Source organism: Monodelphis domestica, chromosome 4, assembly GCF_027887165.1.
Source record: "Monodelphis domestica isolate mMonDom1 chromosome 4, mMonDom1.pri, whole genome shotgun sequence".
Classification (NCBI taxonomy): Eukaryota; Metazoa; Chordata; class Mammalia; order Didelphimorphia; family Didelphidae; genus Monodelphis; species Monodelphis domestica.
In genome coordinates this window covers 5,132,762-5,575,519 of record NC_077230.1, presented here as the reverse complement: position 1 = coordinate 5,575,519, position 442,758 = coordinate 5,132,762, and the positions used below count along the sequence as shown (strand labels likewise).

The window sequence follows — 442,758 nt, the reverse complement described above, 5'->3', positions numbered from 1 at the left end:
TTACCTTTTTTAAACAGAAAATAGACATATCACTGTTGATCTAAATTTTAAAAAAGAAATTAAACAATCATTTGTAATTTTTACTTTCTAATGAACCTAGATACAACATATCTACTGTTCCTCAGTTATTTTAGCTAATTATTTAAGAAAGTAATTAAAATCTATTTTTAAATTGTCCAAAGAAGGAAAATACACTGCATCATAAGTGAATTCATTAATATTACAGCATATGCTTTTTAAATATTGTTGAAATGTGTAGACTTCAGACATATCAAAATACGCAGTAGAAAGAGGAATGGGGGAAGCAAGAGGATGAGAATTCAGTTTCAAGTCCAGAAACTTAAAATATATACTCTCCATATATAACATATATATATGTATATATATATATATATATATATATATATATATATAATCACTGACAACATAAATGAGTGCTGCAAAAAAATTATCTTGAGTACTAAAGGAAAAAATTAGGGAAAATGAGAGTTATAGAAGAAAGAATTTGAAAAGAATTGGTACAAAAACTTTACTCAAACAAAAGATTCTTCGAAAATTAGAATAGGGGAATAGCTGGGTGGCTCAGTGGATTGAGAGTCAGGCCCAGAGATGGGAGGTCCTGGGTTCAAATCTGGCCTCAGACACTTCCTAGCTGGGTGACCCTGGGCAAGTCACTTGACCCCCATTGCCTAGCTCTGACCACTCTTAGTGGTCTTAGAATCAATACCCAGTTTTGTTTCTAAGACAGAAGGTAAGGGTTTAAAAAAAATTAGAATAAACCAAATAAAAGTTAAAAACCCCATGAGAAAAGAAAACTAAAAAACAAAGACAAAAGATTCCGGAAAAATGAGGAAGATATCAAAAACAAATGACCTGAGAGAGAGAGATGATCTAGGCGAGAGAAGTTAAGAATCACTAGACCACACAAAAGCATCAAAAACTGATTAAATCTCTTAGAAATGGGACAAAGTGGAAAGAGAAACCTGAAAGAAATAAAAGTGAAAACTCCCAGGAACTTTATAGTCTGCAGGACAAAGAAAAAAACACCTACAGCTAGGAAGAAAGAATTCAAGATTCAAGGAGATATAGGAAAAATAACACAAAATTAAAGAGCCACCACTAGAGAGAGAGCTTAAACTTTGCTATTCCAGAAGGCAAATGATATAGACTAATAACCAAGAGTAAACTTAGCTAATAAAACTGAGTACAATCTTAGAGGGAGAAAAAACAGATCTTTAATGAACTTGGGAATTTCTGAACTTTCCTAATAAAACCAGAATTTTTGAAATACAAGTCTAAGAATTAGGATAAAACAATAATAAAGGATTAAATATGGATGAACATTTTACATCCTGAAATGATACATGTATCCCATTAAATCGCTAATATAATTAGAGTTTATGATGGAGTATAATATAGTGGGAGCAGTTTTGCAATATAAAAAGAAAAAATGAAAGGAATATACTGGGGGAGGGAGGGGAAGAAGGGAAAAGAAAGATGAGGAAAATTATCTCATAATTTGGGTAGAATACAAACAAAGTCAAAGGGTGGATGACACTTAGGCTTTACTTTCATTTGAACTGGCCAAGAAAGGGAAGAATATAGGATTAGGTTCATAAATGCATCCCAATGAACTTTCAGGTCAATACTATGAAGACTGGATTTAGCTCTCCCCTGATTGTAACAATGAAGATACTTAGCTCTTCCTTTATTGGGAAGATGGAATTGTAATCCACAATCTATTTTTAGATTTTAATCCACAAAAAGGTGATAACTCAGTATTTGAAGTACATCTAACCATTTTAACTACAAAAAGGTGTAAAGTAACTACAAAAGGTAAACTAACCAAAAAGTGTTAAGTAACTACATGAGTAACCTAACCAAAGAAGGTGTGAACTAAAGAGTGGGCAGTCCTGGAGAAAAGCATCTGCTGTGATTGGTAGACATGAAATCTAGGGGAGATGACAAAAGAGAAAAAGATTCTTTAAAAAGAGGACAAAAGGCCAGAAGATATATTGTATTTGATTTTCGATTTTCGAGTTGGAGGTGCTGACAGACCCTTGAGGAGGGACCAAAAGACAGACACCCAGACTTCTTTTTAGACTGTCACCATTGGTGAGTGAAAGGCTGACTTCATGACCCTGCTTTTTTCTTCCCCTGTCTGGGGCTTAGAAATTCTAACTGATATAAGAAGAAGCCAGAGTTTTCTATCTCTCATTACTTAATATCTTCCTTCTATTGCAAATATTGTAAATAAACTTCCATAAATTCCATTTACCTTAGGAATTCATTTTGGGATTTTAGAAATGAAATCCCTGGTGACCACCTAATATTATATTTCAGTCTCAACCACAATTAAAATTTAAATAATATGTATGACTAGACATTTTTTCTTCTTACATAACTTTTCAAAACTATTAAAATGCAAATTATGGGCCAAAAAAATGTAACTTCAATTGTTTCTATGATGGGTACGATGTACTGGGACTGGTACTATAAGAGATTCAAGACTTGAAAAAAATATTTTTTTCCTACCTTAGGAGGAAGTAAGTTGGAACTCCTAGGGACAAATGGCATCTAGGGGAGTAGGAAGCCATGAACTCAGAGAGGAAAGTATAACTGCAAATGGGAAAAGAAGGTAACCAGGTGAGAGAGCATTAATAATGATGGGCTACATAATCATGAATGTGATGAGAAGGAGGGGAGGCAGGACAAATGGGCAGTGTTCTATCTGTCACCTGTAGGAATTGGCATTCTTCCAGGAGTGAGGATCAATGAAAAAGGTGAATCCACAGGGCAGACTCATCAAGCAGTGTTAGAAACTGTTTAGAGGGAAGAGACCAGAATAGGCCTAGGAAGATTTTATTGAATGAGGAATACAAAGAGTAGAGAGTGATGAGATGATTATAGGAGTCATAAATCAGACAATGGCAGTCTACGGAAAACAGGAGGATAACAAAGGGCAACATTTTTTATAAAGGGGAATAAAAATTAATTAAAAAACTAATGAACAGAATTAATTAAGGGACAGAGGGATAAAAGGAATCTATTTGATTAATTGGAAAATGAAGGATGAATTGTTAACCAGATTTTTAAAAGGAGGAAAAGGTAATAATAAGTAAACCTCAAAGGAAGACCTAGCATATAGGAGGGGAGATCAAGAGTATTGAGGAAAAAGACAATGGGAATAGTCAATTAAGAAAATATTAAAGTAACTAAAGGAAAATGGCATTGTGTTTATAGTAGAAAAGAAGAAAAAAACATAATTTGAAAAACTAAATATTAGAAACAAATGGTGAAAATATAAACCTAACTCATAACTTTAAATGTTAATGGATTAAACAAGTGCTCACCTACAAAGTATAGATGTAGAGGGACCTTTTTTAATATGATGAAAAGCATCTCTCTAAAACCCACAGTTAGAATCATCTACAATGGGGATATACTAGAACGTTTTCCAAAAAATATAGGAGTAAAGCAAGGATGTGTACTTTCCCTACTATTATTTGATATATTTCTGGAGATCCTAGCAACAGCAATAAGAAAAGAGAAAGAAACTAGCAACATAAAGATCAGTAAAGAAAAGATTAAATATCCCCTTTTTCTGATAATACAGTGGTATACTTAGAGATTCCTAGGGAAACAGTAAGGATCCTAACTAGGACAATTGATACTTTCAACAAAGTTGCAGCTATAAAATAATCACTCTAAAATCAATAGCATTGGGGGGCAGCTAGGTGACTCAGTGGACTGGGAGTCAGGCCCAGAGATGGGAGTTCCTGGGTTCAAATATGACCTCCTGGTTCAAATAAGACACTTCCTAGTTGTGTGACCCTGGGCAAGTCACTTAACCCCCATTGCCTAGCCCTTACCACTCTTCTGCCTTGGAACCAATACATAGTATTGATTCCAAGATGGAAGGTAAGGGTTTTTTTTTAAATCAATAGCATTTCTATGCAATAGTAACAAAACCCAGAAACAATAATACAAAAGGAAATTCTAAATAACTATATTCTAAATAACTAACATTCTAAATAAATATAAGGTACCTAAACTATCTGGGAATCAGCTCAGCAGAGCACAGTAAAGGCTTCAACTGATTCAGTATCAAAGTAATCCTTAAAGAAATGAAGAAAAACTTAAATAGATGGAAAAGTATTTAGAGCTTTCAGCTAATTCATGTCAATATAATGAAAATGGCAATACTACAAACTGAATTTGCACTTTTAATACCATTCAAATCCAATTACCAAGGGACGACTTCATAGAAGTTGATGAAGCCATCATAAAGTTCATTTGGAAAAGGGAAAGATCAAGGGAAATGATGACAAGCAATAGGGATGGAAGGGGAATCGCGTTTCCAGATTTCAAACTATATTGTAGAGCAGAGGCAAAGATGGAAGAGTAAAAATTGGGATCACATAAAGGAATTCTGAAGTTCATGGAAGTGGAATACATGTATGTGATTGCAAGCTCACGTATATTACTCTGTGTGTAGCTATTAAGACGTGTCAATATGTATGATCACGTTTCCTAGTAAGAGGGCAGGAGATGGGGAAGAAAGGAAAGTTGAACCAGGCACTGGATTCAACGAGGAAAGAAGAGAGTGTCCTGGCAGTCTAAGATAACAGCTACCAGACTATAAATGTGCTGATAACTATGTAGCCAGAATGGGCCCCACAGAAGGAAAAAGAATGGGTGTTACATAAGTAGCTACATAGGCTCTCTATTTTGAGTCTTGTTATCCTTTTGTGTGGCTGCAAGGGAGAGAGAATGGACATTTCTAATCTCTTCTCCCTCCATCCTTCTTCAAGGGAGACTTTCATTAATGCCAGGAGGAGAAACGACACCAAGTCCGCCACTCTCTTGTCCTCAGAAAGAGGAGGGATCAGACATGCAGCATCTCTTTCTACTCCATTAAATATGATTCACCAGGGCTCTATGGCCAAGGCTTGATTCCTTTCCCAACCAAGATTAGTTCCCCAATGAACAAACCTAGAGAATAGCAGAGAAACCCATTAACTACATTCCAGCAAAATGGGAAGACATTTACCAGACAACACAGAATGGAGGAAGTTTCCCATGTGGCATGAGGTAACTCAGCTCAGCCAAAAGAGAGAGTCCTAGATCTCCCCCAAGGGGAAATTCCCGGAGGTCTAGTGTGTAAAAAGCTGGGAATAGGGACATGATGAAGACCGCCCATTCGTCTCATGTCTTCCCAGTCTTCTTCTTCAGCAACATGAAGTGAGGTTGGCCTTTTCCACCTTTTTCTTTCAAAACTGGAAACCAGAAGTGCCTGAAGAGGCTCGTCTCTCAAAGAAGACTTGAAGCTTGACAAGTTCTCAAAGAAGAGACTCGTGCTTGAAAACTCCCCAAAGTTGAGCTGGCTACAAACTGAAGCTCTCTCAACTCTCACCAGCTCTACTCTGCCCTCATGCAAATCAGAGCCTTCATCTCCACCAGGAAGGAAAGAAGCCCACACCAATGGGCTTTGGGGCAGGAGTTACAAATATCAATTGAATGAACTTCAGAGGAATGGTGATAGAAACAGCCTGGAAATGGCCATGAGGACCAGAGGACCAGAGCTCAACAACCATGGCCAGTGTGTGGGATTAGAGGAGAAAGGATTAGGGGAGAAACACGAGTAAACGTGTAGCTGATACAAGAAAGAGTGCCCAGGGAGCTATGCCATGAGATCAGACTTAGGGAGGTAGAAAAGAACTTCCTTGCTATAGTTTGAGATTGTATAACACGGATTTATGGCAGTACTCCATTTTCCATCAGCCACTCTGCTTGGCAACTCCATGGAGCAACATAGTCAAATTGATCCCCTTGTTTAGTTTTTTAAATCTTTTTACAGCCTTTCCTTGGCCTATTCTCTCTTACATTTAGCCAAACTTGTTTTTCTGCTATTCTTCACACGTGGAAAAAAATCCATTTTGATGAAGCTATTAATTGGCTCAATTAGTTTGCTAATTTCCTATAATGTTTAAGTATTTCATCATGTCATCAGTAAATAGGAATAACTTTATCTCATCTTTGCTTATCTATGTGGTTTTAATTTATTTTCTTCTCATTAGCACTTCAAATAACAGCAAGGAAAGAAGGCTTCATGATTTAAACCAGTATTTTTAGAGTTTTTACTACTGTACATAATGCTTGAATTTTTATTTTAGATACATTCTTTTTATCATTAAATTTTTTTTCTTTGCCTATACCATGTAGGAATTTTTATTTTTTGCTTTGTTTTTAATTAAACTTTATTTTATTAATTAATAAGCATTTATTTCCTCTACTATCAATGGTCCCTTAATGGAAGAAGTCAAATGGGAGGTCTTGAGTTCAAACCTAGCCTCTGGACCCTGAGCAAGTCACTTAACTCCAATGACCTATTCCTAACCACTCTTCTAAGATAGAAGGCAAGGATTTAAAAAAACAAAACAAAACCTAAATGCAGATGTTTACATTTTATCCTATAGGGAACCACTAAAGTTTCTAGAATAAAAAGACTGTCAGTTGTATAATTAGTCGATCTTTGGTAGCACTGGAGAGGATGGACCTGAGTAAGGAAGAGTCTTGAATTAGAGATCACTTAGGAGGCTGTTTCAGAATCTCAGTGAAAGGTGATTAGGGCCTGAACAGAGGTTGTGCTTGTTTGAATAGAGAGACGTCAAATGGAAGAGGTGGAGTACTAACAAATGGCAATATTTGACCATTGGTTAGCCAATGTGAAGATGTGAAGAAATTGGACAATGCTAAGATTATAACCCAGGAAGACTATAAAAATGGTGGTGCCTTCTACAGGAAAAAGGGAAATTTGAAAGAAGAGTGGACGGGGGGGGGGGGGGGATATTGAGTTCTTTGGGGGACATGTTGATTCTGATATGTCTTTGCGATATCCAGTTTGAAAGGCTTAATAGGCAGGAGATATGCTACAAGAATGGAGCTCTCTCTATACATCTACTATCTATATCTATGTATAGACATGAATCTAGATGTCCGTAACTCGGTTTCATAGAAATGATAATGAAATCATAGTAAATGAGACTGAGTCCTGGGAGAGAAAAAAAAGATTTCCCAGGACAGAACAACAAAAGCTAAGGGATAGAATATGAATGGTGAGTCATCAAAGAAAAGGAAGATGATTCCAAATGATAGGAGGCAGCGTAGTATCCTAACAACCTGGAGGGAAGAGAATATCCAGGAGGACGGAGTGATTAGTAGCATCAAATGCAGCAGACAGGCTGATGTGGATGAGAAAACTGCAAAGAAAATCAGAATTGACCATGAGATCATTGTTGACTTTGGAGAGAGATGTGTAAGTCGCATTATGACCCTGGAGACATATAAAGGATTAATGAATGAGCAATAGTCATAAACACTTTTTCTGTTTCTTCTATGTGCTGGGCATTGTGCTAAGCTCTGGGGATCAAAGGAAAAATAAAGACTATCTACTCACAATCTGACAAGAAGAGGAAAAATAAGAGAGAAAGTGGAGGCAACAACCAGTTTTTATATAAAACTTGACTGATAATGGAAGATCGCTTCAGGGAATAGTGAAGTACATTTGGTTTAAGAGTGGGAAAGAAATGAACATTATGTGATATGAGGGGAAATGGAGGGAGAGGAGATCCAGGGCACACGTAGAGGAATGAATGCCCTTGGGAAGGAGAGGGGCCACCTCACTGTCAGAAAAGGAAGAGAGTAAAAGACAATATGGAGGCATTTCTAGATGAGGAGAGGGGCAGAAAGGGAACTCACAGCAAATGGCTATCATTTTCTTGCTGAAGTAAGATGTGAGCTCATTAGCTAAGAGAAGTGGTGGTGGGATATATGACAATTAAGAAGAAAAGATAATCGAGTCAGGAATAACTTCTGTGGAGAGTGAAATGAGTAAGGCTTTCCGGAGGATAAAAAAATGAACTTGTCGTGAAAGCACAGTTGAAGTCGTATAACATGAATTTTTAATGTGACCATTGAGCAAGGTTATATGACTTCTTCCAACTCCAATCAGCAATACATGAGTAGGAGAATTGGAAGCAGATGGTGGAAATAATCCAGGGCTGGGACGACAAGGGAGGATAGAACTAGAGTGTAAGAGATTTAAGAGTCGAGAACTATGTAAATTGAATTGGCTAACTATAGGCTCAACATTGGAAAGGGAAGAAAGATCATTGACTGACAAAGGGAAGGAGGAATTGGAGGAATCAGTGAGGGTAAAGCATCAGTTTAGGAGGTGGGAGGCATAAGGAGAGGAGGAAAGAGAAGACATTATGGACAGAGAGAAGTACTGGACTACATGTGCTTAATGCTCATATTCTAGGTGTGAATATCCCTATCTGAGGCCAAAGTTGAATGAAGGAGTAATTTGTGGGATTTCAGGAGACCAAGAAGTTGGGATTAGAGGGCTAGTGGAGCGCTAACCCATTACCCAAAACCTCCTTCATAGAGGGCTCACAACCTTCCTGGTAACTCCATTTTCCACCAGCTTCTCTGCTTAGCTTCAATGCCAGGGAACAACCTGCTCCCTAACACACTGTTCCCCTCTCCTATCACTCATCCCTGCTTTTCAGCTTCATTTTGTATCTTGTCTCCCCCCATTACATTGTAAGCTCCTTGAGGACTGTCTCTGTTTTTTGGATCCTCCAGTGCTTTGTACAATATGTGGCACATAGTAGGCACTTAATAAATGTTTGTTGAATAGAATTAAACAGTTCGAAATCTCTAACATATCTGATGGACAGTAGAGGTAGTCTCCTTTTCTAAGGCAACCATTTTGAATCAAGGAGCCCCTTCTTCTTTAAAGTCAGAAATCCATCTAGTCACACTGAAGTGCAGAGACTGGCCTTTCCTGAGATTTATTATTGATGCTGAAGTAGTCTGGAAGGGTGAAATAATTATCATCTCCCACTCTCAATCCTCCCCTTTTCTAACTCTAGTCATCCCGAATAGCCAAAAGGTAATAAATGATCAGTTAATAACTTTTGCTGTTATCTAGCATGGTAGAACAGAGTGGGTCATAATAACTTCAGCATCCCTGTGTCTGCCCTTCAGGATCTGGCATTAAGCACAGTCTGATGATCACCATGTGTAGCCCCCAGGAGTAAGAGTAGGCCCCAGGAAAATCACAGCCCTAACTTAGATAAAGCCAAACACATCACATGAGGCCCCAGAACCCCTCTTTTCCACCCCTTCCCACAGAAACTTAATGTTCTTCCAAGAAATTACTGATGCAGGAATTCTGTGAGAAGCTTAGTTGGTTGGTTTCATATTTACCTGAGATTTATTATCCTATAGAAAACTCTGTCTATGTTGCAGTGAGGTAAACTAAGTCATCGCACTAAGATTGTAAATCATTACTAACCATTTTCCCTGCAAAAGGCTTACCTAATCCCTTAGCCTACATCACTTTCTCTATAAAATACTACTTGAAATCATTAAACTTTGTCACTGATCAGCAAGAGACCTTCAGTCTGCTGTGACCCTCCTCATCTCAATCACATTTCTCTCATTCTGTTCCATGATCCACAAAAAACTTGACAACCATGGACAGTCAGAATTCACATCCTGTGATCCTGAACAACCCGGAGGGATCTACGAGAAAGAACACCGTCCACATTCAGAGGAAGAACTGTGGGAGCAGAAACACAGAAGAAAAACAACTGCTTGATCACATGGCTCGATGGGGAGAATGAACATCCTAGTGCAAACAACAACGTGGAAATAGGTTCTGATCAAGGACACAAGTAAAACCCAATGAAATTGTGCATCAGCTATGGGAAGGGTGGGGGGAGGGGAGGTAGGGAAATAATGTGATTATTGTAACCAAGGAATAATGTTCTAAATTGACTCAACAAATAAAAATTAAAAAAAAAAACTCATATCCTGTGTCTCTTCTGGACACCGTCTAGAGAAAAAAGAGAAGCCAGAATTGTCTTTTTATATTTCCTAAAGGAATATGAAAGACATATCAGAGGGAGGGAAATCAGAGCAACATCCTGGTATTTTTAGTGAATTGTACCTACTATGCTACCAGTGACTGAAGAGGAGAAGAAAAAGGGTGAAATGCTCTGTCAGTAATCACAACCAGAAATGAGGGAAGACAGGAGGACTTTGGACCACAAGATGATTGGGGGAGGAGTGGTAGGGGGCAACTAGGTGTAATAACACTATTTGTTGCTATCTCTTAACTAGGGAAATCGATATATACTATGGATACTATCTGAATAACAATGTTTACAATAATAATATGATAATAACACAATATTCATACTGCCTGAACCTGTGACCTCTCCCTAATATGTTTTCCCCTGTGCACTCTTAGTCAACAAGACAGAGAGTGATGCTTGAATTGGGGAATGGCTTTAACTCATCTTTTCAAGGAAGAATGATTCCTGGAATACAACCGATAAAATTACTTTGTAGCACCTCTTTGATAGCATATTTTATGGTTCTTTGTTTTGGTTTTCGGGAGTTATTATGTGAGAATGATATTGTGTTTCTTACTAGGGACATGGAATTTGTGCCCCAAATGATTAGTGATTGCATTTATTTATGTATGTCATTAATGAAGAAACAAAGAAGTAGTCTAGTACTTCTGGGGCAAGGGGAGGGAGAAATGATGGGACACAAACAATTTGGAAAACCCAATTGATTAACAAAACCATCAATTACGCCTTCTGAGTGCCAAGGAAACTGCTTGCACAGATGTTCACTTTTATCTATCTTCTTTCCAATTGACATGTTCATAAGATTTTCTTACCTCATATTTTCTTGTTCAGTCATTCAATCATATCCAACTTATATTGTTATAGTGCAGGTATGAGGGAATAAGGGGCAGGGACAGAAGGCAGAACAGGGTCAATATGAGAAACGTTTCAAAGGGGGATAAAAGAGAGAGAAGAGTTAATAACGATAATTACGTTGTGAGCTTGAGTGACCCTGAAGATGGTGGTGCTTTCAGCTGTAAAAGGATAATTAGAATGAAAGAAGGATTTGAAGGGAAAGTTGAGTTGATGAGTTCACTTCAGATGCCTAAAGGACGTTCAGTTCAAGGTGTCCAATAAAGACTGGAAATGGAAAATGACAAGAGAAGAGAAAGGTTAAAATTGAACAGGTGGTAGTGATCAGCATAACAATTATCATTGAACCCATGAAAGCTCATGAGATCACCAAATGATATCGTTTAGAAGGAGAAGAGAAGAGAGCCCAGGACAGAGCCTTGGGGGAACGTCCCTCACCAAAGTTCCAGCAAAGGAGAGACTAAGGTGTGGTCACACGGTAAGAGGAGAAACCAAAGAGAAGAGTGTCAGAAAAACTGAGACAGAAAAGAATATAAAGAGAAGAGTGACTGACAGTGGCAAGAGAGGTCAAGAAGTACGAAGACTGAGAAAAAGTCATTAGATTTGATACGTAAGAGTCATTGGCAACTTTGGGAGCAGCAATTCCAGTTGAAAAGTTTAGAAGAGAGGCTGCAGAGTTAAGAAGAACATAAAAAGGAAGGAGACAAAACTCTCAAGAATAGATGGCTTTCTCTACTTTAGTCATAACAAGGAGGATAATAGCTACTAAGATTAGATGGACCAAGTCCATTTTTTGAGGACTGAGGAGACATGAGGATATGTGTAGGTAGTTGGGAAAGAGCCAGTAGAGAGGGAGCATCTGAAGATTAGTGAAAGAGGAGGGAGGACAGTGGGGCCAATTTTCTGGAATACACAATGGAATGGCATCTCCTCTTTATGGAGAGGAGTTTACTTTGGAAAAAAGGACGACCTTTTCATGTGAGATAAGGGTGAGGGAGAAGATAATGCAGGAAAGCATCTGAGTAAGGTGAAGTAAGAAAGTTGATTAGAGGGAGCTCTGAGCAAATGGATTTAGTTTTTTGAGTAATATATGAGGCAAAGTTCTCATGAGGGAGAGGAGGGAGTAGAGAAACCATGGCAGTTTTGAAGAAGAAGGAAAGGTTTTAGAAAAAGTCACTCTGGCGGGTAGAATAGTAAATGGATTAGGTAGGTCTAAAGGGGCTATCTTGGCCTAGTGAGGGCCCAATTGAGTTTATGTAACCCAGATTTGTTGTAGACCCATTCAAGGACTGGGTTTCATAATTTTCTCCAGCTTCATTAAGTATTGTGTGAATAGGTGCAAAGGTGGAAGATGCTGGTGGTAATCTAAGGCTGAAGCTTATCAATAGCCTATAGAATTGGATGAGTTCACCAAAGGGTCATATTGGATAAGAAAACAAAACCTCACCAACTGTTGCATACAAAAAATACTTTTTAAAAATGAATACATAAAAAGATAAAAAATTAGGAGGTATAAAAAATTTACTCTGCAAGTAAATTAAAAAATACAAATTGTAATCATGTTATCAAACAATGAAAACAAGTACTTACTATAAAAATATATATACAAGGAAACTACCTTATCCTGAAAGGAACTACAGACAATAAACAATATCAGTATCAAACTTCTTTGATCCAAATGCCTTAACATCTAAATTCTTTTTTTTTAAGCCTTCCCCTTCCGTCTTGGAATCAATACTGTGTATTGGCTCCAAGGCAGAAGAGAGGTAAGGGCTAGGCAATGGGGATCAAGTGACTTGCCCAGGGTCACCCAGCTGGGAAGTGTCTGAGGCCAGATTTGAACCTAGGATCTCCCATCTCTAGGGCTGGCTCTCAATCCACTGAGTCACCCTGCTGCCCCCAACATCTAAATTCTTAGAGGAAACATTAACTACAAGGATGCATAGACAAAAGGAGATTTCAATGTCATTCCAGTTGAGGATAAGTCTAAGTGAAAGATAAAGAGGAAAATATAAAAGTGAACAAATGGCTGTCGAAACTAGAGCCAAATATTTATGACATCTTCTAATGGAACTAAAAGAATATATGTGTTTTTCAGCACTGCATGGAAAGTTTGCCAAAACTGACTGTATTAGGGCATAAAAATAATAGAACGTGTAAAAGAATGGAAATAGTGAACAGTTTAACATCATCTCTCAGTGACCTGGAGGTCAAAGACCTCCAGTAGATTCAGATATAGATAAGCCCTCAGAGAAAGGAAGTTGGAGAACCAAAACACCAATAAGACAGGAAAGCTGGTTCCCCAGGCACTGCCCCCTGGGTGGCCCAGGCAAATTGAGACACTATGGTTGGCTCCTGAGATGTGACATGGGAGAGCTAGTGGGTGGAGAAAACAGCTTATAAGTGGACACCAGGAGGTCTTTGGGGGCTTCTTGCTGGAGCATGGAGGTTGGAAGAACTATGTAGAAATTAGTCACAGGTCCATCATGGTGGCCAATAGAGTAGAAAGCTAAGTAACTCTTTACCTCTCTTCTGTAAGGGGTTTATTATAGAAAAAGTTTGGACTGAATTATATTTAAAATAGGGTCACCAGGAAAAAGAGATTTCTTTACAATTTCTTTACAAAATATAGAAATAATGAAGAAAATAAGAGAGAGAATAGGGTAAGATATCTTGCCTAAGTACCAAGTAATTTACTCCCAGCCCCTGGCTCAACCCAGGCAAAGAGAGTTAGTCCTTAGGCCTCAGCAAAGCCGAGATCCTGGGGAAGTCTCTCCTGAGGCTAGTCTCGTCAGAAAATCCAATATGAAAGGAGTCAGCCTTTCACTCACCATGTCTCAAGTCCAGGCAGCAGATTCTCCACCAGCCTCCACTCCAAAGAAAGAAAGAACTGTCTCAGGAAGTTGTCACTCCCTTTTAAAGACACTTTCTTTTGTGTCACTTCCTGTGCCTTCCCCTAATTTTACATCTACCAATCATAGTTGAAGCTTTGATTTAAGACTGCCCAGGGGCAGTTAGTGTAATTCTGATTTGTCACCCCACTGTTGCACATGGGGGTCACAGACCTCCCACACACAAGTGTGAATGGGGTATTTACACCTTTGGTGATTAAATCTAAAATGGGCAGATCTCCCCACTCAACTTTAGGTAGGGTGTTTACACTTTTGTTAATTAAATCTAAAAATAGGTAGAGGTTACAATTTAATCTTCACAATCAGGGGAGAGTTAAATTTAATCTTCATACTCCTATCTTTCCCTCTCTTTACTACTCCTATTACTTTGATTTAATAAAGTTATAAAGCTAATAACAGCCTCATGATTTTAATTATTACACTTTATAGATCATAATACCATAAACAATAGTCTTTGGTTCAGGGACCACAGGATCCAAATAGAAACAACAATGAACTCTTAAATAATGAATGCATCAAAGAACAAATCACAGAAACAATTAATAATTATGTGAAATAAAGCGATAATGATTGAGCCATCGAGGAAGTACATTGGATAGAGTGCCAGATCTGAAGTGGGAAGATAAAGGTTCAAATCTGGCTTCAGATCCTTCCTAGCTATGTGACCCTTCTCAAGTCACTTAACCCTGATTACCTAGTCCTTGCCTCTCTTCTGTCTTAGAATTGATACTAAGGAATAACATGAGTTTAATATATGGGATGTAGCCAAGTATGCTCCAAGTCTAAGAATAATAAGAGAAATTCAAGTCAAAATGGCCCTCGAGTTTCTTATCATGACTTACATTGTAAACATGACAGAAGTTATCAATAGCCAATGTTGAAGAGATTGTGGGTAGATACACTGATACATTGTAGGTAGAGCTGTGAGTTAGTATAAGGATTTTTAAAAGCAATTCATATTATGCAAGTAAAGTGTCTAAAATGGTCCAGAGATTCCTCTCAAGGAAGTTATTGATAGAAGGAAGTCCATGTATTCACCAAAATGTTTATAGCAGCACTTTTTTTGATAGCAAAGAATTAGAAATAAAGTTTACATCCACCAATTGAAAAAGATAAATAAATTATGCTACATGAATATAAAGAAAATTACAATACACATTGATGAATGTTACGAATACAGAGACACATGGAAAGTTCTACATGAATTGATACAAAATGAAGTAAATATGGGAATGGTTAAATAAAATATCAAAATAATAAAATATTATTACTCCTTAAAATGATAAAAAGGGACAGATTTAGAAATATCTGGAAAGAGCATAATCATGAGAACAATTTATAAAATAAAATAATATTCCAAATGATATGATACTTTAAAAAAGGAAAGCAAAAAAAGTATTCAGGATGCAGAAGGTAACAAAAGGGATTTCAGAAGACATAGATGAGCCATGCTAAATTTATACTATTTCTTTAAAAAGCAAACTATACATTGTAGAGATTCACAATTTCATATACACTCCTCTTTTCCTATTTTTATTTATCTAGAGAAATGCTAATTTTTAAATGATTGTCAGAAGTCAAGATTAATGGAGGAGGTGAAGAGCATATAGATACTAGACCCCACCTATAAACTTTCTTGTCTGGACCACCATTAGATGCCTAATTTCCATTTTTTACCTCTATACTGTAATACATTATTATCAATGAAACGTAAATGTGCTGAAAATTCTTTTGAATTCAAGCACCAAATCAATAATGATTTTAAAAATGGAAACTTTTTAAAAGATACATATAAGTAATGAAAACAAAGACAGGTAACAAAAGCTCAATATAAAAGAATGGTACCATAAAAATAGTGTTTCCATTCCATATGAGAATAGTTTGAAATAACTGGGGAGGTTTATCCTAGAGAAAAGACAACTCAAAATAATAAGATAGCTCTTCTCCTTTCCTGTGGTATTCTAATTGTTCTTGAATCACACTCATTTTTTTTTAATCCTAATGTCATACTATGGGCAGCTAGATGGTGCAGTGGAGAGAGTGCCAGGACCTAGAGTTAGAAAGACCCAAGTTTAAATCTGACCTCTGACACTTAAAAGCTCTGCGACCCAAGGCAAGTCATTTAAACCTGGTGGCCTCAGTTTCCTCATCTGCAAAATGAACTGGAGAAGGAAATGGAAAACCACTCTAATATCTCTGCCAAAAAAATCCCAGATGGGGTCATGGAGAGTCTGACACAACTAATGGACCAAATAACAAAATCAAACAACAGTTCTTATTTCAGTTCTGTTTTCTCACATCTTTTCATCCTTGTTCTAAGTCTACGTTGGCTACCCAATGTTGATAAGTAGTCTTCACAACAATCTCTATCGTAATATCCAGTGGAAATATTTGACCCCATGAAGTATTCTTTGCTTCAGAAATGTGATGAGATAGATAACTGTAGTAAAGAGCACAGGAATTTCTGACCCACCACAGGACCTCCACCCAAAAGCTAATGAGCATTTTGGACCGCTATTCAATGCCTCATTCCTCTTTGATACTTCTACATTTGAAAACATTACCATGAATAAAATGTATTCAATCTCTGTGAAAATTCTTGTTTTCAAGCTCCAAACAAATTTGAAGGCTTAGCTAGACCTTACACATCAGATAACAGAGATCATTATTTATTTGAAAGGCAAGTATTTGATTTGCTAAGTTTGCGTGGCAGCTTCTGAAATTGTTCCTCATTACATTACTTGGCATTATTGCCATGTGCGATTGCCAAGATACTGAACAGATGACCAAACGATCTTGTTCTCTCTTAAACGACTTTCAAGAATACCAGACTTGAATTCAAGTGCTTCCTTTAAGTGTTTCAGCAATGAAAAGCAACTCTACAATGGGCTGGCATTGGGACGATTGCTTGATTGAACAAAGGAACAGTCCAAAGAATACATAGCAAAGCCATCTATTTTATCAAATAGCTAAGCAAAGATAAAATAATTTATTCAGTGCAAATTTCAGTATGTTATAGTATTTCAACTTCACTACAACATGTGCAAGGTAAAAGAAAAATAGCTGTGTATTACCATTCAAACACACACTGCTGACACGTTCACATGTCATTCTGAACTTTACTGCCCACGTTATTGTTCACATGAAGCTCAGGGGCTCCCTTTGGCAAAGTAAGCAGGCTTCACGTCTTTATTTAGCATGGCATATTTTGTTAAAGAAATACTAAACATAGAAAATGATCCTAATATTTGTCTCAAGGTGGAGCATACAGTTCCTCTTGCTGATGGAGATTTCAAAGCCATTCCGAGCTAATGTTCTGATGTCATCGGTTATACACATCCAGAAAGTTAAAGCGTGACTTCTTCCTTGGAAGCCAAATCATTCAGCTATTATATCTCCATGCCGCTCTCCTTCTTGGTGCTCTTTGAAATCCAGAGTGTGGATTGGTTGGGATTCGTTTTTGTTCTTCCTTTGCTGAAAAAAAAAAAGAAGAAGAAATATTCTTTTTAGTGTACTACTTCTTAGCTAATCAGATATGAGCTGGCTTGAATGTCGTCCCCTCAGACTGTCACAGTCTTTTGGTCATTATTTTTATAAAATCATTTCCTTTTCCATTTATAAATATAACACAAAATCTAACTTAAAAATATTTTTAATATTTTGATAGATCAAAATGATTAATAGAAAATTTGGATAACAGAAAAGAGAATAACATATTTCTCAGTTATTATATTATAGGAAGCATCCTGAAGTCATGCTAAATATTTTAGGTTGTTATTACTTTTTGCATTTTTCTTTTCCTTGGATTTTTAGCCTCTTGTTTTCCCAGTACTTGGCTAACAATATAGGTAGAGAAAGAAAACTAGAACTAATGTCAATCCAGAACATTTTAATAATGTTATCCTCCAGAGCAGAAAAGAATTCAGAGCAGTCATTTTCTCTCTACGTGCTATTTTACTTATTCTGAGTTTCATCTCCCTATTGACTGTTTTTGCCTTGTCCTTTTGAGTCCAAAGATCATTCTCCATTCTAAAGAAAGCAAACAAAAATAAGAATTTGGGATTCCTTTTTTTCTCCCTTAACAAATCTAACTTTAGTTTTAACTCCTTTCAAAAACTCACCTGAAAATTTTAATTTCATTAGAATTTGGCCAGAAGGGCATGTTGTTTATATACAGGAAAAGCAAATGTGGGATATACTTTTTGTTTGCTTGTTTTGATAATTTATTTTATTTTATTTATTTTTAAAGTATTTTTTTCACAGTTACATGATTCAGATTCTCTCCTCTCCCCTCCCCACTCCCAGAGTTGACAAGCAATTCCACACGGTTATGTATGTGTTATCACTCAATACCCATTTCCATATTCATTTTTGTAAGAGAATAATCTTTTAAAACCAAGACCCCAAATAAACAAGTGATAAATGATGTTTTTCTTCTGGGTTTCTTCCTCTGGATGTGGATCGTGTTCTTTCTCATAAGTCCCTCAGAATTGCCCTGGATCATTGCATTGCTGCTAGTAGAGAAGTCAGTTACATTTGATCATCCCATAATGTTTCAGTTACTGTGTACACTGCTCTCCTGGTTCTGCTCATTTCACTCCACATCAGTTCATGGAGGTCTTGTGGGATACACTTTTGAAAAAAGTAAGAATAATTTTCCTATTGAAGACATTAATTTCTATGAGTATTTTTTCTTTCATAACATTTCTTTTTAAACTGTAATTATAATTTTGTTAAAATACAGAAATTTCTTCAACTTCTTGCCAATGTGTATTAGCAACTATTCTACAATTTAGAATCTTAGACAGTTGCCTAAGGGACAGTGAGAGGATAAATCACCTACTAGATCAGATACTACTAGATAAATCAGAGATGCTACTTGAACTCGGGTTTTCTGACTAGAATGCCCATTCTGTGTACATTACACCATACGGTTTCCCTTTTCTAACATATTTTCTTCTTTCCTTTAATATTTTTCTTTTGTATATTTCAGGAAGGCAGGAGTGAAATATTGGGAAGCAGGTTTGAATTTCATGTCTGCCATTAATCAGGTGATCTGTGCAAAGCACTTAACATTCAGCTTCAGCTACCCTGTAAAATGGGTATAATGTATAATAACTATAATGTAATATAATCAATATTACTACCTATTGTGAGGATCAAATATGTGGTGTTTCATAAGCCTTTAATCACTATATAATAATCTATTATTTTTAAAAGAAAGGAACCTACATCTTTGAGATCTAATTATTTCTTATTAGATAGTTAATATTTTAAAAATTCTATTTCCATATTAATAAAATCAAGTAACTTACTTAGTATGAATGAAAATTTCCAATTATGTTCCCATATAGCTAACCTAATTCTTCTTTAATTTTATTTTTCTCCTCTACTCTTAGTGTGCCTTTTTAAAAAGCAACAGGGGTTCCTATTTTGAGAACATATTAGAAAGAAAGTTGTTCATTTCTTGGTCAAAAAAATCAAAATTATGATATCCTTCTTAAAAAATAAAGAAGACATTTATCAACTTTTATTTATATTCGTTCTGAGTACTTTCTTTACCATGAACAGATAGCGGTGATGTGTTCAATGTGTATATTTGTGTTCCACCTTATTGCATCGTGCACCATTCGTTTTCTCATGACATCGTCATAACTGTGGATGATTTTTAGTTTAGATAACAGTCATTGTCTGGGTTCAATCCCTCAGAGCTCCCATAATCATTGCATTACTATATAATTTCTGGCCTTCCAGGACAAGATGTTGACATATTATTTGGCATTTTAAAATTTTACCAGCTTTTACTAATTCAACTTCAGTTGAATTAAGTAAAAAGACAACAAAAAGATAAAATGTAAGTATGAAGTTGGCCAACATATAGTTAATGTACCATATAGTTAAGAAGATAAATTCATTTTCTACTAAAAACCTGATAAATACATTTATGAAAATGTAATTGCAAAACTCCAAGGATGGTACCTTATTTCCTTCATATTTACCTTTTATGTAGCATCTGAAAACAGCAGGTCCCAAAAGCTACCAGTATCAACAAGAGCAGAGGTATTGTTGGTATTACAACATAAATCAGGTTGGGGATTATACCTATAAAAGAAGTTACAGTATGGTTTCATATATGCATCTTAAAACTTCCCGTGCATTTGATATGACAGAATAGAACCCTCACTCTAATTAGAAGTACGCGGATAATTAGAGATTATCTACATACATCTATACACATATAATATGCAAATGAGCAGATATGAGTCAAACAAAAGATTGGAACTAAAGCATCCATTCATATTCATCTCCTTCAATGTTTGTATGATACTCAGAATGCACCTAGTTTTTATAGCATATTAGCATTTCCTTCCCTTTTCACTTCCATTAATTAATGAGGAAAAACTCATTATTTTTATGTTGTGATAGAAATAGAAACGAAAGAGTGTCTATAAAGCAAAAAATCAATCACAATTACATTCTAAGATTTAATTCTGTCCCATAGCTCATGGAGAGTCAGTACAATCATTTCACTTCTATGGTGCCTATAATTGTACCGTAACTCTTCTTCTCTGCCATCAGAACAAAAAATGTCATCTCAAGTCTGGATTTCGGATCACAGTGGCCTGGAAAAGAAGTCTTGGGTAAAAACCAGTGTGGATTTCAATGGCTGTCTCTATAAAGAGTCGCTACCGTTGAGCTGCTTCATTTACGACCAATTTGGGATTTTCCTGGCAAAGATACTAAAGTGGTTCTCTATTTCCTTCTCTGGTTCATTTACAAATGAGGAAACTGAAGCAAACAAGAGGAACTGACCTGCCCAGAGTCTCAGGATTACAAAGATGGAGCGGTTGGTTAGTTTCCTTTATTGCTCTCCATGATATAGAAATGTCCATGATTCTCTAACTACAGAGACTATAACTACTCTCTAACTACTATATTCTGTTCTATACATACTCTAACTAATTCTCTAACTGCTATAACTCTGGCTACAGAGGCTGCCACTGTTGTGGTTAATGAATGAAGAGGGCTTCCCTTTTATTCTTCTCCTCGATCCAGGGGAAAACAAGAGTTCTCCCTACTTCTTAAGCACCACTTAGATGATTTGTTTTCCACTCAAGGTAAGTCTAACAAGAAGTTCTTTGTCTAACTGGTCAAACTGAATCACTCGTCTGGGGTTACACTGTATAAGCAGCGTCCCATACAACGGAATGTCTTAGATAGTTTTCGTTGGGAGCCCCTATCGGTGTTCGCAGGCCATCAAAAACTCTAATGCGCCCCATTAGACAAGGGAGCCCCATAGCAGCCCAGCTTTTCCCTTAGCTTGATGAAGAAGTGGGCATAGATGTGCATGTAGATGTGCGCATGTACAAATATACAGACAAACTCAGTATGAGAGATGCCTGCATTCATTCGCGGCGCACTTTCAATCCGTTCCTCTGCCCAGAAAATTGTGGAGCTTCTTCATTCTGACCAAGTCAAATGTCACAAAGCTGGTGCTTAATGAACTGGTCAGAAGGTTTACGGCCGTTACATTTTGGAGCAAAATGCCCTAGAAAGAACTAGAGTTTCTGTTCCTGTTACAACGATTAAATCCATGCTGAATTAATCACCTGCTTCCTTTACCACTATGTGATAGGGATCTTCTGGTTTACTTGCATCCAAGGGTTTGCCTGCTGTGACGACGGTTGGCTCACTCTCTGCAAATGAGCAGAAATCTGTTATACACATGCATACGTATGTCCAAAGCGAAATAGAAGCGTTAGAAAGTTAGATGATGCAAAGATCTATTTTTAGAAATATCCATTTTCTCTATAAGCAAATTCAGTTTAGGTATATTTCCACTGCAATTTTCATTAAAAATGTTAACGAAATAATAACTTTTTACCATCTACTTATGAATCATCTGTTTTGTGCCAGAGCCACATCCTGCTTCCCGATAATTAATGATAATTATCCAGCTTGCTGGAAATATGCTAGCAGCCCCTGGTCAGAGCCAAGGAAGCAGAGGTGCGAGTGTCACAAGTGGCTCTCAAAATCATTTGGTTCTAGTCTTATTCTAGAAAGCAAGATACTCAGTGATCTGTTTTATTTTTATTGCAGCAGGAATTGGTATTTCAAACAACAGTGGTCTGGAGCACATTTCGGCATTACAGCCTTGACACAGATTCTTCTGGTGATTCCTGGATGTCTTTTAATCGTTTTAAAAAGCTTTTGTAACTTTTCTCGCTCTTTACAATTACTCGATGTTTTCTCAGTACCCCATATTTGTATTTATTTATTTAAAAATTTTAACTTTTAAATTTTATTTATTTTTATTTAAAATATTTTTTATATTTTTATTTAATTAATATTTAAAAATCTTTAACTCTCTTAAAATCTTGCGCTGCTCTGTATCCTGATTATTTTTCTAAGGTACTCTCTGTTAAATAGTCCAGTGAGAGAATAAATGAGATCAAGAAAACAATATTTCTGTGCATTCTTTCTTTTTCCTTACCTTCTGTTGGCAAGAGCTAGGCAACTGGGGTTAAGTGACTTGCCTAGGATCACCTAGCTAGGAAGTCTGAGGTCAAATTTGAACCCAGGACTTCTCATCTCCAGACCTGGCTCTCTTTCCATTAAGTTACCTAACTGGCCCTGAATTCCTTCTTAATTATACCATTTAATTTGCTCATTATAAGCTTCTCAACGTGATGTTAGAAACACTGTATTTGTACATTCTTTCCTGTATTTACCTCAAAGCATTTAAAAATGAATTTATAATTAGATAAATCATCATTCTTATTCACAGTAATCAGTCCTTCCTTTGGGGTATTTAGTTAATACTACTTTTGTGCCATTTAATCATCTTTTGCCTTTTATTGGCTTTTACATTTTTTACATGAAAATGTCTTATTTCTCCAATTAAATTATGAATACCAGCATGGAAGAATCAAAGCAAAAATGTGTTCATGCTTATCATGTTCATAATAGTAAAAGAAAGAATTTCCCCTCAAATAAGGAGTACATGCTTTTCTTGGGCTTACTACACACCTAGAATAAATGCTGGGTTGCTTCTGGATCTTGTCCCCTTGTTTGATCCACTATTCCATATTTTAATCAAAATTAGAAAATCATGACTGGGGCAGCTTGGTGACTCCGTGAATAGAGACCCAGGCCTGGAGTCAAGAGGTCCTGGGTTCAAATCTAGCCTCAGACACTTCCTAGCTGTGTGACAGCTATTTCCCCACATTTCTATTCAGTCAGTATTTTTATTATTTCTACAGCAGCATTTCTAGCAGCAGAGCAAAGAAGAGCAGTAAAATGGCCATCCTAACATTACTGCAAAGGTTTCTAGTGGTTCTCTATTACAAATAATATTAACTCACTCTCCTCCCAGTCTTATTCCTAATTTCTTCTGCACTTCAAAACCATTCCTCCTGCTGCCTCACTTTAGAACTTTCATCGGTGCCTGGGGTCTCCCCTTCCCATCCCTGGAACAGCTTCCTATCCCGGTGGCCCAGCCCACTGCCCATGCAAAATCCCTCAGCTGGGCCTACCCTCTTTTTGTCTTTGATGACTTCTTTTGGGGGTCTCCATTTTGTGGAGTGGCCACGGTTGACCTCTACCTCATCCCATCCTTTTTGCTTGCCATCCTTTTGCTCTGCTGCCCTCCCCTGTTTGAATGTAAGCTTCTTGAGGGCAGGAACAGGCATCATTTTTGCTTATATTTGTATCCCCAACCTTTAGAACAACTTTTTATTAATGCTTATTTCCTTTCTTCAGTCCTCTTAGTTTAGAGACTGCTTGTATGGAGGAAAATCCATTTATTCCCATGGTTTGCGGTGTTTTTGACATGAAGCAGAGTGGTGTTGTGTAAGAATTTGGAGGATTCCTGATATTGAACAAATATCACATGCTTAGACTTAGAAAGCCAAGTGAATATTCTGCACAACCCTCGCCACCCCAGTCTTCATCGGTGGTGGAAGGACCGTCTTGGAACTGTTTCTCGATTGGCCATTTAAGTTTAATATAATATATTTTATATGTATTTATATATATTTATATTATAGTTATAATTATATATATAACATATATAATAATAATAACTGGTTAGTGATTGCAAGGCATTGTAAAAGCTTCCGGAAGAAAGGAATGTTTTGTGGACAATTTGTTTCATGGAAATTTTAAGTTATTAGTTTTTATTTATATTTTTTAAACCCTCACCTTCCGTCTTGGAGTCAATACTGTGTATTGGTTCCAAGGCAGAAGAGTGGTAAGGGCTAGGCAATGGGGGTCAAGTGACTTGCCCAGGGTCATCTGGGAAGTGTCTGAGGCCAGATTTGAACGTGGGACCTCCCGTCTCTAGGCCTGGCTCTCCATCCACTGAGCCACCCAGCTGCCCCCTAGATATTAGTTTTTAAATGGAAACAACTTGACCAAAAACCTGTCACAGGATTTTGAGACCATTCAAAGTGTAACGTTCATAAATGAACATTTACAGTAATTACTTAATAAATAAATGTTCATAAAAACCCAACATGTAATAGAGTAACTCATTCATTGGGACGTGGACACAGTTGCCTTCAGCATTCCAAGTGTGCCCTGAGAAGTTGTAAAGAATTACAAAGTTTGTCCAGAGACTGTGGGGGTGAAGAAGAGCATGATAGAATGTTGCCCACCTGGTTCATACTTGCAGATGAAGTTGTGCTTCATGTTGCATCTGTCGTCATTCCACTGGTAAAGGTAGGGACCCCCAAGCCCAGGATTGGCCGTTGGTTGATGATACATCACGACACAGGCTTCGCTTCCACAGGAAGGTTCATCCGTGTACCAGTTTCTAAAAGAGGGCACCAAAACAAGTCCTGTCAATCAATGTCACCCTCCAAATCATACCGATCTCTTTGAGCTGTACAGCTAATCTAGTTTCTCCTTCACGTCTAAGCACTAAGGTGGTAAGCCATGCATGCCTTCAGCCTCCATCCTCACCGATACTGGGAGCTGCTTCCATCAGACCACCTGTAGAGGTTCGGACAAGCACCCGACGTCTGTCCCTCTCCGCTCCTCCAAAGTCCAATCCAGAAGTCGCCATCAGAAATGCCTGTGTCTGGCTTGGTGAGGTTCTGAAGCATGCTCTCTATTAACTTCTGCTCGGTTCCACTCTCGAGGCTGAGAAGAGCCCCACCATCACTTGCACAAGCCTGGCGAGCCTCCTGAAATCCCACCCGGCTGGACAAGTCCTGAAAATAGGCTATTTTGTAACAGAGATGTTTGAAGTCTGCGAAGCACACCTTCTGACCTGAAAGACACGTTTGATCGATGATGCACAAATGGCCCCGAGAAGGCAGATTAAGAACGACAAAAAGCCATGGAAGCAAAGCTTAACCCTCTCCAAAGTCAAATCATTTCCTAATGCTAATTCATTGCTTTTCCGCCAACGAGATCAGCTGGACTACTCAGGGCAGCGGAACCCGACATGTAAATCTGAAAACTGCATCCTTTTTACTGATGTCCTATAAATAAATAGGTGAGCGCGTATGTGGATTGGGGCTCTTTGCACATTGTTGTTTGCATGTTATTGCCCCCTACTGGATTACAAATTCCTTGAGAGCAGAAACTCTACTTTCTATCCCCTCCACTTATCAAGGAAGGGGCCTGAAGAGTGTTGATCCTTTAGGCGAGAAGATCCCAAGAGAGATCAGTGTAATAGAAGCCAAAGAAGTGGCAAAGAGCCAGAAAGAAGCAGTTGCCAGTGTTTATAACTGGAGAACATTCTAGTAAAATTAAGACTGGAAAAGAGTTTGGTCAGTTTTCTGATTACTTTCTATAATACAAACAAAGAAACAAAGAACTCGTGGGGAAAGAGGTTGGAAGGATAGAGGGAGACAGCAAGTAGCCTAGAACAGGTTGGATAGCTATTCTAAGCAACCTTTGGTTTAAAAAAAAAGGCAAGGGGAAAGTGTGTGATTCAGCCATTTTTGACTGAACCCAAGAGGAAGCTGCCTGGCCCCAGGAAGTTCAGAACCCAGTGGCTAGCTCCTCCTAGCCATGGGGATGCATGCCTTATTTTACAAATGAGACAACTGAGGCCTGAAGGAAATAAGTCACTAAACTAAGGGGTAGAACTGAGATTAGCACTCGTGTCTCCTCACTATCAGTCCAATGTGTTCCTCAGTATCCTACTGACTCTTAAGTGGCACGATTTAAAATCCGTGATTGATGCTATGCAAACCGAGTTGTAAAACACAAATGAAGGACGCATCTCCATCAGTTTTTCTCTAAGAACATATTTTACTTTGAATTTGGATAGACTTTACAATTCTAGAAAATGTGTACTTTGAGAAAGTCTTTAACAATTTATGTAAAAATGACTTAAAGAATTTGAAAATTTGAGACTTTAGAAATAACCAAGTAACCTGAGTTGTTCTACTTATACAAAATTACATATAGATGAGAGAACTAAAACTAGCTTTAAAAGCAAACCCTGCCACGGCAAAGGAAAGGTGTTTAAGCAATCGTGGCTCTGATGAATGTGTAGTCGGCTAACCGGCTAGAAGTCATTAATAAAATTGGGCCTTTCTTGCCAGGGACATACTTAAAGAAATTGCATCTCTCAAAAGTGCACTGTCATCACTTTGGGTCTTGATGATGTCATGGAATAACATTCTAGAGGAACCCAGTCAGCGCTCCTGCTTTTCAAGCTACTGCCTTGGGGTTACATAACATGGTTTTGTAAGCATCGAGCCTATCCTCAGTTACTCTTTGGCTCGTCCTCAATCCTTAATGCCAAAATCAGCTCCACTGTTTGATTATACATAATAAAGTGGGTTTTTTGGTTTTTTTGCAGAATGAAGGTTTTTCACCTAACAGAGCACTTCAGTTCTTTAAAGATTAGGAATCTCAGCTACGGCCGTACTTAAAATGTAAAACTCGAATTTTGATTCTCTTGGAATTCCTATTTTTGTGTGATATAATAAAGACCCTGCAGTCCATTTACCTAATGACTCCAATGGATTCATGGTGCTGCCTATGGGACCAATGCATGTGTCTATGCCACTGTGTAGTGGATGAGGAAGTCTGGCAAGAAATACAAAATCTAGGCAAATATAGCCAAATAGTCTCGAGCTCAGCAACACAGGTAATGAAATACTTTGGGGCAATAACATGTATCGACCTTTTCTTTGCGATTCACACATCAAAATCAACTCTGACTGATCTTTAGGTTACCTAAATCTGTAACTTCACTGATGTGACGAGGACTCAGTGGGAAAACCCTTCCACCATCCATCATTTTTCATCTTTGAGGGTTTAAAGATTTACTGGAACACTAAGATATTAAATGGCTTGTTTGTGGTCTCATAGTGATGTATAAATGGAGATTTCGAGCCTTTGGACTTCATCCCCAGAAGTCCCTTAGAATTTCCCAAAATTCCCTTTTCCTGTGTCCCCACCTTTTGTGATTGTATTTAAGTGGCTGCAACTCCTCCCTCGTGCTCTTTTGAACCTGCCACCCAGCTGAAGTCAGGCAGTTCTTTTGCTTTAGTTATTAGTAGTAATAGTAATTATTATAAATAATAATATTTACTTGTTGATTATTAATTTGAAAACCCACAGTTACTATAAATCACAGGCAAAACTTGAACCCAAGACTTCATGACTCCAGGGCCAAATTCTTATGCAGTGTGCCAGATGGCCTGAGTATACCCAATCCCATCTGAACTATTAAATATTTAAATGTTACTATTGCTATGTTAACAAATATCAAATTCTGTTAGCTTTTAAAATACAAATGCCAAATTATTAAATCAAGTAGAGGGGGATATAATGGTTATTTTCAATTAAAATGATAATAATTATTAGAAAATTAATTTTCTAATGAAAAATTTAATAGTGCTTTTAAGTTCATGAAAATAAGGTAGTATATGAATGAAACCTACTGCAGTCACTTCCAATTGTTGTGTGGTTCCTTTTAGTTTATGAAATAAAAGTATCTCAAAACATTTCATTTTTGTTAGTGCCTTAATTTTGTAAATAAATAGATTTCTTTTCTGTTAGTAATCACTGGTTGGTTCTTTGTTGAAATATGGCCATTCCAACCCTAAATTGTGTTTCATATTTGCCCCCAAATTGACCACAAGTAAAAAGGAACAAATCTTCGCAAAACCTGTTTTAAAGATCTAAAATGGGAATCAATAAATTAATAAGTGCTGCCCTTGTGACATGAAAAAGGCTGCTGACTCCTCAGAGCCACAGGGACTACCTTATTCGCATAGTCAGTGAACCTCCTTACTCTGCCAAATCATGTCATCAGAGGACTGCTTGAATTCATGAGCACTATTCTGGCAAAAGATGCTGTTTCTATTTTGACAAAACAGAAGATCCTAAAATGAACATAACAGATACGTGGTTTCCATCACAAACTGTTAAGCTACAACTTGAATATTTTATAGCCAAAGGCCATTAAACTGGATCTGCGAAATGCATTACTTAATAATTGTTTTAACATTGAGTAAACATCATCATTTATGCTAAATCAAATATCTCAGGCTCAATTAATTAGATTTCCAGATGTCATCCACAAGATGCTTATGAATATTTCACAAGGGATCTTTGGTAATCATTTTTAATGCAGCATTCTTAAAGTAAAAATTTTCTCAGCATTGCTTTATGATCTTTTGTTTTTATTTTAACCATTTTTCCTCCGGAAATTCTAAAGCACACACAAAAGCTGCTGAAAAGGATAGTATGAAAATCAAATAAGCATTTCTAGCTTACCAAAAAAAAAAAAAGGTCTCTTAAACATTTGGGTTTGTTTGTTTGTTTTTTAACCAGGTCTGTGAATTCATCAATATGAGGACCAACTAGTAAATTATTTCCTTCAGCAATTTCAGGTCTTTTGAGTTTCCTTGAAGACTGAGAAGTCAAATGATTTGCCCAGCCAGTGGGGGTGTGAGGCTAGACTTGAACACAGATCTTTGACTCTGAAGTCACTTTACCAAGCAGCCAAATGTTTAAATCCCCCTATACTCTGGAAGGACTCTTAATTTCCACTGTTCTCACTTAGTTAAAAAAGAATATCTAAGATGCTTCCTGAATCACAATTACATTACCCTCATTTCATAAAAAGCATCATAAAATTTCTTCTCAAAAAATTTAGGTGAGAGGAACTAGATTAACTTAATTCTCTTGCAAAGTGTATTTCACCCTAATATTCCAAAAGACTAAAAAGCTGCAAGAAGCTGGTTACTAACAATGTGTTTAAGAAATGTGCTTGGAAGAGTCAGCAAAATTTTATTACGAATATTAGTAGCAATGAAATTAACATCCTATTTGTCCTTTGGAAGGGCCTAACTTGAGAAGCTATTAAACCAGTCATTTCTGGTGGCATTTTCTATGCCTCTAAACTTATAACTGGGATCATAATGATACTAGAGTACTGCCCCATGTGGGAACGTATGGGCCCTACCTGGAAATGTCCCATATCTAAATGCATGCATTTTACATGCCTCCTACATAGAAGAATAAATGATCTTCATAAATATTCGTTAAACTGGCCTGAATCGTGTGCATCATAACTATTCTATATATAATATTCACACATGGTGATAGGAATCACATATCATAAATCACATCAGATAATAACCATCACCTACTAAGGAGATTTCTTGCTAAGATTCATTCTGGGGGAAAACATACTTACTGGATCCCAAGTCTTCCCAGGCAAAAGAACACATTTTCACCATTAAAACTGGCACAGTGTCTTAAATAGCAAATTAAGGACTTCATTCCTTGACTGTGAATATAATCTATACAGATAGAACAGAATTTATTCAGGTTCTAAAGGCCTTGCTGCAGATTTCCTATTGTCCATCAGTCTCCCTGTTAAGCAATTCTCCCTCTCCGGAGGTTTATTTCTTACAGAAAAAGGGGAGCGGGAACAGACCAGGGGAAAGGGAGAGGAAAATGAGTCATACACAAAACTTTGTCTCAATCAACAATGACTCTTTTCCAAAGAAAGTTTGAAGACGTGAGTGTTTGAGCAAATAGGTCTGCACTGCTTCAAGAAGCATCAATTTTCCAATGTGATTGCCCCAGCCCCTGCTGAAAATGCAGAGTTTTTGTGCACCAGTTAATGGCATAGAGGAATCTCGGAAACTTAGCAGAATGCCAAAAGGAGCATCAAATATCTTGACTTCAGACACACGAATTTGTACTCACTGACAATATTCCCAAACTCTCATATTGGATTATAGGTTGTGTGGTTTGTTTTCCTTTTAAAAAGGAGCATCTTATCTGCAAAGGCCCAGAATCCCAGCGACATTATTACTGTGGCCTGGATTCCAATCTTCTAGGTCCTGACAGCAGCTCATGGGGGTGGGAGAGGTAGGGAAAGAGAAGGTGGACGTCCCAGAATAACCCAAGATTTACATTGGCAAGAGATGGAAAAGCAGAGGGGGGAGGGGGAGGGGGGACAAAGGGGAAACTGATGACTGAGCACTGAAGAGTTTGGTTGATTTTCACGTGCATGCCTGGGCACACCTTGAGAAGTCCGAATAGCTTGGAAATTCATGTGTGAAAAGATGATCTTCACTGTCTGCTTTTCACAAATGAAATCCTGCTTTGGGACCAGAGAGACAACCCAAGGGAAAGCCTCCTCCGTCTTGTTCGTGTCTAGGAGGAAGAATCGGAGGCCACCAGGCAGCATTCCTTACAGTGGCACTCCCATTCTTTCCGTTGCTTCCTCCTTCTTCCCCTTAAAAGCCCCGGGAGTGAACTGCATAACGTGCCCATCTTTCCGATCTTCCCACTTTCCCCAAGCCAGCCTGCCAAAATGGGATGATGCAGACAGAAGCCCCAGCTCGTGAAGCAGCGCTGCCACTTGGGATGTTTGCGACTTACACGACTTACACTTCGCTTCCCCAGACTCGTTTTCTCCTAAGGAAGTCAATGAAGTGACTCTATAGGCATTGGACGTGCCTTGGAGAAGAGAAAAGGGGCCAGACAGGATACTGAGGCCCCAAACCCTCTGAGACCCAGCCGCAGTTCTACAGGTTAATCTCCCGGCGGTACCCCAAAAAGCTACGGGAAGGGGGGGGGGCGGGACAAGTTCCCAGCTCTGCTCCCAAGAGCAACTTCGCTCTCGCCCAATCTCCCCGAAATAGAGCAGGTGTTCAACAAGTTTCAACTCCCGGGACTTCCCCTTGGCTTTTCCTTACTCACCGCTGACGACCCTCCGGGAGAAGCCTCCCTGGCTCCAGAGCAGCATTGCCCCCAGCAGGATGCTTATCAGCCCGTTCATCGCGTCTGGAGAAGCTGGCGGGTGCAGGGCGAATGCGAGAGACACACCCACAGGCGCTGCGCACCCTCAAGAGTGCGCGGAGCCAGGTGCAGCCGACCGCAGACGGCTGCCTTGGGAGCAAGAGGTGCCCCAGCCCCAGCTCCGGCCCTTCTCCGCGGCGGTCTGAGCTGCGAGCCTTCTTTCTGCCTCTCGTTCCCTTGCAGTTTTCTGCCTTTGCTCCAGTCGCGGTGCCTTCGCAAACCCTGCCAGGGTCTCCCTGCAGCCTTTCTTTCACATTTCTCGTGAGACAAAGAACTGTTAACCGCCGCCCCCCCCCTTCAGTTCCTCCGCTGCCCACCTTTCCTCTGCCAAGGGAAGACCGTGGAGGGCGGCGGGTGCGGGAGTGGGGATGGGCTCGTGGACCAGACGAGTTCGAGGCTCTCGCGTCTGCTCCTAACTTTAGCTAGGATGAAGCCAGGGCGTCAGCTAGGGTCTCTTTGTCTCCCGCCCCAAGCCCAAGCCCCGTCTTTGTACGCTCGAGGGAGAGGGTGGGCTAGCGGTTCTGTCTAGGTCAGCTGTTGCTTCTGCTCGCTGGATGGGGCTCCTTTTACAGCCATCCCTCGCGCTATTGATTTTTTTTTTTTTGCCACTCCTCTAACCGGGAAACCTCTTCCAAAACTGCACAGTCAGCAGCCCCAGCGTGCTCCCCCCGCTAAGGGGCCTTCTGAATTTATACGGGACAGCTTGGCTGCAGGCAGGATCGTGACAAAAGGCTGGCTCCGCTTACATTTTCCCGAGATGAATGTTCCCCGATGTTCAGTCGGGGGCAGTTCTGGGCCCAGATCACGTGTGCCATTCCACTCCCTTATCCTGGGTTCTGGGGAAGGAGGGCAAGGGGACACGGACTGGATCAAACACTCGCTGTCGGGGTTTGCTGGTTTTAATGTCCCCCCCCCCCCCTTTCTTTTCAAGCCATTTGTCTCGCATTGCTACAGAAGCGGGTTTCCAGGAATATTTCGATTCTGGATCTTCTTCCCTGGGTGATTTCGGCCTCTCCATTTGTAGCACTTCTCCGTGGGTTGAACTATTCTAGAAGGGGGGCAGCCGGGGAGTGGATTGAGAGCCAGATCCCGAGACAGGAGATCCTGGGGTCAAACCTGACCTCAGACACGTCCCAGCTGTGTGACCCTGGGCGAGTCACTTAATCCCCATTGCCCAGGCCTTGAGACAGAAGATAAGGGGTTAAAAAAAGAAAAAGTAAAAGTAAGAATATTATATCAGCCTCTTCAAAAGAAGACTCCAGGCCTTGGCACAACACGATGCCCGTTTTACTTCCACACACTTATCAGTTTGTGAACTTCAATTTAAATGACAAGTAAAATGCGATCGAACCACAGTGTAGCTTTGCAGTCACCCTTTTCCAGACTCAGCGACCTGAAGTACCAGAAGGAGCTCGTTATACAGAGCTGGTGGACTTTAAAGCACACCGAAATGTCTATTTATCCAAGAGACAACAGGAAACTGGTCAGGGTTAGGGAGTGCCCAGGGAGTGCGATGGCCCAAGCCCTACTTTAGGAAAAATCACCTTGGGCAGTCAGGGCGGTAATATAATGAAATGAGTAAGGAATAAGGCAGGGGAGCAATTAAAGAGCCATTGCAAGAGTCCAGGTGAGAGGTGAGGAGGAGGACCTCCCCCAGAGGTGTTGTATGGGTGACAAGGGGACACATGGAAGCCATGCGATGAAGGTAGAAAGCAATAATACCTAGAAACCTGGAGATTTGGAAAGCGACTTATGTCTTTACCAGAATGTAAACAATGAAAACTGAAATAAGGATCCTATATAGAAATAGGAAAGTTTGGTAGAGAAGGTTTGAAGGTTTGAAAGGAAACACAGAGTTCTGTCTTTACAAATTGAAGGGCCAAGAAGGAAATCATTATTTCTATAGCACCTACTATGTGCCAGGCACTGGGCTAAGCAATTTTTACAAATATTATTCATTTGATCTTCACTATAACCCTACAATGTAGATGCTGTTATTATCCCCATTTTACATTTGAGGAGACTGGAGCAATAACTGTCTGAGGTTAGATTTGAACTCATACCTTCTTGACTGATAGCCCAATGAGCTCACTGTTACCATCTAACTGCCTATTGAGTTAAGATGTTTATATGATATGTTTGATATGTCTAGTAAGTAGGTGATGATGAATGATTATACCTCAGGAGAGGAAATGAGATTGAATATATAGATCTGAGGGGCATCTGCAGAGAGATGGTAATTGAACCCATTCAAGTTGATGAGATTACAAAAGAAAGAGTATAGAGAGGCAAAAAGGAAAAGTTAGAGAAAGGGAGGAGAAAGACTGGGGAGACGCAGGAGAGGACCTGAACAATTTTCTTTCAAAAACTTTTTTAGATAATATCTGTGATATCTTGGTATGTTTTCCAAGTCAACTGCTTTTTGTAAAAGGTACCTTCTAATTTTCTCCTTCTTTTGACTACTTTCAGAATTCTTATCCTTTCCTGGAGTCATTCATTTTCATTGGTCTATTCTCATTTTGGGAAGTTTGTTTCTAGTGTAACCTGATGTAAGTCTTCCTGTTAAACAGTTGATCATTTTTCCATTTCTTGGTTCAATCAGACTAATTTCTTTTATATCTTTTAAAAATTATTGAATCATTCTTTGAAAAAGTCTAAGTGCTTTTGTGTAGCAATGGGTTCAAATCAAGAAAACATCTAATGCCCAGTGGATTTTACGCGCCAGCTTGGATTTACGCGCCAGCTATGGGGGGTGGGGGGGAGGAAAAGAAAATGATCTATGTCTTTAACAAATAATGCTTGGAAATGATCAAATAAAATATATTAATAAAAAAAAAGAAAAGAAAAAGTCTAAGTGCTTTTGTGGACAAACTGTTTTGTTTTTGTTCTTTTCTGTGAGCTTCTGACTATAGCTTTTTGAAATTGTTGTCCTTTTCTGGGTTTGTGTCTTGGTCATCCCTGGTATCATACAAGGCCTTTTTCTTTGTTGATTCTGCTTTATTACTCAGGCCTCAGGAGTAGAATTTGTGACTCTAAGGATCAAATCAGGTTGCTGTCCTTTCCTTTACCTTGGTGGTCTTTAGGCCTTTTACTTCACCACAGACACCAGAGTCCTCTTCTCCTGTGATCAGCCTTTATTGAGGTCCTTTCCTTTGGAGAAGAGGAGAGGAGAGACCCTTTCTGTAATCCTCAGGTACATTTGAGGATGTTCTTTCATATTAGATCTAATTTAGACTTTTCCTTGAGGGAAAAGGGATCAAGGTCCTTTTCTTCCACAACCTTTTTTTTAAAAATCAACTGTCAGCTTGAGTGAAAGTTTAGGCTTTTTTATCCTCAAGTGGAGGCATTTTGCTTTTTTAGTACATTTTTTAGGTTTTAGTGACAATCTATCAGTTTCACTTTAGTGCCTCAGAGGATTTTTTCTTGCTAAGGCAATTGAGGGATTCTTTTTAAAAATCAATTATCCATCTGAGTTATGGCTTCCTTTTACTCATGGTAAGGTTTTTCCTTTTTCCTTAGCATGTAGGATTTTCCCCCCTAACTTAAGTAAGAGAGTCTGTCACTCTCTTGGCTCTCCTTCCTCCACTCCCTCAACTAAAAACTTTGACACAGCTTACTGGGGGACAAATGAGACCATTCACTGAGAGCTCTCTCTTCTTTCCTCCTTTGTCTCCCATCACCCAGATGCCTTCTGCCATTATTTTCTTTATCCTTATCTCACATAATGAGGTACTCCTCTTTGCCAAGGGAAACCTCTCCATACACACAACTGCTCCCATTCTATCCCATTTACTCTAGCAAATATGCTCTTTCATTTACCTTGGATCTCTCTCTCTCTCTCTCTCTCTCTCTCTCTCTCTCTCTCTCTCTCTCTCTCTCTGTCTACAGGCTGCTCTTATACTGCCTATAAACATGCCTAGTTCTCCCCTATCCTCACAAAATCTTCACTTGATGCATGCATCCTCATTAGCCACCATCCAATATCTCTTCTACTTTGGGGAGCTAAACTCCTTGAGAAGGCCATCTACAATGGTACGTCCATTTCCTTTGCTTTCATTGTCTTAGTTCTCTGGCTTTCAACTTGTGATTCAACTGAAGCTGCTTCTCCAAAGTTGCTAAAGATCTTTTAGTTGCCATCGCTTATGGACTTTTATTCATTCTCATCATTCTCAATCTTTCTATAGCTTTTGGCATTATCAATCACCCTCTTCTTGATACTTTCTTATCTCTGGATTTTGGTGACACTACTTCTCCCTTGTTTTCCTTCCAACTCATTTGACTGCTTCTTCTCAGCCTTTTTTGTTGAAACTTCAAACAGATCATCCCTGATAATACTGAATATCTCCCAGTTCCCTCCCTTTGGCCCTCTTCTCTTTTCCTTTTATTTAATTTCACTTGGGATCTCATCGGCTTCCATGGATTCAATTCTTATCTCTACATTGATGATTTTCAAGTCTACTTATCGAGCCTTCACCTTTCTGCTGACCATAAGTATTTCTCTTCCAACTGTCTGTTGGGCATCTCAATTGGATGTCCAAAATTAAACTCAACATATCTAAAACTGAATTCATTACATTTTGTCACAAACCCCACCTTTCCTCCAAACTTCTCTCCCATCACCATCTTCCTAGTTACACAGGCTAGGAATCATCCTTTACTCCCCACTCTCTCATACTCTTTAGAACCAACTCAGACTGGTCTCTTTCAGTTCTCCCAAAGTGATCTGATCCCTGGTAGATAACTGTTATCTTCCTGAGCTAGGATTTGGTCTGAGCATCAGAATTCTGGTGAACTCAATCAATGCCAGATAGCTAAGAAGTTTTACTGTTTCAAACTGAAAGAACTACAGATTCCTCTTTGTACTGGAATTTATGCCTTCTGTCCTGGTTATTCCTCTGCAGACTGTGAAGTAATAGAATGACAGACAACTAGAAGTTTGAACTTGAGACTCTGCTCTGCTCCTGGGATTTGAGCTACACTACTTTGGCTTGTTTCTGAACTAGGTCTTCTCTGTTTATACATTCTGGGGCTGTCCACTGCTCCCTACCTGGGAATGCCATCCTCTGGCACAGGTCCACTATGAATATGTGACCTGTAACTTGAAAGTAAGTAACAAAGATGCCATGTGGAACCTGAGCCCATCAATGTGCTCTAGTGTGAGTCTTAGGCCTTCTCTTGTCCTGGAACACAGCCTCTTCCTGTATGCTAGAGTACTCTTTGTGTTGTGTTCCTGTCCATCCCCCAATCTCCAGTGTCACTAGCCCTTTCTGTCCATCTCCCTATGCCAACTTGGGTTGGGAAAATGATTTACTTACTTTTCCTTTAATTTCTCCAACAAGATTTGGAATGGTACATTTTCTAGATATGTTCTTTTGGGGGGGAAGGATTTACTGAATTGCTACTCTGCCTTATTGGCTTTATCTCCTCACTTTATCTTTTCCTTTCTCTTTCCTTTCTGCAGAGAATTTCTTACCACTAAGATCTATGTTGTAAGGAATTATAACAGGAACAGGAAATCCTTCAAACCAGGAAGTCATACAAGGCAAACCAGGAAGTCCTGGAGAAAAAAAAAAAAAAGGGATTCCAGAACATTGGGGAAGAGAGACTGTTGCTTTTCTCTAACAGTCAGAAGAGAGCCCAGAGGGTTTTCAGTCTGGTTATTCTAGGGTGGACCCAGAGAACCAATGATTTCCTCTCCTTGAGATTCTGCCTATTTCTGCTGCTGCTGCTGCTGCTTCTGCTGCTGCTGGGGAGTGGGTGTTCAAAGAGCTGCTGATGACTTCCTACTGAGACTTTTGCTTGACTCAAAGGACTCCAGTTGTGTGAGATGTACTTTGGCCTTGTTCTTGCTCCTACCAAACCCTACCTAATCTTAATTAATAATTTAAAGAGTTAGTTTAGAATAGTTATAGGACGTTATAAGGATTTTAATCTCTGGGGGTAAAAGTTAGTTATTCCCTGATTCCCTTTATCTTCTCCCTTTAGTTTAATAAACCTGTTATTTTATTATATATTTTTAGTTTTGAACCCTTATTCTACCCACCTATTTCAGTTGGTGAGTCAATAGGGCAAATACACAGGAATTGGCCTAGGCCAGAGCAGATTGGAGGTAGTTTATAGCAGCTTACAGTTAGGGCACCTTGTAACATTCTATTGTCCTTCCCAGCACCTGGTTGCTCTCCAAAGTCCTGGTACACAGAACTCTGACTCTTGATGGACACAGAGGGAGGTTTAAATTTTAAATAGACTAAAGGCCAAAAGCACATGTGTTAGGAGGACTTTTTGTTGTTGTTTTCTGGTTCTGTTATTTGGTGATTGTAATTGTTAATCAAGGTGGATACTAATTACACATATTCTGTGCTTTATAACAACTTCCTGTATTCTTTGAGCATCATGTCAGGAGATATGGCAAATGCTATTTTGTATTTTTTCTGGGATTGTTTCTTGCATATCCCTTATGGGATTTTCACCTTGTTCCCTCATTGTTGTTACATTATCTTGAATTATGAATGGATGGAACCAGTAATGTCATTGACTGTAAGATCTGTTTTGGTTTATGTATCATTGATATGCTTATATTTAATTGTGTTGTATAAATGAAGATTCTTGTCTTTGGCGTTGGTTATAAATTAAGGGCAATTGTTCAATGGATAACAAAAGATTCAGAAATGAAGCAAATGATAATGATAATGAAAGATAAAATAGAAGCAATGGAACTATGTATGAAGTAGAGAATGATTTTAAATAATGGTATTTTGAATGACTTAAAGTATAATGCTATTAATAAGGAATTTAATGAAGGAAATATTAAGAAAATGTCCAGATTGGAAAGGGAGAATGCTGAATGTAATAAGAATCAGGTTTCTTTGTTCCCTCTAAGAGATATACGGGTAGTTATACAGGATAAGATATATAAAGTTAAAACAGGTTCCAAGGAACCTAATAAAATAGTAAAAGAATTTTAGAGGGTGATAGAGATCTTTGACCCTAACTACACTGATTTTTTCTTGCTGATGAAGGAATTACTTACCAAGAGAGAGAGAGGAACCAATTCTTAGAGGAGACCAGAAATGATCCATCTTTAACCCCATGGTCACAGGATTTTGAAGGAACATATATGAATTCATCCCTTGATTATAGAAATATGAAACAGGCTAGGAGGTCAATCATTGATGTAATGAAAAGGTATTCCAAACGCCCAAATGCTTGGTCCAAATTTGAAAGCATAAAGCAGAATCAGAATGAATCACCAACCAATTTTCTAGAAAGAACAACAGATGCTGCTGAATTAATACTAGGACTTGATGTGTTAGTGGATGACACAATTGCCCACATCAAGAGACTATTTGTTAAAAATGCCTGTCCTAAGATAAAGTTATTTTTTAAGAATAATTGCCCAGATTGGGAAGAATTAAAGAGAAAAGCAACTTATTTATGTATAGATAATGAGGATAGATATGAAGACAGGGATAAAGTAATTGAGGATTTGAAAAAGAAATTAAGAGATGCTGAGAGTAAAGCAAGGGATAGTGAAATAAAGGAAATAAAAGCAATAGCAGCACTTAGATCTATGCAACCAAAAAACCAGTACAGGCCAAGAGAAAGAAGATCTGGACCTCCAAGATGTTTCTTATGTAATTGAGTAGGACATTTTGTAAAGGAATATAGATTCAGAGGGCAATTTTCTAGGCAATTTAATCAGAATAACCAATATAATAGACAGTATAATAATGGATGGAATAACAATAATTATCAGATTAGAAATAGTAATAATTGTCAAAATGCTTGTTGTCAGGGAGCTCAAGCACCTGATTTGAATACAATGCAAGAATGGGTAAAATCAGGAGCAAGATCCAAGTACAGCCAAGTAGTTAGTGGACATAAGGGTGATCAGAACAAAGGGTCATATTCATTATGATGGTGTACCTGGCATTCTAACACAACAGTAACACTGACATAAAACTAGCAAAACAACAAAACATAGCATGAATAACAACATAATAAAAACATATACACAATAACATAAACATGGTTAGGTTACATTGATTCACCAGTTGAATGAATGAAACAATATAGCTAGATACTAACAATGTTATAATTAGTTATAAAGTAGTTAGTTACTAGCAAAAATAGTTAGCTACTTAGTTTAGAATGGTAATAGTATAGGTAGATAAGATTAGTTTTAGGAGATTTTATTAAGATAGGGCTGTAGTTAATAAATAGATTAGAGTTTAAGGTTGATAAGATAAAGTAAAATACTGAACTATACTGCAAAATACATTGCAACATACATAACATACATTATATAGTACATGTGACATATAACATCACATATCACAAAAATGTAAATACATATATAAATATATGTAAATAGTGTATATTATAGTTAGGATTGTAACATTAATTGTATTATAGTGTATATGTATGTATATATATGACCTATGTGTAAATATGAAGTGTATATTTGTGTATATATATAGCATGCATAAATATATTGTATGTATATATTATATGTTGTTGTAAGGTTTAGCTTTTAGCAAAAGCAAGAAGCAAGAGATCCTGCAAACCAATATTACACACAGAACTCTCAGAAGCTGGGAACTGAAACTCAGAGGCAGTCACTGGACAAAGTTGGTGGACTTCTCTGGAAGAGAGGCTGCTTTTCTCTAGCAGTCAGGAAAACCCAGAGGATTTCTGTAAGGTATCTCTGGGGTGGACCCCAAGAGCCAGTGGCTCCCTCTTCTTTGGCTTTCTTGTTATTCTGCCTGTCCTTGCTACTGCTACTGCTACAGAGAAGTGGATTTCAACAGTGCTGGTGACTTACTACTGGGATTACTGCTTGAATCAAAGAGGACTCCTGTATTGAGAGATTCTTTGGCCCTAAAACCCCCTAAGCTTAATTACTAATTTAAGAATTTAATTTAGAATAATTATAGAAGGTATAGAGGTTTTGATCTGTTTGGGTTAAGAATTATTCCCTAATTAACTTTTTCCCTTTCTCCTTTAGCTAAATAAGCCTGTTATTTTATATATGTAATTAGTTGTAAACCCATCTTCTAATCCACCTATTATAATATATATATATCTATGTAAAACTTATGTAAGTAGATCATATTTGCTAAGTTCTTAACATAGAATACAATGGTTTATGCAACGTTGGGTTTATTGTATTTTTCACATTTTTGTCTAAGTTAATTGTTTATGAATTGTAATAGTAGTAGAATTTTCTGTATTAGTTGATAAGAGTAGTATTTTATGATTTTTACTGTTTTGCATGAATTTGTGTTTATCTTTTGATTTTGTTGTTATTTGCTTGCTTTGCTTTTGCATATGTTTGATCTGTATTTTGAACTTTGTACTTGTTCATTGTATACTTCCCCTTTTTTCCTTTCCTTGATTAAATTCTTAGAATAGCATAATATTAGATAGGATAAGATAGATGAGTGTAGGTTGTTTATTATTTTGGGTAAAATTTTTAGTTAAAAGAAAATATGTTTGTTAGTGCACAAATGGCAAAATAGTGTTTTCAACACAATTTCAGCTTTGTGCAAAGAGGGAACTGTTGTAAGGGATTTTACCAGGAATGGGAAATCCTGCAAACCAGGATGTCATATAAGGAAACCAGGAAGTCCTGGAGAGAAATAAGGATTTCAGAACATTGGAGAAGAGAGACTGTTGCTTTTCTCTAACAGTCAGAAGGGAACCCAGAGGGTTTTCAGTCTGGTTATTCTAGGGTGGACCCAGAGAGCCAGTGATTTCCTCTCCTTGAGATTCTGCCTATCTCTGCTGCTGCTGAGGAGTGGGTGTTCAACAGAGCTGCTGATGACTTCCTACTGAGACTTTTGCTTGACTCAAAGAAGGACTCCAGCTGTATGAGATCTTCTTTGGCCTTGTTCTTGCTCCTACCAAACCCTACCTAATCTTAATTAATAATTTAAGGAGTTAATTTAGAATAATTATAGGAAATTATAAGGGTTTTAATCTCTGTTTTGGGGTAAAAGTTTGTTATTCCCTGATTCCCTTTCCCTTCTCCCTTTAGTTTAATAAATCTGTTATTTTGTTACATATTTATAGTTTTGAACCCTTATTCTACCCACCTATTTCATCTATGTGGAAAGGAAAACTAAAACAAGTTATTGACTTTCTGCCACTGAGTTGGAACAAATAACAGTGGGAATATTAGAGAGAGAGAAGATATTGACAGGACTGACAGTTGGTGGGGGAAGAGGCAACTGGGAGTGGCAGTTGGTATTGTGGCGAGACTTCCTTCCTGGCCCTGGAATTGGTAGGAGTTGCTCTCTCTCCCAGTCTCTGGATAGAAGTGCCTCTATTTTCCTGAATTTCCCAACTGTGTGCTCTCCCTGGATTCCTGTGATCATGTCATCAACAAAAGGACTTAAGGGGAGTAGTTTGAACTAGAAGGCCAGCCTTTAGGGGCATCAGCCCGAAGAGACAGGCCCAACCAGCTGTGAAAGTTAGAACCTTTTCTTCCTTTTGCTGTCTACTGCTAAGACTGAAATTAAGAAAGCTAGGACAGATATAGCATAGATAGGAATAAGAGAAACCCTCCACCAGCCTGTGAGGCCTGGCCTCAGATCCAATGCTGAGAAAGACTCAAAAAACCTCATCTAGGGAAATCCCTCTTCCCTCTTCCCTGATGCCTCTCCAATCCAAACTTGTTATTAAAATTTGTCTTTATTTGAATATCTCAGTCAGATAAGAGGACTATCATTTCAGGGGACATAGAGGGAGCTGAACCTCAGACCCCTGCTAGGTGACCAAGTCTGGGGGGAGGCTTGTCCCTCAGGAGGGTCTGTGCTTACCTGCTCTGGGGTATCTTCCACATCAATCCAATAGAGAAGACATCCCCGCAGACTATCATAAGTGGCCCATTTCTCGAGAATCCCATTTTTCAAAAATAGCCTCTCGGCAGGGGGCATCTCTCCTTTTACCTTACCAGCAGCCATAATCTATCTCTCCCTTCAACTCCTCCATTCCCTGTTATAAAACCTTCCACATCCCCTGTTTTTCAATCCCACCCATTTTCTCAATAAATATTACATCTGTAATTCTTTGACTTCATCCCTAAAGGAATTTGAATTATATTTAGGACTTGCCTAATGGCTGAGATTTTTAGTAATAAGTTTATTTAGTGGTGGTATAAAGCTGAACTAATTCATTCTCCTTCACCATTTTAGTCTCCTTTCCCTTCTTCTCTCCTGTTTCATACTAGTTCCAGGATCCTTTCTTGATCCATATATCCAAAGACATGAACGAGAACTTCTACTATCATGTTATTATGGCATCTACTACTGCTTCCTGCTGTCATTCATAGGATTATGTATAGTTTGGAACAACATGTCATTGAATAACTCAAATGTTTACCACTTTTTCAATGTTTCTGCCTTTGTTTCATTCTCATGATGACTTCTAGAGACTAACATTTTAATTCTTTCAAGGCATTTCTTTTCTTCTTGCTTTGTGTCCTTCCAGTCATCCACAGACAAGAGAGGCAAGTAATATTGGATGGGTGAAACAGCTTCACTGTGACACGGCCTTCAGAATGGGGCATTTGTAAACATATTCGTTGTCCCAGGCCTGCTTTGGATGCTGAAGTCATCGATGACTAATAATTCTGCCCATATCTGGCATTCAAAGTATAAGTAAATGAATGGGTTGTCAACGCATACTTGAAATCTGGTTTCATATAGAGGCTGAGCTTTTTAGTGACAATCTTGAATGCCTAGCACGCCAGATTGTGAAGGGGGGGAATGAGCTTTACTGCTAATCAAATATCGATGATAAAATATAGTTGGTTTCTGGAACCTATCATTTTTAGACAGTAAAGCCCCCAAATCTTCCAGTCTAGTATCTGCGCCTAAGACAAAAGCCTTGCTTAGATTCCCGTGTATCAACACGGCATGTGTAAGGCAGGTGACTAAGATTTTAAATATTTGTTCACAATTGCCAATCAATATCCAAATAGTTTTGCAAGTTTCAAAACTTGATCCTTTTTAATGGAAAAAAAAAAGCATACATCCAAGGGTTTAGCAATAGTACCATCGTTCTTATCAAATTTGTGAGAATAACTGTCAAATCAATTTATCAAGTGGTTATTTAGTGCCAACTGTATGATAGGCGTGGTGCCGATTTCTGGGGACACAAATACAATAAATTTTTTGCCCCTACTTACAAGGAACTTACATTCTAACTGGGAAGACAAGGAATTAAATAAGTATACATAAGACAAATATTTTCAAATAGGTAAATATAAGGTAGTTTGGGAAGGAGAGTACCGGCATTTGGGAGCTTCATGTAGAAGATAAAGTTTGAGCTACATCTGAAAAGAACAGAAGAATTCTATGAGGGTCAGGTGAGCAAGGAATTGCATTCCAGGATTAGATTGCAATGGGGAGAGCAATAGCCAATGAGGCTGGAAAGATTAGTTGCAGCAAAGTTATGAAGGGCTTGTTTGTATTTTGTCGCCCTGATTAGAATGTGAGATCCTTGAGGGCAAAGGCTTTATTTTTGCCTTTCTTTTTATCCTGAAATTTTAGCAGAGCACATCACAGAGAGTGCTTGAAATTCTGGTGTTGTTTTTATAGTTTTTGTTGCTGCTAGTGCTGTTGTTGTGACTGGGTATGAAGTTGATATATTTTCAAGTAACATGAGTCAGTAAACATTCTAAACTTTACAGTAAAAAGTCTAAAGAATCAATCAAAAAACCTTTGTTAGGTGCCTCCTATATTATATGCCAATTAAGTACTAAGTACTGGAGATACAAAGCCAAAATCAAAACAGTTTCTGGTCCTCAAATGGCTTGAATTTAAACAAGCCACTTTAAAGAAAGATTAATATAAAGTAACTGAAAGGACAAGTATATTTTTTACAGCAGAAGTGGTAGGGGCATACGTTGAAAAAAGATATCAGAGACAAGTGGAGAAAAATAAAAACCTAACTCTCATAATTTTAAATATTAATGAATTAAACAATCCAATAAAATAGAAAATAGATCAGATAAAACTGATTACATAAGAAAACAAAACAGTACAATCTTTTGCTTGCAATAAACAAGCATACAAAATAAAATCAAAGGCATGAAGACTACTATGCATCAAGTGTATATAAAATCTGAAAAAGCAAGAATTACAATCATGCTATCTGACAAAACAAAAATAATTTTTAAAGGATGAACAAGTTAACAAAATAATAAACAAATGCTCCAGATGCCTTAATATCCAAATTCTTAAAGAAAATATTAAGTGACACAAGAAGACATAGACAGTAGCATAATAGTGGAAGACTTCAAAATCATCACATGATTCTCCATTTTTTATAAATCTAACAGAAAAATAAAAGGAAAAATACGAAACTGAACAAATTGCTGGAGAAACTAGGATTAAAGGACTTAAGGCATCTTCTATATGACACAACTAAAGAATATGCCTATTTCTTGGCACTGCATGGAACTTTTACAAAAACTATTCATGTACAAGGGCAAAGATATAGTATAAAAATTTTTTACGATAGAAATCCTTTACAATCCATAATGCAATAAAAACCGAAATTGATTCAGAGGCCACAAACAAAAAATACAGACCCAAATAGAGACTTAACAATGGAATCTTAAATAATAAGTCAAAACTTGAATTTTAATGGAGGCAATTTTACAAAATACAAAATACATACCTTTGTGGAATAAAGACTATTTTCTAGTTTATGACTTTTATGGTAGGAACAATATTAAAGCCCTACTTCATGCTGGGTTAATTTTTCCTTAAGAGATTTTGAAAAAAAAAAAAGTTTTAAAACCATCCTTAAGACTTTCAGAAGACTAAGTTCAAGACATCAGTAAAACTAAGAGAACAGTTATATCAATATTGTTTTTAAAAAATGTTTTTGAAAGACTTAAGAGAATGCAGTTTTCAGTCATAATTTCAGAAGACCAGAAGTGAAGAATGCTGTCCACTTCAGGACTTAATGATGGAATAATATGCAGGAAAAGGACCTATTTTTTGGATGTAGACAATGTAGAAAATGTGTTTACCTCACCTACACTTATTTGTTATAATGGTTTTGTATCTTGGGGGGATGTGGGACTGAAAGAAAAAGAAAAAATGTTTGATAATTTAAAAAAATTAAAGAGCTTCTAAGAGAAAAAGGTTGGCCTCAGATTCCAACTACCTATTTCTTCTAGGAGTCAAAATATATTTATTTAAACATTCCATAATCATGTCTTGCAGAGGTTATAATAGTGGTCAATATGACTGACTTAGGACCGGTTTGAAGTGCTGTGAAGAACATCATTCAGCTTTTGAAAACAATTCAAAAGACCCCAATTGACAAATTGTCAAAGGCAATTCTCAGATGAAGAAATTAAAATGATCTTTAGTCATCTAAAAAATGCTCTAAATCTCTATTAGACAGATGCAAATTAAAACAACTCTGAGGTACCACCTCATACCCACCAGACTGGATAATATGACAAAATAGGAAAATGATAAATGTTGGGTGAGGGGGTCATAGAAAAATTAGGGCAAAAAATTAGAAAAGTAACACACTATTGGTAGATACAACCATTTGGGGAACAATCTGGAGCCACGTCCAAAGGACTATAACATTATATGTACCTAGTGACCCAGCAATACCATTACTAGGTCTCTATCCCAGAGATCAATGATAGGGGGAAAGGGTATAATTGTACTATATATATATATATATATATATATATATATATATATAATCTTTTTTTGTGGTGGGAAAGTACTGAAAACTAAAGGAATGTCCATCAATTGGGGAATGAATGGACTCGTTGTGGAATAGGATTGTGTCATAAGAAATGACAAACAAGAAGATCACAACAAAAACTGGAAAGATTTCTATGAAGTGATGCGAAATGAAGTGAAGAGACCCAGGAGAACTTTGTACACAGTAGCAATAACAACGAATGATCATCAGCTTCGAATGACTTCAGTGTCATCCACAAGGCAAGGATCCAGGACAACTCCAAAGGCTTCATGACAAAAAAGGATCTCTACCACAGTAGAAGGAACAGACGGAGTCTATGCACATTGAAACAGACTAGTCTTCATTTTATTTCCTTCATTAATTGTTAAGCAACAGGTCTTGTTTCACAACATAATAAACATGGAAATAGGATCATATATCTACAATTTATAGCATATTGGCTCCTTTCTTGAGGAGGAACGAGGAGTGGAAGGAAGGGACAGAAAATGGACTGCACAATGTCAGAAAATGAATATTTAAAATTGTATCAACATGTGATCTGGAAAAATATAAATTCTAATTAAAAAAAAAAACCTCAAAAGAAATAGATCCTAAATGTTGTTTGTACCATATTCGCCTCAGAACCAGTTCTTCAGACATCTGGTTACATAGACAAATTTGCTGACTTTATTGAAAAAATGTGAAGAGGAAACAATGTTGTCTCTTGAAAGCTCACTTGTAGAAAGTAATATATGATTAAAAAAATATTCATCTCAAGGGAAAAAAAAATCAGACATTATCAAGACAAGAGATCTCTTCCTCCCTCTCTTGTCTCCATGACTGCATTGGACACAGCCATGCTTGGGATGCATTCTTATCTTACCTCTGCCAATATAAATCCATTTCTTTCCTAAGAAAACTTGGAGGGGCAGTTGGGTAGCTCAGTAGATTGAGAGCCATGCCTAGAGACAGGAGGTCCTAGGTTCAAATCTGGCCTCAGACACGTCCTAGCTGTGTGACCCTGGGCAAGTCACTTAACTCCCATTGCCTAGCCCTTATCGCTCTTCTGCCTTGGAACTGATACACAATATTGATTCCAAGATGAAAGGTAAGGGTTTAAAAAAGAAAACGTGTGGAAATTTATTATTACATGTAATTGGTAAAATTAAATAAATATCTTTTTAAAAATCAATCTTTTAGGGGCAGCTAGGTAGCTCAGTGGATAGAGATGGGAGGTCCTGGGTTCAAATCTAGCCTCAGACACTTAGCTGTAACAGTATACACAGTATTGACTCCAAGACGGAAGGTAAGGGGTTAAAAAAATATCAATCTTTTGCTTCAAGCACTGCCGTCTATACGCTCGTATTCCTCTCAATCCCGACTTCCCTCATTTCCTAATTCCCTTGTATTTCTTTTTACTTGTTTTCCTTATGTTTCTTCTTCTTTATACATACAAATGGGCCTGCCTTCCCTGACAGAATGTAAGCTCCTTGAGATGAGAGATTCTTGAATTCGTTGCATGTTTTTATCCCTGGCACCTAGCAACGTGCCTCCCATGAAGCGCCTATTTAATAAGTGGTTTCTGATTGATTTGTTGTTTGATTGCCTTGTTTTTTCCACAGGTAATGGCAGTATTGATTTGCTTCTAGTTCTGGAGCTAGAAGGCTAAAGGGGTGGAGGGTGGAGGGAGGACGGGGTTGACATGCATGTCGCAGCACAAAGAAGAATGAAAGGTAGAATGTGAAGCATGGCTGGGCTTGGTTACCCGTATTGTGCTGTCGGACACACCAGTCAGGATAGTGTAAGCCCAGGGCAGAGGTTCCAGGGCTAAAAGATTGAAGACAGTCCTTTAGAACATGTTCTCTGGAGGCCCTTCGGTCTGGAAAGTGCAATCGGGGCATTGAATCATATTCTTGCAGAGGAAAAGATGTGAGAAAAGCATTCCATTTGCAAGCAATCTAAACAAAAATCAGGAAAGTGTTCAAAGGGAAAAGCAAAGGGGAATCATCAAAGAATGTAAGAGGCTAAGTATTTAAGGCAAATTTAAAGGATCAAGAGAGAAGGAAGGAAGGCAGAACGCAATGAATACTCTGCGGACTGAAATCGCCAATTCCTGGTGGTGGAGGGTGATAAAAGAGAAAAGAGAGCCGGAGAAGTACTCTCCTTGACCTGGGTTTGAAGAAATAACCATCTCTTCGGTTTCTTGACAATGATGCAGGGAAGTCAAAAGAAAGCAGAGCTGGGGAAGGGATAGATGCTGAGTAGCTAGTTTCACCGCCCAAAGAGGAAACCAAAAGGTGCCACTAAAGATATATCCCAGCATGGCGCTGAAGGGGCCAGGAGGGAATTAAGAGTCCTAAAAACACATTTCACTTGGAGAAAAAGGACATCATTGGAAAGTGCCTTCTCTGAGCAAGGGTCATGCTCTCCAGGGCTACATTTCACCTTAGCAAGGATAAGATATGCCCAGTGTCGGGGTAGAAAAGAGAACACATTTTCAGAGATAAAAATCGACTCACTTTAATGTAAAGACAAATGGTGGTGATTGATGCCAGCGCAAAGTAAGACCTGGGCTCATGCCTCAAAATGAGTGTGATTCCTAGAATAGGATAATGCCTTTTTCATTGGCTGATGTTTCTAGGACTAAGAAACAGCAGGACTCCTTGCTTTCCCATCCCCAAAATAACAAAGTAAATAATAAGAGAAAAATCAGAGAAGGGGAGGATCTATAAAAGCACTAATGGAGAAATTGGCTAGAGGAAGGCACTCTTCTTTTGTCCTCCACATGCCCTATTTTTCATAGAGTGGGAAGAGGAAAGGAGAGAGAGTAGAATAGAAACAATTTTTTAATGTAAACATTTATCCCATGAATAGGAGATTAGGATTCAGAAGAGCCTGGATGGGGATCAAAGTAAGGAGCAGGGCAAAATAAATGAATACTTCTTGGAAAAGGGCACCACAAATGGCTCCTTGTATGGGGGGTTTGACACAGCCTTGGGGATGACATTAAACACCGTAAAAGTTGCTTATTAGATGGGACTGCTTGGCTATTTTCCTTGTTTGGGAGGCTGTCAGATGCCTTAGAGGGAGAATAAGACCTTGGACTCTGAAGTCGCAAAGACTGGTTTGCTCCATCGAGAATGTTTTCTCTGTAGGTAATCTCATCAGAATAATCTGCCTGAAACAGAAAGCAGTAAGGTGCATCCCGCCCTTGCCAGCCCGAGTATCTCTGTCCAATCCTAGAGCTCTGTTGCTTTGATTTCTAAGGTTACTTTTTCTAGGAAAAAGATATTTCCCCAAACTCCTAGTCCACCTCCTCCAGACTTCCCTTGTTCCTTGCTGATGGGGGGGGGGGGGGGGGAGGAGAGAAATGCTAATTGGATTAATCTTATGGGCCATATTTGTCCACTCAGAGCATTTAGCACACATATAATGACTAGCAGCCATTTCTGCCAAATAGGCTAGAAAGTGAATGCTGCTCCTACATATACTGGGACTTTTTTAGAACGTTCATTTCATAACACTTCAAGGTGGACCCCAGAGTGAGTTTCAAGAAAAGAGACTGACCTACTTTGTCAAACCTTGACAAGAGCTAGTGCTGTGGAGGCAGCTGGTTGGCTCAGGGGATGGAGAGCCAGGCGCAGAAAAGGGAGGTCCGCCACTGAAGACACGGCGGTCATCCACTGCATCCTGGACCATCAGCAGGCCTCCTGACTCATCTGGCCCCTGGACTTCTATGACTAGAAGAGAGATGGAGACTCTGTGTGCAAGTCTTCCTCACTTAAACCCAAATTAGACGGCAGACAGGACATCACGAGGGATGCCATTTTGGCTTTATTCTAGTATGAAGAGCAACAATTAACCAAAATTCAATTTATTCATCCTTCTTTACCACACAGTAACATTCCATGACTTTCATGGAACACATTTTGCTTATCTATTCCCCAGTCAATAAGTGTCAGCTGTGCTTCTACATCGTCGCTATCACAAAATATACTGCTTATATACAGGGACTTCTTTTCATTGATAACCTCCTTGGAGTACAGTCTTCGAAGCCCATAAACACACACAAACTGCTGTTACAAGGGAATCACTTTAAAAGACTGATATATATTAATTTAAGGTCGCCAAGGAATTCAGCTATGTAATTCCTAAATGAAAACTCAAGTTTGCAGTCAATCTTTTATGGAGTTTAATTACAATAGGAGGAAGAAAGGAATTAGAGATAGAGAGAGAGAAAAAGGGAGAGAAAGGAATAGGGCTTAAATACCCCTTCTGTTTAGGCTGGGCCAAAAGGCCCAAGCCCTTAGATAGCTGGGGCAAAGAAAGGAGATCAGTCCCTATTACTCACGTGACCAAAATGGAGAAACAGTCTCAGAGGCCCCCACCTTCAGCTTCCTTCAGAGCAAGCTTCTCAGAGTACCCTGCCACCACTCCGATCAACTCCTCAACCCCCCCGAGTCTCCAGACCCCCCTGATCTTTAAGGAAACCATCCAAGTTGCCTCCCCTCAGTTCTCACATCTACCAATCACTGTCCATCAATTTCCCTGTGCCAATGGAGGCTCTAGCTTAACCCAGGACCGCCCAGAGGCTTTGCACATGTCTGTTGAAGGTCATATTTTCAAATGATTAAATCTTTGCTCCTTTGCTACAGCCCTTTCTAAATCCTGTTAACCTGAGTAGGGTAGAGATTGGAATAATTAAATTTTGATCTAGGCTGCAGCCCTTACTCAATCCTGTTAGGACTGAATAGGGTGGAGATTGATTCCAAGTATCTCCATTGTATCAATTCTAAAATCAATCATGACTCAAAGAAATTCCTGTTCTATGCTTAAGCATAGGTCAAAGTCCTTTCCATTGTTCAGCAAAAGGTTTCTGTCCTAAAGTAATCTTAAGAAGGGAAGAGGAGGAACCTCCCATGCCAATGGGGTTCCCATTCCAATAGACTATCAGTAAGAAATTTTCCAAGTATGAAATATCCCAATGATGAAATTTCCAACATTTATAAGTCTAAGGAATTTTGAGGTTTACACTGCAAAGGGGTTAAATTGGTAAATAAATACTGTGAGTGTAAAAAAAAAGGGGGGGGGAGTCCTAGATTCAAATCTGACCTCAGACACTGCCTAGCTGAGTGACCCTGGTCTAGTCATTTAATGTCCATTGCCTAGCCCTTATCACTCTTCTGCCTTGGAACCAATACACAGAATTGATTCTAAGGAGGAAGGTAAAGATTCAAAAAAAAAGTAGCACTATGTTTTTTTTTTTTTCCCACTCCATGTGAATGAGCTTTTAAAACTTAAAAGATAAATCCATTGGAATTATTTCTTCAAATACAAGCTATGAATGAACTATTCACCTTCAATAAAGAATGAAACACCTGTATGGCATTGAAGGGAATCTAAAAAAGAATAAATCAAAAAGCATTCAATCTGAAAGCAGCTTCCATGTTTCCAGAGTATTACTTACATGCATTCTTTTTCATAGTAACCTTTTGAGAGAGTCATTAGCATAAAAAAGGATCTTGGTCAGTAATTATATAAATTGTATCAAAATTAGAACACTTTTGAGGTTTTAGTCACTTAAAGTCACACTTTGGCATTCAGTCTTTGCATTTCAATGCATAATAGAGTTTCTAAGTTTTAGACAATCTCTTTAATCAAGTTTTTTCCTTCATATGTAACTAGTCATAACACATTTTCTGTCATGTTGATTTTTAGTCATTTCTAAATCTTTTCTTTGCCTTTATTTCTCTTTTAAGCTATTATAACATACAATAACGCCTTATTGTAGCATCTAAGGGAATTATATGTAATGGAACAGAAGTCAACTATAGGCTAAACAGACTTTAAATGCTATTTAATCTTCCCTTCTCCATTTACCTCTTCAGCTCTCTCAAAAAAAAAAAAATAAAGCATTCTAAATGAAAAGCAACAAATTCACCACAAAAAACCTATTGATGCTTATTCTGCAATTCTAAAATCCATGATTGATAATTGAATGAAGTATCTTTTGACAAAGAGCATATTCATTATTTGGCAGCTGCAACCTGATCATTTGCCAGGTGAGAATGGAAATTGGGGCAGTCGTTCTGGAGGGCAAGAAGGCACAGACATGAGGTTATCCCACTTGTCACAAAGTAAGTACAGGGAGATCTATAGATACGCACTGGCTCAGTATTGGTAGAGATTTGCCAGATTCCTCTTGGCTCTTATTACCAATGTTTGGGAAGGCTTGTTTGGCCAGATTTTGCCCTTAGACTGCAGATTAGAATGTGGAAAGCATACCTCAAAGCTGTGCTTTAACATCTCTTGGCATTCTGTTAGTAATAAATACGTATTTAATGATGACACTGATACGAAATCCTTCTTATTCTCTGATTATTTCATTGTATTATCTTAGCCTTAGTTGAAGTGGCTTTTCTTGTACTATTATTTCCATATCGTGGTTGGTTAATTAAAACTAAAAATATGTATTCTTGAGCCTCAAAGACTAGATACTATCAGTGGAGAAAAGTTTTGCCTTATACAGCTGAATGGTTTGAGTTCAAGGATGTTTTAGATTATCCTTCTGTGTAGACTCAATGTTTAAACACACGGACAACGAATAGTTAAAATAGTTACCTCCTGCACCCCACTGCCCGGTAGTTAAAATAAAGCATGTATCTGCTTATTACAAACTCTAGACATGCACTACTGTAGCAGCACCTCTGGGTTCACCATTAGATTAAGTTCCCGAAGAGAAATGTCGGTTTCCTCTCTTGGAGTTGTTGAGGAATAACTCTTAGGGCTGGAGTTTCTAGTACGTCATTCATGAGTTCATATGCTGCCCAATGATGATCAAGCAGTGGACATCAATCAGTTTCAACTATCGAATAGGGATATTTTCTGAACATGCAAATCAAGGACAGGAGTTACAAAAGATTCCTCAAAGATCACACGTTCTATGAGCCTTGGAGAGGTTGGACTCAGACTTAAGACAGCTAACATACTCATGCATGGAAAATGATTTCAGGTTTTTTCTTTAAATGATCTCATTTCAGTTCTAGTTTATTCTTTCAAAATCTCTTCATTTCTTTTAGCTACTCTTGGAGATTTCGTGGACAAACTTCTCTTTTCTAAGTCTCTACTTGTGGAGTTACCCTCTTTTTCTGGATTTTCTCTTGAAATAATCCTAATCCTTACTATTTCTTCATTATATTAACTTTCTTTTCTTTGCTCAATATCTTCACCATCACTTTCTATAAATGGGACTTTGTTCCAAGGTCAGAATCTGCCTGCCTCCTACTCTACTAGATAGAATGGATAGAATATGCTCAGTTCTGTTCATGTGCATCTCTGTGCAGAAATTTAATTCTGAACCAAAGGAAAATGGAAAAGGTTTGCACAAAAGATACTGGAACCTCCACTCTTAGACCCTAATATCACAGTCCCTAAATTGTTTATAGAGGAAGTATATATGAGGTGTGTGGGAGGTTGTAAAGAGAATATAAAGGGAAAAGATTAGACCCTTTCTATCTGGAGGAGATGCTATGTACATGCTTCTTTTCTTCCCTTCCTCCCTTTCCCCAGCAAACCCTGGAACCCTTTCATTGGCCCAGTGAGCTCCCATCTATAAAGACCTGGTTCCAGAGATGCACCATTTTGTCTACTTAACTGATGGTTTCAAGAAAGGCCAGTACAATTAGATTGATCTGGTGATGGGAGATACCGTAGTGGTACTGGGAATATGGTTATTGACAAGTCTTTCTAATTGGTGGAGTTCCAGGCTGCATGACTGCCATGTGAGAGAGCCTTGAGGGGTGGAGCACAGATTAGCTTCATATACACTAGATCCTGGGCAATGGCCAAGGATATGGCCAAGTGGAGAACATGGGATGGAATGATCAAAGGCTCTCTCCTTTGGGCTCAGGCCTTTGGAGGAATTTTGCTGGTGTTTCTCACTGTATTCAGTTGTTTGGGGGGCATCTTAGCATCTTTCAGAGAAACTTAACAGCCAGATTGGAATAGCCAACAGGGAGAGCCTTGATATCACTTAGAGCCAGGTACTCTGCTGAGAGCTTTACAGATAACATATTCTTTGAGTTTCACAGCAACCCTGTGATATGGGTGCCATTGTTGTCCTCACTTTCTAGCTGAAGAAGCTCAGATGAACAGAAGTTGAGTAACTCGCTCAGTCATACAGCTAGTAAGTGTCTACAGTCAGATTTGAACTTGGGAGTTCCAGACTCCAGGCACAGTACTCTGTTCAATATGGCACCTAGTTACCCCCATCTCTAGCCTATTTACTACCTTCCCCAATTCTTCAAAAACTATCCCCTTCATCATTTCTTATAGCACAATAGTATTCCATCACATTCATATGCCAAAAAAAGTCATTTCCCAATTGAGAAACATCCCTTCAGTTTCTAATTCTTTTCCATTAACACACAGACACACACAAAAGGGCTGTTACAAATAGTTTTCTACAAAAGGACCCTTTCCCTCTTTCTTTTATCTCTTTAGGGTATAGACCTGGCAGCAGTGTTTCTAGGTCAAAGGCTATGCATAGTTTAATGGCTTTTTGGGCATAATCCCAAATTGCTTTCCAGAAAGGTTGAAGGAGTTCACAGTTCCATCAATAGTGCATTAGTGTCCCTATTTTGCCACATACCCTCCAGAATGTCATTTTCCTTCTCTGTCTCATTGTCTCATCTTAGCCAATCTAATGAATGTGGGGTGATGCCTCAAAGTTGTTTTAATGGGCATTTCTTTAATTATTAGGGATTTAGAGCTTTTATATGAGATAGCTTTGAATTCTTCCTCTAAAAAATGGCCTTTTTATGTCCTTTGACCATTTATCAGTTGGGGAATGGTTCTTATTCTTATAAAGTTGATTCAATTCCCTAAACATTTAAGAAATGAGACTTTTATCTGAGAAACTTGCTACAAAGATCCCCACCCCCACCCCACCAACTTCCTACTTTTCTCCTAATTTTAGGCATATTAGCTTTTTTTTGATAAAAACTTTCGTTTCATGTAATCAAAATTGCACATTTTACCTCCTATGAGCCTCCCTATCTCTTCTTTGGTCATCAACTCTTACTTGTCCATGGATCTGACAAGTCATTTCTTCTCTGATCCAATTTGCTCCTGACAGCACTCTTTGCATCTAAATCACTTATCCGTTTTGAGCTTATCTTCGGTTTCAGTGTGAGATGTTGGTCGACACCTAATTTCTGCCAGACTATTTTGGAATTTTCCCAACAGTTTTTGTTGAAGTGAGTGTCTGTCTTAATAGTTGGGATATTTGAATTGACTAAACACTAGATGACTTTGCTTGTTTGCTCTTGTAGCTAATGTTTCCCTGATCAGTCTTTCTGTTTCTGACTCAAAGCCAAATTGTTTTGATAATTACACCTTTGTAGTGTAGTTTAAAAGGTGGCCCAGTTAAGAGAGTAGAAGTCTTCTGAGTTAAAATCTGGCCTCACACACTTACTAGCTAGGTGATCCTGGGCAAGTCATTTAACCCTGTTTGCCTCAGTTCCTCATCTGTAAAATGAGTTGAAGAAGAAAATGGTCAATTGCTCTAATATCTTTACCAAAAAAAAAAAAATCAAATGGGGTCATGAAGAATTAGATATGACTGAACAAAAATAACAAAATATAATTTAAGATCATGTACTGGTAGGTCTTCTTTTCCATTTTTTAAATTTATTCCTTTGATAAAGGGCGCTAAAAGACTGTCTGCCCTTTGATCCAGCCATAGCACTGCTGGGTCTGTACCACAAAGAGATAATGGACAAAAAGACTTGTACAAGAATATTCATAGCTGCGCTCTTTGTTGTGGCCAAAAACTGGAAAACGAGGGGATGCCCATCAATTGGGGAATGGCTGAACAAAGTGTGGTATCTGTTGGTGATGGAATACTATTGTGCTAAAAGGAATAATAAAGTGGAGGAGTTCCATGGGGACTGGAACGACCTCCAGGAAGTGATGCAGAGCGAGAGGAGCAGAACCAGGAAAACATTGTACACAGAGACTGATACGCTGTGGTACAATCGAACGTAATGGACTTCTCCATTAGTGGCGGTGTAATGTCCCTGAACAATCTGCAGGGATCCAGGAGAAAAAAACACCATTCATAAGCAGAGGACAAACTGAGGGAGTAGAAACACTGAGGAAAAACAACTGCCCAACTACAGTGGTTGAGGGGACATGACAGAGGAGAGACTCTAAACGAACACTCTAATGCAAATATTAACAACATGGCAATGGGTTCGAATCAAGAACACATGTGATACCCAGTGGAATCACGTGTTGGCTATGGGGGGTGGGGGGGAGGAAAAGAAAATGATCTTTGTCTTTAATGAATAATGCTTGGAAATGATCAAATAAAATACTATAAAATTAAAAAAAAAATTTATTCCTTTGATAAACTGGACTTTTTATTCCTCCAGAGGAGTTTTGTTACTTTTTCTTCTAGCTATATAAAGTCATCCTTGGGTAATTTGATTTATAATGCACAGGAAAAATTAATTTAGTTAGTATTGTGATTTTTATTATATTGACTGCCAATGAGCAATTCATATTTCTCTAATTATTAAATCTGCCTTCATTCATGTAGTATTTTGTCATTGTGTTGATAAAGTTCCAGTGTGTCATAGCAGGTGTTTTGTTCTGTCTGTAGTTATTGAAAATGGATTTTTTACTAGTTGTTACTATACAGAAATGCTGATGATTTGAGTGGTTTTATTTTCTATCCTGTAATTTTTTGAAGTTATAAATGGTTTCAATTCATTTTTAGGCAACTCTAGAAATTTCCTAAAAAATTGTAATATCATCTGCAAACAAATATGTACATATAAGATACTGGGATTCACTGTGACTATGGGGGTCGTGTCATCAGACCTCTAATGTTAGGAAGACTGATTTGACAGCTGAGTAGAGGATGGATTGCAACAGGGAGAAACCGAAGGCAAAGAGCCCAACAAAAGAGAGAGACAGAGAGACAGAGAGAGAGACAGACAGAGAGAGAGAGACAGAGAGAGAGACAGAGACAGAGAGAGAGAGACAGACAGACAGAGAAAGACAGAGAGAGTGTTAGGGTCCAGTGTGTCGCCCACCACCAAGGAAAAACCCATAGACAATGCAATCAAGCAGGAGGGTCCTTTATTCTGGTCCGCGCCAGGGGAAGCTCAGCACTCCGCCTGCAGTTGTGAATGCAGAGTCTTTTATACCCGAGCCTCTCAGCATATCACTAACCACCATACGTGGCCCACAAGTTCTCCTGGAATCTATGTTTTGGGCGTCGGTACTAGTTTCTCCTGGAATCTACATGTTGGGTGTTGACATGTTCATGCTCCCTGACAGGAGCCAGATGTTCCACAGTGATACGTGTTGTACTGAGTAGCTCCCTCAAGAGAGACAGAGAGAGGGAGAGAGAGAGACAGAGAGAGAGAGAGAGGGAGAGACAGAGAGGGAGAGAGAGAGAGAGACAGAGACAGAGACAGAGAGAGACAGAGAGACAGAGAGACAGAGAGAGAGAGACAGAGAGAGAGACAGAGACTGTTTATTCCCCTCTGAAGCCTGAACTAGCCTGACAAGGCCCAGGAAGTCCTGGGAGTGGGAGGCGTGATCTGAAGAAATGCAAGGAGGCAGTGCAGTTAAAAAGTAGATACGGGTGATATTTAGCAAAGACCCCGAGAATTGTTAGTTTAAGAAGAATAAGGAGCAGATTTGTGAGAGTCAGGCGGGAGCAGCAAAGCGTCTCCCCTGCCAGGTTCCGGGCTCCTCGGCTCAGCTGTTCTCACCTATCCACGCCTTTCCTTAATCCTATTAATAGAGATGAACCTGCCTGTTGCTCACAAATTCTTACCAAGCCAAAGCTGGGGCCTTGCTCGGCCGCCATTACAGCACTAACCAGCTGGTTGGGGCGTGTCCCGTTTTAAGCCTAACCCAAACCGAGGCTGAACACACAAAGAGCACCAGGACAGGGACAAGGGAAAGCAGCTACACGGCACAAGGGGACGAAGTGTCACTCAGAAACACGGATCCTTATGGCCTCTCCTCTGGCCCCTCCTCTGGCCTCTCCTCTGGCCCCTCCTCTGGCCTCTCCTCTGGCCCCTCCTCTGGCCCCTCCTCTGGCCTCTCCTCTGGCCCCTCCTCTGGCCCCTCCTCTGGCCCCTCCTCTGGCCTCTCCTCTGGCCCCTCCTCTGGCCCCTCCTCTGGCCTCTCCTCGGGCCTCTCCTCGGGCCCCTCCTCGGGCCCCTCCTCTGGCCCCTCCTCGGGCCTCTCCTCTGGCCCCTCCTCGGGCCTCTCCTCTGGCCCCTCCTCTGGCCCCTCCTCTGGCCTCTCCTCTGGCCCTCCTCTGGCCTCTCCTCGGGCCCCTCCTCTGGCCTCTCCTCGGGCCCCTCCTCTGGCCTCTCCTCGGGCCTCTCCTCTGGCCTCTCCTCTGGCCTCTCCTCTGGCCTCTCCTCTGGTCTCTCCTCTGGCCTCGCCTGACTCTGGGCACGTCAGTTTTCCCCGCTGGCCTCAGTTCTTCATCTGTAAAATGAGCTGGAAGAGAACACGATCAAGAACTCCAGGGTCTTTGCCAAGAAAACCCCAAATGAGATCAGGAAGAGGCCTACAAGGTGGAAGCACAATAACACCACCAGAGAAAATGGCGGCTAGAGCTGGGTAGCTCAGTGAATAGAAGGCTGGGCCTGGAGTCAGAAAGATCTGAATTCAAATGTTTCCTCTGATTCTAGTTGTATGTATGACCTGGGCAAGTCACTTAACCTGTTGTTTGCCTTAATCCACTGCAGAAGGAAACGGCAAACCATTATAGTACCTTTGCTAAGAAAATCCCCCACAACTACAAAACACTTTCCACACAATTAAAACTAAATCTAAACAATTAGAAAAACACCGATGGCTCATGGGTAGGACAAACTAACGTAATAACAATGACCACCTACCCAAATTAATATACTTATTCAGGGCCAAACCCTGAAACTTTCTTACTGAATTAGAAAAAATTATAACAAAGTTTGTTTGGAAGAACAAAGATCAAAAACATCAAGGGAAATAATGAAAAAAAATGTGAAGGATGGAGGCCTGGCAGTACCAGATCTTAAACTGTGGTCATCAAAACACTATGGTACTGACTAAGAGACAGAAGGGAGGGTCAGTGGAATAGACTTGGGGTAAGTAACCTCAGCAAGACAGCCTATGATAAACCCAAAGATCCCAGCTTTTGGGACCAAAATCCACTATTTGATAAAAACTGCTGGGAAAATTGGAAAATAGTTTGGGAGAGATATATAAAGAAGGAAACTATAAGTAAATTAGGCAAACATAGAATAGTTTACTTGTCAGATCTATAGGAAAGGAAAGATTATAAGAACAAGCAAAAGATAAAGATGACAAAATATAAAATAAATAATTTTGATTACATCAAGTTAAAAAGGTTTTGTACAAACAAAATCAATACAAGCAAAATTAGAAGGGAAGCAACAAATTGTGAAAAAATCTTGAAAACAAAAACTCTGACAAAGGTCTAATTACTCAAATTTATAAAGAGCTAAATCAATTGTACAAAAAATCAAGCCATCCTCCAATTGATAAATGGGCAAGGACTTGAACAGGCACTTTTCAGATAAAAAAATCAAAACTATCAATTAGCACATGAAAAAGTGTTCTAAATCTCTGATAATCAGAGAAATGCAAATCAAAACAAAACAACTCTGAGGTATCACCTCACACCCAGCAGATTAGCTAACATGACAGTAAAGGAAAGTAATGAATGTTGGAGGGGATGTGGCAAAGTTGGACATTAATACATTGCTGGTGGAGTGGTGAATGGATCCAACCATTCTGGAGGGCAATTTGGAACTATGCCCAAAGGGCGCTAAAAGACTGCCTTCCCCGGGAGCAGCTGCGTGGCTCAGTGGATTGAGAGTCAGGCCTAGAGACGGGAGGTCCTGGGTTCAAATCTGGCCTCAGACACTTCCCAGCTGTGTGACACTGGGCAAGTCACTTGGCCCCCATTGCCTAGCCCTTACCAATACACAGTATTGACTCCAAGACGGAAGGTAAGGGTTTAAAAAAAAAAAAGACTGCCTGCCCTTTGATCCAGCCATAGCACTGCTGGGTTTGTACCCCAAAGAGAGAATAAGGAAAAAGACTTTTACAAGAATATTCATAGCTGCGCTCTTTGTGGTGGCCAAAAATTGGAAAATGAGGGGATGCCCTTCAATTGGGGAATGGCTGAACACATTGTGGTATATGTTGGTGATGGAATACTATTGTGCTCAAAGGAATAATAAAGTGGAGGAATTCCACGGAGACTGGAACAACCTCCAGGAACTGATGCAGAGCGAGAGGAGCAGAACCAGGAGAACATTGTACACAGAGACTGATACATTGTAGCACAATCAAATGTAATGGACTTCTCTAGTAGTAGCAATGCAATGATCCAGGACAATCCTGAGGGACTTAGGAGAAAGAACACTATCCACATCCAGAGAAAGAACTGTGGGAGTAGAAACACAGAAGAAAAATATATGATTGATCACATGATTCAATGGTAATATGACTGGGGATTTTGACTTTAAATGATCACCCTAATGCAAATATTAATAATATGGAAATAGATCTGGATCAATGACACATTTAGAACCCAGTGGAATTGCTCATTGGCTGTGGGAGGGGGATGGTAAAAGGAGAGGGGAAAAAACATGAATCATGTAACCATGGAAAAATATTTTAAATTAATTTAAAAAATAAATAAACTTAAAAAAAGAAAGAAAATCCCATACAAGGTCATGAAGAGTCAGACATAACTCACCACCAACAACCACAACCAGAGAAAATTAATTAATACCAGTATTAAATATAAATGCACTAATAGTATAACATCTAAATTATTAAGGGAAAAGTTAAATAAGTGACAGGTAGAAATAGTAATACTTAATAATGAGTGACTTCAATTCATCCCTCTAGACCTAGATCAAGCTAACCAATGAAAAAGCAAATGCATCCTTTCCTGACTATGATACAATAAAAATTATATTCAATAAAGGATCTTTGAAGCAAGGATTCAAAATTATTGGAAACTATTTAACATTATTGTAAAGGATGGATTTGTCAATGAACAAGAAACAATTTCAAATCAAATATAGAAACAATAATTTCATTAAAGATAATGACAAGAATGAGACAACATATCAAAATTTTGGGGATGCAAACAAAATAGTACCTAGGGGAAAATTTATGTCTCTAAATATTTTTATCAACAAAAGAGAAAAAGAGCAGACCAATAAATGCAGCATGCAATGAGGCAGCTAGAAGTATAGTAGATAGAATTCTGGAACTGCAATCAGGAAATCCCGAGTTGAAATCTAACCTCATACACTTAATAGCTGTGTGATCCTAGGCAAATCACTTAACTTGTTTGCCTCCGTTTTCTTCACTGGAAAATGGAACTAATAATTGCACTTACCACACAGTGGTGATCAAAGGAAATAGTGTTTATTTTTAAAATGTGTTTAGCACAGTGCTTGGCAGATAGTAGATGCTATATAAATTCTACATATACCTTTTACTCCCAACTAAAAAGACTAGGAAAAAACCAACAAATTAAAGCTCTCCAATTAAACACCAAAATTGAAATTCTGAAAATCAAAAGAGAGATTTTAATATTTTATTTTTAAAAAGCAACGACAATGAGCTAATAAAACAAAAGTGACTAGAATCTGTGATCTAGGTGACTTGTTAAGTCTCTTCCAGCTCTGAATCTATAATATATAATTAGGTTCTTTCAAATTATTATTATATAGTCTCCAGTTACTTTGCAATCCTGATTATACTTCTCTGTCTATTCATGTTAATACCTTCAATTTAATTCAACATCTGAAATGTGATACTCATTAGTAATGTCAATTTGAAATGAACCTATATTGAGACTAACCTCGAAATAGTAGTCTTTTGGAAAGAGAAAAATAGAAGCATCTGGATTACATGTGTACGTTTGACCTGTGAAGGACTATGAGAGAAATTCATGCAGCACTTTTTTTTTTTAATACGAGGAACAAAGTAGTGACTTTGATAAGAATCTAAAAATGGAAGTTTTATAGGTATCTAACAAGGTTCCTCTGATCATATGCCTATGCCTTTCAATTGCAGCTTAAGGGCATGTACATGTTTGATTTCCATCTCTAGCTGTGCCCTTTTCTTGCTAATCTTCCCCTATGGAGGGAAGAAGATTAGTGAAGCAGCAGTGAACCCTCCCATCTAATTCTCTGACCGTGTGCTTCCCATTTCATACTGCACTTGCCTCCATCTCCATCTCCAGCTTGCTTTAGGAAGATGAATGGTCCCCAGTCTTTTTGTCTTCCCCAGCTCCTGCTCTAATATTCCTTCTCCATCAAGCACCCCAACTCTTCAATCCCTCAAACTATTTGTTTCCTTTGAGCTTCCACCTTAGACACATTTTTTAAAAAATGATCATAACTTTCATCTTTCCGTCACCTACTTCCATCTTCAAGAATTCTGAAATGCCCTTATCTGGCCTTCTTTCTAGAATTTCCCTTTCCTTACCACAATATAGGAGTGTTATATGGAGACTGACCCTTTTTGGTAACTCCTTGCCTCCCGAAATCTTATATTAGTGTCTGTATTCCTTCAACTTGAACTTTAGACAAGCTATCTTACTCAATACACAGCCATGCCTTACTCTTATAATAACTAATCATAAGTGGTTGAATTCCTTTTATCAAACCGATATCATTACTAGATCGGCCACATAATATAGAATCCATTTCTATCACCTCGGGGTGATTTTCCAGCATGAGGCAAAATAATCATTTTCTCTCATCCTCCTTCCTGAAACTGAAGGCACGTAGCAACCAAATCAGGTGACTTCAGAATTTCAAAAACACCCTCTCTGGGGTACAGAATATGGTAACCTGTAATGTATATAAGCAGATCTCTTACCAACAGGCTAAGAGGTGAATGAGGTGGGGAAAACATCTCTTTCAATTAGAGATCCTATTTGAATGAGCCTGGGAGAAATTGTAATTATTTTACTTCTTCCATTTTTTACATTTCAGACTATCCAAATAGTTTGTTGGAAGCATAATATACCCATCCTCAAGATATTAATCCATTTCCTTTTGAAGCAACATTTCTAAAAATCTCCTTAGGTAAATCAACTTACCTTCTTCAAATGAACCCTCATCCAGCCTCAAAAATCTTGTTTTTCATAATTATCATTATTCTAGGCATGACAGAAAAACTCCCTCTTGAAGGAGTGTCCTGCCAACAATATAGGAAGCTTCCTATATTTCCCCACCATTTTAGCCAGTGGAGTCCCACGAAAGAGTTCTTTAAATCCCACATTGCCCATCTTCCAAACGACAATGCTTAGCATACAAAATCTTCACAAGGCTTAAATTTCCAAGGCACCAATCAGTGGGTAGAATCCTGGCAGAGAGACTTTTGAAACAGTGTCTCTCGCCCCTAGAAAATGGCCATGAATACCCAGAGAATCCTGCCAACTGGGCTAAACTGGTAGGTTGAAATAAACCTATGTAGAGACAATCCTTGAAATAATCGGAAGTTTATTGGAGAGAGGAAAATGGGAGCATCTGGTATATACATATATGGGCATATATACACATATACAGATGGGTAGCCTGCAAAAGACTATGAGAAAAATCCACAAGGGCTCTCTTTTTATTCTTTGGTACGTATCTATAAAAAATCATACGAAACACAACTATTTCTCAGAACTCACTTTTCCGAGCCACGATCTCATCCTTGGTAAGGATCAGAACGTAGGTGCTTCAACTTGCTACAACATCGGCATAACACTGGCAGAACCATCTGTCTAGTTTTGCTTCAAGTATAGGCACCTGTTTTGGGCAGGAGGGAAAAAATGGTAAAGCACTATGCCCTAAGACCATGCTGTATTCCAATTTAACACATATACTAATCACAACATTTCAGAAGAGGGAAGAGCATTATGAACTCCTAAGTCAGCTTAAAATTACATAATATTGGGCTTGTAGTCCCCTCCAAAAAACCCTAGCGCACACACACACACACACACACACACACACACACACACACACCCCTAAATCTTTCATTGAACCAGAGCTTCCTTTTCCTGTTCTTGTAAGGATAACTTTCAAAACTTAAGTATTGAATTTTTATATTTTTATTAAATCTAGTCTTATTCATTTCATCCCATTTTTCTAGCCTGTCAATAATAAAAATATTCAAAAGAAGCCTAAATCTGTCCTCCCAATTTGTTAGCTATTTCTTCCAGTTGTGTCTCATTTGAAGATCTGGTAACGATCTCATTTCTGCCTTCATCCGATGTTCTCATTGGATAATGTCTACTTTCATGACACATGACATGAACATTCATTAGAGATTCTCATTCTCATCATTCTCTACACCAATGCAGATCTCAGGTCCTCTGAGGTCTTCTGATCCTACGCAATTCTTATTGTGCTTTCCATGTTTATTAATAGTGTATCCAATGTCCTGGAGCCTTCTCAGAACATTCTATGGGTGCCTGTGTAGAGCTCCATTGTCTTTCCTTTTCACTTTTTGACCAGACCACCTACTTTTCCAAATCCTATATCCCCTGGATGGTCTTTTTATTCTACTTCTTGAATGAAAATAAATATCAGTAATATGTATTTATTTCTATTACTCTATGGGTCATTCTTCAAAGATTTGTTGCTTAATGATGCCAGTATCATTAGAAGAATATTGATGTTGCAAGAATTTTTTTCAGGACACTGCTGGGCATTGGCAAAAATTGTTCTCTTCCAGTTGTTCAGTTTTATGCCTAGTTTATTATCCATCAACAGTATCTGTCCCAGATATATAGGCTTAGGGATTACCTCAATGATTTTTTTATTCAGTGTATTGCCACATCCAATGGATCTGCATATCATGTGTCTAAAAAATGGCATCCTTTTCCAGCCATAACACTGCTGGGTCTGTACCCCAAAGAGATAATGGACAAAAAGACTTGTACAAAAATATTCATAGCTGCGCTCTTTGTGGTAGCCAAAAACTAGAAAACGAGGGGATGCCCATCAATTGGGGAATGGATGAGCAAATTGTGGTATATGTTGGTGATGGAATACTATTGTGCTAAAAGGAATAATAAAGTGGAGGAGTTCCATGGAGACTGGAACAACCTCCAGGAAGTGATGCAGAGCGAGAGGAGCAGAACCAGGAGAACATTGTACACAGAGACTAATACACTGTGGTATAATCAAACGTAATGGACTTCTCCATTAATGGCGGTGTAATGTCCCTGAACAATTTGCAGGGATCTAGGAGAAAAAAACACTATTCATAAGCAGAGGGCAAACGGTGGGAGTAGAAACACTGAGGAAAAGCAACTGCCTGAATACAGAGGTTGAGGGGACATGACAGAGGAGAGACTCTAAATGAACACTCTAATGCAAATATTATCAACAAAGCAATGGGTTCAAATCAAGAAAACATGTAATGCCCAGTGGACTTACGCGTCGGCTATGGGGGGTGGGGGAGAGGAAAAGAAAATGATCTATGTCTTTAATGAATAATGCTTGGAAATGATCAAATAAAATATTTTTTAAAATGGCATCCTTTGTGTGATTTTTCTGGTGTGAATAATTAGACTGAATTTCTTTGGAATAACTATATAAGGTTTGTAGTATTCTGGGCTTAATACAATTTCGTGCATAATACAATGCCATATGCAAATAAGTGCATCTCATGGATCTCTTTCTAGTGAATGCCTCTTACATTTTGACTCTGCTTGGGTATCTTTTATGATAATGACAAACACTTCTGGAAAGCACATGTTGAGCTTGATATTTATGATAGGATTCACTGCTCCATATCTATTCTGTCTTACTTTCACAACCCAGATCCATTCATTCTTAAGCACAGTAGTGTTTCATGTAGATTATTTCAGGTCATAATCAAAGGTATCCATACAGCAACAACCATGGTGTTCTCATGCCTCATTAAGAGAATTAAGTGGTGGAGAAAAATCTTTAGATAGTAATTGCAGTTGAGATTGAATAGATAGAAAAGAGTCATATTATGGAGGGCCTTGGAAACTGCTAAGAGTTTTGTCTATAGGTAATGGAAGTCAGAAAAGAGTTTATCAGGGACTGATATCTTAAAACATTGTTTTTGAAATGTTAACATGGGATTCGTTTGCTGGATGATGGAGAGGCTAAAGCCTGGAAAATAAGATATTGTAATAATTCTTTGTGAGTAATTAAGACAGAATAGTTAGGGCAGTAGGAATGAAGAAGACTGTATATGAGAGTCAAGAAAGAAATTGTAGGGCTTCATCATTATTGGGACTAGAAGAATAAATGAGAGATAAGAGCAAATAGTCTAGGAGATTTGAAACCGACAAGACTGAGGGATTAGAGAAGGAAGGCACTGAAGGAAATAATAAAGTTACGAAGAACTAATATAGGGAGAGCCAGGCAAAAGAATAATTAGTTTGATTTGTGATATGATGTCTCTGAAGGGGTGGAAAGAAAAAGGGGAAAAAATACTTAGTAGACAGATGAAAATATGAACCTGTAACTCAGGTGAAAGGTTAATACCAAAGATAAACATATTAGTAATTTACATAGATATACTGGTGGAAGCCAAGGAAGAAAATCAGGGTAAAAGTGACAGTAACCCTTAGTTCTACATAAGGCAAATGTTTCCTATTGTAATTGAGTTGATTTTCTTTCCTTGAATAGAAATGAGGCTTTATTTTTCTGTTTAAATTCATAGCATATTCTACAACATGAGATTAAAGTGCTTAATGCTACTTTAAACACTTTCATTGAGTCACAGAAAATGTGTGGGAACTATCACTAAAAAAATGGCTAATTGGGGGGCAGCTGGGTAGCTCAATGGATTGAGAGCCAGGCCTAGAGACGGGAGGTCCTAGGTTCAAATCTGGCCTCATACACTTCCCAGCTGTGTGACCCTGGGCAAGTCACTTGACCCCCATTGCCTAGCCCTTACCACTCTTCTGCCTTGGAGTCAATACACAGTATTGATTCCAAGATGGAAGGTAAGGGTTTAAAAAAAAATCCCTAATTAATGATAGCTTGCAGTGCATGTTTAAAGATTAAATGAAAAAACTCACTACAGCTCTTTGAGATCATCTAGATATTTCTGTTCAAACTAAAGTTAGTCACACAAAGAAAGACATTTTTGAAACTGGGTAAACATTTCTTTCATGTGTTTTTGTCTGATGCTATTAAATGGCAGGTATTCAGAAGAGCATTGCTTTTTCAATTTTGGTTTCACATTGTGTTTTCAATAAATGGACAAAACAGTTATGACTATGCTGCATATTTTTCTAAATTACTCCACTTTCCCAAATGGATTCATATTGATTTTGTGAATGTGTCTCTCAAACAAATAAAGTTTTTGTCAATTAGACCTGCCAATCATCAGTTATGGTGAATTTCAGCATAGTGTTGCAGAAAATTGAAATAAACTTTTCTAGCTGAGATTAGAAATGTAAAATGAGAAATTCTCAGTATGAATTTTGTAAGGAGAGATCCTTAATTTATCGTTGTACATGATTGCTTGCTATCTCAGGAAGACAGTATACTGTGTGGGGCTGAGAGAGTATTAGGCTAAATTTAATATTAGCCTTCTTGCTTCCACAGTTCTTGGATCTGGGTCTGTGAAGGGATGAAAATAAAAATAAAAACAAACTACTCTTCTGAATACTAATTCATGAGCTCTCCATCGAGAGAATCTTTCACCATTTTCTTCTGGAATCATGGATGGTCATTGAACTGATCATAGGTCTTACAGCTTTCAGAGTTGTTTGTCTTTACATTGTTGCTATATAAATTCTTCTCTTGGTTCTGAACATTTCGCTTGTCATCAATTGATAGAAGTATTCCAAATTACTCATGTTTTACATATAGATGTTATGGCATAAATTATGATGATGATTCTGCATACTCTGCATCACCTTATGTGTCTCCATGCCTTTTCAAAAATCATCTACTTTGTTCCTTAAATTATAATAGAAATAATAATGATAATAACTAATATTTATATATGCTTACTATGTGCCAAGTACTATGTTTAGCACTTCATAGTTATTATCTCATTTGATCCTTACAACAATGTTGTGAATTAGGTACTATTGTTATCTTCATTTTATAGATGAGGAAACTGAGGCATACAGAGGTCAGATGACTTTCTCAGGGTCACACAGCGAGTGAGAATCCAAGATCAGATTTCAATTCAGGTCTTCCTAACTTCAGGTCCAGCTCTCTAGCCACTGGAGTATTTAGCTCTCTCTATCTGTCACATTAATAGACCAAAATTTATTCAGCCATTTCTCAGTTAATGAGCATACCTCTAGCTTCTGGAGTCATTTTTCCCCACCCTAAAAAAGAATGATTATGAGTATTTTTGGTACATTTAGATACATGCTTCTTTAATCTCTTTTTTAATAGGACTAGTAATGATATATTAGAATTAAAGGGTCAGGTTACTTTTTAGAAACTTTTTGCATATAATTCTAATTTCTCCACAGAACGGTTTAGATCCATTCATGGGTCCACCAACAGTAGCACCTCTTTGTGTCCAATTTTCCGCAGTTCCTCCAAAATTGATCATTTTTCTTTTTTATTGTCTTTGACACTCTTATAGAATCTCAAAATTGCTTTAATTATCATTTTTCTAATTAGTAATGATTTGGAGCATTATTCACATGGTAATAAATAGACTGAATTTCAGCTAATAAATGGTGAAAGGAGATAAACAAGCAATTTTTCAGATTAAAAAAAATCAAAGCTATCAATAATCACATGAAAAAATTCTCTACATCACTCTTGATTAAAGAAATGCAAATAAAAACAATCTGAGGTACCACCTCAGATTGGTCAATATGACAATAAAGGGAAGTAATAAATATTGGAAGGAAAGTGGCAAAATTAATGCATTGTTGGTAGAGTTGTGAATTGATCCAACCAATCTGGAGGGCTTTGGTGTTTGTGCTGCTGAAGCAAGTGCTGGAAGGCAATTTGGAACCATGCCCAAAGGGCTATAAAACTGTGCATACTCCCATTAATGGGTCTATATACCAAAGAGATCATAAAAAGGGGGAAGGACCTATTAGTACAAATATATATATATATATACATATATATATATATGGCAGCTTTTGTGGTGGCCAAAAATTGGAAAACGAGGGGATGCCCTTCAATTGGGGAATGGCTGAACCAATTGTGGTATATGTTGGTGATGGAATACTACTGTGTTATAGGAAATGATAAGCAGGATGATTTCAGAAAAACCTGCATGAAAAAATTTACATGAACTGATGCAGAGTGAAATCAGCAGAATTCAGAGAACACTGTGCACAGTAACAGCAATATTGTGGAATGATCAACTGTGAAAGACTTAGCTGCTCTCAGCTATACAGTGATCTGGACAATTCGGAAAGACTTATGACAAAGAAAGCTCTCCACCTCCAGAGAAAGAACTGTTGGAGTCAGATGCAGATCAGAGCATACTACCTTCCACACTAATTTATTTGCAATTTTATTTGGGGGTTTTGGTTTTATATGAGTATTCTCTTACAACAATGACCAATATGGAAGTCGGTTTTGCATAATAAGACATGTATAATCCAGATCTAATTGCTTACCATCTCTGAGAGGAGGAAGGGAAGAAAAGGGAGGGAGGGAGATGATTAAGATCTGGAAAGTATAAGTTGAAAATTGTGTCTTTGAATATAAATAAAATAAATAGCTTGTGTTTCTTCTCTTGAGAACTACCTGTTCATATCCTTAAGCCATTTATCAATTGAGGAATGCCTTATACTAGTGCATTTGAATCAGTTCCTCATGTATCTTGAAAATGAGACCTTTATCAGAGAAACCTTCTGCAATGACTTTTTCCCCCAGTTGTCTTCCTTTTAATCTGAGCTTTGCTGGGTTTGTTTGTACAAAACCTTTGTAACTTTACGTAATTAATGTTATCATTTTTATCTTCTATTCTTTTCACCTTTTGCTCAGTCACAAATTTTTCTTCTAGCATAGATCTGATGCTTTCCTACTTTTTTAATGACTTAATAAAACATCTCTAATGTTTCCTTTTATTTATTTATACTTGTTTAACATAATGTAAAGATTTCTTTAACAAGAGAAATCAAGCAAGCACAGAACTAATAGATTTTGTTTCTAGAAATGAGGCAATGTTCTTGCTTTGTTGCACAAAAGAAAAAGGGAAAGTTGAAGTAGCAGCATGGGACAATGGAAAATGTGCTGGATTTGGCTCTGCTATTTGCTAGCTGTGTGACTTTGGAGAAGTCATTTAACCTCTGGGTTTCAGTTCCCTTCCTACAAAATGAGGGAGGAGGGTTAGATAACCTAAAGAAAATAACAGCTTTAAATCTATGACATTAAGATCCTATGATGGATAAAATTATTCACATATATGAACATGCATATATCCCATACATGTATATAAGCAGGACCATTAACATGTTATAGAAGTTAATACTAAAAATACCTATTAAATTAATGTCTCTGGTTGAGTTCTAAATTCATCTTCAAAGTGAAGAACATCTGCCCTCTTAATCTTTATTTTCAAAAGGGGAGAGAAGCCATCGATACCCATTTTCTGAATTGAGAAGGCTATTGACCATTGACTCTTACCTTAAGGTGATTATGTCAAACGAGTGAATAGTGGGTGCTTAATAAGTGTGTATTGATTGACCGAGTAGAGGAAGTTTCTCTAGAAACATTGCTGTAACTGAGAAGAGGAGCACAGGCTAATAGCTTGAGGGCCTGATCACACTCATATTTAATTCTCAATATCTTCATCTCATCCCAAGATAATGAGGGCAGGGATCAGTACAGGTAGAAGAACTTGGCCTCAAGAGTTCAACTCAAGTTCCTTCTGGATGCATTGCTCCTTTTCCTTTCTAGTCCACTGTGTTTCCTTTGCTTGGTCAATCCATTGCTGGGCTACATGAAAGATTGTTCCTCAAGGCTGGGTCCTCATCAAACTCAGATGCTGCAACCAGAAAAGTCTCCAATTGCTTCTCCATCCCTTTGACTCACGTGCTCCACTCCATCTTTGATCTTCATTCTTCATTTACCTAAATTTAGGAAAGAATGGATGTAATTGGGCAAAGCAAAAGGACATAATGTGTCCATAGGCAGGAGAACTTCACTACTCAGGAAGTGGCCAGGCTTGTAAAGGCTTGTAAAAGGCCATCTCCATCCTACACTTCCAGAAACAAAGTCACCAAATCTCCACATAAATATTGCAAAGGAGAGAACAAATCGCAAATGACCTGAGAACAAGGCTTTCTCTGTCTAGACCTGCCTCCCCAGCACCCATTATACAAAGAAAACAAATGCCTGTTACTCCTTATTTACAGTCTAAATGGACAAATATTGGAATGAATCTTTTTTGTTTGACATGTCAATATAGAATCTGAGAATAGGAAATTAAAATGTCTGTTGGAAATTTTAAATTGAAAAATGCTGCCAAACCCTATTTGCTTTAAAGCTCATGTCTAAGGAGATTTCCTTAGTATCATATTTTATTCTATTTAATACCCTTTAAATAAGATTGTGTATTTTCCCATCTTCCTTCCTGCTTCAAATTATTAGAAACATTGACCTTTAAAAGCCAATGTTGAGGGTAGCATCCGCTGAAAACTTGGTGAATAGAAATCCAATAAAAGGAAGATATGGTCTCTTTTTTCCCATTCCCAATTCTCTAGCGAGTTAGCATTTCAAAACAAAGAACCCAAAACCACCTGGATCCCTTCCTATGGAATCCCCACTCAATAAACTTGTATTCCTAACCCTTTGGGGCATTTTTCTTATAAAAATTTGCTCAGTATAAGGCTTATAAGAAAAGCCTACACAATTAAAGCCAAAAGCGAAAGGCTTAACTGTATCTCACTATCCTACTGGATGAGTGTTGTGCTTTCTTCTGTGACCATCTGGATTCCAGACCCTGTCTAATCACATTTCTTGTCACAAATCCCTTCCCCTGAGGGTCTTATTTTGTGACTAATTAATTTGATCAAAGTAATCAATCATGGATTCATTTCAAGCTCACATCAAAAAGATCTCCAAAGACTTAACCTTCCATGAGTGACTGATGTAGGAATTTCAGATAATCTATCACACTGCTGGGGACAAGAATTTGAAGGAGAAAATCCCTTTTGTTCCACTCAAATCGATCAAGGAGTTCATTGGAGTGAAGCCATGTCTGAATTGTTTTCACTTGTCAGAGATCCTATAGAAGGTTTCTGTTTGGATGTAGGTAAGATTTGAAGATGGACTCTTTCCTATTCAGAACTGCTACACACCTCTGATATCGTGTACAAAGGTGCCTATTCTACCTAACTCATAAGCCAGTGGATTGCCCTAAATAACGGGGCCACCAGAGTTCCACAGTCTGAGGGAAGACTTTTCCAAAATTCAATCACTGGGTTTGGGGCCAGCCAATATGTATGAATTAAATCAAGTCTGATACTAAATGTCCAAATTCACTCAAGGGGGGCAGGGGGGAAAGACCTCCCTATCACAATGGAATCCATTCCAAATTAACGTACCCATTCCATAAAAAACCAAAGTTTAGTGGTTCCCCATTCTACACTGAATCAAATACAAATGTCTTATTCTAGACTTCTAAGCTTCTCACAACATAGGTAAAATGACTTGTAGTCTAGTTGTCAAGCCTAGCACATTTTGCATAATACCATTTCTCATTGGTAGAGACAATCATCATTTAACCCTTTGTACCTGTAAGGGAATGGACACAAAAACTTTAGAAAGGGGACTAATTCTTAATTCCTCCTCAGAGAGAGACATGCATTTCCATATGTTCTTCAGAAACAACTCCAAAGAGTTGTTATTAAATTAATTAAATTAATCACTAGTTGATTTAATATTATCTTGAAGACGTATCGAGGATCTAGCATCCCTAATTTCCAGCTTGCCTCCAAAGACTTGGGGAGATTTCCTCTGGGATGAGATCAGGCTCTCTCTTGGTTGAGTTGAAATAACTCACTCCATTGGGAGAGCTCATTTATTCTGTGTGTGTGTGTGTGTTTAATTACATTCTAATCCACATAACATCCAATTTCTGATTTTTGCTTTCTTGGATACACGATTTGTGTTGGTCTTTTGTGTAATGACACTTGATGGGAAGGAGTAAAGTCTGCAGATATGTAAATGCCCTTACCTCTTTCTTCGAAGGAATAGTGACTAGGAAGGTGTCTTGAAATGTTAAAAAATAAAAATAAAAAGCCTTGCCCCAGGCCAACAATGTGAATGGGGATAGATTAAGACAATTCAAATCTAATATCCCTCCCTTTCAGAGGAGAACACAGAGCAGCCAGTCTCCTGTCCCTCTTCCAAAGACTTCAGTCATTCACCTCTCTCCCACCTTCCTTCTGGGATCACCTTCCATTTATACTGTATATATCTTGTCTGTAAATAAGCATTTACAAGTTTTCTTTCTCCCTAGAATATGAGCTTCTTGAGAACACAGGTGTGTCTTTATATGCCTGCATCCCAGCACAGTAGCTACAAGAAGTGCTTAATAATTAAATGTTTGTAGATTGACTTTAAAAAAACCCACATGAACATATATGTAACCTTATATGGGCAGCATATATATCTGGCATACTTTTTCAACTTTGTTTCATAATACGTTGTTGTTGGTTTTTTTGCATATTCTATGACCAGACAAACTGAACTACTAGCTATTTTCCAATTTTATCCCATTATGTATTCTCCTTATCCCTGGAATTATGTTCTCTCTAAAATCTCTGCCTATTGAATTCCTTCTATGTCAAAAGCCAAGTGGGATACCCCCTCCTTCATGATGCCTCCCATTATCTATTTTCCACCACACTAGGAAATAATCTCCCCCTCCTTGGAAACTTTCCACTACTTTTTGTTCATCTTTCCTATTTTAACTTTTCCTGATTTAATAATAAATCATTCAAAGTGCAAGAGTTTATTTTGTCACATACTATGTTCAAATAACTATGTTTAGGGATTATAATATAGTTATTCTCTTTCATCCCTTCTAGAAGAGTTTAAGCACTTCCAAGACAAGAACCTTGTTGCTTTTCATCTTTCTATCCACCATGTTGTTTTTCAGTCATGTCTAACTCTTCATGACCCCAGTTAGGATTTTCTTAGCAAAGATACTAGAGTAATTTACCATTTCCTTCTCCAGCTCACTTTACAGATGAGAAACTGAGGCAAATAGGAATAAGTGGTTTGCCAAGGGTCACCATCTATAGTGTCTAAGGTCAGATTTGAACTGAGGAAATTGAGTCCTCAGGCCTGGCACTCTATGCACTGCATCATCTAGCTACCATATGTAATATAGTGGACTATATAGAAAATGCAACGAATACTTTTTTGTTCCTCTTTATTTTGGTTTGGTTTTTACTTTATCTGGAACATGGGAAGGCGTAAGAACATTTACATTTCTCAGAATTTTAACCAACTTAGATTTTAACCATTCATCTGGGGGTCCATTCCTTCCTTTCCCAAAATTGGCCACTAAATGGACCAGAACTTCCCAAGAATCCCCATGATAAATGATCTGGCATGACTTCCTACAGTCTACTTAAGCAGAATTAGTCAAGGCTAATTAGACACTCTAATTGAATGACTTGAACTTTTTGGAGGCGTCTGCGTGTACCTGATCTAGCCCTATCCTTGAGGACGATGAAAAGTCCTATTGCCATCTGTTTGGGGAATAAGTCCCCCTCAGGAGCTATTTCACTAACACTACTATTCAAGGGGAATTTGCTCTTCACAAACTATAATTTATGCCTGGCTTTAACTAATAGCCCTCTGGAGCTGATGGCAACTTCAAATGTCCCCAGCTTCATCAAATGATAACACAGGACAAGAAAATATGCCCAACAAACAGCAGTTGTCAATAGCTACCAAAAAGAGTAACTGACTGAATCCTCTAAATATGTTTTACTCCAATCATCTTGACGTGATGATCCTGAGACTCCACAGATCAGGTGAACGTTCAGACATTTTATCAAGTTGAAAGTTTTCAAGTCATTGACCAATGGCAGATTGGATGCCTGTTCCCTAAGGGCCAATCTAGCAAATGTGAAAATTCATTAACAGAAACTGTCTAGAGGGGGAAATGTTTTGGCTACAGTTCATGAAGATAGAAAGACTAGAACCTGCATCAGTGGAAGGAGAACCCATATTAGTTTTATCAAAATTTCTTTAAGTCTTGAGCTTTTGAAGTATTGTTATATGTGCATCGTTCCCACATAATTCATTATGATCAAAACAAGGTACATCTGACTTTCCAAGTAATGACATGCAAAGAAAGGAGTATTTGAACAAACAAACTACACCCAATTGGTATCTCGGACATTCATGTCTAAGGAAAGGGCCATTGGTTAGGGAATATTCTTAAGTACTAATGAGCTTAAATATCTAGATGTTATATTCCATTGTTTCGTGCCTTTTCGCTCTGCCCAGCAGAAGCCTCCGTTCAGGAGAGGAGGATGGGATTTCTTCTTGTGGATTTTTCTTCTTTCTCCATCTCTGTCCACTTGTTGGAGGTTGAGAGGGATAGGTACCAGGAGTCAGGGAAAAGAGGCTTCTTGGGATCAGGACCCAGTCAAAGACTGCATCTTCTCCCTGGCTGTCTCAAAGCCAAAGACACAGGCTCCAGCTGCCTCCCTCTGAATTCCTTTCTCACAGAATTCCAAGATGACTTAGCTCAACCCCCACTGCTGCAGCTGGGATCCTTGCAGCCATTCCAGGTTCTTTACATGTCCAAAAAGTCTCTGGATTTCCTCCTCTCACACACTTTCACTCTCTGGGTTGGTTTTATCTGAAAAATTAGGAGTTTGGACTCTGAACTCTCTAAATAATGCTCTTTGGGGAATGACGTAGGCTTAGATTTAATTATTTTAAATTTGTTCATCTCATTCTATTGGGAAATTTTTATACTGATGTTTGGCCTACAGTTCTATAGTTGCTTGATGTAGAGATTCTCAAAGTGACCTTTTATTCCAGAACAATTTTTAGAGCAATAAAGCACTGTCACGTTGAAGGCCCTTATGTTTCCCAGCTATCTTACGGACATAAACACAAGAAATTCCACTTTGTTAGTCCATTATGTAATGGACCGGGTGAAATTTAACAGAACATTGTAATATTGGACATTATCCAAACTCAACAATTTTTGTTATTTTTAATTAGTATGTTCTATTTCCTGGATGGATTCATTATGAATCAATAAGCATTTAATAAGGGCTTCATATGTGCCACGTACTGTGCTAGACACTAAGGATACAAACACAAAGAATGAAAGAATCCCTGCTTAGAAGACATTTACATTTACACAGAAGAGACAAAGCATAGAAATATAAGGAAAATATATGTGTGTGACAGGAACTAGCAAATGAACAAAGCCACTCTGATGGCCCCTCTCCATGGAGAAAGGCTGCTGATGGGAGAACTGGGATGCCACACATTGGAAGAGCCTTGGAGAGACATTGGAGCATGGGTAGATATTTTATAATTTGTTCTAATTATCTAATTATCTAAAAATAAATCTGGAATCCTGAGAGGCTGATGGAGTCGCCTGGCCCTATGAGAGTGAACCAGAGGACGCTAACCACCTGAGGAAATACCTCTTCTCTGTTATCATCAGTTCAAGGCCCCATTAGTTATTACTTCTCCATCTCCACTGCTAGGTGCCAGTAACAGCCTCCTCAGTGCCATTTAACCACTTAACATGAATTACCCTTTACAAAGGGATATTTACTTTAAAGACATAACAAAAACAAATACATTTCTCTTCCATATTTCAGGAGTACAATCTTCCCAATCTTGTCTCGATTTCTGGGGAGAGTGGACCCAAACTGAGCTCATTTCCTACATGGCATGGGTCCTAAGAAGTTCGAGTCCAGTTACAGCAGAGCTGCCAGAGAAATCTTCGTCTCAGTTCTCACTAGGATGGGTCTCTAAGGTCTCTCCTTGGTCCTCCAGACACTGATGTTGAGTTGGTTGCAAAGTCTGAAACCTAAGAATGCCAGAGCACGACTTTTGAAACAATGAGGTCAGAGGCTCCAAATATCCCCCCTGAAATGGGGGGGGGGGAATACGTGGGTCCAGAATGGAGGTCTTTTTCATAGAGTTATATGTTTGCCCCGTTGGAGAAGCCGAGGGCTCTCCTTTTAAAGCATTGTCTCTCCTCAAACAACATCAGCAAGCAAATGGGGAATATGGTTTTAGATATCTGCTACCCAATGTGGCATTTAAGCTTGTGGCAGATTTATAGCCTTACCAATAGGGACTCCACTGACGACTCAAGATTTATATCAATATAAAACTGGGAGACAAAGACTGCCCAATAATTTAGACAGGGAGGGTAGCCAAGACAGTATGGTAATTACAAATAACAGACAATCAGACAAATTTTTCCAGACAGGGCTGTAACTTTACCAGTCAGCTGATTTTTCCTGCCCATAAATTTCTCTGTACAAAATCTGTGTGCTGGCTCGCTAATGGGCTGGAAAACGCAATCTTGATCCTACCTTATCTCTCTCATGTGGACTCATCAATAATTGAGATTAGAAATATCCAAGAGAGATCCAAGAATGGCAGTGTAGAAAGAGCATGACAACTGAGCTCTCCCAACTTCAGTCCCCTTGAAACAATTTTAAAATAATGCCTCAAATCAAAATATGGCGCAGCAAAGACAATAGAGGTCAAAATGAGACGTTTTTCTAGTCCAAGACAACTCAGGAGATCAAAAGGAAAGGACTGTGACAGTGATGTGGGAGCTGCTAGGGAGCCTCCACAAAGAGAGCTGCTTTAAATATTTTTGTATATGTAGGTCCTTCCTCTTTTTTCTTTTTATTCTTTATGATAAAAATCTAGTAACGGTATTGCTGGATCAAAGGGTAGGTGCTGTTCTACAGCTTTTTGAATATAGGTCCAATTTGCTCTCCAGAATCTTGAATCAGTTTACAACTCCCCCAACAGTGTGGGGTTTTCCTTAATGGACTTCCCTGACCAGCAGGGTCCCACAAGGGAAAGGGGCTCACCTTTGTGATGGGACCCGAGGAGAGGTAGGAACCGAGAACCAGGGTGGAGAATGAAAGACACGGACAAATCAGTGATTGGATAGGGCAGGCAACCCCTATGATTTTCCTTAAGGCGGAAAATGAGGATAATGGAATACAAGGTGGTTGAGGAGATTAAGATAGAGAATGCAGGCCGAGATGGTTCCAGCCTCGGGGAAGGAGAAGGTCAAGAAGAGAGAGACATAGTCATTGAGGAGCCCAGTGGAGCTCCATGGAAGGGAGAAAGGCCAAGAGGAAGTTCATGGGATTGCCTCTGAATTTATTCATGTCCTGCTTGGGCGGTACTCCCAAGGACGTAGTAACCACATCACAAAGTATAGACAATTAAGATTGGGTGGCAAGGTAGAGGGAACACCTTTTGGGCGTGTAGGACATAACCACGCTTTCCCGGGCAAGTCTCCGAACATGTTAATGGACTTGTGTTGGGCAATAGGTCTCGTGATCAGGTCAAGGTTACCTTCACAAAGCTTATCGGTAAAGCCTCATGCTTGGAGACACAGTAATAATACAGTCATCTATATTTCATAGATGTGAATATGCTTGGGATGCTACACAACAGTGCATTAAGAGTCTCAGTTTTCTCAGATACCCTCCACATTTTATCATTTTCCTTTTCTGTCATAATAACCAAACTGGCATGTATGGGGTGGCATCTCAGAACTAATTTAATTTGCAGTTTTCTAATTAATGGTGATCTAGAGAATTTTTCCCATGACTATAGTTATTATTTTGTCTGTGAACTGTCTGTTCATATCCTTTGACCACTTATCAATTGGAGAAAAACATAGTCTTGTTACTTTGGACTCCTTTCTCTATATGTTTGAGAAACAAAACCTTTATTAGAGAAACTTGCAAAAAAAAAAATTGCACCATTATGATTACTGGGTATTACTCTCCATCCTATTTCCTCCTGTTTAGTGTTCGACTACCATCTCCTCCAATTTTCTCCCTATTCTATCAGCCCCACCCCCCTTCTCTTATCCCTGTCGCATCCTACTTTCCTGTACAGTAAGATTTCTGTACCCAATTGATTGTAGATGTTCTTCCCTCATTGAACCAATTCTGAGGAAAGTAGGGTTCATGTGCTCCCCTCCTCACCTCTTTCATCTTCCCTTCCAATGTAAAAGCTCTTTCATGTCTCCTTTTTGTGGATAATTTACCCCATTCTACTTTTCCCTTCCCCCTTCTCCCAATGTATTCTTCTTTCTCATGCCTTAATTTATTTTTTTTAGATATCATCCTATTCTATTCAGCTCACACCCTTGCCCTCTGTCTATGTATACTCCTTCTAACTGCCCTAATAATGATAAAATTCTTTAGGAGTTATAAGAATTTTCTTCCATGTAGGCATATAAAAAGCTTAATTTTATTGAATGTCTTTTGATTTCTCTTTTCAGTTTCTCATTTTATGCTTCTCTTGAGTCTTGTATTTGAGAGTCAAATTTTCCATTCAGATCTGGCCTTTTCATCAGGAATGCTTGAAAGTTCACTATTTCACTGAATGCCTAGTTCCCCCTCCAGGATTAAGCTCAGTTTTGCTGGGTGACTCTTGACTGAAGTCCTTGTTTCTTTGCCCTCTAGAATATCATATATCAGGTCTTTGATTCTTTAATGTATAAATTGCAAAATCTTATTTTATCCTGACTGTGGCTCCATGACATTTAAATGGTTTCTTTTTAACTATTTTTAATATTTTCTCCTTGATTTGCAAGTTCTGGAATATGATTATAATATTCCTGGGAGTCATCCTTTTCATATCTCTTTCAGAGGCTGATCAGTGGATTCTTTCAATTTCTATTGTGCTCTCTGGCTCTAGAATATCAGAGCAGCAATTTTCTTTGATAATTTCTCTTTTTTTTTTAAACTCTTACCTTCCGTCTTGGAGTCAATACTGTGTATTGGCTCTAAGGCAGAAGAGAGGTAAGGGCTGGGCAATGGGGGTTAAATGATTTCCCCAGGGTCACACAGCTGGGAAGTGTCTGAGGTCAGATTTAAACCTAGGACCTCCCGTCTCCAGGCCTGGCTCTCCATCCACTCAGCCACCCATCTACTTCTGATAATTTCTGGAAAGATGATGTCTAAGTTCTTTTATTTTAAATCATGGCTTTCAAGTAGTTCAGTAATTTTTAGATTATCTCTCCAGTATTTGTTTTCCAGGCCAGTTCTTTTTCCAGTGAAATAGTTTACATTTTCTTCTATTTTTTTATTATTTTGACTTTTTTATTGTCTCTTGATTTCTCATTAGCTTTCATTCACCCAATTCTAATTTTTAAGGCATGATTTCTTGAGTGAGATTTTTTACCTCCTTTTCCATTTGGATACTTTTAAAAGAGCTCCTCAGTGGATTTTTATGCCTCTTTTTCCATTTGGTCAATTTTCCTTTTTAAGAAATTCTTCTCTTCAGTGGATTTTGTGCCTCTTTTATCAATTACCCTATTGTTTCTTAAGATATTATTTTCCTCAATATTTTTGTGCCTCCTTTACCAAGCTGTTAACTCTTTTTTCATGATTTTACTGTATCATTCTTATTTCTTTTCCCAATTTTTCTTCTATCTCTCTTATTTGATTTTTTAAATCTTTCTGAAGCTTCTCCATTAATTCTTTTTGGACTTGAAAGAAATGCCTGTTTTTCTTGGAGGCTTTGGATTCAGTAGTATTGACTTTGTTGTCTTCTTCTGAGTTTGTGTTTTGATCTTTCCTATTACCAAAATAACTTTCTAGGTTGAATTTTTTGGGTGCTATTTGCTCATTTGCCAGTCTTATTCTTTTCCTTTCATTTAAGAAACTGTTAAAGTTGGGCTCTGTAATTATGTTGAAGGGAGCACTGTTCCAAACTTCAGGTTCTTTGTGCAGCTCCCTTTATCAATCCCAATACTATATAAACTTTTTGAAAAAAAATAGGCTATAGAAGAGTTCTTCCAAATTCCTTTTATGAAGGAAATATATGTTTTTATATCTAAACCAGAGAGAACAAAAACCAGGAAAGAAAACTATAGATCTATTGCCCTAATGAATATAGATACCAAAAAATTAAAAGAAATATTATTGGAGATTATAATAGCATATGACAAAGATCATATACTATGACCAGTGGTAATTTATACCAGAAATTAAAATCTGGTTTGATATTAGGAAAATTATAATCATAACTAATATCAATAGCAAAAAATAATAAATGTTAAATAATTATTTCTCTAGACAGAAAAAGCTTTTGACAAAATAAAATTCTCATTCCAATTAAAAACACTAAAAAGCATAGGATTAAATGGAGCTTTTCTTAAAATGATAAGTAGTATTTATCTAAAACAGAAAGTAATTATTATCTGTAATTAGGATAAGCTAGTAGCTTTCCCAATAAGATTAGGGGTGAAGTAAGGATGCCCATTATCATCACTACTATCGAATATTTGTTTTGTGGTATAAATATTTATAAAATTCAGAAGTCTTGTTGATTCTTAAGTGGAATGCTCTTATAATTTTGGTACATGGACTAAAAAAACACCAAGAAGAATACACACATATACATACATTTATATAGCTCTAGGGAGCTAGGATTGGTGATATCTCTGCTTTATTATAAACTTTTTTCTATTGCTCTGGATTGGCATAGTTTTGCAGTCCATGGGAGGAATGGAATTGGAAATGGCAATAGCAATCAATGGTCACTTACTACTGAAGACTTGTGCATCACATGGCAATGGGTGAGACACTAGTGGTTGAAGGGGATTAGGCAGAGATCAGTAGAAGAGCAGAAGAAAGGAGCAGACAGTAGAAATAGCCACAAGAGTTGATTTGAAACAGAAAACAGCAGAAAGATTCCTCGCAGCACTAACAAGCACTGGTATGTGCAATGGTAAAAGGCAGGACCACCATAGGTCATTGCTTACAACAATTTAAAACTGACTGGACATTCCACATGGCTGCTGATACAACACGGAATAGTCATTGTGGCAACTCAATTGTTGGGAGATGGTTTGTTTTCTGGCAACAAGGGGGAAATGTAAGTATCCATCTTTCCAGCAAGGAAGGGAACAACTCCTCAGAGGCTTCTCATGGGGCAAAGATTTGGTATTCTACCCTCCTCTGACCCTCACGCAGGAGTCTGGGGTGGTCATTGAAGACAGTTGTCCTTGTCCCTTGTGAACTAGATGTCCTGCAAGTTTCCTTCTATCTATGATCTTGTGAACTTCATAGCACAGTTTGGATAATCTTCATTCTTTATATTATTGGCTTTTCAGTGTATATAGTTATGCAAAAGAGTAGAGAAGTGAATGAGAAAAGGACCTGGGAAAGCTCTGGGAGATTCCACCTTTATCAGATGTAACTTGGTTTTGTACAAAAATGTTTTAATTTAATGTAATCAAATTATTCGTTATAGAATAATATGGAAATAGGTACCAAGTGACAACATTTGTACAACCCAATGGAATTGCTTGTTAGCTCTGGGAGGGGGGAGGGAAGAGGGCAGGAAAAGAAAACGAATCATGTAAACATGGAAAAATAACTTAAAATCAAAAAATAAAAATAAATTATTCATTATACATCTTGTAATGTTCTCTATCTCTTTCTTGGTCTTAAATTCTTTCCTTCCCCATAAATCTGACAGGTATATGATTCCTTATTCACCTAATTTACTTATAATATCACTCTTTATGTTTTAATCATATACTCATTTTGAAGTTCTCTTGATATAGAGTTTGTGATATTGATCCAAACCTAATTTTCCCATCCTGTTTTCCAATTTTCCCAGCAGTTTTTGTCAAATAATGGGTTCTTAACTCAAAAGTTGGGATCTTTTGGATTATCAAACACAAGATTGCTGAGGTTATTTTCCCCTAATCTAGTCCATTGATCCACCCTTCTATCTCTTAGCCGGTACCATATTGTTTTGATGATCACTGCTTTATAGTACAGTTTAAGATTTGGTACTGCCAGGCCACCATATCAGATGTAACTTGGACGAAGACACAGCAAAGAAAATTGAGGAGGAATATAGGTAAGAGGAGTTGCAGGAGACAGAAGTGTAAGGGAAAACTAGAGAGAAGAGGGGATTAAGAAGAGGATGATTAGCAGTGTCAATGGATGCTAAGAGGACAAAAAAAAAGATGAAGAAAAGGCCATGGGATTTGGCAACTGATTAGCAAATGACTGAGAAATCACGGGTAACTAGAGAGAGTAGCTTTGGTTGAAGAATGACATTGGAAGTCCAACTACAGAATTAAAAAGAGAATGAGGAAAAAGTGGAGAAGCATCTATTGTAGTTAACCTTCCCAAGGAGTATAACCATAAAAGGCAGAAGAGATATGGTGAGTGGGGATAGCTGAATCTGCTGAGGTGTTTTTGAAGCTAGGGAGACACGAGCCCGTTTGTAGGCAACAGACAAGATAAATGAAAGGATGGGGATAATAGACAGGGTGAATATGCTGGAAAAGGATGGGATAGAATGGAATCACATAGACAGCAGTGAGAGAACACTAGAGGAATGACAGAATCTCACTGTTACAAGGAAAGGATCTCTGAGAGGACCCAAGTTCAAATCCCTCCTCTGGCATTGAGGAAATTAAAAGCATGCTGCATCATTTAATAGTTGATTCTATTTTGTAATCAACCCTATTCCCTATTTCATCAAAGCCCCATTTCTCAGTTAAGGGAAAAATGAAGTTTCTCCCAGTCCAAATTGGCTAAAAAGAGTGATTGAGAGGGAATGATGTCATCACCCCAGCCAGTACCACACCCAACCCCTCCAAATTTGCTTGTCAATCAGTTTAACCTGGGATATCTTTTCTTGCCTGTGAACAAAAATGTCCCTCCCAGAAAGAGAATTCTTCTTCCCTAGTCTGTGGTGGTTTGGTCCTCCCTAAGGCAACGACTAGCCTGAGTGGTCCTGATTGGAATAGTTGATTTTCTAGGCAAGATTACTTGAGGTCCATAAAGTAATGAATAATTGTTCATTATCAGAGGGCCATAATCATCTGCACCTGGAAGCCAACTCCAATTGTGCCATTCCCCAACCACCCAGAACATCTTTCTTTTAAAGAGGTTATTTAACTGAGGAGATCCACCTGACCTACTTTATCAACAGCTCTACCTGTCACTGTAATGTGCCTCAATTTCCCTATTATTTTCATTTTACGTGCCGTAACACTTACTCCTTCTGTGACCTTAGGGAAGAAGTCACCCATCTTCCCTCTCTCTCCGTGTCCTCATCAGGGAGTCAAGGAGTGTCAGAGGTAACTTTCAGGTTTCCATCTATGATGCTATGACTTCAAAGAGCTAACCAAGTCCCATCAGAAGAAGAATGGCCTCTGAAACAGTGCTGGAAGTCATCCAGGCTAGAGGAATTTAGTGAGAGAAATGTGCATTACCAGCCTGAGCTGTTCATCCCATTTTGGGGCACGTCTAATACTTGGGAAGCATTTCCCTACTGTTAATGAGTGAGTGCCACTGGATGGTAACGCCTCAAATTCTAACCCTTGTGGAGTCAGCTGTCTGCCTAAATCTACTGATGGGCAAAGACTCCTGTGACCTATTGGTCTTGGACTGAGCATGCCACCAAGCTGAGCCTCCAAAACGACTAGTATTTAATGAGGACTCTCAGGACAGACTTCCTGAGCTCAGGAATGTACAAAACCAGGTGGTGGGCCATATCTGACCTTCAGGACATATGCCAACCTCTGCCCTAGACTCTAAGGGAAATCTAGTAGAATTGGAAAGGCCAAGCTCATAGATGGTCAGGAAGGGACCTTCACCTCAACATCCAAATTTGATCACTAATGACTTCTACAATAACAATTGAATCCTTAACAATCCTAGAAATGTATACAAATTATGCCTACAAAGAGCATGGCGCCATGTTGATTCTCCTAGGTCCAGCTAAGATCTGCCGGAGGCATAGAGAAGTGAAATAGTTTGTTCAGGGTCACTTAGCTGATGTATGTCAAAGGTAGGATTTGAATCCAGTTTCCCTGGCTTTTAGCTCAACCCTCTCTGGACTACGTAGCATGCTTTTCCTCTTTAATGTGAAGAGGGGTCTCTGGATGCCCTCAAGAATCAGGTCTCCCGTGGAATAGATTTGATCCTAAAAGGCTGAGCCAGGGCTTACTGGGCAAGTCCCTATCTGTGGTTATTCAGAAAATGATGATAACTAAGGTGCAGCTCATGTCTGTGTTTACCCAAAGAAAAGAACATCTCCAGTTCTCTACAGGCACTTAATGTAGCGCATGCAAAATGGGAATGGCAGCCTTTTATTTCATTTCACAGGAAAAGAACAAAGGAGCACCAAGGGAGATACAGAAACCATTCCAATAGATCATCAGCTCCCCCTTGTCAGAGAGCTGAACCTGAGCTTGCTATGGCATTCTGGGAAGTTCCTTCTAAGAGTCCTTCACAGGCCATTTAGAGTAACAATTTGCAATTAGAGTTTCCCAGAAAAGTCAACATAATTTGGAGAATGCTGAACAAAAGAAATCCCCTTTCCATCAGACCGATTATTCATATTAATAATAGGACAAATAGTTCTCATTTCTCCATTCCCTACTGCACTCCCAACTATAATACTGTTTGCAGATTTACTCTTCTGTGGACTTACTCCTTCGGTTGCCATTGACAATATTCTTACTTTTCCAAGAAGGATACTTTTGTGGATATATTCCCCTGAAAAGTCAGTGCGCAGGGGGCAGCTAGGTAGTACAGTGGATGGAGTGTCAGGCCTAGAGTCTGGAGGTCCTGGGTTCAAATGTGGCCTCAGACATTTCCCAGCTGTGTGATCCTGGGCAAGTCACTTAACCCCAATTGCCTAACCCTGACTACTATTCTGTCTTGGAATCAATACTGAGGATGTTTTTCAAGTCAAGGCATAAATTCTTAAACTTGAGGTGACTCTAACACAGAGAATAACCCAAGGGACAACCCCCAACGCTGGTGCTATCTAGTAAACCTTTCTCCAATTAGAAGTTTAGATTTGGGGATTCCGAGGTCTAGAAAATTCCAAATATCCTTCGCCACACAGAAGCTGGAGATCCGGAATATTGTTTATGAGCTACCCTCTGGGGCTGAGTGAGCACACACATATTTGCATCACTTTGGGGATTCTTCTTCCGAGTGGAAAAAATTTACTCTCAGAACTTTTTTCTGCCCTGAAGCTTGGGTGAACTTGGGTAACGCCAGATGCTTCTGCTCCAAGATAGTCATTCAATTTCCTTGAAGAACAAGACTATGCCTGGCAAAATCTCTTTCCCGAGGGGAAAAAAATCCATTTGGCTGTGCTTTGGTTTCTCTTTTCAAAGCCCTAAAGAGTGTGTGTGACTCTGATGCAAATACTAACAACATGGCAATGGGTTTGAGTCAAGAACACATATGATACCAGTGGAATCACGCGTCGGCCACGGGGGGGGGGGGGGGGGGAGGGTGGGAGGGAGGAAAAGAAAATGATCTTTGTCTTTAATGAAAAATGCATGGAAATGATCAAATAAAATACTATAAAATTTAAAAAAAAAAAAGTGTGTGTGAAACCGATCTGGTTGCTTTCATAACAGAACGAACAGAACCAATTTTTACCTGGTGTGGTCCAGCTCCACCAACCTCAGACAGCTCTGGAGTCCAGGCTAGGTCAGTTCACAGCTAAATCCATTCAACATGGCTGAATGTTTCCCTTCAAGCAGCCTCTGACAACTTGTCTTCTGGAACCCCCAGATGGAACAATATACCCCCAAGTCCCTTTCAATCAGTCACTCAAGCCAGAACTCCACTAAAGAGAATCAACACCTTCATTACTTGTCTGGATGACCCTAGCCTGTGGCTATTCTAGCTAGGCCTTTCCCAGGAGCTAATGCTTAGTTCCCAAGCAAGTGGCAGAGCTCATGCCCTTCTCCCTCTCCAAAAATCGATATCAGCCCCTTTTCAGTGGAAATTCCCAGTAATGGCATCTTTCCCAAGACTGTGCTCATCCCAGAAGAGTTGGCTCTGTGTGGCGTCTGTGACAAGTTTCCCTTGTCTTGCTATGTTAGATATTGCTGTATTAGAAATATTAGCTATGCTCCTAATATCAATTCTAAGACAGAAGGTCTTTTAAAAATAAATTCTTGGGAATTAATCGATACGTGCCTTTTAAAAATCCAAGTTGGTTTGGGGGCTCTCCATAAATCAGCATCAATTTCCTGAGACAAGTCCCCTCTCCTCATTGGCTTAGTCTATATTTTCATCTTTATCATTTCATTCCTAAGAATTTCCTATACCATTTAGACGAACTTCCGGAAGAACTTTTAGTCCTTGAAACCCTGCCTAGCCATGTTCTGAACCTTTAAAAATGGACTTTTCCTAAAAGTAGGGTCCATCTCTGACAGTCCACGCCGGGCTTGTAACGTAAGTTGTGTTCCTCTACATACGTTGGTAAATAACATTTTATGTTACGTTACATATGCACCTTTGACAAAAACCAATGACAAGAAGTCTTCGTTGACTAGGTAGTAATATAAAAGAATATCAGAGAGGATGCTGAAATCGCAGATCCCGTCCTTCTGATGACGGCCTCGGTATTTATTGAATTTCATTTTTTCTTCGTCTCAATAGTAGATACGCTTCCTTGAGATTGAATTCTTGGCATCATTCAGAGATGGTATCAAAGTGCTTTAATTAAAACCCTCCTACAGATACAGATTTTCTTGCCATCTGGAGGGCAAAATCAGCTCTGAGTCTTTTAGCTTAATTGTTGGGAGAGGAGGATTGGCCTCAGTGCAGTTTTGGCAACCCTAATTCTTGCTTTATCTGGACCTGCTCCTCTTAAGGATTGCAAGTCAGTAAAAAGAGCTACAAGGAAAAGTGCTGATTCCCAAGTAGCTGAAACTAGCAACCACTTAATTAATACACGGGTCTAATGTATTTGGTAATTAAAATTTTATGCCTTTAGTATTGCATTGAAGACGCACATGGCCAATGTCTGCAAACACTTAATCTACTCAGAACTGGACTGAAAAGAGCATTGAAAAGGTTTTCCTCCTTTCTTCCTAAACATTCATCAAAACTAAAGCCAGTGAACATGATGAGGTAGAGGATAATTAACTGCTGATCTCGAAGTTTGTATTGCCTTAAAAGACAACGCTTGCAACACACACACAAAATGCGTGCAGTATCTAGTCTAGCAGCAGGATTTTTGAAACTCAATAATAAAGCATTCCTAATATAATCGATGTTGACAAAAATATGCACAGAACAATGTTTTCATCAACCATCTTTGATATCTGAAGGTCTGGCTTCTAAACTATGTAGGGAACCAACACACATCTGTAGAGGAAGACCCACTGTCCATTAGATAGGCAGTCAAAGAATACTGTTAAAAGGGAAATTCTTTGTTCAGACTTCCACTCCGACTAAGGAGGAAAAACTCAGGAGGAAGAGAATTCTATTAAACACACCACGATATTTGGGGTTGGGGTTGTAAAAGAGGGCTCTGTTATAAAAATGAATAATATGGAAATGGGTGTCAGGTGATACCACACGTATAACCCAGTGCAATGGCTTGTCAGCTCTGAGGTGGGGAGGAAAGAGGAAAGGGAGAGAAAATGAACCGGGGGACCGTGGAGAAACAGTTTAAAATAAAGTACCAGCTCCCTGCAGGGGTGGGAGGTATTCAAGATGGAGTCGGCTCCATTGACAACTTTCATGACGTGGGCAAGACAATGTGGATAAGTCCGTCCCAGTAGGAGGATGGGACCTCGCCTCTCAACACCACAACGGTTCGTACATGGGAACGACGTTGTTGCCGATGCTAAATGTCGGTCCATCGTTTGGAAAAGGGCCAGTGACATCCCAGGCTTAGATCTGCTGCGTGGGTGAACTGAAGGGAGGCTCACATTCACCAGCGTAAAAATCAGAAGTCAGGACCGCTGGCGATGGCCTGGGGTGCCGTAGATGACTGCGGCCTCTTCCACGTGTGGCCAAGCTCCACGTCCTGCTTCAGGCGCCCTCCTTCCCGAGACCTCCCCCGAACTCTCCAACATGGCGGAGGCCACAGCGCCCGCCACAACTTCTTGGAGCCAAGGTAAGAAGGGGCAGAAAGGCGGAGGCCAAAGGTGAGCGAGCGGCGCCCTAGCAAGGGCTCAGGAAGCCCAAACCTCAGATGGGCAAGTCCTCCTGGAATCCCCCTAAACCCCACATGAGGAAACGTTGGTAATACAAAAATGGCAGACGGTGTGACACTCCCTGCAATGGAAGCTCCCCAACACTGATTGATTAGCAGGCCTGAGAACAATGGGTCAGCGGAACCTTCAATAATATAAATGGGCAGCTTTTAAATGAGAAAACACAAGCTACTAAAAACTATAAGAGGGGCATCTAGGTGGTTCAGTAGATTGAGAGCCAGACCGGAAGACCGGAAGACCTGGGTTCAAAATTTGACCTCGGACACTTCCTAGCCAGGGGAGCCTGTCCTCTTCACTCTCTTGCCTTGGAATCAATATACATTATTAATTCTAAGATGGAAGATAAGGGGTTTAGAGGGGAAATGAGAGGCAGGATTACATATATGCAGGAAGCTAGGTCGTGCAGGGGACAGAGAACCAGGCCTGGAGATGGGAGGTCCTGGATTCAAATCTGACCTCAGACATTTCTTAGCTGTACTTAATATCAATTCTGAGACAGAAGGTAGGGGTTTAAAAAAATGATATGAAAGAATGCTCCGAATCATTAGTGCTAAGGAAAATGCAATTTAAACAGTTCCACATCTGATATTTATCCCTCTAGTCTTCAGTTGCTTCATCTGTAAAAGATGAAGAGGTTATTTACTAAAGGGACTCTGAGGACATTTCCATCTCTAACTTGCAACACTGACTTTATTTTCTTTGGGCATAGAGGCAGTTATGTAGTTTATTAAGTTCAAGTGGGCATCAGGATGACCTGAGGAGGAATCCTCCCTTGCATACTGACTAGTAGGGTGGCCTTGGGCAATTCATTTAACCTCTATCAGCCTTAGTTTATTCAACTGTAAAATGGGGATAACACGAGCATCTAGTACACAGAGTTGTAAGGATTGAATAAGAGAACATTTGTTAAGCACTTTGCAAACCTTAAAGTGCTCACAAATGTTAGTTACTATTAGGGCAGTGTGTAGGGGTAGAAGGTGAAAAGGCTAGTGGGCAGGAGAGCTGTTCCCTCCTCGGAGGTGGTTTGCCCTCACTGTTCCCAGCCTGAATTCACTTTAGTTTAAGCATTCAGTTTCCCCCTCGGGGAGACTTTTTTTGTTCTTTACTTTGGGGGTTGGCTTGGGAAGAAAAGGGAAGCCAAATCCCCTCCAGACAATCAAAGGGAAATCAGAAGCAGTCAAGGCAGCCGCCTTGGAGGGTGCCTCGCCTTCCCCCAATTAGGATGGCTAGTGGCTCTATCCTGCCCAGAAGATCATCACAATGTTGCCAAGAAGCCCCTCCCTGCTCTAACAAACCATCTCCCTCTCCCTGAGTATCTTACACCCATTGGCAGCACTCACACTCACACTCACACTCACACACACACACTCACACTCACACATATTCACTCACACTCACACACACTCACACACATATACACACACTCACACACACTCACACATACACACACTCACACATACACTCACACATACTCACTCACACTCACACACTCACACACTCACACATACTCACACACACTCACACACTCACATACACACACATACTCACACACTCACACATACACACACTCACACATACACACACACTCACACACTCACACATACACACACTCACACATACTCACTCACACTCACACACACTCACACACTCACATACTCACACTCACACACACTCACACACTCACACACTCACACACATACTCACACACTCACACATACACACACACTCACACACTCACACTCACACACACTCACACATACACACACACACACACACACACACACACACACACACCTTTTCATGGCATTTTCCACAAGGAAGACTGAACAAGTCATTCAATAAAAAATGACATTGTCTTAGAGAAATGAGTTTCTTTCAAAACAAAGGCAAAAGAGAAAGCCTTTTCGCTTTCCCTTCTCTTTCCCTTCCCTCCAAGCTACAAGAGCAGTAAGGACTAAGCAATGGGGTTAAGTGACTTGCCCAGAGTCACACAGCTAAGAAGCTTCTGAGGCCAAATTTGAACCCAGAACCTCCTGCCTCCAAGCCTGGCTTTCAATACAGTGAGCCACTTACCTGCCCAAATAATAAACTCTTAAAGAACAAAGATTGATAAAGCAGAAATCTCTCTGTCGTGAAAACGAGAACATAAACAAGGCAGAGGATGGAAAAATATCAATTCGCCCGGTTCCGTCTCGCAGCAGTTCTGTTAGGGTTACCCTTAGCCCAAACCTAGTCTTGCAGTTGTGGCCACAGAGTACGTCCTAGCCTAGTAAAACTAGACTGTTTGGTCCAAGTGGCTGCCTTAGAGAGCAGCCACTCTGTACCTAATTGGGACAAGCCGGAGCCGGCCACTGCACACAGCAAAATCCTATTTTCCGCCTGAACATTGACTCTAGGCCAAACCTGTTCCTATTTGGTTACATGACTTGGAGCAAAGTCATTTGTTCCTCTCATTAATGCTTTCAATTTCTAACACGCAGATACTGGATGATCATCAGCGCTTCACATTGGCTTCAACTGAGCAGGAAACGCAGAAAGAAAAGGGAGCTGAGAATATTTTCTATCTCTTAAGCTGGGAGCAACCTTTCAGGTGAGTATTAGAAACAAGCTTTAGGAAAGTTTTGTTTTCCCATCTACGTAAGGAATAATTGTAGCTAAGCAAGATGTATGCTTTAATCCAAGTAGAAAAAGAACATAAAATCACTGTCTTTAAAAATGATTTTTAAAAATAATGGCATGCATAAACCAGAAAGAGCCAGAACAGAGAAAGACAATTATGGACCAATCTCACGAATGAAGAGGGATGCAAAAATCCTAAACAAAACACTAGCTGGGCAATGACGACAACAGTATGTTCCCAAAAGAGAATATATATCGGGGCCGAAAAGGATTTATACCAAGAATGTGTAATATAAGGAAGACGATCAACATAAAGGATAATGTCAATGACAAAAGTAATAAAAACCACATGATTATATCCATAGATGTAGAAAAGGCCTTTGACAAAATACAGCATTCGTTCCTATTAAAATCACTAAAAAGCATAGGTATAAACGGATTTTTCTTCAAATGATATGAAGCATCTACCTAAAACCATCAGCAAGCATTATCTTTAACACAAAGAAGATCAGGAGTGAAACAAGGATGCCCATTATCACCAATATTATTTAACATAGAATTAGAAATGTTAGCAATAGCAATAAGAGAAGAAAAAGAAATTGAAAAATCAGAATGAGCAAAGAGGTAATCAAACCATCTCTGCTTATGACACGGTGGCATTTGTGGAAAATCCTAGAGATTCAACTAAAAAGTTAGTTGAAACTATCAATAATTTTAGCAAAGTAGCAGGATATAAAATAAACCCACAAAAATCATTAGCATGTTTATGTATTACTGACAAAGTCCTGCAAGAAATAGAAAGAGATACATCATTTAAACTAACCACAGATAAAATAAAATACCCGAGTGTACCTGCCAAAACAAACCCAGGAACTATACAAACATAATTATAAAACACTTTTTACACAAATAAAGTCAGATCTAAATAATTAGAAAAATATTAATTGTTCATGGATGGGGCAGAGCCAATATAACTTCAATTCAAATTCTACCTAAACTAATCTACCTATTAAATGCCATCCCAATTAAATTACCAAAAAAAATTTTGCATGAAAAAATAACGAAATTCATTTGAAGGGAGAAAAGATCAAGAGTATCAAAGGAATTAAAGAGAAAAATATAAAGGAAGGTGATCTAGCAACACCAGGTTTTAAATTTATTTTAAAGTAGTAATTATCCAAACTATCTGGTACTGGCTAAGAAATAGAGAGAAACAGATCAGTGGATCAGAACAGACATACAACAAACAGCAGTAAAAGATTATAATAATCTTGTATGACAAAATCATAGACCTAGATTTGGGGGGTAAGAAATCAGTATTTGGTAAAAATTGCTGGGTAACTGGAAACTAGTTTGGCAGAAAGTAGGAATAGACCAATATTTTACACCATACACTAAGATAAAATCAAAATGGATACATGATCTAAACATAAAGATATCATAAGTAAATTAGAAAAACAAGGAGCATACTACCTATCCGATTTATGGATAGGAAAGGAATTTGTGAGTCAACAGGAGATGGAGAGAATTGTGAAATATAAAATGGATGATTTTGAGTATATTAAATTGAAATGTTTTGTACAAATAAAATAAATGCTGCCAAGATTAGAATAAAGGCAGAAAATGGGGGTGGGAGTGGGAAACCTGTCAGATAAAGGTCTCATATCTAAAATATAGAGAGAACTTTGTCCAACTTATAAAAACAACAACCATCTACCAATTGAGAAATAGACAAAAGATATGAACAATTTTCAGACAAAGAAATCAAAGCCATATATAGGTATATTTTTAAATGCTCTCAATCACTACTGATTAAAGAAATGCAAACCAAAACAACTCTGAGCTATCACCTCACACCCATCAAACTGACTAAAATGGGGAAAGGGCAAAGGGACAAATGTTGGTGGAGATGTGGGAAAAGGAGGACACTGATGCACTGTGGGTGGAGCTGTGAATGGATACAACCATTTTGGAGGACAATTTGGAATTACACCCAGAGAGTTCTAAAACTGTATAAACCCTTAAACTCAGCAATAGTATTTTGGGGTCTGTTTCCCAAGTATATCAAGAAAAGAACCCATATTTATAGGGGCAAAGAATTGGAAACTGAGGGGTTGTTGTAAGGAAGTGAGCAGCAGTGGGGGCTGCTGAAAAGGCAGAAGCAGGAACATTCTGGAAGTCTGAAGAAATGACAGGACTGTGTCCTCCTAACAGACAGTGAGGCTGGAGGTTGAGTTTTGTCTAGTCTCCTGTGGCTTTCCTGGTGATCCATCATACCTGTACCTGTGTATCCTGCAGACTGTCTCAGATATTCCTGCAGAGCTGCTTGAGCCATCTGTCAGTGAGACCTTTCCTTTTGAGCCCTGCTCCTGCTTCCCTTCCACCTTATTACCTCTATCACTCTCTAAGGGGGGATTAGGGTTAGTGAAGTGTAGTTTATTCTAGGAACTGGGGCTTTGAGGTAGAGGCTAACTGGCACCTCTCTGAAGCTCCTGGCTTGATTTGGGAGGAGGTTTATTTGTATTCTTCAGTTTAGATGCCCCAAACTCCTTTCCACCTTTCCCTATTAAACCCAAACTGTCCTGGGATTATATGTTAGCTCAGGGTCTGGTTCTGCCTGCCCTGGGCTGGTCTACCCTTCCCAAACCAGATTACTGGCCCTATAATACCACCCTGGAACGTGAGATATGATGTACATGCTGGCTGCCTTGAGAATACTTTCTGTAAGGTAGGAAGGACATTTGTGGGTGGGATTTATGATGTAGTATAAGAGGGGAAATTATGAAACTGGCTGTAAATTAATAATTTTATTAATCAAAAAGTAGTAGGAGGGAAAGATGGAAAAATAGGAGAGAGATATAGGTTGCTTTGCTGTTTGCTCCATTTAGCTTGCTATTCTGTAGCTGACATTAGGGCCCCTAGCCATGCTCACAAGGAAGTCCAACCAGCAACAGACACAAAAGAGAAGGGAGCAAAATCCTCTCTTGCCTCAGTTTATCAAACTTTTTCTCCATCCACTAACTCTCTCACTTCACATCTTTGGAGTCAACTGTGGCTTTCTTTCTCTTTTGTCTGGGCCATCCAGGGGGCAGTGCAGGGGACATCTGCCTTGTTCCCCATCTCATGATCACTTGACTCTATGGCTGCCTTTTTCCAGCTGCCATTCAATCATGGTGACCCAATTCACTCCATGATTTCCTCCACACAGTCCTTGCCTCTGGGTCAAGCTCAAGCTCATGCCAGGTACAGGTCATCTGCTTGACTCCAAGAATGGGGAAGGGTAAATTTCCTTCACATAGTAGATGAAGAAAAGTAAGTTAAACATATAGGAGATATGTGATTTCATTTCTGTACTATCTTCTTGTTTGTATATGGAAATGCTTATTTCATTTGATTTTGTAAAAGTTGGAATAATAAAAAAAGAAAACATTTTAAAAGGTGAACAAATATAGCTGTGTTGCACTTTACAACATAATAAAAATAGAAATCAGAATGTAAAGCAGTGATGGCAAACCTTTTAGAGATGGAATGCCAGGCTCTGCCCAGACCTTACCCCCCAGACTGAGTGTCAAGTGCACTGTGCCCCCCTCCTTAGGGGAGGGAGGAAGCTCTTCCATTGGGCTAATGGGCAGAAGGGTGGGTGAAGTGAGGAATGTTCTCAGTGAATGTAAAGAGGGGGGAGAGGAGTGGCCCAAGCACTCTGCTCCCCTTAAGCTCTTTCACTTGTGAGCCACCCACCCTATCCCCTGTGCATTCCCATTGGGCTGCTGGGCAGAGTGGTGGGGTATGTGAAAAAATGTCATCCGACAGTGGAAAGGGGGAGGGGAGCAGCTCCAGCTGAGTCCCTCTGCCTTTCTAGTAACAAACTCTGGAGGGTGGGAAGGGGTAAGGTAGCACACATGCCCACAGAGAGCACTCTGTGCACCATAGGTTCACCATCACTGGTGTAGGGTGAAGAGTTGATATTGTCATCAGCAAGTGTTATTTCATGGCATAGCTTCTTAGAAGGGAGTAAGAGACCCTGATGATTCCTTAATATGCCCTCCTTCGTGCTTATTACAGAAGAGATAAAAGACATATGACAGAAGCCCAACAGTTGTATTAAGAAAGTATCAGGCTAGAATATTTTAAAGCATAATCAGCCTTTCTGGCTACCTCAATCAAGGTAAGGAATAGAGGACTAATGAGATTGGGTTTTATGCCAAGGGAAGGGAATGAAAATAGTTTTCTCCTCTGAGTCATTGAACTGTGCCTGTATATGTCTTTATGGATACATGCTTAAGTGTATGTTTGTGTTCATTTGTTCCAGACCTGTGATATCATCAGTACAGGGAATTTCATGTATGGAAATTCCTTCTAACAATATGGCTTTTCTACAGTTTAGAGACTGATACTCTTCCTTGAGGAAGAGAGAGATTAGGTTGTTGGCACAGGGTCCAGTTCCTGATATATAAGAATTGAAGCTTGAACACATCTTTCTAACTCTGGATCCATCAATCTACTGCAAGACAACATCATGTTGTTTGTATGTTTATGTATGTGCTATGAGACAGACAGAGAGAGAAACAAAGAATAGGAAAGGTAAAAAGGGAGAGATTAAGAAGAAGGAATAGTTGATGATATAACTTTGCTATAATATCCTTTATCTATCCTGTATTTGCATATTGAATATTTATACACAAACATATATATATATATATATATATATTATAGCCACACACATATATGAAGTGAAAGAGAGTGATAAACAGAAAATAGGAGTCAAAAAGAGCTGGGTTCAATTGTTCAGGGTCTGGACCAGATACTTAAGGACTTTGTCACCATGGGTAAGTAACTGTCTAAGCACTAGGCAACTCCCACATCCAAGGAGTTATTTATACCAATGAAAAAACATAGCTTTATATAATACCCCCAAATTAATACATAGGACAGAAATAATATATAGTCCTAGAAAAAGAAACTTTTAATAACTATGCAAATATTATTATCATGGTTTATATGACTAATAGTCTAAAATCATATGAAAATTTGTCATTAATTATAATCACAAGATGGCCAAAAAAAAGTGATTTGCTATCCATGTAGTAATTCCTTAACTAATTACGCCTAGCCAAAAAGTGAATCTTTTTTAACCCTTTTCAGTACTATCAGCCCTATCATCCGATTTCTCTGTTTCAACATATCAGCACACTACCCAACTGTTTTGAAATTAAGTTGATCAATCTACCAGAATTTTATGGCACATGACCTTAGCTAGCCCTCAATGATTATTCCATTCTATTTTTATTTGCTGTTCACTATTTAAGTCAGGTCCAACTCTTCTTGACCCTATTTAGTATTTAAATTTTTTTTTAATTTTTAAAAAAGTAATCCGATATTACAAATTCAAGTCAATAAGAACTGGAATGATCCTACAAAGCCAATGGGCTTTTACTTGAAAATGAAGTTGTCTGAAAGAAAAAAAACCTCAAAGCACAAATATCCTTTATAAATGGAAGGGAGCAGGAAGAAGTGTAATTCTCATATCAAGACATTTCTCCCTTACAACTCTATGCTCAAGTCGAAACATTTTACTGAAGTCATAGCCTGAAATTTTACTTGCCCTTAGTCTAATCAATGGAATGATCGTTAAAGTAAAGACAATGAGAAAAAAGTTATAAATGATTTAAAAACATATTAAAGTAGATGATCTTTAGTAATATAGCCAGTTTGCACGGTTACATAATACTACTTCAATGCTTCTAGGATTTGTGGAATCAATTGCCATAGAAACTGAAAACAGCCCCTCTGATACCTTAGTAAAAGGCCATTTTTTTTCATTTTCTGAGCACAGACCAACAAATAATAATGTAAGAAATGGATATTAAATCCAATTCGTGAACTGGTCAAAACATCACCCTCATAATGTCATTGGTCTGCTTTGAAGCTGAAGGATAAACAACAACAAATGTTGCTACATTTAATTTTCCACTTTTTAAGTTGATTACTTGTTGACAAAAGGAAGGATATGCTTTTTAGCTTTGATAATTTGATTGGATTTAAGTGAGGCAGAATTACACAAAGTCACCAGCATTATCCTCTTAAGTCATCAAAGTCTGGGGGCAAGACAAAAGTCAGGATGACTGGTGATGGCCCCGGAAGCTTTTGGTATGAACTGTGGAATGCTCAGTACATAGCTTGACTTCATTCTGGTTCTGGAGAAAGATGACAGAAACAGTCATTGAGTTAGTTGTGAAAGATGGAATTTATGACTAGTAATACTTGTTCTTATAAGGATTTATGTGAATAACAGGATCTATAGCCCAGCAAGATGGGCTGATTTATCTTTAAGTCTCTCTTGGGGTCATTGTCTAAGGACATTGGTTATAGGATCAATCAAAATGTTTGGATCTTGTACTAAAATTTTATTAACCTACCCTAAACATTCGTTTGTATTAATCACTGATGTTTATTAACTGGCAAAGCCTATAAAAACAAACTGTCAGCATCGAAATGATGTCTTTGCCATAAGCAGGGCATGGTGAGACATCCAAGTCTATTTAAGGCAAAAATAAAAGTTGGATATTTTTAGCTTAGAAATATGGTCCATGTGTCTTTATTTCTTTACAACATGAACCATGCTAATAGGGCTTCATTCTGATTTGGCCAAACAGAACACTCAGAGGCACAGTATTTGCTTTATTTCCTTACTTAAGCAACTATCACAAAATATTTTTTTGGTAGCTAATTTATTTATTTATTTTTTGTTTTGTTTGATCAATTTCAAACATTATCCCTTGGTTACAAAAATCATATTCTATTCCTCCCTCCCTTCCCCCCACATTCCCCTTAGCCAACTCACAATTCCACTGAGTATTACTTGTGTCCTTGATCAGAATCCATTTCCATGTTGTTGATGTTTGCACTAGGATGTTCATTCATAGTCTACATCCCCAGCCATATCCCCTCGACCCATGTGATCAAGCAGTTGTTTTCTTCTGTGTTTCTGCTCCCACAGTTTTTCCTCTGAATGTGGATAGTGTTCTTTCTCATAAGTCCCTCCGGGTTGCTCAGGGTCACTGCATTGCCACTAATGGAGAAGTCCATTACATTTGATTGTACCACAGTGTATCAGTCTCTGTACAGTGTTCTCCTGGTTCTGCTCCTCTCACTCTGCATCAGTTCCTGGAGGTTGTTCCAGTTCACGTGGAATCCCTCCAGTTTATTAGTCCTTTGAGCACAATAGTATTCCATCACCAACAGATACCACAATCTGTTCAGCCATTCCCCAATTGAAGGGCAGCCCCTCATTTTCCAGTTTTTGGCCACCACAAAGAGCGCAGCTATGAATATTCTTGTACAAGTCTTTTTCCTTATGATCTCTTTGGGGTACAAACCCAGCAGAGCTATGGCTGGATCAAAGGGCAGACAGACTTTTATCACCCTTTGGGCATAGTTCCAAATTGCCCTCCAGAATGGTTGGATCCATTCACAACTCCACCAGCAATGAATTAGCGTCCCTACTTTGCCACATCCCCTCCAGCATTCATGACTTTCCCTTGTTGTCATGTTAGCCAATCTGCTAGGTGTGAGGTGATACCTCAGAGTTGTTTTGATTTGCATCTCTCTGATTATTAGAGATTTAGAGCACTTTTTCATGTGCTTATTAATAGTTTTGATTTCTTTAACTGAAAATTGCCTATTCATGTCCCTTGCCCATTTTTCAATTGGGGAATGGCTTGATTTTCTGTACAACTGGTTTAGTTCTTTGTAAATTTGAGTAATTAGACCTTTGTCAGAGGTATTTGTTAGGAAGATAGTTTCCCAATTTGTTGCATCCTTCTAATTTTGGTTACATTAGTTTAGTTCGTACAAAAACTGTTTAATTTGATGTAATCAAAATTATGGATTTTCCATTTTGTGATTTTTTTTCTAGTTCTTGCTTGGTTTTAAAATCTTTCCTTTCCCAAAGATCTGACATATATACTATTCTGTGTTCGCCTAATTTGATTATAGTTTCCTTTTTTTTATGTTCAAGTCATTCACCCATTCTGAGTTTATATTGGTGTAAGATACTATCACAAAATATAATGAGCATATCTCTCCTGAAATTTCCATGGCTTAAGGAGTTCCCATGGGGCAGGCTCATGTTCCCTTTGTGCCTCTTTCTTAGGTCCCTCAGCTCTAGGTGGTCATTCATTTGGAGACTCACAGCTGAGCCTAGGTCATTCATCTGGAGAAAGTGGGGTTGCCTGCTATGGCACCCAGTTGTCAAGTGTTCAAGTCATTTATCTCCCTAACACTCAACTATGTACAGAATGCTAAGTATTGAGAAAAATGCAAAATTTAGATAAAATGTGGTCCTCCCTGCCCTCATGGAATTTACATTATAAATTATAAGTTAATAGGATAAGTTCAACAAACAATAGGACAGAGTAAGTGTTTAAAATGAGGTGCAAATAAAGCATTATGTGAGGTATTGGTAGGGAAAGACCAATTCTGAAGGAGAAATTAGGAAAACTTTAATGGAAGTAGTATTAATATGGGCTTTTCAGGATGAGAAGAAATTTAAGCAGGTGGGATGGATGGATTGGAAGAGTGAATATTCTAGATATAAAGAACTTTCTAAATCAAAAGCACAAAAATAGGCAAGTACAGAATTTATATGAGGAATAACGTTTGGCTAAAATGTGAAGTATATGTGAAATAATCTGTAAAAAAAATGGGTGATATGATCGTGAAGCCCTTGCATACCAAGTAAATGAATTTGAGTTTGACTTGGCAGAAAATAGGAAGTCGTTTAATATCTTTAAGCAAAAGAATCGAATAACCAGATCAGGCAAATTGCTGTACTCTAGGCTACAGTTACTTTATATGTAAAATCAAGAAAGTAGAACTAGATAATATTCCAACTCCAAATCTATGATTCTATGAAAAAAATGAAGGCCTGAGGTAGGGCAGATAACACTGTGGATCACTTATGAAAGGAGGAAGACTAGAATTAGGAAGCCCTCATAGGAAGTGGCTGTGAGAATTAAGAGCAGATCCTGATATTTTGAAGCTATAACTTGATGGATTCATTACAAAAGGAGGGCGAGAGGGAAGAGTTAAAGAGAATCTCGAGGTTTCAGAGGCTTGAAATAAGATACAAGAACAGTAATTGATTGTTGATGCCTACATTTTAAAAGGAAATTTTTGTCTGAGAAAGTTTCAGACAATCTAAGCAACCATGTAAGAGACAGATTTTTGAACATGTGTATGCTTTTGGATACCCTGACGGTGAATTGAGTGTCCGGAAAACTCATTTTCCTGGGCTCAAACCTGACCTCAGCCACTTACTAGCTGTATGATCTTGAGCAAGCCATAACTATTTCTCTCAGTTTCCTCATCTGTAAAATGAGCTGGAGAAGGAAACAACAAACCACTCCACCACCTTTACTAAGAAAACCCCAAATGGGGTCACGAAAAGTGGGACAAGACTGAAATGACTAACCACAACAACATATGCTTTGGGATACCTTGAAATTATACTATCTAAGGAACTGTCTTCCCATAAAGGTTGGGCATCTTACCACAATGCTGCTAAAAGCAATGAAAAAGGAATCCAAATCACCACTAGATCATCCTGATGTCTGAAGCATAACTAATGGGTGTGAAACCACGTCAACAAATAACCCAAAATTAGTACTTTATGGTCACTGATCGGATTGTTAATTTATTGGTTGCCTAAAGGACTCTTATGGAATAAGAGAAAAGACGTGTTAAGTTTTGATGGAGAGTATAGAGAAAGGCCGAGAAAATGGTGGTGATTCGATCTTCTGCTCATAAGTATGGTGCCATGGCTGATGGCCCTTGGCGACCCAAGAAACTGGCATGAGGAATGGGGATAGGAAAACTGCATAAAAGGAACTCTACCTACTTCATCATTTTGCCTTCAGGACAACTAAATATAAATGTCGAATGTGGAATAGCAATCCTAAGTACATGTAGAAATGCCAGAAGTCTTTACTGCACCAGGCCAAAATTGCCATTTACAAAGTCAGGAATAACCCTGCCAGGAATAATATAATACAGAATTGACACAAACAATTGAGCTTGCTATTGAAAATGTTAAAATATTCTTATATTATAGGCAAGTGATCAAAAAAGTTTCTATGTCTTTGCCAAACTAGGAATATATGGCCAGGCAAATGAAGCTAAGAGGACTATAGAAGGAATGGAAAAATTGATGAAATACCATCACCTCCTTTTTTCCACCCACATACATTAGCAATAAAAGGAATAAAAGAAGACAGAGTAGCAGAAAGAAATATAGTGAGCTCCAGCTTCTCCTCGAAAAAAGAAAGAAAAAAGCCTCCTTTGCACTGAGCTAGAAAATGAACCATATTGAATCCTAATGGAGAAATCCAAGAAAAATGGTCACAGTGAGTCATTTTTGCAGCCCAGGTTGTCAAAGCAATCTGCAGATTGCTGGGGATGGGATGTACGTAGGAATACACTATATTCCAGGTCACTTGTTTTTGCTATGAGACACCTGACATTTTATTCAAAATTTTCAGCCTTTTTACTGTGTTTTAATATTTCTTGCTTCATGCAGTCATTGGCTTCTATTAGATCTCTTCTAATTTTTAGGGAGTTTGATGCTTGGGTAATATACCTCTTGGGTCAAACTATTACTTCCATTTCCAAATCTTTTATTCTTCTTTTGTGTGTGAATCACTCTAAAAGAAAGAGATTACTGCACAGGAGGGAGACAAGTGCTTGACTTTTGTGATAGAGGAATGATCCAGAGACTTTGAATGACAGAGCCAGGAAGAAATGCAAAGGTTTCCATCCACAGAGGGGGATGGTTGAGGAGGCTTGGAATCTTGAGGGAAGAGAGATTCCAGGTGGGAGGCAGTTGATCTCTCTCTCTATCTTGAGACAGCAAAGGTGACAGTCTGATCAGAGATTATCTCCTGAGCTATTCAAATCTCTCATTGAACTTAATTCACCATTCCTCCCCAAAGATGCCAAGAAGTGTAGCAGAAACCTGAGAAGAATAAGAACAGCCTAAGAAGATCTCACACAGCTCCTGTGACACCTTGGGTCTGGACATTGGCTCTGCTGTGATAAAGACCAGGGGTTAAAACCCTGAACCTCTCAGAGACCAGGCTGACAAGCCTGAGTCTCCTGTACGTACACCCTAAGAAAGCCAATGATGAGAAGTTTATATACAATACAAAATATTTATAGCAGCGTTTTCCATAACAGCTAAGAATTGGAAATAAAGCTGATACCCATCAATTGGAGAATGGCAAAACATATTGTAATGCATGCATGTAACAGAATACTACTGTGCTGTAAGAAATGATGTGTGTGATGAACACAGAGAAGTATGAAAAGAGACGTATGAACTGATACAGAGTGAAGCAGTGTAATAGAAAGATGATCTGTGTGGAACTATTTCTTGTTGTGGTAACTGGATACCCTGGCGGACTAGAGAGCTGCTCCTAGGGGAACCTCTGAGGCTGCTTAGTGAGAGATTCTGCTAGAGAGATGCTGCTACAGGGGAGTGCTCTGGGCTTTGCCTACTGATCTCTACTGATGACTAGTAGATCAATCTGTTTCCTAACCTCCTCCTCCCTTCACTCCCTCCCTTCTATCCTCTCCCTCCCAGTTTCTTCTGAAGCTTGTAGCTTTGCCCCTCCCCCTCTGAGAGGACTATGATATTTATGAGGAAAAACTTCTTCCTTTTCTTTTCTCAGGTAAGGGGTTTATTGGGATAATAGGACAAGGAAACTGAGGTGAGAGGGATGAGGGTTTCCCTAATCTAAAATGAGGCTTATGAGGGTTTGGGAAGTCACAGCTGTGACAGGGCACAGATGATGAGATGATGAGATGAGAGATGGAGGATAACTGTTAAGTCTTCTTTTCTTCTTTCAATTCACAAAGTCACCAAGGTCTCTCAGCCCAACTCCAAAAGCCACCCCCCCCCCCAGGGTCCTTCAGTCTGGGACAGAAGCTAATAGGCTCAGTTCAGCTTCTTCCCCTTCCAGCTAGGCTTGCCTCCCTTGGTCAGAGAACCCCAGAGAAGTGGTTTCTCTCTCCTTTCTTGGTCAGTCACCCCCAGAGAGAAACAGAAACAGTTCCTCCCCTTGGCCAGCTCCAACTGCCTCCTCTGGGAACATTCCATTTGGAATCTTCGTCTTGATTGACAGACAGGTCCCCAGCTTTGTTTCTTGCATGACTTGGCTTGTAAGTCCTCTCTCTCTTCATGCCTCTTCCACAATAGCCAGAGCCAGAAAAATAAAATATGCAATAACGGCAATGTAAATGGAAAGAATAACATACAAAAAAAAAAGTAAATGTAACAGAATTATAAGGATCAAATAGAATTAAAATGAAGAGACACAAGAAGATACCCCAAATGAAACCCTTCACGGATGTGGGAGATTCACAGGTGTTACACACTGTCTACATTTTCAGACTTTTTCGATGTACTGATCAATTGTGCTGATCATTTTTTCCTCTCTAAATTAATAGTATTTGTCATGTGGGATAGCTCTCTGAGATTATCAGTTCTGGACGGAGGAGGAAGAGAAATGTATGGAATAACGGTGGTGATGTAAAAAAAAAACAGTATGTTGATAGAAACTTTTTTTAAATAGAAAGGCAAAACCACCTTGACCTCAAGATGCTCATATTCTAATGGGAGACAACAATTAACTAGATATATAGAAGCTATGAACAGATTAGACAAACAATGATCTCAGAGAGGGAGCCACTAGCAGCTGGGGAACTGAAAAGGTCTCTTGAAGAAATTGGCATTTGAGCTGTCTTGAAGGAAGCCAAGGAAATGAAGAGGTGGAAGTGAGGAAGGAGGGTATTCTGGGTAAGGTAGACAGTCATTGCAAAGTCAAGGAGATAAGAGATAGGGTGTCACATTCAAGGAAAAGCAATGAGGCCAGTCTATCATGGTTGTACCGTGTGTGGAGGAAAGAAAAGTATAAGATAACTGGAAAGATAGGAAAGAGTCAGCATATGAAGAACTTTAAGTGACAAACAGAATTTTTTTCTATTTGATCCTAGAGGTAATAGGGAGCCACTGGATCTGGTGAAGGAAGAAGTTGACATAGTTATGTGCCTAGTCTTATAGACTGGTCTCTTCCTGTCTGTGGGGGAAAGAGAGGATGCTAATCTCCCAGGCTGACTTCTTCCCATTTACAGGGGGCTCCTCCTACCTAAGGAGGACAGAGGGATGCCATTCCATCCAACCTCCTACCCAGGCCAGCCTGCAGAGAAAGGAGAGAAATGCCATTTCTTCGGCTTCAGGCACTGGTCCCTTTGCCTGAGCTCCTGACAGGAAACTCATGGCTGAAAAATGAAAGCTACAAGTAAATCTCAGAAATCTGTTTTCTAGAGAAGTGGAAAACTGTGGAAATTACATCATGAAAGGGTATCTAAGTGTAAAACTTAGGGTCTGGGTTCGAAGGCCAATCAATTAAGCTAAGCACTTACTGAAGTTATTTTCTATAATCTTGTGAAAAGCTATCCTAAATGAGATACCAAGTTTAAAATGAAACAACTTCCATGTTAAAATAGGACTCCAAGTTTCATTTTGAATGTAAGAGGCTGTCAAAGTGGGAGGTAGGGAGAAGCTAGTCTAATTTTCATAATGGCTACATCAAATTCCTTGAGTATTTTACATTAATACAATAATCTACAGGATAGTTTTGTGCTTTAACCTAAGAGGATAAATGAAATAAATTTCCAAGAGGATTCAAAAGCAATAACTCTCAAATCTACTATCAAGATACAATATAATTATCGGAGCTGAAAAATCAGTGTTTATCCTACATGAAATAATTTTGCTTATAGCAGAAATAAAAGGAAAGTCCCTGTGTATTAACAAGTAAAGCCAAACTGTAGACTCTTGCGTTTACTTAGGAATATTATTGCTGAGAAGCCCAAATATTCCATAAAATGATATGCCAGTTAGTTAGATCTAAGTAACTTTAACATTTCTAGACATAACTGCAAATTCTGACAATGTTGGACATGCGTGACCTCCTTAAACTAATCTAGCTTCTCATTAAAGTAGTGTTACACGAAAGTCTGAAGTAGAATTACAAAAATGAGTTAAAACAAAGGAAGTCACACTTTGATCAAGTGATTTCAGAAACACAATGTGGACAAAGGAAGATCAAATAAATGTCTCTATAAACAAGATGAAATGCATAGGTGTGTGTGTGTGTGTGTGTGTGTGACTGGTTGGGAGATTAATAATGTGCTCCATGCAACCATTTAAAAATAGTCATTGTGCCCCTATTTCTTTATCTGTTAAAGGAGAGGGTTGAATTCGGCAATCTCTAAGATTCCTTCCAGCTCTGAAGGTAGCCTATAAGATCCGATGAATCATATCAAACACACATCCAACTTACTCATTTTTCATTAAATGTACCTGGACAAAATATCAGAAAAAATAATGACTCCCCCCAAAAAAAATTATTGAGATAATACAATGATTCTGCCAGCCATGTCCCTCAGAAAAGGTTGCCCTTGCCTCTCATAATGTAATTGGGTAATTCTGGAATCTTAATCATATCTGCAGAAAATAAAACTCATTTTGTTTAGGCTAATAGAGTCAATGAGAGGAAGAGCTTTAGATGCCTCTTTCAAGTGAAAACATACTGGGTTCCACTTTTCTCTCCCCCAACTCTTTTTTTAAAACTAGAGTTGATCGAGTCAAAACTTTAGAAAGCAAAAGCACTTAAATATGATTCTACCCAAATCATATAAAAAGAAATATTGGTCAGATAATAAACAATTTTTATGGATGTTGAATGAGAATCTAAACCAGCTCCACAACACCAACATGCAATAGTCAAAAGACATAATGCCTAGGTAATATGGTAAGCAAAATGAAGCCTAGACAAAACACATACTGTTATTCCAAGTATCTCCATTGTTACTGATCAGGAAATAGCTAAATTGGATCTTCTCAAGTACGGTCTGATTACAGTGGAATAGTCTTAAAATTCACAATACACATACCCTCCCCAACCTGTGGAGAACTACTTGTATGTGGATGTGATGTGACTGGATGTTAACTACTAATATTACACAATTTTTTTATATCACCTGTTTCGTGTAATGTCTCAAACATTTCCTATTTCTCTGGATTTGGCCTGGTCATTCCAACCTGTTACAAGTTCCCAGAGATAAACAACTAACAAGGTGACGTTCCAACTCACCCAGAGAGCTAGAAATACCCTTTTGAGGAGAAGCACTTCCTCGGCCCCTCCATTTTAACTCGTGAGCCCTCATCCAGCATTTTTTATCTCTACAACCATCCATTCAGAAGCATCATGACTGAAGTTAAGGTAAATTGAAACATAAAGTTCCAAGTACATTCACTGTATTGATAAAGCCAGCAGTTACCAATAAAAGAGGTCCTTAGCTCCACAACAAGCCAAAAGACCCTGAATGGAGGCTGAGAGATCATTTTATGACAAAAGAGCATCCCCAAACTAGAAGACAGTATCACAAACAGGGAAAACAACACGACTGGTTACAAAGTCTGAAGCATTGCAGGCATGGGTGACAATATGATTGCCAGGAAATTGATAACGCAGGCTAGCAACAACCCCTCCTATCATGTTCCTATTAAAAACTCATTGATGGAAGTTCATTAGGGGTAGAGCCAAGATGATGGAGTAATCCTGAGAAGCTCTGGGTCACCATGAGAATCCTCTCTGACCAATGATTAAAATATCACCATAAAACAAATACAGGAGTGAAAGAACCAACAAGGAGATAGAGTGAAACACCTTTCAAGAAAAGAAAAACCCCAAAGGCAGGCAATGAACATCTGGGGCACTGGGGTAAGAAGAGAGCAGACACAGCAAGAAACTGTAGCAAAGAGGGAAGAGCAAGCCACACACCCCCACCCCACATCAGCTGTCCAAGATCCAGGAACCTATGCCCAAGCCAACTCTAGACCCTGAGACCCTTCCTGAACACATAGAGGTACGAGCCAACCCATCCACATTGAAAGTTCAAACCTATGGAGGTGTGAAGCCCTAGAACAAGGAATTCTACTCTGAGTTTAGGAAAGGATTTAATTCACACTTTGGAGTAGATGATAATTCTAAGAACTAAGTACTGATCTTTTTGCCTAAAGCTTAGGGTGAACTCCAAGACAGGAAAATAAAGGGTGTGGCTGATTGGATAAAGTACACAATGAGACCAAAAACTTGAGACTAAGTCTGAGGCTAGAATTTGATCAGTCCCTGACCTAATCAAGATCAGAGTGAGATCAAAAGCATACACCTAAGCCTGAGGCAAGTCTTTAAGCTATCAACATCACAAAGGTCAATTGAATCAGCAGGGGGAGAGACCTCACAGCTCCCAGCCCTCAGACAATCACATTATCCCTCCAAGCCTACCTCTAATTAGATAGGGAAAATGAGCCATCAACCAAAAAAGCACCTAAATCTAAAACATTTTTATGGAGACAAAGAGCAAGGTACAGACAAAGAAGGGGACAGTGAATGCAAAGGAAACACATTCAAAGTCCAAAAGAAAAATATTAATTGGACACAGATTCTGGAAGAACTCAAAAAGGACTTCAAAAACCAATTAAGAGAGGCAGAGGAAAAGTGGAAGTGAAAGTGATGCAAGGAGAAAGAAAAGTGATGCAAGAAGAAATGGGTCAATTGAAAAAGAAGAACCAAAAACCACCAGAGGAAAATAGGGCCTTAAAAATCAGAACTGACCATCTAGAAATTAATGATTTCATGAGAAATCACAAAACAATAAAGCAGAATCAAATGAATGAAAAAAATAGAGGATAATATGAAATATCTTATTTTAAAAACCACTAACCTAGAAAATACATCTAGGAGAGATGATTTGAGAATTATTGGACTACCTGAAAGCCAAGAAAAAAACCTTGAATATCATCTTACCAAAAAATAAAATTATCAAAGATAACTGCCCAGAAATCCTTGAACAAAAAATAAAATTGAAATTGAAAGAATTCACAGATCACCTCCAGAAATAAATCCTCAAATGACCACTTCCAGGATATGAGAGCTAAATTCAAGAGCCCACCAAGCCAAGGGAAAAAAAATACTTAAAAGCCAGAAAAGAGACCATTCAAATACCTGGGAGCTACAATCAGGATTACATGGGACCTAGTGGCTTCTACATTAAAGGATTGAAAGGCATGGAATATGATATTCAGGAAGGCAAAATATTTGGGTTTATAACCCAGAGTCACCTATCCAGCAAAATTGAGTATATTCTTTCAGGGGGAAAATGGACATTCAATCAGATAGAAGATTTCCAAGGAATAAGACAAATCTAAACAAATATGAGATATAAGAAGCCTAAAAAGGTAAATAAGAAAGAGAAAATTTAAGGGACTCATTAAGGTCAAAATGTTTATATGCTTACATGGAAAAAGGATTTCTGTAATTCTCAAAAGTTAGTCTTAGTAGAGAAGATAGAAGGAATTTACTAAGAAAGAGGATGGAAAAGTAAGCTAATTGTGATGATATAATATACATGCAAATGTGATGATATGGAATGATACATATGTATGCAAATGAATGATATGTTTAAAAAAACCAATCAAGGGCTGAAAGAGGATTGCACCAAGAGAAACGGGAAGGGAGAGATAGAATGGGGTAAATTATATATAACATAAAGAGGCATGAAAAATCTTTATAGAGAGGGGAGGATAAGGGTAGTGATGGACAATGCTTAAACTTTACTCTCATTATAAAGGGCTCAGAGTGGATAAAACAAGTATACTCAGTGGGGTATAGAATTCTATCTTAACTCACAGAGAAGTAGAAGGGGAATAAGATAAGGAAAGAGGAAGGTAATTGGAGGGAGAGGGAAATGGGGAGGACAAAAAATAAAATATTGTTGAGGAGGAACAGAGAGAAAGGAAATAAAGCAGGATTTAAAAGGGAAAATATAATGGAGGACAATACACAGTAATCATAAACGCTGAATATGAATGGGATGAACCCCCCCATTAAACAGAAGCAGAAAGCAGAGTGGATTAAAAAACAGAATCCTACTATAAACTGTTTACAAGAAATACATTTGAGGCAGAGTGACACACACAGATTCGAGATAAAAGGCTACAGCAGGATTTATTATGCATCATCTAAAGTTAAAAGAGCAGCAGTAACAAGAATATTCATAGCTGCACTCTTTGTGGTGGCAAAAAATTGGAAAATGAGGGGATGCCCTTCAATTGGGGAATGGCTGAATAAATTGTGGTATATGTTGGTGATGGAATACTATTGTGCTAAAAGGAATAATAAAGTGGAGGAATTCCATGGAAACTGGAACAACCTCCAGGCAGTGATGCAGAGCGAAAGGAGCAGAACCAGGAAAACATCGTACACAGAAACTGACACACTGTGGTACAATTGAATGTAATGGACTTCTCCATTAGTGTCAATGCAATGTCCCTGAACAATCTGCAGGGATCTAAAAAACACTATCCACAAGCAGAGGATAAACTGTGGGAGTAAAAACACCAATGAAAAGCAACTGCTTGACTACAGGGGTTGAGGGGATATGACTAAGGAGAGACTCTTAATGAACACTCTAATGCAAATACCAGCAAAATGGAAATGGGTTCAAATCAAGGACACATGTGATACCCAATGGATTTGCACATCGGCTATGGGAGAGATGGGGGGGAGGGGAGGAAGAAAAGAAAATGATCTTTGTTTCCAATGAATAATGTTGGGAAATGACCAAATAAAATAGCATTTAAAAAAAAATAAAGTACTGGTCTGACATTTCAAAAAAAAAAAAAGCAGCAGTAGCAATCATGGTACCAGACAAACCTAAAGTAGAAATTAATCTGATTAAAAGAGATAAGGAAGGCAATTACATTCTGTTAAAGGGTACTATAAACAATGAAGGAATATCATTACTAAACATTTATGCACCAAATGGCACAACATCTAGATTTCTAAAGGGAAAATTAATGGAGCTCAAGGAGGAAATAGATAGTAAGACCATATTAGCAGGGGATCCAAACCTTCCCCTTTTAGAACCAGATAAATCAAACCAAAAAATAAATAAGAAAGAAGTAAGGGAAGTGAATGAAATGCTAGAAAAATTAGAATTAATAGATATCTGGAGAAAACTGAATAATAATTAAAATAAATATACCTTATTCTCAGCAGTATATGGTATGTACACAAAAATCAACTATGTACTAGGGCATAGAAATATTGCAAACAAAAGCAGAAATAATAAATACAACTTTCTCAGATCATAATGCAATAAAAATTATACTTAACAAGGGTCCATGGAAAGGCAAATTTAAAATTAATTGGAAATTAAATAATCTAATTTTTCAAAACTGTTGGGTCAAAAAAGAAATCATAGAAACACTTGAGGATTTTATTAAAGAGGATGACAATGAGGAGACATCATACCAGAACCTATGGGATACAGCCAAAGTAGTACTCAGGGGAAAATTTCTATCTCTGAGTGCCTATAGCAACAAAATCTGTAAAAAAGAGATCAATGAACTAGGCTTTGTGAAAGGGAATTCTTTGTTCTCTTTGAGTTTACACTTCTGAAAGGGAACCCTTTATTCTCTTTGTCTATTTTGAGTAAGCACTTTGATTAACAATAACTTAAGTACCCTTAGACCCTCACTAGATTGTGAAGACAGAATTAACTCTCCTTTGTCTACTTTTGAATTGAATCAACAAAAAATTAAACACCCTACTTAGAACCAAGTGAGAAGCTAGTAAGGTACTTAGAGAATTCACTAGAAATTCAATCAAATCAGGAAAGTGTGAACCTTTTTGGTGAGAACTTAACCTTCAGAAGATGAGAAGTCAATCCTACAGACACTTCCCCCTGGGCAGTGCTAAATAATTTGGAAACTGTGATTGGCCCCTGTGAAAAGGGGAAGGGACAAGAAGTCACCATAAAAAGCAAGCCCCAAACTGCTTCAGGGAAGATTGTCTTTGATTTTTTTTTAAACCCTTACCTTCCATCTTGGAATCAATACCACATTGGCTCCAAGGCAGAAGAGTGGCAAGGGTTAGGCAATGAGGGTTAAGTGACTTGCCCAGGGTCACACAGCTGGGAAGTGTCTGAGGCCAGATTTGAACCTAGGATCTCCCATCTCTAGACCTGACTCTCAATCCACTGAGCCACCCAGCTGCCCCCCAGATTGTCGTTGAGAAAATAATCTGAATATATTGTCTTAGATAGTCTTGGGCAAGCTTTGCTGGAGACTATGGCTTGGATCCTGGGCTCAGAACTCAGCTTCTACTTGGACTCTGACTCTTGGATTACTTCATTGAGTGAGTAAAAAGGCTGACCCCTTTCCTAGCTTCTGGAGAGACCAACTTCCATCTTGGAGGAGGCCACATGGTTACTCACTACCAGCCTTCCTGGTTGAGAGCTAATTAATATCTGCCTAGATTAAGCAGGCCAATGGAAGAGACTTGGGGTAAATGACCTCAGCAAGTTAGTGTTCGATAAATCCAAAGATCCCAACTTTGGGGAAAGAACTCACTATTTGACAAAAACTGCTGAGAAAATTGGAAAACAGTATAGGTGAGATTAGGTTTAGATCAACATCTTACACCCTATACAAAGATAAATTCGGAACAGGTAAATGACAAATATGAAGAGTGAAATCATAAATAAATTAGGTGAACATAGAATAGTATACTTGTCAGATCTGTAGGAAAGGAAAGGATTGAAAGACCAAGAAAGAGATAGAGAACATCACAAAATGTAAAATGAATGACTTGGATTATATCAAATTTAAAAGTTTTTGTACAAACAAAACCAATGCAACCAAAATTAAAAGGAAAGCAACAAATTGGGAGAACATTTTTATAACAAAACTCTCTGACAAAGGTCTAATTTCTCAAATTTATAAGGAGCTAAATCAATTGTACAAAAAATCAAGCCATTCTCCAACTGATAAATGGTAAGGGACTTGAATAGGCACTTTTCAGATAAAGAAATCAAAACTATCAATAAGCACATGGGAAAGTGTTCTAAATCTCTCATCTTTAGAAAAATACAAATCAAAACAACTGTGACATACCACCTTACACCTAGCAGATTGACCAATATGACAGTAAAGGAAAGTGATAAATGTTGGAGGAGATGTGGCAAAATTGGGACACTAATACGCTGTTGGTGCAGTTGTAAATTGATCCAACCATTCTGGAAGGCAATTTGGAACTATGCCCAAAGGGTTCTAAAAGACTGCCTGCCCTTTGATCCAGCCATACCACTGCTGGGTTTGTACCCCAAAGAGATAAGGAAAAATACTTGTACAAACTCATTGATAGCCACACTCTTTGTCGTGGCAAAAGACTGGAAAATGAGGGGGGTGTGCATCTATTGGGAAATGGCTGAACAAATTGTGGTATCTGTTTGGTAATGGAATACTATTATGCTGAAAGGTATAATGAACTGGAGAAATTCCATGTGAACTGAAATGGCCTCTAGGAATTGAAGCAGAGTAAAAGGAGCAGAACCAAGAGAACAATGTACAGAGAGACTGATACATTATGGCACAATTGAATGTAGTAGTTTTTCTACTAGCAGTAATGCAATGACCCAGGACAATCCACATTTAGAGAAAGAACTACAGCAACAGAAGACAAACATAAGATCAATCACGTAATTTGTTGGGGATATGATTAGGATTTTGATGTTAAAAGATCACTCTACTGCAAATATGAATAACATGGAAATGGGTTTTGAACAATGATACATGTATTACCCAATGGAATTGCTTGTCAGGTTCGGGAGTGGGGAAAGAAAGGGGGATTAATCATGAATCATGTAACCATGGAAAAATATTTTAAATAAAAAGTTAAATAAATTAAATTAAAATAAAATAATAAGTTCATTTTTAAAATAACTCACCACCTATAACAGAACAGACTTTTTTGAAGTACTGCCAGTGTTGCAGATATGTAACAGACTGGACTCCCTGAGATAACCTGTCTCCTTCAAGTATAACAAATTTCCTTGATACAAGAATAGAACAGTGACTAGCAGGAAAATTCAACTTTTAAACTTAATTAACTCAGAGAAGAAAATTTAATTTCTGAACTTAACTCAGACACAAATAAACATGGCTTAGGCAGTATAAATAAATATCTGCAGTGACAGAATAAATTACAAAATGGAAAATATCAACTTGATTTTCTTAAAAAGAAACAAATCTATGTATATTAGATCTTTTTTTAGATCTCAAATACAACTATTTACTTTTAGATCTTAAACACAATTATTTACTTAACTTTAATAAAGCAAAAGAAATTAAAATACTAAAACAATGCTTATTATTAAAGCAAAGCTCATGCTTAACTAACAAGAAAAATATATCATAATGTATATGTAAGCCTAGACCATATTTTCCCACCCATGTACTCATCTTCATCTATGGTGAAGAGCAAGTACAGTTTTAGGAATCTGGTAGAGAAGCACATTGGTTTTCCTTAGGGTAATTTATGATACTGGCCCATAGGTTTCAATGTCATTACTCCATTCTGGAAAATCTTTCCTAGATGAAACTTTCTCTGTTCATTACTTTTTTTTTTTAACTCTTGCCTTCTGTCTTAGAATCAATATTATTTATTGGTTCCAAGGCAGAAGGACAGCAAGGACTAGTGTAAAGATTAAAATTTAGGGGAGATGGGGAGACTGAGGCAGGTAGAAATTAGTTTCTCTCTGCAAGGAGTATTATATTTTTTAGAGGTTTATTAAAGGCTAAAGATTAAAGAATATACAAGTAAGAAACATGTGCCTAGGCCAGAGGCCTAGACAAAATAACCTCACATCACGCAAGAGACGAGCCTGCTCCAAAACAGAAGTCCAAAAAGAGCCAAGAGCCCTTCAAAAGCCTTTGAATCAGCTTAAATACCTTCTCGATCTCGGCCCAGGTGAGATTACAAGGCATTCTGGGGAAGTGGAGCAAAGGCTCATGGGGATTGTAGTCCTGTATTCGAGTCTATTTTTTACACTAGGGAATTGGGGTTTAGTGGTTTGCCCAGTGTCACACAGCTAGGAAGTTTCTAAAATCAAATTTGAACCCAGAATGTTCCATCTCTCTGTTCACTTAAGTGTTGACGTTTACCTCTTTTCAGTGAAATCCTTTTCTTTTAGAACTTAGCAGCTCTTGCCATTAGCCTCATTCTCTAAAAACTACATATCTCATTTAAAAAGTGGCAGCTCTTAAGATGCGTAACTTCTTTTCAAGTTGTAAAACTACAAAATTCATTATCCTCTCTCTTTGAGCCATCTAACCAGAGGTGTCCAACATTTGCCCTGTGACACAAAATTCCTAAGAACTGCTGAGACTAGATTAAAAGGTATATAAAATGTATACTAAAAATACAATAGAACATATATGATGTTAATATGTGGTTTTCTATGTCAATGTGCACAGCCCATGTTAGTCTAGTGGCCCCAGGTTCTATTTCCATTTGGCAGCTCTGATCTAGACCATCCCAGGGAGTTATTTGTTGTTCAGTCAGAATGCAGCTCACAAAAAGAAAGGGGGAAAAAAAAAGCAAACACACACACACTCTCTCTCTCTCCCTCTCCCTCTTCCCCTCCCTCTCCCTCCCTCTCCCTCCCTCTCTGCCTCTCTCCCTCTCTCTCCCTCTCCCTCTCCCTCTCCCTCTTCCTCTCCTTCTCTCTCTCTCTCTCTCTCCCTCCCTCCCTCCCTCTCTCTCTCTCTCTCTCTCTCTCTCTCTCTCTCTCTCTCTTTCTCTCTCTCTCTCTCCCTCTCCCTCTCCCTCTCCCTCTCCCTCTCCCTCTCCCTCTCCCTCTCCCTCTCCCTCTCCCTCTCCCTCTCCCTCTCTCTCTCTCTCTCTCTCTCTCTCTCTCTCTCTCTCTCTCTCTCTCTCTCTCTCTCTCTCTCTCTCTCTCTCTCTCTCTCCCTCTCCCCCTCTCTCCCCCTCTCCCCCTCTCTCCCTCTCCCCCTCCCCCCTTCATCTCAAGCAGGGTACCAAAGTAGCGAGCTAGAGGTTCCGGAACAAAACAACAGACCCCTATGAGCCGCTTCGCCTCTCCACCTCTAGGTGGCGGTGAAAGACAAAGAGCATCCTGAAGCTATGCGCCAAAGAAGCCATCGATTACAGCTTTTAGGAACAGCTCCGCCAGAGCTGCTTTCCGGGCTTGGGATTTTGACTTCTGCTCTGTCGGGCTCTTCTAGAACTCACTTCCTCTGTCTTCAATAGCTTCCATGAAAGGCGACCGATTCCCAGGGATGAGCCTCTCAAGTCACAACTCCTTCAGTTTCCTGCATCAAACTGGCCACCCTTTAAAAATCAAGTCTGCCTCCAAGTGTTCGCACAGTCTCTTCCGTTTCTTCTACTTTCTTTGGTCATGAACCGTGTGTGCTCATCAGCGTTATACCAGGCTTCCCGGCTCTCGTTTCTTCAGAGCTGCTCTCGCCCTTCTCCTGGAAACCCCTCGTACATGCTTTATGTCCTTTTCTCTGTATATAGTATCGCCCTGAAGAGAGCGGAAGCGCCTAGAACAATCTCCTCAAGTCCTAGCACAACACTCCACACGCATTCGGTATTCATAGTTATCCACCTATTGCTATTGCATTTACTATTTGCCGGTGGCCCCCGAGCTTCATGATGATCTCATTTGGCCTTCCCAACAGCCCTGGGAGACAGGCACTATTACTTATCGCCATTTGGGAGATGATGAATCCGAGGCAAACAGAATTGTCTGAGGTCCCATTTCCACGATGCTCTTCCTGATTCCAGGCCCCTGTATAAACTGAGCTTCCCAGTGACTCCTACAGAGATTTAGCAAATGATTATATTTTCACTGAAAATTCTTTCCAAGGATAAACTTATTTTATTGATGAAGCCAAATACAATGAAAGATTGTTGGTTGTTTTTCAAACAAAATCATATCTGTCACTGTGAAGAATCGAGGTGATGAGGAGGGGGGCAGCCACAAGTTTCTGCCCCTGCCTTTCAGCCCTCAACTTCCACCTCTTGCCACTTTTTGCTCTGGCACAAGAAGGGATGAGTTAGAGAGTTTCTGTCTCTTTAAAAAAAATTAAAGGAGAAAGATGGGGGTGGGGGTGGGGGGAGTACAGCATTGGGGAAGGAGAGAGATTAAAATTAAATCATTACTGGAAAAGGGCACTTGAGATCATATCAATTTCTTCTTCAAACACATATGCTTCCTTTTCCATCTCTACAAGACGTTTATGATTGCAAGTTCACATATCAAATATGCCCGATGAAAATGTGATGCAGGAAAGGTCGGAGAATCCCAAATCCTACTCTATTGGTTACTTGTAGATTACATTCTAAAAGCATCCAAGAAAAACCAAGCCTTGCAAGTTCTCCTTGGACAAGGTATCTCACTCCTGTTAACAATCTCCAAGGTCCCTCTAAAGCTACCACAGAGAGACGTCTTTCCAACCACCATCCAATAATGAAGGCTGTTCGGGCATAAACCAGGGCGATGTGCTCAGAAAGAAAAGTCCTCCGGAGAGGGTGAGGTGGTGGAGATTGCAGCAAGCATTGGAACACTGTGGAATGTCCTAGATGAGATCTATAATCACCCCAAAGAGTTCAGTGTAATTACCCACACCCAGAACAATGGCAAGAGAATGCTTCTCATCCAAATGATGGTAGAGAGTTCTAGGGAAAGACCCTAAACCCAGCCCTCTGATATAAAATATATTGAGTATATGCCACAGACAGAGTGGGGGAACCAGCCCTTCCGATGAATACCGAAAGAAAGCCGGTGCTATTGCTTTTGAGAAATTGAGCGGGTTTTTAATGCCTTCACATTTCTCTAAAACAAACACTCTCGTCTTTTTGAGCCAACATTCTAGCGATAAATGCCTGCAAAGAATGGAATACTACAAAGTCCAAATAATTAAATGTTCAAAGTATAATGGACAGATACAGTGTGCAGAGAATCCCCTGGTATACCCTAACCTCCCAGACCCTCAGCGTACTCCCTTCCCAATGACCGGCTCCTCCATCCTCACCTCAACTACAGACAGAGATGGTTATAGCCTTGGTCTTGCCATCACCCACAAGTGCTCTTTCCTCTGTACCACCTGGCTGCCCTTTCTCCTTGATATTTTCTTCTAACTCAGGTTTTCATAATCCTACTCTATCTTAGGTCTGTCTCCTCCTGGCTTTCTTCCACGTTTCTGTTTTTAGATCTTCATCTAAATCTGCCCGATGTCCCCCAGGGCTCTATCATGAGCCTTCTCTTCTCTCTAAATATTATCTCACTTGGTGATCTCATTAGCTCCATGGATTCAATTATCATCTCTAAGCTAATGATTCTCAGATCTGCTTAATAGATATCTACAACCTAGAGAGTGGTAGATATCTTTATAACTTTTGTACCTTTATAACCTCATTCCTAGATTGGTCTTCCTGCCTCAAGTCTTTCTCCACTACCATCCATCCTCCACTCAGCTATCAAATTGACCTTCCTAAAGTGCAGGTCTGACCCTGTCACACATACCCCCATCCCTACTCAGTAAACTCTTGTGGCTCCCTATTCCTTCTGTGACCAAGCATAAAACCCTCCATTTGGCATCCAAAGTCCTTCACAATCAGCCCTTTCTTACCTTTTCAATTTCCCTATGTCTAACTTCTTCTTGAATTACTCTGAAATCTAGTAATATTGACCTTCTTTCTTTTATTCCCAAAGGCATTCTATCTCCTTATTCTAGGCATTTTCTTTTTTTTATTACATGTATTTTTAGCAAAAATATTTTCATATTTACATTTTATATAATTATATATTAAATTTTATTTTATTCAACAAAAGTCCACTTTCTCTCCCACCTCCAATGATAACAAAGGATAAAAAAAAATTCTTGTTAAAAACATGTATGATTGAGCAAAACAAATTTCCAATGGGCCATGTCCAAAAAAATTTAACATTCTCATTCTGCTCTCTGAGTCTTTCTGCCTATAAGGAAGTGGGTAACATTTTTCATCATTAATTCTCTATCTCCTTTGATGAATCCTCTTCTAGATGATGTCCTCTAACCTTAGGTGTCCTTCAGGGTTCTAGCCTGGCCCTTATCCTCTTCTCTTTCTAGTCTACTTCACTTGGGTATCTCATCAGCTCCCATAGATTTAATTACCATCATTATGCTAATAATTCTCAAATCTGTCTTTCCTGCCCCACTCTCAATTGCTTTCCAATTTGCATCTCCAACTGCCTTTCAGACATCTCAAACTGGATATCCAATAAGCATCTTGAACTCACTATGTAGGAAACAGAACTCATTATCTTTCCCTCTATACCTTGCCCCCTCCTACCTTCTCTATTTCTGTAGAGGGCAACACCATCCTTCCAGGCTCTAAGGATCACAATCTAGGAGCTATCCTGGATTCTTCACTATCTCTCACTCTCCATATCCATGCCGTTGCCAAGGCCTACTGATTTCCCTTTGCAACATCTCCCAAATATGTCCTCTTCTCTCCTTTGGCACTGCCACCATTCTAGTGCAGACCCTCATCACCTCACACCTGGACTACCTTAATAGCCTGCTAGTGGGTCTACCTGCCTCATGATTCTCCCCAGTCCAATACCTTAAGCCACTAAAGTCATTTTCCTAAAACATAGGCCTATTCATGTCACCTCTCAATTCAATAAACTCCAGTAGTTTCTTATTGTCTCCAGGTACCAGTGCCAAAATGGATCTGTTTGGCATTCAAAGCCCTTTATAATCTAGCCCCCTCTTACCTTTCCAGTTTGCTATCCTTATTGATCCAGTGACATTGGCCTCCTGGCTGCTCTTCAAGCAAGACACTCATCACTCAGCTCCAGGTATTTTCTTTTGCTGTGCTTCCTTGGCTCTGACTATAGACCTCCCTGGCTTCCTATAAGCCTCAACTAAAATCCCAGCACAGGAAGCTTTCTCTTACCACTCTTAATTCTTCTTTTAATTTTTTTTTCTTTCTGGTATATATATTATTTCGTGTTATCTCTTTTATTAGCTTTTTTTTTTAATCCTTATCTTCTGCCTTAGAATCAATACTGTGTATTCATTCCAGAGCAGAAGAGCAATAAGGGTTAGACAATGGGGGTTAAGTGACTTGCCTAGGGTCACACAGCCAGGAAGTGTCTGAGTCAAATTTGAAACCAGAGCTTCCCACCTCTAGGTCTGGTTCTCATTCATTGAGCCACCTAGCTATCCTGGATTATAAACTTCTTGAGGGCAAGGACTGTCTTTTGCCTCTGTTTGTATCCCCAGCTGTTGGCACAGTTTCTGGTATACAGTAGTTGCTTAATAAATGTTTATTGAGTGAAAAAATGAAATCATGATCAGAAATTAGAACACAGGTCAGAGTTCCCAATTCTTTCAAAGGTGTTTGTGTTTCTATTAAAATATGAGTCTGGTCATAGACTTACTGAATTTATCATGGTTTATTGACAGGATGGACAAAAGGAAAGGAGGATGAGAGAGGGGAAGAAGGAAAAGGAGACAGAGAAAGAGAGAGATTTAAGAAGAGTATTATTCTAATCTAGTTCTCCATTTTGCTGCTTGTCCTCCAGTTCCTTCTGCAAGCACTCCCACAGAAGTAAAATAAAACAACCACTTCCTCATTCACCATTCATATACCCTCTTCATTCAGCCCTTGGACTACCATTGCATGCTGATGTGCAGGCTGACATGCAGGGGACACCAGGCATGCAGGGGATGATGTCATGTTTGCGACACAAGAGGGGGTGGGCAAATTTCCTTCACACATTTGTCTTTACCATATTGTTATCTTTATATAAATTGTTCTCCTAGTTCTATTCACTTCATTCATTATCAGCTCATACAGGTCTTCCCAGGTTTCTCTGAAATCATCTCTAACATTCTTACAGTATAATAGTATATTCCATCACATTTATATAACATAATTTGTTCATCCCTTCCCCAATTTGGGGGCATCTTATCAGATTTCCATACTTGGCTACTTTAAAAAAAAAAGTTTAAAACATTTTCATACATCTTAGAGTCTTGGTTTTTTTTTTCACTTAGGACTAATCCATCCTTTAATCTGTTCTCCCTCTAATTCTTCCTTCTCCCTTTTCCCCTTTCCCTCCTACTTATTATTGAGTGAAATGTATTTCTGAATCCAGTTGTGTGTGTATGTACATATTCTTCCCTTTTTTAACCAGTTCAGATGAGAATGAGGTTCAAGTGTTAGCCACTTTCCCTGGCTCTTTCTTATTTTGTTTAGATGATTACTTGCAAACCTTCATTATATGAGGAAATTTTTTTCCTTTTGCAGACCATATGTATACCTCTTCCCCTCCTTTTCTCAAATCATCAAAATATAAAAGAACTATATATATATATATATATATATATATATATATATGTATATACATACATATAAAAGAACCACTCTAAGCCCTTCTCTATAATTAGACTCCTTCTATGACTCATGATGTTAATAGGGTAAAGAGGGGATACTTATAACATCTTCCCATATTGGAATGTGAGCAATTTATTTTTCTTTAATCTCTTGTCATTGTTTGTTTATTTGTATTTACTTCTTTATTTTTCTCTTAACTCTTTGGATTTCAAAATTTCTAAACAGTTGTGGTCTTTTCATCAGGTATACTTTGAAATATCAAGTTTCATTGAAGGTTTATTTTTCCCGTATAGGATACTCAGTTTAGGGGGTAGGTGATTCTTGTCTATAAATCTATATTCTTTACCTCTGAAATATTCTATTCCAGGCTCTTTGCTCTTTCATAATGGTGGCTGTTAAATAAATTAGATGTGATCCTAACTGTGATTCTTCAACAAATTAATTCCTTCTTATTGACTGCTTACAATATATTTTTTTCTTTTGCCTGGAAGCTCTAGATTTAGGCCTTAATGTTCCTAGGAGGTATCATTTTAAAGTTTCTTTTAGTAGATAACTGCTAATTGCTTCTACTCTACCTTCTGGTTCTAAGAGATCTGGGTAGTTTTAAGATTTCTTGAAATAGGATGTCTGGGCTCTTTTTTTGATCACAGTGTCCAATGATTATAAAAGTTTTTTCTCCTTGATCTATATTTCTGGCCAGTTGCTTTTTTCAGTCTTTCAACTTTGCTTTAATCTTTCTTGTTATCTCATGGAGTCATTGGCTTTTATTTGGTCCCTTCTAATTTTCAAGGAGTTTATTGCTTGTGCAAAATTTTGCACCTCTTGTTCCAAGCAGTTAATTCCCTTCTCAATTCTTTCTTCTATAACTCTCATTTCTTTTTTCAATTTTTCCTTTAGCACTCTCATCTCATTGACAAAACATATATTTTACTCTTTTTTAAAAAATGTTTTTTTTGTTTCATGTCTTCCAGGAATTCCTGGTGAACTTGTGCCCAAGCTCTGTTTTCATTTGAGGGATTGATTGTAGATGTCATCTTCTGAGTTTGTTACTTGAACATTTGTGTCACCTTGCTAGCTCTTTATGGTGAGATTCTTTTTATGTTCATTCATTCTTCCAGTCTATTTCCTGACTTTGGGTTTAATGTTAGGGTTTTGCTCTGTAAGAACTTCTGTAAGGAAAGTCTGAGATGGTCTAGTTGCTACCTTCTTAGAGTATTGGGTGTTACATTGTTCTAAGATCTCAGGGACAGCTCAGGCAGGAGACCTGCAAGTGCTTCCAAAGATATTTAATTCAGGGTAGTCTGATTACTGCACTCCCTAATATAAGATCTATAAGTTCCTGACATGGGTTTAGGGCTGAGCAATAGTAGATTGTTACTGGCCTCAAGCACTCACTGGAAGTCAACTGGAAAGTTCTGCTGATTCAAAATTAAAGAACTGCAGGCATTCCTTTAATTGGAAATTGCTTTCCTGATTATTCTTCTTCAGGTTTTAGACTGGGCTAGAAGCTAGAACTGAAATCCCATTAGGGGCTGAGCCACACTACAGATGCTTTCTTCTGAATTTACTTCTCTCTTAGATTACCACCTAGGGCCTTAGATTGCTGAAGAAGAGAAGTCTGCCTAGGATCTGTGACCCAGCATTAGAGAGTGAGCAACAAAGTCATCAGTTAGCATCTGTTCCCATCATGGTGCCCTGATATAGGTCTGAGGGAGCCCATATGTGTCTGGTACCCCTTCATTTTCCATTTTACAGTCTCCGACATGTTACTGGCCAGACCCCTTCTTTTCTAATGCCCATGGATTACCCTACTTGTGTCCCTACACTGATATACACTGGAAAAATTACTCCTAATTTTTTCTTTCCTATCAGAATTCAATTTGATGGATTTTCTAGATCTTTTGGTCAGAAAAAATAGAGTGGAGAAGGAATGAATTTGTAAACTACCAAATTAAGAAAACTCCTTCTTCCAACGTGGGTCAGTACCTTTCTCTGCAATTTATAGTCTTGGAGAGCTGCCTAGAGCATTCAGAGATTAAATGACTTGCCAAAGGTCATATAGCTAGTATATGTCAGTCTTAAACTCAAGTTGTTGTGGCTCTGAGTCTGGTTCTCCATCTACTATACCAAAGCCATGTCCATGACTGTAGTAAGCAGAGAAAAGACTGCATTTTGATTGACAGAGACATGTGACACAGAATCCCATGAGAGCCTGGGTCAAGATTCCAAGGGGAATGTGGTCCCAACTGAAAACAGTCTTCTTGCTGAAGATTTTGGTTGTAGCTGTAAATTTCATCTATCTACAAGATATCTGGCCCTTGTGAGATACCAGCTTGAGGAGAGAGACTGCTTGAACAGGCTACTGGCAGCTAGAGTGAAGATCAAGAAAAGGGCCATCAATCTCTACTGGGACCGGATTTGGACTTTACCTCTGGGATCTTGGTTCATATCTGGACTCATATCTGGACATTGTGAGATTCTGTTTGGTGTAGAACTTAACTTATTTAGCTTAGAAAGTTAGCCAATAAGTTAGTTATTAAGGGGAATTAGTTTTGGGGATAAGATTAAGAAATTTCCCTACTCCTAGTACCCTCATTCCTATCCCATTTCCCCATTAATAAACTCAAAATATTTAGATGTTTATCCCTTGCATCTTCCCTTTAAACATCCATTAATAACAGTTGGCAGAATCTGATAGGTTATATTTATTAATTATTATTAGTTGTCTGTTTAATTGTAAGTTAAGTATAGTTAATGTACTTAGGGGAAAATTCAGTTGAGACAACATTCTAAAACCTCTCTGAGCTGTCAAGAGCTCAGAGGGAGGGCCTAGCAAAATTCTGGGGGCTTGGATTGCCTAGGGGAGCCATTTTGACTGCACCATGTGCTCCCAGCAATCATCTTGGGGTGGCTATCTTGGAGTGGCCATTTTGAAAAAACTGTTTGTAATTTTATAAAATTTGTAACATTTTATTGGACACTGTATTACCACCTATATTGTTCCGTTAGGGGTAAAACTTATGGTTGGACTGAATATATTTTAGCTGGTCGCCAGGGATTTAAATTCTAAATCCCAATGAAATACTCAAGTCAGAATGGAATTTTATGGTGGTTTATTTACAACAGAGTGAAGATATTAAGGAAGAAAGAAAGGGAAAAAGGGAGAGAGATACCAGGCAGGAGTTCAGAGGCTCCAGCCAAGGAGTGGGTGGGTGGGACAGAGGATTAAATCTAGCATGGATTCCAGCCACAAGGCCTCCTCCAAGATGAGGGACCTCCTTGGAGGCTGGTGCCTCCAGAAAAGCCAAGGAAAGGGAAGTAAGCCTTGTACTCACCACGTGACAGACTAAGAGAAGCAGTCTCAGATCTCACGCTTGAGCTCCTCCACAGTCAAGTTCCATCGCCAAGTCCCTCTCACAGGAAGTGATGTGAAATATAAAGACAGTTCTTTACGTCACTTCCTGTGTCTCACATGTACCAATGGTGGCTTAAATTTGGCTTTGGATGGCCCAGAGGGTCAGTCAGTTGTTTCTGATTTGTCACTTGCTAGCACACGTGGGTCATGGATTTTCCTCCCCCACACTTAATGCTTAAGTGAGCATGTATACATTCCTGGTTGCTATAATTCTAAAGACTAAACAGGGTGGAGTAAATCTAAAATACACATAGCCAGAAATTCTTCTCATTGCTTTGTTTTACCTACGTACGAGACCAAGAGCAGATTTATATATATCATCCAATGAAATGCTCTTTGGACATGCTCCACTTATAGGCAAAAACTTGTAAAATAGTCTATATATTTCTCTTAGGAGGAGACTGTCAACTTGCTTCTTACTTAAGTGCTTTATAACAAAGACTCAGAATTACATGATATGGGAGTATTAATTCAAACTGGTTTTTGGACTATTTTCTCCATACTTACAAACCAGCAGATATGGTATATGTCAAAAATTTTGCTAAAACATCAGCAACACAAGAAAGTTGGTTAGGCCCTTATACTCTTGTGTTAGTTTCTCCATCTTCAGTAAAAGTTTTGGGTAGAGATTCATGGTATCATTGTTCACATATCAAACTACCACATGGTATTAATAATGAAAATGTACAAATCATCGAAGAAGAAAATGAAGAAGACATCATAGAAAGTTAGAATCATCAGTCAAATTGAGTCTGCAGTCAAAAAAATCAGTAAGGAAAGGACCATTCCTGTGGAAGAGGATAAAAGGGGACAATGCAGATGAAGAAAAAAATTCAAGAATTAATGGACATTGTTAAAAGACTAAAAACTTATAAATTAAAAGACTTTGGGAAATTTGCAATGAAGAAGATTACAGAATTAATGGACTAATGAATTAATACTTTGGGGTAATGTATTATAGCACAAAATAACATAGCACTTATTCACACACAAACACAAATACAGGAATTGCAGAAGAAGAATTCTTCAATCAAGAGCTGATGAAAAGGAAAGATCCAAAATAGTAGTAAGTATATATTGCATGCAACAGTAACATAACACTAAAATAACAGTAACACTGACATTACACTAGCAAAACAATGTAACATAACAAAAATAACAACATAACACAATATAAACACAAAACATAAACATGATTAGGTTATAGTAAATCACTACTTAAATGAGTGAAACAATGTATAGTTAGGGTACTAACATTGTTATAATTAGCTATAGATAAGTTAGTTACTAACAAAATGTAGTTAGATTTAGTTTAAGTATAGAAATCTAGTTAGATAGAAGAATTGCAAAAATAGGGAATTAGGTAGGATTAAGTAGATAAGAAAATTAGATACTGACTTGCACTACATCATATATTACACAACACAAATAACATATGACATCACATATCAAACAAAATTGTAAATACATATGTAAATATATGTAAATAGTATGTATAATAGGATTATAAATTAATCATAGTATAGTGTGTCTGTGTATATATGTAACATGTAAATATGAAGTATATTTGTGCACATGTATAGCTTACATGTATATGTTATATGTGTGTACTATGTGTGTGTGTAAATTATGTACATAGTTCACTTATATCTATTATTACATGTATTTGTATAAGTGAGTTTAATGTTTGGTTTGATTTTCAGTGTAAAACTTATGCAATGTTGTGTTTATTGTAATTTTCAAAAACTTTTTTCTCTAAGTTTGATATTAATGTACTATAATAGTAGTACAATGTTCTATATTAGCTGATAATAGTATTTGAGTTTGATGTTTGCATGGAAATTATGTTTATCTTTTGCTTTGACGTTATTTGCTTGTTTTGCTTTTGCTTCTGTTTGGCATTTGTACTTGTTCGTTATTTAATTCCTTTTCCTTTTTCTTATTAAATTCCCTAGAATAGGTTAGTATTAGTTAGATTAAGATAGTTGAGTGTAGGTTGTTTGTTATTTGGGGTAGATATCTTAGTTTAGGTAATTGGTAAATATTTTAGGTTGTGTATAAATGCCAAAATAGTGTTTTCAACATGATTTAGGCTTTGTGCAAAGGGGGTGGGAGGGGGCTGTAGTAAGCAGAGAAAAGACTGCATTTTGATTGACAGAGACATGTGACACAGAATCACATGAGAGCCTGGGTCAAGATTCCAAGGGGGGTGTGGTCCCAACTGAAAACAGTCTTCTTGCTGAAGATTTTGGTTGTAGCTGTAAATTTCATCTATCTACAAGATATCTGGCCCTTGTGAGATACCAGCTTGAGGAGAGAGACTGCTTGAACAGACTACTGGCAGCTAGAGTGAAGATCAAGAAAAGGGCCATCAATCTCTACTAGGACCAGATTTGGACTTTACCTCTGGGATCTTGGCCCATATCTGGACTCTGTTTGTGAGGTCCTGTTTGGTGGGGAACTTAACTTATTTAGCTTAGGAAGTTAGCCAATAAGTTAGTTATTAAGGGGAATTAATTTTGGGGATAAGATTAAGAAATTTCCCTTCTCCTAGTTACCTTCATTCCTATCCTATTTCCCCATTAATAAATTCAAAATATTTAAATGTTTACCTCTTGTTTTCCCCCTTAAACATCCATTAATAACATAAGTAAACAGTGGAATCGCAAGTCGGGTATGGGGGGGGGGGAAGAAAATGATCTCTGTCTCCAATGAATAATGTTTGGAAATGACCAAATAAAATAATGTTCAAAAAAAGAAGAACTCAATACTTATTTGTTTTGTTAGGTAATCTCATTATTAGTAGTAATAAAAACAATATGGACAAATGTTTTGCATAATTGCACATGTTTAACCTATATTGAATTGTTTGCCATCTTAGGGAGAGGAAAGAGGGAGAGAATTTGGAATTAATTTTTTTTTTAGTGAATAGTTTTTATTTGTAATTGGGGAAAAATAAAATACTTTCAAAAGCAAAAAAGTAAAATAAAATAACATAGGTAAAGAGTTATCTTGGATTTAGCCTCACCTACTTATTCCCAAAGGCAGATAAAGTAGAGACAAAGAAACAGAAACATACAGAGAGTGAGACAGAGACAGAGAAAAACAGACAGAAAGGCAAACAGATAAACATTTTAATTTCATGTTTCTTTTATACTCTGTGAAAAAGAGGATAGAGAAGAGGAAAATAATCCCTAAATAATTTGATAATCTTTCTGTTGTTACCAAATCTGTGTTTCTATGCATCTGTGGTTATATCTATATGAAAAACCTGCTCAAAGAAATGAGACATCAGCTCAAAGTTGATACAGTCCTTAGGGCTGGCAGAGCATATTTCATCAGAGATGAATCTAATGCAATTAGTGGAATTAAAGTAGTTATGGGTAGGCAACTCCCTGCCAAGAAACTGTGCCAAATTGTTCTCTAATAGAATTACTTTTTCAGAAAGTCTATACCTAGCACAAATAAGTAGCAGGCAGTCGTTTGTGAAAGAGCAGCAAAAAGAAAAATGCTGACCCTCAGTAAATGTGTTTTTATAATCCATGCAATTCCAACTGATTGATGTTCAAGGCAAAACCACTACCCATTCCATTACTTTGCTTTCCAAGTACCATTTAGAAGCTTTTAAAATCAATATAATTCTGTAAATAAAATGATGCTCTATCAATAAGGATATAAATTTGATAAATTATGTTGGTCTTTTTTAACTAGTAATCAAGCCAAAAGAAAATTGTCTTGGTAGTCAGATTTACATTTTAAAAATTATATAATTTCTAAAAAAAGAAAAAGCTTTGATGTTACTCTGATTAAATATAGTTATAGAAATCTAGCTTTTAAAAAATTATAGGTTTAAGGTATTTAAGACAATCCTATATTCTCAGTTTCTATTTGATTAAATTCAGCAAACTGGATTCTACCTAATAGAGGCATTAGATTTTTTTTAAAAGGTTTTCTAGTTGATCAAAATTATATTACTTTATCTCCAAGAAAAAGGAGTAATTCAAGTTTTAAATTATCTGGATGAGTGATGTTAGCATAGTTTCATAAAGAACAAGTCAAGCCAGATGAATGGCATTTCTCTTTTTTTTTAAAGATTACTAAATAAGTAGATAAAGGGTATCAACATGGAATCTAGAAGCCCCCAAACTTAAGGTTTTCCCCTTCAAGCTAACTAAACTGGTGGTCATCAAATCTTATGAGGCTATAAGTTTAGGAGGTTCTAGATTCAATGTTGACAAGAAGAATGCTATGGATATGGATATAACTTACTTAGATTTTAGTAAAGTCTTCAGTAAATTATCTCATATCTTATGGAGAAGATGAAGAGGTATAGATTAGATGATAATATAACCAGATGGATTCAGAACTGGGTTGGATAGAAGGATTAATGTAGAAGTTGTTAACAGTTCAGTGTGGAAAAGGGTCTCCAGAATAATCTTCCAGAGATGTGGGCTTGGCACAATTCTACTTAACATTTCCATAAAATTTTCTGATGACACCAAGTTGGGAGGGTAATCTAACAATAATGGATAGTGAAATCAAGAACTTGACAGGCTAGATTCCTGACATGAATATAATAAGATGAAATTCAATCAGTACAAATGTAAAGTCTTGCACTTAGGTACAAAAATAACTTCACAAATATAAGACAGGGGAGGCATGGCTAGACAACAGTTGTTCTGAATAAGACCTAGCTTGGAAGGAAGGATTGGACCACAAGCTGAATATAAATCATCAGTGTGATGAGGCATCCAAAAAAAGGTAATGAGATCTTGGGTTGCATTAGGAGGAGCATAGCTTCCAGAACAACAGACCTTATCTGAAGTAGTGTATTCAGTTCTAGGAATTTTGGTTTAAGGACAATGATAAGCTGGAAAGTATACAAAAGAAGCAATCAGGATAGTGAAGGACCTTGATTCCATATCATACGAAGCCTGATCAAAGAAAGTAGATATATTTAATTTGGAGAAGATTCAAGAGGGACATAACAGATATCTTCAAATATTTAAATGAGATCATATGAATAAAGTATTATGCTTGTTTTGTTTTTCCCCAGAAAGCAGAACAGGGAGCAGAGCATAGTTACAAAAAAGGAAAATGTAGGCTTGAAATCAGGAAAAAACTTCCCTGCTCTGGGGTAGGCCAGCCTCCCACTGGGGATGGGATCTTGGAGGTGGGATGGTGTTGGCGAAATGATGGATGGGACACAGCTTTTGCATTCAACCTGTAGCAGCACAGGTTTCATAGGATAAACTGCTCCACCTTGGCTGAGGCCTGGCTTTATTTTATACCCTCATGATCACACATCTATTTGGCACACAGTTTCATTCTCAACATACATGTTTCCATGGAACCTAACAACAGACAGGAAGCCTAGGGAGATAGTAAATGAAACATTGTTGCTAAGGGCAGGATCAGTGGGTAGAATCAACATGACCCAGATATAGGTTAGGGAATTCAGAGCACAGATTCGCCAGAAGTTTTTGTGCCTAGAAAAGAGGGTCCTATCTAAGAATCCTTAGGTTTAATTTTGTAAGTGGGATCTCCTGGTAATATCCAGGGTGTAGTAACCCTGCAAGTATGTTGCTCTCATCTATTTTTCCTGAGGCTAAGTAAAAATAATAATCATAACAATTCCAACAATAAGGGGAAGTCTCTTAGGGGGGGTTTCAGTGGGTTTTTCCATCCTTCCTGGGAGCTGCTTTGCAGTTCCTGGTTTCCATGTGGACTGTGTCAAACAGCGGGGTTTTTGATGGCTACTGGCACTTCCCAGCCACTAGAACTGTACAGAAGTGGAACCAGCTACCTTGAGGGTGATGGGTTCCCTTTCCTTAGAAATCATCAAGCGGAAGCTAGACAACTTTATTAAATAGTTTATACTGGAGATTCCTTTCAAGTATGTCCTGGATTAGATGACCACTGAGGTTCCCACCAACTCTCAGATTCTGTGATCCTATGGTCAGAGAAAAAAAAATACTGAAATAATGAAACTGAGAAACAAATTGATATAAAAAGAGAAAAAAATAATTGTCTGAGAATCTAAACTTTTAGAGATTTATTATATATAATATGCACATATTATATATATATAGTTATGGAATTTAAAAAAACTCTGCCTAAAAAAAGGAAGATTTTTTTTGAAAGGCTTATATTTGCCAGTTTCAATACATAAGTGTGTGAACCTTTTTTTTTTTAACCTTTGGTCCTGATCTATGGTTTCATTGGAATTGAGAATTTCTATTATGAAGACTTCCTCCAGGGAAAAAGATAAGAGATTCATTTGTAATGTTAACTTGTAAATAACACAGAGCTTTTAAAGTAGTCCGAAAAACCAAGTCTTTAATCAGGAAAGGGATAGATCCAATATTTGACCACTATCACAGAGCCCAGTGCCAAAAACTTCACAGGTCCTACACACTGGGGCTCTGGGAACTTATCCCTGGGAGAAGGACCCCCCTAGATGATTTCTCCAAAGAACAATAGAACTTGGGGATAGATAGAATTTATATACCTTTTGGGGAACTTAGGACAGGGAAGCATGATTAATTGGCATTACCATGGTTACAAGGAAATGAGAAGTCCAAGACACGATTATCAGGGAGAGGCTGTTTTTTTACAATGGATCCACAAGGGAAGGGTTCAGCCTAGAGTTGGGCTACCTGAGAGAGGATTTTGATACAATGGGAGAAACTACTGGGACAAAAGGGTTCTTAATATCTGTGCAGATCTACCTTTAGGTTTATTGTTCTGTCTGAAATGGGTGAGTTTAGAACTTCCCTCAGAGGACAGGAACAGACTTGGGGTCTCCAGATTTCAAGGTGACAGTAACATATATCTTAGGGAGTTACCTGGGTAAAGCCAACTTGACAGAGTTATAGAAATCATCACAGTGGCTTCCTCTCTACAGACTCCTCCAAACCAAATCTAGAAAATGCACGAGACCAAATCCCAAAGGGAAAATACAGAAAAAGTCACAGTGAGTCATTTTTCCAGCCCAACTCAGAATACAGAAAAAGAAGTCTGCAAACACGGGATGGATTGGAGGCAATGATACACTGTACAGAACACTTAAGTGCTCTTGAAGAGGCTATGGACAAGACAAGAGGATGTCACATACTGAGTATGCTTGGCACTGTGATTTATGATTTCACTGATATAAAGAACTCTATCCTTCTGATGCAGGTCAACACCTTCTGCAATAGTCTTAGAGAGTTGCCAAGAGCAGTCAGAAATTAAATGATTTGTCATCAGTCGAAATGCCAGTATATATCAAGCCAAGTCATTCTGGCTTTGAGTCTTATTCTCCATCTATATCATCAAAGAAACAGCACATCATCCAGAAAAGCAGCAGGATAAGAACAGGTACCAATGGGCAGCTTTGTTTCCTTCTACTCAGTTCTAGGTTACAGATTCAGGATGGAGTGAAGAGAACTTCACACAGAAGTAGCATTATCAGGCAGAGGCCATGGATGGTGCACCAAGAAAGGATAAAGCTCAAAAGGCTTTGAGCAATGGTGTGGCTTAGATTTCAAACTCAGAACAGGGTCTCACTTTCAACATCTAGCCCTATAAAGGAATAACCAAGGCAAAAATCCCAAGCCAAAAAAGAACCTAAAATTCTGCCACTCTGAAACAACAGAACTTTCCAGATGACTAATAGGGACAGAATCCAAAAGCAATCTACTCCTTTTTAAATTTTTTATTTTATTTTAAAATTTTGTTTGTTTGTTTGTTAGATTAAAGTACCTAAAATAGGATCTTGGGATCTTCTTGCCCTCCCCTCCCTGCAATAGAGAAGGCATCACATAACAAAAAGATATATCTATATATAAAACTATATCTTTCTTGTTTCTATTATCAGTTCTTTCTCTGAAAGTGAACATATATAACTTTTTCCATCAAGTAATATTTCTGCTGCTGTACATAATTTTCTCTTGGTTGTTCTTGTTATGCTCTTCATAATTTCATGTAGATCTTTCCATATTTTAAAAAAATTAACCTGCTTGTCATTTCTTATGGTACTGTAGTATTCTACCACAATCATAAGTGACAACTTGTTTAGCCATTCCCCAATTGATTGGCATCCTTTCAAGTTCCAGTTTTTTCCACCACAAAGAAAGCTGCTCTAAATATGTTTTAAAATATAGGTTCTTTTCCTTTTCCCCTGATCACCTTAGGAAGAAAAACAGAGTGGTATTGCTGAGTCAAAGAGTATATACACAGTTTTATAACTCTTTGAGCATAATTCCAGACTATTTTCCAAGATGGTTGAATCAGTTCACAGTTCCACCAATAGTGCATTAGTGTCCCCATTTTTCTACATCCCCTCCTACATTTGTCATTTTGCCCTTGCATCATTTTAGTCAGTCTGATGCACAGACCCAAGCCCAGGTTGCCAACTTGCAGAGCTCAGACAGGAGTTGGGGGACACCTGACCAGAGGGTAACAATCAGACTTTGTCCTAGATCAGACCACTGGGACTGAAATCTTGCAGGTCCCAAGCCTATCCCTGGGATCCTGGAATAAATGACAGAACACATTCAAAACCCTAAGAAAGCAACAAAATGACTAACCCTTTCCTCTAGAAACATGGCAAAGTCCAGTCCTAACAATATGTCCAAAGTCAAGAAGTTTTCTGGTAGAATGGGAAAACAAAGAAAGAACTCCACCATAATGAGCCATTATAATGGCAGAGATGATCAAGACAGAAAAGCAAGAGGTAATGACTCCAAAATATCTGCAAGCAATGCCTCAGGGAAAAACATAGTCTGTGAATAAACTAAATTAGAATTCTTAGAAGAGATGAAGGAAGAGTTCCCAAAAAAAAAAAGAGTTAAAATATTTTCTATAAATGGAATAAGAGTGCTTGAAGGGGAAAAAACTGAAAAGAAATGAGAGTTGTGAAAGAAAGAATTGGATGGGGAATGAACGGTTTGATACTAGAAGTATATAAGTTTACACAAGGGACAAACTCCTTAAAAATCAAAATAGACGAAATAAATAAAAGCTATGACTCCAGAATCCGGGAAATGAACTGCTTGGAGAAGGCGATTTCCAGAACCCCACTCACTTCCTGTCATTACATGCTGACATAGACGGGATATAAATTGGGTGAAGGTCCATCTCCACTCTCTTTTTCCTTCCTGTCGAGGCTTTGATGGAGTGGGTTTTTGAGCAGGTAGAAAAAACTTAGTCACATGGTTCTGTTTTGTTAGATAATAAACTTTATAAAAATAATAATTAAAGTATTAGACATTAATTTTAAACCTACATTTAAAAACAAAGAAATTTCTGTGATATAAAGGAGAATACTTCCATCTAGGACTCTCTGTGGGATTACACATCATAAATTGGGCTAGTGATGCTATACTAAATATAACATCCAATCTGGATAGATCTAATCTAGTGCCCTAACTGAAATTAGATATAATGGATACATTTATTGCAAGAGGAAGCTATGCCTCCCTCAAAGACTCAGTGCCCTACAAAATTAGGAGAGGAAGTGAATTTGCTGCCACTTGGTATTGGTGGATATGGTTCATGGGGTGAGTCTATCCAGATCCATAGTCTCAATGGACCTAGGTATTTGTTTTCATTGTTTCCATAGTGATGTGGTGAGGAATAAAACTGTGTGACCTCACCACTCCCCCCAGTTAAAGCAAAAGTAAGCTCTATCAGGAACTACAATGGCAGTAGGCTAGGTACAATGGCTTCAGGTACATACTTGATGACATTCTATGTATATTTTACCTGAGAATCAATCTAAATCCAGAAACCTGTTACTGAAAAGATTAGTTATCAGGTGATAAATTATCTTGGCAGTAGCAATTCATGAAGAATATCTACTAAGGGGACTTGGTGCAATCTGCATTAAGAGAGGGAGTGTCCACACCTATGAAATCATAGTTCTTTTGGAATATGGAAATTGGCCTTTGTTTTCCTTAATACTTCATTTGTCATGGTGATTTTGCAAGTCAATTTGATAGTTTTGTGGACTAAATGTTCTTTTTGGAATGGAATTCCTGATATAAAAATTGAATTCTTCTTTCCAATAAAAATATTTTAAAGCGTTGACCTTTCTAGACCCTTCAAGTTAATAAAGATGAGTCTTAAAATGGAAATTAACTAAGGTGGTTTGGGAAGACAATGGCATCAGTAATGCAGGAGGCAGCAAAAAATCCTGTAATATCAGTGCTGAACTGTTTTATCATCATCAAAAGACAATACAATTTGGCAAAGTCCGCTGTTAGCAATTATACCAGGATTCTATGGTTCCTTTGACATAAAGAGTGATCCCTTTTATTTGCCAAATTTTATTTTATAATTGCATTTGTCTTGCTTGCTCAATTGCAACATTTTCAGTTGTCTTTAATTGATGATATTCTTCATTCCTTTCTCTAAATTTTGTGGGAATATTACTGTGATTTGTTTGCTATCTTTAACATCTTCAAAAATATCTGAATCGAGGCAAGGTGTGATGTACTCTATAAGCTTCAACTTCATACATAAACTGCATATACACATAACTTTTATGTATAATATATTATTATATCTCAAAAAGTACCTTTATATGTGATATAATTTTTATTTATATATAATAAATTGATATATGTATATATAATGACTTTTCTTGAAATGTTATATTAACTATAGAAATAGATTTTAATCTATGAAAATTAGTCCTGGGTTTATTTAAAATCAGGCCACAGGTCTAATCAGAAATATAATAAATAACCTAGGGGCAGCTGGGTGGCTCAGTGGATGGAGAGTCAGGCCTAGAGATGGGAGATCCTAGGTTCAAATCTCAGACACTTCCCAGCTGGGTGACCCTGGGCAAGTCATTTAACCCCCATTGCCTAGCCCTTACCACTCTTCTGCCTTGGAACCAATACCCAGTATTGATTCAAAGACAGAAAGTAAGGGTTTAAAAAAAAAAGAAAGAAAGAAATATAATAATCTATAGTCTAATCTCTCTACTTTTTGAAATCTTTTTCCATGGGCAATGAATTTGTGGGAATCTTATGGTAGTGCCTCCCATACATGTATGAAATTCATTCAAGATTCATTAAATGACTTAATAGAGATAATTGGTTTGAAGATCCTCTGATTATTATCAAGTGAGGGATAATATAGGATATGTGCTCACAAAAGATTTTTGCCACTGTCATCATTAAAGATGCCCAGTGCAGAGTACAAATGGAAGAGATCTTTCCTCTAGAAGGTGAGGTAGTCTACACTCTTTTGTTAGATGATATCATGCTGATTGCATCAAATTCCTGAACTTTGATTTATTTACTTATTTCTATCAATACATGTGAGGTGAGAGATTGGCCAGCAGCCCTCGCCCACAAGAGGAAAGATAGATAGAGGTTTATCACTGGGGGAAACAAGGATCTGAAGCTGGAGGGATGGCAAGAGAGAGAACCAGACATCGAATCATGTATACATCAAGCTCCACAGACTTAAGCTCCGGCCTTCCACTTCATAGATACATGAGACTGTGAGAAGACCACAACACAACATCGTGGGCATCAGAAATGAGCTTAGAGATCAGGAGAGACAAGCCACAGTCCTTAAACCCGTGCTATTAGCACTGACTGTTACGGCTTAATGATAAGGATAAGAGCGATAGAGATGGAGGAGTGAGCATGGGCAGAGGCCAGCTCCCTGAGAGAGAGAGAGAGAGAGAGAGAGAGAGAGAGCGAGAGAGAGAGAGAGAGAGAGAGAGAGAGACAGAGAGAGAGAGGGAGAGAGAGACAGAGAGACAGAGAGACAGAGGGAGAGAGGGAGAGAGAGAGACAGAGGGAGAGAGAGACAGAGAGAGAGAGACAGAGAGACAGAGAGACAGAGGGAGAGAGGGAGAGAGAGAGACAGAGGGAGAGAGAGAGAGACAGAGAGAGACAGAGACAGAGACAGAGACAGAGACAGAGACAGACAGGGAGAGAGACAGAGACAGAGACAGAGACAGAGAGAGAGGAAGAGACCAAGACAGAGACAGAGACAGAGACAGAGACAGACAGGAGAGAGAGAGAGAGAGAGAGAGAGAGAGAGAGAGAGAGAGAGAGAGAGAGAGAGAGAGAGAGAGAGAGAGAGAATAGTCAGGAAGAAGGATGACTGGGTAAAGCTGGGCTGGGCCTGTGGGCTCCTGTATTTACTGATGATCATATGCAAAGATACATAATGCATAGTAATTCATGACAGAGGGGATTATCATTGGTAGAAAGGTAAATTGTCATAAGATAAGGGCGGATCCTTTTCCAGCCTGGGGAGAACAAAGAAACCTACTTTCCCGCCCAAACTAGTTGGGATCAAAGTTCATTGCCTCACTGGCCATGCGCTCTTCTCAGGCCTAACTTTATGACTTAATTATCTGTCCTGAGTAAACACAGCTGTGGACTGCTACAACATGTAATAACAAATTTCCACATAAGTTTTCCTAAATTATATGATCCAAATTGTCTCTCTCCCTTGTTCCCCCCACCCCCTCCCAGAGCTGACAAGCAATTCAAACTGGGTAATACATGTATTATCATGCAAAACATATTTCCATAAATTCCTGGACTTTGATGATTTTTTTTTTTGACTATGGTAATCTATGGAACCAAAAGGAATCAGGTACTCAAATAAAAACAAGACAATCCTTGATTTCAAAAATGTTGCATTTTATCAGAGAAAACAACATTTTTTATATATGTATATACACATATATTTGCACATACATACATATATAATTTTATATACATTGTTTATATATACATGTAAGTATATAGAAAGTAAAAAACAAGGTAATGGCAGGGGAGAAGGTAGCAGCTTTGAGTATTGTGGAAAGGAAAACTGAGACTGAGGAACTATCTTTTAATGTTGCCAGGAGGGGGGAGTGGTAGTTGGAGCAACAGAAGAGGCTTGTGGGAGAAAAAGCTGAAAAGAGAGGTCTTTGCCCAGTGAACTCTGACAAGACAGGAGCTAAGACCCAAGCTCAAGATCCCAGCCTGTGGTGAAAGAGCCTTTCCTCCATTTCCCTTGCCCTGAAGATAGAAGAAGCCTGTCATCTTTAGATGATCAATACAAGAAAGCAAAAGAACAACTTCTGCTGAAAGGGGCTGATCCCTTGAATTTCATGGGGTTATCCCAAAGACCCATCCCATCCCATCCCTTCACCTTCCCAAGAAGGACACCTGCCACCTGATTAGAACAGGACAGTGACAGTGATTAGAGAAGAAGGAGAAAGAGAAGCTGAGGCTGAGCCATTATGCTCCACTAAAGAAGGATAAAGACAACCTGCAGGGTCTCCTATTCCCACAAATCTAATCCCCCTTTTTATTACTTGAACTATTAAACAACCTTATATTGAAGAAACTTGCAGTCAGATTCAAATCATAGAAGAACTAAAGAAAGAGAGGGTGGTGGGCTGGGCTAGCCATTTAGCCTTGGCTAAACAACAAAGTCAACAGGCACAAGCCTGCCAGACAAGTGGGACTTCTGGGGTTTCAAATACCAGCCAAACCTTGAGAGAAGTAAACTCCATTATTCCCCAGAAGCCTACTCATTGGGACACAGTCTCTGTTCATCCTTACCTTAACATCAGCTCAGGGGTACCTCTCTCTAGGGTTTGAAGGGTGAGGGAAAGAGAGAATTTCACATATTGTCTCTCAGCCCCAGTGGTTATGTTTCCCTTTACCTCATCAGTCCTCTTTATTTCCTCTGTCCCTTCACCTCCTCCATTCCCTGTTACAGTCCATCCATATTCCCTTTTCCTAAATCATTACAGTATCAAGAAAGACTTTTGGTAAATAAAGCAGTATATAATCAATGAAAATTGCCATCCATTCAGAAAAAAATTAAGTTGTTAAAAAATGTCTTTTGTCCAGAGAGGAGAGAGGGAAAGATAGAGAGCTAACATTATATAATGGGAAGAGCCTGGTCTGGGCATCAAAAGACCTGGATTTTGGATAGCTGATGGACAAGTTAAAATATCTTTAGACCTCAGTTTTCTGATATATACAACTGAAGGAGCAAGATTTGATGATCTCTGGAGTCACTTTCAGATTCAAAAAAAATCTATTACTTGCATCAAATATTAATTTAACAACAACCAATTAATAAGTGAAGCACATTGGATATACTCAAATGGATCTATTTGGAATCGTGATTGGATCGATTTGGAAGGTCCCTCTAATAATGCAGATCACAACCTATTCATGGCTATCTTTTCTGTGTCTACCCAGAATGTATCCACAGAGGTCCATGTTAATCTCCTGACATCATAAGGAAATCAGAGAAGCACTCTGGGACCCCATCTGTTATCCCTCACCCTTTCCAAGTGATTAGTCCATCCTCTTTTCCTATCAACCATTGATGCCATTGTTCCTTCTAGTTCTTCCAGAGTTCAGTTAACTTCAGAGAAAGTTGAGTGCTACAGTGGATAGAACACTAAACCTGGAGTAAAGAAGGCCTAAGTTTAAATCATAACACCCAGACATTTACTAGCTAGTTACGTGATCCTGGGCAAGTCCCTTCACCATTAGCCTCAGTTTCCTCTTTTTTAAAATGGGAACAAAAAATGGTCCCAGCCTTGCCCCTCTGTTGTTGTGAGGAGATATTTTTAAATTACATTGCAAAACTTACAGATTTTTATAAATGCTAACTACTACTATTACAAGTATAGTTATTGTGATTTGTAGTTATTATTATTGTACATTGGAGTCTACTCTTAAATACCATATGCTTCTCCATCGCCCTGTTTGTGATGTCCATTTTTAATTCTTCCAAGACTGCTATATTTCCCATCTTGCTGCCATAGAATAACACCAGTAAAATATTGGCTTTAAAGGATGGGTTCTTTTCTGGACTTCAAGGATAATCAAGGTAGCAGATTAGAGGCAGTCCCTCTGATCCTAGCTCTTGAGTAGCACTGATCTCAGTCTCACACAGAGACATCCATGGACACAAGCATTCCACAATTGCTCCTGATTACTTTTCTCAACAAGTAAATAAAGTAAACCTTATATAACAATGTACTCAGAAATTAGAAGATAAATAATAATAGCAGTAATAATGAGCATCCTTGTTTCATTCCTGATCTTATTGGGAAGGCTTCTAATTTATCTCCATTGCAGATGATGCTTGCCGATGGTTTAAAATACATACTGTTTATTATTTTACGAAAACCCCTTCTATTCCTATACTTTCTAGTGTTTTCGATACCTGGTCATATATTTTTAAAGAATGGTAAAAGAGGGTGAACTTTGAAATTTCCAAAGTCCCCTCAATTTCCTCTCCACACAACATGGGGAAAGACTTGCTACCTGGCTTCCAGGGCTATAACCTGTTCTAGCTCCCATTCAAAAATAGCAGATTTAAAGGCAACATGGTAAATAGGGACCTTTAGGATACCCAAGTTAGAAGCGTGATCTGGGACAAGGCAAAGTACTCATACAGTAGAGGTAGTCTCTCGGTGACCGAGAATGAGGATTGTCTTTGTGCAGTTTCATCTACGGTGTACCCTCCTGTGGCTTTGGAGTCCAAAGGCTGAGGCGCACAGTTTGTGGCACATGGGGCCTGGGACGCCCGTTGTTACGGGAGGTGCGGCTGTGGCCTGGTGTTGGCATTCACGCGCAGCGGCAAGACGTCGACGTCGCTCATCTTCAAAGGTGGCAGCGGCATAGTTAATGTGGGCTCGCCATCGGCTTCTGTCAGAGGCAGCGAGTTCTAGTTGCTTTGGTGTCATGCCAGCCCACTTCAAGTTGGACTTTAGCTGATCCTTGAATCTTCTCTTTGGTCGTCCTTGTTTCCCGAGTCCAGCTGACAGTTCACCGTAGAATACCTGTCTTGGTATTCGCTGTGGGTCCATGCGGATGACGTGTCCAGACCATCATAGCTGGGCTTTGAGGACCAGGACTTTGATGCTGGTGGAGTTGGCTCTGTCGAGGACTCATACAGTGATCAGAAGGAATTATACATGAGAGACACTGGCACACAACCACACAGAATGGCATGCCCACATCAAAGAAGGCACTATATTCTATATACTCCATGAGCACAGCAGAATTGAAGGAAACCTAAGTTGTGCTAATCCAGAGACCTCCATATCCCATATGTTCTAACAGACTACTTACGTCATACCTATGATAGAGCCTTCCAAACTCATATTGGACTGATTAGTCATAGCTGAACACTCTGTATTCTCACCCTAATATGGTGATGTCTTTGGTTCTCTTTGAAAATGAGGGCTGAGCAAAAACAAGCTCCTTGAGAGTAAGAATTGTTTCATTCTTTAGATTTGTATTCCTAGCACCAAACATAGAGCCTGGCACATAGCAAATGCTTAATAAATGGGTGTTGGGTTTTGTTTTTAGTTTAATTTTTTTGGTAGTCTTTTTTAAAATAAATTTTCATGAATATCTTCTGTTTCTTGGATACCATTTAGATAACTGGGCTGGCAGCAGGAGATGGAAAATGCTTTGTACTAGTACAGATGGAAGTGATTGCTTTGGGGCAAATGGAAGATGCCTATCTTAGTCCTTATCTGCCTTTCTTCAGCAGACATGGTGCATTGAGCAGTAGATGGAAGGCTCAGGATGCTAGTGTATACACTATTGGGGAATAGTTATTGATCTTTTATATAAATATCAGGTAAATATTAATGGTTCATATCCAAGGTAGTGAACCTATGACACATGCGCCAGAGAGGGTACACTGAGCCCTCTCTGTGAGAATGCACCATGCTGTCACCAGCCAGGGTTTATTACAAGAAAGCCAGAGGGACTGGGGCCAGCTTCTCCCTTCCCCCTCTCCACTGTACTTAAGGACATTTTTCACATGACCCACCTCTCTGCCCAGCAGCCCAATTGGAGAGCTTCCTCCCTCCCTGCCTGGGATAAGGGAAGGGGAACAGGGCATGGGGTCCTGGTGGGGAGGGGAACAACACACTATCTTTAAAAGATTTGCCATCATTGGTTCATATATTTTGGATACCAAACCCTAATCACAGAAATTTGAAATTTTTTTTCTCTATCCAGTTACTTCCATTCTTATCTTAGGTACATTCATTTTGTCTCTGCGGAAGCTTTTTGATTTCACATAATCAATATTACCTATTTTATCTTGCAATTGTCTCTTGGTTGGTTAGAGGCAGCTAGATAACTCAGTGGATTAAATGCTAGGCCCAGAATCAGGAAGACCTAAGTTGAAATCTGGTCTCAGATACTTACTAGCTATGCAATCCTGATTAAGTCACTTTAACCTCTTTCTGAATCCATTGGAGAAGGAAATGGCAACCCACTACAGTATCTTTGCCAGGAAAACATTATAGACAGCATTGGCATGCTGTGGTTCATGGGGTCACTTAGAGTCAAACTCAATGAACAACTTGTTTGGTTAAGAATATATTTCCTAACCAAAATCCTACCATATGTTGTCTACAAGAAATACATATGAGGCAGGTAGCCACACACAGAATAAGAGTCAAAGGCTGGAGCAAAATCTATTGGGCTTCAACTGAGAAAAAAGAAGGCAGGAGTTGCAATCATGATATCTGACAAAGCCAAAGTAAAAATAGATCTGATTAAAAGAGATAGGGAAGGTAATTACATCCTGAAAAAAGGCAATATAGACAATGAGGAACTGTCAGTAATCAACATGTATGCACCAAATGGTATAGCATCCAAATTTCTAAAAGAGAAACTAGTGGAATTGAAGGAGGAAATAGATAGTAAAACTATACTAGGGGGAGACCTGAACCATCCTTTATCAGATCTAGATAAATCAAACCAAAACAACAACAACAACAACAACAACTGGGTGATGGTGGCTGGAGGCAGGGACCCTTGACCTGGCGATGTGGAGGAAGACGTCTCTCAGCCTGTCTTTCCCAAAGAGTTTGAAACAGCAGAAACTCTTCTAAATTCAGACGTCCACATGCTTCTAGAGCATCAAAAGCAAGAGAATGAAAGTGCGAAGGATAAACAAGAAGTTTCAGAGGTTTTCAGGAAACTTTAAATTATACCACATGTTTTAGTCATTTTAAAAACAGGGAAACCATTGCTAGTGTTCGGATTTTGTTACTCCAGAAGAAGTGCCATAAATTTGAGTTGGATTGTTTAGTGAAACTTTGTCCTGAGACAACAGAGGAGGCTAAGGCTCTGATTCCAAGCCTAGAGGGGCGATTTGAAGATGAAGAATTGCAACAGATCCTTGATGATATTCAGATCAAGAGGAGCTTCCAGTATTAACACCAGGAACCCAGCCCTTCAGTGAAAACGAAAGAGGAAATTTCCCAAAATTCTTCTGCAACTAAGAAGAATTCTAACTCTCTCCAGAGACTATTCAGAAATTTAATCACAAAAGTTGGTCTAGCCTCCTATGGACAAGGCAATGCAGAGTAGTCTTGCATCAACAAGTAATCAAACTTTGACCAGTATTGATTCTTATTGACTTTTTGAATATTTGAGATGTGGCAAAGGCCAGGAATGCAACTTGAATCTTAAAGGGGCTTTGGGATGATTGTGTTTCCAAGAGAGGTAGTGGACCAGAGCCTAGGTGCTTGCATCAACCTCTCCATCCCTTCACTTAAATGCAATTGATTAAGGGGAAAGATTGAGTTGGAGAATTTAGCCAGTAAATACTTGTGTCATATTATTGACTACCTTATATCACTAAATTTGGCACTTAGTTTATATTCACATTTCTGGTTTGAATTTCAAGCTATTTTGAAATATTTACCTAGATTAGACTATGTAAAAATAGCATGAATAAAAAAGAAAGTTGTATCTCATAAATGATGGGAGAAAAAAAATCAAAGTGAATCTATTCCTAAGTGTTTGAAATTTTTAAGGAACAGAAAAACTGAACAGTTTATAATCTTGAAGCACCATGTAGTTAATTTGACGAAGAAATTCAGAGGGAAGAAGATAGAAAAATACTAGCAGTCATAGGGCATCACTGTATAATCATAAGTTCAAAAAAGCTTTAATTTAGGAGGCTCAGTTTGGCCCCTGGTATATACCGAAGGCAGCAAGGTTTTGGAGCAGGAGGAAATTTGTGGGATTTATTCTGACAGCTGCCTTGGGAAAGGGTCCTCTCTGAGTTTAAACTAGTCCTGGGTCCTGATTTTAAATATCATTCAGTATAGGGTTGATATATATCATAGGGTGGTATCTGGGAAGACCAAAGAATGAGACTTAATTCTGGTTGAGTCATAACAATGATCTTTGGGGCAGTTTTCTAGCCCCCAATTTAGCATTGATTTCTGAAAGGTCATGCAAATATTTTTTTGCAATTGCTTCTCCCATGCTACAAAATCTGTTACTGTGATTTGATCTAATAATAGAAAGAAAGGGGATGGGTAGATTCTCTAGTGGATGTCTAGTTAATTGTGCAATTCCTAAGAAGCAGACTTACTTTAGGAAATAATTTTTTTTTCAATTAAAAAAAAGGAAGAGGTAAGAGATGTGAATGAAATCTTAGAAAAAAAAGAGTTAATAGATATGTGGAGAAAAATAAATAGGGACAAAAAGGAATACACCTTCTTTTCAGCAGGACATGGTACATTCACAAAGATTGACCATGTAGTAGGGCATAAAAACATGGCAAACAAATGCAAAAGAGCAGAAATAATGAATGCAATCTTTTCAGATCATAATGCAATAAAAATAATAATTAGAAAGGGTACAAGGACAGACAAATAAAAAATTAATTAGAAATTAAATAATGTGATTCTCCCAAATTTGTTAGTTAAAGAACAAATCATTGAAACAATTAATAATTTTGTTGAAAACAATGATAATGATGAGACATCATTTCAAAATCTATGGAATGCAGCCAAAGCAGTACTCAGGGGAAAATTTGTATTCTTGAGTTCATATATTAACAAATTAGGGAGAGCAGAGGTCAGTAAATTGGGCATGCAAATTAAAAAGCTAGAAAGTGAACAAATTAAAAATCCCCAGATGAAAACTATATTAGAGAGCCTAAAAATTAAAGGAGAAATTAATAAATTAAAAAATAAAAGAACTATTTAATTAATAAATAAGACTAGAAGCTGGTATTTTGGAAAAACAAATAAAATAGACAAAGTACTGGTTAATCTAATTTAAAAAAAGGAAAGAAGAAAACCAAATTAACTATCAAAGATGAAAAGGGAAACCACACCTCTAATAAAGAGGAAATTAAGGCAATCATTAAAAACTATTTTGCCCAATTATATGTCAATAAATATGGCAATCTAGATGATATGGATGAATATTTACAAAAATATAAATTGCCTAGATTAACAAAAGAGGAAATAGAATACTTAAATAATCCCATATCAGAAAAAAGAAATTGAACAAGTCATCAAAGAACTCCTTAAGAAAAAATCCTCAGGATGTGAAGGATTCACAAGTGAATTCTATTAAACATTCAAAGAACAACTAATCCCAATACAATACAAACTATTTGACAGGATAAACAAAGAAGTTCTACCAAATTCTTTTTATGACACAAATATGGTACTGATTCCAAAGCCATGCAGGTCAAAAACAGAGAAACTACAGCCCAATCTCCTTAATGAACATAGAGCAAAAATTTTAAATAGAATACTAGCAAAAAGACTCCAGCAAGTGATCATGAAGGTTATTCATTACGATCAGGGGAGATTTATACCAGGAATGCAAGGATGGTTCAATATTAGGAAAACCATCCACATAACTGACCATATCAACAAGCAAACCAACAAAAACTACATGATTATCTCAATAGATGCAGAAAAAGCCTTTGACAAAATACAACACTCATTCCTATTGAAAATACTAGAAAGTATAGGAATAGAAGGTCCTTTCCTAAAAATAATAAACAGTATATATCTAAAACCATCAGCAAACATCATCTGCAATGGGGATAAACTAGAAGCCTTCCCAATAAGATCAGGAGTGAAACAAGGATGCTCATTATCACCTTTATTATTTAACATTGTACTAGAAACACTAGCTGTAGTCATTAGAGAAGAAAAAGAAATTGAAGGTATTAAAATAAGAAATGAGGAAAACAAGCTATTACTCTTTGCGGATGAAATGCCTATTTAAAGAATCCTAGAGAATTAACTAAAAAGCTAGTGGAAATAATCAACAACTTTAGCAAAGTTGCAGGATACAAAATAAACCCACATAAGTCATCAGCATTTCTATATATTTCCAACACATCTCAGCAGCAAGTTAGAAAGAGAAATTCCATTTAAAATTACCCTAGACAATATGAAATACTTAGGAATCTATCTGCCAAGACAAACACAGGAACTATATGAACACAACTACAAAACACTTTCAATACAATTAAAACTAGATCTAAATAATTGGAAAAACATTAACTACTCATAGGTAGGATGAGCTAACATTATAAAAATGATAATCCTACCCAAACTTATTTACTTATTTAATGCCATACCCATCACACTACCAAGAAACTTTTTTACTGAATTAGAAAAAACCATAACAAAGTTCATTTGGAAGAACAAAAGATCAAGAATATCAAGGGAAATAATGAAAAAAATGTGAAGGAAGGTGGCCTATCAGTACCAGATCTTAAACTGTACAATGAAGCAGTGGTCATCAAAACAATGTGGTACTGGTTAAGAGACAGGAGGGAGCATCAGTGGAATAGACTTGGGGTTAAGTGACCTCAGCAAGACAGTCTAAGATACACCCAAAGATCCCAGTTTTGGGGACAAAAATCCACTATTTGACAAGAACTGCTGAGAAAATTGGAAAACAGTATGGGAGACATTAGGTTTAGATCAACATCTCACACCCCACACAAAGATAAAGTTAGAATGAGTGAATGACTTGAACATAAATAAGGAAACTATAAGTAAATTAGGTGAACACAGAATAGTATACTTGTCAGATCTTTGGGAAAGGAAAGATTTTAAAACCAAGCAAGAGTTAGAAAAAATTACAAAATGTAAAATAAATCATTTTGATTATATTAAATTGAAAAGGTTTTGTACAAACAAAACCAATGCAACCAAAATTGGAAGGGATGCAACAAACTGGGAAAAAAATCATAACAAAAACCTCTGACAAAGGTCTAATTACTCGATTTTATAAGGAGCTAAATCAATTGTACAAAAAAATCAAACCATTCCCCAATTGATAAATGGGCAAGGGACGTGAATAGGCAATTTTCAGATAAAGAAATCAAAATCATTAATAGACACATAAAAAGTATTCTAAATCTCTTATAATCAAAGAAATATAAATCAGAACAACTCTGAGGTATCACCTCACACCTAGCAGATTGGCTAACATGACAGCAAAGGAAAGTAATGAATGCTGGAGGGGATGTGGCAAAGCTGGGACATTAATACTTTGCTGGTAGAGTTGTGAACTGATCCAGCCATAGCACTGCTGGGTTTGTACCCCAAAGAGATAATAAGGAAAAAGACATGTACAAGAACATTCATAGCTGCGCTCTTTGTGGTGGCAAAAAATTGGAAAATGAGGGGATGCCCTTCAATTGGGGAATGGCTGAACACATTGTGGTATATGTTGGTGATGGAATACTATTGTGCAAAAAGGAATAATAAAGTGGAGGAATTCCATGGAGACTGGAACAACCTCCAGGAAGTGATGCAGAGCGAGAGGAGCAGAACCAGGAGAACATTGTACACAGAGACTGATATACTGTGGCACAATGGCATGTAATGGACTTCTCCATTAGTGGCAATGCAGTGATCCTGAACAACTTGGAGGGATCTAAGAGAAAGAACACTATCCACATTCAGAGGAAAAATGTGGGAGTAGAAACACAGAAGAAAAACACCTGCTTGATCACATGGGTCAATGGGGATATAATTGGGGATATAGACTCTAAATGATCACCCTAGTGCAAATATCAATAATATGGAAATAGGTCTTGATCAGTGACACATGTAAAACCCAGTGGCATTGTGCATCAACTACGAGAGGGGGTTGTGGGAAGGGAGGAAAAAAACATGAATCTTATAACCATGAAAAAATATTCTAAATTAACTAATTAAAAATTTCCAAAAATAAAAAATAAAAATAAATTTAAAAAGAATATATCTTTTAAGGTTCTCTGCACTCACACTTCCTAGCTGTATGATCCTGGGCAAATCACTTAACTCCCATTGCCTAGCCCTTACCACTCTTCTGCCTTGGAACCAATACACAGTATTGAGGTAAGGGTTTAAAAAAAAAAAAAGAAGAATCTATTTCCTACACAGAGCTATAAGAAGTACATAATTTGATTCTCTTCAAACTTTTGTATACTTTTAAGGTTGCTGATGTCATCTTAGATATTTCCATTACTAACTCTCCTAGAGGTTGGAACAAAGAACTCAGAGACTGAAGGGGCTGAATTAACTATGAAAAAGGTTTAGCCTAGCTCCAGAAATCTGCACCTTTGCCCTAAAGAACTGAATTTGTAAGGTACTTAACTCTAAAATGACTCCAGATAAGATTAACTGATACAATCTAACCTGAAATGATCTTTTCTTTCTTCTTAGTTTCTCCTATTGTATCTATTCCCTGGTATCCTAGTCTAGGTTCCAGGCCATCCTCTATTCCAATTTTACTTAAATCAACCAGTTGTCCTTCCTTTCACTAGGAAATGCCCAGTACTTTTATTACTATTCTAGAGTGATTGGTTCTGCAAGGTGTTTGTGGCATTGGTCTCCTTTATCCTGATTAAAGACTTGTTCTAGTATAACTATTCTAGTTATGATTTATTTTCAAGTTAACAAGGTGGTGTGTCTTATCAAATCACTGTCTTCGGGAATGTCTGACCCCTCCAGGAATCAGAATCAAACTGAGTAAGAAGAGATCTTAGAAATGGAGGAAAAAGCAAAGGGTATTTTAATATATTCTTCAGAGCACACAAGTTGGAACACCTCTCCTGAATCGAGGATCCCATTAAATAAATTAGCCAGCTTTTATTGTCTGAAAGAAGAGGAAGAGAAAAAAGGGGAAAAAACCAAACAAGATAATTGCTTGTGGGACAGGTGTAACAGCCAATTGACAGTAACTCCTTGGGAGTGACTTTATAGGAGATAGGCTGATAACAGTTATCTTATCTGGAAATCTCTGGAGCGAGCCCTTCTTGGTGAGACAATGTTCCTCTTAGCAGGAAAAGTTCCTAAAATTGTTCTCAGTTCAGGTCTAGTTGGTACAGTTGGAGTAAAGTTCAGTTGGTAAGTTACTATTTCTTGAAAAGCTGAGCTTATAGGAGCAAAGAAGTATTATTATGTATCAGAAACACCTGGAAAATGGAGGCTTGGGCAAGCCCAACCAATTATTAGTAGTCACTATTCCTTTCACTTTCTGTCTCTATTTGGAATGTATTATGGAATATGGTGTGAGGAGAGAAAAGAATTAATTTGTTTTTCTCAGGGTGGGATTCCATTAGAGAAGGAAAACCTGTTTAGGAGTTCAGAATAACATCTCAAAGATATTTTGTTATTGCCATAGACCCAGTGGGTGGATAGATCTCTTATCTCAAAGAAAGCAAACCATTGGCCTGTCCTACCTCCTTATCTCCCCTTACCTTTAGATGTAAGGACAAAGCTACCTCTTCATAACCTCTCCTCCCCTAGCCTGTGGAAACCATGATGAAGCCCACTCTGTGATGGGGCTCCTGCTGTATAATCTGTTCTTTTCTAATTGGCTAGACTTTCACAACTAGATTGTAAGTTTGGCCCCCAGACCATGGGGTATAGAACAGAGTGTGTGGGGGTTTATGTCAGGAATCTATAAAATGCTTGTATCTGCATCCATGCGTTGGGTATCGCCATTAGGGCATGAGCCCTTCTCATGAGAAAGATTTAACCTTGTTTCTGTTCATTTAAATGGTCTCTATTTCTTTAAGCCATATCATCTCATACATGATGTAAGATGTTGATACAAGCCTAATTTCTGCCAGACTGCTTTCTAGGTTTCGTAGCAATTTCCTCTTAGGTAACTAATTTTCCACTTTATTAAACACTGGGCTATTGCATTCTATTATTTTTTATTCTCTATTGTTTAGTCTATTCCTCTATACTATCTTTATTTTTTAAAAACAAATACCAGATGCTTTTGTTTGCTGCTTCAAAATACAGCTTGATGTCCAGAAGAGCTGTTCATTCCTACTTCTTTTCATAATTTCCTTTGATATTCTACATCTTGTTTTCCCAAATGAGTTGAGATGGGAGTATAATTGGTGCAGATTTTCTCTCCAGCTATCCCACAACAAAGTTTTGTTGCAATTTAATTGGTATAGCATTAAAAGTGTATTTTTTTTACATTGGCACAGCTTAAACATGAGCATTGAATATTTTAGGTATTTTTGTTGTTTATTTAAGGAGCATTTTAAGGAGTCTTTTGTGTGCTTTGGTGGGTGGATACCCAGATATTTTATACATTTTGTAGTTCTTTGGAATGGGATTTCCTTTTCTAAAATTGATCCTTGGGTTTTGTTATAATTACAGATATACTCTTGATTTGGAAGAGATTTATCTTGAAGCCTGAAATTTTGCCAAAGCTATTGCCTCCATTACTATTTTTGCTGATTTCCTAATATTTTCTAGTATGCCATCATATCATTAGCAAAGAGGAATGGTTTTATATTCTCTTTACTTATCTTTATGCCTTTAATTTTTTTTTCTTGTCTTATTGCTGGTGACTAGCATCTTATATATGGCTAATGTTATCTTCTTTTAAATTGTCCATACCCAAAAGATGTTCCCCTGCTTCAATCAGCCTATCTAGAAACATAGCTAGTGACTCCCCAGACTCCTGTCTAAGCCTTTTAATCTTAGACCAGGTATCTGGCCTTTTTGAGTTAGCTTTCATTGTTTCTATTATGGACTCCCTTGCCTTATTCAGATATCTGTAAGATTCTACAGAAGTAGGTTCAAACTCCAGATTCTCAGTTGGCCATGGTGTTAAGTCAGGATTTCTGTTGGTTTCCTCAGTAAATTGTTGTCTTTCCTTTTTTTGTAAGAAGTTCTTCCATAAGAATCTGAAAATCATTAAAATTGGGGTCATATATTCCAATGGCCCTCTTAAACTCTCTTATGACTTTGTGGGGTTCATTGAAAACCTTTAGAGTTCTCGTCTTTATGGAGTCCAGATCAGCAGATGTGAACTGCTTGTGGGACCTGAATGCACTATACCCACATCTGATGTTACATAGGGCATGCCCCTAAGCGGGAATAAATTATCTATAGCATTCTCCATTGCCTTGGTTTCCAACTGAAGCTTGGTGGGTGTTTGGATAGATTCATCACCCCCTTGCTTAGCCAATTAAAACAATGGATAATAATAAAGATGGTGGTGTTGGGATGTTGTTGGTGCTAAGGTTATCTGATTCCTCAGTACCTCCCAGTTAAGCAGGCCTATGAGCCTGCCTCACTAGGATCAGTGCACTTTCAAGTCTCCCAGACAGATTGGTAACACAGGAACAAGGATTTATTTTGAAATAGCAAAGAAGTATGAAGGGAAGATCAAGGAAAAGGATTCCCTAGCTAATTTGAACCCAGGACCTCCGGTTTCTATGGTTGGCTCTCAATCCACTAGGTCATTTAGCTGCCTACTAATAAATGCTTGTTGATTGACTTATTGATCTTGATGTCAGGAGAAAACAAAAAAGATTCCTAGTACATCAGATGGAAAATCTCTGGCAAACTTGTGTAAAAGTATGAACAAAAGTTGCCCAGAATGGATAGTCATGAATTTGATTGTACTGTTTATTGTTGGATACTTTCATCCTCATTAATGATATAAATTGAGTATTTATGTAATGGCCATTTTAAAATGCTTGTGTTTATAAAGAGCACTTGTCTTGAATACAACTATGGGCTGAACATTAGTATCTTACATTTTTTTGGATATTCACTACCATCAGTGATCAGCAGAATTTATCAAGTTTTCTCTTGGCTCAAATGGTTACACCCTGCCTCTTGTTCTCTCTCTTTTTTTTTTTTTTGATAGATCAGTTGTTGTCCAGCACAGTACCAAATGCACAGCTCCAATTTCTGCTCGTCTTTCAACAGTATGGAGCCATCTCCAGAAGTAAGCTTTAATCCTGAGGGACTATTTCTTGGCCTATAGCATTTATCATATGCATTCATTGCATATACAGTGAAAGAAACACCAGATTTGGAGTTGCCAACTCCAAATCTGGTGCTTCTTTCACTGTACTGCACTGTGCTATCTACATCCCTTCATAGAAGTCTTTCCATTTTTCTTTATATTCTTTATATTTGCTACTCTTTATAATATAGCAATATTCCATTTTAGTCATATATCAACATTTGTTGTCACTCCTTAAAACATATTTTGTTTTAATTTTTATCAGAAATGTCACTTGAGAGCTTTTGGGGGGTATAAAATTTGTGTCTTGCTGTCCTTGAGTTATGGTCTCATTAATGGAACCTCTGGCAAAGTATATAACCAATCTAGTATCTTTTCTTTTATAATTCTAGAGTTTTCTTTTTCTTTTTTGGCATGAAGACAATTTCATCTACTTCATTCCAAGATTTTCTCTTCCTCCCACTTAATTCTGTAGTTATAACAGCTGTATCAGTGTTTTCTAGAGTGATTGAACTAATTTGCTGTTCCACCAGCAGTGAATTAGTATGCCTATCTTCCCAAACATTCTAATCATGATTTTTTAAAACTTAGCTACTTAGATGAGTTATGTAAAATACCTAAAGACTTCCTTTAATTTGCATGTTTCCAAGGTCAATAGTTTGTGGTTTTGTTTGTTTGTTAAACCCTTCCTTCCCCTCTTGGAATCAATACTATGTATTAGTTCCAAGGCAGAAGAGTGGTAAGGGCTAGGCAATGGGGGCTAAGTGACTTGCCCAGGGTCACATAGCTGGGAAGTATCTGAGGTCAGATTTGAACCCAGGACCTCCCATCTCTAGGCCTGGCTTTCAATCCCCTGAGCTATCCAGCTTCTCCCTAGAGTTTGTGTTTTTAAGTGTTTACTCCTTTAATTATCTTTGGGGAAATGAATCTTAACCATTGTCAGTTTGTCATGGACCAGTGATGGGCTACCTTTTAGGCTTGGTGTGTCAAAATTTGCCAGAAAAGTGAGCATAACTTGGGTGGTGTGTCATTTTGAGAAAAAAACACCATAATTTCACAATATTTATAGTTTAAATAACACAAATATATAATTGTAATGTATAACTGTATTTAATAAACCCCAAACTAATTATTTAACTTACCTGCTTAGTGACTTCTTTGTTCATCTGTCTGTTGGTTTCTTTTGTTGGTCTTGATATTATTTTTTTTAAATCTTACATTCCTTCTTTGAATCAATACCATGTATTGGTTCCAAGGCTGAAGAGTGGTAAGGGCTAGACAATGGGGGTTAAGTGACTTGCCCAGGGTTGCACAGGTAGGAAGTGTCTGAGGCCATATTTGAACCCAGGACCTCCTCTAGACCTGGCTCTTAATCCACTGAGCTACCCAGCTGCCCCCACTGATATTATTTAACTTGTGCAGGGTGCCATGAACTAAGAGAAGTGAAGGGGGGGGGGGGGAATTCTTTAACTAACCTGCCTATTAATGACATTTTTTTTGTTGAATTTCATTGGCTAAATTTTTAATTGAAGGTTGGTATTTTGTACACTTCAAGCCCAAGCAAGCACTGCTAACTTCATCTATCAATCTGTTTCTTTTGTTTCTTTTGATATTATTTAATGCTGTAAAAGTATATAAAGGGAAAAATTGTGAATAAAGCCATTGCTTCAGGGTGCTAAAAGTGTCTGGTAATCGGTTCCAAGCACTCCTGGCTAGAGCCCCACCTATTCTTCCCTAGGTCCTACGCCCTGCCCCTCCCCAGCTGGCTGGCCCCCAGGGTGCTGCCAGAGAAGCTGCTGCCAATGACCAGCCTGCCTGCCAGCCCCTGCTCCTTTGGCACATGTGTCCCATCCCTCACCCCCAGCTGCCTGGAGCTTGCTGGCCTCTGTTCACCCCTGCCCTGGGGCCAGTGAGTGGACCAGTCCTTCCCCCAGGCCAGGGGGCTTCCCAGATGGCTCCTGGGGTCCCAGGTACACTGAGCCCACATGCAGGCCTCCTATCGTGGAAAATGGCTACTTGTCATAGGTTGCCCACCATAGTTATAGACCACGTTTATTTAATCTGGGATTAATGAAATTTGAAAATATTTTGATAACTATTTCAATATAACCCATTTCCTCTGTGATATTATGTGTTTTATGTATTATTCTGAGAAAGGGTCCACAATACAAAAAAGGAAGAATTTCTGCTCTATATGTTGCATCCCAGACTTTAACCAGATATTTAGGCAATGCAGTGGAAAGAGTGCTCGGTCTTAAACCAAGAAGTTCAAATTTCGCCTCCGACACTTATTAGCTGTGTTACCCTGGACAAATCACTTAACTGTTCACGGTCTGTAAAATGACCTGGAGAAGGAAACAGCCAACCACGTCAGCATCTTTACCATATTCTGACTCCGAGAGCTCTGACTTTACCTATTAAAAATGGCTTTAATTTTACGTGATTAACGTCTTCACTGCATTTTATCCTCTAGAACCTAAGGACAACGCCGTCGGATCGGGGCTCTCACAGGCCCTATGTTGAGGGAAAGGCTTAGAATACGGACAACAGACACTCGGCTCTGCTTTCCGGGATCGGATGAAGGAAGTATCCACAGGTTCCTTCCCAGCAATGTGTCTTCCCTCAGCCTGCTTGGGTGCGCTCTGCTCTAACCAAGTGTCCCAAGTGTAGCGGGCTCAGGGGGCCTGGATAGCCCGAAAAAATGGAGGCCTCGAGGCAAGCCCCGGGCAAAAAACTCTATCAAAACTCTGGAAGGGGTTAAACAAACCCGCAAGCCCTGAAGCTACAGACTGGCTACTTCTCGTGTGTTATCCATAACAACAGGTCGGAGGCAGCCCTAGCAGGAGGCCCACCCATCACCAGCTCAAGCAAGCTCTCTTCTCCAGAATGAGTCTCGGGCTTGAAGGTAGGAAAACCCAGAACCCGGAAGGGGCAAGGCGAGCACCCAGAGGGTGGAATGTACCACTCTGGACACCAAGTTTTGGGGGAGAGGAACATTCCATCTCGCAGTACTCAGCCAAGAGATTTCTTTCAAACGCCTCAAAATTCCCTCCATTTAACATACGAATTCTTCCTACACAGAAAATCTTACGTAGCACCATCTATTCCGAAATATTATCTTAAGGATGTTCTCATTTTAATCTTAAGGAATGGCCTCTTCCAGGCCCCTCTTCTTGCCCCCGGGCCGCTGTTTCCGCTTGGCGGCGGGTGGGGGGGCCGAGTGAGGAAGTGGCACCGTCTAACTTAGGACTCTGTCGGGGTTAGCGATAAATATATTTCCCCACAGATGGCTGCAGTTCCCAAGAAAGACAGGCAAGGACAAGCGAAGAAATCTGTCTGCGCCTTGGGAAGCAGGCGCCGCAAATGAGTCCAAAGCACCGTTGGAAACGAAGGTGGCCGTTCTTCCTTTCTTACCTTGGGCTTCCCTGATCCCTTCTCGGAATGGCCGCGGCCGCAGTAGGCGGGGTTCCCCCCTCTCCCCTCCACCCCCCCCCCCCCGGGTGCTGCTTCCAGACCGCAGGAGGTGGCCAAGGCCGACGGAGCCTGGGCCCGGGTCCGGGTAACTTTCTTCTGTCTCGCGGCTTTGACCCTCTTCTTTCCCTGCCCCGGAGTCTCGAGCCCTGCCCTTGTCCCTGGTTCCCGGCGGCTGAGCGCTTGCTTGACCTTAGCTGGAGCGGGGGTGGAGTGGGAGAACCATTTGGGCGCCCCAGTTGAGGTGGAGTAGGAGAAAGCTTTGAAGCTTCTTTTCCGGCGCCTTTTCTGGGCCTTTTCAAAGCTCCGTTTCCCTCCTGAAGTTGAGGTAAAGCCTCTGTAGTGAGGGGTGTCTCCGACCCCAAGTATAAGAGATGGGCAATTATTGATTATTTCATTCCTTGTAGTTCTAACCCTCCATGCCCGGCACATTGGCTCGTTGATTTTACGCCCCCCCCCCCATCCCCCATGAAGTTGTTCTGTTTATGCTTGTCTACACGGGTCTTCCCTGCCAGCCTGCAAACTCCTTGAAGGCAAGAACGTGAACGTCTCGTTATGTCCCGGTTTGGGCACGGCTCTGCTTATCGTAGGTCCTTAAAGCCGTGCCGCTGGGTCGTGCCCCAGATCGCTCCGAGCCGAGTCCTCTATCCTCGAAATGTGTGGTTCGGCCCCTTGTTGGGGCTGCTCCTCTTCCCTTCACCTCCGCGGCAGCGCTGGCCATCTCTGTCCACCTCGCTGCGCTCATCGGGGGTTTTTACATTTCTCCACCGTAGCAAAAGTCTTCTTTGGGAAATCTCTGCGGCACGGTCCAGCGAGGCTTTTTCCGCCCTCCTCCCTCCCCTTTTTGGAGGGTAGAACCGCGACCTCAGCCCTTTAAAGAGAGGGGTCCGCTTCTTTGACAAGCCCCCTCCTCTTTTCTGTGGTCTCCTTTATTAGATTGTGAGCGCCTTCCGTGCACAGACTCCTCTCCCTCCCCTCCCTTTGCGTCCCCAGGGCAGCGGGCACTTGGTAAAGCTTGACTATTGAGAAGGCATCTTCCACTTCCGCCTGCCCTTCTGTTTGCTAGAATGACATGAAGGTAGCTGTTGAGCAGTAATGAAAACGCTGTGAGTTGTGTAGGCATCTCACTCACCCGTCTACACCCCCCCCCCACTGATTAGGCACTAGGAAAGGGCGAAACTTGATTTATCTGCTCTAATATTTCAGACACAGTGTTTAAAAGAAGTGTTCGAATAGAATTCCCAGAAAGTCGGCCAGACTTCCCAAACTAAATGACACACTTAAATAACCTCAGTTGTTTGCATAATAATATAATAGAGAAGAAAAAACACAGTCAAGTTTCCGAGGACATTGTTCAAATGTTGTCTCCAAGACTGTGGACTAGTCCCTTAACCTCCTAAATCCTTTATTTTCTCATCATAAAAGGTTTTGGCCTAGATGTCTCTTAGGCAGTTTCTAGCCCGGAGTCTGTGGTCCTATTGAGACTGACATTTATCTGGGAAATATATAATAGCTTATCAAAGAAAAGAAGGCTTTTCTACTCATTCTGACCCATTATTCTTTTAGCACTTAGGCAGATAACTGCATGGGAGAATTCCTTCTATCAGTGAAGATTTCAGTCCATCCATGCCTTCTCATCCTCTGCAACTCTTAGAAGATCCATCCAAGGTACTAGAGGGCTTCCTCTGAGTCATTTTATTGTTTTAAAGAAAGAGTTTAGAAATGTGAAGAAAATAGAAATGTATTGAAATTGTAACTGTCTTTTTTTGCTAATAGGGACACTATGAATGAAGAGCAGTTTGTCAACATTGACTTGAACGATGACAACATTTGCAGTATTTGTAAACTGGGAACAGATAAAGAAACACTTTCCTTCTGCCACCTTTGTTTTGAACTAAATATTGAGGGTAAGTATACTGGGCAGTTAATAACATGTATTCTATCTAAACCTACTTCCTATTCCTTTGTATGAGCACATAGTGGAATCAAAGCCGCATCTGAGTACAAGATGGAAAAATATGATTAGGAAATGTCAGCCAAGTAGACAATTGATGTGCGAGGCACTGTGCTAAGTACTAGGGATATGAAAAAGATGGAAAAAGACACTCCCTGCTCTCTAGGAGTTCCCAATCTCATGGAGACTATAAGCAAACAAGTATGTATAAACAAGCTATATGCAAGATAAGTAAAAATAACTAAAAGAGGGAAGGCGCTAGAATTACAAGAAGTTAGGAAGACTTTTTTAGAAGATGGTATTTTAGTTGGGAATATTTTTGTGCGTTGGTTTTCCCTCTTGGATTGCTAAGTAAAAACTGAGTAGAGGTAGCACTGCTCAGTTTAGTAACTTTTCCAAATTGCTTTCCAGAATAGTTTCCTTAACAGTACTCTATGTCTGTCTTCCTACAGTCCTTCTAACATTTTTTCCTTTTTTGTTATCTTTGCTATTCTGATGGGTGTGTAAGACAGAACAAAGAAGTTGTATTAATGTGCACGTACCTTGTCAGTGATCTGAAGCATTTTTTCATAGTTGGTGGTAGTTTTCTTTTATAATTTTAAGTATTGCCTTTTTTTTATTAAGGAATGAATCTTGTTTTTATATACTTGAATGAGAAAAAGACAAGCTACAAAGGTTTTTCCTCAGGCCATTGTTTTCTTTCTGATTTTTGCTTTGTTGATTTATGTTTGTGCAGAAGCTTTTCAAGTTTATATGATCAACACTGACTTTATTGTCTCTTATGATCAGTTCTCTTTTTTGTAACCTTGTTCTCTTGCTTTTGTGTTCTAACACTTTATATCTAAGTTACATATCTCATTTGGACGTTATTTGGTTCATGTTGTGATTGTTGGTCCAGATCAATTTGTATCTCATCACCTTCCTGTTTTCCTAGCAGTCTTTGTCAAATAGTAGTAGTAGTTACTATCTTTGGGTTTAACTGATGATATGCTAATATGTTCTTTTCCTTCTGAATCTTGGGTTGCTTTCAGTTTTTCTACCAGTAACAGAGAATTTTGATGATTACTAATATAAAACACCATCCTATTTAAAGTCATTGACAAGATACTCTATCCTTAATACCTTTATCAAATGAAAACCTCCCCACAGAATTAATCAAAGGCATTAAACTAATAATGTATGCCCAACCATACAATATGAATCTTCTTTAAAACAACAGGCAGATTTGGATCCTAGCATTTGAGTGTGCCAGATTAGAGGAAAAAATAGTTCCAGTCAAGCCTTTGAAAGGAGATGCTTGAAATCATAATAAAAATGTTTCCTTGGCACTTAAAATTAAAAGCCTTGATTTTTATACTCTAGTAACCTAATAAAGATGATTGAAGTTATTTTACTTTGTTTGACTATTTTGTAACATGTAGTCCAGCCTAGATCCACTGAGAAAACTTGAATGCAAAAACATGTCTGCATAGTATACAATGACAATAAAGACCTTTGTGTTATTGAGACAAGATTATCATCTTTATAGAAATCAGCAGTTTTTTTTATTTTAACTCAAAATTGAAGTTAAAAATAGCACTTTACCATTTCTAAACTATAAAATTTGTTTTTTGAGAAAGTTCTGCCAATTTACCAGTTTTACTAAGAAAAACATTAAAAATTAGCTTCCTGTTGGGTCTTATGGTGCCATTTGTGGCTTTGTTTTCTGATGGGAAAAAGTTCATCTTACTACCTCTTTACCTATAACATGACTTTTAGCATAACAAAAGCAGAAAATTAGGTTGAACTGAGTTCATCTTTAACTTTAAAATTACATTGGCATAAAATTATAAATTAAAAAACCATAGGGATATTTCCAAATGCTGTCCAGAGAATAATATATACATTTTGAGTTTTAATTTCATTGTCTTCTAAAATATTCTTTGAAATAGAATTTAAAGGCATAGCTTTAAATGTTTCTAGTTGACCGTTTTTCCAGTTTCCATAGTAACTATCCTCTTGGCTTCTTAGTTTATTAATTGGTTTATCAGGATGCAACTTCATCAGTCTTTGTTCTCTTTTGAAAAGATAATATGTAAACTTAACCTAGGATTAACATAGTAGGGAATAGTTTGAACTTCATATTTGTAGTGAAAAACAGCTTTTAACTCTTAATAATTTTGCCTGTTTAACTACATATAATAATAATAGTTGAAGTACTTTATGGTTTACAAAATATTTTAACAAACCTTTGTCATTTGATAATATCATTTTGGTATAATCACCTCATTCCTGGACTGTTGCTTCCTGGTCTCCCTATCTCAAGTTTCTTCCCCAATTCCAGTCTTATCTTCCAGTGAGGCTATCAAATTTTCATCTTCCTAAAGTCCCAGGTCTAACCATATCACCTCTCCATCCCCGCCCCCCCCCCCCCCCAGCTCCTTTTACTTCCAGGATCAAATATAAAATGCTCTGTTTGGCTTTTAAAACTTTTGTTAACTAGTCCCTTCCTACCTTTTCAGTCTTACACCTTATTCTCCACCCCCCAGTCCCGCATGTAGTCTTTGATGCAGAGAAAGACAAGATTTGCAATCTCCTGGGTATTTTTCACATGCCTAGAATTCCTCACCTCTCATTTCCCGGCTTCCCTAGCTTTCTTCAGTAGTCTCAGCTAAATTCTCAGTTTCTGTAAGAAGCCTTTTATCACACTTTAATCTTAGAGTCCTTCCTCTGAGGTTATCTCCAGATTATTTTGTATCTATCTTGTTTGTTGTATCCTTCATGAAAGTTTGAACTACTTAAGAGCAAGGACTGCTTTTTGCCTTTCTTTGTATCCCCAATGCTTACCACGGAGCCTAGTACAAAATAGATGTTTAATAAGTGTTCATCGATTTCACTGGGATCCTCAGCAACCCTAAGTACTATTTTTAAAAATACATTGTCACATGATCTTTCTTTGATCTTTCATCTGTTTTGGAAACTGCAAAGGAAAATTCTTTCACCCGTAGTTCCTGGCTTGTGAATTTTAATATAAATTATATAGTAAGAGGCAATAACAATATATGTTTTAGTTGTGGAGTGCCAGAGGATGATGAGTAATAACTAGTTGATTTGTACTTACATGCTTTGGAAAGCCCCAGCTTATTTGTTTTGAGGCAGGACTGCCTCACATTTGTCTTGCATTAAAACGCAGTATTTAAATGACTGATTTGTCAATTGTGTGCTAGAAGTCATTTGTTTAATGTCATTATTATTTCTGATTCTGTTTTCTGAAATGCTTTACACTTCAGAGGTTTTGGGGCATTACTCAGATTAATAATACTTCATGAGCATGTCAGTCAACTGAATCATTTTTATCTATGCAGTGAACATCTTGAGTCAACATTTATTTTCCTAGTTAAAGCATATGAACTCCCTTGTTATAAAATAGGGAATCAGGACAAGGCAGGAGTTCCCTCACTTGTTTTGTTTCAGTTATTTTAAACTCTTCATTAGGTGGATATGTGGCCTCATCCAGTGTAATTTTAGATCCTAAGATCGGGAGAGAACAAAAATATTATTTGCTTAATAAATGTATCTGGGATTTTTTACGAGTCTAAACACATGGTACGGTGTCCATAGCTACTATCAGTTGTTTACCTGTTTACCTTGAGGAAACTACTTATACAGAAGTCATTGGAAATCTGAATGTGGATGAAGAAAAGGAACCTAAGTGGTTCACATTTTAATGAAGCTTGGACATGGATGACAAGGTAGGAGGCTAGCAAGGCAGTGATTCACCTATTCATCCTCTTCTCAAAGCCTCATTTAATAATTCTAAATTATCTAAATAGAGCTAAAATACCAGAATTGTGATCTCATAATAATCTAACTATATAGTTGAATTTTTAGCTCCTGTTCTAAAATGGCATAGCCTCCTATAAGTACCCCCAAATATTTTTTTCCTTTTAAAAAAAACCCTTAGCATCTGTCTTATGAGAGTTTTCTTTATCTGAAAAATAAATTTCCAAGAATCAGTGAGGCCACAATCAAAAAGAACTTATTTATGGATCCTCAAATAAGGAAAGTTTGGAAGACAAATATCTTGGAAGAACAGTTGGTTGAAGTTGAAGTAGCTACTGTAACAGTTAAAATTCAGGGAGATGGGGAGACTGAGGCATCTGAGGCAGAAATTAGTTTCTCTCTGCAAGGAGTATTATATTTGTTAGAGGTTTATTAAAGGTTAAAGGTTAAAAAATATACAAGTAAGAAACATGTGCCTAGGCCAGAGGCCTAGACAAAATAACCTCACATCACGCAAGAGACGCTCCTGCTGCAAAACGGAAGTCGAAAAAGCCCCTCAAAAGCCTTTGAATCAGCTTAAATACCTTCTGGATCTCGGCCCAGGTGAGATTACAAGGCATTCTGGGGAAGTGGAGCAAAGGCTTGTGGGGATTGTAGTCCTGTATTCGAGTCTATTTTTTACACTACATGGAGCTCATGTTTAAAAGTTTACAAAACTTTTTGGGGAAAATATGAAATTACCCACAAAGCCTACAAATTATAGAATGGAACATAGCATTCAAGAACAGTTTCTTGGATTTACATTTGGACTCCTTCCTAGAAAACTCAGTGATATCAATATCATGAGCAAAACGAATGCTTCTTATCAAGGAATCCCATTGGAAAAGAAATTCTAGAACAAGTAGAGGCCTGGCTTCTGCTGACTGACCAAATGTTGGATGCTACAGTGAAAATATAACAGAAAATCATCAATGACCAAATTTTAGGTGAGTTAAGCATAATTTTTGTTTATTCAAGAACAATTTTTAAAAACAAAAGTGATTCGTATAAAAATGACAAGTGATAGACAAAACCTGAAACCATATTGAAAGTTAGCATCCAGAACACTTTCTTAGGTTCACCTAATTTTTTCACTATTACAAAAAAAGTTCTCTTTGTTGTGGTTCATTGTTATAAATCTTGATTTTATAATTAAGCATTGAGGAGGTTGTGGCTTGACTAGGTTTACACATTTAGTGAGTGTACAAGGCAGAATTTGTACTAGGTCTTTCTGATTCCAAGTCTAGTGCTCTGTCACCATGTAACACTTCCTCTAATCAGAACTGGTCATTAAATCACTAAAATCATATCCTTTCTACAAGGCAGAATATGTAGTTCTTATATGAATGACTTAATTCTTCATTAATGTGTATACAAAGTAGAAACAAAGAAACAGGATTTATATAATTTTTTTTAGTCAATTTAGAACATTATTTCTTGGTTTCAAGAATCATATTCTTTCCCTCCCTTCCTTCTCCCCACCCTTCCTGTAGCTGATACGCAATTATACTGGGTATTCCCTTGATCAGAAACTATTTCCATGCTGTTTATGTTTGCACTAGGATGATCTTTTAGAGCATCGGTTCTCAACCTCTCAATTTGTAGCAATGAGAATACATAATGCATATCAGGTATTTACATTCCGAATCATAACTGTAGCAAAATTACAGCTTTTAAGTAGCCACAAAAATAATTTTTTGGTTTGGGGTCACTGCAACATGAGGAGCTGTATTGTGGGGTCACGGCGTTAGAAAGGTTAAGAACCACTGATTTAAAGTCTATATCCCCAATCCTATCCCTTTGACCCATGTAGTCAAGCAGTTGTTTTTCTTCTCTATTTCCGCTCCCACAGATCTTCCTCTGAATGTGGATACGTTCTTTCTCATAGATCCTTCCAAGTGGTTCAGGGTCACTGCATTGCCACTAATGAGAAGTCAGTTACATTTGATTGTGCTACAATGTATCCGTCTGTGTACAGTGTTCTCCTGGTTCTGCTCCTCTCACTCTGCATCACTTCCTGGAGGTCATTCCAGTCTCCATGGAATTCCTCCACTTTATTATTCCTTTTAGCACAATAGTATTCCATCACCAACATATACCACAATTTGTTCAGCCATTCCCCAATGGAAGGGCATCCCCTCGTTTTCCAATTTTTTGCCACCACAAAGAGGGTTAGTTATGAATATTCTTGTACGAGTCTTTTTCCTTATAATCTCTTTGGGGTACAAACCCAGCAGTGCTATGACTGGATCAAAGGGCAGACTGTCTTTTAGTGCCCTTTGGGCATAGTTCCAAATTGCCCTCCAGAATGGTTGGATCAATTCACAACTCCACCAGCAATGTATTAGTGTCCCTAATTTGCCACATCCCCTCCAGCATTCATTACTTTCCTTGCTGTCATGTTAGCCAATCTGCTAGGTGTGAGGTGATACCTCAGAGTTGTTTTGATTTGCATCTCTCTGATTATTAGAGATTTAGAACACTTTTTCATCTGCTTATTAATAGTTTTTATTTCTTTGACTGAAAATTGCCTATTCATGTTCCTTGCCCATTTATCAATTGGAGAATGGCTTGATTTTTTTGTACAACTAGTTTAGCTCTTTATAAATTTGAGTAATTAGACCTTTGTCAGAGGTTTTTGTTATGAAGATTGTTTCCCAATTTGTTACTTTGTTCAAAACCTTTTTAATTTGATGTAGTCAAAATTATTTATTTTGCATTTTGTGACTCTTTCTAAGTCTTGCTTGGGTTTAAAATCTTTCCTTTCCCACAGGTCTGACATGTATACTATTCTGTGTTCACCTAATTTACTTATAGTTTCCTTCTTTATATTCAAGTCATTCACCAATTCTGAGTTTATTTTGGTGTAGGGTGAGGATTTATATTTTTCATAGCCCCGTGGATGTTCTTTTGGAAGACTTCAAATTTTCCTTTCTCTGTCTTTTATGATAAATAGGAGAAAGGCCTGGATGCATGATTTTATTGAATATTCATATAAGTTGACTTCACAAGCAGTGTAATTTTGATACTTCTGAGAGTGTAGTCTATGTCATCAAGAAGTAGAGTGGACTAGGCTCAAGACTGGAGGCTTTTTAATGTTTGCATAGAACACTTTCTAAATCTAAAGTTACTTAGTTTGGGGGCACCTGGGTAGCTCAGTGGATTGAGAGCCAGACCTAGTGATGGGAGGTCCTGGGTTCAAATCTGGCCTCAGACACTTCCTAGCTGTGTGACCCTGAGCAAGTCACTTGACCCCCATTGCCTAGCCCTGACCACTCTTCTGTCTTGGAGCCAATCCACAGTATTGATTCCAAGATGGAAGGTAAGGGGTTAAAAAAAAATAAAGTTGCTTAGTTTTAAAAGGCTCATTCAGGATAGGAGACTGAATCCTGAGAATGGGCAACAACTATAGCCTAGATCTGGCTAAAAATAAAACCTTTTAATTTGTGTTATTTGATAACTGCTTGCCATTTACAATCACGCTTAATCCACACTCATGCTGTTTCCTAGTCCCTTATTGCTGAAACTTCTAACGCTATTGCTACCCAAGTTACTGCTACTTTCAGGCTAATGGAACTGACAAGAGCAGATTGCTAGAAAATGAACAAATGACTTATGGAAGCTAGCAGTTGGGATCCTCTCTTTAAGAAAGGCTGTGGTATATACATGGTCAAACAAGATATGAAAGTCTGGATCTGGTTTTTGATTTGCTGCTGCAAATACAATCCTTTCATTTTATATAAAATAAAGCAGATATTAGGAATGCTGAAAATATTAACTGAATCTGACTTTTCTATTAATATACTCTTTTCTCTTATCCAGAATTACTTTTTCACAAGGCCTAGTAAATATTTTTCGTGTCAAGCAGAGTTTTTAGGTTCCAGTTTGCCATATTCGTAAAGAAAACATCCAGCTATCTTCCCATGTTCATTCTCCTCACCAAGTTAGTTATCAGTCTTTTAAGTGGACACCTTTCCAAGGTTCTGAGCCTTTATTTCAGGAAAGGACCAAGAAGCAGAGCCTTTTGGGTTTTTTCCTTTAGCTAAAGTATTGTTTTAAAAAAATTTAAAAAACAAAACATCTCTATACCTAGTATTTCTATTTAATATAAAACCTAGAAAAGGATTGTGTTATCTAGGGGATTTGGAGCTACTCTAGGCGTATTTAATAGCTGAGATAAGGATGTAGGGAAAATTTTGACCTTGAGGTCAGAAATTCTGTTGGATTCAGTACTGGGTTTTAAAAGCTTAGGATGGTTATTTAAGTTGCTAATCCACAGTGTCCAGCATAACCCCCCCCCCCTTCATTTCAGCTTTCTCTTCCTGTCTTTCCTAATCTTTTTCTTTAACGTATCCATCACTGTCCACTTAGCAGCAAGAAAGGCAAGTCTTTAGTGGATAGAAAGAGGCATGTTTGTGCTTTTTGCCATTTGCTTCTTTTATGCAAAAGTTGCTTTCCATTTTACCCTGCTAATTTGAAATAGATCTCAAAAGATGATAAAGCATTACAGTTAATCAGGAATAAATGGAGCTATAAATCAGTTTTCTAAATACTAGAAATCAGGTTGTTTTAAAGAACAGCAAGAAGTAACCAAACTATGCATAATTTGAAACCCAGTGATAGTTACTATTAGATTTATAGTCCAAAAGAAAGAGGGAAATAACCCACACAAACAAAAATATTGAGCAGTTCATTTTATAGTGGTAAAGAAAACAGTGATAAAAATGTACTTTGCCTAATTGAAAAAATGCTTGTGTTTATGTGTAAATTAGAAGGGTATATATTTAAAACTATGCACTTAAACCTCTAAGTTATACCTTTAGTCCAGGAAATATAAGGTTAAGAGTGAATCCATAAAATTGTAAAAATTTATATTATGAGAAATAGCTTATATTTGGTATAAATCATTAACTTAAATATTTTCACAAATTTATACAATTTGATTATATGATTAAACATTTACTTAAGCTGTGCTTATAATTTCTTTTTAATGTTTTTTTTTAATTCCTTAGGGAGGAGGCAGTGTTGTAGAGGATAGAGAACTGGCCTCATGTGAGAAATGATCCCCCTACTCCCTAATATGAAGATTAAACTCTAATGTTATCATTAGTCTTGGGATAATCCTAGTTGTAATTCTAAGATAGTTAGCATGTCATGAATTTTAGCAGGCTTTTGTGAATATTCTGGTATAAGTACTAAGGTTTTGGATTAAGGAAATAAGTGCTTTTGCAAGGCCTTAATGCCACTCCCACCTTTAATAGTGTTATATCAGGCACCCAAACTTGTGACCCATTATGCATCAGGATACTGTAAAGATAATCTTGTTATGTCTTAAATCTAAATTTAATTGGTTGCCAGGGAAAATCCCAAATAATAAAACACCCAAGTCAGCTGGAAATTTATGGTGATTTAATTGATATAGTGGAAAGAGATTAGGAAGAAGGAAAGGGAGTAGGATTTCTCCTGCCTGGCTAGTGCTAGAAGGAAGACCAGAGGCTCTAGAAAGTAAGGAGGAAGGAATCGGCCTGAACTCCGAAAGGGCTCAGCCAAAATGCCTGAACCTGAATCAGCTCAAGTGCAAACTCACCACCAAACTCAGACAAATAGCTGCCACCACACCAAGATGTCGGAATGCTTAGCATGCTGCCACCCAGAGTTGCCTCTCCGGGGGGAAAAGTGTGAGAGAGAGCAAGTGACGTGCCTTATATAGAAGGTTTTACGTCACTTTCCTGCATCTCATCTATACCAATGATCGCTTAGCTTGACTTAGGACAGCCCAGGGGTCTCTCCACTTTATCTGCACATGTCTGTTGAAGGCCATCTCCTCAGATAATTAAATCTTGGAGTATGATGCAGTCATTCCTGATCTTGCTAAACTAAGTAGGATGGAGAAATGTATAGTTCCCAAGACCTGATTCTGTTAGTCCAAGTATCTCTATTGTTATTGATCAGGAAATAGCTAAAACAGATCTTCTAAAGTACGGCCTGAGTAAGGTGTAGTTTTAAAATTCACAATGCCTGACTTTTAGTTCAGAACCTGCTACTACTCACCTCCATCCACTCTTAGCCCTACTTTTCATCAAGTGATTCTCAAGTCATGGTCAAAAGCTTTCTTTCACCAAAGAAGGGATGCTTCCTAGTTGACCTAATCAATGAATATTGCTTCTGGATATCTCTATTCTTTGAGGGGCATGACTACTTTGTACTATTTGTGTACCGGTATAAAAGTTGTCTAATTCTTTGGGGTATAAAGGAAGTTCTCTCATAGTGCTTGGGGACCTCTGGTCGTGCCGAGGAGTCCAGCTTTGTTGTGGGACCCCCCTTCCCCCAATAAACCTATCTTTCTTCATGACTGATATTTTGCTTATCGTTTGCGTGCAATAATTGGCAACTCTGGCGGGACTGGCAATGTGTCATTTGGGAGTCCTACCTACAAGAAGGATTTCTTTCCTGGGCACCCACCTTTGGGGGCTTTTTGCTCCTGATCCCTTTGTGGGGGAAGGTGGTCAATGAGTGGAGACACTGCCAGTCCAAACCATGGGACCACATCCAAGCTGGTGATTATTTCAAATCGCAGACTGAAATGTACTCATATCTCTTGGTTCAAGGCTGGCCTCTAACATGAAGGTTTTGAACAAGATGGGATGGAGAGATCACAGGGTCTCCAGGTGTCTGTGAATTTAAATTTATACATACAGAAACATGTACATACATATATCTACACCCACTTAAACACGTCTATTCTTACTAGCCTGTAACTGAAGTTTGGCATTTTCTTCTTGTTCTGAGAAAGAAGTCTGTAAGTCTCATCAGACTTCCAAAGGGGTCTTCGACATTAAATTAAACGTGTACCCTGACTCTGTGATCCTGTCTAAACCACTTAATCTCTTTAGTGCCCAGGCAGTTCTTTCTGTAAATTTCAGAACAGTTACCAGTCTTCACAGTGTTGAGAGTATTTCTCCACTGGAACTTCTTCTACCCCAGTCCAAACCCCACCTAAAAATTATTTTTAATAGTTTTTCCCTAATTCACAAATTCTTTTTTCTAAGACTTATGGTTTTGAAATATTCATCTTTAAATTTTTTATCCTTTTGTTTTCTTTATAGGAGTGCCAAAATCTAATCTCTTGCATACAAGATCATTAAGGGGCCACAAAGAGTGCTTTGAAAAATTCCATTTGATAGCAAACCAGGATTGTTCTCGATCTAAACTCTCCAAAAGCACTTATGAAGAAGTCAAAACCATATTTAGTAAAAAGATAAATTGGATTATACGGCATGCCCAGAATAAGGATGTAGAGACTGATTCTGAATGTTCTAAAACTTCCCAGCACTCACTTTTAAATTTTAGGCCTAAGTCAGATAGAAAGTTATTACCACAGTTTGACTCCCAAGTACCAAAGTATTCTGCAAAATGGATCGATGGAGCAACAGTAAGCATCTCAAACCATGCACAAAGGATTTTGGAGCAGAGAGAATCTACAAACTTCGGGCTTGAAATGCTGCAAGATCCAAGTGCCCCTTTCTCCCATAATAGTGTTTTGTGGTCTCATCACCAGCAAGCCCAGCAAAAAGAAAAGAAAGCCTTTGTTTCAGATGTTGGTGACCGGAGACAACACACTTATTATACCAGAGAACAATGTAAGTAAAGCAGTATCAGAGAGAGATGAAGATTTTTATATTTTTGTCATTTGTAATGTGTCAGCTATGTCGTTTTGTCCGTTTCATAATTAACTTATTTGGTGGCTCCTCCTGATCTTTCATCATTTATCAATTACCTTAGATTCTTGAATCTATGTCAAAAAGCACAGTTCTGACAATTTCAGTTAATCTGGAAAAGTCATTTATAGACCAGAACGCCTTATTGTGAGAATATTGGGCACCAGGTGATTTTCGATTATTTATTGTTTTTGCTACAACTCAAAAACATATAAAATTTGTTAAAAAGATCAACCCTCAAAATATTTCATTTTTTAACTATGACTTTTAGCTAGTTTGTTACTAGTTGAACCCTAATAAAATGTTGACTTCCATAATGTTGAAGAGTTAGATGTATCCTTGATGTGGTTGGAAAGGATTATTTTATGGTACCTTTGTTTTATCTTGTTTCTAAAATTAAATAGTATCAGTGAAGGGTGACTTTGATATAGTTACAAACAGGCCCGCTATTGATTATTGTGCAATCTTTGTAGTTTTCAGAAGAGCCTTCATTTTGAATCAGGGTAGCATGACAAGCAACTGCAATTGTAATCTGTCAAGTAGTAGAAGGTAGTCAGGTGGTGCAGTGGATAGAGCCTTTGGCCTGGAGTCAGGAAGACTCACTTCCTGAGTTCGCACTAGCTGTGTGACCTTGGGCAAGTTACTTAACCTAGTTTGCCTCCATTTCCTCATCTGTAAAGTGAGCTGGAAAAGGCAATGACAAACCACTTCAGTATCTTTGCCAAGAAAACCCCAAACGAGATCATGAAAAGTTGGACACAACTAAAACATGACAAATACCCCAAAAAGTATGTTCTTCTTAAGACATGGAAACGTTGCCACATTCATTGTTGCTCCAGAACGAGAGTTGGAGAAACATGCATAGTTGGTTTGCACTGATGTGACAAGTTATATTTCTGTTCATAATTTTCTTTGATCATTTCAGTCATAATCTAATGATTTTTAATATTGTATGAAGCTACTGAATTTGTATTAAGTAACAACTTGTAGCTACATTCCACAGTGCCAGCTAAGAGCGAATGAATATGTCTCAGAAAAAGAGTTCACTTTTTGTTAGTGTTACTGTGTCTTATTTTTTCTGGTTTTTCTGGTAATAATAATTCTATTTTCATGTTGCAGTGAGTTCAATGAGCCTTGGTGAGGTAGAGCAGCTGAATGAAAAGCTTCACCAGCAAGTCCAGGGTAAGGAATAATATTATAATGATATTATAATGTAGAAAATAATCTCTTTTGAAAGGAATTAGAGGATTTCTTTAGTTAGATTGGAAATTAAAACATTGTGTTGATATTCCAGAACACAGAGTTTTGTTTTGGTTTTTTTATAAACCCTCACCTTCCGTTTTAGAGTCAATACTAGGTATTGGTTCTAAGGCAGAAGAGTGGTAAGGGCTAGGCCATGGGGGTCAACTGACTTGCCCAGGGTCACACAGTTGGTGAGTGTCAGAGACCACATTTGAACCTAGGACCTCCCGTCTCTAGGCCTGGCTCTTCATCCACTGAGGTACCCAGCTGCCCCCCAGAACACAGAGATTTTAAGATAAAACAGACTTTATAAGGTGAGGTGTAAAAATAAAAAAATTCTGCAGTCACTATTCTAGAAGATAATGTACATAACACTCTACTCTCATATGGGAGGTACATTTTGTAATTTTTTACTAAAGATTGGTGGCAGGAACAGCACACAACATGGCCAGGAATGGGGGGATTTACATGGATATGAATATAATCTTTACAGTTTGAGTCATTGGAAAGTCCATTTGGAGGCACGGAAGTTCTAGAATCTCAAGAGGAATAATGACAACAAAAAGTAGGGGGCATTTTAAGAGTGTTCAGTATCAAAGTAAAATTCTCTTCATCTCTCCCTCTGTCTCCTTAAGAGGCTAGAGCAGGATTTCTAAGTCGATCAGAACTGGCAGGAGTCAGTGAGCCGCAGCTGAGGATTCCATTCCCAGGGAGACCGGGAGAGGAAGCAGCGGGTCCTCCGGCAGGAAGGTGGGGGGCGTTTGGTTAGGAAGCAGCGGTGGACAGTTGGGGGTCTTTGGGCTCTGGGCTCTCTAGAGAGCAGGCGGTCCCTCTCGGGCAAGCAGCTGCTGTCAGTTGGCTTCTGACAGCCGGGCTGCTGCAGAAAACTGAAGGGGCGAGTGTTAGGGACTTCATAGTTAGTGGATCCTTTATAGATGGAGCAGGTTGAGATAGGCCTGGCGTGCAGGCAGAAGGTGCTGAGATAGTTCTAGGAAGGCTGGGGACATTTCTAGGGTGTGTCATTGATCGTCTCACTCTCCTCATTGCGCTGAACTCCAGCGACACTGCGGCAGCGGGGGGATGTCGAGTCCAGCGTGGGGTCTGTGACGTACACAACACATCTCCAAAGAGAGGTGCAGGAAAGACAGGGTCACACCACAAAGACTTAGGAGAAGAGATCGCTAGAAAGGGAGAGCCTGGAAGCAGCAAGCCGTTTTGTGGGGTGCATCTCCCCTGAGGGGAGCCAGGGCAGGGCTGGCCATCAGAGAAGGGGTAGTCGCTGCTAGAGAAGATGCGCGGATCAGAGAGAGCTAATAGGTGGGGGAGAAACGTGGGTTCACCCTAAGTCACGGTTCTGCTCAACAGATGCCTTAGCTGCTCTGGGGGGCCCCTGAGGAAAAGGAGTGCAGGCCAAGGTAGTGAATGATCATCTGGGGCATTATTTTGAGGTATTTCAGGAATGAAGGCTACCTTTAATGGGAGCATTTTGGTGCCCACTCCTTTAAACCGCTTGGAATGAGCACCATTGTGAACCGCAGAGGGGCGGTGGGGTGGCAGTGGGGTGGTGCTGTGGCTTGGATCGGGAAGAGTCATCTTCCCAATTCCGACCCAGCCTCAGACACTGCTGCATGCATGACCCTAGGCCACCGGGTGCTCTTTTGTCCAAGGAGCGGAGAAGGAAATCCTCGAGGCTTTTTATGGAGGAAAGGTAAGGAGTGCAGAGAAGCGCCCAGCCCGGTGGCGGGCCACATGCACGGGAGTCGAGCGCTAACCAAAAGCCTCCTCTGCGTTCTTGCAGGCGTTTTTGAGCAGCTGGCGCATCAAGTACAAGTAAAGGATTCTCTGGCGTCGGAGCTCCACGTCCGACATATCGCCATCGAACAGCTCCTTAAGAACTACTCCAAGTTGCCGTGTCTTCAGGTGGGGAGGCAGGGGATGAAGGGCCACCTTCCCATCAGCCACTGAACGGGAGTGCCGGTCCTGCTGCGTCGGGGCGTCGCGGCGGCCTCTGGGGACACGCCGGAACCCCTCCAGAGACACTCGGCCGTGGGACTGAGTCAAATCTTGATGTTTTTAGGTCAGCGCAGAGACGAGCTCGGGTTTGAAAGACTCTTTTTTTACCCCGTTACCGCCGATTGCAAAGGCTCCTCCCCCTTTGGCGGTGGGCTCACTGTGAGAGTCGCCATTTTCAGGTGCACCCTAGAAAATGGCAGAGCCCAGCTCAGAGCGAGCGGTTCAATTGTAGGAGGGGGAAGTCCGTGGGATTCACCTCCTATTTATTATGAGCAATATTTTAATACGGAATTTTATATGAAGAGGCTATTTTAGGTACCTTTCCAGTGATCTATCTTCATGAAGATGCATTTGAGTGCTTTCTATACATGCTTACACAGGTATAACGATGTTGCTGCGACTTCATGGGCTTAGGTAGCTCCTGCCCGGGGATCTCCTCCACCAGCGAAGACTGCTCACTGCTCTGCAGTCGATGGGAAGGCCCCCTCCCGATCCCTGTCGCATGGAGAGCTTCTATCAACCACAGGTCCTTCCAGCTGTCCGAACTTGGAAAGGCATAGTGCCCCCACATCTCTTAAGTGCCCAACAAATGTGTGGCAGTGGCATCAGGGACTAATGGGATGACGCTTCCACTTTGAGTTTTTACAAGTTTGTCCAGATATATAGGACAGGCTTAGAGTAGCACGAACATAACGGCTGGGATGCTAAATTTGGAGTCCAGAAGACTCGAGTTCAAATCTTACCTGGACCCTTAGTGGGGAGGGGGGGTGTTTGGTTTTGGTTTTTTTTAACTCTTACCTTTCATCTTGGAATCAATACTGTGTATTGATTCCAAGACAGAAGAATGATAAGGGCTAGGCCATGGGGGTCAAGGGACTTGCCCAGGGTCACCCAGCTGAGAAGTGTCTGAGGTCAGATTTGAACCTATGACCTCCCCTCTCTAGGCCTGTCTCTCCATCCACTGAGCCACCCAGCGGCCCCCCTTAATATGTGTTTGACTGTAGGCAAGTCATTAATAAAAGGACAAGAATTTTTAAAAGCCCTGAATGGATCAAGTAGTATGAATTGACAAAGTACATTTTTTATCCCCAATATTTAGAAAAGAGAGAAAGAAGGAAAATTTCTATGTCAAAGTAGAATTATAATATTTACTTTTAATTATTTGTATCTGAATTTGTAGAGATAGGAAAAATTATAGTAAATAATAATGACATTTTAAAATTTACTTCATTTGATCTACCTGGTCTTTCTAGTATTAACTTTTCTGAATCTCCAAAAACTTAATTAGATGCACTATTCCAGGTAACTGCTATGCTTGAAGCTTGCTTAGATAGGCCTATTTTTGTGTTCATTTGGATGCAAATACAACTTTATATGCCAATAATTGGATATATTTAGATTTCATTATCATTTGAGCCATTGATTGGCTATTGAAGTATTATTACATTCATTTTTTTGGTGAAATTTGAAAGGAAAATTCTAATTTTAATTCCTAAATTTCTTACCATTATTTCCCTTCACATACAGCCTCATGTCTTGTAACAGTGATACCAAAGTGCTCGGCTCTTCTCAGTATCTCTGTCATCTCCCAGCTTTGTGCATTCACACTGGCTGCCATCTCCCCTTCCTGCAGCGTCCTCCCTGCTCATCTCCTACTCCTTGGTTTGTCCTTGGCTTTGCACTCGCTGGTGGTCCTAGTGATAGGCTCCTGGCTCTCTCCTCAGAGGGCACCAGGCCACTCTGGGCATTCCAAACCACTCTCCAGCGTGTATTTGTCCGCATAGTCCTCTCAGAATAGCTGTCCAGGGGCTGTTCCTGCTCTGCTTTTGCATCCTCAGTGCCTAGCGCTGTCTGTTACATCGTCTGTGAGAAGGTACTTAATAAATGTTCAATTGAATTAAGAAGCTAAATTGATTTTTGAAGAAAAATAAAGTTCAGAGAGCATCGGTTTATTATCTTAGAAGATTTACTTAATCTTTTAGGATTAAAATGAAGCAGCATGACCATAGTGGAGAGAGAGAGAGCAGCCTCCAAAGGCTAGAAGACCTTGTTCCAATCTGGCCTCTGGGCACATCATTTCACCTCACAGTGCTCCAGGCTCCTCCGGGTCACCAAACGGGCCAGCTTTCATTGGTGGAGGAAGGTTCTCTCCCTCCGAGTTCCCGCACCAGTGAAATCCCAGCTCTAGAATTCAAGTGCAGAATTCTCCTGGCTAGCTTTGCACATTGAATCACATCCCACATTTAAAAGTGTACCTGCTATTCAGATTCCTGATGCCGTTAATGGCTAATTCAGGGAATCACAGCTGAACGATTTTCCTTACCCTGGAAATCGGATCAAAATACAAAAAGGGGACTTTATTGCTTTTTAAACTCCACATTGATTTTACAGCATGCAATTTTAAAAACATACATGTATGTATGTATGCACACTGTATACATTGAAGTGTGAATTGACAGATCCGAAAGTATTTTCTAAATAGTGAAAATAGATTTTTGAATATCTATATTTTTAATTTTGCCTAACATAATGGAAATTATTCAGAATGGTTTCCATTTTTGTTTATTGTGATTGTTTCATTATTTACAGTTGAGGTTTTCTTACTAGTTTATTTGTTTTGGGGGGGCTTGCATTTTGTTTTCCTTTGATTTATGTGTGTTCATAAAAATTTGGGCAGCTATTTTACCGTTTCCTTAACCTATTTTTCAGTTTTTAGAAAACCCATTATTAAAGTTAAGGAGTTTCAAAATTTTTAAGTCGATAATTGGTCGTTTTATCAAGTCTAAATAACTTATGACAATAGTGAGAGAGTATTGGCATCACAAAATTGTATATTATGGAAAAATACAATAAGTAATACAGTATTAGGTTTTATTTCTACTGACTGGAATTGAGTAATATTCTTTTGAAAGAGTTAACTTAATGTTTTGTAAAAATATAGCTATACAAAGTAATTTGCTTTTTATAGTTGCTTCTTAATTGAATTTTTAACTCATAACTTAGTGGAAAGACTAGTTTCTTTTACTATTTCTGTTTTTAAAAATTAAAATATTGTCATCAAGAGACAAAAACACCCAATTTTTAATTATTTTTTTCTTGCTCAACTAAGTTGTTTTTTTTGAAAAATATAAATGAAATTTCTTAATGAGATCTTCATATAAACCTTGGATTACACAATGAGTAATATACCTTGAAAGTTTACCATAATAGTTCAGAATCTTGCATAATGTAATTCTGGTTGCACCTCAAGATTCTAATTTCATATTATCCTTTCAGAATTGACTTTTTCAAAGCAAGTGTTATCTGTTAAGGCAGTCTCTTATTGTAGACCTTTAACTTCCCCCAACTCCCAACAGTTTCCAGCATATTAGCTTAGCTTTAGCTATTTAACCGTAATAGTTAGAATTTCTAATGTTTAATCTTAACAATTTCTCTATTTTTTCTTATTTACTACAGATAACATAACTAATTGAATTTTAAATAAAATATCTATTTTTATATGTACTTTCTCTACTTAAAAGTGTTGCTCTTTTGTGTTTACAGTTCCTAGACAAGGATATCTCACACTTGAATCGCAATTTTGAATTATCTTCTGATTTCTATTTGACTTGAATAAAACTTTTAAAGTCTTATGTGGCAGCATTTTGGGAGGGAAAATGAAATTGATTGGATCTTTACTCCATTAGCATATAAATGCTTCTTGGAGAATACTTTTTCTTAACTTCAGTATGTCTAGGAATAATGATTATTGCAAGCTATTAACCCGTAAGTATGTCCATTTTGAAAATATTAAGAAAGTACTTCTGTGAAATGGTATCTCAAGTCACTTTTCAAAAACAAAAAACATTTAAGCTTGGTTTAAATTATCAGTTCAATGGTAATTCAGCTATCTCCATCTTGTCTTGGAGATTTTTAATTCTGTAAAATTGTACTTTGAACTATTTTATGAAATTATGGAACCTCTGTTGTAAAAAACCAAATTGATTTTGTAAATTTATTTACATATCATGTTTTAATTTTGTACTACTCAGCTTTTAAATTGTATATGCAGTTGTATATTCTAAATTTTAAAGCAAATAAATTTCATCTTTATAAATTTTGGTTTCTAAAGTATTTGTTGGCAACCTTATTGGTTCTACTAGCGCTTAGCTCCTGTTTATTCCATGTGTAGTAGAAACAGTACAGCCCACCCCCAATGCAAGTAAGCCTGGTTTTCTTGAGACTTACCTAAAGTCTTCCTTGGTGCAAACTCGAAGCTCTTTTCTCATCTGCTGATTACAGAGCGGACAGCTCCCAGAGCTCTCAGATCCTTTCGCTGAATTCCTGATCTATGGCTACGTCCATCTTTTGCTGACTGTTGAATGACCTTACTTCTCATTTTGTTACCATTTCAAAGCTAAGCCACCAGGTGCTTGGCCAGTGCGGGACCTTTCAAGAGTGGAGCATAATGACCCGAGTGAGGCAGCAGCAGTGCAAAGAAAAGTGAGTGTCTTCCTTCCATGCTCTTCTTGGTGCTTTTGGTAAGGCTTCTAGAAATGATGGTTGTTTACTCTGAGCTACCCCCAATCCACTGGAGATTAGAAAGCGCATTTAGCCTGTAGCATTTGGCCAGAAGAAAGCAGCAGTAAGGCTTTTATTCTTAAGAACTGTCTCTTGAAGATAGATGTAATCATAAAGTATTTTGGGGCTTCTGGTTTTGTTGGACCTTCCAGGCTGATCATTTAAGCCTCCTCCAAGATGTACCAAGGAATCTTTTCGGAACTCACTTTACCTTCAAAGCAGCTTTCTAAGTATTGAATTGGAGGGTGTAGGAATTGAGAAAGATTTCTCAGGGGCAGCTGGGTGGCTCAGTGGATGGAGAGCCAGGCCCTGGGTTCAAATCTGGCCAGCTGTGTGACCCTGGGCAAGTCACTTGACCCCCACTGCCTATCCCTTACCACTCTTCTGCCTTAGAACTAATACACAGTAGTGATTCTAAGATGGAAGGTGAGGGTTAAAAAAGGGGAAAAAAATTTCCCCCTCATTAGAAAAGGACAAATTCAGAAGTAGTTGAGCTCAGTCCTTGCTGAAGTTAGGGAACCTTTATGCCAACTGTTATCATTATTGACTTCAATCTAGAAGGCCCTTATCAGCTTTAAGGTAACATTTTTGTAAACTACTTGATTTTTTTTAATGACTTGATTTTGAATGGCGGTTTGGAAACGACAGTGTAGGGAATCAACAGTTCTCAGTCCTATAATTTTGTAAGGATACGGCCAATTAAAGGGTGGCATGAGGAATCTCAACGGTGAGAGAATGTAAACAAGGGACATCCCTGGAATTTTAGCATTATCTGGTCTTTCTGTTGAAGCTGATTTAAAAAAATTTTTTTTGGTCTTTGAGAGATCAACCGATACTTTGTTAAATAGATTTCTTTGGTAATTGTTTGAGAAGCACGTGGTAATGCCAAAACTCTCCACAGGGCCCAAAGAACACTCTTCCCCTGACCATAGAAAGGTGAAAGTCAGGTCCCACCCATAGAAGCACTCGGGGTTCTTCTGTGATCCTAAAAGGCCAGGGCTAACACGGGCCCAAACAAAGATCTACGTAAGCACACGATCATAGTGGGACAGAGTAGGCCATAGCATGCTAGTACAATAATGCTTCTCTCTTCAGCCATACAGTCCCAACACAGAACTCAGAATTTAGTAGTGGTAATTGTTCTAGCCCAGCACCAAGACGTAAAATGGCAAAAAGGCAGAGATGGAGGCATCGGGGCGTCATAGGCATGGCCCCCAGGGGTTTGGTGCATTGGACAACAAATGAGGTCCCAGTGGCAGTAGAGTGAACACACATATACTAGGGCAAAAGACAGACTTACCTTAACTCTGCTTACTGTAATGAAAGTCTGGCCCCTTTGCATTGCTGCCAGTATACAGTTACCACTGAGTTATACAACTGCACTTGAATTCTCAAATTTATTGGCATATAGTTGAGCAAAAGACTAGCAATTCCACTGGGCTGTACAAATGGCACTTGATACCTATTTCCATATTCACTTGCTATAGAGCAATTTTTTTAAAGGCCTAAACCCCAAATCACATACCCATATACCTGTGATAAGTGATGTCATATGCTTTGCTTTTTGTATTTCTATTCCTATAATTCTTTATCTCAATGTAGATAGCATTCTTTCATATAAGTCCTTCAGGAGTGTCCTGGATTGTTGTTTTGCTACCAGTCCATTACACTGAATTTTCCCACAATGTTTTGCTTTCTGTGTACAATGTTCTTCTGGTTCTGCTCATCTCACTCTGCATCAGTTCATTGAGGTTCTCCCAGTTCATATGGAAAGCCTCCAGATCATCAATTCTTACAGCAAAATAGAGTTCTAGCACCATAATATACCACAATTTATTCAGCGATTCCCCAATTGAGGGACATCCCCTCATTTTCCAATATTTTGCCACCACAAAAAGTGCAGCTATGAATATTTTTGTACATGTAATTTTCCCTATTATATCTTTGGGGTACAAACAGCAGTGGTATTGCTAGAACAAAGGGCAGACAGTCTTTTATTTATTTATTCATTCATTCATTTAATTGTTTATTTTGAGCCCTTACCTTCTGTCTTAGAATCAGTACTATGTATTGGTTCCAAGGCAGAAGAGAAGTAAGGGCTAGGCAATGGGAGTCAAGGGACTTTGCCCAGGGTCACACAGCTAGGAAGTGTCTGAGGCCAGATTTGAATCTAGGACCTCCCATCTCTAGGCTTGACACTCAATCCACTGAGCCACCCAGCTGCTCCCCCCCCCCCCAGTCTTTTAAAGCCCTTTGAGCATAATTTCAAATTACCTTTCAGAATGACAGGATTAATTCACAATTCTAGCAGCAATGCATTAGTGCCACATCCCCTCCAACATTTATTTTCCTTTACTTTAGTCATATTGGCCAATCTGCTAAGTGTGAGGTAGCACCTCAGCCTTGTTTTGATTTGCATTTCTCTAATTATGAGAGATTTACAACACTTTTTCATTGCCTTAATAATGGTTTTGATTTCTTTATCATATTGCCTATTCATATCCCTTGTCTATTTGTCCTTTGGGGAATAGCTTGATTTTTTTGGTACAATTGAGTTAGCTCCTTATAAATTTAAGAAATGAGACCTTTGTCAGAGGTTTTTGTTATAAAATTTCCCCCAAAATTTGTTGCTTCCCTTCCAATTTTGGTTGCATTGGTTTTGTTTGTACAGAAACATTTTAATTTGATATAATCAGAATTATTTATTTTACATTTTGTAGTGTTCCTTATCTCCTATTTGGTGTTAAATTCCTTCCTTTCTCATAGATCTGACAGATACACTATTCTATGTGTAAGGGTAATTTTAAGGTTGTGACTTAATCTAAATTAATTTGGTCGCCAGGAAATATCCCAAATAAAATACCCAAGTCAGTTTGGAAATTTTATGGCGGTTTAATTAATATAGAGGGAAGTAATTAAGGAAAAGAGAAAGGGAAAGGGTATAGAATTTCTCCTGCCTGGCCTGTGCCAAGGGGAGTTCAAAGATCTCCGCCACATGGTCTTTGAAGAAGATTAGAGGCTTTCCTAAGAGGATGGTCATTGGAAGATAAAGGAGAAAAGAATCAGCCTAAACTCCAAGAGAGTTCAGAGAAAACGCCTCACCTGAACTAAGCTTCTCCCAGTATTGTATCAAGGAAACTCACCGCTAAACCCGAACAATAACTGCCGCCACGCTAAGATGCCAAGATGCTCAGCACACTGCTGACAGAGCCACCTCTCTGCGGAAAGAGGCCGGAGACAGGAAGTGACGCAAAATATATAGACCATTTTTACATCACTTCCTGCATCTCACATGTACCAATGGTAACTTGAGCTTGACTTAGGGCAGCCTAGGGGTCTGTCAGTTGTTTCTGACTTGTCATTTGCTAGCACATGTCTATTATAGGCCATCCTCCTCAATACTTAATCCTTAAGTAGGGGTGTAGACATTCCTGTTTTGTTAGACAAAGCAGGGTGGAATAAATCTAAAGTTCACAATGTTCACTTAATTTGTTTATGTTTTCCCTCTTTATATTTAAATCATTTACTCACTCTGTGTTATTCTTTGTATAGGACAGTGATGGGCAACCTTTTGAGCTTGGTGTATCAAAATTTGCCAAAAAACGGAGCATAACTTGGGTGGTATGTCACTTCAAGAAAAAAACCCATAATTTTGCAATATTTATAGTTTAACTAACAAATGTATAATTGTAATATATAACTATTAAACTAAAAACTAATTATTTAACTTACCTGCTTAGTGACTTCTTTGTTCATCTGTCAGGCGGTTTCTTTTGTTGGTCTTGATATTATTTAACTTGTACGGGGTGCCATGAACTAAGATAAGTAAGGGGGAGGGGGAATTCTTTAACTAACCTGCCTATTAGTACTTTTTGTTGCTGAATTTCATTGGCTAAATCTTCAATTGAAGGTCGGTATTTTGTATACTTCAAGCCCAAGCAGGTACTACCAACTCTATCTGTCAATCTGTTTTCTTTTGTTGGTTTTGATTAATACTGAGAATACAGTCTCACAAAAGTATGTAGAGAGAAAAATTATGAGTAAAGCCAATTTTTCAGGGTGCTAAAAGTGTCTGGTAATTGGTTCCAGACACTCCAAATTGATTCTCCAAGTGGCATCTTTCCAGATTCTCAAGCTTTGACCTCAAGTCAACAACACCTGAGCCTAGATGCTGTCTTGAAATTCTGCAAGTTGCATCTCCAAATCATCAATCTGCATCCACTGGAAACCATTTCATTCCAAACTACTGTAGACTTAGATACTTAGACTAAGTATCATCAGGTTCCTTAATTATTTTCATGGTCTGTTCTAAGCTGAATCTTCTGAAATCTTTAAATTATTTTTCTAAAGAAAATAAATTTTTTGGTAACTTAATTGGGATGACATTGGAGAGGTAGATTAGTTTAGCTAGGATTGTCATTTTAATTATATTAAAGGCTGTTCTAGGCTGTTCTATCACTGACCTGGTCAAGTAATGAGTCTAAAACATGCTAGTACTTTATATGTATAAGAGATTAATGCTACAGAAAACCTGGAAAAGCAGATGCAATGAATGGAAGCTTGAAGATTTATCCATCAAGGAAAATTCCAGAGAAGAAGGTGACCTAGAGAATGCAGTTGAACAAGGAGACAAAAACTGCTTCTTGGTCACTCTTTTTCCTGGGACCGTGGAGAAAGAGCTAAAAGAGATTTTCTCTGCCTTTCTCTCTGATAGTCTTGGAGCTTGAATCTGAAGACCTTTGAAAGTTGTTAATAATATCCCTCTTAAAGACTATACAACTTTCCTTATTCATCTTAAGACTTATAATAGATTAGGGAAATCCTGAATTCCCTCTCTCCTATCCAAATTCCTTTTACCCCTCCTTCCTTAAAATAAATCTGTTTCTGGTATTTTAGAGAGTGAGTTATGTGTTAAAATTTCAGTCAACTTACCCATTCTGATCCCAGTTAGATTCCAAAAGAAAAAAGACAGCAGAAGTTGTTGGGGGGTGGGGGGGGGTGGGGGGAGGAGGACGGAAAGAATTCTGTCTTATTTCTTATTTCTCAGTGTGTTTGCCCAGCACCTCCAATTACCATAAAAAAAAAAACAGTAAAGAAACCATCTAATATATATGGCAAGGGTTCCATTTCATTTTGTACAGCTGCACTGGCCTTCTCAAAATACTTTGTTACTCCAGGAAAATACTTACAAGTTTTAGTTTCTACATCTCGCTTGAAAATTTTAAGTTCACTTTCAAGAGCTTTTATGTATCCAAACATAATGTCAATACTTTTGCCAAAACCTTGTAACTTCAAGTTCAGTTCATTAATATGAAGAGAGATCTGTAAAAAACATCAGGGTGTTGACCTACTTTTCATCATTGAGCTGAGGAAAGTGTGACTATAAATATTTTTGTACATGTATTTTTCCATATTATTTCTCTGGGTAAAAACCCAGTAGTGGTATGGCTGGATCAAAGAGCAGGCAGTCTTTTAAAGCCCTTTGGGCATAGTTCCAAATTGCTTTCCAGAAGGGTTGGATCAATTCACAACTCCACAAGCAATGCATGTGTACCAATTTTGCCACATCCCCTCCAAGTTATTACTTTCCTTTGCTGTCATATTAGCCAATCTGCTAGGTTTCCCACAGTTTTTTCTATGGATGTGGATAGTATTCTTTCTATGAGTTCCAGCTTCTCAACTGCCTATTAAGGAGAGGTGAATTGATATGCTACTTTGGAAAGAAGAGTAAGGAATGCAGAGGCATTTCAAAACAGAAGAAAATTATTTGTAGAGAAAAGATTAGGGTACACTGAATTAAGTTGAGAACAAGGGGAAGTATCACAAGTTCTTTTTTTATCCCTAATCCTACCCTTCTTGGTTTTTTTTTTTAAGTACCACCAATAATTCACTCAAGTTCTGACTTTCAGAATCCTCTTGAGTTACCACATCCAGTCAGTTTCTTAGTCTAGTTCCCTCCACACATCTCTTGCATCATCTCTCATCTGTACCAATTTAACAGCTTCCTAAATGGATTCTTGGTTGTCAGTCTCTTCCTCCAATATAGCCTCCACTTATATATCACATCTATCTCCCTAAGGCACAAGGACCATCAGTGGCTTCTTATGACTCTTAGGATAAAATACAAACTCCTTAGCCAGGCATTTAAAGCTCTCTACTTCCCACACTTATTTTTTATTAATACCCTTCTTGTGTTCCTTTGGCTCAACTGGTCTTTCCACTTGTTCCTCAGAATTCCAGATGCCATCAGTCACCATGCCTTCGTACAAGTTGTCCTCATGCACTCCCTAACCTTAAAATCCTTTGTTTCCTAAAGGGCTCTAGGGAGGTCACCTCCTATGGGGAAAATAGCTTCCCCCTCCCCCCCATTGCTTAATACCTTCTTCTTTCAGATAGGAACTATATTACATGTATATGTGTCATATCCACTCAAAAGAATATCAGCTCCTTGAAGGTAGATTTTGTTTTTGTCTTTATACTTCTAAAACCAATCACAGGGTCTTTTTTTTTAAACCCCCACCTTCCATCTTGGAAGCCATACTGTGTATTGGTTCCAAGGCAGAAGAGTGGTCAGGGCTAGGCCATGGGGGTCAAGTGACTTGCCCAGGGTCACACAGTTGGGAAGTCTGAGGCCAGATTCAAACCCAGGACCTCCCAGCTCTAGGCCTGGCTCTCAATTCACTGAGCCACTCAGTTGCACCCTTATCACAGTGTCTTGAATATTATTTAGTCATTATTTGTTGAACTCAATCAGATGCAATCTATTCTGTGGCAAGGAGTTTGAACACTTAGCCCACTAAGCAAATGAGAAAGGACCTAACTTATTCATTAACTACAACTTTAATGTTTTATTAGGTTCTTTGCCAGAATATAGGACATACAGTATTTTATTTCTTCCATTCATCAATACTTGAAACATCTTCCCAGAAAAATCTGACAGGGACGGGGACTGGACCCATTATTAAATTGAAATGGGGACACCCTGCCCCCTCTTCCTTCCCCCAGACAAGGAAACTCTATTTGCACCTTCTCTGTAGTATACAGTGTAACAGATAATAATGAGGGGGGATATTTGATGGTTACTTGATGACTAACAGATCAGGCAGTTATCTTCTCCTCCCTCCATACCGCCTTCCTCCCGTTTCCGCCCTCTTCAGCCTCCCTCCCCCTCGTCGTCTTCTTCCTCCTCTATCAGGGTGAGTTGGCCGTGTCTCATGAAAATCTTTCCCTTCTATCCTAAGGAAGGGTTTAGTTGGGGAAGGCAGGAAAGGTGGAGAATGGGGGGCCGAGGGATGAGGATTCCCTACGCTACCGGTTGGAGGACGTGGAGACAGAGTTCAAACGGAGAGGAATGACTGCGAGGTCCAGAGAGATGATCCGAGGCCAACAGAGAAACGAGCTCCTCGTTCCCTGGTACACGACCACCAGCAGAACCACCAGGTCCGTGGTTCAGCCAGTCGGCTTCTGCCTTCAGCAGTTTCCCGGCAACATTCCCCGCCGGCCACTGCTGCTTCCCCTTGGGCTTCCCAGTTCCTCTCCGCAGTCGTTTTAGAGTTCAACGCAGCATGCAAAGGTTAAGTGATTAGTCTGGGTCATAGAACTCCTATGTCAGAAGGGAGGCTTGAGCCCAGGCTTTCCTGGACCCAAGGCCAGGCCTCTGTCCGCTCCGCTGGATCTGCCCCCTTCTCGATGAATACAATGTATTTCAGGGGAAAAGGTCAGCAGTCACAACTTGGAAACGAATGCTTGGGGTTGAGATGTTCTCTGCGAGCCTTCAGCTCTGAGGATAAAGTCCTCTGGCAGCAATGAAGAACATCTGGTTTACTTCACTAATCGGGATATCTTTTAAGGCGAGCACAGCTTTTTCTTGAGATTTCTTCTGGGGCTGATTTTTGGCATAGTTATCTGTTAAAAAGCGAGAAAGAACACGCCTTCCGTCAGCCTGTGTCTGTGAGCCAGAGCCCTCTGGCGGCAGCAGAGAGTTCTGGGAAAAGGTCCAAGTGACTGCAGGCCCGGAGGATGGGCACTGCAGTCCTGATTGTGCACCCACAGGCCGAGCAAGCCACACGCACACAGCCGCTTCTCTTTTTCAAATGGATGTATACATTGTCATAACACAATCCGCTTCTCTTGTTTCCTACAGGGCTCTCGGTGGGCCTCCTCCTACGGGGAGCTCATCCCCTCCCCTCCTCTGCTTAACACCTTCTTCTTTCAGAGGGCCACCCCTGCCCTTTGGGCCAGTCTGTACATTTAGAAATTAAAAGGAGTTCTTGTGCTCTGACCGGGCTGGGAATGAATAATCTAGATCACAGGCTTTGATAGGAATGGAGACCAACAACCCTGAACAATAGGTAAAAGGGAAATAACCGACCTCAACCGTAGTCATCAAAATACGATAGTTAACATATTTAGGAATAAAGGCTTAAACATGCTCTTTAAACACATCTCAAACATGAAAATAAAATGTAAATGGTAGAAAAAATACATTCATTTCTCCCTAAGTAGCTTGCTAAAAACCAACATTTCGTCACAAGTGTAGGAATGCTCTTTTCCCTCAGGAAGAGCACTTCTCCCATGAGCAGACCTGATCGCAGGGCTAGGCTTCCTGAAGTCACTGGCCCCCCGGGATGGTTTTCTGGCACTATTATTTATGCGAGCCTTTGTGATCCATTTTGCCTCAGAGCCATTGTTATGGGAGCATGGCCGGGAAGGTTGTCGTGGCAGATCATCTAAAAATGATTTCTAGAAGGTGTGTGTTCTTATAGGGCTGCTAGGTGGTTCCGAGAATAGAGTGCCGGGTCTGGCGTCAGACTCATCTTCCTGAGCGAAAATCTGGCTGTGTGACGAGGTTACTTAACCCTATTTACCTCCGTTTCCTATCTGAAAATGAACTGGAGAAGGAAATTGCAAGCCATTCCATGCATCTGCCAAAAAAACTCCAACGAGGCTCATGAGAAGTTGGAGACAAAAGAAAATGACCAGAAAACAACAAACAAAATATATTCTTATGAGAAAGAATCAATCGACATTCCCAAAACGAAAGCAGGAAGCCTATTTTTCTCTACCAAATTTCTAACTGTGAACGGACCTGGCTTTTTAGATTTTGTATGGCATAGTGGAAAGACCCCTGGAATGAGAGTCAAAAGGCCTGAAGGCCCATCATGGAAAGGAGATTTGTTCCCAGAAGACAGGACTGGGAATGATAAGCTGAAATGATAAAAGGCCCATTTGAGGTCTGATCTTAAGAAAATAGTACAAATAATTAAAGTGGAATGGGTCGCCTCCAGAGGTGGTGAGATCTCTACTGAAATTCTTGGTTGAATGACCACTTGGGCATTTTGCAGTGGGGATTCTCATTCAAGTATGGGTTAGACGAGATGCCTACTGAGGTCCCCGTCAACTCTAAGATTCTGTGCAAATTACCTTAACATCTTTTAACCTCAGTTTCCTTATCCAGAAAAGAGGGGATAATCACACCTGTCCTATTTACTCCAGAGGGTAATTATTCAAGATCAGATGAAGTAATGCATGAATAAGCCCACTGCAAATTATACAAAGCTATTCAAATACAGGATGGGTATAATTATTATTATTGGAACAAAATGATAGAAACATGCCTCATTGTTCAAACATGACATTTTCTTCACTCAAACAATTTCAATAATATAATAACTTATATTAAATAAGTCAATATATAATAATAATAGACACCATTGAGTGATTTAAAGTTTGCAAAGCATTGTATATATGCTATTTCATTTGATCTTCACCACCACCTTGTGAGGTAGGTACTATTATTATTATTACTATTATTAATCTCATTTTACAGATGAAGAAATTGAGGCTGAAAGAAGTTAAGCGACTTGTTCAGTCATATAGCTAGGAAGCATATGGAGGGATTTGAACTCAGGTCTTCTCGATTCCAAGTCCAGGACTCTTACCTACTGTATTGCTGAAGTGCCTTGCTATATTTATATTTTTCAATTCTTTGCTAAATTTTAAAAAAGATGATCTGTTCTAAGCATTATGTATTTTACCTGTGACTGTATGAACAGAGTCCAGTCGAGAAGTATTCACCATGTTAATTCCAAATATCAATATGTAAGTAATTACTATAGTAATGAGGAGGTAGACTGGCAAAGCAACTGCCCAGTACCTGTAGAACAGAATATTAAAGTAAATAAGACATATTTTTAAGAGTTACAATTCTCAAAGTCCCCAAAGCCACCTCTGTTAACCCCTGGTGCTGAAGTCATCTGGGTAGAATTTTCATGCTGTACTAACATTTACGAGTACTAAAGAGTCATTCAAGAGAAATATCAGTGTTTGGATTTTTTAAGAAAACCAAAAGCCGATCAGATGGCAGCAAAATTCATCTAATGTTACGAAGGCTATGTTTCCAACTTACTTTTGTGGCCAGTATGTCAGTCCTATGGAGTTTAACCAAGTCTCAGGAATAAAGGCCCATACAAGATATAGCACTGTACAGAAGACAAACAAATGGAAAAATGGTATTAATAAAGCACATATTCTGTCTATTATTTAAAGTCTGGCTCGAGATCTTAATAAGACGTCTTTAATTATGAAAGCTAAAAATGATCTTTCCGTCCTCTGAAGTCTTTACAAGGAGGACGTCTCTGTAGTGGGTGGGCCCTTGTCTTCTGGGCACTTATCAACAGGTCTTGAACTAGAGGGATTGATACAGACTGTATATTCCCCCCCCTAGTCTCTTGGCTCCCGGGACTCCAAGTTATTACCTAGAGCGGCTTGTATCTATCGGTTGGAATAAAGAGAAGATTAACAAAGACCTGGCAGCATGCCTATGGAGGAACGTGACTAATCCATGCTGTAGGATGGGGCTCGTAGCCCAGGGCGCTACACACCGTGAACAATGACGAGGAATTGCAGAAAGGGACTCGACATTCCAGAAAGCTTTCAACCCTAATTCCATACTAGCTAGAGGGAAAAAAGAGGTCAGAACTGTGAAAAGTAGAAGGTCTGGGTCCACGTGAAAACCGCTCAGCCTTAGCACCTACTAAATAGTATCGACTTCTTGTTGACGAACCAGTCAGCTGGGGCTCGGTTTTGTGCTGAGAGGAAACCCCAGCAACTTTTGTAAAACGGCACTGAAAAGATAGGAAACTTACTTTACTGAACAAAAACAGAGAAGTGCAATTATTACTAGAATTCTTCAGAACCTACTTACTAGCAAATCCAACGTTTATTAGTGAAACAATAGGGCCAAATAACATGTTGAAGGCAAGAACACCTCTGGAAATTAGGCGAGATTTTTACATTTCTTTATTTTTTTAACAATTTCTTCTCTATATCACTAGCACTGTCTTCTAGATCCCTTTCTGTACTCAATTACATTATAAGGTTTACTCAGAATATGTTTTTTCTGTAACAAACGTATAGTTTAAAAATATGTATTAATATTGTCAGCTGAACGGGTTAAAACCCATTAAATATTTGATGCGGTTGCCTCAACATAGGCAACAATCACAATTGTACTAATCACTTATTTACATAATAATTTCCAATTGTCTACTATAATGGTTTTCCCAACTTATTTTTGGCAGAGCCAGTGAACAATTTAGGTAGGGTTTAAATGATCGTACTATAACGTGAAACTGCCGACTGGCACAACACTAAAGGGAAAGCACTGATTTCCCTCTAAGCTCCTTTGATCATTATTTCTACGCTTTGAAATGTTAGTGAGTGTTACTGTTGCTTGTGGGCAACTTCTATTCCTTTCTTGGTTAGGATCTGTGCTGCAAAGTCTTCTGCGTGTTGCCTAGGATACCGAGAGGTGAAGCGACCGGCCCATGGTCACACGGACAACCAACCAAAAGGCATTACTCGAGCTTCTACCATGAGCCAGACAAAAGAGAAGGACAAAAACGACAGCCCCTACTTCAGGGAGCTTACCGCGCCCGAGGGAGATCACGTGTACACAAATCAGCAACTATGTCGCTGTCTTGTGGAGGAGGAAGCTAACAGCTAGGAGGGTCAGGAAAGGGTTCATTTAGGAAGCGTCGCTTGAGCAGAGTTTTGAAGGAAGCAGAGGGGTGAGGTGGGAGAGCATTAGAGGCCTACCAAGGTGTGAAGAGAGAAATCGACCCAACCTAGGACAGATAAGGGGTGCTTCCCAGCTGACCTAAGCAATGAACACCGCTTCTGGGTGTCTCTGTTCTTTGAGGGCTGTGACTATTTTGTGCTGCTATAAACGTTGTCTAGTGCTTTGGGGTATAAAGGAAGGTCTCTCACAGTGCTCAGGGTCCTCTGGGCATGACCAGGGGCCCGGCCCCCCACAATAAACCTCTTTCTTTATGGCTTGTACATCTTGCTCATCATTCACGGACCTGTGGTCAGGAAAAATTACGCAGCCTAGGAAGTGTCTGAGGCCAGATCTGAACCCAGGACCTCCCAGCTCTAGGCCTGGCTCTCCATCCACGGAGCCAGCCAGCTGCCCTCCGCCCCCCTCGGCCCAACTATTCCTTCTGACAAGATGGCCAAATACAAGCTATGCGCACCATGGAAGAGAATGCAACTTTGGTAGTAGGGAAGGGGACGGGGAGAGTCACTCCCTGCAGTTCCCTGGCACAATAACCATCCCCCTCAGCTTTCCCAGCGCTTTCTCCACCCTTACACTCACGTGATACTAGAATTTACTTCTCAGTCCCCAAAAGGGGCTTTCCTAAGGAAGCACTATAACATAGTGGGAGGGCCCTGTCTCTGGCTAGGCATCTCCCTTGAAAGGAAAAGGTAAGAGGCCAGAGGGGGCGATCCATTTGCCCCAAAAGGCCGTCTCCCATCACGAGGAGACTCCCACTTTTTGCTAAAATGGTCTGATGTCGAGCCTCAACTGTGCTAAAAACAGGATAAAGATAGGCAAAAGATACTCTGCCCTCCAGGAGCTCACCATCGAATGGGAGGAGGCCAAACACCATCCAACATACAACAAGCTATATACGGGGTAAACAGGAAGAAGAACGCAGAGAAGGAAAGTATTAGAATGAAGAGGGTTTGGGAGAGACTACCTGTAGAACACAGGACTTTAGGAGTTAAAGGCAGCCAGGGGAGCGAGCAGATGGAGGTGAGGAGGGAAAGGATCCCCGGAACGAGGGACAAGAGAAAACGCCTGGAGCAGGTTGTTGGAGGAACAGCCACCGAATGGAGAAGTGTGGGGCTGGGAATAGTGTAAGAAGACTGAAAGGGGAGGGTGAAGATCACCAGGGCTCTGGAAGACAGAAAAGATCCTGGAGGCCACAGAGAGCCATTGGAGTTTTTAGTGGGTGGGGCTGACACTGGTGGCTGAATGGAGGATGCTCTGGACTGGCAGAAGACATACAGCATCCTAGCAGGGCTGGAAGGATCTAGGGAGGGTTTTTCAGGTTGGGGGAGATACACATATGCTGATAACCAGCAGGGAATGAGTCAGTAGACAGGAAAAGATGGACAATGAGTGAGGATGATGGAGAAGGCAATCTACTGAAGGACAGAGGGCGGGATAACCTGAGCAAATAGAGGGGTTAGGGTTGGTAAAGAGCAAGATTATTTCATCTCGTGAAGAAGATAGTACCAGAAGGCCTAGAGGTGATAGGAAATGAAGAGGGCAAAAGAGGGAACTCAGAGCAAATGACTTCAATTTTTTCCTGAAAACACAAGGCGAGGTTCTTACCGCAGAGAATGGATGTGGGGGCGCAGGTAGGCATGAGAGGTTTGAGAAGATATGAAAAGGTGTAGAAGAACTGCCACAGAGAATGGGATACTGAGCTAATAAGGTAGGTACAGAAAGAGTGCTTAGCGTAGCAAGGGACTTACTGAGGTTGTGAAACAAACTTCTAGTGGACCTAATCATGACTTTTTCCATCTTTGTTCCGTAGCAGCAAAGGGAGTGAAGGATGAGAACGATCCAAGGCTGAGGCTTGCCTGGGTGGAATCAACGGTATGATAAAGGGGCTAGAGATTCAAGATAAGAGAACAGAGTTGTGTTAAATTGGTTCAGCATGGGGTCAAGACAAGAAGAGGAGAGTAGCTAGTGCAGGGGTCATGGTCTGGGAGACAAATGAGGGGTCAAAAGAGTAAAGATCACCGTACAGACTGGGGTTTTGTAAGGGAAAATAGAGGGAGAGGAGAAAAGCCAGTGGATTATGGTCAGATAAGGGGATTAAAGAATTTATTTTTAGCAAAGAATTGATGTTGTTTTTTAATTTTTATTTTAAAAAGTTTTTTTAGAATATTTTCCTATGGTTACATGATTGCTGTTCTCCTCCTCCCTTCTTCCTTCCCCCTCCTGGAGCTGACAAGCAATTCCACTGGTTTATACATGTTTTATTACTCCAAACCTAGGTGCATATTATTCATATTTGTAATAGAGCAGTCTTTAAAAAACCACAACCCCAAATCACAGACCAATATAACCAAGTGATAAATCGCGTTTTTCTTTTGCGTTTCTCCTCCCATTGTTCTTTCTCTAGATGTGGATAGCATAGATGTTTAATAGGAGATGGTCAGATTAAGTGTATGACGACTGTCTTTGTATGGTTGGGGTGAGGTAGATAAACAGCTCTTGACAAGTAAATAGCTCGAAGAACTGAGTGGTTAAGGTAATTGGGGGAAGATTCAAAACACATGTTGAAGTCCCCTAGTGTGAGGGCTGGAGCTGAGGAGAAAAACTGTGAGCCAGGCGAAATAAAATCGAGGAAGAAAGGGAAGGGTGGGGTTCGAGAGACAACTGCTACTAGGATTTGTACCGAATAGCAGGAACCTCAAATCAAATCGGGAGGAAGGGGGAGAATCTGGAAGTGGCAATAAGGAGGGCAGACTATAGCAACTCCCTTACCTTGATCAGTGAGCAAAGGGCAGTCCTCAAAAGGTGAGTCATCAGAGGAGAGCTAGGTTTGAGAAATAACTAGTAGACAGAAGTGAGTGAGAGGAAAAGATTTAGGATGAAGGGAAGTTTGTTGTTTAAGGAACTGGCATTCCAGAGGGCACCATGAAAGGGCTGAATAGTGTCTGGCTACAATTTTGTGGTGGAAGGGTTGAGAAAGACGGGAATAAGGAATCAGGAGATAGAGGGCATGGAATGGAGTTTGGATGATGACCTATAGGAGTCAGAATTCCTGAGAGCTGAAGAACATGGCCAGGTATAAAAATGTTCATCTTTGAGTACAGGGTTCCACTTCACTCCCTAAAGGAGGCTAGAGATACTGCCTGAGGCAAATGTAGTACCAGATGTTTTCTGACTAACTGACTAGTCAGAGTACCTGGATTCATATGATGGTACTTATTAACTATATGATCTTTGGAAAGTCACTTAACCCTTCTCAGTCTCAGGTTCTTCATCTGTAAAATGAGAGTGGTGAAGTAGATGGTCCCTGAGGCCCCTTCTAATCCTCCATCTATGATTCTGAGTCTGGAGAACGTTGGCTTTGAGAGTTTCTCTGTGGGTAATTATTTGGAAAGAAAAAATGAAAATAAACAAATGTAAAAAGAAATGAAAGAAGACTTAAATGTCCCTCTCCTTTTTCCAAGGAGTAATTCTTTACTAGGAAATCTTTCTTCTTAGAATAGAAGCTCTTAACCTTTCTGGTGTGTCTTTTGGCAACCTGGTGAAGCTTCTGGACCACTTCTGAGATAAATGTATTTAAATGCATAAAATAAAACTCAAACAATTGCAAAAGAAACCCTAGTAGTTGGGATTCATGAACATATCCCATGAACTACCTTCTCTATCTGTGTGCAAAAAGATCTACCGAGGCCATTTGCTTCAGCTGTAAATTCTCATCAACTGCTCTGGTAGGTTGGGAGTGGAAAGGGGTTGGAAAAAGGGAGAAATTTCTTCTTTCCCCCTTGCTACACTGTGAAAGAAGCGAAACAGCGTCTGGAAGAGTAAGAACATACATTGGTCTAGTATCTCACTTTGTTTTTTGACGAAAGGTTTTCTGACAAAATTCCATCTCCTGAGTCTCAATCATCAGGAACTTCCAAGAGAATAGTGAGGAAAGTCATTCCTCATGGATGTGTCCTTCCAATTTCTCTACTACCATAATTTTATCAAGTTGCAGGAAGAACTCACCAAATTAATCAGATTCCCTAATTAACTATATCTTATGATTCTAAAACTTGAGACTTAAAGCATCCTCTTCTAATTATATTCCAGTTGTAGAGTTAACCAAAATGACAATGGCCTAAAGAACTGTATTCCTTTGGAATGGGATATCGGAGGAGGTGAGCCCCAGTGCCCCCTCTGGACAGCACACAGTTAATGCTGTGCAACTGTTCATATTTCAGACTTTCAGGTGCAGGCCAGAGCACTCCATAAATCACATTTCAAATGGGGTGTATGGGTATTCAAGGAGGACGAGCATCTCGGGTGTGAGGGTTTAGCAAACTTTTCAGGGCTGCTCATTCATCTTTGGTGTTCACCTGGTACTCAACTCTCCCTTGTGGCTCCAGGAAGCTGTAGTATGTACAGCAGCCACATGCTGGTGAATTATCTTGACAGATAGGCTTAACCAGGTTGAGGAAAACTGATGGGCCACAAATCCTTCCGTGAGCTAGGTGCTGTCTACCCCAAGCATATGAAAACATCCCCCCTGTGAACAAGGCAGACGAGATCAATTTGTTCCAACAGCCACGAAAGGGGCAGAAGCAGGCACTTTGGAGAATAAGAGCTTAAGACACCAGGTTCCTCCGTTGCACCCTGGGCCGTAAGTCATCTTGACTTTTGTTTTGCCACTAGACTTTGATGACTTTGAAAGAGGGTGAGGCTGACAACTTTGTGCAGCTCTGCCTCATTTAAAACCAACCCATGCACAAATCAAGACATCACCCTGTGATATCACCAGCCTTCTTAGAAAAAAAGGAAAAACACCCAATTTCAAACACTTTCTAGAAAAGTTGTGGTTGGCTTTGCTGAATTTACATGTTTATGAAAAGGCCAGCAATGTAGCTTTTATAAATAATATTATTATCATCAGGTCCAGACACGACTTTATCAGTGTGGGGAATTCTATTTGTAAATTATCTATACTCTACTGATTCAGATCAGCTTATCTTACTGAGTTACCCGGAGTTATTTGAGAGAAGCTTCCACACTTGCTCAGCCAGTGTGTGTCCGAGGCAGGATCATTACCCTGATCCTCACAAGTTCTGGGCCAGGCCTCTAACCAGGGATCTAAATAACCTCTTGTGGTAGGTAAAGGAATATTAAAAAAAAAATTCTGTTTTTAACACTCTGATGCTGGGATCACCATTGACAATGTCTGGAGGAGCCTTTAGGAGCCTCTGACCCAATGGATCACACAGGACAATGTCTGGAGGGCCCTTTAGGAGCCTCTGACCCAATGGATCACACATGACAATGTCTGGAGGCGCCTTTGGGAGCCTCTGACCCAATGGATCACACATGACAATGTCTGGAGGGCCCTTTAGGAGCCTCTGACCCAATGGATCACCCATGACAATGTCGGGAGGAGCCTTTAGGAGCCTCTGACCCAATGGATCACCCATGACAATGTCTGGAGGGGCCTTTAGGAGCCTCTGACCCAATGGATCACCCATGACAATGTCTGGAGGGGCCTTTGGGAGCCTCTGACCCAATGGATCACCCATGACAATGTCGGGAGGAGCCTTTAGGAGCCTCTGACCCAATGGATCACACATGACAATGTCTGGAGGGCCCTTTAGGAGCCTCTGACCCAATGGATCACACAGGACAATGTCTGGAGGGGCCTTTGGGAGCCTCTGACCCAATGGATCACACAGGACAATGTCTGGAGGAGCCTTTAGGAGCCTCTGACCCAATGGATCACACATGACAATGTCTGGAGGTGCCTTTGGGAGCCTCTGACCCAATGGATCACCAATGACAATATCTGGAGGGGCCTTTGGGAGCCTCTGACCCAATGGATCACACAGGACAATGTCTGGAGGCGCCTTTGGGAGCCTCTGACCCAATGGATCACACAGGACAATGTCTGGAGGAGCCTTTGGGAGCCTCTGACCCAATGGATCACACAGGACAATGTCTGGAGGCGCCTTTGGGAGCCTCTGACCCAATGGATCACCAATGACAATGTCTGGAGGGCCCTTTAGGAGCCTCTGACCCAATGGATCACCCATGACAATGTCTGGAGGGCCCTTTAGGAGCCTCTGACCCAATGGATTACACATGACAATGTCTGGAGGGGCCTTTAGGAGCCTCTGACCCAATGGATCACAGATGACAATGTCTGGAGGGCCCTTTAGGAGCCTCTGACCCAATGGATCACACATGACAATGTCTGGAGGGCCCTTTAGGAGCCTCTGACCCAATGGATCACCCATGACAATGTCGGGAGGAGCCTTTAGGAGCCTCTGACCCAATGGATCACCCATGACAATGTCTGGAGGGGCCTTTAGGAGCCTCTGACCCAATGGATCACCCATGACAATGTCTGGAGGGGCCTTTGGGAGCCTCTGACCCAATGGATCACCCATGACAATGTCGGGAGGAGCCTTTAGGAGCCTCTGACCCAATGGATCACACAGGACAATGTCTGGAGGGGCCTTTAGGAGCCTCTGACCCAATGGATCACACAGGACAATGTCTGGAGGGGCCTTTGGGAGCCTCTGACCCAATGGATCACCATTGACAATGTCTGGAGGCGCCTTTGGGAGCCTGACCCAATGGATCACCATTGACAATGTCTGGAGGGCCCTTTAGGAGCCTCTGACCCAATGGATCACAGATGACAATGTCTGGAGGGCCCTTTAGGAGCCTCTGACCCAATGGATCACAGATGACAATGTCTGGAGGGCCCTTTAGGAGCCTCTGACCCAATGGATTACACATGACAATGTCTGGAGGGGCCTTTAGGAGCCTCTGACCCAATGGATCACACATGACAATGTCTGGAGGGGCCTTTGGGAGTCTCTGACCCAATGGATCACAGATGACAATGTCTGGAGGGCCCTTTAGGAGCCTCTGACCCAATGGATTACACATGACAATGTCTGGAGGGGCCTTTGGGAGCCTCTGACCCAATGGATCACCATTGACAATGTCTGGAGGCGCCTTTGGGAGCCTGACCCAATGGATCACCATTGACAATGTCTGGAGGCGCCTTTGGGAGCCTCTGACCCAATGGATCACACAGGACAATGTCTGGAGGAGCCTTTGGGAGCCTCTGACCCAATGGATCACCAATGACAATGTCTGGAGGGGCCTTTGGGAGCCTCTGACCCAATGGATCACCAATGACAATGTCTGGAGGGGCCTTTGGGAGCCTCTGACCCAATGGATCACCCATGACAATGTCTGGAGGGGCCTTTAGGAGCCTCTGACCCAATGGATCACATATGACAATGTCTGGAGGGGCCTTTAGGAGCCTCTGACCCAATGGATCACACATGACAATGTCTGAAGGGGCCTTTAGGAGCCTCTGACCCAATGGATCACCAATGACAATATCTGGAGGGGCCTTTGGGAGCCTCTGACCCAATGGATCACATATGACAATGTCTGGAGGGGCCTTTGGGAGCCTCTGACCCAATGGATCACCCATGACAATGTCTGGAGGAGCCTTTGGGAGCCTCTGACCCAATGGATCACCCATGACAATGTCTGGAGGGGCCTTTGGGAGCCTCTGACCCAATGGATCACCCATGACAATGTCTGGAGGGCCCTTTAGGAGCCTCTGACCCAATGGATCACATATGACAATGTCTGGAGGGGCCTTTGGGAGCCTCTGACCCAATGGATCACACATGACAATGTCTGGAGGGGCCTTTGGGAGCCTCTGACCCAATGGATCACATATGACAATGTCTGGAGGGGCCTTTAGGAGCCTCTGACCCAATGGATCACACAGGACAATGTCTGAAGGGGCCTTTAGGAGCCTCTGACCCAATGGATCACCAATGACAATATCTGGAGGGGCCTTTGGGAGCCTCTGACCCAATGGATCACATATGACAATGTCTGGAGGGGCCTTTGGGAGCCTCTGACCCAATGGATCACCCATGACAATGTCTGGAGGAGCCTTTGGGAGCCTCTGACCCAATGGATCACCCATGACAATGTCTGGAGGGGCCTTTGGGAGCCTCTGACCCAATGGATCACCCATGACAATGTCTGGAGGGCCCTTTAGGAGCCTCTGACCCAATGGATCACATATGACAATGTCTGGAGGGGCCTTTGGGAGCCTCTGACCCAATGGATCACACATGACAATGTCTGGAGGGGCCTTTGGGAGCCTCTGACCCAATGGATCACACATGACAATGTCTGGAGGAGCCTTTGGGAGCCTCTGACCCAATGGATCACCCATGACAATGTCTGGAGGGGCCTTTGGGAGCCTCTGACCCAATGGATCACCCATGACAATGTCTGGAGGGCCCTTTAGGAGCCTCTGACCCAATGGATCACATATGACAATGTCTGGAGGGCCCTTTAGGAGCCTCTGACCCAATGGATCACACAGGACAATGTCTGGAGGGCCCTTTAGGAGCCTCTGACCCAATGGATCACATATGACAATGTCTGGAGGGCCCTTTAGGAGCCTCTGACCCAATGGATCACACAGGACAATGTCTGGAGGGGCCTTTAGGAGCCTCTGACCCAATGGATCACCAATGACAATATCTGGAGGGGCCTTTGGGAGCCTCTGACCCAGTGCCTCATCCTACAGATGGAAATGAAGGCCCAGCGAGCCTGAGCCTTTGCTCAAGATCACAGAAGTGAAATCGCAGGAGTTAAAGCGAGGCTCTGTTCCCGACCTTCCCCGCACCACAAACCCGAAGGTGAGAAAGAAGGCGGGAAGGGCGCCTGGTTTTGCTGCCCAAGTCGGGGTCCCGCTACCCCACAGGAAGCTTTCCACGCCTCCTCTCGGGCCAGGCAGCACGCATACTCACTGAAGCCAAACTGGGAGCTCAAGAAAAGCACGAAGCCATAGATGGCTCTTTCGGGCAGTGGCGATGGGGAGTTTTCAACCATCGTGTCCGCCTGAGGGACCTGTGGGAAGAGAGCACAAGGCGGCGATACTCGTCACGATCTCCCTCGGAACCTGGCCGAACACTTCGCCCTGCGGGGACTTGGTTTCTTCTGGATCCCGCCAGCCCGCCTACGCGCGGGTCTGACCACATCAGATGCCCCTCGCACGCCCGGAGCCTTCCGCTTCTAGAACTGGGCTGTTCGGAAGGCGGACGGTCTTTCGGGCCCCGGGGCGGGGGGAGGGGAGAAGCGGGTTCCCCGGGGCCTGGCACCGCGGGCACTGCGGAGGAAGGGGAGGGGAGGGCAGGGGCACCTTTTCTCTCCTCTCTACAGCACCAACATCGTGACGCACCAGCTTCCCTTCCTGCCAGCGCCAGAATCACTAGGCCGAACCTGTGTGCGCAGGTGCCACTGCAGCAGGCCGGAGAGGGGGGAAAGAGCCGGTTCAGTCACTACCTAAAGCTTTTCTGCTCCGCGGCGCTTTGCAGGGACTCTCGGGTGGGGCGGATTGCGGCAGGGGTGGGGGGGAGGAGGCGGGGGGAAGTAGGAGCGGGCCTGGGGCGGTGCCAGGCGCGCCTGCGCGCTATCCACGTGACTCCTTCTCTGCTCCTTCCTCTAGTCGCCCCGCGCCCTCCCCTGCTCTGGAGTCAGTGACGTGGTGCTGACGGCTGCCTCCGGACCGAAATCTGCTTCTGACTCTGGACTCGGACAAATGCTCGCCAGCGGCGGGTCCGGTGAGTGTGTGTCTTTGTGTGTATATATGTATGTGTGTGTGTCCTTGTGCGCGTCCGTGCGCAAGTGGCTGGCTGCGTGTGGCCTTCCCGCGGCGAGTGTTGTCTCACTTGTATGTTTTTGCACACACCCTTCATATATGTATAGGTGCCCCGCCTCCCTGCACGTATGTGTGCTGTGTTTCTTGACCCTTTGGTCCTTCCCCCATTTCCCTCCTGTATGTCTTTGTGTGTGGCTTGCGTGTTCCTTCTACATGCGTTTTCCATCCATACGCCCCGTCATACGTGCCCCCCATTTGCGTGTTCAAATGCAAATGTTCCTCTGCCACTTGTTATTGTGGGAGAGGCCATTATGCTCAGGCCAGTCTATCTGCCTGACAGGAAATAAAATCTTCCTGGGCCCTTCACTCCTCCTCTCCTCTTCCCAAGCCATCTCAGCTTGTTTTGGACATTTTCTCCCTTCCGCAGGTGGATATTAAGAAAGGCGCTGAGTAGGGACCATAGGCTGATGGTCTGGGAAATCAGCTGTATGGGATAGAGGGCCAGTGATACAGATCAGGTTCTGCCCTTTTAACCTGTGATCAAAAACGTGTGCTCCAAAAGCACATCAGTGTTCATAACTATGGACTTAGATGGATATAAACTCGAGGGGGGATTTTTTTTCCTTTTTAGCCCTTGGAATTTAGTATTCTCAGCTTTATCCCTAGACAGCTCAATATAAAGAACTGAGCTTGAAGTTCAAGGGTTCAAATCCTGTTTCTATTACACACTAGCCACAAAGGCATGAACAAGTCCTTTCATTTCTCAATGTTATAAGCAGTTCTCCTAGACTTTCAGTTCCAGACCAATTCCCTTTCACTAGTGACTGATAAGTACCCTGCATTTATTGGTTCATAGATCCAAATTTTAAAAATCTTCAGTGATTGTAGTTGTTAAATTCGAATTGAAGGAAAGAAAAGGCTGGATCAATATGAGAACAATGTGTGGATTCTTTTCTATAGTAAGTCAGTAAATGACAAATCTTTTGCAAACTTCATAGCCCAATATTTCAAGGATCTGTGATGTTATAGTTATAGATAATCTTGTCTTTATTAACGAGTAGATGATCAAGAGAAACAGTAGCCAAAAAATTAATTACCTTTCCTGGCAACCTAATGGCAACTTTGATAGGCTGTCACTTTGGAAGATAAATAGGCCCATATTTTTCTAAAGCCTTTTCAGCTTTGGAGCATCTAATAGGGATTCCTTTTTATTGCCATGACTTTTCCGGTTCTTTGGTCAAGATCAAGTTTTGATGGCAATATTGGTATATGACATTAGTGGAAGAAACCTCAATTAGTATATTTTGGTGCCTGTGGGAGATGCTTGGAGATACAGAATTAGTGAAGCAATCCTTGCTCTCAAAGAACTTAACATCCTAATAGGGGAAGACAGCATACAATTTTCTGTATTTTAAAAAATACATGAAAAAAGATAAAAGGCAACCATAGGAGGGGTTGGGGGAAGGCACTATCACTTAATAACTCTTGAAGAAGATGGTATTTAAACTGAATAGGAAAATGGGGATTCAAAATGTGGTATGGAGGAAGTACTTTTCAAATATGGGAGATAACCCCATGCAAAACTGCAGAGAAAGGAAATAATATTCATTGTGAGGTAGTTAATAGGCAAGTATAGCCGACTTTTCCCTTTGAATCCCCCAAGCCAAAGCCTTCCTTTTTAAGATTAACTTCATCTATTCAGTATATATTTTGTATGTACTTAGTTATTTACAGTTTTGTATCCTGCATTAGAATGTATAGTCCTTGAGGTCAAAGCCTCGTTTTTGCTTTTCTTTGTATCCCCACTGCTTAGTATAGTTCCTGGCACCTAGCAAGAGTTTTAATAAATATTGTTGACTGTTTGGCTGACTGTATTCGTATAAGGGAGTAATATAGACTAAGGTTAAAAAGGGCGTTTGGTATGTTTTATATTTTCTTACATTAAAGCCTTTCCATATCTTTCTTAATTCTAGTGTGTTCCTCTGTTAATTATTTCCTTTTTGGTCCATATGTTGCTTTTTTGTACATATTTGTTTGTTTTCTCCCATTAGATTGTGAACTCATTGAGGGCAAGGACTCTTGCCTTTCTTAGTGCTTTTCACAACTTTTGACTGAGAGTCTGGCACATAGTAGGCACTTAATAAATGCTTATTAACTCACATAACAAATGTCAGGTAAAGAATGCCTTCTATTTTTTCAACATTTTAATTTTTTTCTACTATTTATTTTTGTTTTCTGAAGCCATTGAGTTCTCATTTCTCCCTTCTTATACTCAGTAAGATTTTCTATTTTATATTCTAAATTCATTCTCTTTTGTTTTTTCTTCAGAGTGCTTATTTCATTTTTTAATTTCTTAATTATGGCATTCTTATAGTCCTTGCATACAAGCTTTTTTTTTAGATTTTTGTTTCTACTTGTGTACTCTTATGGGTTTCTCTCTTGTACATCTCTTCATAATTCTTATTTCTTCATATGTTTAGTCTCTTCAGTTTATTTATGTGCAGCCTCAGGGGGTTTGTAGGAGGGCCAGATTCCATCCCCTTCTACACTTTTTGAATTGGCACTCAGTTCTTTTGAATTTCTTCGTCTTTACTCAATTTGTTACTCTTTTTAAAATAAGATTATTATTGCTATTTTTGGTTTTTATGTCACCTTGGTTTACTTCTGTATTTCTCCCACTTCCTCCTCTAGGAAGCCTTTGTTATATATAAGAAAAAAAAAGAGAAAGAAAAAAGTTCAATAAAACTGATTAATGCAAAAACAGATGACTCCATATACAATATCACACTTGTGGACCCTGACAGAGGAATAAGGGAGAATTTTCTCATTTCATCTGTGACCAATCTTGTTCTTCATAATTTCTCATCAAGTTTCTTTTTTGTTGTTGATCTTTCCATTTATGTCGTTCTAGACCTTGCATATGTTGTTTTCTTGCTCTGCTTACTTCTCACTTGTACCAGTTTACATGTCTTTACATGCTTCTTTGTGGTTATCATTTTCATCTTTTCTTACAGTATGTTAATATTCCATTACATTTGTGTTACATGTAATAACAAATTTCTACATAAGTATTCCAAAGTTATATGATCCAGATTGTTTCCCTCCCTCCCCTCTCTCTCCCTTCTCGGAGCTGGCAAGTAATTCAATCTTGGTTGTACATGTATTCATGCAAAACATATTTCTACATTGTTCATTTTTGTAAGAGAATACTCATAAAACCAAAATCCCAAAATAAAAACCTAAATAAATTAAAGTGAAAAATTGTATGCTTTGATCTGCATTCTAACTAACAATTCTTTCTCTGGAGGAGTTTAGTATTCTTTGTCTTAAGTCCTTCAGAATTGTCCTGGGTCATTGTATTTATGAGATTAGAAGTGTATCACAATTGATCATTCCACAATATTGCTGTTACTGTGTATAATTTAGGCCACAAATCCTTCCGTGAGCTAGGTACTATCCACCCCAAGCATATGAAAACATCCCCCCTGTGAAATAGGCAGACGAGAACAGTTTGTTCCAACAGCCATGAAAGGTGCAGAAGCAGGCACTTTGGAATACTAAGAGCTTAAGACACCAGGTTCCTCCATTGCATCCTGGGCCATAAGTCATCTTGACTTTTGTTTTGCCACTAGACTTTGATGACTTTGAAAGAGAGTGAGGTTGACAACTTTGTGCAGCTCTGCCTCATTTAAAACCAATTCATGCACCATTTTGTTCTTTTGAACAAATTGATGAGAGCTCATTTCGCTCTCATCAGTTCACATAGGTCATTCCAGTTTTAAAATATCCTTTTCATCATTCCTTAAAGCACAATAGTATTCCATCACCATCACATACCATAATTTGTTCAGTCATTCCCCAGTTGATGATATCCCTTCAATTTCCAAGTCTTTGCCACCACAAAAAGAACAATTAAGAATATTTTTGTACAAGTAAGTCCTTTCCCCCTTTTTTGATCTCTTTGGGATACAGGCCTAGTAGTGGTATTACTAGATCTTTACTGTCTTATTAACCAATATGATAGGTGTTAAATAGTACTTTAGAGTTGTTTTAATTTTCATTTCTCTAATGAAGAAGAATTTAGAACATTTTTTCATATGATTATTGATAGCTTTGATTTCTTCATGAGGAAACTGCTTTTTTTAATATCCTTTGGCCATTTGTCAAATGGGGAATTACTTGGACTCTTATAAATTTGACTTAGTTCTCAATATATTTGAAAAATGAGATAACAATATTTTAATGTTTCTGACTTTCTACAATTCCTCCAATACTGGCTTTTCTGACTTTTGTCATCTTTGCCAATTTGCTGAGCATTAGGATGAAGGTTGATTTGATTTACATTTCTCTTAGTAATAATTATAGCTTGGTACTCTTTTGATCTTAATTGGAGTGGATATGGGAAATCTGGGCTACAGTCTTTCATATTACCATCTGGCCTGGAAGCCTGGATCTGTATATTGAACCTGGGTCATCCTGAACCTGTACTTTTTCTATTACATCACTCTCCGCCCTCCACGCACCTGAAGTGCTCTGTAAAAATCAGTGGTTTTGGCTAATATTATTTTTATTATAATGAAGAATAAGATTCACTTTAAGCATTCCTATTTAATTTACTAATTTGGGTTTTGCATTTGTTTTTGCTGGCTGTTAGGATCATGTACAATGGAGAATTCCAACTCTGACTCAGATTTAATTGGCAGCAGTTATGTTCGAATTACTAAACTATGCTGTGAACAGGTGAGCCTTTTTTAAAAATTAATTGCATTTTAAAGTTATTCAAAGCTAATGAGTGATTTTTAATGTCGTCTGTGCTTTTGAAGAGAAAGTTGAAAAAGGGAAAGCACTGCTCCAAAAAACCCATCGATATGAGATGATGGAAACTAAAAAGAGAAAGGAAAAGAATGGTGGTAATAATAATCGCTAGAATTTGTATAGTGCTTTACGGTTTGCTAAACACTTTACCTATATTATTTCATTTGATCCTCACAACAACCTTTTGAGGTAGGTGCTATTATTATTTTCATTTTATAAAGAAAGAAACTAAAACTAAGAGAAGTTGAATAACTAGCCCAGGGTCACAAAGCTAGTAAATGTGTCCAATGAGATTGGAACCCAAGTCTTCCTGATTATAATTTTAGCATTTTGTCTACTCTACTCTGCTTCATTATTGGTAAGGGTTTATGTTGAGGGTAGAGATTAAAAGTAATTTTACTTAGAAGGGAAATTATGTTCATATTGTGAATCATAAGAAATCAAATTTTTCCTTATATCTGTCAGTTTTAAAAAGCTTTGGTTCTCTCTGATTAGAAGGGATTAAATGATAGAAGTAAGAAAACCCTAATAGGAGAAAAGGATGAGAGGAAGAGAAGGCAAGTGACAGCTACTATTTCCTGCTTGTTTTTCCTTATCCTCCCCAGGTATGAGTGTTCCTCTCCCCAATACTTTATTTTCTACATATTACATATACATGTTATCTACCTCGATAGAATTGTAAGTTACTTGCTGGCAGAGATGGTGTCATTTTTATCTTTGTATCTTCACTGCCAAGTTTGTCACATTGTAAGTCCTTAATAAGTTCTTTTTGACCGATTGGTGCTTAGTTTTATTCTTATTATGCATTGGTAACTATATTTAAGCATTAATTACAACAATCTCTTCTTGTGTACTTGTATTCTGTTGCTGGTGGATTCATAGTACCCTTGCAGAAGCATAAGAGCTCCCAGAGGCTCTTATTTAATACTTCTCAGTATGGAATTTCTATCTTTGAAGGTACACTTCAGTATTTAAAGAATCTGTGTGTGTGTGTGTGGGGGGGGGTTCTCATTGTGAACGAATACACCATTCTTTGGTTCATATTGCAGTTTCTGTGATTTATCTTGGTTGATCTCTGACAGGTGATGTAGCTTTCTATTCATTTTTTAGCTTAAAAACCTGGTATTAAGCTTCTCCAAACTTAGGCTAAATTTCAGACTATGGATATCTTGATTGGTAGGAAGCCAGAGCTTATGCTCTTGTGGCCTTTGAAAACGCAAGATCATTTCTGTGCCGCTATGAAACATTAGAGTAGGATTTCAATAACGGATCAATGACTATAAAGTAGATCTTTATTAAAAGGCCCAGGGTGAAGATCCAATGTTCTGAATAGTTAAGTTCCAGGGTCAAGGGGTAGCGCTAATTTTGGAAAATGGACATCAACACAGTACCTCAAGGATATGAGGACAAGACCAAGAAGGACCAACTAGCTCACCCCAAAGTGCAGCAGGTGCCTTGGCAAAAGGTCTAATTCAGAAACCAAAGGTGGAGAGATGAGTAACCCATAGAAACTAATATAAAAGTATTATAAAAAACTATTATATATCTAGAGATGCCCCAAATCTACACTTAGAACCATTATAGTTGGCAAAACTCAGTATAATTCGGGGCGGGGGGTGGAACTTCAGTAGACTAGATCAGAGGTTAGCAATTTTTTTCTATCAAGGACCAGATAGTAAACATTTTAGGCTTTGTGGGCCAATAGACAAAATTGAGAAGTACTCGTATAACAATAGAGAAAACAAATTTACACAAGTTTTTATTGCTGTAATTTAAAAAGAAAGCAATTATGTGTACAGTTTGTTTTGTAATACAGGTCAACTACTGAGAAGATTGGAATTCTAATTTGGGGGGATGCCATTTTACTTAATTGTTTGCTATCATCAGAATCAATTGCAGGTGTTCAGCTGTTACTGATGATCTGCAATGAGATTTTAAGTGTCTAATCTTTGAAAATGTCTTTTCATACAGATAGGTGCTACCAAATACTGACAATTAGTCTATAATCACATAATACTTGCCATATAATTCTATGAGATTCTCAACACTTGTTTTTTACCAAGTCATTTCATTGCAGATTAATCACTTCCAATTGAAGGTTGGTGACAGTTCCTCAATTGCACATTTAAAGTGGACATGTGGAAATTTCTTTTGTACTTGTATCAAATTCCAAAAACATGCAGTAGCTGTAGTTTATATCAGAAGATACATTCATTGCAAATGGATATTTCACTTCTTTTTTAATTTTGGCAGCCTGGAAAGTGTGTGAAGCAACTTGACATTACTTGTGATTTAAACAACATTAATTGTCATTGAATTGACTTGATTATTATATGTTCTGTATGTAAGCACTGTTTTACTTTGTAATTTAGGTTGAATTCTTGAAGAACCTCTATCAAGTCTGCACAAAGCAATTCAATGAAGGTGGTTCTTGTTCAGAAAAATTTTAATCTTGGCTTTGCACTTAAACAATTGTAATAAAATTTAGTTCTCTTTCCTTGTTTTAACATAGTAGGAATACACTGATAATTAAAAAAAAAGTCATGGTACAGTAATACAGGTGACACTTGAAATGATGTTAAGTTATAACTGCATCACCACAATTTGTCATGAGCTGAGCCCCAGTAAGAGGCAATGAGACATATGGTCTTTGTTTCAACAACTTGACTGGTGTTGCAGCTTGATAGCAGCCATAGATAGATAATATGTAACTAAATGAGTGTGGTTATATTATAGTAAAATTTTATTTTAAAATGTAAAAACTATTCATAGCTCATTGGCCATACAAAAAGGTTTTGACTCAGGGGCCATAATTTGCCAGCTCCTAGAATAGAAATCTTCTAAGCATTTCTGAGCAAAAGGCCAGAACTGAGTAGGAACTCGAAATATAAACTTGTGTCCAGAGAAACCTGGGAAAATGAATTTATCCGAGCAGTTTGGAGAGTTTGTATAATAGCATAATGCTAACATTTTAATGGGAGAAGAAACAAGTATCCGTTTGCTTACCACCTTAATTTCTTCATAAGGTACTGAGGGCTTAAAATATAAAAAACAGTTCTGGAAGTGAATTGGCTCTGTCCTAAGAGTTTGAAGAGAAAATAAAAGTGAGAGTAAAAGAGAAGATAATACTGGGGAAGAAAGAGCTACAAGCAAAACAGACTTCTTGAAGAAAAAACAAGCAAAGAATTAGAATCTGAGGGGTACCCAGCAATTGGGGCTGAACAAATTGTGGTATATGAATGTTATGAATGTTAGAGATATGAATGCCATATCTCTAGAGAACCTGTGGTGAAGCATGTGTACAGAAAGACATATTTTTGGATATGACTACTATGTAGATTAGTTTTGCTTATTTATTGTAAGGTTTTTTTTCTCTTGGTTTTTAATTGAAGGAGTGGAAGTAGTGTGGAGAAATTGGTAATAATGATGCAAAAAAAGGCCATTGAAATATATTTTTTAATGTACAGTATAGAACAAAAGGAAATTAAAAAGGAAACTTAGTCAAGGGCAATTTTGTTGAAAGTAATATGAGGAATTTATGGCTATTTACTACATATTATAGAATAGAAAGCGAGCTTCATGGTTTTATAATAAAACTACCTTTCTGTTTTGTGTACATGGAAACCCCCATTTTTGTGTGTGTTTTAAAGAATAAAGTTAGAAATAATACATAAAAATTTTAAAATAGAACAAGAAATGTGACTCTGTTGGCTGCATTTTTGTTTCTCAGAACACCATGATTAAAGATTAAAAAATATCTCTAATCAGAATACAGAAATGGATTTGAGCTTTAATCCACTTATATGATAAACCATAGTTGTATTTTTGACCAAAAGTGGGTAATTGAAAACTGGAGAAAGGAGCATGGGAATTACAGGAAAAGACCTTGGTGACTGACAGATTGAAGAAAGTGGCATTTATAGTTTATAGATTAAAGTTTATAGATTAAAACATAGCACATACTATATTATTTTATGCAGCTAATTCATAGTTTGCCAGTCAAATCAAATATGGACTGTGTTTTGCCAAAGAGCAACAAAGCATGTCTTCTTTTTTCAGGGTGGTGCATATCCTAGAAAATACTCACAAGTTAAGACAAATTTAGGTGAGTAATTTAGCATTTGAACTTTATTTCTTTTTAGAGGTGGTATAATAAGAATTAATAAAATCAATCCGTGATTGTGTGGTGTCATACTTCTTTAAAGATTTATTCCTATAAATTGTTTTGCATTTAAAATCTCAAGTTATTTTTAAAATAGCTTGTCAAAAAATCTCAATGAACAATTGGTGCTTCTAGCATGTGTAATTTTGGAGAAATGTTTTCTCTTTGATTTTCTGCCATTTTCTAAGCCATGTGTTATGTTATTGCTTATGTTTTTATTTTTAGCTACTCAAAAAGCCCAGCAATATTAATTTTAAACTTTTTTTCAATAAAGAATTGGATATCTGCAAAATCTGGTGTAGTAAGCCACTTCATGTCCTTCGAGATTACTGTGATGTCATTAAAATATACATCTTCTGGCCACTTCTTTTTCAACGTGAACAGACTCCTGTAGTATCTCAATTACATCCTTGTATAGATATCAGGTAAGTCAGTCATGTATTATTTATGTAGTTTTGGTTCTTTATTTAATTTTTGAAAGAATAATAAAAATAAACATATAAAGAATATTTAATTTTTCTGAAAAAAAAATGAAGCCTAAAAGTAAAAGAAAGTTTGAGATAATGTGAATTATCTATTTAATTTCCAGTCCTACCCATACAAAGTAGATGTCTGCTACATTTAAATATCTAAATAAATTTAAGTGTTTAGATTTAAGTATATTAAGTATACTATATTTAAATATCTAAATAAAATTAAGGGCTGGAATTATGTAACCCATCCCTGTATTAAGTAGCTTCACAATCTTGTATTTATTTTTATAATGCCTTAATCCCATTAAGTCTCAACTTCTTTAGCTTTTGCATTCTTTTCATCTTTTTTGTTTCTCTAATTTATTTTTGACAGTTTATTTGCATCTCTTAAATGAAGACCAAGAGTGCCTTTATAATTGAAAACCTCACCAAAGCCAAACATAGTAGTAGGATTGCATCTGGCTTTTTCATATCATTGCTCTACTTTACTAACATAGAGATATAAATTGTTCATCTTTTTAAAGTTGATTTCTAACCCATAGTTCCAAATATCTGAAAGCCGCAAACAGTTGCTCGGTCATGAAAAGATTAGCTTGAGGATTGTTGTTATAAATAATTGTCAGTACTGCGCAGAATAGAGAAGAGAATATAATAGTTTGCTTCGTTGTGAGGTCAAATGAGATAAAGACTACGATAACTTTGTAAACCTCAAAATGCTGTATAAATGCCGGCCATAAGTTTAATTTCATTACTAATGTTCAGAATGAGGTAATAGCAAGCCTTACCTCTTTCTAAAACAAATTTTTCTTTAAGCAGCTCTGGCACTTGTGAATTAAGTTTGAAGAGGCTGCAGCATATTGAATTGTTGGAAGATATTGTGGATTTGGCAAAGAAAGTTGTGGTAAGTGGCACTTTGGGGGTCCACCACCCATTGTAAGAATACGCGGCTTGATGTGCTATGTTAGAACTAGGTCTTTACAACTTAGTATCTCTGACAGTCACATCAATGTATAAACTTCATTTGTTTATTATCTGTCAGCCAGACCTGTCCCAACTACAGGCAATATAATGAAAAGCAAAGAGAGTCCCTCAAGGAACTTGTAATGGAGCAACATGGACACAAATAAGCATATGGGAAACACAAACGGAGTAAATTGAGAGGAGGACACTAGCATCTAGAGGCAAATAGAAAGATTTCTTGCCAACAATTCCACTTGAATTGAGTCTTGCAGTAAGCAAGGCTCCTGCCCTCAGAAAGATCACTCTAACGGAGGTGACAAAATAGAAACAACCTGTATAAATAATCTTCAGATAGGAGAAATTGGAAATAATTCAAAACTGTAATTAGGAAGGTTTGGGAAAGACTTCCTGTAGAAGGTGGAATTTTAACTTTTTTCCTCTTATACATAAAATTTTAACATTCTTAAAAAAAATTTTTTTTTAATCTTTACCTTCTGCTTAGAATCAATGCTATGCTTTGATTCCAAGGCAGAAGAGCAATAAGGGCTAGCCAGTGGGGTTTAAGCAACTAGGAAGTGTCTAAGGCCAGATTTGAAACCAGGACTTCTTATCTCCAAGCCTAGCTCTCAATCCTCCAAGCCACCTAGCTATATCCTTAACATTTCATTTTCTAAAATTTTGAGTTCCAGAAACAAAGCTATCACTCTTGGCAGATGATATGTTGGTATTTAGAAAATCAACTAAAAACTAGTTGAAATAATTAACTTTAGCAAAGTTGCAGGATACAAAATTAAACCACAAAAATCATCAGCATTTCTGTTTTTTTTAACCTTTACTTTCTGTCTTAGAATTGATATTAAGTATCAGTTCTGAGGCAGAAGAGCAGTAAGGGCTAAACAGTTGGAGTTATGCGACTTACCTAAGGTTACATAGCCAAGAAGTGTCCGAAGCCAAATTTGAACCCAAGACCTCCTGTCTCCAGGCCTGGCTCTATACACTGAGCCACCTAGCTGCCCCAGCACTTTGGTATGTTCCCGACAAAGTCCAGCAGCAAGAGATAGAAAATAAAATTCTATTTAAAGTAAGGGCAGAATGGAAAAGAAAAACATTGGGAAACAATCTTCTGAGCCAAACTGACTGTATTGTTATAGCTGTAAATCCCAAGTATTGTGTTCTAGACAAGCCCAGCCTGCTCTAAAACACCTTGCCTTTGAGCTGACTAGTATTTATACTTTCTACAAGAGTCAGATTATACAAACTGCCCCTAAAAGGGGAGTGGGGGAAAGTGAGTTACATCTTTCTTCTTGGGGAGGTAACCACAATTTCATCTTCTAGAAGGTCTCTTGTTTTCAAGAAGGCCAGTTTTTTCCATATCTTCTTGGGGGAGAGGGGGCAGATTATGTACCTACCTGTTCCATATATGGTAATATAAAAACAAATTCCCAGCCAAGGGCATGTTTGGGCACATTCCAAGACACGGAGGGCATGTGCAAACTCTATTTGACCAGAATATTTTGCACGGCATTTCAGGGGATTTTCCTTATTATTTTATGTTTATTGATTACTGCTTCTAATACACATTTAGTCAATCAATTAATAATTGGGATTATTCCTTACAACATGTATCGCTAAAATACTGATTATCTAATGGGATTACATGCAGAGAAAGTGTTGCTATGAAGAGATATTAAACAATGACTATAAACTGAAGTTGCTTAATTAAATTTATAAGACAATAGAAAATACTTGGGAATCTACCTGCCAAGACAAACCCAAGAACTATATGAACACAATTATGAAAAAGAGATTGTAGGAGTTGTATTCAGGAAGATGTGAGATAGGGTGAAGAAGTGCATCAATATTCTTTTTCAGCAAGGTATGAAGCAACATTACCATTTGAGAGGAGTAGAATGCTATGGGAGACTAGAGGAAAAAAGAAGTTTGGAAAAGTTGCTGAGGGAAGGTGGCAGAATAAGTCAGGAAATTACCTGGTTCTCACAAATAACTTAAAATAATGCCTCTAACTGAACTTTAAAGCAGCAGAAATAATTAAAAGAGTTAAGTGGTCATCCAGCCCAAGTAAATTTGAGAGGACTGTAGGAAAGATCTGACCCCCCAGAATGGTAAGAAGGAAGAGCAGATCTATCTCTGGGTAGATATCACTGAATCAATAAACAACAAGCCCTAGGGACCAGCTATGTTGGTGGCAATCTTAGCTTCAGGAACCTTTGCTCCCCATACTTTGTGGGATTTGGGTAGGAAAGATAGAGGTGCCCTATACTAGTGCTGGATGCATGCTGTCCTAAGCTATGACTGGGCAAGGAAGAGTGAGTACACATTGATGAGTGAGGTTACAGAAGGATGGGTGGACTTTTGCTGATTGTGTCCTTCTCAGGAGAGTAGAGTTCCTGGTTTCTTTGGTTCCAGATCAAAGAGGCAAGCTGAAGCATGCAGCTTCCAGAAGAATAAGAGCATTTGTTGGGGCAAAAAAAAATTGTTGCTTGGGGTCCTGGTTAGGCAGCTTGGATGGAGAAAGAAAGACTGATGTCACTTATAGACCAAAGTGTGAGCTGGATGGGCAATGGCAATGATCACACCTGACCTTGAATCATAGAACTTTGGAAGAACCAAAAAGTCAAAGGCACACCCCCAATAGGGCTCAGAAAACAACACAAGAAACCCAAAGCCTGCATCATTGTTCCCCATACTTCAGGACTATATCCTGAGCTTAATAGCCAAGAATTAGGACATCCCCCAAAAAATGGGTAAGCAAAATTGAAAGGACCCAAACATAGATAGCTACTTTGGTGATAAAAAAAACATCAGGGTTCAAAATCAGAAGAAGACAAGTCAAAACAGCTACTGATAAAGCTTAAGAGAAACATATAAAATGGTTACAAGCCCCAAAAGAGTTCTTAAAACAGCTTACAAAGGACTTCAAAAATCAAAGAAGAAAAATTGAGGAAAACTGTGTGGGGAATGAATAATGCAAGAAAATTGTGAAAAGAAAGTCAACCATTTGGAGAAAAAGAGAGAAATTTATGGAAGAGAACTGCTTAAAAATTTGAATTGGGCAAACTAATGACTTTCTAAGACAGGAAGAAATAAAAGCAAAAGAATTAAAAAATAGAATGTGAAATATCTCATTACAAAAAAAACCTGACTTTGAGAACATCAAGGAAAGACAAGATAAGAATTGTTGTATTATCAAAAAATTATGAACAGAGTCCCAGATACTTTACCTCAAGAAATTATTAAGGAAAATTGCTCTGAAGTTTTAGAACTAGAGGATAAAATAGACATTGAAAAAAAAATCACCTGAAAGTTCCCAAGATGAAAACTCACAGGAACATTATAACTAAATTTTGAAGCTTTCAGGTCAAAGAACAAATAGTATAAGCAACAAGAAAGAAAAATTTCAATATTGTGGAGCTACCATCCAAGATACAACATCTTCTACTTTAAAAGATCAAAATGCATGGAACATGATATTCTGAAGAACGAAGGAGTTGGGTTTACAACCAAGAATAACTTGCCCAGCAAAGGTGTATGTTCTTGTATGGAAAAAAAAATTATTTAACGAATTAAAGGATTTTCAGGTATTCTTGAGGAAAAAACTATAACTGAACAGAAAATTTGATGTCTAAGAATCAGAAAAAACAAGATAAACATGAAAGACCAAATATAAAGAATTTAATAAGGTCAAGCTGTTTATTTATATGGAAAAATGTTGCATGCATAGATAGAAAGCTTGGGGTTGAGGTGAGTATGATAAGATGGTCCTAAAAATAAAATTGCATAGAGAGTTTAAATAGAGCAATTACCTCATACAAAAGAAGCATGAATAGACCAGTTAAAATGGAAGGCAGAAGGGGGTAGAGGACTGGTAGTACCAGAACCTTATTTTCATCAGAACTGAGTTAAAGGGAATAACATACATCTATAAGGGTATAAAAGTCTTTTTCATTTACAGAGAAACAAGAGGACGAGGGGATATGGTAAGGGGTAAACTCTTACAACGGTGAGCAGACTAAGAAATAGGAGGACAAGGGGAGAAAATGATGAAGGAATTCTTAGAAGGGTAACAAATTAGTAGTTAGAAGTAAATTAGACTTATGTAAAGAGTTAGGGTGAAAAGAGGGAGAGAAGGATAATAGTAAGGAAAACTAGGATAGAGGGAAATACACAACTAGTAATTATAACTGAATGGGATGAACTTGCCCATAAATATGCAGATATAGATTAAAAGCCAGAACTTCACAATATAGTGTTTATAAGTAATACACAAAAAGAGCAAAAATAAAGGGCTAGAGTAGGATTTATTGTGGTTCAGCTGTGGTAAAAAAAGCAGGGGTAGCAATCATGATCTCAGACAAAATTAAAGCTAAAATAGATTTAATTAGAGATAAAACAGGGAAATTACATTATATTAAAAGGTGCCATATATAACAAAATATTATTAATACCAAATCTATATGTACCAACTATAATTGTGTCTAGATTATAAAAGGAAAAACTAAATAAATTATAGGAAGAAATAGATAACAAAATTATAATACTGGGGTACTTCACCTTTCCCCTCTCAGAACTAGATAAATCTAAGCAAAAAATAATAATAAAGGAATCAAGGAGATGAATAGAATCTTATATAAGCTAGATATGATAGCTTTCTGGACAATTGAATGGGAATAGAAAGAAATATACAATAGACAGTTCCTTTCTTAAATACCTCCCATGTCAAAAACAGATCTTTATCAAATTTATAAGAATATGGGTCATTCCCCAATTGATAGCCAAAGAATATGAACAGGCAATTTTTGGAGAAAGAAAAAAATATAATCATATGAAAAAATGTTCTAAATCATTATTGATTAAGGAAATCAAAATTAAAAAACAACTCTGAGATATCATTTCATACCTATACGATTGCCTAAAATGACGGAAGACGAAAATAAGAAATGTTGGAGGGGTTGTGGAAAAATGGGGTCACGTTGTAGAATTATGTCCAAAGAGTTATAAAACTATGTATTCCTTTTGATCAAACAATACTACTATCAGATATATTTCTCAACGTTATCAGGGGAAAAGGAAAAGAACTTGTATGTTCTAAAATATTTATAGCAGATCTCTGTGTTGGCAAGGAACTGGAAATTGAGGGGGATGCCCATCAAATGGAGAATGACTAAACAAGTTGTGCTATATGATTGTGATGGAATAGTACTGTATTATAAGAAATGATGAGCAGATTGATTTTAGGAAAACATGGAAAGATTTGCTTGAAAAAAATGAAGAGTGAAATAAGCGGAACCAACAGAACATTGTATTCAGCAAGAGCAAATTCTTGGAAGAATAATTGTTAATGTCCACCTCCATCGAAAGAACTGATAAATAGAAGTATACATTGTATGGTTTTCCATATCTATTTCTTTGTCAAGTGGTGGCCTCTAGTGTGCAGTGGGGAAGGAGGAAGGGAGGAAGGGAGGGAGACAACTTGGAATTTAAAATGTAACAAAAGAAAATAAATAAAATTAAATTTTTAAAAAAGTTGCTGTGGTTGAATAGGTTAGAGATTCAGTTAGAGAGAATTAAATGGATTGCCTTGTTTCCTTGAGAAACCAGTTGAGATTAGGTAACACAAATCTGGTCCCAGTTTGCGTGGTTTCATTACTTCTTTCCTCAATTTCAGTTTCTGGCTCACAGTTTTTCTCTCTTCCCCTCTTCTTCCCTCATACTGGAGGACTATCAGTTACATATTGATACTCACTCAAACACCCTAACTTCCCATTCCTCAGTCTTTTCATTTTCTAATGGCCAAATTCTCTAATTCCCCTTACATAGGCAGAGAGATGATTACACCATTAGTCTTTAGTCAGAAGTATTCCACTAACATGTTCATAAACTCTGAAATTTCTTTATCTCATTCAGACTTCTATTTTCTTACTCTTTATAACTCCTAAGCTTATTCTTCTTGTTCACTGTGACCTATAAAATCCTTCCTTCCCCATAGCTCTTTCCCCTTTGCACTGTATTATTCTTTCCTCCCTTCTTGTTTCGACTGCTTGGCGAACCATATCAGCTCCTCACTGTCATCTTTGCTCAAATCTCTTGCTCCCTTTGTATTCTTGTCAAATGTACCTTGTCAACCTCAACCTTGGTACAAGTATTCCCGCCATCTTCTGCCTTCACTTCTAATACTAAACTGATGAAAAGAGCTGCGAAAAGACCCAGATATCAGGGTCACCTGAATTGTTACGCAACCCGAGCTGAGTTTTCACTATATACTATAATCCCTTTACATTTCCCTAATTTCAAGAGCCTAATTGGCTGTTCCAAACCCTTTCATCCCTCCTCAAACTTTTCATTCCCCTCCCCTTTCCTAAAAGAGTTCAGTTTCTAGTTCAAGTTTTTCTTTCCTCCCTAACTTCCCCATTCTAGAGGACAGTCATGTATATATTGATATCTGAGGACCTTGCTTCATATTTTGCCATTCACTGAGAGCTCCCTATCTTCCCTCCTCATTTCATATGGCTGATGTTTTCTGCCACTATCTCCTCAACTCTTTTCTCTAAAGAAGAGGTAGTGCTTCTCTTTTCCAATGCAAGTCATGCAATATTCATTAGTGATCCCATTCCATCCCATTTTTCTAGCAGATTGTGCCATGTATAATCTCTACTTTTACTTCAATGCCTCTTTGTCTGTTGACCGATTCCCAATATACATATGTTTCCCCATTCTCAAAAACTCACTTGAACCTTCCAGCCCCATATCTTTGTGGCTAAACTCCTGGAGAAGGCCATCTACAATAGGTGTCTACTACCTCTCCTTTCTCTTCTAAACTCTTAATAAGACACTCTGTCTTGGTTCTGGGCATTATTTTCTCCTCTAGGTTTCCCTGGCTTCCTTCAAATTTCAACTAAAATCCCATTTTCTATGGGAAGCCTCGCTATCCCTTTTATTTTAGCACTTTTCTTCTGTCACCCCCCCCCCCCATTAACCCTAGATATACCTTTTCCAGAGTTTTTTTGTATTTCCAGTGCTTAGCAAAGAACCTGGCACATAGTAGGCACTTAATCATTGCTTAGTAATTGAATAACTGATTTACTATCCCAGTCATCTCAATGGCTTTTCCAAACTTTTTTCAATCACTCAAGCTTCTCATGACATTTCTTTACCCTTTCCCTTCTCTCTTCCCCATTCCACAACCAGCTGCTTAGCTAAGAGGTTTGTCTTATACTTCCTTTAAAAAAACTGGTGCCACATCATCTAACATCAGTCACTCAGATGTCTTTTCCCACTCTCCACACCTGTCTCATGAAGAGAGGACCCTTCTTGCCAAACTCCTTAACATGTACTCCTGATCTCGTGGCATTTTCACCCTCTCCGTCATCCCTAGTCTCACTTATCTTCAGTCTGTCCCTGCCTACTGACTGTTTCCTTGATTCCTACAAATATTCACTTCACTTCACTTGATCCAACCATTACCTCCAGCCCTTATCCCATACCTCTTGTTTTTGTAGCTAAACTCCTTGAGAAAATAACCCACAATAGGTGTCTCCATCTCCTCCTCTAACTCTTTACAGACTGACTTCCAATCTGAAACTATCTCCGGAGTTACTCATGTTCTTTTAAGTGCCAAATCTATGGCTCTTTAACAGTTTCCATCCTCACAGATCTCTCTGCAGGCTTTGACATTATCAGCCACCCTCTTCATATTCTTTCCCCTAGGTTTTGGTGACACTTTCCCCCTGTTTTTCTTGGCATGTGTGGCCATTCAGTCTTAATCGCTTTTACTGGATTTTTAATCAAGTCATATCTGCTAATGGTGAGTGTCTTACAGAGTTTATTCATAGACCTTTTCTCCCATTATACTATCTTCTTGATAACTAACTTCCTCTGAGTTCAAGCAGCACCTATGTAGATGATATCCAGATATACTTATCAGCCATAACTTCTGCTGATCTCCAGTTTTGTATCTTGGACATCTTGAACTTACTGTCTTTCCTCTTAAATCCTCCTTTGCTTCAAATTTCCCTATTACTATTGGGAACAATACTGATGTCCCAGATGCCTAACCTTACAATTTAGTTATCTCTCCTACCATGACATCTCCCCATCCACTCTATTGCAAAGTCCTATTGATTTTCACTTTGCAATATTTCTCTCCTCTAACACAACTTCCACCTTTCCCACATCATGCTAGGATTATTGCATTTAGCTTTCTTTTTGGTCTTTGTTTCAAGTTTGTCCTCTAGTCCATCTTCTAAGCTATCAAAGTCACCTTAAAACAAAGGACTGCCTCCTCATTAAACTCCAGTGGCTCCCTAGTACTCCAAGACAAAATAAAATACCATGTATTTACCATTTAGAACCCTTTATGACTTGGATCTCCTTTCCCTTTTCTCACTTAAAAACAAAACTCGTCTTCCATTTTAGATTCAATACTAAGGCAGAAGAGTGGGAAGACCTAGGTAATTAGGGTTAAGTGACTTGCCTAGGGTCACACAGCCAGGAAGTGTCTGAAGCCAGATTTGTACCCAGGACTTGGTCTCCAGGGCTGGTGCCCTTTCCATTGACTAACTAGTTAGCTGCCCCCCTTTTCTCACTTTTATGAAACTCTTTTGGACACTTTCTTCCTTCCTCATCACCCAACTGAAACTTCCTTTCAAACTCACCTAAGATCTTTTAATTGCTTTATCTGATGGCCTTTTCTCATTTCTCATCTTTTGATCTGTTCATCATTTGATACTATCCTTGTGAGAGGGAATTATTTCATTGTATTCATATCTTCAACATCTAATACATAGTAATTGATTAATCTTTTTGATTGACCACTTATTCCTTCCAGACACTTTTCCCAGTTTTCATAGCACTACTGTCATGGCTCTCCTCTTATCATGTGTCTGCCTTTACTTCATTCTCTTTTGTTAGATCATTCTCAACACACTTTCAATCTGAGGCTCTACCCCAAGGCTCAGTTCTGGACTCTTTCTTGTGGTAAGTTCACATACTCACATGTGAATATAATGGCCATTTCTGTGCTGATAATTCCTGAATCTATATTTCCATCCGTATTCTTCGATATCATCAATTGTGTTTGGACATTTCAAACTGAATGTCCTAGAAACATCTAAAATTTAACACCTCCCAGATCTAAAGTAAACCTTGTTATATTTTCCCTCAAATTTTCACTATGCCAAACCTCTATTAAGGCCACTACCATTCTTTTAGACTTTCAGATTCATAATCTCAAGGTTATCCTTAACTTCACAATCTTCCTCACCTTGTATATGCAGTAAGCTGCCAAATCTTGTTTCTGCTTCTACCATATCTCTTCTAGCCATCCACTTAATCTCCCTTACCCAGCAACCTGGCTTAGTCAGGTTCTCATTGTTTCTCAACTGAACTGTTAGATAGCCTCTTGGTTAGTTTTCCTGCCCCAAGTATTTTCCTTCAACATGTCCTTCAAAAAACTGCCAAATTTCCTGAAGCACAGATTTCACCATGTCACTTTTCTACTTGTTAAACTCCAGTGGCTCCCTGTTAATTTGAGTATCAAATATTTATTTCTGTTATTTAAAGCCTATTATATTATGCATTGTTGGTGGAGTTGTGAATTGATCCAACCCTTCTGGAAGGCCCAACGTGCTATAATGTGCATATCTCTATATTGCATACTCTTTGATCTCGTCTAGGTCTGTATCCAAGAAGATAATTAAAAAGGGGAACGTACCTATTTGTACAAACATTTATAGCAGCTCTTTTTGTAGTGGCAAAAAAATTGGAAATTGAGGGGATGTCCCAATTGGAGAATGGCTGAACAAATTGTGGTACATGTTGGTGACAGAATACTATTGTGCTGTAAGAAATGATAAGCAAGATTTCAGAAAAAGCTGGAAAGATCTGCAGAAACTGATAGTGAAATAAGCAGAACTGGGAGATCATTGTACACGACAACAGCAATGATGATGATTTTCTGTGAAAACTTGGTGACTCAGCAATGCAATGATCTGGGACAATCCTGAAAGACTTATGACAGGGATTGATAACCATCTTCAGTGAAAGAACTGTTAGAGTCATCTTTCCCATCAGTTTATTTGGGGTTTTGGTTGTATATGGGTTTGCTCTTACAACACTGACCACCACCATATTGAAAATGTGTTTTGCATGACAATAAAAAATTAAGAAAATAAATAAAGTCTGTTATAACCCCATGCCAACCTATATTTTCAGCCTTGTTGCAAGTTATTTTTCATGCTCTCTACTTGTGAATGAACTATTCTTGCAATTTTTTACAAAGGGTACTCTGCCTTCTTTGTCTTTGCAGTGGCTATTATCCATACCCCTACATACTCTCCTAATTTCCATCTCTACAAATATCTAGTTTCCTTCAAGGCTCAGCTTAAATGCTATGTTCAGAATGGGGCCTTTTATGATAGTTCCAGCTTCAAGTTCCTTTTCCTCAAAAATCACCTATTTTCCATATATTTATATTTACACATGTTTTCTCTTCTGACTAAATTATAAGCTTAACTTTAGGGTAGGACCCTCATTTGTAGGCTAGCACATAGCAGTGCTTTACAGCTAGTAGATGCTTAATGCTTATTGATTGATCATACCTGAATGAATAAATTGGCAATTTCTTCCCCAGGATACCTGTTTCTTTCATATTTAAGATTTATCTGTGATGTAATTTTGGACTAGATCTGCCATTATACTATTTTTGTGACCACAAGAAGGCTCAGTATTTCTCTTCTTTGGGATTTTAGTCTAATTATATAACATGAGGGGTTGGGTTAGGCTTTATTTTTTTTTAACTTTACCTTCTGTCTTAGAATTGATTAGTATTGATTCCAAGGCAGAAAAGTGGTAAGGGAATAGGCACTTTTCAGATAAAGAAATCAAAACTATTAATTAGTTGATCCAACCCTTCTGGAAGACCCAACGTGCTATAATGTGCATTAATTAAAAAACACCTAGCAGATTGGCTGACATGACAGCAAAGGAAAGTAATGAATGCTGGAGGGGATGTGGCAAAGTCGGACATTAATGCATTGCTAGTGGAGTTGTGAATTGATCCAACCATTCTGGAGGGCAATTTGGAACTATGCCCAAAGGCAGGGTCCCCAAATTTTTTACACAGGGGGCAGTTACTGTCCCTCAGACCATTGGAGGGCTGGACTATAAAAATAAACTGAACAAATCCCTATGCACACTGCACATATTTTAAAGTAAAAAAAGGGGGGGGGGAACAAATACAATATTTAAAATAAAAAACAAGTACATTTAAATCAACAAACTGACAACATAATGGCCCCAATAATAGGGGCCATTATATTGTGCATCTAGGGGAGTATGGGGATCATTGTACTACTGTGTTTCCCCGAAAATAAGACTGTCTTATATTTGATCCTCCCAAAACAGGGGGTGTCTTATAAAACACCCAGTGACAGTGGTGGCTTCTTATAGTAGAGGCTCACTGCTGATGTCACAGGCCTGATCAGCGCTATCCAGTGCCTGTATACAGTACTGGAAGCGGTGCTGGGCCTGTGACACTGTACAGCGCTGTCTGGGATGGGCCTGTCACACCTTGCACAGGCCCATTCCTACCATCACTGTACCGGGCAGCCGTATACACAGTACGGAATCCCCTTCCCCAGATTGCTGCTCACCATGCTGACGTCTTCCATTGTGCAGCCACATAATCCTTTGCGTGGCGCCTCGTTCTTGTTCAGCTACTCTCAGAACAAGGTGCCATGCAAAGGGTTATGTCACTGGAAGTAGCACTGTACGTGAGTGACCCCACACTTTGCGGCACTGCCACATACAGTACTCTAGGAGCACAGGATGCATATGCACTGACCACAAGTGAAAGAGGTGCTCCTTCCAGAAGTGCAGTGGGGGCCAGATAAATGGCCTTGGGGGCCACTAGTGGCCCGCAGGCTGTAGTTTGGGGACCTCTGACCAAAGGGCACTAAAAGACTGTCTGTCCTTTGATCCAGCCATAGCACTGCTGGGTTTGTACCCCAAAGAGATAATAAGGAAAAAGACTTGTACAAGAATATTCATAGCTGCGCTCTTTGTGGTGGCCAAAAATGGGAAAATGAGGGGATGCCCTTCAATTGGAGAATGGCTGAACAAACTGTGATATCTGATGGGGATGGAATACTATTGTGCTCAAAGGAATAATAAAGTGGAGGAATTCCATGTGAACTGGAACAACCTCCAGGAAGTGATGCAAAGTGAGAGGAGCAGAGCCAGGAAAACATTATGCACTGAGATGGATACACTGTGGTACAATCGAATGTAATAGACGTCTCTATTAGTGGCAATGCAGTGTTCCGGAACAATTTGGAGGGATTTATGAAAAAGAACATGTGATATGTGGATAACATTCAGGAAAAAAAAACTGGAAGTAGAAACATGGAAGAAAAACAACTGCTTGATCACATGGGTGGAGGGGAAATGGTTGGGGATGGAGACTCTAAATGAACATCCTAATGCAAACACCAACAACAAGGAAATGGGTTTTGATCAAGGACACATGTAAAACCCAGTGGAACTGCGCATTGGCTAAGGGAAGGGGTGGGGAAAGGGGAGGGAAAGAACATGATTCTCATAACCAAGGAAAACTGTTCAAAGTTGACTAAATAAAATTTAAAAAAAGAAAAAGAAAAGTGGTAAGGGCTGGGCAGTTGGGGTTAAATGACTTGCCAGGGTCACACAGCTATAAAGTGTCTGAGGCTCTATTTGAGTCCAGGACCTTCGGTCTTTAGGCCTAACTATTTATCGAGCTTCCTAATTGTATTAGATTTTGCTTACAATCCTTCAGCTCCAAAATTCTGGTTTATATTAATATATGAAAAAGGTATTTGGGTATATTTACTAAATGACTGACTAATGGCCTCTCAATAATACCAAATATTGTATCAGAGAAAAAGATGTTTTTAAGTCCATCAACTTTCCTTTTAAGAGTGTAAAAGTTAATATGTAACTGTATTTCTGTCATCCTGAGGATTAGTGCTATCACAGGATTATAAGCTTAATGTTTGAGGTGTTTGAGAGAGAAGCTAGATATTGAGAATCAATGAATATAAAATAGCATTGGGAATGACATAAAGATGTTTCTGTGTTTATTTCCCAAAATTATAGTGGGAGATACCTGAAAAATTTGCTTTTCTACCTAAGAGTACTTTGTTTTGTTGTTAACCAGAGATGTCAAAACTCTTGATTGTGTCCTGAACTAAATTAAAATGTATTTAGGAAATATTTAAGAAAGTAAATAAAAATACAATACAACATGTATAATGTTAATTTGTGTTTTTTTAAGTCAATATGCTACTGACAGATTTGACACTGTTAATTTAATTAATGTAATTAAAGCCTTAGATACAATTTCAATTTTTGTCTTACATCTAAGAAGGTTCCACCATATAGTTTAGACTATCTTCTGATAATCCTGTACAATATTTTAGTTCAGCTGGGCACTCTTAAGGAAAGTCCAGGAGATTGTGAATTTCAGGAAATTTCGTTTATTTTAGTAAGCATTAAAGGAAAAAGTACTCATTTAAAATTAAATTTTTTTGTTGTTGTTGAAACTGATTTACTTTGTAACTAAAAACTTAATGACAAGTTCTAATTTGTAATTTTGTGGTTCCTTGGGTATGAAGGTAATTTAGACGAAGATAAGTATAAAATAAGTATACTATTTTTCAAGTGTACTATTAATCGGGGTTATTAATCTTAGCTGTTTTTTCCCTTTAGAAAATAAAAATAAATTTTATTTAAGTGGAAAAATAAATGCTTATGATTTCTATTTTTTTTTTTTGACAGGATGATCAATTCTTTATTGGTGGCATATTGAGGATTGGTTATAAGATAGAAAATGTAAGTGTTAAACATTACATCATTTGAACCCTGTGCTTCCTGGATTGCCTGTTTGGCTACATTTGCCTCTGTCAATGAACCATGATTTATTAAAAGATCACTTTTCCCATTTCAGGGAAATTGTAATTGAATGAGGAAAACTTCTTTGGATAAACCCATTCACTTTCAGTAGTATGATACTGTTTGTACCAATGCTTTTCCATCAGTTTAAAGTATGTGTGTGTTATATAGTTTGTTTTTTCAGTAACATTAAGCAGCTAAAAATAGAAAAAAGCTAGTAGTTTTTATTTGACATAAAATTTGACCATTTATAATTTATTTTTATGGTGAAGAAGTCAGCATGTAATGAAATTAACAAGCATCTAAGAAATCTTTAATTCTGACTTTTTAAAGCATAGACTTTTATTTTTAATTTATTTTAAACCCTTACCTTCTGTCTTGGAGCCAATACTATGTATTGGCTCCAAGGCAGAATGGTGGTAAGGGCTAGGCAATGAGGTTAAGTGACTTGCCCAGGTTCTCACAGCTAGGAAGTATCTGAGGCCAGATTTGAACCTGGGACCTCCCATCTCTAGGCCTGGCTCTCAATCCACTGAGCTACCCAGCTGCCCCCTAAGCATAGACTTTAAAAGAAGTAAACGTTATTGTTTATTGAGTATTCTTACAGGACTAAGAATGTTCCTGAAAAAATCCTTACATCCTTCACTGATACTACTTCCAAGTACTTAAGGGTCCATCTATATTGCATAGAGAAGGATCACAGTTTCTTTTGCTTTATACTTTCTCAGTTTCCATCATCCTTCTGCCCTCAAATGTTCAGACCCATCTTAGAAGTGCTGCATGTTCACCCTCTGTTCCTTTCCTTTTTTATATTTTGGGAAATGGGCAGAGTGCTGGACTCTGGGCTACGAGAATCTGATACCACACCACTATGGACAAATTGCTTAACACTTTGTGCTTTAGTTGGTTTACCCTATTGAGTATAATCAATGTTTACTCTATCAGACTGTTGTATGGTTTAAATGATATAAAGTACTTTTTCAAACTCTAAAATCACAATATCACTGTATTGCCATCTTGAATATTCAACTCTGAACTTTCCTATCTTGACTCTCAAGAATAACTTAAAATGCCTTGCCTCTGAGGAGTTCATAATTTTTTGAGTGACTTCTAACTCATTTGATCTGTCAGCATTTGTTCAGATTGTACGGACCAAAAGAAAAACATTCACAGTTGCTTTTTTATGACTTAATACCACAATAATAACTTTTTAATTTGATGTCTTTTGTGTCCCAATAATTTTCCAGCATAACCCTTTTTTTCTCCAAAACTACTGGAGAGGGCTTGTTAAAAAAAAAGAAACACAGTTAGACAAGAACTAGCATCACAGTACGCGTATTTGTTGAAATATGTGGCATTCAGTATCTAGTATCCTTTTCGTTTCCATTTTCTTGCTTCTTCCTCATGGAAAGAAGTACATTTCACCATTTCTCTTCTGAAATAAATATTGATTGACTATTGGATAGTGGATTTAATTTTAATTCAGCCACCTTCAATATGTCTATATTGTTGGTAGTCATGTCTTTTGTTTTCCTTTACTTCGGTTTATAAAAACCTCATGTTTCTTTGAAGTCCTCATATGCATCATTTCTTATGGCAGTGCAATATTACATTGCATTAATATATCACAGTTTGTTCATTTTCTGATTATTGGGGACCCACCTTTTCCAATTTCTTTTCCAGTTTTTACATCAAAAAGAGCTAAAAAGCTAACATTTATAGAACTACCAAGACTTGTAAAATACTTAACTGTCTTCTTTGGGCCTTACAACAACCCTGTGAGATAGTTATTATAACTACAATTGCCCCTATTTTATAGAGGAGGTTTACTGAAAGAGATGAAATGATTTGTTCATTTTCTGAAGGTTAGTAAGGGGCAGGATTTTAATCCAAAATTACTTATTTGAAATCCAATGCATATTCTATTATCATATTCCTTTATATAGCATTTTTAAAATGTTTGTATTTACATTCTAAATGGCCTATATTTAGACCTTTTTCCGTCACTATTTAGCCTTCTGTTTTCCTCTGTTATTATAAGAAAGTTTGAAGCCCAAAGTCCATGTAACTAGGCCGGCCACATAGTAGACTGATCACTAAACCATATAGGTATTAGGCCAGAAATACCCAGTCTGGCTTGGCCTTGTCATTATTTCTCTTGAAATGAGCTGTCTTGAATTTTAAGAATGTGGACTAGGATGAAGGTTTATCATCTGTCTATTCATACAGTACCTGTGGCTAGGCTAATGTACTTTATATGTGGGCTGGCATGCTAATTTTATTTTTATAGCCTTTGGTAAAACTGAGGCACAGAATTCTGAGCATGGACAATTCATTGGTAAAACATAAACCTGCCACTAAAAAGCATCTCCTCAAATGAGGATAGTTTTCTTTTATAGGTTTCGAAACGTATAGAACAAAGAATGGAACAAGTTAGGTGACATCATGGGGTTGAGGACACCATGACTGATTGCATAGCTAAGACCAGGGGGCAATAGGATTGCTGGAAGTTTGGTAATGAGAGACTAACAGTGATCCCCTCCTTCTTTCCTGTGACTGAGATGTGTTGATCGTTTGAGTCTCCTTGCAAGATATTAGACCCGACGTTTTGGACAGCAAACCGGAGTCATACCTGAAGGATAATTTGGTGGTGTATGTAGATATTAGGCCCAACCCCCTTGTGTTCACATGCATCCTCTAAGTTTAAGCTGAATTCCTTTGGCAAAAAGAGAGCAGCGATTACAAAGAAGCTTAATCCATTACAGATCAGTTGAATTCTGAACTAAGTTCCGAGACTTAATGACAAAAGCAGTTACAGGATAAAATCAATCATTTATTTATTGATTGATTTTTTGATAACCCTTACCTTCCATCTTGGAGTCAATACTGTATATTGGCTAGGCGATGGTGATCAAATGACTGTAAAGATTAAAATTTAGGGGGGAAAGTTTCTCTCTGCAAGGAGTATTATTTTTTTAGAGTTTTATTAAAGGTTGAGAATTTAAGAAAATACAAGTAAGAAAGGCACGTGCTAGGTGGCCGAGAGGCCCAATTCAATTTCACTCACATCATGAGAGCCATGTCTGCTCCGAAGCAGAAGTAGGAAAGAGAGACCCAGTAGCCTTTACAGCCAAGTTAAATACCCCATCTCGCTCTCGGCCCAGGTGAGGTTACAAGGCATGTTGGGAAGTGAGCAAGGACTCCTGGGAAATGGAGTCCTGGATTCAAGTCTCCATTTTTACATGACTTGCCCAGGGTCACACAGCTGGGAAGTGTCTGAGGCCAGATTTGAACCTAGGACCTCCCATCTCTAGGCCTGGCTCTCCATCCACTGAGCTATCCAGCTGCCCTCCAAATCAATTATTTATAAATAAGATCTAGGAGAAAATTATACTGGATCAATATTCATTTTCTCAATTACCCTAAAATGAAAACATGTAATTCAGTTCATTTCATGTAGTGAGGTACTTAATAACTGATTGAATGAATGGCAAAGTGCTCCATAGAAAAACATTAAAATGTCATTTTTCATCCTGGTTACCTTAGTTTCTAGTGCTTGCATTCCCCTCTGAAATTATTTTGGTTCTGCTTTGTTTGCATTTTGCATATACCTATATTTAGGTTCATACCTGTTTTTTGTGCATCATTATCTCCCATGTTAGATTAAACATCCTTGAAGGCTGAGAGTTTTCCCTTTTGTTTTGTTTCTCTAGCACTTAGCACAATGCTTGGTGCATAGTAAGTACTAAATAAATATTTAATGATCAGTTGATTGATTTATAAAATATTGGATTTATTAAAATGTTTTTCCTTATATTTGTAACAGAAAATCTTGGCAATTGAGGAGGCTTTCAACTGGGTGAAATACACAGGGGAGTTCAGAATTCTGCGTAAACTAGAGAGAGCTGAAAACTGTTGGCCTATGCTAAGTATTTTTTTTACTGAATGTAAGTATTCATGCTGTTATTTTAGTTTGATAAAATGGTATTTGAAGGAGAATATTGGTGTTTATTTTAGTGTAGTTTTAATTCATGCCATTTAAATTATTGGTGGTTTGCATTTTCTCACAATTTATTAAAGTGACTGATATTTGCATTTAAAATTTTTAGCTTATATCTTCCTGTGTTTATTATTTGGAATTTCCTTTTTTGAACTTTTCTGAGATCACAATTTTTTCTAATTTTACCAAATGAATTTCTTAAACTGAAAAAATCAGAAAATAGAATTTTACAGGAAATACAGGAAAAAAGTAATGTTGATGGAAAACAAGATTGTGTAACTTTCAGGATCTAAAAAAGATTTCTTTGAAGAACCTGATACTTTCATATGTGATGCAGCTACTCTTCATCACTCACATCCAGAGATGTGATGCAACCAGTTCTAACCAGCTTATAAGATTCGATTAGTAAATTTTCATAAGTATTCATTCTTCAGAAATTGGCAAATGCTTCAAACCAGGGATTGATTTACTTATTTATTGTTTACTTAGGAAAATAATGGAGAAAATGTTAATAATGCTGACTAAACTTAAAAGTATTTGGTATATGCACCCCTATCACTTCACCCTAAGTATTGGTTTGTTCAATATTTACAGCTCACCGCTCCTGTATAAAATTGTGTCTTACCGTTGTTTTTTATGTTATTAATCGAATATAATTTAAGCATACTATAATGTTGCAGAATTTCTTGGTAACATTATTCAGTTGCCCTTTTATAAGATTATTCTTTTGGAATTAACTGCCCCTCTTACATTGTCCGAGACTATGCCTGGCTTAGTTCAATCTGGAAGTTCAGGCTTCAGATTAGAACCGAATGAGGCTGAATGTTTCATTGTAAAATTGATTATTAAATAACATTTAACAAGAGGAAATGTCCTCAACAATTGCACGAAAAGTGGAGATACAGCATTGGTTTAGTTGGACATGGTTCCCCTTGCCTCTATATTTGTCATAATGGTGATCAGAAAGGTATTTTGATAATGCATGACAGTGGGAAATTAAGCAAACTGAGGAATCTTGACTACTTGATAAATTGGGCTTTGACTACTGGAATGCGTCATTAAAATTTCCAGCATTTAGTAGACACACTAAATTAGTCCCAAGGATAGTTTCAATCCTTTTTAGGGAAAACTAGCCTATTTGGAAGAGACTTTCTAGCCTTTTTAGATCATGCATAGTGAATTTCTACCTGAGTAGTGGAACTTGTTTCCTTGGGTTTTAACTAGATTAGTAGTAATTCTGCTTCTACCATAGCCCACCTGTTCCTGGAAAGGTTGTAAAGATTTTCTAGGTGAGTTTCCACTACTTAAATGACCTGGTTAGTCATCAGTACTGGCCAATCCCATCTTCAAACATAGAGAAAAGAAGCCTTGGATAGATAATACTAGAGGAGTGAAAAAATGAAATAAAAGAATGTACATCCCAGACTTTGCTTCCCCCTTTTAGAAGGACTTCATCCTAAATCTTAACAATCAGGACCATGGTAAGGTTGCTGACAGAGGCAGTTCACAGTGGATCATCCTATGTAAATTAGAGATGAAGATGAGGACCAGCACTTGGAACATTAAGACCACATTGCAGATGATAGCTGTGATAGTCATTGATCCTCATCGTATTGTCACCTTCTAACAGTTCCACCCATTGGTTTCCATGACTTCTCTAAGGAAGGAGGTGAGAAGTGTTTTAACCTTTCTTGGAAGAAGACCTGCCAATTGGAAAGACCTATAACCATTTGATTGAGGTATATAAAGCCCTCTGAGAGGTTGGGACTTTGAGACCCATGGCTCAAGTACTGGAAATGGAATAAGGAAAAATTGGAGGTCAGCTGGAACTACCCTCCTTAGATAAGTCTTCCTGAAGGCTGGATTGAAGAAACTATTGGACAGGAGAGCTTTCCTTTTTCCTAGAGTGGTCCCGATTCACCATGAACACAGAGTCTCATTTGGGTCAACCATCCTTGCAAGTCACATTGATGAAGTTATCTCAAGAATCCAGGCCAGCATTCATCACTCTCATTTACCTAAGGATGATATTAGAAATGGAAAACTGACTGAATGTGATGGCAGCAGAGCCAAACCTAGACCTACTTTGCACTGAAATGGCTATGCTGCAATGGTAGAGGTGGGCTTAGAAGGAACGATATGTTTCCCAAGAAGTCTGATGGTTCTTGTGGAAGAAAACCGGACTAGCACTGTAATGCCACATCCTTAGGTATCAGTTGCAATAAGGGCAAATCTATTGCCTTTAAGTGAGGGAAAGCGTTCATATCGTCACATTGCCAGTTGGAGACAGGTTGGGGATCAGATGAGATCATGCTGTATTGAGCTTTTGGAGGTAATTGTTTTGATTGGTTCAATAAGTAGTGCTGGGCATAATTAACTATCTCATCTTTAAGAGAGTCCTGGGCCCACTGCAATATGACAACATTGTCTTAATGTTCTGATTGGAAGCCCAATTTTTGCCATTCTGGCAAGACCATCGACCTGTTTGGTAGGTGCTATGTGCAAGGAGATGCATTAGCAGAATTCCTCCATGAGCCCTGATCCTCTGATCGTCCTGTCCTGTTCCTTCTTGGCTTCATATCCCCTGCCAGGGCCACTACCCAGGAATCAGTGTTCCTAAGATGATCTTATTTTCTTAGCCATGCAACCTGCAGCTCAGCCTGTGGGGAATATTTGTCAGGAACCCCATCTTTCAGAAATTTTCCTCTTCCTGGATTGATAATGTACTACGGTCGATTAGTTACAGATTGACAAATTATATAAAATCAAATTATAGATTGATACTCTTCAGGAGTCAAATCCCTGTGGCCTAGGAGAACAAGTGAGGTTATTAAGTATTAGGGCTGGGATGCAGCTTGTTAGGCATTTGGAATCATCTGGGTTCTTGTCAGCCATTCCCCAAACTCCAGCTCGGGTGGCCTCTGCATTTTTTGCACATGAAAGAATGGTGGCTCACAGCACCAAGGGCCTCTTACTCCTGCCTCATCTAGTATGCTGAGTATTTTGTCATTGGTTTATTGGTAAACATCAGTGCCCTCAATTAACAGAACCTCCTTCGGGCTTCCGCTCCTCAGAATAGGGCAATAGCAAGGAGTGATTTCAGGCAACTGAGGAAAGGTAGTGATGAGATACTGAATTGTTTTCCAGGTGAAGGTGTTGTGGTCCTAACTGTTTTCCACCACAGTATAAAGAGGAATTAGCCAGGCCATTAGCTGCACATACTTACTTGGGGCCTATCTACCACATTGATGAGGATAGGAACAGCCATGGTGATTGTTCAGTGTCCTCTCTCTGTAAACCCCCAAGTGCCATCTTCTTTTTGTCACACCACACTGGATAAGGAGAATTGTTGTTGAAAAGTATTCTGATCTCCCAGTAGGTATGGGAGAAATGACTTTCATTCCTTCCGGGACCCAAAGGATTTCCATTTGGCCCGGAGGCAGTCATAATCTACTGTGTAAAATACCTTTTTCTGATAGGATGAGATTATGTATAGCTTGCCTTAGTTGCTTGATGTCTGGCCACACCCCTTTGGATTCTGTTTTCCTTCCATGGCCTTCCCAGAGCACCTTTCAAGCAATCTTTACCCCAGGGCTCCCTTCATTGCTTGAGAGCCCATCTCTAGACATGACTTGCTTCCCTGCTGCCTCTAGCCTTCTCTCCAAACTACCCCAGGTCATACATCATCAGTTCCTGCCGGCTGTGAGATGGGCCTCTTAGACTTCAACAGATCAAAGCATTACCACTTGCTATGAAGTTAACTTGAGGGAGACCCTTTCTTGAACAGTCACCTGTCGTCTTCACTGTAGATATTTTTCCTAGACTTATTCTTTAATGGTTAATTTAATAACATACTCTCTGTCCCAGGGGTTTTGAATCCTAGGCTACCAGTGTATGAACTTCCTTCCCCATTTCTGGCTGCACATTCTCTTCTTATTCTTACTTCCCTCAACTTTAAACTTAGTGCTCTTCTCCAAATTTTTCCTATTATACTCTGGAATCCCTGCTAAATGAACAAACTTGCTTTCATATTAAACCTTTTCTTTTCCATTTCCTCCATCTTCTGACACTCACTGAGATCTGGCTCTCTTCTGACAACACTGCATTCCTGGCCACCACTCTTTTTAGTACTGGTTGCCTTTCTACTCATACTCTTTGATTCATTGGTTGAGTTGGAGAATTTAGAATTTTCCTTGTTTCCCAATGCTGCTTCTAGATCCTCAGCTCTTAACCCTGATCTTTATCCTCACCATGACCCTCTATTTTTTTATTTATTTATATTTACCTCTATTTCCCAGCTGATCCCTGCACTGGTTATATGTTTTCTTCCCTTGTCTGTCTTTATCCTTTTCTGATTCCTTTTGTGATTTACACTCAAATCCTTTAACCCCTTGTCTTGTTACCATTCATTTCTTACCCAATTCCAATTTTGGATTACTCCCACTATCCATCTCCTTCGTTCCTATTCACATGATCCTGAATGGTGCTAGTGGAAATCTAGAAACTGTTTGAATTAACTGGAATGTATGGGCCTTTCTTTTACATCCCTCTTATCAGTTTGCTATTTTACTATCAGCTATTCCAAACATTTTTATCTCTTCAGGCTCCCCACAGCATTCTTTCTCCCTTTGCCTCACTCAACAGAAGATCTTGCCTCATACGTCACTGAAAAAATGGCTGCTGGTGAGCCATCTTGCTCAACTCCATCTGTAAGTCAGAAAAGGTAATCATCCAGGTACAGAGCCAAGACGCTGTACAGATGGGTGGTGATGGGCAGCTGTAAAGTGGGCAAGAGTGCCTCCTATCCAATTGGTGAAGAACTGCTCTGTGCCAGACTACAATCCCACCACTGAAAACTCTTACGGAATCCACTTGGGGTTGGATGGCAAGTCCTGCCAGCTAGATATCCTAGATACCGTATACAATAAGGAGTATCAGTCCTGCTGCCTAGACTTCATGGGCTAGAAGGAGGATTTCCTCTGTATCTACACCAAGGATGACGTCAAGTCTTTTGTGCATGTGAAGATCTTCTGGGACGAGCTGTGAAGGATAGAAACAACTGCATTCCCCTCATCTTGGTGGCCAACAAGACCAAGGCCAACTGTCTATGGGCCTGGGAACCGGCTAGGAAGTAGTCAAGATCTCCAGGGTGTCCTTGGAGGAGATGTTCATGAAGATTCAGGAGAATGTGGAGCATGCCTTTCATGGGCTGGTTTGAGAGATCTGTTGCTTCCACCTTCCTAAGGCTGAGCACAACCAGGGCTGTTGGGTTCAAGCCTTGCAAGATCATATAAGCAGGTGTACCTATTAGTCCTCGTTCTATTCCTAAACCTTTTCTAGGAACCCCACTCTCCCCCTTCCAAGCCTCTAGGCCTTCATTTGGACCACATCCTCCTGTCTGTGCTTCACTGGATTCTTCTGGGTCATCTCCTTGCTGGGCCTCACCAGGATTTCTCCAGAAGCTTCTTGGTGGTCATTAGTGTTTCTCCACTCAGACTTTTTGGATTTTTGCCTTTTTTTGTTTTGAGAAGGAATGACTAGCTCACTGTCTTGGTATCCTGACCAGTTCAGAAAAGACTCTGTCCCTCCTTTCTGGCCTCTCTGCCTACTGAGGTTCTATAAACAGCAGGGCCTCTGGCCACTGTCTCACATCTGGCATCATCATCATCTTCAGCAGTCTCTTCTCCCACTCCTGGGGTCGTGTGTGGTCTTTTCTTTCTCAGAAACTACCAGTGACTCTCTTTCTTGCCCTGGAACTTAGTGGGTTTGCTGTCTGGGCCAGGTTACCAGCCTTGTCTGTGGTGTGGATGAAGAGCCCTGCTCTGAAGTGGCCCCCATTCAAAGACTTAGAGGGTGATGCTATTTTATGCTGCTCATACTGAATTGTGTCTGCGTGGACCCTTGTTCTGGAATCGCATGTCCTCTCACTTTCCTAGCCTGTCTCCTGCCCAGAGGAAGCCTTGGATGGGAAGTTCCATGAATATTACTGTAATTGTTAGCAGTCCCCTAACCTTTCCTGTTGGACCTTGTTGTAAGCTATTGAGTCTTATAGCCTCCAGGAGTTGAGAGGGAGCCCTTAGCGCGCAGGTCAGGAAGGGGCTGTTTCTGATCTGAGATGCCTAGGCCACCTTTGGAGCGAGCAGGCGGGCTATTCCCTGCTTCAGGTGAGAGTGCTAAGGATTTACAAGCCACCTAGTTTGGAGAGAATCACCTAAAAGTCATTTCCTTCATCCTCTGATTCAAAGTTGGCTATTTTCTTTGTTCTGAGATTTATTCCAAATAAAGGTTGTTGTTTATTTTTTTAAATTAAGATTAAGAAGATAATTACGTTCTGACATTCCACATAAGTCGGGAATACATGATTCCCCTCCAGCTTAGAAAAGCACTCTGAACAATTGCTGCAAATCTCCAGATGAGCGGATGTTAAGTTGAATTGGCACTCATAATAAACATAAAGTTGATTTGAAACTCTCCCACTCTAGTTAGCTCTTTCACGTCTGAGTTCTCCTAGTTCTCAGGCTGAAGCATTGGCCAATCTTAAAAAGAGAACCTGCCTATAATTGGATACTGAGAGAATCTTCTCGGGGAGGAAGTCATCCACAATGGAAAACAGCCAGATCAAGCTCTCTCCCTGGCCGAGGGACCTGTGCTGAGGGAGGCTCAATGGACAGAGACGGAGCAGGGACCACCAAATACTCAGTCCCCATCTGGGGCCTTGGGAAAGTGGCCTCACCGCTGTCATCTGCTTATTTTTCCAGATCAGATGGAGCGTTGAATCACTAGTGGACTGGACTAGTAACTCTTGGGTTGGGTCCTTTTTAAATGGAATAGCTGTACTCCCTTGTCAGTTCCCTTCAGCTTTGCAGCCGAGGGGTTGGCCAGGAGGACCAAATCTCCAGGGTCCAGGTCTAAGGTGGACTGGGCTGAGACTGAGTACCGAGCCCCCTGTGAGAGGTGAATGCCAACAGTCTGCTCACCTTAAGGGGAAGAGAGAAAGGAAAGGCTGCTCTATTGGGCGGGTTGCACAAAGCATGCAAGCCTCACCAATATTAAAAGATTAAGCTAGGCAGCATGGCCGGTCCCAGCGATTCCACACTTAGATTGCCACAGTAAACTGGAAGACTCCTCAGGCTTCCAAAAACTTCACCCACTTTAGTGGTCATATTTTATTCAGGTTGCCATAGGTAGAAATCCCACGGAGATTCAGTCTCCAGCCCAGCCGCCTGGGAATTGATCCCTGAATACCACAAGTGAACCTGAGCCAACTCAGCACACTAGCTTTGGGCAAATGAACTCCTGGATTCTTTCATTGGAGGGGGAGGTGGCTAAAGACCCAGGGGCAATTCTAAGTCCCCTGGGACAGGTGTGTTGCAGGTGTCACACCATCCTTGGATCCTTGTGGAACGTGTGGTCTCTGATGAGCTCTTTAACCTCAGAGTGGCTGCCAGTCATTGTTTTATGTTTGAGTTTGGGGGGTTTTGGTTGTGAGCATGTGTGTGCGCGTGCTTACAAGTGGGAGTGTTCACCCATCGGTGTGTGGAGCGAGGAATTAATGTTATTCTCAAGTTATTCATTATTAAGATCTCCCCATCCCCAACCATGTCTCTTCCAGGCTCCCTTCCAGACTAGATTACCCCACCCTTCTCCAGTCATACAAAGTATTTGGGGTCTAGTCCTTTGAGCTTGTTTGGGAACTGGCCTGGGGCAGGTGACCCAGACTGGTCTGATCAGATCTGAAGAATGGAATCTCCAGTACCCTTTTTGTCTTAGAAGTCTCTCCTCTTCTATCAGTAGCTTCTCCCCAGAGGTCAAGCCCAAATGACTGGACTGATCCAGCCCTCCCTCAGCCCCTCCCAGATAATCTAGTCCCAAACTTCCTTTGTATCAGTTTAAGTGGGATGACTAATCTCAAGATAAAATAAGGTAGTCATTGTAAAGTGTTTGGCCTAGTCCTGGGCTATGTGGATGCCCCATGAATGCTCATTCTTACTTTTATGTAAAATGGAGAGGGACAGCTAGGTGAAACTGTGGCCTGGAGCCAGGAAGGCTCGTCTTCAAAAGCTGACTTTAGTTAGCAGTGTCCCTGCAATCACTCTACTCTCTTCGCCTACTTTCTTCATCTATAAAATGAACTCCAGAAAATGGCAAACCATTCCAGTATCTCTGCTAAAAAAATCAAAACCCAAATGGGGTCACAGAGAGTCCAACCTGACCGAAAAATCACTAAAAACAACAAAAGTGGAGAAATAGCAATCCTGGTGTTTGTCGGGGGCCTCTAACATAATTAGATGATTTTGTAAAAGCCGGTCTTGCATGAGATCTCCAAAACGATGGAATTCTGTAACTGAAAGGCATCGACTAATCACATTATGCCGTTTTTCTAGTCACTCCTCTGGTTATCTATACTTCTACAGTATCCATATTCATTGGTAGTGAAATGTGGTCACTCTATGATAATCTTGTGAAAGAAATTTCCTCAAGGCTAAAAAATAGAGTAAGCCCCCCAATTTCTTATCGTTGAGTTAGGTTCCCAGTTCTCATTCTCACTCCTACTCCCTTTCTTTATACTGTATTTGCCTGACCTCAATGGATATCTATAGACAGTATATTTTTATTTTCCTTGTGGTAATAGATGTTAGCAATAGGAAGAGGATGTTAGCCCTGTGTGGCGAAAATTTATCCCACCCATTTTAGTCTCCAGGCTGTTAAGCTGGAAAAAACACGGAACTATTAAAATAGAAAAGCCACTTTTTATTAAGGAGAAGGGGTGTGTGCATTGGAGTCCTTGGTCCCCTCCCGACCCCTGGGAGTCTCACCACTTGGATAGAAAACTGCAAAGAGCCATTAAAGTGGGAAACTTAAATACCTTTCTAGAATTTGGCGACCTAGGATGGGAGTGATAATTGATTGGCTTTACAATGGTAACTAAGAAAAATGAGGAGTCCCCGACAGGAATAACAGTGAGGGGCTAATGCTTTACTATGGACACAAAAGGGAAAGATCCAGCCAAGGACTGGGCTACCTCCGTAAAGGACTTTGGCCTAAGGGAAGAAACCATTGGGACAAAAGAGAAATTTAACACCTGATGGGGTTAGCCCTCCTGGCCTAAATTTCTTTAAGTTAGTCTTTTGTTAGTCTGAGAAACTGGAAGTTGAACTTTCCCCTCAGGGAGAGATGTGACGAGGTCCTACTTGGGACTTTCACCTTTAAAATAACTAGAGTGGGAGTCACTGAATCTTACTAGGCTACAAGAGTGGGGGCTTCTAGATTCCACCTTGACAAAGCTAAATGGTAGGTTCATTGAGAAGTGGCCAGTCTCGCAAGAAAGCCGGGCTCTGGTTGAGACCAAAGCCAGGGCCTGGAGCCTTAGGAGCCTGAGCCTTCTTTAGGCCAAGAAATCTGATGACAGAGTAACAGAAAATACAATCAAAATTAAAACAGAATGGGTGCCAAGCCTTCCACTGGGGCAGCTCTTAATGAATGATACAAGTGCCCAATAAGCTAGAAAGCTTCACAAAAATTACTCTGCGTGGTAACTTCTCTGCTATTGTAGCTGGCCTTTCCCAGGCCTCTGCAATCATCAGTCAGGGTCTTGGTGTTTTTGCTGACGAGTATGATGTTGTTATGGGGGTGCAGATGTGTACCCCTGGGGTTCGGGAAGGGGACCTTTTGCAAGGAGGCAAGACTCCAAAACTTAGCTTAAAAACAAAAAGAGAAATTGATTAATTTAGAAAGTAGTGTTGAGAATGGCCAGGAGGATAGCCAGGTGGGACCCCAAGAGGGGGAGCAGCTCCTGGGAGGACAGCATGGATGGAGAGGCTGCCCCCCAGAGGACATCTGTTCTGGGGATTCTATACTTTTTACAAAGGAGTGTGTTAGAGCCTCAGGCATTGGGTGGGGTGGGTGGTCATCTGACTGGGGTCTGCCTGGAGGCATAAAGAGTCATCTCTTTGTCCATCTTGAATCTAGAGGACAATCAAAGAGGATAAACATCTCCGGACCCTGGGGGGGGGGGGTGTCATGGGGTGTTCTGAGGTTCCGTCCAGAGGATGCAGGGGAGGGAGCTTCCCTGGTAATAATAGCTCGCCTGGGTTTCTGGGGTACCGTGCCCCTGTCCGTGTGGCATTAGCAGTTAGCAGCTGGGCGGCTGATATTTGCACCCAAGAGCCACTCTCCACCTCCTGTCGGACAGTCCTGCATCCACGGAGAGGGGCTTGGTGGGCTGTAGACGTAAGGTAAAAATTCCTGCTACTACCCTACACTGTATTTTCTCTTAGCTAATGTCTATAATTCTCATAAAGCAAACTGTGCTATTTGACTGTTAACTCCAGCCTAAGGATTGCTATTAAGTCATCCTAAAGGCTAATACTGCTAGAATCATAAAGGGGGAGGGGTTTGACACTCACACCTGATGACACAGCCCTTTTATTCTCTATACCATCCCTAAGACCCCACTCTGCCAATCAGTGGAAGCCGCTGCCTATCTCTGTGTCCAGAAGTTCGGGGCAGCAGGAACCCCCTTTCTGAATGAGGCCACCGGCCCACCCAGGCCTCCTTTATTGCCTTTTCCCACTTGAGTCACAGTCACTTCAGACCAGCCCTGCCCCGCATGGCCTGGATGAGGATTTACCTCCGGCCTATGCAGAGCTTCAGGCTTAGCTCTGGAAGGAAATGAGACATTTCTATTATACCTCACACAAAATTAAAGCCTCATTTCCAGTCTTAGAATCAATACGGCGTCTTGGTTCCAAGTCAGAAGAGCCATCAGGGCGCAGTGGAGGTCAAGTGACTTGCCCAGTCGCGTAGCTAGCAAGTGCGTGAGGTAAAATTGGACTCTTGCCTATCTCCAGGGCTTTCTGGTGCCCCCAAAGTCTTCAGGCTTTTTAAAAAACATTTAGGATTAGACTTGGCCCAAGGCAGAAGGTTGGTAAGGGAGCCCCTGTTGGCCACCCTATGGCTGCTCTCCTCCCGCTCTCCACTGAGCCCATGGCCTGCCCCTCTGCCCAGCAGGGCAGACCTCCCCTCCCCGCCTGGGGTAAAGGGCTGGTTACATGTCGTGTGAGGGTGCCGTTTGGGCACTCAGTTCGCTGTCCTTGGCCGTTGAATTGAAGTGACTTGCGCAGAGTCACATGCCTGTGAAGTGTCCGAGGCCCGCCTTGAATCTGGGACTTCTCCTCTCCAGGCCTGGTTCTCTGTGCCTCGAGCCCCCAAACTGAGGCAAACGGCGTTTTTGCCCAGGATCGCGCAGCTCCTAAGGGTTGGCGGCCCTGTTTGAACTCAGAGGCGTCCTCTCGACTCCAGGCCTGGCACTCTGTGCACTGTCACATTTCACAAAAGGAAGTGCACGATAGTAAAAGAATTTTCAGTAAAACATAGCAGTGTTTGGGGGGAGTCACTCCTCACCTCCACGTTTTGTCGTGACGAACCCCTCCAAAAAGTATATTGATATATACTGCCATAAGAGCACCGCAAAGGTCGAGGAGCCTCACATGGGAATCAGCTGAATTTGGGGCCCTTATCACAGTAATCACGGAACTGGTTTGCTCCTTAGTCTTAAAGATGCTTGGATTGCCTTCTCAAGGGAAAAGTCGCCTGTCCAACAAGGACTTGCCAGGCTTCTTAGTCTAGGTGTACTGAATTGATAACTGATACGGCTCCCACTACCATGTGTCCAGATTAGACTCATAGTAGCAGTTTGCTCTTTGCACAATGTGGGCACCTCTCTGGAGCCTGTTTAATGTTAGGGTACGGAATTACGCCTGTGTCATGAAGTACTTTGCATTCTAGGTAGGGCTCTTCCAACTAGTAGCTTTGTTTTTGTCGTACGTTCAGTCTGTGGAGCCATGGCTAAGGACATGAAGACGAAGAAAGGCGCGTTAGGCTCTGACAATGTTAAGCTGAGTGAAGAAACAGACTGATGACTTAATGGAGACTTCTGTTTGGGGGCGCTTTTTTAGCTAACACATTTCTATTCTATTAAATTTCAACCAAGAATTGTGTTATCAATAGTCTGCTTTTAAAGTTTCATTTCATAGGAGAAATCCTACCTAGAGGCTTTTTTTAGTTCATCACGATACTGTTATTTCATGTTCTGAAGAGTGATTTCGTGCAGTTTAAAATTTACCATGTCAATTCAAACTAAAATAAGAATATGCAGACTCATTTTCCCCCATTTTGATTTCGGTAATTAGGCTTCCTTTGTTAATTTTGTTGTATCTTCACAATATTTTTTTTTACAATTTTTTTTAAATCTCTAAATAGATAAGTACCATATAACCAAAGTTGTGCTGGAAGACTGCAATTTAGTAGAAGAATTTGAATATCAGAACTGTGCTGCTTGTATAAAGGTAGGAATAATATTTGCTTCTTGGCATATTTTAAACTTTTGTTGGTAGCATGAATGACACCTAAATATACTTGTCAGATGATCAGTAAGCATTTATTAAATGCCAATTATAAAAGGCCCTGTGTTAGGAGTCATAGAGACAAACAATCCCTACTGTACTAGTTGGGGGAATCAAGAAGGAACCAAGGTGTTGCCAGTTGCTTGGGAAAGAAGGAACAGATACAAGGTGGCACCACTTCTTCCTCTTCCCCAGGCAGAGCTGTTTTACTATGGAGTCAGGTCTGACTAGAGCGGAAGGGTAAGTGAAAATATCCTCTTCAGTCTCTTTCTTCTTATTGATGTATTTTGTAATTCCTCCCCTAGCATATTGAAGATGATTAAGTCTCCAGTAGAACCAAAAATATCTATTTATTGGGTAAAAGAGTTGAGATATAAGGAGGGTAGAGGAAACAAAGTCCCTGACTATTTCCCCTCTACAGGTGGGTTTAGGGGTTGAATCAGGAGTCTGGGTTTAAGTACCGGACTGTATTTAATGTCTTGGTGAGCTCCAGATGTTGGTATTTCTTGTCTCAAAGATGTGGTTGGTCTAAATCTTCAGGATAGGCTCTCACCTTCCCCTAAGGGAAAAGTATCGGTCCTAATTATATCACCGATGACGATGAATGAATTGGGTCTTCTGTTTCTCAGTAAAGGATTAATGGACATAGGTTATCTTCTCATCGGGGGAGAAAAAGAACCCAGCAGTTCTCAACTGCTCCAGCTATAACTTGGCCGAAAGGGTCCATCCCATCCCCCCATGGCAGCAGGATTCCATCTCACCTTTTTCTGAGAAAACTTTTCAAATCCAGTCATTTCCATTCATTTTGGACATTTTCCTCTTTCATACTGCCCATAGGGAACTTCCATTCTAGTTATGAGAGAAATCTTTTTATATATAAGTATGTATTATATATATATAAAAACTTATACCAAATAGATGCAAGATAACCTTGAAGAGGGAGGAGGAGAAGCACTTTCATTTCTAGGGTCATGGAAAGCCCCTATTGATCTCAATCTTAAAGGAAACCAGGTATAATAGGTAAGGGGGCAGCTGGGTAACTCAGTGGATGGAGAGCCAGGCGTAGAGACGGGAAGTCCTAGGTTCAAATCTGGCCTCAGACACTTCGCAGCTGGGTGACCCTGGGCAAGTCCCTTGACCCCCATTGCCTCGCCCTTACCACTCTTCTGCCTTGGAGCCAATACACAGTATTGACTCCAAGACAGAAGGTGAGGGGTTAAAAAAATAAAAGAATACTAGGTAGGAGTACATTCCTGGCAGGGAGGTGGGACAGATTGTTGTGTTTGAGGAAGTCCAGTTTTCCTGGACTGCCATGTGTCTGGAGAGGTGTAATGTCTAATAAGTCTAGAAAATTAAGTTCGGGCTAGTTTGTGAAGAGCTTTAAATATCAGTAAGAGTTTATATTTTATTCTGGTGGCAGTAAGGAGCCATTGGAATTCATTGAAAACGTTAGGTTTGTGTTTAGACTTATATTTAGGAAAACTCCTTAGGGAGCTCCTGTGGAGAATGGATTTGAATATTGTAGACTGGGTGACTAGATGGTTATTGCAAAAGGTCCCGGCTAGAGGTGATGAGAGATGTGAGGGGAAAGAATGAGATATAGGTAAGAGATGTTGGCAGAGATAGATAGAAGACACTAGATAATTACTCTGGCCTGTTCAGAGGGGCTGGTGGTGAATAAAGCAAGGGTTCCAGCCACAAGGCCTCCTCCAGGACAGGGGGCCTCTTCTTTGCAAGTTATTCCCTTCGGGAGCCAGGAAAGGAGTCAGCCCTTTTCACTCACCCACGGGTAGTCCAAAGAGAAGATCCAAGAGCTGTCTTACCAGAAACAGTCTGAGGTCCCAAGCCCCAGCTCCTCCAAGACGTAAACATACATAGTGAATTGTAAAACTCATGAAGCAATGAATTTATTTACAAACTGATTTAGCTACTCTGCTTGCTGTGCTCACAGAGTATCTTCAGTTTATATCAGTGAAGTGAAGCTCCTAAGTGAGCTTCTCTTCAGGGCCAGACACAAGAACACTAAAGAGACTCTTGTTATATAAAAATAAACTATTTATTGTGTTATAGGAAGGTTTTAGGGAAGGGAAACAAGGGATCGCTAACAAATATATAAAAACAAGTTCATTAGCTAAAGGGATAAGGAATTTGGAAGGGGAACCAAGGAATGACTTATTTCTATTAACCCACCCAGATATTGATTCTTAGTAAACTTAACCTCACTAAATAAACTAATAAAACGATTAATTAGGGTTAGAGAGGGGTTTGTAGGGGCAAAGACAACCAGGCCCAAAGAAATTCTCACAAGTGCCCTCCTTTGGTCCAGCCAGCAGTCCAGAGGAATGTCAGCAAACTCCAGTAGAAATCCATTTTTTTATATAGTTTTCAGCAGCTGGAAGAAGGCAGGAATATCCAGACAGCCAAAGGAAAGTAACTATTCAGTTTCTGGGTCCACTGCCGAAACCTAGACTGGTATTCCTCTGGTCTATCTAGAGAGCAGGAGAGATGCCACTTCTCCCTTCAGTGGAGTCCAGCCAAAACTCACATCACCTGTTTTTCCCAGTAACAGCCTCTGTGTCCAGTCTCTGCTCCTGGGAGAGTTCTAAGAGGAATGTTGGCCCTGCAACCCCTCATGCATCCAGCCTTGCAAAATCCCTTTACCACCGTACCCCCTTTGCCCAAAGCCGAAATTGTGTTGAAAACACTATTTTGGCATTTGTGCACTTAACCTACTTATAATTTCTTTTTTTTTTTTTAAATATATTTTATTTGATCATTTCCAAGCATTATTCGTTAAAGACATAGATCATTTTCTTTTCCTCCCCCCCCCACCCCCCATAGCCGACGCGTAAGTCCACTGGGCATTAGATGTTTTCTTGATTTGAACCCATTGCTTTGTTGATAGTATTTGCATTAGAGTGTTCATTTAGAGTCTATCCTTTATAATTTCTTAACCTAAAATTTCTACCCAAAATTATAAACAACCTAGACTTAACTCTCTTATCCTATCTAATACTGCCCTATTCTAGGGATTTCATCAAGGAAAGGTAAAAGGGGAAAGTATACAATGAACAAGTACAAAGTTCAAAATACAGATCAAACATGCGAAAGCAAAATAAGCAAATAGCATCAAAATGCAAATACAAATACATGCAAAACATTAAAATCCTAAAATACTCTTCTTATTAACTAATACAGAAGATTCTACTACTATTGCAATGCATAAACATCAAACTTAGAGAAAAATTTTGCAACATACAATGAACACAACATTGCATAAGTTTTGCAAAAAATCAAACCATCAAATTCACTTATGCAATACATATAACAAAACATAAAATTAACCATAAGTGATCTATTTACATAATTTACACATATACATATAATGCATACATGCAATATATACATACATGCTATACACTACATGTTACATATATACACATACATGCATCATAATACAATTAATTTTTCAATCCTATTTTACACATTATTTACATGTGTATTTTCAGTTTTGCATGATGTGTACTATTATGTCATATGTACTATTTATTGTATGTTGTTATGTATGCTGCAATGTGTTTTGTAGCGTAGTTCAGTATCTTACCTTATCAATCTTAACCTTACTTTAGCAATCTTAAACTCTACTCCTATCTAACTAAAGCCCTATCTCAATAAGTTCTCCTGTCTAGCTATATTCCTATACTAAACTAAGTAGCTAACTAATTTTGTTATTAACTAACTACTTTATAACCAACTGTAACATTGCTAATGTCCTAGCTACATATTGTTTCACTTATTCAACTAGTGACTTAATGTCACCTAACCATGTTTATGTTTTTGTGTATATGTGTTTGTTATGTTGTTATTCATGCTATGCTATGCTGTTCTGTTAGTGTTGTGTCAGGGTTACTGTTGTGTTAGTGTTGTTACCGTTGCATGCAATATACTTACCAAAACTTCAGATTATTTCTTCTCTTCTCTACTTATTTGAAGAATTCTTCCTCTCCAAAATTCATAATAAAATGTATTAGCGTATACTTGTGTAAATATGTTATGCTGTTTTATATTACATTATGCTAAATTCCTTAAACCCATTAGTCCATTAATCACTTGATCCTCTTTATTGAAAATTTCCTACAAAGTCTTTATCTTAATATTTATAAGTCTTTCAGTCTTTTACAATGTCCATCAATTATATGAATCCTCTTCATCTGCAATGCCCTTTTCCAATTGAATGTCCTCTTCCACTGGAATGGTCCTCTCCTTACTGAACTTTTTGACTGCAGACTCTATTTGACTGATGAATCTCAGCTTTCCACAATTTATTCATCTTCATTTTCTTCTTCAAAAATGTGTACACTTCAATTATTATTTCCATAAGTAATTGAATGTGTGAACAATGATACCATGAATCTCTTCCTAATATTTTTACTGAAAATGGAGAAACTAACACAATTGTATAAAGACCTACCCAACTTTCTTGTGTTACTAATGTTTTAGCAAAATTTTTCACACGTACCATATTATATCACCTGGTTGAAAATAATTATTATTAATTTTTAAAACCCTTACATTCCATCTTGAAATCAATACTGTATATTGGCTCCAAGGCAGAAGAGTGGTAAGGGCTCAGCAATGGGGGTTAAGTGACTTGCCCAACATAGCTAGGAAGTGTCTGAGGTCAGATTTGAACCCAGGACCTCCCATCTCTGGGCCTGGCTCTCAATCCACTGAGCTACCTAGCTGCCCCCCGGTTGAAAATTATGAAGAGAATAATCCAATGAACCAGATTGAATCAATACTCACATATCATGCAGTTCTCTAAGCCATTGTTGTAATATATTTAAAGATGAAAGAAGTTGAGAATCTCCTCTTACAAGAGATGTATAAACTCTTACATGTTTTTTCCTGCAATGGACATTGTCCAAAGAGCATTTCATAAGATGATATATGTAAATCTTCTCTTGCTCTTGTACATAGGTAAAACAAAGCTATGGGAAGAATATCTGGCCATTTTAGATGAGTTTCAGCACAGATTTCCCCACCATAGTCTTGAGTTCCCTATTCACATGCTCTACTTCACCTGAATTTTGTGGGTGATAAGGAACATGATATTTAGGTGTTATTCCTAGATTCTCAAGGACTCTTTTCAGCATATCTTGAGTGAAATGAGATCCATTTTCAGAATCTATGGTAAGTGATACACCAAACCTAGGAATAATTTCCTTAAGCAATACTTTCATCACAAAGCTAACCATATATTAGTATTAGATGGAAATGCTTCAGGCCATTTTGTTAACCTGTCCACAATTACCAGACAAAATTTGTATTTCCCAGCTTTTGGTATGATGATGTAATCAATTCGCAAACTCTCAGATGGACAATATGCTAAAACCCAAACCTGTCTTTCTGAATGCATCTTGGTTGAATTTTTGGCAAACAGAACAACTCGTACAGATCTTATTAGCAACAGTACTTATTTCTGGTGCTATCCATTGCCTTTTTACAGAGTCTACTACATCTTGAGTGCCAAAATGACCTTTTGTGTGAATAGCTTGACACAAACAGGTATATAAATCTTACATATAAAACAGCAGTTTTTCCAGAGTCTGCAACCCATATTCCATGTTCTTTCCTTGCTCCAAATTTCTCCTTCCACTTCTGAATTTCTGAATCTACATAAGCTCTTTCTAAATCATCAGATTCAATAGTTGACAAATTCATTACATGCACTGGAACATTCCTGGCTGCAAATTTTGCAGTGATATCGGTTCTATGATTTCCTTTAGAGCCTGAATCTCTGCCACAAGTACGACTTCTACAATGGATCACGCCTAGCTGTTTAGGTTTTTGGTTAGCATCCAACAACTCAGTTATTATTTCTGCATGTGCAATTGGTTTACCCAATGCAGTAATAAAACCTTGTTGTTTCCAAATCTACCCTGTTGCATGGCATACAGAAAATGCATAATAAGAGTGTAAAAATATTTTCACTTTTACCATCAGCTAGAAGTCCAACTCTGCCCCTTGAGCACTAAAGTTACTAGGTAATGAGCCATACCACAGTGTCTCAAATTCTGTGACCACTGCAACACCTGTACATCTAATTCCATCACACAAGTATGAAGGATCATCTGTGAATAATACCAAGTCTGGATTTTCAATAGAAGTGTCTTTCAAATCCATCCTAGGCATATCCACTAGATCTACTACTTCTACACACTCATGTTGGTTCACCATTCTTTGGCAAATCAGGAAGAAGCGTAGCTAGATTTAATACAGTCCACCTCCTCAACTGGATATTCTCACTACCCAAGAGAATAATTTCATACTTAGAAATTCGTTGATCTGAATAAGCCTGAGTATGAAATTTCCTCATTAGTGCTTCTATTTAATGTGAACAATATACAGTCAGTGGACATCCCAAAACTAAATCTTCTGACTTCTGGACTAACACTGCAGCAGCTGCTACCCCCCTTAAACAAGGAACTGTCCCAGCAGCTATTGGATCAAGCTGAGAACTAGAATATCCAATTGGATGATAACTTTGTCCTAAAGTCTGTGTCAGTACACCAGAAGCAATACCTTTAGTTTCATTGAAAAACAATTGGAATGGTTTTGTATAGTCTGGGATACCCAAAGCTAGAGCAGGTAAAAAGTCTTCTTTAAGCTTACTTAAAGCTTGCAGATGTTCAGGCTTTACTTTCAGAGATTTTGGTTCTGCATTCCTGGTTAAATCTGTTAGATATTTTGTTAATTCATCTACAGAAACTAGTTGATCCAAGAACAGATCTGAGTTTCTTTTGGTCTTAGGAGCACTCAGTTTCTGGATATCTGTTATTTTTTTCTGTGTGATACTTTTTGAACCCTCTGATAACACAAAACCAAGATATTGCAACTTGAGGCAAAACCCACTGTAATTTTGCCTTGGAGATTTTATGCCCATGTGTATATAATTCTAAGAAAAGAATCTTGCTATCTTTTAGATACAACTTAGCATTTGAGGATGCAAGAAGAATATCAACCACAAAATGCACCAATTTACTTTCTTTGAATGTTATAGTTTTTAGATCTCTATTCAGAATTTATGAAAATTGGCTCAGCAAATCAGCGAATCCCTGTGGCAAACAAGTTCAGGTCCACTGGGTTTTTTCCCAGGTAAAAGCAAAGATCTTTTGGGAATCCTCATGAATTGGAATTGAGAAAAAAGCTGAGCATAAATCTACCATGGTGAAATATCTTGCCTGACTTAGTATGTTAGAAATTATAGCAGCTGAACTTGGTAGAACAGGATGAGTCTTGATTACGTAATCATTGACTGCTCTTAAATCCTGTATAAAACGATATACCACTTTGTCATTTTGATCTAACTTTGGCTTTTTGATTGGAAGAATAGGGGTATTAAATTCTGAGAAGCAAGGTATTATCCCTTGTTGGATTAGGGATTCAGTGATTGGTCTTATACCCTCAGTTGCTTCTTTAGTCAAGGGATATTGAGGTACACAAGAACCTAGTCCTTCCTTAGTCCTCATCCTTACTGGAGTAGCTGATTTCTGTGGAAGACTTTGACCAAAGATCTTCAGGGATATACTTAGGTATAGGATAGATTGAATCTAAGTCATCCTCTCTACTGAATGAATCTAAGAACAGCAATGGATAAGCTTTCAGAGATTCTTCTGGTAGATGTAATGAGTTATCACCAGTATCAGTACACTGAACTGTTGCTCTTAATTTACATAATAAATCTCTTCCTAAAAGATTCATTGGACAGTCTGGCATACAAAGAAATGCATGCTCCACAGATAAAGGACCTAAAGTAATCATTTTTGGTTGTAATTTTGCTACTCTTTGTGGTTTACCAGTAGCACCTATTACTTCAATTGTACCAACAGCTCTACAATTCTTAGGAAGACTTTGCAAAACTGATTTACTGTCTCCAGTATCAACCAGAAGATCATAAATCTGATCTCCAATGGTTACAGACACATAATGTTCTGTACTATTAAGTGATTGGAATGTTTGTAACACTGGTGCAAACACAGTGACATCAGTACAAAGCTCAGTCATTTCCTGTCCATCCAAATTTACATCTGCTTGAATTGCATGATATTCTCAGGATTTCACATCTTTAACACCATCATCAGCTTTTTCACTACTCTTATAGGTCCTTATAGTATCTACCTTGGTATCATTACTCTCATTCACAATCCCAATATATTTTATTCAATTTACATTCTTCACTATTTTCCATTTACACAATCAGTAGAATTTTACACTAATTTTACATTACAATATTCTTTTTCCTCACAATTATTAACATTAATTACATAATCCTTTGATTCCATTAAATCACTTATAACTTCATTAACTTTATCTCCATTTATTTCATTTATTTCCAAACTATTTTCCCTTAATTGCTCAAATACAGAAGAATTCAGGGTACACCTTCATAATGAACATGCCCCTTTGTTCTGATCATCCTTAACTACTTGACTGTATTTCAGCCTTGCTCCAGATTTAACCCACTTCTGCATAGTGTTTAAATCTGGTAACAGCAAGCATTTTGGCATGTTTTGACATTATTTCTCCTTTGGTAATTGTTCCAGTTATTATTATTATTCCAATTATTCTGTCTACTGTACCCTCCATTTCTATTTAATTGCCTTGAAAATTGACCTCTGTATCTACAGTCCCTGACAGTGTCCAATATGATTACACAAGAAACACCTTTGGGGACCAGATCTCCTTTCCCTAGGCTTAAATTGGTTGCTAGGTTGCACAGATCTTAGAGCTGCCACAGTCTTTACTTCCTTTATTTCACTGTCCCTGCTTCTCTCAATTTCTTTTTTAATCTTCTATTACAGTGTTCCTTTTATATTTATCCTCATTATCAATACACAAATATGTTGCCTTTCTTCTCAATTCCTCTCGTCCCGTTTCTTCCCAATCTGGGCAATTATTTCTGAAAAATGATTTGATTTTAAGAATTGCATTTCTGACAAATATTCTCTCAATATGAGCAATTGTCTTTCTTCTAAAACATCCAGATTTAATAAGATTTCTGCAGCTTCTATAATCCTCTCCAAAAAAGTTTATAGATGTTTCATTTATTTTTTGTTTGATATTCTCAAATTTAGATCAGGCATTTGGTCTTTTTGTGTGCCTCTTCATTACATCCATTACTGACTTTCTGTCCTCTTTCATCAATTCATAATCAGCTTTATTACTATGTCCAAATTTTGAAAAGTTTCCAACTATGGAGTCAATAATGGATCGTTTCTTGTCTCATCAATAAATTTGTTTCTTTCCTGTTTTGTCAATAATTCTTTCATCAGTAAATAAAAATCACCATAATCAGTGTCAGAGACGTCTATAGCCCTTTGAGATTCCCTTACAATCATGTTAGGTTCTTCTGTAAATGATGGAGTTCTACGTTTAATTGATTCAAAATTTTCTCATGTAAATTTGTGTGTTTTTACTTTGTATATTTCATCGTCAGTTACAACAGGGATATTCCTTAATGGAAACAAGGAGTCTTGGTTTTTGTTACTACATTCAAACTCTTCCCTTTGTAATGTAGTCAGATTCTTAAATTTCCCATCATTATCCTTTAAATCATTTTCAAAATCATTTGTTAACAATCATTCTTTCTTTCATGGATGTCTCCATTGCCTCAATCTTGTCCTTCATAATTATAATCATTTTCTTCATCTCAGAGTCCTTAGTAATCCATAATACAATAGCTTTCACTCTATAGCCAACACCAAAAAACAAATTTACATTTATATAATACAAATAAGTAGAAACAAATCAAAGGTACATGTGCTAAGATAGATCTTATAGTTATTTCCATCAATGACTTCATCCACTCATATCTAAAAAGTACATAAAACCATTGGGCAAACAGGGTGAAAATTACATAAGGGATATATAGTATACACTCCCATAGGAATAACAATACAACATTGACCATGTCCCCTGACATGGTATTAATAGTGTATGTGATGTTACTATATGACACAGAATATGTTATTATCCACTTTGATTATATTACTTAACACCCAAGAACAGAACAACAACAAAAAAATTCAATTAAAAAAACAAAAACAAAATGGCTGCCTAGCACATGAGCTAGTGAGCTTTAAAGTTTAAATACCCCTCAGAGTTCAGCCAGAGCCAGAATTCCGTGGCCACCCCCTTGGAAATTATCAAGTACTAGGAGTGAAAATAGAATCTTCCAGTTGGACCTTAACCGCCTATCTACTCTCTAACAGGTTTTCCCTATCTAAATTCAATTATTTTCCCACGTTTACCTAGTTGGCTCAGACAAATTGTTATAGGAGGATTTTAGGGAAGGGAAACAGAAGAGATCACTAACAAATATATAAAAACAAGTTTATTAGCAAAAGGGATAAGGAATTTGGAAGGCGAATCATGGAATGATTTGTTTCTATTAACCCACCCAGATAATGTTGGCCCTGCAACCCCTCATGCATCCAGCTTTGCAAAATCCCTTTACTACAATTGAGAGTAGAAGGATAAAAAAATAATTTCTAACTCTTAAGGGATTCTAACTCCACCCAAATAAAACTCCCTGGTTCCACAAAGAACCACCTCTACTGTGTCCATAGACTACACTGATCCTTCCCGTTCTGACTAACCTGAATTTTTACTATTCTAAATAAACTAATACTCTTATCCTTATAATTCTTAACTTTGTCTCCAAGTTATAAAAATAACTTGCTGAGTCTCAGCAAGAATCAAGTTAGGACTCTGAGATTTAGCAGAGTGAGTCCAAACCAAACACCAGGTCTTAATTTAGTTTTCTCAGAGTTAAAAGAATCTATGAAAACAGCAGTAGGTAGTCCCTAGTCTTTCCTAAGTTGGGAAAGGACAACACTTAGCTCCTTCAGGTCTTTCCCTCCTTTTCTTCTGCTCAGACAGTGAGAGAGAGAGAGAAAAAGGCAAAGATGTTACCTCCCCCAGGCCCTCAGAAAGAGTCTAAATCGACCAGCTGCCAGAGACCAACTGTCAGAGAAAAAAAAACTGTTAGATTGAAACTGACAGTCCGTCTCAGCTCTGTTTGAAACTCTCTTTCTCAAGCCAGCTTCTCTACTTCTTATCTCTAAACTAATATAGCAAGATTTAATTTCTAATATCATCTTTATAAAGGCAAAGTTCCTTTACTTCAAGTTATTATTAAGAAATCTTATAAAAATTATAAAAAATGATACTTGGATCTTTAGTTTAAAAAATCCCTCAAGTACATGGTCCTTTTCACAGCGGCCCTGTCAAGGACCCTGTGCCAGCATTGCAGAAACTGCAATTACTCACTCCACAGTGGCTTTAATGAAGCTCTAGTTCACAACAGCCCCCAGTTTTGACTCTGGGCATGTGGATCCTCTGTGCAACCACAGAAATCCACTTAATACACCATAATTAGAGTGGGTCATGTTCTCAAATATAGGAGGCTAGCTTTTTTTTTTTTTTGAGAACACCCACTTGATCCCCCACGCTGTTAAGTGATTTCCTGAGGTGACCCTAATTGGGTCCTTTCAGGTACCTTTGCTGTCTGTAAGTCCCCTTAACAGGTGACTTGAGCAGTAGGCAGTTGACATAGAATCCAGGTGCCCCCTCCAAAATGTTAAACTGGGAAAAAAACCACAGAACTATTAAATAGAAAAAAAAAACACTCTTTAATAAGGAAAGGCCTCCACAGAGAGCTGCATGCCACACACCTACTCAGAGTCCCAAGACTCTGGATGCTCTAGTCACTGACCCCTAGGAACTCCAAATGTGCTAGATTGGACACTTGGAACTAATATACTGTATTGATTCTAAGATGGAAGCTAAGGGTTTAAAAAAATGGTATAGAGGGAGAACAGAGTCCAAGACAGAGCCTTGGGGTGTACCCAGAATCAGGGGATCTGATGTGGATGATGATCCACAAAGGAGACTAAGAAGGAGCAGAAGGACAATCAAGTAGAAAAATGTCTTGGAAAACTCAGAGAGGAGAGGTTCTAGAAGACAGGGTGGTTAACAGTGTCAGATGCTGCAGTCATTTCAAGGAAAATAAATATTGAGAACTGACCATTAGATTTTGTAATTAAAAACATCATTGATAACTTTTGAGAGAGTAGTTTTAGTTGAGTTTAAAGTATCAGAAATCAGATTGCAGAGGTTTTAGAAGAGATGAAGAAGTAGATACAATGGATATAGGGATCATTTTCTTTTCATTCCAAACTTCACGAACTTTTCCACCAACCCTCCTCCAAAAAAGAAATTTCCATATGAAATGGAATGGAAAGAGGATTTATTATTTGTTCAACTGAATTTCTTATGTATAACTTCTTTTAAAATATATCTTAATAGAGATAGTTCATACATGTAATAAAATCAATACATTGTTTTAAAAATTGTCCTTTTTCTTTTTTCTTTCTGAATTTCATTTTGTTCTATACATATTCTGACATGTCAGTGACTCCTTTCTTTTTTAGAGAGATAATATTATTGTTAGCTCTTCTTTTCCTCAAATCTCCTGCTTCCTGCAAAAAATATGAAAATCTCAGTCCTTAGAACAAATAAGTAAACAAACATTCATGTGTTTGCCACATCAAAAAAACATGTCTCCTTCTGTACTTTGAATCTTTCACTCTTTTGTTAGTAGAGGAGTAATTTAACTTATTGTGGTTCTTCTTGTGGTTAGTCAGTCTGCTGTGATCAGTAAATATTGATTGGTGCTTACTGTATGCTAGACCCTTTACTAAGCACTGAAAATACAAAGAAAGGTAAAAGACAGTACCACTTCTCATGCTGCTCACAGTTTAACCGGGGAAGGCAACATGCAAATAACTATATACAAATAAGCTATATGCAGAAGCAATGAAAAATGATCAATAGAGGTAGGAATTAGAATTAAGGAAGATCTGAAAAGATTCCTTTTAGAAGGTGAGATTTTAGCTGAGACTTGAAAAAATCAAGAGGCACAGATGAGGAAAAAGGGTATTCCCTACATGGGGGTGGGGGATGTTAAAGGGATTTTCTTAATCTCTCCATTTCTTTAAGAGGATAGAGAGCAGGATTTCTAAGTAGATCAGAACTGATGGGAGTCAGTGAGCCAGAGATGAAGATTCCTTTACCGGGGAGACCAGGACAGAGGAGAAGAAGTAGTGGGGCCCCTGGCAGGAAGTTAAGGGCGGCAGTTGGTTAGTGAGGAGAGAAAGGGAGCAGCCGTGGACAGTTTGGGGTCTTTTGCCTCTGGGATCTTTAAAGAATACTAGGTCTGTCTCAGAGGCAAAAAGTTATTGGCAGTTAGTTGATGACATTTGGCTGTCTATTGTTTTAGGGAGTTAGTTAATATTTTACAGATAGAGTTAGTGAATATTTATAGATAGAGTAGGTTAGATAGGCCTGGCAGAAGAAACTGTCCTCGGAAGACAGTTAGAGGTAGTTTTAGGAAATTTTATGTAGTATTAGGAATTTTAGATGTATTTATAGGGTACAATCTCTCTTTCCTCTTTTCTATCTGTACTTCTTTTTTAAATTAAACAAAGTTTTTATTAAAACTGCTCTCCTCACTTTGTTGAACTCCTTAATTTAAGCCATATAATACTTGGCGAGTAGCTAGGAGTTTGGATCACCTGTTAATCTTCTGTTCCTCACTTTTTACTCTGCTATTCCTACTTTTCAAGAATACATGGCAAAAAGTAGAAGTGTTGGAAATTTTTACAGGAAGTTCAATATGGTGATAGAAATTATGGCATACGTAGTGAAGAAAGAAGTTCCACCCTATTTCAAACAACTCCCATTCCCTGAAAACATTCATGAGGTGGCACAGCTTCCCAAGTTTCAGATTTTTTCAGGCTTATCATTTTTGGGAGTATTTTTTCTGATAGAATTACTTCAAATATGTCAAATTTACCAAATAATTTACCTAGTTCTCTCTAAGAAGAAACATTGGAAAGATAGCTTAATTTAAGACTCAAGTTGCATACCTTGAAGATTGTATCTCTCAAATGGCGCAAATTATTTTTCAACTTACTGAAACTATCTCTCACTCTAATCAACCTGTCTCTCCTACTGTTCCTATTTCCTCTACCAACTCCATGGCAGCTCAAGCAGAAACCCAAGAAACAAGAAATAATCAAGATACATGTCTGTTCCCCTTAAGAGGAGTACCAACCTTTAATCCTAAAGAAGAATTAACTGACCATAAGACATTAAAAACAATTTACCCCTCAGGATATTGAGGGATTTAAGTGGAGCACTCCTTTTGAGGATGATCCCATAGCAGTTATCAAAAAGCTAGAAAGCATTTGTCAAAATTTTGATCCAACCTGGATTGATTTTGAACATTTGTTAGAGGAGTTATTAACGAAAAGGGAGAAAGATAAGGTTATCTCACTTGCTAATGAGGCTTGTGGAAGGGTAGCAGTTTACTGGCCACTAAGGGACCCCAAATGGGATTTTAATAGTGATGCAGATTACACTAGATTGTGTCAGGCTAGGGAGTCAGTACTCAAAGCCATAAGGGCATGTCCTGACAGACTGAGTAGCTGGACAAAGTTTGACAAACTCAGACAAGACATGGATAAAAATCCTTCCCAGTTCATGGATAGACTTATAGAATTGGGAGGAAGATATATAGACCTAGATTTGACTAAAGAAAGGGATGTTAGACAATTGAGAAGGCACTTTGTGAAAAAATTGTTGCAAGATGGTCAAGGACTGTTTCAAAAACCAGCTGTCCTAACTGGCCAAATATGGACCTTGATGATTTAAGGAGAGTGGCAGTATATGTGTATAATATGCATGAAAAGAAAGATGAAGATGATAGTAATTTAGTAGAGGCATTAAGAAAGGAGATAAAAGTATTAAAGGGGAAACTTGAAAAAAGAGATGCAAACTATGGGCTAGCTATGGCCCCTTTGTGAGAATCTACAAACAAAATACCAGTGTGTTACTTATGTGGAAAAAGGGGACACTTGATGTTAAATTTCAGAAGCTGAACTCAAGTATTCAATAATTTTAGAAATAATGGAAACTTTTGAAACAATTCTAGGAACAGCAACTATTATAGAAATAACAACAGAAACAAATTACAGAAATTATGATAATAATAGATCCAATAATCGAAACGAGGCAAATGACATGTTACAATATATCTGAAATGGGGCTCATCCATGCAATGGCCAAAGTGTAAATCCTTCTCAATGAGAGGAATCTCAGAGCGTTGCACACGGACCTTTATGAAGGTCTCAGAGGGGAGAAGGTACTCTGGAATCAAAGATTGAAACATTTGATTTTCCAGACACTGATATAATTACACCAGTCATCCCAGTCCATTCTCCCCCAAATAGCAATGAATCACATGTGACATTAAAGGCAAGAAATACATTATACGATTGTCTTCTAGATACTGGGGCATCAAGATCTGTGCTGATCAATATGCCTGATTCTAATTGTAATTCTATTGGTTCTATCAATGTTGTAGGGGTATCAAGAGCACTTCTGAAAGTCCCAAGGCTTTCACCACAAATGGTGTCTGTGGGACCTTTATCGATAGAACATTTGTTCCTTCTAATGCCTAACTCCCCTAATAATTTATTGGGGAGAGGTCTTTTGTGTAAATTAAGAGCCACGATAATATGCACTCAAGCTGATGATACTACATTAGAACTACCTGAGAATCTCTAAATTTGTTCACGGTACTCTTTCTAGATAATCAAGAGGTGGATGAAACTCCCACCTTTGAAATACCAACAGATATACCCAAATCTCTTTTGGCTTCATCTTCTTCCAATGCAGTTCTACTATAATCAGCCATTCCGATTCAAATTATAACAAAAGGTCTCCTACTTCCTTCTATTCATCATTATCCATTATCAAAAGAGGCAATTGAGGAAACTACCCCAATGATAAATTCTTTAATTGAATGGAAAATAAAAATCCCTTGCAAATCAGAATATAATACACCTATATTGCCTTTTAAAAAACTGAAATGAGATGAAAATGAAAAAGCTGTTTATTTGTTTGTTCAAGATTTAAAGGCTGTTAATAATCATGTCATCAAAAGACTCCCAGTTGTTCTAAATCTTACCTCCATTATTTCCTCTATTCCTAGCACTGCTAAATATTTCACAGTTGTAGATTTGTGTCCTGTCTTTTTTTCAATGCTCATCCATGAAGATTCCAAAACATATTTGCATTCACCTTGAAAGGATGTGGTGTCATCTGCCTCAAGGTTATGTAGAAAGTCCAACTTCATTTTCCCAAAATTTGACACAAGATTTGGCAAATAAAGAGTTTAAGGAGAGCCATTTAATACACTTGGTGGACGGTTTGCTCTTGGCCTCACCAAGTGCTGAAGCATGCCAAAAAGATAGCAAACTTCTCCTGTTGGGATTATATAAGAGAGGACACAAGATCTCAAAGGCAAAGGTTCAGTGGTGTCTTCCAAAAGTGGAGTATTTAGGATTTGTTTTAACTGATGGTGCCCTCTTCATTTCCCCTAAGCGTGTTGAAGATATACAAAAATTGAGTGCCCCATCCACTAAGAGATCAATTTTGGGAACAACAGGATTTTGCAGGCAATGGATTCATTGCTATGGGGAAATTATCAAATCAGAGAAAATATCTGGGATTGGGAGATAGAGTATTTTATAGTTCAAAGGACAGCAAGGAAGTCAATATCACTGTCTATCTTATAGATATAAGAAAACTGGAAAGCTAAGAATGAGGGGCATTATGAAGGACTTCGAATGCCAGAGGTTTTTGTATTTGATTCTGGAGGTGACCACTGGAGTTTATTGAGGAGAGAAGTGACATGGTCAGACATGCATTTTAGCAGACCTCTTTGATAACTGAGTAGAAAATGGATTTCAATGAAGAGTGACTTGAGCAAAGGACATCAACCAGCTGATTACTGCTGTAGTCCAGGCATGAAATGGTAAGGGTTTGTAGTAGGGTAGTAGTAGTATTGGAAGAGCAAAAGGATTTTATTCTAGAGAGCATATTGACAAGCCTTTCAATAGATTAATTAGGGAGGGGAGAGCAGTAGCAATGAGAGAGAGGGAAAGAGAGAGAGAGAAAGGATTCAGAGATGGCATCATCCTCCTACCATTCTCAATTTTGGTAATAGAAGTTAGGAAGAGTGCAGGTTTTACAGGCAAAGGTAAGAGTTCATTTTTGGACATTTGGAGTTTAATATGTTTACTGGATTCCAGTTTGGATGGGAAGTTAAAGATTCAAGATTGAAGGTCAGCAGAGAGGTTAGGGCTGAATAAGTAGATTTGAAAATCATCAACATAGAGATGATAGTTTAATCTATGGGAGTTTATGAGATCACCAAGTAACAAAGTATATTTTTTTTCTCAAGGATTCTTTTTAATTTTTGGTTTGCCCTCAATCTCAAAGATATCCAAGCAGTTTTCTATAATGATTTCGTGAAATTTGATATCTAGACTTTTTTGTTGTTGTTCATAGGTAGTCTAATATTCATCAGGTAGTCTAATGATTATTAAGCTATCTGCCCTCAATCTTTTTTCTAGGTCAGTTATTTTGCTTATGAGAGAATTTACATTTTTACTATTGGACTTTTATTTTTTGAAATTTCATGTAATTTGATCAATTCTGATTTTCAAGTTATGTTCTCTGATAAGGCTTTGTGTCTCTTGTTCCAGGCTGTTAATTCTCTTTGTATATCTCTCGTCTCTAACTTGTTTCTTCTCCCATTTTTCCTCTGCTGTTTCCATTTGGGGTTTTTTAATTTATTTTTTTAGCATTCTTTTCTTTTTAAATTTTGAGTTCCAGATTCTGCCCTCTCTCCCACCCTCCTCCTCTATCACCTGAGAAGGCAAACTATATCATCAATTATATATGTTAGATCATGTCAAATATATTTCCATGTTAGCCATATTGCAAAAAAATACAGAAAGGAAATTATATATCATTTACATTCAGAGTTCATCAGTTCTCTCTCTGAAGGTTGAAATGAAAAATTTTCAGCCAGTCTAAAAGAAACAGAGAGACAAACTCCAAGCCAATCACAGGTTTATTGAGAGAGACACCTAAGACAATTTAATGAGAGTTCTCATCACTTATATACCCTAATATAAGACGTAGGAGATACACTTTCTGACAATGACCTCATAGTCATAAGAGGTCCAAGGCCAACCCCCAGTCCTCTGGACCACATGCCCTAGAGAGTTAGTTGCATATCCCTTCTATGGTAAAGGGATATACACTATAATGATAGTTCCTCTTAGAGCACCTAATCAGAGATCTGAGAGAATACTCCGAGGGCATGGCCTTCTGGCCTTCCAGCCTTCCATGCTTCTGGCTTTCCCCTTCTGCTTACTTTTCCACAAATGAGTCACACCCCTAGGGTGTGCAGCTATTGCAAAATGATGACTTGTTTCAGAAACAACAGATAATAGGGAGTTACAGAGAAAACAGCTAAATACATTACATTCAATTTGCTTAATAGCCTTAAAAATATAATTACTATAATTCTATTAATCACTAATTAATCATTACCTGAAATTAATCACTTTCTTTAGCTTAGTACCGATTGATTCTAATTTCTGGGATCTTATATCTAAAGGGGTAAGGGATTCTCATTCTCATCAAGGTAAATAGCATTTCTCCTCATGAGTTCTTTGGAATTGTATTGAATAGAAAAGTCAAATTTTTCACAGTTTTATAAGCCTTTTGGCATAGTTCCAAATTGTCTTCCAGAATGGTTAGACGAGTTCTCTGCTTCATTTCATTAATGTATCTGTTTTTTACCTCATGCTTTCCAGCATTTGTCATTTCTGATAGGTGGTTCCTCAGAGGTGTGTTAATTTACATTTCTCTAATCAATAGTGATTCAGAGCATTTTTTCATATGACTATAGATAGTTTTGATTGCTTCTTCTGAAAACAGCTTCTTTAGATCTTTGAGAAATAAAACCTTTATTAAAGAAACTTCCTGCAAATTCTTTGATTTTATTTCATTGTCTGTGGTACCTTTTAGCAAAATATAGTTTCCATGATTATCCTTTTCAGCTGGACTATTTTTGCTTTTGCATTCTCTGATATCACAATTGCCACCCCTATGCATTTCATTTCAAGCATAATCGACTCTGCTCTATCCTTCATTTCAACTCTGTCATGTCTTTATGTCTCCAGTATGTCTCTTGTATACATACAAGAAAGTAAAAATCCAAGATACATGTTGATGTCATTAACTTGGAAAATAATTTTGAAGACATCTATGTTAAAAGCAGACATGTTTTTTGAGAGAAAAAAGTTGGACATGCATGTGGGACTAAGTTCTCCCAGCAGCAAGCAGCGGAATTGCCTACTGGGGAGTCTGTTCGAGCCAGATGTTTATTTGCATACCAGCTGTGCTAGGGAGGATTTTTGAATGCCTTGGCTGCCCTTCATTAGAATATCTGCTTGGGCCTTGTCTGGAATGAGTTGAAGTGGTCCACGGGAGGGCTGCCTGGAGTTCTGAAAGCCACGGACCTCTGACAAATACACTCCACGTTATTTCAACGTAAACTTCCAAAGTTATGCCATATTATCTTAAGTATCCACAGTTAACATTCCCCTTCTTCTACAGTGTTATGTCCCCTCTTCAACTTGTATATTTATTTTCATGAGTACATTTTCTTTTGTGCTTGCAGGAAGGTGAAATTATGAAAACAAGAGGAAACGAAGAATTCTCAGAAGAGAGGTTTGATACGGCTATCACCTATTATACCAGAGCAATTGAATTTCGGTGAGGAATAAATTGAAAGACGTACATTTTATGATTTGGATAAGTGACAGAACATAAACTTTATATAAGGTCAAATGAGGATACAGGTCTGTCTTCAAAGAATAAATCTCTACTCCTTTGCTATTTCAGCAAGAGGAGGAATTGATAATATATGACATGTAGTATAGATGATTTTGAATGCCACAATCAAGCAAACGTAAGCAAAATTGTGAAATAACTGAAATGTTATCTTTTGCCTTTTCAAGTGGTATTTGTATCTTAAAAGAATTATAAGTTTAAGACCAGCTTTTGGAGTTATAGAGAGAAGTTCCTCTGTACCCAGGAAGAGGGAAAATGAAAATGTAGACTAGGTGAATCTGAAAGATTATTGATTTCTGCTTTAGTTAAAAGGATCTAGGAGAGAGAGGGTAAGGAATGAGATACAACCTCTCTTAACTCTAGTTCATATTCACAAGTTTTAATCTTCCTGAATTATTTGGAAGATAAAAATACTATCAGTAAAACTATTCAAAATATTAAAGGACTTAATAATATAACTAAGTGAAGTTCTAAGAAATATACTCGGAAAAATAGGCAGGAAAGAGATATTAAGGATTTTACTTGAAGAGAGAAGCTATTAGAGAGGGTCTTTGAAATCCCAAACTTTAAAATTTATTTTGAAACAGTTTTAAAAATATTTAATTTAAAATAAATTTTAAATTTTAAAATAAAAGTCTTAAATTTTAAAAATTAAAAATAATTTATTAATTATCCTTCCTATATCAAACCTTTTCTCCCTCTAGTCCATCTTGTACATTGCCATCAAAGTATTTTTTCATTAAAATTTTTTTCTAAACCTAATTATTAAAAAGAGTCATGGAGCTTGAAGTAATTTTGATAAAAAAAAAAAAAAACTATTTAATTTTTGTCCAAAAAATAGGGAAATGGAATAAAATGATCATATAAACATTTCAACCAAAATGTATAAGAAAGACTAATATATGCCATACTTTTAGAAACCAAAATTGGAAAAAAATTCATTTTTTAACAAATGCTTTGAGAAAATTGGTGGTCATTTTTGTGGAAAAGGGATTTGAATTTTATCTTACATCATACATTTCATTGAATTTATCTGGATGTGAGAGTTAAATGGTAAAAAAAAATCTAGGAAAAAATGGAAGTAAATAAAAATGAAATATTTATCTTAATTATACTGTCTTGAAAAAATAAGCACTAATTAGACATTCAAGTTAAAACAACTTAAATTGGCAAAACCAATTAAAAGCAACAGAATTTGGTGCTGTAAGATGGATGGTAAGGAAATAATTTCATTTTTTATTGTTGATTTTGGTAATACGCAATAAAACTTACAAAACTAATTGTATTAATTGTAAAGATAATGAGAAGAAGCATATCATGATAAAAAGAGAACTGGTTCTGGCACAAAAAAAACTAGTTCAGGTCTTGCCTCTGATACATACTGTTTCTTTGAATCTGGACAAGTCATCTTTCTTCACAACTCTCTAAGAATTTAATTAGTAGAGAAAGTGCTTGCCTGTAATTGGCTAGAAAGTTTACTCACTTGGTTTTTCCCAATACCAGTGAAATTATGGATCTACTTCTATTATTGTCCCTACTTCTATTATTATTGAACCAGGAATGTTGTTGGAAATATATACTGGTACTATGATCAAAAACATAAAAAAATAGCTATCTTTTCAAAGGTTTTCTTAACTTATTTATTATGATTGTAAAAAATTGGAAATAGTTTGTGTCTAACACTAGGCAAATGATTAAACTATGGTACATTAATGTAATGGAATACTATGATTTCAATTAAGACTGATCATATGAAAAAAACACATCTGGAAAGACAAGTATGAAATAATGCAGTACAAATTAAAAAATAAGCAGCAGAAAAATATGTACACAATAACTATAGTCATATGAGGAAAAGAAAATGAGAATGACTGGGCAAAATTCCTATTGGTGAGTTGAAAAGAATGACTAAAATGGCATTAAAATGCTTCATTCATTGAAATGAATTAATTTATGTGTTTATAGTTACTCAACAAGTTTAGTTGTTGTATTGTTTAATGGTAAGTTTCAGATAAAACATTTTATTTAAAAAGAAGAAAAGAAAGGAGGGCAAGTGATTTACCTGTGTTTTCCCTTCTTCAGGTTAGGCCTCCTTATTTATTTCTGAAACACAGCATTAGAACCAGGTGGCTCTACAACCAGGTCTAAGTAAAAATAATATTTCATGTTCTCACTAATAGTGTGTTTAGAAGGGGGCTTATTATTGCAAGATGAAATTTTTGAATATGCATTTATTTAAGTTATTATAGGAAATTGAAAATTATCTTTAAACAAATGTAATTGCCTATTGAATATTACTAATAGTGGCATCAGGGGAAAGAAAGCATTTTTCTTTTAACAAGTGCTTTTTTATAGGTTTTATGTATTCTGAAGTTTTACATTATATTGTTGGGTCAATTGTTTTCTCACAAGAACAACCACATCTCTAATGATACTATCACAATCAATGGAAAAATAGTATTGAATATGTAGAATTTCCCCTTTTTTTTAACTTTTAAGTTTTTCAATAGTTCTCTTATCATTACAATTGAATGGAAATAATAATGAAAACATGTAATGTGTTCTTGTAAAGTTGACTTTCTTTCTGTTAACAGAAATAGTATCTACACATTCATTAATCACAATTGAAAATCCTGATCTTCTTAGTTTTGTTTAAACAATGATCAAAGCTGATTTGGGGAAAAAAAAGAAAGAAAGAAAGAAAATGTCATCAGCAAACATAAAGCATTTAGAAGGTTTTTTTACACATTTCATTGTATGTTTGTTGTTTCTAGGTATAATATACTTGACTAAAATATATGTATTTTTTCTTAAAGACCTGAAAATCACCTACTTTACAGTAACCGAGCTCTTTGTTTCCTTCGTACTGGTCAATTCAAGTAAGTATTCCCAGATATTTATTATGATCCCTAAAACAATCACATATTTATGCTAAATCATATATAATAGGTACATAGAAAAATCTGCTTGAAAATTCAAATGTAGATATTTATGTGACTAAAGTCTCTTCTATAAGCCAGAAAAGATTATTTGCTTTTTTGTTGTTGAATTGGTTTTTGCTAACTTTTAAAACATAATTAAGTATTACTAAATATTAGAAGGTAAGAGAAAACAAATATTCACTTGTTTTAGGCAGTGGGTAACCAGAAGAAAGCAAGAAGTTTCAGCTAAAAAGAAAGGTAGCTCTTGGGTGCATGGGGAGACCATGGAAAGAACCTGTGGAATTCATTTTATTGCACACTAAAAGGCTACAACAAATACTGTTTCATGGGAAATTATTAACCACCAATAGGAAGGTACTAAGGATACAAAAAGAACAATTAAGTCCCTGACCTCTTAAAAGTTACAGATTGTGATAAAATATTAAAGTGTACAATTGTTGGAGGGATTGCAGTGACAACTGCAGTACTATGAACCTTTGTCTGGTGGTTAATAAACTTAGTTGAAATGAAATATGGAGAGAATCTCTCAAGATACTTACATGAGCGTTGTATTAAACAGAAAAATATCTTTGTTTAAAGAGAGAATATGTGTGTATGGGAATTATGTGACTGATATTTTTATGTTATGCTAAAGATCAAAACTTATGATTTCAGGGCTGAAAGTATTGTTAATGAGTAAGAATACAGCAGACAATTTGTCTGAAACTTTTTGTGTGATACAATTTGCACTTCACAATAACATGTTATCAAACAAGTTTTTTACTTCTTTTTTTCTAGGTGTGCACTTGGTGATGGAAAGAGGGCCACTATTCTAAAGTACAACTGGCCAAAGGTTAGTCTCTTCAATATTGCTTCCTTTAATAATTAAGCAAATTGTGCAAGAGCATTTTATAAAAATTAAACTGTTGACCGTATGTTATATATACATACATATATGTACATGTGTGTATGCATTTTTGTGTATATCACATTATAGTTTTGCTTCACCTAAGAGATATTTAAATCGGGTTTTATAATTGTTGATATTTTGCTTTACTTAGATTTTGAAATGATTATAATTTGAAATTTTATAGATAGTGAGCTAAAACCCATAAAATACAAATTTTTGTTCTTCTTTGGTTACTATTTTAATAATATCTATTCCTAACCAAAATCTTTCCTGTTCCCTTTGGTACTTCATGCACCTTGCTTGCACAGATTTAGTTTCCTTACACAAGAAGAGGCAGCATGTAGTAAACCAGTTCTGGAGTCAAGAAGACCTAGATTCAAGCCCCACCTCTAACATATATTGACTCTGCTACTTAGGGTGTTTTACTTCACATTCAGTGCCCACAGTCAGTGTTCTAAGACTGTAAATTGTTCAGTGTGCATTGGTAGAAAATAGAACTACTTACTCTCTAGAAGTTCCCTACATCTTTTAAATTATAATTAGTGTGGAAAGGAAACAAGACTGACTGTTTGTGGGGGAAGGGGTCTTGTGACTAGCACTTCCTTCCTGCCGGGAGTGGCAGTTGGGTCTTGTGACTAGCACTTCCTTCCTGCCGTGTGGTCTTGTTTCCTTTCTCAATAAATATTACATTAGCAAAGTTAACCAAAAAAAAAGTTAGCTCTATTTTTCTCCCTTATAGCAGGGTTTTATGTTATGATTAATAAATGTTATTAAAAATAGACGCTTGAGATATACTCAATTGGTACTAAGTAAATAATTATTATGGTCCGTTATATTACTTTTAATCAGAGACGTTTGTTTTTTTCTCCCAGAGTTTTACTGAAAACTTTAAAAATTAAAATAGATGATGCATAATTCATTCTTTAAAGTTTTGCTCAGTCAGGTAAAAATCCATTATGAGCCTGATCTTGTGATTTGAAATTGATACAGGGGTCCTACACATTTATGGGGACATTGAACATTGTTGTTGTTGTTCGTTTCCCCCTCAGTAGTTGCTACTGGGGCTTGGTGTTTAAATTTTCTATTATTCTCTCACAGAATGGGAGTAGCTGTCATGAAAATTTATCATACCAGTGCAGTCTCCAAGCTGAATGCTAGGTTTATTGAGAGTTGGCCAGTCTCACAATAAAGCTGGACTCTAGTCATGATCAAGACCAGAGACCCCGAGCCTCAGGAAATAGCCCTTTCTGATGACATCCCGTCATAAAAGATAGACTGAATACAGAATTTTTCACACAGAGAGATTGCACAAGTGTCGAATAAGCCAGCAAGTGTTAAAAAAAAAGAATCGCTATGGGTGGTAACTTTATATCTATTATTACTACTGACCTTTCCAAAACCTTTTCAGTAAAGAGTTGGGATCTAATGTTTTTTTCTGCTGACACCGAGGAGCCAGCAGTTAGATGTACTGACTGGTATTTGCACCTGAGAGCAGCCCTCTACCTCCTTAAGATTTTGCAACAGGGTGTGGTGGACTTGGTTGAAACTTTTGGGTTTCAGGCTTATGGTCTGTATTTTTGCTAGCTAACGTTTATAATTCATATGATCTGTGTTATAATCCTAAAAGAGGGTGGGGGATTTCACACTTGTGATTATGGCATTGAGTTATAAATTATTTATGAAGCACTTCCTACATACTGTAAGAGGGCTACAAACTAAAATCATTCATAGTAGGAGTTCTCTTCCAATATGTCTGTGTTGTCATTTTGAGCTCAACACTTTGTTATGAAAAGATATTTCTTTCCGTGTTAGGAGTAACTTATTCTGAAGAATGATCAAATCTAGTATTTGATTAAGCCATAGGATCTTAGTAGCTTTTTTTCATGACTAGGAAAATGAAAATAAGAACCATTGTGATGTCTGCATGTAGCCCGATTATATTCTAGGAAATTGGTTTCAATCTTCAAGGTAATGAAAAGGTCATATCCAGCTCTCATTTAACGTAAATTCTAGTAGGGCTTGATGAAAAAAAAATGGAAATAGAAAAGAAAAAACAGTTTAAATAGTACATAAACTAGCACATTTGCTATTCGACTCAGGGAGGGTGTGCTTCAGACTCAGCATCTAATAAGAAATATTAATATGCCCCTTGTCCTTCTGTGTTGTTCCCCCCTTCCCCTTATAGACATTGGTCCTGAACTCTTCTCAGAGCAGGATGAGGGGAAGAGGGAAGGAAGGAGGAAGAGGAAAATATTGGCAGCCAGTCTCAGCTCTCATTCAGTTCCACCTTGAGTCAGGCCAACTGCCTGAGTCTTTAGTAACAAATCTGGTGTTCTGACTTATCTATATCTATGTTACTACAATGTATTGGAGAATGTTCATCTTGGAGAACTGCCATGGAAAGAAGATGATTTTGACTCTATGAGTTTTTTGTCTTACTCATTGATTCTACTATATCTGTTTGTCCCATTGATTTCTAAAATATTGTTCATATATCCTTGTCTATTTCCAAAATGATTTAAAGTATCTTAAATATATTACTTATTTTGATGCTTTAAGGATAAAACCAAATAGAGACCATCTAAAGGAAGCAGGCTCATGAAATGTGTAGATTACAATGTTCAGGCAATTAATTTGTCAGCCAAAGGAAAAAGAAAAGACCTCTGAGTGACTGATTTTTGCTTTTCTGACAAGAAAAGTCAAATGTCATGTTTTTTTTTTTTAATTAAAGATGATTATAATGCCTGGTACTTGAAAGTGTTGGATCATTAATAGAGAATCCTACTTTGCTCCTTAAAGAGCTCTGTTAGAGAAATCAAATCACTTCTCTATTTAAAGAACTATATCTCATGATGATAGTTAGTGAAGAGTTTCGCAACATTTCCACTATTAATTACTTACTTTGCTTAGAGAAAACAAATTAAAGCATGGTATTTTAGTCTGCAAATATTGAATTTGCATTCTATATCAGTACACATATTAATTCTCTCAGTTGGCTTCAAGTAAGTATGGAAATGAGTCTACTAATGGAATTTAAATATATCTAAATTTAAAGGTTTGCCTAAGATATCTAGTTCCCCAAATAAATGTTCTTCCATTTCAGCTCTAAAAGTATCCTTTTTTAGTCTTCTCTGTAGGTAGAAGAAAAAAGATACTAAATAAGATAGTAGTTCCACAAAGTAAGTCCAGAAAAAGCAACAACATTATCTAATGACAACAAACTATGAAGAAATAATTGGAATGAAAATCCCATTCCATTACAAATTACAAAAAAAAATTTTAAATTATAAAATACTTAAATTATATGGGGACCAATCTGTCAAAGTACACGAAATAACCTATATAAATTTAATGATAAAATTCTTAAATAAAGAACAACTTTAAATAGCAGGAAGAATATCAAGTTCTCATTTCTGGAACATGCCAATATAATAAAAATTATAGTATAACCACAGTTACTAATCAAATTATTGAACTAATACTTTACAGAACTCAAAAAATAATCTTGAATTCAAACTAAAAAGTGGAACAAGGTGCGAATGAAAAAGGGAATCGCACATTCCTATCTCAAACTATAATAAAGCAGCAGCCATCAAAACCATTTGGTATTCGTTAATTAAAAACCAGAAAATTAAATCAGTGGAACAAACTAGATAAGGGAGCATCAAAAACAAAGGAAATCAGTAACCCAATGTTAGATAAATCTCAAAAGAATTCCCCACTAGATAAAACTGCTAGGAAAATTAGATAGTCTGGCAGGAATTAAGCCTTAAGAGTGGATATGTTGTTTTAAAATTAATGATGATGCTATAAAAAGTTGCAGAAGAGAATCAGATCACACATACCTTTCCAGCTATGGTTAGGCAGTGTATTCTTAACCACAGAGTCAAAAGATAGAACAGATAATTTTAATTACATTAAAAACTTCAACATAGACAAAGGTAATTCATTTAGGAATTAAGAAGGAAATTGGTTGAATGGGAAAAAAATTTGTATCAAATTTCTCAAATAAGAGTTTTGCATAAAAGAAATAGAGACTACATATGTATGGATGTATCTCTACACACATATGCATATATATATATATATATATATATATACATATAAACAATAGCCATTCCTTAATAGATAAGTGGTCAGAAATATGAAGCAGTAGTTGTCAAAAAAAATTGCAAACTATTAACTATATGAAAGTCTTCTCCAAATCACCAATACAAATTTTCAAATGAATATCAAAATAATCCTGAACTTTCACTTCACACCCTACAACTTGACAAAGATGAAAAAAAGATGGCCATATTCAGTGCTGGAGGTCTTGTGGGAAGGTAGGTCCACCAGTAACTTTGTGGAACTGTGAATCAATTTAGCTGTTTTGGAAAGCAATTTGGAATTATATGTAAATAAAATAACTAAAATAATCATTCTCTTTGATCCAGAGATTACACTATTAGGCATAAATTTCAGAAGGTTATTGATAAGAAAAAATTCCTCTATGCAAGGAAGAAAAAAACATATCTGTGCACTTTTTGTGCTAGAAAAAAAATGGAAACAAAATGAGTTACTCATCAATTAGGGAATGGCTAAACAAATTTTGGTATATTTATTTAATGGAATATTTCTGTATTGTAAGGAATGACATCATAAGGACAAACAGAAAGAAAGTCCAGTCCTGTCCCTATGAAGAATGATTAGCACACAGAGGTAGCTTTATCAAACTTACAAGGGGAGGAGAAGAGATGCTAACAGAGATATTCTTATATGGCCTCCATGCTAACAGTGAGCAGCAGGAAGTCTGGGGTAGGGCAAATGATATCTGTGCTCTGATTGAAAAGTATATATTATTTGAGGTAAAGAGCCAGTATAAGACAAATAGGAGACTGCCCCTTTATCTATAGGACTGTCTATATCCCTACTAAAGAATGAGGTCAGGGACAGGGAAGTAGGAGACAACTCTAATGGTATCATTCCAGGAAGAGGCTGAAAAGGATTTGTGTTTATTAGGCTTGTAATACTTGGAATACATCATGGAGAGCCAGGATCAAACTGGTTTTTACTGGTCAGCACTTAGCAGGATCTGATGAAATAAAGTATGTGAAGCATACACATAATGGCTACAATAACGTATCTAAAATAACATGCAATTGAGAGAAACCAGAAGCTTTCCCAGGAAATACAGGCATAAAGCAAAAAGATGCCTCTTTTCCCCACTATTATTTGATGTCTTTCTAGAAATGCCTGTGGTAGCAATAAAGGAAAAGAAAGAAATTTAAAAAGTAGAAAAGAGATATGGATTTCTCTTTTTTGCAGATGGTTTTCTTTGAAAGTCTTAGATAATCAGTAGCGAAACTTTGAGACAATTCTGAAGCATTGCAGGCTGCTAAATAATTCCACGAAATCTGTTATAATTAACAACCTAAGAGGCAGTAACAGAAAAGGAATCCCTTTTCAAAATATTTCAAAATAGCCTACTTACAACATGCAAAAAAACCCTAGGAGTCCATATACCAAAATAATACTTTTATAGATCATTTGCAAAATGTTCTTTAAAGAAATTAAGAGTAATATACAGCTGAAGGAATATTGTGCTAGGGATAGGGCCATGTCAATACAATGAATATTTTAATACTTCTAAAATCTCGGTTTTTGTGTTATCACTTTATTAAAGGAATATTTGACAGAGCTGAACAAAATTATGACATTGAATTGGAAAAGTAAATTATCTAGAATTTCAGTCTACAAGCATGTATTAAGGGCTTACTGTGTTTCAAGTATTGTGTCAAATACCAGGGATGCAAAGAAATGCAAAAACAGTACTTCCTTCAGGGAACCATTATTCTTTTTATTTTTTCCCTTTTTATTTAGAATATTTTTTCCATAGTTATATGATTCATGACCCTCCCTAACCTGTATAGCATGTATAACCTACTGGGTTATACATGTATCTTTTAATTTAATTAATTTAATTTTTAAATTTAGAATATTTTTTCATGGTTACATGATTCATGATTCAAACTCCCCCTCCCCCCATCTGACAAGCAGTTTCACTGGGTTATATATGTATCATTGTTCAAAACCTATTTCCATGTTCTTCCTCTCTGCAATAGCATGATCCCTTAATATCAAAACCTCAATCACTTTACGTGATCGATCACATATTTTTCTACTGCATTTCCGTTTCCACAGTTCTTTCTCTGGATGTGGACAGCATTCTTTCTTACAAGTTCCTATGAATTATCCTGGGTCATTGCATTGCTGCTAGTAGAAAAGTCCATTACATTTGGTTGTGCCACAGTGTATCCGTCTGTGTACAATGTTCTCCTGGTTCTGCTCCTCTCGCTCTGCATCACTTCCTGGAGGTTGTTCCAGTCTCCATGGAATTCCTCCACTTTATTATTCCTTTGAGCAAAATAGTATTCCATCACCAACAGACACCACAATTTGTTCAGCCATTCCCCAATCGAAGGGCATCCCCTCATTTTCCAATTTTTGGCCACCACAAAGAGTGCAGCTATGAATATTTTATTTTTATTTTTTAAAACCTTTCCTTCTGCCTCAGAATCCATACTGTGTATTGGCTCCAAGGCAGAAGAGTGGTAAGGGCTAGGCCCTGGGGGTCAAGTGACTTGCTCAGGGTCACACAGCTGGGAAGTGTCTGAGGCCAGATTTGAACCCAGGACCTCCTGTCTCTAGGCCTGACTCTCCATCCACTGAGCTACACAGCTGCCTCCTATAAATATTTTTGTACAAGTTTTTGTTTTTCAAGGAACCATTATTCCAACAGGAAGGACACTAACAAACAACTGAAAAATATGGAACAAATTGGAGTTAAATCTCAGAGAGAAGAAGCTACCATTAAGGAGTACCTGGAAGCTTGAAGGAGTCCAAAAGGTAGAGAAGAAGGAGAATGTTCTAGGCATAGGGGAGAGTCAGTGAAAAAGTCTTGCAGAGACTGGAAATTTTCACAGTATGATCATAAGAGTATATACCAGGAGAGTAAAGTTTAAGACTGGAAAGGTAAGCAGGGGCAAGATTATGAGGTATGTAAAGGCTAACGAGACGATTTTATAGTTGATCCTGGAATGTTAGGGAGACCCTAGATTTTATTGAGAGGGGACGGTGGTAGGGCTGACATGTTCAGGCCTACCCTGTAGGAAGATTAATTCAGCAGTTGTTGTATGGAGGGTCGACTGGAGTAGAGAGAACCTCAGAAAGGAAGGAGACTATTGACATATTCAGTGTTCCACAGCCTTAATCCCCTACTTCACATGCAATGCTACACATAATCTACCCCCCTTCTCCTGAATGGGGAGGGACATATGTCTTCTCATGGTTCCTTTTTGGAAATCATAGTTTTACATGTTGTTGCTATTTGTTTTCTGCTTTCACACTCATAGTTATTTTATATATTGTTTTCCTGACCTTGCTCATTTTGGATCCATTTATATGTCTCATCTTTTTTTGCAGCACAGTAACATTCTATTTATTCATATACTACAATGTGTATAGTCAAGAACACAGTCTATTGTGTTCATACATATTTTGGTGTTTATGAGGTCTTCATTCTTGCCATTGACCTCCTTGGAGTACATGCCTCGTTGGAATCTGTTCCTCAACGTGTATTGCTGTTTTTGTTGTTCTCTTTGAAAAATTCCAAAATATTTTACAAAATGATTTGAATAATTCACAGCTTCTCCAACAATACATTTGCATGCTTGTCTCTCTACAACATTTCCAATGTTAGCTGTTACCTTCTTTTGTCATTTTTACCAAATTACCAGTTTAATTTGAATCAACTTGATTTGTATTATTTATTATTAATTTGGAGCTTTCTTGTATACAACTGTTAATAGTTTGCAATTTTCCTTTTGAGAACCTAGCTGTACTATTTGAGAAGCTGGGTTCAAATCCTGTCTTTGATGCTCACTTCCTGTGTAATCTTTGGGAAGTCACTTCATTTCCCCTACTCTCAGTTTCCTCATCTATAAATGAGAAGGATTGAATTATATGGTACTGTGAGATTCCTTCTAACTCTAGATCTGTGATCCTATCAACTATCTTGATCAGTTATCTGCTGGAGAATGGTTTTTGGTCTTTGATATTTGTGTTGTCTTGAATATCAAACCTTTATCAGAGATATTTGATACAAAAATATTTTCCTCAGGTAACCACTTCCCTGCTTATCTTACAAAAGCTTTTCATTTTTTCATAATTGAAATGAGCAATTTTATCTTTTGTCATTAATCTAACCCCTTGTTTGCTTGAGAATTTAGTTCTTCACTATCCACATTCAGAGGAAAAACTGGAAGTAGAAAAACAACTGCTTGATTGCATGGGTCGAGGGGATATGGCTGGGGATGTAGACTCTAAGTGAACATCCTGGTACAAACACCAACAACATGGAAATAGGCTCTGATCAAGGACACATGTAAAGCCCAGGGGACTTGCGTGTCAGCTACAGGAAGGGGAGGGGGAGGGGAGGGAGGGAGAAAATGATTCTTGTAACCAAGGAATAATGTTCTAAATTGACTAAATAAGATTAAAAAACAGAAGAATTTAGTGCTCATAATTCCCTCTCATTCCTTCTAGTAGAATAAGAAATCTGTTCAGCTTGATATTTTTTAAGCCCTACACATTTAGGCTATTGCATAACTATTTCAGACTTATTTTGTTACCCTATGCATAATTTATGTTCATGTAACTTGGCATTTCGCCGTTTATCATAATACCTTTGAGTAGATTTTTGTACACGATGTCTGCCGTATACTCCTTCCTTTGGTTCTGGCTCTTAGCTCCGTGGCTCCCTTCAAAGGTGGATTGAGTTTCTGCTTCCTACTCGAAGCCTTTCTTGAGCCCCAGCGTCATTACCCCAATAGGTGCTTTGCTCCCAGAAGTTACTTTACATTTCCCTCTCTGTGTATAAGATGTATCCTCATCAGTAGTATAAGAGAAAGGTTTAACACAGAGTTCAAATGGAATGCTGGGAGGAGGAGAGACAGCAAAGGGCCCTTGGAATATTAGGAACAGAGACTGCTGGGAAATTGCCCTGTACGGAAGGGAGACCCCTTTCCTATCTGAGGAATCTGAAACCCGTCAGGATCCTGAGGGTTTCCCCAATCTTATCCTTTGCCATCACTGACTGTGGATGAATCCTGTTCCTCTCTCTGAAGACCTGTGTGGACTAGGCCTGGATATTGAGCTGCCTGAGAGGGTTTGCCCTGGAGGACTGGCTGAGCCAGTCCTGAAGACAGAAAGCTCCCCCGTGCGGCTGCTCTACCTGTAGACAGTTGTGGCTCTTTAGCATTAGATTGGGGTAGCCAGCTCCAAGCTGGTCCTCTCCGCTGGCTGCCTATCATCATCTGTGTTTTAGCTTAGCAAACTCCTGCTTTACAAACGCTTCCCTGATCCCACCCTACTGCTCCCATCGAAGGGGGGTGGCTGCAGGGGGGTCTGGGAGGAAGGTCTCCAAGAGTCTGGCAAAAGAGAGGCCTGATTCCACCGCCACTGGTCTTCCTCCAGCATGAGATTTTACTTCCAGAGGAGGGTTTGCAAAACTCCTAATGCCCCCTCATTCTCCCTTGCTGTGGGGGGTCCAAATTGGTACCGGCCCTGCTTCCCTGGGCCGCCATCTTCTTTCAGGGGGACAGAGGGCAGCACCACCAGACTGACCTTTCAGACGTCCTCCCAGGGGTCTCCCTTCCTTCCTTTTCACCCGCTTTCTAACCTACACATTGAACTTTGGGGAGGGAAAGGACAGTGAGTGGGCACTGGGTGGTTGAGGCCTACTCACAACTGCCAAGTCAGTGTGGGAGTGGGAGGTAGCCATTCTGAAACTGTGCTCCAGTCAGTGCTACTCTGCCCAGCAACCAGTGAGAACACACCACTCATCTCAGGGAGGGCCGTTCTCTTAAAGGCATAGACACATTTTTCCTTTTGAAAGAGTTTTTTTTTGTTTGTTTTTCAAATCACTATGGCAAAGGGGGCAGCTGGGTAGCTCAGTGGATGGAGAGCCAGGCCTAGAGACAGGAGGTCCTGGGTTCAAATCTGGCCTCAGACACTTCCCAGCTGTGTGACCCTGAGCAAGTCACTGGACCCCCATGGCCTAGCCCTTACCACTCTTCTGCCTTGGAACCAATTATTGACTCCAAGATGGAAGGGAAGGATTTAAAAAAAAAATCACTAAGGCAAGCAAACTAGTAGTGGCCATGGGTTACTTAGCACTTATGGGGAACTTCATATACATGTGGTATTTATTCTTTTTTGTCATGATACCAGATTACATATATATATTTCTTAATCTATATGACAACCTACAATGGTTAAAGATCAGGATGGACAGGGTGATTTCTTATGTGCCAATAATACTAGGAATAATTGTTGCCATGATCAAACTTTACTCTGCTCTAAAAAGAGGAGTAGGGATGGTGGTTGGGAAAATAGGCAAGGAAAATGAGATGAAAATAATATTAGCAATGAGGGAGGAGATCACTCGATTAAAGCAAATGATTAAAAACATGACTGAGGAAAAGGAAAATAACAAAGCAAACAACGCATACGAAGAAACTCCAAAATCAGACAATGTAGCCGAAGAGGGAAAGAAAGATGTGAGCTCTTTGGAGATCAACTTTCATTTTTGTATTTGTACATCTAGAACTAAGGACAATAGCATGTGTGTAGTAGAAATGTTGGTTAAATTACTTGTTGAATTGATCGAATCGATGTCATTAAATTTATTAGTAATATTTTTAGAACTGGTGTTGTGTGGCAGAGTCCCCTGTCCCAAAATCCTTAGAGAATTAGAAGATTCTTTGTAGGGCCATTCTACTTTATTGACACAATCTATAATGTCCTAAAACAGAATAACTTTTCTTCTAGTTTATGTGTGACTTGTAACATTCAATTTGACCCAGAGTCAGATATAGTTTACTATTCTTTGAAATGAACAATAATTCAATTATTGTTACATTTTGATATAAAAAGAAATCTGAAAATGAATTCCCCAAATTCTATTCTTTGTGACCAAACCCCAGTAGATGTCTTGACATTTAATTGACTAATTATGCTACTTATCAGTCCACCTTTTTTTCATGTTTTTTATTTAATTCATTAAGCAGTTTTATTTCTTGAAAAATGTATGTAACTCACCTATTGAAAACAAGTGTTTTACAATTTTCTTAAGTAAGATAATGATTTCTTGTCTATTTTCTTTACTATGGATGGGAATATTTTTTTTAAAAAATGAGGATTTGTCTTCATATAACAGGGCCATTATCGTTTTTGTGATGCTCTCTCAATGTTGGGGGAGCATGCCTGGGCACTAGAAGCAAATGAGAGAGCTCAACATCTTTGCAGAAATTACCCTGATGGAATGAAGGATCTTACTCAACAGAACATAAAATTACTAAAACAAGTGGAAGAATTACGAGGTACTTTTAAATAACAAAGTGTATAATATTTCCCTTTTGCTTCAAGTATTTACAGTAGAAATAGCATGTTACATTGTACATAATACTGGGCTTAGTGTCAGTGGTCAAGTCATATCTCTTCTCTGTGCCTCAAACAGTTCACTGAGATTTATCCACTTAATTCTAGAGGGCTGTAATTTACATTAGTGGAATTCCCTTTGCTGATAGAAACCCATTATATTTATTTTGGCAGATGGAGGTATGTTGCATGACTATATTTCATTGAGCTATGAATTATACAAAGTATATTAGTTTTCAAATATTCAATAAACCTGAAATTGTTTACATAACACTTAGAATAAAGAATGAAGTATGTTAGTTTTAACAATTAAAAAACTGAAGTAGTATTATCAGATTGATGACTTTTGCAATTCATTTCAAAGGTTCAAAACATGGAATGAGGAAATCATTTTATGGGAAAAGGTAAGTTAATACTTGATCATTAGAAATTGTGAGTTGCTGTGGTCGGTTGCTCTGTAAGCCACAAATAGCTTTTAGAACAAGAACAATGCAATTGTTTTTCTATCTCTTTAAAAAAATTGCTTGCTTTGAAAATCCCCAGCTCATCTCAACATAGCAAATCATCAAATATTTTTTCAAGCAACTGCTGCATTCAGAATATTGTAATAAGTATTATGGAGAGAGATGAAATTATGATCATCCTTGCGTTCAAAGAGCTGACAGCCTAGTCAGGGGAATTAACACACGAATACACACTATGATATAATAACAAAACACAGATAGATATAATACACAGCATTGCCAGACAATTACATTAAGGAATTAAAAAACAAAATGTTGTGTGCCGTCTGAGGAGAGAATGAGCATTATTTTGTATGTACTCTTCCTCCAAAAATAGAATAAAATTAATCAGATTGGTGGTAGCAAAGATATATGTGCTATTTAGCCAGGCCTATGGAAGAATGTTTGGAGTAATATTTCCCACTGCCTTGCCATTTATAGTTTTTGTTACTTGGTTTCAAGTAGCAGTGGGAAGAGTTTTTGATTCTCGTTCTCTTATTTCTGTTTTTGGAGTCAATCCTGGGCCTGTGTACCAGACCAGGAGAGGGCAGTATAAGTATTTTTATTGTCTTCCTTTTCTGCCCCTTTAGAAGTAAATCAGTGTTGGTGGCTCCACTGGAATGTGAAGATATCTGGGTTCATCATCTGTTTCTAATGCTTATTGCCTATTTGACTACAGCAGAAATAATTAAACTTCTCTAAGCCTCCATTTCCTTATCTACAAAATAAGGAGCATAGCATTTTTATTGCCTGCCTTGAATTACTGGGTTTTGTGAAGAAAGCATTTCATAAACTTTAAAGCCCTTTTTAAATTGGAGCTTTATATTAACACATAATATAAAATAATAATAAATATTGTTATTATTGGATTGGGGAGGATAGCAGAAACCAGATAAAATTTTCCATTAAGCCGTTATTTGCCAAGAAATATTCAAAATCAGTAACAAATACTTTACTTACCTAATTACTGATTGTAGTTCTAGTTAATGTTTTACATTCATTGTAGTAATTTGTCAGAGAGGGCAGCTAAGTGGCATAGTGGGATAGAGTGCTAGCCTAAAGTCAGGAGGACTCATCTTCTGAAGTTCAAAGGTGGCCTAAGACACTTACTAGGTGTTTGGCCCTGGGCAAGTCACTTAACCTTATCTGCCTCAGTTTTCTCATCTGTAAAATGAGTTGCAGAAGAAAATGGCAAACCATTTCAGTGTCTTTACCAAGAACACCCCAAATGGGGTCATAAAGAGTCAGACACAGCTGAAACAACTGAACAACAATTTGTCATTGATTCCCATATTTTTGTTTTTTACAACTTCAGTTGAAAGTTGTCATTTTGATTTACACACTGAAAATAGTAGCTGTTGTGGTTAAAACAGAAAGGTGTGGTTGCTTTTAACTTACAAAAACAAAAGACTTTTCTTAAAGTATGAGTTTAACATTAAGTATCTCAGTTTGTCCATAAAAAGACTGTTGATGTAAAGTTATTTATCATTCCTTTAAGCCCACATTAATATTAATTATGTTTTATGTTCTAAAATTCAGTATCTTTGCTGTCATGTGTTCATCTGGAGAGTTTTAAAAATATTATATCATAATCAGCAGCATTAAAACATTAGTTATTTTTTCTCCTAGGTTATCCTCAGGCTCTCCAAAACCTTCACATTCTGGTTATCTTAATCTTATGGAAACTAATGAAGAAAACAAAGTTTTAAAATTAGCATCGAAATATCGTGACTATTATCAATATCAGAATTTGAAGGTAAACTCACTCCATATTGTCATTTCTTTCACATGCTGATTGTCTGGTAGTTTTGGTAATAGTGGAACCTAAGTATTTGGGAAATTTGATTTCTTCCTACATATTCATAGAGAGTTTCATTTAGTTTCTTAAAATTTTGTAATTACTAAATAATAATTTAGAATAGGGATCTCAAAATTATTGCTCTTTTGCCTACATGAGACTATTTGTCCTTTGTCAAAATAAATATCAGATTATCTAATCTTTGAAAAGTAATAGAAATTTCTGTAGTAATGCAATAGATGAATACTGTTAAGTTTACGAAGAATCAGAGTGGGAAGGAACCTTAGGGACTACCTAATCCCCACTCCCTCATTTTAAAAATGGAGAAACTGAGTCCTAGAGAATTTAAGTGATTTAATTGATAACCATGTGGATAATAAGGTTAAGAAGTGGGATTTAAACCAAATTTCTCTAACTCCAGAGTCAGTATTCTTTCTTCTACAATGATGCCTGCTATTTGCATTAGTTGCTATTGGTTTAGGATCATAGGATATAGATAATAGAGAAAACTAGAAGGGACTTTAGAGTTCATTTAGTCCACCTCCCATAATTAGAGAGTATATGCTTTACAAATCCTAGTTATGTTAGTTTTAATTTGCAGTTGACAATCCAAAAATAGCTGACGGGGCTTTCCCTTCCCTTTTGCAGACAATTACTCTCAGATCCCTCTAGAAGCCAGTTCAAGATAGATCTGTAACAGTAAAAATATATATGCTAGTATTAAATCTAGAGAGTACAAGACAAGAGAAAACTCCTGTTACTTTAAATTTATCTTTCAAATGAAATTATTACCACTTTTAAAGTTTCATTTAATTATAAATTCAAATTTTATATGTATTCTGATATATTTGTATCATTTTCATGGGGTTCTTCCCCCACCTCCTTTTCATGTTTATTTTTATTTTTTAATTTTCCTAGGAGGATCCTCAGTAAAGAGAATGAGTTGAGAGAAAAGGGTTAAGACTTCACAATTATATCCCCACAAATTAAGACCCCACAAATATATCCTCTAGTTTCAGTTATTTCACAAGATAGTGTTTTGAGATCTTAAATGGAATATGTGCACAAATGAAATCGAATATGAAAAGTTTATTTCCTTATAGTACAAACTTAAATTGTCAGCAAAAATGTTGAGAAATAAGAAAACATAGAAAGACTAGAATGCAATAGTCATATTGCCCAGAGCTGTTCCTAGGGCATGTTGAATTGGAGTGAAACTCCTTTAATTTAAAGAACTGAACCATTGTTGCATGGGCAGGTAAGAAACAACCCTACTATCTGCTTAGTTTTTCTACTTAGATTTCATATTGTCACTTTCTAAACATAACGCTTTTCCCAAGGCAAAGAGACTTTCCCCTCTACTTGGCTCTTCCCTCCTACTCAGCATTTACCTTATACTTTTTTTACTTCTTTTCCCTTCAAAACTCTCCTTATTGTTCATTTTAGTTTTATTTATAGATATGGATATAGATATAGCCGTCTAGATAGACACACACCCTCATTTTATTTTTGAGAAGGAATGATTTATTCTAGGTTCCATATAACTCTAAGAATGGCTTCACTAATTGTTTTTTAAGTGATGGGGTTATTTGGAATTTTAGAACTGAACTGATTTTTTATGTTTGTTATTGATGCCGGAGTAGCAAAACTTGTTTAGAAAGTTGTAAAAAGAAACCTTTTACCCTGTATTTTAGTCTCCAAGATGATGTCAGATTTGCTTTGAGGGTATACAAAAGACCAGAGTTCAATGGTATCATAGATTTTTAAGTGGCTTTTCAGAAGTCATCTAATTCAACCTTTCTTTTTATAGATGATCCGTGCCTTAGAGGAGTTTAAGTGATTTGCCCAATTAACCCATGCACTCTGAATACTACCGCAAACGATAGAAAATGTATATAATGCCTAGTCCTGTATCATCTTCCAATAGACATTAATGAGTAGACTAGTGAGGCAACTTAACATTTATTCACAGAACAGGAAATTATGCACTGACAAACGATTTATTTCACAGTACTATGCATCTTCTTACATTTGTTTTCTTTAAAAATTATTTCCAGTGACTTAAAAAAGCTTCTAATTATACAAACCAAATCCATGGGAAATGTAACTGAAAGATTCTTGGCAACATTTTTTAATGCATCCTAGCAATAGAAGGTAGTTTGGTACAGTGTAACAAATGTTGTACCAGATTCAGAAGATCTAGTTTCAAGACCTGACTGTTTATTGCTTGTCTGACCCAACCCAAGTCATTTCCATTCTTATCAGTTTTACCTCTAAAATAGTGATTTTGGACAAATGATTGCTAAGATTCCTTCCAGATTTAAATCTATAACATTCTTTAGCCAGATTTTAGTCTGTAAATCAAGGAGAGAAACATAATTGATCATCACCATTTTTTCTTGTGGATCTTGTTCTTCCACAGGAAGGAACTGCTGGTATGAATGGTAGTTAGAGGAAATGGTAGAGTTTTAAGGATATATAAAATGAAAACATACCGACTTACAGAAAAAAAGTATATAGGATCCATTAAATATTTATCCCACAGTGTAAACAGTAGTAGTCAGACATTAGAGAATTGGGTCCCCATCATGATAATTTGAGAAACATGAAGTACTTAGAAGGGATGCAAAGAGTACTAGAAGCAGTAACTATAAAAGGCCATAAAAGTAGAATCGAGATATATTCAAACTCGGAATTTTGAGGTGTGGCAATCAATGTTAATGTATATGAGTGGGAAAAGTGGCATTTTCAGGTATTTGATAGATTTTTTATAGTGTATTTTTCTTACTCATCTCATTTATTTTATTGCTATGGGTAGGTATCGCGTGAGATTTTGAAATTAGAAAATAAAAGCTATCAACCGGAGTTGCCACCAGGTAAGTTATTGTTTCTATTTCGTATATAAATCTAAGTTAATAGTGTTGCACTCTACCATCTTTCTGTGAAAAGACACAGAATCAGAGGCGTAGGATATATCTTATTTGAAGAACAGAAAAGAGGTTGATATCTCTAGATCATGGGCTATGTAGAAGGAGGGTCAGGTGTATTAAGACTTGAAAGGAAAGAAGGGAGGGGCCAAATTATAGTGGACTTTAAAAGCCAAACAGAGGACTTTGTATTTGAACCTAGAAGCAATAGGGATTGTAAAAATTATATTTATATCTCTAGTAATAACAATATTATAGTTTAGGAGGTTTATTAAAGATCATTAGAATCAAGGAATAAAGAGGATACAAAATAAAAATCATGTGCCCTTGGCTGATTAGCCCATTTAAAATCCCCATGCTTAGCTTACCACTGTACTTACCGCATCATGCAAGAAGAGAGTGGGAGGCGTTACTGCCAGTTAAATACCAATAACGTGATCTCACCAACGTGGAGATGCAAGAGAGATTAGAGGGAATTCTGGGAAATACCAAGGACTTCTGGGGAATGAAGTCTAACGTTCAAAATCTCCATTTATACAGTCCCTCGAGACCCGTGGAAGACTAGTCTCTCCAGGGGTCTTGTAAACATACCAGCTATGAAATTACAATAATTTGAGGATAAGAGGAAAAGAGAACAAAACCAGTGATTGCTAGATGCATTGACACAAAGCCAGTTAGGGGGCAGTCCCCTTCGGCATAAGAGTATACATACAAAACAAATGCATTTAAATCCCACGCAGTTCAAATCACCACATCCCAAAGTTCACTCTGGATTTTCTGGTGCAGGGTGTTGTCTATGCAAGAATCTTAATGGTGTCTTCTCCAAACAATTCACTCTCTGGATTCGGAGAGGTAGTGTGTTTCTTAACCTAAAATTACTCTCAAAAGGAACTTAAACTTTGCAATTTAAAATAATAATAATTATGCATTACCTCTCTTCCCCCTCCCCCCCCAAGAGAGTGATTTAAAAATACAGGGATCACTTAGGGATGCATGGCTGAGTTATGAGGTGTATGACTCAATTGGCAAAAAAAATCAAAAATATTTTTTAAAAATCCAAATAAAAGAGAAAATAATTTGTGGATGAAATATAGACTATTAAATTTTTTTGTGTAAAAATTCTAAGTAAAGGAAAAACAAATCTATAATAGGTCCTTGAGTCTGGGCCCAATTAAAATGACTTAAGTAATTATGCATTTACCCAGTCAGTAGGCAGGACTACAGAAAGTTTGCCACACCATGAAAGACAGAAAAGGGACTAAGATTGTAGGAGACAGGTAGGAGCCAAATTTGAGATACTTGGTAGAATGTGGGACAAGGAAGACCTGCCTTTGACCTATGTCAAAACAGCCACAACCTCAATCCCCAAACAAGTTCACGTCCTCTTGTCTTGGTTCAAAATTTTCATTAATCCCATCAGGATTGGTGGGTCTCTTTGACCTTGCGCTTGATTGGCACTATGCAGTTTAGCTTTGTGCTTCTTTGGCACTGTGCAATGGCTCTTTTTGTATTCTCTTGTCCTGGAATCAGACAGAATCATTAAGTAACGTCCCGTAATTTTTTTTAAACAATCAATGGCACCATTTTTATAGTCTAAAGCTTTTTGGGTATGCATTGACATTATAGCAAATATATTTTAAACTTATATTACTGCAAAATCAAAAAAGTTAAAGAAAATCTTCTTAATACTGGTGACGTGCTTCAAATACAAAAAGGAGAGAAAAAAATAAAACAAACTGAAATAGTATATTGCACATGCAAGCAAAAACAGTAATAAAAGAGTTTAAAAAATAAAAAATATAGCTTATAATCATTGACACACTGTGTCAGCTAAGGAAATTTAGAATACAAAAGTTTCTCACCAAAAACGAGATCCATTTCCTCTTCAAACCTGGCCATGATCCACTATGAGTGCAAAGGAAATGATTTACACAAAGTAACAATTTTTTATAAAGAACAATAGTACAGCATGTAATGCACATTCAAAAATTATCAAAATTCCAAAAGTTATAATAGCCCATTTAATGACATTAGCAAACAAACCCACTATCATACTTTACATGAATCTGCTATATGACATTTAAAGAAAATGGATACTTGTCACATGTTTTTCGGGTGTAGCAATGTTTCAGCCTTGGCTGAGATATTTTTTAAAAATCTATTACTACCATCATTACAAAAACGTGGCAGAGGAATCTAGAAAAGACTAAACCTCTTTACTGTTGATGTTGGGTCTAAAAATGTCACCAAGAATCTAGAGATCATTCTGATGGAAGGGTATAGTAAGCTGAGGAGTTATAAACGAGAGAGGCTCCAATTTTGGGAGCCATCCAGGGGTACCATGCCCGGGGTTCAACTTCCCAGCTCCTTTGTTTGGTATGAGACTGGTGACGTCCCATCCATTCACATTTTTATAAATGTGGGGGGTGAGGATTATAATTGTACTTCATTTCAGCTACTAAAATGGACCTTACCTCCTGTTAGAGGCAGGCAAAATGATCAGAGTTCTTGAAAAAAATCTAAAGACCCCTTAAAATCAATTTGAGATATTTAGCTCATTAAATTTTCCAAAGGTTGTTATAAAATTGTAACCAGTTTGATGAAGTCTACCTATCTTCTATGTGAGAAGTTACAAAGCCAAAATGGGGGGAAAACCCCCTTTTTTATATAGGCTTATTCAATAATGTTTGTTCAGTATAGTTATAGGGGAAAAACAACAGAATATTGACAATAGTTAAAACTCAGTACATTGAAATGATTCAGTGTAACAGAATAGTATTGAATACATTAATATATGAACTTAAAACCACAAAATTAAATCTTAAAACAATCAGCAAAATAAAATAAAATGCAGAGACTTTTATAAAATATTGGAATCTGAAAAGGCTCAAAATTTTTCACCTCCAGTCTCTTTAAAGTTCATTTTTTTTATCCATATAGATCCCTTTTGTCAGTACTGTGGTATCTCCCATAGCAAGGGAGAACTTGGGTTTTAGGAATCTCAAACTGGGCAGGCCCAAATGGCAAAGAATTGCAGGGAGATGAATTTCTCCCCTGAATCTCAGGTAAGATAAGTAAAAGGATCAGTGGACTCATGAAAAAACATCCTAAAGCTGGAAGCTGTTTGAAATAGGCAATACACTGCTCTCTCATAGAATACGCCATGCTTGTAATCAACTTCCTGTTTGGAAAAGTCTCTTCCTTCTTCTTGTTCCCCACCTGAGGTCCCCCGCCATGTGGGGGCTAATTGTTGCCTAAGGAAAGAACACCCCAGTTTTTACCAGTTGTTTTTTTGATTCCAAAGACACAGGGGTAGCTACCATCAGCCTGGGACCTGGGACTAGGCCTGTGCTTGGATGAGTAATCTGGGTCAGAGAAGGGAGATCAGGAGTAGAGTGGCTGGGGCTGGGGCTGGGACCAGGGCCAGGACCAGAGCTGGGTGAGCGTTTTGGGTCAAGAAGGTCAGGAGTGGATGGCTGGAGGCAAGAGTGGGCAATAGCAAGCCACCGGGATTTAGCAGCAGGAGTGAGCTGAATCAGGAGAAGCTGCTTTGCAAGGGTGGGTGGGTGGGTAGGCGAAAAGCCTTGGCAGGAGAAACGTGGCTTAAAAAAAATTATCTAGGCCTTCTTAAAAAAAAAATTGAGAAGTTCTCATCCAACTTGTGGTTGCCAAAACTGTAAAAATTATATTTATATCTCTAGTAATAACAATATTATAATTTAGAAGGTTTATTAAAGATCATTAGAAATCAAGGAATAAATAGGATACAAAATAAAAACCATGTGCCCTTGGCCGGTTAGCTCACTTAAAATCCCCATGCTTAGCTTACCACTGTACTTACCGCATCATGCAAGAAGAGAGTGGGAGGCGTTACTGCCAGTTAAATACCAATAACGTGATCTCACCAACGTGGAGATGCAGGAGAGATTAGAGGGAATTCTGGGAAATACCAAGGACTTCTGGAGAATGAAGTTGTATGGTTCAAAATCTCCAGAGGCTATCACAGTAGTCTAGGAATGTGGTAATAAGGGCCTGTACCAGAGTGATGGTACTGTCAAAGGAGAGAAGGAAGCTTGTTAAAGACTTGGTAACTGATTAAGTATGGCTTAAAATTATGTTTGTTTTTGCTTTTGCTCTGTGTGAGGTCATGATGGTTACCCTGGACTTCAGCTAAAGTATAATAGATCCTGCTGCAGCACCTTATTTTAACATGATGTTTGTGTCTTTCTGTTTTAAGTATGGCTCTTATAAACTAGATATTATTGGATTCTGGTTTCTAAACCATTTTGCTGTCCATTTCCTTTTTGTGGTAGTTCATCCCTTTCACAGTTTTGATTGCTAACTGTGTATTTCCGTCCATCCCGTTTTCTTCAGTTTAGCCTCTCTTTTTTTCTCCTGTCCTTCCTCAGAAATGTTTTGCTTCTGACTACTGTCTCTCTTAATCTATCCTTGCTTTTATCATTCTATCCTTGTTCTTTTATTCCCTTCCTTTTCAATTTCCCTAATAGGTAAAAAATAGATTTCTATACCCAATTGGGTATGCTTGAATGTATCTGAGTTTTCCATTACCGGTGGTCATCTCAGAAGCACCCAAGTCTGCCAGCAGTACTCAGACGCTCTCTCATGTCCGTTTTTCTTTCACCTTCACTTTGTCCACTTTCACTTTTTTAAGGGTTTATTTTTTGTGGGTAGGAGGTAGGAGGCTGCCCAAGGGCCAAGTTGGGAGGGAGGAAGTGGGAGGAAAAGCTCTTGTATATGGGATCAGCCGGTGTTCTCTTATCTCTGCAGGGTCAGCTATCCACAGTAGGGAGATACTCTATAGTCTTCCGTGGACTAGTTCTGATGAGACTGAGGTTTAAGCATTGCCTGCTACCCCTCCCCCCATTTTACTCTCCACTATAAAACCTATTCCTTGCATAATTAAGTGACATCATTTCCCTCTGTTTTTCTTTCCTCTTCCCCATTCTCCCAGTTTGTCTTCACTGGGTCTTTTTTTAAAAGATAATCAACTCATTCCTGTGCCTTCTGTTTTAGGCAGACTCCCTCTAAATTTCCTCATAAGGGCAAATTCTTAGGAGTCACATGTATCATTTTCCTACATAGAAACGTAAACAGTTTAGCTTTATTGAGTTCTTTATGATTTCCTTCATGTGTATATTTTTGATGCTTCTCTTGTTTCAATGTCAGTTTTTCTATCAGCTCTGGTCTTTTTATTAGGAATACTTCAAAGTTCTCTCATTAAATCTCCAATTCCCCCCGAAGGAATTTACAGGAGACTCCCCTTATCTGCAGTTTCCCTTTCTGGGGTTTCAGTTCTCTCTGGTCTATCTGTATGCCGAAAGTCTGCCTGTGGGGCAGCCTGGCCCCAGCATGGTCTCTTCTGCTCTCACCTTTTAAAGGGTGTGTGTGTGTGGGTGTGTGAGTGTGTGTGTGTGAGTGTGTGAGTGTGTGTGTGAGTGTGTGTGAGTGTGAGTGAGTGTGAGAGAGAGAGATATCAGTAGGTGTCAGTATGTGATTGCAACCCTCCATGGGTGGTCTTACTGCAAGAGGGAGAAAAGACAAGGAGTAGCTTTGGCTTTGGTATACGACTTGGCAGAGGGAAGGGCAGGTGGGTGCCCAGAACTAAAGAGATGCCAGAGATGGGAGCGTTCCTGTCTCTGCGGGGTTTTGAAGAGATCACTTCTCGCCATGGGGCTGACCAAGAACAAGGTGGCCTGACTGTCTGGGGAGCCGTTGGCTGCTGTTCTCTGTGAGTCACTGAGTGAGATCGCCGATCCCCCGTCTTCACTGCAGTCAGCAGGTTCCGTTCCTGAGATCCAGTGCCGCAGGGCATTTTGTCCCAGCTCAGAAGAAGCCTACCAGGGGCCTGGCTGTCTGTGAGAGGCCCCCAGAGGGTGAATCCCTCCGGGACCTCAGCCTGTCTGCTGCTGATGAACTAGGGCTCTTCAGCTATCAAATCTGAGGGCCAGTTCGATCAGCAAGCTAGACGGGGGCTTGATCAGACAGTGTCATTAAGGCAGCATCACGATCAAGAATGACTCTGTGAGGAGTCCTTAGAAGGTCACCTATTCCCTGGCCCTCCACCCCTTCCTGAGTTCAAGTGAAATAAACCGATTTGCTGTTTTATCTAATCAAGGAACAGTCAGACTGCGTCTCAAACGGCCACACTGCAGGTGAGGCCTACCATCTGGGCTTACAGCCTGGTACCATCTTAAGCCGGGTTCAGCCCTGGTCTCAGCCTTTTATCTCAAACAAATTACCAGTATGTCAGTTGGCAGAACCAGCATAGGCAAGGATCTAGCAAATTTAGATTTTTTTTGGACAAAAAGCCAACTTTTACCTCTCAGACAAATCTTAGCCTGGCTGGGAGTAGATTACTAGAACTGTTGGGGGCCCATTTTTTTCAAACTGCAAAATATTATGTTGTTGAAATCGGCCTAGTAACAGGCAGGTGTCAATCAACCAGCCATTCAAGTCTGAGGCTTTTTTTTAAGGGACAGGACTGAATTTCCAACTTTGAAAAAACAATTTAACATCAAAAGTTGATACTTTCTAAAGAGAAACATGGCAATAATACAGGAGATATAGATATAGATATAGATATAGATAGATAGATATAGATATAGATATATAGATATAGATATCATACTGTTTTATAACTGGTTTCTCATTGACATACCAGAAAGCTGTCATTTTATTCTAATTATATGTGGGAATGCAAAGCTGATGAATCCCTCTCTCTAGAGAGAATACTATCCTATGCACCAGTGAGAGTATTTCTAATGTACTGTTTACCAAACCTATTGTTTAATTCTTAATGCAATATAAATAATAAAGTCAAGTGGAAGTTTAACCCCAAAGGAAAAGATTTGAGAACTCTTGTAATGACCCTAAAGGAAACAGTAGACCTAATGCAGAATTGTTTGAAACAACAAAAGGGGGAAACTGAGGTGAATAAAACCCAAATAATAAAGACAACCAATAGTGACTCCCAGGCACCAACAAAGGTAGAATAAGAGAACAAAGAACAAGATAAGGCTACAACATTGCTATTTCCACTCAGGGATCTTCCATATTTACAACCTGATGCAGAAATAAACCACCTGAGAGCTCCCAGGCATTCACAGCCAGAAATCTCACATTGATCAAAAAGAGAACTCCAGGCCTATCATCTGGGCTTACAGCCTATTACCATCTTAAACCAGGTTCAGCACTGGTCCAAACCTTTTGTCTCAAACACATTACCAATATTTCAATACCTTCCTCAAAGAAACAAGAGCCCTACTATACTCAGTTTTTATGGGTTGTAATTCTTTCCTCTTTACCTTCTAGAATATCATATACCATTCTCCTTGATAGTGATAGTTTCTAAATTTTATGTGATCCTGATTCTGACTCTGGTATTTGTATGGTTTCATTCTGGCTGCTTGCAATATTTTCTCCTTGATCTGGGAGCACAAGAATTTGGCTATAATATTCCTACGAATTTTCATTTTGGGATTTCTTTCAGGAGGTGATCAATGTATTCTTTAAATGTCTATTTTACTCTCTAAATCCAAGATATTGGAGCAGTTTTCCATGATAATTTCTTGAAATATGGGATCTAGGCTCTTTCTTTGATCATGGATTTCATGTAGTCCAATAATTCTTAAATTATATCTCCTCAATTTATTTTCCAGGTTTTATTCCCCAGTGAGATATTTCATGTTTTCTTCTATTTCATTTTTCATTCTTCATTCTTTTGACTTACTTTAATTGTTTCTTTATGTCTCATGTAGTCATTACCTTATACTTGCCTAAATCAAATTTTAAGAAATTGTTTTCTTTGGTGAGCTTTTTTACTTCCTTTTCCATTTAGCTAATTCTGCTTTTAAAAAATTCTTTTCTTCAGTTAACTTTTGTACCTATTCTTCCATATGGCCAATTCTGTTTTTTTTTTTAAGATGTTACTTTCTTCAGTATTTTTTGTACCTCCTTTACCAACCTTTTAATTCTCTTTTCATGATTTTCTTTCATCATTCTCATTTCTTTTCCCAATTTTTCTTTTCCCCTTCCCTTATTTCTTTCTTTAACTTTTACAGGAATTTTTGTTAGACTTATGTTAAATTTGCCTTTTTTTTTTAAGAATATTTTTTCATGGTTACATGATTTATGATTTCTTTCCCACCCTTCTTCCCTCCACCCTCCTGGAGCTGACAAGCAATTCCACTGGGTTACACATGTATCATTGTTCAAAACCTATTTCTTCTCCACAGCTCCTAACCCTAAATGTAGAGGAAAATCAAGGATCAAAAATGAGGAGATGGGAAAACCAAGGTATATATTTTTCTAATGTGTTAAAGAAGTCAAGTTATGAGTTAATATGTTTTTTTAGTTTACTATACTCTTATATCATATAGCATTTAATAGCCACATCCATAATATGATGCTGTGATTATATAGATGGAGTCCCCTTAAAATTTCTTTTTAAGAATATCTCTCTGCTTTTGTTTTTTCTTTGATTTTCCTAAAAGCAATGCTGACCATGTCACTTTCCTGCTTATTAAATACCAATTGTACTCTTTTGCCTCTAAAATCAAATAAAAGCCCATCTGTTTAGCTTTTAAAGCCCTGCTGAATTTGGCTCCACTCTACCTTTCCTACCTTCTATACTATTTCTCTTTCCATGCTCTATAGTTCAGCCAAACTGTTAATTTTGCATTTCTCATAAGCAATCCTACATCTCTTGCCTCTGCTCTTTTAACTGGCTATCCTCCATGCCTGGAATGTATTTTCACTTTACCTCTGCCTCTTACTAGTTTTTGTTACCTTTAAAATTCTTCAACTAACTAAAGCATTAAACTGTTCTTGATTTAGTGCCCTATGCTTCAAAAAAAATTGTGCCTTGTTCTTATTTTGCATATATTTATTTGTATGTATGTTGTCTCTCCTAATTGAATATATGTTTTCTAAGGGCAAGCGTGATTTCTTTTGTTTTATTTGTTTTTTGTTCTTGTATTTCTAGAGCTTAACATGATGCCAGTTATCAGGAGTGCTAAATGTTTCTTTATTATTTAGGACTAGTTGTCACTTTATCAGATTAACTAGATTTGCTTAACTTATGAACATATATTTTTAAAATTTCAGCCTACAACTGAACTTACAAATAGATTTGCAAAGCTTATTGGATAAACAATTCAGTAAATCTTCCAGAGCTGTCCAGCAGGTAATTATTTTTGTTAACAATAATAGTAATAATTAATATTTCTACCATGCTTGTTTCTCTACAATTTTCTGTGGTTGATAATGGAAATATTATCTATCATATTTAAGTTATAGATAGATTCAGAGACTCAGACTTATAGACCAGACTCAGAGAGATTCAGTGACTTGCCCAGATAAGTGTCAATTCATATGGGAACTCAGGTCTTTTGTATAAGAAAAAATTTAATCAAGTAACTCTATAATAGTTTCATACGTTGTAACTGTGTGATTTAAATAAGATGTATAGGGGACAGCAGGGTAGCTCAGTGGATTGAGAGACAAATCCAGAGACAGGAGATCCTGGGTTCAAACCTGACATCAGACACTTCCTAGCTGAGTGACCCAGGACAAGTCACTTAACATCCACTGTCCAGCCCTGATCATTATTCTGCCTTGGAACCAATGCACAGTATTGATTCTAGGACAGAAGGTAAAAGTTAAAAATAGATAAGTAAGATGTACATTAATAAGAATATGTATATATATGCACACACACACACAAGCCTCTGCAATGATAAAAGTGTCTGTACACTTCCCCTTACCCTGTCACACATTCTGGAGGTTACAACATGAGGAATTCAGACTCCTAGCCCTGTGATTTCATGGCCAAGTCAGTCAAGAAAAGGAGAGGGGAAAAGGTAGAGCCCTTGTTCATGACCCCTTTTCAGATCCTGAACACTTTGCCCTGTCCATAACCACTGTTCATCTGGTTAAACAGTGTTGAGCCACTGCCTATTGTAAGAGAGAAAGTTAGATCCAGCATGGAAAAGAGCAACCCAAGCAGGGGAAGGGTAAGGAAGATGGAAGATTCCAGGAAGGAACATAGAAGAGTTGAGAAGAAACTGCCAGATCCCCTCACTTCTCTTTGGGGAGCTCTTCTGGAGTGGTTGGTCTGAGAGAAACCTCTGAGACAGAAGACCTTTCTGAGCATTGACCACCTCTCAGGGAACCCAAACCCCCTTGGATCCAGCTAAAAGATTGGATGGGACTTTGTTAGAAAGCCATTCACCCAAAGAAGAATTCTCTCCATTCCCAAAAATTTGCTCTTTGAACTTCAAGCACCAAATTAGTTTAGATGGAAGTAAGAACAGGTCTCACCTCTGATCAAGGAAGGTCAGACAGATAGCCTGAAGCTTCAGGATTTGAGGAGGGGTCAGTTGTTAGCTCATAGGGATTTCCCACTTTCCACTTCCCTTACTCAACAACCCCTCTCTCCCTGTCTTCTGTGTCTCTTAGAATAAAAGAGTTATTCCTCCTAGATCAAGTCTTCCTGCCTCATAGCATCATGTAAAGGAAGTGAAGCTTGGGAGGATAATTATACCTTTTGCTCAAGAGAGGAAAACCAGCTTCAGACTTTAATCTCTATACTCAACACAGTCTCTAAAAGAACATATTTTGTCCCTCTAAAAGACAATTTGTGCTGTCTTCCCTAGGGGAAAAGACAGGAGGACCAATCTCTTCCCCTCTCCCCAAATCTTTGACTGTTTCATACTTATCTAACTCTCTCTAGTCTCCAAGTAAATGTAGGTGACCCCCTTCTGGTCATCTATTACAGTTGGCACCCCAGTAGCTGGATAAAAACAAGAATCTATCTTGAGCACAGAATCCTAAGCAAACAGATACAGTGCTTCAAACTGACGTCTTTGTTCCTGTAAAGAGAGGCTTGTATAGATAACGAAATAAGGGGTGGACATAGAAAGAACAAAGATGTACAGAAGATAATGTGGACTACTCTGGTATTAGTTATATTGGCACACTGGTATTACTCCATAGTTGGAATAATTGCCACTATATTTAATGATATAGGAGCAGCTGCAAATATCACAACGTATTGGGATCAGATCACAATTGAAATATCAACATTATGGCCAACCTTCCCTGCTATGTATGGTACTGTCATGATGACCTGGCAATTTTACACCACTATCAGGAAAATAATCTTAGGCAGAGACATCAGCAACTTAGACAATAGACTTGACAAGATGTTCTCACAAATGGCAGCCATTACTGACATGAAACAGGACCTCACAGCCAAGATGGAGAAACTGGGAAAGGGGAAGGAGCTTGTAACAGGCACTACTACTACCACTGACCATGACAAAGCCAAAAACAAGGACACCGAGACAGCAACAACAGCAACAATAGTTTTGACAATAGGGATTTGCACTGAAAAAATAATGGTAGGCAAACAAACCCAGAGCGAATGCAACCTGAGGGAGCAGCAGAGGCACAGAAAGTCATGCCTCTTAGGGACTGTGCAAAATTTACAAAGGATTCAGGAGTTTTGCATATGAAGGTACATAAGGTTATTGAAACTGTAATAGCTAGGAAAGTAATGAAAGCATAACATAACATAAGGAGTTATAAAATCTGTAAAACGCAAGACTTGGGGGTCTTGGACTATACGAGGAATCTGTTTGCTCAGATATGTGCCCAGTTCTTTTTCCTTTTAACACTTGATTCCTAAGCAAATATTTTTTCCATTTCATCCCACTACTACTTACTTAATTGAAATAAATATTTTCAGAAGGAGATATTATTCTAATGAAAACATATTGGCAGATTTTTTTCATTTATTACCTGCTAAACATTTTATTTATTTATATGTCATTTTTTCCCATGGTTACATGATTCATGATTTTTCAAGCCCCTCTTCCCTACCCCCTCCCAGAGTCGACAAGCAATTCCTCTGGGTTATACATGTATTATTGTTCAAAACCTATTTCTATGTTATTCACATTTGCATGAGAGTGATTTTTAATGCCCAAACCCCCATTATATCCCCATTGAACCACGTGATCATATGTTTTTCTTCTGCGTTTCAACTCCCACAATTCTTTCTCTGGATGTGAATAGAATTCTTTCTCATCAGTTCCTCTGGATTGTCCTGATCATTGCATTGCTGCTAGTAGAAAAGCCTATTACATTGATTGTGCCACAGTGTATCGCTAAACATATTTCTGATTATTGTTGTATTTCATTTACTTATTTTTACATGTAAAACTTATTAAATGTTGTGGCTAAAACTCTAAATTAACGTCAATACCAATAATAATTTGATCATTTTAATGGTAGTCAGAATGTTAAAATTCTGTAGTAATGTGTTTTGTAAATTTGCAAAATTATCCTTAATGTCAATTAGCAATATTAAAGATAAGCAATTATTTATATTTCATGTGCATAAGATCTGAGAACAATTCATGTCTGTCTATTCTTTGAAAGATATTTACCACAACTCTGTCAAAAATTGATCTGAAATTTAGAAGTTTATACCTGTATCGGTTCTAACTAGTTAACTATACTAATGACTGTTCTTAAATGCATCAGAGCACGGTGTGTTTAGCTTAATAAAGTCAGACAGTATTCAATTACTACAAAATGGTATAAGAAAAATCTCTTTTAACTAGTGACCATGTGTAATATACTGGACACAAAATGATAGCACCTAGCTAATGGATTTTGTAAGTATGGACGATGCTGTTTTTTAGAAGCATTTTTTTCCCACTAATTTAAACCCAATTTTATAAATGAATTTCTATGAGTTGCAAAGGAATGACTTTAATAGAATCTTGTAATGTGCAAGATACTTGTTCATCTCTAAATATTAGTTATAAATTATAGGTCATTTATTACCTTGTTACAACTTCAATGAGGAAATTTTTCCTTCCTGGTATATCAAAATAGAAATTGTTTCCTTAACTTTTCAGGATTTTGCTATATTAATAAAAATGCTGCAGTCCCTCATTGAAGAAGGTTGCACAGCTCTGATGGACCAACATTGTCGCAGTGCAGCAAAAGCATTCTCACGTTTGCTAAGTGATTTAGATCCCAATAAGCTGAAGGTAAAATTGGCATATAACATCATACATAGTCAAATATAATTGTATAGTAGATAAAAATCACGACTTGAGAATATAGTAGACTTTAGGCATTATAAGTCTTTGTTATGACTACTGAAAATTAAATTAAGAGCTATGAGGAAAAGGTAATCCTTTAATATTCAGCTTCAGTTTGTCAGCTTGGTAAAGTACTTCAGTTTGTATTAATTTGATTTTCTTATTCTTTCTTGAAATGTTTGTAAAATCTTTAAATTAAAACATGTATATAATGAAACTTGTATTCTTTAAAATGTGATGTAAAGATAAATTATAATTACTATTATTAATGTTACTTCTAAATTTGTACCAACTCTGATCATATCCTCCATTCAGAAACAGGCATATTTTGGAGAAAGAATGATACAAAAGAAAGCATTAAGTCTTTTCAAGTTGTCTTTAGGGTTCCTCTAACAAAATCTAGATTTTGATTTGTGATCTTTGTCTCTGTACCTTTTGACACAATTAAATCAAATTAATTTGAACTCCCATGAATTTGAAATTTGTCTAGGGCTGTATTCATTTGTTATTGGATACTGATAACTGGAAAAAAAGAATTAGTTAAACAAAACCTGAAATAAACTTATAAAAAACCTATTCAAGAGAGCAAACTTCAGAGCACTTACACTCATTAAAAGTGAAAGATTATTATGATGATTGCAAATTATCTTTATTCATTAGAAATCTCCCAGGGATCTCTGCTAGACAAGATAGTTGACTTCATGTTTCTGTATGTACTTGTAAATTATAGTATTTTGTGTTATTAAAATACTGTAAGTAGTCTTTCTCACATCTAGTATAAATTAGTGAGGTAAGTGTGCAAAAGATTAATTTGAAAGAGCAGTGTAAAAAGCATCAGGAAAAGAGATGCTGATTGTGGCTTTGTACAAAGTTTTATGATCTTGGTGAGTTACTTAGCCTTTATATTCAAGTTTTTTCATCTTTAAAATCAGTAATATTGACTAGAAGATTCCTTGCACCTCTAAAATTCAATAACTCGATAATTTCACGTTTTTTATTACATTTTTATTGACAGCAACTGAATCTTGCTCTTATTAACTATGTCCTCGTAATCTATGGTTATGCCATCTCTCTTCTTGGAATTGGACTGCCTGAGGTAAGTTTGGGAAGAGTTCTATATGAATTAAAATTATGGCATTATTACAAGATATATATACATATGCATAGAGTTATACTTTTTTCACCTAACAGGCTCTTTATGATTTTTCTTTTGTTTTTCAGCATATTTCCTTTCTTTCCTTTTCAAAGTTGGAGGTTGAGTTGGGGACAGAATTTTGCTTCTTAATCTGACCTTTCTAAAAAATCTACATTAGAGTCAACTACTAAATGTTAAGTTAATTAATCAATAAGTATTTATTAAGTACCTTCTATGTGTTAGGTACTGGGAATACAAATGATAAAATAATCCTTACTCTTAAGGCTCTTATATTCTAATTGCAGGGGTGTGTACAAATGTAAGTAATACTGAAGAAACTATTCAGCTAGATAATGGCAGTAAAACATCTAAATTAAACTTTCATGTAATAGAGTATATGTACAGGTGGGTCAATAGGGGTGTGTGTGTATGTACATCATTGTTCTATAAAGTACTTTAAACCTGTCCTTTGCATAATTTTTCTTGGCCACTTCTAGGATCCAGGATCCTTCTGCTTTACCAATCTTTTTTTTCTTTTTTATGTTTATGTGACTATCATTTTTGTTGCTATTGAAGGAATTATCAGAAGCTGAATATCAATTTAAGAGAATTATTGATCAATATCCCAATGAAGGAGTTGACTGCCTAGCCTATTTTGGAATTGGAAAAGTATATTTGAAAAAGAATAGGTGAGTATTAGACAGTATTTCTGAGCTGATGTTAACATTCTGTCATGTTGTTTTTCCTTCATTTTGAAGAGGAAAATGACCTTATGAGGGTGATGTCATGAACTGATTTAAGTGAGGCAGAGTTGCACAAAGTTGTGAGCTTCACTCTCTTCCAGAGACATCAAAGTCCAATGGCAAGATAAAATCAGGACAACTGACGATCACCCAGGATGCAGTGGATGACTTTGGAGCACTGCACAGTGTCTGCTTCAGCTGCCTTCATGGCTGTTGGAATAAATTGCTGTCATCTGCCCTTTTGGCCCGGGGAACTCTTCAATGCTTGAAGTAGACATTCCCCTAATTCATTGATGAATTAGAGGCCTGTTGTTTACCTTGAACCTGGTTTAGCTTGTCTGCTGAGACAGTTTTACCAGGGTGTAGCCACTATGCATGCTACAGCTTCTTGGAGCCACAGGTAAGAGTTGGGTAAAAAGTAGATACCAAATGAATAGCCAGTTATCAAGTATTCCCAGTGCCAATATGACCAAATATTTATTACTTAATGGTAACTCCTTTTGGAAAAGTTCTGTTAATATCCACAAATCACAAGTAATTACAAATCACTTTAAGGACTTTCCTTTCATTATTAGTATTAATATTCTGCCCCTTGCCATGATCTTCTCTGATTCCTGCCTACTCAGACTCTACATAGCACTTTATTTTGTAGCTTTCTAATGAAACTCATGTAATATTGCCATATTAGAGTATTCTATTTATTTTTCAGGAAATATCGAGGCCCTGGACAGGGATTTAATAGGATAAAGAAGAAAATTCCTAGAAATCTGCCCTAGAAAGAGGCTAAGGAAACCCAAACTTCTGTTTTCTTTCTTTATTCTTTTTTTAATTTAAATTAATTTATTTAGTCAATTTATAACATTATTTCTTGGTTACAAGAATCATATTATTTCCCTCCTACCCTCCCCACACCGTTCCCATAGATGACGTGCAATTCCACTGGGTATTACATGTGTCCTTGATCAGAACCTATTTCCATGTTGTTGATGTTTGCACTAAGATGATCATTTAGAGTCTCCATCCCCAACCATATCCCCCTCGACCCATGTAATCAAGCCAGTGTTTTTCTTCTGTGTTTCTACTCCCACAGTTTTTCCACTGAATGTGGATAGCGTTCTTTCTCGTAGATCCCTCCGGGTTGTTTAGGATCACTGCATTGCCACTAATGGAGAAGTCAGTTACATTCAATTATGCCACCGTGTATCCATCTCTGTACAGTGTTCTCCTGGTTCTGCTCCTCTCACTCTGCATCAATTTCTGGAGGTTGTTCCAGTTCACATGGAATCCCTCCAGTTCATCATTCCTTTGAGCATAATAGTATTCCATCACCAACATATACCACAATGTGTTCAGCCATTCCCCAATCGATGGATGCTCCCTCATTTTCCAATTTTTTGCCACCACAAAGAGTGCAGCTTTGAATATTCTTGTACAAGTCTTTTTCCTTATTATCTCTTTGGGGTACAAATCCAGCAGTGCTATGGCTGGATCAAAGGGCAGACAGTCTTTTAGCACCCTTTAGGCATTGTTCCAAATTGCCCTCCAGAATGGTTGGATCAGTTCACAACTCCACCAGCAATGAATTAGTGTCCCAACTTTGCCACATCCCCTCCAGCATTCATTACTTTCCCTTGCTGTCATGTTAGCCACTCTGCTAGGTGTGAGGTGATACCTCAGAGTTGTTTTGATTTGCATCTCTCTGATTATAAGAGATTTAGAATACTTTTTCATGTGCTTATTAATAGTTTTGATTTCTTTAACTGAAAATTGCCTATTCATGTCCCTTGCTCATTTATCAAGTGGAGAATGGCTTGATTTTTTTGTACAAATGATTTAGCTTTTATATAAATTTGAGTAATTAGACCTTTGTCAGAGGTTTTTGTTATGAAGATTGTTTCCCAGTTTGTTGCTTCCCTTCTAATTTTAGTTGCATTGGTTTTGTTTGAACAAAAACTTTTTAATTTTATGTAACCAAAATTATTTATTTTACATTTTGTGATTTTTTTTCTAGTTCTTGCTTGGTTTTAAAGTCTTTCCTTTCCCAAAGATCTGTCTTCACCTAATTTGCTTATAGTTTCTTTTCTTCTTTATATTCAAGTCATTCACCCATTCTGAGTTTATGTTGGTGTAGGGTGTGAGATGTTGATCCAAACCTAATCTCTCCCATACTGTCTTCCAATTTTCCCAGCAGTTTTTATCAAATAGTGGGTTTTGGTCCCCAAAGCTGGGATCTTTCTGTTTTCTTTCTGATGAGCCTTTCAAAGTTGAAAGAGTTATCACTGAAAATATAATCTCTAGAGAGTGTTTTCTTAGTCACCATTTCTTCTCCGTAAGACCTGACTAGGTTTTAACTTTCTAGTACTCTCTTTTTTTAGCCTGGCTACACTTCCCCTCTCTGTGCCTCAGTTTTCTCATCTGAAATATGAGATTGTACTAAATTTTTTGAGTTCTTTATAATTCTAAATTTTAGATATGAAAGAGCCGATAAACTAGCTGCAAAGATAATGGGAAAATACATGAAACTTTTAGAGAACAATTTAATGGGTCACAAATATTTCCAGAGAATCCTCAGTTGATAAGTGGTTAAGGAATATGAACAGACACCTTTCAAAGGTAGAAATCAATATTGAAAACTTGTTCCAAATCATTATTGATTAGAGAAATGAAAATTTTAAACAATTCTGAAATACCAACTCACAGTTATCAGATTGGCTAATATGATAGAGAAGGAAAATGATAAATTTGGGTATGGGAAAATTGGGACATGAATGCACTTGGTGGAACAGTGATCCAACCATTCTGGCAAGCAATTTGGAATCATGCATAGAAGGCTATAAGATTGTTGTTTATACCCCCTTGATCCAGCAACACCAGTGCTAGATTCAAATCTGAAAGAGATTAAAAAAAGGAAAAGGAAGTATTTGTACAAGAATATTTTTGGTAGCTCTTTTTCATGATGATAAAGAATTGGAAATTGAGGGGATGTCCATCAACTTTGGTATATGATTGTATTGGAATATTCTTTTCTTAGAAGAAGTGATGAGCAGGATGTTTTCAGAAATGCCTGGAAAGAATTACATGAACTGTTATCAGCAAAGTGAAGTGAGTGGAACTGGAGGAACATTGTACACAGTAACACCAATATGATGATAGCACAGTGTGATGATCCACTGTGAATATCTTAGCTATTATCAGCAGTAAAATGATATAAAATGGTTCTGAAGGACTTATGATGAAAAATGCGCTCTACCTCCAGAGAAAAAACTGATGAGGTTTGAATGTAGACTGAAGCAATACCATTTTTCACTTTATTTTTTTTCTTTGTCGCTTTTTGTGATATGTGTCTTCCATAATATGCCAAATCTGAAAATATGTTTTGCATGATAGCACATGTATAACTTAGATCAAATTGCCTGCCATCTCAGAGAGTGGCGAAGGGAGGGAGTTAGACAATTTGGAACTCAAAATGTTAGAAAATTAATATTAAGAATTGTTTTCACATTTAATTTGAGGGAAATAAACATTTTTAAAATACTTCATACAGGGGGAAACTGGGTGACTCAGTGGATTGAGAGCCAGGCCTAGAGATGGGAGGACCTAGGTTCAAACCTGACCTCAGCCACATCCTAGCTGTGTGACCCTGGGCAAGTCACTTTACCCCCATTGCCTAGCCCTTATTGCTCTTCTGCCTTAGCACCAATACACAGTATTGATTCTAAGATGGAAGGTAAGGGTTTAAAAAATACTTCAAAGAAAGAAAGACATCAGAGTAGAGAATAGAATGAATAAATCAGAATGGAAGAGAAGATTGTATTGTATCACCTTTAATGGCTCTGTTCTTCAATATTCATTTAGATTTTCAGATGCGCTAGGTCATTTTGAAAAATCAAAAACTATGATTAAACTTATTCCTGGAGTATTGACTTGGCCTACAACTAATGTGATTATTGAAGAGTCTCAAGCTGAGAAATTACAGGTAAATGTTTCTTTATAGTAATGATTCTATTTTATAGGAGATAAAATAATCCATACTATCAGTCTGACTATAGTTGAATGTTTTTCCTACATAAGACAGTAAAGAGATAATGGAGTCCTATTTTTTTCCCACTTATTCTTCTCCTTCTTGCTACTGTATTAATACACAGTTTCCACACAGATAGGTAACAGCTTTCTCATGACTCATTTATTGATCTTTGAGGGGTGGTTGAGGCTAAGAAATAAATAAAAGTGAACTTCATTCTCCTTCTTCCAATTCCATTCTCTATGTGTTTAGGCACACTACTATACTGATTTTCCAAGTTTGATGTATTCAAGTCTGAACCTTTCTAGAGTGATCTTGATGGTACATATGTCTTTAGGTTGATGATTTAACCATAAGTTTTTAAAATAAAATGCCATCAACATTTTTCATTCATAGTTCCAGGTAGATCGTAGATGAAATTCCATTTTAGATTGTTGATAGGTATACCTTAATCTTGAGAGCATGTCCTATTTGTCAAACTGAGATAAACAGTAAGAATAAATCCTGTGAGGGAAAGGTCAAGAAAGAGCAATACAATGAAGAGTTTTGGTTGAAGAAGGTGTGGGCATGCTAAAAGAGGGCTAGATCAAAGTGAATTGCTATCTCATGGAGATTTTTTATAGCATGTTAGAATAGGCTTTCCACTTAAGGGAATTTATAGATCCATAGCCCTCAGAAAATAACAAACTAAAATACCAAGAAAAAGAAATATTACTAAAAATATATATACAGAAGAAAATAAGCAACTGAAAAATTCGCATTATTTGAAGTTGGGTTGAGTCCTGGCTTTCCTGTTCCTTTAATCTCAACACTTCATTTTTTTTTATCCATTATCCAATATTTATCCATTTCATTTAGCTTGTCAAATTCTCCATTGGTTGTAATTTAACCTTTTTCATTTTTGATAATCTCTCCTTTGACTTTCAGGATTTCTATTTGAATATTTAATTGATAAATTTAAAGTTGGATTTCTAATTCGTTTTATTTGCATACTCCATTCATTGATTTGCTCTTTCTCTTATTTTTTGATGAAAAAGTCCAGAGGCTTAAATTTTCCACTTGGTTTGATACTAGAGTTTTTTGGGGGCCGGAGGCATATCTAAAAATTTTTTATATTTTTTCTTTTCTTTTTTTTTTAAACCCTTATCTTCCATCTTAGAATCAATACTGTGTATTGGCTCCAAGGCACAAGAGTGGTAAGGGCTAGGCAATGGGGTCAAGTGACTTGCCCAGGGTCACACAGCTGGGAAGTGTCTGAGGCCAGATTTGAACCTAGGACCTCCTGTCTCTAGGCCTGGTTCTCAATCCATTGAGCTACCCAGCTGCCCCCTTGTATTTTTTCTCATCATTATCTTTAATTAAATTATTGTGTCTATGATTTCTTTGATTTACCATGTCTTCATGATTATTATTTAAGCTCCAATCATCATTTAATCTTTACTTCTTAAGGCCATTTATTGAATAGAATTTTCTTGGCCTTGTTATCCATAAGTTTGTGGGTTTTTAAAATTCCTTAAGTAGGATGTCATCACTGCATATTTCAACCAAGCATGACTAGAGGTATGGCATTCTAGATCACTATTTCTGTGACCTCCGTAGTCAACAGTCAGGTTATTTGGACCTCTGCCTCACTTTTCTCCTCTTGTGCTTCAGCTTACATATTTGCTTCTTTCTCCATTTGTTCTGATGGTAGAACAGAAATTGGTAAATGATGCTAAAAACAATTCCGTTTTTAAAGCTTTTCATAACCTCCATCTTCCATTTCTCTCGTCTTTTCCCCCCATTTTAAAATTTAATTAATTTAGAATATTTTCCCATGGTTCTCATCTTCTTATACATTGTTATCCTTCACAAACTATATTACCCAACCACAAACTACCCTTCTTGCTTTTCTCACATGTAATACTTCATCCCCCATTGTCATGACTTTTTTTCCATCTGTCAGTCAGCTAGGATTTAAGTTCCCGCTAGATACTAGTGTTAAATTCTGAGGATGCAAAGAAAGGGAAAAATCACTCCCTCTTCTCATGGATCTCATAGTCCAGTGGAGAAGACAACATACAAACAACTATGTACTCACAAGATACAGAAGTAATTTAGGGATAATCTTAGAGGAAAGACACTAAGATTAAGCAGGGCCAAAAAAGACTTGTTAAACATTTATTTAATTTAGAATATTTTCCCATGGTTACTTGATTCATATTCTTTCCCACTCCTCCTCTCTCTCCCTTCCTGTAGCCAATGAGCAATTTAACTGGGCTTTACATGTGTCATTGGTCAAGACCTGTTTCTATGTTATTAATATTTTCAATAGAGTGATCATTTAGAGTGTACATCCCCAATCACGGAAATGTTTTTGTTCTGTGTTTCTATTCCCACATTTCTTTTAGAAAGACGTTTTGAAGAAAGTAGAATTTAGGTCAAAACTTGAAGGAAGCCAAAGAAAGCTGAGAGGCAGAGATGAGGAAGAGAGAGTGTCAGGCATGAAGTGACGTGCCAGTAAAAATTCTTGCAGTTGGCAGAAGGAAAGTCATATACAAGAAACGTTATTTTAGCCTATTTCTTGACTTCAAATTTTATGTTAAAGTTGGACTCTGCTCAGATAGGATAAGGAAGCACCGTGTAAGCTTTGGGGAGTTTTTGTGCTGCTGTTTTCAGAGCTGCTTTTGCAAGTCTGCAGGTTTTGGTGTTTTTCCAAGCAGTGTGATCCTGGGAGAAGTGTGGTCACTGCCCTCCTGTTCTGTGCCCTTGTTTTTATCAGGGAAAGGCCTCAGGTCCCCTGTAGGTGCATGTGCTTGTGCTCCTCTTTCCTTTAATAATAAAATGAGGGCTTATGCTCCCTTGTGACCAGCACTCCTTTTCCTCTTGTTAGGATGTCAGCTCTTTCAAATCAGGAACTCCTTTTTCTTTTTTAAAAAATTATTTTTTGCCCAGTGTGGCTTGTATATAGGAGGAAGTGCTTCGTAAATACTTTTTGATTTATTTATATTTATTGACAGTGCTCTCAGTAATTAAAGCCAGAAATTTGTTTTTCAGATCTTTAACTTAGAAAAAAAAGACTTCAAAAAATTTTTTCCTCCTTCATTCCTATCTCTCCACATTATGCATCTCTCCTTTTATCAGTTTTAAAGTCATAACTTCGAAGCTTTTTGTGTTCATGTTTTTAGCTTAAAAATGATTTTATTGCTTAGCTAAACTTTTTTGGAATCAGGAAACTCAGATTGTTTATAAATAAATGTTCTCTTGGAAGAGAAATATAATATTTGTTTTTTATTCTTGTTTTAGTTGATATTGGAAAATCATATTGAAGAATGCAAATTCCCTCCAAATCCAGATGCAGTTTGTTGTTATCAGAAGTGCAATGGATATTCCAAAATCCAGATATATTTAAGTGATCCAGACTTCAAGGTAAAAAAACAACAATGCAAAACTTTTAAAGTGAATTTCAGTACCACAACTTACTCATTAAAAGAAATCTAAGTAGTCTTGGTGTTCTTTAGCCTCAATTTTGAAAGAAATAACTGTCTGCTTTTTAGGGACTTATAAAGTGATTGCTTGCTTTCTTCTCAATACCGATGCCTAAAACTACCCCAGGGGAATAGGTCTGTGTTCCAACTTATTCTCCTATGCATATCTAATGAAAATTCCCATTTCTAATTAGAACACAGAGAACAAAATGATAGCTTTTATTGGCGATTCCATATTTGCTTAATTATGTTAACCATTATGGATGGCAGCAGTGTGATCTATTTTATATCAGCTTTCTAAGAACAATATACATTTTCATATTTGGAAGAAACCTTAACAGTTATTTAGGAAATGTTATCTGAATCATTAATATTTTCTGCACCATCTCCACAAATCTTCATTTTTAAGACCTCCACTGAAAAAGAACTCTAATTTTCTTAAAAAGTTTTCTCTAATAAGCCAGAGATATGCTTTCTCCTAACGTATTCAAATGGCCTCTAATTTTTCTTTCCATAGCCGACAGAATAAATCTACTCCCTCTTCCATATAATAAATCTTTAGAATTTGAAAACTGCTATCATGGCCTTCTTCACCTGCATCTTTTCTTTTCAGGCTGGAGTGCCCCTAGTTACTTTGCTAGATCCTTAGCATTATTTCAAATATAATTATCTTGATCATTCTTTTCAATACCCCCTCTAGCTTGTCAATGTCCTTTCTGAAATGTGTTGCCAACATTAGACATGATATTTAATGTCATGATATTTAATGTATGTGGTTGAATAGGTCAGAAAAAGGGAGATTTGCCTTCCTGTGTTCTTTGCATCCTGTTTCTATTGTCTTCTTCCATAGATGCCAAAGGAAAAGTGTATCATATTGAAATAAATAGGGTGGATCTGTCCTGTATTTACTGAAATGCAAATTAGTTCTAATATATTCCCCGCATACAGGGAACTTATAGTTTATCTAATTATTGAGTAATATAGCTCATTATGATACCCTCGTAGAATTTTAGAAACATCTAAATAGATGTTTTTTGTTTTTTCTCACATACATACTCAATAATACACATGTTCATATATGAATTGATGTATATCCTTGGATTTCAGGGTTTTATACGAATTAACTGCTGCCAGTTTTGTAGAATTGAATTTCATATAAGCTGTTGGAAAAAATTAAAAACAACAATTTTCAATGATAAAAATGATAAGGTAAGACATGTAATTTTATGTATATTTTTATTTGCCTCTTGCATATACTTATGACTTTTTAGAGGAAAGTGATTGAGTTCATTCCTGAATTGTATACATTGAGATTTTGTTAACAGTTAAAGAATCTTATACTTATAAGAGACTTTTTTTTTGTTTTGTTTTGTTTTGTTTTGTTTTGTTTTGTTTTGTTTTGTTTTGTTTTGTTTTGTTTTGTTTTGTTTTGTTTTGGCAACATACCCAGCAAGGGATCATCCAGTTTTAGCTGGGGAGATCCTCAGTAAATGGATATATACTACCTCCTGAGATAAACCATTTCAATTTTTGATATCTCAGAGTGTTAGTCATCTCTTCAAATACTTGGAGACAGCTATTATGTTCCCCTTAGTCTTCTCAAATCTATATTAAACACTTCTTTCCCATAATCCTTCCTCATATGGCATATACTTGAGGCCCTTCACATTTCTGACTTTTTTTTTTCTGCAGGCTCTTTAGCAGTGACTTTAAAACACAGTACTCTGAACTCTCTGAACTGGAAATATTCCAAATGAGGAAATAGTGGCATGATCACTTTGAATGCTATGCAGCTCTTAGTGCAGCCTAAGTCAGCGTTAACATTTTTATCTGCCCTTTCACACACTTGACTAACATTGAGCTTAAAATCTACCAAAACTCCCAAATCATTTTCAGATGAAATGCTGGCTTGCGTATTTACTTCTAATATTTGTGAACTGGATATTTTTAACCCAAATGTATGGCTTTACATTTATCTGTATTAAAATAATATGCTGCAAATTAGTCGTGTTAAACTCAAGTAGAAATAGGGAACTATAATCTGTAGGCCACATATTGACTTAGTTTTCAAACATAGCATTATCCAAGTTTTATTGTATTGTTTATCTTGTTAAATATTTCTTATTTACATTTTATTTTGGTTCAAGCCATGCTCTGGAGGCTTGTGGCTACATGTGGCCCATAAACCACTTTTCAGCACCCCTACTTTACATTAGGTCCGAATTTCAACATTAATGGAGATGAAAAGGCTTTGACAATAAACCAGAGAAAAAATCATTTTGATTTTTTAAAAATGTATGACTGCAAAGAAGAATTAACTGTAGTTCATTAATCTGAACTAATTTTAAGATTTAGAACTTAAAACAAAATGTATTTTGTTAAGAATCCTTACTTTCTCTGTGTTTATTCTGGTTTTGATGTAGAATCTATAAAAATCCCACTGTCATATTTTTTAAAAAGATGTTTTATTTTATAAATTACATGTAATAACAATTTTCCATATAAGTTTTCTGAAGCTAGAAGATCCAAATTGTCTCCTTTCATCTCTTCCCTCCTCCTTCCCAGAGACAATAAGCAATTTGATCTGTGTTATCCATGTACCATTGTGTAAAACCTATTTCCATATTATTCATTATTTTAAGAGAATATTCATTGCAACAGTGGTTAAAAATAAACACATACCACTTTGATCCAGCATTACCATTATTAGATTTGTATCCTAAAGAGATAAAAAACAAAAAAGGGGAGGGTCGTACTTGTACAAAAATATTTAAAGCACCTCATTTTGTGGGGGCAAAGAATTGGAAAGTGATAGTATACTCATCAGTTGGGGAATAGCTAAGTTATAATATATAATTGTAATGGAATATTATTGCTCTATAAGAAATGATGAGCAGGAGGAATTTTCCAGGAGAAAAATCTGCAAAGACTTAACAAAACTGAAGCAGAGTAAAGTAAGCAGAACCAGGATAACATTGTACACAATAACAACAATATTGTATGACCAACAACTATAAATAACTTAGCTTATTTCAGCAATACAATGATCCAAAATAATCCCAAAAGACTCATGATAAAAAATGCCATCTGCTTCCAGAGAAAGAATTGATAAAATCTAAGTCATGACCAAAGCAAACTGTTTTCACTTTATTTTCTTTTTGTTCGAGTTTCCCTCCACAAAAAAGATTAATATGGAAAAAATGTTTTACATGTATTGCACACTCCAAATCTATTTTGGTTTGCTTGCCATCTTGGCACGAAATGGGGTTGGGCTGAGGAAGGGAGAGATTTGAGATTCAAAATCCTTTTTAAAATGTTGGAAACTGCTCTTACGTGTAATTCGGCAAAAGTAAAATATAGTTTGAAATTGTAATACTATAAAGCCATCTTTCTTCACATTAAAAAATTTAACACATACAAGGCTTATTAAAAAAATAGAATATTCATACAAAATCAAAATCTCAAAATAAAACCCCAAATAAACTAAAGTGAAAAATAGTATGCTTTGGTCTGCATTCTGACTCCAAGAGTTCTTTCTCTGGAGGTGGATAGCATTCTTTTCATAAGTCCTTCAAAATTGCCCTGGATCATTGTATTTCTGAGAGTAGTTAAGTCTTTCACAGTTGGGCATTCCACAATATTGCTGTTATTCTGTACAATGTTCTGATTCTTCTATTTCACTCTGCATCACTTCATGTAGGTCTTTCCAGCTTTTTCTGAAATCATCCTACTCATCATTCCTTGAAGCACAATAGTATTAATACCATCACTATCATATACCACACTTTGCTAAACTATTCTCCAATTGATGATATCCCCTCAAATTCCAATTTTTGCCAGCACTAAAAGAGCAACTACAAATATTTTTGGACAAGTAGTCATTTCCCACTTTGGGTACAGACCTAGTAGTGCCATTACTATATCACAGGGTGTATCGTTTTATAGCCTTTTGTGCAAAGTTCCAAATTGAATGGTTAGCTCAATTTACAACTTCCCAACAATGCATTAACATACCAATTTTATCACATCCCCTCCAATTTTACTTTACTTTTTTCCTTTTAAAAAATAAATTACAAGTTGAAGATTTTTTTAAATGTTTTCCTATTCCCCAAAGAAACATTGTTATGTGTTATTCTGTACTTGTGGGGTTTCCTTTGTATTATGGATATTGTGTAAATTATTATCCTGGTTCAGCTTACTTCGTTTTGTATTGGTTCATATAACTCATCACCTTATAAGGAAAATACTAGAATATTTTAGAAAAACAAATTTGAGATTAAATATAGTTAAGACACCTGCTAGAGGGCTATATATAGTAATTAAAATAGTAAATCTTTCTATTTTCATAAAGGGAATAAACAGAATTATGTTCTTATCATTCAGGATTTGTAACAAGATGTTTTGATAGGTAAAGTTAACATGTTTTGGCTTTGATGCTATTGATAAGAATAATTAGCATACTTTTGCCTTTCTTCAGGAGAATATTGTTTTTTTCAGACTATTTGTTATAACTGTTTCCAGAGAAGTATGTAAGTTTTATTACACAAAAGTACAAAATTAGAATCGAGTTCCTATCTCATTATGCCTGTCATTGAAGCTGGTTGAGTTTTTTTGGGTGGGGGTTACTTGAAATCTACAAAGCAGATGGGATGTGGGAGCCTGAAATATGGAGATGAAAAGCCATGGAGAACAGAATCCTTTAAGTACTTCCATTTCTCAGTGCTCACAACTAGTTGTAGAGGCCAGAAGGCTCTTGAAACAGGTTGCTTACTTCCCTGAAATACTGACCTCTGGCCCACCCACAGGTGACACTTAGGTCTGCAGAATCGATTTTAATATTCCAAGATTCACCCTTTTGAAACTTAGGTAAGAAAACTTCCCAGTGTGTTAGCCATATTTTGTCATACATTTTTGAACTTATGTTCTATAAAACTGGAAATAAAAGATACACGCTGCTTTAGAGCACTATCTTTAGACAGTAAACCATTTCTCAAATAGTTTTTTCCCTCAAAGTTTCTTGCCATGCTTTTAGGTTCTATTTTTAGTTTAGAATATAACTTAACTTCATTTCACTGTGATATTTTATTTCCCATTTCCATTATACAGGAATTTCTCCAAGAAACATGTCTTACTCCTGACTGTAGAGGTATTATTTCTAAGATTGTTATCTTTGGTGCAACTGGTCATATTAAATGTGAAGTAAGTATCTCCTAAAGCTACGATGGACTAAATCAATAGCACTTAGATGTAGCTCCTGAGTCTTATTTGTCTGTGGAACCCTCCAAAATTGCCACACTTTCTAGGTACTTTGACGACCAGGAAAAACCAGTTCAAACAGTGATGTTTAATGAAATAGCCTAGTACTAAATAGCAGTAGCGGGTTCCTCCCCTCCTTGAGCTTCTCTTCCCACAGTAGATGTCGCTATCTCAGTGAGAGAAGAGGACCAGTTTCTCATACAACAGTGTAGTGATCAGGGCACACAGCCCGAAGGGACGTTCGTGCCTCCTCTGCTGCAGAGCTGCCTCTGTCTTCTGGGAGACCTACTTCAGGCCAGGCATATCCTCTCAGATGTCCCCCAGTAGGCTTCATGCCTGCTGCTCCTCAGCAGATTTCATGGCTTTAGCAAATCTTGCACTGTTTTCAGTCACTTAACGGTCTTCCTGCCATGCAGTAACTACTGTATTTAGTAAGCTTCTTTCCTGTGGAAGATCGCAGACTGTTTTCAGACGCTTGTAGCATCCTGGGTAATGCCGCAGTTAGTAAACTTCCCCCCTTTAGCCACCGCTCTGTCTCCTCAGCGGAACTGAAATAGTAGCTGTACCCTGAGGTACACCGTTGAGTTTCCTGCTGCTCTCTCCACTCTCCTCAAGAGTGCTAGGATGGGTACATCTCTCCTTTGCGAGGGAGCACTCCAGCTGTTCCTTTTACCCAGGCAGGTAGTCAAGCCAGAATCACGTAGTTCTTTGATCTCTCTTTTTCACTGCTCGCTTCTCTACTTTTTAGAGAGACGAGAGTATGACTTGGTTGCTAGGGGAAGGGAAGGAGAAATTGCCAGTCTTTCCTATCTACTCTAAGCAAGCAAGCCTTTGTAGTTTGCACGGAGCAGAGAAACATGCTAGAAGAGTTTCTTCACAATAAATAGTTTGATTCAGCTTTTTTTGTTCAAGAACTTAGAATTCGCAGAATATTTTTCTCAGTCATGATATGATAGAACATAAAGAACAAAAATCAGTTCTGGCTGTTAGAGTAGAAATGAGAATTCAAAGAAGAGCAAGTAGTTAAAAGCAAATTTCAACTATAAAACATGATTTAGACCCGGATATTTGTTACCTTCGTTAAACAACCAAAATAAGGGGAAAAGAGTTTTATTGCCACCGCAAGAGATGGAAAGGGCTGTCGTCCTCCTCTCTAGGAGAAAGGCATTCCTGGTGGATTTGGGATGGGGTATTCAGTAACCCTGAAGAACACCAGAAATCTAAAGATAGGCTAGAATAGAGAAATGAGAACTCACCTCCGGGAGCAGAAGAACTAGAACAGCACTCATAGGGGCTTCCCTTGGCGATATCATCCGAAGATACCGATAGCTCTGCAGTGGCAGAGACAGGAGTTGAGGTGGCTAGGTGGAGAAGGGGACAGACCTGAAGGATAGTGGCCTGGAAACAGCAAGGCTCTTCCTAGCTCTGTGATCCTGGGAGACTCCTATGCTCTGTCTACCTTGTTTGTTTTGAATGAGTATAACAACAGCCCAGTGCCCATGTAGTAAGTGGCATGCACATATGTATCGCTTTCCCTTCATCTGCATGTACTTCCTGGTCATATATGTTTCCAAATATGTACACCCAAGCGTGTTCTTTATACAAGCCCATTCTTCTCACTGCAAGTGTGTTTATCTGTGAAAATGAGCTCAAAGTATATGGTCATTTTTTTATTCTATCCTAGTTTATCAAATGCTTTGGTTTGCTGTTCTCTAGTTCACTAGTGAAAGAAAACACATTGATGACAATTTGTTCGCCTTCGTTTAGAGAGAATTTTGATGATGAAAACCTGGGATAGCATTCTGATGTCCCATGGGAGAAAGAGGTTCTTAGGAACATATAAAGAATGCTTGAACTTTTAAAATTTAAAAGTTTAGCTCTGTGTTATGACCAACATCGGTTTTTGTTTTTATGGATCATTTATTAGGCAGGAAAAATCTTTTTTCTATTTTTATTTTATTATTGCCAGCTTTGTTCTTGAGAATAGAAGAATAGTACTTTCTGTTTCATTCTCTTTAGAGGATAATTTTCCTAATCTAGAAATTAACCTCAAAAACTTGTCACTTGCTTAAGAAATCTTGAGTTGATAGACTGTTTTTTTTTCATCTTTTCTGTTAATTAATTATGATGAACCTTCATTTAACTTTTCAGGGTTTTTCATAGATCAGTCATTACAGGTTTTCTCCTGAGTATCTATTTTCTGAATTTCTGAAGTATTTAATGTTTTATGGCATATTCTTTTGCTGTTTAAATAAATTTATTTATAAATGTGAATCAAATTCTAGATTTTTTTTCCTTTGTTTAAAGTTTGAACATAGGGTCACAAAAGAAAAGGATCCACCAAGACCTGTTATGAAGCAGAAATGTTCTAGGTAAGAACTCTAATTGAATGATCAGTATAATTATGTTAAATCTAGTTTCCTAGATTGTTATTTTTAACCATCTTTTAACTTTTCTACATTTCAAAAATAGTTAAGAAAGATCTTTTGGTAATTAATTCTCTTTGATTTAAAATTTCAAGAGTATCAACTTAGAGATATAGCTTATTGTTTATGCATGAAGTAATTTTCATTAACCAGTAATGTTTATTAGTCTAGAGAAATTAAAAATTAAAGAAGAAAAGAAAGTCAAGAGAAAGCTTCAAAGAAAAGAAGCAAAAAAAATAGCAAAAGAGAGATTGGAAGAGAAAACTGCAGAAAATAATTCATCTACGCAAGGTGATCATAAAGGTATGAAGAAGTTTATAGTATTTGTTTAAATAACATATATATGTATGCATACATATATATGCACACACACACACATACATATACTTAAGCAATTAGGATATCTTAGGTAATTTTATTGGTTTCTAGTTCAGTCTTTAGATAGGGAATCACTAACCAAACTAACCAATCGACATACATTTTCAAGTGCCTACCATGTTCCAAGAACTATGCTAGGATGCAGGGTGTACAAATACAAAAAAGGGAGCCAATACCTACTTGTAAAGAGTTCAAATTTTAATTATTTAACTGCTCAAATGAATACCTGTTCAGTAAGAGTGAGGTTCAGGTGACAGCTGGCTCTGCCCATCACCTTGTTTGTATAAATGTCTCCTTGTGCATCCTGATTGAATAAGATAATTTTCTCTAACTCTTCTTTCTATTCCCTTCCCAGTATATTTCTTTCCTCCTCTTTCTCTTCCTAAGAGCATCAAACATCACTCCCATACCCTAGTTAAGAGGTTACTCAACTGCTGCTAGTCATTCCTACTCTATCTCCATTATGAACTGACTATCCTACTCCCCACCACAGATCTTCCAGCTCTTTATAGCCTTCCTTAAGCCTCCAGTTCCCACCAACCTCCACTCACTTCACTGAGGATCTTGCCTCACATTTTACAGGAAAAATGAGACTATTTGCTCAGAACTGTCTCTTCTCTCTTCTTCATCTCCTCTCAATCAGATGCTTTTTGCCACTATCTCTTTCTTTCCTGTCTTGCAGGATGAAATGGCCTTAGTCTCGCCTTTCTACTTGTTCACATGATCTCTTCCGTCCCGTCTCCAACTTAGCCCTTCTGTCAGCCCCATTCTTTCACCTCTTTTTGGCATGGGCAAATGGGCCCATGACTGTACCATCCTTAAAGAAAACCTTCAACAGGTTCCTGATAGTGACTGTCTATTGTTAATAACTGCCATCCGCTTTCTTTTCTGTCCTTTGTAGCCAAGCCCCTCAGGAGGCCATGTACACTCGCTCTCTCCACTCTTCTCCTGCTTTCTTCTGACCATATGGCTTCCAACCTGATTCCATGATCTCCAGCGTTATTAGCGGTCTTTAAACCCTTACCTTCCGTCTTGGAATCAATACTGCGCATTAGTCTAGTTCACTTTGTGATCTCCTCAGCGCCAGTGGATTCAGTTACCAGCCCCACTGGCAGTTCTCAAATCGACCTGTTCTGTCCCAAGTTCCGTGCTCCCCTTCAATGTCACGTCTGCTGCCCTTCAGACAGATTCAGCTAGATGTCCAGTAGACATCTTCAGCTAAATAGATCCAAAACAGCGCCTTCCTTGCCACAAAATCCCTTCTCTCCCCACCCCCGCCCCCGCTGCCAACCTTTCCCCAACTCTAGGGGGAGGCACCATCCTCTCGGACCCTTAGGCTGGCTTCCAGCTTCATCCTTGACTCCTCACTGTTTCTCACCCCATGCGCCGTCTCTTGCCAGGGCCTGCCAGTGTCCCCTTTCACTTCTCTTACAAACTGCCTTCTCTCTCCCGACACTGGCCCCATTCTGGTGAAGAGGCTCCCCCTTAGAGCCTGCGGGAGCAAACGCAACCTTCTCTTTTTGAAGTTGAGAGAGCACCGTAACTTGGCCCCCGCTACCTGTCATTCTTCTTCACCTTTATTCCCCTGCCCCTGCTTCGCCCTCAAGAAGACACCCTGGGGACTGTGTTTGGTGGTCCCGGGCCTGGAATGCCCTCTCTCTTCATGACGGCTTCTTGGCTTCCCCCACTGTCTTGGGTGCCGAATGCAGTGACATCTTCCAAGGAAGCCTTTCCCAGTCCTTGATTCCGGTGCCTTCCCCTCTTGTTTTTTTCCTGTCTATCCACTCCGTAGCTTGCTTGTACGTAATTGCCTGCTTGTTCTGTCTTCCCTCATGTTGGGCGCTCCTTGAGGAGAGAGATTCCCTTTTGCAAACTCTTTTTGTATCCCGGGATGCCTAGTAATTAGCAGTGGAGTGATAGCTTTGTGGATTGGCCGACTACTCTCGTACCTCATCTGTACCAGCAAGCCAATACCGAATATCCGTTGAGAAGTACAGCAGAAGAGAGAAAGCATTAGTTTAGCAAATTCAGGCTAATTAAAAAGCACGGCTACTCTATTGAAGATGTCTATCCTATGTTGAAGTCTGTACTCACATTTTAAAGGTAAAATATTCCATGTATCATACATGATACTTGGCTTTGGCAGATATTGAACTGTGGACCTTAGTGTTTCAGCGTTGGCCTCCTATGTAAGAAAAGGAAAAATAGCCTGAGGTATCTTACTGATTTTTGTCACTTTCAGCGTTAGCTGATCATCAGATGTCTGTTTAATGTTCCTTTTATCAATTTTAAAGTGTATACGAATAACCATTAGTACGCCATCCTTTTACTCTAGTGCATGGCCTGAAGAACAATTTAAAATTATTTTTTAATAGAAGTATTGGGGACTTCAGAGTTCACAAACTTTTTTTCTAGTCTTCTATTTATAAATTAATATTTTTGATATGTTCAAGCATCTATACATTGTTTTCTCAAGCTTAAAATTTATAGCTCTTCTGTAAAAACACAACTAGTAAAGAAATGATTTAAAAGGCAGTTCCAAGTGACCTTTTTGAGTAATTTTCCATTTATTTTTTGATTAGTCATTATTTTATTTTGATAAAAATTTGCTCTCACTGGCTCTGGATATGAAAACATCTACAGTACTCTCAATAGTGATTCCCATTTCAGTTATTTGTTGTTCCGTATTTAAAAGTTTGTTTTTTACCTAACATTTGTAGTAGTTTATTAAGTGATATATAAAATGAATCCAACAATAAAGAAGGGAAGAGAGCTGTATTTTTATTTTATTTTTGACCTAGTTACAGTTTTACAAAATGAAGACTTGGACTAAATGACTAAAGTTTCTTTCAACCCTAAATATTAAATTAAAAGTTATAATTTAATTTAAAGGTAAATTATATGTATACACATAGAAGGTACTATATAACGTGATGTTATAGTTGGTCTTTCTCAGTTTATTTAATGATTGATATCATTTTTCAGTTTGACTAATGCTGCTGTATATGCTAATTTTATTTCAGGATTTGTACAAAGTTGCCAATTTCCAGATGATAGGGTTTTGCAGTGTATAAAACAAAATGCTGAGCAAATTAAATCTGGCATTCAAGACACTTCCAAACTTCTTCGAGATTTACTTTGTTGGAAGGTAATAAACACAGAGGATTATGCAGATTCATATTTTAATAGCAATTTTCTAAGGGAAACAGTGGAGCATCTCCTCGAGCATTTGATACGGAAAAACAATAGAGTAAACACAAGAATTTTTCTGCATGTATTGAGTGAGATCAACGAAGTAAAGCCCAAACTGCGTGACTGGATCAACAAACTCAATACCTTAGGTATGTCACTTCCTTCTAGAGGAACTTAATGCAGCATATTAAATTTTGATCATTTTGAAGTTTGATTTTTTTTAAATTTGCTCTACGATTTATAATATATAGAAGTTTTTAAATGAAAAGCTGTAATGACCCTAGGGAATGTTATACTGTAGGGAGACAACAGTATACTGGAAAGAACTTAACATTTAGAGCTTAGAGGCACCCTGGCTTTGAATTCCAGCTCCATGCTTACTACCTATGTGACTTTGAGCTGCTCATTTAGCATTTCTCGTGCTTGATTTCCTCATCTCATCTGCAAAACATCTGAGAGACTTGAAATAGATGATTTCCAGTTTCCTTAACTCTAAATTTATGATTGTATTTCATGGGTCTTTAAAAAAACTTACAAATAAACTTCTAAATTGTTGAAAACAAGTAAAGCTTTATAGTCGGTTCAATTCAACAAATCAATCAATTAAAAGCCCACCGTTCTTAAAACTGGCAAAGAGGAGAAGTTTTAAATGGTCTAGAATTGTCTCAAAAGTAAATTCCTGTTCTGAACAAGAGGAAAACACTCTCTGATTAACGTAGAACATGAGACGGTTAGTCTTGGGTCCCGTGAACAGTTTGATGAATCTTTTGGATTCCTCATAACTATAGCTACAGAAATAATAATAGATAATATGTATATACTGATTTTTAAAACAAATATCTCATTCAATTATTACAACAACCTGACAGGTAGGTGCTATTATTTTATCCATTTGACAGAGGAGGAAATTGAAATTTTGAAGTAGGCAGTTAAGCGATTTGGCTAAGGTGTCTACACCTAGGTGCCTACCTAGCAAATAGTATTTTGTAGTTAGTGGCTTTAGGTAACTGTCCAGTATTCCACGGGGTTCAATAAGCTACCCATTGTTCCATAGCTAATATGTGTCTAAAAACGGAATGTGAACCTACAGATTCCTTATTTTAAGGCTGACTCTCTCCTCTATTCTATGGTGATGATAAAATAGATCTATACATTAGGAGGTTATATTTTTTATAAAGATACTAATCAGTTTAAGATAGTGTGATGGATTCCTAAATTCTAATGACCTAACGAGGCAGCATGATACAGTAGTGCAGACTTGCTATCTAGAGTAGCCAGGTTCAGTCCTTCCTTAGACAGTCATGGTGTGTCCTGAAGCAAGTCACTTCACCTATGCTTCCTATCACTTTTCTCCCGTGTAAGAGCAAGGGAGTTGCATTCTGTGACTTCTAAGGGCCCTCCTACCCCTACATCTACGTGTCTGGGGTCCCTTTCACTACCAGAAAAAGCAGGCTCCTGGTCTGTGAGTCTAAAACATAAAGGGCTTTCTAGTTGCTCCTCAGACTGCAGGTACACGGGACGTCTTAGCTCTCCGGTGGAAAGACGTCCGCACATACGTTGTTCAGCTAAACTGTTTATGGTGAGAGCATTCTGTGACTCTTGTGCAGTTTACAGTGATGAAATGGAATAGAATCAAGCTTCAGGTTTAGGGCTGCTCCACACGAGACTGCGCCAGTAGCAGAAGTACTGCTGAGAGAATCCCTTCCCGTGTTTTCAAGTTTTGTCTCACACAGAAGCTATCGAAGTCAAATAGAGGACCTGAGTGTCGCCACTAAAATGAAAAGAGAGCTCGTTTGAGACCCCCAAATCTGCCACCGTCCCAAAGTGGATCTTGCTTTCATACACCATTGCTTGAACCTCTTCTCTTCCCCCACCCCCACCGCTTTGTATTGACTTTGTCCTTATTCTCTCTCTGCTTACATGCGTGCCTGTCATCGCCTCCAGTCTAATAGAATCTCTTAAAGCCTGTGTGATTCGGCGTATTTATGCCGGACCCTGAGTAATTCTGCCACATGTTGGGTGCTGAACGCTGTTTGTTAATTTGCTGTCTGGGTACTATATAGCAACCATCAAATCCTGAACGGTGCCAGGAGGGAGGGGAAATCGCAGCGTTGGCCAGAATGCCGTGTTTAGCGTATTGGCACTTGTTGTGTTTTCTGATGTCATCACTGTGTGTTGTGCTGCATGTTGTTAAAGTATAACAAAATCTTATTCGAATGTTTACACTATTTGGATTCCACAAAACTCAGTTTTCGTTAGTAAAAAATATGGAATACTTACCTTTCAGCATTTGGGGATAGTAACTAAAACTGGATTGTGGTCCTAAGCCATTGGCTTTAATAACTAGATGAGGCCCAACCAACTAGTTGGTAAATTCAGTGGATCATACACTTGACATTTTTTGTGCTTAGCATTTTAAGTGCTTTCTCAAAATTGTATTTATATTATTCATTTCTGCTTTGCTTTCTTAAAGATGAGCGTTGCACAATGATAATGGATATGTTTTCACATTAGTGGAGATTTAAGAGAAGGATATTCTTTCCTTTATTTCTTTAAAAAGAGATCGTTCTGTTTTGATCAAGAATTGTTTTATTTCAGGTTTGGATGCTACAAGGATGTTTTTTTCCCGTTATGGTGATTGTATTAAAGAGCTTGATTTTAAACTGATAGCTGTTCTCTGGGATGAGAAATATGGGCGTAAACTAGACCATGTAATCACCATCCGTGAAGAGAGAGATGTAGTTGGATATTTCAATAATCCAGGGTCACTGAAGGAAGCTCGCTCCATCATATGGCTTTTAGAAGAAAATAGAGACAAGTTTCCAGCACTGCATAATGCTTTAGATGAATTCTTTGATATAATGGGTATGTAACCACACCATACGTATAACACAGCTTCACCTCAGCCTTTGTTCTGCCTTTTCATTATGCCTAACCTTAGATAATTCCTGGAAGCTAAGAAAAGACATTTCTAAAGCACGAGCTTGAATTGTCCAACCATAATGAATTGAAAAGCAGATGGTTGTGTCACCTAAGAACGACAGAAGGCAGATAGAATTTAACCCCACTAAGTCAGTCTCTGAGGCCACTAGTTTTGGCTGCAGAGAATACGAGTCAGACAGCAATTGACCAAGAAATTATTTTTTCAAATCCTCTTGTAACAGTTACCTCAGAAGAACTGAAACAGTCTGTTTAATGGTTTTGTAACGAATGGTTTCTGCTCCATTTCAATTTCAATCTAGTCATTTTGCTTTTGACTTTTAATTCAAAGTTGTATAAAGACTTCCAAGTTATATGATATTTTGTTCTTTCATTTCACATCTGGGATGATTTCCCTCATTGTTCTATTAGGTTTTGTAAAAATATATACTTATGGGATTTTCTCATAGAATTATTTATCTTTCAATAGATGGCCCTTGTACTATATTAAGGAAACAAGAAAATGAAGATATTTCAGTAAGTTATTATTTTGCTAGATTCATGCCTCATTTTGTAATGTATGCTTAATTCCTAATATTTCCATGAGAAATTTAGTTTTAAATTTTTATTAATATTTGTTTTCTTTTTACTTCAGCTTTGTATATGATTGTATCTATTTCCCAACCCCCTCCCCAACAAGCCATTCCTGGGAACAAAGAATTTAAAAGAAAAAAAATCTAGTTCACCAAAATTCAACTCATTCACTGTACAGGCTATTCCAGTTTGCTGGATGTGAAGTGAAATCTCAGAGTTGTGTTTATTTGCATTTTCTTTTCTAATGGATAGGAATAATCTTTCATATTGTTAACGCATGCTAATTTTCATGAGTCTTTCAGTGAAAAAGATGCGTTACAATTACCTATGTTAAAATGTAGTTGAAAGGCAGTGTGAGTTAGTGACTTGAAGATTAGCCTGAGTCAGGATAATTGGGTTCAAGTCCCGTTTTTGGCATATATCTGGGTAACTTGGATATTTTATCTAATTTCTCCTGTCCCCCTAGCAACCCTCAAAGAAAGGGGTTGTCAACTTGAAATCTTAAAGATACATAGCTAGGTTTCAGGGGACTCTGAACTATGGAACAAATATTTTGAAAACTGTATTTCAGTATAATTTGTGTCCATTGTAATCCTATGCATTTTATTTTTTGCATTTCAGAATATTCTGAGAAAGGGTCAGTAAGGCTTTACCAGACTACCAAGGGGGTCAGTGTCACACAACAAAAGTTAAGGATCCTGGCTCTAAGATTTTACATCACTAGTTAAGAGCCAGTTTTCATCAGTGGAGAGAAGTCTTTGTACCAGTGACATCATAGGTCACTTTCCTGCCCCCAATGCAATTAAAAAAAATGTTGTCAATTCTTTTTTTTCTTTTTTTTTGGACGTTGACTTATATATGGTGATTCTATTCTTGTTATTGTTTGTTTTGATTTTAGGTTTGTTGGGGGGGGGTTTTGTTTTCTTTTTTTTTTAGTTTTCTGATATGATTTTTGGCATCTCCGGCTACATCAGGCCTCAGATAACTTGGTAGTAAGATCAGGAGAGAATTAGGATAGAACATACAATAGTTTTTTGCATATGCTTTCTACTGAAATTTTATTCTAAAATCAATTTGAGGGGGCAGCTGGGTGGTTTAGTGTATTGAGAGCCAGGCCTAGAGACAGGAGGTCCTAGGTTCAAATCTGGCCTCAGACACTTCCTAGCTTTGTGACCCTGGGCAAGTCACTTAACCTAACTGCCTCATCTTTACCACTCTTCTGCCTTAGAATCAATACACATTGATTCTAAGACTGAAGGTAAGGGTTTTAAATTTATGCATATATATATAATGTAATTTTTTTGGTATAATTTGCTAATTTTACCTGGTAATGGATAATTAGCATTATGTTGATATCACAAAAAAGGTATAGAAGATATTTGTGTTTTTGGTTTGTTTGTTTTCAGGAAAATGTTTCCTGAATAGAGTTTTCAAAGGGAAAAACCAAAGAAACATGTTGTTTATGTGACATTATATATGAGATCATAAAGAATGCAAAATATATTGATGACAGAGCCAGTTATTCAATGAATGGATAGTCATTGAAATTATAAAAGTCCTGAAGGAGAAAAGTATTAAAATTTTGTTTTAAAAAAATAGCCTCTAGTCTTGCTGATGAGGGCATAATAGTATATGTTTTAATTTTAAAAGAATGATTTTAGCAAATCTTTAAAATTATTTTTATTACTGTTAATTAACTACTATTGGATTTGAGATGAAATGGTACAATATTCTGCATTTTTAACCATAAAATACCTTCCCTACAAAATTCATTTTATAGAGCATTTCTTCACACTAATACTGTGAGGTAAGAAATATAGGTATCATTATCTCTATTTTATGGATAAAGAAACAGCTGTTTGTCCAAAGCCAATTAGTAAAGGAGTTTTTACTTGAAACTGGGTCTCCTAAGTCAAGGCTTTCCCCACTCTACCAAGCCACGGCAAGTCTGTTGCCCCCAGTGTTCAGTGTCTGGTGTCTAGAACATTTCATATTGAGAAACAGATTTTTGTGGAATACATAAAATGCCATGACTATAAGAGCAGAACATGGTAATGTTAATAATTAAGCTATATCTACATGCTTAAGACTTTTTGAGAGGGGGATTTCCCCAAATATTATTGGAATCCGTGCTCCAAAATGCTATTTCCTGAATGTATATCAATTTATAATTTTTTTTCCTTTTCTAGACTAATGGTATTAAGGTAAAAAACAAAACCAGAAAAAAGAAGCACAAAGAATCAAAGGTAATCAGTTTTTCTGTATGTGTTCCATTAAACTACGGTGTTTAGTTTAGAAATGTTGATGCTGGAGGTTAATTTTGCAATGTTTGATGGGGGAACCCTTCAGAATTACCAGTAATAACACATTTTTTCCTCAAATGATAAATTTTAGTTAGCTTGATGACCAGCTTTCATATGTAGTCCTCTTCTAATTTAACTACCATCTTTTTTTTAAATCCCTTACCTTCTGTCTTAGCATTAATACTAAGTATTGCTTCTAATGCAAAACAGTGATAAGGATGAGGCAGTTAGGGTTAAGTGACTTGCCCAGGGTCACACAGCTAAGAAATGTCTGAGGCTATATTTGAACCCAGGTTCTCCTGCAGTTCCATCTTGACGAACCTATACATAAGAAGAAATCCTCACTGTAATCTACATAAGTAATCATCCAGCTGGGAGACCTCAAAGACCAGAGAACCCTCTACTCCCTGAGACAGCCCGTTCCACTTTTAGATACCTCTACTAGTTTGAAAGTTTGTTAGTTCTAAATTTACCTTCCACCTTAGAATCAATACTGTGTATTAGTTCCAAGGCAGAAGAGTGGTCAGGGCTGGGCCATGGGGGCCAAGTGACTTGCCCAGGGTCACCCAGCTGGGCAGTGTCCGAGGTCAGATTGGAACCCAGGACCTCCCATCTCTAGGCCTGGCTCTCCATCCACTGAGCCCCCCAGCTGCCCCCAGAGCATTTTTTAGAAGAGCTCTATTTCTTTGAGAAAAGAAGTGATAGACTTGATGTTTCAATGACTGACATTTATCAACGTGTATAAGGACTTACGCATGAAATAGAGATTGAAATTTTTTTTAAATATTCCAAATGATCGAAACAAATTCCCGCACATGCGTGTTCTAGAGATGAATTTGATGCTGTTCATGCTTACTGCGTCTCCTCCAGAGAATGTACTGATCACTTACGCTGGCTCTATTTGGAGGAAACAGGCTTCATCATAAGAGTGTAGTAGCCGAGTAGTTAGCACAGTAAGAGCTTCAGGGAAGGGAAGGAGGCGTGGCAAGTAATGGCGGTACGTTAGAGTAAAAGGTAAGAGAGCGTGGGGGGTCCTCACGAGTGCGTTGACCTTGGTTAGTCACTAAGGAAGGCTCATTCGTTTGGGCAGTTCTTGCCCCGGGTCTCCAGGAAACGGCTATCACTTCCTCCGAGGTTCATGCTGCCCACTCAGAGGGAGCAAACTGCAGTGCAAACGGACGCTCGGGATGTGTTAAAGCCCGGGGCAGCTTTAGATCCAGTTGTGTTCTCTTCTGCAGACACAGAAAGGCGGTGATTAAGGAAAGTAAGCTCTGGTGGACTAGCCCCGTGTGGCGGGGAAACTGCAACAGGAAGGCCTGTGAAGGCTTCTTAGGCTTGGCACAAGTGAACTGTCCCTCGGAGATCCTTCGGCTCTGGAGACACGGCACCCGTTCCTCGCAGTGGGACCAGCCACTTCCCATTTGCTCCGGAAACTTTTTCCTTGATCTGCGAATCGGCACTTCTGCCAGCCCCCGTCACCGTTGTCCACTGACCTCTCTTCCCATTTCCTTAGGCCTTCAAGGGCTCGGAAGATGACTCACTCCTTCTTCTTGGCTTTCCAGATGAAAAGTCAGCCTAACACATTCTCCAGCTCTTTGGCAGGGAGGCGTGGGGGAGAGAACTGTCCTCGGAAGCTCCCTTTCACTACCCCATCTTCATTCTGCCCAAGCACCGTTTACCATGGCAATCTCAGGCAAGAAGCTGAAGGCCTTAAGGACACCGGTACTGGTTTGATCACTTCTTTCCATCAAATGCTGGAGGGGGGCGGGGCCAAAATGGCGGCCTCGGAGCCGTGACAGCCCTTCCAAGCTGAGCTTCAGAAGGCACCTCAACATGACAGCAGTCAAAGCAGAAGGAATGAAGGGACTCTTCCCTCTGCACACAGGGAAGGGGGACAGAGTTGATCTTCATGGGATCAGGGGGAACTGGAAGCCTAACTGCACACAGAGGAGTGCTGACAGACCCTTCCTCCCCCTCCCACCTGCTCTACCAGATTTGGGCCTGGATCCTAGGGCAGGGGCTCCGCCAACAAAGGAGCACCTCAGATCCACCCCTTGAAGTCGCAGGCCCTGGCACCGGCCCACAGTGACGGAACGACTGCCCCAGAGCAACATAGCCAGCAGAGGAGAGAGAAGCTGCATGCAGCTTTCAGAATCCCCGGCCCCCGGAAAAAAGAATGGGAAATGAGCAAACAGGGAAAACCTTTGAAAATTCCTCTGGAGAGGGGACAGAGAGCAAAGAAGAGAACCAGCAGGGACTGGTGAGATCCAGGCAATCGCATGCAAAACTTAGAAACAAACCAAAAGAGAGTCTGACGAGCGTTTTGTGAGTATAGCACCAGCCTAGGGATGGCCGTCTCCCTCCTCTAGAAGGACTCATGCCAGACTCCCTCACGCTGGCAGCTCTGAGATTCCTAGACATGGCGCAGTTGCAGGATCCTGTGAGGGACCAGGTCGAGAGGGCCTGGATGCTGCTGCACTTGGCCGCTGTGTCTCCCGAAGCCCCCGAGCACGTCTCATTGACACGCAGTCAGCTACGAAGACCTGGGCAGCTCTTCAAGTATCGTGTTTAATGGGAAGGCGAAGGAAGAACACCGAACCTCCCAGGCGTCTGGGCCGGGCTTTCCCAGCTGTGTACCCCCCGCACCAGCTGAGGAGCTCTCCCAGGGAGACGCCTGCCTGAGGGCAACCCTGTATGCGGAGAAGCTCACCAGTCTGGCCGGCACAGCTGTATGTTCCCCGGGGACCCTTGGGTGCTGCTTTTCTGGGTCTCACCTTCTCCTCTTCTCCCCAAAGAAGAAACTAACGACTTCGTTCAGGGGTTTAAAAGGCTCATAAGACAAGGTGACACTGTCGTAGTCACGGGCAACTGCTTTTATTCAGGCAAGGAAGAAGCTTCCCACCTTGGCTTGCTGGTCACCCAGCAATTCACTGAATAGTCTGCATTATTCTCTTTCCTTCCTTGAGCAATTACTCAAATTGCTGCACAATTCAGATCTCTTCAAACCCCAGAGGTCAAGCATTCAAGATTCCTTCTTCAACGGACTCTTCTGCTGCCTTCTTGACTCAGTTGTGTCACCATTAACATTTCAGCTTGTCTCTTAGTTCATCAAACAAGAGCCTTTATGTGGTCAGTGAATCATCTTTCCTTATAAAAGATAAAATTCACAACGTGTCCCTTTCTGTCAAATAGGAAAATAGATCTTCTTTTGTCACCTCGTAGTCTCCAAATAGTTGTTTAATAAGCCTCTTTGTAAGAAGACCTTCTGAACTCTTAAACCAGTCACATGCAAATGACCCAAGAGTATCGTGGTAGCCCATAGCTTTGATCATTTCTCTGCCTTCAAATGGCTCCTGTCAGTCCAGTCATCTGAGAAGTTTTTTATTTGGTCTCCCTAACAATTTGTTTGTTTTGAAATATTTTAATGGGGAAAATTTTTTCACAAACATAGATTTTGAAATTTTTTCATTTCCAAAGTTCTTTTTCTTCCCCTTTCATCAGCCAAATTTTATATTTTAAAAGGGCATTGCACAAATCCAATAAAAGGGATTTAAATGGAAAAGGAAAGAGAAGGAATTAAACTGCCTCTATATATTCACAAAGTTAGATAACAGCCCATAGCCACAAGATAGAAAGGATAACAGTATATAAAACCTTAAGTTGACAAGTGGCAAAATCCAAGGAATCATTAATAATGAGGATACTCTAAATCCATCCACTTTGCCATTTTATAGCATGATAATATTTCAATAAATCCATATACCACAATTTGTTTAGTCACTCTCCAATGTATATGCACATTCTTGGTTTCCAGTTCTTTGCTATTAAAATAAGAGCAGCTGTAAGATAAATAATTTTGCTCATATTGACACTTGCTATCTTTTTTTCATCTCTTGGGAGTATAGCCCTAGTAATGTTAGCGACAGCTCAAACAGTCTAGTGACTTTTACTGTGTCCCTGGAACTTTTCCAAGAGTCACTAGACTTTTGAGCTGTCACTAACCCTACTAGGAAAAACCAAGAATGTGCATATACGTTAGAGAGTGACAAAACAAATTGTGGCATATGGATTTATTGAAAAATTATCATGCTATAAAATGGCAAAGTGGATGGATTTAGAGGATCCTGGGATTACTAATATGAACTGATACAGCCTGAAGGGAACAGAACCAGAACATTATACAATAACAATATTTAAAAAGAACAACAATTTTCAAAGTTTTAAGAACTCTGATCAATGCAGTGGCAAGCCACAGTTACAGAATAATTGATAGAGACCTGATAGATCCAAAATCCAGAATAAAACATACATTTTCAGGCATAGCTATTATGAATTTTTTTTTTACTATGTTGATATTCTTTCTGTTTTTCTAGTGGGCTTTAGAGATATGAAAAAGTTTGATAGGGACAAGGCTGCAAAAATTAAAAAAAAGAGAAGAAACCACGAAAGTCATTGAGACTTCTTTTTTTAAAAATGTAGAGAACAGAAGGAAGATCATAATGAATCACAGACAAGCAAGACAGCTTTGATTTTATTATGTACTCAAAAGAAAAGCAAGCTGTACATGACTGAGAAAAGCAACTTCATATTCAATCCTCTTTTTCTGATTTACTGTGTATATAGAAAATGCATACAAATGTTTTTAAGGTTCAGAATAAATAAACTTGGGAAAATTTGAATGGATTAAACAACAATAAAATAAATGTATAAGAGGTTTGGTAAATAAATCAAAAACCTAGCATAGAGGCATGATTTTCTTTTTTTTTTAAATTTATTTATTGAAGCATGATTTTCAGTAGCATCATTAGGAGACATCAAATATTGAAGCATCTACTGGAACTCTACCAAAAGCAGATATCTAGTGTTTCTTACCTTACAAAAGGGATTTAACTGTTTAAATCTCTGGACTTGATACTTATTATGAAAGGAGAAAATAGTAACTTGGGTAGAAATGTTTGTTTTTTTTTTTTATTTGTCATAAAAGAGAGCAGAACAGATTTCAAGTAATTCAGAGAAAGATTGATTAGTCCCAGGGCCTAATTGCCCAGAGAAAGTCACTCCAGGAAAAAAAAGAAAAGCTTTCAAGAATAAAATTCTGAAATGCATTAGAAAATAGGTGATCTATTACATAGTGCAATAAGGATATGATTGGTGTTTTGATGTTAAAAGATCTCTACTGCAGAAATGAATAACACAGAAATAGGTTTTGAATCATGATACATGTATAACTAAGTGGAACTCCTTGTCAGCTTCTTGAGGGGACAGTAAGTGGGGGGTGGGGGGGTGGTCATGAATCATGTAACCATGGGAAAATATTCTAAATAAAAAAGGGGGGGGAAAGAATCAAATTCTGTAGACATAGAAAAGCCATTATAAAATGACTATAAGCACCCCTGGCAGTAAAAAAAAATAATTCCCATGCACCTTCAGTATACTTGTAAATTATATGCATAGGCTACTATACTAATAATTACATACATTTTAAAACTTACAAATAGCAATTTTAAAATAAAGAAATAAAGATGAATAATATTTGATCCTAGAGCTAATAGGGAGCCAGTGAGGTTTTTAATCAATCACTCAATCAACATTTGTTAAGCACCTACTATGTGCTAGGCACTGTGCTGAGTGAGTGTGACCTGATCAGACCTGAGTTTTAGGGAAAATCTTTGGGCCTCTGTGAAAAAAAAGAGAAGGGAGAAAATTAAAACAAAGAGAGACCAATAAGAAGTTTTATTGGTCTCAGTCTGAAGGTCTGATTGTCTGAACTAGGATGGTAGATTTATGAGTGTAAAGAAGAGGCCAAATGAGAGCTGTGTTGTGCAAGTATAAATGACAAGCTTTGGCAACAGATTTGATATATAGATTTAGAGAATATGTATAAATATAGAGAACTGCACAAGTCAAGAGTAGTTGGGAGGCCATGAATCTGGCTTACCAGAAGGACGATAGAATGGGAGAGCGAAGTGCTGAAAAATAAAAGGGGCACTGAAATTATCCAGATTTTCAAATACCCTTTAATTTAGACCCTGGCATTTTAATTTATTTAGGGAATCCACAAAATTTTCCAATCTGCTCACTTTCTGTACTTATTTTCTCTTTGCTTCATCTCAGTCAGATATTCATTTAGGGATTATGGTACCTTCAGAGGTAGCTGGTAGCTTGGTAGATTGGAGCACTGGACTTAGAGTGACGAAATTCAAATGTGACCTCAGGCACTTATTAGCTGTATGCCCCTGAGCAAGTCACTTAGCCTGTTTTTTTAAGTTTTCTCAACTTTAAAATGGGGCTAATACTAACACTTCTCTCTCAGGGTTGTTATAAGGATTCAATGAAGTAATATTTGTAAAAGCATTTGTTACAGCGCCTGGCACATAATAGGCACGTTTTAAATGCTCGTTTCTGCCTCCTGTCCCAAATCCCTAAAGTATGGGTGAATTGGGAAGCGGTCAAGTAAGAATGTTCTTTTATCTTTTGGATTTATATTCTGTGATTAATTAAAATAGTTTGGACTGAGTGGACTTTTGTTTTTTCCTGTAACAGGTAAAATAGCCTCGTAAATTTTATTAGGATTTATTTATTATTTGTGGTTGTTGGCATTTGTTCATATTACTGTGCCTTATTGTATATGAGAAAATCAGACAAGGTTTAAGCAATTTATATACGTAAATATATAAATGCTTTATTATTCTTTCTAGTAATTCGAAAAAAAATTTTTAAACATTTTTTAGTAAGAAACCACCGTCAATTATCTTTCTCTTTTTCTCTCCACTTTTTTTTTTTATCACTTCTCCCCTTTCCAATCTAGCCTATTTTCATACTCTCTGGAGTTGGTGGAGTAACACAAAATGATGATAAAACCGGTACAGATGAAAGTAGTGTGTGAGTAGATCTTTCATTTTAAATCTTACTTGTTTTAATTTGAAAGTGCGTAAATCCTATAATTTAGTGATGGTGAACCTTTTAGAGGGGCAAATGATATATGAGAAATGTCCTCAAATGCATGTGGAGAAGGGGAGTGGAGCAGCCTGATCCTACATCCCTCTGGCTTATGGCACGTGTGCCCACAGAGAGGGCTCTGGGTGTCCCCTGAAAGGAATGTGGACCAAGGGTTCGCCACCACAGCTGTACGTAATATTCCTTTGGATTCAGACCTGTATTTTCATTTAAATTCTCTATTAGTAATGGTAAGCAATTAGGCAATTCTTATGTAACGTGTAATTTTTAAAAGTTGCCTTTGGGTAGTACAGGTTTAAGTGATTTGCTCAGAGTAACTCATAGCCTGTACCTGTCAGCAATGGAACCTAGGCCTTCTTGGCTCGTGGGTATCATACCAACTTACTTCTCATTTCATTATTGAATGTAAAATCTATGATTCCTTAACCCTTTTATCAAAACTGGTGATGATGCTTCAAGAGGAAAACTACTGAATTTGAACTCAGATTAATTGGTTTTAGATCCTGACTCCAATTTTGTGATTTTTGACAATTCACTAGACTGAACTCAGTCTCCTCATCCATAAAATGAGGAGTTTAGACTAGATTATCTCTAAGATCTCTTCTCATTTTCTATATCTGTGATCCTGTGTGATCTATTTTATATTATAATTAATAAAAAATTTTATTTATATAATACTAATAATTTTAGGAACTCTGCCTAGTAGAGCACTTTTTAAAAAACCCTTATCTTCCATCTTGGAGTCAATACTGTGTATTGGTTCTAAGACAGAAGAGTGGTAAGGGCTAGCAATGGAGGTTAAGTGACTTGCCCAGGGTCACACAGCTAGAAAGTGTCTGAGGTCAGATTTGAACCTAGAACCTCCCATCTCTAGGCCTGCTGCCCCATAGAGCACTTTTTAGAATAATAATAAATTAAAGCAGTGCTATGGATATCTTCTAGGAAAATGCCCCCAAATTATTCATTGGAGAGAACTGATAAATAATAGTATATGTTCCATTTTTTTTATTATTTGCTCCATGTAGTAAACTAATTTTAATCTCATATGTGTAAAAATGTATTTTGACACCTGTTATTTATTGTTGTTGTTTTTAAATTCTTAAGTTCTGTCTTAGAATCAATACCATGTATTGGTTCCAATGCAGAAGAGTGGCAAGGGGTAGGCAGTGGGGGTTAAGTGACTTGCGCAGGGTCACACAGCTGGGAAGCATCTGAGACCAGATTTGAATCCAGGACCTGCTCAATTCACTGAACCTCCCAACTTCCCCCAAACCTCTTACTTATTATGAATACATGAATTTTCAAGAAGAAGTTATGTTTCTAAATAATAAGAGCCTTATTAGTATATATTTCATAGATTTAGAGCTTGAAGGAACCTCAGACAAGTCATCTAGTCCAACTCCTCATTTTGCAGATGAGGAAACCAAGACCCAAATATGTTGTTTCTTGCCCAAAGTCATGAAAGTATTACATGGCAGAGCCACCATATGTCATTATTACATGACATGGCTTTGGAATCTTTACCAGTCTTGGGCAGCCTTCACTCAATATTCTTCAGTTTCTCATTGGCCTTCCCCAAATGTGCCCGGAACTTGTTTTGCCATCTGTGGTATGACCAGAGCATACTACCATAACATTACTTCATGAGTAACAGGGCTTATACTCTCTTTTTGGATCCTCGAAATCATGTTATTATTTAAAATTAGGAAGAAGGAAAGGATCTAAATAAAGTATTTAGATTTAGCCTTCTTAATAGTAGTAGCTGATCATTATATATGTTATATATAATTGTTATATTACTTGACTTCAAAATAAAAGCAAAACACTAATAACCAATCTTTAAAGTTTGCTCTGGGAAACTAAAACAAGTTACAGCCTTCTTCCAGAATGGCAGACCTAAAATTTTTAGAAGTTAATTTGAATAAGACTAGGAATGTACTCATATCAAGATGTGAAAAAAAAAATAATCTGAATTTTCATATGGAATTCAAGGGTTTCTTTTTGTTTTGTTTTCTGATTTTTTTCCTTCATAAGACTGAATTTTTTATTTTGAGCTTTTACATACTTCAGATTCATTAAGCAATTTGATATTCACAAAATCTGTGTTTTTCTTGACAGACTTCCATCGAATTCTTATGACCCATTTGTAGTACCTGATTATCTTCGAGATGAAGTAGAAGAATTTGAAGCTCTATATGAAAAAAGTAGTTCAAATAATAGCCATTATCAGAAGTTGAATAGTAATCTAGATCCAAAATGTGAACCATTATATGAGTAAGTATTTTAATTGTTCCAATATTGTGGAATCCTAACAGTTCATTTATTTGTCTTTTAGTTAACTGGCATTTAAAATTTTGAGCATTTACCAAATGAATCCTTTTTATACAATGACCATGAATGCAGAATGTATTATAGCCCTTTATGAGGTGTACAAGATGTTCAGGGAAGACTAGTACCTCTGGTCAGGGCTGCCAAACCTTTTATTTAGGGGATACTTTCCACCTTTGGTACCCACCAGCTATCAGCTCTCACCTGTGGCTCCAAGAAGCTGTAGCATGACTATTGGCTACGTCCCAATAAAACCCTCTTCACTGAAGGTCTAAACCAGCCTCAAACCATTCAGTGAGTTAGGGAGTTGTCTACACCAAGCATGTGAAGATAGCCCCCAGAGGAGTGGATGGATGACAATAATTTGTACAAACCACCTTGAATGCAGCTGTAGAAGATGTTTTGGAGTGCTTAGCATTTGGTCAGATATCAGAGATGCCAAGGTCATACCCCGCATCCTAAGTCACACCACTGGACTTTAATGACTAGAAGGGAGAGTGAGGCCAAGGCCTTCTCACATCTCTTTCTCATTTAAATCTCATTTATGTATGAGTCAAAAGACATCACTCCTACCATTTTACATTTTACCGTCTCATTATTTCATTGTTTTAAAGTCCTTGAATTCCTGAGGTGACACGCAAGTCTTGTTGGATCTGTATTCACAACTCTGCACAGGGGCAGCCCTGGGCATAGGGTTGTCTTCTCACTGGACCAAAGCAGCAGTGGGATTTGATAGTCTTATGGGTATCTGAGAGGCCTTTTTTGAGGATGACACTGTTCACCTCCTTGTGTGAGGAAGGAGCTAGAAAAGCTGCCCCTAAAATTTTCTGCTTCACCAACCCTAGCCTATTTACTGTGGCTGGCAAGGGTCCTACCCTGCAGCTGAAACAGAAAAAAAGCAGATGAAGACTTTTATGAAGATGATGCCATTTGCCATTGGTACCTGGAATGTCCTCCTGCTTAGGAACAACATAAAATCCAATAGACATGAAAAATGAACAACTCTTGTTGAGAGAGAACTCCTCAAGTATCACATCCAAATAGCGTCCCTGAGTGAAACAAAGCTGATGTGAAGGCTAGCTTGCCAAAGTTGAACCTGAATGCACAATGTTCTGGACTGGTCACTATGACGAGGAGCATCATGAAACTAAAATAGGTTTCACAATCAAATCTGATCTAGTCAGAAAACTTGTGGGCCTCCTCAGAGCCTTGAATGGCAGGCTCTTGACTGTATGACTTCCACTTTCAGGAAAGTGCCATACCATCATCATCAAAGCATATGGTCCCACCATGAGCACACCCTAATGGGGTCAAAGAAACATTCTGTGAAGAAAGAGATCTTCATCAGGGTGAAAGAGAAGAAACTTGTAATTCTGCGTGACTTTAATGCTAGAGTAGGCACAAACTATCAGATGTGGCAGGGATTCTTGGGAGGAACGGGTTTGAAAAGAGGATCGACAACAGTTACTTACAACTGAAGATGGGTGCGTCTCATGACCTTCTCATCACCAACGCTGTCTCCTATTTACCTAAATGTAATAACACTTCATGATACACCCTAAAAGTGCACACTAGCATTTAGAGGAGAGTCAGATCGGACATGAGCAACAAAGGCAATGGGTGGCACGGAGCGCTGGACTGATCACAGATTTATCCTATCCAAGCTAAACATTCTCATTCCACAAAAGCTGCAACCCCAAGGCAGAATGACTACCAAAAGACTTAAGATCAACAGATTAGAGTGCTTCTCCATGGGGGAACATGGAGGGAAAGTTGAGCCAACACACACTTTGCAACATACTTAGTGGAGTAGAAAAGGAGTGGGCAGCTTTCAGAGATTTGGTTAATAGCACTACATTTACTCTCCTGAGCCAGATTACTTTTAAATATCGGGATTGGTTTGATGAAAATAATGGGGAAATTTAGAAGTTACTAAATGAAAAACGAGAACTCCACAAGGCCTACCAGCATGACAGATCATTAGCAGCAAAGAACACTATCCAGCGTGAAGGTCACACAAAGTGTAGAGAGATGCATACTCTTGGTGTAAAAAGGCCATTGAAATTCTGTTTCACGCTGAAAGTAACAGTGCAAAGCATGTCTGTGATGCTCTGAAGCTATTTATGGCCAACGACCTACGACGCCTCTCCACTACTCACTGCGGATGGAGTCACACCGATCAGTGCTAAAGACATAATCCCATAGAGATGGGCTGAACATGGCCAATGTGTTCTCCGTAGACCATCAGCAGTCAATGCTGAAGCTACTGACTGCCTTCCTTAGCAGAAGTCGGCCCTTCTCCAGCCAGACCTCCAAAGGAACAAGAGGCTTTGAATGCTATTAGACTCGTCTCGGGTGGCACAAGGTGAGGGCCCCTGCTCACTCAAACGCGGACTGTTCTGTAACCAGGAGCTATCCCTCAAGCGCTGAAGATGCCTCTCCTTTCCATCTCTGTAAAAGAAAAGGAAATGGCTTGTCCTGTGCCAGTCAGGAGGTGGGGCGGGGGTCTCTCTCTTGGTCCTTGCTGGCAAGGTGCTTGCTAGTCTTTCTTAATATGCTGTTTGTTCACGTGCAAGACGATCATCTCCCTGAGAGCCGAGAACAGATGATGGGGTGTTTTTTGCCCAACTCCAGGAGAAATGCCAGGAGCAGAACAAAGGTCTGTACACGACATCTGCCAATCTGACCAAGGCCTTTGTTGTTGTCCGTCATGTACTATTTGGCCTTCTGGAGTTCATCAGTATTTTGTGGATGGCGCTCTTGTGCGTTCTTGGTCACCAGTGGAATGAAGCACAGCTTTATGCTTGCTCCCATGTCCTTTTTTTCCTTCAAAATGCTTACCTCCCCTAAGACAGGGGAGCAGTAAGGGCTAGGCAGTGAGGGTCAAGTGGCTTGCCAGCATCACACAGGTAGGAAGTATCTGAGACTGTATTTCAACCCAGGACCTCCTGTCTACAGACCTCGTTCTCTGCCCACTGAGCCACCTGGCTGCCCCCACGCCTGTGTTTTTTAGCATGGTGTTCTCAGCACTAGTGTCAGATGCCCTCCTGAGGACAAGAAGTGTGAGAGTCGGCTTCCCCACTGAGGGCAAATCATTTAGCTTGAGAAGCCCACGAGCTGAGGCTAAAGTAGAGGGAGAGTTGGAGCTTGACTTGTTGTTCCTAGATGATTGCACACTCGGGGCAGCCTGAGACTGAGAGGCAACAAACGATTGGCTGATTTGCTACAGCTTGTGCCCGTTTTAGCCTGACAATTAAGCGAAAAAACGCAGATATTCTCCACCAGCCATATGTGAAGTCACCCATTAAGTAAGCAGAGCAATTGTGAGTGCAGTAGAGGCTCCCTTATGTTGGCCGTCTATTTCCCCATATGTGCACATGGATGCGGAAGTTGTGGCATGCATTGACAGAGCTAGGCCAGCCTTCTGAAGGACAGATGAGGCTGCCCACAATTGAAGGTGCACAGAGGTGTTATGTGGACTTCATTGGGGCCTGTGAAGCCTGGACAGTGTGTCATGGCCTTTGGACTGTCTTGGGAAGATTCTGAAGGTCACCTGGCAAACAAGGCGCCGGATACTGAGGCCCGTCCTTGGGCCGCACTAGCAAGCATTCAGCTTCTACTACAGAGAAGCCGAGTCCACCGGACTGGCCATACTGTGTGGATGCCAAATGCCCATTTACCCCGCAGACTATTTTTTGGTAGAACGCACACGGGGCAGGCACTCACACAGAGCTCAGGAGGCGGGATGCACATCCTCTCTGCAGAGCGTGGCTGTTGACGATGAGACATGGCAGATAATGGCACAGGGCCGCCCGACCGGAAATAAGGCACTGTGCTCTGTGGATGAAGCAGAATTGCAGGAGCTCAGAAGAAACGAGACTTCCACAAATTGAGAGTCCTCCGCATCCCACATGGTGATACTGGCTGTTTGTCCCCAAAAGACTGTAGAGCTTTCTGAGCTTATTTTGGTCTGGTCAGCCAACGTTGGACAAATGTACTGGACTCTGGCATAGCGATTCATTCTGGTCCTCTTCTACTGTGAAGGACAACAACCAACCGACGGTCTTTGTCCAGATATTGTAAAGCGTTACATAAGGATTCTCTCTTAAAGCTTTGTTCGTCTATCAGGTAGGAAATCTGAGGAAGGAACCCGTAGGACCAGTAAACCAATTTCAGTTATCATATGCAGAACACCAGACGTGCACATGTGAATGAAATGGTGCTATAGAAAACCCTTTAGCCATATCACATGATTCTAGTGAACAGTGCATGATAGATGAGAAGATGCCTTTTTCTTGGAGAAGGGATCCACTAACCTGGCAACCAAAACCACTCCCAACGTTGTTGTTGATCCAAATGAGGAAGTCATAGTCCTGACGTCCTGTGCACTCGTTAAAATTGATCCAGTTGTGCCACATTTCAGGAATATCACAAGCATTTTAGAGTATATTCTGATAGAAGCAGCCAAGATGATCAGAACATGTGAAAGGACTTAGGCTTGATTATCCTGGGAAAGAAAATGTGGGAATAGTAAAAGTTTTCAGGTATTTGAAGGATGGTCATATGGAAAAGGGATTAGGATTTTTTGATTTGCCCCAGAAAGGTGAACCAGGACAATAGGCATATGTTTGAAGAAAAGTAGATATCATTAGGGGAAAAATTGTTCATTGAGTCTAGTTCATGTATACTTTATGGGATCAAGGAAAATTCGTACTAGGGAGAGAGTTTGCCAACGCCTGTTCATGATGTGAAAATGATCCTGGATCCCTCAAGAGGTGTTTGGAAGAGTCAAATCTTGTATCTTTCAAGTACTGAAGGAGGAAGAGACAAAAATGTTATTGTTAGTTGTAAAGAAACTTTATTTTCTAAAGCAGGGATCCTAGCAGAGAAGGGGCTTGACCTAGAAATGTTACCCAGTAGAGCTCTAAAGATGAGAATCCAGCCTTCTTATAAGACTCCTTTACTTACATGCATGTCTACTATTCCTACATCTACTTCCCTCCCTTCCCACCCTCTCCAGTTCATGGTTTTGATGTCTCTCTCCTTCTGTTAATCACTCCTAGTTTGGGCTCTTAGAAAAGCTTCCAAATTGATCTCCCTACCCGAATACTCCCCTCTTCAAACCATCCTCTACACTTGTATCAAACTGATATTTCCAGATCACAAATCCAAAGATCCCATTCTCCTGTTCTAGAAACGTCAGTGGCTGCCTTAGAGTAAAATACAGAACCTGCTTTTTCACTTTGAAAGCCCAGCTTGCTTCTACAGCTTGCCTTTTTGCTTTTTATGCTCCAAAGGTTGCAGCTAAGCCATCCCATATGTGATAATCCATCTTGCATCTCTAGGCCTTGGCACAGACCATCCTTCCTCCTTACGCTGGCTTCTTGGAGATCTTAACTCCAAGGCAAACCTTCATGAGGCTTTTCCTAGCTTGGTCCCTCCAGTTGTTTTTACTCGCCCCCCCAATTTCATGTTACATCCTCTCACCCATCTGCATACACACATGTACATAGGCAAAAATCGTGTGTGTGTATGTCTGTGAAGATGCCGTATCGTTCTAGTGAGCCCTTTCAGGACAGGGACAAGGGAGCCTAGAATGCAAAAGCAGAACATAGTACACCAAAGGGGGAAGACTGAGAAGAAAGTGAAGCCAAAACAAGGAGTACTTTGGGGAAGGGGCAGCCAAGGCACTTAGTGGATTGAGAGCTAGAGATGGAAGGTCCTGGGTTCAAATCTTGAATCAGACACTCCCTGGCTGTGTGACGCTGGGCAAGTCACTTAAGTGCCATTGCTTTATCCATATCAATCACTCTTCAGCCTTAGATCTGTGAATCTAAGATGGAAGGTAAGGGTTTAAAAAAAATAGAAAAAGAAAAAAGTAGGGTGGCGGGATTGGTGACCACAATGAAGACAAAGACGCTTGTGGGTAAGATTAAGGCTATAACTATCCTGGTGAAGTAGAGGAACAGGTTGTAGATTTGAGTAGACTGAGTTACTGGAAGATACGGATGTTTGAGGGAACATCAAAACATATATTGACGTTCATCAGAGCCGGAATTGGAGTGGCAGCATAACTCTAATGCTAAGGATCTGCCAAGCCAATTCAATATCCCTGGATTGGGTACACAAAATAAAATTCATAATTTGTCTTTTTCTTGAATGCGTTTTTCTTTTCATGCATACCTTTTTATATTTTGAGGGGAATTGAACTTGTGTGTGATAGCTAAATTTTCCATTAACCTTCATTCTTCAAAACAGAGGACTAGTGAGGAACTTTTTCTAATAATATTTTTGCTTCATTCTCATTTCTCGTAGCCTAGTGAATATGTGATTATAGACGATGTTCCCAAGGAAATAGAATTTTTTTATGTTCTTATGGTTGGGGGAGTAGTAAAAAAAATAAAACTTATAAATGGAAAGTATTTTCTGTAATAACCTTAAAATATTTTTTAAAGCTATTTTTCTCAGATCCTGGAAGAACATGGCCCTTTGGAAATTGATGACAAGTTATTGGTTGGAGAATATGAACTTTTTCCTGAAGAAACTAGGAAGATTGTGGAGGAGGCAGGAGGCTTAAAATCTTTTCTCTTGGATTCTCTTCGTTTTGTTATGATTGACAGTTATATTGGATTGATGAAAGATGCTGTTCAACTTAAGAAAAGTAAGAGCCCTGGTGCCGGGGCGGAAGAAAGCACTAGTCTAGATAAAAAAGGCTCGACGTTCCCACCACCCTTTCAGAAAAATGCTTCCCAGTTTAAACCCCAGTTGAATCCAGCAGCTAAGGAATTTAAACCAGTGTCTTGTAATTCTCACACACCAGCATCTAAAAGTAAAAAAGGAAATCGGGCTGCAAAACATGCAGCTGCAGCACATACCGCACATAATGCTCTTAATAGTGGTTTTTCTAATCAAGGATTTGACACCAGTAACACACCAGTGTCTCATGCAAATGGATCACCACAGTCGTCTCAGTGTGTGAATGTATGCACGCCTGCACCTGACACAGCTTCTGATTATCAGACAAAAAGAAAACTACCACCGGCGTCCGCTGCGGCTCCTGTCACAGACACTGACAGAAGAGACAGTCATATCCATGCCAACTATGAGGCGTGTCATGTGACTACTGAAAAGCCAATGGGGAACGCGCTTGAAAAAGGATGTTCCTCTGGTAAGCCTACTTATGAAAAACAGCTCCATCAGAACACTCAGAAAACAACGGCCAAGTCAGACACTCTTAAAAATAATCCTGCCAAAGATGCCCACAGCCGAAATAATGATCATTGTAATGCCGGTACTAGTAAAGTGGAAGCGGAAATGAAAAATACTCCTGCCGCTAAAAACACTCCGTGTACACGAATGGTTGCCATACAGGTAAGACGTTGTTGGGGAAGAGTTTTGGTAGGACTGAACGTATTAAATTTTGACTCTCCGTTTTTCTTGGTCAGAGTCTTAGAATGATCTGTTTAGTGTTTGTGAGGCTCTATCAGTAAATATAATTTTCTGTCTTAGGATATTTAAGAATAATAAAGATAGAATGGCTTAAGGATTCTGCCAAAAGAAAGGAGAACGAGTCCATCAAAATCTGCAATTTCTCTCGACCGATAATTCTTTCAAAGGATGGTACCATTGAGCCTGCTTTGTCTGTTAAATATTCTTTTAAAATTGTTTAACAATTAACAAAAGCAGTGTGTTTAATGACTATTTTAGTACCAGCCTAGCTGTCTAAAGAAACTCATCACCAGAGAAGTTGGCTACCAAAGAAGAATTTTTTTTTTGGCCAGAATAAACCCACAAAATTATAAAATGAAACTTGTAGTCTATATAGTTGGAAGGAGGAAGTATTGAACTTGATAAAATCAGATCTATTCAGTCATAGATCTATTCAAGCAGCAAACCAAAATGTTTCTGCAGTTTTCTGGTAATAGTCACTAACTCCCAATTCATAGACAGAAATAATTTTTATAGGTTTAGAAGTTGAGCTAAATCTTATTTTTTTTAAATTACATGGGGGCAGCTGAGTAGCTCAGTGGATTGAGAGCAAAGTCTAGAGAGGTCCTAGGTTCAAATTTGACTCAGGCACTTCCTAGCTGTGTGACCCTGGGCAAGTCATTTAACCCCCACTGCCTAGCCTATACCCCTCTTCTTCCTTGGAAACAATACACAGTATTGATTCCAAAATGGAAGGTAAGGGTTTAAAAAAAATCACATATTATCTCTGGCATTGTACTAAGAAAAAATAACAAACTAGCAAACTTTAAACGGCTTGAAACAAAAGTTTAGAAACTAAACTTTGGATCTATACGGAATGAAAGATAAATTTGTCAGTATTTTTAATCTTATATCACCATTATTTTATTTATTATTTCTGTCTCCCAATTAGTTAATTTTTATATATTTAAATTCAGTTTTTTAAATATGCAAAATTTCCATATTCTTAAGCATATTTGAAAAAAAATTTAATCCTTCTGGTTGCCACTCACTAAAAAACAGTCCCTTGATTTTCAACAGTTAATGAAAAAGCCTTTTTATTTCAGAAAAATAGAAACATCCATATTCGATTAATAAAATTCATACATTTTATTTCTGAAGTAAGCAAACCTTGAGAAATGTAGCTAAATGACCCACACTGTTGACGCAGATTGACTTAGTAATTCTATCATTGACTTTTAGAGGAAAGTTGGCTAATTCATTCAGTTTCCATGTACCTATTTCCTCTACTATGAATATTCTGTTTATTCATTTGTGGGCAAGGATTTGACCTATGCGGTTGTAGGTATAAGAAACTCCCTGGTGAAGGATCCCTCTATAACGACAGTATATGGTCTTATTACCAGTGTTCTTAATCCGTTTGTTAATGTTGTGGTCATTATTTCATGTAATTGGTTTCCTTGGTAATCCTGTGTACTTAATTTTATGCATTTAAAAACATTATTCTGAGGAGTCCATGGCAGACTCAAACAAAGATGAACAAACCCCGTCTAAAGATCTTGTCCGGAGCCCTGACGAAGTCAAGTGTTTTCCCCAAGGCCACAGAGCCAGCCAGGGCTGTTCCACAGAGCACTGGAGCCCAAGTTACCCTGCTTCTGCAGAAGGCTTGCTCTCTATTTCAGCGTGTTGCCTCCTCTCTTTTACTCGTTACATATGTCAACACTAAGCTATGAAAACCAAACAAAAAGGATATAATGTTATAAATTAAGCATTCCCGAAGGACAACTTTGAACAGCCCCACGTGCCAGATTTCTGCCGTAAGGTTAGATTTAGGCCATGAACCAAAAATAACCAATGCAGTCTTTCGTAAGTTAATATCAATTTTTCTTCCTATATGGTTCCTCATCCACTACTACTGAGAATCGTTCCAGGGAAATTTATTCTTATTTGGGAAATTAAGTTATTATACCATGTTAATTTAAGGTAAATAATCTCATTTTGAACAATTTTAAAATAACTCATATTTCTGTTGCACAATAGGTGAAAAAAGACTTAATGCACCAGGAGGTTAATACTGTGCCTTTTGGTCCATTTGAAACACAACAGGTAAGTCCAAACTGATAAAATGTGAAAAGATTTTGTGGTTGTTTGAAAAGAAAAAGTGCTAGATATTATTGTATTGCTCTAGATATCTATTATTATTATTGCATCATTATGAAACTTTAGTAATATTTGAGAGAGTGATTTTGAATTATTAAAATATTTATAGTCTTATTTTGCATGAGAAATAGTAGATACAAGTATGTTGATAAATATTTACAATTCTTCACATTTCCTTTTCCAAAGATTAAATGGAAATTAACCACAGCAAGGTTTGTGTTTTTTTTACTTTTTTGTATTTTATTTATATTTATATGTATTTTATTATATATTATATTTATATTATTATTCACTATTTATTAGTGTTTTAATTTAGTCTTTACCATATTTTCCCTTAACAAGAATGTATACTCAATCATTAATGGCATTTCAGTGAGTATAAGGAAAGAGAGATGGGGGCGGGATTTACATGTTGGAGTTTTTAGTAAACATTTACATATTTGGCAAGTGGCAAAACTCTACACATAAAACATATTTTTATTGAATTACCTCTTTTTGAACAAAATCCTTAGAGGTTCCCTAAGTTGTTACATTTACCTTTAATCTGGATAATGCTACAAACATTTAAGCGCCTCCTCTATATAAAGCACTGTTTCATTGCTTTGATGAAAATTACAGCACACAGTGTAAAGGACAAATTTCTTAAGGGTTTTTTTTGGTAATCTAGACATTTTCTTCACAAAAATAGATTCTAAAAGGAGCCTAAGTCTCAGATATGTACTGAGATAATTTGGGGTGATGAGCCCAAAGCCAAATTAACCCAAAGTTAATTTAAGATAATAAGTTATCTAAAACAAGATTATTCTTTCATTATGTACTTTGGCTAATATATATGTATATACATATGTATAAATCTGTATAAATTATGAAATCACAGGGAGCAAAGATTAGCACTGTAGAGCTCATAGTCCACAGATAGTTCTATCCTTTAATAGACTTTTTAAAGTATTCACAAATAAATTGAGTACACCTGACTGCCCTTTTTCAACTTTCCTAATGGCAAGATGTCAAAGAACTGTGGGAATTAAAAGACTAAGGTAATCCTAGACCAGTCCTGTTTGGGCAGAACGTTACCTCCAATTGTGAGAGTTAACCAGGATGGAACAGGCTTTTTTGAGCTATAGAACTATTGAATTTACGATCTTCAGAGTGTTTGTTAAGTATGCGATTTCATGATTTAATTATAGGGTGATATTTTACGAATGGAAAAGGAACATCAGGTATTACAAGAGCAACTTAAGGAAGCAAAGGAAAAATATGAGCAATTAAAATGTAGAAGTACAGAAGAGACCAGAGAGCTGGAAGAAAAACTGAAAAGAACAATGGAAGAAAATAAGGTACTTTTGTCATCCATGCCTCCATTATAATACAAGACAATTGTAGTTGTCCAAGACTACACAAAGCATTTAGAATATTGATTGAAAAAAAATCCCTCAAAGCTTCCCAAATAAGTTTTCTGCTATAAAGCTAAATAGTGGCCGTTTAAAAGCTAGGTAGTAGGAGTCTTTGCTCTGAAGAAGTTGAGCAAATAAATCTTCCTCCCTTCTTGGTAGAGGTGGAAGTTCACACATACTGTCAAACTCGGTTGAATTGTTGGTTAATTTTATTGAACTGCTTTTTTTCCCTTTTATGAGGGTTGGGCTAAAGGGAGGAAGGGACACCTTCAAAAATGCGAGTGATATAAAAATAATATATCAATATGTTAAAGACAAGATTAGACAGCCTAGGTTACTCAGTGATCTAGTCAATCAGATCAGCAGTAGGCATGGTACTGCCATTTAGAGCAGCAAAGAGAGCTCCTAGGAAGCTTCTATCTCAATTTCTTGCCAACTGACACCTGGTATCCAGCCATCTAGTCAACTGTGTTTGTAGGGTACGATTAATTAAGCCTTAAAGAACTCATAAAGAATAGGGCAGCAGCCACAGTGGGAGTTCTACAACATGGGACTTATACAAACTGAAATAGTAAACTCACTAGGACCAGAGGGAAAAAGATAGCAAGATCTGTAATTTACTATTTCCGTAATTTCCTATTATCTGTAATTTATTTCTCCTACAATTCTTTTTAAATTAATTTACATTTATGAAGAGCTCCGAAGAGAGGCATGTCACTTAACCCACCAACCCACCCCCATTGCCTAGCCCATTTTCTGCCTTGAAACTAATGCACAGTATTGATTCTAAGATGGAAGGTAAAGGTTTTTTTTTAATTGCATATCAGTTTTCATACTTATGAAAGCAGATGTCTTCTTTACTTGCCATTGTGAAGTATTGTTTAAAGAAACTTTTTCATTAATGTAATGTTTGATCATAGATTACCAAGACTGAATTGAATTGGTTTCATCAAGATCTGGAAATAGAAATGAAAAAATGGCAACAGGAAAAAAAGGAAAATCATGAAAAATTAAAAACTCTAAGAAATAAAGTCAAGAAGCTTACAGATTCCAGTGAAACGTAAGTAGCAAGGATAAAAAAATGACCTTGTATTCATTGATATGATTTAAGAGAAATATTTACATATTTTAACAATTCTAATGATGCTTAATTTATAAATTAAATTGAACGAGATCTATAGATATGATGTAGATTCATTTTTCCTAGCACTATTTAATTTCATTTATAATCATTTCTGTGTGGTATCTTGAAATTTTAAAGATAACTTCATATCTGATTTAAAATCTAACTGAATTTGGAAAGGAGTGAACTTGATACAATTTTAGAGGGAAAGTTAAATATAATGAAAGGAGCAGTAGCCTGGGAATCTGGAACCTGTGTTCTCATTCCAATTCTGCAGCCTTATGCAAGTTGACAATCCTCTCTGGCCTTAGACAAGCTACTTAAGGTCTCTAGGCCTTCGTTTGCTCTTCTGCAAAATGAAGAGCTGAACTAGATGACTAGTCACGTCTTCTCCAGGTCAAAAGTCTATCATCTTCCATTTATATGTTTTCTGTCTATAAAATTCTGTTTCCTAAATACATACCCCATGTACCTGTATTTACACCTATTTATTATCTTTCTGTTTTGTCCCAGAAGTTACTGAAATTGAGGAACACAGCATAGCCTAGATCACCCCTAAACAAATGGTGCAGCTGTTTATCCTCAGAGTTCTCTGTCTACTCTCCTATGTTTTCTGTTCCCTTCCAGCTCCAAACTTCCTCTCTCATGGACACCCTAATGTAGCATCTGTTTTGAATCTGTTTATTATGAGAACTTGGCGTGTATGTATCATATCCATGTCGTGAAACAAAGGAGATAATACATTCGTGATAGGTATTGACGGCTTAATAATAATGTAATGGGTAATCCCTCAGAGAGATGATAAACAAGGAAGTGTAACAGAATGAATATTTAATGATGTAATATCATATCCAGGGTGAACTGGTAGGAGCTATATTTTAAGGAGAGGCAGATCTTACCCAGGTGCCCTCGATTCATGTCACCTAAAATAACCAGCTATTCCAGTTAGTGTTGAGACTGATTTGCAAATAACACTGTCTCCCCAGCCAGGGTATATGCCACAATGTAGTATGCTTGTGAATCGCCAGGCTTTGGACTACTGTACTATTCCATTACAAGGCTAGGAAATAGAGATAAAACCAGCCAACTCTTCCCTCACTAGGATAGTGTCGTGCAATGGACTGTTAGCCAGTCTAGCAGAGCCTCTTTTCCCTTCTGCTTTTGTCTCTCAAACTAGAGAGGGAGGCATAAATCAGCAGGAACCTCACAGGCTATAACTCTCTAACTATAGTTGTCATTAAGGGCAGTCAAGTGCTTTCTTTTCCCACAGTTTTTTGTTTGTTTTAAATTTATTTAGTTGATTAATTTAGAATATTTTTCCATGGTTACATGTTGTTAAATTTTTTTTTAAATTTATTTATTTAGTCAACTTAGAACATTATTTCATGATTACAAGAATCATATTATTTCCCTCCCTCCCCTCCCCTCACCCTTCCCATAGCCAACGTGCAATTCCCCTGGGTATTACATGTGTCCTTGATCAGAACCTATTTCCATGTTGTTGGTGTTTGTACTAAGATGATCATTTAGAGTCTCCATCCCCAGCCATATCCCCTCGACCCATGTGATCAAGCAGTTGTTTTTCTTCCGTGTTTCTACTCCCACAGTGTTTCCTCGGAATGTGGATAGTGTTCTTTCTCATAGATCCCTCCAAGTTGTTCAGGATCACTGCATTGCCACTAATGGAGAAGTCCATTACATTCAATTGTGCCACAGCGTATCAGTCTCTGTACAATGTTCTCCTGGTTCTGTTCCTCTCACTCTGCATCACTTCCTGGAAGTCCTTCCAGTCTCCATGGAATCCCTCCAGTTCATCATTCCTTTGAGCACAATATTATTCCATCACCATCAGATACCATAATTTGTTCAGCCATTCCCCAGTTGAAGGGCATCCCCTCCTTTTCCAGTTTTTGGCCACCACAGAGTGCAGCTATGAATATTCTTGTATAAGTCTTTTTCCTTATTATCTCTTTGGGGTACAAACCCAGCATTGCTATGGCTGGATCAAAGGGCAGACAGTCTTTTAGCACCCTTTAGGCATAGTTCCAGATTTCCTTCCAAAATGGTTGGATCAATTCACAACTCCACCAGCAATGCATTAATGTCCCAACTTTGCCACATCCCCTCCAGCATTCATTACTTTCCCTTGCTGTCATGTTAGCCAATCAGCTAGGTGTGAGGGGATACCTCAGAGTTGTTTTGATTTGCAGCTCTCTGATTATAAGAGATTTAGAACACTTTTTCATGTGCTTATTAATAGTTTTGATTTCTTTAACTGAAAATTGCCTATTCATGTCCCTTGCTCATTTATCAAGTGGAGAATGGCTTGATTTTTTGTACAATTGATTTAGCTCTTTATAAATTTGAGTAATTAGATCTTTATCAGAGGTTTTTGTTATGAAGACTGTTTCCCAATTTGTTGCTTCCCTTCTAATTTTGGTCGCATTGGTTTTGTTTGTACAAAAACTTTTTAATTTAATGTAATTAAAATTATTGATTTTACATTTTGTGATTTTTTTTTCTAGCTCTTGCTTGGTTTTAAAGTCTTTCCTTTCCCAAAGATATGACATGTGTTACTATTCTGTGTTCACCTAATTTGCTTATAGCTTCCTTCTTTATATTCAAGTCATTCACCCATTCTGAGTTTATCTTGGTGTAGGGTGTAAGATGTTGATCCAAACCTAATCTCTCCCATACTGTCTTCCAATTTTCCCAGCAGTTTTTATCAAATAGTGGGTTTTGGTCCCCAAAACTAGGATCTTTGGATTTATCATAGACTCCTGCTAAGGTCATTTACCCCAAGTCTATTCCACTGATCCTCCTTTCTGTCTCTTAGCCAGTACCAAATTGTTTTGATAATCACTGCTTTATAGTATAGTTTGAGATATGGGACTGCAAGTCCTCCTTCCTTTGCGTTTTTTTCATGATTTCCCTGGATATCCTTGATCTTTTGTTCTTCCAAATGAACTTTGTTGTGTTTTTTTCTAATTCGGTAAAGAAGTTTTTTGGTAGTTCAATGGGTATGGCACTAAATAAGTAAATTAATTTGGGTAGGATTGTCCTTTTTATTATGTTAGCTCGTCCCACCCATGACCAATGTTTTTCCAATTGTTTAGATCTAGTTTTAATTGTGTGGAGAGTGTTTTGTAGTTGTGTTCATATAGTTCCTGTATTTGGCTCGGCAGATAGATTCCTAAGGATTTTATATTGTCTAGGGTGATTTTGAATGGAATTTCTCTTTCTAATTCATGCTGCTGAGATGTATTGGAAATATATAGAAATGCTGATGTGGGTTTATTTTGTATCCTGCAACTTTGCTAAAGTTGTTAATTATTTCCATTAGCTTTTTGGTTGATTCTATAGGATTCTTTAAGTAGACCATCATGTCATCTGCAAAGAGTGATAGCTTGGTCTCCTCATTGCCAATTTTAATGCCTTCAATTTCTTTTTCTTCTCTAATTGCTACTGCTAGTGTTTCTAGTACAATGTTAAATAATAGAGGTGATAATGGGCATCATGGTTACATGATTCATATTCTTTTCCTCCCCTTTTCCCTCCCCTCCATAGCCAATGAACAATTCAACTGGGTTTTACATGTGTCATTGATCAAGACCTTTTTCCATATTATTAATATTTGCAATAGAGTGATTATTTAGAGTCTCCATCCCTGATCATATCCTCAATGAACTCGGTGATGAAGGAAATGTTTTTTTTTTCTGTGTTTCTACTCCCACAGATCTTTTTCTGAATATGGACAGTGTTCTTTCTCATAAGTTCCTCAGAATTGTCCTGGATCATTGCATTGCTGCTAAGAGAGAAGTCCATTTTGTTCGATTGTTGAAGTCTTTTAAATGCACTTCAGCCTTTATCTGGCCAATCGGGAGCTAGGAGCGGAAGCTTTCTCATTATTTGGCTCCTCTTCCCCTAGTACATTCACACTACTCTATAGAGCTGGGGTTTTTCATCTCCCCCCTAGTCTGTACTTTCCTCCTGAGTTCTTCTCCACAAAGAGGTTTTTCACTAGTAATGATTCAAATCAGAGGTACCTGGTGTTCAATGATCCATCTTTCCTCTTTAAAGTCAAAAGCAAAACAAAACCCTATGAAATCCCCTTTTCTGATAGTTAAAAAATTAACATTCCATAGACTTCAAACATTTATCATTTCATGAATTTTAATCAATTAAATATTAAAAATAGTTAGTTTAAAATAAGAAGGAACCACAAAGCCCTGCATCCTCAACCATGTCTCAGCCTTCAAACTGGTCTATTTAACATTGTTTCTTCATAATTCAATTTTTTATAAGTTTTTAGTGTGTATATATTCTCTCCCCTCGCCCTTTTCAGCCACCCACTATTCACTGATGGACTTTACAAAGTGATTTGAACCTTTTTATTATGCAAGTCTATAGTCTTTCCCTTTGGGGTAACCACACTGCTCATGTATTTTTTGAAACAATTTCTTTATACATAGATTTAAGCAGCTTTTACTAAAACAAAAGTGCTTTCTACCAACTTCCAGGCACCGAAGTTGATTTATTTCCTTTTATTTATGCAAAGGTAAATTTTCTGCCTCTTTTAGCATTCAAACTGTTCGGTTCTGTTAGGGACTAGTTGTTATGCTTTTGTGGAATGATTCTTGGAACCATTCATTAGATAATCAGCCTTCTAAGGACAGAACTGTGTACCCTATACCTGTTGGTTTGAATAAAATTGGATTGAATTAGAAATTTTAAAATAATTTTGTATTTTGGGGTCTGCCCAATTTCTTTACATTAGACTTTTAGCTCTGCTATTACTGAATATACAGAAGTTTAAGTAGATTAAATATATGACAACTAATTTACTTTAATCCATTTATGTTTTCAGTAGAATGTTACAATAATTTCTGTTTTCCACTGCCTCTATTAAAATTATTTTTGCTTTGATCCTAGGACTGCGTACTTATATGAGGGTAATGTGAAAATGCTCATTATTTAGATAAGGATTGAGAGTTAAAAGTAAAATTATTGAAATTCTTCAATTAAAGTTTCTATCTTTAAAATTCAGTGAATGTATTTTCTCAAAATATGGCAGGTCCCCCCCCAAAGTATCACTTTTTTTTCTTTGATCACATGCAGTATATCAGAGTATGTACCAGTAGCTTTACTTTAAAAGTTGTTTTTTTTCCCTGATTTGAAACATCAAATAAAAGCATGTCCATACAAATGGCAGAATAGCAAAAAAAAAAACAAACTTATATGAAACTGAATCTATTTCATAACACTTTTAAAAAGTAGAAATTTTTACTATACTATTTGCATTACTATCCTTCTAATAAGTACTTTTTCCAGAACTTCCTTCTGTTCTCTGTACATTAAAAAGAAATGTTTTTTTGTTATCAAGTATTCATTTTTTTCCTCTTTCCTACCTTCTCCCACTAGAAAAGAAAAAGAAAAACTCTCATAACACATGCATAATCAAATAAAACCAATCCTATAGCTATCTCCAAGAATTTATTTTCATTCTGCTTATTTAATTCATGACCTTTTTGTCAGGAGGTGGGTAGCATCCTTCATGATAGATCTTTTGAAATCATGATTGATCATTACATTAAGTTGAGTTCTTATATTTTTCCTAAACAATTTTTTTTACAGTATCTTTATGGTATGAATTATTCCTGGTTCTGCTCACTTTGCTTTGCATCAATTCATACAAGTTTCCCAGGTTTCTTACAAACCATTTCTTTCATCAATTTTTACTGCACAATAATACTCTATTGCATTCTTAGATCATAACTTGTTTAATAATTTCTTAATTGACAGATACTCCCTTAGTTTCCATTTCTTTGCTACTATAAAAAAAAAAGCTGCTATAAATATTTTTATACACAGAAAATGTTTTCTTCTTTATACATATGAACTCTCTTTAGGGTTCTACTATACATTTTTAAAATATAAATTTAAACAGTAAATATTCCGTTTGGGGAGTTATCACTATTACTTCTTCCATCCCCGTCATTAAAAAGTGAGTGAAATAATAAAAAAAAAAAACTTTTAACTTAAGAAAAGCCAAGCAAAATTATTCCACATAGTGGCTATATCCAGAAACGTATGTCTCTATACCTTGTATCCATTATCTTGCCTTGAGGTGGCCAGCATGTAAATCTTCATTTAAAAAAGTAACTCTGTCTTTCAAGAATTTACATTTACTACTGAAGACAGTGTGTACTGTGGGAATGTAAGTTTGTGTAAAACAAAAAGTAAGACGAGGAAAGTAGTATCAGATCATCCCCTGGTTAGAAAAAGAGTCATGTCCTTTGCCATCTTCCCTTTCCCCTGATTTTAGCAACCTCTTCAGGTGCCAAGGATTTCATCATTTTTATGTAGTTATCTTCATATGTCCAGCCCTAGTCTCTCACTTGAGGTTCAGTGGCACTGTGTGTCCTAAAGACATCTCAGACTCTCCATGTCCAAACAGATCCTCCTGGTGAATCTCTGTTTCTGTTAAGGAACCCCCGTTCTTCCAGGTTGCCAGGTTATAACCTCATGGTTCCCCTTGACTCATTCTCACTCACTCCATATATCCAGGCTTTGGCTCAGCCTGGCTGTTTCTGTGTCCCCAACATCTTTTCATATCTAACTCCTTCCCTCTACTCATATGGCAACTACTGGAGAATAGACCTTCACCACCGCGAACTAGACTGTTGCAATGAGGTTTTTTGTCTTGCCTCAAATCTTTCCCTACAATTTTCACAGTTGGGTTGATCTGACTGCATCACTCCTTTATTCAATAAACTTCTATTCCCCAGAGCAGTGATAGCAAACCTTTTAGAGATTGAGTGCCCAAGCTGCCACCCTCATGCCATACGTGAGAACCCCCACTCTTCCCCCACCCCTGTCTTCCGGTGCAGAGGGGAGCAGCCCCCTCTGGTATGTGTTCCATAGGTTCACCAATGTAGCCCTAGAGGATAAACTGCTTTTTTAACCCTCCACAAGGCAACCTCAACCTGTCTTTTCTAGTCTCATTGCACAGTAATTCAAAACAGCTTAGTTCTCTCAAAAATGTACCTATGTGTATATGTATGGACGTATTGTCTCCCTTGATAAGAATGCAAAATTCTTGAAAGCAGAAATTGTTACTTTTTTATCTTTGTATCTCAAGAACATCATAATTGCTTAATAAATTCTTATTACTGATTCGTATAAAAGGTTGCACTTCATTTGAGTTTTCAAGGAAAATAAGAATTCTGAAAGGTGGTAAGGCCATACTATATTCCAGTCATGGGGAACAGCAGCCTGTGTAAAATTTGAGGATTAGGGTTGTTATGTGTAAGAAACAATAAGAAAGCCTGTTTGACTAATTAATGCTTCTGTAGCGATGAGAGTTTTCTTTGATTTTTAAATTTAAATTTTTTTATTTTATATTAAAATAGAGTAAAATTGTCATGTGATATATATATATATATATATATTAGGATAAAAATTAAGTTGCTAGTTTTTCTTGAATATAAAGTAGAGAGAACTTTGCATGTACCTTACCATGACTTGAGTCAAAAACATCTTTGCTCAAATTAAGTGTTAAAAATCAAACAATTAGGACAGAAGTTTTAAAACACTTAAAAAATTTTTGCTGAATTTAATGTATATACTTGTTAAAAGTGAGGTCCAAAATTATTTTGGCTGCCAATAAGTTTAATTGTACAAAATAATGACACTAAATTTTTTGAAAATTTCACACAAACTATTATTTATTTAAGAAAACTCTTCAAAATTTGAGTGAGATATTTTGAAGTAAAAAAACCCCTAAAACTATAAGTAAAGCCATGTCCTTTAAAGAAGCCTATCCATAATGCTATTTCTTGGCATAAATAATTTTCATGGCATGAGGGGATGTGATCTTAAAACCTCTCTGATAGTGCCAACCCCATGCATCGTTTTCAAACTCCGAAAAATCCATGTTATATGTCCCCATTACCAACTGTACTTCTTTGAAATGAAAAAAAAATCAATTAAATTACATGTATGTCATCATCTCATTAGTCTTGTTTGGGAAATTTTTGATGAGTAAAATATAATTCGATGACTAGTTAGGCACCTTAGGAATTGGTGTTAAATTCCTTGTCTGAATCAGTATTCTTTTACCAAACTTTTTGTTGCAGTATTAACAAACAGCATTTTTCTTTATCAAAAGCTATCTCTATCAAAATTTTACAGGTTAAGTCAGAGTTTGTTTTGTGTATGGAATTCTCTTAGGTTTACCATAAAGTGGAAATCATTTTATCTCCAACAATGTGTGAATAAGCCCGATTTAGAAATATAACAAATACTTCCCTTCTCATCTTCATGGTCTTTATTAAAGACAAAATAGCTACTACAAGGTTAAATTGCGAAAAGGGAATATACAATGACCTCTTCGGTTCATTTTTTATTTTACTATTCATATTATTAATGTAAATTATATAGTTTGATCTGATATTTAGGCCTTGTCTTTTCTCATTTTTTTCTCTGAGTCTTTTCTTGGTTTTTTTCCTCTGAGCTGAAACTTCTCAAGGCTCAAATTAATTTTATATTAATTTCCTGGTTGTTTTTCATAGATACTCAAGGAATAATGAGGAAAAGGATCAACAGTATGCATCACACTTGGATCAATTCCTCAAAATCAGGTCTGTTTTTTAAAATGTTTTATACCTAAAGTAATGTCTGTTTTCGACTTGGACACCTCAAACTGCAATAAGTGCTTTCCCTTTTGATTGCTTTCTATCTTTTTAATATATATATCTTGTATATGTACTTCGTTATTTTCATGGTTGTTTCCCCATAAGAGTGTGAGTTCTTTTTTTTCCTCAGAGTTGTAAATTTATTAGTTTTTCAACATGGGGAAAACTATGATACAAAGTAGGAATAGGATAAGTATAAGGAGAGGTCTGGACAAACAAACTATATATTTTTTGTGCAGTTCTATGCTACTTTTCATGACCCAAAGACACCAGCTACTGGGGGAAGAACTTGTTATTTGACAAAAGCTGCTAGAAAAGCTGGAAAGTATCCTGGCAGCAGTTAGATTTAGACCAGTATCTCACACCGTATATCAAGGTTAGCTCCCAATGAATACCTAACAGAAATAAGAGATCATGTCATGAACAAATTTTTTAGATGAATAGTTAGTAGAACAGTTTGTACTGTCTGCGGCCCAGTCTAGGTGACGTGAAGTGTGAGTTCTTGGAAAGAGGGACTGTTTGTTTCTGTCTTTGTATTCCCATCACACATATTAAGTGCTTAATAAATACTTATTGACTAAAATACAAGCATTCCTACTCTTTACCAGCTCCTGTCAATTATTGCCTGTAATCCCATTAAATGCACCCTCTAGTTGTTGTATAGCAAAGCACTTAACTATATGTTGCTATAAGAAATGTAATTAATATTTTTATCACAAAATAAACTTGTATGCAATATCTCCCTGGCTTAAAATATTTCAAGATTGTTTTTTTCAATAGTAATAAATTTGCAAATGAAAAATTGAAAATGGAGGAACTTATAAAGAAGGGAAAAGAGAATTACCATGAAGCTATTAAAAGAGCTGTAGCTGCAGAGGTGAGTCTAATGGTATTTTTTTTATGGCATGTTGAAATGGATGTATTTCAAAAACATACAACAGATTCAGGAGATGTACTTTTTGATGTACTGGCTTCATTTCCTGATGGTATATATACATTTTTAGTATTGAACAACTGAAATGAGGTTCCAGTTGGGAAATTTCACAACACTTAAAATCAATCTATTAAGGAATGGCAGCTTGGGAGTATTTTGTTTGGACCTAATTCCTCTCAATTGATGGCACTATTGCACAATGGAAAAGCCTCGATTGTGAATCAAAAGACCTGTGTTTAGAGCAAGTTACTTCCCATCTCTGGGCCTCAATTTCTTCATCTATACAATGAGGGATTTGGACACCCTGACCTTTAAGACCTTTGTATCTCTAAGTGTATAAAGGTTTTACCTCTTTGTATTTAATCATGACTACTGTTATAACTTTTCACTATTAGGAACAGATGATTATCTTGTGAGAGACAGATTTCTTTAGTAGATTAGATTGGCCCTGTTAAATCTGAATTTGCTACTTTCTTGAATTTTAAGATAGCAAATAAAACTTGGCAACTCATCAGACCACCTCCCAACCTCTGTCACCACCCCATTTGGAGATTGCATAAAGTATTAATTAGGATGACATAAATTCGGTCTCCATTCATTTCCACATATTTGTAAACTCTCTCCTTCCTATATAAAAAAGAAAATTTCATATTATACAGAGGCACACATATATGTATGAATATATGGGAATAGATGGTAAGAGACATACGCATAGATATATCTGTGTGTTTGCATACAAATATAGATTTTACATAGGACAAGCATTTTTCTCCCTTTTTCTACGAAAAGACTGGGAGAACATGGTCCTTCAAAAAATATCCACCAAGCCTAAGTTCAGTCAGTTGCCCCTTTTCATTGCCCTGGCCTGAGATAGCTCTCAAAACTGCCAATCAGAAAATTAGAGGAAGTTAAAAGGAGCCTTTTCCTGAAACTTAACTTTTCCACAGCATTTAATATTATAATAGGAAAAAGGAAATTAATCTTTCTGGCCCACTAGAAAGAAAGTAGTTTTTTCATTCTTTCCCAAACTTTCTACTCTAGCACATTCATTTGTGCTAGATTTATTGATAGAAAGTGTTCATTTCCATGTCTATCTAAAAAGTTTAGATACTTTCATCTCACAAAGTTTCCTTATTACTATATTCATCTTTATAAATGATCACAAGCCAAGATATACCACTGGATATTCACCTAACTGAAGTTATGATAGAGTTAAGAATGAGGAAACTTAGACATTTAGGAAGAAATCTATACTTAATGTGAGAATTTTCGTCAAATTTTATTTTTAAGATATGTAAAATTTCTCCAACTTTAGGTGACCATACTTGAAAACTGGAAGAATACTGATGTGAATAAATTGCAGATTACTTTATCAAAAGCAGAAATGTATATTAAGAACCTAAAGTTAATGAACAGGTACCACATGACTTTTTAGCTTTCTTTGCATGTCTTTTAGAAAATGGAAGCAAGATTGATAAATTGTAGATTTAACATATTCATCTAGTCATTTTGTTTTGTTTTTGATATTTTTGAGACAGTTTTCATTTTCGTTCAGCTTATTAAAACGTGACGGGGTAGTTTTTACAAATGCAATTGTGACCTTTAGATGTCTAGACTAGACTAAGGCCAGCAATCAGATATGGCCTGACTAATAATATAATATGTTCATTTTTCATCTCTTTAAATTTGGAGTTCGGCAAGCAAAATGATATCAGTTAATTATACATGTGAAGTCATGTAAAATATTTTCATATTGTGATTTTAAAATCTGCATCTTGCTTGGTCTAGCACCCAAAATTGTGCACACCCACACTATACAGGCATGTGCTAGTCAATGACAAATCAGAAATAACTAACTGCCCACCTGGCTGTCCTAAGCCAAGCTTGAGCCACCATTGGCACTTGCGAGGCACAGGAAGTGACGTAGAGAGCAGCCTCTGGAGTTCGCTGACTTCCTGGGGACAGGGCTAGGCGCCAGTTGGTGCTAGGAGCTCAAGCAGGGAGGAGGCCTGCACACAGCTTTCCTTCAGATCGGTCACATGAGTCAAGGACTGATTCTCCTTTCTACCTTGGCCTTCGGCCCTAAACTCCCTCTGGCTCTGCCGGAAGGTTGAGTTCACCCTTTTCCTTTTCCCCTTCTTTCCTTCTCTCCCTCTCCTTCTCTCTTACTCCCATTGTGATTAAACCACCATAAACTCCATTCTGACTTGAGTGTTTCATTTTAGAAATTTCATAAGTAAATTCCTTGGCGACCTTAAATTAATATATACCAGTCTTTAAAAGTGATTTCACAATAACAGTTTGGCCGACCAGCAAATACTGGTTTTGTTCTTTTTTTTCCTCTCTCTTATCCTCAAATTATTGTAATCTTTAAGTTGATTATGTTTTCATGATCCTTTGGGGGGGGATGTTTTTTTTTTTCCAAAAATGATCACATGGTGAAATGTAAAAATAGAGACTTGAACCCTGGACTCCATTTCCCAGAAGTCCTTGCTCACTCCCCAAAATGCCTTGTAACCTCACCTGGGCCAAGAGCAAGATGGGGTATAAAGGCTACTGGGGTCTTTTCCTACTTCCATTTGGGAGCACACCTGGCTCTCCACCTAGCAGGGAAGATGTGAGTGGTTGTGAATAGGCTCTCTGGGCCTAGCACGTGCTTTTCTTACTTGTATTTTCCTAAATTCCTTATCTTAAATAAATCTCTAAAAATATAATACTCCTTGCAGAGAGAAACTAATTTTTCCTGCCACAGTTTGGCCTAATTTTAACTGTTACAATATTAGCCATATCAGAAGGCAAACAAGAAAATTATACATCAGTTAAAGTTCAACAGTTCTCTAGAGATGGATAGTACTTTTTCATTAGGAGTCCTTTAGAATTTTCTTGGATCATTGTATTGATCAACTCTTTCACAGTTAATCATTACAACATTGCTATTGTCTGTACACAATGACCTACAGTTCTTCTCACTTCGTGTTGCATCAGTTCATATGTCTTGCCATATAAGTTTTTTATGAAACCATCCCCCTTATTTCTCATACCGCAATAGTACTCCATCAAAAAAAAATAGCTCCATCAAAATCATATGCCACAACTTGTTCATCCATTCTCCAGTTGATGAGAATCTCCTTAATTTCTAAGTCTTTGCCACCACAAAAAGTTCCTTTTCCTTTGATCTCTTTGGGGTATAGACCAAATAATGATATTGGTACATCAACAGTACTGTAGAACTTTGGACAGAGTTCCAAATTTTTCTCCAGAATGGTTGGTCCAGTTCAAACTACCAACAGCTTATAGCATTGTTATTTTTCTTCATCCTTCCTAGCATTTGTCATGTCTAATAGGGATGAAGTTGGTTTCTTAAATTTGCAATTCTGTAATCAATAGTGATTTAGAGCATTTTAAAATATAACTTCAAATAGCTTTGATTTCTTTTTCTGAAAACTGCATGAAAACTTTGACCATTTTCAACTGAAGAATGGATCCTATATTTTATAAATTGGATTCAGTTCTTTATATACTTAAGAAATGAGGCCTTTATCAGAAAAGCAGGCTGTGAAATTTTGTTACCTTTTGCTTTTTCTTTGCATGACATCATAATTGTTAATCTCTACCTTTTTTACATCAGCTGAAGTATAATTGATTCTGCTCTAGCTCTTTATTTGAACTCTATGTGTGTCTTTCTGGTTTAAGTGTGTCTCTTGTTAGCAACATATCATTGGATTCTGGTTTCTAATCCATTCTACTCTCCACTTCTATTTTATGGGTAACCTCATCCCATTCACATTCACAGTTATGATTACTGTGTATTTCTCTCCATCTCTTTCTCTTTTTATCCTCTCCCTTCTGAAAAGTGTTTTGCTTCTAACCACTGTCTCCCTTAATCCACCTTCCCTTTGATCATATTTCACTACAATATCTCTTGTCCCCTTCCCCTCCCTATTGGGTAAGATAGATGTCTATATTAAATTGAGAGTCTGTGTGAGTATTCTTCCTTCTCTGAACAATTCCAAAGAAAGTGAGGTTCAAGCATTGTCTTCCCCTCTCTTTTCCTCTCAGCTATATAGGCTTTTCTTTGCAAGGTTCTTAGATTATGTGACAAAAATTTCCACATTCAACTTCTCCTTTCTCCAAGTACATCCTTCTTTCTCATCCCTTCATTTTTTTTAGCTCATCCCAATATAATCAACTCATATCCTTGCCCTCTGCGGAGATTCCTTCTAACTGCCCTAATAATGATAAAGTTTTAAGGAGTTATGTTTCATCTCCCCATTACAAATATAAATAGTTTAATGATTACTCTTTTATGTCTACCTTTTTATACTTGTGTTCAAAGCTCAGATTTTCTATTCAACTCTAGTCTTCATCGGGAGTGCTTTAAAATCCTCTATTCATTAAATATCCAATATTTTGCTACTGAAGCATTATACTCACTTTTGATGGGTAGATTATTCTGGTAATCTTAGCTTCTTTGCCTTTTGGAGTAGTATATTCCAAACCTGCTCCTTTAATACGGAAACTGATAAATCTTATGTGATCCTGACTATGGATCAGTGATATTTGAATTGTTTCTTTCAGGATGATTGTACATTTTCTCCCTGATCTAGAATTTGGCTATAATATTCCTGGGAGTTTTCATTTTGGAATCTCTTTCAGGAGGTGGATTCTTTCCATTTCTATTTTACTTTCTACATCTAAGATATTAGGGCAGTTTTCCTTGATAATTTCTTGAATATAATGTCTAGGCTTTTTCTTTGATCATGACTTACAGGTAATTCTCTTTAATTATCCCTTCTCAATCTAGTTTTCAGGTCAATTGTTTTTCTGATTAAATATTTCATATTTTCTTCTATTTTTTCATTCCTTTCACTTTGTTTTATTGTTTCTTGATGTCTCATGGAGTTGTTAGCTCCCAATTGCCCAATTCCAATTTTTTAGATAATTTTTATTTTAAAATATTTTTCCATGGTTACATGATTCTTTTTTTCCCCTCCCCCTCTTCCTTCCCCACTCCCAGAGCCACCAAGCAATTCCACTCAGTTGTACAAATGTTATCATTTAATACCTATTTGCATATTATTAATTTTTTCTATGGAGCAATTTTTTGAAGCCTAAACCCCAAATCTCACACACACACACACACACACACACACACACATGTACATGTGATATAATAAATGATGTCATATGTTTTGCCTTTCCATTTCTGCTCCCATAGTTCTTTCTCTCAAGGTGGTTAGCATTCTTTCCCACAAGTCCTTCAAGGGTGTCCTGGCTTGTTGCATTACTACTAGTAGCAAAGTCCATTACATTAGATTGTGCTACAATGTATCGGTCTCTGTGCACAATGTTCTCCTGGGTCTGCTCATTTCACTCTGCATCAGTTCATTGAGGTTCTCCCAGTTCATATAGAAATCCTCCAGATTATAATTCCTTTCAGCATAATAGTATTCCGTCACCCTCACATACCACAACTTGTTCAGCCATTCCCCAATTGAAGGGCATCCCCTCATTTTCCAATTTTTCTGCCACTACAAAGAGCACAGCTATGATTATTTTTGTACAAGTATTTTTCCTTATTATCTCTTTAGGATACAAACCTAGTAGTGGTATTGCTGATTCAAAGTGTATGCATTCTTTTAAAGCTCTTTGTGCATAATTCCATATTGCCTTCCAGAATGGCTGGATTACTAATTCTAATTTTTATGAAATTTTCTTCAGTGAGTTTTTATTCCCCATTTTCCATTTAGCTAATTCTATTTTTTTTAAACCCTTACCTTCAATCTTTGAATCAGTACTGTGTATTGGTTTTAAGGCAGAAGAATGGTAAAGGCTAGGCAATAGAGATTAAGTGATTTATCCAGGGTCACACAGCTAGGAAATATCTGAGGCCAGTTTTGAACTCAGGACCTCCTATCTCCAAACCTGGCTCTCTATCCACTGAAACTGCCCCCACCCCATAGTACTTTTTAAATAATTTTTTTTTCAGTGAATTTTTGTACCTCTTTTATTATTAGGCCAATTCTGTTTTGGGGGTATTATTTTCTTCCATATTTTTTTGCCTCTTTTATTGAGCTACTAATTTTATTTTCCTTTACCTCTCTTACCTTTTTCTTTTAACACTTTCATGAGTACCTAGGTTTAATTAGCATCTTATTTAAGGCTTTGCTTGAAGCTCTTTTCAATTGTTGTCTTCTGGGTTTATCTTGGTCTTCTCTTCCTCTCTAGTAGCTTTTTATGATTCATTTCTTTTGTTTACTTGTTTAATCCTTTTTCAAATCCATTTTTTAAACTTTGAACTTTATATTAAAAATGGATTTCTGCTCCCCTGATGGTGGGAGGCTCTGTTTTCAGAGATCGTTTTAGGAGTTTGGAAGTTTTTTGTCCCTCCAAGGTGATGTGGTCTTAAGAAGGGTGATGGCACTGCTTACTTGGTCTACAATCTGGGCTTTATTCAGGTACAGCCCCTGCTCCCCTGTAGCCACAGGTATGAGCACTTCTCAGGGCCCTGCATCTATGGCCAGGTCCCCTGTTCTCCTCCAGCCCTGAGAGCTACCTCTCCTCTCTACTTTGGAGCTGTGACTGGATCCCCTGCTCCCCTGTAACCAGCCATAAGCACGCCTCTCCACCTTAGAACGGTGACCTAGAACTACTTATGAGCTGTTGAATTGCCATTTAGCAGCAATGGGTCCCCTGCACTTTCTTTCAGATCAGTTGTCTGGCTCCCTTTCCATCGCTGAGCCTAGAGCTGTTACTGTTATAGCTACCTCCCAAGCCCAGTGCTGGTGGTCATGACACATTCCAGGACAGTTCCCATCCCAATGTCACAGAGCTCTCCTACCAACTTCCTCATTTGTCTCACCTATTGTTGGCTCTACCGCTCCAAACTTTGATTTAAGGAATTATTTTAAAGTTATTTAGAAAGGAATTGGGAAAGTCATGTTGCCAATATTCCACCAACTTGGGTCCATCTCAATCTGTTATTTTAAAGATAATTTTTTTAATTACTAATATGTGCAAATTATATTTATGATTTATCATACTTCATTAATTCTCACCATATGAGAATACGGTTGACTTGTGAATCCTGGTGAGTTTCCCATAGCCTCTTTATCTAAATAATAAATCATTATAAGTCTTCCTTGCCTTTCTGCCATGTTCCACACATAATCTTTGATTTTCTGCCTCCAATTTTTTTATTTGAAAATTTTTATTTGATTAATTAATTTAGAATATTTTTCCATGGTTAAATGATTCATGTTCTTTCCCTCCCCTTCTCTCCACCCACCCCCCAGCCAACAAGCAATTCCACTGGGTTTTACATGTGTCATTGATCAAGACCTACTTCCATATTATTAATATTTGCATTAGGGTGATCGCTTAGAGTCTATATCCCCTTCGACCCATGTGATCAAGCAGTTGTTTTTCTTCTGTGTTTCTATTCCCACAGTTCTTTCTCTGGATGTGAATAGTGTTCTTTCTCATAAGTCCCTCAGAGTTGTCCTGTATTATTTTGCCTCCAATTTTTTAAATTTTATTTTAATAGTCTCATTAAATTAACTAAAATTTTAAACTCTAACCATAGAATGAACATGAATAAATGAATATTCCATTCATAGCACCATATGATTTACCTACTTTTTTTCCTTTTGGATATAGTTATTCTTTGATATCCATATTTTAATCATGTCTTAGCTCACCTTGCACGTCCCACTGATAACATGAGAAGTAAAATTTTATTACTTGTGTTAACATCTCTGTTTTAAGTTATTTATTATTTATGCTTTGTGTATTGGTGTATAGATACTTCAGGCCACTGATTTTATTGCTGTTTCTTTTCTTACATTTTTTCTCATGAATTCTGTACATCTCTACCGCTATTCTTCTGTCTATATTTTAGCTACTCTCTATCGTCTCTAGCTTGAGGTAAGCAATTTTCTCCCTTTTCCCTTCCCTTTCCCCATATTCTTTTCCATTTAAATCCTTTTAAAGTAGATAAGCAAGACTTCATCAAGGAAACTAAATTGTAATGTCCTGGAAGTCAAGAATTGTTTTTTAAACTTTAATTTTCTTAATATTCCCAGCACCTACCACTTTTTTCGCATATAGCAGACAATAAATGCTTGTTGCATTTAATTCACCAGTCATTAGGTGTATTTCATCCCTGACAGCAATTCCTCCTCTATTATACTGTTCTCAGACCAACCAACCATTTATTTTCAGAAGCTGCGTTAGAAGTCCTCGTCTTTGATAATTAGCACGAATGAAAAAGAACTTTGTAACCCTAATTCCTTCAGTTTTTACCCAAGATGTTAGTCAATACTCTCTCGATTCTTTTTTGCAATATCATGTGTATCCATAACAAATCTCTAATAATTGATAGTAGTCATTCACTTTAATGAATCTTTGGAGGTTTTCTGTCATGATGAGGTGCATGTCCTCAGGGAGAAGTCAGTCTCTCTGGTGTGATTGTCCAGTTGATGAGTACAGTATCCCTGTAATTAACCCAAGTAGAAAATCACCAACAATAACTGCTCATCTCTTGCTTCTTTCTACTGCATGACCTTTCACAGGAAAGGTCTGTGGATTTACTTTCTTTCCTTTGTGAACGTGGGCTGCTTTCTCTTCGGATAGTTCAGTTCTCCCTTCTTTAGAAGGAGCCCGATTTCTGTCGGCTCCGGCTGTACAGGTATGTTTCCTGCCCGTCCTCTGTGTGAAATTCTTTAAATGTCAACCTCATGATGCACGTCAAGATTCTTTTTGGCCACTGGAAGAACTTTTTTTAAAAGTTCACATTGAAATCTTTCTGTTTTCTTGTTCTTTAAGAATCGCATTAAACTCCCCCCCGCTGACCCGATAATCTGGAAAGCGGACAAGAATTCCTTACATCCCGCTGCCTTCTCCTTCTCCAGATGCGAAGAACAATCTGGAATTTTAACATAGATACCAGTTACTTGATAGAAATTTGGACATTGTCTACTCTGAGCTACATAGTACTGTCTACTCTCCAGAGAGTGTGTACTAAATGGTCTACAACCTTATCCGTGCCTCCTATGGGGCAGACATGTAAGGCCCTACTGCTTTACCATTCTTAGTAGTCATCCCAAGAGGATTGCTTGTTCCGACCCCCTTCTCCGTCTGCCGCGGCCCCCTCCCTTCTGACACAGCTCAGCTCAGACCCCCAGCGCCCCACGGAAAAGCTAGCCACGCCTTCCATTCTGGCTGCCCCCATCTTGGATCTTTTCCTCTCCCTCCCCTTCCACGCTGCGGCTCTCACTGATGGCACAGTCTCCTTGTCTACCCTCTCCAGGGCCTCTGCACATTTATTCCCACTCTCCCGCTTGTTGAGGTGAGGCTGGGGAAGACTCCTCGGCCCTCCTTGCCCCTCCCCACCACCACCACCACTCGGTGACCTCCCCTGGGAGAGTCCTTCCGTCCTTCCTTCATCCACTAGCCATTCTGGTAGCTAGGATGAACCAGTCTCCGGGATGCTCCCCTGCTTTGAAGGCTCCAGTGTTTCTCGTCTCCCCACCTCTTGCCCTCACACTAGGAGACTCAACGCACACACTGATGTCTCCTCAAAGACGTTCATTCATTTCCCATCGCCTACCCTCTGCCTCAGCTCAGCCACACAAAGAGGCGCCCCCCCGCACGTCTCGGCATCTCTTGTCCACTTTCATTGTCGGGAACCCGATCCGCCTCTTCATCCACTTCTTGCCTCCCCCGACTGCGCTTTGCTCCCCTCTCATCCTGATCCCTTGCTGAGGGAAGTTCAGCTCGGCTTCAGCCTCTTCCCTCGAGCTCGGTGCTCCTTGTGGCTCATCTTGGTCGGCCAAGCCCGACTAGGAGCCCTCCCGCCACCTGCGGTCTTGTGTGGCTGAACTGAGCTGGACAAAGTCGCCCCGCTCTGCAGAGTGATGCTACGTGCTCTCGGGGGTCCGGAGGGGAGGCGCTCCTCTTCTGCCTCCTAACGGCCTCGCTCCCTGCCGTGGCTCTCCCAGAGTTTCTCTTCCCTCCTTTCCTCTCCCGACACTGATGCCTTCTCTGAGAACCTGCTCCCCCCTTCTCTTCTCGGTCCTGCTTCCTCGCAGGAAGGAGAGGCGGCCATTGTCCTTGCACCCCTTTCCCCACACCGTCGACCTCCTCCTCGCCCTTACCTCGCTGTGCCCCCTCCTGCTGCCTCTGCCTGTCCTTCCTTAAACACGCACCCGCTTCCCGACCTTTCTGTCCCCGTTGAAGGTACCGCCGTCGCCCCTCATCGGGCTGCGGCCAGGCGCTGCTCTCTCTGGGCCGTGTCCTGACTTCTCTGGGGCCTCCCCGCCGCCGACTGTCCCCACCCAGCCACCAGCTTACTCCAGTGGGCTTCGTTTCCAGAGAGTGCCGCGGCCTGGCCAGACGTGCACGTGCGGAAGGTCAGTGCTTCGGATTGCTCCGAGGAGATTTGGCCAATGCAAGGCCCTTTCAGAGGGCTTCAGTGAGCGAGTGATCTTGCGGGCGTCTCGTTGTGGGACAGTCGTGCTTGCCTTGGATTAGCGCTCCAACACGTGCACGCCGAGAGCTTGGGCTCCAGAGGTCCGGGGCGAACACTAATTCTGTCTTAACTCTTTCAGCGGTTCGGTTTCCTACCTTAATCTGGAATCGGAGATCAGTCACTGGGAGTCATTTATTTCCAAAATAAAGCAAGAAATGGAGAAGGCGGAGGTAAGCCTCACGTCGTGTATTGCACACTTGTGACGCTAAAGCTTTCTGACATTTCTCAAGTCAGCCCTGACACATTGTTATTCAGACGTTTTTCTTTGCCTAAGATGTTTGTGTTTTGGTGAAAGTATTTAGAAGGCAGACACTCTCCATGACGTTCTTCTCGCACCTGGCAGCAGTCTTGACACGGCATTTGCACGCATTACCAGCGTCTCTCTCTCACTGAATGCACGTTATCATTTAGTAGAAACTACGTTTGTTTTTTGTTGTTGTTGATAAGCAGACAAGAAATCGTGTTGTTCTCTACGGGCCATATGGTTTGTTGTATTCTTTTTTATTGGGTTGGAAGGTTTTTCATGTTAAAGAAGAAGAACTGACATTTCAAGTTTAAACTAACTCACTGTTTTTACCTCTTTTAGTTTGAGTTTGACGACCGAATTCAGAAAGTTAAAGCTGGTTCTCAACTTGATAAACTTTCTAAAGTCAAAGTTCCTGAATTTCCGTTACCTACGAATAGTTTAGTAAGTATCTCCAGTGGTACAGGGGAGAAAATCAAATCTCCAGTCTAGGTTAGCAGAACTTCTAGGTGGGAATTTGCTTCATTCTTTTTCTTTATACTCTTTATCTTCTGTCATTGAGTCAATACTCTTTATTGGTTCCAAGGAAGAAGAGGGGTATAGGCTAGGCAGTGGGGATTAAGTGACTTGCCCAGGATCACACAGCTAGGAAGTGCCTGAGTCAAATTTGAACTCAGGACCAGACTCTCAATCTACTGAATCAATCTAGCTGCCCCCAGTTTGCTTCATTATTTATTTGGTTTACTTTTGCTTCTGTTGAACTCTTAAAACTGTTTACCTTTGTAATTTAGGTAATATAAATAAGAACTTCTCTCACGAAGGCAGACATTTTTTCACCACATCCTAAATTCTTCATTTTTCCTAGGAAGGTACTAGGTTTGACTCATTCTGGTGATTCTTAAGCAGCTGTTGCCACAATCGTTGGCCAGCCTTGTGGCCAATCCCACATGTTCTTAAATATTTGGGAGTAGAGTCCAAAGTCAAGAAATCAGAACATGTTTCTTTATCTGACTGAATAAAAAAAATGAACGCAGAATGTCCGTTTTCTTGTTCTAGAATGCATAATAATGTTCTTGCCCTCAATTTGCAATATTTCATTTTGCCTGACAAAATGTAATTTCTGGAAAGGTTTATACCTGAGAAGAGTAGAGAGAATACTCCACCTTCCTTCTTTGCAGAGGTGGGAGCAATATTATTGAGTGTATGATATTGCAAATACTCTCATGGGAGTCAACTTGACTGAACGTTAAGCCTTTTGTTGTTGTTGTTATACGAGATGGTTTTGTTATTGGGGGTAGGAGAAGTATATATTGGAAACTATAAGTGATATAAAAGTAAAAGATTTTAATACAAATTACTTTGAAACAAGAAAATGCTCCTCCTCCTCTTCTTTGCAGAGGTGGAGTGTGGAATGTTGCATATGCTCTCAGAAATGAGATGTATTCGTTGATTTTACTGAGCCAACATTAACAAAATTATAAATATTTTCTTCTTTTTTCCTCATTGTTATAAGGGATGGCTTAAGTAGGATAGGGAGGAGAGAAAAAGAAGCCATTTTAAAGTTAAAGTGATAGAAAAACAAAAAAGAATAATAAAAATAAAGTTTGGAACAGACCACAAAAATGTATACACATTTTCAAGCCCCTTTTTTCGGTTTTAAAACTTGTAGATCTTTGAAGGATAGCATCTAGTGGATTCCGTCAGATAGTGCCAACTTTTGTTCTGTTACAAAATGTTACGTAGACTTCAGCATAAATATCTGTTGAACTAGTTGAAAAATAAAACATAAAAAATAAAATAAATTAAACTACAGAAATGTGAAACAGAGTAGTCCTCAATTGAAGTTAATGGTTGCTACCCAAACATAAACGTAGTGTAGACTGACTCATTATCCTTCAAATAGTTACATGGCTATTGTAATTGCAATGCTTTGATTGAAGAGGAGACCCAAAAAATGTTTAATTGAAAAAGGAAACTTGCTCTCTGAGACATTAGAATATTTATCTAAAGAAACTCCAGAGTGGGCACTTAGAAAAATTTATGACAGTTTGTAATTGGCTTAAACTGATTAAAAAATTGAAATATCATTTATAACTGAATGAAGAGTCATCACCTAGTTCTGATAGGGGTTGTATGTTAGATGAAAATGGAACCAATGTAAAGTATTAAATACTAATTTTTTAAAATTTATATTCCTATCACACTTTAAAAACATTTCATAATCCAGCCTCTTAGGAAATTTTATGAAATGTCAATCAGCATGATACTGTTTAGACTGCCATTAAAAACTATCTCGTTCTCCAAAAAAGGTTGATGTTTCATTGTTACATCTCATCCCCTTTCTAAAATCAGTAAAAGAAGACTTATACAGATTTATAGAATAAATAAAGTGTAGAAAGTGAACTAAAATTAGAATCCTAGTTTTAACTGTATTATAATGGTTTTTAAAAGAAAATAAAATTTTTGAATGTTTCAGATGGAAATTTTTAGTTAATTACATTTTGATAGCTATGTTTTCCTTCGTAGTTCTTCTTTTGGTTTTATAAATACCTCATCGTAGCCAGCTTTTTGTATGTTGGAAAAATTAACGTGTTGATTTGTGTCATTATGATTTTGTTTCCTAGTTAATTCAAGGCAAGCTTGCTCATACTAATGATCCATCCACTAAGACATATTCTACCCAAGTTCATCCGAAGTCACTTCCTGAATTTTCATGTCTCGATGATCAAAGTCCAGTGAACGGGCCAACTAATTTATTCGCTGGGAACCAAACCCTGGCACTTCAGAACGCGAGTCTGCTCTCTGCCAGTGACGGCTCCTTGGAGATACCTTCTGCCCTTTTACAAGCAGCGTATACTGATCCGGGCCAGGCTGTGGATTCTGAAACGGATGCCCAGATTAATCAAAGCCCCAGAGATGTTGCACAGACACATGCCAGCACTCTGAACCAGCCTCAGAAGACTTTTAACAGCGTGATTGAGCACCTGGCAGCCATATTCCCAAACTACAGCAGGTACTCATAGAAAACGTAGGATGTCATTCAATCATTGTTTAGGCCTTATTTTCCTGATGACGGTCTACTTCCCTGGGGAAACTGGTAGTGTTCTGTTGTTCTTTAGCTGAAAAGTTTTATAAATATTTCTCCCTTTTTTAAAGCATGAAGTGGATATACAAATGGTTTCCTATTATTATAATATTCTAATACATCTTATCAAAACAGAAAATAGATGCTAATTCGTTTAAACTTAGCCCTGCCCTGGCTGACGGGCTGGGATTTTGAAGTTGTTGAATTAGAGTGTGTGTGTGTGTGTGCGTGTGTGTCTTCATTAGTGAGTTAAGAGTTATTCAAATCTCCTCAAAGAACAGGGCCTCGGGAGGCGCTTGTGAGCTGATGGCAGAGGGCTGTACTCCGATCGGCGACTGGGACAGAGCGGGGGGACCTTTGTCTAAGATGGGGAAACCTGGGAGGGGAGGTCGAGAAGAGAGCAGGCTCCGGCTTCTGCTGAAGGAGTGGAAGTACCTGGTCTGCCTGAGCCAGACAGCGGGAGTACCTGCCTCTGGGTGGCCTTGGGGTACGAGGGAAAGCTGGACCGTCCTGTGGCGTCGGGAGATGGAGGAGTCCAGGGACCCGCCGTGACGGGAAGCTTCTTCCTGAACCGCGCCTGTGAAGACAACAGTGCCAGGCCGTCCTGGCGGAGTCATAACAGCACACAGCAGTTTAAGGCTTGACAGTACAGAGTGTGCCGTGGATGCCTCGCTAGAGCAAATGGGTGGCGAATGCAAGATTTAGAGCATGGGGCTCCCACGCGCTCCTCCATCAGAGGCACGGAGGCCTCCGGCGTAAAGAAGGCTTGGCTACAAGTCCTGACGGCCCGTCTGCTGCCTGGGACCCCGGGGAGGCCGAAGAACCTTCGTGGGCCCCCGACATCCCTCCGAGCACGCTGACCTTCGGGGATTAACAGGATTCCTTCCCTGGGAGGGCTCTCTCCGGAAGAGATGTCAGCTCTAGTCCAAAAAAGTAAAGATAGCCCAGGAAACCCCTAATGACAGTACTGCCTGCGCCCCTGGCGCGGGTCCGCATTGGGCCCCTCTGTTTTGGGTGTCTTCAAGAAAATTCTGTTTCCTGTTAATAGAAATCTTTACTAAAAATCTGCTTTTTAGTGCCTTTGCTTAGCTGCTGCCTTAGCTCCCACACCCGTTGCTCGACAAAGAGGGAGGGGAAACAAAGCACACAAGGATTCTGTGTGCGTCTGTTACGCATTCCTCGCACGCCCTCGGCAGCGTCCTCGCCAACACGCCCTCCACAGTGACTGTCCGAACCTTTCTGGGCCTCACACACGTTCCATGGCCTTCCCTTCCTCCATCCACTCCCGAGGCCATTTGCCGCTCTCTCTGCCTCTCGTCCTCGTTTCATGGCGCTCCGAGGCCTCCTCCCTCATCCCGCCGTCCCCCGAAAGGGCCGCCTGACCCTTCGCCAAAGCCAATCCTTTGAGTCGCCCGAACGAGCCTGTTCCAGCTCCCCTTCGCCGGTGAGCTCTGCCCCGGGGTCTCTTCCGTCTCCCTGCTGTCCCCCGTCTTCAGAAAACCCTTTTCTCGTCCACCCCCCCTCGCCGTTGTCTTGTAGCCCCTCCCGGTGACTCCGTCTCTGGGGAAGGCCAGGGACAGCAGGCGGCTCCACGGGCTGCCCTCGCCATCTCCTCTTCCGTTCCAGCTTCCCTGTCCAACGGTCCCCAGCCGGAGGGCCCAGCCATTCTCTGCCAGGAACAGTGACTGTCCCAGCCACTCTGCCCGACTCCAGGCCTGTCCCCTCCGCCCTTCTGGCCTTTCTCGCTGTCCGCGCCCGCGGCCCGCAGGGAGTCTCGCCTCGGCCTTCTGCGGGGCCCTCGTCGGCCTGGTAGCACCCCTGTGGGCAGGCCCTCGTGCCTGCAGCTTGGACGGGAGCGTCTGCCTCGAGCCTCCCCTCTCGTCTCCTCGGTCAGCCTTCGGCCCGCCTAGATCCAGCCTCGTCCCACGTTTCTCTCCTTCCGCCCTCGTGGCTCTCAGCTGTCTGCGGCCTCCTTCTGTGGCAGAGCAGAAGGCTCTTCCCCGAGATTTCTGAGCCGGGGACCGTGGGCCGCCGGGACCCAGAGGGGGCCGACGTGACGGGGGCCGGTTGGGGTCTATGGCGGATGGCTCGCCGAGCTCGTGGGGGCCGTTGGCCGCCAGGCCGAGGTCTGTCTTTGCGGCCTACGCCAGTCAGCGGCCACCGTGGGCAGGCCTGCCGTCGCCTCGGTTTAGGGAGCCCCTCCAGGCACACGGCGTGGACATACAGAACGACCACGGGGAGGACAAGCCAGATAACCAGATGGGAGGCAAATGCAAGGCGGCTGGCCACTGCCGCACCCCAAAGGGGCGATGCGCGCAGGGAACAAAGGGATCCCGTGAAGCAGAGCAGCCCCTCGGAGAGCCCTGTGAAGACTCGTGCAGAGACAGGGATGCGGCAGTAAAGAACGTCCGGGGAGGATGGGACGTGTTCCATCTGGAGCAGGAAGCAGCCGTGCGCTTAAGGGAAGTCACGTGGCCAGGGCAGCCGGGGAAAGTCACGTGGCCGGGGCAGCCAGGGAAAGTCACATGGCCGGGGCAGCCAGGGAAAGTCACGTGGCCGGGGCAGCCAGGGACTAGGGCAGGGAGCCGCCCGGCAAGAGGCCTGAACCATCGTGGTATGTAGAGAAGACTCAGAGATGGCAACCAGCTCTCAGGGCAGGAGGTCTGTGGTCCAGGCTTGGTCATGTCTGAAGGCCGCAGGATAGGGGCCAGTAGAGAAGGGAGAGGCTGCCTACGTCAGGGTCAGGGAACGGATAAAATCAAGAGCACGCATCGCAGGCGGCAGGGTGGCTCATGGAGAGCCAGGCCCAGAGAAGGGAGGTCCCAGGTTCAAATGTGGCCTCAGACCCTTCCCAGCTGGGTGACCCTGGGCAAGTCACTTCACCCCAGTGCTTAACCCTCACCGCTCTTCTGCCTTGGAGCCCATACACAGTATCGGTTCTAAGATAGAAGGTGGGGATTTTTTAAAATTTATAATCCTTTGGCTTCTTTGGTGATTATTTTCAATATGTGGATTCTTCGTATTTTTATGATAGGTTATAAACTCCATGAAATCCAAGTGCCTAATACCCTGCACCATGCCTTGCAGAAAATAGGTAACTTAAACATATTTGTTTGAATGACTCCTCCCTTCCTTCCGAACACTGACTGCTATTCTTGTGTCACCCCTTTCTTTCCCTGTCAGTGCTGAGCTTTTGAGCTTCATCCAAGAAGTCCAAAAGCAAGATGGATCCACCCAAGCAGGCTTGGAGTCGGATGAAATGGTCAGAAACGTGACAGAACTTATTCTGGATGAACAGAATAAAAAGTCTGTAAGTATTTCAAACAGATCACCGTAAACGGTTCTTCGGTATTGTTGTAATAGAACTAATGCTGATTCCATTTAAAATACAGAAACAGTAAAGTCTAATTTTATTTTAATGCTTTTTGTGCCTTTCTTTTTGTTTTCCTAAATATTTTTTAGGCTGTGGAAGGAAAAGACATGGTGTCTGTACCAAGTGGTGCTACCACTGCTGCTGAGTCTTCTGGTCTTAGACATTCAGCAGAAAATGTCTCCATTTCCAGCCCCTCCAAGGGTTCCCAAACAGTTGCTAGCAAACCCTGGGTAGTTGTTGGAGGACCCTCGAAGTCCAAGTGGCAAAAATCAAATGATTCCCCTGTGAGTTTGACTTTTTTTCCTCCACTGCAACTATATCGTTTTCTAATAAGCAAAAATAGTTCCTTTTATGTTTGATTGTTGGTTTTTTGTTGTGGTGGTGGTTGGGGGTTCTTTTGTTGGGGGGGGTTGGTGGTGGTGGTGGTTTTTAAACACAAATCTTCAGCCCAACTGTAAACTTTTCATTTTTAGGGTTGGTTCATTTTAAACTTTTATTTTGTAATGAACGTTATTTGTATTATACTTTAGAATTTGTTCAACCACCAGGGGTGATGGGGGGGGGTAGAGAGAGAGAGGAGAAAGAGGGAGAGAGACAGAGAGGGGGGAGAGAGAGTTAGAGGGGGGGGAAGAGGGAGAGACAGAGAGAGAGACACACACCCACACACAGAGGGAGAGTCAGAGAGAGAAAGGGAGAGACAGAGAGGGGGAGAGAGAGACAGAGAAAGAGAGGGAGAGAGAAAGAGAGGGAGAGAGAGACAGAGGAGGGAGAGAGAGAAGAGAGAAAGAGGGAGAGAGAGAGAGAGACAAAGAAAGAGAGGGAGAGAGAAGGGGGAGAGGAGGGAGAGAGAGGAGAGAGACAGAGGGAGAGAGACAGAGAGGGGGGAGAGAGGGGGGGAGAGGGAGAGAGTGAGACAGAGAGAGAGAGACAGAGAAAGAGAGACAGAGAGAGCGAGACAGAGAGGGAGGGAGAGTGAGACACAGAGAGAGAGAGAGAGAGAGAGAGAGAGAGAGAGAGAGAGAGAGAGAGCGCGAGAGCGCTCATTTGCCTAGAAAAGGTCATTCGCAGCAGGTGGGCAGAGGACAGCTACTCAAAAATGGACTCGTTTCCTTTCACTTTCTGTTCATGATTTTACCATGAGGGTCCAGGCAAAATCTTTCGTTTGTTTGTTTGCTCTTTAAAATAGCTTTTCATAATGTTAATAGTTTGCCCGTATTCTGATTTGTTGCTGGGAATTTAACAGGAAAACAGAGGCTCGATTTAAAGGTGTGACAGCTTCATTTGTCATCAAATCTGCCTTTTGTTTTGGCACTTGGGGAAGCTCAGCCTGAGAAAGGCCGTGAATCCCCCAGCATCACACCCCAAGCAAAGGACAGTTAAGGTTTCAGTCACCGTGTCATCCCTACCTCCGCCCGTGTTCCCCAACCCCCAACAGGACTGCGGATTCCCAGGGACCGGCACTTTCCTCCTAGCCTTGCTTCCGGGCCTCGTGCCTGACCAGGACCTTCTGCCCACGCAACACTGGACACCCTCAGCATCAGCTCTTCTTTGTCCCAAGTCAGAGTTTACGTGACTTCGGTCTCTGCTCAGGGTGCTACGGGCACTTTAATCCAGTAACTCCCTGGAGATTTCCCGTGCTGATCTCTCAGCAGCACCTGAAGTCCAGGTTGCTGCTGTCCCAAACAGCAGGACTATCCATGCCCACGACGGGGCAGGGAGACACACTGAGGCATAAGGGCGCTGATCATGTAGCAGTTTAAGTGAGTCTTTCAGAACGCGACTTCTCTGAAATCAGAGAACAGCAGGGGTGAGTGATGAGCGCGTGAGCCATCACTCACTAAGCGCCCTCAGTGATAGATGGTGGGTAAACGCTGCGCCCTCGAGCTCTCCGGGACCATCACTCTGTGCGAGGGGAACACGACGTGCAGCTAATCCATCCAGACCCGGGCAGAAGAAAGACACAGGACGGGCCTGCATTGCATCGCACTTTGCAGATGTGGGGGGCTGTCGCCATCTTGCATCAGTCTTATCAGCCCCATTTTTCCAGCAGCACGTTCTCACATCGTGTCTCTGTCACGTGTGGGTAGTTCTTGCAGTGTTTCCTCTGTGTTGTAGCACTCACCTTCCTACTCCCCGAGACGCAGCAGCACTGAAATTAGGCCAGGAAGTCGGTCGAGAGCGCCCACGTCGTCGTCTCGTTTCAAGAAGTTGTCAGAGCCAACCCCGGCCTTCAGCGGCCCTCCCCAGGCACGGGCCGCACCAAGTCCCCTCCGCGGATTTGGGGACAAAACGCTGTTGCCCTCAATAGACGCAGGCCTGGCTTCACCGTAGCCAAAACGTTGGTGGGACTCGCCCGCCTCGCTGTGATCTAGGGATGTTTTGGGTGGTCCGGACGGACATGTCTGTGATTAGATGCGGAAAGTCCGGGAGGAAGAGCCCCAGCCGCGAGTGGGGAGAGGCTTTAGGGGAACGGCTGTGCTCGGGGCAGGGCAGGTTTGGTCCCCCGCACCTAGCAAAGACTGGAGAGTCGCTGAGAAGGCGGACGGCGGAGTGGAGTGGAGGTGGGGCCCGCTGGCAGCAGCAGAACGGGGCTGAAGCGCGCCCTCTCCCACTGGCCCCGTCTCCTTCCCTCCAGCTCTCTGAGCCTCGGAGGGGCCGGCCCAGTTCAGACTGTCCGGGGCCCCCTTTCCACGCCACGTTCTGCCTCCCCTTTTCGCACGGTCTCCTGTTTCCGCCTGTCTTTGCTCAGTCTTCCCCTACCCATCTGCAGAGCCGGGGCCCTGATACCTCTCATAGACGGTCTGCCACGGTTCTCAGGTTGTCCACTTCTCGGTGCTGGTCGTCATGATCCCCCCAAACAAGTCTTGCCCTTTTTACGTGCTCCCTGGCCTCCTAGCAGTGTCAGCTGTGCCAGAGGAAGCAAGGCCTCATACCGGGGTGGCGATTTGACTTGGAGTCCTGGCATCGGGCATCGTAGGAGCCCGCCTTCCCTCCTCCGTCTTGCTGGTACAGAGAAGTGAGATACTGAAATCTCCCAAGACTATTGAAATCGGCCTTCTAAAAGCCACTCCTGGGGGGCGCTGGGGGGCTCAGAGGATGGAGAGCCAGGCCTAGAGACGGGAGGTCCCAGGTTCTAATCTGGCCTCAGACCCTTCCCAGCTGGGTGACCCTGGGCCAGTCCCTTGGCCCCCACGGCCTAGCCCTGACCCCATATTGATTCCAGGATGGAAGGGGAGGGCCATTAAAATAAATAAGTACATGAAAGCCCTCTTCGCTCTTCTCTGTGAGTTTAACAGAGATTTCCCAGTAGCTAAACCGCTACGTTGCTCCCCGTTGGGAACTGGTTTTTTTCAGGGATCTGAAGAGCAGTTCTGGGGCTTTTCTTATTCTTAGCCCAGGCCCTCCCCCCTCCTCCCTTGGCCTCGGGCATGTCTCCGTAGAAAGGAGGGACGTTTGGCTGCCTTGCCTCTCCGGTGCAGGTTCTGCATGAGGTCTCGCGTGCCCCGCAAGTGCCCGCTACGGACGAGCCCTCAAGCACGGTTCGCTTTTAATGCAGGAAGTCCATTCAGTGCCGACACCGCTTTGTGTCGCTGGCGATGAGGCGCCGGGCGGGTTCTCAGCCACGTCTCTTGGGGCCCTTCCATGTCTGCGATCCGATTCCTGCGCCTGCTTCTCCGGAACCCACCCGAGAACGTGTTTAGCAAGTTACTCCCACGCTCACTTCAGGCGCACGTGAGCCTTCCTCACTCGCATGTTCCTGCTTCCTTCTGCCGCTCCTCTCGTGGGTGGCGCAGCGGCAGGCCTTAGGGGGGCGTGTTGGGCGCCTGCTCCTCCTCTTTGCATGGAAGGGAGTGTGAGAGAGGGAAGCCATCAGCCCCAGGAGCGAGCGGTCACCTGGCCTGCACGCACTTCTTTGGCAGCCCTTTCTGCCTCTGGCCCATGCTTCCATCTAAGACAGAGGGGCCAGCCTGGGCACTTTAGGTTAAGAGATTTGCCCACCGTCCCCCCGCTGCAAAGGTTTTGAGGCCAGATTTGAGCCCAACCACTAGGCCCCAATCATTGGTTCTTAGCACTGGTTTTCTCTTTTAAACCACCCCAAAGTTTGTTTTACTTGTGGCTATTGTGACACTGACTCCCCCCACAATGCACCTCTCTTCCTGTCCCCTCCCTGTTTCCCTATTCAATCTATGACATGTGTGGGTGTGTGTGTACGCCTCGCAGCCAGTATGTGGCTCAGTGGTCCTAGACAGGTTGTTTCAGATGAGAACAAGCATCGGGTGATGCCTCTCCCCTCCAGCCTTTCATTCACATCCTGCTCAAGACACTTGATCACTGGGTGACCCTGGGCACGTCATTCCACCTTTCCCAGCCTCCGTTTTCTTTTCCATCAAATGGGGGTGATAATAGCACCTATTTTGTAGAGTTCCTGGGAGGATCATCGTTTTTTTAAAGCATTACTCATATTGAAAAAGGCAATTTTCTCCCTCTTCTTTCTCCTTTCTTCCTTAATATATGCCTTTCCTCTCACCTTCTTTTTTAAACCCAACAAAACCAAGCTCTCTCCAAGCTGCGTTTGGGTGTCCCACCTTCCTCTGTGCCTCTTGAATCCTCTCTCAAAATCGGAAGGGACCATGAGGCCTTCTTTTATTCTATTAAAAAGGAAGTACTTCATCATCATGCGGCTCCTTCTGATATAGGTCCTGTCCTGGGTTTCTCATGGATCTTCTGTTTACAATGCAAACGTTCTACTCAGCTCTGTGTGAAAACCGTCTGTTTGAAAAGTTTCCAGTTTTTCCCCCGTAAAATGATATCCTTTTTCTGTGACAAGTTATTCTTAGTCATAAGGTCGTATCTGTTTCCCTTTGGAATATCACATTTTCAAGATTTTGTTCTTTCTTCCTCAGAGCTGCAGCATTTTCTTATGTCATCGTAACGATTGTTTCCTGGTACTTGAACTTTCTGGTTTCTTTCTGCCTCATCATGCAGATGAAACGGCTGTTTTCCAGAGATACGAATGAGCTCTTCGTGGATGGCCCCAGGGCTGTTTCTCTACGTCGGCTCTACCGCTTTGCCCCTTTTTCTCCTTGAGGCTGTTTTCTCTGGGTGTGAAGGGCGCCCCCCTCTCCTGCTCTCCTGCCACTTACGTGGCTTCTTTCTCCGGCTCCTTTGCCGAGCCGCCACCCTCTTAACTGTAGGCATCCCTCAGGCTTCTGCACTTTGGGCTCTTCTCTTCTTCACAGGCTCAGGACAAAGATTTGGCTTGCCTCCCCGAAGCTGAGACAGAATTTTCTATGGGATCATGATTCGGCACGTCAGTGTGTCGCCACCTAGTCCAGATTCTCCGGGAAACGTTTGGCTTCGGGGCTGGAACAGAGACGGCTAGTTGTTGCCAAGTACAGGAGGAGTTTGGGGGGCCTCGTGTGACTGGTTCTGACCGGGCCGTGGCTTCGACTTTACTGGGGCTCCACAACCGCCTTTCGCACGTCTTGGACTGGAGAGCCAATAACGTCTTCAACTCCGTATAGCTGAAACAGAACGTAGGGATCCCTCCCCCACCTTCTCTCCTTCCTTTGGCCCTGTAACTAAAGGGCAGTCATCCTCCTTGTCCCGCAGCTTCGCCACGTATTTTCACACACAATCACCCCATCATCATGGCCTTTGCAGCATCTCCCAGATGTCTCCCTTTTGTCCTCTAACACTGCTGGGGGATCTGCTTGCTCAACTCTCCCCTTCCAGTCCAGCCTCCATTCAGCCATCAGGGATTTCCTCGATGCAAGCCCAACCATGTCACACGTCCCCCACCCCGACCCACGTAAGCACGAGCAGCTCCCCAACACGTGCGTCACACTGCTGGATATTCAGAGCCCGCCATAATGTCGACTCGGCCTCCCTTTTCCCTTTTCTCATGCCTTACTCCATGGCCTAGTCTGTGATCCAGTCACGCAGGTCTCCCCCCCCCCCCCGGACCCCACGTATTCTCTCTCGCTGTCCTCCTCCATCTCTCCTGACTTCCGTGTCTGCTCGGACGATGATTTCCTATTGATCCTGTGCGTGTGTTTTCAGCTTGTCCGTCATGTTCCGGTGAGGGCAAGAACGGCCTTTGTGATGTCTTGGTGCCTCCGGCCCTTAGCACAGCGCCTGGGCCAGGCCCCCAGAGAGCCCCCGCTTGGGGCTCCCAAAGGGCAGAGTGCCGGTGGGCTCAGGAGAGCGGGGCAGTGACGAAATGGCCACTTGGGGAGCACAGTAATAGGGAGGAGGATGGAGGCTGAAGGGGGAGGGGAGCTGTTTGCAGGAACCGTGCTTGGTGATGACGTGCAAGATGGAAACAATGGAGGTAGATTGCCTCAGTGGCTCCAAGCAGGGCTTTCTACAGGATAAGAAGTCACAGCTAGCATGTCAGTTCTGTTCGCTCTTCTCACAGAGCTCTGCATTATTTTCTTAGCGGGACATCTAGTATTTGGGGAAGGGGGAAGCTCGCCTTTCTCGTGGGGTTTCCAGCTGATGCTGTTTCTCTGGGGGCCTCTCTCACGACTGGGGCTGCAGCCTGGCCTGCTCTGGGGGCCTCTCTCACGACTGGGGCTGCAGCCTGGCCTGCTCTGGGGGCCTCTCTCACGACTGGGGCTGCAGCCTGGCCTCCTCTGGGGGCCTCTCTCACGACTGGGGCTGCAGCCTGGCCTCCTCTGCGGGCCTCTCTCACGACTGGGGCTGCAGCCTGGCCTCCTCTGTGGGCCTCTCTCACGACTGGGGCTGCAGCCCGGCACAAAGGAAGCTCTCAGTAAGTGCCTGCCGGTTTTCATGATTTATTAAGGACTAGACTAAGAGAAAGCATAGTTTGATTTGGAAGGATGCACGGATGCTGATGGGCGCCTTCTCTTCTCTGGCCCTGCCATCACTTTAGGGCGACCCTCCCTCACCTCATGCCTGCTCTACTGCTATAGCTGGCTGGTAAATCTGCCTCCTCTCCATTCCCAGCCATCCTCCACTCAGCCGCCAAAGGGATTTTCCCATGAGCACCTGTGACCGGGGTAGCTCCCCTTTGCCCACCCAGTAAGCTGTGGGAACTTGCGCAGTCCAATTCGGGATCTTCCTCTTGGAGTTGCAATCCTTATAGCCCTTGTCTACTCTCTCACGTCTGGCTAAACCTTTGTTACCCTTCTTTCCACTGGCACTGGCCTTCCTGCTTCTCCAGGAAGCGTCCTCCGACCCCTTTGGGCTCTAGTGCCTTCCCTCTTGATCCTTTCTGTAGCTTGTTTATGCCTGAAAGTTGGTGTGTGGAATCCTTGAGGGCAGAGTTTTTCCCCACCTTTTTGTACTCCAGGACTCAGACCAGTACTTAAAGGCCTGCAGCTGGTACTGCCTCCCAATTTCCCCTTCTCCCCATTAGAGAAGGCATCGTTTGACAAAAGTCGTCGTTCTACGTGTATACAATGATGTCTTACTTCTTTCTGGTTGTCGGTTCTTCCTCTGGAGGTGGACACGCACAAGTCATTCTTCCAGTGATATTTCTGTTGCTGTATATAATGTTCTCTTGGTGCTGCTTGTTGTGCTCTTCATAGTTTCATATAAGTTTTTACACGTTTCTCCATAATTAATGTGTGGTGTTCCATCACACTCATGTCACAGCTTGTTTGGGCATTCCCCCACTGGTGCACATCCCATGAATTAAAATGTCCAGTTCTTTGCCACCACGAAGAGAGCTGCTGTAAGTATTTTAGACCATATAAGATCTTTTCCTTTTTCCCTGATCCCTTGAAGAAATTAACCTAACAGCTGGGTCAGAAGGTAAACACAACTGTATAACTCTTTGAGCATAATTCCAGATTACTTTCCAGAATGATTGGTTGGATCCGTTCATAATTCCACCAACAGTGTACTGGTGCCCTGATTTTCCTTCACACCCCTCGAACGTTTGTCATTTTGCCCTTTTGTCATTTTAGCCAACCTGGTAGATGTGAGATGATGTTCAGAGTTTATTTGATTTGCATTTCTCTAATCAATAATGACTTGGAGCTTTGATTTCTTCATCCAAAAACTGTCTCTTCCTATCTTTTGACCATTTATCAAATGGAGAATTGCTCCTATTATTAAATGTTTGACAATATCTATTGTAGATATGAGACTTCTGTCCAGGAAACTGTCTATAAATTTTTTTCCAGTTTACTGCTTTCCTTCTTATCTTAGATACATTCTTTTTATTTGTACAAATCATTTTTAATTTAATGCATTCAAAACTATACATTTTATAATGTTTTCTATCTCTTGTTTATTCAGAAATCTTCTATCCATAAATTTGTTATTTTACAAAATTATAAGTTGTCTAATAGAGGAGAAAATGAATATCTAATTAAACCTTTTTTAGAAAAAGAAATTAAACAGGCTGTAAATGAAGTTCTAAGAAAAAGGCATCAGGAGCAGGTGGATATGCAAGTGAATTTTACCAAAACATTTAAAGATTATCTAATTATAATATTACATAAATTATTTAGAAAAATTGGTAAAGAAGGATTTCTGCCAATCACCTTTTATGAAACAAATATGGTGCTGCTACATAAACCAGGAAGAGCAAAAATAGAGATAGAAAATTATAGGCCAATTTCATTGATGAATATAGATGCAAAAATCCTACACTATATAACAATATATATATAATATAATATATTAAAAATCATACAATATATAACAAAGATTATACATTATGACCAACCATGATTTATACCAAGTATGTAGGAATGGTTTAATATAAGAAAAACCATTAACATAATTGATTATATTAACCAGAAAAGTAACAAAAATAATATGATCATATCTATAGATACAGAAAAAACTTTTGACAAAATATAACACTTATTCTTATTAAAAACCACTTGAAAATATAGGTATAAGTGGATTTTTTCCCTAGAATGATAATAAGTATATACTTAAAACAATCAGTGAGAATTATCTGTAATGAGGATGAACCTTCGCTACAAAATCAAGAATGAAACAATAATGCTCATTATTGACAATGTTATTTAATATTGTATTAGAAATGTTAGCAATAATAAGTAGAAAAAAGAAATTGAAGGAATCAGAATGGGCATAGGGGTAATAAAAACTCTCTTTTCACAGATAATATGGTGGTTTATGTAGAAGATCCATCTAAGAAATTAGTTTAAACTATCTATGAATTTAGGAAAGTGTCAGGATATAAAACAAACCCACATAAATCTTCAGCATTTCTATATGCCACCAACAGTGCCCTACAAGAAGAGATGGTAACCATAAAATAATCATTGAGGGACAATTAGGTGAGAGACTTCCTAGCTGTGTGATATTTGGCAAGTCACTTAACCCCAGTTGCCTAATCTTTGCTACTCTTCTGCCTTGGAATCCATACTTAAGAACTTAGTGTTGATTCTAAGACAGAAAGTAAGAGGGATTAAAACTATAAAATTAAAAAAAACTATAGTTAGAATAAAATACCTATGAGTATATGTGCCAAAACAAATACAGAAACTCCATGAATATAATTATAAAACACTTTTTTTGTACATATAATGTCAGATTTAAATAAATGGAGAAATATGAATTGTTCATGGGTAGGCAGAGCCAATATAATTAAAAATATAATCCTACCCAAACTAATCTACCAAAAAAATTATTTTATTGACCTAGAAAAGATATTAGCAATATTCATTTGGAAAAACAAAAGATCAAGAATAACAAAGGAATTTTTTTAAACCCTTACCTTCTGTCTTAGAATCAATACTGTGTATTAGTTCTAAAGAGCAGTAAGGCCTCGGCCATGAGGGTTATTTGCCCAGGGTCCCACAATTAGGTAGTGTCTGAGGCCATATTTGAACCTAGGACCTCCCCCTCTCTAGGCCTGACTCTCAATCTACTCAGCTATCCAGCTGCTCCCAGAGATAATCTTTTAAATGTAAGGAAAGGAGGTTTAGCCTCAAAATGATCTGATCCTGGCTAAGAAATAGAAAAGTAGAGCAGTGGGACAGAACAGACACACAACAAACAGTCGTAAAAGATTATAGAAACCTTATGATCCTAGGTATAAAGGGAGACATGAACAAATTAGAAGAACAGGAACTTATTATTATCTTTTATGCTTTCTTGGATCTTGCCTAGAGTTGTATCTGGGAGAGCTAATCTACTCTTTGACATTTCATGTCGCTAACTTAACAGGACACCGTTATTCTCCAGCCCAAATTTGGAGTTTATCATTTAATGTGTTCTCTTAAGTTTTATTTACGGCCTTTAAAAAAATTGGCATTAACACTTTCCACTGCCTGTCCATCTGCCTAAAGATTCCTTCCTTGTATCATGAGAGAAAAAGTTTTCAAGTTTTCAAGATCTCTGAGAGAAAAACACCAAAACTTTGGAGGAAAAAAGTAATGGATGGTATGTTGGGGGGGAGGGGGTGGAGAGAAGGTGACCAATAAGACATTAGCAACCTCTATTTCTTACCTTCTGCCATTTATCAGAATTATTTCTTCATCTGTTAAGGCATAAAAATACCAAAATAGAAGAGGCAGGCTTTCGCAAGCAGTTTTCTGTGGCAAATCACGTCTTATTGACTACAATATAGAGAGCATGCAAAAATACTTTTATTTTGAATTTTAAAACACTTTATGACTCAGTTCAGCAGACTATAGCCTTCAATAAGGCATCATATATATATATTATATTATATACTTATATGTTATATAAGACTCCTCGATTGATATAACTTCATTGTGGATATCAAGCAAGACATAAAAACTAATGTGTAAGCACAGCAAAGATGTCAGTCCCTGGGATGTAGTATCTCATGCAGAAATGCCTCTGCCATCATTTGTGCTTGAAAGGATTTCCGTTGTGTTTTTGTCCTTGAAAGCTTGAGAGAAGTTCCTGACAAGAAATTCCTGTTAGGGGCCAATTAGGTGGCCCAATGGATGGAGAGCCAGGCCTCGAGATAGGGGGTCCTGTTTTCAAATTAGACACTTCCTAGTGATTTAACTCTGGCCAAGTCACTTAACCCCCTTTGCCTAGTCCTTAACACTCTTCTGCCTTGAATACACAGTGTTCATTCTAAGATGGAGGTGATGGTTTAAAAGGTTTTTTAAAAAAGAAAGAAAATGCCCGTCATGGTTATTTTTGCTTCCACAGGCCTCCGGCGATGACCCCTGTATAATACGCTATGAAGAGCTCGATCAGGAAGGTGTGTGTGAGATGGAGTGTGGGCATCCGTTTCATAAATGGGTATGATCTCTATTTGATTGAAGAACGACTGCTCGCTTCCCAGGCCTCATTGTCTTTGATGGGGCCAATTTTGAGGAGATCCGCATCGTGCATGCCTGTGTCTTTGCATCTGCGTGTTCCAAACTTTAAAAGAACGAATTTTCGCGTTCTCTGCACTGTCTTTCAAAACTACTTTTCACAAACCTGCTTTCAGGATGTCGGGCTCTCCAGCAGGGATGGCTGATCTGGAACGTGTTGTTCTAATTGGCCTCTGATCTTGAAGCCAGTCAGCTCTCGGCCTCCTTTCCTCGGCTCTAAAGCCAAGGTCTTGGATGAGGCGCTCTTCTGAGTTCCTCTCAAGTTTCCAAATTCTATGATTGACAATTTCCCATGAGGCCTTGTTACTCAGTATGCTTAGGACAGGAAGTACCCTCACAAATTGTTTAGTCAACAAAAGACTGCCTTCTCCCCCTCACAACTGAGAAAGCAAGAAAAATCAAAGCCTTTATGAACATGCATCGACGAGCAATACCAATGCCTACCTTGCCATTCTAAATTGTTTCATCTCTGTAATTGAAGTCACACATTCTTTGTAAAAAGGTTTTTTATACAAATAATGCAAGCATGACTTTATTCTAATCTACACAGTAAATTAAATATTAAGCAGAAGGATTAGCTTGGAAGGAATCTTCAAGATTATCTAAGTCTGATCCCCTAATTTATAAATGAAGAAACTGAGACTAAGAGGTGAATTGGCTTGTCCAAGACCATGTAATGAGGCGCACAGCTAAGATTTAACTCCCTCCCTCCAGCAAACAAATCTTGGCTCTTAGACTCAATCAAATAGACTACCCTGGAGCTAGAGCCATTGTGTACACTTGTAATTTTTCCATATGTTGTAGTTGATAATGATTATTTAACATTAATACGCCACCTACACTACTAGACTGAAATAAATCCAGTCCCTCCTCAATCCTTTTACTTACCTTATAAAAAGAAAATAAAGTCTGAGGGCAGCTGGGTGGCTCAGAGGTGGGAGGCCCTGGGTTCTGATTTGACTGTGTGACCCTGGGCAAGTCACTTAACACTCACCGCTTAGCCCTTACCATTCTTCTGCTTGGAACCTATACACTATATTAACTTTCAGACAGAAGGTAAGGGCTTGGAAAAAAAGGAAAGAAAGAAAATATGGCCCTCTTCATAGCTTCCTTTACACAATCAGATTAATGTTTAAGTTCCTAATGGACAACACACACACACACACACACACACACCCTCTCCCTGTGTATACAGGAGAGTCAAGGCTTGACAGGTACCCGAGTTTAGATACCTCCGACCTAAATCGGTTAATAATCAAGTCTTTATTGTGCCAGGAGGAGTTGGGACAAAACCATTCCTCAGGCCCATTGATTAAGAGCTCATGGAATCAGAGCCAAAAGCTCCAGGATTTACATGGATGGAAGCTACAAAACTTAGATATCTTGATCCAAAAGTTATCTGAGAGCAGAGGATCCGCCACACCGCTGGGAGAGGGAGAGACAGAGCCCAGGCTTCCAGGGCAAGAGGATGGGTAAATGGAGGTCCTGAGGCCTAAGGCCAGGAAGTCCTAGAGGCAGCTCCGTGTGAGCACTTGGCACAATCTAATTCTGAGGACTTTTTGTGGGCTTCCTCCCGAGACAGGGAGCCCCGGGTAGGCTGAGCTTAGAAGGGACGTCAGCACATTAAGTGTCCATAGAAATGCCCTCTGGAACAAGTTAGGAGAGCAACGTGTGATTGGGGATTCATGGATTTTTCCCCTTGTTTTCAGTGTATTAAACAGTGGCTTAAAGAACAAAGGACATGTCCAACATGCCGTGAATATATCCTGTTGGCAGAAGAGTTTCCTGCACTTTCTGCATCAGTCTGGCCTGCTTAAAATTCAGCAGCTTCCTCACTACTGTTCTAGTTAGCTAAAAGTTCCCTAAATATTGATTTGTTGAACACAAATAACTATGTTGTAAACATAAGATACACATGAACATGTATAGCATATATTTGAAGAAAAACTATTGAACTCTCTCTATAAATATATAAATACTATGTAAGAATTTCTTACTGCTAGGGGGCAGCTGGGTAGCTCAGTGGATTGAGAGCTAGCCCTAGAGACGGGAGGTCCTAGGTTCAAATCTGGCCTCAGCCACTTCCTAGCTGTGTGACCCTGGGCAAGTCACTTGACCCCCATTGCCTACCCTTGCCACTCTTCTGCCTTGGAGCCAATACACAGTATTGACTCCAAGACGGAAGGGTAAGGGTTAAAAAAAAAAAAAAAAAAGAATTTCTTACTGCTAAATAGAAGAGGATTTGTACCAAAAATCAGAAGGCTACCAGTGAAATGCATTTCCTTCTTCTGTAAAATGCACTAGTGATCTCGAAGGACTTTTTCACTTCTAACATCATGTGACTGTCTCTGTGATCATATCTTCAATAGGGTAAAGGGTGACCCTGGGCAAGTCACTTAACCCTACTCGCCTCGCTTTTACTGCCTTTTTGCCTTAAAATTGATAGTTTCAGACAGAAGATAAGTTTTTTAAAAAGTGTTTTGAGCTTCAAATTTTACTTGGCCTATTAGAGTGCTCAACTTTGCCCTCAATAGTTGGAGAAATAGTGGTTGTTTGAAAATATAATTATCTGCTTTATTCCTCTACCAGAATCTTTATAAACAGCAAATGTAAGAAAGCCACAATGAGTCCCGGATGTTTAAGCATTGGACTTGGTGTTGATCGAAGCAGGCCAGTCACCGTCTTCAGATCTGTGCTTGCCTTTGTTTTATTTCACGAGTCTCTTCTCAAATGACTTTATGTGTGTTTACAATCTGCCTGCGGCCCCTGTTCTATGGGAAGGCAATTGGCAGTATCAGTAAGATACTTCCCTCTCAAAAGCCTGTAAGCCATATGGGTTAATGCACCCCCCGAGGCCCAGCCTGGAAGGAGGGAGCTCTTCCTCCCAGGTGAGGATGAGGCCCTGCTGAGCAGCCCTCCTGGGGCAGCCAGTGTCCGGGGGGGGACCTGAGCCCAGAGGGGACGTTACCTGGCAAGTGAGAAAGAAGACCGTGCGGCGAGGCGAGGGAACCGGCTTAGGGGCTGAGACGGGGAAATGGCGTTTGGGCAGTTCCGCATCCTCCTGGCCCCCTCCAGAAGTGGTGCTTCTTCAGAGGGAGTCCCGGCCACAGAGACTAGAGCGGAGCAAACACGCAGGCAGACCCGAGCGTGAACAGCGTCCAGAGTACAGGGAGAAACGAGACGTCGTGAGGAGGGAAAGGCTGGAAAAGGGCCGAAACAACACGGAAATAAGCAACAAAAATAGGGATGGGCTGGAGGGATGCAGAAGAGCCAGTGACACAGCTGCCCAAAGGCGGCGGCACGGAAGGGAGCGAGCGTGGATGCCCCCTCGAGCGGCAAAGCGTAGCATCTGGAACGGCATAAGCAAAGGGAAGACACAGAATTGCTGAGAAAATCAGAGCTCAGAGGCTTAAGGGCGCCATCTGGGCAGGAGGACCAGCGAGCTTCTAGCATGCTAACCCTGCGTGGGCGGCACTTCTACAAGGGCTGGCCAGGCGCTGCGATAGATCGTACAGATAAACACAATGCAGGATTGTGACGGGGAAGCCTGTGGAGCGGGTGCGTCTACACACACCCACGAGCCCTACAACGCAGCACTCAGGACTGTGATGTCTCTGCAGACCTTAACCGGGAAGCCTGTGGAGCGGGCGCGTCTACACGCACCCACGAGCCCTACAGCACAGCGCTCAGGAACTCGAGGGCCAAGGAACGCGTCAAGGACGTCGCGACTAGGAAGCATGATGAGACAATAAACCCCATTTCTGAGTCGCACTAAAAGAGCTTGGGGTCACATCTCTAAACTTGTCCATCCACTAAATAAGACTAGGAAAGGGTTAATGAACTGATGCTGCAGTTTTTAAAAATGAGAAACCTCAAACTTGAAGCAGAAAAAAGAAATCTTAAAAATCGGGAGAAATGGGTAAGTTTGGTAAGCTGGAAGCAAGCTGCCATCGCACGGATAGACTGAAGGGCAGGTCTTTGAAAAGCTCATCCAGGTGATCTATCAAATGAGCAAATAGTTTCTTAAAGAATTCAAACTCTGAGCAGACGTGATCACGCGCCAAATCACTAATAATGAGAGAAACGTAACCCTCAGCCACGTTGAGGTTTCATCTCAGCCCGACCGATTGGCAGATGGCCCCAAAAAGATGGTGTAGAAAGACAATGAAATCTGCCATTGCGAGAGTTGGTGAGCCGCACATCAATGGTGGGAAGAAATTGATGCCAAGGAAGTCGCCCACGTAAATGACGTGACCACGTCCTTCGGCGTGCGGATTGCAGTGTTAAACAGACCTTACGGAAATCTTCAACAACAAGGAAGGCTCCACATGGACCACGATGTTGTAGCAGCACCTCCTGCCGTGACAAAGACCCGCAAAGTCAATGTCCCCTGTGTTGGGGATGATGACAAAATGGTGGAACTTGAATGTAATCTGATTATACTTATGAATAAAAATGTGAAAAATACAGAGAAGCATGAAAAGATTTTAATTGCTCTAAAATGAGGTGAGTAGAGTGAAGAAAACAAGATGCACGACAGCAATCAAAACTTAATTTTTTCAAATCACAAAGAACAACGTGGCCCCAAAAAAGAGCTTTAAAAACAACTTACGTACTCCATTGCTGAGAAGTAGAGAGGAGTACACGGGCGGGAAACACTAAGAATGTATTCATGCATTCATCAGTGTTCATTTTTTTCTTTCTCTTTTAATTATAAGAGATGTGACTCTAAGGATACATAGGCAAATCTTGGCCATTAAAAATTCCAGTTTTCTAAAAAGAATGTAGACTCCTTGCGACTGGAACTGTCTTCTATATCTTTTAGTTGTACTTGCCATGTAATATGGCAAGTATTTCACAAATTTCAAAAGATTGACCTAAAAAATAGGTTTATGAGCTATTTTTCTCAACCCAGAGACCAATATATCTCAATCTCTAGTCCTTTCTTTAAAAATTATTAAGGAAAATAAAAGGGGCAGGGCCTGGCTGGATGAGTCGATAGATTGAGATTCAGTTCCAGACACTTCTTAGCTATGTGACCCTGGACAAGTCACTTAATCTGCATTGCCTAGTCTTTACAGAATTGATTCTAAAGTGGAAGGAAAGGGTTTAAAAAAAAAGTTAAGATTTCCTCACAGTTGGGAGTAAGATTTAAGGATTGCCTAATGCTTAACTCATAGTAGGTTCCGTTTTTGGCTGATTGAATTTCTTCTTCCTTCTCTCTCCAACCACTTTCTAGGAAGGGTTAGAACAAGGACTTAAAGTAGTTCTTCTGAACCTCAAGCCCCTGTTACTGTTCTCAGTTGTCATTTGTGAATATCCATGAATGGAAAAGTTTTGCCTCTAAGATCAGCTTCAGATGTAGGAGAAGATGGTGGAAGGGTGAGACGTCCCTCGTGGAGGTTGAGTGAATACACGATGTCTGCCCGAAGGTGGCTCTTCGGAGGAGGAGGGCAGGAGACTGGGGATGCTCTCCTAGAGCAGACAGAATTAGGTTGATTTGCCCCTCTTTTACTAGTCTAGAGGAATGAGTTTTGGAGTTCATGTTGCTTTTCCTGTTGAAGGTCTTTTCCCAGGTGAGAGCAGCTTCCGTGCCTGCTTCTCCATCTAATGCTCGCCATGGAAAGACCAGATATGAGAAGATGGTGAGTCACACCATTTAGCCAAACTAATAAAAAAAGGGAACTCAGAGAAGCTGCACAGATCAGAACAGGCCAAACCATGCACAGAGTCAATGAGACTTTCCCGAATAGGGGCATGACCAGTAATCCAGCTCCTCCCTACGTGACATCCCCCAAGACCCTCACCCAGAAGAAAGCCTGGAACCGCATGTGGGCTCTCCGAACAATGACTCTCCTCTTCACATTCCCAGCACATCCTCCCCAGCCGATGCCTTACAGTCCAGGTGACAGCCGTAGATCTTCCCTCCTTCTCTTGGACTTTCCAGACTCGGAAAAGGAATGAATGAAGATTGACGCATTTATGAAGCACTTGTTGTTCTAGGCATTGCGCAAAGCACGGGAGGAACAAATACAGGAAGTCCTGTGAAGCAGGTTCTAACAAGAAAGGATAACTGTTGTAGGGAGGCAGTAGCCGGGGGTGGGGGGGTGGAGGGTGGGGGAGGGTTGGTTTGGTTTGGTTTTTTCCTCTGAGAACTAAACAGGATATTAGGTGGAAGCCGCGGGCAATTAATGACAGTCTTACATAGAGCGATTATTGATTACTGTTCTCAGAGCAGGAAGTAGAAGGGGAGCAGGATTGAGCAGGAATGGGCATGCCAGAGCGGGATGGCTAGAATGCGGTGTCTTTAGCTTGGGACCAGCTAGTTGTCTCCTGGTTATTCCACACACAGGACTCTCCCATCTCTCAACGTCAGGCATTCTCTCTGGCTGTCTTCCGTGCCTGGAGTGCTCTCCCTCCTCTCCTCTAACTGCTGAGCTTCCTGGCTTCTTGAAGCCGCAAACAAACTCATGTTTATGAACGCCTTCCCTAACTCGTTACTTCTGGTGTTTATGTTCATTATTTTCTATTTATCCTATACATAAAGCTTGCTTTGTTGATATTTGTTTGCTTGTTGTCTCCCCCATTCGATCATAAACCCCTTGAAGGCATAGCCTGTCTACATTACCTCTCTTTGTTATCCTATAGTATGGGTTGATGATGGACTAAATGTAACAATAATAGCTATCATTTATGTAGAGTTTGATTGCTATTATCCCCTTTTTACAAATGAAAAAATGGGCTCTGAGGAATTTAGGGTCTCCCCTAGGATCACACAGCTATCATTTGAACCTTGGATTTGAACATCGGGTTTGGACTTTGGTCTTCTTATTTCAAGTTCGGCACACTCTCACCCAACACATCACCTGGAAGCCGAAGTACCAGGTCTGAGGTAGAAAATCAGAGTGACCCCAACAGCAACTGCATAAACTTCATTAATTGTCAGACCTTTGGTGTCCATAAATGCTTTTTCTGACCCCAGGAAGGTGATTCCTTAGTAGGAAACAAATCATTCACAAATAGGTATCTCTCCGGGGAAAGGAATGAGTGACAGGAATAACTCCAACCGAAATGTTATTAATTCTCATTCTCTTTGGCAACCAAAAATGGCTTGAAATCAAGACTAGCTCCTTATTCTGGTCAGCATTCTTCGAAATGAGTGGCTGGTATTAGCATTTCTAATTCAAATTTCTTCACACGAAAACAGAACTATTTTTCCTTTAACATGCACTTTTGTGAAGTAAAATTGTTTCCGATAAATAATTTAGCACCATTAACTTAGAAGTTCTATTTTCTCTTTTTTCCTCTCTTTCCTTTTTTCTTTTCCTCCCTCCCTTTTTCCTTTCTGTCTTCCTTTCTCTCTTTCTTCCCTCCCTTCTCTCTCTTTCTCCCTATCTTGCCTAGGCAGCAGCAACTCACCACTCGATCCCACTGCTGATCAACACAGAAGATTTGACCTGCTCTATTTCTGACCTGGGCCAGTTTGCCCTTCCTTAGGCAGCTTGATGCACTCACCACTCCTCGGGATCTCATCTGACTTGGAAGACACCCAGTCAGCACCCAAGCTCAAGTGATCCATCCTGCTCAAGTCGTCTACGTCACCACAACTAGCGCATTCTGTTTTCTAAATGGTTTTTAAAGTATTTGAAAAGATTTATATGATCATTTTGACTAATTGTTCCATCCTTTCCTTTTCCAATGCATTCCTCTGCCCAACCTCTGTTTATTTGATGTAATATGATGGTCTTAACTGACACTTTCCTGCCATTGATTCCAAGAAATCTGTGTACAATCCATGCCCTGGTTTTTGAGGTGCCGCATCATTCCAGTAGAACAGTTAGAAAAATAGAGCAGTTGAATAACCCCCATTGTCATTCCAGACATTAGCTGTTTCTCCTGCTCTGTATGGCTACAGCTTGGGATCTTCATCTGCCATCTGACTCCCCTGATCTTTTTCCATGTCCAGTTTTGAAGCCATCCGTCACTAAAATGAAGAGCTCTCATAGAGGAGCAGAAAAATAAACCTAGGTGATGCTCGACCCATCCATTCCCTCTCTCCTCTTTCATCTCTGTCCCTTCTTCCCTCATCCTTAAGACATCGACGATTGGCCTTCTCCGGTACTCATCCCACATATCTATGCCTGTTTGCTACCAAACTCATCTCAGAAAGATGCCCAAAGAGTTCTCAGCCCCATAAAACATGATTTCTCTCCCCTCTACTACGGAAACTTTCTCTCCAAAGTTTTCTCGTCTTTTAACAAAAAGTCTGTCTTGTTGCCTCTTCACCCCCATTGGAACAAAGACATTTTTGTTTGTCAATATGCAGTCAAGCAAAACAAATTCCAATCAAGTATGTTCAAACCATGCACGTCTTATTTCTGCCTTGTGAGTAGGAGACCTTTTGTCTAAACAGGTTGATACCATGTTTAACTTCTTTTAAACGCCTCATTATCTTGCTCATGCTGGAAGTGCAGCCGGCACTCGCCGTCCTGAGCGGCACAGAGGCTTCGAGCTGCTTCCTTGCTGACCTCCCGGAGGCAGCGCCATGTTGATGGCACACTTGGAGCACAATAACCACCCCGGGATTGGTAGCAGGCTTCGTGGTCAGGCTTCTAGAGCCATAGAGCTGGGCACTCACCGAGTTGTGGAATCTTCCAGAGTTGCTTGTCTTGACCGTTTTTATTGTTGTGTAAAATGTTCTCCTGCTTCTGCCCTCTGGAACTCTCCGTGTCTTTTTGTAGCACCGTTCATCTCTTTCATATGTTTCTTCACATGTTCACATTTGTTCATTCAAACATGAATGAAATCTACATGGTGCTACCTACTATATCTCTCTGTACTTATAGCTCTGTGTGTATTTCCTACAGAACAGCAGTGTTCTGCCGCATTCATAGACCACAGTGTGTTCAGCCATTCTCCAGTTCCTTGCTGCCACAAAGAGGGCAACTTGGATCTCTTTTAGGGCATGCATTTAGTAGTTTTTCTGGGCCAAAGGGCAGGAACCATTTGGTAACTTTGGGGACATCATGTCCTATGGATTTTTAGAACAAGTAGATCAACAAACGACTCCACCAAAAGTATATTAATGGAACCATTCCAGCAGCCCCTCCAACATTTTTTGTTTTCATTATCTTTGCCAGACTTATGAGTTCAAAGGCCAACCTCAGTTGTTTTAATTTGTGTTTCTATAATTATAAGAGATTTGGAGCTTTTCTAAAAACTGCCTATTTGAGATTCTATTTACATATTGGCCAAGGGTTCCAAGTCTTGCAAATTTGAAATAGTTCTTTTTATATTTTGTAAATAATACCATTATTAGATTTCTGCACCTCCACCATCCTGCCCTGGTGACTTTTTTTTTCCTCTTATAATTTTAGCTGCATTGAACTTATTTGTGCAAAACCTTAAATTTTGTATGATCAAAATTATCTGTTTTCCCTCTCTGACCTTTTCTATCCCTTATTTGGTCCTGAGCTCTTCCCCTCTCTATAGATCTGACAGGTAATCTCTTTCTTCTACAATTTGTTTGTCAACTTTTATGTCTAAGTCATGTACCTGTTAGGAACTTATCTAGGTAAACAGTATAAGATATGGCTATAAACCTATTTTATGCCATAATATTTTCCAATGTTCCATACAGTTTTTGTTAAAAAATAAATTCTTATTCCAATACCTGGTCTAGTTGAGGTTTTCAAATACTAGGCTACTACTTTTGCTTTTGTCTTGAATCTATTCCTGATTTTAACTCTTTTTTTCCCCTTTATTTTTCTATTTCTTTACCAATCTCATGTTGTTTTGATGATTGTTGCTTTGTAATATACTTTTAAGATCTGATACTATGAAGCCCTCTTCATTTCAATTATTTTTTTCCTAGGCTTTTCCTGGAGATTCTTGACCTTTTCTTTGTCTAGTAGAATTGTTCTTTTTTCTAGTTCTATAACTCTTTGTTCCCAAATAAGTAAATGAATTTAGGTAGCTTTTATTGTCATTTTTATTATGTTGTCTCAGCCTAACTATAAACAAGGAATATTTGTCCAGTTATTTAGGTCTGTATTTCTATAACAGTGTTTTATAATTGTATTCATATGGTTTTTGTGTGTCTTGTATACATTCCATAAGTACTTTAAATGGAATTTCTCTTTCTACTTTTTCTTGCAAGGTTTTGTAATAATATACAGAAATGCTATTGATTTACGTGGATTTTTTTATATCCTGTAAATTTGCAAAAGTTCCCATTAACTTTTAGTTGATTTTCTATGGTTCTCTAATTAAGCTATCATGTCATTCACAAAAAAGCAATGATTTTGTTCCCTTTTTTGCCTATGCTTGTTTCCTTGCTTTATTTGTCCTGTTATGTTGCCAAACCTAACTTTTCTAGTGTTATATAAACTAATATTGGAAATCATAGCTATCCTTTGCTTATTGAAATTAATTGAAACACACAGATTTCCGTGACATATAATGTTGTCTCTTAATTTTAGATAGATATTATAGCAAGGAAACATATATCTATCCTTATTTTCTCGTATTATGATTGTTGATGTTATGTTGAACAGGATTGAGTGTCTAGTCCAAAACTTCCTATATCTCCTGCTGTAATCTTATGATATGTTGTTTTTATGGTTGATGTGGTCCATTATGTCAAAAGTTTCCTACTATTGAATGGCCTCTACAAGATGCCCCCAATCAATCAGTATTATCCAAGACTTAGCAGAAACAAAGAACATGGAATGAGATCATCCAAAAGACAAGGATCTACAACCAATATCTTGTCCAAGAAACCTGGGTGTATCCTCAGTGAAATGAAGGACTAGCAAATTTTTCGGAGTAGAAAAAAAAGAAGTGAAAAGGAACTTTGAGATATTTAGAAGTCAAGAAAAATTACAAGTTGAGATGAATAATCAAAAGAGACTATTTACAGTCTGATAGCGAGAGATGTTAGAACGTCTCTCTTAAAACCCTAATGTCAGGTAGGTTACTTAGTGGATTGAGAGTCAGGATTAGAGGACCTAGTTTCAAATCTAGTCTAAGACATGTCCTAGCTGTGTGACCCTGGGTAAGTCATTTAATCCCCATTACCTAGCCCTTATGTCTCTTATACCTTGGAGCCAATACATAGCATTGATTCTAATATGGAAGGTAAGAGTTTTTAAAAAACTCTAATGCCCTTAAAGGTTATCATTTGGGACAGCAAATCTATAATAGTTTTTTATATATATATATATTTTGAAGATGTAAGAAAATGAAAAATGGCAGAGAAGGATACATTGAGATAAGATGGGAAAAAAGATAGACAAACTTAGCGAGACACACTCTAATATCCTGGTATTTGATAAGCATTTGATATTTGATAAGCATTTGATCATTTTTTTCATGAAATGTTTTTTTTTAATTTTATTACATCTTCTGAATTTCTTTATATACTCTTGTTTTATTGTGCCCCAAGTCACAGGAGTGAAGACTGTTGTCATTCTTTCTGGGTTATTTGTCTTCTTCAAGACTCAAACTACTAGATAAAGATTTATTTCTTCATTGGTCCATTTATTATTTGAAAAAAACTGTTGAGAATACTGGACAGTGGCGTGGGAAAAGTTACTACTAGAAGAATGTTTACAACAAGCTTCCCTGACAGGCGTTTCCTTCCTAAGAATTATAGATACGTAGATATAAAGATATCTGTGTAGACCCGAATCCAATGTATGAGAGCAAGAACAGGCAGACAAGACCCAGACCTTCTATAATCATGTGGGAAAGTATCCCAAGTCTACCAGTTGGAGAAATACAAATTCAATCACTCTTAGGTTCCACCAAAGTGGCCAAGATGGCCAACACGGAATATGATAAATACTGAAGGAATTATGAGAAAATTAACCCATTAACGCTGGTGAACTTCTGCATGCCTGCAGCCATTTCTGTAAAGCAGTTTGGTCGATAATACCAAAAGTTAGTCCATAGTGCATTCCCATTGGCCCAGTTGTGTTACTGCAAGGCCAATAACCAAAAAAGGTCAACAAAAGGTACAGCAATAATTATAGCAGCTCTGTTTGCACTGGAGTGCAGTGCAGTGTCCGTCAGCTGAAGAATAGCTGAATGAGTAAGCCATGGTGTGTAGGGACGCGAAGGAGCGCTGCTGTGCTGCTAAAAATAAGAAAACAGATTATCCAAAAAGAAATGGAAAGACTTGCACGAGCCAACAAAAGTCAAGCAGAACCAGAAGAACAAATTCCACCTAACGTCAATCCTGTAAAAATCAACGCTTCCAGGAGTCTCGACACAGATGAAGAATGAGACGTGCAGAACGCAGAGAATGACACGCAATAACCCATGGCGATAGCAACAGTCCAAACAGAGCTTCGAAAGCCGTCATAACCCATGAGGATGGCCACTCACTGCTCCAGAGCGCCGGGTAGAACAGGCGGGATGCGTACAGGCTGCAGAACTGGATGTATCTTGGGAAAGCCACCAAAAGAATTTGTTTTGTTTCACTATGTATTTGTTATGAGACATTTCTTCTTCTTCTTTTCTTTCTTTTCCTCCCCCCGGGCAGATGTTGGAAGGGAGTAAATAGGTCAGACCGTTCCTTTTTCCTCAATAGAGGCGCAGTTGTTCCCTGTGTTAAACGTCGTATTGTTACTTGTACTTGACTGTTTTACTTTGTTGTTAGTAGGAGTTAACTGTAAACGCTTGTAATGTGAACGTGAACCTCAATAAAGCTTTGTTCCAAGCACTAAGACCCTCGGACTTGGCCGTTTTTCTGCTTGGCTACTCCCTTGGTCTGGCTCCTGCAGCCATGATGTCCAGTGAGAGAGGACGGCGTCAAGATCCTCGTTCTTTCGGGCGTAGATGAAGGGGCCGGATAGGGTGGCCTCTGTGCTCTGCATCTGAAGTTTGCAGCCAGGCCACAACAAAGGTAATTGCACATTATTTACCAGCACAGGGTGCAGCAAGTGAACAGGTGCAAATACTCTTTGAGGAGCTCAGTCAGAGCCTCCACATTAAATCAGACAGTATTGACAAAAACTGAAAAATACACTAGCCAGGAGGGCTGAGCCAGAGGCTTTTCAGCTCCCTTTTCTGTGTTGTCTTCCCCAAGCAGAACGCAGCTGCTTGAAGAAAGGGGCTCTTTGCTTTGTTGGTAGCCCCAGTTCTTGGCCTGTCCTATGATAAGGACTTGGTCAATGCTTGTTTCCTTCTGTTCTTCCTTGCTACAGGTAAATCATTAGGCATCACATATGCTTTCTGGAGAAAAGAATTAGGAAACCCTGAACATGGCAAGCACTGAATTATATCACATAACAAATGGAACTGATCCTGTTTTCATGGGTAAGAATTCATCAGTCTAGTAACCTCGACATATTCTTTTTGAACAGGAGAATTATACCCATTTTTTTAGAATATAATCGATAAAAAGTTGATTACATGCATTTGTTAAGAAAGCAAGCCTGTGCTACTAATACAAGGCAGGCTCAAGGGATTTATGACAGAATGCTATGCACATCTAGAGAGAACTGTGGGAGTAGCAACACAGAAGAAAAACATAGGATTGATCACATACATATGGGCAGTATAATTTGGAGTTTAGGTCTTTTAAAATGACTGGAAATAGGTTGTGAGAGATAATAGATGTATAACCTAGTGGAATTGCTTGTCAGCCCCAGGAGGGAAGGTAGAGGGGAGGGAAAGAACATCAATCATGTAGTCTTGGAAAAATATTTTCAAAATAAACTTTAATTTAAAATGTTAAGAGTGTAGACATGAAGAAGCATCAATTGACACAGAAATGTATCTAAATGAGCCATTTTCAGTGGTACTTATAGAAAAAATCATATAATTCTTACTGATATACATAGATTTACAGTAATATTGATACTGTGAGAGTGGTTTGAATTATTTCAGGATATGAAGAGACTTAAAGATATCTTATTTTCCATATGTTTTTTTAAAGTTATAAGATCCAAATTGTCTGCCATCCTCCCTTTCCTCCCCTCATGGAGATGGTAAATAATCTGATCTGAGTTACACATGTATTCTGTGGTCTGCTCTTAATGAAGCTATGCTTTGGATACTGCATGGTCACTACTTACTTTTCTAAATATTCAGTGACCATCCTTTTAATAATATATTCTGGAATTTTGCCAGAAGTCAGCGTCAACCTCACTAACTTGTAGTTATCTATCCTCATTTTGAATTTAAACCTAGCATATACTTTTCTCTGTATCTAAGGAAATTCTCTAATTTTTCATGATCTTTTCAAAATCTACCAAAAAATCAGGTTATCAAAGTTTACTAAGGAGAGCTGGTTATTCCCTTTTTTTTTTTGTTCTGTCCTTTCAAGTTCAAAGATCATTTTCTTTTGCAGAGAAATACAATTGAGCACTTCTACCAACTCTCCATCATCTATTGTCAAAGAGTCATCCAATATGTATGATTAATCTTCCCCCATGCAAGTCAGGTGAATTTTTTTTCTTAAGAAAAGGTTTCATGACCTTCCTTAAGACTTGGTTGGCTCCAGGAACTAAAGGACAGCTGATGTCACTTCCTTATCACCTAAATACAAAGCAACCAGGAGGAATTCCAGGGAGTTAGAGCTGATAGATAAGATGGGTCATTTGGGCAAGGGATGCAAAATGTCCAAAAATCTTTTTGTCTTGACAAATGCGTTCCTCATTGACTCCAAGGCTGGCACAGGCCTTGTGATGTTTGTGGAAATTCCCTTCCCTGCATCCAGATGCTTCTATTCTACAGTTACAGCTTAACTTTGCCTATTGCAGTGCCCCCACCACTGTGTATTTAAACTCGGCCCCGTGTGCACCTCAGGGGCTCTCCTGCACTCTGGTGCATCATGAAATGCACATCTCTTGACTTGTTATTGCTACTTTGATTCAGATTGACAGCCTTAACTATTGAATGATGATGGATATGTGAGGGTTTCATGAATATTGGTACAGTCAGGATTAGAACATGAGCTTGTTGAAGCTCCCCTCAGTGGGCCAAGCCAAGTGGACCAAAGTGACATCAGTTCCCTGGAGATGCGGGGCTCCAACTGCCCAAACAAGTGATGCTTTCCTTAGTAACTACGCAAGATAAAAAGCCTTCCTGAGAACTCCTACCCACTCGTACCTTTTTCCTCTCTCACTCGCTACCTTTACTTATCACTCCTTACTTTAATCGCTCGCTAACTAGCTACTCTGCTACTGTAGCCTCTTATAAAATCCTTGTTTCCTCCACACAGAGTCTGTCTGAGTCCGCAATCAATTCTTTGGATGAGACCCAATCGCATGAACCGTATCAATACCTTCTAACTGTCCATGTCCCACAGAGCTCTGTGGTAGGCCATTTTTCTTCTCCCTCCATACTAATTTGTTTGTTGAACTCGTCACTTCCCGGATCATTTATTATGTCTATAAAATCTATGTATTCCTCCCTAACCTCTCCACTGACCTAAATCTCACATCTCCAACTGCCGACTAAACATCTTGAAATGAATGTCCGCTAGACATCTTCAGCTCGGCGTGTCCAAAGCTGAATTCATCGTCTTTCCCTCCCAACTGTACCAGTTTCTAAACTTGCTTGTCACCGTCAAGGACAGCCTCACTTTCCCAGGTCCTCAGGCCAGCCACTTAGATGTCAGCCTTGACTCAGGACTCTTCTATATCCAGCCTTTTGCAAACCATTTCTCCAAAATGCCCCCTTTTCTCCTCTAACAGCTTGAGGGCAGGCTCTCCTATTGCAACAATCTACTGGTTAGCCAGCCTGACGCATCTCTTCCCCACTCCAGGCTGTCACCCCCTGGAGCAAATGTAAACGATTTTGACATTCATGGCCATTTATAAGCCATCCACCACCATCCCAGAGGTCTCACCACACACCTGGCATATAGTAAATGTTTAATAAGTGTTTGTTGACCAACTAACTCCTGAAACATGATATAAACTGTCAGATTCAATCAATGTTGTTTAGTTATGCGGAATTACTTTTTAATCTTTTATCGTTAAAGGGAAGGCTCTCTAGGCAGGGAAGAGGAGAGGGCAATATTTGAAAATTAAGGTGATATTTTTAAAAGAGACGAATATAGTTTAAGTTATATGTAAACAAGTAAATACAGGAAATATCTCACTGACCCAGAACAGACAAAAGACTAGATCCTTAGGAGCTTCTGTCTTTAAAAAGCTCTCACAGGTATCTACCCAGTAGCTTGGTGCTTTGGTTGGTAGTGTGTGCTCCCCTATGTACCCCAGGTTAGAGGTACACTAGAGGTAATTATCCCCCAAACCATAGCTCACCAGCTCCCATAATGTAATACCTACAAGACATTAGTTTGAAGCAAAAGTTTTTCACAAAATAGCACAGTAAAGTAACAACAAAACCATTTCCTCCCGAGTTGGGATCTCCTATAAATATGGCATCCGTGGGAAGGATGTTTGTCTATAATCCATTCATACATACACTGTGGTCGATGGGGAGGTGCCACGGGCCAGGGTCTAGCCCCACTTGTGGCTCCAGGGGGTTCTCCGTAGGTGGAGCAAATAGGCGGAAATGAGTGATGGAAGACAGCTCTGTGTGTGTGTATCTGCCTGGGCCAGGCTCTGCATGAAGTGGCTGCTTCACCATGCCCAGGTTTTGCCTTTATTTTTATACCCATTTCCTTGGCACACAGTTACATTATTCAATATACATGTTCGAGTAAAGATAATTGGATAAGTGGTACATTAACTTTTAACAAATTGTTTGATTAACATTCTGAGATCATTCTATATACATATAGGGTAACTATTCATCCTGACAGGAAACACAAAGGTTCTACACAAGATAAATTATTTCATCACAGGTGCCTTAATTTTCTCATTAATCTGTGAGCTTTGAGCTTACAAACAATCAAGGAAAATCACTTATTGCCTTTAATAAAATTAGATAATCAGAAATTCCAGGGACAATTCAACAATCATAGGAGTGAGGTTGAGAGATCAAAGGGGTACTGAGAACATAATTCAGATTTAATATTAGGCTGATCATTTTTCAGGATTTAGGGAGTTTTTCAAGGAGGGTTCTGGTTGGTAGAATCAAGTCACTGAGGCTTGATGAAGCATGGTGTACCAAGGCATTTTGTGCAGGTCTTTATGAGTGATTGATGTACTGGTTTTAGGAGAATAAGTTTCTGTACAAGGGGTAGGGAATTTTCTGGGCTTGGCTCATGGGCACAACTTTTGCTGGAAATTATCTACCTAAGCAAAATTTAACCCATGATGGTCTTTTGAGTTTGGATTGGAGTCTGATCTTTTGGTGATATTTTGGGAAAATAGTGTGCAAACATTTTGCTCTTATATAACTTTTTCTGAGACTAGGGAGAGGATGACAATTCCATTAGTAAGGGATGATGAGAGAAGTCATACAAAGGGGGCTGAGTGGGCAAGTCCATCCTGCCAAAGAGTCACTTTGTGGCCTCTTGGTGTCCACGAGTGACCTTGTCAAAACAACATGGCCTGATGGCTCCCAGCAGGGAGTTTACAGGGAGATTACAGAATCTGTCCAAGCAGCTATACAAGAGGAAAAGTTCATACTCGTGCTGTGACATGCTTATGCTTTCCCAAAGGGTCCCTGCGCACCTGACAAGGACTCATCATCTCCACTTAGACTTTAATAGCAAATTCTACTCTTCTGGATGTTGGGCCACCCTATGCAGTCTCCATCACGGGCTGCTCCACGAAACAGTGGTTAATGGTAGTTGAAGATTCCCCTGACTTCTGGCTTAGTTGGAATCCTCCTCTCATTAGAAGAGAGGATGCTTCCATGTTCTTAAAGCTTACATAAATCCTAAAGGTTTTGCAAAGAGGGCTGGATTATAGTACACCTCATGGAAGCTGAGGGGAGATGGGCTTTCAGGAGACGTCCCATGGAACATGCAGGGCTTCGAGCTGGACGCTTGAGCTGAGGCAGTATTAAAGGATTTCGGTCATTTGGGATGACAAAACGAATCTTCTTAGTCCTGGGATAAATGCAAGGGGGGTCTGCATCAAGAGGACAGGTCACTGAGTCACGAGGAGTCATCCTCCTCGTGGACCTGCTCTCCAAAGAGTGGAGTGAAGGGGGTCGATGCCTCTCTCCCCTGACGTAGCTGGAAACGTGGAAATCAGCACAGATCCTGCCCAGAGGAGCATAAGCCTAGACTTGGGCTACCTCTCGTTTCTTTTATGAGTGAGTGACTGTCCACCTTGAAATTAGAGTCAGGGATGTACTGAGAGCCATGGTTAAACTATCAGTGTAAGCATGTACACGTCTAAGATCCTCCCACAAATTAGGGCTTGGCTTATTGTCTTCTGGTCGTCCGTCTTAAGAAAGTGATGAAGAAAATTTTAATAAGGCAAGTTCAACATCTGATGATTGTAACAGTTACTAAAAAGTATTATATTTTGTGAGGTTTATTAAAATTATTAGAAATCAAGGAAATAAGAAAATACAAAATAAGAAAAGCACATACCTAGGGCTGAATAGCCCACTCACAGCCACTTACCTCTTGCCTGCCAGGTAGAGAGACGCGTGTGCTTAGAAGCGGAAGAAGAGAGTCTTGGGAGGCAGAGAGCCCTTTAAATAAAAATTGTGTTCTCGCACTCAGGTGAGGTCTCAGATGAGATTATAGGGAATTCTGGGAAGTACCAAGGACTTCTGGGGATTGAAGTCTGGGGTTCAAATCTCCATTTTTACATGATGTACATTTCTGGAGAGCCAGTTGTTAAACATTTCCCAGCACAAACCTGCTTGGAGGTAACCTTGTAACTCTTAAGGAGAAGAGGACTCCAACCTATCTTGGAAAAGATGAATCTGGGCAGGGAAATTATTAGTTTTTAACTCCTGGCACGGTTTGCCAGAAGACAGAGTTGGAGGGACTTTTTTTGGACAGTGCAGTCAAAGTGAAACGTTCAAAACCAAGTCAGCAACAGAGTTTTGGCTGTGTCGATGTGTAAATCTCCACTTCCTGGTAGATTAGAACATTCATAAATGAGTGCTGTTTAAGCTTTCACGTTTGTGATTCTCTTTTAGTAAACATTTCAGTGAAGCAGCTCCATAGTTGTCCTATGCCTGATTTACATTGTGCATTAAGGGCCTTTCTTATTCCTTCCTTTTGTAAGACCCTGGACTTGCACCTAAGTTTTAAGTTATTTTTCCCTGAAACCCTGGTGTGGAAGTAATAAAGAGCCAGAGAATTTGAGGAAACGAGTATGACAGCTGACCTCAAACCTTTTCTGTGGACCTGGAGGTGACAAGAGGCCTGGTGTAGGGCAGAAATCTAAGGTAAATGACTTCTCCTTGGGCCGGGCACTGGTTCTTGTTATTACAGGCTTTCCATGGTTACACGATTCATGTTCTTTCCCTCCCCTGCCCCCCACCCACCTCCCATAGCCAATCCCACTGGGTCTTACATGAGTCCTTGATCAGTCTCCATCCCCAATCGTATCCCATCAACCCATGTGATCAAGCAGTTGTTTTTATACTGTTTCTGCTCCCACAGTTTTTCTTCTGGATGTGGATGATGCTCTTTCTCCTAAGTCTCTCAGAATAGTTCAGGATCACTGCATTGCCACCAATGGAGAAGTCCATTACATTCGATTGTGCCACAGTGTATCAGTCTCTGGGTACAATGTTCTCCTGGTTCTGCTCCTTTCAATCTGCATCTATTTTTAAACTCTTTTATAAAAGGTAGGAACTGATGTTTAAAAAAAAAGAACTAATAAAAGTAGGAGTGAATTTATGGGGAAAAAACAATAAAATCAATAAGTCATTAGGTAATTTGAGTTTTTTAAAAGTAGGAAGAAAATCAAATTACCAGGATCAAAAGTGAAGCCAAAAATCAAAGCATCTGGGATGCCTAGAGCAGGGGCAAACAGGATAGTCTATTTTAGATTTGTAAGATGTTCCTTTCCCAATTTAAGTGGTTCAGGGACCAAATTTTTTGTAAGTGATACAGGGGGCTTAGTGATGCCCCATAGGAAGAGAGCAACTGCCGACAAAATCCTGTAGCTCCAAGAATTGTCCTCAATTGCTTTTTAGTGGTAGGAGCACTTAAGTTTTGGATACTTTCAATACGTTTAGGAGAAATAAGACGGGACTCAGCAGTTAGAATAAAACCTAAATATTGTACTCTGAGGAGATACCACTGAACGTTGTCTTTAGAGATTTTGTGGCCTCTCTTATGTAGCTCCAAAAGGAGGTGTTTGCTATCCTCTTGACATGCTTCAGCATTAGGTGATGCCAAGAGTAAATTGTCCATATATTGTATTAAACAGCTGTGTCTAAATTTAATGGCATCAGTATCAGCAGTTAAGGATTATGTAAACAATGTAGGGCTGTCTGTGAAACCTTGGGGTAAACGGGCCCAGCTCCATGGGATCCCCTTCTAGGTGAAAGCAAAGATATACCTGGAGTTCTCATGTAGAAGTATAGGAAAAAAAAAAAAAGCAGAGCACAAGCCTACTACAGTAAAGTATGTAGCTGTGCTAGGGATAGAATAATAGTGTTTATGTTGGAAACTACGGGATGTCTCTTTACAGCATGATTGTTAACCACTCTCGAATCCTGAACAAATTGATAGAGATGCTTGACATTGGGCCCCAATTTTTGTTTCTTCACAGGGAGGATGGGAGTATTGTATTCAGATTTACAGGGAATTATGATGCCTTGGTCAATTAGTGAATTTATGACCTTCAAGACAGGGTACTAAGGAATGGAAGGAGGTGGGCTATATTTTGTTTTAATTTAGACAGGGACATCCAATTTAAGTAGGCCAACATCAGAAGATGAATAGAAGTCAGTATACTGAGTTTAAGGAAACATTTTTTATTATTAAAATTATTTTTTCTTTAAAATTTAGGGTGATTCGTGAGAATGACCACCTATTCAAAAGAATCTTGAACTCCAGTTCAGTGTATCAAAGGCTCTTTTATTTCAGCCTCATGAGAATGGATACCCATGAGCCAGTGTTACAGTAAGCAAGTACAAAGCATGCGAGTAGGCAGTCTTCTTTTATCCTGGTCCCTAAAGCAAAAATGGGTCCTTTCCCCCTTCACCATTGGCTGGTTACTTGAGAATTATAATCTTCTCTTGGAAGCTAGCTAATGAAAACAAGCAATTTACAATCGTAATTATTCAAGTAGGTTTTAACCAATCAAAACAAGGACTGTTTCAATACTGTCTATTCAAAATGGGACTTAGATTGGGAACACCTTAAACTTATTTTGTTGGAAAGGCTCCCTGACTCCATCTTTGTCATTCAGTAAGAGGAGTCCACCATCTTACTGAACTTCATCTCTAACTTTTGACCTTTCCCATTGTTCACTACTTGATAGTAAAAATAAACTGCCATTGAAAACCCTCTAAAATCTGAGTCTACTACAATTTTGGCTTATTTTGAGCTTTTGCTTTGGACCCATTGCTCAACAATTAGCATAAAAATCTAGGATCATGAAGGGAAGAAAATAAGAATTTATATCATGACATTATTAATTATTGATACCAGACATTAAACTAAATTACTTTTACATATAATTCTCACAAAATCCTAGGAGGTAATGTGAATTTTAAAAGTATTCCACCCTAATCAGACCATTCTTTAGAAGATGTGATTTAGCTATTTCCTGATCAGTAACAATGGAGATACTTGGAATAACAGAATCAGGTCTTGTAAACTCTACATTCTCCACCCTACTCAGTTTAACAAGATTTTTAAGGTCTGCATCAAACTCAAGATTTAATTATCTGAGGAGATGGCCTTCAACAGACATGTGCAAAGAAAGGACAGACCTCTGGGCTGTCCTAAGTCAAGCTAAGTCCTCATTGGTACAGATGAGATGCAGAAAAGTGATGTAAAAACGTCCATATAAGGCACGTCACTTCCTGCCTCCTTCTTTTTCCCTGGAGAGACAACTCTGGCTGGCAGCATGCTAAGTGTTCCGACATCTTGCAGTATTGGATGGTGAGTTTTGCCCTGGAGTCAATTTCAGGTTCGGTCATCTTAGCTGAGCCCCTTTGGAGGTCAGGCTGATTCCTTCCTCCTTCATACTCCAAACCCTTACTCCCTTATCTCCTGATCTCCCCGCCAGATACTAACCAGTTTGGGGGGGGGGGGGGGAGGAGGGAGAGAACCTATTCCTTCTTCTTAATCTTCTCCACTATCAATTAAATCACCATAGAATTTGGCAGCTGTCTTGGGTATTTTATTATTTGGGATTTCCCTTGGCGACCACTTAAATTTAGATTTTTTTTTCAGTCTCAACCATAATTTCACCCTTTACAGTAAGTGCTGTTATCATTCTCGTTTATAGTTGAGGCAAAATGACTTGTCTAAGGTCACATAGCTAGTAAGTTTCTGAGGCTGTATTTGGACTAAGGTCTTCTTTACTAGTCCCAGCACATATCTAAATCTCTAGCTATATGTTCTATCCAGGTGACTGAACTTGGGAGTCGCACAACCCAAGTTCAAATAATTACTTTGTAATTTCTCACCTCTGTGACCTTAGACAAATCATGTAAACTCTTTATTTTGGGATCTCGTTCAGGAGGTGGTCAGTGAATTCTTTTCATTTTTATTTTGCCTGCTGGTTCTTGAAATATGGTGTCTAGGTTCTTTGATCATGGCTTTAAAGTAATCAATAATTTTTTAGTACTTAAATTATCTCTTATTGATCTATTTTCATTACGTTGGGGGTTTTTTTGGGGGGTGAGACATTTCACATTTTTTTCCTGTTTTTATTCTTTTAATTTTGTTTTGTTTTTAGTGTCTAAATAGGTCATTAACTTTAATTGACCAATTTTAAAGAAATTATTTTCCTCAGTGAGGTTTTGTACCTTTTTCCTTTTGACCAATTCAGCTTTTTAATGAGTTATTTTCATCAATATTTTTCTGCTTCTTTTACCAAGCTATTCATTCTTTTCATAAATTTCTAATATTATTCCCCTTTCTCTCATCCCTTAATTTTTTTTGGCCATCATTCCAAGATGCATCCAGGCCCTTTACCTATTTAAACTCCTTTTAACTGCCCTAATGAAAAAGTTTTTAGGAGTTACATGTATCCTGTATCATCTTCTCATTTAAGAACATAAACAATTTAATTTTATTGAGTCCCTCATGTTATGCTTTCATATTACCTTTTTATGTTTACCTTTTTATTTTTTATTCAAATTTTTCTATTGGGCTGTGGACTTTACATCAATAAGGCTTGAAAGCCCTCTATTTCATTAAATATTTGTTTTTTCCCCATGAAGGATTATAGTCAGTTTTGCTATGTAAGTTATTCTTGATTATAGTCCTTGTGCCTTTGCTTTTTGAAATACCATTATTTCAAGCTCCTTTATATCAGTAGCTATTAAATCTTGTGTGATCCTACCTGTGACTCTACTATATCTGTAAGGTTTCTTTCTGGCTGCTTACAACATTTTCTCCTTGACCTGGGAACTCTTGGAATTTGGCTATATATATTTTACCCTTTGGATCTAAGATATTGGGCCAATTTTCCTGGATGGATGATTTCTTAAAATAAAATGTGTTGGCTTTTTTGATTGTGGTTTTCAGGTAGTCCAATACTTTTAAAATTATATCTCTTTGGAAATAGCTTCCAGGTCAGTTATTTTTCTTATATCACACATTTCCGTCTATTTTTTCCACTTTTGACTTTTTTTTTTTAGTTTCTTGATGTCTCATGGAGTCATTAGCTTTCACTTGCCCAACTCTGCCTTTTAAGAAATTCTTTTCTTCAGTGAACTTTTGTTCTTATTTTACTATGAGGTCAATTCTGTTTTTAGAAGTGTTATTTTCTTCAGGTGTGTGTGTGTACATATACACACAACTCTTTTACCAAGCTGCGAATTCTCTTTTCATAATTTTGTTGCATCACAATAATTTCTTTTTCCAATTATTTCTCTACCACTTTAATTCATCTAGGCAAACTATTTTGTTTTGTTTCCAATTCGCTTTTTTAAGGCTTTTTTAAGAGACTGTTTTCACATTGTTGTCTTTTTCTGAGTTTACGTTTTAGTCTTCCCTGCCACCAGAGTAGCTTTTTATGGTTAAACTATGTTTTTGTTGGACTTTCTTGTTGGCTCTGCCACTCCAGAATTTGGCTTGAGGCGCGTTATTTTTAAATTGTTGGAGAAGAATTCAGAGAATGTTGAGAAGGTTCAGCTGGGTTACTCTAATCTGCCGTCTTGGCTCCATCTCCTTCTGTATATCCTATAAACATATCCTTATATCCTTAAATAACCTATATCCTTAAAAAAATTATTTGATATAATTTTTGGGGTTTGCTATTACCACTTTTCTTTTCCATATAACTTCCTCACCCCACAAAAAACTCAATTGTATATCAAATACATATAGGCAAATAAAACACATCCAAAAATTGGCCTTATCCAAAATAAATGAGATTTTAGTTGGGGCTTAAAGGAAGTCAGTAGGCAGAAGTTAAGAGGGACAGCATTTCAGACCCAGGGGACAGCCAGAGAAACACTTAGGAGATGGAATGTCTTATATGCAGAACAGTGAGGAAGCTGGTGTCATTAAATTGAACAGTATTGTGGCAAAGACTAAGGTGCAAGAAGGATGGAAAGGTAGGAAGGAGTTGAGTTATAAAAGGCTTTCTGTCCCCAAAAGATTTTATATTTGATCCTGAAGGCAAAAGGGAACCACTGGAGTTTACTGAGTCATGTGGAAGATAGAAAGGGGGAAAGCCTGCTACAAGACAGGAGTAGCTGAGACTGATGACCTGTCATTCAAACAAGAGTATTCTGATTTGGAATCTGACTGGGAGAAGCAGTTGGAAGCAAACCACTGATGGCTGGAACTTTCTGGCTTGAAAGAGGGAAGAAGTCTGTTTTCTTGGTTTTGGAGACTGAAGAAAGGAAGGTGGTCTCTGAGCTTGAAGATAGAAGAAGGACAAAGTCCAGTTCGCTCACTCTCTGATTTGCTCTATTGTGACAGTGACTGAACTTCCAGACCTATCAGCCATTTCTCTCAATTGAACTATATTTCACCATCCTCCAACCTAAGACTCATTGTAGTATTAGGGAAATCCCCAACCCTTTACCTCCATTTCTTATCCTTTCCCGTCTTCCCCAAATAAACCCCTTACATGAGATGAAGAAGAGAAAATATTTCATTTGAGATCTCACAAACTCACCCTGAGTTGATTTAGAAGAAAAAGAAAAGAAGGAAGGGGAGGCTGAAGGGAGGGAGGAAGAAAGTAGGTAACAACCTGATCTTTAGTTATCAAGTACCAATCAGAATAGTCCCTTATTACAGTCAGGAGCAGTAAGGGCTACATGGTTAGCACCTTGGAGACTGAATGGAAGAGCCTTGAGACAGGTAGAGTCACCAGAAGCCTACAATAGTCCAGGTGATGAGGCCTGCTCCAGTGTGAGCGGAGAAAAGAGAGATAAGAGATGTAACAGTTCAACTGTCAAGCCTTGGTACATGAGGGAGTTGGATGTGGGAGGTGAGATACTGGAGGATGACGATGAGTCACAGGCACTGGAAAGGCAGGCAGGATCGCTTTCTGTAGTAGCAGGAGAGGTGAGGAGAGCAGGAGGATTCAGAGGAAAAGATGATGAGGTCAGTTTGGGATATGCTGCGTTTTGAGGTGAAGATGTCTATCGGACATCCAGTCAGACGCCTGAAAGCTGGAGATACAAGACTGGAAGTCAGCAGAGAGGTGAGGGGAGAAGCAGATCTCCATTAGCTGGTTTACTCCAAGGCAGAATCTCAGAGCCTGGCTGGAGCCTTGACAACGGAGGCTCTTGTTCCAAGTCACAAAGGCAATTGGGTTTGTGTCAGAGGGGAAGACAAGAATGCCAGGACCCTCCTCTATCTGCTCCAAACTGCCTCTGTCACTGCCAGATTAAGGAGTTCTTCTCAGCTCCCTTTTGATGACTGAAGATGTATTTCGAGCTACAAACTTTCTGTCCCAGAGTTAGAGCTGTTGGTCCTTGGTGGCAATTTTGGGAGATCTACAGGACGAGGCCAGGGACTGGGCCCCAAAGTTCAAGGTAATGCAGATCTGTATCATCTGCATATTGCAGACAGAAAGTTGCTTAGAGCACTGAGAGATCTTCACAATTTCTTTTACTTCTCCTAAATATTCAGTAATGTTAACACCATTGTTATAAAACTCTTCATTGTCATGCCTAGAGAAGAAAAGTTGAGTCTAGGTACAAATACGTTTTTCTGCCAAGTAATATTATTAATAAACACTAAAAAAATCCTTGAATGTCAAAGAAAATATATCACTGAACCCAGTGACTGAAAAGCCATATATGTTCTAGAAACAGAAGTCAAAAGGAACACAAGACATAATTATTATTACAATTTCTGAGACATTAAGTTCATTTCTGGTCAGATAATAAAGAAAAACAAGTGTATATTTGAAGCTTTTACTCTGAGTAAAAGTCTATCAACTATGTGAACATCCCCTCGATCTCTTCAGTTCCTCAAAATTTCATCTTCTTCCTTTAAATTCTGCAGAGTTTCAATGGGAAATTCTCTGTGATGAGGTGATCATCATGAAGCAGGACCACAATATTAACTTCAAATTCTATAAAAAAGGAGAAAATTTAGACTTGTATATTTATGGTCATTCGTTTAAGAAAACAAACTATAAAATGTGTCAGAATCATCTCGCCCTAAACAGAAGACCTGACTAATGTTTCACTGTAGTCTTTGTTATTTTCTTGTTGTGTTCAATCTATTATACCCTATCAATCTTTCAGTAAAAACGAAATGCCTGCTTTTTACTATTCTTTTTAGATGGGTTCTGGATAAATTTCCATCTCATTTTAAGAAGAGATGCTTCTTATATTTCAAATATACTTCTTTTATACATCTTTTGCAAACAAAAGAAAAGTTCTTAGAGTTAATGGTTTCACTTGCATTTTTGGTTAATTCTGTTTTGCACTTTCTGAACAATAATTAGCATTTATTTCTGCTCTTCTTCCTTTACAACTAGCTTGCAATAGTCCAGGCAGAAAAAAGGAAAAAGAATGTTCATTAGTACTACTCAACGAAATTTTTCTTCCCTAGAAAAAATATTTCTATATAAATGTGTTCTTGAGTCTTCTTTTCACTTGAAGTAAATAGGGATTTTCACTAGTTCTTTAACTACTCTAGCTAAAACTTTTCAGATTACAGTGAAAAAAGTGGTTATAATATACAGCTTTATGTAAATATATCTATATTTTATATAAAAATATATGTGCATATATATGCCTTTATATCAAAGTAGACCCCTATCTGCTTCTGGCATTGGAAGGAAAAGAGAGAAATTAGGATCATAAAAAATAAAGGAACTGTACAAGTAAATACAGACCAATATGCCTGCGGCCTGGAAGAATTCCGATCATTTCAATATCTTGGGCAGGAATTAACCTGTTCTCCTTTAAGGAGTTCTTTTGTGCCTAAAGCAACAAGCATTTACTTCCGCAAGTGAAAAGGCCCCCCTTGCTCCCCAGTACAGAACAGTCCTGGAATCCTCCTCCTCTTCCCGAGAACTGGTGCTCCCCGTGTCTAGTTCACCTCTCATCAGATTCCAGATTTTCCTCCTTTCTTTGTGTTTCGGAAGAAGCAGTGCTGCTTATACTTATAAAATAAGTGCTTAATTCTATATTACCCAGCTTTGTTTCTCTGACCAAAAACCCCCCAATAAACACACCAGCCCGATTAAAGGAGATCATTTTGGGGGTGGAAGGAAGGGTTCATTTCCAAATTCTACGGCATAAAAACTTAAAACACAAAAACTTTTCTATGTAAGAATTAAGAGCATGAAGAAACTGCCACAAAACTTGAAATTATGATCTTCGATTCAAGGAAACGCGACGCTGAGTCCATTTTCGGCTCATATTCGCACAGAGAGTCCGCTTTGAGGCGTAGCAGCCTTTTTAGAGCGACGGTCCCAACTCCGTCACGTGATGCTCTGTCGATGCAGCTCTTAGATGAACATCGTGACCTAATGGTGGACGTTCTGGCGTGCTCTGAGGGCGCGTATGAAATTGGGCATTGATGAAAACCTGCCGTATTCGCGGTCTGAAAACACGAATCGCTCCGTAACAGCAATGAAGAACAAGGCTGGGACAATGTCCCTGTGACAGAGCTGACGGCGTTGTCTGCTCGCCACGAGCGGTCTGAGGCCGAGAACGAAGGACGTTCCGGGGCGGCAGCTCAGCGGAAGATCGCCGCCTCGCTCTCTTCACTCTCTTTGTCCAACGGAGTCACTGACTGAGCACAGCGTCGCCTGCAGCCCGAAGGCGCCGCGACCCCCGAAAGCTGACGTTACGGACACAGTAAAAGCGCGCCTCAAAGTGCTCCGAGGTCTCGGTGGGGATGTCGAGTCCCAGAGCACAAACGGGCAACAAATGGACAGCTCGAGGAGTTGCTGCCATACATGAAATATTTGAAAACAAAACAACAAACAACGCTTAGAATCCTGGAGTCCTCTCTGGAGGTTTTAGGGCAGGAAGCCGGCAGCCGGAGGCCCAGATGAGTGGGATTTTACCGTGGAAGGAGGGACGCTTAGAGCCCGGACCCACCACCGAGAAGCCCAGGAAGCCTGCGCGCGTGTTCTGCGGCCGCCGGTGAGCCCCGTCACCACTCTGTGTTTAGACTTACACAAGCTTCGAGCTCCCAGGAGTGAACTTACCGACTTTGAAATTGGTCGTTTCCAGAGTGGGGCACGTGAAGAGTCTGGGAAAGACCATGTAGATGGGCACAGACAGACCCCTGCAGATGTCGCCGTCCGCAATCTGAATGTTCTGGATCTCGGTGGCGTCCCTGGCGTAGCCTTCCGCGCAACCTTGGGGAACGAGAACATTCCTGTGACACAAGCAAGGCTGGCCACGAGGAGGGCTCGGACAGCCTCGCGTGTCTCTGAGACGGACAAATAATTAAATCCACGGACAATTAAACCACTTTTAGAGGGCTTCCCTGGAGGCCTAAGAGCCACTGTTGCCGGGTTTTACCACGTCACTATGTTGAGTTATTCTAATCTCGGTCATCTCTCGGGAAAGTGAACGGAAATATCAGATACGGGACGACAACAGAGCCGCCGCGGCCCTGTCTCTTCCCTCAGACATCCTCTGTGGCCGAAACGGGAAACGGGTAAATCTGATCAAGGAGGGCCGGCGATGAGCAGCGAGAACGTCAGTGGAGCATTTCATATCATTCAAACGATGGGCATTACACACTTAGAAATAATACTGAGAGCAAAAATATAAAGAAGTATTTTCTAGCTAAGGTCTAGGAGAATTTACCTAATTTATGAAGTTCGTCTCAAACGATGCTTTATTCTTTTTAAAAAATACATTCTATTGATTTTTAAAAACTATCTGTGTTTCTGTGTGTTATTCACATTGTTACATGTGTGTTCTATATATACACACATGCTTGCATGTGTATGTGTGCACAGCCATCCCTTAAACTGAACTAAAAAGAGAAAAAAAAGTTCAGAGAAACGGGAAAAGCCAGAAATTAAATGCGGTCCTAAAAGCCCCGATAAAACCGGGGGGACGCCTCCTCCTGCCTCACTCTGACCCCCGCCATCTCACATTGTTCGGCTTGGACGTTCTGTCACTATTCTTTCTATTTTCATGGTTCTTGGCCTCATTTTGAGTCCATTCGGACCTCTTCTGGTGCCCGTTTGTAAACGCGACATTTACCGCCTAATGACGCTCCCCGACAGCCAGAGCACCGTCTGGACGTGCTCCTGTGCACAGGCTGTCGAGGCCCACGCTTAGTGCCGGGACTTCTGGGCTCCTTCCTCACCCCAGACAGCAGGAACGAGAGGTGGCAGAGAGACGCCCCGAGGCAGAGGGAAGCTGCTTACCACAGGTCTCCACCCGCACCAGCTGCAGCTCGATGTTCTTGATGGCAGCTTCCGAGTACTCGACCAGCAGCTCCCCCGTGAGTGGTTGTGTGATCACGCAGTTGGTGGAGCTCAGATGTCCTCTGATCAGGAACTTGGGCAGGGAAGCTCTCTGCAGAGACAAAAGGAAGCACACAACGCACGACGCACATTTGACCTTTTCCCCCAAAGTTGGAGGGTTCGTGCTGCCTACCCTGCGCCCCCCCGCCCAAGTCCACAAACCATTCCGGACTCTCCGTGTGGTCTCCGGTAGAACGCGTCCACGTCCTTCATCTCTAAGCAAACCCCAGACCAGACACACAGACAGAAGGGTTCAGGGTCCCTGCTCTGCTGGGAGTAGCCAGTCTGGCACGTTTCAGTGATTGCAGATAACGAACGCTCTCCGGCTCTGCTCCTTTCGCTCTGCATCGCTTCCTGGAGGTCGTCCTAGTTCACATGGAGTCCCTCCAGCTCTTCATCCTGACAGCTCGATGGCACTCTGTCCCCACCACAGACCACACCGTGTTCAGCCATGCCCCAGTCGTGGGTCGTCCCCTTCGTTTCTAATTCTTGGCCACCACAAAGAGCAGCTACTACGAATATTTCTGTACAAACATTTTTAAATCTTTGGGGTTCAGACCTGGCAGTGCTAGACCAAAAGGCCTCATTCCACAAGTCCGCCAGCAATCATCATGTCCCAGTTTGGCCACGTCCCCTCCAGCACAAAATGGAGGAGTTTCATGAGGAGCTCTTCATGGGATCCAAGTTCCGTCTTTTCTTTAAAGGGATCCGGAAGGTACTCTGGCCAACAAAGCTCCCCTAGGCTTCCTCCCCTCCAACCTGAATTTTGTGACAGACAAAAATGATCAAGAAATGCAAAGAGGAGCCACACAGGACCTCAAATTCCTCAGAATTCAGCCAGAGGGCCACAAACAAAAGAAAAGGCAGGTCAGTACATTCCTGCTATCAGCTTCATTAGATGCTCAATATTGTAAACCTCAAAATTTCTTAGACTTATAAATGTTGGAAATTTCACCATTGGGAAATTTCATACTTGAAAAATTTCCTATTGATAGTGGGTCTTGGCTATTGGAATGTGAACCCCATTGGCATGGGAGGTTCCTCCTCCTCCCTTCTTAAGATTACTTTAGGACAGAAACCTTTTGCTGAACAATGGAAAGGACTTTGACCTATGCTTAAGCATAGAACAGGAATTTCTTTGAGTCATGATTGATTTTAGAATTGATACAATGGAGATACTTGGAATCAATTTCCTTGTCACAATATGGACTGAGGGAATCTCAAGGGAGGATAGGTTCCTGGGGGACGGAAACAAGAAGGGAATCTAGAGGTGCCAGTGGGGAGTTTTGAAGGGGTAACAGGGAATGGAGAATAGAGTTTGAATAATGACCAGAGTTCAGAATCATTGGAATGGGGAGGATATGAAGTGGAAGCTGGAGATTACCGAGGAATGAGAACTATTACAACTGCCCCCAGAGGGTCTCCAGCTTCTTCTGACACCCGTCTCCAATAGTCTTCATAAACTGCCAAAATGAGTGTTCCCAAGTCATAGATCTTATCCACGAATCAATCCCCTTCTCAAAAATCTTCAGGGCCTTCTCATTATCTTTAGAATAAAGAAATAAATCCTTCATCCTGGTATTTAATATCCTCTATAATCCGGCTCTAACTTACATTTCCAGAATTATTGCCTAATTTCTAATTTTAGCTCACATTCTACCAAAACATATTTCTAGCTTTTCCTGGAATTTGCCATTTTGATGTTTCAAAAGAGCCTGTACCCATTACTGCACGCCCTCACTTCACTGTCATAATCTTTACATCCCTTGTAGTACCTCATCTATAAAATCTCTGCTGCTTCCCCTCAATAATATCTCAAATTATTTTGATTTTAGTTCTCTGTACACATCACATATCCTTTTGAAGAAACCTGGAAGGCTGGGATAGTTGCACTCGTTTTTTTGTATCCTCACTACTTAACACAGTGCCTTAGAACATAGCGGATGCTTTATTTTAAAAAATGGGTCTGATGGCTTTTACAAGCAAGTTTCCACAACAATAGTTTTACATTTTCAATTTGAGTCAATTCGCCTAAGACTTTGGTGGGGCAAGAGAGGGTATTTTGGCCAATGTGCATTAGGAAAAAGTAAAGTATTTTTAATTTTTTGTCCCCAAAATAGCAACATATTAAAAATTAAAATAAAAAAATTGGCAATGTCTCCTTTCTTAAAATTAGGTTTGTATCTATAAAAACCAAATATCTATGGGATACAGAATTACTTTTTTTAAATGATATTTTCTTTTTCCTCCATTATAGTAAAAACAAATTTTAATATTTCTTAATTTCAGATTCTTTCTCTCTTCTCCCCCTCCCTGAGAGAATAAACAAGATATTAGAATAGAACTATTTAAAAAGTAAACGGTGTAAAACTTCAGTATGTTAAAATTTTAGTTCATTTGGTCCAATTGCAGTGTTTTAAACAACTCTTTGGAAATATTAAGGTAAAACAGACAAAATCAACAACCAAGTCAAGTAAATAACCTTTCTCCAATCCTATTTTAACAATGACTATACAATATTTTTCAGTAAAACTGTGGATTTACCATTCTGACAGCTATAAAATTTCACCTAAATATCTTTACTAGGACTTACCATTTCTGAGCCTCTGGTGCTCTTAATTTGATAGTTTTGTAAATAAAGTAGCTGTACTTATTTTTAAAAATGTTTTTCATAAAAAGCAGCAATTATAATTCTTATACCTATGAAGAAATCTCCACAGAAATTATGAACACTGAACCATGAATGCAAATACAGGGAATAATTGTATTTTGAAATATCTTTGAAAATACAGGTACAGTGATCCCTCACTTGTTGCAGGAGTTACATTCCAGAGACCCCTGAAAATTCGTGAAGTAGTGGAGTTCACTGCCAGAAGCCTTAAAAGGCACCGAATGTCTGAGTGGCACAGGGCGTGAAATGAACTCAAACTTCCACGAAAACTTAACAAAAACACACTACCACAGAGCAGTACTATGCACAGCCATCAGACGTTGAAGTGAAGTGGACAAGGAGATGCTGAATGTATGGGCACAGTGCAGGAGAGCATACAGACTGATGCTACAATCACTGAGCCAATCAGCACCAGGTTACAGAACCTAGCACTGTGGTTGGTCACCCTTCATTCCATCAGCCAATAGTGTGCCTTGTATGATCTCACACTGGCAAATTTGCATAAGTGGTAGTGGTGTACTGCATTTCCATTTTATACATCCACAAAATCCCACAATATAGCAAAAATTCTGTGAATTAGATTTTTTTTAAACCATGAAGTATCTTTTTAGTATAATGAAACTGTGATAACTGAACTGTGATATAGCGAGGGAAGACTATATACAGTATTCTGTATACTGTAACTGAAAAATAATCTGGAGAATAAGATCTTATGACTAGGCACAAGCAGAAAGTCCTATGGATATGTATGGATAAGTTAGAGAATTTTGTCACCTTTTTTCTCCTCAACTGTAAAAATTTATTTTATTCATTTGAAAGCAAAATAATATATTTAATTAATTGTTTAAGAAATTTTTATATTTTTTAATATTTTTAAACATTTTTAAATTTTTGAGTTCCAACTTCTCTCACTCCTTTCTTTCCTTCTCCCCTCATTGAGAAGACAATCTGATATAGATTATATATGTGCAGTCATGCAAAACATTTGCAAAATAAAACACAGACCAAAAAACAAAAAAGAAAGCTTAAAAAGCATACTTTGATTTGCATCCAGGCTCTATTAGTTCTTTCTATGGAGGTGGAGAGCATTTTTCATCATAAGTCCTTTGGAACTGTCTTAGATTGTTGTATTACTGAGAACATCCAAGTTGTTTAGAGTTGATCATTGTACAACATTGCTATTACTTTGTACAATGTTCTCCTGGTTCTACTAAATCTACTTTGCATCATTTCAAATAAATATTTCCAGATTTTTCTGAAAAACACCTGCTTATCGTTTCTTGTAGCATAATAGCATTCCATAACAATCATAGAGCACAACTTGTTCAGCTGTTCCCCAACTGATTCAGATCTTGCCACCACAAAGAGAGCTGCTCTAAGTATCTTTATACATAGAGTCCCTTTCCTTTTTCTTTGATCTCTTGGGGATACAGACCCAATACTGATAATGCTGAGTCAAAGGGTATAGTTTGGGCAAAGTTCCAAATTGCTCTCCAAAACTTTTTAAAATACCTTATCTTTGTTTTTACCACCCATAAAAAAGACAAAAACAGTAAAAGCAAACAAGAATGATCCAATACAGAAATCTCAACGGTTGGGTGAAAAGGCTTCTAAGTTGCTTTATTTCTTCAGATCTTCTGTTTCTGGGCAAACTGCCTCTTGTTATCCTCCCCCTTACAGAATGAATGCTGGAAGGGTCAAATAGGGTTTGGATTCTAATACTTCCACTTCTTCAAAGTCATCTGGATAGTTTTACTCATTCCTATGAGAAAGGCTTGTTCTTCTGTAGTGTTTAGGATGAGAGGCATTTCTGTTCTCTGAAAGAGTAGATGCATAGAAGCTCTTCCTTCTGGTCGCATGAGAAGCCCCAGACACGGAATCATTCTCAAGTTTTCTCTGCCTGAGACAGAGAAAAAAATATATATAACGACCCTTGGGTGTAGGGCAACTATTCAAATTCTCCGCTATTAGATGAACACATTGTCCTCCTTCTGGCTTGGTGAGAAGTAAAGGAAGTGGAGGGGTCTGGAAGTAAAACCCAAATGAGACTCTGATTTTCTGTACTTCTTTGACATCTTGGGCTACATCTGACTTTGGCTCCACCAGTGCTTAATCTCTTAAAGGCTTGTTTAAGAAACTCAGCTAAACTGTTAAAGAGTTCAGAATTATCTGAAAGTTAGTCTTCTTCCATTGGATAGGAGGTAAGTGACTCATTTCCACCTTCTTCAAAATATATCTTCTGACCATTTGGACAATATATAGTTTCTTTGTCTTATTATGATTAGGATTTTATTTAGTTGTATTATGAGTAAGTTTCAAGCCAGAGAAAGGACTTGCCCACTTTTACTACGTCCCCTGTAAAAAAGGAGACAGAAAAAGGTTGCTGTAGGCTCTTAAAGAAACTAGGATTATTTTCTCTGAGAAAATCTGTTAGTCTATCATATTTTGAAGAATTAATGCTGATGAGATCCCATTCTGGCTTTTTGATGATTGGCTGAGAAATGGGAAGTTTGGGGAAGAAAGGAGGATTATTATTTCTTACATCTTGTTGTTGTGCATTTATACCTCCTTTCCAAAGTGGAGTATTTACTTGCAATGATTCACCCTATATTTCTGGGCTTAGCTCTTCTTCCAAAGCAATTCTTTCTTTGCCATGATTTTGGAACCTAAAAACTGCTTTGATCATTTTTCAGTTCCTCAGAAGCTTTTGAAGGATCTGAGCAGGAGAATGGCTGGTTTCCATCATAACTAGAGGTGTCACAATGTTCCCATAAGCTTTCCAGAAGCAGCTTCATGGGGGTCTTTTTCAGCACAGAACAAAGGAAGGAGGACTCACAAAATGAAAGGTTCCCTTTGTACACAGGAGTAATGGGAGGCACGATCTCACTGGGCTCAGCTCTTTCTCAAATGTGGCTCTTCTTCTACAATATCTTGACCCAGCATTACTTGCTCATTCTTCCTTTGCACATCGAGCAATGATCTTCATCCTTGTAGCCCGAGATCTTTGTGTGGAGCGTCCTCCAATACCAGGCATCCAGGCCATGCAACAACGGATAGATCAAAAGAGCATTCCTTAGAATGACTGGGGGCTCAAGTTCCACAGGTTCGATTTATGTCAGGAAAAGTAGCACTATGGCATCCATTTCTTTTCACCATCAGCTGTGTTTTCTTTTAAGCCTCTCTTGTGAGATATTCGCCATTGCTCGGAAGCCAAGTCCCTGCCATCCTGTTTCCTATGTAGTCATCAATTCGTCCCTCATCTAGAGGTCTGACATGTAAGATATTCATGCGTCTCTGATGTGCTTATATCGCACTTGATGTCTAAGTCAGGCATTTTACCATATCCTAGTATGCGGTAGGAGATGTGGGTCTATACCTAGTTTCTGCCCACCTCCGTTCCAGTTTTCCCAGCAACTTGGGTCAAATAGTGAGTTTGTGGCCCCAAAACACGGATTTTTCCATTCATGAGACATCAGATTACTGTGGCTATTTACAACGGTGAGTTGTATACTTAGTACATTCCACGCACTCTATTTCTCAGCAGATTATGTTGAGGATTCCGAGATCGGGTGCGGGGAGGCTACCTTCCTTTGGTCCAGTCAGACAGGCCCAAGGGGGGAGGCGTCTCTAGGAGCTCAGTCACAGACCTTGTTCTTGCTTTATTACACTACAGGAAACTGAAGGGAGTCCCTCCCGGAAAGATGCAGGATCTTCCTACAAACCTTTGCTTCCTCCACCTGGCTTTGAATAGGCTGAATCCTTATCCAAGTACCCGGTTCACATGGAAGGCCAGGAGCAATTCACTCTGCCAAAGCACAAAAACACACCGACGCATGAACACCCCCCGGAAGTCGTCTTTGCTGCTTCCCTCGTATGTTAACAGGAACTAAGTACATGTTGACGGGGGCTCTTCCAGAGCTCCAGACGGCCAAAGGGCCCCAAAAGCATGAAACAAAAACTGTGTTCGAGTTCCAGGACTTAAATGCCTTAAATCGTGTGAGTTGTGAGTCTCGAGGAGGCCCCCTCCTGGGGCGATGGCGAGGAAGAAGCCTCAGGGAACACGAGTGCTCGAGGCCTCCCCGGAGGCAGCCCCGAAGTCTTCCTTCGAGTCCCGCTCAAAGGAAGCAAAGGCAGACGGAGGCCTCAGGTAAACCAGTGTGTGCTCACCTGATGGGCGAGGCTAGCCAGTGAGCCGGTCCATGAGTCCTCAGCAGCCGACCCTGCCCGGGGCTGGCAGGCTTTTACAGCGATTCGGGGAGGACAGAGTAAAGCCCCGAGGAGCACGCGTGCCTTCTAACGGCCACACGCGCCTGACGTGACTGGCGGGCTGGGGTGCCTCCAAGGGGCAGGAAGGGCATTCGTGGAGTCCCCTCAGTGTGAGGCTTTGCGGACGCCTTTCAGGGCTGCTCGCCCGCCCCGGGGTCCTTTTGCCTCTCGGTTCTCGCCTGAAGAGGGGTCACAGGGGGCCAACGGCGCCCCTTGGCAGACTAACCCCGGCTGAGGGGGCTCAGAGGCTCCCTGGGGAGGTCTGGCCTCAGGCACAAAGGTGGGACGAGAAGGACTTGATGCAGCGGCCAGGACGGTGGCAGCAGCAGGTGCGGCAAAGCCCTCAAAGTCGGGCTGCTCGTCTCTTGGGCCGTCCTTGGGCATCTTGGCTTGGGTCGGAAGATGAGAGCGAAGCTGACGACTGAAGGAAGCTTCACTCCAACTGTGCTCGGGGAAAAGGCATCGGCCCGACCTCCTTCTGGTCAGGACAACAAAGATCCAGCCAAGGCCAAGCCGCGGACGGGCTGCCACGACCCCTTGGATGGAGTCAGCTTCACCCTTGAGTTAAGCGAGTTTCTCCGGAATGCGAGTGCGAGCAGGTGGGGGTGGGACGTTATGAGAGCGGAGGTAGAGATCAAAGGTCAAGGGTGACGGTACGGGTCACAAGAAGAAGGGAAGAGATACCAGCAAGCTGAGGTTCCCCGAGTGAACCGAAGGAACAGCAAGGAGGGGCAGTAACTCCAGCTTGATTAAGTTTCCACAACATGGTATTAAAAATCAATTTTCAACGTCATCGTTCATAATCTCAGAAAATGGCTGAAGACACTGATAGAGAAGGGAATTCCCTTCTTCTGACGCCCTGGAAGGGCACAGAGCGCTATCACTCAAAAGCACTCACCTCTCTGACATTCTGCAAGGTGTCAGGCGTGATCGTGAAATCCACAGGGCTTGGAGTCGCTTTACCCTTCTGAGGCTAAAATGGAAAAGTGAAGAATTCTGTAAATACGAGTCTTCTTCCTCTGAAAACACAGTCCATAAAAAAACCGGCCCTAACATGATTGTGTGTATTTTAGGAACATTCCTTAAAGTCACATAAATATTCATCTAAACCTATTTGTTTCTAAAGAAAGTTCATCTTTACAAATATAGTCAAATGTCTATGCCCAAACTACCAATTAACGTCCAAATCTGAGTGTATGTAAAACCTGAATGCGATGTATAACCCTAATTGAGAAACTACCCTTTGATTTATCCATGTACATATATGTATAAGTATATATACACATACATGTGATACATTTTCCAATATATACAATAGATAGGATAAATAATATATATTATTGAAAAGGGCCTTTTCAATAAGATTTCATTAAGAATGAGGCCAATAATCAGTCCAAATTTCTATGTCCCTTAAATTAAAATTTTAAATTAAGACTCCAATTATGAATGAGATGATAAAGACATCAATCATTGCAACAGAGGACATAAGAGAGAAATCAGAATCAATGAACTCAATAACCTAGGGTTCAACAAACTCTAAAACACAGAATTCATAGGAAAGAACACCTCATTCAATAAAAATTGGAGGGAAAACTGGAAAAAATTATCATATAACACAAATTAAAACAGACACATGACCATAATTTTTTTTAACCTTTACCTTCTATCTTAGAATCAATACTCTGTAATGACTCCAAGGCAGAAGAGCAGTAAGGGCTAGGCAATGGGGGTTAAGTGACTTGCCCAGGGTCATACACCTAGGAAGTGAGACCAGATTTGACCCCAGGACCTCCCATTCCTGGGACTAGCTCTCAATTCTCTGAGTCACCCAGTTGTCCCCATGTTAAAGACCATGTCATAAAAAAAAATGGAAGAGAAACATATCATCTTACTTTCATAGGTATAATTAGGAGATACATTCTTAGCCAAAAAAGGAATAGGGAATACAGAAAACAAAACAGACAATTCTGCTTACATGAAATCGAATAGTTTCTGAACAAGCTAATTCTACCCTGTAAAGAATGAATGTAGAATTGGTAAGAAATGCTTGTATCAATTTCTTGAACAAGGGTTTGATATCCAAGCACACACACACACACAGTTTAAACATTTTAACATTTCTTATTTTATTAAGTTGTTTTAATATTTCTTCTTGTAGGGAATAACTGACTTCTTTTGGGATTATTCTAATTTTTAAGAAGTTTGTTGCTTAGGCCAAAGATTTGTATCTCTGGTACCAAGCTATTAATTCTCCTTTTACGTGTGTGTGTGTGTGTCTGTGTGTGTGTGTGTGTGTGTGTGTGTGTGTGTGTGTGTGTGTATACAGATATCTAGATATTCTTTACAGTCAAAGGAGATAAATGAACAGTTCTCAAAAGCAGAATGGTAAGCTATTAGCAGTCACATGAAAATCAAAACAAGTCATCTAATCTCCAAACCTTACCTATTTCACAGGGCTGACATAAAGATTAAGTCTCATTATCAATAATCTTCCTCCCTTTTCCCATCACCACAGAAACATTAAATGACATTCTTAGGGTAGGGTTATTAAACCAACTACAAATTCCCTTAACACACATATCAATCTTTTTCACAAATTTATCAACTAACTTTGTCAAAATACCTTAAATACTTAAAACTTTACTCTCACTGGAATTGGCTCAGAGAGGGAATAACAGCCATACTCTTTGGAGTATAAATTCCTATATTACCATATAGAGAAGCAGAAGGGGAAAGGAAGGAGGTGGTGGGGAGGGGAGTAATATAAGGAGTGGGGATAGTTGTGGATAGGTAATTAAAAGACTCTAAAGCAGTGATGGTGAACCTTTTAGAAAGTTAGAGAGTGAGTGCCCTAACTGCAACCCTTATGCCACATGTGAGTCATCCCCTTACCCCAGACAGGGTAGGGAGGAAGCACTCCCATTGGGCTGCTGGGCAGAGGGGTGGGTGATTTGAGAAATGTCCTCAGTAGAGAGGGGGAGGGAACAGCCCCCTCTGGCAGGATCCATCATGCATGTCATAGGTTCGCCAACATAGTTCTATAGAGAAGTGGGTGATAGTGGGAAAGAGAATAATATAAGGCAGGAGGAATGAGGGAAGTGATTAAAAGCAAAACATTGGTATGGAGGGACAGAATGAAAGGAAAAAGGACTGAAAGGGACAAGATGGTGGGAAATATACAGACAGTAATAGATGGGACAAAGACACCCATAAAACAGAAGCAGATAGCAGAATAGATTAAAAACCAGAATGACTTTTTATTTGTTTACAAGAAACACATTTGTGGCAGGAAGACATGCACAGAGTAAAGGTAAAAGAATGGAATAGAATCTATTGGGCTTCAAATTAGATTTAAAAAGAAAAAGCAGGAGTAACAATCGTGATCTCAGATAAAGCTAAAGCAAAAATAGATCTGATTAAAAGAGATATGCAAGATAACTGCATCTTGAAAGGTAGTATAGACAATGAAGTAATATCAATACTTAACACATATGCACCAAAATGGTATAGCCTCCACATTTTAAAAGGAGAGACTAAAGATGGGAATAGACAGTAACACTATACTAGACTAGTGGGTAACCTCAACCCTATCAGAATTAGATAAATCTAACCAAAAAATAAACAAGAAAGAAGTAAAGGAAATGGATGAAACTTTAGAAAAGTTAAGATTTAATAGATATCTGGAGAAAACTGAAGTGATATAAAAAGGAATATACCTTCTTTTCAGCAGCACGTGGCACATACACAAAAATTGACCATGTATGAGGGCATAAAAACATCACAACCAAATGCAGAAAAGCAAAAATAAATTGAACTTTTCCAGATCATAATGCAATAATAATTATAATAAGGGTTCATGGAAAGAAAAATTAAAAATTAATTGGAAACTAAATTTAAATCTTCAAAAAAATATAAGTCAAGGAATAAATCATTAACTTCATTAAAGAGGATGACAATGAAGAGACAACATATCAAAATCTATGGGATAAAGCCAAAGCAGTACTTATCCCTTTGTGGTTATTTCAATAAAACAGAGAAAAAGCAGATCAATGAATTGGGAATGCAACAAAAACACTAGAAAAATAACAAATTAAAAATCCCCAATTAAAGACTAAATTGGCAATCCTAAAAAATCAAAGGAGAAATTAATTTAATTTAAAGTAAAAGAACTATTGAACTAATCATTAAGACCAGAAGTTGGGTTTGGGGGGGGGGGGGGATAAAATATATAGGGCATTGGTTAATTTGATTAAAAAGAGAAAGAAGAAAATCAAATTACCAGTATCAAAAATTAAAAGGGTGAATGAAGAGAAAATTAAAGCAATCATTAGGAATGATTTTGTCCAATTACATGACAATAAATTTGATAATTTGGTGAAATGGATGAATATCTACAAAAAAAACTAAATGCCTAGATTAACAAAAGAGGAAATAGAATACTTAAATAATCCCATCTCAGAAAAAGAAATTGAACAAGCCATAAATGAACTCCCTAAGAAAAAATTCCCAGGGCCAGATAGATTCACAAGTGAACTCTATCAAACATTTAAAGAATAATTAATCCCAATATTATATAAACTATTTGGTAAAATAAGCAAAGGAGTTCTACCAAATTCTTCTTATGAGACAAATATGGTGCTGATACCTAAGCCAGGAAGACCAAAAACTGAGAAAGAAAATTATAGGCCAATTTCCTTTGTGAATAGTGATGCAAAAATCTTAAATAAAAACTAGCCAAGATCATACAATAATATATCACAAGGATTATTCACTATGACCAGGTGGGATTTATACCAGGTATGCAAGGTTGTTTTAACATTAGGAAAACTATCAGCATAATTGACCATATCAATATTCAAACTAACAGAAATCATGATTATCTCAATAGATACAGAAAAAACCTCCAACAAAATACAACACTCATTCCTAGTAAAAACACTAGAGGGAGTATATTGGCTAAGATGAGAGCAAAGGAAAGTAATAAATGTTGGAGGGGTGGTAAAATTGGAACATTAGTACGTTGCTGGTGGAGGTGTGAATTGATCCAATCATTCTGGATGGCAATTTGGAACTATGACCAAAGGGCGCTAAAAGACTGACTGCCCTTTGATCCAGCCATAGCACTGCTGGGTTTGTACCCCAAAGATATAATAGGGAAAAAGACTTGTACAAGAATATTCATAGCTGCACTCTTTGTGGTGGCTAAAAACTGGAAAAGGAGGGGATGCCCTTCGATTGGGTTATGGCTGAACAAATTGTAGTATATGTTGGTGATGGAATACTATTGTTCTCAAAGGAGTAATGAACCAGAGGAATTCTATGTGAACTGGAATGACCTCCAGGAAGTGATGCAGAGTGAAAGGAACAGAACCAGGAGAACATTGTACACAGAGACGGATACACTGTGGTACAATAGAATGTAATGGACCTCTCTACCAGCAGCAATGCAATGATTCAGGACAATTCTGAGGGACTTATGAGAAAGAACACTATCCACAATCAGAGGAAAAACTATGGGAGTAGAAACATAGAAAACAACTGCTTGATCACATGGGTTGATGGGGATATAGACTCTAAATGATCACTCTAGTGCAAATATCAATCATATGGAAAGAGGTCTTGATCAATGGCACATGTAAAATCCAGTGGAATTGCGTGGCAGCTATGGGAAGGGGCTGGGGGAGGGGAGGGAAAGAACATGAATCTTGTAACCATGAAAAAATACTCTAAATTAATTAATTATTTAAGATTTTCTGCCCTCCCCCCAAAAATAAATAAAGACACTAGAGGGGACAGGTGGGTGGCTCAATGGATTGAGAACCAGACCTTGAGATGGGAGGTCCTGGATTAAAATCTGGCCTCAGACATGTTCCAGCTGTGTGACTATGGGCAAGTCACTTAACCCCCATTGCCTAGCCCATACCCCTCTTCTGCCTTAGAACCAAATCACAGTATTGATTCTAAGATGGAAGATAAGGGTTTAAAGAAAAAAAAACACTATTAAGTAGAAGTAGTATCTATCTAAAACCGTCAATAAGTATCATCTGCAATGGGGATAAGTTAGAAGCCTTCCCAATAAGATCAGGAGTGAAATAAGGAGGCCCATTGTCACCTCTATTATTTAATGCTAGAAATGTTAGCTTTAGCAATAAGAAGAAATTGAAGGAATTAAAGTAGATATGATGATATACTTAGAAAATCCTAGAGAATCACCTAAAAAACTAGCTGAAATAACTAGTAACTGTAGCGAAGTTGTAGGATGCAAAATAAATCCACATAAAATCATTAGCATTTCTATATAATTCCAACAAAGTCCAGCTGTAAGTTAAAAAAAAAAAGAGAAATTTCATTAAATCGTTCTAGAATGAAGAAATCAAAGCTATCAATAACCATATGAAAAAATGTCCTAAATTCCTCTTGATTATAGAGAAATGCAAATTAAAACAACTCTAAAGTACCACCTCACACTTATCAGATTGACAATTTGACAGTAAAGGAAAATGATAAATGTTGGAGGGAATGGGGCAAAATTGAGACACTAATGCACTGCTGGTAGAGTTGGTAACTGATTCAGCTATTCTGAAAAGCAATTTGGAATTATGCCCAAAGGGCTATAAAAGAATTTGAAGACAGCATTGACTCTCCCCTGCCAACTTCCAGATTTAATCACCAGAAGCATAAACACCCCAACATTTTCTTAAGTGAGGGTAAGTTCACAACCCACATGCTAGACTGGGTGACAACTCAGAAACAACTGACTGCCTCCTGGCCAGTCTTAATTAATTCTAAAACTGCAACTGGTTCACGTAAAGTGAAAGGAAGGCACAGAAAGTGTCTCAAAGGTCTTTAAAAGTAGCTGCAACTTCCTGTGACCAGCACTTTTCTGCTTCAAACTTGGTTTTGGAGGAGCTCTGGCTTGGGGCCTTGGACTGCTCTTGGATCTTCCTTTAGGATTACCATGTGGGTGAGTGAAAAGGCTGATTCCTTTCCTGGCTCCTAGAGGGACTAGCTTCCAGAGAGTCCCCCTCCCCCATCTTGGAGGAGGAGGCCGTGTGGCTGGGTTCCTAGCTAATTTATCCCTAGGCCTTCTGGCTGGGGCTTCTGGAGGCCTGCTTGAGTAAAGCCAGGGACAGAGCAGATAGTCTAGCTCACTAAGCTAGATTTCTTACTCTGCCCTCTTTCTCATTTCTCTACTTGTACTCTTTTCCTCTTTTATAAATAAACTGCTATAAATAAAGTCATTTTGACTCGAGATATATTAATTTTGGCGACCACACTCATATATTTAGTCGAACCTTAATTTTTAACTCTTATAATACCACTACTAGGTCTGTATCCCAAAGAGATAAAAAAAAAATGGGAAAGGACCTATTTGTACAAAAATATTTATAGCTGGTTTTTTTGTTTCTTTTTGTGGTAGCAAAGAACTAGAAACTAAAGGAATGTCCCTCAATTGGGGAATGGCTGAACAAATTGTGGTACATGATGGTGATAGAATACTACTTTCTTCAATCCAGCTGGAAGGGGTGATCCAATCCTTTATCAACATTTATTCTGAGTCTTTGGCCACCCAGAAGTATATTCTTATTTTACCAGGATTTGGAATTATTTCACACATCATTACATATTATTCAGATAAAAAAACAACCAAAAGAATAGTCTGAGCTATAATATCAATTTTGTTTTTAGGTTTTATCATGTGAGCTCACCATATATGCACAGTTGGCTTAGATGCTGATACCTGAGCCTACTTTAGCAACTATAATCACTCTTCCTGCAGGAATTAAAGTATTGAATGGATTCGCGACACTACCTGGAGGAAATATTAAGTGATCCCCTGCAATCCTGAGAGCCCTAGGCTTCATTTTCCTTTTTTACAATTGGAGGTTTAACAGGTAGTCTACTGCTAATTCAATAATGGACATTGTCTTAAACGATACAGACCATGTAGTAGCCCACTTTCACCACGATGAATGATGAACAGGATGATTTCAGAAAGAGCTGGAAAGAGCTACATGACCTGATGCAGAGTGAAATAAGCAGGAACAGGAGAATGTTATATACAGTAACTGTAATATTGTGGAATGATCAAAGCAATAAAATGATCCAGGACAATTCTGAGGGATCTATGATGAAGAAGGCCATTACCTCCAGAGAAAGACATGTTGGGGTAGAAATGCAGATGAAAACATGATGTAGTATTTAAGGGTTTTGGTTTTATAAGATTATTCACTTGCAAAAATATGGAAATGTTTTGCATGATAATACATGTATAACCCAGGTCAAATTGCCTGCTAACACTGGGAAAGTGAAGGGAAGGAAAACTTAGGACAACTTGTGTGGAAATGGGTTATGACAGTAATTGGAAATAAATATTAAAAAATAAAATTGTATCTAAATGTAATTGGGAAAAATATAATAAAATGAATTTTTTTTTTAAAAAACACCTTAATCCAAGTATATAAGTCAGCAGCATTTCCCTGATCTACTAGCCTAGTAATGCTGTTGAAAAAAGAAAAATTTTTATATGAAACCATACAAAGGAAAACTGAAATTTTAGCTTCTGATTTTGCTACTCTCTATGAAAAAGGAAAATAAAAATTGATCACAATTAGAATGTTTAAAAAATCTTACACAAACACTCCACTCCACTCGGTCAACAATGCTGGTCATGAGACAACATCAGAATGAATGCACTCACTTGTTCTATTACGTGTCTACCATGAACAAAGCAGCAAGCTAAGTGCTAAAGGAAATTCAAGTGTTAGATAAGGAGAATTCCTGCCACCATGGACATGTGAAGGGGAGGTCACCTGCCCAGGCCTACAAACCTATCCAGTTTACACCGGGCTAGCATCTGGCTCCATTTGTCTCCTGCTTCATCTCCAGCCTAATGAGGTGGAAGCGGGAAGAAGAGACCAAGAAATTCAATTCAGAAAACCACAGCATATGACTTATTCCCCACAAATGCACCAAAGGTCAGCCTGAAGGCAATAGGAAAGGGGACCACAGACAAAGCAGGGGCAGCCTAAGGGATAATCCCAACGAGACTCCAAGGAATACACGAAGCCTAAAAGAGAAGCCAACGAAAGTTCTAAGTGCAAAACCATATTAAGATGCAATTGGGGAGTATTTTTTAAATTCGTGAACAAAAATGCAACACCACTTTGATATGGTTTTTAAGTCAGTACGAAGCCAGCAGGGATGAATTTCTTTTTGCGTTTGACACCACTGGCCCACAAGACTTTACTTCCAGAGGCAGCAAGAGCCAGAGGATTCCCTGAATGGGTCCCACGTTGGGGGCCCGGGAATCTCCAGAGCAGCAATAGAAAGGAACCAAAGTTGCCAAAGCCCCCAAGAATGGGTTGCTCTAGGTTCAGGGGCTCTAAAGTTATGCAACACTCAGAAGAAAAAGGTGTTCTTTTCAGAACCTTAATATCCTCCAAAACTTTTAAAAGAGCTAAGAAAAACAATACTCTGAGGGGGACAGGAGCAGAGTTGTACATTGTCTATGTGCTGAGGGTCTTAAGAGGGGAAGAGGATAGTAAAAGAGAATATAGAAAGAAGGAAGAAGGGGGTGGAACTTCCTATTTCTCAAAATTGGAGTCTATGAGGAAGAGTATTTAAATATGAAAGAAGGGACGGGATGTGTGTGTCTGATCAGATGAATCATCTATCGGAAATCGACAAAATTGTTATCTCAACACAAAAACAAGCTGGCAGGGGGTGGAAAGGAGTCCAAATAGTGACAAGCAAAACAATTTCCTTATATTCAGAGGAATCCAGGGGAGGGGAAGAAAAACACTAAGGCAACAGCTTAAATGATCACCTCTTAGACAACTGAAGAATGGCTGAACAAACTGGAACTGGTATATGAATATAATGGAATATTGCTGTACCATACAATATGACAAAATAATCAGTTTCAGAGAATCTTAGAAAATATTAAATGGAGCAAAATAAAGTGAACAGAGCTAGGAAAACATTACAGAAAGATAAATAAAAATAAAAAAACCCTAAAGAAAGTAGAGCTAAAAGACATCACATTTTCTAAACGAAACTACTAAAGAATGTGCATGTTTCTGGGCATCTCGTGGAACGTAATAAAATCTGATCATTGATTAGGGCATGGAGATATCAAAATAAATGTAAAAATATATATAGTAAACACATCCTTTAAAGATCATAACAATAAAAATAGAAATAAGTTTAGGAAAAACAAACAAAAGATACTAACCTAAATAGAGATTTGACAATGAAATCCTAAATAATGATTGGTTCAAACAAGAAATCATCAAAAAAAATTATGTAAAGAAAAATGATGACAGTGAAACAATATACCAAAATTTCTAAGATGCAATTAAGGAATTCCTAAAGAGAAAAAGCGAGTGGATAAAAAATGCCCATTGTCTAAACTAGAAAATGTGGTTAGATGGACAACGATCCATGCTTTATATTGGAAGAACACCACAAGTGGATAATGTGCTGGGCCCAGAACTAAATAGGCTGGATTGCCTTTGGGAAACTACAATTCTTTTATGAAAGAATAATGATTTATTGATAGCTTTTGTTTTACCTCACCTAGATTTTCTCCAATGTATTCCTATTCTTCCTTAAGAACCATCCCCCATAATTTTTTTTAAAAAGGAAGAAAATTTTAAGCAAATTCCATACATTGAAAACACCTGAGGTTATATGCCAGGTCTCACTCACAAAACCATTCTCCCAGTCTCCACAATGGAGAAGATGAAGGTCTTCCTCATTCTTCCAGCTCTCTTCTCCAGCCTCCACTCCCTCATTTCCTGTCTGTCACCTCGTTCCCTAACTTTTGAGTTTTCCCTAATTCATTAATTCCTTTTTTCCCTTTTATTTAGTTATAGAATTCTCCCTCTTTTTTTCTCTCAGTAAGTAGTCAAAATTTTTTTCTTCTCCTTTATTTGAAGGGAATATACTCTTTTGATTCCCATTATGGTAGTCATGGTGTATTTTGTTTCCTTGGACTTGCTTACTTCATCTGCTAACAGTTTATGTGAATTGTTCTATGTTTCTCTGAATTTAGCATAGAATGACAGTAACATTATTATAATACATTTATGTACTATTTTTTTTAGTTATTCTTCAGTCAATGTGCATCTACTTTGCTTCTACCACAAAAAGCACTTTGGGGACTGTCTGAGTTGAGCCTGATAATATGATCTATGCTAATACCCCATGATACAAGGAACAGCACCCAAATGTCCTATAGGCTAGTCTATGTAGAAGTTTAGTCCTTTGATTGCAAGCATTTTTTTGTATTATTTGTATCTTGAATATCTGGCATAGCAACCTGCATATTTAAAAGTGCAAAAAGCACTTTAGGAAGCTCTAAAAAGTGCTGGTGGAATTGGTTAATTTAACTACAAGTTCATTCTATAATGAATGCCAGGGGGCGAGGGTTTCATCAGTTTCATTTTGAGTTTCTCAGCTTGGAATACCCAAAGTAGGCTATATATGCATATTTCCTTATTATAAAATGTGACCAGTAGCTTTTTCTGCGAAAGTAGGATATAAGGCCTTTGGGGGCACTATTTTTATCCTTTTATCTTTATATATCTATGCCATCCATCACAAAGTCCTACTCTAATTAATGTTTGGAGTAGGGTAGAGGTAGAAGTATCCAAATATCGGCATGCCTGGAATATTTAAATATTTGTGCCTTAAATACTGGAGATATAAAGTACTGATTCTACGAATTCATTTGGACAAGGAATTCATGAATAAGGAAATTCTGACAATGCAGGTCAGCACCTATTTTGTCTATTCTCTATCCACAACATCATGATACTTCTCATAGAGTAAATGCTCTAAAACACGTTGAATTTAATGACCATAATAAAGTTCCCATTGTCAAGTATTAAAATGGAGATACCACCGAGAACATATCTTACAGTAGAATGAACGATGAATTCACATATCTTTGTCAGGTCTTTGGCCAAAAGAGAGCGTTTCAAGTCACACCGGAGGGTATACTGTAGAAACAAAATTGAAGAAAAATGTTGCTTTGGTGAAATTTATTTTTGACTTCATTATTTCTGTTTAAGGCAGTTTTCTTTCAAAATTGTATAAAAATGTTTACGTGCTCATTTTTCTCTTAATAGTTCATTATTTCTTTAAACATACTAAATAGACTTTCAATACACAACGATGATACTTTATTTAGCCCACGTTCTATCTTCTTTGCCTATTTTCTTTTAATAGGTGACGATGGACTTGAAATCTTTGGGCCCAAGTTTCTTCATCCATAAAATCATAAAGTCAACAAAGTACTTGTTAAGCACTTACTATGTGCCAGACACTATGCAAAGAGCTGAGAATATAAATATAAGCAAAACAAGAGCACTCTCTGCCCTAACAGAGATTACATTCTAAGGAATGGCTGGCTCAGGCCATTTTTCAAAATGGAAGTTCCAGGACCTCAACAACTGAAAAATGGAACGTTGGGGGCAAATGGATCTTCCAGGGTATGAATGCTGACTGGATAAGAAGAGCAAAGAGCTGGTCTTAGATGATATCTAAGAATCCTTCCACCTCTAATTCTGTAATCCTGAATATACCACACTTTGTTTAAATATCCTCTTACCATTGGAAACCATTGTTGCTTCCAGTTCTTTCCTATTACATATAAACAGCTATAAATACTTTAACACAGTTTTTAGTTGTTATTTTTTTTGATGATACCCTTAGAACGCATTCCTTGAAAAGGGACTTTGCCTGGGCCAAAGGACATGATTATTTTTATTCACTTATTAGATGCTGTCAGATTATTTGCTAAAAATATTTCACCAATTTGTAGGACCATCCACAGAACAAACATGGAACAATTTCTTCCCTACCAATTTTGTCATTTTTTTTTTGGCTATGTAATAGAATCTTAGTTTTTCTTTGATGTCCATCTCTTTAGATATTAAAAAGATTTAACTTCCATGAGGGGAGTAATTATTTGTAATTCAAGATAAATATTAAACAAGACAATATGAAATTGATTCCAGTTTTTTTTTAATTTATTCCAGTTAATAAATTATATAAAAGTCAAATTAACAAGCATTTATGTGCCAGCACTTGGCTAAAGTGTTCTTAATAAAAAATAGAAATAATAATAATAATAATAATAAAATAGAAAAATAGAAAGCTTTACTCTCAAGATAAAACCATTCCCTCCTAGATAAAATCTTATTTTAACATAAATGTTAAAACATGTCAGTAATATACTTAAACTTTAAAACACTGGAAAGTAGTGACAATTTTTAAAAATCAGCATTTGGCTAATAATAAAGTTAAACTTACAATTTAATAGAACACATAATTCCTAGTATCATTGAAAAATCATGCTGATAATAATTAACAGATTTTATAAATTTTTTTTTGCATTTCTAGCTGAAAAGACAGAAGAGGAAAAGGCGTTCTCACATAAATTTAACAGGACTTAGTAGATCCTTCCAAGGAATCCAATTCATCCATTCCTATCCATCCTGGGTGACTCTGGTCCATGTCCTCCCAAAAATCTTCCACAGGTGGTTCTACCCAATGAATTGAAGGTCTTTTTAAACTTTCTTCTAATGTCTTGAAAGGGTCAATAGAACATTCTGCCTGTCCACCTTCCATTCCTCATTTTTGCCAAAAGATCAGCTCATCTTCTTTTCCTCTTATTCATTTCCTTCTGACGCCTTATTAAAAGGCGTCAGAAGTTATGTTGTGGCTTACTCACATTCAACAGATGCCTGAGTGGGTTGTCATTTCTTTTCCCAGCTCATTTTATAGAAGTGGAACTGAGTCAAACAGGGTTAAATGACTTACCTAGGGTCACAAAGCAAGTGTGCATCTAAAGTCAGATCTGAACTCAAGAAGATGAGTCTTCCTGACTCCAGGTCTGACAGTTTATCCACTGGTTCCAGCACATAAAATCCTCTAAATAGCCATGGTTCAATCTGATTGTTTTTCCTCTTTTTATTCTCAATGGCATCATTTCTACTTTCTCTTTAAGCATATCTACAGCTATGATATTAAGGTCCAAGGGTGAGAGTACAACCATCCTTTATTGAGAAAACAACCTGTTAAAATTATTTTTGTAAATCTTTTCCATTTGTCTCGTCTTTCTGCTTTCACCCTAGAATGTCCCTGACTATGCTTTGAACACTGTGCCAAGACTTTTCTCAAGTGGTTTTATTTCTCACTGTTTCTGCCTTATGAAATGATACTGCTCATAACTAACTGCCAATCGCTCTTCTTCATAACGTAATGGGAAATACCAATATTAACAATGTTTTGTTTGCCTGTTTATTACATCAAAGTGAATGAAAAATTCTGTTATATGTTTTCTTTTTGCCAACATTTTTTGCTGAATGAAGTCGTATACTGACCTTCCTAGTAGAACACTTTCTATATAATTTCTTCTAAACTAAATAAACGCTTCATTAAGGAAAGCACTATAATAGGAGCAGCATAATGTGGTAGAAAGATCACTGCACTATCAGTCTAGACAAGGATCGATTTCAATGATGTCAACCACATTCGGTTGGCTGGAGTGAGTTACCTAACCTCCGCGAGCCTACGGTTCCTAGTCTGCAACTAGTAGTTAAGAGGTGCCGATCTACAACGCGGAAGTATTCAAAGGATAGGAAGACGCCATTTTTAAGTTATCAACAATCTGAACCTGCTCCAAAGGACTCAAAATTTGAAAAAGCCAAATTTATAGGAACTCTTAAGTTCCACATCACACACATCAGTTTGGGAAAACTAATAAAAAGGACAATGACAAATGCTCGGTGTAGCGCAGGAAAACAATCACATTAATATGCTGTTAATATGATTAATGGGCCTATAAAAAGTAGTACAATATATACAAAAAAACACTCTTCCCTCCCCTCACTAGTTCAGGTGACAAGTGAGGGTCAAGTCTCAAGCTCCTCCTTATTTGTTGAGATATCTTAATCTTCCTTTCCCTCCTTACCTCCCCCACTACAAGTGTATATACGCCTCATTCCCTCTCCTTCATCAAGATCTAAGAGAACCACTCCCAGGGCTTGTCTAATCAGAATATCTTCATGGCTGCTAATGGCTGAGGATAGGTTTCAGTTCTACTCCCAAACCAATATTTAAATGTAAGCAGTTTGTTTCCTTTTTTGGTATCCCAACGCATGCTTTTACATTTCAAAGTTTCTACACAGCTATATATATTTTTTATTATCATGAATGCTTGAATCATTCAGTTTTGCTGAATGGGTCTTTACTCCTTTATTGTGTTGGCTGCATGTATTTGATTTGGTTTTTTGACTCTGATTGTTGTTCTTCAGGAATTAATTCTTTCTCACTGCTTGCAGTATTTTTACTTTTGACCTGGAAGCCCTTTATTTGAGTAATGACATTCCTGGAAGTTTTCCTTTTGGAGTTTCTTTCAGGAGGTAACTGGTGGTTTCTTTCTTTCTTTTTGTTTCTATATAGGCTAATTATTTTTTTTAATTAATGTATTTAGTCAATTTAGAATATTATTCCTTGGTTACAAGAATCACATCATTTCCCTCCCTCCCCTTTTGCCACCCTTCCTGTAGCCAACGTGCAATTCCACTGGGTATTACATGTGACCTTGATCAGAACCTATTTCCATGTTGTTGTTTGCACTGGGATGTTCATTTAGAGTCTACATCCCCAACCATATCCCTTCCATCCATGTGATCAAGCAGTTGTTTTTCTTCTCTGTTTCTACTCCCAGTTTTCCCTCTGAATGTGGATAGTTTTTTTTCTCATATATTCCTCCGGGTTGTTCAGGATCACTGCATTGCCACTAATGGAGAAGTCAGTTACATTAGATTGTGCTACAATGTATCAGTCTCTGTGTACAATGTTCTCCTGGTTCTGCTCCTCTCGCTCTGCATCACTTCCTGGAGGTCGTTCCAGTCTCCATGGAACTCCTGCACTTTATTATTCCTTTTAGCACAATAGTATTCCATCACCAACATATACCACAATTTGCTCAGCCATTCCCCAATTGAAGGGCATTCCCTCATTTTCCAATTTTTTGCCACCACAAAGAGCGCAGCTATGAATACTCTTGTACAGGTATTTTTCCTTATTCTCTCTTTGGGGTACAGACCCAGCAGTGCTCTGGCTGGATCAAAGGGCAGACAGTCGTTTAGCGCCCTTTGAGCATAGTTCCAAATTGCCCTCCAGAATGGTTGGATCCATTCACAACTCCACCAGCAATGAATTAATGTCCCAACTTTGCCACATCCCCTCCAGCATTCATTACTTTCCTTTGTTGTCATGTTAGCCAATCTGCTAGGTGTGAGGTGATAGCTTTCATCTCTCTGATTATAAGAGATTTAGAACACTTTTTCATGTGCTTATTAATAGTTTTGATTTCTTTAACTGAAAATTGCCTATTCATGTCCCTTGCCCATTTATCAAATGGAGAATGGCTTGATTTTCTGTACAATTGATTTAGCTCTTTATAAATTTGAGTGATTAAACCTTTGTCAGAGGTTTTTGTTATGAAGATTGTTTCCCAATTTGTTGCTTCCCTTCTAAGTTTAGTTGCATTGGTTTTGTTTGTACAAAAGCTTTTTAATTTGATGTAATCAAAATTATTGATTTTACATTTTGTGATTTTTTTCTAGTTCTTGCTTGGTTTTAAAGTCTTTCCTTTCCCAAAGGTCTGACATGTATACTATTCTGTGTTCACCCGATTTGCTTATAGTTTCCTTCTATTATATTCAAGTCATTCACCAATTCCGAGTTTATCTTGGTGTAGGGTGTGAGATGTTGACCCAAACCTAATCTCTCCCATACTGTCTTCCAATTTTCCCAGAAGTTTTTATCAAATAGTGGATTTTATCAAATTGTGGAATACCACCCAAAAGCTGGGTGGTAGTTTTTTTCTAATTCCACTTTGCCTCTAGTTCCAAGAGACCAAGGGAAAATTGTTAAGACTTCTTGAAATGTAATGCTAAGGTTCTGATTTTGGTCATGGTTTTTCAGTAATCTCAAGATTCTCAATTTTTTTAGCCTCAATCTGTTTTCTAGGTCAATTGTTTGTACTATGAGATACTTTAATATTGTCTTCAATTTTTTCAGTCTTTGGGTGAAGCTTTGTACCTCGAGTGTCAAGCTGCTCATTCCCAATTCTTTTTTTTTCTCAAATTTTTTCCATTTTTTCCCTCAAGTTATCTCATTTGATTTTTTAAAACATTTTTAGCTCTTTTTTTAACCTCTTGTTTCATCTCTCACAGGAATTCTAGCAGAATTTGTGCTCAAGCTTTGGTTTTTCTCTGAGGCTTTGCTTATAGATATTTTGAGGCCAATCTCTTCTGGATTTGTCTTGAACTTCTCTGCCACTTTAAAAGCTCTTTAAGGTAGGGTTTTTTTGTTTGTCTGTTTGCTTGCTTATTCTTTCAGCCTGCCTCCTGTCTTGTGTTTGATATTAGGATGAGGCTCTATAGCACTTCTGAAAGGGAAGGTCTAGGCTGGTTCTGTTCTTGCTATATTGAGTGCTGTGTTATTTTCGGCTCTCAGGGAGAACTAAGATGGAGGCCCTGTAAGCTTTCAGGTCACAGAACATTTTTTGTGCTCCCAAAGTGGTCTGTTCCAGGGCAAAGTCTGATTGAATTCCTCCAGCCTGAGCTTTGTAATTTCCTGATGGTTTGGGTCTGAACCACAGTAGATTGCTCCTAGACTCCACCCCTACCAGCCAGCTGCAAAGCTCAGTGAGAGAAATATAGATTCTTGAGATCTCTGCACTACTTATTAATTTCTCAGCAGGCTTCAGGCTACGTTGAAGTTAGAAGTGAGACCCTGCTCTGCTCCTGGAGGTTGTGGGCAGAGGGGTCTGAGTCACATCACTACTGCTTGCCTCAGAAATTATAAACTGTCCCAAGCTTCCTACCTAAGAACATCATTCTAGGCACAAGTCCCCTCCTTAGTCCTATCTTTGTGACCTAGAATTGAGTGCTAAAGCTGACAGTTAGGCCATCTCTGCTCTCTACAAGTGGGGCCATAGTATGGAACTAGGACCTCCTCTTGCTCTGGTAGCATAAATTCTCTCTGGGTAGTAGTCTTTCATATGCAGTGTTCTTCTCCAAGGCAGACTCCATCTCCAGGATCTAAAAACTCTGAGTCTGTCTCTCTTTGCCAACCCAGGCTAGACAAATGACTCACAGTGATTTTTTTTTTAATAGATTTTCCTATCAGGTTTCAGTCTGGTATATTTTCTAGATATATTTGAAGGAGTTTTGGGAAGAAGCTTGCTATATTGCTTCCTGCTATTCAGCCATCCAGGTTCCTGCCCCCTTTGCCACACATTTTTAAGCACAAAGTTAACTTAATATAGAACACTTGGCTCTCAAGCACAGAGATTAGTGTAAACATGAGAGAAGCAGGTAAAGTATAGGTGTCTCTGTTCCAAAGCAACAAAAAACTAATGCAGAGCATCAAAGCAGATAGAAAAAATGATTGTTGGCAAAAGGGAAAAAAGCAGCAGGGAACCAGAAGCCAGAAATGAAGAAGAGACCTCTTTTAAAAATCTGTAGTATGCCTTCTATGACGTAGGGAGGGGAAGGAGGGAAGTGAGACACGTATAAATTCTAATATAAAAAAGAAAAAGAAAAAATCTGTAGTATGGTTTCAAATATTTACCTCAAAAGGGAATAGCTACATTCTGAAGTTAAACAGAGTAAAATGAGAAATTAAAGCATTATGTACATTAGGGAACAGGAAGAAAAAAAAACAGAATGAGCCGATATATTTAAGGAATTTCCCCAAAACTGTTTTTCAGAAGAAAAGCTGTGAGTAAACTATTTAAAAGTAAAGAAAATCTCACCTGAATGTTGACAAATACACCATGATAGGTCTCATATAAAACTTTGTTGCCTTTCACATGCAGAGGGAACTCAAAAGGAATTTCTGTTTTGCCACTGGGAAATTTTCCTGGCTTCACAATTTCTATTGAACTGTTAAGAACTTGGATAGGCTGCAAAACAAAGTCAGTTTAAGCATTCTAGCAACATGTTCTTTATTTTTAAATAAAAAAAGAACTTTGAAATGATTAATTGACAAAAAGTCCATTAAAAACTCCCATGTCTCCTTAGCATTTAGAGACTGTGATCTAGACTTTGAGGAATATCTGGTCAATTCCATTTGATGAACCGCGTTAGGTTGAAGGAGCGAGCACAAAGGGGTCCTTTATCTTAAGGTAGCTGTTAAATGCCTCTCCATTCTTCTCCAACACAGCATATGTGAATATAAAAGAAATACTGGAATTGGATTTGGTTCTATATTCTCTGATTTGAAGTCTTTGGAACACTGGAATCAAACAAATAGACTAACTCCTCTAGTCACTACCCAGTGCCTACCAGCTTCTACACATTCAAGCTCATCTGCTACCTCAAGAAGGAAGGAAGGCAATCAGCAGGTGTAACTATATTGATCATGAGGTACCAGGGGACGGGGATGAGAAAACAAGTTTTTATTTGGCATTAGGGGTTTTTAAGGCTATAAATTCTTTGATATTGTGTTTCTAAGAATGAAAGAAAAATGAGGAAAATATGAGAAGAGCAGAGGAAGTCATTAAAGAGTTTAATGATACATGTCCTCTTATTTTAGAGATGAGGAAACTAAGACCTACAAACATTAAGAGACTTGTTCAAAGTCACAAATCTGAACTGTGAAAATGGGATCAACTCTCCCCTGCCCACTTTTATATTTAATCACCAGAAGTGTATACATCCCCCTTTACACTTGAGTGGGGGGAGGTCTATAACCCACGTGTGCTAAAATCAGAAACGACTCACTGTAACATAAAGTGGAGAAAGGCAGAGCAAAAAAGCATCTGTAAAAGCAGTTGTAACTTCCTGTGAGGGGGACTTCCTCAGAGTTTGGAGTTCCAGTTCCAGTTGGAGTTGGAGGCTGGTGGAGGATTTGCTTTGTGGACCTGACATTGGTGAGGCAGCTCTCGGACCTTCTTTTAGGACTCCCACGTGGGTGAGTGAAAAGGCTGACTCCTTTCCTAGCTTTCTGGAGGGACTAGCCTCAGCAGAAGCTCTCGTCTGGGAAGAGGCTTCATGGCTGGAATCCTTACTTTATTCATCATGGAGGGCCCTCCAGCTGCAGACTAATGAGCCCTGCCTGGGTTGAGCCAGGGGCCAGAGCAAAATACTTAGTGTGTTGGTTTAGATATCTTACTCAATCCTCTTTCACATTTCTCTTACTTTCACTCTCTCTCCTTTTGTACATAAACTGCCACAAAAAGTCATTCTGACTTGAGTAATTAATTTTGGCGACCACATTTCTCATAAATTTAGTCCAGTCTTTAATTTTTAATCCTTACAGAACCCAGGTAAATTAATCAATTAATAAGCATTGAGTAAATTCTGTTATGACACTATGTATACAAAGAAAAAGATAGTCCCTACCCTCCTCAAGGGTATATCAGATATATGTCTGATTATATCAGTTAGATCAGGGGAAACATAATCATATAAGTATGTGCAAAATACATATAAAATAAATGGAAATGTTGAGAAAAGTGGTATGATTCTTACTCTCCCAGCTCAGTTCATGTGGTCAATAATGAGCAGCAAGGTGGCACAGTGGACAGGGAAGACCTTGAGTTCAAATTCAGCTTCAGACACTTAGTAGTTGTGTGGCCCTGGACAAGTCATTTAACTTCTATCTGCTTCACTTTTCTCAAGTGTAAAACGGGAATAATAAAGCACCTCCCTCTAAGGGTTGTTATGGGGAGCTCAAAAGAAATCATATTTGTAAATGCCTGGCGCATAACAGGAGTTAGAGCAGGTCCTCTTGTTCCTTCCCCTCCTCCTAGGATATAATCACAGATGTCTGCTGGTGTTACAAATCTCTTTTATCAAGTCTGAAAGGTTATCTCTGATTAAGTCAGAAGGGGCAACAAGGCTGGTTGAGCTTAAAACTGGACATGCCTTGGAGGGCTTTAAACCATGAACAGAGCACTTTGAGACTTTTGAGCAGTCAAAAATGATAAAATTATAGAATTCGAGCTGAAAAGGCCAACTCAACCATTTTGTTTCCTCGTTTCTTTATCTGTAAAATGAGGGAGTTGGCCTTTAGTCATAAAGTGTCCAAGGCAGAATTTGAACACAGATCTTTCTGAGTCCAATACCCTATTTCTCAATAATCTATTTCTCAAAGAATGCCAAGCAAGCAGGAAAGAATCCAGCTTTCCACCTTCTGGGGGAAACAGAGAAAATGCCGCCCCAAATAATGGAAAACACCCCATTCAGCAGTCAGGTCAAAAGAGTCCGAGGAACACCTGAGGTTTCAGAGACACCCTAAACCTAGACATGGATAGACACACTTGCTCCAAGGACAAGGACTCCAAGAATCAGAGGAAAGAGTTGGCTATGGCCTAACAAGAAGTTCAGTGCCCTGCTGGAGCAGACTCAGGGGACCAACTGAAGAACTTGTCCAGCTGAGGCACTCTGCCCAGTAGGGAGCCCTATGAGGACTCCCCAGAAGGGAAAAGAATCTGTATCCCAGAAGTACCAAAGGAGTGGATTGCCTTGACTCCGTGTTCCCTACATGTGTGGGAGCTATCATACTATAAAGATTCAGAAAAGATGATTAAATTTAGTCAGTAATCAAGTTCTCTGATTTTAAACTCCCCTTTTACAACCTCTTCTTCATAGATATCATTTAAAAATCTTCACTTAAATTAATTTTTGAACAATAATTCTCAAAGGCATTTATAGAGGGCAGATAGGTAGCTCTGGGGACTGAGAGTTAGATGAGGAGATGGGAAGTCCCAAGTTCAAATCTGCCCTCAGACACTTCCCAGCTGGGTGACCCTGGGCAAGTCATTTAACCTCCATTATCTAGCCTTTACCACTCTTCTGCCTTGGAGCCAATACACAGTATGGATTCTAAGACTGAAGGAAAGGTTTATTTTTTTTAAGGCATTTACTTCACTCCTTAAAGTTTTTGAATAATGATCAACAAAAGTAAGCTGTAAAAGAGAATATTAAAAACGTAAAAAGAACATTCTAAATTCACCCAAATATCATGGAGTTGCATGTCAGCTATGAGAGGGCTACAAAACATATACAATGAGGAACTCTGAAGACAACAGGAGCAAAGGATGGCGTTAAGGAATGGAGGATGACAGCCATGTAAAATGCTCTACTTTTGTCCTGAGATGAGGAAGGCCTCCCACGCTGATCCCCACAGTATGCATCTGGAAGCTCACGGACAAGAGCCACAAAAGCTGTGCAGACACGGGTGGGACTACTGACGGAGGGAATTCTGAAGCATCTGGTTATTTTTATATATAACTGAAAGAACAGGATGCTTGTGCTTTTCTTTTCAGCCTCTCTCCTGTTAGTGTCAATATCCAAGCAACTGCATTAACTAATTAATTTTTTTAATTGTTATGTTAACTTTAAGAAGAAACATTTCATCAGGCCATGTCTAAGTCACAGGTATACCTTCCCAGAAAAGGCCCTTCATAGGATTTCTTCAATAGGTCAGATTCGTATATTTTTGGTTTTCTAATATCTTCCTAAATTACAAAAAGTCCCCATAGTTGCTATGATAAGCTGATGGCATCTAGACTAAACACCTGGCTATTTCTTCCAAGTAAGCTGATGATATAAATTGTAGGAAGTATTAAATCCGTTTACCTTTGTGAAGGCCCCCCAAAATAAAGAGAAATTACATTATTCTACTTGTAGCATTAAGGAACCACTGATTTTTTTAACATGAACCCAATTATTCAAAATGAAAGCATTCTTACCTTAACAGAGTTACAGAAAGCTTCAAACATGCCAACACTCTTGGCACTGAGCTGCAGGTTCACCAGTCCTTCCATTGTCAGTAGAACTCCCTGGTGTTGTACTGAATCTTTGCTAGATATAACCACTACGCCAGAGAGCATTTCCTAGCAAGAGGAAAAAAGAATCCCAACGTAAATTAACTAGGCTTCATTCACCGGGACTCACTCTTGCCAAAAGTAGAATTCTAAAAAACAAATCCAACTGATCCACGTACCTAAGAATCCAAATGAACGCTCTTATCATTGTTATTATAACGAATGACAAAGATTCTGGTGGCGTGTTAAGTTCTGTAACTCCAAATCAAATCATTTATATTGTATATTAGCATGCACAAGGATCACAGTCAAACCCAATGGAGTTATATGCCAATTATTAATGGGGCTGGAAATGATGTTATTGGTTCACAATACTTTTGGATAAGGAAACTCCCTCCATGCCCCGCAGGTTGGCACCTTCTCTGCAACTTAGCCTTAGGGTAAGGTCTAGTTTGCTAGTAACCTTTTGGGGGCTTGGCAGTTCAGTGAAACCTAATTTTTTGGCCAAAATAAATTTGTTCAAAGAAATCCTACAACAAATCGTTCAGGCTTTTGCAACCAATTATTAGGTTTCTTACAGAAAAAAGTCTTTTGGGATGAGTCTATGATGAAAAGTATAGGGAAAATGAGATTTAGAGTTGACTATAGGCAAGAGAGTTGCATCACCAGAGTTCAATATCTATCTATAACAACAAGGAGTTTCAAAAGATGAGGTTATTAAATCCATGAGTCATTTGGCTAAAGAGTTTAAGGTTGGATAGGTACGGCTTTGTGTGTGGATGTTAGCATACCAAAAAACCAAAATATTTTATGTTTTTAACACCGATTGGACACTTGGGACTATATATATAATATATTCATAATTCAAATTGCCTCTCTTCACTGGTCTAAGACTAAGGTCTCCTAGGCTATAATATAAATGGGTTTAATGAGATAATTTCAATCCTCCAACCTTATAAAAAAGTCTCTCATTGAACTTGCTATCATAGATTTCTGACTTTTTCAACTACTTTACATCTTCTATGAAATGGAGGAGTTAAACTGGATCATCTCTAAAGTCCCTTCTAAATAGAAATCTTATGATCCTATAAATGTTATGAGGTAATAGATTTCCTTTATGTTTTTCTTCATAATTGTGCTCAATATAGGCATTCTGGGCAAATCTTCTAGCACAATGACTATGACATTTAATTTCATTTTATAGTGAAAATCTAAGTAAAAAAAAGTGATGGCAAAACAGTCACCAGATCTGGCCTATCAAATCTTAGGATGCTAAAAGAAATGGCAGATGTGATTGCTGAGTTACTGTGTTAATGATCTATAAAACATCCTGAAGACACAAAAGGGTCACCTCACAGTCCTGAAGATAAGCAAAAACTGTTTCGATTTTCAAAAAAGTAGGCTAGATCCACAAACTTCAGGCCCCTGAGGGCCTATTCCATTCCAGGAAGATTTTTACAATATATTACTAAAGTGATTTTTGTGAGCACTCAGAAAAGGCATCAGTGACCATTAGTTAGCATTGCTTCATCAATATGGAAGAATGGGGGCCTATCAGTACCAGATCTTAAACTGTACTATGAAGCAGTGATCATCAAAACAATATGGTACTGGTTAAGACACAGAAGGGAGGATCAGTGGAATAGACTTGGGATAAATGACCTCAGCAAGCTAGTGTTCGATATACCTAAAGATCCCAGCTTTTGGGACAAGAACTCACTATTTGACAAAAACTGCTGGAAAAACTGGAAAACAGTCTAGGAAAAATCAGGTCTAGATCAACATCTCACACCCTATTCCAAGATAAATTCAAAATGGGTAAATTACTTAAATACAGGGAATGAAATCATGAATAAATTAGATGAACATAAAATAGTATAGCTAACAGATCTGTGGGAGAGGTAGGAATTTAAGACCAAGCAAGAGATAGAGAACATTACAAAATGTAAAATGAAAGACTTTGATTACATCAAATTAAAAAGGGTTTGTACAAACAAAACCAATTTAACCAAAATCAGAAGGAAAGCAACAAACTGGGGGAAAAAATATGTATAACAAAACTCTCCGACAAAGGTTTAATTTTCCAAATATATGAGGAACTAAGTCAAATTTACAAAAAATCAAGCCATTCCCCAATCAGCAAATGGTCAAGGGATATGAATAGGAAGCTCTCATATGAAGAAATCAAAGACATCAATAATCACATGAAAAAGTGTTCTAAATCCCTCCTGATTAGAGAAATGCAAATAAAAATAAATATGAGTATAATGGAATGTTTTCTCTGAGTACATGGAATCATAAGATTTTAAGTTGGAAGGGTCTTCAGAGTCTATCCACTCTAACATCATCATTTTCTACATGAGGACTCTGAGGCCAGTAGAGGGTAAGTGACTTGCCCAAGTTCACATAGATAACAAACATTTTAAATGACCTAAAATCAGTAGAATGTTTGCAGAGCTTTCCTAATTCTAGTATTATTTTTAAGAAATATGACCCACAGCATAAGGTTAGGTTATTTCAGGCTCTCAAAGTCATGGGCCATCTTCTTTTCTTCTTTAAACTCATACCTTCCGTCTCAGAATCAATACAAAGCAGACTCCAAGGGCTAGACAATGGGGGTTAAATGACTTTCCTAAGGTGCATACAGCCAGTCTAGAGACATTTTCAAATGGCATTGTAGCCCTTTATTTTTTTTTTAACTCTTGCCTTCCATCTTGGAATCAATACTGTGTATTGGCTCCAAGGCAGAAGAGTGGGAAGGGCTAGGCAATGGAGGTTAAGTGACTTGCCCAGGGTCACACAGCTGGGAAGTGTCTGAGGTCTGAGGACCTCTCGTCTCTAGGCCTGGCTCTCAATCCACTGAGCTACCCAGCTGCCCCCTATTGTAGGTAAACATGGACATTGAATCAAAACAAAAGTCTCAACATGACTAAAATCATACCATCTCTCTTCGCCAAAGCCCTTTCAGCCCTAGGGGCAAGCCCCCACTTACCCCGGCGTAATAGACTTTATTGGCCCTTTTGATCTTGATGTCCAGGACGGTCCCCATAGTTAACAGCAGCTGAAACAATCAGGGCCACGTCCTACCCCTCCAGCCTAGGACCTCCTACCAGCCCGTCCCGCGATTCTCCTCACTCTCTTTCCTTCTTCCCAGCAGCCACAGAGTCATGTGACAGCACCTCAAGTCACGGGATAGCTGCCATTATCCTTCCTCTTTCTCTTTCCCTCCATGACGCGCCTGTCACTCAACAGCTGATACAGGAAACCGTAGTTCGCGCTCCTCGCTTCGGAAGGGAACTCGGCGGAGTCTGACCTACTTGGGCGTAAAAGCTGAGGGCTATTAGTCTTGCCTGCCCCATTACTATAGTAACGGGAGAAGCCTAGCCCCGGAAGTAAGAAGAGCAAGGCGGGCAGTCGAGACAGCCCCGCCTTCCTTTGCTCTCTTCCGGGTCTAGAAGAGAAAGAGGCTCAAAAACGGATAAGGAGTTGGTTAAAAAAGTTCAGTGCCGCCCCCTAGCGTGCGATAGGAGCCCCACCCCCACCCCACCCCACGACTCTGGCCCAGGCGGTTCGCAGAGTTTCCAGATCCCTATCCTTCACACACGCATACCTCCCCGCCCCGCTCCTTTTCTCTATGGGGCGGGAGGAGGAAGTGGTCTCCCTCTCGAGGCGGAGCGTAAGTCGCTTTGTAAAGTTATTCTTTACCAGCCAGGTAGAAGGTTCCTGGCGGTTTTAACTTTAATTGTGCCTAACTTAACACAATAAGAACATTTAGGTGTAGTTTGGGCTGCTTTTAAATCATCTTGTCTGCAGAAATGGGTTTTGAATAGTGATACATGTATAAGCCAGTGGAACTGCTGGTTGGATTCAGGACGGGGGAGGGGAAGAAGTAGAGGGGGACCGTGAATCCTATAGCCGTGGAAAAATATTCTAAATTTAAAAAGGAGGAAAAAAAACCGAAAAACCATCATCTTTTTTGTTTATAAAATCAGTGTATAAAGTCATCATCAAATGATGTATGTGTTCTAAACTAAAAGGACAAATGGATGTGGCCTATTTGAAATAAACGTTTAAGATGGTATAATGGGCAGCTTTGAAATCAGGAAGATCTATGGTGTCACACTTAAAAATTCTTGCTGTTATTACTACTACTACTACTGAATGCTACATCCTTAAGAAATCTTATGTTTCTTAATGTATTGAAATGCAAAAAAAAAATCTTTTAACCTGTTATAATCAACCGAGCAGTGCACTAGATGGTAAGGGTTAAAAAACAAATATAGAATAGTTCCTACTTTAGGAAGCTTACAGTTTCCCAGCAGAATAATATATACACATCTAAGTAGACCCCCCAAAATCAGAAATTATGAGGTCATGGGAGAGCTACTTGCATTATTGGAGGAGGGGGAACATTCAGAACAAAAAGGCTGCATGAAGGAAATGTAAATGGTGATTCTTTGAAGATGGATGACTTTCAAAAGGGGCTTCTAAAAGGAAGAAAGGAAGCAAAGTCCAGGAATGGGACAGCTTGTGCAAAGATATGAAGATAGAATATTATGTAAGAGGGATGGCAAACAGGCCAGTTTGAGTAGATTGGAGAGTGAAGAGAAGTGATATGTAAACATGCTGGAAAGGTAGATCAAAAACAGGCTTTAAATGGCATGAAATATCAAAGTTTGTCCTTGATCCTAGAGCAGAAGAA

General features: G+C 38.9%; 5 protein-coding genes and 1 pseudogene across 24 annotated transcripts; 3 read left to right on the top strand and 3 right to left on the bottom strand.

Annotated features, from left to right (window-relative positions):
* Positions 1-16,651: 16,651 nt before the first annotated feature.
* CHODL (chondrolectin) lies at positions 16,652-31,797 on the bottom strand. The gene is made up of 6 exons (XM_001363435.4): positions 30,911-31,797; positions 24,680-24,989; positions 24,373-24,530; positions 21,325-21,411; positions 19,714-19,816; positions 16,652-17,188 (listed from the first exon to the last, which is right to left on the bottom strand). The coding sequence occupies exons 1-6, from the start codon at positions 30,987-30,989 to the stop codon at positions 17,104-17,106; spliced, it is 822 nt and encodes a 273-aa protein (XP_001363472.1). The 5' UTR covers positions 30,990-31,797; the 3' UTR covers positions 16,652-17,103.
* Positions 31,798-142,243: 110,446 nt separating this feature from the next.
* LOC100020452 (DNA-directed RNA polymerase II subunit RPB4-like) lies at positions 142,244-143,021 on the top strand (annotated as a pseudogene).
* An 11,676-nt stretch (positions 143,022-154,697) lies between these two features.
* C4H21orf91 (chromosome 4 C21orf91 homolog) lies at positions 154,698-175,801 on the top strand. Of its 6 annotated transcripts, none has more exons than XM_007493122.3 (6): positions 154,699-154,898; positions 156,544-156,645; positions 156,754-156,884; positions 167,839-168,372; positions 169,570-169,632; positions 171,491-175,801. In XM_007493122.3, the coding sequence occupies exons 3-6, from the start codon at positions 156,761-156,763 to the stop codon at positions 171,655-171,657; spliced, it is 888 nt and encodes a 295-aa protein (XP_007493184.2). In that variant the 5' UTR covers positions 154,699-154,898; positions 156,544-156,645; positions 156,754-156,760; the 3' UTR covers positions 171,658-175,801. The 6 variants fall into 6 exon arrangements, with proteins under 6 accessions (XP_056653062.1, XP_007493184.2, XP_007493183.2 ...); XM_007493121.3 differs by lacking the exon at positions 154,699-154,898 and adding an exon at positions 154,995-155,065; XM_007493124.3 differs by lacking the exon at positions 154,699-154,898 and adding an exon at positions 155,014-155,059.
* A 7,288-nt stretch (positions 175,802-183,089) lies between these two features.
* PIGP (phosphatidylinositol glycan anchor biosynthesis class P) lies at positions 183,090-197,886 on the bottom strand. Of its 5 annotated transcripts, none has more exons than XM_007493116.2 (5): positions 197,562-197,886; positions 197,170-197,269; positions 186,674-186,746; positions 186,303-186,421; positions 183,090-184,170 (listed from the first exon to the last, which is right to left on the bottom strand). In XM_007493116.2, the coding sequence occupies exons 2-5, from the start codon at positions 197,249-197,251 to the stop codon at positions 184,040-184,042; spliced, it is 405 nt and encodes a 134-aa protein (XP_007493178.1). In that variant the 5' UTR covers positions 197,252-197,269; positions 197,562-197,886; the 3' UTR covers positions 183,090-184,039. The 5 variants fall into 5 exon arrangements, with proteins under 5 accessions (XP_007493178.1, XP_007493181.1, XP_007493179.1 ...); XM_007493119.2 differs by having other exon boundaries at positions 197,705-197,886; XM_007493117.3 differs by having other exon boundaries at positions 197,601-197,853.
* TTC3 (tetratricopeptide repeat domain 3) lies at positions 197,815-391,032 on the top strand. Of its 10 annotated transcripts, none has more exons than XM_056797075.1 (46): positions 197,815-197,982; positions 202,675-202,760; positions 206,895-206,940; positions 207,272-207,422; positions 208,287-208,371; positions 222,261-222,314; positions 226,201-226,321; positions 238,636-238,721; positions 258,451-258,545; positions 261,440-261,502; positions 262,343-262,397; positions 273,715-273,877; positions 274,300-274,339; positions 276,068-276,194; positions 279,055-279,112; positions 287,419-287,479; positions 288,290-288,368; positions 292,114-292,248; positions 293,318-293,398; positions 294,014-294,126; positions 298,036-298,156; positions 301,487-301,609; positions 302,776-302,877; positions 306,775-306,867; positions 309,232-309,296; positions 309,517-309,653; positions 312,752-313,069; positions 315,519-315,785; positions 316,330-316,376; positions 318,623-318,679; positions 325,545-325,618; positions 327,812-327,967; positions 334,477-335,392; positions 337,490-337,555; positions 338,797-338,946; positions 339,924-340,063; positions 348,700-348,768; positions 349,603-349,699; positions 351,072-351,172; positions 360,367-360,457; positions 360,874-360,975; positions 363,156-363,544; positions 366,800-366,926; positions 367,079-367,273; positions 378,132-378,183; positions 385,710-391,032. In XM_056797075.1, the coding sequence occupies exons 1-46, from the start codon at positions 197,961-197,963 to the stop codon at positions 385,796-385,798; spliced, it is 5,865 nt and encodes a 1,954-aa protein (XP_056653053.1). In that variant the 5' UTR covers positions 197,815-197,960; the 3' UTR covers positions 385,799-391,032. The 10 variants fall into 10 exon arrangements, 9 of the variants coding, with proteins under 9 accessions (XP_056653053.1, XP_056653055.1, XP_056653054.1 ...); XM_056797077.1 differs by having other exon boundaries at positions 385,706-391,032; XM_056797076.1 differs by having other exon boundaries at positions 378,132-378,224.
* Positions 391,033-399,212: 8,180 nt separating this feature from the next.
* VPS26C (VPS26 endosomal protein sorting factor C) lies at positions 399,213-441,600 on the bottom strand. Of its 2 annotated transcripts, none has more exons than XM_001363185.4 (8): positions 441,049-441,600; positions 437,982-438,125; positions 434,037-434,186; positions 427,117-427,197; positions 416,088-416,162; positions 408,154-408,304; positions 406,972-407,124; positions 399,213-404,874 (listed from the first exon to the last, which is right to left on the bottom strand). In XM_001363185.4, the coding sequence occupies exons 1-8, from the start codon at positions 441,103-441,105 to the stop codon at positions 404,792-404,794; spliced, it is 894 nt and encodes a 297-aa protein (XP_001363222.1). In that variant the 5' UTR covers positions 441,106-441,600; the 3' UTR covers positions 399,213-404,791. The 2 variants fall into 2 exon arrangements, with proteins under 2 accessions (XP_001363222.1, XP_007493173.1); XM_007493111.3 differs by having other exon boundaries at positions 406,972-407,144; positions 441,049-441,486.
* Between the last annotated feature and the right edge of the window lie 1,158 nt (positions 441,601-442,758).

Coding starts and splice junctions, on each gene's coding strand:
- CHODL (XM_001363435.4), bottom strand. CDS start 30,989: ATGAACGGGCTGATAAGCATCCTGCTGGGGGCAATGCTGCTCTGGAGC. Junction 24,990..30,910: donor CTCCCGGAGGGTCGTCAGCG/GTGAGTAAGGAA, acceptor CGTGTCTTTCAG/GTCAGAAGGTGTGCTTCGCA. Junction 17,189..19,713: donor TTTCAGATGCTACATAAAAG/GTAAATATGAAG, acceptor TTTTTTTTTCAG/CAAAGGAAGAACAAAAACGA.
- VPS26C (XM_007493111.3), bottom strand. CDS start 441,105: ATGGGGACCGTCCTGGACATCAAGATCAAAAGGGCCAATAAAGTCTAT. Junction 408,305..416,087: donor CCTTGCAGAATGTCAGAGAG/GTGAGTGCTTTT, acceptor TTGTCTCTGCAG/AGAGCTTCCCTGCCCAAGTT. Junction 407,145..408,153: donor GGTGCGGGTGGAGACCTGTG/GTAAGCAGCTTC, acceptor CTTGTGTCACAG/GAATGTTCTCGTTCCCCAAG.
- PIGP (XM_007493116.2), bottom strand. CDS start 197,251: ATGGTTGAAAACTCCCCATCGCCACTGCCCGAAAGAGCCATCTATGGC. Junction 186,747..197,169: donor GAGCTCCCAGTTTGGCTTCA/GTGAGTATGCGT, acceptor TCTTCTGTACAG/TGCTATATCTTGTATGGGCC. Junction 186,422..186,673: donor CTGACATACTGGCCACAAAA/GTAAGTTGGAAA, acceptor TCTGTTCTACAG/GTACTGGGCAGTTGCTTTGC.
- TTC3 (XM_056797074.1), top strand. CDS start 197,961: ATGCTCGCCAGCGGCGGGTCCG. Junction 276,195..279,054: donor ATCAATATCAGAATTTGAAG/GTAAACTCACTC, acceptor TGCTATGGGTAG/GTATCGCGTGAGATTTTGAA. Junction 367,274..378,131: donor AAAAATCAAATGATTCCCCT/GTGAGTTTGACT, acceptor TTGCTTCCACAG/GCCTCCGGCGATGACCCCTG.
- C4H21orf91 (XM_056797084.1), top strand. CDS start 154,870: ATGAGTCCAAAGCACCGTTGGAAACGAAG. Junction 156,885..167,838: donor TTTTGAACTAAATATTGAGG/GTAAGTATACTG, acceptor TTTTCTTTATAG/GAGTGCCAAAATCTAATCTC. Junction 169,633..171,490: donor GCTTCACCAGCAAGTCCAGG/GTAAGGAATAAT, acceptor GCGTTCTTGCAG/GCGTTTTTGAGCAGCTGGCG.